The sequence below is a fragment of the Camelus dromedarius genome, chromosome 13 (assembly GCF_036321535.1).
Source record: "Camelus dromedarius isolate mCamDro1 chromosome 13, mCamDro1.pat, whole genome shotgun sequence".
Taxonomy (NCBI): Eukaryota; Metazoa; Chordata; class Mammalia; order Artiodactyla; family Camelidae; genus Camelus; species Camelus dromedarius.
In genome coordinates this window covers 50,146,571-50,562,528 of record NC_087448.1, presented here as the reverse complement: position 1 = coordinate 50,562,528, position 415,958 = coordinate 50,146,571, and the positions used below count along the sequence as shown (strand labels likewise).

The window sequence follows — 415,958 nt, the reverse complement described above, 5'->3', positions numbered from 1 at the left end:
TTACCTTGCATGTCTTAATTTTTCTTTAATAATTTCCAGCTTTTTACTTCTCTATGCTAATCTTAAATAATTTTCTCAGATCTATCATCCAATTCTCTAATTCTCTTTGCAATTGTATTGACTACTCTTTAATTTATCTGCTGAATTTTTATATATTTAAATTTTTAAATTTTCATTTTACTCTTTTTCAAATCTAGCTGTTCTTTTCCATATCTTACTTTTATCTTGCAGCATATTTTCCTTTATCTCTTTGAACATTTTAAACACAGTTCTTTATAAGTCTCTTTCAAATTACTTTACTATATATAGTTAATAGAGTATAAATTCTCCCATTTGTTGTACTTGCTAAGTCACGTTTGTGGTGGCTTAATTCCTTGCATGCTTTATAATGTTTCAATGTGAGCTGATCTTCAGTAGAACTTGTTTTCTATGAGAGTAATCCATGCCCTATGGGGTATGACTTCTGACTCAGCTAAGGACCTATGGGTTTTCCCAGCTCATTCACATGTCTGTCCATTGATGCTGGAAAACTCAAAGAGATGACGCTGGCACAGCTAGGGGTCTTTATGTATCTCTGTCTCCAAGAGTATTCTCTCCACTACTGTCCCCAACATGGTGGCTTCATGGTAGCCGGACTGACTTCTTATATTTAGGAACAGGCTCCCAAGGTGTATGTCAAGATAGAACAAGTCAAGGGGATGCAACATCCTATTATGAACTCGCCTCAGAAGTCATATAGCATCCCTTCCACTAAGTGAATTGATTAGGATTATCACAAAATCCTGCCCAGTTTCAAGGGTATGGGACACAGACCCCACCTGTCAGTGGAAGGAGTATCAGAAACATTGTAAGAGGAACATGTGGGATGAAATATATCTACTTGTGCAGCCATCTTTGGAACATACAATCTACTGCAATGGAATATCTAAGTAAATTTCAGTGTTCATGTTTCTGGGCAACCAGAGGTTCATTCTCTGCTTTGATTATGGACATAAAGGGATATCCCTTCCCTCTGACATAGCCCCTGGAGAACACGGATTATCATCCATGGGGAATTCAACCAGCTAAAATACAAGCATACAGTCTTCACACTGGCGAAGCAAAGAGCTGCAGGATTCCACTGCCCCAGCTATATGTTCTGTGGAGCACACTGGAGTCTAACAAACCTTCCCATTGAAATAATCTTACAAGACTTTCTACTTAAGGACTGTACTTGAAACAAATTTATAAACAGATTATATCTTAGTCATAATGCACCTGAAGCAAGAAATAGAAATTCTAGCCCTTGTTCCACTTTATAAAAATAATGTGGAGCATCCAAAGAGAAGATTCATAGCAAACCCGACTCTCCTTGAGTCACACTGGCTGTTAGCCCTGCTGTCTTAATAAAAAGCTCCTCCATGCTTCTCCACGTATCAGGGTGCTGGTGATGTTCTCTGTTTATTTCAGGCCACGACTCACATGTGCAAATTCTACAAATGGGCTTCTCTTGCTCCCTTGCCCTCATGCCACACAATAACAAGAGAAAAAAATTTTAATTATTAAAAATTTGTTGACTCTGAATATTTACCTGCAAGAATGCTACAAATACAATAAGTAGAAAGGTAGGTTTTAAAACACAGTGTGTAAAAACATGTAAATATGATATAAATATGCATTAAGAAGTTGGCAGGATATACTCTAAAGGGGTTAGTGATTATTGGTGGGAGGTTGAGTTTTGCAAGCCCAGAAATTTGTTCTTTTCTGCTTTGTTTGATGTGTGGTAGGACTGAGGTTGTGGCTGCTCTTTGATTTTCTTATTTTCCCACAGTAAGCACTTGTTGCTTTCAGGAGATGAAAATTATTGACAATCGATCATAATTAAGTTAGAAAAAATCAATGTATTTAGGGAAATATAAACCCCTAAATGAGTAAAACGAGACATATTGAAATGAGGCAGAGGAAAGGGGAAAATAACAGAGATGTAGGAGTTCTGCCCCAGGCCAGGGCGGGGTGAAGAACTAGGTCTAGGGATAAATAAAATGTGACAAGTTTAGTTGTGATTCAAACAATGGCAAATTATGGAGTTCCCACGGGAGTCAGCAGCAGAGCCAAGTATGGAGAATCCAGCTTTAATGATCCCTGACAGTACATTCGGTGGATTTTATCTGGACAGTGACAGGGGCCCAGCCAACTTGAATGCAAAGTCAAAATTCCAGGTTGTTAAGGACTGGGCTGTCAAGAAGTAGCAGGAATCAAGCCAAAGTGCTGGGAACTGGGGCAACAGACATGGCCCGGAGGTGGGGAGGGCTCCAACCAGATGGCTCAGCACCCCGCTCAGGGCCCCTCATGGAGCTAGGAATCAGGGGACAATGAGGCTGAAGGGTGAAGTGGGAGCCAGTGGTCAATGTGGCATTAAGATCAGGGGACGGGGACAGCCAACTTCAACAAAACCCTCCCAGATTAAGGGACTGATGTTTGTACAGTGGTTTTCTTAGAGCAGGTTACAAGTATATTCTTTTGGAAGACTACATAAGGAAGAAATAAAGGCAAGAAGAGTGAGATTTGGCTCTTTGTTGTCTGAGGTATACTAACATTGAGTGGCAAGTGCATGGGGTTTGCTATTTAAGAGAAATGTGCTCAAATCCCTGTTATTCTACTTACTACTAACCTTGAGACTTTGGGCAAGTTGTTTCCTCTGTTGTGAAATGAGCATAGTAGAACCAATTTCTCAGTACTGTTTGAGGGCTAACTACTAAAAATGTCTGGCGTAATATAGGCGCTTCTTACAAACATAAAAGCTCCAGCTGAAAAGGAAGAGAAGCAGGCGGAATATGACCTTTATGTCACTTAAATCAGATGGGAAACATTGCCCCTCATTCCCTCATGAGGGAAGTCATATACTCCTTGAAATTAGCAGCTACTGGAATTTGAAAACCATAAATTTTACCAAAGTTTATATATACATAACAGATTTTTTTTAAGCTCCCTTTTAAATAAGGGACATTTTGGTGTTAATCATCAAAACAACCCTATGGGGTAATTCTTGTTACCCTCATTTTACAGATGAGAAGACTAAATTTCAGGGATTAAGCAACTTGCCCTGGGGTCACGGAACTTGTAAGAAATAGAACCAGCATGTGGAGTTCTTAGCATGTAGGAGTCCCATCAAAGAGGTAGAAGAAGAATTGGGAACAGAGCTACAAAGGAAGGAGCAGTCAGGAGAGGGACTACATACTCTTCCAGAACTCTGTTGGGGGGTGAGATTAGTGTTGCTTTGTAGCCTAGGGAAGCAAACTTGTTTTTAGGCAAGTGGGAAGGAGCTAGAGGAGAAAAAAATGACCAGATGCCAAAGAGAGAGGGACTGATTACCGGGAAAAGATCTGATGTCCAGGTTGAGGAACAAGGCTTATTGTAGAACTCCATTTCTTTAGAGCTGAGAATAGAGGAAGGAGTCAAGGAAGACAAACGCACCATAAATGTTAACTGTTGTTATGACCTAAACTGGAATCTAGGCTTCAAGTGTGTGTTATTTCCCGTTGCCCCAGGATACAGCAGTTGCCCTCAGTACAAAGGTCTGAGACAGGCCGGGTCCAGTCTGTTCCTCCGTGTTCCCAGCCTCCAGCACAAGACGCCCCTTTCCTAAACATTTGCCTTTGCTTTCCTTCAACGCTGCCTCCTGCACCACCGTCTTCCCACCCACCCAGGGGCCTGGCCAGTCTTCTTTGGGTGCCCCTTCCTCTCGTCCATCCTCCCTACTCTGGACTTTTTAGCCCGAGTAAGGACCTGGGGGCCACAAGCAGATGATGGGACGTGACCTCAGGAGCTCTGCCTGGTCCATCTGGTGTTGCCTCACGCCTGTGCCACAAGAGGGTTCCAGCTGTCCCCGAGCCCCGGAACAAAGCGTGTGCCAAACTGCCAAGCCCTGCCTCTCCCTCTTCGGCAGCCCCGCCCCTGTGGACGCTGGTGGAAGTGCGCGCAGTGAGGCTGCGCATCACAAGGGTGGAGGCTGAAGAGGTAGAGGACGGCTGGAAGCTGGCGGGGCTGGAGGACTGGGACTATTTGCATTTCACCCTCACGTGGGGGGGGGGGGAGGCGGGGCCGAGGAGGAGGGGGGCGGGGCCGGTGTGCGCGCTGCAGCAGGTCAGAGAGGATGTCCTGGGGCTGCTAACTTGGACGTGAAAATCGTTTAATGGCACCTCCGCTTTGTGTGTCACCAAGAAAATGTCTCAAAACCTTACATGTCAATTTCTTTACCGGTAATAATCCATTGAACTCCGACTTCGTGCAAATCATGAACGTTGTCTTGTCCAGAATCATGTTAAACAGTTCTCATTAACTGTCTCTGGTCACAAGGTGTGGAACTTTTAGAACTCTGGAACTTTTCGAACTTTAGAACTTTTCGAACTTTTTGCAGAATGGCTACACTGAAGTCAAAACAGTCATTTATTGAATGTATTATTTATTATTGTAATATTTTGGAATGTGTTAAAGGAAAATATTTTTACATTTATTACTTACCAAATCATAGTCATTCAATTTATTCATTCAGTAAGTACATACTGAGCATAACTCTCCCTGAGGCTTGGTACCAGGGAGATGTCTGTCCCTTTACCATGGAGGGTGATAAGTGCTGTGATGCACGTAGGGAGTCACCAGAGCCCTAAACCAATCTTGGAAAATGGAGGAAGGCTTCCTGGAGGAAGTGACATCTAAAGTAAGACCTAACTCTCATTCATTAGCTAGTCCAAGTTGGGTATGGACGGATGGAGTGGGAGGAAAGCAGAAAGAGGGGGAAAAAAACTGATGCTTGATAAAAGCTAAGAGGCAAAGGAGACCTCTGCTAGTTCTTTCAAGTTCTGAAAAGAATTGTTATATGATTATTAACTGCAGTATAAGGTGGTGAATTAAAGCTGGGGCTGAAGAAATGAACAGATTAGGTTATAACAGATCATGAAGGGCTTAAGACAGCAGCAGAGAATTTCTGTGTTCACATCTTTAGGTACACACTCACAGCCAGCAGTGAGCATATCATTTGATTGATTAATTAATCCTTATACCTCCTAGAAGGCAAGTTAGGTTTGATTATAATAAGTTATTGTCTTCCATCTTTAATACCCTGATATTATGTCTTCAAAACCAGAGAGCACAGCTACCATTTTTAAAGATCTACTTCTCTTTTCTAATAGTTTTTTTTTTTTTTTTTTTTTTTTTAAGGAGGCTGCAGAAGTATCAGAATCATAGGAGTGATAATTGAAGTTGGGAAGAAGGTATTTTGAACAAGCTTAGAAATCCTCTGACTAACCAGTCTGGAGTCTTGAAAGATCTAGAAATTAACAGTTTCCTCCAGGGTGGAGTAAGAACACAAGCTGGAGCAGGTGGGGGACAAGGTTGGAAACGTATTTCGAACACGAGTTCTTATAACTTAGTTTTTTAAAGCTGCTTTGAATACAGAAACCAAGGTGAATAAGCAATTGGAGGTTCAAGTGGCCTATTATTAGGATACGATATTCTTGCCTCACGGTTCTAAAAAACACCCTGTCTGTCACTAGACCTCAGATGAATGTACCTACGGAGTGAACTTTTCCTAAAGAGACATTTCCTGTCGGAATCAGTGAGCGACTAGGCCACAGAATTAGTCATGTTGTTTAATTTGCTTAAACATATCATTAACAAGATTAAAAGCTTTCCAAAAGCTGGGATTGAAGGTAAAGGGGTCGTTAGCAGGGAACACCTCTATGCCCCCAAATGAAGTGGTGATTTATGAAATGACTGCTCTGATCACTTCTCAGTATTAAAGATAACTGTAGGTTAGCTTTCTCCGTGAATGGAGACAGAAACAGATTGTGACAGAACCTAAGATCCTGCCTCACCGTGGCCAGCCCTCCCCAAGGGTTCTTCAGAGAGAAAATGTAGGAAAGGACCTCTTGCCCCTGAATTACTGTGAGGCTTTGCCCCAAACCAGGATGCAGCCTCTCGCTGAGTGGAGGTAGCCTGAGGCAGGCCTAGAGTCAGGGACCAAAGGAGGCCTCTCTTGCTCTGTCTTCCTCAGAAAACAAATTGGCTTTTCCTTGCCTTCTTTTCTTACCACTCTAATGATAAGGTACGAGCAGTCCAAGAAAATAGTCCCCAACTCCCCTTTCTTCCTCCCCAACCTCCCCTTCACTCACTTCTAATCCAGCTTTGTCCCTCCCCCACCACAGTCAAGCTCACCAGTGTCCTCCACGGGGCCAAATCCAATGGACCCTTTCAGTCCTCGCCTAACTCAGCCTTTCAACAACACTTGACTTTTCACACAGTTGGACCCTCCCTACTTTTTAAAAATGCTTCCTTCTCTTGACTTCCATGTTTAAGAAGAACCATAATATGACACTCGTTACGCTTTCTTCCCTCCTCACTGGCCACTCCTGGGTCTCCGTGGCTGGCTCCTCCTCCTCTCCTTTCTCTTCTCTTTCTTTGCCATCTTCCCAGGGACTCACATCCAGCTCCAAAGTCTATGCTCTTCGATACTGAATTACACTGCTCAGCTTAGGTGGTCCACCTAAGGTCAGGGAAGGATCCCCTGGCCTGTCAACTCAAACATCTCTGAGAAAGAGAGAGTCCTAAGGGAAAGCAGGAAGAGCTGAACACTGGGTTAAGAAAGAATGTCACCCTAGGCTTGGATCTTTGTGGCTTTTGTTGTCACAGTGGAAAGTTCCAACCAGTCAACCAGTCCGTGCACTCATGCAATGTCCTGACTGTATGTGAGGGTGTATGTCCACCCCACCCCACCACCCCCACTGAGGACAGGGGAAGGAGAACCAGGGCCAACACCCCCCTGATTTTGTTCCATCGGAGGGAAGGAGATCAGGACACACTGAAGAGCCCTGCCTAGTCCTCCAAGAGGCTGCTGCCCACCTGTGACTCTGCTTGTGAGTTTCCCCCCCAGGACCTGGGACCCATGAGCGTGGAAACTCAGCCGCTCGAAGTCCCCGCATGATTTTACCATGTCTCTCTAGCCACAGCGCTCGGAGGGCACCTTCTCCCCTTCCCAGGACCGGAGACCACTCTTCAGCAGGGATTCCATTTTCCTCTCTGAGATCTTCTCTCTGCCTGTAAAAATCACACAGAGTCCAGCCACCAGTCCAAGGCACAGCACAATTACATCTTGAAAAGCAGTCAGACCCAGATCCGCGTTCTGTCCCCCTTTCAAAGGGCCAGCCTGACCCTTAAGATCTCAAGCCCCCACCTCTCTGAGTCTTTTTCTCCTTCAGTGCCGCTGGTCACATCAAAAGTGAAGACTGTTTCCTGGGCAACAGCTCTCTGTGCGTTTGTAACACCCTGTGCTGCCCTGCCAGCCAACCAGAGATACCCCAGTGCTTCTGTACCAACTGGATTTCCTGTATCCTGATCTATCAAACACTGTTTTTCTCAGTAAAGTCAACGTTTAGATTTTTGATAGTCTAACTTAGTCTTGCCTCTGTCCGAAAAGAAATGACTTTTCTACATAACAAGTCCATCCATTCCTTTGTGTCAGATGGACCTTGGCACTCTGGGATGCTGAAATCCTTCACCACAATCTAGGCTTATTGAAGACCCATGGGGACCGCCATGAGTCCTGCTGTAAAACCATAAAGATGACCGAGACTGATTTTGTTGCTTACTTCTCTGACTACCTCCCCACATAATTACAGAGAACAGAGATCTGTAACTAGAACCAACCTGTGAGCCTGCAGTAGCGACTTCAGAGAGACTGCTGATAAGCCACAGGCATTCCTGGGGTTGAGTACTACCCTGGCTTCTCCCTCAATCCTGGATTGACTCAAAGATGCTGGCAAAGATAGGAAAACGGTAAGAAGTATTCATTAAAAAGGAGCATGACCTAAGGCAACCAACCTGGAAGCACATGCAATTAACAATTAAAAAGCCCAAATTCTCTCACATCAAGACGTTGTTTATCTGAGAGGGTGGCCCACAGTGACCATGTGGAATTTCACCACTATTGCAGATGACCAGCGGTAGGTCACGTGCAAGTAAGATGGGTAAAACTAGACAGAGAAAGGAAAACACTGACTAGAGGAGAGAATTTTAATTCTGTCTATGGAAATACATAACATCATTTCCCATCCATCCTCAAAGAGGGAGGGTTCTAAGCATACATCGTTATTCCAGTGACATTCCTCTGCTCCTTTAATGACACACTGTCGCCTTCCGAATCAAGTTTATTTTGTATCCAAGACCTTCAAAAATTTAGCTTCACCCACTCTCCCTTTTTTAGATTATTATTATTCACTGTATTTCCAGACTCTGAAATTTCATAAACCAGAGAAATCTTTAACTGAAAGATCAAAATGGGGATGTCATAATGAAGAGCTGTCATTCCATTGCTGCTCAAAGTCTTTTGAATACCCTCACCACACTGTGATAATCCCCCAGATTGTAAATGCTTCTTCCCAATGTCAAATCCACAAAGCTCCACTTCTCAGCCTATTTTGTCTCTAGGCTTCAGGCCTGTGACTGAGGTTCTGCCAATAAGACACGCCCTCCAGGAGACTTTGATCAGGCTTGTTCCGGGGAAGATGGTCCAAGCATAGGCAGGGTGGTGTGTGTCAGGCAGCGTGGTCTATGGTGGTGGCTTCTGACTGGCAAGTTCCTGACCCAGAGAGAAGCAGCTATCTACTTGGGAGGTCAGTTCCGCAGTGTGGTTCTGGGACTCCTACGTAGAGTTAAATTCTTTTTTTTTTTTTTAATTTTTGTTTGTTTGTTTCGGGAAGTAGGTAATTTGGTTTATTTATTTTTATTTACTTGCTTATTTTTTAATGGAGGTACTGGGGATTGAACCCAGGACCTCATGCATACTAAGAATGCACTGTACCACTGAGCTATATCTTCTCACTTAGAGTTCAATTCTTTAGCAGTCAGGACAAGCTACCTTTATAATTTGGTAAATCCTCTTGTATGTAAATTAGCTAGAGTGGATTTTTTTGTTTGTTTGCAACCAAGCACCCTATCCAAGAGAGTTACCTATTATTTTAGTTTGCCAAATGAAATTATGTTAAAGACAAAAAGACATTCTTTTTAGTTAGCCAGAGATTCATGTCTGCTTAATTAAGACTTCTGTCCTCTGTGCGTGTGTGTGTGTGTGCGCGTGTGTAGGGCGGGGCAAGGAATGGCAATTTTCATTCAGAAAAACACCTAAGTTAGAGGATGCAATGAAATAAGATGCGATCCCACATCAGCCCATGGAGAGCAAATAACATGGCACCAGAGAACATCTCAGGCTGTCTAGACAGATTCAATAAAGGCAAACAACAAAGGCATCTCGCTTCGTCTATCTTTCGCTGGCTTCTGTCCTCTGAATAATCTCCAGCCTGACTTTTGTGGCTGAGCTTCCGTAAAAAGATCTCCATCGTGAAGACAATTTGCATTACCAAGTAGCCACATAATTTGCTCAATTGCTACAGTAGTTTATCGTTACAATATTCTGAATTCATTACCCTTGTATGGGAATTTATTTTCCATTAATGTCTTTCTCTCGAAGATTGTTGTCTTATATAGAACAAGAGGAAAAGAAGAAAGAGGCAGAGAGATCGTAAGGAGAAGTCAGAACTATGGAGTTAAGGAGAGAAACAGACCGAGAAAGAGAAGGAAAGAGTATTATTTCAAGGCTAGGGAACATCGTAGACTGAAGTTCCTTTCTCTTTGCAGAGCTACCTTGTATTTTCATGTTTGCCCCCAGCTTCCAGGTGATCGGACCCACTGTTCAGCACCCGGGAAGGGAAACTAGGAGCAAGAAATACTGCAAGCAGGACTGTGTTGAGAGGGTTTCCCTGATGCCCTCCCAAGTAACTTGATAACCATCATTTAAGTTGGTAAACAGACTTTGATTTCACAGATTCTGCCTGAATGAAGTCAGTGGCTATACCATTTCCTTGAGATCACCTTCTCCCATCCCTGGACTCAGGTTGACACCTCTTTATAATCTCACATGGCATCTTACATGTCTTCATTTTAGTACTGATGATTACTGTATATAAATAACTAATTGTGCAGGAAAAAACTATTATCGCCATCATTTCATAATAGAAAAGTCTCTTTAATATAAAAATATTTCTGAAGAGACAACTTTATTTTGAGAAGGTACAAAATGTTCTCAAATGTAGAAGCACACTCTAATTCCAAATTTACATTTTATGTAATTGTTTTTTGATACAAGTTTGTTGATTCTGGCATCTTTACTGGACACTGCAGTAAGGAGGGAAAGCTCAAATGTCCAGCTTGTTCTAGTAGTGTGGTTTTAACAGTTCACCAAGGATGTCAAGCAACGGATGTCATAATCTCGCACAATCCAGAAATATTCTGGGTGAACTAAGAAAGGCTAAGGAACAGTCGTGCCCACAAGTCCCATCTTGTCCTCAGAGCATCAGGCCAGGTGTCTGACTGGCCAGTCTGGAAGAACTTTCCACCTAGGGCTGCCTGGCTCAGGCCCCTAATGGCCCTGAGCAGCCATCTCAGAGGGATGCTGTGGTCCAGAGGACCCTGGGGATGAACTGGCTTGGCTTATGGACAAGTATTTGGAGACTACCTTCCTTAGTCCTCACCGTTCTCCACATATTCTCTGTTTGCTCCCTTCTCCCTAGGTGTTAGAGCCAGGAGTTTATGCTTGATTCTTGTCTAGTTAAGAAGTATTTAAACATGTTTAATGATTTCTCCTCTCTTTGTCAGCCCTAGTACATAACTATGATATTTTCCAATATAATTTCAAAGTTTAACTGAGGTATTTATAATTTACTTTGGCAGATGCTCTGTAAATATCATAAAGCTGTTCTTAGTTTGTGCATGAATATATGTGGCTTTACCATTTGTTGGAAGAAACATAAAAATGTTATGTCTTAATTCCATATTACTGTGTTTTATAATTTTGTTTCACTTCTGTAAGAATCAATTGACTTCTTTCCATCAATTCAAGGCAATGAATTCAAATAATACAGACAGCTTATAATTAAAATGTAACCAAATCTCTAATCTTAAAACTTATCAAGGTGATTTTAAAGGTCTTATTCTACAAATATGACATTTTTTTCTTAACAAGAGGCAATTGTGTACCACTAATAAGAAGATCCAAAGATGATGACTGAATCTGGTATTGGATGTTTTATAATCAAATTTCTTGAGAGGAATACTTGAAAACTCATCTCAAAATAAATGCGTTCAAAAATATTTTGATAAAATTCAACACCCATTCTCAGTTAACACTCAGACTACACTAGGAAAAGAGGGGAACTTCCCCAATTTGTAAGAGTATCAGTCAGAAACAATTACAAACATCAAACTTAATACTTATCCAGTAAAGCCAAGAGAGAGTGCAAGACAAAAATGCCCATGGTTACTAGTACAGATTTTGTTTACAAAAATCAATAGAAATAATCAATTGTACTTTAAAAAATCTTATTCCTAATAGTAACCAAAGAGGCAGCATACCAAGGGTAAATAGAAATGTATTAGAAAGAAAACTATGAAGAAAACTATAAATCTTAGCTAAAGGGCATTCAAGAAGATATGAATATATCTTATTCCTATATGGAAAGATATAAATATTACACTAATATAATTTTTATATATGCACATATTTAATACATATAATAGTATATATATAATCTTAATTTCCCCAAATTGATCTATAAAATCAGTGCAGTTCCTAAAACACCAATGCTTATATCCATCCATAGACATTAACATGCAAAGTTGTCCCTAATATAAATAAAAGCAACTTCTGGAACAATATATACAGTATGATGCCATATTTGAAACAAACAGCAAAAACTGTGTGTGTCCATATATATCTGCATTAAAAAAGGTTTGGAAGTAAACTATTTAGGAATGTTTTATTAAATGAAAAAAATTACAAATATCTACATCAATATAATCAATGACCATAACCAAATCTATATATCTATATATAATCTATAAAAGTTATAGATCACATATAATTATCAATATAACCAAATATCAATTTATGCAATAAATCATGTTCTAAAGAGTTATGTTTGGCAAATATCCATTTCATAATATATAGAAAAGTTGAAGCTCTTTTGAAGAATTTTTTGCCTTCATATTTCTGCTTTTGAATCTCTTGAGGATTATTTAACTAATTTATTTAATATATCTTAGGTAACCAAGTAGATCTTAAGCTTCTAATAGGAAAAAGGACCAATACTCTCATAATGATGAAAATGATCAGAGCATTTCACATTTCTTTGTCATGTCCTTTACCTTTTTTTGTGTGTTGTTTTATTTTGGCATGATGATGACAAGGAAGAAATAGAGACTGAGTATAAATGAGGTCATTTTTTTCTGGTAAACTATAAATGAGCACTTAGAATCATAGTTCATACTATGTTCCAAAATGAATCCTGATGGACTAGGGAGTTAAATGAAAATAATCAATTCTGGAATTGCTTCTGATGAAGGAACTAATTTTACAGCAAAACAGTAGTGCAATGGACTCATGCCCATGGAATTCACTGATCTTACCATGTTCCCATCATCTAAAGGCCTCCTAGAGAATGCTGAATTGGAGTGCTGTCCTCTAGGATGGAGTACATGTTTTGAGCCAGTCAACAACATATTGTGGTGTTTCTCCCACAGCCAGTATATCAGGTCCAGGATCAAGGTTTGGGAGTGGGAGTCACTCCACTCACTTGCACATGGAAGAAACCACTCACGAATATTTGCTTCTTATGCCTGCAACTTTAGGCTCTGCTGGATTAAGGTCATAGTTCTCAAGAAAATAATGTTGTTTTTCAATACCTACAATAGTGTTCCTTCTATTGAACTGGTGGTTGAAACTATCACCTGGCCATTTGGAACTCCACTGAATTAACAGTTAAATGGGAGTGAACTCAAGGTGGCCCCTCCATCCTAAGCCCACTAAAAGAACAGTATGCATCTTTAAAAGTTCAACAGTTATAGAAAATCAAATCCTAAGAGAGACGGTTTAAAATTTAAAGAAATTCAAGAGAGACCTGTGGACCCAAAGAAATGGATCTCTCCTATTCAATCTGTGAATAGTGTTGCCAGAGAAAAAGAAAAGAAAATTAGAAAGCATACTGAAAGAGATTGTTGAAAATAACTTGTCCTTGGTTAAGAAAGAACAAAAAGTCTCTCGAGTATATGAAAAACTGTTCCTGGATGTGTACGTGTCAAGTTCTTGAACTACAGGGGCATATGATATTTTATGGAAACAGGTAAAGAGGAGAGAGAACTACCTCTTAAAAATTCAAATTGTAGAAGATTTTTAAACTTATACAATAGAGAGAACATAAGCAAGCTCTAAGGGGAAAAAAAATCATAGATTGCCTCAAAATGTTTGATCTTCACTGTAAATTCATCATAATGCCCAAATGGCACTGTTTTTGGGGGGTATTGGTTATTTTGTTTTGGTTTTTTTGTTGTTGTTGTTTGCATTTAAGGCAGAAGAAAGAATCTGTATAAACACAAAACCTGAAGGAATATTTTAACAGAATCGGCATCTACAAAATAAACTACAAAAGATTGGGGCTATAGAGAGGGATGATAAATTTAAGTGATTTAGGTGATTATCACAGCAAAGGTAGTTATATATTTTAAGCATTATTGTCATGAAATCTAAAATACAAAAAGAGACCACAAAAAGTGAGAAAACTGTTTCTGAAATAAATTTAAAGTTTGAAAATAACACTAATGGATAATCTTGACAGGGAAGGGCATATCTCAGTGGTAGAGCACATGCTTAGTATGCACGAGGTCCTGGGTTCAATCCCCAATATCTTTATTAAATAAATAAATAAATAAAAACTTAAAAAATAAAGGATAATCTATATTTATTAATCTATAATAAAACTCAGCACACAGTAGAGAACTCAATAAATGTTGATTTTCTTCCCCTCCTATATTGAAAGAACCTGTAGAAACAGAAAGAAAGAAAGGAGAGGTGAGAAAGAACTAGATTTTATTAAAAACTAAGGACATAAACATACTGGAAAATTAAAAGCAATTTTATTGATGAACTGAAGCAAGAGTTATTTTTTTGTGTTATCAGAATTGTTCAACGACCAGTATAACTGGCCAAAAGGGAGAGAAAACAAATTTAAAACTCTAAAATAAGGAAAGATCCACAATAAATAACTCAAAAAAGTGATTAGGCACTGTCATATACAATTTGTACATTAATTTTTAAGCCTAAGTGAAAATTTCAAAGATGATATGAAACAGACATGATGTGACACGACATGATATGAAATAGAAAACAAAATTTGAGAATTCTTCTATTCTATCAAATCTCAAGAAGTTGTTCCCTCCCTAAAAGTTTGAGATATAGTCAATCCTATTGTCTTGTCTTTGTAAGCTGAATTACACTGATTCTGTCCTCCATCCAACTAGGTAGAAACTTAAGCCTTTTGCAAAGTACTACTTGGTTCTTCCAAAGTTTTTAGTGGGGGGCGGTCCCTAGAAGGTCCTTCGAGGAAGTTGTGGTCAGTCCTAGTTGTTGCCTGCTCTGCTGATGACATTGTCCTCACCCTTCCCAGGTGCACATCGTCTCAAACCCCATGGTGTTAAGACAAAATAGCATAGTCAAGTGAATGGCGGCTCTCTTCCACCTGAACGATGGTCTGTTAAAGGGCTCCCACAGGTAGATTAATGAGGTGCAGAGGTGTTCCAGAGTTTATTAAGGTCTCTCTTTTGAGTTCCACACAGCTTCATCCCCTCAGAGCACAAACTATCTGTCTTGGTTGAGACTTGTTCATATTGTGGCCACCACTGTCTTTTGACTCTCACACTCTCTTCCCCATTATGTCTACTCCTTCTCTGATGGTGGGCTCGGCCACAGGGTCCATAATCTTCCAGTAATTTATCACCTTTCCTCACAACCGCCATCCTTGTAACTCAATCACACATCAGTTCTCCTTATGTCTACATCTATGTGACAACTCAGGTAGAAGCAAGATTTTGTTTCTCCTCCAGGAGTCTCCTGGCTTCCATATAAATCAGTGATGCCAGCAGAGGTGGGCAGGAATAGCAAGTACCACCTAACTCCATGTACCACCTAACTCCACCTACCTGGGGAATTCAAACTTCAGCTGTGAACTAGCTGATATGCCCTGTGTATTAATGAGGACCCAATCAGGAACACAAAAACCACTCTAGGTATTTCAACAGACAGAACTTAATGCAATGATGAAATGTATGTGTGTGCTTTGTAAACATCACACATAATGGAAACCATTTTTTAATAAAGTCACCAATGAACACCTAAATGCCAAATCTGTCAGACAGTTCATAGCATGAACATACTTGATTTCTTTGCAATATTTAAAGTTGTTGGACACTTGCCTCCTCCTGAAACTTTCTCTTGCTTAGCTTCTCTGATACGTTTCTGTTCCCCTACCTCCTACCTGTCTAACCATACTCCCTCAGGCTCTTCAAAGTTCTTCTACCTACACCTACCTTATTGCTTGATAAATAGTTGCTGGATATTTTAGTGCTGATAATCAGAAAGATTTATAATATGACATAAGCAACCTTTTCTAAAATAAAAAAAAAGTATTTCACCGAAAAAACTTTTAGATTATTGACACTTAAGCACTTTGTCAGAGAGTTAATTCAATAATTTTTTTTTTTCTGAAGAAGAAACTCAAGTCCAGAAGTGAAGTCATGCACTTATAGCTACCAAATGAGTTAAAATCAAAGATCCAGTATCATTTATACATGCCTGACTTTTGGTTTTGAGCTCTGGTCCCAGACAATAATGCCTCTTCAAATAATAAGCAAATAAAAATTCCCAGGGACAAGACAAAATGCCAGCAGCATTGTTTCCTGTCATTTCCTTGTTTCAGTTTTAATTTACTTATTTGTTTGCTTGATCTGTGATAAAAAAAATTAAGAAAAAGATATATACAACTTGCACATTTCTATCTTGTCCATTTCCTTCTCTCCTCCACCCCTAATATTTTTAGAGTTTTGAAAGACAGCTTTCATTTAAATAGGTTTAACTTAGTGAGTTTATATTATAACAAAATTATTCATTTGAATTATTTTTATTGTATCATATTCTCATAAATTCATTTGTAATGTAACAAACTTACTCATCTGAATATGTTTAGCTTACTTAACTTACAGCATTGGATTTCTTTTTCTGTAAATATCCAGCCTACTCTGTATTGGAAAATATTAATTGCCAATTTGATTGCCTCTCCATAATTTTATTAAGTGAATTACTTTAGGGCTCTATGAATTGGCTTTTAAGATTTAGTCTTTTGGACTATGGGGAAAAAATAAAAATAAGGTGCGATGGCTGTGTAATTTGAATGTAAGCCTTCAAGACCCTGCATGATGTGTTCACAGCCCCACGCCTTAACTTTCAGGCCTTTTCTCCTTCTGTTTCCCCCTCACTCACACTGCTCTTCCTTGCAGGACTGTCAGTGTCCAGACATGCCGTACCTGAGGACCTTCTACCTGTAATGTTTTTAACTCAAAACCTCTCATGACTCACAACCTCGCCTCTTACAAATTTTGCTCAGATGTCACCCTATCCACAGGCCTATTCTGACCACCCTATTTAGAACTGCAATCCGCCCCTCCCTCCCTGGATACTCTGGGTCTCCTACGTAACCTTACTCTGCTCTGCTTCTTTCCGTGGGGCTTCCCATGTTCAAACCTTCCATTTAACATTTATGTTCATGTTAAGTTTGTGGGTACAGTGTTCACTGCGACGGGATTTAAGCTGAGTTAAAGGCTCACTCCCACTCTTGAGAAAGAGGTGATAAGGTGTTACCACCTGCTTACTCTGCTCACAGAGTATCAGCCAAGAAGGAGGAAAATGCATTCGGTTCAGGACTCTAGTCTTTCAAAGGGACGGGTTTTCTGCATTTTCAGCGTAGGCACTTTGGCTCTGACTTGCTCAGGGCTGTGACACCGTGGAAGTCACACACCTTCCAATAGAACGGTCTGCTGAGTCACTGGTGACACCTAGACCTTAACGAGAAGCCTGACACTGCTAACAGAAACTGTGAGCCTTTACCAAACATGGCATCTCTGGGGAGCAACCATTTGTATCCATTCGTGGGAGTGTCTGTCCTTTGGGAGGAAGGAGAGACAAGTCGGCTCATTTGCCTTGGTCTCCTTCCTCACCAGACCCACATAAAGGCAAATCTATACCTCTGCCTACTTTCTGGAAGAAGTGATCATCAAAGACATTGGGAAAAGAGGAGGAAGAGAACACCCTGACCTGGATAATCTGAAAGTTATCAGGACTGATTGTACAACTAATTTTAGTACTTCTGCCTGAAAAGTACATAATAGGGAGATGTAGGATATTCAATCAGTGGTATTGAAACATTTGGAAAAAGGTTTCGTTATATCCCCGTCTTATACTTTGTATCTTACCCTGAATTAATTACACTAGATTAAAGTGTGAAGTAGAAAAATCAAAAGTAACATAATAAAATATAAATTAATATTCATTTATTATTAAAGTGGAATTCTTGGTTTTCACCAAAGGTAGAAAACAACAAATTTGAGAGATTTCATAGATTTTACTCCATACAAAATTTAAACTTTTGTACAGAAAGACATAAACAGAGTAAAAAACAAAGCAAATCAAGGAAAATATTGAAAAGCTTAATTTCCTTCATATATAAAGATCTTATACAAATCAATAAGAAAACATAATGTTTAAGAGAAAGAAAATAGTCTGAGGAAACGAGCAAGCAATTCATGCAAAAAAGAAGCCAAAGAGAAACCAAGAACAGTATGTACCTTGACAAATGGCCAAAACTGGAGAATACTGTAGGAAATTGATATTCTTAAATACTTTTTGTGGGAGTGTAAATTGGTACACATTTTTAGACAGAGTGTGGCAGTAAGAACCAAGATGTAAAATAGGTACACTCTGTGAGCAATTTTATTTCTTTTTTTTTTTTTTTTTGGTGGGGGGAGGTAATTAGGTTCATCTTATTACTTATTTTTTAGAGGAGGCACTGGGGATTAAACGCAGGACCACGTGCATCCTAAGCATGCGCTTTACCACTTGAGCTATACCCAACCCCCAGCAACTTCATTTCTAGCGAAGTACACTATCGATATCTCACCTAAAAAATCAAATATTTGTTTAGAGGGATGCTCGTTGTTGCTTTGTTTGAAAAGCCAAAACCTGGAACTAGCTGAATGTCCATCAACAGTGGACTGATTAGATAAAGAAAAGTACACACCCGGACAATGACACACTGTGTGGCTGTGAGGCAGTATGAGGTACACGCACATGTGCTGAGTTGGAAACACACCCATGGTGCTTCACAGAAGGAAATAGTCAGCTATAGAACAGTGGGACGAGGGGAATTATACTCGTAGGCAAAAAAAAAAAAAAAAAAAAAAAGGATATTTATAAATGCAGTGGAATAATCCTTTGAAGTGTTTACTGTGTCCCCCACCTCTGCCACCACCTTCCGCCACAGCAACCCAGGCCCTGGGGGAGCTGGGCCACCATGGAACCGACAACAAAAGCATCAATTCTCAGCTTGTCAGTTTCAAAACCTCCTGGCAGAGACACTAGGTAAAACAACATTGAACAGAATGAATGTTGATGTAACAGCCAGTCTTCCTGTCTTAAAATAGGTAAAAAATATTCCAGGAGAGATAGGAGAAGGGGAGAGGAGAGCTGGTGGGAACAATTCAGTGATGAGGGTCAGCGCGCCGCCTACCTTGGGCTGGGCCGCAGGGTGTGGGAGTCCAAGAGGAGGAGGGCCTGTGCCCAGTTTCCTGACTAGGGCCCCCATGGAGTTCCTTTTGCTGTTCTTGGCACAGAAGGGAGGCCAGCCACCTCTAAGGTGGGCCAGGCAGATGGGCCTGGGACAGTTCCGTTGGCTGGGTGCGGCCTCAGGAGTCCTGTAAAGAATCATCAGCTGGTTGAGATCCCTGGACTGGCATGAGGCAAGGCCATCAGCAGATGCAGGTTTAGCCACCCAGCCTGGGCCAGATGCCAACATGGAGGGGCTGACGGGGCGGCAGCCCAGAGCCAGGTGCGGTGATGGGCATGGCGAAGGATGCCTGTGTGCGCAGGTCTGAGCCCTGGCTGGCCACTTCCTCTGCAAGGCCTGTGAGCCACCCCCTGGAATGTAGAACGACAACAATCCAGGGCAGAGGAGCACAGAGGAAGCTCCTCAAGCTTTTGACTGAGAAAAGCCTGAAAAGCCTGCGTTTCCTCTGAATTGACAAACCTTTTCTGCCGCCTGACGGAACTGGCACTCAAAATAAAGCTTAAGATGTTATTTTTAAAAAGTTACATTTTTGCACTTCTGAATGAAGTGTCCTGAAAAGAATCATGCCTGCTATGTATAGATATATGCTTGTTTATAAATAGAGAAATTCAGGAAGGTAGTTCAGACATTTAACGAGGGACACCTCTGGGGAGTTAAAGTGAAGGGATGGGGGTAGTAGGGACTTTTCACTTCCACACCATTTGAATTTTTGAGCATGTATTAATTTTATAATCATGCTTAAAGGCCTTATTCTTAAAGGATCAGAGTATATGAAGTCAAGTAAACAGATAAAGAAATACTTGCAGTGGAGTGTGATACATACTCCATCCATTTCAATGTCCAAAGAAACGCAAATGAGACAGGACAAATGTTCCTTCCAGGTGACTGTGCAAGGGTTTAGGTGAGTCCTTGACGACCTCAAGACATGTGGTGGGTGCAGCGTCCGCCGAGGGCCCTCCATCCATCAGGTTTATTTCACATGTCCCCTGAGGACTGGTCTGTGAGGAGAGGGTGAGTTAAATTTTTGACCTAGATCCAGAAAGAACAGAAATGAAAAACTGAGCAATCCAATTATATTAATTCATTCACTTCCTTATATACACTTCCATGCAAAAGCCTGCAAATGAAACTCTTTTAAAAGACAATGTTTTTAGAGCAGTTTTAGGTTTGTAGCAAGCTTGGGGGGACGGTAAGAGATTTTCCATGTGTCTTCTGCCCCCAACACATGCATGGCTGCCTCCACTGACAACATCCCCCGGGACAGTGGTACCTTTGTTACAATTGATGAACCTATATTGATGCATCATTATTACCCAACGTCCAAAGATTACCTAGAATTTACTCTTGCTGTTGTGCATTCTATGGGTTTGGACAAATGTATAATAAGATGCATTTATGCTTAGAGTATCATACAGAGTATTTTCACCAAATGTAACTTTAAAAAGTCTGACTGGAACCAGATTTGCAAGTAAGTGACAAAAAATGTTGATCAGTATCCTTGAAATATTTTTCACTGTGTAAGTTTCCAAGGGTGGTACATGTGAGAAAGTAAAGAACATCTCTGTCCTTAACTACTGCATTTACACGGTTTAAATCATAGAAGGACCACTTATAAAACTTGAAACAGGGCAGGAAGGACGATGTTTTTATTACTACTACTATTACTATTATTATCGTTATTACCATTATTAGACTTCTTGTCATTGGCGGGGCCAGGGGAGGGTGAAAAAATGGAAAGTGTCAGCTGAGCAAAGTGCAGACAGATATCTGGGGGAAATTAACTCCAAGCTGGGGTTATAACGAGAGCAAAAGCCACAGCGTGGAAGCCTGAGGCATTTGAGGACAGCAAGAGACTACACAGGTCAGAAAGCCCACAGGGCACCACGATGAAGAGTCAGCTTTCGCCCTGAGTGAGATGGGAAGCCCAGGGGAGGGGAGGTTGTGCAAGTGCGATTTTGAAGTTGATGGCATCCTTGGGTTGCCATGACTGTCAGGGGCGGGGCAGAAACAGAGCCTTTCTGTAAGAGGTTGGTGCAACACACACCTTCTGTGCAAGACGAGGGGTTTGTCTTTCCCATCTGGTGCTCCTGAACTGCCCCCAGGTGCCTGATTTCTCTCTTTAAGGCAGGCCTCCTCATTCACTATGATTTAATCTCACCAGGTGATAGCAGTCAAGGTGGTGGGTGATTGGTCCTCAACCATTTTACCCCTCCTGTGTTCATAAAATTATCTCTTTGCGATAGTAATTACTGAAAGCTGTTGGTGGTGATGGAAAGACAAGCAAGATGGCAGTTAAGGCAGCTCAGAACGAGAGACTCAGGAGGAAACCAGACAGCCAGGGATGATACAGCAGAGACAGAGGAGCTCAAAGATGGAGGTGTTCCAGGAGGTCAGAGGAACTGCCTGAAAATTTCAAAACTTAAGGCCATTTTGAAACTACTTACTGTCGTTTTATTTTGAAAGCACCAGGCTTCTGTGGAGATCAGGGGATGGCCCTTTTGTACATTGTGATGTCGTTTCAGGCAGTGGAACCAAAGCAGGAAGTCACAGTTACTCAGAGCAGAAGGAAGAACTTTCCCGAAGGGCTGCCCTGAATAGCACAGGTAGGGAGGGGCAGCTCCCTCCCCGACACCCAGCGGCCTCCAGCAAAGCTGGCTGCCCCCTCAGAGTCTACGTGTGCTAGTGTGCCAGGGCTGCCATCACAGAGTACCGCACACTGGGTGGCTTACGCTGCAGAAGGGTGTCTTCCCACCGTTCTGGGGTCCAGAGGCCCGTGATCAAGGTGCTGGCAGGTTTGGGGCCCCCAAGGCCTCTCCACTTGGCTTGCAGGACGGCTGTCTTCCTGCTGTGTCCTCACATGGCCTTTCCTCTCTGTGTACATTCCTCATGTCTCTTCGTGTGTCCAAATTTCTCTTCTTATAAGGACACCAGTCAGATTGGATTAGACACATTCTAACAGACTCATTTTAACTTAATCACCTCTTTAAGGCTCTATCTCCAAATACAGTCACATTTTGAAGTGCTGGGAGCTAGGGCTTCGACATACGAATTTGGGAGAGACAAATTCAGCTTATAAAGCAATAATGGTGTATGTTTTTAAGAACCACAAACACACATAACCCAAAATGGATTCCTACCCCAGAGGATAAGTGTAGAGGAAGAATAGAGTTGAAATTTAAATGCACTAAAATATGTTTAAAAGAAAAAAAAATTTTCCTTCGTACAAGTGAAAGAAAAACATTTCCCCAAAGATTTAAATCACTGTCAAATCACTTCAAGCCAGTGGTAAGCAGGGTTAATTGTCAAATACTTCAGCAAGATCTAGTGGGGGAGTTAACAGCAGCTATTATCTTAAAAAGAACACATTTCTTTGAAATGCTATTATGTTTTAGAGGCACATGAAAGGTTTCCAAGGAGAGTCCCTTTTGTGTAATAACGCAGGTTGAACTGAGCGGTACGCACCATTTCTGGGGTGATATCTGTGGGTAAAGTCAGAAAAATCCAAAGGCTGCACGCTATGGAAAGGTAAATTTGCTTGAACTGGAAGCATCTCAGTTAGCTTCTGAAGATGAAACGCACAAAGCTTTGTAAAATAAAGATAATAAGAGGGGAAATAGCGAGTCTTAGAACCTTGTAGGTTTCCTGCTGTTTCTAGTTCACAGATCCAAATAGCGCTGTATCTTAAGTTTTTAAAACATTCATTTTGTGTGAAAATCCTTCTCTGTAGATAGTCTTTGCCTTAGTGGAATAGGCTAGGAACAGAATATCCCTCATAGGTCTCTTCAAAACGAAATGATTTGTGCCAAGGATTCCTGGCTATCTAGATTTTCTGAACATAAACAAAAGAACTTCTGGGCAACGAATAGCAGAATAAATAATACTGAAATGGAAGAAAGGAAAATTAAAATTATTAAACATTAAAATTAATTTAATTTTAATTTTAAAGTTATTAAAATAAAAATTAATTTAAAATTTAAAGTTATTAAAAATCAAATGAAAAGGAAAAAATAAATCCAAAGAGAGCTATCGATGTGTGTCATGGCTAATTCCTGCTTCTCCTAAATTACTGTTTTATTTCCCGGCACCAATCCCCTTCAGAGACCAAGAACTTCTAGCCCACTTATTTATGTTCCATTACAATTGTTCCTCCTGAGATTGGTGTTCGGGTGGTATGAAACAACTGAATGTTTACAAGTGCCTTGGCAGGAAGTTTTGTTTTGTTTTGTTCTTCAAATGTGAATCCATTAGGCATCTGCCTTTATTACATTTGTAAATGCACCCTTAGTCTAATACAGCTCGGGGCACATCAAGGCCATGCATCAAATGTCTCTGAAGTATTTAGGTGCCACTGTGATGACAGCTTCATAAATAATTATAAGATAGGGCATCACATAATTCACTAGAAACCATCTATGAAATTCCGGTAACGGATGCATCAGTTTTTTTTAAATCCCCCCACTTGGCTGCCATCTCTGTAGCCCATCTTGCTAACAAACGTCCTGAGGAAGTTAAAAACAGTTCGATGGCAGTGCCTTTGCTGATTCCATCTTTATCACTGTCCCACAGGTACTTTGCTCCACACCCCTCAAAGAACTATTGCTCTGGTTTTGTTCACTGCTAGTCTGAGAGAGCGTGTTGCAGTTCCAATGAGGGGCTGAGTCTCCTAGTTGCCTTATCGTGAACATAAAAATAAATGAAAAGCCTATTCTGTGTCTGCGTCCTACTTTTCAGATGACTTAACAATAAGATCGTACATTTGCAACGTGTTATTCAAATTTTGTACCTTCATAAAGTGGAAGGTATAACAGTAGGTGTGGTCAACACTAAGCAAAAATGTTACTGGCCGAAGATTTGTCTTCCCTTCCATATTTCTCTATTCTCTCTCTAAATCAATCTATCTTTCTCTCTCTCCTACTCTCTCTCCCTCGCTCTCCTTCGCTCTCTCCTACCTGTTTTTACATGTTACATAATGTCTATTTTAATCCATAAAGTCAGGACACTGACATTTTAAAGAGGCAAAGCTGAAAAAGGTAAAGCTTCAGTGATAATTAGATATAATAAATGCTGTAACAGCAGTGTCAGCTGGGTACCATTAGAACCTGTCTTTGTTTGGGTAACCCCATCCACCTAAATCAGAGCCTAAGAAAAATATTTGGCTACAGGTAGTGTATTTGGGTGGTCATGTCAGGAAGCAAGTGAGTAAGTGGGAGAATGAGAGAAAGAAGGAGCAAAGCTGAAAAAAGGGCTTCAGTGAGCAATGGTGTCCTCAGGGGGCACAAGCCCACTGGAGACCCTCTGAGGAACTATATAGAGAAGGCGCCAGATCACTGCACTGGAGCACCCATTGACTCTTGTCCCTTACTAATTGTGGGGTATTAGCTTCCACCACATTTCCAGATTGCTTCTGCAACCAGGCTGAGCAGTTTCTCATTGATTCAGAGAAAGTTCCAAGGCAGCAAAGTGCAGAACCATTTCAGAGAGGACTCGCCATGAGGAGCGGGCAAAGCAGGTAAAGCTGTCCCCAGGTGGGCCGAGAGGATGTGGCACCGGGCACCACAAGCATTTGCTACAGAGGGCATCAGGGGGGTCTTGTTTGATCTCGAAAGACGAAGAGGAGGTCTCCTAGAGGAAACTGGGTCTAAGCTAAATCTCAAAGAAAGAGCAGGAGAAAAGAAACGAAAAGGGGCATTCTAATGTACAGAGGAGCTTGGAGAAGGTCAAGTGTTTCAGTTGGCTGGGATAATGTGAAAGAATAGAGGAAGAGGGAAATCCAAGAGGGATTTAGCAGGTAGACTGATTAGACTTGTTAAGGACAATCAGCATTTTATTAGGAATAAAGGGGATGAAAAACCTCCCTACAAATAAAAGTCCAGGACCGGACAGCTTCACCGGGGAATTCTACCAAACATACAAAGAAGAACTCATACCAGTCCTTCTCAAACTCTTCCAGAAGATTGAAAAGGAGGGAATGCTCCCAAACTCATTCTATGAAGCCACCATCACCCTGATACCAAAACCAGGCAAAGACACTACCAAAAAAGAGAATTATAGGCCAATATCACTGATGAATATAGATGCCAAAATCCTCACCAAAATATTAGCAAATAGAATCCAACAACACATAAAAAAGATTATACATCATGACCAAGTGGGGTTCATCCCAGGGACTCAAGGGTGGTTCAACATACGCAAATCAATCAATGTAATACATCACATCAACAGGAGAAAGGACAAAAACCACATGATCATCTCAATAGATGCAGGAATAAAGGGGAGAAAAAAGTTTCTGGTTAGGGTGACAGAGTAGTGGATACAGAGGGAGGGAAAGAGAACCCATCCATGGGGTGAGGAACATGATGAGGTGCTTTGCACATGGAATGTCTAAGATGCTTGTACAACATATAAGTGGACACATCCCATAGATAGTTGGATGCTTAAAAATATGAATCCATTAGAAGATAGCTCCCTTTGTTGCCTTTATAAAAGCACTCTTGAGTCTGTTTAAGCTCTGGATGCATCTGGCTGTACATTAAATATCTCTGAGCTCATGGGGGAGGTGAGGGCTAAAAATATAGATTTATGTAAACCCACCTGAGGAGTTCCCCAAGGATGTAGGCAAAGGTGAGATCATGATGGGACAGTATGTAGAATAAGCAGGAAAGGGAGTTGAGGGCAGCCTTGATGTTTAAATGGCAGGCAGGGAAGGGGAACTCCATAATGGATAACCTATGGCTAGACGTATAGAATGGTAACTATAAGAAAGTAGTAGAATGGAAATCAAAGGAAGAGAGAAGGTCAAAGAAAGAGGTCAACAATTCAGACACTGCAGAAAGGTCAAGGAGGACAAAGATGAAGAGCAGCCTTTGGACTTAGTGACAGGGAAGTTGTTGGTGATCATTGCCTGGTGAGAAGTTGCTATTCCCATTCTGCACCAGGCCCTGGGATCAGTGCCCTGTGTCTACTCTTTCATTTAACCCCCAATCTTCCCTCTGGATTGTTGCCACCATTTTTGGCTCAGTTTTACATATGAGGTATTGGAGGCACAAAAAGATTATGTCATAAGACGAGGAAATGGTAGAGCCAAGACTGACATCTAGGCCATCTGATTCCTGAGGCCAACATTACACTCTACAGTCTCTATGACCTGTCTTTCCATGGAGACAGGAGGGGAGAGGGTAAGGGATAGGTGGATGCAGATGTTCATCGTGTGGGAGTGGAGAAATCTTTTATAACTCATGTCAGCATCTATTTTCTCTATTAAATGTCCAGTTCCTCTTCTGAGGCAAAGAAGGGCCACAGGAATATATGGTGGAGAGAGAGGACAGAGACAAAACTCTAGAATAACGGCGAAGTGAAGAAGTGGACATCTCTAATTCTAGGACCCCAAAGCCCTTTTGCTTTCAACAATTGTCTCTCTTCCCAGGCCATCTACCCAGCTGCAACTGGTTCAGCCATGGTACCATTTTCCCCATAAAACATAAACAGTGACAGATCATCACTGTAGGTGAAAAGTTTGACTTATCCAGGACCCAGCAGCAGGGTCAATGCAGTCCTCAAACCTTTTGCTCTGTCTTTAACAGAGTGAGGATGTCAACCTCACACGTTGGGCCTTGCACGTTTCAGATGATGGAGTGGCTTGTGTAGCTCATAAATTCCATGCTTCCCTGCGTACACTGTCCCTGTTAGCTGGTCCTGCCCAGAACTTTGGTCCACTTGCCGGGCTGCACGTGGCTCGTGTCCATGGTGGCAGCATGGCTGCAGTGGCGCAGGGATGCTTCCTTACAATTTGACTTTACTTTCTGAAAACCATCTCTCTTTGAGAATAAAGGGCTGTAAAATATAAAAGCCTGGGGGATATGGGTGGCTGAGGGATGTCAAGATTTCAAGAGGATCAATATGTAAAATCTTTGCTGTGTGCATATATATAATTTCTACCCAAGCGCATAACCAATTGGGAAACAGATGTAGGACAACTGGAGATGAAGCTGTCACATTTATTACTGATCAAAGCCAGCCTGGTAGTCATAGCAGAGTATATAATATATGGGCCTGCTTATGTTCCACCCTGAATCAAACAGAATTATCCACCCAGAATTTCCCTGGTGCAGCAGCAGGAGAGCTGGCTCATCCCATGGGGGCCTGACCTTTTACAACTTACTGCTTAGAAGGGTGGAAAATACGTGCTCCTTGCAGGCTGATTGATCTCAAAAAGGAAGGAGGAAAGACAAAGCTGAGCCACACAGATTCAATTCCTTTCCCCAAACTGAAAATCAGATAAATTGCTCCTTACCTGGGGGAGAAGTCAAGCAGTCAGGCTATAGAGAAAAGCAGGGAGTGTTACTTATAGCAGTTCCTCCACGTGGAAACAAGAGGAAAGAGATAAGAGTCCCTTCCCCTAAATGTCCACTGACAGATGACTGGATAAAGAATGTGTGATACACACACACACAGACACAAAATATGGAATACTATTCAGCCATAAAAAAGAATGAGATAATGCCATTTGCAGTAACATGGATGGACCTAAAGATTATCATACTAAGTGCAGTAAGTCAGACAGAGAAAAACAAATACTATATGATATCTCTTATACGTGGAATCTAAGAAAAATGACACAAATGAACTTATTTACAAAACAGAAACAGACTCACAGACTTTGAAAACAAATTTATGGTTGGGAGGGAAAGGAAAGGAGGAGGGATAAATTGGGAGTTTGGGATTTGCAGATACTAACTTACTATATATAAAATAGGTAAACAACAAGGTCTTACTATATAGCACAGGGAACCATATTCAATATATTGTAGTAACCTATAATGAAAAAGAATATGTGTGTGTATAACTGAATCACTATGCTGTACAACAGAGACTAACACAACATTGTAAATTGACTGTATTTCAATTAAATAAAAAAAGAGTTCGCTCCCCCACCACCTTGGCACTTTCTTTAGAAGTGAACCAGAGGAGAAGATGAAACTGTCTTCAGAAAGAGAAACAGAAAAACAGGGAGAGACTGAGGCAGAAACAAAGCAGATGAGAGATGCAGAGAAAGTCCTGATAGCATTTGAGTTTCTGGTTCCAGCCGTTCCTCCTGAGTTTTTCCATTTTGCTATATTCAGTGAAAATCGTAAAATCAGCAAGGTCACGTCTTAGCCTTGTTCATTTGATGATAATATTTTCAATGTGTTTTTCTCCCAGCAGTTACTGAACTGGACTGTCATCAGAACCACAGTACAGTCGTCCCTCTGTATCCACTGGGGATTGGTTCCAGGACCCTCGGATACTGTATTCTGTGGATGCCAAAGTCCATAGCCGACCCTTAGTATGGGCAGTCCAGTATGCTCGGATTCAACCAACCACAGACCATGGAGTATGTATCTACTGAAAAAAGTCGATGGGTACACGGACCAAAGCAGCTCAACCAGAGTTGTTCAAGGGTCAACTGTATTGTATATTGGAAACTGTCTTAGCCTGGGTTCCCCATAAAGCAGAACCTAAAGCAGACACTTAAATTCAAGCACTTTACTGAGGAGTGTGAATCAGGGAGCAGGAGTGCTGGACAGGAGAGTGAAGTAGGGAAGTCCGGAAAACCGATACAAAGACGCATTCCTGGCTGCTCAGTCCCTTACTAACGAACTGCCTTGTGAAACTCAGTGCTGCCCAGCCAGGGGAAAATGCAGGGAAGGTATTTATCCATAGTCTCCAATCCATCCAAAGCTTGCTCCTGCCTTTGCAAATTTTTGCATGCTGTGGGTTCCTGTGATTTCCCTGCCTCCGAGTCAACAGGGACGCCTGAGAGAGGAAGCAAGAAACTGAAGCCTGCTCAGAACGAGTGGGCACATTAGGAACTGGGGTAAGAGATGGGTGAAACCGAGAGAATCTGAAGTAGGTCCAAGAAGCATCTGATACGAAGACCTCCTATCTTCATGAGGAGGTGGACTGAACTGACCATTAGGAAGAAGTAACATACTCGTCTCTTTTAAAAATATACTACACATCTCTATGTTTTTGGAAAGTTAATCTAAAAAAACCAACATATTCCTTGTGCAATTTTAAATAGTCTTCTTTACAGATAGGTTAAAATAAAACCATTTGTAGATTATTATTGTAAACTATCTCATCTTTAATAATGGGTCAGGCTCTCTCCCCATTTTCCACACACCCACTGCCCTAGCTAGCTAAGTAAACTAGGTCTTTCTTGTTGCCTGTCAACAATTACAACCAAGAAGAGCGAATCTAAAAACAAAGAAACCAAAGAATTGGATATACTAAGTCCATAAAATGTATAATAATAAGAGACTATCATCTCTCAGCCTAATGGGAGCCCAAAAGAAAAAAAGCATTTGAAGGGGACGCCATGATTGAAAGCTACAGTATTAAGGATTTATCTTAGACAGATCTTCCAACAGCCTCAGTACCACAGCAACTGTGATCTCAGTTAATAACTTCTCCTTTTCCTCCATCACTGTTAGTGATTTTTTTAAAGTTGTTCACCTTTGGGTAAATTTATCTTTCCCTTTTGACTCTGCAGCAGTTTTTAACCAATCACTGTATTAAATCTCTGAAATACCTCAAGTGTTTTTACCCCTGAATAGACACTCACTAATATACAGACACATGTGTATGTCTGTGTGTGTGTGTGTGTGTGTGTATGTGTGTAAGAGAGAGAGAAATATCCTTTTATTTGCACTGATAATATCAAATTGTTCATATTGTCCTGTATTTCAGTTTTTTTCAGTTAATAATACATTTGACTAATCTTTCCACATCAGCTCATTGAATTTAATACCTGCAGAATATTCCCTTGGTTGGACATACAACCATTTATATAACCTAGTCCCCACTGATGAGCATTTGTTTCTAAGGTTTTCATAATCACCAACAACGCTGCAGTTAACAAACTTTCATGTACATATTTGCATACTTGCACAAGTAGATGGGTAGAATGACATGGAATTTCTGGGTTACTCCAGTTTCAAAAACCATATTCAAGACCTAACCTCTGCTTATGGCCTACTTCTAGTAATTGGGTCACAGATTTGATTTTCCGCGTGGGTGTTTAATTTTACCAATACCCCAATCCCCAAAGAACCAAGACTCTGCTTTGCTCTTGCCTAGACTAAAATTGTCTGCGGACTCTAGGAGGCAAGAAGAGAAAAAACCTTAAACTTAAAAGTTATAAAAATCATGGACTATTCAGATGAGAAAACAGACACACACTCACAGCTGGAACAAAAACAGGAGGAATTACAAACATCCCACTCAGACTGCAGAGGAAGGAAATTCTTAAAAGTTTCTACTTAGCAAAGGGTGATAAATACAAAAAGCAGGCTGCCAATTATTGCTAATAAGATGTGCAGAGTGTCATTGCTATTATACGTGGTAAACGGCTGGCCTTATTTTAGGGAATATAAAAAATATCTATGAGGTTTTATATATTTTTTCTCAAATTGAGTCCTCATAATCTTTTTTTTCCCCATAAAATCTTGATGTTGTTGACTGGAGTTAGTGGAGTTTTTCAGGACTCTCTAATTCCGATGGTCAGAAGGGCCTAATACACAGTAAGTCTTCCTGGGGAAGGCAGCGGCATTTTCTGATGGCACTTGTGCCTGAGATGTGTCTTGAGCATGAAGAGCGGAGGTTGTCCATCTGACCAGATAAGAGGGAATACCCCAGGCAAGAAAACGTCCTGAACAAAAGTGTATAAGCCTAATACAGCAAGCTGTGTCCGGGGACTGCAAGTAGACAAGTATTATTGGAACATAAAATGGAAGGTGAAGTGTATTATCTATTTTTGGGTAACAAACTACCCCAAATTTAGTGGCTTCAAAGAACCCCCATTTATCAGTTCACAGTTTCGGTTATTTAGGAGTTTCCACTGGGACCTCCCGAGGCTGAAATCAAGGTGGTTGCCTACAACCTCACCTGGAGGTGTGGCTAGGGAAAGGTCTGTTTCCAAGTCCCCTCAGGTCATTGGCAGCTGTGGGACTTGAGGTTATAGGATGAGGTCCTTGTTTTCTTGCTGGCTGTTGGTCGGGGACAGCTCTTGGCCCCTGGAGGCCACTCCCAGGTCCTTGCCATGTGGTCCCCTCCATTTCAGCATTTAGCAACCTCCCTCACAGTGTATCTCTATCTTGCTTTGAATCTTTCTGACTCCTACTTCTGCAGCTAGGAGGAGAAAACGCATTGCTTTGAAAGGGCTAGTGTGATTAGGATGGGCTAACCTGGATAATCTTCCTATCACACTTTCAACTGATTAGTAACCTTAATTCCGTCTGCCCTCTTAGAGTTCTGCCTACCACAGGCAGAATCTTGGGAAATGATGTTACAAGCCCCAGCTCTGGACACCTCATTTCGAATGGATATCGACCACCTAATGGACATCTAAAGGAAAGCAAATTGGATGTTAAAGGACTAAAGAACCATATGAAGACTCTTACTTTAGCAAACTTGAGGTGTTTTCCCTCAAGAGGCAGAGATAAAGTCAAATTCTGAAAGGTTGTCAAGAAGGATGTTCTGGCTTTATCTATGTAGCATCTGACGGCGGGTGAAGTCGCAGGTAGAACTAGCACAATGGAATACAAAGAAGAATTTGTATTTTCTGCATTCTTGTATTTTTTAAAAAGGTTCTTAAAATATTGATTCTGGGGCTTCATCCAAGCCTCTGGATCCAGAAAATCTTAGAGTAGAGCAGGTGATCTTTTACCCAGAGTCAAAATTGTCTCTTTTTTTCATGCCTTTTCCTGTTTATCACATGCTCATCACACGGCTACCACTACCACTGCTTTGTTCCTTGGGGTTTCTCTTAAAAGGGACTCAAATCATACACCAGGCAAACTTTCTGAAGTCCCTTTGAAGTAAATTGATATGAAATATTATATTGCTATAAGAAAATTAAGTGACTATGGCTGCCCTTTTTTCAGCTACCAAAACGGGAGATTGTAAGTACTTGCTACAACATGAATAAGCCTTGATGAAATTATGTTAAATGAAATAAGCTAGACACAAACGAACAAATACTACATGACTCAACTTATAGGAGATACCTAGAGGAGTTCATAGAGACAGAAAGCAGAAGGGCGATTGACAGGGGCTGGGAGGAGGGGGAACAGGAAGTCAATGACTACAGAGTTTCAGTTTTGCAAGATGAAAAGGGCTCTGTGGATGAATGGTGGTTATGGTTGAATAACAATGTGAATACACTTAAAGACCCTAAATCATACACTTATACATGGTTAAGATGGAAAATTGTACTTTATATATATTTTTACCACAATATTGAAAAAAAAAAAAAAACCTGTTTAAGGGAGATTGTAGCAATGAAAAGGTATGAAAGTTCCTTAGCAAGTATCTTTCCCTGGAGAGTCCTACTGTATCTTCATAGAACTAAAGCATTTTCATAGAAAAAATTTTCCCGACTCAATTTAATGATTTTTAAGAACGTTGACCTTTAGTCACAGGCTGGCCACATGTTAGGGAGGAGCATAGTTCTGTGAGTATAGACTATTTTTAATGAATTTGATTTATTTCATTTGTCTGGTACATATTGTTAAACAACCACTTGGCTAGACTGTGATGTAGAAAGAAAACACAAACATCAGGACTTGTTTTCAACAGACAAGTCTTCACAGAGTGGTAATAGGTTATCTATAATAGGACCACTTCTTCCTCTAAAATAAATGTGCAAATAAGTAAACGTCAGAGTCCCAGGTTCCACCCACGTCCACATTCGTGTCTAGGTACTGAATATGCCTTGTTCTAAATATAGGCCAGGCAAGAGCTGGATGTCAAACACAATCAAGACCTGTCTGGAGGCAAATGCTGTTGCACCTACAATGCTAACCACTATTTTTCCACTTCTAGGAGAGCTCCTACTTTATAGTCTATTTCTAAACTATAGAGTAATCCCTTTTTTTTTCAAATTCTTTTTTCCTTAAATATTCATATATGATATTAGATTTAAATTTTCTACCCCTGAAGCAATTTAAAAATGTGACATTAGCGTAGTATTTGAGGTTTCATTCTTCCAGAAGCCATCACGTGTGTAATTACACAGAGTGAAATTCCCCTTACCCTGCTTCACATGCTCATCTTTACAACACTTGGAAAAGTTTTTTAGTAAAGAATCTCATCTCACTGGATTGCATATTTTCTATAATAGCCTCTGTCTTTTGCAATAGTAACAAAATGGCACCAGCATTTTGTTGCAACTAATGAACCGATCTGATTATGAGAATAAGTAAAATCTTGTACTTTTCCCTGAGGAATTAGATGTCAACTCCCCACTAAAAGCCAATAAAAAGTTTACACAAAATTATGTATATGTATATAATTACATAAAATTACTATATATATATATATATATATATATAAAAGTAACATTTGACACTCATTTTTTTATTTCTGAAGCAGTGATCTAGAGTCATATATTTTATAATTGATCACTTAAGCTAATGCCTAACTATTGTAGAGGCCACTGATTCTCTACCCGTAAGTCAGAGAGGCTGGCTTCTCGGAGTTAAATATGATGTGTGGTTAACTGCAGAATGCTAACAGCACTACAGAAGGCACCCCCTTTGTGCCCAACACCCACGCGTCCACATTGTGGGTTTTGAGGTCACAGCCTGCACAGCTTCTCCACTGTCATCGTGAGGCCAGCCGTATTTGGCTGTTATCTCTATTGAGTGTTTCATCGCCATGACTCTGCGTGTGGATGTGTGTACATGATACAAAATTAGTCCAGGCTTGAGGCACTTGAGAATGTTCTGTTCACTGACCACAAATTTTAATGAAGCATATAATCTGAACTTGAGTTCAGTTCAATTATTTGACTCCTTAAAATTGTTTACCTTTGCAGAAAACTGTCAGCAGCTACAACCCAATAGTTTTTTTTTCTTATTTTTTTTCCCTTGACTATAGGCCTAAGCTACTGATTTCTTTTCAGGTCACATTGGAGGCCATCATATCATAGTCTAGTTTTTCTTTGCCTGGTTATGGCACGCTTTAAAGAAAAATTCTTCTCTTTAACATATTCTATATGCCATTGAATTTAACTTTTTTTCATTATATTTTTTCCTTTCCTTAAATATGTTCAAACCTATCTTCCTCTTTTTAAAGGAACCAAACTGTTCCTTATCTCCAAAGCTTTGCCCTCTATTAAAACTAAAGCACTATTTTTCTTAATTAATCAAGATGAATAAGAAATTACATTATGGTTTTCTTGTTAAATAGAAAGGGTTTGTATTAATAAATTTCAAAGGGAAACGGTGAAAGGAATCACTTAGAAGCCCATCAAACTGCTAACACAGCATTATACTGTTTACATTTCACATTTGACAACTCAACCTGATAAGCTTGGTTAGATAACATAGCTAGAGTTTAATCCAAGGAATAAAGTAGGTTAGCATTTCTCAAAGAGTGTTCCACAGAACCCTGGTTTCACAACCTGTCCATAGCCATTATGCCTCAAAGCATTCCTTTATCCAAAAAAATTGGGAAGCAGTGGTTTAAATGAAGTTAAACAAACTTATTTACTATATAATTTATAAATTTAGAGTATAACCTTTAAGATGCCAATATGCGGTATAACAAGTAGCATTTCTGGGATGTGTGTGCGTGTTTCAGAACATCGATTGAATATCTTTTGACTAATACTGAGATACTGACGAATCTTGGTCTAGAGAATAGTCTGGCGTGATATACAGTTAGCTCAAGTAATGCCCTAAAATATTTTAGTGGTTTTCAGAGGCCACATTGACAACCGGCATAAAAAGGTCTTGAGGTCCTAAGATGCCCCTTTAATTGTTAGCTTCACGTTATTATGTCCACAAAGACGGGAGGCATGAAGGTGTGTGGCCCATCTGGGGGCTGGGACACAAAGTGGGTAGACAGCAGCCCACGGGAGCAGCTGCTGCCGGGAGAATGTCTGACAATCCCATACCGCGGGTGTCATCGTCATGGCTGACGGAGAATCTGTTTTCAGCTTGAACCAACCAGAAAGTTTAAAAATTACTTCTCCTCCCCACCAACACACACACCAGTGAATGCAAGTGGATGGGATCTCAGTGCAAGTCTGCAAGGATGCCTTCGTTCCTTCTTCCCCTGCACGCAATGCTGACCCGTGGCTGAGAAATGCAGCAGCCAGGAGGTGGTCATGGGATATCTGAGAACAAAAGTTGATGGGTCAAGGATGGTGGGGCAAGAAGACAGAGAGCCTGGCTCCCTGAGAGCCTCCTAGAGCCAGGGCACTGGCCCCAGACCGCTGTGTCTGGATGCTTTGTTATGAGACACAAATGAAATCCTATTTGTTTAAGCTTCTGTTGGTTGGAATTCATGTTATCTACAGCTGGGACACCTCCCGAAGCAAACCAGTCCTCTGCCTTGGCTGCAAAAGGACCACTGTGAAAATAATACGTCTGCAGAGTTGGATGGGTCTGAGCATATTTGACAAGACAAGAGGATGGACCTCCCAGAAGCACAGTTTCCTGAGCTCTGAAAGGCCTTGTGGGAGAAACTTATCCTGTAGAAAGCACAGCTAGACACTGTAAGAGACTGACTCAGTGAGAGAGCTTTGGTTGTTGGAGGAGGAGCGAGTATTATGAAAAAAGCAGTGATATTCTGATATCAATCTCAAATATCAAATACTGAGGTTTAAATTTGTTTCCTGACCCAGAACTCATTGGACTTATATTGGGTTATTGGAAGGAGGGTATATATAAAAGAAAACATAAGGGAGATACTTACCTCTGTGTAACCTCACAGCACAAGTGTGGCTCCCCCCACACCCCCTTTACGAATAAGAGACACTCTCCTCTGCTCTAGGATACAACCCTGAGCTGCATTGATGCTTCAAAAGCTCTGATGTGTCATCCACTGCTTTGGGAGGTGCTGATGGTCCAGTAAGCTTTTGGATGTCAGATGTGAGACGGTGGTACCCAGCGGAGAGAGGAAATTTGTTTTCAGGGAAATATAAGATATTGTCTGGGGACCCCCAGAAGTATTTGGAGAAATCTTGGCAGGAGGATTCTTCTTCCAGATAAGCTGGTTGGGGCAAAAGTCCATTTACCCAAAGGTAAGTGCTATTAACGTAACCCCATCTATAACTAGAGGCTGGTGAATCCTCAGGTGATTTATGTTCCAGCATGTGCAGAAGTGTTAAGGCACATATTCGACTTCACACCATCATTTCAGCTCCTCGGGGAGGGCCTCTGCAGGGCGGCGGGCCACAACACTAGCTGGAGGAGTGGCGGGATTCTAAATCCATCTTCCCCTCTCCTTTCTCTGTGTTTTTTCTCTTGCAGAATGAGGCATGGGCTGTATGTGTCACCTTGGACAACATCTTTGATTCTGGAATTTTATGAGAAAACAGGATGAGGCCAAAGAGGAGAATGTTGAAGTTGGCTGCCTAAAGCTGACCACAGGCCAGGCAAGAGGACACGCCAAATGTTACGGTGTCTGTGCTCTCCAGCTAGTTCAACAGGACAGGAAAGCAGACAAAGAAGCAGGGAAGAAACTCTAGGAGAGTGTGCATGTGGCTGGAATAACTCCCTGTATTTTATTTCTTATAAATCATACCACAGCGATAGGCAACAGTCAGGTTTCAGGTTCACCTAAGGTGGGGAAACTCAATACTACATACTCAGAGACTAAAGGGGGCAATGCTGAAACTGTTTAATTTCTCCCTCCTTCACGGTGTGCGTGTATAAACACACACATGCATGCACGTGCACACACACACACACACGGGGCTGTCCCTGAGCATTCCTCTGTCCTACCCAATAGTTGAGCTTCTTTAAAAAGAGGGAGAGGACAGAACTTGGGAGGAAGGCAAAGAGCTATAGAGAAGCCCACAGGCTAGATTCGTGGTCCTGCATTTGCTGTATCTAATTGTGGCTAAGTTATATCCTGTCTTTAATTCTTAGTTTCATCATTTGTAAAATACTGCACTATCTACCTCATAAGGATATTGTGAGGAAGAGAAAAGATACGTGTCATAGAGCACTTTGTAAACCATGAAGTGCTATGTGGATGTTCCTTCTTTGTGTCGTGTGTGCAGAATATGGTGCATCTGAACAGGGTGTGCAGAAGAGGCCAGAACTTGGGAGTACTGCAGGGTGGTTCTAGCAGGTATCCTGATCAAAGAGGCCAAGGTTGAGGCCAGAGAAAATGCAAGATTGGAAGGATTATCTGGATAGTGAGCATCAGGAATGCTAAGCAGTGAGTACAGGGCAGGAGTGTCCAGATGTATTTCAAAGGTCTTTGATTGCCTGGAATCATTCATTCTTTTATTCCCCCAAATTGTATGGGTCCAACAAAAGGAGAAGTATTGCATGATTCCACTTATACGAGCTACCTAGAATACGCAAATCCATGGACACAGAAAGTAGAATAGAGGTTACCAGGGGCTGGGGAAACGGGGGAATGGAAAGTTATTGTTTAATGGGTACAGATTTCCTGTTTGGGATGATGTTCTGGAAATGGAGAGTAATGCTGGTTACACAACACTGTGAATATAATTAATGACACTGAATTGTACTCTTAACAGTGGTTAAAATGGTCAATTTTAGATTAGGCATATTTTAACCACAAAAAAGATATTGGCTCAGTATCCAAGATTTCAAAGTGTTCTAACACAGAAGAGCAGAAAAGCGTGGTAGTTTCAAGCCAAAGGTGTGGAAATATACACACTTGGGTTGAAAACCAGGCTTTTTCATCTAATGGCTATGGGAGGGGCCTTATCTGTAAAATGGGGATCCTGACAAACTTCTAGCTATGAACTAAGTCACAGGGATGTAATATACACCAGAGTGACTATAGTTAATGATACTATATTGCTAAGAGAGTAAGTAGATCGTAAAGGTTTTCATTAAAAAAAAAAAACTGAGAGAAAGCTGATTATCAAAGAAAGTAGCACAGGATGGTTTAAAGACCATTGCAATGGAACCCGTAAGACCAGAATTTAGATTTAGGCTCATCCACCTAACAGCTAGGTACATATTGATAAGCCATTACTTTTTTGAAGTCTCACTTTCTTCCTAAAACAGAGATGATGATATGCCTACCATAACTCATCCTACAAATGTATTGTGAAGCTCAAATACAATATAATCAGTTCTTCATAATTCATGATGATGAGAACGCAAAAGAGCACCAAAACTCAAACCTAGTAGATACATTTTAAAATTTAACAAATTGATTCCAGAATACATTATTTTTTGTATGCTGATTTAGCCTTCTAATTGTATTTTGCTTAGGGTAAAATTAATTCCATTTATATTTCTTTTACCTACACCAGCAGATGGCAGGAAGCAGTAGCCGAGAGATAATTACAATGTGATGACAGAAGTCATTTCGAAATTTAAAATTTACTGTAATTAATTGGCAAACTAGAAAATAAAATATTGTTTTTATAGTTATTTGTCACTATTCGTACTTTGCTTGTTTTCTTCAATGAATTAAAATGTTTTTCACCAGGAACTTTGAAAAAAATAATGTGGATCCTCCTCCTCACAGCATCATTTGAGAGTTAACTGAGATAATGCAGAAACGTACTTAGCAGAGTGCCCAGAGCACACCAGGTGCTCAATAAAGGTTCACTCGTGGCAGCAGTGGTAGTGAACAGGAGGCCCTGCTCACACCTGTGTGCTGTGTGTGAGCAGGAAAGTCTCACATGTGTGGACTTGCCCCAGATGAACAGGAAGATTTTAAAACATGCATATAAATCCTCACAACTGAGGGAGCAGTGGGGATAGGCTTCTTAAGATGCTCTTGGAGGAGGAAACTGAAAGAGAAAATGGTTGAGGATAGGCACTGGGATTCAGGAGAATAGTGGTTTGTTCCTAAGTAAGGGGATTTAAATTGCTAAAAGACAAGGAGAGCCTTCTTGTCCCATTTCTTCTGGTCTTGTAAGTGGGCACTGTTGAATATCTTAGGAAGGAAGGAAGGAAGGAAGGAAGGAAGGAAGGAAGGAAGGAAGGAAGGAAGGAAGGAAGGAAGGGAGGAAGGGAGGAAGGAAGGAATTCAGTCATCACGAGGCTTCTTGCCTTGGTCTCTATTTGTTGACACATTTGTTGACCCACATGCTAACACATTTGAAACATTTCCCAACTCTGCTAAGACAGCAGCCCTGCCAGGAGTGTGGGCTCTAGTCTACTTGATTTTAGTCTTTCTGAATACATCTGTAGGATATGAAAACCTTTTTTGTGGCAGAAGGGCAATTGAAGTTAATGTGAAGCACTTAGGCTGGGAAATGGAAATGAATTTAGTATTTTTTTTTATCACCCACCCCCATCACTAGAAATAAAATGAAATCAGGCTTTTGATTTCCCTCTGGTCCACTAAGTAATAGCTTTCCTTTTTCCTTTAGCTGATTTCTATCTCTAGAACTCACATATGATTCTGGGTTTTGGAGGATGCCCTTGACTTGCTAAATAAAAACAATGAGCAGAACCACCCTTCTCCTTACACTCTCCTGGGAGCTGTGGCCACCATGTCTTGCTCAGTCCATGGCGGTGGCCTGTTTAACTTTTGAGGAATAGCCAAACTCTTTTCCAAAGTGGCTGTATCATTTTACATTCCTTTCAGCAATGTAAGAGAGTTCTAATTTCATCATAGCCTTGCTCAGACTTGTTACTGTTGCCTTTTTTATCATAGGCATCCTAGTAGCGTGAAGTGGTGTCTCATTGTGGTTTTGATTTACATTTCCCTAAGGAATGATTATGTTGAGTATTTTTTCATGTGTTCATTTACGTTAACATATCTTCTTTGGAGATATGTCTATTCAAATTATTTGCCTATTTCAAAATTATATTATTTGTTTGTTTTTTATCATTAAGTTGTAAGAGTTTTTTATATGTTCTGGATACAAGTCTCATATTGGATATATGATTTGCTAGTATATTCTCCCTTTCTGTGGGTTGTCTTTTCACTTTTTGGAAAGTGTCTTTTGAAACAAGATTTGAATATAAAAGCAAAGGAAGCCATCAACAAAATGAGAAGGCAACTTATGGAATGGGAGAAAATATTTGCAAATCATATATCTGATAAGGGGTCAATATCCAAAATACATAAAGAATTCACACAACTCATGAGCAAAAACAAAAATCTGGTTTAAAAAATGAGCAGAGGGTTTGAATAAACATTTTTCCAAAGAAGGCCTACAGATGGCCAACAGGTACATGAAAAGGTTCTCAACATCACCAATCATTAGGGAAATGCAAATCAAAACAATGAGATATCACTTCATACCTGTTAGAATGGCTATTATCAAAAAGACAAGAAATAACCAGTGCTGGTGAGGATGTGGAGAAAGAGAGCCCTGTGCACTGTTGGTGGGAATGTAAATTGGAAAAGACCATGGAGGCTCCTCAAAATATTAAAAAATGGAACTACCATCTGATCCAGAAATTCTACTTCTGGGTATTTATCTGAAGGAAACAAAAACACTGACTCAAAAAGATATATACACCACCATGTTCATTGCAGCATTATTTACAATAGCCAAGACATCAAAACAACCTAAGTGTCCACTGAGATGAATAAAGAAAAAAAATGTATATGTATATATTTGTATATTTTTATTCTGCCATAAAATAGAAGGAAATCTTGCCATTTGTACAGACAACATGGATGGACCTTGAGGGCACTATGCTAAATGAGATAAGCCAGACAGAGAAAGACAAATATCATATGATCTCAATTATATGTGGAATCTAAAAACAAAACAAAACAAAATTCCTAGATAGAGAGAATAGACTGCTGGTTGCCAGAAGGGCTGGAGGAGGGGGTGGGCAAAATGTGTGAAGGTAGTCAAAAGCTACAAACTTCCAGTCATAAATAGACAAGTCCTGGGGATATAATGCATAGCATGGGGACTACTGCATATTTGAAAGTTGCTAAGAAAGTAAATCTTAAAAGTTCTGGACATAAGAAAAGAACAGTTTGCAGGTACGTGTGGTAACGGATGTAAACTAAACAGACTGCAGTGATCATTTCACAATATATACATATATTGAATCATAATGTTATACACCTGAAACGAACACAATGTTATATGTCAATTATATTTCAATAAAAAAAATTAAAATAGGGGGAGGGTATAGCTCAGTGGTAGAGCATGTGCCTAGCATGTACAAGGTCCTGAGCTCAATCCCCAATACTGCTATTTAAAAAAAAAAACCCAAAACAAAACAAAACAAAACAAAAAAACTGATTACCTCCCCTACCAGTTTGAAAAAAAAGTTTTTTAACAGAAAAAGAATTGAGTATAACTTTGCATGTCACATATAAGAGTATCATTCATGAATTAGGCGACATGGAGAAAGAATTGAAAACCAAGAATGGCCGAAGGAGGCGTCAGTGTTTAATACGGAAAGAAGAAAGGTTAAGGGGATATGTGCCTCAATCTTTAAATCTATAAAGAGCTGCCATGTAGAAATGAAGAGCAGACCTGGTATGAGTTGCTCCAAAAGGGAAAACTGGTACCAAAGATGGAAGTACTAGAGCAGATTCAGACTCAAATTAAATGACTTCTTTAAATGTAGAGTTGTTTAACTAAAATGAGCTTTCATGGGAGCTCTCTACAATGGCATTCATGCCAAAACTAAGTGGTCACATCTCCACAACGTGGTTGGAGAGAACTTAGCCTTCTATGAGAAGTTAAACTACACACTCTCCTGGTTTTCCTCCTGTGTGAATCCTTTGATTCTACTAATGTACCCAATTTCAAATTATAAGAGATATTACTAGTCAACATAAAAGGTTTATTTTCACTTTATCAAGATATATGAGAATTTTGGATAATCACGTTAAAATTTATATTAAAAAAGTAGTTTTTCCAAAAAAAAAAAAAAGTTCATTTGGTAGAAATCATTCTAAGAAATACTGCTCAAAACTTTAAAAGTTTGAAGGTTATAGCATCCTGGTAAAAACAATGCTTTCTAATTAACAGAGAATTATTTCATAGTATGACAGTTCTTGTCATGTGTTAATAAATAACTGAGACAAAAATAAACATGATTCTTACCCATATAAGTTCATTTTTTTCCTCTCAGTGGTAGAGGTCAGATCCAAATATTTTCGTAGAGCAGTATTACCCTACTCTCCTTCTGTGGTCATGACAGGTAGAAGAAAATCACTAAATTGTTCACAGAGCATAACAGCCAGAAAATAAAAATTCTAGAAAACACTGGTTAAAATGTTTCCTGGCCCATGGTACAGAGAATAAAAGAAAAAATTCCTTTAGACACAGAGCTTAGTATAAAGAAATTGAAGCACAAAAAAAGGTCAGTAAAATCATTGTTCATTTTCCTTGGAAAAGTTACAAAGCCCAGAAATAAAGTCCAGGAGAAAATTGAGCATGAAAAAGAAATCCAAGGATAATTATTTTTACTGCTGAAAAGCAGGTTTAGCAATAACCTCTCAGTGACTTGCCCAGGGCAGCTGAGAATTTGTACCAGATGAATGAATAAAACAGAATTTTGACTGTATTACTCTTATGGGAAGGGTTGACTGGTTGAAACAGAATCAGAACATTGGTAAATGTTATAAATTTATTTTCATTTTTATATAAGAAAGATGCGGGGACAGGAAAATAAAAATCCCTGAGGGGCTTAGGAAAGCAAAGAAGATACAACTTTTAAAAAACAAAAAGCAGAGCATGCGTTTCTAGAGTACAGACCATATCCAGGGCTTAAACAAAGGAGATTCACCATAAATGTTAACGTGCAAAAACAATGACAAAAATAGGGAGGTGAAATAAACAAGTTACCCAGAAAAGTTAGCATCGTGATGCAAAAGCAATTAAAAATACAAGACAAATGCAGCATTACTCAGAACATATTTACCCGGAGGGAAAAGGGTAAAGATTACTTACATGTAAGAAAATATTTGTTGAAGGAAATACGGATTCCGAGGGGGGCTACACGCATCAAAGAGGATCACAAACAGCTGTGTTCAAAAAGTTCAGAATTAGTAGGAAAAATGATTTTAACTTCACATGTCATTTAAATAATGAAGATATTATTTTAAATGAGTGTAATTTGACATTTCTTCTAAAAATGAAGGAAGGTATTAGAAAATACCTGCTAGTGTAAGTTTTTCAACAAAAAGTCCTTTCATAAAACGAGTGAGAGGAATAAAAAGTAAAGGAAGATGTGTACTTTTTTTTTTTTCTTACTAACACAGACTCTCATATCCCTTATAAAACTTGCTGTTGTGTCGTTTAAACAAACAAATGTGCTTCCTGGTAGCACTAAAGCATCTAAAGGTAAAAGAGCACCATGGTACTGCTCTTTGGAGGACTGACTCCCACACCTAAAGCATTAAGTCCTTTCAGGCCCATAAGATCCCCTTCTACATGAGACTCGGTCATTTAACAGGAAACAGTGACCCAATAGCTATCTTGTGTTGAAAAGGCAGAGAGCAGGGGTGGTGGTGGAATAGTAAAAAGAAAATCTGATTCACTTCGAGAATGGTGACTCATTTTTTTTTTCATCTGTAAAATGGGGATAACAAAACTTATCTATCTCTTGGGCTCTCATGGTGCAAATTCAGTAGACTGCAACCCAGCACTGATGGCATTAAGTTGCCTCTGGTCTTATTGCCAGGAACCAGGCCCCTCAGAACGATCCTAGCTGTTTCTGAGGGGCTCCCAGGGGCTCCGAAGTGAGCTTGGGAATAGCCTTCCTGGTCCTCATCCTCATCTCTTTGTCCAGCTGTCACGCTGCTGCTCCAGGGATCAAGGCTGCTGAGATGTCCTCTTTCTGCTCTCCCAAATGGTGGACAGCTTCCCCCCTTTCCCCCCACAATGTGATGAGCACCATCATGTGACTTTTAAAGGAGATTTTTCTAACATTCAAGGGATATTAGAAAAAGAAGCAGGGCTGTAAGACTAGCATGTACCTTCTGTGCAGAGCCAGCCCCATTCTAGGGCCTTTCAGCGTGACCACTGCTCAGCTCTCCTCTGCCTCCCTCCTGTGTCAGGGCGTGTCAGTTAGGCCCTTTGGGAAGCCGATGAGCGCAAGGGGTTGAGAGTGCAAAAGGTTTATGGGGAGTAAGACCTGTGGGAAAAAAGGGGAGATCTCGGACTGGGTACGTGAGCCACCAGCCCCAGGTGTGCGGATCTGGCCAAGTCCGTCCTATCCAGTGGGAGCCCCGGGGCAGAGACTGTCTTTGCAGAGCTGCACCGAAGGAGGTGACAGCTGGAGGCTGTCACTGACCATACTCCTCCCAGCTTAGCAATGAGTCACTCCTGAAGGGTCCTCTGAGCAGCACGTATTCCCGTGTCTGCCACAAAGCCCAGCACCTCTAGGTCCCCACTCCAAATCATCCAAATTGCCTCTGCATCACTTTGCTTCCCATTTGAGCCCAACTGAGCCCTGACCCCAAGAGGAGAGAAAGTCTGGGGTCTGATTTCCATATCCTCACATCCTACCCCAAGACAGACTCCCCCCTATACAGAGGACTGGTCATGGGGTTGTCCATTCCGCTCATAGGAAACCCTACTGCCACCCACAAGGGCGTGGCCTGGCCTATGGCCCTAATAAGAGAAACACACCAACATCTAATATTAACGCATTCCCCAAGTGTGGGTTATTCTATTTTGAAAAGTACCACATGGAGTATATCAAGAGCTAATCCAAATGGCACTGGACCAATCTCAGTACAGATCCTTATTCATCTCTTCTCTTCAAAGTGCCATAACCTTGGAATCCAGTTGCATGCACGACCCCTTATTAAAAGAACAATATATGTTAAAGTGCTTAGAGACTTGTTTTATAGGGAAATACAAGAAATTATCTATATAGTGCCAAATATTTATGGATGTATGAAAACATTCTTGACTGAATTTCTCACTTTCCTTCTAAATATAACTGTCATGGCCTTTCACATAGTGAGTAATCAGCAAGAATGAGCCAAAGTTTAAGAGAGCATTTAAAGCATCTGCTGATTTTCTTCTTCATAATATATACTTAATATGGTTAGTTTTGAGCTCTAATACAGATTTTTTTTTTCCAAAAGTTAATTGTAAGACATCTGTTTGGAACTTGAATCTTCCTGCCCATTGAAATAATGGCATTTCCTTTCCTGGGTGAACCCACAAAAGGCAAAGTATCTGGAACTGTAAGGACTTAACTTTTTTCTACTATAAAATATACTGAGAGATTTTTTTTTTAACAGATAGATTGTTCACACTCTTTATGATACAATTCAACATGGTTATGCACAGGGTAAAGAAAACTCAAAAAAAAAAAAATGGGAACAGAAACTTAAAACAGAGGAGGGGACAAGGGGCTTGCATGGTGGATGTGAGGAGAAAGGCTGGCCAAATTCTCCTCCTCCTGTTTTCCAGTTTTGACTTGTATTGGCCATTTCTTAATTTCTCTAGTCCCTCTCATTTACTTTGAAAACACAAGCCCATGCTGCTGGGAGTGATGGGAAGGGCAGGAGTGGAAATTGCCTGTTCTTTCTCTCTCCCCCTTTCTCCTCTTCCTCCAGTTCCATCTCCCATCTCCATTTCTCTTTCCTCATTCTTCTCCATCTCTTCCTCCCCTTCTCTCAAAAGCCTTCTCTAATCTCCTTCCTCCCTGAGCCACATGCCCCATCATTCCTTATATTGTAGTCCTTCCACCTTCAAATTCCTCTCTGGTTTATCTGCTTTTGGATCCTTGGCCATTGCCCTACATCAGGCTCTCATCCTCCCTCCTCAGCAACCCATGTGATTCTCCCTGTCTCTACTCTTCTGCTTCCCAACCACACATTCCATCACCTTGCTCCTCTGCTTAAGGACCCTGATCTTACTCTTGGGATCAAATCTAAACTCCTTATATCTGTCTTCTGCCTACCTTCCGTCATCTCTTTATCACTCTTCCATCCATGTCATCTGACTGATTCCTTCCCAAACCTTCAGGCTGGGTTGGGCATGGCTCCTTCAAGGCCCTCTCAGTGTACTCTTCTCAGTTAGCATTTTCAGTTGCATCCTTCTGTTTCTCCTGTGAAACTGTGAGTACCTTGAGGGTAGACATTAAATCTTTTATCTGTAGGACAGTGTTGCAGAATTAAATCTGCTCCACTCCCAGTTCTGGGCACAGTGACAAGTAAAATGAGGTCCTGGAACACGGTGCAAAGTGATGAGGAGTGTCAAGGTCTAAGGAACAGCAGCACACGTGAGAGGGATGTGTCATTCTGGGTGGCAGAAGGTCTGCGTTAGCGTAAGGGAAAGGGCTCGCCAGTGAAGGAGGGAGGTTCTCAACAGCTGATGCAAGAGAGGACCACTTTCCCTGCAGCCTGCTAGAGCACAGGCCGAGAAGCTGGGCTCAATGAGCACAAGCAAGCCAGGAACCTCCTTACTCTTGTTGTAATACATCACAACATAAACAAAAGCAAATACTGAAAATCAGTTTCACAGCTCTAATGCTTTAGTTTCACATGCTCCATGGAAAATAAAAATTCTTTGAAAGGCAGTAATACTTGTGAAAAAACTTCCTGGGATACTTTTCTAAAACAAAAAGAAATAGATAGATAGATAGATAGATAGATAGATAGATAGATAGATAGATAGATAGATAGAGCTATATATGTATCCATGTATTATATATATGTAAATACATATAGTACATTCTGAAACAAACCCCGCTGAACAGTGCATTATAAGCGAGTATCAGCTAAGACCCCTTTTGCACTGTGAGGTCCTCCTTCATTTTGCAAAGCCTTTTCCTTCCAGGCAGATCTTGTCCTAAAAAATAACACTTTTGACAAGAGCAACAAAACTAGCCCCAGATGCCTGGTAACATGAACAGTTGTCTTAGAATTTTAATTTCTTAGGAGTTGGGGGTGGCCATGTATTAACTATATCAGGCCAGAAGGGAAACACTGCTTTATGAATTCTGCAGTGGAAATTCTTTTTCTTTTTTCTATCCAAATCTGCTGACCTACTGAAACAACAACAACAACAACAACAAAAATCAATCAAGGTCTACATAAGTATGTAATTTAATACAGGTTTTAAAAAGAGAAATAGAAAGTGTTCCATTTCATACTTTAGTATGATGAATATTTAATAAATACAGCAAATGAAAAAATACTTCTGCTCTTTCTTTGGGTGATGGGGAAGGCAGAGAAGAAGGGAAAATGAGGACAGAAATAGAATAGAATTGGAAATAAAATGAGAGGGAAAGATACAGAGACAGATAGCCACAGAGAACTCAATATACAAATGGAAAGAGAGAGAAGGACAAAAAGCAGAAAGGTAGAAAGATTAAGCTTTGGTGGTTGATTGAATGTGAAGCAGGAAAAGAGAAAGATGTTGCAAAGGACAGAGAGGTTTCAAATCCCAGTAGAAGGTGGTACCACTAAACCAGATGAGGACCATCAAAGGAGGAATGGGGTCGGGGAAAGGAGGAAACCTGAGCTCTGTCATGAACATATTGTGTTTGAAGGACCTGCAGATGAGCCAGGTGGAGATTCTAATTAAAGAGTTGAAAATACATGACTCAGAGCTAGGGACTTAAATTTTGAATTCATTAGAGATGACAACTAAAACTGTGAGAGTGAAAGGAAGTGCTAGGTAGAGAGTGAGGAAACAAAAGTGCAAAAGCAAATGTTAAAGAATGACTTCAGAGAAAGCATGCAAATGGCCAACAGGTGTGTGGAAAAGTGCTCAACATCACTAATCTTCAGGGAAATGTAAATCAAAACCACAATGAGGTATCACCTCATGCATGTTGGGACAGCTATTATGAAAAAGACAAGAAATAACAAGAGTTGGCCAGGATATAGAGAAAAGGGAAGCCTTGTGCACTGCTGGTGGGAATATTAAGTTGGGGCAGCCGCTATGGAAAACAGTATGGAAGTTCCTCAAAAAATTAAAAATAGAACTACTATATGATCCAGCAATTCCACTTCCGGGTATTTATCTGAAGTAAATGAAAACACTAACTTGAAAAGATATATGCAGCCCTTTGTTCATTGCTGCATACTTCACAATAGCCAAGACAACCTAAGTATCCATTAATGGATAGAGAAAATGTTATTATAATATATATGTATTATTCAATCATAAAAAAGAAGGAAATTTTGCCATTTTTGATGATATGGAGGGACCTTGAAGGTGTCATGCTAAGTGAAATAAGTCAGAGAAAGACGAATACCATATGATCTCACTTACATGTGAAATTTTTTTTAAAAGGGGGGCTCGTGGACACAGAGAGCCTCTGGTGTTTGCCAGAGGCAAGGATTGGGGATGGGCAAAATGGGTGAAGGTGGTCAAAAGATACAAACTTCTTGTTATAAAATAAATCCTAGGATTTAATGTACAGTTTGGTGACTACAGCTAATACTGTATTGTATATTTGAAAGTTGCTAGGAGAGTTGATCTTAAAAGTTCTCTCACAAGAAAAAGAAATTTGTGGTGATGGTTGTTAACTAGACTTAACTGTGGTGATCACTTTGCAATATCTACAAGTATCAAATCGTTTTGCTGTACACTTGTTGTTATATGTCAACTGTATCTCCAAAAAAAGTGAAAAAAAGGAATGACTTCATTAGAATATTGTGATAACTTTTGAGGACAAAAACAATGCAATTTAATGTACAGCATTATCTTGCAATTTTTTGGTTTGACATTTTGTGATATATTGATCTAAATGCCTATTTCTAATTTGATTTATGGTTATACTTTGTTTGAATGGTAAAGTATCTCACAAAGATACACAGAATCAGAAGGAAGAAGTGCATCATCGGTCGCACTTACCAAAAAAAATGATATTCATTCTTCTCTCCTTTACATTAATTATGCAAAAGTTTTTGTTTAAATCCACATGGTCAATTTCTGTCTTCCCTGGTATCAGTTGGTTGTTCTTCCGCATTAATTGGAAAGTCTTGTATTTTTAAATTTTTAACAAATAGGTTGAAAGCTCACTGAAACTCTTCATTTGATAGATTTTTAAACTGGTTAGAAAATCATATTTCTGAGTTTTCCCCCAAGGTTTTTAGGTATGTAGATTTGAGTGTTTTAGGAGAGGTCATTATCACTTCATGATGAAAACATTGCCAAACTTCTGTTTTCAAAATGCCCCTCTCCGTAACGCGTTTGCTTTGAAAAGTTATTAATTTCTCACTCTTGAGCTGACTTTATTTCAGATCTGAATAGACCATTACTGTCTCCCTTCCTAATGTGGCTGATGGAAGAGCACTTACTGAAAGGTCAGTTCTGCCATTTCATGTTCCCTTGGCTCACATTATCATCTTCAATCAGTAGCTTCTTTGCAGTGATTATTAAAACCATTTGTCCATTTTTTGAGGGTTAGTTTGTTTAAAACTTGCAATTATAATCCATAAACCCATGTAAACTGCAGCTTCTGCAGTATGCTGAGATCACAGAGGTCAACCTCATTTTTGCCACGTTCATTCTTCCCCGGGACATCTTGTACACTTGACATGATGCAGATGGAGTGGGGGCAACAATGTCATTCTGTATATAGACATTAGTAAAGCCTTGAAAGTGGGTTTCAAAATGTTAGGAGAGCATAATTTCCTACTCATCTCTAGATTAAATATACATATATATATATTTAATATGATTTAATAACATATATATATATGATTCTATTATTTTCTTCCTATACCCCAGTGGCTGGTCTTCCAAAACCCGAAGGATACATGTCGCCACTTTGGAGACCACTGCTTCAGAATAGGAGTTCTCAAACTTTAGAGTGTCTTAGAATTTCTTGGAGGTTATTTATTTACTTAAATCAACTTTATTGAGGAATAATTTACATATAGTAAAATAAACCTATTTAGGTATATTATTCTACAACTTTGGGCCACTTTGTGTGTAACCACCACCACAATTAAGATATAGAACATTTCTATCATCTCCCCAACATCTATGTCTTATATTTTTCAGAGTATAGGTCTTTCACTTCTCTGGTTAAGTTTATTCCTAGGTATTTTATTCTTTTTGATGTGATTTTAAACAGGGCTGTTTTTTTGCTTTCTTTCCTGATAGTTCATTAGTATATTAAAAAGTAACAGATGTCTGTATATTAATCTTGTATCCTTCAACTTTACTGAACTGATTTATTAATTTTAATCATTTTTTTTTGGTGGAGACTTTAGGGTTTTCTACATATAGTATCATGTCATCTGCAAAGAGTGACAGTTTTACTTCTTCCCTTACAGTGTGGATACCTTTTATTTCTTGTCTTTTCCTTTTTAAAAAAGTTTTAAAATTTTTTTTCAGTCTGATTGCTGTGGCTAGCACTTACAATACTATGTTAAACAGAAGTGGCAAGAGTGGGCATCCTTGTCTTCTTCCTAATTTTAGAGGAAAAGTGTTCAGCTTTTCACCATTGAGTATGATGTTAGCTGTGGGTTTGTCATATATGGTCTTTATTATGTTGAGATATGTTCTCTATATACCAACTTTGATGAGAGTTTTTATCATGAATGGATGTTGAATTTTATCAAATGCTTTTTCTGCATGTATTGAGATGATTATGTGACTTTTATCTTTCGTTAATGTAATGTACCACATTGATTGATTTGTGGATATTGAACCAGCCTTGCATCCCTAGAATAAATTCCAGTTGATCATGGTGTATGATCCTTTTTTATATACTGTTGAATTAAACTTGATAATAGAATATTGTAAATCAACTTTACTTCAATTAAAAAATTATTGACCCAAATTCTTCCATATTTGATTTTTTAAAAGTCAACCCGTAGATCCAGGGAACTCAGTAAACTCCAAGCAGGATAAATGTAATGAAAACCATACTTAGTCATATCATAGTCAAATTGCTAAAAACCAAAAATAAATTTTAAAAAATCTTAAAAGCAACCAAAAGAAAAAGATCCCCCCCCCCACACACACACGGGAAGAATCAAACTGACATTCTGGTCAGAAACAATGGATTCCAGAAGACAGCAGGCTGAAATCTTTAAAGGACTGAAAGAAAACCAAAATTTCTACCAGAATTCTATATCCACTGAAAATATCTTTCAGAATTGGAGAGATTACAACATTTTCAGATAAAAATTGAGAGATTCATTGCCAGCAGACTTGTACTTTGAGAAATGCCAGATGAAAATTCTTCACACTAAAGGGAAGCATTACTGGGTGGAAGTTCAGATCTACAAGATGAAATGGAAAACACTGAAAGTGGTAAACATGTGAGTAAATATAAATGATCATTTAAATTTTTTTCTCAGATTTTAAAAATCAAGGGTGTATGTGCTGAATTGTGACTGCTCAGGTTGGTACCGCCACTCCCAATGGGGCTGCATTTCCTGGAATCTCACTCCCTATGTGATTCTAGATGAGAGCTGACCAAAAGAAAAACGTATCTGAAATCTGGAAAGGAGAAATAAAGGAGGAGCCATTAGTCTGGAAATGTTGCGGTGGTCAGATAGGCTGATGGACATGTGCAGAGATAACTAGCTGATTTCATTTTGTCCTCATACTCCTTCTGTTCTGTGTCCAGCTAATCTTGCCAACTGCTAGACCTGTTCACCAAGAGTGACCCCAAACTCAGCACCAAGTACTTGGCTGCAGAGCATTAAAATTACTTTTGTAATGGTTCCCAACAACTACCGTATTTTCTGATACGTAGTGCTATTTTTAGTTTTCATCTTAACTCAGTTTCCTTTGTGGCATTTGATGATCCCACTTTCCTTAAAGCTATCTGCTCTACTCCTGGCTTTGCTGGCAGAATAATCTTCTGGTTCTACATCTCTGGCTGCTTTCCAGTCTCCTTATTTCATCTGCCCATCCTAAAAGTGTGTGCCCTCCAGGACTGTCCTCGGTTCTCTGTTCTTATTTAGCACACTCTCTGAGAGTGGTAACTTTCATTAATCCAACAAACAGAAGCTGAAACTGTGCTAGATACTGGAGGAACAGAGATAAAAGATACTAATCTTGCCCTCATGGTGCCCATTGTCTACTGAGGGAAACAGAACAATCATAGAAACTTGTTTATAATATAGCAGAGTGAGTAGTGGGAGAAGTTTGGATCATGAAGGGGCTTATGTAATTGATAAGGAAGGAGTTTTGAATTATTCTTTGAGGGTAAAGGGAAATCCTTCAAAGATATCATGTAATGAAGTGACATGATTAGATTTTCATTTCAGAAAGATCATCCTGGAAATGATGTGGAGAAGAGATGAGAGGGTAACAGGATGGGAGAGAGAAAAACATGAGGTTTCTGCAACAAACCAAGAAGTTATTATTAAGGTCTGAACCAGGACCATGGCAGGTAGATTGGGAAGAAGGGGAAGAATAGATGGCTATGGAAGAGACGAATTTGACTGGATTTGGTTATCCATAAAAGGTTTAAGGAGGACCTAAAGTTTCCAATTTGGTTAACAGATTAAAGTGGTTACTATTGACTTTCATAGGGACCTAGGAGGAGAAGAAAGTTTTGAGGGAGAAAGGATGGATTCAGTTGTGAGTCTAGGGCACCTGTGAGTCCTTCAATTAGGATCATTCAATTTTGGCACTACTGACATTTTAGGCGAGATCGTTCTTTGTTGTAAGTGGTTGTTCTATTCATTGTAGGATGTCTAGCAGCATTGCTGGCCCGATCCACTAGTTGCCAGTACCATCCTAGCCCCAGTTTGGAAGATCAAATATGTCTCTAGACATTGCCAAATGTTTCCTAGGGGACAAAATCGCCCCCTGTTGAGAATCACAGATTTAGATGGAAGTAGCTCCCGGGTTTTCAACTGCCACGCGTATGCCAACACACTCATATTTGCATTTCAGCCCACACCTTCTCCCGAACTCTAGACTCGTATAATGAACAGCGTACCAGTCGTTTCCAGATTGGCTGGACAGGATGAGGGCCCAGTGCGGTTCAGGATGATATTTATGTTCCATCTGCATGAATTCTATTCAAAATCCCATTCAAGGTGCCAGTTCTTTAAAATGCATAAGGGACACAAACTGTTGTCAAATTCTTATCTGTAGAGAGAGGTTTCTCTCAAAGGGAAAAATGAGAAAGAAAAAATTATTTTTATTTTGGAGCTCTCTTTATTCCTGGGAGTAATAGCTCCTTAGTACCTAAATAGGTAGGTCTTTTAGAACCTTAGGGAAATCTATGAATTCAGAAACAGACTGTTCAATTACCTGACATTGGTCAGATAATAGGGTTGTCCTAAATTCATGGACTTAAATGTGCCAAGGAGAATTCATTTTCTCACTGTGGGAACAGAGCTGATGTTTTGGCCCCTTTATTTATTTATCTTCTCCAATAATACAATGAATATATGTTTATGGTAGGAATATTTTAAAACATAAAAGAATAAACAAAAATGTGTAACTATTCAGGAACTGACTGCTCAAAGATACCCTAGATTTTATACCTCACTATACATTTTTTTAAAGTTGGAATCATGTTGAATATACAGTTTTCTTTTCTAGCCTTCTCAACATTACATGGTGAAGATTGTGACTGTACTATTAATCAGCCATTCCCATCAAACAATTAGTGTTCGGTGTTTAAGTATTGTAAGTAATGTGGCACGAAACAGCCTTGGACCAAACCTCTGCCACCCTCTCTCTGTGTATTTCCCCAAGCTAGAGTCCTAGAGGGGGGTAAAGTGCTTCCAGTCCCTGACGCATGTTGTGTTGCATCCCAGAATAACTGTACCACTTTACATACCCACAAGTAACGTGTAAGGTGAGCCTTTGCCTGTCTGATGTGCACGGGCATTTTTTTTTCGCCTTAAGTTGGGCAATAAGATTTGTGTTATTAGTTGTTTTCTAAGGGGTCCAGTGCCCATTGTTACAGTGGGAAGGGGAGAGCATTCAGGCTCATCTGCCGCTTGGGTCACCATAGGGAGGGCTGTGAAGTGGGTTTGTACCCCTACATCACTCTGTGGTCAGTTGCCTCCTAAAACGTCCCTGGCTTTAGGGGCATTCAGCATCTTTATGCTTTTTTCTCCTATCAAATTTTACTCTTGAAAGGATTTAATAGACGTTGATAAGGCTAAATTTATTTACCATTGATAGGTATCTAATTTTGGTTTTATTTACAAACACAATGATAAGTTTCTTAGAGCCTTCAGGGTCTCACAAGTCTTAGCAGGTAAAGAGAAGACTCCTGTCCTGAAATACTGAACTGGTCCTGAGAGAGAGGGATCCATGCCTGTATGAAACCTCATGAACCAAGTGTCAGAACAAAGGGAGGGAGTAAATAAGGCTGCATCTGGGAGGGAGGTGGGGAGAAGAGGGGAGGGGAGAGGTGGAGAGGGGATGGGAAGGAGAGGGAAGGAGGAGGGGAGGGGCAGGCAAACCTGTGGAGGAGAGCTCCAGTGTGTTTTGCTGGTTGGTGCGCTGGGTCTGTGATGTGGGTGTGGTGCTGTAAGATATTCTTTCCTCCCTTCCACCTTCTCTCCCTTCCCTTCCTTCCTTCCTTTATTGAATTACGAAAACAACACATGCTTGTTTGAACCTGCATTTGTTACAACAAGCGTGTGTTGTTTTTGTAATTTAAAATAATACCAAAGGAAATAAAAGGTTTTCTCTCACCCCATCAGCAGCCCCTCTGAGGTAATCGTGTTAACAGACTGGTATGTGACCCTCCACACCTCTCCCTGCACTCACACAATGCGTGCCAGTGTGAGCATGTGAGGAATTGTTCCCTTATTATTTTGTGTTATTATTATTATGCCCATGACTCTGCAGCTTGCTTTGTTAACTTAATAATACATCATGCATATCATTTCAGGTCAATGTACGTAGATTAACTTATTCCTCTTCCCTTTAAAAATACAATTTTTAAAGAAAGTAACAGGTCCACATGGTACAAAGCTCAAGCAGTACAAATGCATACAGTGAAACGTTTGTCTGCCTCCCACCCTAGACCCTCAGTCCTCTTCCCCAAAGGCACCAACTATTAATAACAGGACATTAAGAAGGATTTTTCCTTTCTCCCTGGGATTGGTAAGTAGGGCCCAGAGCTAAGGACAAAGAGGTAAAATGACTCTACATTCGGGAGGCCTGCCAACATGTGGGGCTGAACATCTTACCCTGAGTTGAGTGGGCAAGAGCTGACTGACTGCCACTAGCAGGCACCCTGCCTAACTCCCTAGGATAAAAGAGGAGGGCTGGGGAAGGGAGAGAGGAAACCACTATCACGGGCCTTAAGCAGACAGGAAAGGCAGTTTTCTCTTGCACACCACGCCTCAGATCCCCCAGAGCCAAGTGAGCAGGAAGGTGAGAGAGGAAGAAAGGGGGCAGGGCACAACCATTAAAGGAATGACACAGCAATTAAAGATAGGACAAAAGCTGGTTAAAACCCAACTAGGTCCAAGATGGTGGAAGATTCAACTCCCGGTAGACCTTGAGCCTCCTTCTGTGCTCATTATAATATATTAGCATACTAAATGGCACGCCCACAGGCACCTTGACAGTTCTGACTGGCCTTAAGAGGCCAAAAGGTGGGTGGTGGCCCAATTCCTGGGAATCCCCACCCCTTCTCCAAAGCAGTTGGATAATCCTCCCACTTGTTAGCATGTGAAGTCACTGAGCGCATAAAGACTAACAACCCCACACCCCGCGGCCTCTTGCCTCTCTCTCTGGCCTTTTGAGGTGGCCCATACTCCTATGGAGTGTGTATCTTCCAGAGTAAATCTGCTTTCACTCTGCTTCGGCTCACTCTTGAATTCTTTCCTGCGCAAAGCCAAGGACCCTCACTTGATGGGACTCGCCTGAGACCTGGGACATATTGTCCTCTCACACCTCAGTTTCCTGCAACAAAGGGTCCGAGGGAAAGACGGTGATTGGGGTTGGCAGTGGCACAGCCAGGACCCTAGTTTCCTGTGAGTCAGGAACACTGTTTTGAGACAGAAAGGAAGGGGCCAGGGCACAGCCATTCAAGGAGTGATGCAGGAATTAACATCAAAATGGCGGAGGATTCAACCCCCACTAGGCCTTGAGGCTCAAGACAGCTGGAGATTTGACTTCTAGTAGACCCTTGAGCTTCATTATATGCTAATTGTAACATATTAGCATGGTGAATACATGCCCACAGGCACCATGACAGTTCCAAGGCTAATCATAAAAGGTCAAAGAGTGGGCAATGGCCAACTTCCTGGGAATCCTAGCCCCTTCCACTGGCAGCACGGCATCTCATGGCCATCCTTTTTCTCCCTCATCTTCAGAGACGGCCAGCACTCTGTCTTTGGAGTGTGTACCTATTTCTACTTTAACCTGAGCACCCAAACCCCACACCTTGTGGCCTTTCTCTTGCCTTCTGAAACAGCCTACACACTATGGAGTATATCTCTCTCTAAATAAACCTACCTTTACTCAACTGTGGCTCCCTCTTGAATTCTTTCCTGCATGAAGCCAAGGACCCACACTCGGCAAGGCATGTCTCAGGGACTCAAACTAGGCCTGGGACACAGAACCTCCTCATGGCCCACATCCATTTTTCCTGCATCAGTTTCATGCAAGCAAAAGAGCCATGTGGCTGCCTCACCCCAGAGGGCAACCCCAACAGCAAAGGCTGTGGGATGTGCCACCGGGTGGGAGCTGAGCAGGGGGAGGAAGGCTGGTGAGAGCCGGATGGTCTCCCCAGGACATAGTGGAAGAGAAGGGCCTCGGAAGAAGCTGGGCCTACAGCCCTTGAAGCAGCCCCATTTGGACAATGGCCATACACAGGGCAGTGATGACCACAGTTTAGCCAGAAACTGTCCAGGAGAGGATTATCACTGTACTTGTGTGAATGAAGAGACCTCCATTTTTCACCCCAGATGTCTTCTCTGTCTGGGAAGCTCTGGACCATAGCTCTCAACTGGAATAGCGTCCCCTTAGAGGGTGTGGTTTGGAAATTTGTGGAGGTGGTTTTTGGAATTGTCACAATGACAGGGAATCATTCTTGGCATCCATGTCAGGGACTAGGGATGGGAGATGACCTGTATGCAGTGCACAAATGCTACCTTACTATAAAACTTGTCCCACACAACCATTCAGGGTTCTGTGCACTCATGAAAGTAAGAAACTTATACATGATTATCTGAGCCCAAACCAAACTATGTTTTAAATGTAAATATTTTTATAATTTCATTTTAATATTTAAGTGTATAAATATTAAATATAAATACAAAAACTATTTGCAATGTTTTAATATATACTGAATTTTATTTTGCAGTGATTACGGGTTGTGATTTAGCATGACCCTTCTCCAATAATCTTACACTCTTAGCAAGGGGAGACATAACACAGTGTGGCATTTCTGCTATAATCTCAGGATTTCAGTGAGTCTGTTAAAAGGTCTTAATAAACAGTGTAGATTTTAAATGGGCTGAGATGGCTGCATTTTTATTTTGGGTCCCTGATCATATTTTCCTCCTGCTCTGACTACATGTGCTAAGAAGGAAAGAGAATTCTAGTCTGTTGAGAACCTGAAATATGCCAAGATTGGCTAACTTGGAACCTTCAGGATCACTGGTTCTCCGTTTTATTCATGAGGAAAATAAGGCTTTAGTTCAGAATAAAGTAACCTGCTTGAGTCATCCTTTTCTCTCTACCTCCTCCCCAACCCCCTTTACCCTCACATTTTGAACTTCAAATGTTCTTGTTTCTCTTTACTGCAAGGTATTCACCTTTTCTTAAAGTGACATCCTTCTTCTTTGGTGGTCCCTAAACTCTGGCTTCCTTTCAGTTACAAGCTGAATTGGCTCTGGCTTCTTTCTCTTTTGATTTTCATGTATAATTCTTCTACCATGGCTCTTGAATTTAACCTTCTCTTCATAAAAGTCAAGTCCCTTGACATTTCACATTTATATATAGGTAAGTTACTTATCTCCTCTAAGCCTAGGTTTTTCCATTTGTAAAACAGAAATAACAGTGACTTCATAAGCACTCAATAAAGGTTACCCGGGATGCCAATAAGGAAAACAGAATTTACAACCAGTGTAGACGCTGGAGCGGCTCTATTCGGACCAAATGGTGTACTGCAATCCAGTGCTGACACTTACCACCTGGAGTTGGCACAGGCCCCACAAGTTAGAGGGCAAAGTCAACAGCATGACTCTCCTCAATTCAGACCAACTGCCCACAAATCTGGGGTTTTCTGTAACCCCTGCAGGTGCAATAATTCCTTATAATGACTTACAGAAATTAGGAAAATGCTAATATTATGATTACAACTTTATTATAATGGATACAAATCAGGAACAGCCAAATGAAAAGATACACCGGGCGAGATCTGGGAGAGATTTCATGCCCTCTCCCTGTGGAACCAGGACACATCACCCTCCCAGAAGATCAATCTGTTCAACAACCAGGAAGCTCCCCTGGGCTTTGGGGTCTAGAATTTTTAAAGGAGGTCTGATCATGTGATTAAGCCCAGTCTCTAGCATCCCTCCCCTCCCCAGAGGTCAGGAGGTTGGGCTGATCTCACAAGATTCAAAGCCCCAACCTTCTAACCACATGGTGGGTCTTTCCAGTGTGACCAGCTCCTACAAAGCTATCTCATCATGAGTCACCTCATCAGCATAAACTTATGTGTGGTTCTAGGGGCTCAGGAATAATAAAGACACTCCCCTCTGTGCCAGAAACCTGAGACAAAGACCAGATTCTTTATAGGACAGTCTCCAAAGCACAGTGTGAAAACCACTGACCGACAGAACAAACGCTACGCTGTTAAATCTATTAAAGCCTAAACAAATGATCAGTTCCAGGAGGGATCTGGCTTATTCACTATATTCCCCCAGTGAACCGCACAGTGCCTGGCATACAGTGGGGGGCCCCAACAGTGCTGTATGGAAGTGTCTCCTTAAACTCAATCATATGTTGTCCAGGACTTCTTTTTTCCTAGTTACTTTGAGCACCAACAGCACTTTCCCTCCCCCACATCTAGCCTGTAAGCTCCTGAGGCTGGAGGCCTTTGTATCCTCTAACTGAGGGTGTGATAAATGTGGTAATTCTCCTTTATGAACAATCACAATGCTGGATGCTCAAAGAATGATTCACTTCAAATGGCACTGTAGCTTAACAAAAAACAGATATCACACATGATCTGGCCACAACACAAATAATGCCCAATGGCACTTACAGAAAATTATTTACAGTTAAATTTTTAATGTCTCTTGTTTAATTGAGAAAAGGCTATAAAAGGTTAGGGTGTATGGAGATCAATGCTTTAGAAAAAGGGTAAAGTGTCATCTGTGTTCCAAGAGATTTTTTTTTCCTTTTTCTTTATCAGCTCTGTTGAGGTATGATGGACAAAACTGTGAGATATTTAAAACGTGCATCACGATGATTTAATATACATACACATTGTGAAAGGATTCCTCCCATCCAGGTAATTAATGCATTCATCACCTCATCTTTTTTTTTCTCCCCTTCTGATGAGAACATTTTAAGTTCTACTCTCTCAGCAAATTTCAACTATATAATACAGTGTTAGCCACTACAGTCACCATATTATACATTAGATCCTCAGACCTTATGCATCTTACAATTAAAATTGTAACCTTTTGCCAATTTCTTCCGATTCCCCCAGGCTCCAGCCTCCGGCAACCACTTTTCTACTCCAAAGGGATAGTTTTTGAAGCTGCCAGTAAATTTACATTTTATTACTAGATAAACTTGCTAACATTTCTCTCACTCCAGTGATGATCAGTGTGCTTGGTATGAAGACATCTTAGATGATGAGGAACTACGCTCTCTTTTCCTCTCTCTTGCCTCCCACTCCAACTATAAATATAAATGACTGTTATAACCATTTGGTTCTGAGAAAAAGATTTTTCCATAACATACTGCCCACATCCATGCCTATTTCCTCTTTGCTACCTATTTTGATTGTTTTGCCCAAACCTCCCACTTCCTATTTCTTCTCTAGCCTCTACTTACCATATCGTCTTTTGAAAATTACTACTAAATAGTCCAGTTTGCCGTCTTCATCATCTTTGACACATAGGCCTGCGGTCTTAAAGGGGTATTGTCAAAGAATTTAGTGAAAGTGATAAAAAGAGACAGAAAGTGACTAAAATTTAAGTATAAAAGAAACTAGTGTCCACCTCATACCCATTAGGAAGGCTGCTATTGAGAAAACCAGAAAATAACAAATGTTGGTGAGGACGTGGAGAAACTGGAACTTTTTGTACATTATTGGTAGGAATGTAAAATGGTGGAGCTGCTGTGGAGAACATTATGCTGGTTCCTCAAAAAATTAAAAATAGAATTATGATGCAATTCAGAAATTCCACTTCTGGGTATATACTCAAAAAAAAAAAAATGGAAAAGGGGGACTAGAAAAGATACTTGTACACCGATGTTCATAGTAGCATTATTCACAATACCCAAAAGGTGAAAGCAATCCAAGTGTCCATCAGTGGAAGAATGGATGAACAAAATGCGATGTATACATATAAAGGGGTATTGTTCAGCTTTAGAGAGGAAGGAAAGTCTGACATAAGCTACGGCATGGGCAAACCTTGAGGACATTATGCTAAGTGAATTAAGACAGCACCAAAGGACAAATACTGTTTGAGTCTACTTATACGATTGTGTAAAGAAAGAAAGAAAGAAAACATTCCCTGCCATTCCAGTTCTACAAGGATCCAGCCATTAGCCATTGCAGTCTCCCACTGACAGTGCGCCTGAGGGGAATTCAGGATGGAGAAAAACAGGAAGCATTCCAGATTCTAGATATGGGCCTCTAGATAGTTAAGATAGTTATCTAAGGAAAAATTTCAGTGACCTCAGATTCTTGTGCCTTCTAAATACATAGAAAAGCACAAAAATCATCAACTTGAGATGTCTGTTCTTTGTGATGAACAATAATCTTTTGATGTTGACTACATGTTTTTTCCCAACCAAAAAATTCATATATATCCTGGCTCCCCCCTCTGCTTCTTTGGAACAGTTTCTCAGAGCTATCTGAGAGATGGCCTCCCAGGCTATAGTCCTCAGTAAGACACTGAGGAAACTCAACTCACAGTTCTTATGTTGTACTTTTGTTTTTTGAGGCAACAGATGTGATTTTATATGTCAACTTGACTGTGCCATGGGAGGTCCTGTTATTTGTTCAAACATTCTGGGTGTGTCTGTGAACGTGTTTTTGGATGAGATTAATATTTGGATCAGCAGATTGAATAAAGCAGATTGCCCTTCCTAATGTGGGTGGCTTGCATCCAATCAGTTGAAGATTTGAGTAGAATAAAAAGACTGACCCTCCTGTGATCAAGAGAGAATTCCTCCTGCTTGACTCTTTGAGTTGAGACATCAGTCTTTTCCTGCCTTTAGGCTCCTACTGAAACATCAGCTTTTCTTGGGTTGCAAGCTTGCCAGCTTTCACACTGGCTCTATACCATCAGCTCTCCTAAGTCTCCAGTTTGTTAGCTGAAGATCTTCAGACTTCTCAGCCTCCATAACTGCATCAGCCAATTCCTTGTAATAAATCTCTTTGTATCTCTCTCTCTGTATTTGTATCTGTGCATCTTGTTAGTTCTGTTCCTCTGGAGAACCCTGACTATTACATATGAGGTACCACCAGTAGTCAAATTCCTAGAGACAGAAAGTAGAATGGTGGTTGGTTACTGCTTAATGGGTAAAGTTTCAGTTTTGCAAGATGAAAAGAGTTCTGTGGATGGATGGTGGCTACGGTAGCACAACAATGCTAATGTTGCCGCTGAACTGTACACTTAAAAATGGTCAAGGCAGTAAATTTTATGTTATATGCATTTTGCCACAATCAAAAATTTTTTAAGTTTAAAAAAACAACTAACAGTCTTACTTATCAAACATACCAAAGTTAGCTGTGATGACAGTAACCAAATGAGACAATGTAATTGCCTTTGTGTTATTTTCCAAGCTCATCATCCATGGTTTGTGTTAGGAAATCTGGTATTGGTGGGAAGAATGGCAGACATCACCAGCCTTTGCTAATTTCTTGAGACTTGTTAAGTATGTATAAAAAAGAACAGTATCATTTATTCAAGAAATACTTCATGAGAAAATGCTCAACCAGACAGACCTTCTGGAGCTTAGGGTCCAGTGAAGGAGAGAGATGGTAAAAGGCAGATAGTACTTACAGACTGTGATAAGGGTAATGAGATAGAAAATAGGGAAGGAGGCCTACTTTGATAGGGTGAATAGGGAAGCTTCTCTGAGAAGTAGAGTTTTAAGCTGAGAACCGAAACTGAGAAAGAACCAGTTATGGAAACATTGGGGGAAGAGCATTATAGGAAGAGGGAACAGCAAGAGCAAGAACACAATAATTCCTGAACTACTTAAGAATGTGGTACTTACGTGCAGTTGCTTACCTTAAATGGTACTGAATGAAGCTTTCAGAATAATGAAATAGAAGATGTGATGTTTTTGGCTATAAATTAAGAGGCTAATGTTCTGACATAACTAGATTTTTTTAAAGAAATATTTTGAGGATAAATGCTTTTACAAAGGAAAAAAATCCCTAAAATAAATAGTTCTTAACAATGTGAGCATGTGTTGATTTTTTATCAATTAATTATATACATTATGGGTTGACCATTTTAAAGAAGCCTTATAGATAATCCTTTTAAACTGAGAAAATTGGTCTCTAATTTAGCTTCTTGATAAACTCATATATGGTGAATGGATTTGCAGTTGTGGTCCTTAGACCAAATTTGGTATTAGAACAACTGATGTAACATGTTTTAAATCAGAGTCAAAGAGTGGCTTTGGGAGAACAGATTTCTAGAATGCTGGAAAGTGTGGGAGAAGGGACCCCTGAGCTCACTCTGCTCTCCTTTGCTGGCCTTTGATGATGCAGGAGTGAAGTCAAAAACTGAAAGAGACTGACATCTGTAGTTCTTTAGTTATAAGTGCACAGGGTGATTAAGTTCTTCCCGAATAGGCCTTGAGTGTGACGGAAATTATGGTGTTACAAGGACTGAGCTTTCCACTCTCGGCAAGACCCTACACTGAGAGGACAGTTGTGCTAAAGGATGTTCCCCCACTTAGAAACTTTGGGGGCCAAGGGAAATACCATGTGTGGCCATCTTGCTTCCACCAAGATTTTTTTCTCGTTTGTTTATCAATTAGGACCTTAATGTAATTTATAGTTATAATCTACAGCCACCATATTTCCACATATATAGAGAGGCACCATGAAGTGATGAGTAGCAAGGACAGCCAAATCTCTCAGTCAAGTATCTCTGGCAAGACTTTGGGCATAAGAGCTGGCATCAGTCAGAACTCTTGAAATTATGAGTGACAGAAAACTAAGTCAAACTGACATTAAATAAATATTTATTTACGCATAGACATACAAAGAGATGGTTCAAACGTGGCTCATTCAGGGTTCAAAGAATACTGCCAGGTCACTTTGTTTCTTTTGTCTTAATCATTTGCTCTGCGTTTCTCCGGTTCAGGCCCCCTCTCCCTGAATCACAGCAAAGATGGCCCTGAGAGTTCTCGACTTACGTGAGGACTGTGAGCATTGTAATTTTATTAAGTCCCTGCACCCATCGCCAACTCTGATAAAGCTGTCTGGTGCTGAATTAAGCTCTGTGAGTCTGAGCCATATTGAAGTGGGATTAGGTGATTGACAGCTTCACCCGGTCTGGGAGATGCAGGCACTGAATGGAAAAGGGGTTACCCCCATTAGAAGAATTGGAAGGGGTGCTCTGAACAGGCAAATGGTTGTCTGGTAGACAGAGAAACCTAGATATTGCTTCTTTGAAGGAAAAAGGTTAAAGAATGTTGTGCCTTTTTATAAATTTATAGATATAACTGAAGCTACTTACCATAGTGATCAAGACTTTGAGACTCTCCTCCAAACACTGAATTTATATTTTAATAGCCACTTAAAACCCTTTAAAGTATCAAGTTGCCTAACTTCTGAAGATCAGTTATTCAAATAGTTAACCTTTCCTGAATACCTACAGTATGATCTGTTAAATACTTTACATATATTATTATAACACCCTATTAAGAATCATTATTTCTATTTCACAGATGAGGATACTGAGGGCCAGAAAGGCTAGGTAATTTGCCCAATGATGCACAACTAGAAGTGATGAAGTGTGACTGGGGCCCAGATTCGCCTACTTTGAAAGCCCATAGTCTTCCAATTTCATATTACTTCTTTGGTTCAACTTGTTTGCTCACAAGTATTTGAGGATTTGAGCTGCAGAGGTACAGAGGATGTAGAGGAAGGAAAAAGCAATGGAAGTGTGTTGGCAACCTATTGAAAGAGTGTTAATATTCTTAATATGGAGAAAGTCATTAAAATCAAAACGATGTTTCAAAAAAATACAAGAAGGAGAATTAGACAGTTCAGAAATACAAATGACTTTTAAATTTATGAATAAATGTTCATCGTCACTGGTAGTCAAAGTCATACAAATTACAATAGCAATGAGATGTTAGTTTTGCAGGACTAAATATACTATGATTTTCTTTCATCTCCCTTCCTTCCTTCCTTTTTTCTTTCTTTTCTTTCTGATCCTCTAACTTTGAAATCTTTTATTAGTCCTTTTGTTCCCCTTTCTGGGGGATTTATCCAACTTTATCGTTTAACCTTTCTATTGAGTTTCTTGGATTTCTGCTGTAAAAATTAGTCTTTACACACAACTAACTTTTTGTCTTTGTTGATTCTTTCTCTTATCTTTGTTTTTCATTTCATTAATTTTTGTTTATGTCTTTCTTATTCCTTCTTGCAACTTTCTTTGGATTTAATCTATTATTCTTTTTTAAATTTCTTAAGTTGAAAACTAGTCTATTGATTTTATGGCTCTAGGCACAGTATGGCTTTCACTCCACATCACAGGATTTAATAGGAGATATTTTCATTGTTGTGCATTTCTAAATGATTTCTAATTTTTCTTCTTTGACCCATAAATATATAGAAGTATATCTATTTTTTTACTTGTCATAAAATTGATTTATCATTTAATTGCATTAAACTGAGAAACAGTGTTCTCTATTCTTTGATTTGTGTTGAAACTTGTTTCATGGCTTTTCATAGAACCCATTTCTAATGCTGGACTTGTTCTTGCAAATAGTGAACACTCTTCAACTGCTGCTTTTTTTTTTTTTTTTTTTTACTTTTTTGTATATTCATCAAATAAAACTTGTTAATTTCACTGTTCAAATATCCTGTACATTTACTGAATCCATTTTAGATTAAAATTATTGGCTTATATTTTTCTTCCTAACAAGCAAATACTGTATCATGCCTTAAACTCATCTGAGTTCCAAGTAGAAAGCCACAATTTTTAGAGGGGAAAAAAGAAACAGTTCTACCTAGAATCAAGCAGACAGATGTGACTTTATGCTGTCTCCGTTTGCAATTTTTTTCCATAGTTTACCATTTAGCTAACTGTGTAGTCCTTTGTCAGTTCTGGTTTTACGCTGGGGTCCTCAGTCTACTCCCTGCACTGTTGGTGCCCCGACAGCCATGGACACCAAGGAAGGTAGATATCCCTAGGGCAGCCAGCACCTTCAGTGTGTCCTTACCTTCCCAGACTCTTCCTCCAGCTTCATTCCTGGTTTTAGAGAATTTTTCCTATTTTCATATAAGTTTAAAAATTCATTTTAAATGGAATTTCAAAATATTTCGTCCAGCATTATTAGGTGTTTTGCAGTGGGAGAGTTTCCACTAGTTCACACATCTCTCCTCCCTCTCTCTTTTCCTGCCAGTGTCCTGGTCTAAAAACATTTTATGACGTAAAAGGGCTATCATCTGTTCTTCTCTTTCCTCTTTTCTCCAATTCCCTGCTTAGTTTATTATATCTTTCTTTTTTTCTGGTTGCTTGTGGATAAGGAAGAGTACTTATGTATTTTTTTTACAAAGTGTTGAAGAGGATAAAGAGGTGGGGCAAACTTAGTAGCCAAACAGCAACAGAAGGAACTGTTGTCCAGCTTTGTAACCAAAATATGTGGTAAGTATATATCTCCTATAGCTGTGGCTGAAAATGCATCTTCTTGGGCCCTTTCAGACCTACTGAGTCAGAATCTCAGGACAGGGGTGGGGAATGAAGCCTGAGAGTTGATATTTTAACAAGTTGTCCAGGGGGCCAGGATGAACGCTGAGGTCTGGGAACCATGGCACGGACCTTTGATTACTCAGTAGGGTGAGCAGTAAGGAGGGATGGAGCAACTACCTTCTTCTAATTGGATGTAGCATGGATAGATTATTAATTGCACTTTCCATCCAGTTACATTAATGTGGCAGGTAAGAAACATTCCTCCCAGACTCTGGGGAAAGCTTAACAGTAAATACCAGATTTTGGCAGTGTGGTTTATCCCAAGTAATTTTTAGTGAGAATTTGAGTGAAGGTACCTAGAGGTTACGATGGTTATCTCTTCAAACCAAACACCTCTGGTTCATCAAATAAACATTGCTAAGCTCTATTCTTTCCCATTCAGCCTCACTGCCACCGCTGGGGTCCATTTGTTTCAAGCAGAGAATTTTTTAACTTCCACATAGTTAGAACTAGATGCTTCCTGCCTTACTCAATTCATAGTTCATGTCACTGCTTAAACTATGATCAAATTGATCACATATGATCCATTGGGTTGTCTAGTGGTGACCCAATTTGCTTATAAGATGAAGTCCAACTTCTTCATTTGAGATTCTCCAGCCATTCAAGATTCTTTATAATCTTTTCCTCTTTCTCTGACAATACCTTCTCCCACTCTCCAAAGATAGCCCTCTCACCTGGCTGGTCTCACTGTCTCTACGTGCTTTTCAGGACTCTATGCTTTCTATCAGTCTTCTTTGTGTATCCAAATCTAAACTAGCATTCAAAGGGAAGCTTATGTGCTACCTTTTTCTCTGGCTCAATTTTCTCCTTCACATTGCAGATCTGTCACTCTAAAAAATGCTCACTGTTTTCCCATTTCCTGAAGGTTAATGTGCAAGCTCTTTCCCCTCCAATACCACATAGCCTCACTTTCTCTTTCTGGTCTTATCTCTACAAACTACTTTAAGTACTTGACCTTAGACACAGTGAACCACTTTCTGAGTCAGTCTTGCCACGCACTTCAGCTTTCTGTACCTTTGTACTTGCTCTTCCCTCTGCCAGATACCACGTGCCCTTTTCTCAGCCTGAAAAATTCTTGCATATCCTTCAAGAAGCACTTCAAGCATTATCTTCCCTGTGAAACCTCCCTGATCTCTCCCAGCCAAAGCACTCTGCCCCAGAGTACTCTGAGTCTAAATATCCTAAACATATGCCTGATTGTGTTGTAATTCTTTATGCATATGTTTGTCTTCTATACTTGATGTGAGTCCATTGCTACCCAGGACCTAGCAGGGTACTGTTTATCCCATAGTTGTTCAGTAAATGTTGTTGAATGACCGAATGCTGTAAACTGTATTGCCAGTATCTCAACTCCAAGAGCTCTTAGTGCTTTCACCAATCATTCTGCTCAATTACCTTCCATTGTTTTTCCACTGTTGGAAGACTGTTCTGCATTCCAGTAAGATTAATTGGAGATGCCCTGACCAAGGTATTTAACTCTTCCAGCCTCAGTTTCCTCATCTGTAAAATGGGGAATAATAATAATACCTCAATCAAAGTGCTGCTGTGTGCAATGAGATAATGCATTAAAATACTTAGCCCAATGCCTGCCACATAGCATATACTCAAAGTGGGAGAACAGTCTGTAAACTGTTATATTCTACATTTATTACATTTTTGCCTAGCTGTCTCAGGGCTGTTATGAAGATTATATGAGAACATACATGTGAAACCATGTTGTAATACAGCATGCAGTTACCTTTATTTTCACCTTCTCCCCAACTAGGTTAGAAGCCTGTTTCAGCCTTAACATGTTAAGCCCAATCCTCAGCAAGATGCACCAGCCTTCCTCAGTTCAGATTCTTTTACTGTCTCCTCCACTTTCTTCTCAGCACCAGTCACAGGGTTATGCCCATGGTAGGTGCTTGGTATATATTTAAAGATACTAACTGCTGTAGAATTAACAAGGCCTTTAGCTGAAAGCGAAGCCTTCTGCATTCTGTTTGATGTTTGTGTAATTTGATTTAAGCATTTTGCCTTGGTCAATTCACTCCTGGTATTTTGAAGATACCATATAATTATATTAGGCTTAGTTTGCTTTGTGGTAGGACCATTTCTGCTTTTGGTATGGATACAGGGAGACAGCCTTAGCTAATAACCTAGTTTGCTTTTTTTTAATCTTACTAAAGATATAAAGTATGTTTATATAACTCTTCAACTGCAGAATGACCGAAAAAGTGCTTGATTTAGGTCCTTTCTGACATTAAGGTAATTTCTATATATCACCAAGATGTGTTTTCCAATTAGAATTTAAGGTATGGTTATAAAACACGTTTTAAAAATAAACAAAGGGTAAGGCTCTCAGGTACTAATTGGAAACACAGGTACGGTTACAATGAATCCAGACAGGTGTCAGTTCCCACAATCTCCAGAATACGTACTCAATTTCTGAAAAGGGTTTGAAGCCGCGTTCTGGGAAAGCGAAATACAAGATTAGGCCATCAACCAAGAAACGAAGACTTAGAATAAGTATTTGAAGAGTCACACCATCAAATGCTCCTGGAACCCTCAAGCATTTCCTGGACTCCCCAGCGTTCACAGGACTACGGGGAACGACTAGAGGCCGGCCTGGGGAACCCAGGTGAACAGTCGCAGGTGAGGGCGAAGAGGGCGAGCGCGCGGTCCCGGAGCCAAGGGTCCGCAGGAGAAGCGGAGCGGCCGGCCAGGCCCAGTGCTCGGCCCGGTGCTCCTCCTGGCCGGCTCCGGCCGGGCCTCCGAGGGCGAATGCCGGTTCCCCTCGCCCCCGTGGGCCGGGCCGGGCCGGCCCGACACCGCAGAGGCGGCCGCGCCGGGGGAAGGAGTTTCCGGCGGACCCGGCGCGGACCTGCTTCCTGTCCCCGACGCCGCGCAGCCTCACGCAGCCCGCCGGGAGCGCGGTTCGCCCCGACCCCTTCGCCGAGCCCGACAACGCCCCCGGCCCCATGCAGTCCCGGTTCCTGCTCCTCGGGGCGCCCGGCGGCCCCGGCGGCCCGGCTGCGCGGCGCGTGCGGCTGCTCCTGCGGCAGGTGATGCGGGGTCGACCGGGCGGCGACGCGCGGCGGTCGGAGGTCAGGCTGGTGCACGCCGGGGCGGGGGCCGACACAGGTAACCTCGGGCGCCCCCTCCGCCCTGCGGTCCGCGCGGGGCCCCTGCGCTCCGCCGCTCCCCCCCCCCCCGCCCCCCGCAGTCTCTGCTGCTTCGCTTGTGAAGGAGCGCTGTGCGGGGAGCCGGGGGATAGAGGCTCTGGTCTCCACCTCGTCGCTAACTGCTGTGTAACGCGGGGCTGCGCGCTTGCCCTCTCTGAGCCTCATTGTGTACCCCGAGGATACTGAATTTAGATTTCTGATGACCTGGAATAGTGCGTCCTTCTTCCCCCACTGTTGCTTTCACCCTCGGAATTCTGACTTGGATTATAGTCCACGCAGAGATTAATGCAGCAGCCCTCAGAGGGCTTTGAAAGCTAGACTTGACCTTGCTCGCTGAGTCCCAAGGGCCTGGAAGTCAGTCTGTGCCTTGTTCCAGCCAGGGCTAGTGGCAGCATAGAAGTGTACATTCTCGGCAAAGAACCCATCATTAGGGTTTAAATGTATCCACTAGCCTTTCCAAGTTTTACAGGAGTTTTCATCTCTCGCAGGTTCACATCTTAGAGCTGAGAAACCCCCACAACTTGATTTAATTAAAACCCCTGTCTCTACAATTGAGGTAACGTAGACCCAAAAAGGGAAAAGTGACTTGCTGAAGAGCACACAGCTAAGTAGTGACTATAGTCAAATCACATGCTCTGATTTCTAAGCGCAGTATTTCTTGGCTCTACCTGAACTGGTTTTAGGAGTCTGTGTGCGTGCTGGAGTTAGAGCATTTGTGCTGGTTAAGGTCAGGGATGTATGTTGTTGCTTCTCTTGAATGGCAAAGTGATGCTAGGCAAGATTTTGTCACTGTCTTTATTGCTTAGAAAAGAGATTTCCTCCATGAAGTTGCTAGTTTCCTTGTTCCTGTTACCACCAATAATTTTCCTCTACAGAAAATGAGAGAGTTTAAGTCTTTTATGTTTCATTCATTCATTCATTCATTCACGCTTTCTTCCATCCGTTGAACAAACTTTTTTTTCTTTTCCCTGTATAGAGTTGTGGTGATTTCAGCATCTGCCCCTTTATCAGTGATTATGCTTCTAGGTTGACTGTTCATTCGTTTGTTTTTTTATTCTTTGAGTTTTCTGTTTGGTTGTTGCTCCTTTGTCCTAGAAGGCAGAGAGTTCAAGAGAAGTGTAGCATAATCTATAACTTGGGCTTTGGAGTTAAACAGTCTGGGTTGGAGCCCGTTTCTGTACTGTCTAGATAGGGGTATTTGAGGGTAGGTTACTTAATTTTGTGTTCCAGTTTTCTTAACTGTAAAATGAGAATAAGGATAGTATATTTGATAGGGTTGTTGTGATGATTTAATTAGTTCATATAATTCCTGGCACATATTAATGTTCAATAAAAGTTGGCATCTTTATTGTTCTTAGTACATATATTTTCAGCTATGTGAGATTTATTTTGTTTCCTTGGCTTTAGAAGAAGTGAAGCCAGTTCCTTTTAGGTTTAGAACTGTCAAAACTATGTAGGTAGGCTGATGGAGCAGGGTTAATTCATGTGAACATTAAAAAAATAATAAAAATTGTTCTTTGTACATGAGTGGTACATGTTGATTATAAAAACATTAGAAATGTCCTAAAAATTTGTGTTATGTCCAGCAAATCAAACTATAGGCCTTGCTTCAAATGTGAGATTCATGAATATATTACAGACAACATATCAACTTCTTAGACTCAGTCATTGACTCTGGTAGGATCATAGCACGAGAAGTAAATGATGTTAACCCCACTGGCCTTGCTGCCACAAAGATCACAAGGTTGAAGGTATGGGGACTGTGGATAAATGCAGGTGGAAACTCACCAGAGATCTGGACTCAAGTGAGAACAGCTTTGAGCCAGGTAAGCTGAAGGCAAGCCCTGGGCTTCCCTGGGACATAGTATAGGCCATCAAGGTTGGAGCGTCCCATTTTGAACCAGAGGTCATACACAGACAAATGTAAACCATAAATAGCAGCATGCCGTAATTAATTACAGTTTAGGCTGGAAAGATGCTCTCAGCTGCACTCACACATGTGACCAGTAACTCATCTCCTCTGTGCTTGTAGTTGACCTTGCTTCCTAGTAGTTTGGAAAAAGAGCATCAAGGTACATAAACAATAGATACAAATTATCTACTATTCTTATCTCTCCTGGACTGTATTACGTCTTATTGATCTTTATATTCCTTTTTGTGCCTGTCAACTCCGTGCACCTAATAAGCATTTGGTGACGTATGTTCCAGTTCATACAGAGAAGGAGTGGGAGAGGCTGGAATTGCCTTGTTGGCTTTCAAGGTAGGAGCTTTATAAAGCCTGAGAAGCAGAGGGAAGACAGGGTCATTTTGTTAAAAAAAAAAAAAAAATCCCCAAACCCACTGCTTTTTATCCTTTGCTATTAGGTAGTCTAAGCACCCATAATCTGTAAATTCTTTACGTCTCTTTGCACTTCAGTTAGTTGTATTGTCCCTTGGTTTGAGGAATAAAGAGTGACAAGGTTAGCTACTGCAAAGAGTTTTCAATAAAGATTTCTGTAGTGTTTTCACAGATGAAGGCAAATGAGTTCAGTAGGGCTCCGATGTTTAACAGACTCAGTTATACAAGAGATCAAGATCAAATGAAAAATCTGGAAACAACTCTGCATAAACCCACTGTGACATGTTTCATGCTGTCCTCTTATACCATTATTAAAGCGATTCACAGTTTTATCTGTATGAGATAAGTTTATTTACAGAAATATTTAAAAATACTTTTTATACAAGAAATGAATGTTCATTGTAGAACAATGAAAAGTACAAATTCCCTAAAACATAAGCCTTCCGTGCAAATTCATAATTGTCACCTTTTTTGTGTTAATACTATCAGATTTTGTAAACTGTATGTTTACATAAATACATATTTCATTTTAAAAATAGGGTCATGTATGTTTTATAATTTATTCTTAGCCATGGTTGTTAATGTGTTAACATAGTGATAAATATTGCTGTACATGATCATTTTAAATAGACATTAAGTTCATATATTTACCCATATAATTTCTTTTGCCAGTTTCCTATTCTTAGATATTCAGGTTGTCTATTTTTAAATATATAATAACAGTGCAATAAACATCTATCCATATGTGTTTTTGTGATTTTAAAATTATATCCTTGGGCTATAGCAGAATTAATGACTTTGGGGAAGGGAAATACAGAACTCCTGCTTCAGTTGAGAAATATGATATAAAGGGAAAACCTATTGTGTGTGCAAGTCTTAGCTCTGTATTTACTAGGTATTAAACTGTGGGGAAATTATTAACTACTCTGAACCTGCAGCAGGCTATTTTGACCCTGAGGACATTGTGACTCTTAGATACCAAAGAATTTAGCAGTAAAATCCTGGAACAGTTGTATCCTAATAAATTGTTAGTAAGACCCATATTAGGAGCGTGCAGACCAACCTGGAAAGTGCTGATATATTTGGTTTTCTCTTGAGTCTAACTTTTATATATAAAAAAATGGTGACACTAAAGTAATTCTTAACCAGAGGTGATTCCCCTCCTGCAGGGGACATTTGGGAGTGTCTGAAGGCATTCTTGATTGTCATGACCAAGAGGAAGGGTACACTACTGGTATCTAGTGGGTAGGGGCCAGTGATGCTGCTAAACACTCTACAATGCACAGGACAGCCCCGCACAAAGAAGAACCACCTGGCCCGAAATGTCAGTAGTGCTGGCTGTTGAGAAACCCTGCACTAAACCAACTTCTTCGTCAGAGCGACAAGTCCTTGAATTGTGAGTCCATTTCAGAGTTAATTGTCCTAAAGTGTGTATATTCATTAACATAAGCACATTTTAGAAGGGCTACCACAGATGTGCCTGAAATATGTAACTGAGAAAAGCATTTTTGAGACTGGTAAAGATCTTGACAATAGAACAGCCTTGAGATATTTGAGGAAAATGCCCATCTTTCTCATGGGTTAGCCAAGAATTAGATAAAAACTATCAGTCATATAAAAATTCAAAGACTAACTAGAAATTATCAATATAAAATAAAACTCTACAATACTGCAAAATTTGTTACTGGTTAATACTGAAGAAAGAGCACAATCTTTCTGATAACCAATCCATGCTGATGGCCACAAAGGAAAACAGAGTGGTGAAATTCTACATGGACCAAAAATGTGATTGATAAATCAAATCACTATAAAATAATACTGTAAATAAAATAAAAATAAAAATGTGCTCTATAAAAATTGATCAAGACGTTCTTTTGGCTTAATTTTGCTCTAAATGCTAGTTACTTAATGCAAACTTATGAATGCTAGTATTATTCTGATGAAAATGCTTTTCAGAATATCCTCAGGGTCAAAATGTTCTGTATTCCTCTCTGAGCATGTATCTTCATTGTTAAATAAGGATAGTTAACACTTGCTCTGCCTACCTTTACCTTACAAAGATTGTCATATTTGTTAGGAGTCATTAGATTTTAAGTGACAGAAATGTGCACAGAAAAACTATTGATTCGTTCACATAGGTGGGAGTTCCAGTGGGTTCAGGCCTGACTAGATGCAGGATGTTCAAATATCTTTAGGGCTTGGGCTCTCTCTGCCTTTCCCCAGGATGCCCCCGACTCTCCACTCTCCCTTTATTGGATTTACTCTTTGCTGTATTGGTTTCACTGTCTGGCAGGCTTTCTTCAGGTGGTAGCAGTGATGGCCTCACTGTCAGCCCCAGACTTTGATTGTCCTTACAATTCACAATGCCATAAGACAGAACATGTTTTCCTATGAGCTCTAACAAAAATTTTGGCAAGAACTCATTGGCCAAGCTTGAATCATGTGCCCATCTCTAAAACAATCACTGTGGCCAGCGAGTGGAATGTTCTGGCAAGGCTTGTGAAAGGACTCATTTCTGGGAGTTTGAGTGCAAGGGTAAATGTTGGGATGAGTGGTTTAAACTCTACTCCAACCAAATGAGGTGGGTTCTCCACTGGAGAGAGCGGTTCAGTTGTCAAAGGGGAAAGAATATTGGGCATGTAAAACAAAACAGCTGTCCACTAAGAATCGAGTGACCAATGTCCAGACAGGTTTACACAATTAAGTGTTGTATAAAAGATACTATTAATTATTATCTTAAATATAGAAATTATTTTCCTGTGAACCTTTGGCAAATCCCTTTAGGTTAGGATCATTGCAAGTGATAAAGTCAAGCCTTGTTACTTTAAATGTGGCCTTAAATTTGATTTCATTGATAAGGTTTTAACTTTTACATTCTTTTCAGGGTTTTTAATTTTCAATTCCATATTTTCCATGCTTGACTAAAATATATAACTTAATTTATTAGTAGTAGTTGTGTGACAGTTTGTGTACCGTACAGGGGTTTAGGCTAATCTGAGTTATGTGTGGGCGCTTTGCGTTATTTGTGATAATAAATGTAATTGAATGTTAAGCAGCATATTCTATAACAACTTGTATTTGCTTGTTGACTCATTCTTAGTTATTGTAAAAATTTCCATTATGAGTAGCTTATATTATTAACTAAAATATTTTTTAAAAAGTGATTGTACTTATTTAAAATATTTATTTGGTTTATTTGAAGAAAGGCATATATTAATTTCTTCTGCCTAAATTGTGTTACCTGGTGCACTATGATAAGTATTTTTATTCTTCTTTAGCTTAATATTTATACTACTTCACTTAAATGAATCCTTTACAAATAAATGACTTGATTTCTGAGTATTTTGGAAGATGGGCTATTCTCAAAGTATGCAGAAAATCAGTGAGTGAGGGCTTAAAACAATACTTAGTTAAGAAAACAATATCCAATTAGAAACCATAATCATTCATATATTCATTTATCAAATGTTTGGTTTGAGGTATTCTTTTTGGCACTAGGGGATACAAAGAGGATTAAAACATAGGCTTTGCCAACAAAATGCTATACTCTTAGAGACTCAACTGTGGTCTTCAAACATTTTTCTCACTTATCTCCTAAAAGGATTTTGCAAATTTGTACCCCTTTATACATTTTTAGTTTCATATCTCGAAATTTTCCTGATAAGGATAAGTAGTTGCAGAGCGTGGTGTTTCCACTGTGTTGTACATATTGACATTTAAAACAAAAAATTGTTACAGTTCTTTTTGAAGTGTATCTTTTAAATGGAATCAGAATATCCTAGTAATTTGTTAGATACTATCTCTATCAGAAAGTATCAGAAAATTTACATTATTTTGGGGGAAGGTATAGCTCAGTGGTAGAGTGCATGCCTAGCATGCACAAGGTCCTAGGTTCAATCCCCAGTCCCTCCATTAAAGAAATAAACAAATAAAGCTAATTACCTGCCCCCACAAAAAGAAAATTTACATTATTTCTTTATTGAATTTGTATTTCAATTATACTTATTCCTCATAATTTTATCTTAATTTTTTTATTCTGAAAGTTTTATCTTTATCATATTTTCTGCAACAAAAAGTGTCCAAATGTTAAAATGTTTCTATCATTACAATTATTAGAATACAGTTGTTCAAAAGAACATCAATATAGTCCAGATTTTCTTAAAAACTAAAATTTTGTGGAAACACACCTGTTAATATCTCTTTTCCCCAGTTGAATATAAATTGCTGTAATTAATATTCCTAATTATATTTTATTGCTAGAATATAAAGACTTTTTATATAGCAATATCACTTAATTCTTTGCAAGCTTTCTAAGTTATAAGCCACAAATAATATGTTGATTTGTTATCAAAATGACATATATTAGGAGCTGTGTTGGCTTTTTTTTTTTTAAGGCAATGTAGAGCTTTATTTATTTATTTATTTATTTGGTTGGGGGAGGTAATTAGGTTTTTTTTTTATTCTTGGAGGAAGTACTGGAAATTGAACCCAGGACCTCATGCATGCTAAGCATGTGCTCTACCGCTTGAGCTATAACCTCCCCCCTCAAAATGATATTTTTAATGGCATTAAATCAACTGGCAACTTGATTATAGCCTTTTTTCAAGTTGTTTGGAGCAAAGAACTGGAAACCATGTGACTTGCAAGTGAAGTCAGTGACCCAGCCAGGAGAATGATTCTGCCTCACTTTCTGGAAGTTCACTGAAAAGGCTTCACCAAAATTTATCAAATGACTGTGGTGGTTTTCTCATTAGAGGCTGCTTTCTGCTTATTTATTCTAATATGCTCAGAAAGAGTTGTTAAAATAAAACTTCCATTCAGCATACCTTTGCCAATACAATATTCGTTGAGAAAATTCTTTTACCTTACCCCATATTTAAATACTTTTTAAATCAAATTCTTAGTTTTCATAATTAACAAAGGGAGGTTGTACTGTCAATTGAATCAGCCAAATTAGACTTTCTGACAGAAAAGGTATTTTTCAATTCAATTCAAATGAATGTGTTAATATATTTTAAAGAATGTTATGAAAACCACTGAAAAATAAATTATGGGACGTATTTTGAAGGCTAGTTTACTAAATTCAGTAAAGGAATGCAAGGATAAAGGACTCTAGTGGTTACATATTTAAAGGATTTCATAATATATGATAATGCAGGTTAGTGTTAGGGGAGGGCACATGGAAGTGAGGATCTGAAAACTGGTCCCCTTCAGACTGTCATGCTCTGTCCCCTTGGAAAGTGTTTATGTACCCTGATTTGAAGACTCATTCTAGAGGAGCCATAATGAAAACAGTGAAGTGTGAGAATTACCATTATAGAAGAGTGGGCCAGATACTATGCTAGCAGAAAGATGGAAATGGAGTGACCGATTCTTGATGGAGGTGGAGATCATGCAAAAGGAAAAGTTAGGGTAGGTTCAGCGGGGAGATGAAGATATCTGAGGAGTAGTCCTGTGAAGAAAAAGCAGTGTTCCTTCAGGGCCAGGGGAATAAAGCATCAGTTGCTGAGATAGGAATACGAGAGGTAGAGCTGGTTGGAGATGGCTGGATGACACACACAGAATATAGAGTTCTGTTTTTCTCATGTTAAAGTTGGGGTGTCTCAGGAATATGTACATAAAGTGTCCAGTAGGCTACTCACAGATATGAACTCAGGAGAGCCATCTGAGCCAAAGTAGATATTTAAGAGATTAATTATATGCAGGTCAAAGGTAGGCAATTGATATGGATTAGATGACTCAGTAAAGTGTACTATGGTAACCACCAAGAATGTCCACCGTTAAAGCATGGAGGGCCAGTGCCTCACCCACATGAATGTCATTTTGCTCTTTGCCTGCAGCAGGCATGGCTAATTGATCACTGCCCTATCTTAATGAGTTCAATTTCCACTGTGATTTCTTCTTTAGGTTTCTTTTTAGAAGCCTGTTGCTTGATTTTCAAATGTTTAGAGATTTTCCAGTTATCTTTTTGTTATTGAGCTCTAGTTTAATTCCATTTTGATCAGAAGGTATACTTTGTATGATTTCAATCCTTTGAAATTTATTAAAACTTACATTATGGTCCACCCTGAGATCTACTTTGGTGGATGCTTCATGAGCATTTAAAAAGAATATGCATTCTGCCATTGTTGGATGTAGTGTTCTGTAAAGTTTAGGTTGAGTGGCTAATAATGTCTTCAGGTCTTTCATCTTTACTTCTACACTTGGTCTTAGTCAAAAGGTCAAGAAGCCATTGTCCTTACTTCTATATCCTTCTGTTTTTTTCTCCTGCTTTCCATCACTTACCGAGAGAGATTAAAATATCCAGATATGACTTTGAATTTGTCTCTTCCTACTTTTAGTTCTGTCAGCCTTTGTTTTGTGTTTATTCCCCAGCCCCCTCTTTGCCAGGTCACCACCATAGGCTTGCTGTGTCCCTCCACAAAGTGTCACAGCTCCTTTAGGAGTCTTTCTAAACACAGTCACTCTCTGTGCATGCTCTCTCCTTGCTCCCTCAGGCCTGGTAGTGGTAATGGCTTTCTAGTCCCAGGGTACTGCACCATCCTTGCTGGTTTTCCCAAACTCTGCACACACCTTCATAAATGGTTCCTTTATTCTCTCCTCGATTACTTGATTTGAACATACGATCAGTTTCTTGCTGGGGCCCTGACCAATAAGGGATATATTTATGAAAAGTATTTCAGTCAGTAGGAAAATCCAGTGCAAAAGCCTGAAATGAATGTATGTCTGACATGTTCAAGGAATAGTGAGGAGACCAGTGTGACTGGAGTTGAGTAAGTGAGGAGGTCACTAGTAGGAGATGAGCTCCTAGAGGATATGGGGGAGCCAGGTCAGAAATAGCCTTTTAGGCCATTGCAGAGATGAGGGTTGAGCAGAAGACTGGTGTTACTTGATTTCTGTTTTCTTATATCACTGTGGCTGCTCTTTTGAGAATAAACCATACTGTGTAAGAGCTGCGACAGGAGATCTGTTAGGAGGTAAGAGATAATGCTGTTTAAATGAGAGAACGAATTTAAATAGTAATTCCCTAACTGTCTTGGGTCAGCATTGGGGTAGTAGAGGATACAGTGAGAAGTGGGCAAACTAAATATATTTTAATGATAGAGTCAGTAGGATTTTCTGTTGGGACGTGAAGGGGAAAAGTTAAGAATGACTGATACCATATATAGAAAACCCTGAAGACTCCACACAAAAACTACTAGAGCCAATAAACGAATTCAGCAAGGTAGCAGGATACAAGATTAACATACAGAAATCTGTTGCATTTCTTTACACTAACAATGAAATATCAGAAAAAGAAATTTTATAAAATCCCTTTTAAAATTGCATCAAAAAATAAAATATTTAGGAATAAACCTGACCACAGAGGTGAAAGACTTGTATGCTGAGAACTATAAAACATTGATAAAGGAAATTAAAGATGATTCAAAGAAATGAAAAGATATCCCATGCTTTTGATTGGGAGAATTAATATTGTTAAAATGACCATACTACCCAAAGCAATCTACAGATTTAATGCAATCCCTATCGAATTACCAAAGAAATTTTTCACAAAACTAGAACAAATAATCCTAAAATTTATATGGAATCACAAAAGGCAATACTGAAAAAAAAAAAAAAAAAGAACAAAGCTGGAGGCATAACTTCCTAGACTTAAGGCAATACAAAAAGCTACAGTAATCAGAACAGTTTGGTATTGGCACAAAAATGAACATATGGATCAATGAAACAGAATAGAGAGCCCAGAAATAAACCCACACACCTACAATCGATTAATCTTCAACAAAGGGGGCAAGAATATACAATGGAGAGAAGACAGCCTCTTCAGCAAGTAGTGTTGAGAAAGCTGGACAACTGCATGTATATCACTGAAGTTAGAACACTCCCTCACACCACACACAAAAATAAACTCAAAATGGCTTAAAGACTTAAACATAAGACAGGACACTATAAATCTCCTAGAAGAGAACATAGGCGAAATATTCTCTGACATGCATCATAGTAATGTTCTCCTAAGGCAGTCTATCCAGGCAATAGAAATAAAAGCAAAAATAAATGAATGGAATCTAGCTAAACTAATAAGCTTTTGCACAGCAAAGGAAATCATAAACAAGACAAAAAGACAACCTACAGAATGGGAGAAAATATTTGCAAATAATGCAACTGACAAAGACTTAATTTCCAGAATATATAAGCAACTCACAACTCAATAACAAAAAAGCAAACAACCCAATCAAAAAATAGGCAGAAGACCTAAACAGACATTTCTCCAATGAAGACATACACATGGACAATGGACACATGAAAAATGCTCAACATTGCTAATTATCAGAGAAATGCAAATAAAAACTACAATGAAGTATCACCTCACACCAGTGAGAATGGCCATCTTTAAAAAGTCCACAAACGATAAATGCTGGAGAGGGTGTGGAGAAAAGGGAACCCTCCTACACCACTGGTGGGAATGTAACCTGGTGCAGCCACTATGGAGAACAGTATGGAGATTCCTTAAAAAACTAAAAATAGACTTACCATATGACCCAGCAATACCACTCCTGGGCATATATCTGGAGGAAACTCTAATTAAACAAGGTGCATGGACCCCAATATTCATAGCAGCAGCATTTACAATAGCCAGGACTTGGGAAGCAACCTAAATGTCCATTGACAGATGATTGGATAAAGAAGATGTGATAAATATATACATGGAATACTACTCATAAAAATGAAATAATGCCATTGGCAGTAACGTAGGCCTAGAGATTATCATACTAAGTGAAGTAAGCCAGAAAGAGAAAGACGAATATATGATATCACTTAATATGTGGAATCTAAAAAGAATGATACAGATGAACTTATTTACAAAACAGAAAGAGACTCATAGACATAGAAAACAAACTTATGGTTACAGGGGTGGGGCAGGGAAGGGAGGGAGGGATAAATTAGGAGTTTGGGATTTGCAGATACTAACTAGTACATATAAAATAAAAAACTGTTACCTACTGTATAACACAAGGAACTATAATCAATATCTTATAATAACCTGAGAGTATGAAAAGGAATATATGTATAACTGAATCAATATGCAGAAATGAACACAACATTGTAAATCAACTATAAAAAAAAAAGATGCAAGCCATTAATACAATATGTGAGATTAGTATTGGAACCCAAGGGACTCTTGCTGCTCCTGTCCCTGGGTAATGCTCACATATAGCATAGTGAGAAACAAACGGTATTTGCTTGACTTCTTAATAAAAGCTAAAACTTAAAAAAAAAAAAAAGAATGATTGCAAAATTTCTGGTCTGAGGAGTGGGAGGATTAGCAGAATTGGGGAATACTGTGGGTGGAGCACATTTTGGTGGAAAGATCAGAAGTTCAGTTTTGAGTATGTTAACTTAAAGCCGGCTGTTAGGCATCTCAGAGTCTGCTGGTATCTAGGTTTGGAGTTCTGTGGTCTGCATTAGAGGTATAAACTTGGGAGAAAGCAGTATATTAACTGCAGTTAAAGGCATGAGACTGGATGAGCTCATCAAGGAGAGGTTATAGATAGAAAGAAAAGAGGCTACAGCTGGGCCTCCGCACCCCTTGTTAAGAAGTTGAGGAGAAGAGGAAGAAAAGGCAAAGAAGACGTGAGGGGTCATCATGAAGTAGGAGAATGGGAAAGGAGGTGAGGGGGCAAGGAGGAGAAGGCGAGAGAGGGACAGTGTGGTGGAATCCACTCTGGAAATCACAGTGGTTAGCTCTTCCTGCTACCTGTATACTGTGGCAGCCAGTCTGTGGTTAATAACATGGGCTTGGCCAGTGAGATGTCACTGCCCACAACTTTGAATCATGAGGGAGTTATGCAAAGGCTGCAGGAACAGTTCATTTATGGCAACGTCTTATCAGAAGATGTATCTGAAGACTTCAGCTTTGAGTCATGACTTCTGCAGCTTAAGATAGTGTTTTTCTAACTTTCCTACGGGTTTGAAAAGTATCAAAATCAAACAGGGGAAAACGCTGTCCTCTGATCACGGTGTCCCATGGTGTGGATCTAGTGGTGGCAGGGGTGGTATCTCAGGGAGTTTACCCTGGGGCGTGACTTTGTGTTTCCTGTTGCCTTCCCTAACATACCGTGGACTAGTTTCTGAGCCTAGGTCTCTTCATGATGGGTTCATGGTTCCTGTGAGCTATTTCGACAGAAACCCCAATGGCCTTTGACTCAGCTGGTTTGAGTTGGACTTTCTGTTCCAGCAGTTATGAAACAGCTCACAGGAACCATGGGTTACTTAGAGTCAAGATTAAATGAAATAACAGAAATAAATGTGTCTATAACAATATTTACCAAATAGCCAGTAGTTATAAGTATTAGCTGATGTCTAGATTAATTCAGAGGGAAATTCCATTGATTTGCACTCTAAATATACATGTCTTCTCTATTAAAAAGTCTACCGGTGTTTTATACAATGTTTCTACTTATCTCTCAATTCACCACGTACCTCTAATATATTCCTTCCTCTGTAAAATTTTTTTTTTTGTAGATATACACATTTCCTTGTTTGTAAAGTGTCTGTTTCACATATTTGTGAAATGTGTAAAGTTAGAAGATAGTAATCATTCAACAAATGTTGGTCGTTGTTACGATCATGATTTAAGGGTTTCGTCTCCAGGACACCTCCTTAGCTCAAAACTGACAGTGCTGAAAGATGTGTTTTGCACAGCTACTTTTTCTAAGTGATTTTGAGCCCTTTCCAAGTGAGGTTCCAGGGGCAGATGAGATCAATATGCCTATTTTGCTGTTGGAGAGAACAAGGCAGAGATTGTTTGGTTTAGTCCAGCACTTTAGAAGATCAACCAGAAATTGGTGTTACTCTAAAAAATTAGAACCGTGTAGAAGTGACTAAGAGCTTTTGCTTTGTTTTGTTTGTTTCATGTAGGAATTCTTGAACAAGCCCCACTGGGGCTTTGTTCTTTTATGTACCTAGAAATGTTGAATTGTAGGGTTATGTTGCAAAAGAACTTGAAGTTGTATGTAGTAAAAATAAGAACCTATAATAAAGATGTAAAAAGGTTGCAGATACATGTTAACAACACCACTTTATGGATGCTTTGGATGACCTTAATCACAATGCATCCTTCTGTATTGTTGTTGACTTTTTTAGTATTGCTATTAATGAGAAAATCAAGCTGGTTAATATATTTGATTGTGTTTCACATTTTTTTTTTGCTAAAATAGCATTTAAAATGTGAATTTCACCAATTCTTCATGTCTTCTTTGTGTATATAACATATACTATGGATGCCAGCTTTAGCGCATAGTGATGACTTAGGTGTGTCTATGGTACCCGACACATCCTCCTCTGTAGGTCAGGAGAACCACTGTTGCCAAAGGCCTAGTGTGTTGTTTTCTTCCTTGTCTCTTGTAATGGCTCTGTTTCTTTATTCTCTTTTTAGGTGATACAGTTAATATTGGAGATGTATCCTACAAATTGAAAACTCCTAAGAGCCCGGAACTTGTGCCACAGAACTACAGTAAGAAATAGTCATTTATTTATGAATTTATCATTTTGTATCACTTCACCCATGAATAGTTCAGTGAAATACTTACTTTACCACATACTATTGTTCTGTTTTATAATTGGAATCAAATTTACATTTAGGAAAATGAACTGATCTTAAGTATTCATTTTGGTTGGTTTTAATTCTATAAATCTGTATAACCGCCAGGATTGCTCTCATCACCTCCAGATGTTCTCTGTGCCCCTTCCCCTCTGCCCTGCCCCGGAGGCCGCTATTCACTTCTCCACCTTGGTAGATTAGTTTTTCCTGTTCTTCAGCTCTGTATAAATAGAATCATGTAGTATAGTTTTGTGTGTACGTATCTGCTTTCTTTCCATCAAGATAATAATTTTGAGGTTCATCCATATTCCTGTACCTATCAGATTGTTTTTAATTGCTGAATAATATTCCATTGGATAAATATACCATAATTTGTTTATTTGTTGTCATGTTCATGGACCTTTGGATGGTTTCCATTTTTGGACTGTTGTGAATAAGGTGCTGTGAACTTTCCTGTACACGTCTTGTGATCATATGTTTTCACTTATCTTGAATAAATAACTAGGAGTTGATGTGTCATAGGGTGGATTCCTGTTTAACTTTATTAAGCTCTGCCAAACAGTTCTCCACAGTAGTTGTACTGTTTCACCCTTTGACCATCAGTGATGTTCCACATCCTTGCCATCACTGGTATTTCTAGTCTTTTTTATTTTACTCATTCTGTTAGGTATGGTCATGGTTTTTGTTTTATAACAGCTTTGTTGAAATATAATTCATATACCATAAAACACCTTTTTAAAGTGTACAACTCGGTGGTTTTTAGTATATTCATACAGTTGTGCAACCATGCCACTGTCTAACTTTAGAACATTTTCATCAAGCCAAAAAGAAACCTCATAACCCATTGACAGTAATTCCGTTTCCTCCTCTTTTTCCTCCCCCCTCACCCTCCCGCCAGCCCTTGTAAATCATTAATATACTTTCTGTTTCTATGAATTTGCCTATTCTGAACATTTTCATATAAATGGGATCATATAATATGTAGCCTTTGTGTTTGGCTTATTTCACTTCCCATGTTTTCAAGGTTCATCCATGGTGTAGCATGTATCAGTAATTCATTCCTTTTTGTGGCTAAATAATGTTCCATTATATGGATATATCACTTTTTGTTTATTTATTCATCAGTTGATGCACATCCTGGGTCATTTCTACTTTTGGGCTGTTACAAATAATACTGCTATGAACATTCATATACAAGTTTCTGTATGAACATATGTTTTCGATTTTTGAGGGGTATGTACCTAGGAGTAGAATTGATAGGTCATAATGGTAACTCTTTGTTTAACATTTTCAGGAATTATCAAACTATTCTCCAAAGAGGCTGTACCATTTTACATTCCCACCAGCAATGTATAAGAGTTCCAGTTTCTCCATATCTTCACCAATACTTACTATTGTCTGTCTTTTTTATTGTTGCCGTCTTCATGGGTATGAAGTGGTATCTCATTATTGTTTTGATTTGCATTTCCCTAATGACTCACAGTCATTTCTTTGCTCAAAATCATGTCAATTCTTTTCTCAAAATTCTTTAAAGGATTCTCTAATACTTTAGGAACAAAGATCAGTCCTTATCTTTAATGATCTAGTCTCAGCCTCATCTGTCAATGTCCTTCTTCTATTATGTGTTCCAGTCATTGGGCACAATATTAAATATTTTTTTGTTCACTCTTTAGATTTTTCCAGGAGACTGGTGCTCCTTGAGGGAGAATATCTCACTTTTATCCAATATAAATTTCCATTGGCTTTACCTCCTAAATGGCTCTGTGATCTATTCTCTACACTTTGTCCCATTTTTCCTTTACTATATTTTTTTTGAGTTTTTTTTTTTAGTCATAACTCTAGGGATCACAATTAACACTTTAACTTAAAACAAACTTGTTCAGATTAATACTAATTTCATTTCAGTAGTCCACAAAAACTTTGCTCCAATATAGCTCTGTTCCCTTTGACTTCTTCTGTACTATTATTGTCATGTAAATTATATCTTGATATATTAAAAGTCTAATGACACAATTTTTTAATTATCATTTTATGAGGTTGTTTTTTAAATCAGATAAGAGAAGAAAATATTTACAAACAAAAATATGTTTATATTATTTTTATATTTACATATGTAGTTTCCTTTACTGGTATGCTATTTCTTTGTGGGGATCTGAGTTACTGTCTAGTGTGCTTTCATTTTAGCCCAAAGGAAGGACTCCCATTGGTATTTCTTTAAGGCACATTAGTTAGTGATGAATTCTCAGTTTTTGTTTGTATAGAAGTTTCTTAATTTCACCTTTATTGTTTGAAGAATTCTTGCTTGGCATTTTTTCCTTTTAGCACTTTGAGTATGTCATCTTACAGCCTCTGGCCTCCATAGTTTCTGGTGAGAAGTCAGTTATTAATTTTATCAAGGATCCCTTGTATATGATGATTCATTTTTCTCTCTGCTATTAAAATATTCTATTTGTCTTTTGATACTTTGACTATGATGTGTCTAAATCTAGTGTATCTCTTTGAGTTTGACTGACTTGATGTTTGTTGAGCTTCTTGGATGTGCAGATTTATGTTTTTCCATCATTTTGGGGGAGTTTTTGGCAGTTATTCATCATTATTATTTCTTTCTTTGCTCATCTCTTTCTGTTTCTGGGACTCCCATTATGCACATGTTAATACGCTAGATGGTATCCCACAGGTTTCTGAGGCTCTGTTAATTTTTTTTCATTCTGCTTTCTGTTTCTTAGATTGGATAATCTCAATTGATTTATCTTCAAGTTTGCTGGTAATTATGCCTGCTCACTTCTGTTGTTGAGCACCTTTAGTGAATTTTTTCATTTCACATATTGTAATTCACAACTTCAGAATTTCAGAATTTCTATTTGGATTTTTAAAATAATTTCGATTTCTTTACTGATATTTTCTGGTGAGAGATTGTTGTCATACTTTCGTTTAATTCTTTAGACATGATTTCTTTAGTTCTTTGAAACTATTATGTTTATAATATTATAAAATTTCTAAAATTATAATATTTATAATAGCTAACTTAAAGTGCTTGTCTATTAAGTCCAATATCTGGCTTCCTCAGAGATAGTTTTTACTGACTGATTTTTTCCTCTGTGTATGAGTCATGCTTTCCCATTTCTTTGTGTTTGTTATACTCTTTTTTGAAAAGTATACATATTAATTAGTATAATGTAGCAATTCTGGAAATTGGATTTTCCCCTTCCTCAGGGTTTGTTTTTACTCCTTGTTATTTGTTTAGTGACTTTCGTACACGATTTTTTTTTAAGTCTGTATTCTTTGTCATGTGCAGCTACTGAAGTTTGTGCTCAGTTAGCTTAGTGGTCATTCAATGATTGGACAGACATTTCTTAAACGCCTTGAGCAAATAAATTCTCTCAGCCTTCACCCAGCAATAATATCTATTTTAAAACATATAAGCATATGCTTTGAATGAACATATTCTTGTATTTTGTAAATGACTTAGGGGCAAGTCCCGAAGTGTCTGTTTCTAAATATAGGAAAACTCCCATAAATTATACAAAAACCCCCCAGAAAAACAAGAAAAACCCTCAACATTTTCTGGTTTACATACTTTCAATTTTTATTATTGTTTGCATGCATCTCTCACATAATAATTTTTTTTTTAAATTTCTTTTGCTTAGTTATTAGTAGCTTACCCTTTGAAATTTATCAGGAGAGAATTTATACTGAAGGCAGTTGGATGGTCCATATACTGATTTGCATTTTCTATGCTTGCTATCCATTCATCCTTGTTCCTACCATATTTACAATGTAAGCATCCTTATCTGTTATTGTTTGTATATCAAGATGATGACAGCATATGTTTTACCCAGTAGTAAATTGTTACATTGTCTCTACTAGTCTTTCTTATGAACAAGTGTGCCATTTGTAAGAAAAGGACTCTTTGGAGTTTCGTTAACTTGAAATAAGAGTGGCTCAGTTAATTAAGTTAACCAAAATCTCACATGGCCACATTAGCATTATGTGGTTGCTACAGACTGATTGGACACATAGGTTATATTGCATAATATAACATGTTTTTATGCATCTATTTACTGTATTATGTTCAAATATTATATTCTTTGAACTTTTTCTCCCTCTCTCAGGGACTGTTTCCAAAATGGGAAAATTACAGTTCATTCTTGTTACTACATGATTGATCAGAGATTATGGGTTTTGATTATGAGAGAACTTTGATGTGTTTTTTTCTCCTTCGGAGTTATTTCTTTTAAATGTGTTAAAATATTTTGGAAATGGTGTTTTGTTGAAGTTTGATATCCTATTACTTTCCTTCCCATATTTATGCTTCATTTGAGCTTTTTGCCTTTTGAATATTTAATATTTTCACATGAAACATAAAATGATAGACTTTTATTAAGGAAAGGAACTTTAGCAATTATTATCCTCTCTGAAACTCATTTCATAGCCGTGAAAGTAGGACCGCAAGAAAGAGGTCAGAAGACTAATTAATTAGTAGCAAAGCCCAGATTTCCTGACTTCCTTTTGGTTTTCTTTTTATCATCTGCTGCAGTGTCTCTGGCTACTTGCTTTAGAATAAGTCCTAAGATGTTAGAATTTAAAAGTATAAAGGATTATTGAAAAATATTAAAATAGCTGAAGCATGGCAGTGCTATTTTATTTCTATCTTTATTAAAATTATTATTCAGCACACTGAAAATCACTGTTATCTTTTAGTAATGAGATAAGTCACAATGTTGAACTGTGAACCCTGATATCCATATTTAACATCTATTTAATGGAATGGTAGAAATCCTGCTAACTGGAATAAGCTATAGACTAGAAATTTCTTAAGTGGAAGTCTAAAATTCAATTAAAAACCACAAAAAAGCAGTATCATCTCATCAAAGTAAAATTTCTTAATTTGTTAACCATTTGATTGAGATAATGAATACTTATATTTTATAGTTAGTTGTCAGCTTCTCATTTGAACTGTTTCTGTCTTCACAGCATTGGGGGCAGCAGGACATCTTTTTAGCTCCAGTGTCTAGCACAGTGCCTGGCACATAATAGACCCAGGAGTTGGACTGTTCTTTAGTTTTTTTATTATCTAGGTCTTGTCACCTCCTGCCTTGACCATTATAACTTCCGCTTATCATCTTAGTCCCTAGTCTCTTACCTGCAAGTGTTGAAGTGGGTAATTGAAGCTTTTTTGCCTTTTTGTATGAAAACCAAATCTCAAGGCTTAGATGAAATTGGCAACTGTTGAAAAGGGGTTCCTTCATGTTTTTGTGCTTGAAGTTAAACTATATTGTATCAAAGCTGATATTTCTTCCAGGGTTTAACTTATGAAGTGGTGCTCCAGGGTAGCAGGTTTTCAGTAGATGACTTTAAACCTGACCACAGAGTTTTATTTCTGCTTCCTTACATAATCTCCTTGTTACAGTCAGTGAACCAATTATATGTGAGGTCATTTAAGGTTTACTGGACGCACTGAACTCTTAGCCAAGCAATTAGGGCCCGTAAAGATTTACAGCAAGAATTACAACATTGTGCTCTTAAAATGGTGAGATTTGGCATAATTAACAGGATGAGAGATTTCTTTCTGGTGATGGGAGTGGAAACTTTGTCTTTAGTTTGTAAATAATTTTAAGAGGTTTGAGAAATTCATCAATGTTATAAATGACAGAATAGCATGGGAAAACTATGTCATTTTTGTGTCAGGGTAGGAAATGTGGAACAGTCGTTGCAGCTACTTGTCAGTTTTAATGAATTAGTGACAAAGGTTACACAAAAGGCCTCCAGGGAGGGGTTACCTAAGCTTCCCTGACTTAGTAGTGCTTGAAAAACAATCTGAGAAGCAAGGCCTCCAATCCTTAAGATTTGCCTTATTTTTACTAGTGCCTTAATTGCCTCTCATTAGCCGGGAATTTACTTTGAAAAAAGGATTTCATTTGAGATTCCTTTAGATATATTTTAAAGAATAGAGCCCTCAACAGAAAGAGTCCTGTCAACTTTTAATGCTCTTTAACGTGCCCTGAAGTCTCTACAACAATCTGTATTCAGTGCCTCCTTCTTCTTTAGTCTTCTTTCTCCCAACGACCATATTGAAGATGATTTAAATTTTTTGGATTATTTTATTGCTTTTTATTTTCTATTTAATGACTGTTGCTGCTTTCTGCAACTTTCATTGCAGATGTGCAATTTTTGAGCTATGTAATATGTTAAATAGGCTTCCTTGGATCCACTTGGCAATTTAACCACCACTGATGACATTGTTAAATGAATTTAAGTAGTAAATCCCTAACTTAAGAATCATATTTTAATGCATATATAACATATGTCATAAAGAGGTTTAATATCCCTACTATACCAATATATCTTATAAATTGGTGAGATGCATCATATGATCGGTAGAAAATAGACAAAGGATTTAAATAAGCATGCCACAGGACAGGAAATTCAAATGGTTAATACGTATATGTACATATGTTATAAGTCTGCTTAATAGTTAAATGCAAATTATACAATAAGATACCAATATTTATACTTTTTTTATGCCAAAATTAAACAGTATTATAAGAGGGAGTATTATAATGTCCAGTACTTACAAGATTGTAGGGAGATGACATTGTCATACATTGCTATAGGAGTGTGAGTTCATATGACTTGTTTGGAAAGTAATATGGTAGTAGCTTTTAAAATAAAAAATATATCTTTTTGATGTAGCAGTTTCTCTTTTAAGTTCTATCCATTAAGGGAAAAATCAGTACATAAAAAAGAATATTTGTACGCAATATATATTGCAGCATTTTGTAAAGAACTTTTTTGGGGGTTAGGGGGAGGTAATTAGATTTATTTATTTATTTGTCTTTAATGGAGGTGCTGGGGATTGAACCCAGGACTTCCTGCATGCTAACAGACACTCTACCACTGAGCTATAACCTCCCCTTATTGCAACATTTTGTTTTTGAGAGTGACGAAAATTAGAAGCAATCTGAGTGCATCAATAGAGGAATGATTGAATAAATTATTGTATACCCCTATTATGGAAACTTCTGCAGCTGTTAAAAAAGAATAAATTAGATTTACATCTGTGGATCTAGAGGGTGTCCATGTGACATTGTTAAGCAAAAATTGAAGACCGCAGAGTAGTATATAAATATGATACATTTAAAAAAAAAAACTTGAAACACCCTTTGCAGGCTGTATTATGTCTCCCTGTATTATGTACAGAGAAAAGTGCGGAAGGCCAGTCAAAGAGCCTGGTAAAGAGCATGTGGTAAATAATGAGGACTTTGGTTCTGAACATACTGTGTTATGTCCCCTGCTCCCGGCTTTTTCCCCTTGGTGTCTGTTATATCCTAGAACAGAATGATCCACGATCGATAGGTCAGAGTTTAGTAAATGAGCACGTACTTGCAGTGACATTGTCTGTGAGTCTTTTGAAATCTCTTACTGCAATGTGGTAACAAATGCACGGGAGTGTGGCAGGCCTGGGTTCAGATTCTTCCTGAGCGATTTTGTAGGATGACTGTGGTGAAGAAAATGAAATGCCTTGGGAAAGGGCCTACTACAAGCTGTACCAGTTAGGCAGGTTCCTTTCTCCTTTGTTTTTTCAGGATGGGATCTAGGTCCAGACGGTGATTTGAGTGTAAGCCCAGGAGCTCATTCACAACCGTATTGTGCAGCCTGCTGTCCTGGGTGCGCACCAGGGAGAGGACTGTGCAGGTGAGGAAGGACCTGTAATGTCCTTCCATACCTAGTTCCCACTGGCTGAGGGGCTGGACCAGGTGCTCCACCTACAGTCTCCACGGTAACTGTACTCAGTAAGCAGTACTATCCCTCTTTTGAAAAAAAGGAAACTTAGGCCCAGAAGATTCAGAACACTTATCCAAGGACACTGATAAAGGACAGGATGAGAAATCACAACTAGGTCTGTTTAGCCTCAAAGGTTTTTTTCTTTCCATTATATCATGTTGCCTCTTGGGCTAATAAGAAAATGTCACTAGTTTAGAAGGATTTTTTTTTAACTTTCTTTCTTTTTCTTTTCTTTTTTTTTTGGTTAATGGAGGTGCTGGGAATTGAACCCAGGACCTTGTGCCTACTAAGGACACTCTCTACCACTGAAAGATTTATTATAACTGAATTTGAACTTTGTATTATTTCCTGAAATTTTCACTTTAATCTTTATGTATATGACATATTTGAGTCTGTGGAGGGAGAAAATTATAATTTATTTTCCTTTAACAGAATTATTTTAAAGCCCTTGAATATGCCTGAAACAAGCATTGGCTAGGAATTGAATAAGGAATTTAGCCCAACAAGAACCAGATGCTTTACTTTTCTATAGAGAAGGAAATCACAGACTATAGACCCAAGCTTTCTGGTGTAACTCTGACATCAGCTTGTCATTATGTGGACTCCTGGAAGACAGCATCTTGTGCCTGCAAATGCTGAGGTCGGGGACTTCTGTCGTGCGCTGGGCTGTGTTTATAGGTTACACACAGCAGTTTGGCAGGTTGTTTTGCAGATGTTCATAATGTACAGTCTTACGTCTTGTTTCTATTTCTGGAACACTTTTAAGTATGACTCATGTCTTTTTGAGGCCATCCTAAAAATACAGCTAGTTTCAAGCATTAATGTAAAATACACCACAGACACCACACAGCAGTACATAATGCTTCCTCTCAGTAGTTCAGTGCAACTTCCTAACAAATTAAATATTTTCTTTGACAAAATACCCTATACTAAAAAAATGAATAAATAAAAATGGGAATTTTTTTTAAGATGTGGGTTCTCTGATAACATAAACAACAAAATGAATTTGAAATTTTAATAAAAGGAGTAAAACATGGTATTGTTGGGATCACCAAAACCCAAGAAATAGAATTAATATCCATAAAGGCAAATCCACTAAATTTGATGGAGTCCTGTGAGGTTCAGACTTGGAGGGGAAGTCTTGGACCTGAAGATAGAGCCTGTTAAAAAGGTTTTGGAGGGGCAGTAGGGCATAATGGCTGGAGTACAAGCTTTGGACTCAAACAGCTTAAGTCTAAATCTTGGTTTATGTGCTTATTAACTGTGGACAAATGATACTACCATAAGAACTTTTATTTTCTTATTCATAAAATAGGAATAATGATTATTTAACAAATGCTTATGCTACTACTGGACATTGTTCTAAGTGCCTAATTTAATCCTCATAACAGCCTTATAAATAAGCACATTTATCATATCCATTATGTGGATGGAGAATTTAAATAACTGGTTAAGCTTACACAGTAAACAGGAGAGTTGGGGTTTAAAGAGTTTGACTCGAGTCTGTATCACCTACAGACTACATGCTGTAGTCTGCTGCCTTCTAGGATGGTTGTGGGATCTAAATGAGATATTGCGTGAAAAATCGTTCGTATTACCTGACATATGACAGGAATGCAAAAAACTATGGCTATGATTATTACTGTTATTAAGGGAAGACAAGAGAAGGGAAAAGAAAAGGGCTTTCTGAAGGTATAACATGGACCACAAGGCCAGCCACAGGAATCGGAAGCTGCTTCTGTGTCGTAAGAAACTTACGCAGAATTGAAATACAGTGGCAGATGTTCCCAAGTGCCTCCGGCAGTCATGGGGTAATGGCAGCACTGCCATTGGTTGAGAACCACAGCTGAGGGGTAGGAGTGGAAGAAGGGATTGCTGAGAATTGTTCAGAATGCCTGAGGCCGGTAGTTCTCAACACTCGCGGATCATGCCGAGTGGAAGACACTCCCACGAGCATACTCAAAGTTCTACACAATTTCCAGGGTTCCAGCTTTCCAAACTCCATCTCCACGCCTTTCTCTCCCACCCAGGAAAGTACACTGGTGTACAGACTGCTCTGTTGTTGTAACTTTGATTCTCCTTCAGTTTGCTAAGAAAAAGATAAGTTATTCCTAAACTTTAGCACTTCGTTAACACCGACAGCTTGTGAAGGGAAGGCCTCACATTTGATTCGAAAATGCTGCCTTCAATTTTAAAAAATCTTGAAAATAAATATGAGTAAGTCCCAAGGTCAAGGCATTCAAAATGGAATGGAACTGTATTGGGACTCTGTCATTATGGATAGTTACAAATAGTTATGAATAATAAAAGGTGGGAGGAAACCGAAGAGACCAACTTGGCTTTGCCTTGTAGAACTTTGGAAACTTCATCTTTTAAATAGTCAAATCCAGGTAATGGAAGGTCAGGCAAATTGCCAAAGGTGAATACAAAGAAGCAACACAAAACCCTAAGAGGAATGTAGAGAAGGCCTGTGGCCAAAGTAAACTGAGATTTGTGAAAATATGAAGAAAAAGCCTGAAATGTGTAAGTTTTAAATTATATATTTGATCTCACAGTAAGAAGAGGTAGCAGATCTGCAGCATAGGGAACACTGTAATTTTACTGGTAGAGAAATTAGAGCTTCTTAACATTTGTTTTGTTTCAAACTTAAACAGCAAGCAGATGGACTCATGTAGAAATAAGAGTAGACCATATAGTTCAAAGATTTAAGCCTGGAGTGGGAAAGAAAATGGTTAAGTCGACATCTGATAGTTAGGGATGAGGTTGACTTTCCAAGCACAGATGAATTGCTTCCCAGCATTGTGGAACTCCTTGAGAGACTCTCAGAGGTGAAGGTCTTGGGGCAGTGTTTATCATTGTTGCTCTCCCAAGGACATTTCCCCCCAATTGTCTCTCCCCAATCCCATGAAATTCCAATACCATAGATACATTCTATATCTGTTTATGCATAGTGCCCCTTTAGGGGGCAATGGACCATTTGTAATATCTAGGAATCTTCCTTCAGTTTTTGCTCCCTTGGAGGTGATATGCCCCCATGCATGTTGTAGAAGCTTCATAGAACAGGAGAGAAGCCACGCACCACTTGGGTGATGAGTCTCCTCATTTTCAGATGTGGAAGGACTTGCCTGGGAGAAGTTATAAAATGCTTTAGTGTGACCCCAGTCTGCCCAAACCTTGTCCTTCATCTTCCCACCATGATAATGAAAACCAGAAATTAATTTTTTCCCAATGATTAGATGTTAACTTCTGGGAGGGAAGATGGGGAGCCACCCTAGCAATATTACGCTGTTGGTAAGGGACAGGGGAAGCACAGCTTTACTCCTAGGCAAGTATTCTTAGTGTGAACTTTTAATGCTTTCATGACCTTACTGGGTGATTAAACAAAGTTTAAATATAGAACATTCAATAACTACAAAAGACTTTTTATATTATATATATATATATGTATGCATATATACATACACATATATACATACATATACATATATATCTATATTGTGTGTGTGTTTATGTATCAAATGCAACTAATAATAAAACCAGCTCTGTGCCCACGCCCAGTTTAAGAACTAGACTATTATGAATGCCATTAAGTTATCCATGAGAATCTCTCTGATTTCACGTCTAGGTGTCCTGAATTTATCATCCAATTGCTTTTTCAAGCACTGTTTCATCACTTCTGTATGTATTTGTAATGAATTCAATTTGCTAGTTTTTTGAACTTTATCAAAACAGTGACATTAATATGCGATTTATTTTGTGACCATTTTTTTGCCCTCTTCAGAGTTAAACATATTGTTGGAAGAAGTGGTACTTTATTCTTGGGGTTTTTTTTTTTTGGTTATATAATATCCCACTATGTACATTTTATCCACCTCCTGTCTCCAGTTTTATTTTTATTTTGAATGACACTGCTCTGAGTATTCTGTATGTCTCTGCGTATAAGGCTGAGTTTTTCTTGCATACCTGGGAAAGCACTTGCTGAGTCACTAGGTGACTTCAAGTGAGCAAACATAGATGCATTGTATTAATATAAACATTCAAAAAATATTTAGGCAAAAGATGAGTGGATTGATGGGTGATTTAATGGTAGACTTAGAAGGGTATTACATGGAGTAGTCTTCTGTTCCCAAGAGAGCTGGTGGAGAAGAGCAGACCTCGATTCTAAAGAAATCATTTAAGTCCCTTAAACCTGCGTCAAACTTTCACAAACTGAAATTTGAGAGCTCTCACAACCCATTGCCTACATAAGTTATAATTTAAAAAATTTTTTTCAAGACTCTGATAATCATTAATTGCTTGAGATGATTCAGTCACATTCCCTTTTTAGAACAAAAGAGTTGGGCTATAAAATTGTGGCAAAGAAATGGTACTAGTTGCTCATATACCCTTGAAAATCACTTTCACTCCTTTAGTGACACTAATAGGTGGTGGTTTAAGCATTCTCACAAGTTTTTAAATGTGAGATTATGAGACTGTGATGTATGAAAGTTTGTCCTGTTCTAACATTAGGTAATAATGATTTTATTGTAAACAGCGTGAAGATTCACCAGACGTATGTATGAGTGTATATGTGTCTATGTGTGCATGTGTATATATGCATAGGTATATATATACATACACATTCATATATACGTATATAAAGTTAATATACTATCTGCATTGCTTGCTTGGAGATTTATATTATGTGTAGAAGCCTAATTTGCATTTCATTTTATGTTTTTTCCACCTTAAAGTTTCAGACTCTCTGGCTCAATCTGTAATTCAACATCTAAGATGGATAATGCAGAAGGATCTTTTGGGACAAGATGTTTTTCTAATAGGACCTCCTGGGCCTCTTCGACGCTCTATTGCTATGCAGTACCTGGTGAGCAGTCAGTTCTTGTGGATTCCTAAGGATCTTAACTTTGATAAGCTATTTTGAAAAATCAATTAAGAATTTACCAAAATATCAAGATGAGTCATTACTTAAAAAATGTTGACATTGAAGGGTGATTTATTTATAAAACGTCTGGAATATGTTATTTGGGAAATAAATGTACATTTGCCTTTCATATCTTAAGCAAATTTTTGCTGTGAGTAGAAAATCCTCCACTTCCAGTAGGAAAGAAATCCACTTAAATCCAGGCCATGAGTAGCAGATGGAATCAGCAACTCTGAGATTACAAAACAAAACATAATTTTATACTACTCAGGAAACATTATTTTATCTTTGGTCCACATTTTGAAAAGCCAAATAATTCTCCTGACTTTTTGATGTTATATAATCTTTAAAGAGAACCCAGGGTTTCTAGAATCTCTCTTATGTGTTACGTGCACTCTTTTATTTTTCTTTAAATAGATGAGAAAATGAGTTCACAGAGATTAAATAGCTCACTCAAGCTTTATCCAGCGAGTAAATGATGGAGCTAGACCTCAAATCTCATATTGCTCCCCCTTTCTGACATGCTATCTTCTTAAATGTTTGATGTTCTCTGAGTATGGTTGTGAAGTGAGTTGAAATATTCAAATCTCAACCCAAATAAAAAAAATTTCCGGACTTTTTTCTTCCTACTTTGTCAGCATTAATAGGCATTGCTCTAAGGATTCAAGGAAGAACACTATCAGATGAAGGTGTTCTGTTCCAAAGACACTTTTTAGGATGAAGAGAGAAACCTTACTTAAAGTTTCCTTTTGTTACTTGATATTAAAAATTGATTTCTATGCTATTGAAATATACTTCATGTACTCTTTTATCTCAGTGGTGAATTTATTTTGGTGTTTCCAAAATCACAGAGGGCAGGAATGGTAAAAATACAATGGGCAGATAAGAACCTAACTCCCCCTGGCTCATAAATTTCATAACATTTTTTGTTCCTAGAACCAGTTTGTGAGGTACAATGTGCCACTGTAGTGTTATCCTCACTTTATTAGTACACAAGGCAAGTGTCTTGCCTAAGAATGCAGAGTCAGCTACCGAAAATCCCAGGTCTAGGACCTCTTTAATTTTAAGATGTGCATTCTACCTGGCTCATCTCAGAGGCCACAGCATCTGACTTTGAGTTTGTTTCTGGCAGGATTTGGAAGCTTGTTAGGAATGTGGAAAGAGCCGGGTGAGGAGATTGTAAGAGTTTTGCTGGCTCAAAAATGCAACACAAGTTTATAAGTGTAAAGCGTGTATCTTAAAAAGACAATGACAACCAGACTTTAAATTGTGAACTAGAGCTGAGGCAGCTCTAGCAGGTGGAAGTCCACATATGAGAACTAACCTAAGCTGCTTTCCAAACTCTGCAGTGGGTACTACTGCCATGAGATATAAGATCTTATGCTTAGTAATAGCCAGAGTAGATGATGTCTTTAAAGGCAGAAATTTGGGGGCAAGCCTGTTGAACCAATGAGAAATTAAGTAGAAGTAATTTGATAGATATGTTTGTTTCATATTCAGTCATTTAAAAGGAGTTTTGGAGATAGTTCAAAAAGATGTGAGCAGACCTTTGCTACTGCCTCCATCTGCCATTCCTGGTGCTGTTTGTGAGCTTCAAACCACTTCTGTGAGGCAGCAGCTGAGGAGACTGGGCTTGTCTTGGCTGGTGAAGAGTCCTAGGAAGCTGTCAGGACTGAGGATAACATCCTTGGTGTGGCAGTTCAGGGCATTACTGCAGTACAATTTAATAGTAAGAGGCATACATCACCTTGTCAATCAATATAAATGACAGGGTTTTTCAGTGAGGGAGATTATATTCAGCCAGTCAATGAAACAAGACAGAAAGGCATTAGTGATGTGTTCCAGAAGCCAGAAGGAGGTATCTGTTAAAAGAGAACCTGCAACTGGACTCCAAAATTGTGCTCTCACAGACAATTCATTCTTATGTAGAGAAACACCATTTGCTATCATCACATCTTCACCACTATGGTGTATTGTTTTCTCTGTTTAAAAATTTTGCCTTCTTTCCACATAGACTGAAATTTATGGGTGCATGGGAACAGGCACATTAAAAAAATGAAATGACACCAATAATATATTTTTATCAACATCACATATAGATAAGATGGAGGAAAAAAAAAATCCCATTGTGTGGAAACGTCCCCTTTCACCGTTATTGGCACATTCATTCAACTTTTTTCTTTATACACCTCCACTAAATTAATTTGTTCTCCTTTTTTAGTAAAAACATATTGTATGCCTTATTTGATTAGAGAATGTCATTGTTTTTAATTCAACATTGTAAAACCAAGACTTTTTGTACATAGTTGTTACATATAGGGCAAAATGAATTTAGAAATAGATAAATTATTCTAAAAGAAATAGATTCTTGATGGTTTCTCCTTCCAATCAAATGTTTTTTTGTGTCTGGAATAATTTCCTCCTCACCCCCCTCCTCTTTTTCATCTCTCTTCTTTTCTTTCTGGAATAGCTACGTCTGTCTTTCTCTCTCTCTCTTCTGTTGACCCGACTATTGATATTTACCTCATTTTCACACTTGTTAAAGTACCTAACATATTGTATACAGTTGGTAAACATTAGTGCATGGAGTAAATTAATTTAAATCACCCTTTTAAGGGGGGGAGGGTATAGCCCAGTGGCAGAGTGAGTGCTTAGCATGCACGAGTTTGTGGGTTCAATCCCCAGTATCTCCATTAAAAAAAAAAAACTACCACCCCCAAATAAATAAAAAATAAAACGTCTCAAAAAAGAATACTCAAGGAAAAAATTTTTTTAAATAAAATAAATTACCATTTTTAAAAAAAATGAACGTTGCTTACAGAAATGACTCTCATTTGTGTGAAAACCAAGTAATAGCCAAATGATTACTCCTGATATTTGAAAAGAATTCTACCGGAGACTTTAAGATTTATAAGATCCAATTTTAATTATTATTGCTTAAGTAGTAACTAATTAAGTTGTAAATTATTGGGTCCAGTCAAAGTAGAGCTCTGAGGAGAGATACATACACATTTTGATTAATGCCCAATTTATTTCATTTTTCTCAAAGCTGAGCCTCAAAAGGCTATAATCCAGAATTACATTCAAACTGCTCTTCTGTAGGGTGACATTGTCAAATAATTGTCTCCAAAGCATATGCTGGGGAGTTGATTTTCTATTGAAACAGTTTCACTCTCTGCTCTCCAGGAGTTGACCAAGCGGGAGGTTGAATACATTGCCTTGACCAGAGACACCACCGAAACAGACCTCAAACAGCGTCGAGAGATCTGCGCAGGCACGGCTTTTTACATCGACCAGGCACGTTCTTACCACCCTCGAACACGTGATTGTTTACTCCCTGACTATAAGAAATTGTTTTTTACAGTAGAAAAAGAGTAGCTCATGTGGGAGTGAAAGATAGATGTCCTGTGTTCTCTCTAGGCATATTTAATTTAGGTTTGTGGTTTCCCTATTCTCAGAAATGCCTTTTTAGTTTAGTTCTAAATAAGAAACCGGAGTTGAAATTGGTGGTTCTAAAATGTTAGCTGAAGATCAATATGCTGATTTCTTAGTTTTCAATTGCTTCCTATGACTTGCCTATAGAAATTTGATTTTTTTAAAAAAGAATTAAGGAGATTTTAATATAAGCAATTCTATAGCATATTTATTAAAGTATTCTCAGTCCACAGGTCAAGTACATAAAGGTATATAAAACATAGTGAAATTAAATATATACTTCCAGGATCTACAGCTTTTTGAGAGGGGGTTTTTAGGTGCAGATTACCAACAAAAGTAATATTTTGTGAATATTATAATGAAACCTGTTACACATTTCCTCGAATATGTTGCTTTTTTTTAACCTGATATTTTATCAGGAGCTTTTCCCCTGTGACATTAGATATGCCTCAAAAATATGACTTTTAGTGTCTAAATGATATTCCATCAGATAGATGTGACTTATTTATTTGACATTCCCATTTTTCTACTTTTCCATGTTGTTGGTCATTCAGGCTCTTTCTAAGTTTTCACTTCAGCTTATAAATAACTCTGGTGAATATCTCTGTACTTACATCTTATTATTTCTGATGATTTTTTTTAGACTTGAATGCTGGAAATATAATTACTAAGCAAAGGGTCTAGACATTTTCAAGAGTTTTGATATACACATATTGCCAATTACTTTCCAAAAAGGGCATTCAGCTCACACCCTCTTCAGTGTGCACTGAGTGATTGCCTCATGGATTCTTGTCAGCATTGAGTATTTCCATGTATGTACTTTGCCAAATTGATAGACTTTAATTTGCTTTAAAAAATACTAACCAGTTTGAATTGTCTTTATGTTTACTGGCTATTATTTTCAGTAAGATGTCAGTGAATTGAGTGGCTATGGAAAAGGAGAGAGGTACTGATGAAATAAATAAGGTACAGCTTGTCAAGAAAATGTTGATGTTTGTACTATGTTTGTCTATGTAAATATTTATTATAACTTATCCACTTGTTGATGTGAAGGTCACTTAAGGTTTTTTTTTTAATGCATTTGCTTTGCTAAGCAGACTATAAGAACTGTTTGAAAAGAATTACTTAAAGAACAGAAATATGAACATATATATGACTGATATTGTGATGCTTATGAAGAAATAAGATTTTTTTTTCTACCATGTTAACTTTATTTGTCTTAAAAAAGCATAAAGTTTTGCTATTATACCTCTTTAAGAATTTGTTACTCTCATTTTTTTCCTTACCTTGCTTGTTGACATTCTCATCATTAATTCTGCTTATTGTCATATGACTCCAAAAAGCTGGAGAGGAAGCCTATAAGGCATTATACGTTGCTTGCATTTCTCAAATATAAGCTGATACAAGTTAGGTAAGCTACAAAAATTTATGATTAGGTTTTTATGTCTGGCTGAGAGGAAATTCTCTATCCTCATGATAATTTGGGGAGTAGAAAGCCAGGATGGGGAACTTCAAATGATTTTTTTCAACTTTTCTAAGCCAGGAGCTCTTTCCATATTAGAATCTTGTTGATTTGTTTGACAATACTGTGAAGTTCCATAATGTACCATACACATATTTAATATTATATATAAAATGCACTTTAAACAATTATATAATATTTTAATGTATTCTCTTCTGTTTTGGGTTATTCTTGATTCTCTTTTATTAGTAGAAAAAAAATAAAGATTAACTTTTTTTTAATACACTGCTTTAATGTTACAGGTTACCGAAAGCAACTCTTAATATATTGAATAACAGTGGTATTGATCAGAGGATGAGATTTTTATCTTGTATAAGTACCTTTTACTTCTTTAGCAAATAGGGGTAAAAGCATTTACTTGTTTGTTGAGAGTGACTGAATTCTGTTACCTGCACCAAACCCTTTGCAACTATATTGTTATAATATGTCCTGATTGTCACTTGGACAGTGGGAGAAGGTCTCTGTATTTCCTCTGGCCTCTGTTAGTCAGAACTCAGGCCTTGGCTTCTTAGCCTGTTGCCATCTTGCTCAGGCCAACTTTTCTCTACTCATGTGTTAACTGTTTGAAAGATTTACATAATTCATTTTAAAAAATCAAGGGAGATAAAAATAGCTTTCATTTGAGGAGACCTCTGTTGCACCTGCTGCTTTATGTGACTACATTTAATCCTTAGGGTGGAGGTGGCTTCCCTATCTTAGAGGTGAAGTAAGTAGGAGTCTTAGAGGACTATGACCATACAACTGATAAGTAGCAGAGGCAGAATTTGAACTAGGATATGTCCAATTCCAAAGTTTAGGTTCTTTCCATCATATTATGCTACTTCTCTGAATGAGCAGTGATGATGATGGTGATGATGAGGATAACTTTGATAATGACGATGGGGACAATGACTACAAGGATGATAGTATTCATAATACTAAGAGCTTATTGGTTTTTTAAGGATTATTGTGTGCCAGAGGTTGTCTTATTTAATTTCAGCATAATCTATGAGACAAGCACCATTATTAGTGTAGCTTTAGAAAGAAATGGAGGCTCCAAGAGGCAAAGTGACTAACCTAAGTCACCCATAGCAGGTCGGTGGTGGAGCAACCAAAAGTCAGTCTGATCCTATTCTTGTATTTTAAATAAAGAACTTGAAATATATATGTAATTTTTTTTGGCTTCCTCAGTGCTTTACATTGTAGCCTTTTTGAGTAATTTGAAGCTCTTTGGCATCGATTTTCATTAAATCATGGCTATATTAATAGCAATTTATATTTTAATAGGTGTGGTAGCTTTAAATTTTTTTTCCAGTGCTGTTTTGATTCATAAATAGTGACATTGTACAATACCCCTTGAGGATATTCTCATTTAGTAAATGAGGACACAGACATCCAGATTAATTGTTTGCCTAAGGTCTTTTATCAGATCAGAAGCAAATCTAGCACAGGGCTTAGACAGTTTTTGATTTTAGGTCGTGCAGCTGCTTCTATCTTGAAATCCTTTGTGTCCGTGTGTTGGGTTGGTAAAGCCGTGATATGAGATGGTTTGTCCAGAAGGATCTTTCTACATTTTTTTCTGATTTCTATTTGAGAAAATTAGGTCTCTGGAAGTTCTATAGCTTGAGGGGCAGGAAAAGATCCTTACGGTTGGTATAATTTCCACACTGAGGAAGGATCACAAGTATTCACTGCGTGTAAAATATGTGTGCATGACTTCCTTTTTTTTTAAGATTTCACAAGAAAAATTATACCATAATTATTTTATTTAAAAATCTATATAGAAAATTTTTGAAATATGTAGCCTAAATTTCTCATGCTGACAGTTAAACATGTTCAATTCTGTTTTCATAACAAGTGTGGGCAGAGATAACTATTATTCTTTATATAAAAATTCTTCCAAAACTTATATAATGGCATCTTTTAACTGAGCGGTTACATTTTTATCCCATAAACACTAGAAGCCTGCCATGAGCCAGTTTTATATCAATGTAAGATAAATAAAACAGGGTTCTCACCCCTTCAAGACCTAAGAATCCTGCTGCGAAGATGAAACAGGTGTATTAGAGCTCGGAAAACTTCAGTGTTGTGGTTCCACACTGACAAGGGCTCAGTATAAACAGACAAGATTTTCTTAGTAAAGCAGTATGGTACACACGCGCGTAGGGGGACATCACAACCAGTTCATTGTTGCAAAAATACCACATGCGAGGCAACTAATATCAGGAAAATATCGGCTAGGTAAATGCCAGGTTGTGCTAGACATATATGCTAAATTAAGGAGCCTAGAGTTAGTAGGGAGGAGATCTGAGAGGTTAAGGAGGGCCTGAACTAGAGGAGTGGTAGAAGGGTTGAGAAGAAATATTTAAGAAGTTAAATCATCAGGACATGGTGATAAATTGAACGTAGGAGAAGAGACAGACATCTGGGACCTGGCATGGGTGAATGGTGCTCTCACCTTAAGTAGAAAATATAAGAGGAAGAGCAGGTCTGGGGGGAAATACGATGTGTTCAATGTTGTCCAGGAGAGCCTTACAGAGTCTGGTTGGAGACACGCAGTGGGACTATATGGTAGACCTCGGGAGAGCGTGAGGTTGGGAGTCACTAGCGTGGCAGTGGTGGTTGGAACTACGTGATTAAGTATGATTACTCAGGCCAGACCTTGTGTAGTAGGAATAGCTTGGGTTAAAGATGTAATTCTGGCATCACCTACATGGAATGGGCAGGCAGAAAAGGAGAGAGTTTTTCTAAGAGAATACAGTGCCATGAAGACCAAAAAAGGAGACTTTTAAAGAGAGAGGGATAAAATAAATTTAGCAGCATTAATCCTAATCGTATTGTTAAGTGTACAAGAAAAACTGTTATTGAGGTTTTCTTTTTTTCTTTTTTTAAACCAGACTTTAAAGGATTTTGACCAAAAAGTAGATTTTTCTGTTTTGTTGAGCATCTATCAGTTAAAGAAAAACAAATTTCACATCTTTAGCACTTTTTTGATATTATATTTTTTTCCCATTTGGGGCCTACTTTAGTTCCTATTTTTCTCTATTTCTAATTTTCTTAAACTTTACTTTGAAGACTTATATAGGGCTATGGTTATGATCATAAGAGGTTAAGACCTTATTGGCAGATAAAGCAAATCCAAGATCTGGAACCCAGCTTTCCTAATCCCTGGTCCTTATGAGAAGAACCCAGTTTAATTTGCATTAAAAGTAAACTCAGGCCATGTTCTGCTATGTTCAATATTATCATATTGCTTTTTCTTTAACATTTAATATTGCTTTTGTTTCTTGGAAATAGTGTGCAGTCCGTGCAGCCACGGAAGGTAGAATCCTCGTTTTGGAAGGCTTGGAAAAGGCGGAGAGGAATGTTCTTCCTGTTTTGAACAATTTACTGGAAAACAGGGAGATGCAGCTTGAAGATGGACGCTTCCTGATGTCTGCCGAGCGTTACGACAAACTTCTCCAGGTAAGAAAAGGACAGTTTGGCTGCTCTGTCTTAGCTGTTGAGCTGTGGGTAGTGCCTTTGTCGTATAAGACATTGTTATATCAGAATGAGGACAAATGTTCAGGTGGCGCATATTCTGGGCAATTTGCCGAAGTCAAGTCATAAGTTTATAGTTTTGTATGGTTTTTCCATTTACAGAACATGTTAGAAGACCTCCCAGATTTGGACTTTTTTTTTTCCTGCCTCTCTAATAACTATTCGTTCTTTCCCCCTTTTCTCTTCTTAATTTTTCCTTTTCTATCTCCCTTTTTCTTTCTCTTCCTTTTCTCAACAACTGTTTACTAAAAGCTTAACAGCTTCTAGACTGTGCTGGGCATCAGAAAGACAAAGTCCAGTTATTGGGTTCAAAGAGTTCAAAGGCCAGTAGATATTGACAGAAATGAGTAAAATGCTTCAAGATTCCCTGAAGGCCCCAGCTACCAGCGTCTCACATCCAAGTTGTTGTAAGAGCCTCATAACTGAACCCCCTGCTTCCATCCTGGCTCCCCCAGGGCAGTCAGTGACGGCTTTCAGACACCAAGCAGAGCAGGTCATTCCTCGTCCTAACCCTCTAGCGCCTTCCTGTTCTGCTCAGGGTAAAATCCAAAGTCCTCACAATGGATGCAGGGCCTTGGATGATCTGGGCTACTGCCGCCTCTTTGGCCTTATCTCCTGTCCTTCTCCCTTTTCTCTCCACTCCAGCTGCCAGAATTCTCTCTACTGTACCATAAACACGCATTCTCGTATCTTATCAGTGCTTTGCACAGGCACTTTGCTCTTCTGGAGTGGCTTCCTCCCAGATGTCTGCCTGGCTCGTTCCTTTATCTCCTTCAGGTCTTTGCTGACATGTGATACAGACTACATTGTACTTCGCTTCATTGTGCTTCAGAGATACTGCTTTTTTTTTTTTTTTTTTTTTTAACAGATTGAAGTTTTGTGGCAACCTTGCATCAAACAAGTCTACCGGCACCATTTTTCAGCATTTCTCGCTTCATGTCTCTGTGTCACATTTTGGTTATTCTAACAATATTTCAGACTTTTTCATCATTGTTCTGTTTGTTAGGGTGGGCTGTGATTGGAGATCTTTGATGTTACTGTTGCAGTTGTTTCGGGGCTCTCATATAAGAAGGTGAACTTCATCAATAAATGTGTGTGTTCTGACTGCTCCCTCCACCGACCGGCCGTTTCCCTGTCTCTCTCCCTCTCCTTGGGCCTCCTGATTCCCCGAGATACAACAATTTTGAAATTAGGCCAGTTAATAATCCTACCATGACCTCTAAGTGTTCAAGTGAAGGGAAGAGTTGCACGTCTCTCACTTTAAATCAAGAGCTACAAATGATTAAACTTATTGAGGAAGGCCGAGATGGGCCAGAAACTAGGCCTCTTACGCCAAACAGTTAGCCACGTTGTGATTTCAAAGGAAAAGTCCTTGCAGGAAATTAAAAGCGCTACTCCAGTGAACATGCAAATGATAAGAAAGCGAAACAGGCTTATTGCTGATACAGAGAAGGTTTGTGTGGTCTGGAGAGAAGATCAAACCAGCCACAACATTCCCTTAAGCCAAAGCCTAACCCAGAGCAAGGCCCTAACTCTCTTCAGTTCTGTGAAGGCTGAGAGAGGTGAGGAAGCCGCAGAAGAAAAATTTGAAGCTAGCAGAGGTTGGGTCATGAGATTGAAGGAAAGAAGCCGTCTCCTTGACATAAAAGTTGGCAGGTGAAGTGGCAAGTGCTGATGTAGAAGCTGCAGCATGTTATCCGGAAGATCCAGCTCAGATCATTAATGAAGGAGGCTACACTAAACAGCAGGTTCTATGTAAGCAGAACGGCCTTCTTTTGGAAGAAGAGGCCACCTAGGACTTTCATAGCTAGAGAGCAGAAGCTGATGTCTGGCTTCAAAGCGTCGAAGGACCAGGCTGACTCTCTTGTTACGGGCTGATGCAGCTGGTGACTTGAAGCCAGCGTTTGTTTACTGTTCTAAAAATCCTGAGATTTTAGAGCCCTTAAGAATTACGCTAAAGCTACTCTTCCTGTGCTCTAGAAATGGAATAAGGCCTGGATGGCAGCGCATGTGTTTGTAGCATGGTTTACTGTTATAAGCCCACTGTTGAGACCTACTGCTGAGACAAAAAGTTTCCTTTCAAAATATTGCTATTCACTGACAAAACGCCTGGCCAACCAAGAGCTCTAATAAAGGTGTAAAATGAAATTCATGTTGTTTTCATGCCTGCTCACACAGTGTTTGTTCTGCAGACCAAGGACCGAGGAGTAATTTCGACTTTCAGGTCTTATTATTAAGTACAGTAATAAAATGTTTGACATATTCTTTATTGTGTAGTAGAATTCTGTGCAGATTTATTGAGCACATTGGATAGAAATGTGGGCTATGGGGCTAAAAGAGCTTTAGTATACAAGCAGTGCTCATTATTATCGAGTGAGAAGGAGGTACTACATTGTTTTTTTCTTGAGGTAAATGTCAGTAGAAATACGTAATTTTTATCAGTAAATGTGATTTTTGTGTTTATAGAATCTGTCTTGTGAGACCCTCACAGAATATAGGCACGTTCCCTTCACAAAGCGTCACCACTTAAGACAGTTTCTGGGATAACAGGATTTCAGCATCGTAATTTGAGTCCTCTTTATTTCTGTCTAGATTCAATATGCTAAATTTGAATATCTCAAATTTTAATGCTTTCATAGAGGTGATTGTAGTAGGACTTTGTTATGGAAACAGATTTCCATACAATCTGTTTGTATAAAGCTTATTTATATTCTGATTATCATTTTCAGGTAAGTAGAAAATAGAAATATTCAGCTCTCTGAAGATTGTACTCTTGGTTTCTCAGACAGGGCTAGATCCAGATTTTTGTTTTCTAGTGCACGTGACATAGTGTTACGATATCAGTGTTATTAATTAAATGTAGGATTTGTGATTTGGGTTATGCTTCAAATAATTGTTGATTATGTTTTTTAAAACTATTTCATGCAGTCGTTCAGCAGACATTTGACCTGTTATGTGTTAGAGGTAATAAGTCCTCTTAAGAGCTTGACTCCAGCATGAGACAGTCATGTACAGAAGTCAGTGCACAAACGTGTAATGATAGAAGCTTGTGTAGGACATAGTAGAGGGGCACAGTAGTGGTTCTGATGGGGGGAGGACATTAGAGAGGGGTCCTCCGTTTTGTTGGAGATGTTGTTTGTACTGAGCTTTGATGATACTTGTGTTTCTACTGTACACAGTGAAAAAGGTATTCAAAGCAAGTTGAACAGGGTTGGTGAAGCTGCATGATGTGTCTGGAGAGCCATGGTTGTAAGATGGAACTGAAGCACAGGGTCATGGAAAGTGGGTGAGGAGATGGGTGTGCAGTGGGTGCTGAGACTTGGAGAACCAGACGTGAATCTGCCAGGAAAGGCCTTCAGTGTCAAGTTAAACGTTTCTGTTCTGCACATGAGCCACACCCTTTGAAGATCTGCTGAAAGCTCAGGCCCTGTCTCTCAGAATGTGCACATTCATGTAAACTTTGTAAGCACCTTGGATCCTACAGCTGAGGATGGTGAAGAACCATTGAAAGGGTCAGGCAGAGAAGGAAAGTGTGACATTTAACAGGTGACTGCCATGGAGTAGTTACTTCCACATGCATTATTCCATTTCATTTTCATAACAGCTATAATCATGTCGTTGATATTATTCCCATTTTATAGGTGAGAAAGTTGAGGCTCAGAAGGGATAATAACATGCTTTTGGTCACTTAGCTAGAGTGTGCGCCAAGCACTAGAGCCAGGATTCGTGACTCCACAATCTGTGCTGTTTCCAGTCTCAGCTCCACCATATACTAGTTGAAGAAATGTGGGCAAGTTATATAATTCCCTTGAACGTCAGTTTGTCTACCCATAAAAAGGAATTAAATTTATATTTGGATTCTGGTGAAAAATTAAATGAGAAAAATTCATGGAAACTGTTTACCATGTGTTAAAATTTCAAGGAATGTTATTTATCACTATGGGTGTGCCTCGGTAGAAATACATCCATAAACATAGCTATGTATTGAAGGTCCCTGGGCAGTCTCTGCTCTGTGGGTGGTCTGCCCCTCTAGAACTACCGCTTTACAACTTCTCTCTCCTCTCTGAGCCGGTGTATTTTCCTTACCCTCCTGACTGTTCCTTTGTGTTACTGACTAGAGCTTAGAGCTCTGACCCACATTACCTTTGTTTCTCGGTGCATTCATTAGCTTCTTCTCCTTTCAAACACCAGTCTTCATTTTGTGAGCCTTCCCTGGTATCTGTTCCTAATTTCACGTTGCTCCTTTCCTTGACAGTTTGGCTTCCAGAGGGTTCTCAAATACAGTTTTCTCAGCAGTTAGGGCCTAAATTCCTTAGCCTGGCTCTTTCAGTTGTGATCTGTATCATTATGCTGTAATTTTTGATCTCTTACTCTTTTAGGATCATTCCAAAACAGAATTGGATGCTTGGAAAATTGTCCGAGTTAGTGAAAATTTCCGAGTGATTGCTTTGGGCTTGCCAGTGCCTCGATACTCAGGGAATCCATTAGACCCCCCTCTCCGTTCTCGATTTCAAGCCAGAGATATTTATTATCTACCCTTCAAGGTAAGTACGTACAAGGATAATTTATTTTATTTTTAAGTTTTAATTTTTTTAATTGAAGTATAGTTGATTTATAGTACTCATTTCAGGTGTATAACATAGCAATTCAATATTTCTATAGATTATACTCTATTTAAAGTTATCTTAAAATATTGCCTATATTCCCTGTGCTTGTATCTTACTTATTTTATACATAAGAGTTCGTACCTCTTAGCCCTCTCCCCCAGCTTCTTTCTCCAACTTAAGTATGATTTATCTTTTAAAAGTTTTCCTATTTATAATTAATTCAATTACTATAAAAATGTTACTATGTTAATAGATGTCCTGGACCTTCAGTAGTTAATGGAAAGAAAAAAGGGTATAAAAGTAAAGAGAATCTCTGGAAACTAGGGAGAAAAGTTATTGTGGTATTATTGGTCTGAAAGATTTTTAAAAAGGGTAACTTTTCCTTTAGAATACATGCATCATGAAAAGATTTTTTTGCTATTAATTACTTAATGTCTGCTTAATTAAAAGGTTGAATTGTGTCTGTATAACATTTGCATTTAATCTGTTATATTTCTTATTAATCAATTTGATATGTTCCTATGTTATTTTAGGACCAACTTAAACTGTTGTATTCAGTTGGCACCCATGTTTCTGCCGAGAAGTAAGTATTTCACATATATATATACACCCACATACACACACACACATATATTTGTGGATATATATATATACTTGTGTAAATATAGATATGTAAATATAAATATCTGTAATTATGGTGAAAAGGAATATGAAAATGAATATATATATGTTCATGTATGACTGAAGTATTATGCTGTACACCAGAAATAGATACAACATTGTAAACTGACTAGACTTCAATTAAAAATATTTATGTAACTATATATATATAAATATCTGGACACAATACTGAATTTTGTTGCCCATTCATTGATTGTCATTAATTCATTCACTGAACAACCATTTGAAGAATATTTTAGAAGCTGTGGTACATGCTTCTGATAAAGTTAATAAGACATGATCTCTGATGGCAAGAAACTCAAGATCTAATAGAGTTTAAAGATAGATGTATAAATACCTCAGTTTAACACAGTATAGCAAGGGCCAGAATTTCAAAGTACTGGGGGATGTTGTGGTTGCGATTTTACGAGGGTTTCACAAAAGCTTTGGCATTTGAAGTGGGTCCTAAAAAAAATGAGTAGGATTTTGACAGATACGGAATGGAATTAAGGAATTCTAAGACTTTTTTGTTTTAAAGCTTTAGAAATGAGAGCCTTATTTGAAAAGCTATTGATGGCTAGAGTTTGGGTTCAGATTAAGAAAGGAGGTAAAGCTGGCAGGGTAGTTTGGGGCCAGATTGTGAAAAACCTCACATATTATGACAGATTTAAGAAATATATCTGTGTACCTAATCAGCTTCTGAGTTTTAAATGGAATATTATAATATGGAACTGTTATTCCTTAAAAATTTAATAGTGAATGTCAACTTTTTGGATTAATTAAATTGGCCGTGCTGTTTTCTATTGAACAGATTTTGCCTATTAAAGCTATTAGAATAAAATGTAACATCCCTTCTTTTTACCCCTAGAGTTTCTCAGCTCTTGTCCTTTGCCACCACTCTCTGTTCCCAAGAATCTTCTACTCTTGGACTTCCAGATTTTCCTTTAGATAGTCTACCAGCTGCAGTTCAAGTCCTGGTATGTATAAAATAATGACTGGTGTACCCCAGTGTGGCAAAGAAAATTCAGAAGTCAGTCGTTGGAGATTAATCACTTCAGTCTGCGTTGTCATATGCTCCTATAAATATTGCAAGGCCTGAGATGAATTTGCTGTGCAGCCCAGTAAACTCTGCACAAACCGGCAACGTGCCAGAGGCCAGCCTTTCAAGAGCTGACAGCCTTGGGAGGGGGAAAGGGAGACATGCAGCTCAGGTCAAAATTCCACCGAGGGAAGGAGGACTTCCACCTGGTCACACAGAGGTCTGCTGCAGTGTGAGTTCTGCCTCAAACTTGCCCCAACCTGAGGAAGGGGAGCTGGGGCTTTCACTCACCAGTAACGTCAGTCACTGGTTAGCGGTCGTCCCAGGGGGCACACATTCCCAGGCACTAGCTGCTCTCTCATCCTGTGAGCAAAGCTCCCTGCAGGAGTTCAAGGGCAGTTTTCTTTAAAAGACCTGCAGCAGCTCGCTGTTACGAGGGAAAGCAGGGAGGCTCAGGAAGGAGAAAAAATGATGAAGGGATTCAGTGGAGCATAGACATTGCCCACTACTTTCACCAAGGTTGTGCACTGGTGTCCAGAGTGATGGGAAGGCCCTCCAAGCCAACAGCACGGGCAAAGGTGTTAAATCACCAAAGGGCCTGGTATGTTTAGAGAATGAGAACAGATTAATATCACCAGAGCAAGCATGTATGGTGAAGAGAAAGGTTAGGACCTTACTGTGAAATGTTTACACGGTGAATGAAGTTGTCTGGATTTTACAGTGTGGAAGAAGTGGCCCATCAGACATTTTTAAGTAGGTGGGCTTGGTGGCAGTCAGATAGATGTTGGAGGAAGACACCTCTGTTGGCAGCGAGATGGAATGGGGAGTGCGTGGATCGCAGGGAGCAGATAGGAGACTCTGCTGAAGAGAGCATAATCCAAGGTAGTAGCCATACCACCGATACAGGAGACTTATTTTTAATCTTTTGTTGCTTTTTATCTTATGTTTCCTGAGAGTCAGTGGGTTAGGTTTCCCTAGGTACTGTTCACACTGTTCTAGGCATCTGGAACAGCGATTTTCCTCCCTGTTCATCATGTCTTCTACTTTTCATTCTTTTTGGCTTTGCTCAGAACTTTTTACTTTGATACTTCTCAAATCTAAAAAAAAAAATTCAAAAATAGTAAATCATAAATCCATAATCCTTTTAACTAGAATCACCAATTTTAAACTTAATGCCACATTTGCTTGCAGTTTCTCCTTTTTGTTTTTGAACAATTTTAAAAGTAAATTGTAGTCAATTTTCTTAAGTACTTCAGTATGCAACTTCTAAGAATTAGAACATTCTTCTACATAGCCAGAACACCCATTATCTCACTCTTCAGCATGTTAAGAATAATTCTATAATGTCATCTAATAGTCCATATTGAAATTTCCCTAATTGTCCTTGTTAATAGACTTTTTAAAGTAGGGTGAACAGAATCGGGAAAGCAATTTGGGGAAAGGATTTGAGGATAGTGAACACTTTCTAACTTCGTAGTTATAACTGTGAAGCTAGGTGTATGTGGATGAGATTAACTCAGATTTGGAATAAAAGGAAAAAAAGAAGGTACTTTGGGATGAGTAGGGTAGGGATATGTGTTCAAACATATAGTTTCAGACGTGCTAAATGGGAGTCTATGGGACATGCACAGAGTCACATCTATTGGGCAATTGAGAGTTTAAGCCTGGAGCTCAAGAAAGAAGTCAGGACTAGAGACAGAGACGAGGGAGCCATCAACACATATATGGCAGCCGAAGGATGGGAGTGGGTGAGTTTACAAGGGAAAGGGTGTGGATCAGGAAGAGAAGAGGAAATAATGAATATTTGCTTTTATAGACTTCTGGAAAATACGAGAAACCTATTTGTTATTGTTTATAAGGCAATTTCAATGTCATATGGGCATGTCAGCTAAATTTTCTGTGAGTATTTTAGATGTTCCTCATTCCTATAAATTTTTGCTCCTAAATAGGACTCCTTTCCTATGATGTCAATGAAACATGCCATCCAGTGGCTTTACCCATACACTATTTTACTAGGACATGAAGGGAAGATGGCTGTGGAAGGTGTTTTAAAAGTGAGTATCTGCTTCACTTTCTTTCTGTAGCTTTCCCATTTTCTCTTCTTGTCTCTTTTCCCTTCTTCTCTTCTCTCCCTTAGTCTTCTTTCCTACTTTTCTCTCTTCATCTTTCTTCCTTTCTCTTGTCTTTTCTTCTCTTCTTTTCCAGGCGTGGCAGCACTGGCATGCTAGAGACGGGGAGTAAACATGGAGGTGGTTGGTGTGGCTGGGAGACTGATTACATTGAGCAAATGAGTAAACCAATTGAGCAGATGAGTGAATATTTGGAGAAGGAATTCATAAACAAAGAAAGAAGGAAGGAAAGGAAGAACCCTGAGGTGTTAGATTGGAATTAGAGAAATTGATATGAATTCGTTTTTTTCAATATATATAAAAACATATGGTAATAGATATAGAGTGTGTATGTATGTCTGTGTGTGTGGGTGTGTGTGTGTACATGCACATATTTTCTAGCTCTGTCACCTGGGAGGACCTAAAAACTATGACACTCCCATGGCAGTGATCGTACCAAGTGCTGAGACATTGGTTTCTAAATACCACACTTCCCTAAGAGGAATCAATGCTCCTTGAAAGCTGGGCTGATTCAGGCTCGGAGCAGGGAAAGTACAGGATGAGCCTGGGCCATCTTACTGTGCCAAAAAGTAAGGAAGTGTTCAACAAGTGATGTTAGCACGTCAAAGGGACAGAGAAGCCAGCTTGAAGTGGCTCCCGCTGGCCAAAATCTGGGACAATTTTAGCATCAGAATGAATAATGATCATAATCAGTTGTAACCCATTGAACAAAATAGGGACCCATAAGTCCATGTTGATATAAATGAATAAATAAATACACGAGGGAGAAGAAAAATCTCTTCCTTAGCGTAGAATGCCTACTGATAAATGCAGAAGTAGTTATATAAATAGAAAAATCACTATTTGTCAACCAGCACAGTGGTGGTTGATTTACACAGAAGTCATCAAAGGATATTAAAGCTGGTAAGTGGAACCTCCTTCCTTGGATTGGAAAAACCTACACTATGTACAATGGTTAACAAGTCTGCAGAGTCAACTTCTGGCTGGTAGGACCAACTTATTTAAAAATAAGCTCTGACAGTGTACAGAATTGAAAGTGCAATTTGAAATATCTAAGCTATACTAAGAGAAAAGTGTAAATGCAAAACAATGAGTAAATAATTATGCTATCTTTTGTGTGAAAAATAAGAAAAAATAACAATATACATAGTTACATGTATATGTGTAAAGAATACCAGTAAGGAAAATGAAAAATTAAGGACAGACTCTACCTATGAGAGGTGATGGTGGAATGTGGGATTTGGGCTGATGCAGTATAAAAATGCAAAGGAAGCTTTTCAATGCACCTGTTTTTAGTTTCTGCTGTTTGAAACATGTGAATGTAGTATTTATGCAAGAAAAACTTTTAAAAAATGTTTAAAATTATATATCCCTTTCACGTTGGAATAAATGTGCAGAATGTATAAAACAAAACAAAACAAAACAAAACAAAACGAAAGTTGATGGGTGGAGTTTCTACAAGGAACAAGATATTGTCGTAATGTAAGAATATCCCTCCCCTCCCCACTCAATTGTCTACAAAACTGGAAAATGTTATTTTCACAGTAAACATCAACTTGACCAGGTGGGACAAGTTGACATTGTGTGCCTCCTGAGTGTTGTGCTGGAAGAGCTCAGCATCACTTCTGGGGGATTCTGGCTAAGAGTTCATGGTGTGAGTTTGGCCATAAGGAAACACTGTATAGATCAAGACTCAGGGCCATCTTACAGAATGAAAAACCTGTATTCTTTAGAAGTGCCCAGGCCATGAATGACAAAAAAAAAAACAAAAACGGAGGAACTATTTCAGATTGAAAGAGATGGGAGAGATATGACAGCTAATGCAGTACATGTTCCTGCACTGGACCTGATAGGAAAGAGTTACATTGTTGGCACAATTGGTTACACTTGAATAGGGTCTGTGGATTGGATAGTACTGTTCCATTAAATTGATTTTCTGATTTTGAAGCTTATGTGGTGATTATGTTGGCCAGAGTTCTTGTTTTCAGGAAACATGAGCTGGAATGTTTAGGAGTGACAGGGCCTCATACCTGCGGCTTGCTCTCAAATGGTTCAGAAAACAACCTATGATAATGGGTGCACGCACGTGCGTGTTGACGGCGGGGTTCCCAGGACAGAGGGAACAAATGTGCTACAATGTTAACCACTGAGAAATCTGGGTGAAGGTGAAATAGAAGCCCTTTGTACAACTGTGTCCTGCAACTTTCCTATATGTTTGAAATTATTTCAGGATAATTTTTAAAAGTGAATTTCCACTGTAACTCATTTCAAAATAAAAAAAGAAAAGTTTTAAGGCAAATATCTAATATAACACCAAGTTAAAATTTATCTTCCTATAACTTAAATTATTAACTGGAAAAGCAAGCATTTTATATGAAACTATGGAAATTGCTATAGAGCTAGCATTTAAACTAATGAAGTTCTCATTTTTGTATATATAATTTATAACACATGGAGCACGTTTTTCTTTTAAAATGCAAATGACATAATTTCCTCACTTGCAAAGTTAATGATAGTGTTTTTATAAAGGGCTGGTCACACTATACGGTATCTTATAACTATATATGTAAAAGTGTTGATCCTTGGCAGAGATTCATCGAGTCACCTCAAATAATTCCTTTTTATGAAAGACAGTTTTTGTTTTTCCTGTACAGTTTGGCTCAAGTTGCAGGTTTCTAAGGAGTAGGTAGAATGTGAACACTAAGCTGTTATGACTATGTGTGTAGACCCTTCATTTTCTGAAGGACAGAATTTGACAACCTTAGACATGGGGAAGGGTATTTGTTTCTCCCTAATCCCAAAATCTACACACAGTCTTCGAGAGTACAGAAATACTCTCTAAGCAGCTAGTAAGAGTGAGAAAGAAGGGCTCAGAAAAGTGGGACAGTGGATTCTAGTTACTTCACTGGGATTTTATTTCATGGATTAGCTAGCCAAAGAAACAACATTCTCATTGATTGGTGATGTTAATAATAATAATGACAGAATAAAACCAACAAAAAGCTGTTCCTCATAGACACTGCAAAGTATAGTTAGCGACAGAATCTAAAAGAAAATCATAAAGAAGCAAGGGGATTGCTTGTCATTAAAAAGTCCACAAACGATAAATGCTGGAGAGGGTGTGGAGAAAAGGGAACCTTCCTGCATTGTTTTGGGGAATGTAGTTTGGTACAGTTGTTATGGAAAACAGTATGGAGACTCCACAAAAGACTAAAAATAGACTTAATGTGTGATCCAGCAATCCTACTCCTAGCCGTATATCCAGAGGGAACTTTAATTCAGAAAGATACATGCACTCTGATGTTCGTAGCAGCACTATTTACAATGGTCAAGACATGGAAACAACCTAAATGTCCATCAACAGATGACTGGATAAAGAAGTTGTGGTATATTTATACAATAGAATACTACTCAGCCATAAAAAGAATAAATAAATAAATAATGTAATTTGCAGCAACATAGATGGACCTGAAGATTGTCATTCTAAGTGAAATAAGCCAGAAAGAGAAAGAAAAATACCATATGATATCACTTATATGTGGAATCTAATAAAAGACAAATGAACTTATTTATAAAACAGAAACAGACTCACAGACATAGAAAACAAACTTATGGTTACCAGTGGGAGAAAGGGGAAGGAAGGGATAAATTGGGAGTTTGAGTTTTGCAGTTACTAACTATTGTATATAAAATAGATAAATGACAAGTTCATACTGTATAGCACAGAGAACTATATTCAATATCCTGTGATAACCTAAAATGAAAACATATGAAAAAGAAAAAAAAGCAAGAGGAAAATAATAGTAAAGAGGCAAAGGAAAGTGGAAGAGACAGCAGAGAATAGAAGCAGGACTGGGGTCAGTGAAATAGCACCACTGATGGAAAGGAAGAAAGGTTTGCTGGGTGTGTGAGAGGGGGTGAGGAAGGTGCTGCAGGGAGAGGAGGAGGTGGAAGGTTGTTAAGGAGGCATTGAACCATTTGGAAATGGGGAAATTAATTTATAGGCTCAAGGAGTCAGGAAACTTCCATTCTGACTGTGTAGCTCACTTGAAGGTTTATTAGAGGCTCTGAAAAAAAAAAAAATAAAGAACTGGAGCCCTTTGATTGAATTAACATCTGAGCTAAATTGGCCTGGGTCATTGAAATAGAGCACCTAGTGTTTCAGAAAAAAAGGCTGTGATTCCAGATGAGCTCCCTAGATGCCTGTCAGCACAAACTCAATGCCTTGGGAAAAGGGCACATAGGGCAGAAGAAAATGTCACAGTTCTGATAAAAATGAAGCAAAATAAATTTTTTTTGTGACAAAAGAGAAGGTATTCAGTGTCTAGATAAGTCTGTTATGAACAAAGGTCTTTATTTTTACAAAGAAACCACTTTGATGTGTTTCTGGTCTCTAATTTCAAAATTAGTCATACGAATTCTGTGAAGTTACAGAATACCTTTAAAGAGTTGAGTTTCCTAAAGAAAGTAATCAGTGCTGCTTCATTTTGTTTGGCCTTTATTTTGACCTTTATAATGAGGGGGAACATAGAAAAATGATTGAGGGTTCATATTACAAACAAAAATTATTTCAAATCTAATAGTAGAGTTTTAAAAAAAGGAAACGGGAATTTTTTTACTTATGTAAGAGAAGAAAAAGTGATCGTCTTTTCTTGCCTTATTGTGTGAAGAGCTAGTTAATGAACAGTACTCTTTTTTCTAACACCTTAGTAGATATTTGGGGTGGGGGTGGTTTTAATTCATTTGTCTGAACCTAATGAGGAACTTCCTTTTTGTAAGACCATCACGCACTGATGCATACAACCGGATCAGAGTATTAAATCTCTGTCCTTAAAAATGGAACAGTTTATCGACAGTTCTAATTTTTTGTGATCTGCTCTGGGGCAGTCTGTGTGGTCTGTTCTTATTCTCAGTTTGTCTGTTTTCTCTGTTCATGGATGAACAAAATTTTATATATCCTCAAATAATTTTGAATTACAGGAGGTGAAAATTAAGGAAATATTGTTGAGTTTGGAAAAACATCATAATAGCCAACCAAGAAGGTAACTTTTTTCTTGATAAAGGATGATTATTTTCTGATGTTGATTGTCATAGGAATTAATGGATAGTTGTATTTGAATTAGATATCCATTTGGATTTTAGTCTAATCACTTAGACTATTTTTAAGGAAAAATTATTACTCACTCAAAATATATTCAGCTAAAATTCGAAACACCTTTCTTTTTTCTAAAAAAGCTATAAAAATGACTGGAATATCTTTCATTCCCTTGATGGTGCTGTCATATGATGTTCCTGCTCTGAAGACATGTTTCTGTAGTCATAAAAATCACTTCTAGCTTTTAGTTAAGGCTGTCTTAAAGGAATTACTCTCATTTTGAATCTGCTATACTTTGAGAATGATGTGATTTGTTACAAAATAGTGGTAGGTACATCCAGCCTTGTCTCTTTGTCCTTAGGTAGGACTGCATCATAACAAAGGTTAAATTAGTGATTTCTGTCAGTAATTTAGGAAGGATGTGCTGCCACTTACCCACTGACAACATAATGTGAACTATAGTCTTTGCTGAAAAACATGGAAGAATCTTTCTTTTAGTGTTTTCGTTTTGGTTCAACAAACATTAATTGAACACTCATTATTTGGCCAATGGTGATGAGCATCCAGAAATCTGGGGATACAGAAACAGATATGATCGGATTTCTGCTCTTGAACTTATGGTCTGGCTGGAGCATCAGACATGCAAATAAATAACTTTTAATATAATGATAGTAGGATAGCATAATGATGAGTAACTCTGGTCAAGGTAATAAACACCTGAATTAGGACAGTGAAGTGGATATTTAATGAATACAAGAAATGTTTCAGAGGTAGGATGACAGACCTTACTAATTGATAATATAGGGTGGGTTGAGGGGCTGTGAGAGAAAGTGGGAAATCCAAAATGTCCATGAAGCCTCGCTTGGAGAACTGAATGGATAGAGATGCAGTAAATTAACATGAGAAAGTGGAACAAAGGAGCACAACCGGGGTGGGGCTAAATAATTCCATACAGTGGGGTCTTTTTGAATTTGAGGTTCCCAAGTGGGTTTGTCTAGCAGACTTGAAAATATGGATCTGGAGCAATTTTGATGTTAAAGATAAATACTTGGGAGTCACTGATGTATGGGTATTTTTTTTAACTTTTTTTTATTGATTTATAATCATTTTACAATGTGTCAAATTCCAGTGTAGAGCATAGAGCACAGTTTTTCAGTTATGCATGAACATGTATATATTCATTGTCACATTTTTTTCTCTGTGAGCTACTTAAGATCTTGTGTATATTTCCCTGTGCTATACAGTGTAATCTTGTTTATCTATTCTACAATTTTGAAATCCCAGTCTATCTCTTCCCACCCCTTGCCCCCTTGGCAACCACAAGTCTATATTCTATGTCTGTGAGTCTATTTCTGTTTTGTATTTATGCTTCGCTTGTGTTTGTTTGTTTGTTTGTTTAGATTCCACATATGAGCAATCTTATATGGTATTTTTCTTTCTCTTTCTGGCTTTCTTCACTTAGAATGACATTCTCCAGGAGCATCCATGTTGCTGCAAATGGTGTTATGTTGTCAGTTTTTATGGCTGAGTAGTATTCCATTGTATAAATATACCACATCTTCTTTATCCAGTCATCTGTTGATGGACATTTAGGCTGTCTCCATGTCTTGGCTATTGTAAATAGTGCTGCTATGAACATTGGGGTGCAGCTGTCATCCTGAAGTAGGGTCCCTTTTGGATAAATGCCCAGGAGCGGGATTCCTGGGTCATACAGAAAGTCTGTTCCTAGTCTTTGGAGGAATCTCCATACTGTTTTCCACAGTGGCTGCACCAAACTGCATTCCCACCAGCAGTGTGGGAGGGTTCCCTTTTCTCCACAGCCTCTCCAGCATTTGTCATTTGTGGACTTTTGAATGATGGTCATTCTGACTGGTATGAGGTGATACCTCATTGTAGATAAATACTTGGGAGTCACTGATGTATGGGTATTAGTTGAATTCATGGTGATAGGTGAAAGAACTCAAGAGGAACATATGTATGACAAGAAATACTGGCAGAAGATTGAACTTTGGAAGCAGCAACATTTAAGGATTGGGAAGTGGGCAAAGAACCTCCAAATTAGGCAGAGGAAGAACAGTCAGAGATAGAAATAGAACAGCAGAGTATTCTCACGGAACATTGAGAAGAGACTGGTTTAAAAGGAAAGTAATGGCAAATTTCAGATGCTGCAGAGTTGTATTATGGAGTGAAGACTTAGATTATTAACTCAAAATTGGAAGTGATGAACATGTGGATGGTTTGTAGTCATGACACTGGATGAGATTATTTGAAAATGAATATATATATAAAAATATAAAAGATTTACTCCTGAAATACCCTAATGTGTACTGGTCAAGAAAATGAAAAAGAACCTGCAGAAGAGACTGAGAAGGAGCAAACCAGTGAAATAGAAGGAAAACTAGTTAATTTGGCGAATAGGATATCATTGGTTGTGTCTTACCAGGAGCAGTGCTGGTAGAGTCGTGGGGATGTAAGTCAGAAATCAGTGGGCCAAATAGTAAATCAGTGATGAGGAAGCTGAAACAGTATTATATACTACATGTAAAATAAATTTGATGGTAAGTAGAAACAAAAAGATGGTAGGTCACTCAAGATTGTGTAGAATCAAGAAATGACTTTTTGTCTGATTCCTAGAATGGGGGAGACAAACATCTTTATAGGAAGAAGGGACAAAATCTGCGGATTCCATGAAAACTGTTTGTGAAAACATGGCCCAGGGAAGGCAGGAAAGGACATTTCCAGAGCACCCATTGTGCCTTGATTTGGAATGCTGAGAGAACATAAGTTCTACCCAGCAATGGATGGATTGCCATAGCTGAGATGGGGAAAGCAGACTTCTAGCTACTTTCCTTTCACTCATAATTAGAGCGGAAGTCCTTTCTATTGAGACAGTGGGAAAAGAAGTAAGGATTGATGAAAATAGAGGTGATTTTGAGACTTAAAAAAAGAATTTTATTTATTCATTTAACAAAACTATTGACTGTTGACTGTGTCCCATGCATGATTGTAGGTTCTGGAAGTTTGGAGTGAACCATTTTGCTATTGCCCTAATGGGACTTACATTCTAGTGAGGAGTGAAGGAGTAAATACCCAAAGGTTCTGCTGTGGCTGAAGGAGGCACCTGGGTAGCCTGATGAGATGGGCTTGGGTTGACTCCCAAGGAGAGTAGTCATGGTTTGTGTTAGTTGCTGAAGGGCTTTGGGAAAAGAGCCCAGCGGAGACTGGGGGCCACATGTTTGTTCAGTGGCAGATAACATGGTATGGAGAATTTCTCTTTTTTGTGCTCAACAGCCTAGAAAAAGATATGAAGAAAATGAATAACTTGGTGGCACAGGATTGAGAGTTGTGAGTGTGAATATGGAAGCCTTGCAGACCAATACCCATGTGACTGACATATTCTTTTATTTAATTATACTTCACAGTTCAAATAATGTAATCTCCCAAAAAGTGTATCCAAAAATATGTTTGTGCTGTTTATTTAACTGAAATCCAAGAATTCATAGGAAATGCTCATTAATATAAAATGGTAAGGTGAATAAACTTTAATTTTTCACTTTTGCTATCATGTGGCCTCTAAGAATTATATATCTACTTTACTCCTCAATTTCCTTTTTGTAACAGTCCTTAAATTTCCTGTGTCAGCAAATGGTAACTCACCTTGCTACTTGAGCTCTTTTACTGTTTTAGTGTATTCTAGTCTACTATTTTTATTCTACTGAAATAGTTTAGTTTGAATTATTAATAAGGACATAACCAATATATCAAGTGGTTCGAGGCATTAGTGTTCATTTCTGGAATATAAGTGCTTTAACATCAACCCTATATCAAGTTAAACTGACATTACTATAGCTGGGGTAAAATATATATAAAAATAGATTTTTAAAAAGTTTCTTTTGTATAGCACAGGGAACTATGTTCACTATCTTGTAATAACCTTTAATCAAAAAAATATGAAAACAAATATATGTATATGCATGACTGGGGTATTGTGCTGCACACCAGAGATAGGCACATTGTACTTAACTGTACTTTTTATATATATACACACACACATATATATATACACACACACACATCTTTAAGCTCATGTGTATGTTTTCTTAGAATTTAATGGGTTTAGGTTCTAAATTCTAATGAATTTATTTACTTGGCTAAGACTTTACTCCTTTCTTATTGAACCTCCCTTAAAATACAGTGTAGCATTATTTTTTTTTTGCATGAAATTAAGGTATCAGTACTTGTTATTTGTCTACAACATGGAAGCAGCTCCTTCCAAATTATGTGACACTATGGGAGTTAGTGTATATAACTTATGTAAAGTATAAAACTTATGTTTTTTATGAGAGTACAAATGAACAATTTTTCTTAGGCTTGGGGAAAGTAATGATTGTCTTAAGTACCTATGACACCAAAACAAAGACTTTAACTGGGCTGTGATGCTTAGAATGTTGAAGTTGAAGATAATTTTCTTCTCTCAAATCTGTTTTCTGGAGTTGAGTTATTCTGTTTATTAAGTGGTGATCTGTTCTTTCATTGAGTTTCAACTCTTTCACTATAGTGATAATGTCCTAAAAGTATTGTAGGATTTGGGGGGACTGATTTCTGCCAGTTTAATGCTAAGAATGAATTAAGCTTTTCATATGGAACATGCGGTTAGTCGGGCTTAGGATTTAATTAATTCTCAATTAGTATTCTTATTTTTCAGGTACTTGTGTTCTCTGTGTGCATATTTTATATAACTAGCTAGTATGAAGGGGTCTAACCTAGTGTTAGAACATTGACCATTGGCCTACCTGGAGAAAAAATCAGTGTTCTTGGCCTTTTAAATCCAGTTATCAAATATTGAGAAGCTCCAATGTAGAAGGCACTGTGCCAGGCAGTTACTGTGGAAGATTGATTGTTACACTTTATCGTTGTCAGTTAAACTAACCACAAGCAATCTGCAGAATGGTGTCCAGGAAGTTCTATTTTTATGAATTACAGGCAGCAGAGTAACTTCGGTTGATTTAAGAAATACCCAGGTCTGATATATCGACATAGGCCTTGTTTTACTTTGGCATTTTTCAAGTCTCATCATCCTTTTCTAGGAAACTAGAATCTTTTGATTATCAAGACTGTAGGCTAAAAACTTCTCATGAATTCAGCCCTTCCAATTCTTGTCACTTAGGACATTTTAAGGGACTATTTTCATATTATCTTTAATAACTAAGTAGAATGGCATCTGTAAAAATAGGGAAAAAATTCTCATTGTTTTGACCTTTATTTTTATAACATATAGTGAGTTTCCGTTCTAATTAAGATGGAATCTCCCCCATCTCCAACATTAATACTAAAATAAAAAGTGAATTACATGTTTTTCTTATAATTTTATAGCGCTTTGAACTCCAAGATTCAAGAAGCTCTGTGCTCCCTGAGGAGGTGGTGAGAGTGGAGAGGGTGACTGAAAATCATGTCTTCCAAGCTTCTGTCACTATCCGGATTGCAGGAAAAGAGGTGACCATTAAGGTAATGAATCAAGGTTTGTACTTTACAACATGTGTCTTGTACTACCCATTTTTATGACCTAAATGGGGCTTATGGTCCCCTTATAAGTCTTCTATGGTTCCTTAGTGTCACGTCTGTGTACGTGTATCTATGTATTCAGAATCATGTATGTTTGTAAACTGGAAAAATTCAGGAGAAACAGGGATAGTTTTTCATCAAAAACCAAAGTCAGCCTCAGGGAAATCAAATAAAGTGTTAATTAATGAAAGCATTTTCTGTTCTGAGTCCTTGGAAAGAAGTAGTCAGTGTTTTCAAACATATTTTAGCAGCGAGGGAACACTTTTCAAATAAGATCTTTGTCAGCCACGTGAAACAGTTAAAAGAGAAGCTGTTGTAGTTGAGCAGTTTTTAGAGGAGGGGAAGGATATTTGGTCTGAATGCTCCATCTGCTTGCTCTGCCTCTTCTTACCCTTTCTTTGAGGGGCCTAAGAACCCCAACAGGTGATAAGAAACAAAGCTTGATGAATGCTGAGTTAATTAAATTGTTAGTGACTGTAGGAAAGAATAAATGCTTGCCTTCTTACATTATAACAGAGCCAACTTTTATGATAGGCTTTTAAATTTTTTAAGATTATATTAGTAATATTTATCCATGTAGCTGTATTTACTCATTCATCAAACAAAACATTGACGATGTCCACCATGAGCCAGGCTCCATATTAAAATCTTCTGAGTGCCGACAGTGTACTTGTATTTTTCTCTTCGCGTGTGTTACGCCATTTAAATCCCCCAGTAACCCTGGAGATTACTTTTATTGTCTCCATTTTATAGATTAGAAAACAAATATGAAGAGGGTAATCAATTCACCCATAGTCACCAGCTAACAAATGGCACAGCTGAGACGTCTAGACAGCACACTTCCCACTACGCTCTTCTGTCTTCTTCAGATGAATGACCTCACAGAGCTGATGGTCTAGGATAGAGGCAGATGAGTAAGGACTGCCTTGGAATGGCTGTGGGGATAAAGAGAAGGAAGTAATACCAGGAGTCCGGAGAAAGAGTTGAGAAGGTTTCAGAGAGGAGGCGGGGCTTGAACTAAGTCTTATGACACAGGAGTTTCCCAGTGGCCCAGGAGTGAAAAGCTGGTAGGACACTTCAGGCAGTTTGAACAGAATGTCCAGAGGCATGAGGTGTGAGCGAGTTCATTATGTGCTCCCCTTTGGTGATGGCTTTCTATTGTCACTGCCTCTCGTCCCTTCAAGTTAGCCTTCTGTGTTACCACCAGGATGATCTTTCCTAAAAACAAATCTAATCTTGTCACTTCCAAACTTACATTTCCTTAGGGTTCATGTTGTGTGCAGTCTGATCAAGTCCAGACTTCTCAGCAAGGCATGGAAATCCTCTTCTGATAGGTTCCCCAGGAGACGTTAATAAGGAGGAGATAGATAGAAAATAAAAGGAAGTAGATTTGAAGGATAGAAGTAGAGTTTTTAAGAACAAGTGCTTCTGAGTGGTAAACTAAAATAAGAGTGGAAAAGGATTTGTGGACAGTGAGTTTAGAAATCAGGAGGTCTTTGGTGATTTTGGAGAAACTCAATAGACTGATTTTAAATTCTGTACTCATAACTGAAATTTGGACAAAAGCCTTCATTCTCAAGTAGTGACATTGTTATTATAAGTTATAAATACTGTGAAAATTACTTGATTCTTAAGAAAATGTCCGACAGCATGGGGCTTTAAGTTTAGAGGGATGATTGACTTGGAAGTTTGATGCTAATGGTCATCAGATCTGTGAATGAGAAAATATGTGCTGCTCTATGGAAATATCAAAACCAGTATAGAACTGAATTAAGCAGAAAATTAGTAGGGACTTTTAAATGGAGTCATATGCTTTCATTTACTAATATTTTGAGAAAACATGTGCATGTTATATTTACTTCTCTTTAATTATAGGTGCCAGCTGGGACCAGGCCATTAAGTCAACCTTGTGCATCAGACCATTTTATACAAACTTTAAGCCATAAACAACTCCTGGCTGAAATGATGCAGTCTCACATGGTTAAGGACATATGTTTAATTGGAGGAAAAGTAAGAATGGAGGCCTTACTACAAACTTCTGTTTCCTGACTTCTGGTTGTTTTGACTTATCCCTTGAATGATTGTGTTTCCATTTGCAGGGCTGTGGAAAAACAGTCATCGCTAAGAACTTTGCAGATACCTTAGGATACAATATAGAACCTGTCATGCTGTATCAGGTAAGATGTTCATTTTTAGCACTTGACTATAAATATACATTTTGGGTCATCAGTTGAATTTATGGATATTCTTCCTTAAGTTACACCTGTTCATCTTGATGTAGATAAATAACTGAAACAGCTATCAAACTGGAGTGCAATTATTATTTGGAAGTTTTGAAAGTGTTCTCTAGGCTGATGCACACAACATCCCAGCATCTGTTTTTCAAGAGAGATTCATTTTACAGGCATGTGTACACACACACAGTACATTTAATAGTAATCTGAAAATCTAAACAAAATGGGTTTCATCAGCAGTGGGAGATAATTAGGTATTCACTAAATAGATTATTGTTTTTTTTTTATTGTGGTAAAATATACATATGTTGTTTAGGTGTTGTTTTTTTTTAGTTTTTATTTATTTATTTTATTCTTTTTTGGGGGGGAGGTAATTAGGTTTGTTTGTTTGTTTGTTTATTTAGTGGGGGGTACTGGGGATTGAACCGAGGACCTTGTGCATGCTAAGCTCTGAGCTATTCCCTTCCCCTCATAACATGAAATTTACTGTTTTAACCACTTTTTAACTGTACAATTCACTGGCACAATTCACAGTATTGTGTAACCATCACTATTGTCTATTCCTAGAACTCTCTTTATCATCCCATATAGAAACTCTATACCCATTAAATAACTTCCCATCTTTTGCTCCCTGCAGACCCTGGTAACCTCTGTATTACTTTCTGTCCCTAAGAATTTGTCTGTTCTAGGTACTTCACATAAGTAAAATCATACACCTTTTGTCTCTTGCTTATTTTACTTAGAATGATGTTTTCAAGTTTCATCCATCTTATAGCATATACTGAATTTCATTCCTTTTTATAACTGAATAATATTTTTGTTTGTCCATTCATATGTCAATGAACGTTTGACTTTTTTCCACCTTTTGGCTTGTGAAAAGTGCTATTTGAACATTGGTATACAAATATCTGTTTGAGTCCCTACTTTCAGTTCTTTTGTAGGAGTGGTGTTACTGAATCATATTGCAATTCTATGTTTAACTTTTTGGGGAGCTGCTAAACTATTTTCCACATCAGCAGCACCATTTCACATTCCCACCAGCAGTGCATGAGTTCCTCCACATCCTTGTCAACACTTGTCAACAAACCTTGTCTGGGTTTGGTTTTGTTTTGTTTTGTTTTGTTTAATAATAGCCATCCTAATGGGTATGAAATAGCAACTTATTGTGGTTTTGATTTGTAATTCCCTAATGACCAATGATATTGAGCATCTTTTCTTGTGCTTATCGGCCATTTATATATCTTATTTGGAGAACTGTCTTTTCAAATTCCTTGCCTATGTTTTAATTGCATTGTCTTTTTGTTGTTGAGTTGTAGGATTTCTTTATATATTCTGGATATTAACCCATTCTCAGATATATGATTTGCGAATATTTTCTCCCATTCTGTGGGTTGTCTTCTTACTACCTTTGATAGTATCCTTTGATGCTCAAAAGGTTTTAATTTTGATGAAGTCTAATTTATCTTTTTGTTGTTGTTGACTGTGTTTTGGTGTTGTAGTCAGTAAATCATTGCCAAGTCCAATGTCATGAATTTTCCCCTATGTTTTGTTCCAAGAATTTTACAATTTTAGGTCCTACATTTAGGCTTCTGATCCATTTTGAGTTAATTTTTGTATATGGTGTAAAGTAAGGATCCAACTTCATTCTTTTGCACGTGAATATCCAGTTTTCTCAGCACCATTTGTTCAAGAGAGAGTCTTTTCCCCGTGAGATGGTCTTGGCATTCTGGTGAGAAATCAGTTGACCATATATGTGAGGGTGCGTTTCTGGGCTCTCTGTTTTACACCATTGGTTTATATGTCTATTCTTGTGTCAGTTTTGTACCATTTAAATTATAGTTTTAAAATCAGGAAGTGTGAGACCTCCAACTTCATTTTCTGTTCCCGGATTGTTTTGGCTATTCAGGGTCCCTTGAGATTCCAAATAAATCTAAGGACAGATTTTTCTATTTATGGGGGAAAATGCTGTTGTGACTTTAATAGAAATTGTGCTGAATCCGTAGATCATTTTGGGTCGTATTGTCATCTTAGTATTAAGTCTTCCATTCTGTAAACATGGATGTCTTTTCATTTATTTATGTCTTCTTTAATTCTTTTTTCCATAATGTTTTATAGTTTTCAGTGTCCAAGTCTTTCATCTCTTTGGTTCAGTGTATTCTTAAGCATTTTTGAGTAGATTATTTTGGTGGCTGTACATGCTGAATATAGTGTGATAAAAAAGCAAACTTACAGCTGGTGTTTTTACGGAGTGAAATTCTCTGTCATATTTTTTTTGTAATGATATCTCCTAAGACATTTTTATCCTGCTTTGGATTTCTATATATTAGTGTTTGGCTGGTTATGGTATCTTTTTATTCATAGTAAAGTCTCTGTTTTTTATTCTTTGAACAATTTTGGAAGGGGACATGATATTATTTACTAACATTTTTAGGAAGCATTTTGTGTTTTTAGTTTATTCTTTTGTTGAACTTTTTTAGTATTACTGACACAATATATTTATATTAAAAATGTTCCTATTTTTGAAAAATGACATTTAAATCAATTTCTTATTGTGACCTTATCACAGAAAATTTTGTTAACAGCTCATATTTCAGATGATTCTGTTGAGAAGATTTCTTTCATGCTGCTTTAAGGTACTTTGTACCTATTGTTTGAATTGGCCAGAGTTAGAAGAAATTGCAATCGCATGGTACTGATAACTTTTGGACTATAAGCAGAAAATCTATTGTAAAAGATATGTTAGAATTCTCCCTGAAGTTAATTTTTTTTCCTTATTCTGGGTAGCTTAACTCATTCAGAACACCATGGTACCATTCTGGATTTTGAGTTATATTGTAAAGAATTTTGAAAACAAAAGAGAAAGCATGCTGCCTTGATACAAAACTATAGTGGATTTATACCTCCTATTTTGTACAGTTTTCATTATCATGTTTCTAGAGATACAGGTAAAGATAGGTATGTAAAGAAGGAGGTAAATGTAGTTAAGATAATTAACTGATTAAAGACTTAAAAGATTCAAATATTTACTAGGAAATACCCCATGATTTTAAAAGATGAAGTTTATGAAGAAGCACATGATCCAAGTTTATGCAATCATGAAGAATATAAATTAAAGTGAAGAGACAAGCCAGTAATAATACCCTGAATCTTGAGCAAGAAACAGGCAGGGGAAAGAAAATAAATTTCTATATTATATAGCAGGTGCTAAGTCTCGGAACCCACTGAAAATGTATTTTGAAGTGAGTTTGATGAACTGATTCTAAGTCTACTGGATTTTTTAAGGAAAACAAGAAAATTGGCAGGGGAGGGGAGTATATATTTAACTTAATTCATGGAAGATGCAATGAAGGATACACTTCCCTATTACAAAATCACCCTCTTGGTGATGGTTCGCTCAACATGCTCGTTCTTTTCCATAGCTCATGTTAGAAGTGACCGATCTATCATCTCACCAACCCGTTAACCATCGACTTTCTAGTTTCCCTTGAAAATACTTTTCTACCAAATAATGGGGAGAAAAAAACCCAAAATCATCAATATAATTGTAAAAACAAGTTAAATTTTATTATACATATCTTATATACCACTTAACAAATCAAAGATAAATACAAGCATAATTTACCTTCCCAGGTGCCATTGCTTTGAAATCATATGGAGAAGATCTTTTGAGGACAATATTTCTTCTCTCTTTGACTCTATCCCAATTTATTAATAGTATCATTTCTTAAATTATACACATTATTATTTTTTACATTAAAATAAAAACTCTCATTCTGATGGAAACTGGCAATAATTTGTGCTTCATCAGTTTCTCCAGAGAGTACCATTTCTGTGTCAGATTTTTGTAGTCAGTTTATGGTGATTTTTACACTGTAGTGGTAAATTTTCCTACAAATATATGCTTGAGCTGTGAAAATTTTGTCTACCTCATCCTGCTATCCATTAAAAGAAGAATCAAACAAGGGGAATATGTATGTAACTATCAATTCAGCTCCACTGGAAAACTACCCAAAGTATCCTGCCATTGAGAATATTATCTTTATGTGTGAAAGAATTAGCCTAAGAGGCTGAGAACAGATTTTCTTATGTATTTTCAGAGAGTGACAGTAAGCTCACAAAAATATTATTTTATTTATTTATTTATTTATTTTTACTTTTACTGGAAATCATTCTCTTCTAGTTTCTGCCACAGGATAAGGTCACTTAGTCATATCTTACTAATCTTCTCTTTGCAAAACAGAAGTGATGATAATTGAAAGGCACATAAGTTTCCCATGAAAATATTTTGCCCAACCTCTCCTCAGCATACACACTCTCCACTTGTAGATGTGCTGCAAGGGTTGGGAACACTGGTACAGAGATAAACAAACTAATTGCATATTCTGAAAGCACCTTCTCCAATTTTGCTTTTCTGCTCATTAATCTTTAGAGAAATGTCTGGGGGGAAACTGGTTTCTGAAGTATAGATTTCAGAAAGGAAAAGAGAGAAATATAATAATGGTAACGTGTTTTGTAGGTGAGTTTGTTTCTTTCTCTCTCCATGTGGCTTCTTTCCATGAACTGGATCAAAGCATATATTAGGCACTGTACTGACATTTGCAGATTTTGTGTTCATCAGTTGGTTTTGGTAGGAACCAAGCTCCTGGGATTAGATATAAGACTTTTTTTTGCTTACAGTTTCATATTTATTAATAGTGCTTATTGATTTCTTTGGAACAGAGGAACTAATTTAATAGACTTTAAAAATGGATTTGGGTTTTATAACAATATAGTCCATATTAAGGAAAAACTTCCAGAAGTTTGACATGACATAGAGAATTTAGTGGGAATGAGTAACCCAACATCTGTTTTGCTGAAAGACGTAGAGATTTCCCTGTTACTTGCACATGTATAAAGCTACACTTAATCTGTGGGTTTTGCCTTATTTTTAGAGTTGGCTATTTTTAGAACTGGATTTCATATGAAGAGAAAGAAAAACAGAGCCTTAACACAGATTTGTGGCAGTACATAAAGCAAGTTTTATAATAGGTTATAAAAATCTTAAATCACTTGGCTCAAATGTTAGGTCAGATTCTTTTAACTGGTTATTCTTTTTTTTTTTTAGTGTTGAAGCCAGTGATTTCATAGTATTGAAGAAATACAAGTTATTATTCTTTTCCTTCACAACCAGATAAGGGCATATTTCCAGATTTCTTTCCACACCATCACAACAGCACCAGATCTGAGTTCTTTTTTTTTTTCTGTTTAAGTACTGCTTGGATGAAAAGCTAAGTCAGCTCCAATCAAAATGAAGGGTCAAATAAGTTTAAAGGACTTATAATGAACATAATCACTATAACATGTTGAAGTCTTAGAATCATTTTTGGCCCTGTAAGTTTTTCTACCTACAGCTTAACTCAAACCAAATCCTTTTCCATTTCTATCTAATCTACAATTCCTACTTCTTCCTGTGTATCCAGATACACTGGAAAAGATCTTTACTTCTTTAATTCTCTCTCATTTTTCACTCTTCTGTGTCTTGGATTTATTTACTTGCTTCTTGTCTTTGCCTTGAATTTACACTTTTTAGATAAGGATTGCAAGAATCTGTATTCATTTAAGTAGTTTATATTCAACCTTGGAGGCTGGTTTTCTACATGATTCTGTAGATCATTTTGTTTTCTTCATTCATTTTGCTACAATCTGTCATCCTTTCTGTCTTCTTAGTATTTTTTTTCTTCTTCCACCAAGAATAACCTTTGTAAGACTATCTAACAATTTACTTAACTCAATTTCTTCAAATTTCTTTTATTATTAAATTTATTTTCAAAAAGCAAGGTATATCATCATGCAAATTCTACATCTTCTATGAATTTTGATATAGAAATGATAAACTAAGGGTAGTTGTCTTTTCCTTTTCATAGCTCTTCCTCATTCTCTTTTTTTATAGTTGCATATTATTCCACCAGATGGATAAACCAGAGTTTATTCAGTCAGTTTCCTATATATGAACAATTGGGTTTACAATGTTTCATAATTATAAACAAAGTTTCAACAAATAACCTTGTGCATCTGTATTTTTTTAACATTTTTTATTGATTTATAATTATTTTACAATGTTGTGTCAAATTCCAGTGTAGAGCACAATTTTTCAGTTATACATGAACATGTGTATATTCATTGTCACATTTTTTTCTCTGTGAGCTACCATAAGGTCTTGTGTATATTTCCCTGTGCTATACAGTATAATCTTATTTATCTGTTCTACAATTTTGAAATCCCATCTATCCCTTCCCACCCTCCGCCCCCTTGGCAACCATAAGTTTGTATTCTATGTCTGAGTCTGTTTCTGTTTTGTATTTATGCTTTGTTTTTTTTTTTTTGTTTTTGTTTTTTGTTTTTTGTTTTTTTTTCAGATTCCACATATGAGCGATCTCATATGGTATTTTTCTTTCTCTTTCTGGCTTACTTTATTTAGAATGACATTCTCCAGGAGCATCCATGTTGCTGCAAAGGGCGTTATGTTGTCGGTTTTTATGGCTGAGTAGTATTCCATTGTATAAATATACCACTTCTTCTTTATCCAGTCATCCGTTGATGGACATTTAGGCTGTCTCCATGTCTTGGCTATTGTAAATAGTGCTGCTATGAACATTGGGGTGCAGGTGTCATCCTGACGTAAGGTTCCTTCTGGATATATGCCCAGGAGTGGGATTCCTGGGTCATACGGTAAGTCTATTCCTAGTCTTTTGAGGAATCTCCATACTGTTTCCCACAGTGGCTGCACCAAACTGCATTCCCACCAGCAGTGTAGGAGGGTTCCCCTTTCTCCACAGCCTCTCCAGCATTTGTCATTTGTGGATTTTTGAATGATGGCCATTCTGACTGGTGTGAGGTAATACCTCATTGTAGTTTTGATTTGCATTTCTCTGATAATTAGTGATATTGAGCATTTTTTCATGTGTCTATTGATCATTTGTATTTCTTCCTTGGAGAATTGCTTGTTTAAGTCTTTTGCCCATTTTTGGATTGGGTTCTTTGGTTGTTTCTTATTAAGTCGTATGAGCTGCTTATATATTCTGGAGATCAAGCCTTTGTCGGTTTCATTTGCAAAAATTTTCTCCCATTCTGTAGGTTGTCTTTTTGTTTTACTTATGGTTTCCTTTGCTTTTCAGAAGCTTGTAAGTTTCATTAGGTCCCATTTGTTTATTCTTGCTTTTATTTCTATTGCTTGAGTAGACTCTTCTAGGAGAACATTTTTGAGATGTATGTCAGATAATGTTTTGCCTATATTTTCTTCTAGGAGGTTTATTGTATCTTGTCTTATGTTTAAGTCTTTGATCTGTTTTGAGTTGATTTTTGTGTATGGTGTAAGGGAGTGTTCTAGATTCATTGCTTTACATGCTGCTGTCCAGTTTTCCCAACACCATTTGCTGAAGAGACCGTCTTTATTCCATTGTATATTCTTGCCTTCTTTGTCAAAGATTAGTTGACCAAAAGTTTGTGGGTTCTTTTCTGGGCTCTCTGTTCTGTTCCATTGGTCTATATGTCTGTTTTTGTACCAATACCATGCTGTCATGATGACTGTAGCTCTATAGTATTGTCTGAAGTCTGGGAGAGTTATTCCTCCATGCATCTGTATTTTTATATTGTCAGGATTAATTCCTAGAAGTGGCATTGTTAGGTCAATAGGTAAATGTATGTGTCATTTTGTTAGATACTGCCAAATTTTCCTCTATGAGGATTATACCATTTTGCTTTCCCATCAACAATGCCAACAGAGAGGGCTGCCAACCTCTTTAATGTTTGCCTATTTTGTAGTTAGAAATGGTATCTAGGGAGTAGTTTTACTTTACATTTCTTATATTAAGAGAGAAATTAAAAATTTATTTTCTGTTTTTAAGGGCCATTGTTATGTCTTTTCTTAGTAAATTATCTGTTCATTTTTTTACTCATTTTTCTATTAAGCTTTTTGTCTTTTTTTCTCTCAATTTTTAAGTTTCTTATATTAGGCATATTTATTTGTGAGATGTGCTGCATGTATTTTTCTCTCAGTTTGTCAGTTGTGCTTTGACTGTATGAATAAGCTTTTGCCTTATACATTTAAGAAGTTTGTAGTTAAATTTATTAATATTTTGTTTTGTTGCATCTAGATTTTGAGTCATGGTTAGAAAGTTTTTTCCTCATACCCAGGTTAAGGAAGAATTCACCCATGCCTTTTTTCAGCTGCTAGATTGACTTCTGTCCAGTCCATGCATATAACCCCTTACATTTTAGAACCAGCGGTGGAGCACTGACTCTTTCTCATGCTGCCATCTCTCTCTCTCTGACCACAACTGGGAAACATCCTCCAACTTTAAGGAATTAAATGATAAGACTGGGCCCACATGGGTAATCTGGGATAAGCTCCCCATCTCAAGGTCCTTCACTTAATCATGTCTGTAAAGTTCCTTTTGCCGTGTAATGTAACATATTCACAGGTTCTGGGGATTAGGATGTGGACATCTTTGTGGGGGCCATTATTCTGCCGACTACACTGACTCTTCTGGAAGACTGCAACACTGAGAACATTGCCATTGATGGTACTGAGTTATGAATATAGCACACCTATTCCAGTTTATACAGTTTTCATATTCATAGTGATTCTACATGTAGCTGCCAGTCTCTGACTTCATTATATGATGTGAGTAGTTGTGCCCATATATTTGTTGAAGTGGATATTATTTTTTAATAAGTTATTTTCCTGTCCTAAAATGTAGGCTGAATTTTTATTTGAAATTATGTGTATAAGTATGTTATATTTCCTATGGACTTTTTCAAGGTTATAAAACAAAAATTACAAAATATTGTTTATAAAAATGGAATGTTTATAAATTAAGGTGAGTCTAACAGGATTGAGAACTAGACCACAGGATAGTGCTTGGGATGAAGAAGGTACACAGTTGAATATGCACCATCCTAGAGGCTTCGGAAATCTTAAAATATTTTAAATAGAATGACTTTGTCTTTAAGGATGTAAGGGATAGGTGTGATTATTCAAACACTGTTGTTATCCTCTCCATCAAAAACGTTTAAGAACTTCTCCATTTATAGCATTCTCTAATGTAGAAAAGCAATAGAATTATTTAGATCAATTTCTGATTTTTGAGAACTAATTAGTTCTCATAGGATAAAGCAGAGACTGTTTTGAGACGTATTCATTTCAGTTCTAGAATTACAATATTCTATGTATTTCCTATGTTTTTCAAAATAAAGTTTTGTGATAACTTTAAAAAACTCTTTTTGCAATCTTTTTGAAGTGATTCAAGTTATTTACTGAAATTGACAATTATTCTAAAATTGGCCAATAAAGTGGAATTTCCTGACTTTGAAAATTAAGGATGAGAAAGGTTAAGTGCCAGAGTTTATACCTCAGACAAAGCTTATACCACAGGTCCTAGCTTATTAATTTTCAAGTCATTTTCTTCCCTGTTAGGTTGTATATCTTTAAAAACAGTAAGTAGCAGATAGCGAGGCTCACTCTGAGCTAAGAGGAAGCTGGATTGAGGCCCTAAAAGTACCATCTGTTTTTACTTGGAATGCTTTCCTTCACATTAGTTTGATTTGCTTTAGAATGCTAATGTTCTTGTCACATCACAGTTTGTTTTCCAGTATTGGTCTGTTTTTCTGTTTGCTAGCTTTTTGAAAACAACATAATAGAATGGAGGAATGGAGGAGTTTCCAAAAATTAATGGTTGTTTTCAACTGATAGAAGTCCATCTCAACAGTGTGTTATTTTTATAATTGAAACTTTGTAAAACATATCTTAGGCTTTCATTTTGATAGAGAAATCATCTCAAAAGCTGAGTGTAATGACACTTGCAGTATTTTATGCTAGCTTGCAACTGGAACTGCTTGGAGTATTTTATGATGGGACATGCATAATACAAAGTTGTATGTTGGAAAGGCAGGCTAGTTGCTGATTTAACTCAATAACCTTTTAAACATGTATTCTAAATAAGCAAAGTATATCTTAAAGTTTAATTGTGCAGTATATGTTATAAAAGTTCATCTTGTTGTATTTGCATAAATTTGCCATTGAAATGTCGTAAGTTTTACATTTTTTTTTAAAAAGCATCCGAATGTGATATTCAGATCTTTTATAACTTGGAAAGTATGCACTGGCCTCATTTAATTGAAACCATGCACAATTTAAGTAATGGACAACATCTTTTATGTTATCTTAACAAATTTAGTTAACATGAGGTATTTATTAGATTTATAAAAACACATTAGGAGGCCTTCGGGCATTTGTATAAAAGTAAACATTACAGTAAAACCAAATCCATTAGCCCAAGGAAGAAAACAAATGTAACTGAGGAATCCTACCAAATAAGGAATTCCAGCCTGAGAGGTATTTCATTGACCATCCTTGATGATCCAAAAACATAGAATCCATAAGCTTGAAGAGGGAAGGAATTTTAAATTTGAGGATTCTCTGTGGACTATCTCCAAACTAAGGACACTGTGTGATTAGGTCCCAGTACCATTGGTAAGAACACACTGGTATGCTTGACCATCTCTATTAGTTAGTATTTTGTTTTAAATGTACTTTATATTAATTTTGATTAGGGGTCTTAGGGCAATTTTTTAAGGGTCCTCAGGATTTATTTTATTTTATAATCACCAAAGATCACCGTCAGAGTAAGTATTTGTTAAAGGTTACCAAGATTAGTGATGAAGTTACATATTTATATTCTTGTGGGGAATATGTCGAAAAAGAAAAGAAAAAAGGCTATAACTTTACAAATTTCTGTAAACCATTTTATTCTTGGAATGTTTTGCAAATAATTTTATTCTTGGAAATAAAAAGCAAATACGTACTTCTCAGCTTTATCATCTATTTGCCTTTTATGATTCCTAAATGGCTTTGTTTTTCTATTCTTCACCTATTTTTAAAAAAACTCCGATTGCTCAGGATCAAAACCACCTTCTGAATACACTGAGCTTTATTGCTGATTTACAAACCAGTCTCATAGTAGAAACAAGGCTTTCTGAGGCGTTTAAACCAAAAACCATTTGGCAGGACCATAGAGATAGTCAAAAAAACAGCAGAGGGAAAGACATTCTTTAACAGCTGAGCTAGTGCCTCTGGGAACTGAGTTGAAGGAGCTTGGGATTTAAGCTGGTAAAAGCTGCGAAAATTCTGATTTTACACTCTATTGACTACTGTTAAGAGATTAACGACTTGGCCAGCCCAGCTCCTGGGACGCCTCCTGCTCATTTTCTGTGGTTCCCTTAAGCTCTCCCAGATGTGGGTACCTGCTGGCTGGCAGCCTCTGTGCAGGTGAGGAGTGATGCCCATTATACCCTCACGTGGGTGGAAAGGTGGGCAGGGTGGGAAGGTTGCCCTGTTACCTCCAGCAGCCTCTTTCTTTAATCTTAGCAGACCTCTTTCTGTGCTGCTAAAGCAGGAGACTCCATATTTATCCTTAATGATGCTCCCTGAATGCACAAACTCTTCCCTGTCTCCCACTTAGTGAACACATGTTTGCTGCATAATCTCCTGTGGGGGATCAATGCAGAGATGGCAGCTTTAGTTTTGTGAGGAAGGTTCCAGAAGGGACACATTAAGCCAATCAAGAGAGCTGTCAAGTATTATAGCTGTGGCACACTTCTGAGCTATCTCCTCATCCACCCTGCCCCGCATGGCCAGTTATCAGTCTGACATCATCTGCTTTGTGCAGGACCCACTATAGCTATGGACATCTCCAGTAGCTCTAACCCACCACCCCTGAACCCGTTTATTGAGAATTTGGTGGAAAATGCATTTGGCATCTGAAATTTTACTTCATAGAGTTTTTACAATGCATCAGTTGTATCAGTTATGTCAGTTGTGCATTAATAGACACTTGTTTCTCTCACACACACAAGCTCACTTTCTCTGGGGATAACATTGATGTTCTTCTCTCTTAGCACATTTCAGTTATAAAATACAGTTGTTCTCTATAATCACAATGTTTTATATTATATCCTCAGATCTTCATTCATCTGATACCTGAAAATTTGGACCCTTTTACCATCCTCTTCCTATTTCTCCACACCACCCCCCAATCTCTGACAACCATTTTCTGCTCTCTGTTTCCAAGAGTTTGATTTTTTTTTTTTTTTAGATTCCAATTATAAGTGATACCATGCAGATATTTGGCTTTGTCTGGCTTATTTCTCTTAGCATAATGCCCTCAGTATCCATCCACGTTGTCACAAATGGCAGGACTTCCTTCTTTTTCATGGCTGAATAATAATTGCTCTGTGGGGTTGTGTGTGTTTATTTACCACAGTTGCTTTATCCATTTATTCATCGATGGGCCTTAGGTTGTTTCCATATCTTGGCTATTGTGAATAATGCTGCAATGAACATGAGAGTGCAGATATCTCTTCAATATTCTGTTTTTATTTACTTTGGATATATATCCAGAAGTGGGATTGCTGGATCACATGGTAATTCTATTTTTAATTTTTTGAGGTACTTCCATACTGTTTTTATAGAGCCTGCACCAATTTGCATTCCTACCAACAGTGCACAATGGTTCCATTTTCTCCACATCCTCACCAACATTTGTTGTCTCTTGTCTTTTTGATAACAGCCATTTTAGCAGGTGTGAGGTGATACTTCGTTGTAGTTTTGAATTGTATTTCCATGATAATGAGTGATGTTGAGCACCTTTTCATGTACCTGGGCCATTTCTGTGTCTCTGGAAAAATGTCTGTTCAGTTCCTCTGCCCATTTTTCAATCAGATTGGTTTTTTGCTATTGAGTGTATGAGTTCTTATACTTTAGGTATTAACCTTTATCAGATATATGACTTGCAGATATCTTTTCTTCATTCAGTAGGTTGCCTTTTCATTCTGTTGGTGGTTTCTTTGCTGTGCAGGAACTTTTTCTTTTTAGTTTGATGTTGTCCCACTTGTTTATTTTGGCTTTTGTTGCTTTTGCTTTTTGTGTCAAATCCAAAAAATCATCACCAAGACCAATGTCAGGGAGCTTACCACTGATATTTTCTTCTAGGAGTTTCATAGTTTCAGGCCCTAACGTTCAAATCTTTAATCCACTTTGAGGTGATTTTTGTGTATGATGTAACTTAGGGTCCAGTTTCATTCCTTTGCATGTGGCTATACAGTTTTCCTGATACCATTTATGGACACCATTATTGAATGTATATTCTTGGCTCCTTTGTCATAAATTTATCCACCATATATGTGTGAGTTTATTTCTGGACTCTCTGTTCTGTTCCAGTGATCCATGTGTCTGTTTTTATGCCAGTACCATACAGTTTTGGTTAGTATAGCTTTTAATGTAGTTTGAAATCAGGAAATGTGATGTTTCCAACTTTGTTCTTCTTTCTCAAGATTACTTTAGCTATTCAGGGTCTTTTATGGTTCCACACAAATTTTAGAATTATTCTATTTCTGTGAAAATGTCATTAGAATTTTGATAGCAATTGCATTGAATCTGTGGGTTTCTTTGGGTACTATGGACATTTAACTATATTAATTCTTCCAGTCCTTGAGCACAGAAGTATTTATTTGTGTCTTCTTCAATTTCTTTCATCAGTGTCTTATAGTTTTCAGTTATGTTGGTTGAACATATATAGATATTTATTTTTAAATTTGCCTCTTTTTGGTGAGAATATTTAAGTTGTATTCCCTTTTGTAGATGTTAAACATTTATAAATTTTTAACTAGAATGTTACATTCCATAGTCCACTCTCTGAAGAATAGTGGGAGTGAACTTTTAAGAATATAAATCAGATCATGTCATTTCCTTGCTTAAAATCTGTCAGTGGCTTTCCATTATACTTAGAATAAAATAAGAAGCCTTAATCTTGCCTTATGAGCCCTCCATCAGTGCTTTTCAACCTTGACTGCCTGTTAGAATCGCCTGAAGAACTTTGAAAAATTTCCAGTGTCCAGGCCCCACTGTTACAGAATTTAAAGTAATTGGTCTGAGGTGGAACCCAGACTTTAGGAATTTTACAAAAGCTACTCAGTGATTCTAACAGGCAGCCAGGGCTGAGAGCCACTGCCCTACGTGATCTAACCCATGCCTGCATCTTCAGCCATCTCTCCCTGCTGGACCCTCTGCTGATTCTGTTTCAGCCTCACTGACTACTTTCAGTCCCTTAAACCTGTCTAATTCCTTTCTGCTTCAGGGCTTTTGCATCAGGCTTTTGTTACCTCAGCCTGGAATACTCTTCCCCTGATCTTCACGTGGCCTTTTACCATTCAAATCGCAACTCGAATATACTTAAAGCATCCTCGACTGAGCCTTTTGCTATCACATTACCCAGTATTTTCTGTGTAGCACTGACTACTATATATTTTTTCTTATTTGTATTTCCTCCTTCTTGTTCTTCCTTCTCATCCTCTGTTTCCTTTTCTTTGTCTATTTTTCTTCTCTTCCCCCTGGAATATGTTTATCTTTTTTGTTGCCGTAGCCTCAGCACGTGGAATAGTGACTTGCATGTAGTAGGCAGTCAATATATGAAGGAATGGATAAATAAATTTTGAAAAACTTATACTATTTTTAAAGGACCAGCTCAAATCCTGACCTTTGTCAACCTATCTTTACTAGTTTTTATTTGTTTCAATACTACCTTTTCTTTCAATTCTAAGATAAGAATTTTTGTCATACAGCATTGTTATGTCACTTTTGCTAACGTTCTGAAATGTTAACTTAGACTTGTTGTTAGATTGAAATTTTAATGTCTTCTGCTTCCCCACCTGTTCTCCTACCAGGGTCAAACATTTGTGATAAAGTGCAGCAGAGTTTGCAGTAGTACCTTTTGAATAAAATGGTTATTTTGTTTGTGTGTCCTGGGACTTGACTTTACAACATCTCTGCTTTTTTGCCTTCCTTTTAAATTTTTAAAACATTTTTTGCCTTCCTTTTTGAATCTGTTCTTACCCTCTTTTACATACTTCATTGTGCATGAACATTTCTAAACAAGCTTTCATAAAGTTGGTTTACATTTAAAATATTATTATCCTTATTTAAATGGTTTACATTTAAAATATTAGGTTGTGAGTTTTGTTGTGGATAATAGAATCCATTGTGGCTGTCTAAAACTGAGGGATTTTTTTTTTTTTTAAACAGGGTATGAGGTAGCTTGCAGAATTTCTGGCAGAGACGGGGAACAGTGTTGAGATTTTACCCAGTTAGGAATGACAGAGCCAGGAGAACTTCAGCCATAGCTCTTCTGGAAGAGCAGGTTTCCCTGTGCTGGCTGCCACTCACTCTCACTGCTCACTGCCAGTTTTTTCAGTCCCCAGTTTTGTGTATGTGAGGATGCTCAGTAGAACCTGGGCAGACACAGTATTCAAGCTGCAAAGACATCTAAGAAATGATGTTCTTAGTTGTCTAACCTCTGTACTACAGCAAAGATAGTAGAAGGGGCTTGATTAGGTATCTTCCCTAAGTAACCTATTGCACTATTTATACCTACCCTGACCTTGACTTAATATTTTATTGCGTGACTTTATTAAGGTGTCTCTTCATTGGGTCAGTTGTGAGATGGTGTGTTTGACTTCTAGTTAGCTTTGATCAGAATAATTTTGTTCTATGTTCACAGAATAAATCTTTAACTAGAGTAGATCATTTTGAAATAGATCCCACCGGTCACAGTGAAGAGAGCTATAAATGATTCAAAATCATCTTCTTCCCATCAATAGCAGAGCAACTGAAAACAATCTTGGTAGGCTTGTAACACCATCATTGTATACAGAAAGGAAGAATTTATTGTATGTGTGACAGGTTAAAAATAGTTCCTTAAAAGAACTTGAGGGAGAAGCACGGACGAGTTTACAAATAATTTTACAATATATGTAAAATGAGATGCCTTTTTGTTTGAGATCAAGCGTAAATGACACAGGAATGTTGGCAGCATGCCTTGCATTCTGTTCACTAAGCATGCTTAGACTGTAAATAATGGTTTAATTTCTATTCTAGGACCTAAAATTATTAACATTCTGTGTTTATGCAATATTTATGCAGTATTCTGCCACTAATCGTTCTGGACATAATTAATCCCTTATTGCAAAGTTGATGGCTTACATTAACAAGTCTTCGTGCATTCTTTTATTTCCTTCAATCCCAGATTTTCTCAGTGTTTATACAATCCTGGCAGGATATTTTCTGGTAGGGTAAGTTTTGCTCAAATAAGCAAAACTTATTTGACGTAGACCTGAAAAGCTTACAAAATTCCAGCTAGCTTCTTTTGGAGAAGAAAAAATCATTAATAATCCTTACTTACACCAATCAAACAGAAAATTAAATGCCCACTGTGTATATTTTTCATTCAGAAACAAGAAAATGAAGAGTAATATCCACCTAGAGATATAATTACTATTAACTATAACTGAAGCATTTTTATTTCAATCATTTAGGTATGTGTTTAAAGATGTTTTTAAACAACAGTAGAGACTAGCTGCTTTAGAAGGCGTTTCTGGGAGTAGTAACCTGGTCGGCATTTCCGACTCTTGTCAAAGAAGTTGATTGAGAAAACATTTGTGGTGGGTAGCCTGAAAGGAGTGCAATTGGTACATTACCGTATTAACTCTATATTACATACATGGATTGGTTGATCTAGACCAGCTCTTTCTCTGCAGAATTTCTTTGACTGAAATTTGTTGCTGTATTTGTTGTAATAATACTTTTGAGGATAACCTGGCTCCTTTACTTATTAGCTGTGTGTCCTTGATTGGGTAAGCTGTTTAACCTCTTTGTGCCTCAGTTATCTCATCTGTCAAATGAAGACAGTAATTTTACCTGTCTTTTAAGATTATAAGGATTACATTAGTTAATTTATGTGACGTGCTTGGCACCTAGTAACCCTTCTATAAGTATTAGCTGTGATGGTTATTGTTACTTCTATTTTTAACTCCTTAACACACTGTCCTTTATATGATGACCTGACCCATGGAACAAATTTTTCTCAATCTCATTGTTAAGAATTGTAGTCCTGTTTCTTTTTTGGTGTCAGTGCTGTGGTGTTATGACTTATGTAACATTTTAAAAAAATGATGCTCTTTTTGTATGTTAGAAATTAGAAAAATTAGATTTATGTTTTAGAAATTAGAAAAATTAGATTTATGTTTTAGATTCTTTAGATTATGTTTTAATATACATTGTGTGTATCATCTTTACCTTTCTTAGTTTCATCTTCCCTTGTTTAGTTTTCTTTATCCACTTATTTTAAAATTTATAATATATTATACCTATTTTTGTAAGCCAACTTACTTCAAGGTTCATGAATGTGGTAGAAATGTATTTTTTATTCTGGTTGAGGTCATAATCTGTATACACTTTGGTATCCTACTTTTCCTATAATCATTTAAATTTTCTGCCAGAAGAATTATATATGCTTTATAATATAAAATTTGACTTTCTTGTCACTATTTATATTTAAAGAGATAGTTCAAATTTCCTTATTTGCTAAAAATTTACTGTAATACTTTTGTTTGTCTTTCTGAATGAGATTATGCCTTGGAAAACTAATTCTAATCTTATTCTAGACACTCGATGCACAACTACTTTTTGTCATTTGTCAAACTAATTACTTATTTCCAGGTTTCTCAAGGAAATCTCAGAATAATTAGTCTATACCATTCAAAGGTCCTGAAAGCATTTAAGGTATATAATTACCTTAGGGTTCAAATATGTATTCTCTGAAAAAGTTTGTGCAGAATTATGCTTCTCATTTTAATAGGACATTTTTGTTTTTAGTAGCATTTCTTCACTGCAAATCAAAAATGCAAAATGACACAGAATCTTAAGACATGTGGATGTTTTCCAGGGATCTGAATGAGGAGGTGAGGTGTTGAAGGGAAGACAATGGTGGCTCTAAAGGAACTAGTCTTCATGTCCTGTTATTTTTAAATTTTTGAGGAAACACAGAAAGCGGAAATGGTTCGGCTTCTATGATATCATTAGTGCTATTTTTATTCTCTTAAGTTCAAAGGTTTCAAGGATAAGAAAATATATGCAAAAATGAGGACATTCATCTTTCTTGATTTTTATTAGTGTGCTTTCAAAATGCTCATATGGAATAAGCACGTTTCTTTTCTAAATTTTGCTTTTCCACTTGCTTTAGGGATGTGTGTGTAGGTAGTAAGAATAAGGAAATGAGATATATATATATTTTAACAATTCTGTGATACAGTATATGTTAAAATAAGTAAAGATATTAAAACAACTTCATGGTACTAAAACCCAAATAGAGTGAAACACTTGAAAATGCTGTTACTCCATTAAAGATTAGCTTAATATTGTTTGTTTTTGATGAGGGAAGGTAATTAGGTTACTTATTTATTCATTCTTAAAGGAGGTACTGGGGATTGAACCCCGGACCTCATGCATACTGAGCATATGCTCTACCCCTTGAGGTGTACCCTCCCCCCAAGGTTAGCTTAATACTGAAATCGTGTTACTGACTCATTTCAGACTGTGCTGAAAAACTTCTGTTAATTAGATCTGATTAGGTTCAGTTGTTCTGTGGAAATTCAGTTTTACTTTGGTGTCCCTTGCTCTTGCACACAATGAAAAATAACTTTCACACAATTGAAAATAATTTCTGATGATAGCTAATATTATGGAAAGTGGGGGCAATTATCTTTTTAAGGAAAAGCTAGGATTTTCATCTTTTCTCCTAGTACAGGGTCTTAATTATGAAAACTAAGAGCTTTTATTAAAAAGAATGGCATTTTTCCTCCCCTCTCTGGAGGCTTTTGTTTTAATGCACAGGTACATTACAAATGAAGAATGGCTCTTTTTAACATGAGAATATGTAGAGACTTGAGGTGATAATAGTGAACTGAGGTAGTCTTCTAAGAAAGGCCAAGTGTTTTCCGTTTTCTACCCCTCTGAAGACTGAAGAAGGGGAGACTATTTCTGGTCCATACTTGTGGTTGGCATTAACACCACTGAACTCTGTTGATCTGTTACTGCTTGTTGTGTGGCAGCAAATAATCATTTCCGTTTACTTCAGTCAGTAAAAAGGAGTCTCCAACTGCTAGGCTGGAAAAGAGGAGCTGTACACACTGTTGTCTTTCTCATCATCTTTGTTAATAAGTATTTACTTATCTGAATGAGGCAAGTATTGTAGACATTGTATGAATTAACAGGCTGTGAATGTACTTGGGAATCACCCATCACTACAGAATGAAGTCGTGCTTTTTTATCTCTTAGACAGAATGGTGATTCAGGATGTATCGGTATGAGAGGGAGGAATTTTCTCTGTTGAAATTAAAAAAAAAGTTACCAATTACTAGCATCAGCTCTAGGTGTCTGAACCTCTTATGCCAAAGTCACATTCATCATCTCCACTTCCTGGGCCCACACGAAACACTCAAGAGCTGAGTTGGGTTGGGGTGTGATCCATTTTCAGTCTGAAGTTGGGATTTGCAAAATTAACACCCATCCATTTCTTTAAAAATATGGTACCAGTGGTTTATCTTCTTTATGTTGCATACCGCCTCTTGGAGTACCAAGATAGGTGCTTAGAGGAAACAAAGCCTACTGTTTCCTTTTTTTCCTTCATTTCTGTTCACCTTTTAATTTATACTACATTGTTACGCATTTTGTATATCCTCGTGCAATCTCATAATTTCCATTAGAATAGGAAGGAGTATAAATAAATAAGATGAACAAAGTTTCACATTAAGTTAATGTCTTTTTTAAAGCAGTACTTACCACCTGGGAGGCATTTGTGCTGTTACCTGTGTAATGTTTAATAAAAAATAGGTGGTCAGCCTCACCTGGGATCTACTGCATCCAAATCTAAGCTTATGTATTTTCCAGAAGTTCCCCCCCAGGTGTTTCTGCTATGTCCCTTTGACTTAGAACCACTGTGCTAAAGCGTGTTTTCTGTTTGTTTTATTCTCTAAGACAATGTGTAATGCACCTATAGTGGCTGCTTTTCTGGAATAATGAGTACCAAGACTTTTCTTTAAATTTACCTGTTTTTATATTAACTTGTAAAAGATTTATGTATGTGTGTATATTTGATTTTTTTCATAATTCAGTTATGAAAAGGAACCGACATTTATTTGATTTGTCTGATTTTTCTTGCAAGGGAGATCTATTTCTTGTCTATAGTACAGCCATGGGAATAAGCTCATTCTCACCAGGAACCATCTCGGTCAACACTGATGATGGTGATAGATTTGGTCTTCACTGTTGCAGCTGCCCTTGGCAGCTTAGAATGACATGCTCGTGTAAATTGCATAGAATTTAAAATTAATTGAAAAATTAGATGCAATTAATGAGTTGAGCCAAGTTTTGATAATGTGTCAAAGTCAGGCCTTTAGGGCTATGGGGATTTACTGAGTTTTGTCAATGAAAACAATGAATTAACAGTCAATCTAAGAAAGAAATGGGAATTTTTATTCAAGCCAACCTGAGGATTGTAACCCAGGAGACGGTCTTTCAGAGAGCTCTGAGAATTGTTCCAAAGAGGTAAGGGGAGAGGTCAGTATATTTGTGATTTTTGCTAAAGGAGGTACATGCAATCAAGCACGCATCTCAGTAGAAGATTGCTGCTGGTCACGAGGAACAGACATCCTAGTTAGTGGTCTTAATGCTTTTCTAAGTATGGGAAGATGCAAGAATCCAGGTTCCTAAAAAAGTTCTCTTGAAAATATCTAACCATCTGAGTGCCAGTTCTGTCAGTTTTCCCAGAGCACAAAGTGCCTCATCCTGATCTTCCCCCTTGAATCCCTTTCAGGGTGTATTGTAGGTAACCACCTGCAGTGGCCAAGAACTTGATTCTTGCAGAGCTGGATGGTGGGTTACATTCTTTATTTTACAGTCCCCGCCTTTTGGTCTTGATTTCGTCCAAGGTTTAGGAGGCATTTCATGACCAGTTTGTCCCATGGCTCATTCTCAGATCAGGTGAGGATTTCGTTGATAGGCCACTCAATGTGCTCTTACTGGATTAGGCCTTGTTAACAGTAGCCAAAAGCCTCTGGACCTCGTATCTTACTGGTCAGTTATCTAGGAAATGGTTACTTCTTGCTTCTTCTCGTTATCTTAAGTTACACTATTACAGTCATTGATCTTACAGAACTATATATTTGATCAGTCCTTTTAAGTCACCTAATCATCATTAATTTTTTTATTTTGGTGGGGGAGGTAATTAGGTTTATTTACTTATTTGCAGAAGAAGTACTGGGGATTGAACCCAGGACCTTGTGCATGCTAGGCACACACTCTACTACTTGAGCTATACCCTCCTCCCCAAATCATCATTAATTTCATCTGAAGCTCAGTCACACATTTGGTAATGCAAGAAACAGTTATCTTATAAAGTAGGCAGGATACAAGTATTATGGTTAGTAAATAAAATAAGGTAACAAGTAAGTATTTAAGTTAAAAAACACCCATTAGGTGTGGCCCTGTATCTCCCCAGTCATCAGCCCAGTCTGTTCTGCACCAATCGCCACCTTTAAAGGAAATGACATATTGACATTATTGGCATTGTACATAAAGTTCACTAGAGATGTCTGTACACACAAGGTGAGTGGTGGGTCATCGTGACCCCTTATAGGACTGAGAAAGGAATGCTGTCTTCTAGGGACTTGCATAGCTGGCATCAGAAGAAGAAAAATTGATCTTTATGGTGGAGCAGGCATTTCTGCTATTGGGGAGGTCTGGTCAATGCATAAAGCAGATACACAATGCACACTAGAGGAGAAAGAATTATGTTTAAATTTTTCTTGTCTTGCTTTAAAATTTAAAATTTTTATTTCATCAGTTTGAATATTATTTCTCCAGTGCCATTATGATTCAATATAAGCCTGTTTATACTTCCTAAGTCAGTACTTTTTTGATAGTGAGAAAATTAGAATGATCAAGACTTACCTTTTCGTCTTGATTTCAGTACAGATTTGTTGCCATTGTAGATATAAGCACATTCATTCATTTTCTGTCTTAAAACTGGACTGGGATATCAAAGAATTTACAAAAGACTTTAAATTTTTGGATACAATTGACTGTACATGTTTAAGTTTTGTTTGATATAAATGGCACAGAATTTATCTGAAGCTGATAACAGAAAAGAAACTATTAATTCAACATTAACACATGTAAGAAAAATTGTTCATATTATATGGCACCAAAAATTTTTTTACAGTAGGTAGATGTTTATGTACCACTAATATTAATAGTTTGCTTAAACCTGTTACACTGCTTTAGCACTAGCACGTTGTGTATGTGCTTTAAAAAACTGCTTGCAAGTGCTGCATTATTGTTTGTCAGTTCCTGTGTATGCCTCATCTGATGACTATCCTCCTCAGTTTCCTCCATTTTCAAGCCTCTTTAAATATGAGTCACTGTGATGGTTCATAGTGTGGCTTTTCAGAAGAACACAACTGCAAGAAAATGCACATTATTGATAAGCATCTCCTCCCATTGAGTTTGTATGGCCTCTGATTCTTAAAAAGGAAGCCACAATTTTGGCCCAGTCAGGAGTAAAGCTGATTGAGTTAAATTCTGTTAAAGTTGAGTGGAAATTACTGCCACCATCTGTGTAGGTACCAAGTGAACATTTTAAAAGAGGGAGAAAATGCTAAATGAAAAGGAAAAAAGAAAAAAACAACAATGAACCCTCACTGTAGTATGTTGATGAGTAGTAGGAAAAAAATTCAAATGACCAAGAAAAGCTTCTGAATATCTCTCTTTCTGGTGGTTTGGAGAAAGTGACTTGCCAGTTGTTGTGTGGAGTGTTATGTTCAGGGAGAAGTAACTCTAAAGCTAAATAAGCTGTCATCCGTGCCTTAAAAACTGAGTCTGCATTTTCTTCGGTGGGTGTTGGGGATTGGTTTCAGGATATGACAGCACGTGATCTGCTACAGCAGAGATACACGCTTCCAAATGGAGACACTGCCTGGCGGTCCTCGCCCCTCGTAAATGCTGCTCTGGAAGGGAAGCTGGTTCTCTTGGATGGCATTCACAGAGTCAATGCGGGTACACTCGCTGTATTACAAAGGTTGGTATGAGTCACACACACAAAAACACACCATGTAAACAGTAGACATGGAATTTTTTCAATCTTCTCATTTAAACTCAGTTACGTAGTTCCTGAGGAACTTAAAATTCTACATCCAAGTAAAACAGCAGATGTTTTTATTGTTGTAAATATAGTATAATAAAACTTCAAATAATGAACATTATGGGAAAAGCCATAGCAAAATTATGTGTGTAAGAGCTTAAAAGAGAAAACTTTTAAGTAATAATTTTGAAAGACATATATTTATATCTATGCTGATTGATATATGCGATAAGTCACACAGCCAAAGTTTTATAGTTTGTCAGAGTCACTGCTTCACTGTTTACCAACTCCTTTTCAGTCTAGGTCTAAATTGTTGGTTGGTGTTGCTGGAATTTTTTTTGAGAGTGAGAGGAAATATAGGTCCTTATATAAAACGTGTAATAGCTGTTTAATTATATTTTCCATTGGCCAAAGGGCACTTTGTGTTTACAGACTTAAACATTTGCGTCACTTGTTTTCTTATTTCAGTTTATGTGAGGGAAATATCCACACATTCCTAATTAACTTCTCTTTAATGTTAAGAGAAGACTTTATGTGTAACTTTCATGGAAAATATTCCCATCTTGTGTCACTTTGGGAGATTAATGATACCATTTGGGGGGGACGGGGTTACATCTTGATCCTATCACTTGGAAACATTTGATTTTTAACTTTAAATTTTAGCTTATTGGGGAAGTTCAAATAAGTGGAATAGTCTATTTCTCCCAGATAACTATTCAAAAATTTTTGTCCTTGACAGGATGCAGATAATGAGTATAATGAAAGATTCTGAAAACATTGTTACTCCTGATTAGATTTGAGAGCATTTAATCACCACAGACTTTCAGTGATTTACTATAAACATTCCATAGATTTACAGTATTTTTCTCTTCTAAACAGACAAATGCAAACACAAACAAAATAATTCTGCCCCCTTTTATTGGCCGCCTCTTGCCTTAGGCCCAGTAGTAACTGCAGCAGCTGTTAACTGAGAGCTTGCTCTGCAGGCGTTGTGCTAAGCCAGCCTTTCTCAGACTCTCAACTTGGAATCTCCTTGTGGGAGTGAGGCTTAAAAATTACTGATATCTGAGCTCCATCCTCCTCCTCAAATTCTGATGTAACTGACCCAAGGGGAGGCCTCAACACTGGCATTTTTAAATGCTTCCCAGTGGATTCTAATGCACAGCTGAGATTGAGAGCAACTATATCAAGCATCTGCCTTACATTAGCTGTTTAATTTTCACAGCAATGCTGTGAGGTTGGTATGATTGCCTCAATTTTAGAAAAGATAAAATTTTAGACAAACAGATTATTCCCTCCCTCCACCCCCACCAGGTCATTCAGCTAATAAGGTGCAGAGCTGGGCTTTGAACCCCGGTCTGAGGGACTCTGCTGCCCATGCTCCCAGCCTCTGCCTTAGGCAGCCTCCCCTCCCCTCGGTGCTTACTGAGTGGGTCTGTGGGGCAACTGTGCTGTGGGCATCCGGAAACCCTAGTGGTTGGTGTAAGGGCTACAATAGCACGTTCGACCTCTGCAACAGCTGGAGGACGATGTTATTTGTGCGGTGGGCCGTCAGGTCCCATCAGAGTTGCATATGAAACAGCATTAGTTATTTCATTATAAAGATTTTTGATATTTTATATTACATAATTGCAAAGATAGAAAAATTTTGGTAATACCATGACTTAAAGAGTTACATTAGATTCAAGGGAGTACGTGCCAACTGCTTTGTTCATTAATATTTACCTCATGGTTATCCTGAGTCACCCATTCAGCTGTTTCTTTTCATCTCCCTCCTCCTCCCCCTCCTCTTCCTCCCTCTTCACATCTAGTAACCATGACTACTGCCCTCAAGTACAGAAACCAACAGTTTTGCCAAGTATAACATATAGCGCTAGCCAACTTGAAATTTCAAAAGGTGCATTTAAACAAAATTGTTACTCAATTGTCAGTAATCATAGACATGATTAAAATATTAACTGACTGATTCTATCTCTAATAACTCCAACGTTCAAAACTGATTAATGTGTTTGCTGACCTTCCGCCATCCCATTAGGCTGATCCACGACCGAGAGCTCAGCCTGTACGACGGCTCTAGGCTGCTGAGAGAAGACAGGTACATGCGTTTAAAGGAGGCACTGCAGATGTCTGATGAGCAGCTACGGAAGAGGTGATTTGGGGTTCACTGCTCTTATTGTCAGGGTTACCTTCTTTTTATCATTCTTCTAAACCTAGGGTCAAGCCAAGATGACTTTGAACAGCTTAATAATTTGGGGTCCTAGGCATGATCATGTTTTGGGACTTCTTAAGACTCAAGGTTGCTATCCAAGATAGACTCTCAGCCTTACTTTTCCATGAGTGTTTAAACATTTTATAAGAGCGTTAGTTTTAAGAAGTGAATCCCTCTTCTGTTGTCCTAACGATTCAATTTTGGCCCCAAACTTTATATCACTTCAGGAAAAAAAAAAAAAAAAGAGAGAGAGAGAAAGAGAGAGAGAGCCTCAAAGTTAATGGGGCCTACCCTGGTAGGAAGTGAGCCATTGTTTCTGGGGTATGCTACCTGATGCAGGATTACCTTTTATGGCTTATTTAAACCTTCCTTCCAGAGCCATAACAACCAAATATTATGTATGAGACCGGATTGGATCCTGGATCAGGAAATGAAATGAAAACAGCTATATAGGACTCTTAGGGACAATTAGGAAAGTTTGAATGTGGGTTGTATATATTACATGATATTGAATTAATAATAATTTTCTTAGGTATCATAATGGTATTGTGTTTATGAAGGTGTTGACCTAAAACAAATAGACTTCCAGTTTCTCCAGCAAGAATAGTTTATTTGAGATCAACGAAGAACTGCAGTTTGGGGTCCATAACCATGGTGAGCCTTGGGCAAGTCCCCATACAAGGAGAGGAGGAAGGATTCTTTTCAAAGAGGGGAAAGAAAGTCAGGAGGGCCGTAGTGAACAAAGAGGTCATTGGAGGAATCGAGAGTTCGAAGTATAGTGGCTTTTCATTGGCTGAGCCCTTGCCAGGCAAGAAGAGGAAGCCTTTCTTCTTTTGGCTCCACTATTGTCATAGGGTGCGAGAGCTCCCCCTTCTGGCCTCCCGACCCTACTTAACTGAGGGTTCTGTTTGATAATTTTTTGCAACAGAGAATATTCCTATTCTGAGGAAATGTATGCTGAAATATTTATGACATAAAAAGATGTCTGCAGCTTACTTCCAAATGTTTCAAGGGGAAAAAAGATATGGTGAATGGGTACAAACACCCCCCCCCCCCATAAAGACAAAGAGCAATTGAGAATGAGAACACAAAGTGGTGAAATCTTAATAGTTGGTGAAACCTAGGTGAAGAATATATGGGTGTTCATATTCTATTCTTTCAAATTTTCTACGGATTTGAAAAATTTCAAAATAAAAAGTTTGAAAGAAAATATTTCTTTCAGCTGTGCACTATACTTTCCCTTAGAGGAGGTTTGGCAATTATAAGTCATTTTCTATCTCATTACATTTCCATGGATGTTTTTACATAATTAGAGATTGTTACTTTGGGGAATGCCTTGTCACTTCATTGAATCTTCTTTAATTGAAGCCACCCCTTCCCCCTAAGGGCTTGCTGCCATATTTAAAACAGTAAAATCCTACAAATCATAATTGTGTTTCTTATGTGTTTGTGTTTTAAGGAGAATTTTTTTTTATTTCCTTGGAATTTTTTTTTATGGTGAGAAAATGTTCAATTCCTTACTATCTCTGTATAAGCTATTTAAAAATTCACTTGATTACACAGTTATTTATGCTTCTGAGGTGTGTATCATCAAATTCCTGTAGCCCAGTAAATGGTTTGGTTGAAAGTTTAGGAAGGCAAATTATAAAGATTCCTATCATAACACACCTTGGGCTTAAAACATTCAACTATTGTACGTTATTTGCATGTGAATCACCTATCGGGGAACAGTTGTAATTTTCAGGGAGATGAATCAAAGCAGTTGGTCTGGAGCTGTCAGCAAGACTGCCCAGCAGGTTCCCCTCGAACTTGAGGAGTGTTGTCTTCTGGCCAAATGTCCAGGAAATGACAACTCTTTCCTATGAAGAGAACTCAAGTTCTCTCTAATGGTCGCAAGCAGTTTTGCAAAAAAACACTTCCAGGAGCAAAGAGGCTCTGAGCATTGTGTTCAGGATTTGGCTGAGACTGGTCAGTCGTGCTTCCTTCTCAAAGTGTCTCAGAACTATTGATTTTCATCACTTCTGTGAATAGAAGCCAGGCTCAGTTCTGTCTCCAGAAGTAACACTGAGTAGGTGGAGACAGATCAGAGCATTGCTTGGTTTCCTTCACTTATTTTTTTTTATTTTTGTTTGAGTTTTTTGTCATTGTTAAATATGCATGAAACTTGAGCCAGATAGTTTTTCAAGATTTTTAATGAAAAATATCAGCCATCTGTTATCTGTCCTGGGACGCTTTCCCATTTCCCACTCCTCGGAGGCTACCACTTTCAACCTGAGCTGTTTCTTTTGATATTTACCTCTGTATCACTAAACAATATACTTTCATTGATATTTCTTGATTTATTTTTCAGTGTTAGGCACTATCTATTGATTTCCTATTCTGGAAAATTACAGTTTAACTCCCTTTCACCATCCCTCTTCCCACTACACATATGTGCTTCCTGTCTCCCATTCTTCCTAAATATTATGTAATAATTTTGTTTAGAACTTCTTTCAATATTTACATTATTATTATAGCACAAGGACTATATACAGCTGAACTATTCAGTAAGCTACAGTTATTTGTCTTTCCTGAAATATGTTTTATTTTTCCTAAAGTTAATTATTATGAAGAGAGGCAGATATGTAAATAAATAATTACAATGCAATTTTTAAACGTTTTAAACGTTGTAGAGATTTCTACAATGATGTCGTGGAAACACAGAGGAGGAAGTGACCTTCTTTTCTTTTCTTCTCCTATTACTACCTCACAGAGGTTTATTAGTGAAGGCAAGATGCTTAAAAAAGTTGTCAAATATAAAGAGGTTAGTTTACACTTTACCTGCACCAAAAAAAAACGTTTTCCAAATTGGCTTGACTTTTTTAAGACAACTAAAAAGTATTCAGCTACCATACAAATACTTATGTGTATTTAGTTTTTTTTTTTTAACTGAGGTATAGTTGATTTAAAATATTAGTTCCAAGGGTATAAAAATGATTCAATATTTTTATAGATTATACCCCATTTGAAGTTATTATAAAATGTTGGCTGTATTCCCTGTGCTGTACAATATATCCTTGTACCTTATTTATTTTATACATAGTAGTTTGTATATCTTAATCCCCTACCCCTGTCTTGCCCCTTCCCCGCACCCCTCCCCACTGGTAACCACTAGTTTGTTCTCCTTATCTGTGAGTCTGTTTCTGTATATTATATTTATTCATGTGTTTATTTTTTAGATTCCACATACAAGTGATAACATACACTATTTGTCTTTCTCTGTCTAATTTCACTTAGCATAATATTCTCTAGTTCCATCCATATTACTGCAAATGGAAGTATTTCATTCTTTTTTATGGCTGAGTAATATTCCCGTGTGTGTGTGTGTGTGTGTGTGTGTGTGTCTGTGTGTGTGTATGTGTATGTGTATGTGTGTATCACATCTTTATCCATTTATTCGTTGATGGGCACTTACACTGTCTCCATATCATGGCTATTGTAAATAATGCTGCTATGAACATTGAGGTACATATATCTTTTCAAATTAGTATTATTATTTTCTTTGGATATATACCCAGGAGTGGAATTGCTGGATCATATGGTAGTTCTATTTTTAGTTTTTTTGAGGAAACTGCATAGCTTTTCCATGGTGGCTGTATCAATTTACATTCACCAGTAGTGTACTAGGGTTCCCTTTCTTCCACATCCTCACCAACATTTGCTATTTGTGGTCTTTTTGATGATAGCCATTCGGACATGTGCGAGGTGATATCTCATTGTGGTTTTGATTTGCATTTCTCTAATGATTAGCTATGTTAAGCATCCTTTCATGTGCCTGTTGGCCATTTGTATGCCTTCTTTGGAAAAATGTTTATTCAAGTCTTCTCCTATTTTTTAATTGGATTGTTTGTACTTTTGGTGTTCAGTTGTTTGAACTGTTTATGTATTATGGATATAATGCCTTATTATACATATTTGCAAATATATTTTCCTATTCTGTAGGTTGCCTTATTGTTTTGCTAATGTTTGCTGTGGGTTTGTCATAAATGGCCTTTATTAACAATGTTGAGATACATTTCCTCTATACCAACTTTGATGAAAGTTTTTATCATGAATAGATGTTGAATTTTGTCAAATGCTTTTTCTGTGTCGATTAAGATGATCATGTGATTTCTAACCTGACTTTTCTTGATGTGATAGATCAAATTGATTGATTTGTGGATATTGAACCATCTTTGCATCCCTGGAATAAATACCACTTAATCATGGTGTATGATCCTTTTCATATATTATTGAATTTGTTTTGCTAGTATTTTGTCAAGAATTTTGACATCTATATTCATCAGAGATAATAGCCTGTAATTTTCTTTTTTTGTTCTATCTTTGTCTGGTTTTATTATAAGGGTAATGGTGGCCTCATAGAACAAATTTTGGATGTTCCTTTCTCTTTAATTTTTTGGAAGGATTTGAGGAGGATAAGTATTAGCTCTTCTTTGTATGTTTGGTAGAATTCCCCTGTGAAGCCGTCTGATCCTGGACTTTTGTTTGCTGGGAGGTTTTTTTTACTACTAATTCAATTTCACTCTTAGTGATTGGTCTGTTCAGATTGTCTATTTCTTCCTGATTCAGTCTGAAGATTGTATATATCTAGAAATTTATCCATTTCTTCTAGGTTATCCAATTTGTTGGCATATAACCGTTCATAGAATTCTCTTATGTTTTTTTAATCTCTGAGATATTGGTTTTAATTTCTCCTCTTTTGTTATTTATTTTGTTTATTTTTCTCTATTTTTTTCTGGATAAGCCTAGCTAAAGGTTTATCAATTTTGTTTACATTTTCAAAAGAAAAACAACAGCTCTTGGTTTCATTGTCTTTTTATTTATTTTTGTCTTGATTTTACTTATTTTCTCTCTGATCTTTATTATTTCCTTTCTTCTGCTGAGCTTGGACTTTGTTCTTATTTTTCTAATTCCTTTAGATGGTAGGTTAGGTTGTTCATTTGAGAATTTTTCTTGTTACTTGAGGTAGATCTGTATTGCTATAGACTTCCCTCTTAGAACTGCTTTTGCTACATCACATAGATTTTGGAATGTTGTGTTTTTATTATCAGTTTGTCCCAAAGTATTTTCTGGTTTCCTCTTTAATTTCTTCATTGACCCATCGGCTTTTTTAGTAGCATGTTATTTAGTCTCCACATATTTGTATTTTCCCCATTTTTTTCATGTAATTGATTTCTAGTTTCATATCATTGTGATCAGAAAAAATGCTTGATGTAATTTCTGTCCTCTTAAATTTGTAGAGACTTGTTTGTGGACTAGCATGTGCTGTATCCTGGAGAACATTCTCTGTGCACTTGAAAAGAAAGTGTATTCTGCTGTTTTTGTGTGGAGTGTTCTGCTTATATCTATTAAATGGCATCTAGTCTAATGTGTTTAAGACCACTGTTTCCTTATTGATTTTCTGTCTGGATGATCTGTCTATTGATGTAAGCAGGGTGTTAAAAGTCCCTTACTATTATTGTATTATTGTTAGTTTCTCTCTTTATGTCTATTAATATTTGTCTTATATATTTGTGTGCTCCCATATTAAGTGCATATATGTTAATGAGTGTTATTGTATTGCTCCCTTTATCATTATATAATGCCTTTCTTTGTCTTTTGTAATAGATTTTCATCTAAAATCTACTTTGTCTGATATGAATATTGCTACCCCAGCTTTCTTGTCATTTCCATTTGCACAAAATATGACAGTCATATTACAGAATCTGCCTCATTCTGATGATATGGATTGTTGGTAAATTTTTACCTTTTCCTGGTTAACTTTGCCTTAGTTTTGTGGCCCATTTTTGTTCTTCTGAGAATAAATATGTTCTCTTTTAGGGTTGTAATAGGTTAGAATCTTCCTTTAAGCCACATGACTACTTCTTTCAAGGCAGTTTAGCTGAAAGAACATAGCATGAAAAGTGGGAATCTGTACTCTGTGAGAAAATTAATTTGTTTCGTGAGTTGTTCTTTATAAATAATACAGCCCATTATCTAGCATGGGTTGATACTGTATGCTGTCCATATCTAATATGTCACTCTTGGCATTAGCATTTGGACTATAAATTAGGAACTCATAACCCAAGTCATCTGTTCTTTCATTCTGTACCTGAGCACAGAACTGAAGTTTAGCAAAGTGACTATTATTTCTCTTTGTCTTTAAATAAACACAAGTATTAATGCTTTGTTTCCTTCTGAGCGATTTTGAGATAGACAAAAAGATCAAATGTAGAATGAAGGGAAGTTAAACTTAAGCTTCTCTGCCTCTAGACTAAGTTTGGTAAATTTAGATACATTTTGGCTTTCAGGTAGGAACAATTTTCATATCTGTGTTTGGCATGTCTCATTTAATTACAAATTTAAAAAATACCTTGAATTGTTGCAAAAAGGAATTTTGGGGTACCTCACATGTTCAAAGGAAGGGAGACAGTGCAATTGGGCCTCTGGAAATAATAGAACCTTGGACTTTAATGTCATCTGGGCTCTCTGTTTTGCTCTATACTTCATCTCTTTGTTTCAAATGTCACAATACCTGGCACATAGTAGATCACTTAGCAAATGTTTTTTAATAATGAATAAATATTAACCAAAAAAGTTCTAAAAAACTCAAAGTAAAGTAATTCTATTAATCTTTTTTAGGTAACTTTCTGAGCTAGCAATGTTTTTTTTTATGAACCTACTAATTAGGAATACTTTGCCTTTTAATGACAAGTCTAATACCATAGGGTCTCATAATTAACAGCTACTAGCTGTGAGCTACCAAGGCTTTCAACTTCATAGTGTGAAACCCAGTTTCTATACAATTATATTTGACTCCATTACCGACCTTCAGTCTATTCTAATTCTTCACCAAAATCATATACCTTGTGGTTTCCATAGTGTTCTGCAGGCATTCTTTGCAGGTCATGACATAGCTGGTGTAGCCTTTGAAATAGCTTAAGAAATGTTAGAGACCTTCCTTCTTGTATTGCAAGACACCAGGAATACTGTGTACATGGTAGTTAGAAATAGCATGATGGCCATGCACACCAGACACCATGCCTGCATTTCTCACAGGAAATAACGACCAAAATAGAACTGCTTCCTTTGATGAGAAAAACTTCTTTGGGGAAAGGGGGAGTGCAAATACAATTGGCTGCTAAATGTGTCCCTTCCTGCTGTTGGTCAGAGCCTAAATGAGAGGGGGTGAGAGTTTCTGTGAATTACTAATAGTTTATTTTACTGAGAAAATGTTTCTGGTTATCTCAGGGAAGCAATAAAGATTTGGGGCCTAGTCTCAGTTGTAATTATATATACTCCAATGTTTTTGCATATTTATTGGATTTTTTTTTATTGTAATTGAATATTGAAAACAGTTTATAATCTCCCAGTTTTTATTAATCAGTTGTGAACCATAACTGGACGCTGGGTTCAATCCTCAATCTGTGAGATTCCCTGGACCTTTTTACTCTTACTCATGTTTGAAGATAGCTAGGCCTGGAGCATTCTCTCCTGCCTCCCCATAAACCTCTGGATCTCTTTGCTAGGAAATTAGGCTTTAACAAAATTCAAGGTAGATCCAGGATTTTATGCCCAAGTCTTTGTGTTTGATTCTCAAAACAGAGCCTTAAGCAAATTCTGAGTCTGAAAAATAATTTTAAACATTTTTTATGCTCAAGATAAAGTTCTAAACTCTGTGCCTATGAAGGGTCTACTTGTAATTGTGTGTATTGATTTTGTCTTTTGGATGCACAAATGTATCAGATATTTGATACAAGACTGCACCTTCTCTGAAAAATTCATTCAACACTAGATTTAGACTAGCTGCTCTGCTTTTGGATGGGAAACCATTATTCTCGGTTCTGATCACTTACCTTTGTTTTGTCATTACCACCAAAATTCTTCAAAAAATTTCTTGCAGTGATGGTTATTAACAGCAATATATTAATTAATTAACTAATTAATCTATCGTATGTTGTCACTCATGTACCACACTAGACATTGTTTGGTAGAAGTTTATGTTAGGAATGTGTCCGTGCAGTTTGCCACCTTGCGAAAAAAGGAAAAATATTGACTGTGTACAGAATTTCATAACCTCTAGGTTCTGAGCTGGAACATTAATTAGTATTACAGTGTGGAAGGCCAGTTACAAAATCCTCTTCCAATTCATGATTAATGTCTTCATAAAAACCTTCTATATCATTGTTTCAAGTTCCTTAATATACACATTTGACAAAAATGTAGCATATAGTTTGCTTCAAAAGATTGAAGTTTATCGAAGTCTTTCTTTTTTTTAATTAATAACTTTGTTGAGGTATAATTGACATATAAAAAACTGCATATTTAAAGTTTACAGTTTGATAGTTTTTGATATTTTTATACACCTACAAAACCATCACCACAATCAAGATAATACATCTATGATCCTCAAAGTGTCCTCAGACCCCTTGGTAATCCCTCTCTCTGGCCTCTTCTCACCCTCCTCTCCCACCCCTAGGAATCTGCTTCCTGTTATGCTGTATAGCTTGCATTTTATACAGCTTTTTATAAATGGAACCACACAGTATATATTCTTTGGAGTCTGGCTTCTTTCATGCAACATCATTATTTTGAGATCTTCCGTGTTGTTATGTATATCCGTAATCCACTCCTTTTATTGCTAAGAAGCATTGGAAAGTACTTTACTCTCTGAAAACGTATACTTATGCCCCCAAACAAACAAACTGACCTCAGTATTTTTATTTTTTAAGTCTTTTTAGAAGATCTTTTTGCTTTTTAAATTTTTAATCTTTATGAAATAATGTCTATTATCTGAAATTAATCCATGTCTTTAGTTTCATTTGTTATTTGTTGTTAAATTCTAGTAAAATTGAAGTTAACTTTGTTTTAAAATTTTAATAGTTCATGTTTCCTAATTCTCAGTTATTTACCACTTCTTCAGCCTTTATGTTACCCATCAGTATGTCAGGTCGCCTGAAGGTACATGGCAGATCCTCAGGAGTACTCTGCTATCTAACTTTCAGACTTGGAGAACCCAACATCATAAGGAAATGACTTTCCATATGACCTATTTATATATAAAGGAGCCTTTGCAGAGAACCAAGCAAACAGAAAGGTCCTTCTCATCCCATTTTTCAGTAGTTTGATGGCTGTTTGTATAGTCAGTATAGGCTTCTCTGCCTGACACATTAGTTGTCTCAGAAATTCCCCCTTTAAACTGGGCCAGCTCACTTGGGTATCTGGCTTGAGTTAGTACTAAAAAAGCAAGCCACAGACAATGTGTGTCCTAAGCAATGACCATCCCCTTTTATAAGTTAAAACCACTTAGTTTGTCTCATGTTAGTTGTTCTTTTAGTCCTAAATTTTCAGCTCAGCTGTGGTACCTGCTTCCCAGCCTGCTGGTTTAAGAATGTAAATTGGACTTCCCTTTTTGGCTTTCTTGTTTAATTTTGGCTCTGTTTATTCCCTGATTTAGTGTCTCTCACTGTCTTGAGTAAAAAACTACATCTGCAGCTTTAATATTGAGCAAAGCACAAATAAGCAGACTCTGTCTCTCCCATCTTCTTTTATCTCAGCTTGGAGACAGGTGGATCAAGGATGAATCCAAGAAGCAGAGTTTTCTGGATTATAGCAAACCACTTAGCAGAAGTAGAAAGTAGAATAACCCTCCCTTTTAGCTTTCAGATGATAGAATTTTCTGGGTCCAGGTTATGTCGTGACTAATTCTAGCAATCCTGAGTGTTCATGCTACCCTGAAGTACTATCCATGTTGTTATCCCTTCCTCTTTTCTTAGAACAACTCCTTTGGACAGATCATCCCCATGCCATGCTTGAATATCTGTAAATACGTCTTTTTCCCCTACCTAGAGAAATGAAATGATACTTGGTAGCTTGTATGAATTCATGCAGACTTTTCATATGACCATTTCTAAAAATCCTTTTCCCCTAGCTTACAAATTATGCTGTGGTCCCTAAAATTGCAGGCCTTGTAGTCAAGGTCTTAGTGGGTCTACCTCTTGTATTAGGAGGATGTTCTCTTATCTGAAATCTTCCGAGTATTTATCCAGTTCTATCCACATAGGTCCTATCTCCTGATATTCTCACTGCACAGTCACTTAACTGTTGAGTTCTATCATAATAGTTAATGGCAATGAAGAAATGGCATTTATGTCCCTTTATTTTTGTTTTTCTGAAGATCTTGACAAGTGGTTGGGTTTCATCTTTCCTTTCCCAGCTAATATAACACTCAAAAGGTATGTTCACACTGTGATTTTGAGAATTGGTAAGAACTGACAATATTTGACAAAATCTAATCATGATTAGATCATGATAAGGGGTTTCTAGTTCCTTCTTCAAAGGTACTCAAGTCATTTCACAAACTATGGGAAATCTCATCTTATTCCTCTGTGTGTCCTAGAATATTTACATCCTCAGATTCCGTAGCAGAGATTTATCAGAGAGATCACTTTAAAAATAATATTGTTCCCTATAAAATGACAAAAGAGTTGAATTATACAAAAGTTCACTTTTCTCTACCTTTTTAAGACCTAAGTGTTCTTATTGCCAATCCAAATTTTAATTTTACTCCAATCTCTTATGCTTAAATTTTCTGTATGGCAGAAGGTCTCCTCATCCTGAATCAGACTTCCTGGCCTTTCTGTGATTGACCTAGAGCATGTTCTTTGCAAGACAGGAGATTTTGAATGAAGACAGGACTGATGAATATGAACTGTGTAGGATTTTTTTCCCAAGGGGCTATGGAGAAAACTTACTGTAGGCATAACAACAGATCTAAAACAGTGGTTTGTGCCAGGGATGGAGTTTCATCAATGGATAAGGTACATCATATATGAACAGTTGGTGAGTCTACTTTTGTTTTAATCTTAGGTTTTTAGAATGTCCTAACTTTTTTTTCTTTAAAGCTGGTTCTTTGGATAATAGCTTTGACTTCAGTTTAGCCTTGTGATTGCCTAGGCTTTAGCTACCATGACCTAATTTCTAACATTGAAAGGTTATGTTTAAAAAAATTTTTTTTTTCCTTTTAGATCAATTTTTCCTGTCCACCCCTCCTTCAGAATCATCGCTTTGGCAGAACCCCCTGTTGTTGGAAGCACAACACAGCAGTGGCTGGGACCAGAATTCTTAACCATGTTCTTTTTCCATTACATGAAACCACTTGTCAAAAGCGAAGAAATGCAAGTGATTAAGGAAATGGTAAGAGCGAGGCCAGCTCTAGCCTGCTGCCTTCAGCTGTTCTCTTTTTGAGGCATTCTTGACACTTGCTGGAGCACAGTTCGATACTTTTGGGTTTTTCTCTCCATTCCTACGTTTCCTCATCAAATGGCTTTAAGACATCAGTATTTTTTTCAGAATCATTGGGAGGGCTTGGTAAAATACAGATTGCTGAGTCGGAGGTTCTGGGATGGTACGTGAGAATTTGCTCAGGTGATACTGGTGCTGCTGGTCTGGGGACCACACTTTGAGAACCATGAATGCAGGCTGTCTGTCCTTTTTCCTCATGTGGAGGCGGTTTTGGGATTCCCTTTCCTTTCATATTCAGCCAAAGGTGATTTTTTTTTTTTTTTAAAGTTCCCACTGTAAGGGGAGGCCAAATATATTTTCATTACTTAGATTTTGTAGAAAATACTAAGTAACCCTGGTTCCCTCCGGAGTGCAGTGTGTCCTGCACTTAACTGATTAGTGTTCTGGCGGCTTGTCGTGTATGTAATCTGTTATTTCAGGGTCCACCTTAGCCAAGCATTGTGTTCAGCACTTTGGCGTTCTAGAGCTGCACTGTGCATATAGCAGCACTAGCCACACTAAATACAATTTTAAAATTCAGGTTTATTGTCACATTTCCCATGGTCAACAGCATAGATGGACAGTTGCATCATCATAGAAAGTTCTATTGGAAGATACTACCCTAGATCACCAATAATGAGCTTTGTACATAAATGCACTCTTCCCCTTTGAAATATCAGAATGAACTGATTAATTTTAGGTCTTGTGAGTATGGTTGTGGGTAAAGGCGTAGACTTTACAGTCAAACAACTTACCTTTAAATGTCAGATCCACTACTTATACGCTTCTAGATCTTAGGAAAATTACTCAACTGTAGTTTATCCATCTGAAGATGGGATAGTACTACCCCTTATATCACAGAATTGATTTAAGGAACAAATGAGATAAAGTAGGTACTGAACAGAGCTTCGAATTTTAAGTTCCAGTTGCTTAAATGACCAAAAAAACCCTGAGCAGTTTATTTCTGAAATAGTCACGATATACCAGTCATTGTTCTAACCTCTCCTTCTACTCTTTTTAAATTAAAAATTTTAGTTTGTTATTGTTTAGATAAAAATTTCTTATAATCCAATTTAAATACATATTTAATTATATTAAAATCGGTATAGTTAAAAGCAATCATATGTGTCTTGGGGCAACTGTTCTTCAGAGTTCATTGATAAATAGACCATGCCCCTCAGGTATGTGGTTTTAAAGTCCTTGAAAAAAATGGGCCGCTTGAGCATCCATCCTTCACACAAGGACACCTTATGTCACTTAGTAGATACAGATAGAAGATTACTACCCGATGAAGGGGTTTGGTTTCAGTAAGAAAAATGCCTAGATTAGAGTTGAAGCTAACAAAAAAGGATAGAATATATGAAAAGTTACTTATGGGTACACTCTATGCCCATTTTTAATTGAGTTGGAGGCTCCTTTCAATTTTATCCCGGTGACGGAATTGTAAATGAAGAGTGTCCTGGCTTTAATTACCAGATTCTCAAAGAGAAAACAGAAGCAGAAGTGTTTCCCGAGAAGATGAATGAGCAAATTTATCTGCATGTTAAACATAATACCTATAATCAGAGACTTTCTAAAAATATCATTCTAATATTGTTTGATAAATAGCTGTAATTTCTGGCTGATTGATCAGATATCCCAATTTATTCTTTCTCTCCTTAATTTTCTCATAAACTAGGTCCCAAATATACCTCAGGAAGCTTTGGACAAATTGTTATCATTTACACACAAACTCAGAGAGACACAGGATCCAACAGTAAGTCTGGGCTTTTTCCTACAGGATTTTCTGTCATTGACGTTCTGCGGCTTTATGATCTTAGAGTTCAGTGCTTTAACATTTATTTTTTAAACAGGTGTTCTTATCCCTTATGCTTTGCTTTATCTTATGTATATATTTTACTCCTTCAGTGATTTTTTAAAGTTTCTTCTAGCTCCTCGTGGTTTCTGTCACAGAAAACAACTTTCAGCTTTAGAGGGGTGCCTGGCTATTCTTGGGGATGTGGCTCTATTCTCTGTCCTTTGCTGAACAATCTCATCTGTTCTTACGGCTTCAAGCATCACCTCTATGTTAATGCCTACAGCTTTATTTCAGCTTCTAACTTCTCTTTCCTCGTTGATTCTCTAATTGTATTTACCTTCTGGAATGGTATCGGGGCAGAAAGCCTTTCCCTTCTTCCCTTCTAGGTCTTTTGACTGGCCTAATAATTAAACTTACATGAGACAGAGTAAGAGGAGAAAAACAAATAAACAAATTTAATTAAGTACTTACAGAAGCCCCATAAAAATATGAAACTCCAAACAGTAACCAAAGCAGGCAGCTTTTGTACCTTTTAGTCAGAGAAATGATAAAAATATAAGGAATTGACAAGACAAAGAAGTTTGAACTTAGGGTAGTAATTAAGTGTAGAAGTAACCAGGTTTGTTTCTATAGCCTTCTTAGCCCTAAATTTCCTATTTCTGGTGATAAGGATGCCTTCTGCCCTCCTGGTACAGTGAGGGTACCTTCTTCATGGGAGATTTAGTTCCTCCTTTCAGGGGACAAGGGAAGGTCAGGGTGTCCTTGTGCCAGCTATTTAAGTCACTTTAATTCAAAATAATCAACATGCCCAAATGGCATATTTTGGGGTGGCATATTTCTGCCCACCTCACCTTTTAAAAATTTTCTTGCTTAACTTTTACTTCAACATTCAATTAAAACATTTACAAATTGTAACAAAAATTTCCCCGTTTTCAAAAGTCAATTATGCTCAATATAATTGAAACTCTATCAGGGATGAGATGAAAAGTTACTTTTCAATCTGAGGCCTTTAAGAAATAGTTAATACTTTAAAGAGCCCAAGGCAAATTACATATTTGCCCACAAAAGGGATAAAAAGACCAATGAAAATGTTAAGTTATTTTCATTGGGCTGGAATTTTAATATCTAAGATGAGTTATTCTATGCCAATCAGAAGCATGATTGTAATACATGCATGGTTATACCTGCCTTTGAATAGTAAAAAATAAAGAGCTAGTTATGCTTTAATAAATACAATTTTGTAAACAAAATGTTAAAAATACAAGGCAAAACAAACAAACAAAAAAAACCCCAGAAGAAAGAAAGAAACAAATAAAAACACTGGGCACCAGGGAATTAAAAAGGAGGGCCATTATGTTTAAGAAATTGGAAACCCCTGCATATGTTGGAAAGATCAAAGGCTGTCACTAACTCTGAGTCTCAATGTTCTCATCTGTAAAGTGAGAAGGGTTATCTACCTCTTAAGGAGGTTGCAGTGATTAAACATGAAAATATATGTGAAGAATCTCCTCCTTAGTAGTTGCTTAAATTTTTTCCACTTCTTGACTCTGGAATCCCTGTAACTGTACTCCTATCCTTACTTAGTTTCCCGACTTTGTTAATTATCTGTCTACCAAATTACCTAAAGTAGAAACCTTGACGTCATCATGGAGTCTTTGCTTTCCCACTGTCTCCACTTAACCTGAAAGCAAATCTCATCAATTTAACATTTGATGTCTCATCTATTCTCTTAACTATTGTCAATCATTGCCCTAGTATTGGATTTCATAATCTTTCTCCTGGAATATTGTTTCCTTTTGACTGCCCTCTTCAACAAGAGTTCATTCCTCAAACAGCCCTGTACATATGGCTGTTGTAACAAAATTACCATAAACCGGTGGGTTATGACAACAGAAATTTCTTTTCTCACGGTTCTGGAAGCCAGAAGTTTGCGATGGGTATCACTGAGCTGAAATCAAGGTGTCAGCAGGGTCACACTCCTAGGGGCTCAATGGGAGAATCCATTCCTTGCCACTTCTGGTTTCTGGTGGCTGCCAGCATTCCTTGACTTTTGACTTCATTGCTTCAGTCTCTGCCTTCATCTTTATATCACCTTCTCTTCTGTGTTTCTGTGTTAAATCTCTCTCTGACTCCCTTTTACAAGGATACATATGACTTCGTTTAGGGACCGGGCCACCTAAATAACCCAGGATGATCTCCACATCTCAGACTCTTTACTCTGATGTTATATGCAAAGTCCCTTCACCATAGGAGGCAAAATTTGCAGGTTGTAGGGATTAGGATGTGGATATCCTTAGGAGGGACCATTTTCCAGCTGTCACAGCCCTCCTCTGCGACCAGTTACCTCTGGGACCTCATCTCCAGTTACTTTCCCCTTACTCATTTTTTTCAGCTACACCGTTCTCTTTGTTGATCCTTGAACACACAAGTGTCTGCCTCAGAGCCCTTGCCACTTGGTGTTTCCTCGGCCCAGGAAGCTGCACATTTGCTCCCTCGCATGATTTGCTCAGATGTCACCTTTTCAGTGAGGTCTTCCTGAAGCACTCTAGCATCACATTTCCTCCCTGTTTCATTCTCTCTTTGTGCTTTAAAGAGCTTCATGATGCTTATCACCCTTTGACATAATGTATGTTTTACTCACTTATTTTTTTATTGTCTGTTTTCCCTCACTCAGACTTTAGTTCCAGGATGACAGGGTTTTTTTTGTTTTTTTTTAACATTTTTTATTGATTTATAATCATTTTACAATGTTGTGTCAAATTCCAGTGTAGAGCACAATTTTTCAGTTACACATGAACATGTATATATATTCATTGTCACATTCCTTTCTCTGTGAGCTACCATAAGACCTTGTATATATTTCCCTGTGCTATACAGTATAATCTTGTTTATCTATTCTACAATTTTGAAATCCCAGTCTCTCTCCCCACCCCCGACGCCTTGGCAACCACAGGTCTGTATTCTATGTCTATGAGTCTATTTCTGTTCTATATTTATGCTTTTTTTTTTTTTAGATTCCACATATGAGTGATCTCATATGGTATTTTTCTTTCTCTTTCTGGCTTACTTCATTTAGAATGACATTCTCCAGGAGCATCCATGTTGTTGCAAATGGTGTTATGTTGTCAGTTTTTATGGCTGAGTAGTATTCCATTGTATAAATATACCACTCTTCTTTATCCAGTCACCTGTCGATGGACATTTAGGCTGTTTCCATGTCTTGGCTATTGTCAATAGTGCTGCTATGAGCATTGGGGTGCAGGTGTCATCCTGAAGTAGGGTTCCTTCTGGATATAAGCCCAGGAGTGGGATTCCTGGGTCATATGGTAAGTCTGTTTCTAGTCTTTTGAGGAATCTCCATACTGTTTTCCACAGTGGCTGTACCAAACTGCATTCCCACCAGCAGTGTAGGAGGGTTCCCTTTTCTCCACAGCCTCTCCAGCATTTGTCATTTGTGGACTTTTGAATGATGTTTAGTTCCAGGATGGCAGGGGTTTTTGTTTTAGTCCCTGCTTTATCCCCAGCATCTGAAACTTTACCTCCTATGTAATGGAATATTCAATAAATATCTGTTAAAGAAATAAATGAATGACCCTTGTATGCTGTCCCTGGAGTGATCATTTCCAGATCCACTTCCTGAGTTCTTCCCCTTCTTTACAACTGTCCAGGGATGGGTCCTCTTGGCCTATTGACTGAAAGACGACCTACCCAGTGTGCCCACGGAGTTCCATCTGACCTTAAGCTGCTCTTCCAGCTTCATTTCCTACAGTCTCTCTTGAAGCACCCTCAGTTCTCCCACACTTCCCTTCCTGCTATTTCCAAATGCCTCTGCTCTGGAAAGATGATGCCCGGAACGTGCTTTCTCCCTGTCCACTGTCCCTCAGGTCCCTGTTCTGGCTGGTCTCCCTCACGCCCCAAAGCAGGAGTAAACTTTATTGCCAGTCTGCTCTCTTGACACTTGGCATATGCTTCTGACATTGACGTATTGCAGCTCTGTCACAGTTTATTTGTCTCACCAATGAGTATTTGAACTCCCTGAAGCTGATGTTGTTCATTCTTTTATTCCCATTTCCCATCCTGGTGCCTGCCCGGCATATAGTAGAAACTTAATAAACGTTTGATGAAATTGATTAATTAATTAATTAATAACTTATTAACAGATCATCCCTAGGGTCTTCTCTCCCTGGGAACTTACATTTTCATAAAAGAAATGATTCTTTAAGAGGAAAAAAAGAAAATTTATTTTTAATAATTTTTATCAGACCCTTCAAATTTTAAGCTGAGTTGCTATTATTAATTATGTTAATCCAAAAAAAATCCCTTGAGGTGTGCTCTTTAAACTGAATAACCATGGCAACTAAGAGAATGTGCTCACATCCTCACCCTTTGTTTTTGCTAGATAAAACTGAAGTTAGAAATTTGATATTTTAAATGTTCAGTACATTAGGATTTTTAAATTAAATTACATTCTCAGTTTTTAATTGATGTTAACATGAGAGCAGAAATAGCCAAACCCTTGTTTCAGCACTTAAATGCTCAGCCTATAATGTCTTTATGATTTAACACTGGATATTACTACAAAGCATTGTGATATTATCAGCTGATTTGATATTTTTCAAATTCATGAGAAGTCCTTACTGATCATTGGAGTGAAATGGGAAGGCTGAATTCAGAGTCATGCTTAGAATGAGATTAGAATATTGTAACCTAGAAAGTTACCATACAGTTTAATAGGACTCTTGTCGTAAGAATCCTTTGGTTGGAGTCATTTGTCAAACATTTTCCGTGATTAAAATAGGAATGTTTCTTGGTCTCAAGCATTAAGGATGGGAATTGCTGAATCATATTTAATTTCTGATACTTTCAGTCATACTGGCTGAAACAATCTTATCTTCAACCCTTCCTGCTTTCTCATATCCGTCCTTCTTTCTCATATCCATCAGCTACCAAGCCTTTTGAAACATTTATTTGATCCATTCTTATTGGCAATAACCTTACTGTAGGACTTTATCTTTGTATAGACAGGTAATTGAAGTAGCTCTCTGTTTCCTGTCTCAGTTCTCTCTGACCTTCAACTACGTTACATACTACCGCCAAGTTAGTCTTTCTGAAATCATGTCACTACTTTGCACATAACAAAATCCTATTGCCATTAGAAGAAAGGCCAAGCGCCTCACAGGGTGACTCACAGGTCTTTGTTATTTGGGAGCAAGCTTTCCAGCAGGACCCTCTAATAAAGCTGGGCTGGTTTCCTCACATTCTGCATGTATTTCTGTTCCTGTTGCTTTCATGCCTTTGTTCATAGCATTCCTCCTGCCCACTTGAACATTTTAAGCCCCTCTAGCAGTTGTCAAGTGCTCCACTTATTTTGGCATTAAATTATATGCTATTTTGAATTGCATTTTGCGCTTTCTTATATTTAAATATTGTCTCCATGTCTAGAATGCAAATTTGTTGAAAAAGTATGAACCAAATGTTTGCTTATGAGTTCTTTGAAACTTAGAGTGTGTTTTTCAGTAGAAAAAAGGGTATGTCATAAATGGTGTTCCTGCTCCTAACCTAGTCCCCAAAGGACTCTTTAGCCCGTGTTTTGGCTGAAATATAACACTAATGACAGCAGACCAGCATCTCTTGGAGCTGTGAAATACATGAGGAAGGAGAAATCAATTCATGTTTTTCTTCCTTGGGACATGCAGAGATGACCTTAAGTGAAGTGTTAAGAGGAGCAAGTATGCAGTGTAGCTTTGACATCCTCCCACCATCCGTTCCCAACCCTTTGTTAATTTCATAATGTCCCCGTCTCCATTTCCTCCGGTGCTCGGGCCACTTTACTGCCCTTTCACACTCTGTGACATTTCACCCTGGCCTCTTCTGCCCTCCCAATGGGCTGGTTATTTCAAAAGTTCTTCTCTCGTTTTTCAGTGAAAGTCACTATCTTCTAATGTTGCCAAGTTAGGAATTAGGTGAGTGAAGGCATTATTATTGCCATTTTAAAGATGAGGAAGCCAGGGCTTGAAGAGATTAAATAATTTGCCAAGGACACACAGCTAATCAATGGAAGGCTGGTTTGTCTGACTCGGGAGCTTATAAACTTTACAATTGCATTATGCTGCCTACTAAGATAATTTCATACTCAAGTCAACAAATATTTATTGGTACTTACCATGTCCTGAGTTCTATTAATGGGATTTGGGGAAGATTAAGAACACAAAGTGAAATTATTCTTATAGTGTAGGGGAAGGATTCCATACTGTAAACTGCCACCCAAGTGACAACTGGTGGACATCTCTGTGGTCAGCAGCTTAAATTGTCCACAACTTCTTTTTTCTGTTTCAGAAGACATAAATTTACTTAAAGCCCTAAGCATTTTCTCGCTATCTGAACAATTTGGCTTTGTGTAAACAGGAAAAAGAATGAACAAATAGTTAATTATACACAAGGACTCATGCAATATCTTTCCTCCATCCACCTCCACGACCCTCCCCCCCCCCAAAAAAAAATGTATACACAGAACTTTAATTGAATTTAATTAATAGACATGTTTCTATGATTTTTTTTAAAACTGTCTTTAAGGATGTTTTAAGTGTAAATCGGTTTCTGTTTGTTTTATTTGTAATTCATTAACAGTACTTATTTGTTTTAAGTTTGGCCTTGTCCTTCTGGAATAAAGAATTCTATTCTGATACACATCCAAAGGGACTTTCAACAAGTTGAAACAGGACTTGTAACAGCCTGTTTTTGCTGTTTGACAGGCACAGTCGTTGGCAGCATCACTTTCTACCAGACAGCTGTTGAGGATTTCTCGTCGGCTGTCACAGCACCCTAATGAAAACCTTCACAGTGCTGTCACCAAAGCCTGCCTTTCCAGGTACCGTATTCTGTTCTGGCGCTGAATTCAAGTTTCTGGGTCTTTGCTAAAACAGTAATGTAAGTTTGATAGTCTGTACTCAGAGGTCTGGAAAAAATATCGGTCTGAATATGTAGCTGTTTTAACCTTGTGTTCAGTCTTTAGAATATATGTAATCTTCCTTAGGCATAACAAGAAATTAAAGAGGTTTTTATAGATGAGAAAACTCTGAAGTCACTCAAGTCAGACAGTAGTAAACAAGTGAAAGTAGTAAACAAGTGATATTTGAATGCTGGTTCATGTGTCTTCTGAACAAGTCTCTCAAGCATTATACTTAGCACCTTCCAAATTTGCGTTGGGATTTTCCATGCTTGGTACTACTGTCTTATTGCCTAAATTTAACAAAGCTAATATGTTTTTCAGTCTACACTAATATTTTTCATACTTGTTTGGAAATTATTATAAGACAATGGCTTAATGGAATTTCCTTACAAATTCATACTTGCATGAAACTGTACTAAAAGAATAATAAGAAAAGAATAATAACAGTATCCATTTCTCAGAGGTTTTTTTTAGACTCTTTTCTTATGGTCTGATAATTATTTTTATGGTGCTTATGACTTTCGTCCATTCATTCCTTGATATATTAAAGAGATTAAAAGTCTATTTTCAGCTTTGGAGAATCTCTAACTGCCCTCTATAAATTTTCAGTTTAGTGAACAATTTTTCTTGTAGTTAAAGCTAGCTCCTTGTGTTGCAACTTGAATTTTTCTGTCTTGTGAAATGAGGCTAAAATGATGCTCATTTTCATTGTCTTTAGTGTAAATCTTTGAGTAACTGATAATTATGAGAAATAATCAAATTGATTCTCCTTTTTTAAGTAGATTAATATTAGACTTCCAAATGAAAATTTGAAAAAAGTGCTTCAGTTCCCTATTTTTAAGGATCAAATACTGAAGAAAATATGTGCAGAGTGATAGATTCATTATGTACCCAGTGTTTTCTTAGTCAGAGCTTGGTTATAGGTATGTGTTAACAGAAGTAAGTAGTCAACGCTAAACAATATACACCAGTTCAGATCCTAAGGGAAAATAATACTTTGGAATGAAGGAAATAATCATACCCAAAGCATTCTAGAGAAGAGACAAACAATGAAAACACAGCAAATCTTGATAACTAAGCCAGACAAAAATAATGTATGAAAGGAAAATTATAAATCAAATTCTTGGAATAGATATGAAAATCATAAAAGAAATACTAACAAACCAAATGTAACTATACATATATATATATTTAAATCATATGCAATTTGGAATTATCTCAAGAGTGTGAACAAAGTTCAATATTCTTTTTTAAAATTTACCATATTAACATATTAGTGTGAAAAAAAATCATTTCAATAAATTACTAAAAAAGATTTGATAAAACCCAACAGCCAAACTTAAAAACAAATCAAAGCAAAAATAAGCAAACAGTATTCTTAGTAAACCATTAATAGAAGGGAAATTCTTTAATCTGATAAAGGATATCTACTAAAAATTTATAGCAAACATTCTTATGGTAAAATACTTGACACATTTAGGGTTAGGAACAAAACAAGAATGTCAGCTTTCTGTACTTTAATCCCAAGGTTATGTGATTGGCTACATAAAAAATTCAAGAGACACTGCATGTGAACTACATATACAAGTAGGGTACAGTGAGACTACTTATGCATCCAAATCAGTGATATTTCTATATTCCAGTAACAGTCAATGGGGAAATCTAATTTTAAAAAATAATACCATTCAAATTAATAGTAGAAAGCTTTGAGCACTTAAGAATAAATCTAATGAGTGACATGAGTGACATAAAAGGCTTTTATGGAGAAAAGCATAAATCTTTATTGAAAGCTGTAAAAGGCTTATTAAATAAATGAGAAACTATACAATGTTCATGGAAGGGAAGATTAAGTACTATCAAGCTGCTTGTTTTCCCCAAATTAATAGTAAATATAATATATAATTGATAAGTATATATATATTTATATATGTGTATGTATATATATATATATTTATCAGTTATCCAGCTTGTTCTGCTCTGTGGAACAAACACTCTGCAAAAACAAAGTTAAGTAACTAGGGACCCTCAAACACTGTAGTCAGGCTAAAATAATGTAGTCAAGCTAGATCAAGCAAGTGGGACCCTTACACAATGTGGTCATACAGATTATAACTAATCAGATCTTTCTGTTCCTTCAAGGTGGCTTTTTGATTTTAAAAAAGTCTCTAGTTAATGAGTCTGAGTTTCGGGTCCTTAGTTCCCTGCCTCCCTCAGTTATAGTGAATTTGACAAGCTGATCTTAAAACTGGCATGGAAATATAACAGGCCAATCATATCTAAAGAAATTTTGAGGAAGATTTAGGAGCTGTACTTTCTCTATCAGATATCATGATTCATTATAAAGTTAGATTTATTTTAAGTGTGATATTGGTGCAAGAAAAGATAAATAGGCTATTAGAAGAGACTACAGAGCCCTGAAACAGACCCACATATTTCTGAGAACTTAGTAGATGTTAGAGGTAGCATTATAAATCAGTATGGGAATGGTTTGACTTGTCAATATATGGTTAAAAATAAAAAAATATCTACTTTGTCCCATACAAAAGTATAAAATCAAGATACACAATAAAAACACTATAAACCACTCTACAAGTTATAAGTCACAAACTAAGATATGTTTACAAGATTTATAATCACAAAAGCATTGATATTCATGAATGATAAAGTATCCAAATTAATGAGCTAAAAGCATCACCCCTAAATGGGAAAAGGATTAAGAGATATTCACAGAAAAGTTAATTCAGATGACCATCAAACATTTGAAAAGATGCTCAACTTTATTATTGATCAGGGAAATGAAATTTCAAACAATAATCAGCTATCATTTTATACTTTTACAATTTTTACCTATAAAAATTAACATTTTTCATGAGCAGAAGGAAATGGAATTTCATTAATGCTGTTGGGATGGCCATCAGGTTGGAGTTGATCTCGCAGTATCTTTGTCCCTTAATATATTAATACTCTATGAATTAACAGTTCTACTTCTTGGTATCACCTTAAAGGTAGACTTAATATGTATGCAATAAGGAGGCCTGTAGAAAGACTGTTTATTACATCATTGTTTGTAAGAATGAAAATTGAAAATAGCCTGTCAGTCCATCATTAGGGAATGAATATATACATTGACATATTCATATAATGAAGTGCTATACATCAGTTAAAATGAAGTAGATCTACATGTGTCAACAGGTATGGATCATGACAAATTAATATCAAGTGAAAAAAACAGTTTGCAAGGGGAGATTTGGTTTAGGATGCCATTTATAGAAGATGTTAAATACAACAGAAGTGCAGTATATTTTTTACTCACATATACAGCAAAATAAAAATACGGAAAAGAAAGATATATACCAATTTCAGGGTAAGAGTTACCTCCAGGAATGGAGAGAGATGAATAAAATGCCTAATAGTCTCTGTAATTTTCTGTATGCTTGAAATAGTTCATGGTTAAAAATATTTAAAAACTAAAAATCTTTTCATGCTCATACACGTATTTCACTGAATCAAATAGCTGTGTTCTCCAGTGTTGTCAACTGACCACAGTAAAATTCTGTTTTGTTACCACCCCATAGCCCTTTCCAAATAGTAAAATAGCTATCTTGTTTATGCATCATATGTTGACTTTAGCAAGGCTACAGAGTAGAAAGCCTTTTTACTAACCTTCTCTTCAGGGTAGCACAATGACAAGAAGGAACAAAAAAAATAATCAGTGCATAAAGTTTTTTTTTTAAGTGACCTCATTCCATATTGAAGTAGTGAAAAAGAAACTGAATTTCATAGAAAATTTTAAAACAAAAATTAATATGATTTATATTTATAAAGTCTATTAAGCAGACAAAATCAAAAGAAGTTCTCTAGCCTAAACTTGTTAAACATTAAATTTATTCAATGTTAGCTTGGCTTTTTAAAATCTTGTTAATTTAACTTTTAAAATATTTTTCGTTTATTTGTTTATACCAGTTGAATTCAGACTGGAACATTTCTTCATCCGAGGGAATGGCTCTGTAAACCCCTCTCATAGCCGGTAATATGTACGTCAAGACTTGGGACTAGATGCATAATTAATTTCTAGGTAGTTGGAAACCTAAGAGGCCAAAAGGACGAAAATTTAGAAGGTGAGGAGGATACCGGGTGTTCTGCATTCCAAAAATTGCTTTATCGTAGAAGAGTTAATTAGAAATCACTATAATAAGAGTTTTACTCCATTCAAGTATTTTGCACTCCATTAAATTATTTAGTTTTGGAAAATCTTGGAATGATGATCCTTTGGCACAGAAATTTTAAGCAGAGTTGTAAGAATTTAATCAGAAATGAAGATTAACTGCCTTTGACATTGAGGTAATTGAGCAGATTTTCCATTCTCCAAAAACTTAGTTTATCCATAATATTTTTCAAAATTCCCTTGTCACATAAAATGAGTAATATTTATATAAAATTTCCACTGTTTAAACTACTAGCTAGTTAATTTTTTAAAATTACAAGCCTGGTAGAATTAACGCACAATGTTAAATTATTATAATGATTCTTGTGGATGTGAATTTTTCATTTTTCTGAAGAATGATTTTGTTTGCAGGAAAGTCTGTTCAGCAATTTATCTTTGGTTTAAAAACTGCTGTTCAGTTTTTTAAAGCTATAATTTCAAAAATCTAGATTTAGATTTTTCTGCTACTCAGCTTACTCTGTAAAGTCTAGCAGACCTTAAATACTTTTATGGGCCTCCAAAAAAAGTTTGGTCCCACTTATAAAGCTTAGCTAAATTAAATATCTTTAAACATTTGAAATTTATTGATAAATTTTATATATATGTTTCCTTTTAAATATTTCAGAAGTCTCAATTAGCAAACAAAACCTTGCTGAGAAATTTAATAACTCACAAATATTAACAAATTAAATTTATAAATAGGGTGGACCATGTTAACATAAATATTCCAATACTATTTATAAATATAAAATTTAAAATCAGGTGTAAATTAATTATATATTCAATAGAAATCAGCAGCTGCCTGATATCCACTGAGCCCCTCAGTCTTTTTCTCACACTCTTACTGCTATTACCAGCCTCCCAAGTGGTGATCTGAGGGCATCCCCTTTCCTTTTTCTAGCTTATGCTACCATTCTAAAAAATCTTATTTTATTCCTTAATCTCTAGATCCTATCCCATTTCTGTGAAAAAGACAATTATTTGAGTTTGCCTACAGTAACTACTTCTGTTTCTGTTTCCCAGAATGTGATTGAATCTTTCTTCAGTTTTCTATAACCAAGAGTAGAGACTTTCTTATAACAAGACTAGACTTTCTAATTGCTTTATGCTGGTAGTCAATGAAGATAATAATAATGATTTTTAAGAGATGACAACACTCATAATAGTGATAAATATACTTGAAAACTTTGTAACAGGATATGTGATTGCTTTGGTTATAGGAAGGTGGTATAGAATGATATTTTTTCACTTATCCATTTCTTTTTACCAAAGGCCACAGAAGAAGAGAAAAAAACAATTAGAAAATATCACTGAACAATGAGAAAGGAAGCAATTAAATCATCCCTTAAAATGTGGGAAAAAAGTAAGGTCTGGCCTCATATCACCTGATATGCTGCATTCTCCTCATCTGTTAGGTGGGCTAATATCTTTTAGAATGTAGGTTCTAGAGGTAAATATATTTCAAATTCCATGTTACCTCTGATTATTTAGTAGTGCTGTCTGAGTGTAAGGCTGAAAGTAATTCTGAAGCACGTTCCAGCTCAGCATGGAAGGGTACCATATTGCAAACAATGCCTGTCACTGCCATTGAATGGGAGGCACACATGCCTTATTTGCTGTCCTCTACAGGCTTTGGAGGGCAATCTAGAAGTGTTCCAATACAGGAGCAATGTGAGGATGTGTTGACAGACAACCTATATAGATGTCATGGTGTTCTGGGAATAGCACACGATGTCTAAGATTGAAAGTGGTCATTGTCAATCAAGGTGGTTTGACAGGAAGTAATGGAGATGCAGCTGCAGGGCCTAATGTAACCAGGCCAGACTCTAGTTCGTGAGATAGTGGTGAGATGCGGGTGGGGCAAGGTGCCAAGACAAGGGCTCAGGAAACAAGATAAAAGCCCAGTTATTGGGTCTGAGAGATAAGGCTTGGTTTTGAAAAGGCAACAATCTTAGAACTATGATGAAAGGTCGGAGATGAACAGCAGTAAATGACTTGATGCTGAACTGATGAGCTACTGGCCTAGAATTATATAAAACCAAAATGAGGCAGGAGGTGAGAGAGAGTTGGCTTCAGATGTGCGGTTTGGATTGTTACAATAACTGGAAACCCAGCAGTTGTTTACCCACTCATCCTTTTGCCTTCTTGCTCACACCAACTCTCATTTATTAGAGCTTCTGCTCAAGCTGTGGGAACCACCACCAAAGATTTAGAGCTCTGGAAAACCTAAATTAGAAGTCTGGGTTCTTAGTATGTTTATTTGGGACATCATGGCACATAGAAGTAGTTTATAGTGATGTAGCACAGGTAGCTGTGGATTAAAAAGCATGTCTACAGACTCACTTGTGATCATAAATTCCAGATAGAACTTTGTGTGGGTGGGAAACTGCTTTCACATTCTAAGCCCGTGATGTTCACACCATCTATCTGTAAATGAAGAATACCTCTGTCCCTCACCAGATTGCTGTTTGGACAACATACATACAGAATAGAGAAGCAGGTATATTTTTTAAATAGAAGGGGAAAACCTAGCTGCATAATCTTAAAGTCATCTAATAATTCGTGTTAGAAAACAAAGAAAACCTCATTAGTCCACCTCCACTACTTTGATTTTGTGATTGCCAATTTGGAGCAGGTTAAAGTGTGGTGGTTTTATCTATTTAAGAAAATTTGAAAAGTCAGTTAAATGATAAACAAGATTTATGAGGTATACTGAATCCATTTTAAAAAGCAAGTTTTTTTAACTCTCGTCCTGCAAAATGTTGTATATAAAAGAATACTGCTAATTACATACGAGTTTTCCTTATTAAAAGAGATTCAGCAAACATCTACTTCATCTTCACACATACTAAAGTTTATATTTATTCTAAAATATTTTATTATTTAGATTTCACAGATCAAGACTGATCATCCTTATTTGGTTGTAATTAGTAAGAGTGAGAATATCTATGTGTCTGTCTGTCTAAGTGTCAAAAGGTGTTTACGAATCACAGAGAGCTGTGACTTGATCAGTGCATCCTTCCCACCCCACCAGGTTTTTACCAAGTCTTGCAAGGTCAGCGTTAGAAAAAAATCTGGCAGATTCTGCAATAGAAAGAAGTACCGATAATAACCTGGAACGAGAATTAGAGGATTACAAATGTAAGTGTTTGATTTGTTTCTTTCTTAAGTGAAATAATAATGATGAAACATTTGTATTATTTATTATTTTAATTTCAATTAAAATGTTTTTGGTTTCTCCTCACTTTGTTATATGTATTGGGTTGAAGAAATAAATCTTTTATTTAAATAAAGAAGTTTGAAACCCACTTACAAGTTAAATCTTAGAATATTTCCTTTATTTCAGTCCATACCAGATACAGGTCCTCTAATTGACATGAATATATTAAAGGCTCGAAGAATTCCTACTGCAGATAAATGTGTAATTTTGTTTTACCTTTTATTCCAAATGTATTTCATCATAGGATCTAGAGTTCTGTTTTCTTTGCACAACATTTACATTTTGAGGACCATCAGTGTCCTACAGGACATGTTTGGGAAACTGTTCTAGGTTGATGTGGACTAAAATAATATTCACAGTACCATTTCATGGCTTCTTACTCCTTCCATTTCTACCTGTGCTGTCTCTTGTGATATTTTTCTTCTGGATAACCATAAGTATAGTTTGAGTTTGGGGGAGGTTTAGATCTTCCTATTAAAACACCCTATTCTTCATTTAGAGCACAATGAAAGGGTCTCTATTTTTTGAGGTTAATCACCTAACTTATCAAAATATCCCATTTGTGATCACTCTCTAAACGGAACTTATTGTGGCTCTCTTTGCACTAGATGTTTTTAACAGTTAGGGCTCCCCTGAGACAAGAATTTGATATTAAGGGAATAAGATGACATTTTTAGAGTAAAATTATAAATTTAACATTGTGATGGATCTGGGTACAGATAATGCAGAGCCAACACAAAGAGACAGAATAACTCTGGGACTTGGGGAGATTCATAATGTTACTTGATTGAATCCTTCAACATATCTGAAGAAAGACTGCATCATTCAAATTATAGATTGTTTAGTCTTGGTAACAGGCCAGTGTTAGCCATTTCCATCTGAGCCTTGTGTAGGAGCTAAGGAACCTAGGTTAAGGAAGAGACTTTTGACTCATCTGGTCCCATTCACCTTTAAAATCATCTCTCTTGTAAGGAAAATTCATGTAATTCATTTCTCTTTGTTCTGAGGCCAAGGTTCACCAAACAACCTTCTAATGAGGATTTGGCTTTTCATGCAAGTCTCCCTCCAAATAATATGCTGATATGGCAATCAATGTCTCATATAGTCTATAGGAAAGTCATAGTTTTCATTGCAATGTGATATATTGCAATTCTGGTTTTATATATCCGGATTTATGTATAGATCAAAATATATGTCTTTAATATTCTCCTGAGAGTTAGGTTTGCCCTCAGTTGTAATGATAAAATCAGGTTTTGAGTCTGCCATACTAAAGATGTTGACCAATTTCCCAAAATAATGCCATCCTATGAGATTTCTTAGAAGATAGCTAGCCAGCTTTTTCCCGGGGAACATCACTGTTCTCTGAGTGCATTTTTCTTTTCTAGCTTGAAATTTTAGCAATAGACATTAGCTGAGTGAATTAAATTAGCCTAAAGCCCTAAATCTCCTAAATAAGTATGTTCCATAAACTAAACTGTAGGTGGTATCAGATGCTGTTTGAACCTGAAATCATGTGTGTCATCTCAACATACGAGGCTGTAGTAAATTCACTGCCATAATCCTGGTCTTTCCCTTTACAGTTTTATATTGGGTCTGTTTCAGAGACCTGAAAGTAGTCAATAAATAGCAGATTCTCAGCCCAGCAGCTCATGGTTTTCCTTCCCTATAGAACTTGTGAATAGAAGGAAAATGGCAAAGATCTATTGGAAGGAGAGGTCCGCTCTGCTGTGCTTTAGCAAGTGTGTAGCACTCCACAGTGATTAAACAGTGTGACAGTTTAGTTATTTTTAGCTCAAAATTGTTTACAGTACTCCATAGACGTAAATGTTGCTTTCTCCCCTTGTCTTTCAAAGTGCTTTAGCACAAAAATAGCAATTTTCTTATTTGAAGTAGGATTAGAAAAAAAGATGGGCCAATTGTTTAAGGCAATGTAATTGTCTGTTTGCTTGCTCGGGTATTTCCACAGGATGGAATATAATTTGGAGTTCATGTGGCAGAAAGCACATCAGACTATATACTAAATTCTATTTTTAACTCTACCCATACTAGCTGGGTGATTTTAAGCAGATTACTATGTACGTTCTTCTTAGCTTCCTCGTAATTCTTGTCTCCTTGTTGAGAGATTTACATGAAATTAATGAGAAAACACTGAGCTGAAGCTGAGGTCTGGCACGTAGAAGGTCATCAGTAAATGATAGCTTCTGTTGTGACCACCATTACTACAACGACTACTACTATTATGTTATTATTATTGGCCTTGGAATGTGTCAGATAGTGAGCATGCGTATCTCCTTACTGTAGGGACTACATGTGAGATATATTCCCTGACTTCAAGAAATTTATTAGTTTCCTAATAAATTGGCTAATGGCTTCAGGGAGCTCATATTCTGTTCTAGACCAACTATTTAAAGCAAATAGGGGAGGAGGAGGATATAGCTTAAGTAGTAGAGCAATGCTTAGCATGCACGAGGTCCTGTGTTCAATCCCTAGTACCTCCTCTAAAAATAAATCGACATCTAATTATTTACCCCCTGCCAATAAATAAATAAATAAATAAATAAATAAATAAAGCAAATAGGGGACAAAGCCATTTTGTAGAGCTTGTTAGCTTTTTATGTAGAGCTGTGATGTTTTATTACCACCCTCAAGCTTATTTCTTTCGGATGTTAGATTAAAATTCCTTGATGAGTCCACAATATATTAATGATGCTGTATTATGTTCTGTTCGGACTGGACTTGGCTTCTCGGAGGACAGTGCTACAAGTAATCCTCTGTCCTGTGTGAAATGTTTAGGTGAAGTAACATCTGGGTCTCTGAGAATTGGAGCTGTTAGTGCACCGATCTATGATGCCCATGAGAAAATGAAAGTGCCTGATGTTCTGTTCTATGAAAACGTCCAGGTAAGATCAGCACTTTGCATTTGTAGTTAAATTACCTCTTACATTGTGGTAGTTGACTCCAGTTCAAGTGAAGCTGATATTTGTGTTCGTCATTTGCTAAGTTCAATTCAGATGATGCAGAATTAGTTGTTGAAGCATCTTTCATTAAGGCATTTTCTTCCCAAAGATACTTGAGGATTGGAAGAGTTGCTGCAATAATTAGAGTAATAAAATGTTTATGCACACATAACTATAAGTAAATGTATTTACTCTAAGTAAATAAAATGACTGTATTATCAAATTGAAAACAAAATAGTGGGGGAAGGGTATAGCTCAAAGTGGTAGAGCACATGCTTAGCGTGTACAAGGTCCTGGGTTCAATCCCCAGTACCTCCTTACTTCCTCTAAATATAAATAAACTTAACTACCTCCCCCCCAGCCAAAAAAATACAATAATAAATAAATAAAAATTTTTTTGAAAATAGCACTAATACTCATCCTCTCTTTTGCATTCCTGTTAGTTAAAAATCATTTAAGTAATTCAAAGAGGGATGTGTCCTGTGCATTCTTTTCCTCTCATCCTTTCCTCTTCCTGAAAATTCCTAATATTTTTCTATTATTTCCTTTATTTTTCTTTTAAGGAAGGAGGGTAGATAACTTCCCACTTGTAAACAAACCAATAATTATGGAACTTCCACTAAGACACAGAAATAAGTGTTACCAAGCCAAACTTGGATCCACTTGCCTGCGTGCAGTAAAGCCAATCTACTGACACCAGGTTGTGGTGAAGGAAAATACAGCGTTTATTGCAGGTCACCAAGCAAGGAGTTCAGGTAGCTGAACCCAAACTCCCCAGAGGTTTTCAGGGAAAGGTTTTTAGAAACAGGGTGAGGGAGAGGGGTTATAGTGTGTGTTCAGCTCATGGACATTCTTCTGATTGGTTGGTGGTGAGGTAATTGGAAGTCAGCATTATCAACCTCCTGGTTCCAGCCAGCCTGGGGTCTTTGTGCTTGTGGGCAACACACAGTTAACTTCTTCCAGCTGGTGGGGGTTTCAGTATCAGCAAAACAGCTCAAAGGACATAGCTCAGAATGTTATCTATAGCCCTTGAGGAGGAACTAAAAGTCCTTGACTATGTCTAATGGCTACACTATTATTATTTTGTCTTGCTTTGACTCGTTTCTTTCTGCATTTTCTCACTTCTCTGACTAAATGTACTCTTTGGAACTTGGGGCAGCCTAGGAGACTAAAGTTTTTCTACAGACAAGAGGCAGGCAGAGGACATGGTGTAGGGGGAGGGTCTGTTCCAGGAGTTCTCCAGAGAGTCCTGCTTGGTCACATAAGTGTGTACATAGAAGGCTTTATTATAGACGTTCACTTCATAAGAATTTTTAAAGAATTTTTCCCAGAGAAAATCACCCATAGTATAAGAGGACTTTTTCTTTTCCAGATTTTCTGTCAAGTGGTTATGTACTTATTTTATAATAAAAACCATACTTAAATTTTTCTCTAATACCAATCTGCATGTAAATAATCCTACATCTACAAATTGTGTTAGAAGAACTTACCATTTTCACTATATTAAGGAATTTGAGAATCAAAGTAAAATAAATTAAAGAATTTCTGTCTGCCATTTCCCAGTCCTATTTGTTGCTCAGTGATTTGAACTATAATTATGGTTTATACCATAATTTACATCCCTAATTATATTAATAATAAAAGATATATAGGCAAATTCTTCTTTCTCAGTAAAAATCTTGATTAAATGTTTTTGAAATCTCTTCCAACGTTAATTATTATCTATGACCTTGCAAAAGGCATAAACTAGATTTGCTTTTTATTCTTCATTCTGTGGGCCATTAACCAACGTCAGGATTATTTTTCTTCCAGAGCATTAATGCTCTTATACAAGCAGTGGACAAATGAACAGAAAATAAGATTACTTACAAGACACCAGGAGTAAAGCATCTTGCTTGCCAAAGACAAAAACATGATTGTAAGGAAAATATAATATTTCCAAGCATTTATGGCGTCACGTTCTGTTTATGTAGTGGAAAGGAACAGAGAAAAAAGAATCAGGAAACTGTCATAAGTGACAATTCAAAAAACTGCTAAAGTTGGACTTTCCAGCATATAAGAATGTAGGAAATTCAGTTAGCAGGGAGGGCCACTGTGCCCTTGAACACTGTGTCTGTTGCCATGGTGTTTGTGACATAGACATTGAGGACCGCAGGGCTGCTATGAACTTTACAGAGTGGCCCTGGGGGATTTTCTGTCACCTGTCTCCAAACATACCTTCTCTTCATAAAGCACTATGAATTAACCATTAATGAAAAATTTTAGCTGTTCCGATTCTAGGAACAGTGGCTTGATTAAATTTACCTTTGTTGCATATATTACTATTTCCTTTCATGTTGTACTTCACCTTTGAAACAACAGTCTTCAGTGCCACTTGAGTATTTATGTGCTTCTGTACCATCTTGTTCTATGCCCTGCGGTCCCCCTTGCCACACTGTGTTGTAATTGATTTTTAAAACATGTTTTCCACACCACTATGATAAAGACTTGGATTGTTTTTAAATTTTAATTTTGTATCTCTAGCAAGTAACACAGTGCCTGCCCCATACTAACTATTGAGTAAATATGTGTTGAGTGGATTAATGAAAGAAGGAAAAAGATTTTGAATGTTCATAATCAGGAAAATTATTTCATTACATCTGTCATTAAGGAATATTACACTTGCAGTAGTAAGGAGGAGAATTTTGAGGAAAAGAGAGATCAATAGCCTCTTAAGCCTAATGAGATAGATCTGAAAAAAATTTTTAAACATCTACCATGTGTCATGCCTTGTTGTAAGGTATTAGGATACACAGATTAAAATACACACACACGCACACAGTTCCAGGACCCAAGTTGCCTGGATCTGTCAAGGGGAAAAAGCAAGCAAGTACATGTGGTTATTACACAGGGTGATGGAAGTACGCACCGATTACTATGTAACATTGATGAGGTGATGGTCCAAGGTTGGAATGATCATGGAAATGAGTTTACTAGGCAAAGCTGAGGGAGAGTCTCGGGCAAAAACACTAGCATTTACAGAGACTTGGCTACATGAGTGTGTAGCCTCATTTAGGGAGCTCATTTAGGGAGCTATGTCTAATTAATTGTCACAGCCAGAGCTGAGGTTGCAAATATGGAAGAGTGACAAGAGATGCGACTGATAAGTTAAGAAAAGGTCAGATTATCTGGGCCTTGCTAATTAAGGAATTTGGAACCTATTCAGAAGAAGTGAAGAAGCCATTGAAAGATTTTAAGCACGTTTCCACTTTTGCTAACTTTGCATTCGTTCTTTAATGTTGCCTTTCAGTTGGAACCAAGGCAGAGAGACAATAGTTAGGAGGCTCTTGCAATATAAGCGTTATGAAGGATCTGAACAAAGGCAGTGATAGTGGGGACAGAGTGGAGAGGACATACTGCAGGGTTATTTAGAGTCAATGAAACTTTGTGTTAGATGAAAGTCAGAGATTTTTCCTCACTCCGTGTCTGCTGGAAAAGTAAACAGAAGAGTAAAGAGAAAATTCTTCTACATCGTGCCTGTGACTGGAACACATGGTAGCAGAGTGATGGAGAGTAAGGCTAAGACTAAATCAAAAAGGTGAGGAGTGACCATTGTTCCAAAGGTACTGGGAGTCATTTAAAGAATTTGGAAGAGAAAAACAAAAGTGACATGATTGTGGACAGAGAAGTAAGTGACTGTCAGTAACATGGAGAACACATTGACTCAAGGAGAGACTGAAGATAGAGACACCTCATTGGCTGGTAAAAATCTAGGCCAGAGATGATGATAACCTAGATGAAAGCTGGGGCCATACCAAAGAAAGGATAGATACAGTTGACTTTTAGGTGGCTGAATAGCTTAAACTTGTTGTTACTGGCTTTTGATAAGGGCCAATTGAGATGGGCAGGAGATGATGATGATGGTAGGGTCAGGTGGTCAAGAGTGATGCTATTCATTGGAATAAGAAATACAGGATAAAGTTGAAGAGAAAGTAATGAGCCAGGTTTTGGATGTGCTGAGTTCAAGGAGACTGGGAAGTAGCCAAGGATAATTCAATAGTTGCTCAGAAATCTGGGACAAGAGGCAAGGAGAAAAGACTTGCTGTTGAGAATGAGTGTAAAGCTGGTGGTTGAAGCCATGGAATGGATGAGAGGATTTAGGCAGAGCAGGGTCAGAAGTAGCACATCAAGCACTGGTGTGTGGGTCCCCAACTCTGCACATAGCCCACCCTCGCCCGTCAGCTGGGTGCCCCAGTGTCAGTAGGCATAACCTGCTCTGCCCTATACTGTAACCCCTTTCCACCCTCAGGAAAGCAAGAAAGAAAGGTAGTGAGAGAAAACAGAAGAAGCTAGAAAATCAATATTTAAGGAATTGCTGCAAAAAGAAGATGGTACAACCCAAAAGACCACAGAGAGAAATTGTTGGAGAGGTGGGAGGGAATCAGGAGAGACAGACGACTGGAAGAGGAGACTTTTAAGAAATTGTCTATGGTACCCACTGGCCAAGAGGTTAAGGAAAGAGTTCTGTAGGCAGTGACCTTAGCATTAGCTAATGTTTGTTGATTTGAATAATCTAGTTAGTTGTACTGAGGGCATGAAGTAGGAGGACATGAGAAAAAGTAGAGAAGACTACAAGTATAGTTTGGTTATTCTTCAGCACTTACATTGCTTTTTAACCTTCTCTCTAGGTGCTCATTCGAACTTTCCTACCTATCTTTCACGCATATTAGTATTTCTGGAAGAACTTAATGTTGTCTGGAAGAACCTAATGTTGTCTGGACATTGGCACCAATTTTTCATCTTATTTAGATGGAAGAGGTCTGCAGACTACATTATCACTAGAACATAGATTAAAAGAATGTTCTATGGCTCCCTTTTAATTAGGGTAACCATGTACCTTGGTTTGCTTAAAATAGTCCCTGTTTGTCTTTGTTGTCCCAGCATAATTATTAATAATGTCTCTTTTTATTCTTCAGAGTAATCCAGAATGAACAAAATAGCTCAACCCTACTTCAAGCCTTGTTAAAACTCTAGTTCCATGGTTTATCTGAAAGCATTTTTAAAAAATAAAAACTACCAAGGCAAACATTAAGGAATAGTCATCTATTCTTGAAGGAAGGAAAAAACATACTCAGTTTTTCTAAGAAAGAAACTCTGAAAGAAAGTACTGCTTAACGTGACAAGTAAAAGGAAAATATTCTATGTGTCAAAAAAAAAATTACAAACCAAGTTAAAAAAAGAAAAAAGAGTGACAAACTAGAAAAGTACCTACAGCACATATAAGATGCAAAAGGTTAATTTGCCTTTTTTATAAATAGAGAACTTTAGTAACTTTAGTGCTTATGAGACCATTCTTGTTTTGATGCAGAAACCAAGAGAAAGTAATAGGGGTATTAATCGTTCTGCGATACAGTTCCCTCTCAACCCCCGGATGAGCCTTGGTGACCTACTTAAGATTGTCCTATTTTTCCAGGATGCAAAAGAGCAATGTAATTTCCTCTGTGGCTGTTGTGAACAATTTTAATCTTGTTCTTTTATTCTATTTTGTCATGATTTGAATTTTAAAATATAGAAAGTGAATAATGTATTTTTAATTCTAAAGATATATATATATATACTTTGAAGGTAATGTTAAGAAGTCAGTGTAAAATATTCCATAATATCTCTAGTTATTTTAGACAGCCTTTGTGTATTTACATTAGCAAGTGTAATTTAAATATTATATTAAATTATAAGCCATCTCTACATAGTGCAATAGCTGGAAAGCATTTGAATTCAATTATAAAAACTTTTTGAAATACATATTGATCAGTGGCTGAGTCTTGCTCAGATGGACTATTTCAGGTTTTCAACATTAGTGACCTAGTTTGTTATATAACTTATTTATAACCAAAGCATTGATTTTACTTTTTTTAAATAATGAAATTGAATATTGTCTATTATAATAGACATTTTACTTTCCATGCAGATATCTTTATAGTTAACTTTCTTGTTTTACCTTGATTATGCAAAAATAATTAACCTCTAGTCATTTTTCCTCCAGCACATGATAGTGATGGAAGATATGCTTAAAGACTTTCTTCTTGGAGAACACCTATTGTTGGTTGGTAACCAGGTGAGTTATGGCCAGAACTCAGGTACTAATGAAAAAATGATAGTAACAGTTTAAAAGCAGTGAGTTTCTTTTCCTTGTTGGAATAAGTTTTCAAAAATTACTCTTTTTTTTCCCCAACTAAATGACTGGTTGAATTAAACAATGAGAGTGGGTCTTCTACCTTCTAAACTTTAGAATTACCTCAGAGCTTAAATCACCCCACCCCCATTCAGTCCTCCATCAATTCCTGTCCATTTTACCTTGTAAGTATCTACTCTTCTTTCCCATGACTGTCACCCCAGCCTGGCTCATCATCCATCACCTGTCACTTGGATTACAGCCAGAGTTCCCTGATATAATTGCTCCCCAGCTTACTCCCACTGGGATCTACTCTACTCTGCAACCAGATTGATACTTGTGAAACTAGAATCTGACTGTCTCTTTTTCTGCTTAAATTGGCTCCCCATTGCCCTTAGGTATAGTCTTCAGGTTGACTTATGGTGTCCTGCAGCCTTTCCAGCCTTTCCAGTCCTAAGCCTTGGCTCCCTCCTTTCTTGCATTTGGTGTTAGTTCGAGCCATCCTGAACTTCCTTCAGTTTCTTATCTCCACTCTGGCCCTTGGCACGTGCTCTTCTCTCTACACTCCCAGTCCCCTTCCCACACCCTGAGGGAGGTCCTTCCTTGCCCCTAGTTGAGTTAGGTTTCCCCTGCTTCTGCGTGACTTCCTTCCACCTCCCATTCATCACACTCATCATATGTTACTGTGTTTACATGCAGAAAGACTCTTCCCAACTTGTTTGTATGCTCCTCAAGGGCAGGGGCCATGGTTCTCTTGCTCATCTCTCTATCCTCGGTTCCTGGCTCAGTGCCTACTACATGGTAGATATTTAATATGTGTTTATGGAGGGAATAGATGGACATTTTATGTCTAGAGGCTTCTGATAATTTTCCTTAATGGAATTATCAGACTCACAATGAACAGCACCTCTGGCTTTTTTAATTAGTCTTAAATTAAGGATAACAAGCTTTCAGAAGAAGTTTGTTCTTTTTCTTTTCTTTTCTTTAACTTATAGAAACAGTATATATTTTTTAAAACATATTTTATTTATTTATTATTATATTATTTAATTATTTTATTTTGTCAGGGGGGTAGGTAATCAAGTTTATTTACTTTTAGAGGAGTTACTGGGGATTGAACCCTGAACTTCTTACATGCTGAACATGTGCTCTACCACTTGAGCTACACCCTCCCCACTGAAACAGTACATATTCTGTATTTAGTCCTTCAAGCTTACAAAATTTTGATTTTTTGAAAAATAAAAATGGGCCAATTGAGTGGTTTACTGGTTGAGTACACAGGCTTGGAGGTTAGCTGGGTAGAGGTCCACTAGCAACTCTTCTACAGATGGCTATGACTTCGGGCAAATTGCTAATCTTACTAAGGCTCAGATTCCTGATACCTAATCCAGGAATAGAAACAGTATATACTCTCTTGGGCTGATGTAAGGATCACATGAGATAATGCACAGAAAGCACTTCACACAGTGCCTGGCTCATAGTAGGTGCTCTGTTAAAATTAAATCTGTGTGTCACTGTGTTGTTACAAAGGACTTTATCATTCTTTTGTTTCACTTTTTGCTAAACAAGAAGTAAAGGGAAAGCAATAACTTATTCATGTTTGTTTTTCCAGCTATTTGGAATGCCCTACCTACTTTTATTTCCTGAAAAATCATTTTTCCTGATGAGTCTGTGTACCAGAGTGGGAGGATGGAGATCAGTTAACAGTCCAACATTCAGTTCTTGATATAGAAGCCCAGGAGGTCAGGTTCTCATCTGCCTCTGAAAAATGATGATTCATCTCACTTTGAGAAACAGTAGCTCTATATCGAGAGCACTTCACAAACTCTTTATAAGTAGTTAAACCCTAGTGTAATCAGCGCGTCCTTTTCAGGTCTTCTGCTGTTGCCTGAATGGCCTTAGACACAGATTCTCTTGGCCTCTCAACAGCAGCAGATCAACATGGTGAAGAGAGTAGAACAAGAACCTACAGAGCTGGGGCTTGAGAAAGAATTTTGCTGAGGAGCAGGCTTTCAAAAAGAAGTTCCTAGAGGTCAAGCTATGATGTTCAAACAGCTTTGAAATACCCTGGATGATACTGAGAGACTGGTGCCCTTGGGGTTTCGTGGGTGGGATGCAGTAGGAGCTTCCTGGTAAAGGCAGGGTTTACAGCTCAGTTTGATAATAGAGTCAGGGACTCACTAGAGTTGTCTAGGTTGAAAGGTTGAAGTTAGAACCTAGCCAGTAATCAGAGAGAAGGGGAGAATATTCTAACCTCTGAGGGGTTGGAGAGAGCTATACAGGGTGAGGGCTGAGGTGGAACAGAGGCTTGCTTCTGCTTTACCATAAATTAAAAAGAGGCTATGAAATTGCTTTGTAATTACTCTAGAGTGCTGTACAAATGTGGGTGTGAAATCTAGTATGCTACCTCTAGCCTATTTCTAGTCCCAAAGAAGAGAAAAAGACACGAGGGCAAAGGGCTAGATATTGGGTGCAGTGAAGAACAGCTGCCTCTCTACAGGTGCATGGGAGGACACCAGCAGCTGGTGAGGCTGAGAGATCCCACTCATTTCCAGGCTGCCTAGAGTTGGCTAAGGAACCACTGAGTCGAGGGTGCAAAAGATGCTCAGAAGGAGCGAGGCAGGAGGCAGGGATATCACAGACGTCCATCAGTCCATGCTGTCACAAACCCCATCTGTCATCAGCAGATCACAGTGTCTTACCTTATTTTACCCCTAGTCGGTCACCCTCCACTTTGGAGAAAGAGAAAAATAGAAAAATGGAGATTGGAGAGGATAGGGTATAGCTCAGGGGTAGAGTGTGTGCCTAGCATGCACAAGGTCCTGGGTTCAATCCCCAGTACTTCCACTAAAAATAAATAAATAAAAACCTAATTACCTCCCTCCCCCCAAAAAACAAACGAACCAAAAAACTGGAGATTGTAGTCATTACAAATTTGCTACGTTTAGCTAGCCTTTTTCATGTCGGAAGGCTGTTCTGTTCTTTCATTGTAAACCTCTTAAGACCATCAGTGGCATATAATAATACCAATGTTGAAGGAACTTTGAGATTTTATAAGTTAATTCTGCTACAGGTATCCGTTCAATCATTTAGTGAAAACGTCCTCCGTTGTCTGACTGCACTCTGCTTGCAGCCTAATGTCTCCTTTCTCCCCTCAATTTTCTGTCCTGTTGTAGTTCAGCCTTCAGTCTCCACCAACATGCTCTCTTCTCTCTCTCCCTTGTCTTTGCCTGTTGAAATCCTTGCAATCTCAGAGTGGTGATGTGGGATTATGGAAAAGCAGAGGGCTGGGCATCCAGAGACATACCTTCTTTTTCTTTCTTTCTTTTTTTTTTTCTTGGTGGGGGACGGAGAATAATTAGGTTTGTTTATTTATTTATTTAGTTACTGACTGACTGACTTATTTAATGGAGGTACTGGGGATTGAACCCAGGACCTCGTGCTTGCTAAGCAGGCGCTCTGCCACTGAGCTATACCACACTCCCCCCCAACTCAGAGGTGTACTTTCTGAATGTCCAGATTTTTCTACTCTGTATGTGATATTGGGTAGATGCTCTTCCTCCTTAAAGGGCTTTATTTTTCTTTTCTTTCATTTTCTTGTCTGTAAAATGATAGGATTGGAATGGGTATTTTCTAAGGTCCCTCTGGCTGTAATATTCTATAATATGCTTCTTTAATAAAGCCTTCCCAAACACTTTAGCCTGAAGGTTTGGCCCCATTCTCTGAACTCTTACAGCAGGTCATTTAGAGATTTTTTTTGACTTCTATTAGGCTTATGCATCCACCTGACTTCTCTCTACTGAAAAGAAAGAGTCGCTTGACAACAGTCTTAGTTATTCTTGCCTCGTCCCTGATGCCTTGCATACGACAGACATTCAACAAATACTTGCTGAATGGATTACTGGATTTTAGAGGAGTACCTCGAATAAATTTCGAGTAGCCAAAATGATTTAGGAGTAGTATGAATTTAAAATTATGTTTTTTTTTGGATTATTTTCAGGACATTCTAAGACAGAATTTCTGACTGAATTTCTTATTCTGCAAATTTGCAACTGTTTGGTAAAGGAAACAAATGAATGAGATAGAATCTAGGGAGTGTCACGTAAGAGAGAAAATACTTGAGTGGTCCGTTCAACTAGATGTGATTATACACTGCTGGGATCAGAGACTGGCAGCATTATTGCTGGGACAGAACAGCGAAATACTAATTATTTAATTTTTTCTAATAATAATTAAGTGCTAATTAGTATTTAGCTAATTAAATGAGATACAACTTTTTACATGCTTCCATTTACCAGGTCAGTAAGTAAAAATTGGACTTAAGGTGGCTGGTTAAAATCGAAATAGAACTTTTGGAGTACTATAGCCAATTTCATTTCCTTTCCAACTTATTTTCAAAAGCTACCATCTATGTTAAAATATGAGCAAGATTCTATGGTTAGACTTTTATTTTTTCCCCAGCTTTATTGAGGCATAATTGACAAAAAAATTGTAACATATTTAAAGGGTATAACGTGATGATATTATATACATATACATTGTGAAATGATCCCCCCATCAAGTTAAATAATACATCCATCACCCCACATATTTACCTTTTCTTCTCTCTTTTTGGTGAGAACATTTCAGTTCTACGGTCTTAGCAAATTCCAGGTATACCATACAGTGTTGAAATCAACTATAGTCACCATGTTATCCATTAGATCCTCGGACCTTACTCATCTTGTAAGTGATACCAACCTTTCCCTTTTTCCCCCACCACCAAGACCCTCGCAATCCCTTTCTGTTCTGTCTTTATGAGTTTCACTTGTTTTTTTCTTTTTAAGTTCCACATTCAAGTGATATCATGCAATATTTGTCTTTGTCTGGCTTATTTCCCTTAGCATAATGTGTTCTAGGTCCCTGACAGTTACTCTTGACTGCTTCCATTTGGTGTGTGCAAGACAGAATAAAGCCCCGAGTCATATCTGTTGTCAAGTGCACAGCAAGTGCCCCACGGGGATGTGCTTTTCTAAGGACTGGATGGAGTTAGGTGTTCTCTTTCCTTGTGCTTCCCTCTGAGTCCTGGTCATCTAACATATTTCTTTTTTGGGAATGTGTACCTTTCCAGTCATAGTAACTCAGGTCCTTCATCAATACCTTTGAAAACTCCCTGCTTCATTTATCAGTGGTATTTCAGTACCTCTCTTTATATCTTATGCACCTTCTCACCTTCACCCTTATTTCCATCTTGTGAAACGGAACAATGGAAAAAGAAAAAGACAGGCAAGGGGAACTACAGCTGGTAGGTTAAGGACTACCAATGCTCAACTCTCACAGGTAGCGTCACCGGTGTTACCAGTGCTCAGCTCTCATGGGTAGTGTCACCAGTGTTTTCATTCAAATGCAGTGACAACCATCTGGGAAAATGCCCATTTTAATGACATGATTTAATTTGAAACTAAGTAAACCATTTGTGGCAGTTGATCAGGCTCCTGTTTTACTCTTTATCGTTCTAAAACATTACATGATGACTACTCAAAAAAAAACCCAAAAACAAGGTAATTAGAATTGAAGCTGTGGGGTTAAATATCGGCAAAAAAGCCAACAGTGGGTTGGTATAATTATACAATAAACTGTAATGAATGCTATTAATACACACCCTCTATGGATAGATACAGTCTACCCAGCCTTCTGTTTGCAAAACTAGAAACTGGCTGCTGAAGTCCATGAGAGAAACTTTACTATAGCTGAAGTTGTAAACATAGAGATGCTTTCAAAGATTACTCTGTGATGAGCAACTTTGACAATGAGGAAATTAAAGGGAATAAGTGTTGATTTTGAGGTATCTCAAGGTTTATCATCTTTATTAAGCCAGATCCCATCTTTTCTTTCCATATAGTACTATCTTTCCTAAGAATCTATGGTAATTAGACAAGAGTTCATAACTACTGAGAAGCTAAAAACAGGTCTACAAACATTGCTTATCGTAGCAAAATAAAGTCGGCCACATCTTTTTTTACTGAAATAAAAGGGATTTTTTTTTTATCTTTTTCATTTTCTATGTGGGATTTTATGGCATTACGCATCGACTTTCCAGTAATTGAAACAGAATTGCTGCCTGTCAGCCAAAAGGGACAGGGTGCCCTGAAATTATGCATGTCTGATGACCCCTTAGTATACAGTGCTGCACTCTGTAGAACCACTTTAGGATGCCGCTACATGTGTTATCTTCTGCTTACTGCGATTATAACATGGCATGTACCTTTCATGCCATTAGGCATTTTATGCTGGCTTTAAAAAAAAATCATATAGCATGACTTACTATTTACTTCATCTTTACTGACAGTGAGAAAAGAGAAATGGCTATTTTCAAGCTAGTGATGCTTTTTTCTGTCCCAGCTCTCCTCAAGAATAAGCTTCCTTTCTCCCTGTATCTTATTTTCTTTTGTGGAGCTATATTCTATTTGATATACAAAATATTTATTGTGAATATTTTGGCTTATAGATTCAGCCTTTAGGCACACAATTTTTTTGTTGTTTAAAAACTTCTTTTGAATAAACTTCTGTTTTTGAATAAGAATACTTAAGTTTTGAGAGGCAGCTACATTTTATCAGACACTTAAAGGAAAAAATATTTTAGTAATGTGGTGTTCTAAAATGCTCAGTTACCCCCTTATGTAAGAATTATTTTAAAAATACATAATATTTTGTTTTAAGAAATAAGAGTAACCATCTGTATATAGTGATGTCTCCTAGTTTCTGATGTTAGACAAATTGCAAAGCAAGTTACCAAAATTTAACTTATATTTAAGGAGGCACAATGAATAATTCATAATTACTGATACAGGAATATAGTCCAATAATTTGCTGGATTTGTCAAACTTGTTTTTTGTTTTTGTTTTTGTTTTCCATTTTTAAGCCAATCCTTTGTATCATTTTACCAAGTAATAGTACTTTGATGAATTTTTATTACTTAAGCTCTCCTTGTATTCCACGGTTCTTATTTTTTGCCTCTACTAAAATTCTAATATATTATGTCTTCCTTCTCAAATAAAAAGTAGCTCTGGCTGATTGTCATATAGGATGCCTTCTCTGTCCCTGACTCTCACGTGCTTCATGTTTCTACAGTCCTGATTCTTTAGATATTCTTTCCAATTCCACAGCACTTTCTGACCTATCAGCAGTGAAGTAAATCCTAGAAAGCATCTCTTTAATTTTATTTTCCTACTAAAAGTTCAACGTGATTCCCCCTTGCCTAGCAAATAAAATCTCTTTCATAGGGAAACACTCGAAACTGGCTGGCTCCAAACTCCCTTTATGGTTCTACTTCTTCCATATCAGAATTTCTCACCCTCCTTGAGTACACCAAGCCCCTGGGCTCCCCTAGCCACTCCTCATATTGTTTGCTTCATATGATGCTTCTTCCCCTCACCTTTGCCCCTGAAAATCCTGCCAGTTTTCAAAAGCTTAGATTTTTTTTCCCTCTATGAAGCCTGTCTTATAGTCTCCCCAAAATAGAAATAAATAATCTTGTTTTCCTCTGAACTTTTATCGTATTTTATCACTATTTAATTCATTTTTCTTTTAAAGTTGTTACGATTTTTTAAAAAAATTTCATCTATAATTGAATGACAAGTTTCTTATGAGCAAGGATTAAAAATGGTACTAATTGTATGTTTTATAATTTCCAATATACTTTTTAAAATTACTTCATTTAGTTCTATGGCAAGCCTTTGGGATAAATATTTTTGTTGGCCACATTTTACAAATAAGCAGACTAAAACTCAAAAGGTTAAAATATTTCCTCAAGATTATGTAGTTAGTTAATAGCAGAGTTAGGACTCATCTCTCTAAAGTTCAGGCTTTTTTCCACCATACTACACTAATTCTTAGACCAGTAATAATAATAACACAACAACAATGGTAATATATAATAGCTAATTTATGTTGAGTGCTTATAATAATCCAGGAACTATGTTTTACCTACAGAGTACATGACATTTAAAATTTTTCTATTATGAAAAAATTTTAAATATATCCTTCAAAAAGTAGAGTACATAATGAATTTCTTTGTACCCATAACTTAGCTTCGACAATTATCAGCATTTTGTTTGCCTTGTTTTATCTGTATTGGACATATTATCTATGTCATCCTTTAATATACCATTCTTTTACATAATGCACTTCTCATATAATATCTGGTTTTTATCTCTAATATAACCACAATTCCATTATTACACCTAACAAATTAATTATAACCTCTTAATAGGCTGTTACCTTCTTTTCTGTTTTCTTCAGTCATTTCCACAGTGTCATTTGACAATTGTTTTGTTTTAGTCAGCATCCAAGCAAAGCATGATTATTGCATTTAGTTGAAGTGCCTCCCGAGTCCCTTTGAAAGTGGGAAGATACATTCTTCTATTCTCTTTATCCTTAGCAATATTGACCCATTTCCATGAGTATAAGCATTTTATTCAGAATTACGCCAATACTGATGAACTTCCAATGAGGAAATCTTTTCTACAGTAAATTTCATCATGCCAATTTAACTTCTGGATTAACTTACACAATGAAATCAAAACGTATTTATTTCTTCCAGACTAGAAATTTCTTTCTGAGTTTCTTCCCAGGCTTCTTTTTCTGAATTTTCATTGCATTTAATTTTGAAATTTTTAATACACTATGAAAATCAGTAAACATACATTTAATACTAACTAAGGAGGACTCTGTACACATTGTTACTCCACAATTCTATATAATCCTTTGTATCTCATTCCATCTATTAATTATAGGCTTATTGTGATCATGGGCTTTGTTTTCTCCTGGTAGAGGCTTAGTAAATGTTTGCTGAATTATTTAATATTGAGATACTGTGAATATTTTATTGCCAAAATTAAAGACTGTGTGAATTTTGTTAATTAATGATTTGAACTGAGCCCTGGCAGATTACTACTCTGCAAGTTCAGAAATAACACCATGTTGCAGTGCCAGAATAATTATCTAATATTTGTAAAGGGACTGAACAGTTTGTCCAGAAATTTTCCTGCCTGTGTCCCCAGCTGGTGATGGCAGCAGGGAATTTGATAACTAAGTGTTCTGTGCTTCTGGTATCTCTAGCAGCCTGGGAGTCCCAAGGCTATGAAATACTTGGTTTCATCAAATATAATTACACTCATCTTTAATTTATATTATATTATTTTGTGTCCTTTCTCAAACCTCTTGCTATAAAGTTGCCTGAATTACGACATGGAAAGTCTTTGTCATGTTACACATTCTCTTTAACATTTAGTTTGTTCAACTACTATTTCTTAGTGAATATTTTTCTTGTCTTTGTTCTTAATCTGTATGTTGTTTTTGTAGACAACATTGGTTTTTTTTTTCCCCACAATATTTGTGACGGTTGCTTTGGTCATACCTAATGACCAAACTACCAAAGAGTGTATCTTTGCCATTTATAGCAACAGATTATTTCAAAGGGAAATTGCAAGGATGTGGATTTTATTATTCCTGTTTGCAAAGGAGGTTATGGCTTTGACAGGAAGCTTTATAAGTGTGTTTTAGAGTCCCACAAACTCGTAGTACAATTGAATGATAAGTTGTCTGACTTCTGGGTCCTGTTTGTTGGCTCTGTTACAGGAAACCCACTTACCGCAAATGTTTAACACTGTTTACTATTCATTTAAATTTTTTTCTGATTACATAAATAATGCATGTTCACTGAGAGAATTTGGAAAATAAGAAATTTCCAGTGATTCATATAGCAGTAATCTCTGATTTTGTTGTTGCTCTAAAGAATATTAGAATAAGGTAGAGATCAGCTTGTCTAGGCCCTCTTTATTCAAATAAATAAAGATGATGATAGAAACTTCCACCTGAGAGAGATTAAGGCGGGATTATTGTCCAGGTCTCCCAACTGCTAGTATAGTGAGTTTATTTTCAGGCATTTTAGACAAAGAATTAGAAAGTTCAACATTTGATGGAAATTTTAAGGTTAAAAAAAAGTGCAATTTATTTCTCCTGATTTTACTGTAATAATTAGGATTTTTTTAAATTTTGTTATTTTTGACTGCAGTTGGTATTTGTTAATGACATTTATATATACTAGCTTTTCTAGAAAAGGAAATTAGAACCCTATGGAAAAAATGTTTAAATATTATACAAACTGATCTAACTCTATGAAAGTTACTGAAGAATTAGGGAAAACTGGAAGGAAGACCCAAAGTTAAGACGGTTCAGAGAGCACGAGGGAAAGCTAAACACGGGCAGTGACAAACACTTCCTTGGAAGTCCATTCAAAAAATTATTGCAGAAGAAAAGATCCAGCTTGACTTCCTCTCTGTTCTATTCTCCCTCTGGAACCGTGGATGCCATGCAGGGAGTTCCTGGACCCGTGTGCTGGGCTATTTGATAGTCTTGGAGTGACTGATCTTTGACTCCATGACAGGATATAAACCCTCATGTAAACTCGTATAACTCATATAAACTCTCATTTCAGGGAGGCTCCCTCCTGACATTCTGTTTTGCAATATGGAGAAATAGAAAACAGCCCAATCTTTTAAGTCAGAATGGATTTGCTTTCAAATTCCCGCTATGTGCAGGGCTCTTAAGTGCTTAGAACTGAAGTTTGCTTCTCTCGATAACAGGAGTTACCTCCCATTGACAAGGCTGGCATGGGAACTGGAGTGATGAAGCCCTGAAAGGGCGTGGATGCAGACAGCGGAGGGCTCCAGAAACGTTAGTTTCCTTCTCTTTGTTGGCACAAAGGGAGCAGAAGGTTCCTGGAAGAGGTTTCTTCCTCCTTTAGCTAGAACGAATCATATGACTTCCCCTTCCTTTTCTTCCCTTCTTTCTTCAAATTTTAATAGTTATCACCTGCAGATGATATGAGAGCACAGGGGAGAGCCAATCCTGGCCTGGAGGAGTGCGACACCTGCCAGTTACTGCAGTCTGGAATGCTGAGGGCTGTAGAAGACAGTGGTTCAGGAGTGCAAAGGAGGGAGCCATTCTGGTGCTCAGAGTTGAAGGAGTGAATACAATGAGAGAGTCAGGCAAAGCTTCAGAGAAGCGGGGACATTTCATCAGAACACTAAGGGGTGAGTGGAGGAGAACAGAGAGCTGGAGGAGGGTGGGCTAAACCAGTCAGAAGAAGCAACCTGAGCAAAGATGCAGTGGCACAAAGGTCCTGGAGACAGCTGGCTACTTAGGAACGCGTTTGGGTGAGATTTACAGAGGGCATCCTTCCAAGTTGATCTGCTGTGGCGGGATCCTTCAGCATCTCCATACCAGGACAATTACTCTTCGCCCAAGTCCCACTCATAGACCCGTTCTCTCTTCCCTGCTCTCTCCGTCTCTCTGTAACCCTTTTCTCCAACTCTGTTCCTTGCTCCTTTTCCACCTTGACAAGAGATGGATAGAGTTTCCCAATCCTGTATCTTCTTCTGGTCCAGGAAGATAAGCCCAGAAGTCCTCTTTCTTCGAAGGATTTTACTGCTGATCTCTCTGAGGAAACAGGGGAACTGAAATAATGAGCCTGAGGAAGTCACAAGAGTCCTAGCATCCTTCCCAGTTCTCGAAGTTGTGTCTCATCCTTTCTCTCACAGAAACTGGGAGCGTGTTCACCTCCTGTCCTCCGTGTCTGTGGGGCTTAACATAGTCCCTCCTCCTCCTAACTGTACTTACAGGGACTCCTACCTCTGTGAAGGTCCTTCTTTCCAGGACCTTGTCACATAGAACACAATGGGATGGAAGAAGCACCATCCTCATGAGACAACCTCTCATCCCATAGGTTTCTTCTCCTCGCTATCACCTTCAGTGAGATTCAGTTATGATGTAAACCCTATTTCTTTTGTGCTCATTTTTATTAAAGGATACAAATGGTATATACAGAATACTGACTAATAAGTAAATATAAATACGTACAGGAACAAAATGAAAACAGAAGCAGATTTCTTTTGGCAGTTCTGCATTGGGTGGTGCTTTGTCTTCTAAATTTCTCATTGAGAAAAATGAGTATGTGTAGCTTTTCCAATGGAAAAATAAGATACTATTTATGTTTTTATTCTGTTCAAGTAATCCTGAGGGTTTTCTGTTCTAGGGGGGAATTCTGACTGGACGGAGCAGATCACTAAGTGTTTCATTTTGCTCAGGATATTTACAGAAATTCCTTCCTCGGTTATGCTTTTAGCATTTCCTCGAAGGAATCATCAGAGGTTTTAAAATGAAGCCGGAAATGACCTGATGAGTTCTCTGTTTTAGAAAAATAACTAAACAAATTGTGGCCTGGCCTGTCATAAGTCCGGAGGCGAGAGACCAAATAGGACCCTTTCTAGGAATCAGAGCACAATGAGGGGCTGCCCTTGAGCAGTGGCAGTGAAGGGGAGAGGAAGGAGCAGATACGGGAAGCAGGCACTTTGAAGTAAACATGTCCAAAATTAAACCACCTGTTTTGAAAAACTAGACTTCCCTCCCCAACCCAGCAAATATACTTCCCCTCCCCTTTTATACGTATTGTAAGTTCCACCCTGTTGCCCAAAACTGAAACTTTGATTTCTCTAGCTCCTCATCCCCACATCCAGTCCATCACCAGGTCCTGTTAGTTCTTTCCCCTACATCTCTCTGTCTCTTTTTTTAATGAGGTATATATAGTCAGTTTACAATGTTGTGTCAGTTTCTGGTATACAGCACAATACTTCAGTCATATATGGATATACATATATTCATTTCCATATTCTTTTTCACTGTAAGCTACTACAAGATATTGAATATATTTCCCTGTATTATACAGCATAAACTTGTTTTTCTATTTTATATATACCAATCAGTATCTGCAAATCTCAGACTCCCAGTTTATCCCTCCCCTAAATATCTTTTAAATCCATTCATTTCTCTCTGCTCCTTAGTTTAAACCACCATCATCTCCTGCCTCTTCTTTGAAGAGGACTTTCCAAATGGCTTTCCTTTGCTTTCATGCTTGCTCTCTGCCAGACCATTTCACCAGAATGATCTTCCAACATGAAAATCTGATCCTGTTACCCCTCTACTTCAGTGGCTTCTCGATGCTTTTAGGAAATGGTCCAAACTTTTTTTTCCTATTTTTTTTAATTGAAGTATAGTCAGTTTATAACATTGTGTCAGTTTCTGGTGCGCAACATAATGTTTCAGTCATACATGTACACAACATATGTTTGTTTTCATACTCTTTTTCATAATAGGTTACTACAAGATACTGAATTTGGTTCCCTGTGCTATACAGAAGAAACATGTATATCTATTTCGTATGCAGTAGTTAGTATCTGCAAAATTCATAAGTGGCTTCCAGGACTGCCAGAGCTCGACCCTGCCTCCTGCTCTAGCCTTGTTTCTTACCCTTCTTTTCCTCACTCCTGCTCCTTGACTCCTCTCCGACCTGTCCTGTTCTCCAGCTCACCGGTACCCACAAGTCTTTGCGCACACTGTTCTCTCTACCTGGAACACTCCCCTTTCTCCTCCTTCCTTTTACCTCTTTAATTCCTGGATATTTTAGCTGAAATATCACTGTGTGTGGTGGGACTTCCTGAGCCCTCAGTTAAATCTTCAAGCTTTTTGTATGTCCCATAGCATGACACTCATCACAGGCATATCTATTACGTTGCTTCATTGTCTGTGTTTCCTGCTAGATTATAAACTATGAGTGTGACCAGGGACTGTAGCTGTGTTAGTTACCATTGTAGCCTACTCAGTATAGTAACCATAGCATTAGGTACTAAAATCGTTGATAAATTACACAAAGGAGAGAAGGAAGGAAGGATGGAAGGAAGGAAGGGAGGAAGGAAGGAAGGAAGGAGGCAGGGGAGAGGGAGAAAGAGGGAGTGGAAAGAAAGAAAGAAAAAGTTTTGCAGATAGAGACTACAAAGATTCTGGGGACATGTTGAATGAGATTGGGGAAAAATAGAGTAGTCAGAAACATTCTGAGATTCATTCCTTGAGCAGCTGGATACATGGCAACACTATGACATTGAGGTTAAAAAGAAGTAATAGGCCTGGGTGAAATCATAATGAGTTTAGTCTGAATATCCAGTGCAGAAGTTCAACTGACAGTTAGGAAGATGGGGTCTCAGCTGGAGCCTGGGAAAGACATGTAAGAAAGAAGTTCTGATTGATTCATGTGACAAAGCTGTGCCCACTTTGTGCCAACGCTGTTCTAGGTCCTGGGGATACAAGAGTGAACAAAGAAACCTCTCAGTAAGCTTACATTTCTAGTGAGGGGAGAAGTTCAACACACAAATAGATAAACCGATAGAATGTGATATGGTAATAAGTGCTTTGGACAAAGATAAAGTTAGCTCTTGATTTTCCTCCTTAAAAAAAAATCTTCCCCTTAGTCTGGCCTATCTTTTTGCTCAAGGAATTGTCTAGAAGTAATCTTTGATCCTTCTTTTCCCTCATCCCATATTCAGTCCATCACAAGTTCTCTCAGCTTTATTTGGAAAACAGCTTGAATCCACCCTTCTCTATTCAAACCCCCTAATCCCATCCATCACCATTCTCTCACCTGGACTCTAGCAGTAGCATCCCAGCTGGCTTCCCAGTCTCCTTCTTGACCTCTTCCCTTATACTTCACTCTCCATACCTCCACCAAAGTGGTAGTTTTACCATCTTTATTAGTTCATGTCACTTCTCTGCTGAAAACCTTCCAAGGGCTCCCCATCACTCTTAGAGGAAAACCCCACATCTTCACCTTGGCTTGCAGAACTCTCACCCTGCTGGCTTACATGTCTTCATCTTGTATACTCTCTTTTCACCCACAGCACTTGAACACATTGGCTGTTCCTCAAATATCCTAAATGATTCCTATTTTAGGGCATCAGCTATAGCACCTCTTCTCCTGGAATGCCACCTTTTAGTAATCTTAATAGTACTGGCTCCTTGTTGTTTAGATCTTAGCTTAAAAGTTACCTAAGGAAAGGTGTTCATTTCCAAATCAACATTAAATCGCCACCCAGTCAAGTATCAATCCCCTCACCCTATCTTATATGTCAATAGAGAACTTATCACTGTTTGAGAAGTTTCTTATTTGTTCACTTGGTTGTCTAATTATATCTTGCTCCCTTTCTACCTACTTTTCTAATTGACCTTCCGATCTATTAGTCTTCACACTTCTGGCCCCATAAGACCAGAAACCGTATCTTTCTTATTTCTTCTTCTCTCTCTAACATGTGCCAGCCCTCAATAAATATGTGTTTATATGTTGAATGAATAAATAATCGACCTTCTGGATACCAGTCTCTTCTCTTGTCGGTATATTTTGCATATTATTGCCATATTATCTTTCTTTAAACATTCGTCTTATTGTGCTTCTTTCCGATTCAAGGATGTACAATGGATCGTAATTGCCTGCTACTGTCTGTGCGTGCTTCATACCTCTGTCTTATTTATTAAGTAGTTGAGAATCATTCCAGTCCCCTTCATCTCTCTTGCATATATTATCCTGGGGCTAATCTCTCTTGCCTCTATCATCCTGGGACATATTTAATGGACTAAAGAGAAGAAAGAGATTCTAAGACTATAAGAACCTACATCGTATCAGTTAACAGTTGTTTATCTACACTGGTGGCTTTTCTTCTGTGCTCCAAGTGTATATGTCTTCCTCCCTTTGAGAACTGTGACATTTATAGTCTCATATTTCCTTCGAGAATTTGTCTTAGAGGGACTGTCACAGTGCTAAGACAAAGATGATATTCAATAAATACCTATTTAGTTCATTTGAATTTCTGTCCTTGGTGCTTGTAGATGCCCCTGTTGACAAGAAATCTGGGTACGTAGTAGAAATAACAATAATAGTGGTTGCTTCCCTTGACTGAGCTTCTTCTGTTCTTGCTGCCAGGTACCATACATTTCCCTTACCTGCCTAATAATTTTTTTTTTTAGGATGGATTCTTAGCAGTGAGGAAGGAGGTAATTCAAGGCCCAGGTTACTAAAATCAATTTCCCACTGAAAGAAATGTAATCTATGATGTAGGGACTAAAAGCATAAGCATCAGAATCAGACAGACCTGGGTTTGAATCCTGGCTCCACTGTGATTAGCTGTGTAATGTGACCGCGTTGTCTAACTCAATTTATGAGGTTGGAATGATCATCATACCTACCTCATGAAACTGCTATGATGTAAAAGTACTTAGCATAGAGCCTGGCACAGTACGAGAAATCAGTAAGTGTTATTTATTGCTAGAACATATGTTAGAGAACTCAGCTTTTTTAACCACTTCAGCTCTTCCTACACAACCTACTTGTTAAAAGGTTTACAATCACATTAGCAGAGTATTCCACCTCTAAGTGAAAACTTTAAAATGGAGGAATAGCATGGGAGTGGATTCCATTTTTAGTAGTCTGTCGTCTGCAAAAGGACAGCAACTCTTGGCATCATTAAGTGGTAGGGAAATGAGGGCATTTCTAGGAAGAACAGAGATAACTGATACTTATTAGTAAACCCTGATTATAATTTTAGGTTTCTAAGGTTTTGAAGGACTGGAAAGTGGGGTAAAAGGAAAAGAAATGAGTGTTTGATTAAAACAGAAAAATAGAGTATTGTGTTGATGTAACTGAGAACCATACTTCTGAAGAGCTAATTAGAAAAACATTGTTTTCGCACTGACTTGCTCACCTTTGATGCCATTCTTCAAATCAGAAATAGATAATACTCTGCTCTAATGTGTACAGTTCAGTGTAAAATTTATAGAACAGAAAAAAAAGTTGAAGAAGGCTAAAATAATTATGAATTTCCTTTTAAATGAGTATAACTTAGAGCTAATGTATTTAGAAATAATTTTTTTAAAAAAACCTTTATGTCATAAAAGATGTGCTGTATACATTTACTAGTTTGGTTTTCATTAACAGTAAGCTAAAACAGTAAGTAGATTTTGATAAGAGATTCTTCTGGTTTGTTTTACCTCCAGATTAAAGTCTCTCTCTCGTTTAATGTTTTCTGTGTAATTACAGGGTGTAGGAAAAAACAAGATTGTTGATAGATTCCTTCACCTGCTCAATAGACCCCGAGAATATATCCAGCTGCACAGGTAAGAGGATAAAACCCACAACCTCTTACGATCTGGTTTAACCATTTATTTTGCTCCAATACAATTTAAAAATAATTTCTTAAAGGCCCATATATTAATGTACCAGTTTTATTTCTGTTCCTCCTGCTCTTTACGTGAGAGTCCCTTTGTATGGTGGAGCAGTTTTTACTTTTCTGTATATTGGACATCAAAATATTTTTAAAGAAAAATATATGAAGCTGAACTACCTCAATTAATTCTGATTGTAGATTATGAAGGTTACATAATACAATCAGCAAAAAAGGAAGAAAAGGAATATAACATGAACTTAGTCATTATTGCTGGGTCTATGTCACCATCACACTCATAGCAAACAGGCCTTTTTTTTTTTTTTTGTAATTCATTATCTTTACTAGTTATAAGAAGTTTTAATAAGTTATTTTTCTTGGAATTATTCCTTGTCTTCTAATTATTGGCATAAGGTGGTTTATAATATTTTATGATATTTTAATGTCCTTAGGCCCAGTAATGATATTGTCATTTTTATTTCTGGTATTGGTTATTTGTCTTCTTTTTTTTTTTTTTCACAATCAGTTTTGCCAGGAAATTAGCAACATAATTGGTCTGTTCAAGCAACCAGCTTTTGACAGTGTTGAACCTCTCTTTTGTATGTTTCTTTTAGATTTCAGTAATTTTTGATTTTAGCCTTATTATGCCCTTCCTTTTATTTTCTTTGGGTTTAATGTGCTGTTCATTTTTTAACTTTTTTATATGAATGATTAAGCGATTTTCAACCATTAGTTTATATATGTGCTTGAAGTTGTCTATATTTGAGTCAGTTTTTGAGTTTCGTCTTCTCATCTCTGAGTAATAGAAGTAGACAAGGTCATTTGCAATATCTCTTTTAGGTCTATATTTCATTATCTTTAAATAGACAAGAAAAAGACAGTATTCAAGGTGCTTGACAAAGTTTAGAAGCTTAGAGACACTGTCATCCCTCAGTATCTGTAGGGAATTTGTTCCAGGAGCTCCATGGATGCACATCCCCCCAGATACTTTTAATCATCTCTAGATTACTTATAATACCTAATACAATGTAAATACTACATAAAGAGTTGTAAATACAATGTAAATGCTGTGTAAATAGTTGCCACAGGGCAAATTCAAGTTTTGTTTTTTGAAACTTCTGGAATTTTTTGTTCTCCCAAGTATTTTCCATTTGAGGTTGGTTGAGTCCATGATACAGAAACTGTGAATACGGAGGGCTGACTGTACCATGCTTTACTTTCTGCCTGGAGTGTCTCTTATACCAATCTTTTTTTGAAAAGTAACAAATGATTCACAAACAGTAAAGAATTTCATGCTGATTATATCCCATAATAATTCTGATTGGCTACATAAATATATTGATACATTATCTGTGGAAAAACTTCCTAAATTCAAAGTGTAATAAAATTTTCAAAGTCATATATTTTTATTATTTTGTTGGTAGCACTCATTGCTATATCACTGATTGATGACAGTATTACAAATAAAATATCTGTTCATTTTCACTGGGACCCTGGGTACCTCTATTTGTCAGTATTTGATATTCAATTTATTATGTAAAGTTGGAAGTGAAAAGCTCCATTTCTGTTTATAATATATATTATTAAAGGGTTTCCAGTAAATGGACTGACATTCTTACTAATTTCAATGTGGACAATTTTTTTCCTTATTATGTACAGCTTTATGGCTATATTTGCCATAAAATTTAAGCTCATGAAATTGCTTTAAGAGAAACATATGTTTTAGAAGACCTAGAAATAGCAGTCCAAAAAAATGTTTGGAACTTCTCTGATCTCTGGGTGACCTACTTAAGGTCCTTAACTCTGTTTATTTGAGATCCCTTTTAATGGATTTGTGATGTTACCATCTAAATAATCAGTCACACTCAATTTAGTTTATGGATGTCATTCCAACAAAATTAGTTATGAGCCGTTCGAAACAATCTTGATAAGTAAAACCATCACCAAACATAAATAAAACGTACAACCAGTGTGCTTCTAAGTATGGCCATCTTACGTTTTAATGCTCAGAACTCATAAAATGAGCAAGCTGGGCAATTCATGTTTTTAGTTACAATCAGGGTGTTGTCCTTGGAGTACGATTTCAATAATTTAAAAGATTATTGGGTATGATGACTTTTATGGTATGTATTTTAAACAGAAGAGACTACATGGCTCACATTTGTGAAATACATTTATTTTCTTCTTTTTCCACAATGGTATGTTAATTTAACGTTAAAGAGGACACTTGATATGTCCAATTCTGTACTTATATTTACTCCTTGAATTTAAAAAAGTGCACTTCTGTATGAAAATCAGAGTTATCTTACGTTACCAGATTTGTTTTCTCTTGCTGCCCTTCATCAAGATGACAGTACAGGTCCAATAATCAGCACAACCTACATGCTCTGGGTTACTTTTCTAATATTGGCGCTCATTATAAATGTGGAGTTCCCAGGTCCCCCAGTAAAGTCCCAACTTTCTCTTCAGTGGGATTTCCTCTAGGTATGCTCAGCTTATTCCAGACTGGACCATTCTCTGTCCTCCTCACAAGTTTTGAATCTGTATCCATGCCCGTCTTTATTCCTCCCTCTAAAATGCACTCTATTTCTCCCCGAGTTCTTCAAGATTTGGTCCTTTATTACTTCTACATGGAATCTTTTCTAATTTGTCATTCTGGTGTAACTGTTCCCTCTTCTGAAACTCCATGGGACTGAATTTGTACCACTGAGATAGAAAGAGCATGGGTTTTAGAGATCAAATTGTATTAACTTTGTTAAGATCACATTAACTTTTATGTGGCCTTAAGTTCCTTCTGATTTCCTTACCTTATCAAACTGAAATAATAATACCCTTCAGGATGGTTGTGAAAATTAAAGGAGATTGTGCAAAGGACCAACCACAATGTCTGGCACATTTTAGGCACCTAAATATTAACTCATAAATACTAGTTCCTTGCCACATATCTCACTTTCTTACCTCACTCTGATATGCATTCTAGTTAATTTTTATATCTTATTTCTATCCCCTCCCCTTCCCATAGTCATGCCTCCCCAACTAAATAAGGAATTTTTTGAGTATAGGAGTCTGGTTTTCCACTATATATTAGTTATTCACATAATTAGTATTCGTTCGATTCCTGTTGTTTGCCCGTAGCCATTTAGGGCACTGATGATGTACCGACATTCCTACTGTCTGTAGGGGACTGGTTTCAGGACCCCCACGGTTACCCACATCCACAGATGCTCAGGTCCCATATATAAAATAGCATAGTATTTGCATATAACCTATGCATATCCTCCCATATGCTTTAAATCATCTCTAGAGTAACTTGTAATACCTAATACAATGTGTATGCTATCTAAATCATTATAAATACAATGTAAATGCTACATATATAGTTGCTGGCACACAGAAAATTCAAGTTTTGCTTTCTGGAACTTTGGACTTTTTTTTCCAAAGGTTTTCAATCCACAATTGGTAGAGTCCTCGGACGCAGAACCTGTGGCTGACTGTATAGATGACAATGTTGATCTTGACTAGATGTGCTCGCTTACTTGTCAGTGGGTGAGATCCATCAACATTATAATACACTGTAGTATATAAGCCAGGAAAGAGACGCATGCAGATTCCATGGGACCTTTGAAGAGAGGTGCCCGAACCTCTGAGTATATGCATGTGATATGGTGGAAGGTGTCTGGAGAAGGTGGCACTCAAACTGAGCCTTGAGAGATAAAGTAGGAGTTTTCTAAATGCAGAACACAAAACAGGGCATTACGGTTATTGAAAACAAGCTGTCTCAAACTAGGAAGTGAGAGGGAGTTTGGGTCCCATGGGATGTATGTGCTTAGATGCGAGAGTTGATGCCAAGAGGAAGATGTAGGCCTTATGGGGACCTCAGGGGTCCTGCTGAGGTTGGATTTTATCCTGAATGCAACGTGATCGAGTTAAGCAAGAAAGAGCATTAGGACCATAGTCTGTGGGTATATCGGAGTCATATCAGACTTGAATCACAGGGAACACCAGGAGGTGATTGCAGTAATCCAGATAAAATTGTTGGGGCCAAACAACCACACTGGCCATGAAAATGGAAAGAAAAGATGTATTGAAATAGGCTTAGCTGGCTATTTTAGATCGATAACTTTATGGAGGCTGAGAGGAAAAAGGAAGAGTGACTAAGGGGGGACCACTGCATTGCATTGTAGACAGTTATTGTTAAAACCCTAGTTCTTCCCCTTTCATATTTTTATATACTTTTTCTTTATGAAATCAAATGAGATAAGACGAAGTGTAAAACTGTAGTATTAACCTTCTCCATATCAAATATCCTGGAGTGGATGGCGATGACATGCTTTAAAAAGCACAGCATAATGCAGCATACAAAGCTTTCCTCAGTCTGAATTAACTGAATGTGACAAGATAAACTTTGAAATTCACAAAGTCTCAGAGGGTAAGTAGATGTATCAGTATAAAATAGAAAAACTTAAAGCTTTTCTGAAACCTGATGAAAAACTTATTATTGAGCTATCAAGACATTCTTAGCACTGATAAGAGCAATGGAGAACCGGAGACACGTTAGATGTCAACTGTGCATAAAACCTCTGGGATACTCCTTCTGTCTCGTCTTCCCCATTATGAATTTGAAAAGGGTGTTTTAGAAACATTTTTATCAGCAGTTGGACAGTATTTTCCCACTAAGAATGCCTTCTACTGCCTTATTAACAAAATGAATTATGCCAGTACCTCTAACTTTTCCAAATAGATCTTTAGGTTTGTAATGATTTTTGAATCTTATCTGGATGGTCTCCAAATCCACCCAGTACCACTACCCTCTCTGTTCTGCTGATGAGAACACTGAGGCCCAGAGAGGTTAAACAACTTGTCTGAGGTCACACAGCTGGCTTCATACAGTCTTGGCTTCAGCATTCAGCTCTAATCACTGTGCTGCTTCTTGACTTTCTTGTGCTGATTAAATAGTATTTTAGTGGTGATAGTGCTTTAGTAAGTACCTCACCAAAGTACTAGCCATATGGTAAGCCTGTTGGCCCACCAATTCTTACATTTTGTACTTCAATTTATATATAATAGCCTGATTTTTAAAATTCTAGCTTCATATTCTGAATCCTTGCCCAGCTTAATCCTAAGGTCTTTCCTTTGGCTGATTATTCCATATTTTCCCATTTTTTCCACAGTAGTATCTTCTTACATTTCATTTTCTGTTTCCTGACCACTCCAGATTATTTAACCAACTTCGTCTCTTAACACACCTCGCCTGAGGTGAATCATCAGTAACTTGAGCAGCTCTGTTTTCTGGTCTGTTACCCAGGTAATTTATAAAATTGTAAACCAGATCAATCCCTCTGATCTTTCACGTGATGTTCCTCCCAGGCTGACCCTGCTTCAGTTCTCAGTGCACCCCGAATAGTGGTTGTAGGTTGTACTCAGAGCTGCAGACAGACCCTGAAACTGTAGACACCAGCAAGCAGCATGCTCTAGGCTACCCTGGAAGAGAAGACTGGAAACAAGCAGGCTTCTACGGGATTCTTTTTCATTTTCATTTCCTAATTCACAAGCTAAATAAGCTTGAGAACCACTGGTGCAGTGTGTATTTTTTCTTAGTTTTGTTTTATCCCTGGCCACTGGAGAATAGATACATTCCTTTCAAGTGTTATGTACTTTTTTAGTTTGAGAAAAACTTCAAAAATCCAAAAAATGTAAATAAAAACATATAACATGTACCCAAATTTATCGCTCATATTTAACAACTATTAACATTTTTCTTGAGTTTGATTCTGCTCTTCCTTTTGCACAAAGAAAACACTATAGCTCCAATCCCCTTGAACCACCACTGCCAATCTCATCTCCCCCTGGTTCAAATCGATCACTGCTATCAATTTAGTTTAAACCTTTCAGTCCTTTATGTTTTTTTTTTCTTTTAATTTGTAAAGCAGATTTTTGTTAAGAAAATCATGATTTCACACTGACTTCAGTTATAAAATGAGTGGTACTCTGATGAGGGGAGGATTTTTTAGTTTTAGTCCTTAGTTGTAATAAAAGTAAACTCAAAATTGTTTCAATATCAGATTCTCTTTATATTCATAACATCACTTAACCACTTAAGCCTGCTCCCCTCTCGCTGGTCTTCTCCAGTCAGCATCATCTGCAGGTCTCTCCCAGCATCCTTAGGTGACCAGATGGAGTAAAGAGGTATCTTGGGCCCATGTCACATACGTATGTCCCAGCCATCTTTTTGTTCATTAAAATCCAAATTTTTTTTTTGTTGAGCTTTATGAAGTACTATTCCTTATCAGTGAGACATATTGCTATAGCCAGACTCTTCAGATGATGGCAACAGTGACAAACGTGAGCAGAAGGAGATGGGTGAGGTGCTTAAATTATGTGAGTAGATGTGTGTCCTAATGGGATTGCTCAGTTCACAGCTCCGTTAACTAATTTCTGTTAACTGAGATGAATCTGTAATGTTTGGCGCGAAAAGAATTAAGAGCATTGCTGGAAAAATCTAAGAATCATTTCTACGTTTAACTTCATTCATTCATTCACCCAGTCAGCAGGTATCTAGGCTGGGTGCTCTCGAAGCAGAGCCAGAGAGGGAAATGTTAGTGTTAAATGGTTTTAGAGGGAGAGCTTTTAGGGGAAACTTGTAGAGAAGTGAGGGAATCAGGATAAGGCTGTGGAAACGTGGTTTTAGATGAAGTCTGGCCTCAGCCTCTTCACAGGGATATCTGGAGCGTGCATGACACTGCTCAGTTATCCCACTGGGAGCAAGAGGGTCACCTTTTTTGCCCCCATATCAGTGAGTCCAAATGTGGCCTCTTTGAGCCCAAATTTCATCATAGGGTTGTTGTAAGGATTAAATGACATATGTCACATGCATCTAGGACAGTGAAAATGAAATCTCTTCCCTGTAAGTCTGTATTTTCTTCTGTCCATATGTAGGTGAGGATCACATCTTCTGCCCCTTCCTCACTTCTTAGCTGCTTTTAAAATATATATATAATGTATGTATCTCCACATTGGTATCTCTGGAGCATTTCAAATCCAAAATGTCCATCTCTTCATGCCAACTTTTCCTTTATAAATGTCCTCCAGCCCCTTTTCTGTACCTCATTCGTGGTGGGTATCAGTAGGTCAGTGTTGAGTGTATGATTGGTAAAGGAAAAAATAGATATTTCCTCTCTGAACATATGGGATCCTGTATCTGGTCACCTAATCTATAATCAGTGTGCATTTTACCTTTCCCTGTCCTTCATCTTGCCAGCCAATCATTACAAAATCATGTCTACATTTCTCAAGGTCTGCCAAATATTTGCCTTTCTTTTCCCACAGTCACTGGCCATACCTGGACTGTTACATTAGTTTCTTCTCCTTCACTCTAGAGTTGTGATCAAATCCTTTCATTTCCATCCTCTGGGCCATAAATTTTTTTCCTCATCTTCTCTTGCCTGGACTCTTGCAGTAGCCTCCTGGTTAAACACTCGGCCTCCAACCTACCCTTCCTGAGCTTCAGACTGTCCAACCAATGACATTGATCATACACTCTCCTGCTCAGAACCCTTCAGTGACTCACACTGCCAGCAACCTCAAGTCCATACTCCTTAGTTTGAGCCCCATCTGTTTCACTATTGTAATTTCCAACCTTTCCTTCTCACATGCTTATGCTTAAACCATATGAACAGCTTGTGGCTCCCAAGTGTCACATGCATATTCATGACTCCATAACTTGCCACTTGCGGCTCTTGTAGCCTGGAATGCCCTTCCCTGTCAGATCTATATGGGAGATTCTTACTTTTTCTTCAAAATGCAAATCAAAGTCTTTTCTCCTAAGAAAAATTTCTTAGACCCTTCCTTCTCCTTTTCCTTTACAAGCAGGTGTTGTTTCCTTTCTTTGTGACACCATTAGTACTAAGTGCTTTTCAAAATGAGGAGCACCTACCGAGGAGTTCAAGACCATCCACTGGAGCATGGGAAGATGTTAGAGTTTATATTTACTTTGCTCTTGAAAATATGAGCTAAGGATTACTAATATTTAGTCTACAGAGTGGCATTGGTACCCTCATTTGTTCAGTTTGTCACATATGAAAATGGGACATATCCAGAGAGAATTGTGGGAGTTCGTATTTTGAGATGACAGTGATGCTCTCAGGTATTCATTTGATTTGCATAATATGACAACACATGACAGTTTATTGTTCTCTGTTTAGCAGATTTATGACTTATGTTACCTACTTTTAACTAAGCTGGCCCTCACATAATGGGCAGTGGCTTAAAAGATTCTTGAAAAAAAGCCCTGTGTTGGAAATAGGATTAATAATGTAAATATAAACAAATAACATGAAATCAACAGAAAATTGTATAAATATAACCATTGATAGAGAATCTGATTTAATTGGAAGAAAGATTCTTGAATAAGGTTACAGAGAACATCACACATGAAATATATTTGCTCCGTAATGATTCAAAACACAGCGTTTGCCACAGAGATTGAAAGTAGACCTGCAGAAAGCACTACACGATGTCACCAGTTTGATACACCATATAAAAACAAGACCTTTAAAGTACAGCCAGAGCTATTACAGTGCTTTGTAGTGAGTCGGGGACTGACCATGAAAATCTTTTATGCTACACAGTCTCACATGTAATCTCATTGTAAAGTATTTAAAAGATCTGTTAAGCGATCTGTCATTTGTCTTTTACAAAGTCAGGAGTTCACAGTTTGTTGATTTATCTGCGTGTTAATGGCTGTCTGAGAGATGCTACATAACAGATATTTTAAAAATTAAAAAACATTTAATTTGACCCTTCGTGCTAAAGGCCATGCTTTAGCAGTAAAATAGAAAATAACTCCTTAAAATAAAAACTTCTCTGGAGAGAGCATTTTTAAATCAGATGTTTATCACTATTTCAATTGTTAGGTTTTTTTGTGGCTGAAAATAAATGTGTGTTACTCTGTGTGATATAATAATTATATGTTTGGTCTTCATTCCCTTTCCCTGCACAAGAGCTTCTAAAACCCTTGTATAGTTTCCTGTGCAATAAGGGTATCTTTTATTATAATATTTTGTCTTCATCCCTAGTTCTAAGACCCTTGGACTCTCCAGAGTGACGAGAGTCTTTTATATGCTAATAAGATGACTCTAGGACCCCTAGAGAATTTTTGGGTATGAAAAATCCACACATTTGGTGTCAGAAGTAGAAATAGATCGTATTACTCTGAAAATGTCTCATTTCTGCACACTAGCACAATTTAGAATACAATTTCCTATAAATGAAGAATTTGAGTGAGTTGTGAACCCATTTATTCAAAATATAAAATGTGACACTCTCTGATTAGTTTGCAAAACACTGACATCAGGAAAGATGGAAATTCGCAAGCATAACTGTAACAAAAACCTTTATATTTTTGATAAATGAGATTGAAAAATGCATGTTGAACTATCGGGAGTGCAGTCAGTGTTGCACTTCCGTTTGCATCTACAAATCCAAATTTGTGAGCTCTTTTTCAACTATAATAAGTATCAAAATAAACTAAGTTTAGAACTGGGCCTTTCAGTTACACAAATAATAAAGTGTATTAATTACACTGTTCTTTCCAAAATATCCTTCTTTAATTTTTAATGAGAACAAAAAGTCTTTTTGTATTATTAACAGAGAAAATTTAAAAGTGTCTCTAAGGTATTGTTTTTCATCTTTAGCTCAGTTGTTATTTCTATTTTTGTATATTTTAGAATGTAACTTCTCAAAAAAAAAACCCTTTTATTAACAGTACATTTAGAGCCACTCACCTTGAATCATACATGTAATTCTTTATCAATTACATGTTTCCAACTCTGTCTTCCCTGCTAGATGCTGTTCTTTCCCTAAGGACAGGGATATTTCTTTGAACTGCCTCCTCCAGCGTGATTTCTGGAATATGGTAGATGTTTGATAAACTTTTGTTAAGCAAATGAGTAAGTGCAATGCCTGTTCCTTCCCATCCATTGGTGAGACATCCACTTAGGGAGTCCTCTCTCTGATGGATAGATGATGGGTCCTCCATTTCCAATGAGATGAAAGTCAGACTCTTACACATGGTGTTTAGGAAAACTGTACACTCTGCCTCACCCTACCTATCCAGCTCTGCTCTCCTCCATGTAACTATATTTTAGACATACTCAGTGTTTTCCCCAAACTTCTCTTGTATCTTCAAACTTCTGCGTGTTTGTCTGTTCCTCTGCCTGGAAGCACTGTCCATTCATCCCTGTCAGTTAAAATCATATAAAATCATCAAGATCCAGTTGTCTTCAGTCAGAATTAATTTGCTTCTCTTTTGTGTCCCCATTGAACTTTGTTTTGATTTCTATTATATTAGATAACATTATTATATTATATTAACTTCTCTTATATCATTCTGACATGAATTGTATTTATCTTATGTCTCTCTTGTGATGTGGGCTTCTTGAAAGTGGGAGCTCTGGATTATTCATTTTATAACCCTTCACACCTAATAATCTGCTTTACTAACTGGTAATACATAATATATGTTTAATACACTTATGTGTTCTTTTATGCTTTATGCAAACTTTTTTTGCATGCTTAGAAGGTACAGGGCATGGTTATAGGTACTAGTTAAATATATATATATATTTTAAAAAGATGATGGTGGGGGTGAGGTCCCCAGCACCCATGATGAAAGGCTGGGCTGACCACCACCACTGCGGTGCCTAATTAGAGATCCTGGCAGGCACTAGAGTTCTGACTATGGGCCGGGGATGACCCCCTCCTAATCCCGAGGCACAGCAAACCCTGAGAGCGCAAAGGAGAGACTCCCACCTCTGGGAATGAGCTCAAGGAAAGGAATATCTAATTGAAGAGAGAGAAATGGGAACAGGGGAGAGAAGGCTTTAAAATCTATTTCTCAGGACTTAGAGAGCAAGCACAGCTGGGCCTGGAAGAATGAGGAGAGAGCGGGAAAGAGGGCCTCAGGACCTGGCCAGTTACTTTAACCCATCCCCATAAGTCTCTAATAATCCTGGCTGTGAAAGGGGATGGGAGCAGGGGTGTGGGGAGTGGGGTGTAAGATCTAGCTCTGATGGAGGCAAGGGAGCACCAGCTGTGGTTGCAGTGGAGTCGGGGACCATTCTTGCAGCATTCTTCTGGGAAAAGATACCTTTGTAACATCACCGGTGAGGAGGGGGCCAAATGAACATCCAAGATAAATCAACACGAAGCATCAATGCAAGTACCATAGCGCACACCCCTTGAAGTCAGGTGGCCACTTCCAAGTTCCCCCTCCCCCACTACAGAGCCTTCAAGCCCTAGAATGTCAAGGGAGACATTGACACCATGTCTGAGAGACACCATGTAGAACCTTGGGGTTCTGAGGGATATACCTTCTGAGGCCCAGCTCCCTCCCAGGCAGGAGGGTAGGGGAGCTTTAGAAAAAAGAAGAAGAAGAAGGGAAAAAAAGATGATATTCTTTTGTCAGTAATGGTATGCCTAGTGAGGGGACAGTCCTAAGAATGCTATCAAGCAAGGGCTCTCTGCTCAGAGCGCATAGAAGCCAATCCCATGGTGCTGGCTTTTTATAGAAGAAAAGAGCTTTATTTTGAGATCAACCAGAAAAGAGACAGAGGACAGGAATCAAATCTGTCTCCCCAATCTGGGGTTCATGAACTTTTGTGAGTTCGGGGAGGAGGGCTGGTATGCAGACGCCCTGGCAAGACGGGTTTCAATTGGAGGCCTTTGGAACAGGGCCATTTCTGGTCAGGTGTGGTCAAGGGAGCTTCAGCACCAGGTCTTCCTGGACAGCGGGCCCTTTGACTCTGACGGGGTCCGGTGTTAAGGTTCGGGTCATGTCCCAGTCCTTTGGTTCGCAGCTGAGGAGGAGGTAGAAGTTTTGGTTCCAGGTGTTATTTGAGGTCAAAATTTCTCCTCTGCACATGCTTCGGCTGCATGACTTGCAGTTTTGTTCTGCTGTCTCTGAAAAACAACTCAGTATCTTGTTAGAAACAGGATAGGGCCAGTCTGGGCTGGTTCTGCGGTTACACGAGCAATGAAAAAGTTTCTTAAGGTGAAGTGCTTTCTGTGGAGCAGTTAGTTCAGCGGCAAGTACAGAAGTGAGAAATACTGAATGCTTCAAAGAGGAGGTGATATTTGAGTTGAACCTGTAAAGAATGGGCCTTAACAGTTTGTCAAGCAAAGTAGGGGGAAGGGAAGAAAAAACTTCCCAGAAAAAGTACACAAAACTAGGCACAGTACTTAAGGCGCCACCAATAATTCAGGACAGCCTTAGAGCATGTGACTGGAGTAGCTTACTGGAATGCAACCATTCCAGCAAACACTTATCACGTAGTAGGGGCTGGTCACTTTCCCAGCATGGGTGATCACATCAGGAACAAAAGAGCTAACCACCCTCTCCCAGCCTTCATACTTACTTACTTTTTTATTTTTATTTTTTAATGGAGGTGCTGGGGATTGAACCCAGGACCTCATGCATGCTAAGCACGTGCTCCACCACTGAGCTACTATACCCACCTCCCTCCCCAGCCTTCCTATTTATATTCTAGTTGATAGTGAGAGAGAAGAAGATAATGAAAATATGTAGTCCGTGCGATAGTAAGTGTCATGGGGAAAATAAAGTGGAAAAGGGGGCCAGAGTGGGGTTTAAAATTTTTAACAGGTCAGCCACGGAGGGCCTCACTGAGAAGTTGACTTTTGAGTAGCACTGGAATAGGGATTCGTCACTGGGATAGTAACCTGTTTTCAGCCTTTTGCCTCTAACAACATTTCTGTTGTATTTTACGCTTTATCTGTGTATTGAGTACTTTTTTTTTCTTCCTGGTGTGGTTTTAGAGATCCTCAGACTAACCTTAGGTAAATGGCAAGGGAGAGAACAGGACAAATGGTCCACACTCACATTCCTCCTGAAAGAGTAGAAGAGATTGCCCAGGAGACAAGAGAACTTTTCAAGTCCCAAGATGACATAAGCAGCTTTATGTCTTTAAAAAGTGCAGTTGTTGAAATGCCCACAAGCCTAGTCAGAAAATGCTGCACATACTGACTTTTCAGGGTCATTCCAGAGGCACTCCACAGTCATTGTCCTCACACAGTTCATAAAACAGTGAAGAAGAAAAAAAACATTTTATACCCACTCATTTCTTTAATTTGGGGTTCAAGAAGTGGGTTAGATACCAGAAGAGAAAAGGTGGCCAGATGCTGAATTTGCTGGGCAGTGTGAGCTGCCTTCCGCTCATCCTGGTGTGCTGGAGGTGTTGGCTCTGGACAACAGGTCCTTGTGGCTGTTTTCCCAATGGTGTTGTAAACATTTCTGTATTGAAACACTTAGGTGTATTATGGAGTGGCGTTCAAAATCTCCATCAGATTTTAAGAAAGCTTAAGAAAAAGCATAAGATGACAAAGAAATGTATTTTGAGGAGTGCTCTGGTCCTCTGCCCTCTAATTCCTCAGAGGTATTTGTTCCTTCTCCCCTGCCATTAGAATGACACTGGAAAATAGGCTGGGGTTGAAATGAATTTTTTACCTTCTGCTGCTAAAAGCAATATATATTATTTTTCTGATGACGCAGTAGTGTCTCTTCCCTTACAAAAGTCTATCGTGAAAACTTAATACCATGGGTACATGTCAGAAAACTTCAACAGTTTTTCTTTAGGTTATAAGTTCTCCATCTCTAATGCCTGTTTACATCCTATTTTTTATCTGGCTCAAGTGGTTAAAGTGTGGTAAATAAACCAGAGAGCACTGGGAATTTTTTCAAGTTGATGACCAATCACAAATTAGTATAAAAAAAATTCACAGATTGTGGTATAGCAAATAATATTATGATATATACAAATACAACTTATATTGTAAGTTTTAGGCAATAAGTATTACACGAAAGATATATTTTGGGTTATTAACCAAAAGAGACATGCCTAACCAGGGTCATGGAGAGCTGGTGGACTTCTGACTTGAATAGCCACAGGCCTGTCCGTCATTTGTCTTAGTGATCCAAAATATTTATTTTAACTTTATTTTGAAATGTGGTAAAAAATCTTTTGCTATTTAATTTCATGCAAGATCTACTTTATACTATGCCAAAGGTGGTTGGTTATTAGTGTGGTAGGATAAATTCACTTAAATATATTATGAATTTAACTAAGCTCAGCAAGAGGAGGAATTTTTACCTTCCCAGATACTCATCCATCTTATCTAAAGCAGTGCCCATTTGTAGACGGTCAATAAATATTTATTGAATGAACAATTCTGGAATGTTCTGGTATAAAAAAAGTATTCACTTATTAATTTTTGACTCTATCAAACTTTTATGTTATTACCCAATTAATAAGGGTTTTAAAAAATATAAATTACTAGATACTACATTTTCTGATAAAGATTTATCCAGTGGATACAGCATTCACCTGCCCCACACTCTGGTTTCATCTGTGTGTGCATCTCTGCACACTCATTCAGTTTTGTATTTTAATCTTCATTTCATTCTTCTATTCCTTTAAAAAAAAACTGATTAGAAATGCATTGTTTAATGTTGGAGAAAAGAGAAATAAGAGGCCTACTTACTGTTTTTCTTTTTTTGTCTGGAAAAGGGGAAATGAAGCTCCTACAAAGAAATTAGGTCAAGTCCCTAGAATTTGCCAAGCCAAATAGCTAGTTTTCCGAGTAAAGATAAAAGGCCCCATTTTGAACATACCATCTTAGTAGATTTCTTTTTGAAGACTAGACAAGTTTCAAAACATTCAGATTTTGTTAAAAGATTTGATCGTCAGCATGGCTTTGAATATTAGAGGAATTTCTTTTTACAGAAGTGTTATGATAGTGTTAGGAGACAAGGCAAGGAGAGTAAGTCGACTTAGAAAACTGTTTTGAAATGTTTAGCTTCCATCCGATGACGACTTTGCCACGGCTGTTCTCTACCTGCTGCTCCCAGGAGGGCCAGCCTCTGAAGAGCAAAGCGATGCACCGCAGTAGACTTCCTCCCATAAACGTTATCCCCTAATGTCTTCCTTCCTTTTATGGTTTGTTAGGATTTTCTGCATCTGGACATATCTGGATATATTAGTGATGAGTGATTGACGACTAAATAAACTATTTGTCCTCCAAAACAACTATTTTTAGAGCTGGAGTCTTTTCAGTCCCTTTGGCAGAAATAATGTTTTGCTTATCTTTTACTAAAAGGACTTTTCCCTCACAGCATTCAAAGAACATGTAATAATAATATTTCTCTTTCCACTTTTATCTTTCTTACTTTTTACTCTACTATGTTCCCTCATGTATTTTAATTCCCTCTGTAGAGGTGAGTCATCTTGGGTTTCAAGAGTTTAAGCGACTGACCAAACTAGGAGGACTCAGATGTAGGCCAGTGCTGGTTTTTAACAAACACTGCAATAGTCATAGCAAATTTATGTCTTCCCCTTTTTTGTGTTCTGTGGCAACACTGCCTAAATCAACGACTGTTTCTGTTTGAGGGCTCAAGGAAGTTTATTTCCCAACGTGGCAATGTAAATTTGCCTTAGTAGGAAGGTAATACATTGCTGTTCAGCAGAGAGGCTGAAGTGTTTACAAACATCACTTAACTCTCACATCTGTTTGCATCTCCTGTGTCTAAGTACCACTCTCTCTTTTATTAGTGATAATTATTAGTAGTACTTCTTACCTTTATTTCATTCCTTGTTTTAAAATAAGCCTTGTGGAAATGACATTCTTGATAACACCATGACCTCTTCTTCACTTGAAAATATCTTTCAGCAGCTTTTGGTTCTCAGTCAGTAATGTTATGCTTATACGTTATTGGTGATCATTACCATTTAATTCTGTTTTCATAATCATCCCTCTTTTTAAATTATTGAGCAAATATTTGTTAAGTGCCTCCTGTGTACCATGGTTCATCCCCTATTCTCATAGCCTAGCTTTCCTTTCTCATATTTCCTTTCTCCTCTCTCAGTAATGAGTGGACCATTACTATAACCATCTCTGTTTTAATGAACTACAGAGTTCCAGAAGATTTCTATGAGCTATTTGAAGGTCTTGTGTGTCTTTTTTTCCTCCTTCATCCTTATGTTTAACTATTACTGTTTTTCTAAAAGATAGCTAACCTTAAACCAATTTAAATACCAACTTACTGAAATATCATCCTCAAAATAAGCATCACTATTTTGCATCTTTTGCGCCTCAATAAATGAAAAGATATTAGCTTAATGTACCTTCATGAGCAACATTGCAAGAACAGATTGTGCTTGTTCTCACGAGGCCAATTTTCTTTCCTTATTTTGATAAAAACCTGGTCTTTATTCAATCTAATTACTTTTATTGCATCTGGGATCATCTAAAATTACTGTTGAAACATTAATAAATCCAATTTAAAAACTTTTTTAAATCACAGGGTTAAAAGAAGACTAGAGTTTAGCACCATATTTCTTTGCGCAGCCCCTTTATCAACACAGGCTCTAATTAATGGACAGCTTTAGTTTGTAAGATAATAAGAAATGAGAACAACTGGTGCTAACATAAATGTCAGCAACTAGCTGAACATCCTAATTAATTCCTCAAGCATTGCTGGTAACTGTTATGTACTGGAAAAATATCTCTGTATTAAACCACAGGCCAAGGAAATGTTACTGCAATGTGTTTTTTTCTCCCCGGGATTGTTGAAATTGACTCTGTTTAACTTTTATCAGCTTATGCTTCAAAGCTATTCTTGAGAGGAACAAATCATAATAGAATTGAAATTGTAGCAAATAAAATATATCTTAAGATCATTGTTCATTTAGGTAGAGAATTAACATCTTTTGATCCAAGGTGCTCCTAAATGCAGAGCAATGATTTTTAATCAAGTATTTTCTGAAAAAGAATCATTATATTGGCTTTATCAATCCATATGCTACCTGTGACAATAGTCATCACTTACTCAGTTGAAGTTTGTAATATTATAAGATACCTTGAAAAATAAGCTTTTTCTTGTTGTATTAAGTACTATGCAGAAGATAGTGGGTTTTCTACTCTTATATAATAAGGGACTTACTGACATATAAGCCAACCCATTTTTTTGATTGAATATCATTTTACATATTTTACTAGCTTTTGCTTTTTCTTTGATGTATAAGATCAAGAACCAATAATAAGAACAGAATAAAACCACTTTTTTTTTTTAAAGCTCCTCTGTCTCTAAGCCTACGCCACTGAAAACCATGATTTCCATTTATATTTATCCTCATTTGTAGTCCCTTGTGGGAATCATCTGTTTTGCACTTGTTCCGTCAAACATATAGTTTTTATTTCTAGCACAAAAGTCTTTTGAGAAATCTAATTTGACAAACTGTATGCTATCAGGATTGAAGTGTTATAGAACAATTTCACTTGCCTTTTTAAAATTGGGATTGGATTTGAATTTCCTTTTCTTAATCTGCTATGAAGCACTATAATTTTTAAGGTAATGACTGAATTTCCTTTCTACTGACAATGATACAAGAGTTCCTTTTTCCATTTTGGGGCTGGAAGGTGTCATGTTGTTGCCCATTAAATATATGACAGCTGAGGTGAGAAATTCATTATATTGCTATAAAAATCTCTGTGAACACCTCTCTTCCTCACCCACTCCCTCTGTATTGCCAGAATATTAACAGTGAATTTAAGTGATATTAGTTAAACTCTGTTCTTATTTGTTTAAAACCTTAGAAATTGAATCTTAGCAGAAGATAGCACCAAATATGTCCAACAGTAAACTTACGAGAACCAGGAATACAAAAACTGGATATATGACTGTATATCTTTATGTTGCATAAGAAATATTTTATTCATACTAAAAGTTGACAAGCACCAATATATGTCACGATGTATTTTCACTTTCCTTAACACCTCGCAAGGCTTTATTTCAGACACTTTTCAATCTGAACGTTAATGAAGACAAAAGAATAATGTTGGATTCTTTGTAAATTGCAGTGCTAGGGCCATAGAAAGCAATGGACACCAGACCCACGAAAACCAGGATCATGGGGGTAGGAGCTTGGGATGGAAGTCAGGAATGGCAATGGGCCGAACCCCCAGGGAATTAACTAGTGAAACCAATCACTATTTAGTCAAGTTAGAGGGAGAAGCCTTTTAAGCTCATTGCAAAAAAAGTCAGGTACTCTAGAAATTGTAAACGTCAATATTTATAAGGCCAACAGACCTGCTCAAGTCCTAGTAAATGAGGACTCTGATGCAGAAGTTACTTGCTACAATAATAAGTCTGAATTCAACTCAATTGGAGTCCAAGATGGACATAAACCATCTCCCTCTCAGGTACACTCAACCCCAAGTGTACTTTTCAACATGACTGTACTTTCTAATACATAAGGAAGAGTCCTCACTTCTAAGAGAGTCAGTCTTAATCTAAGCCAACATTTGCCAAAGTGTGTTCTATAGTTCCAGATTCTCTGTTAAAAAAAAAGAGTTCCATGATCCAATATATTTGGAAGTCCATACACTGTATGTTACACTGTAAGCTACAGTGTTGATTTTTTAACTTTTAGTGTTTTTGTTCATTTTATTCACGAATTCATTTAGTAAGCAAATATTTATTAAACTCATCCTGTGACCCAGTCATTCAGTGCTGGGGACAGGATGAGCGATAAGGTAGATGTCTACAAGTCTACACTCTTAAATCTTAACAGTCTGTGTACAAAGGCAGATAGTAAAACAAGCAATTATGATACAGCGCGTTAAGGCCTGAAATAGGGAGATCCAGGACGCAAAGGGAACATACAGCAAGGCCACCTAACTGGTCTACAAAGGGTCCAGAGAGGTTTTCTAAGAACTACCGTCTGTGCTAAAAACCTGAAGGTCAAGTAGAAGTCACACGGGGAAGGGACTTTCAGTCACAGAAGCAGCAGTGATGATCCCAATAAACAGCTCGTTGTTTTCCTCTTTCTGCTTGCTCTGTATTGTGCTGGATACCATCCCAAGTGTCCTATCCGTCATCCACCTGAGCGGGTTTTATACTTACCCAAAACCATATGGCTAATAAGTGGCAATACCTAGAATTTGAGTCCTGAATGATCCTACTCCAAAGGTTTTTTTTCCCCCCACTACTCCACCAACTGCCTTTCAATGCAATTAACTGATTTTTATTAAAATGATTTGAATGGTACCTTAAGTTTGCTTTGTTAGTGATTGTCCTCTAATATTCATTAGGTTTCTTTAATAGAATCCCATTTTATATTTTAATAATTGTGATGAAATTTGGCATTTGGGTAGGAGTTTCAGAAGTATATTATAGCACGAAGGTCTGAAGTTCACATTCCAAACAGTATCTTACATGTAGAAGGTACTCAAAACAACACAACTGCAACTTCACATTTTACTTACTACTTTAGGGTGGTTTAAAAAGATAATTTGAAACTCTTGTAAAGAAATATGCTACTCACACTTTTGAAGTAGTTTAATTCTCCGTCTGACATGATCAGGATGGCCATAGGATTTTTTATTTTTAAGATCGAATGTAAGTAAAGGTGAAGATATAAAGTTGATCCCCTTTAAAATGTCTGGACCTACCTATAACCTGCAGCTATAAACACACATTTTGGCAAGAATATTCATAGGCGGTGTGAACTTCATGTCTCATTGTGTGAGGAGGTGCATAGCATCAAGATAGCGCACTGTTAATCCTTCTGAAGATCCTGATGTTAAGGAGAGTCGGGCAAACAGTAGAGGTAGATTTAAGAAAGTAATCCTAACAGAAATGGTCAAAATGCCATGGCTCCTGGAGTGAGTGAGACAGTCTGGCTTTTGCACCTAGTGATGGCAGATTGAGCCAGAAAGTGTAACTCATAGACTTGCTTTAATTGGTCATGTCAGCATGCCAGTCACCAAAGTTGCCATTAAAATTATTTTTAAATAGTGTAAATTATATATATATATACATAGACACACATATATACAAATATATATATATTTTTAAATACAAATGTATACATATTTTTAAAATTTCTCCTCTCCACTCTCAGGAGATAATTTTGAAGAGTGAAATGGTCCCAGGGGAAATTACTGAAAGAAAAAAAGAGAAGTAAAGAACCTGGCTAATCTGTAAACTTTGATTAATTCCCAAACCTTTGTAACTTATATTGGTGTCTACAAAATACTTTTGCTGAGTGGAATTTCATTTGTTATTTTTATTCATCTTGGGAAAAGGTGGAATGGTGAACTAAAAGAAAAAACAAGAAATGCTCCTGCGTTTTATTCACGAACAAATGTCAGTTTATTTCCTTACTAACTATAAAATGTGTTGGTTTAACTTTAGGGACACCACGGTACAAACCCTCACTCTTCAGCCTTCTGTTAGAGATGGACTTATTGTGTATGAAGACTCGCCTTTGGTTAGTAATACAATTGTATGAATATTCTCAACTGTAGTTTTTTGAATGATAATTATATTTCAGCCATGAGTGGGAGAAATCTCCCACAGATACCAATATGTTTCAGTCTTCACTGGAAATCACTCCTTCATATGTCATTTGGGGAGTGGGTATTTAAATGCAAATTGTTGGGAAAATAACATGTTTTCTTATTCTGTTCTCTCTCCAGAGTGAGAAATTTAGGGAATGATAGAAATCCTCTAATCATTTCTTTTTCATTCTAAAATTTAAAAAAAAAGAAAAGAAAAAAAGAAAGTTTGCTGTTGTTTTCAAATGTACAGGCTTTGAAATTAGATAATATTTCTACAATGTTTTTAAAAATGATGTTAATGAATAAAATATTAGGCCAATGTTTTGGGCTGCTGGGAAGAACATTCCTCAGCTTCTCTCATAAAACCCAAAGAAATTCTGGCCTGCCAGGCATGTCTCTCTGTGTAGATAACTCCCTCTGTGTAAATAGCTCCCCTTTGCAGCAGTGGCAACAAATAAGCCATCGTGAGAACCTCTGAGGTCCAGACTTGTGTGATAGGAATCTTTGGGATCTCCTGCCTGAATTCTCCCAGATTGGACCTGACTTTCTTTGAACAAAGATATGAAGGCTGGAGTTGAGGGTAGAAGCTACATGTTTTCCTTTTCAATTCTGTTTATTTTTACCCTAAAATTAAAAAGAAAATCCATATTCATTTTTTTAGAATATGGAATAAAATATTTGTGGTAGAAAAAAATCATCTATTTCTTAATCTGTATTTCATGAAAATTATTTCACAAAACTATGTAATAAAAATTTATGATCTGGTCCATTTTTATGTTATGAGCTATTTCTTACTATATAAGAAAATCTTTCGGTTTACATTTAAATTCAGTGAGTAGCTGCTCCTATCCACTCTTTAAAAATGTTTTCAAGAGGTTATCCTGGCTTCTACCTTTCTTTTCACAACGTCACCATTTACTCAGCCATCTAAGACCTAGGACTGTTTCTTATTTCTCCTTTCACCTCTTCCCATCTGATCAGCTGCACAGGCTGTGGATTATACCTCTGGAAAACTCTTCAGATCAGTGTAATGCTTTCTATTTCCATTTTCCCCATGCCTCCTTCCCTAAAATCAGGTCCTCACACTTTCTTACCAAATTGTTATGTATTCCCCTTTTAGCTATCTCTGCGTATCACGGCTGGATTAAATGTACTAAAGTGTAGCCCCAGGCTCCTTTGTTATGTGTGAACTCGCAAGTTTTTAACTACATTCTGTTACTTAATGAGATAAAGCACACATTTCTTGGTCTGGCCATCGAGGTTTTAGTAGTACAGACCTGACCTACCCCTCAGATCCCAGTCTCTCTCTTCTCACATTTAACCTCTGCTTCACAAGATAGACTATATTTGCTCTTCCCTCAACAGCCTGCAGAATTGCTTGAGTCTGACTATTGATTTTTTTTGTCTCAAATACCCATCTCTTCACCATACCTCGTTATCTCTTAAAATTGTACACTCTTAGAGCCGTCGCAAATGCAGTGTTCTAACGTCCACTGTCACTTGTGACATCTCACTCCTCTTAACCCCCATGGCACCTTAATTTCTCTTGTTTTCATTCTCCCTTACCCTAGGGTGTGAATTGTTGTGGACATCGCCAACATAGGAATAATTATGATGCTAAAGGAAAAAAAAGTGACTACTGCAGAGTTAGAACTTTAGTAACTGTGTGAAGCTTTTAGTGGAGACCCGTATTTCGTTTCTAGCTTTACTACAGACATTTTTGTGATAGTGTGTTTATAACTTACATAAAACCAGCTATTATAAATCCAAAGCAATGAGAGATGAAAACTTTTAAATGTTTGCTTTCATTCTTTTGTTTATGATAAATGTTCTGTATTCAAAGGTTAAAGCAGTAAAGTTGGGTCATGTTCTGGTAGTGGATGAGGCAGACAAAGCCCCAACAAATGTCACCTGTATTTTAAAAACTCTAGTAGAAAATGGAGAAATGATTCTAGCAGATGGAAGACGCATTGTTGCAAGTGAGTATGAAAAGGCAACTTTCATTTCAGTATATTCAGTATTTACATTTCTGGTATCAAATCATACCATTAGCTGGTTAACTTATCTGCCAACAACAAGCATAAGTTCAGTATAAGTCACGTTGTCTGTTGATAGTTATTTATAAAAATCAATACGTCTGAATCCAGCTTTGTCAGTTTCACTTTCTAATAGCCAGAGAGCATCTCTGAAAATTTCAATAGTAGTTTTAGGACAAATCAGCTTCATATATTTTCTACACTGAAAATACAAACATACAATCCTTATTATACTCATCTCTCAATTATTTGTGTGCAATTTATTTTCTTCCATTGTTATCTGAAATTTGTTATAGCCTTACTATATTTCTATTACTAATAATATTAAAAATTAATGTTATTATTAGCTCAATGTAATTAGGAAAAAATGCTGAACATTTTATTTTACACATGTATTTATCATATATATGTATGAATATATGTGTGTCTAAATACATATTATACACACACCCTGCTTCAGGAAGAAGTTATCCTGTTTGGGGTGCCTTCTTCCTTTTATTTTATTTTTATTGTTGTTGTTGTTCTCTGGGAAAATGTAAATGGATAAATCTCATAAATCTGTTTAACCTACAGAGAAAAATTGTCTAATGCAATATGAGAACATTTTCTAGTTTCTAAACTAAAATTTTTGTGTCATGAAAAGACTTGAAAATCTATAACTAGCCATTGAAAATATACAGTCAGTTGCAGGGTAATGAAACAAGTTGAGACTAATAACCAAAATCTTCAATATTCAAACAAAGCATATACAGAAGACCCCCATTAAAAATGTACACCTGCATCATCACAGAGATTTCTTCTTGGACGTTGTCATTGCAAAATTGCCATTTCTAAGCCTAGGAAACTCGGCACTAGAAAAAGTATTGTAACATTTCAGTTTCACAATGAATTTATGGGGAAAAAATGAGAATAATGTCCTTTAGAAAAATCGTTCAGACTCTCAGGATTAGAATTCTACCTGCCCTTTTTAGAGGCATTATGTGGACAGTAAATGGAAAGCAAGAAAGAATTCCTGAAACAAACTTGTAGTTAAACTGTGGCTATTTCCTGGTAACCCTCTACATGTGTTTATATATTTTTGAAGGATAGTCTAGAAGTAAAAGAGTCATCATAATTTTTAAATTCAAGTTTGATAATATTGTAGATAATACGTTAAACACAAGAACCCCTGAAGCTCTTTTGCATGTGGTTTCATAACATATCCGTTCTATGGCTATGATTTTCGTCTTCTTTGTTTTTTAAATTTACATTTTTATTGTCATTTTAATTTTCGTTAAGTAAGTAAGTAAATTTTGCATGTGACCACATACCCTTGTTACTTGCCACTACTAAAAGTAAAGGAGATCAAATGTTAAAATTAATGGTAGTATTAGTACATGAGTATATGGCACATTGAAAGGTTACTTTTCGATATCATAAGAAAAGTACAAGTGTAAGTTCTTACAGACTCATCTCAAACAAAACTGCAGGTGCTTCACAACTATCATTTGTTAAAGATGGACAGCCTAAGGCTACTTTTTAAATAAACCCAGATGACAAGTGTTTCTTCTTAAAATAACCGTAATAAAGTTTTTACTGTCTTAAATTGTTGTTTAGACAAACAGTTCTATCTGAAATGTACATCATCCAATAGTGTGTAACATTCACTTCCTTAAAACCTTAAACGTTTGCATGAGGAAAGCTCCAGTCAACTTGAAATTACTTATTTTAAGAACTATGGTAGAATCACTTAAATGGAAATAAATCAACTTTGCTCTAATGAGTTGAGTAGGTGTTCAAGACCTTTATTCTATGTGGTTAAGTTTCAAGGTGCATAATCTGAATGAAGGTTACTGCTTAGGTGCAGAATGGCAGGCTTTTATGCTGATTTGATAAAAAACGAAAAGATGTTTGGATTATTCTTTGAGTATCCTTTGGATTATCCCTTGTTATGGATTCTATTTTTTTTTAAGGGATAACAGCATCTCAAGCCAAGTTTAAGTACTGTAAAAGACACAGTTAGACAAGTTTGCTTTTTAGACGTGCATTTAATTTTAATAAAAATGCAGATTCCTGTATAATTTAGTATACACTTTATCAGTACTCTGTTCTTAAACAGACTTCCTCGAAAATGTTTTTGTTTTCTGCAATCAAATTGTTCAACCAGATTTCTTAAGAGTTTTTTTTACAATTAAACAGTATGACTACTTATGTGATTTTTTAAGGCTATAACTTTATATTCTTAAGAATTATTAAATATCAGTAAAGAATACATAGAAATTTTGTTTTTCAGATTCTGCTAATGTCAATGGAAGAGAAAATGTTGTTGTGATTCATCCTGATTTTAGGATGATCGTTCTGGCCAACAGACCTGGATTTCCTTTCCTAGGCAATGATTTCTTCGGTACCTTAGGTAAAAACATTAATGATCATCTTAGCAAAAACAATAGTAACAACAATAATAATATTATCTTAGAAACAATGCTGTCGTGGCTGTCACTAACGCCACCAGGTGCTGTCATCATCACAAACACCACCTTGTGAGAGGGTTTGTTGTCCCCGTTTCAGAGAAGGAGAATGTCTGGCATTCAGAGATACTGTTTTTCTAGGGTCACTCAGATAGTGATTGTTAGAGCTCGGCTTCTTCTCTAAGTCTGTCTAATTCCAGAGCCTGTTTTCTTAAACAATTAAACTGTATTTTGTTGTTTAGGGCCCCTTAGAATAAAACACAAAATAAGGAATGGTTTTTAGTGTTTTTGTCCCATCTCCCTCACTATGAAAAGGTTTGTGACCAGCTCTGAGGAGATTGGTTCATGTGGATTGGAGGAGCCCTGGGATAGACCGACTCATCAGGAGCCTTTAAGAAGAGCTTCTCTATGGTGAGGAGGTCATTTTGGATCCTGGTCATTCTCAGACTCAGTGTGAAACAGGCTCAGTCTCCTGGGAGGATTTTCCCAGGGAATTCCCCATGCAGTGATTTAAGTACAAGGCTAGGCAATAGAGCATTGTTTATAGAAGAAAAAAAAAATGGGTAACAACCCAAATGTCCATCCAAATGGGACTGAATAAGGAAATTCTATTATGTCCACACAGTAGATTACTATGCAGCTATTTAAAAAAAAAAGAATAAGTTTACCCATGCTGATACCAAAAGAAAAAAAAAAAAAACAACTAAGTGAAACAATAAGACAGAACAGTGTGTACCAGTGTGTCTACCAGTTGAAAAACAAAAGGCAGGAGGGATGTGTGTGCATGAATATTCTCAGACATGCACAGAATTTCTCCCGAGGCGCACACGTCTCTTACATCCTCTTACCTCTCTGCCCTTGCTTCCTGTTCTGCTCTGTGCTGCTCTCCCCATCACTCACTGTCCACTCGCCACTCTGCTCTCCCGCCTCTTCCTTGAACACGCCAGGTACGCTTGCCTTAGGGTCTTTGTATAGCTGTCCCTGGAATGCTCATCCTGCAGATACCTGCGCTGTCACCTTCTCAGTGAGGCCCATCTGGCTGACCTCCCCCATCATCACCATTTCTGATGTCCTATTCTGTGCTTTTCTTTCTCTTTTCTCCTTGAAATGTACAGTTTCTAACATTTATAATTATTGTTTATTATATCCCTATACCAGAATATAAACTCTCCGAGTGCGGAGATTTTTGTGTTTTTGATCACTGATAGATATAAAATCCCTAGAGTAATGCTTGGCACATGGAAGGCATTTAATAATTATTTGATGAATGAAATGAATATAGAGTCCATTATAGTTTTATATTAGTGTTACATTTGACTCTCAGCAAAAAAAGCAAAAGCTGTTTTTCACGTTCATATTTGGACAGGTTTAGCTGATGAGATACAAGCTCCAAGTTATCATGGTTGCATTTTATTCAGTTGCTTTCATAAATATTATAATAATGATAAAATAATTGTTTGAATGATTTTGAAGTCAAAGTAAGTCTGGATGTCCTTTCTTTCTAAAGTGAACATGTTCAATAATCCAAATCTGTTTACTTTTAACTTCCTTTGGTCCCTTGTCTTTTGGATTATGAATCAGAACTGTGTGAACTTTTTTTTTTTTACTTTTTTTTCCCATTATGTTAGTACAGAGCTTTATTTGGCAGTGTACTTTACATGTGTAACTTCAGTCAATGATAGCAAAAATAGTACAAGATAGAAATTTCATTGCATTCTGTTAATGCTTTGTCCAAAATTCTTCATCCAGGAAATAATTTTTTTTGTTTGATAGTGTAGTTTGTTTACAATGTTGTGTTAACTTCTGATGTACAACATAGTGTTTCAGTTTTATACATATATTTACATATATATTCCTTTTCATATTCTTTTTCATTATAGGTTATTACAAGACATTGAATATAATTCCCTATGCTATCCAGTAGAACCTTGTTGTTTATCCATTTTATATATAGTAGTTAGTAGCTGCAAATCCCAAACTCCCAGTTTATCCCTCCACCAGCCTCCCTCCCTCATACCATAACCATAAGTTTGTTTTCTATGTCTGTGAGTCTGTTTCTGTTTTGTAAATAAGTTCCTTTGTACCATTATTTTTAGACTCCACATATAAGTGTTATCATATGATATTTTTCTATGTGAACTTTTATATGAGAAATTTATCTCTCCTGAGTATAAATTATATTTTTCTAGTATATTCTCAGTTGTCTAAATTACAGATGAAATATTTTGTGTTTCTACATTCCTTTTTCTTGATTTTAATTTAGACATTGTCTCTGCAGGTTCACTTTTCCAAAACCAGCTCTAAAGTAGATTCTAGCATCTGTACAAAATATAAATTGTTTAGAGAGTGATGATACTGATTTTTCCTTTTTTAATATACATAAAGCGGCATGCATGTGAGATAGATGTATATAATTTCTGAAGATACTCAACATGTGTTAAAGTTAAAAATGCAGCCTCAGAACCATATGAAAAGTATTTTCCAATTAATGGGAAAGGAGTAAGTTATCAAAACTATATATGTTTATATATATGCATTAAAAATATTAATACAGGTCTGGAAAAATAAATGCATTGGACTGTTAACACTGGGTGCCTATGAGGGAGAGGGTAGGACTGGCAGAGACACCGAGGGGCTTCTCTTTTTTTCTTTTTCTATTTGGGTATCTCCCAGTGAAATTGTGTTCAAAAAATGTAATTTTTAACAGAAATAAGTCTGTGCAGAATGAACCACACATCACTCAGTTTCCTCTTCTTTTGCTTCAGTCGTTTGCTTTTTTTCTCTCTACCTATTGTTGGGCGGGTTTTCTGTGCAGTTTTACACATTTAAAAATAGGAGTGCTTTGGTGAACCACCCGTGGCTCCTGTAACAATCATTCTGTACTTCCTATGGCATCATAATGGATTCATTGCATGCTGAATGTGGATCTTTTTTCTCTTGTAGGTGATATTTTTAGCTGCCATGCAGTTGATAATCCCAAACCCCACTCGGAGCTCGAGATGCTCAGGCAGTATGGCCCGAATGTGCCCAAGCCCACCCTTCAAAAACTCGTGGCTGCCTTTGGAGAGCTGAGGAATTTAGCCGACCAGGGGATTATTAACTATCCTTATTCTACCAGAGAAGTCGTCAACATAGTCAAGCATTTACAGGTATGCCACACACCTGGGTGTAAAAGTTTAAAAGAAGCCGTCAGTCTGAGCCTTTTTTAGACTGCCTAATTTATCCAAGTCTTTCCATTTCCATAAATATAATACTGATTCAAATGATATTATATGAATTGTCTGTAATCTAAATGAACATTTTCCGTTTGGCCTTTGGATTGACTTTGGCAAGATTCTGTGCCATTATTACCAAGGAGCTAGGAAATTTGGTAGAGGCTTTTGTTTTTGTTTTTGTTTTGTTTTGTTTTGTTTTTTGTGGAGGAAGCAGGATGCAGAGGAAGACAGAAGAATCAGACAGCAGGGCAACTTGACTACTGTCTGACTTTATGCAACAGGCATGTGGTATCTGAGTGGAGAATATTTTCATTTTGAAAACAAAAGACTCAGTGATTAAAAAAAAAAAAAGACTAGGAACTAACAGTAATGACTGTATACCTGTAAATCATGTGAGAAAGGTTTATAAGACTTAGAGTAAGTGGGCAGGAGAATGAAATTCCTCATAGCCATGTACAACATAAAGCCCACCAAAGAAAACAAAAAACCCAAGTAGATTTTATTTTGATAACAAATAATGGTTTCCAAGCTAGCGGTCACAAGCTCATAACTCTTGACCTCTGTTCCATCCCCACTCTCCAACGAAGACCTAGAAAGGAAACTAGAAAGCTTTATTCTGCCTGTAAAACCATGAGTCCAGCTCAGCCCTCAGTGCCCAAAGAAAATCAAGACAGAGCCAGTAAAGGACCCAGTGGACACCACCAGTGTACAGTTAACTGTTAGTAATACTTGTTTTTTTTTTTTTTCTCTATTTCTCTCTTCTCTGTACTTTTTATATTCTTCTCCCCTTCTTTTATCATTCCTTTTTTTTTTGTTTATTCATAGACTTGCAACTTCTCTAAATACTTCTGTATAGATATTCAACAATCCCCTTTATTTAAGTATCATTTTTTAATTCGGTCAAGCTATACTCATTTTAAAGACAGGAGATTTCAGGCAGCAGTGGAAGTCACCAAACACCGGGATCTGAGCACTGATTCAACATTTGAGAGAAAGAACTATTCCCTCTCAAACTCTGATATTTATTTAAAAAGAAAAATATTAAGTCATCAGAGCAAACATTAAAAGAGAAAAATGTGTATTTTCCTCCTATGTGGTTATCTGCCAAGGCTAGTAAAGAAAGATCTGCTGAAGGTTTTTTGATCATTATTGTTCTATCAGTCTTGTAAATCTTTACGATATTGTGTATTTTATCACAGGGTAATACGGGATTTTTTTTTAACAGAAATTTCCCACCGAAGGTCTCTCCAGTGTGGTTAGAAATGTGTTTGACTTTGATTCCTACGACAACGACCTGAGGGAGACTTTGATTAACACTTTACACAAACACGGGATACCCATCGGAGCAAAGCCTACCAGTGTGCAGCTGGCAAAGGAGTAAGGCAACCTCACTGTTGATAAAAGTCTCTTGCGTGTTACTCTTCTGATTCTCAAATGCTGATCATTCTGAATCTAGTGTGATACTCTACTAAGCTGAGTTGATGTGGAAATTACTTTCCAAGAGTCAGCTCTTCAAATATATGTTGCTATTTGCTGGCTGGGTTTCAGTTAAATAGCATTATTTATAGGCCTGTAAATTGAGAACTTCAGTTATTTTGAATGTCCCATGAGTAGATGTAATATAATCAAATAAAGGGAAATATTTGTTTCTTTAACAGTCTCTGTCCTTTTGTTGAATTCCTATGACTGTCATTTTTCCCTAATCTAGTGCAAAATCACTGTACAAACATGAAAACTACATGAAGAGATAATATGTATTTAGTTAAGATGTTCTTATTTATGTCACCATGTATTTTCCTGTTACAGTAGTTTTCTAAATTTATAATCATATTAACTTGAGAGTTTGGGTGACTTATTTCAGCTTGACAGATGAGAGAGGCAGAGAGAACAAGTAGGTTTGTTTCATGTGGACTAGTTACATGCCTTTTATTTTGTAATTACAGGCTACATGCTTAACCTTAGTAAAGAATCATGCAAATGCTATTTTGTTGACCAGAAAGATAGTTGATAGTTTATTAGTAGGGTAATTAAGTCAGTACAAATTCACTGGAAAACAGTTTTAAATATGCATAACTTATTGATAATGCATCTAATGCACCAATGTCTATAAGTCAGTCAATTATCATAAATTCCCAAGGGACAAAAATTACTTTTAAATTGTTATTTAACTTTAGTTTCATATAGGAGGCCTTCTCTACCTTTCTTAGAAAAAAACTGTTAGATATGAATTAATGAGTAGTCCAGCTACAGATATATACATATATATTCTGTGTACACATCACCGTTATTCTTTGCAGTTATTATAAAATGTGTCAGAATATACGCCAATAAAAATAAATTATTAAAGCTTTAACAATTTCTTCAAGGATCTCTTAAAGAGAAACAAATATTTCCCTTTCACAGTAAAAGCACAAGATGGAGTTATGTTAGAAATGATCAGTGAATTGGTTTATATTATTAATGAGTCAGTAATTTGTTTTGAGAAGAGTGGCTTGGTGTCAGTTGCTACACTTCTCTGTAAAATACTATTTTGCTGGTTGATTCGCAGTGTTTATGGGCATTTTGAGACTAGTCTGGTAATTTAATGGGCACTTATCTTCTATATTAGAGAGTTCAAGAAGTGTCTTTAATATGCAAACTTCTGTTTGTACTCATGTTTTATTTCCTTTTTATAAATCATATCTTTATTTTCAATTAGAAATAAGATGAATTTTATTACTATTAACAGATTTACAGAGTTTTCTCGTTTCATAGAAACCAGGCTTGTAATTTTAAAACAGCTTTTTTTGTACTCTTGCACAACTTGAAATAAAAATTCAAATGCATATTAGTTGGTAAGATCAGTCAAAACAAGATTGTTGGCAAGTTTCTAAGGAAAATAAAATGATTTAACTTACTCATTTCTGTCCCCTATTCTAAACTGAACAATTCTTGCCATGACTTGTTAATTGTTGCCAAACCTTTTGCTTCACTAGACGTTTTGCTAAATCAGATTTTTGAGGTTGCTTCTGTGCAGTTCTACAGATACTATGTTAGTGAAGAAGATTCACATTGAACTTCTGTCACTAGGAAGGAAGAAGGACTAAATGTTTTCATTACTATTTAATTGCTATTAATAGCCTCTTGCCCTGAATGAAAATTTCTTGCTACTACAGTTCTTGCTTAATTTTCTTGTTCTCTAATCCAATCATAGTGCTTCCTCAGCAGGAGCAAAATTACATTGAATCCAGGTTAAGATGGTCACATTCACACTCAAGGATGGAAAAATAATTGGCCATCCACTGCATATAACTCAAAAGAGATGTGAGGCACCTGCTGTAGCAGAGGGACGTTTCCACACAGGGCAGATACTAGACTAGACGCACGGTCCGCTGCAGCTCCTTCCTCCTCAGCCGAGATCAGAATGTGCTTGGCTATTTGGTGATGACCCATCAGTGCGCTTTTAGTGACATTCCCGTGTGAGATGCTGTCACTTTCCCTTTTGTTCTCCTGAATAATGCAGTGCTGGTACCTATCTCATAAGATCTCCGAGCATCATGAAAGGCCCAGTGTGACCCTATGAGATGATGTGACTTATCTTCTCTACTAAACCTTTGCTAAACCTGGTACTTTTAGGCTGCGTTGTAGTGGATGGTTATTTTACCTGGCTTGACTGTTACCAGTGAGAGAGGTTCTGGAAAGGGGAAAGGAGGCCTAACTTTCTGTTCTAATATTCTAACGTGTATAATTTTCCATGTTTTATTTTTTAAATGTCCACAGACCATTTGGGCACTGGAATTCTTCATTTTGTTTTCTTACTTAAATAAAATAGAGATGTTAAAGTAAAGGTCTATTCTGAAATTGCTATTTCTTGGGACCTTTGCCTCCAATAAAGCAAAGCTTCACCACACTGCAGTGCCTACTCTAGGGGGATAACACTGGCACCCTTACCAAGGCAAACGAGAATCAAGTTAACCAGGCATTTCTGTCGCATTTCAACACAATATGAGTAAGTTTATGCATTGGTAGACATCACCATAAACATATCAAGTGAGGGAAGGCAATACATTTTTTTGTATATTTATATTTTTATTGAAGTATAGTCCAGTTTACAGTGTGTCAGTTTCTGGTGTACAGCACAATGCTTCAATACATTTTTAAAGCAGCAAAAATTAAAATGTTAATATTCATCAAGTGCTAACTAAGTGTTCTAAACACTTTGCGTGTATTAACTAAATCTATACAATAATATTTTTTCTATTAGGCAAGTAATTTTTCCTGTGATCTGTTAGGTGTAGGAGTGTGAGTATGTGTGTGTTACAGATGAAGAAACTGAGGCTCAAGAGACTGTAAAACTTAACACATTATACAACTAATAAATGGCAAAATGGGAGATTCAACCACAGATCTCTCTGTTCCAAAGCCTGTCTTTTAGCTAAATCCACCCAGCTGTCGCTACATGAAACATTATGTCTTTCATGACACACGCATGAGAAAAGCAATGTAATAATCATTGGGTTGCAAGATTTTAAAGATAATGGAAACTTCAGAGTTGTTTTTCAAATTTCATTTCCTACCATTTTGGAACATAGATCTTGCAAAATATACGTTGAATTTTTCCATTAGTGACTAGGCCCATTGTCCTAATCACACTTCCCTTCAAATTAATGCCATTTGTCATGGACTACAGAGGAAAATAAAAACATCTTTTTTTATAAGATGCAAGCAAATTTGCATAAATCTTTTCTCTTGCAGTAAGGATTTGGTTTTTGAAAAATCAAAATAGATGATATTTACAAATTCTTCAAAATAAATGGAACAATTCTTTTCTTTTTGAAGTTTATTCTGCATAGAATACTGAGCACTGCCATCCTCACAATCCCCCTCATTAATATACTTATTGTTAGCAGAATAATTATAAATCACTTTGCATTTGCTGTGCACCTGTGATTGCTTCTGAGTCATTACAAATTAAAGAGAATTGGCCTCCATCTCGGGGCTGATAGCTCCTGTGTTCAGAGATGGAATGGATTATCCAGGGGAAAGGTGGGATATACCTTTTGTAGACTTGGTTCAGACAGATTTGGACAAACCTTATTGGAGAGGTGCTCAAGGGATTCAAACTTGAGACATCGGAGTAAATAGTCTTTAATGTACTTCCAACGCATAGATTCTGTGATTCAGTGTCCCTACTTGAATTGGAAAGCTGAATAAGTGGTCACTCTTCTCCCTTATATCAGCAACCATTCATTACTTTATCAGCCAGTCCTACAGCGTATGTTACTCCCGATGAAGGTAGCCAAGGTCATGTTTTCCTGTTATAAGAGACATTAATATCTCATTGCAGTGTGTGTTACATGAGCATGTTGAGTACTGACCTGTCTCTTTAGAGGAATGCTAGGGATGTATGTTTGCAAACAGAACAGCTTCATCTATATTGAGTGTATCTTAAAGGAGTATCTGTCTAGGATCAGTTTTCCAAGTTAACTTACCTTGTGTAACTGGAACACCAGTAGCTGCTGCTTCTCTGACCACACCAACTACAGGGTCTTCCAAGTACCACAGGCATCAGAAAGAACATCCCCAACTAGTGCCTCTTTTTAGAGTAATTTCATTAGGTTTATCTTTGAATATAGGAATGATTATTAGTTTAGTATTTCTCCCATTAAATTAAAAGACTCCCTTCTTAAAGTTGTGGGCTTCTCCTTCCATTTTCCGGACTATTATATGCTATAGTTTTCTTTTTTGTTATCTTAGTTTTTACAAACAACTTAACAGTATTGATCACGGCATTCTAAAGAGTATGATTCCACTCTGTGTGATGATTTACTTTCACTTTGCAAAAGAGCTCTTAATTTTCAAAAACAATAATACTTACATAATGACATCTCAGAACTGTTATAAGCAGAAGGATGGCATTGGGCTTTATAGTTTCATAGTCTTGCCCTGTGTTCTCTTGGTATATTATGAAGTAGTTACACAGACATTTTCTTTGCTTTCAGCTCCTTTATAGGGGTACAGAAAACATTTAAAAAATATAGCTGATCTATACAGAAATTGTCAAGATCTATGAATTGTCCTCCATACTCATCTTCAGCAGCCTCACAGAATTATCCTTGACCCCTTAAACATTTGTAAGTGATATTTGTTACCTGGCTGGATAAAATTCCCCAATCCCCGCCAACACTACCAAATACAGCTGCAAAGTCGATTGCATCATTTGTTGAGAGTCATGTAGTCAGGATGCAACAGGGAAGATCTGTCAGGGTGTTTTGCAGCTTGCCATCAAGATAAGAAACAAGTAGGTGAAGATTTTGGCAGTTATAATGTAACCAAGCATTCATTCATTTAACAAACACTATTGAGCATGTATGTGGTAAACACTAGGTAAGGAATCAGAAATCTAATGGGGAGGAAGGCTCAATATCTGCCTTCAAAGAGGTCATGATCAGCTGGGGAAACGCTCAGGTAAAGAGTGGCTTGTGTTATATGAGAGCCACATGAGAGAGAGCAAAGAGGTAGAATTGCTGCCTTCTGCCATGAATCTTTAAAGGACTAGTAGGCAAATAGAGGCAAAGACAACGCTTCAAGCAGAGACCATTTTAAGAGGGTGTGGTGCCGTCTGGTGACTAAAACTAAGGGTTAAGTGAGGGCATGCCATGTGGTGAGACTAAAAGCGAGAGAAGAGTCAGGGGGAACCAGAGAAGAATTTTAACCAGAGAGTAACATGGTGTGATTCATGCTTTAGAAAGACCCCTTTAGGTTTTCTAATGATAAGAAACTGAAAGACAGTGAAACCGAAGGCAGGAAGACCTATCTATTGGGAGGCAGCTGCAGTAATCTCAGTGATGAACCTTGAGAGCCTACATTGTGGCAGTGGGAATGAAAAAGAGGGACAGGAGTGAGAGACATTTCCATGGCAGGATCGATGGATTCTGAGTGCCAGAGATTCAAGTGAGTAAGATGTAAGCCTTACCCTCAATGAATTAACAATCTTGGAAAAACATGTGAACTCTCAGCCTTATGATGCAAAGTTCTATTCAGAGTGCTACATTCGCAGTACGGCATCTCATCCTCTGAGTCCTTCTTGTGGGAAATAACAATGGTTTTCTGAGGTTTGCGGGTTTTTTTGGCTTTGTTTTAGTTTTCTGGGAAAATTTCCAACTGGAAGAGTTTCAGTCCCAGTCATTGTTGATGTGAATGATTAGAAAAAGAAAGAATTTTAAGATTTGAAAGTACTAAGATGTGGTTGGTAAAGCAGATGGCAGGAAAAGAGTTTTTGCAGTGAAATTTGAGGAAAGATGAGGGAAAGGAAACCCAGGCTCCAGAACTATAGTCTCGCAACTTCTGTGAGGAGGAAGAAAGCCAGAGAAAGGCGTGTGGAGCGAGCTGACAGCACCCACTCTGACAGAGTGACACTGGGCAGTGGCACTGAGGCTGCTCAGTGTCAGTCTGGGTACTGGGAAGCGTATTTGAGAAGTGTCAGCCATTAATAACAAGTTTCCCTAAATCTTTTTCCATCTCATGCATCCAAATTTCTGTGACCACAGCAGGCCCTTGGTGGCAGAGATGCACGAGTCTAAGTTATAAGCCATAATGTCTAAATGCAGAGCCAGGAAAAAACACATATACATACTTGTATGCGTATCATTTGCAGCAAAGCTAAATTAATATACCAGTGATATGTGAGACTATAAGGAAGGGAGATTCAGACGTTTCTAGAAAGCAAGGCAGAATAATTGGAAATAGTAGTACCATTATTACTAATTTAACATGTTTAAAGTGACATTTCTATTTTCTATATTTAGTGTGTTGACTTTTTACTTCAGTATGTGTAAATATTTGTAAGGGATGTCATAGATTCACTTCTGACTGTGCTCTCTAAAACTTTTATCCTCTATCAGGTCTTAAGTTTGAAAATGGCACATTCTACAGAACTCCATCCTAAGAGTTTCTAAGAGTTCTGCATGTGCAAATTTCCAGGGAAACCCTGAAGAGCGAGAGATTCATTCTACCCAGGTAGAAATATGAGAGAGGGAGGCAAGGGGAAGTGACGCTGGAATTGAGCCTTAAGAATGAGAAGGATTTCATCAAAAAGGCAATAGCAGAAAGGAATTCGGGGCTGAAGTAATAACCTCATGGAAGCATGAACACACATAGCATGTTCAGGAACAGCAGGTAGCATTTCGAGGTAACTAAGGCAGACGTTGGCTGGAGTGGAAGAGGAAGGGTAAGAACCAAAAGTGGAAATATTTGTCAGGGTTATTCTATTAAAGGTTCCAGTAAACTGAGTTGAATAGTCCAACTTAATTTCTACCAGAGGTTAGATTTAAAACATTAGGAATGAGTGAGGCCTGATAAAATTGGAGTTGTTCTCTTTCTTCTCAAAGATGGTAGTAATTGGTGAAGTTTTGTGAGTCGGTGGAACTTCCCTGAAGGGTTCCATTATTCCCGTGAAAATTAGTAGTTCTTGTGGTAAGGAAATGCTTTTGGAATTGCTGATAATAGGTATGTCAACAATTTCCAATTGCATAATGCCCCCAGAAAGATCCAAATCTTTTTCATGTGTTTCTTTCATACTCCAGAAATAGTATTGGCAACTGTTCAAAGAAGGCAGAAATTTGCCAGAACATACTCTTTAAAACCCCAGCTTACCTCTTTATGGAAACGATCTTAGACAGCTCTCTTGCATGTCAGTCAGGCTGTATTACTCGACTTCGGTGTCCATATGCATCATGTTATGAACTGTGTGCATGCTTAAAAGAGCTTTTTTCCCTTTCTGTAACTTGCCCAACTGCTATAATTTGACCTGAGTCATAATTTTGAAACTTACCTTGATTTTAGTGAAAACTTTTACTTCCAGATCTTTATTGTTAATACTTCCACCAGGGATTAAGAAACATCACAACACACGAATTTGAAATACTTCATTGTTTTAAAAAAAAAAAACATAAATTCATGAATGACACTGAAGATTAAAAGTAGTACTATTTATAGGCCTTAAGTTCCTCCTCTTCTCCCTTAAAATCAAATCCAGACATCATTCCAGATAGTACTTTAACAAAGTTAAACAATGCAAGTGACAGGACCTTAAAACCATGGAAAATACCGTTGTCATTTCAATCAAATCAGGTCTAACAACTTAAGTCTGGTTGGAGTTGGATGACAGATTCCAATAGTGGAATATAGGGCCTTTGGCTAACTGGCTATTAGTTGAGAATTACCCCGAAATTAATGTTGATTATGTTTTTGAATTCCAAAGCTTGTTCATGCACTCAATCAAGTATAATTCTCCTTTTCCCTGACGACTAACTTACTGAAGGGGAAAGAGTAACTGTCAAATTTTTCCACAATTTATTGGGAGGACTTAGTAGTGGAAAATAAATGAGAGGCTTTGGTTTACCTCAACTGGCCAGCCTGGAGCCCCCAGGAAGTCCAGAAACAACTCTTCGTGTTACCAAGGAGCTGATGGAGTCAGTTTGTGGAATCCCAGAACACCCTGTGTATGTGACTTTCCATTGCAGTTATTAACGCTACTAGCATCTTGTTATGTGGTTCCGGGATAGATTCTATATGGGGAAACTGAAGGGCCTTCGCATACTCTGCCAACCAAACAGCTAGAGCTATTTCAAAATGGAACCAGGCATGTTTCCATGACTGTTACCTGAAATTTCCATGACTGTTACCTGGAATGAGTTGGCAAGTTCAAAGTAGCTTTTATGAATATCCCTGGGGTTGTCAGTAGAAATTGGAGGTCGAGTAACATTACTTTTTCCCAAATGGATGAATGTTTTCGGTGTGGTTTTGTTTTTAGCATCTGTATGATATTTTTGTGGGATTATTAAAGAACATATTAGACCTTTTTTTTTTAGATTAGATCTCAGCCTATCAACCAAGAATCATTTTTATTCAGTCAGTCTCCACCTCTAATTAGATTTCAAGATGTTCCTGTTGTCTTCAAAGAGCCAATTTGGAATGTGTGTAGAGCTTCTTTTTATAAACTTTGAAAAGCAATTCTATCAGGCACCTATTCTATTGGTAGGTATAGCTCATTTAATTTTGTTCTGATTATTCATTTTCACCCGAGTACCAAGGTAATGCAAGACTATTGGATCTACCACTGACACTTCCCTCCACGCACTTCAGTGATCATCAGAGATGCCCCAAGCTGCAAAGAACTGGAACCTTACAGATTATCCCCTTCATTTCACAAAGGAAAAAATTAACACTCAGAGATATTGTCTGACAAGTTTGTATAGTTAGTTAATAAAAGAACAAGAACTAGAACCCACCAAATCGTCTACCCAAGAGGAAAGTTAGGTGTGTCTCCTTCCTTTGTTTTGTCCTCTGTGTTGGAGACCTGACTCCTTTGGTGAAAAGCTGAAAGCAATGAAATATACTGTTCATCCCCTAGACAAGGAGGAGATCTCAGTCTGCAAGATGTTTTCAAAATCTGCCCTTTGGACATGTAAATGTGTTTTTATTACATTTAAGAAAGAACACAATAATAGTAAATCCCCTGATTCAGTAGCCCTTCCACCTCATTACCACTAAAAACATGGAAGTAAGTGGATGACCACTGAGGATAATTGTCCACGTACTTAAAATGTATTTTTAGATGATAGTTACAAAAACACATACGTCCCTTTGAATGATGTATGTTATATGACTTAGAAGAATTTCAATGTAAATTTCTTTCCTTTTTTGTTAAGCATTAACATTTCAAAGGGACAAAAATCATATCCCGCCAGAATGCTTGGTTTCCTTATTTTATGCAAAAAATATCTAAGCCTTGCATGGTCTTATCAAGTGTATGGAAATGTTGTGTCAGGTTACTCTTTTACTGAAAATAAATGATTTTCTAAATATAAATATGTACTCTGTTCATCATCAAGCTCATTTCAAGCATGTATTTCAATTTGTAGCCACATATGAATTATGTTTAAAGAATTTTTAACTGAATCATTTTTTTTTTGCCTTTACTTACCATGGAATAAGAAATTTACAGTGAATTAAATGACACATTAATGGTTCTCTTTTTAAGGATTTAAAGAAAAGAGAGTCTGATTAAAAAGCAAAGGCTTTAGTCTCAAAAATTTGTCTGTGGTTTTGTACTTAAGCATCGCCATATTTTCACAAATCACTTTACATAAAAATAACTTTAAATGAAAAGGAATCTAAACACAAAATAATTCCATTAGGAGTCGGGATAGCAGCTCTCTTGGCGAGGGTAATGACTGAAGTGGTCCAGGGGAGTTTCCAGGTGTTGGTGACGCGTCCTGGACATACACGTGTGCTCAGGACTAAAGTGGCGTATTTATGTGAACATTTCTGAAGGTCTCTTATATTTCAATTCACAGTAAAAAACAATTAAAGAGCTAAAATAGAGTCTATGAAACTTACCCTGTACAACCGACAAACATGATTGGTAGTGTTGTGTACTACTTATTTGATTCTAAATTTAGAAGAGTAGACTGAAAAAAATGGATGGATTACTCCATTTTTTCGTCAATCCTCCTATGTTCTACTAGGAATTTAGATATTAAATTGCTAAGTAATTTACCAATTTGGGAGAAAAAAATGTAAACCTTGATTATGTTTATTCTTAAAGTAAATACAGTATTAATAGGACATTGCCTTTTGAGTTTCTGAAATGTGAAATCTTTTTCCTCTTAAAATATATTCTAAAGATCATATTAAAGACTATCTTTTAATAAAATGAAATATAACTGACTTCTAAATAAAGCCGTTTTCAAATTTACTTGCATGGCTCATCCTTTTTTCCTATGACTTGGAAATAATAAGAAATACTTACTTTGCAAATCATCCTTGACAGGTTACCTCTGCCAGAGCAGACATTCGTGGGCTACTGGACAATTGGTCAGTCAAGAAATGGAATGCAAAAACTGTTGTGTCCAGCAGAAACTCGTCACATAGACGTAAAGGTCAGTATCATTATTTCTTCATCACAATATTGAATGTTACTGTTTTTTCTGTACCTTCCCTGGAGAAGATTCATACAATCTCTGAAATGAGTTGTTCTGATGTCATTTTAGAATAGATTTAGCTTCTCCTCTAATTCTCTAGCTGACCTGGCCTCTGAGGGACTCGGTGTAGGTAATTGCTTGTGGCCAGTAGAATTCCTAAGAGCTAACCTCTATTTCAGGAGAGTCAGGTTGGATGGTTACTCCATTATATTTGTTTTTGTGTAAAAAACCAGAAGAAGGGAGTATCTGTCACTAGTTGCAAGAGAAACCCCTCTAGGTGTTTCAAGCAGATTGACTGGGGGATTAGATGCTTATAGAATTACTAGAAAGGACAGGAGGAAAAAGAAGTCAAGGGACCTCCAGTAGGCTTTTGGTTTCAAAACCAATGTTTTTACTTTTGCTACCACCTCTGTTGCTGGGAGCTGTACAGTAAAGCAGAGTCAGCAAACTTTGCCTGTTAAGGGCCAGATAGTAAATATTTTAGGCTTTGGGGCCATACGGAGCCTGCTGCAACTACTCAAGTTTGCCATGGTAGCAACAAAACAGCTCAGACATTATGTTACCAAATGTGTTTACGTGACTGTGTTCTAGTAAAATTTCACCAAAGCAGGTAGTGAATCAGACTTGACCCGTGGGTCATAGTTCACCAACCCTTGTAGCAGAGCATCGAATCTGACTGCCCATATCTGTCAGAGCCTTTTTGTCTACTCTCACTGCAGGAAGATGGCCACGACCTCTCATCTGCCTTCCGAATCTCATGCAAATGCACTTAGTTGGCAGAACCTAGATCACATCCAGAATCCTTGCTGCAAAGAAGTATGAGGAATGTAGTTTTTAGTCTTCTAGCTCCCAAAGTGCAAACGCCAGCTAGAAGGGGTGAGGGTACCCATGGACACCACAGTTGTCAAGATCTAACCCAAACATTTTTGATGAATTAAGGACAGTAAGACATGCAAATCAATGCTCAAGAGAAACTGTATTTGCAAAGTATTCTCCTGGTGCAGACAGCTGGGTCTCCATACTTGGAGTTCAAAACTTGCTCTTGGCCTAGGAAAGAATGAAGTAATGAGAACTCCCATGAGATTTTACATCTGGTCTATTTTGTGAGTAAAAAGAAAAGAAAATGAGAAATTAAATAAGGTAGCACGTGTGAAAGCACTTACAAGTGCAAGCTTATGGTTTTATTACTGTTAGAAGTATCATGCCAGTCAGTAAAATGAAAAGATGTATATCAAGATGATGAGTGTTTGAATTTAAAATATATATTTTAAAAGAACTTTAGCTTTTCTACTTTTTGCCAACTACCCAGACTTCTTAATTCAGAAAACTACTTTGTTATAGGGTCCAGCACTTATAAACATACAGGAGTATCCAATAGAAAGACACGAAGAAAGATCCCAAACCTTTACTGAAGAATGTGCCTCCTGGAAGTTACCATTGGATGATATTAACTTAATCTGTGACATTGCTACATCACATGGTATGTCAGTTTCTTCTTTTGATTTTTTTTTCCCTTCCCGCACTGATTTTTTAAAAAGCAGAATCAGAATAATCTCTAGACAGGAAGTCTGTGATAGACTCAGTAACTGTGTCATTCTTAGATTGAATAACAATTATATGTAATTTAGAACTAATTTCCTATAATAACCTAACAAAATACTATTGTGGAATCCACATAAGAACTGTTGAGTTTATATGCGTATGTCTGTTTCTCATTACAGTTGTAGCACAAAGGTAAACACACCCAGGCGTGTGCTAAAAATAAAAGGGGGAAAGAAAAAGGAAAAACACTGGATTTTTTGGCTAGGATTCCAGTTTGGTGACTGCATGAATCCTGAAAGCCGGGCTCGAGGATTTGCAGTCATTAAACCTCTCGTTGTAAAGAATGGCAAATAAAGGATGTGAATTTTTTGGCATCTACATCTCTGGACTGTTGCCATCACCTACTGATTCATGCAGTGTGCCCTGGGTACTTTTGGCAGAAGCTTTTAATTGGTGGCAGTTTCTAAGGTGATAGAAACAGAAGTGATGGCAGGGGAAATGGAGAGAGTCTCTAAGATGGGGATTATTCAGGCAAAATTTCAGAAGCGTTTTTGTTCATGTAAGTTCTGTGGATGTTTGTTTCTACAATCAGCTATGTTGAATTAAAATATGTGCTTTTAAAATGTATAGGTTTTTTAAATTTTTTTTTGGTAACGGATTGGTGCTCCTATTAAGATATTTTACATTCACTAGTAGGGAATAAGTATGGATTTTATGAACAAAGTTTGAACTTTGGCCCTTGCCTTATATTTAGGGATTATAAATAAGCATGCTGTGATTCTCCAACCTGTGCCATTGACAGGTGTCACTAATCACATCTCTCGTTAAACCTTGTCCCAGTCTCATGTTCCTCTTGACACAGCATTCTGGACAGCCACTGTCAGCCAGTCAGAATTGGTCCTTAAAAGAGAAACTCATTTGCTGTCCCTCATGTAATGTCACCCTCTGTTGTCCACATTTGCAAACTAGATTTTTTGATTGTCTTTGATTTCTTTGTTTTTTACCTATTCTGTATTTGTGAGAGAAAAGAATATTTACCTGGGTTAGAATCAGAGTTAATTTACATACATGTTTGAGTTAAAGACCAAACAGCATGATGCCCGCAGTAAGAGAGAGGAATTAATGCACTGAAGTACATTTCTGTTACTGCTTTCATTGTATTCCCTGGTGCCCTATACAGTGTACAAAGGTGCTCAGTAAATGTTGCACTGAGCTTATTTGTGCTGATAGTAGGAGCATTAAAAAGATCCTTGAATTGTAAATTGTGTGATTCTAACTGATACTTGGAACTGTAGCACACACAGTTCACACTATCTCCTAAATATGCCTTCTTCTGGCCTTCCATTGATTTGTGTTTCTTATCAGTGTTAGCTTATTTATTTAAATTTACTATGTCTTTATTTATAGTATTTGGTCTTTATTTGTAGACACCATACACACATACTCACACACACACACACTCTATCTTTTTTCCAATTTTTCCAGGGTTGTCCCAAATATAAATGTTATATCTCATCGTCATCTCTTGTGACTTAGTTGTGGGTTCAGAAAATATAACCACTGTAAAATCGTGGTCACCTGGATGATGAGTGATGTTAATAGCATTTATTATACAGAGGCAGCTTAATCTCTTGCTGCAAGGTGCCCATAGAGATTATGGGAAACATAGTCCAAAGCCTGATTACTCAAAGGGAGGCCCTCAAACTGTGACATCTCCCGGGAGCTTGTTAGAAAGGCAGAATCTGAAACCCCACCTCCGACCCACTGAATCGGAATCTGCATTTTCATTAGATTCCCCAAGTAATTCATATGCACTTGAAAGTTGAAGAAGCACTGAATACAATTCAGAAAATGGACCTAGTCAATTACGAGATGGAAAAGACAGAGATTTTGTACTAATACTCAAATACAAAAAAGAATTTGGAAAATACGATCCATAGAACTAAGAATAAAAATATGGAATGACTTATTTACAAGAAAAGCCTAAAGATCTAGTAAGCCACTGGGAAATGTAAGATTAGCAGATAGAAAATGTTGACCAGCTGTCATCCATCTAAGCCAATAATAAAATAAGAGGAAACAGACCTCTACTGAAGCACAAAATACTTTCATACAAGGAAGAATTTGCCGACATAAAGTGTTAAATATTTAATGGTGTTATCGTGAAATATTATGAAATTCTTTGAGGAACAAATAGATACTTACTTCCTGGAATTGATAAGTGTGGCCCCATCTATGCTTAGAGCAGGTACTAAACTGCATCTCACAGTCCTTTTCAGCCTTGATCAGTCCTTTTGCAAATCATCTGCTGAGTTCCAACTGTGTGCTCCGTCTCAGGACTTTTTGCACTAGAAATCTTGACCAGCTGGAAAATCTTTTGCGGGCCATGGGGTTAACACCTTCTTGTCATTTTAGAAAATGAGGAAGATACTCTCTACGTAGTTGCATGCAATCCCATTTCCTTATACTTCATGAATATGACTGGGAAACGTGGCTACTTTGTGGACTTTTTTGACATCTTCCCAAGAATGGCCCGTGGAGTTTGGCACCCGTTTGTGACAGTGGCACCGCTGGGAAATCCCCTCAACGGTCAAGTGATTCTCCATGAGCAGCAGGTAATGTGACACGCTATAAGTATGCCAACAGTAACCTATGTGGAAAAAAAAGAAACGGAAGAGCGATTTTCAACCTATGACTGAAAATAACGTGGTTTCATAAAGATCAAGGAGAGGAGCTGAAGGGAGGGGTCAGGGGTTGTGTTTTATCAGCACCACAAGGCAGGCTAGTATCCTCCTCTCCGCAGAGACTTCCACATGGGCTGTAATCCTTGAAACGTGTAAGTGATGGTTTCTCAACCTCAGCACTAATGACATCTGAGGCTGGATAATTCTTTGTTGTGACGCTTACATTCTCTTTGGGGAGACAGACAACCAACAACTAAGCCAGCAAATAAGTACAGCAATTTTAAGTAGCGACAAGTGCTATGTAGAAAGAAGGTAAGGTCCTAGGGACAGATAGGGGTGGGGTAGGAGAAGTTGGGAGGGTGAACAGTACTTGGAAGAGAGCTAAGATGTCTCCTTTTAGGAGATGATGTTTTATCTGAAACCTGAATGGCACTCTTTATGTGGAGACAGCCATGTGGATATACTGAATGGAATCATCTTCATCTATTTGGGTTACTGTAGCACAAATACCACAGACTAGGAGCTTACAAACAGCAGAAATGTATTTCTCAAGGTTCTGCAGCCTGGGAAGTCTGAGATCAAGGTGCTTGCATATGTAGCATCTGTGAGAATCCACTTCCTAGACAGCCATCTTATCACGATAACCCCACATGGCAGAAGGAGCTGGGGTCTCTTTTATAAGGCACTAATCTTGTTCACGATGACTCCACTCTCATGACCTAATCAACTCAATAGGCCCCAACTCCTAACACACTGGGGCTTGGGATTTCAACATACAAACTTGAAGACAACATCAATATTCCGTCCCGTTGCAGGAGTACGCAGAGATCCTTTGGTATCTACTGATGCTCAAGTTCCAACCATCACTGCTCTTGTAAGACAACACTAACGAAAAGTACGGATGCCCAGAGTCAGGCTAAAAATAATTCCAAACAGAAGATCTAGGTCAAAAGACAGTCTGTGTCTCAATTCATGAGAATTCTAAAGGTCCAAGTTAATCTGTGCAGCCCGACAGAAAGGAGCGCGATGTTTTTGCATACTTACTACCCACCAAGTAGCTACCAAATACTATACTAAGCATATTACTCATTCATTAAATATGTATTGTGTGCCTACTAGTACAGATATCGTGGTGAACAAAACGACAAAAATCCTTGTTCTCAAAGGCTTATATTCTGATGCAGGAAGATAGACCATAAGCAAAAAGTAATGAAATTGCATCATAAGTTAGAAGATGAGCAAGTATTTTATTTTCTCAAAAGAGCCAATTATTTGGCAACATTGCTGACCAATACCCCACTCACTTATAATGACCTTCACCAAACAAAATATGTTTTTCAGCGTAAAGATATACTTGACTTGCCCAGCCCGCACTTCCCCTCCTGGCATTCTTGCATGCTGCCTGGCTTATCCCTTTGACCAGTTTCAACAGTTTTCCATAAAGTTACCCCAGTGCCCTGGGAAGACATGAACAGCTTATTGGGATATTTCCTCTACCTGTCCTCTGAACTGCGTCTTCTTTTTCCAGAGAGGCTGTCTTAGCTGTCTGTTTTATATTGTGGCCCTGCGAGGGTATAAGACCTCTTTAATTCCAAATGAACAGCACAGGGGGAGGGTATAGCTCAGTGGTAGAGTGCCTGACAGCAGGCAGAAAGACCTGGGTTCAAACCCCAGCACCTCCATTAAAAAATAAACAAATAAACCTGATTATTCCCCCCAAAATTAAAATAATCACCAAATGAGCAGCATGTGGCTGTAAAACTTAACAAACGATAAATAACTCTCATCAAATGAAAAATGAATTCATGGCCATCAATTCCTTCTTCCCCGGTCTACCCTAACTGAAAATGGAGCTAATATACTGGAGAGACTCAAGTACTTCCATTAATTCATTTATCCCTTGTCTTTATAAAGCTGTGCTACAGATGCATTTCCCCAGTTAGTTTAAGAATTGTTCAGAAATTCCTTGCTAAAATAAACTCTTAAGTGAGGAAAGGGAAACTTTGCCATGCCTAAAAATAAAGGCTCCTCCCTCCTCCTTACCCCCCACCAGCCCCCTCATGAGATTACTTATTACATCTGTACAAAGTTTAGAATTTCAGACTTTAGGACACTGAAGTCATCCAGAGGTTACTTTTCTCCCAGTCAAATACAAACATAATAAACTTGCTCAGTTGCTTCTCCTCCCTGCCCCTCTGAAAGGAGTGCCAAAACCACAGTTACATGTACTCATGTGTGACGCAAAATTCTATTTTTAAACGCAGACGGAATATATCATTAGTCATTTACAGAAGGAAACCATTAACGTCTAAAAGGATGGAGCAGCAGAAATCCTTCGTGTTGCCAACGGCTTCTAGAACTCATTCTAAATACAACGATGGCTGGAAACGTATATATGTATGTTTTCTGTCGCTTAGAAAGAACAGTTTTTCAGTTCACTTACACCCAGTTACAAGCTATATACAGTATCAGCCCCTAAAAAGGAAGAAAAATGCAAAACTGCACTAACTTATTTTTCTGCTTAATCATATCTGTTTAATCATCTGCTTATTCTTCTACTTAATCATATTTTGGGATCAAACATTATTTTTAGGACTTTCTGTTAGTTAGAAAAGTTAATATTATCCCAGATTGCTTAAGTGCTAATCAGTAACAATTCATGTTAATGTTGTACATATTTGTCAAAGGAGAGTTTCTCCTTTAAAAAAATACTTACTCAAAAACGATTTAATCTAGAACAGAGTGTAAATTTTTAACTTATTAATACATTTTCTTAAGGAAAACTTTAAGCTCTCGCTTTCATTTTCAAACTTTCAAATGCCAGACAATGTTTCACTTAAATAAAACGTTGATTTTAAAAAGAAGATTCCTAACATACATTCTTAAGGGAGAATTGCCTATTATAAGAATGATGCATTCTAAGAGTGTGGAAACATTTAAGCTTTATCAATATGCTTAGTAGAAGTTTTTTAATGTAGCCAAGATTCAGGGTATATGGGGTGAAGGAAACTGGTACGAATACTACTTTAATTCTTGAGCACTTCAATGAAATTAGCTAGTAAAATAAAATTGAAACCACACTGTGAGGTCCCAGATTTGCAGATGAATTACTAATCCATTTACGTTTCTTTCTATTTCTCTCTAACTAGATTACATAAATAAAGGCCAAGAGTCGTGGTTAATTCATCATTGTGTTCTCCTTTGTGCTTTAAATAATATAAACTGTTCAATAAATGTTACAGAACAAATGAACAGACATTTCATATTTTGTATATATTTTGTAAAGTATATATTAATTCTTTGAGTGCCTTGTGATTTTTATTTTCCCCAAAGAAAGTTCTTGAAATGAAAAGCTTATAAGGGTTAGGGTAGGTGAAGGTGCCCCAAATTTAAAACAAAACAAAGTAAACAAAAATAAGAAAGAAAAAGACAATTGCCTAAAATTGAGGCCTGGCAAACAACTTCGCTGGTGCCTTTTTGTAAACCTGCTGGTCTAACCTTCAAGTGTCTTTAAATTTTAACTAAAAAAGCCAACTTCTTTGCATCTCTTAAAAATTTTTAATCTTTTCTGCCTTTCTCAATTTTAAGTTCTCATTTCACGTTTCTGTTCATTAATTTTAATGCCTAAGTTTTATTTAAAATTTTCTTTTCTTGAAAAAAAATGATCATAATTGCTGAGAGATTATTACTTCATTTGCATAACTGTGATTAATGCTGCTAGAGCAATCTCCTGTTTGTATGTTATTACAGCACCAGCTATGAAAGTTCTTCAAGCTTAGTGAATTTCAAGATGAAGAAATACTCATTACTAACTAGGATCTTGGGGTCTTGGATATTTTCTTGCTAACTCATCTTTATATCATGTACATATTTTCTGAATTGAACCTGGAATTTGTGAAAAGAATAAATAAGATTCCGTTATGCATAGCATAAGAGAGTTTTCAACAGAACATTCTTTAAGTGTAATTTTGATAAAAGTAGTTGGAATTTTTTAAATTTTCAATTCTCTAAATTTCCTCATTCATGTATAATAAAACAGAATCATGGTTAAGCTAGCCTATATTTAGAAGGAGATGGTTTTAAGGTGAAATCTTAAAAGAGAGTAACTTCTGCATTACATAATTAGAAATATCTTCATAAAACCACCTAATACTTTAAATTCTGTACTAAGGAAGATCATTTCGTGTCTTTGGAGTGTCTCTTAAATACTTCAGTAGTGTTGTCTTCCCTTTGTTTTCTTTATTCCCAGGTTGCCAAGAGGCAGCTGCTTTAAAAAATCAGTCAATCAATCAAACAATCAGTCTTGAGCTTTTCACTGTTCTCTTTATCTCCAGAGTAATGTCATCCTGTTGTTGGATACTACCAGCCAAGCCCTCCGCCGTCTCATCCTTCCTTCAGAGGGGCTTCCATCTAAGAAGACTTCCTGGTGGAACAAGGAGGAAACTGTAAGGAATACCCAACTTGTCCAGCAAATTGCCAAGGATCTTCTATAACTTTCTAGCCGTAATAATGCATGCCTGCCCATCCCTCTCAGTGCCTTTTGTTTGCTATAATGCACAAGAGAACTCTCTGATGACCCACTTGTAAATTGGAATATGATACAAATAGATAGACATAGATACACATATAATTATGTATCAGTAGCTTCTTTTTGTGTCCATCATACTCACATGAAGACTTGTCAGGACTGAACTAATAATAATAGGGCATCATGAGCTGTTTAAGGGTGACACTCATAACAAATCCTTAATCACACAGGCACTGTTTTCCGGTGATGTGTTTATGTTTGGGATTTATGTCATAAACCCATAAGTGTAACACCTGATTTCATTTACTAGATAAAGAAATGTTTTAGTTTATTAAGTAAATTAAACTAGTAAGGAAACATTTTAGGCCAACCCAAGAGAATTTATCCTGCCATTCAGAAAAAAGTAATAGATATAAAATAGGGCTTACCCTCTGCCCTGCAAGACAGCATACTTAGGTCTTAAAAGACCATGAAAAAAGAGATATTTTAAATGTCATAAATGTACCCAAATCTAAGAAACCAAGTATTTCCAACATATTTATGCTATGGAATAAATTCCACAGTTAATCACCAGATAGCATGTTTATTCCTAACCAGCATTTGGCATTATTTTTTAAAATATTCTGAAGATGTTTTAGTGCATAGTTCACAATGAATTTTGAAATATATTTTAATCCTTGTTACCATAAGAGTCTTGGAGTGTATATAGAGGTAGTGTCTCAGAAAATTACATGTTTTACACACTGAAGAACTTTATTTAAGGAAAAGCAGCTGAAGAGACAAGACTGCATCCAACACATTTAATGTGAATATTTCATTTTGTTTTGCCTTTAGGAAACTTACAAAATGTGTAGAGAATTTTCGCACAAAAACTGGCTGGTATTCTACAAGGAAAAAGGGTGAGCTCTTTGTTATAGAAGATTTAAAGTGGGATCCTTATTTTATCCCTTCTATTTCCTCCTTTAATTATACTTGTTTGTTATAAAACTAATGTTACCGATTATAAATATTGTATTCTAGACATACCTTACTGCACATTGTAGAACGTTGAAGAACACATAAGAAAACACGGCGCTCATAATCCTGTAATACAACCACTCCTAGCATAGAAGCTATCACTTCCATGTTTAATTCCTATGCATCCCCTTACATAGTTCAGAGTTTTATATATGTTTTATTTTTTTTTATTCTTTAAATTGAAGTACAGTCCATTTCAATGTGTCAATTTCTGGTGTGCAGCATAATAGATCAGTCATACACGTACATACATATATCCCTTTTCATATTCTTTTTCATGATAGGTTACTATATGATATATAATTCCCTGTGCTATATGGTGGATATATTTATATATTATAGTATAGATACTGTATATAGATATACAGTAGATGTTTTCTCAGTTAACATTTTTCTATGTCATTATTTAGTCTTAAAAACATTGTTTTTAGGGTTGCCTTATGTGTCATGAAATAATTGTGCCTTGATTACTCAGCCACGATCCTCCCTATCTCCTTTCAGAGAGCCTTCTCTGTTTTTCAGGAACAGCCTGGCTGTGCTGGATGTTCTAGAAGGACGCACTCACACCATCTCCCTTCCCATCAACCTCAAGACAGTCTTTCTCGTGGCAGAGGACAAGTGGCTTCTGGTGGAAAGTGAGACAAATCGGTGGGTGGATCTCCAGAGAACTGCATGGAGTGTGCCGTCGCTCAGCCTTACTGCTCAGATCTCTGACATCTTGCAGCCCTGACTGCCTGTGTCTGTCTTTGAACGATTCCTGGATTTGGCAGTATTGCTATAGGCAAAACTTCGAAGAGGGGAGGGGAAAATTTAAATACATTAAAAGTCTCTTCACAGAGTAGTAATCAAGGTGTTTCAGGGAATGACCTTCCAATTAAATTATGTAAAAACATAATGACTTTCACGGTTGATCCATATTTCTTTGGGTCTTTTCCTGTTACCACACTGAGAATTCACCATATTCTTGCCAACTAGAGATGCTTTAAAGGAGATGCTCAGTTCACCCTCCTTTCAAAGGGCCCCATTCTCCAAACCAGTGCTGCGGCTTTGTTGCAACTTCACAGAACGTGCCCCTTAGACGTCTAGTCCTGCTTTTGTCTTGTGTGCTCTTGTTTGGTTATGTTTATGTTTGTGTTGCCTCCTCCTCGGGCTGTGCGCATCTTGATGAAAAGGGCTTGTGTACACTTGGCTTAAATAGCGTACACAATGCATTTTGAGTCCCCCTCCCTCATGCATTACATCTGCCTGCTAAATGCGGGTTCTCTGCCCCTCTGCTGACAAGCAGAAGTGGCCTGCAGCAAAAGATTCCTGGCTATTTATGCATCCCTAACTTAGAAGTCTTACAAATAGGTAGATCAAGAGGATTTCAGCCATGAGGGCTTCTGTCCCTTGGCTGGGCGCGAATCAGAGGCTGGGCTCTCTCTTACTAGCCGGCCAGTCACATCACGCGCAGGCTCCATGATAATACGGGTGTGTCTCTTTAGAGTTTCTTTCTTTTTTTAATAGCCCTTCCTCTTATAAGAAGTGTTGGATTTTCAGTTAACACTTACTACTGCATTGTGTTATGCACTGCTCTTTATACAGTGCTCAGAAGTTATGTTTTAATTCATGATAAAACTCTGAAACTGCAAAGAATATTAAAAAAAAAAGGCTTTGGGGAAATCTCTGAATTTTCCTAGTCTGGCCTCACGGTTATTAGAAAAGGACTTTTCACTCAGATAATTTGTTTGTTCACAGGAAATATCTTTTAACTAAGCCTGCACACATCGAATCTGAGGACAGTGGGGTTTGCCAGTTGTATGTGTTGAAAGAGGAGCCACCTAGCTCAGGCTTTGGAGTCACACAAGGTAAACACTGTGTTCTGTGTGTGCAGGGCTATCCAGGTGCACGCCGGAGTTACATCAACGTATGTTAACTTTATACTAAAACTGAAAACTTAGGCACTGCACTGGAAATAGTAAGTAAGAATCTTCCATCTTTCAAGTTCTGTCTTTGAATGTTTTTAACTGACAGGACAGAGTTTTTGTATGTACATGGGTTCCAAGTCTATTTTTGGATTTAATCATTTCTTTTTTTACACAGACCATCAGGATTTCTACTTTATTCATCACAGTTTTGGGGCATGAAAAGTACTTATGAGAAAAAAAATCTAAAATATACCATCGCTAACACTGAGTTGGGTCCATTTCACATCTTTCTGCAGAGTGCTGTTAATATTAATCCTGATTGCTAATAGAAATTTGAATTCCATAAATCCTTGAAATCACTCCGAGAAGATGCCATGATGGTGAAAACTGAGTTTTCTCACACGAAAGGCCATGAATGCCATGGAAAACGTTTTCTCTTTTTTCACTTGTGCTTTTCTGTTTGAGTTGGTGAGAGTGAAATCTTGCAAAAATTAATTCCTGAAGCATTTTAGGGCCATATGGTGTTTAATGTTTCCCTGACACTTTTCAGAAACAGACTCCAGCATACCTCATAAAATTTCAAGTGATCAGCTATCATCTGAAAAGCTAAGTTCAGCTGTGGGACAAAAGATTGCCTCTCCTAACCGAGTCCTCTCAGATGAGAATAGTTACGCTACAATCGTTGTTGGGTTCCCAGATCTCCTGGTAAGCATACATTTTTTAAATTATTAAATAATTATTTTCCTCCTCAATTTGGCATATAACCCATAAGCGTATTTGATGGGTAATTAAAAATGTAATATTTTCTGGTAAACATTTCAGACCAACATTCTGTTCTCCAGATCAGTCATTAAAAAATGCAATCTATATGATTTCATTGCTTTTTAAAAATTGACATTAAAAGTGCAGTGCAATTATATAGTTTTGTAAAGTAAACCAGGATTCTCCATTCATGAGTGTTCATGTGACAGTCAAATACTTAACCTGCTGACAGTGATTTCGTATCATGTTGTCTTCATGTGTGCTCATGTAATCTGTCAAGAGGAACAATTTGAGACTAAAAAAATAACATGTCTTCTAGAATTTTTTAAAGTGAAATATGTTGGAGTCTCATTACTGTGGATTAAATTTTTCAATGCCTATGAACATCAATTCACTTTCTGTTGGGTTTTTTGTTGTTGTTGTTGTTGTTGGGGAAAGGGAAGTAATTAGGTGTATTTATTTATTTTTAGTGGAGGTCCTGGGGATTGAACCCAAGCCCTCGTGCATGCTGAGTATGCACTCTACCACTTGAGCTATGCCCTGCCTCTCTTTTATTGGGTTTTGCTCTGCTTTGCAGCATCCAGATTATACTATAAATGCTGATGGTCTCAATCTAATTTGCTTTTAAATGGATTCTTCTGCTGTAATTTACTGTTGTTTATAAAGAAGAGGCTATTTGCAATTGAAGTGAATTTGGGTGAAAACACGCATGGCTTTCCCCTGATGGAAATGTGAGAAAATGAAATACAAAGGTTATTTCAGTCCAAGTTGCCATCTAATAACCTCAGATATAGCTCCGTGTGTTCTGATTAAACATTTAATTTTCATAATTTCCTTTGTAGCTTTTAGCTGGGATGATAGAATCATTTAAAGATAAAAATATTGGCTCTGCTTAGTAGTACACTAATCTCACATACTTCAAAATTTTAATGTAGTTAATGAATGATGAGTACTTCAGGGTATAAGACTTTCGAAATGCAAAACCCAGAGGATAATATGTGGCTTAGGACTTTGCCATGTGTCTTCCTAATTATCAAGTAAAAAGCATTTGCTACAGTATTATATAACTGAAAATGAAACATGTTATTGGAATACAGCTTCTGCCATAGCCTTGATGAAAGAGTTGTGTTTAATATGCTTTCTACAATGCTTGCTGCTAACAGTAGAAAAAATACTTCAGCTACTTTTCTGGAGGGAGAACTATTCTCAAAATTCATGTTTTGATTGAAGAAATTAGTATAGAAATATAATGTTACCATAAAAAGGTAAGAAACTATACAAACTACTATATACAGATTAGATAAACAACAAGATCCTGCTATATAGCACAGGGAACTATGCTCAACCACTTGTCATAACCTATAATGAAAAAGAATATGAAAAAGAATATATATATATAACTGAGTCACTATGCTGTACACCAGAAACTAACCCAACATTTTAAATCAAATGTGCTTCAATTTAAAAAGAAAAAGGGTGAGAAAGCTAAGTATAAGATTCTGTTTGTACTGACCCTATAGAAACCCTTTATAGACGGTAGGATTAGGGACCTTGTTAAATTAAAAGCTCTGTCCCCTGTATTTAGTACCCACCATATAGAAGATGTTCAGTGAATTTTTGTTCAATGAAGGATTAGACTCAGACAGCCTTTCAGCATTTTATGATAGTAGTCATATTTTTTTAGACCCTAACACAGAAGTCAGGCACGGCACTATTCTAAACTCTTTCATACATGATAATTAATTTTTACAACAATTTCACAGGGTTTTATAGATGCAGAGAGAGTATATTGCCTAGGCCACAAAGATAATGAGTAAGGGAGCTGGGGTCTGAGCTCAAGGGTGATTGACCCTCAAACCCTTATCCCTTCTACTGTACCACAGTGCCTTTCTGCCTTTCTGTGAATTTCTTTTGATTCTTCCTAAAACCATCAACAAATGGATAAGTCGCCTCTTATTAACTTTTTATAGCATTATCAGAGACACCTAAACTATTATAAACATATTATAACTTTCTTAACCTACTACTAAATGGCTACGAAAACCTACAGCAAGTAACATCCTCAGCAGTGAAACGTTAAAAGCATTCCTTTTCATATCAGGAGTAAGACAAGGATAGCCACAATCACCACTTCTATTAAACATTGTACTGAGCATCTTAGACATTATTCATTAAAAATTTTTTGATAAATTGAATTTCATCAAAATTTAAAACTTCCTCTCTGTAAAAGGACACTGTTAAGAGCATGAAAAGACAGTCTGTAGGCTGGGAGAAAACATTGGCAAATCACATTTCCAACAAAGGACTTGTATCCAGAATATATAAAGATTTCTTAAAACTCAAGAGTAAGAAGATAAATAATCCAGTATAAAATATGGGCCAACAGTGGCCCAGTGTGAGATGTCAAAGGTCAGAGCCTGAGCAAATGAGAAAGGTATCTGTGATTGGGGAGAGGGTAACCACCGGTGACAGGACTCAAGTCCAGCCGGGATGAAGATGGCATCTCCATGACGGGGCAGCCTGATGTGGGATGTGGAAACCCAAGTAATGTGAAGAGTTCGTCAGTGCATGAACGTAGCTCAGTGTGGGCTATCAGGACCAAGCAGAGCGAGGAGGGCATTTGGCTGGAAGGGAGAGTTAGTGGTGGAGATGGGAGATGAGTCACCTACAGTGGAACCGAGCGAAAAAGTAAATATGTTAAGGATAATGAAGTCTAGGTTTCTCACTGTTAAAGAAGGGAGTTACAGATACAGAAGGAAAGGAAACTAGAATGAGCCCTGTAGTTGTTGGATCAGAATTGGATGTATTTGGGTGAACTCACAGCTTTCAATATATTTGAGTAGACATAGAAATCAAATGGGAGGTAAATGTGAAAAAAATGAGCAAAAGCCTTGAATGGACACTTTACCAAAGAGGATATATAGATGGTAATGAAAAGATGTTCAACATCATTAGTCATTAGGGAAGTGCAGATTAAAGCCTTGATGAGATGCTACTAATACTTATTAGAATGGCTGAAATTAAAAAAAATTAAATACCGACAATACCAAGTGCTGACAAGGATGCAGTGCAAATGCAACTGTCATACACGTTTATGGAAGAGCAAGGGCAGACAGTAACCAAGACATTCCTGAAGAAGAACCAAGAATAAAAAGCAGTACGTGCCCTACTAAATTTCAAGGCTTTTATGAAACTTTATTAACTAAGACCATGTGGTGTTGGCCTGTAGGTAGAAAAATATACAGTAGAACAGAACAAAATGCCCAGAAACAGATGCATGCACACATGGAACTGATTTATGATAGCAGTGCTGATCGGTGGGCAGAGGTTAATGGTATTTGGACAATTAACTATCCACGTGCAAAAAGGATCCCTGCCTCCCTACCACTCACGAACATAAATTCCTGATGGGTTAAGGCATTAAATGTGAAACATGAAACTTCGAAATGTTTAGCGAATGCATGGGAGAATATGATCTTGGAGTAGAGAAGGGTAAATACATATATGGTAAAAATTTAAAGTAAAGCAAGAGAAAAAAATAACACAAAATTCCAAAAGAGGTAACGTTTAGGGAGGATGAAAGAGAGGTGATTGGGAAGGGGCCCTCCAGAGGCTTCAGAAATAACTGGTCATGTACTATTCCTTATGCCAGACAGCGGGTGTACTAGGTGTTTGTTTTATTTTTAAATTAACTATATTGTTATATTCCCTCTGTTTAGATATAATTCATTTCAAGACAGAAAACATGTTTTGTATTTCACACTTGTCTGAAAATTGTGATTATCGATGAAGCAGCTATCTTCTGTGCCAAATTCAAAAAGTTAGGAATAATTTGACTTTCTTATGTTGCTGAAGTCTAAGTTTATCACTAGCATCTGCTTAAAGGGCTGCATTTTAAAAGTTGCGAATGTAGTTTACTTTAATCTCTCCCTCTCTCTTTTTATTTTAGTCACCTAGTGAAGTTTATTCTTGGCAAAGGCCATCATCTTTGCATAAATCAAGGGTCACTGATACAACATTCTATGGAGGAAGGAAGAAAAGTGGAACTCCAAAACAGAGCAATTGTGTGACTCTTTTGGATACTAATCAGATAGTCAGAATTTTGCCCCCAGGAGAAGTCCCTCTAAAAGATATCTACCCAAAAGGTAAGAAACTTACCAATTCCTAGTTTATCAAGGTAGTCAGAGATAGTTTGCCTATGGTAGGGATATTTAACTTATCGTTATTACACTGTATTTATAAGTATGAATAATTCTAACAGACTATAGTAGCTAAAAGACCTATGTGTGCTCAGAAAGTTTTCACTAAACTTCTCACAGTATGTGATTGTAGCAGTTGCTGTTAGAAGTCATCTTTGGTTGCATTGCAGTCTCTAATTTATATGAAGGGAAACTGTCACAGAGAGGTAAAATAACTTGCTGGGGAGAGGGTCACCCCACCGGTGGCCAGCAGATCCCAGATTTGCACCAAAGTCTTTCAGTCCAAGGCTACAGCTCTTCTTACTGAACCACACTGGCTTTCACTATAAAGGATAATTATGAAAATTTTGCATCATTAAGCCACTGCCTCATAGTGGTAGTAATATATTGTCCTGTGTTTACATTCATTATATTAGTATAGACTTCATAAATATAATACTAAATGTATTATAATGATCAATTACTGGGTTTTAAAAGTCCTGGTTATATGATAATGTTAGAGTTAGTTCCTTTCAAATAAATCACCATTTCCTTAAAATATGTTCTATGGTGGAAGAATCGGGTGCATGCACTGACAGTTACAGTACAGAGCTGTGATAGGGGTGTTCACAAGGTGATATGTTAACACAAAGAAGCTTACAACCCAGACTGGTGATTATGAGCTGACTCTTGAAGGGTGAGTGGGAGTGAATCAAATGAAGGAATTGTTCCAGGAAGAGAGGACCCCGGGTGAAAGGTACAGAGACCTGACAGAGCACTCCAGGAATTATAAGAAATTCTATACCAGAATTCAGTGTGCTGTCATCCACCCAGAATGACCTGGGGGTCATTCCCCATATTTCTTCTCCCTCCTCCTCCACATCTAAGCCATCATGAATCACCAAGTCCTTTTGATGCGTCCTTACTATGGTACCCTGTATCCACCCACTTGTCTACAGTTCTGTTGCCAGCATCCAAATCACCACCATCTTGAACTAGAATATTGCAGTAGCCTCCTGACAGAGTTCCACCTTCCAGTCTTTCCCCACACATCAGACAGAGTGATGTTTTTCAAGTATTTTATTGTTCTCATTTGTTCTTATTAAGGTCCAGTTTACATCCAGTAAAATTCACCTTGTTTGTATAGTGGTGTGAGTTTGACAAATAAATGTAACCATCACTGTAACTGATAGAGAACAGGTCCATCTCCCCACAAAAACCTCCCCCATGTCACTCTGCCATCAAGCCCCCTGCCTACTTCCAAACCCCACTGATCTGGTTTCTGTCCTTATGGATTTACCTTTTCCAGAACTTCACATGAATAGAATCAAACAGTATGTGGTCTTTTGAGTCTGGCTTCTTTCACTTAATATAATATATCTGAGAATCATTTATGTTGTGTGTACCAGTTGTTTGTTCCTTTTTTATTGCTATGTAGTAGTTTATTGTGTGGATATACCACAGTTTGTTTATCCATTCGCAAGGTGATAGATATTTGGGTAGTTTCCAGTTTGAGGCAATAATTATTAAGACTTCTATGAACATTTGTGCACAGATTTTTAAGCAAACTTAAGTTTTTGCTTCACTTGGGTAAATTCCTTGAAATGACATTTTTACATCATGTGATAAGACAGCCCAGCTGTTTTCCAAAGCGGCAACCCCATTTTGCATTCCTGTCAGCAGTGGGTGAAAGTTCCAGTTGCTCTGCCATCTTTCCAGTACTTGGTATTATCAGTTTTTCACCATTCTAATAGGTTGGTAGTGATATCTCGTTATTATTTTAACTTGCATTTCCCTAGTGCTAATGCTGGGAACATCTTTTCGTGTATGTCTTCATTAGTGATATATGTCCTCAGATCTTCTGCCCACTTTTTGAATTGGGTTATTTGCTTTCCTTTTAATGACTTTTGAGTGTTCTTTATATGTTCTATATACAAGTCCAGTATCAGATACATGCTTTCCAAACATTTCTCCCATTTTGGTGAAGGCCAAATGTCCTATGTTTTCTTCTAGAAATGTCATGTTTCTAGATTTTACATTTAGATTTATAATCCACTTTGAGTTAATTTTTTTTATATGATTCAGGGTGTGTTTTGAGACTCACTGTTTTGCATGGGGATCGTCCATTGTTCCAGCGCCATTTGCTGAAAAGACTGTCCTTTTTCCATTAAATTGCCTTTGGACCTCTGTGGAAAATCAACTGACCATATGTGGGCCTGTTTCTGGATTTTCTGTTGTGTCCCATTGATCTATGTGTCTATCCCTTCACTAATATGACACTCTCTTGATTGCTACTTCAGAGTTTGTCTTTAAGTCAGGTGGTATAGATCCTCCAGTTTTTTTGGTGAGGAACAGTGGATGGAAAATTACTAAGAGGAAATCAGGGGTCAGGGAGGATTCTGACTAACAGGATTCTTGCTGAAGGCAGGCCAGGGTGATCAGATATTACCTGGGAGATGGTAGAGGATCAGGAACCCCATCAGGTATTGAGGCCGAAGGATTCTGGTTAAGCTAACTGAGCATTATTCTTGCTAAAACTGGACAATGCAGAGAACATGGAAGCCCCAAGTCAGGGCCTCATTGGAAGGAGGGTTCAGAAGAACCTGACTAGAGTTAGGGGTAGGGGTAGAAAATTGTTCCCTTCTTCCCTTCTAGGTTTTTTGGTTGATCTAATAATTAAATTGATATAAGACAGATTAACAGGGGAAGAAATTACATGTGAATGGAAATTCCCTAAAGATAGGAAGACTCAAAAGGCAGCCTGGTAATTGGAGCTTATGTAACCTCCTGAGCTATGGAAAGGCATGGGGTATGGGGGTACAAAGGGGAGGAATGCCATTCACAGGAAGGCAGAGGAGATGCTTAGAAAATGAAAGTGCCCTTTTATGTGAGTAAGTTTCTTAGTTAAAAAGGTGTCTCTGGAAACAGCTCTCTCCCTGGTACAGTTCTTCTTTCCAGTGTACCTTTAGGCCATTGAGGGGGAGGTAAAGAGCTTTTCCTGAATCTGCTGGACTTTTTTTATTGCCCCCAAAAGTAGCTCAAAATAATCCTCATTTGGGAGAGTGGCCCATTTGTGGTGACAAAACCTGCTCCCCTTCATTGGTCAGGGAGAGAATCTCCAGCACTATGCACACTGACAGCTCTACCTCATTTATTTTCTCTGCTGTACACAAGACAGTTTATTCATCTGTTCTTTGTTGATACACCTTTAGGTTCTTCCCAGGTTTTTTTCTTTTTTTTTTTTTTTTGCTGTTACAAGTATTCTTGTACCTGTCTCCTTGCACATATGTGAAGAGTCTGTAGGGTATGTATCTGAGAGTGAAATTACCAAGTTGTTACCCAAAGTTGTTCCAGCAACAGAAAAGCTAAGGATGCTCTCCATCCTCATCTTCTCTTGTAGGGGTCAGACCTTTCATTGAGCATTTTCCTGATTTCTAGTAAGTTTGAGCATCTTTTTATGTGCTGTGATTGATTCTTCTGAAAATTGCCTGTTTATACCTTTTGCCATTTTTCTCTTGGTTGCTGGGAGTTTTATGTCCCTGCATTTGTTTAAGTAGTGTTCCTTAAAGATTCCAAATGTATATAAAGTGCCTGATAGTGTCTGACACATAGGAAGATTTTTTTTAAGTGGGCTGTATTAAAAAAAAAAAAAATACCTAAGAGAATGGTGAAGGGAGATCTCAGGATGCTAGCTGTGCACAGACCTAGGGGTCTACCAGTTTCTGCTAGAAAAGGTGAGAAAGTTCCAGGAGAGATTCCTCGAAGAAAGTCAAATGGATAAAAACAATATATTTGAACATATTTAGAAATGTCGACAATAGGAAATACCTGGAGGCTGAATTTGTGCTCAGTACATGAAAAACGAAACCAACAACAAAACGTGATTATTCACTCCATGAAAAGAAAAAGCAATAATATTATTATAAGACATAGCTTAGCTGTAAGTAGCTTTTGTATAATCATACTAATATAAGTACCGGATGTTAATCTAACCAAAAATTATCATATAAGTATATTAGGGGATGGGAAAATGAGGTGTTGAGCAGGAGGAAGGGTATATGAAAAAGAGTTAAACTCTCATCTGCATGGTGGGAAGTCAATAAATAATGCCAAAAACGAAAACATCAAGACAGCACCTTAAAGATGAAGGTGAATAACAAAGAAACAGCTTTGAAAAGTTGAAAGTGTCTCTGGGAGCAGGAAATGAGGGCTGAGAGGAGTGAAGTCAGCACAGTTTTTTCTTTCTGCCTGTTTGACTCTTGAATCTGTGTGCATGTAGATCTTTGATGAAAATTCAAACTAAGTTAATTTTTTGCAGTAAATAGAATCCAACCATCTGATTGGTCGGGAACCAATGCATATCAGCCTTTTATTAAAGAAATCTATAGCGGCCGTAAAGGCTGCCCTCCTGGTGGCTTTTACCAAGATGGTATAACTTGTGGTTAATGCAGGTGGGGAGAGATTTGCACTTTTCCTCCAATCATTTTTCTTCTAGTTAAATGTTAGCTTTTTTTTTTTTTTTAATCACAGGCCTCAGCTCTTTAATCACAAAATAATGACTCTTGCTTGAAAGCTGTACACTGTTTTTTGAACTGTGAGTAAATTCAAAGATTTAGTATCAGCATGATTGCAGGGCACACATCGCTCTTTTAATCTGTGAATGCAGGAGTGCATGAAGCCTTAGTAGTTAGCAGATGTACATCAAATTACATTGCTTGAAGGAGTGAATTTTTTATGTATAACTTCCCCTTCCCTCTGAAATTGCTCGTAGTTATTTTGACTGACAGTTTTTATACCTCCTCCTAACTTTGGCACCGTGCATCCAAGCTGTCCCCACTCTTCACGGGAACTGTGTGCTAAACACTGAGGCAATGACTTCTCTTTAATCGTTAGTGAACTAATCCCTAAATATAATTTATACTTATCTTCAAAATCCACCTGGATTATAAATGTAATGGAAATTTCCTGAGCCTCCATCCTCTCTACAGCGTCGAAACATTTAAAATGAATAGACAAGGATTTGGCTAAGTTTGAAGGGAAATCTGGCCACGTTTTCATTTCCTTAATTCAATCATGTATTCTGAGCTGACTTCATCTTCAAATCAGTAAACATCAATTCTGATTATTTTTCAAGCCCTTACCATTACCACCACTCTTATAAAGTGTTTTATAGCCACAAATTGCCTTTTCTGATACGTGAAAACATTTTTTAACATGAGGAGTAAAATTCTTGCTTTCTTCTGAAATAGACACAGCCATTATTGCATGTTCTCATCCTCTTTATTGCCGTGGAATTAATTTGCACAGTGAAAGAAAAGAGAGCTGTCGAAAAAAGCTACTTCAAAATAAGTTGGCTTACTTGGCTCTCCCAGGCAGTCTGAAAGCACTGATGGCAGTAGCTCAGCTTAATACTACGACTTGCGAAAAAGAGAGTGCGTGTAAACGGCAAGCCACATGAAACTTGGTTAGCTAGGCAGTTCAAGTCACCCCAACCGCTTCAGTAACTGGTCATTTTTGGCAAAGAACCTGGGGTCTATAAATGATTCAGCCCACTGCTTAGTTAAGTCCTAGCAGCAGGAACTGTCAAAATGATACATGGTACAAAACGTTGTCCAAGACCGACCGTCCATCCCAGGCAGCACTTCCAGTGCAGGAGGTGCGTGACTTATGATAGGCATGTTGGCTTTATACAGTTGGCCATCTGGGGGCAGCTGATTCGGCTGGGTGGTCAGATGACCACAGTGACTCTCTTTCCTTACCCTCTGCTGGCCCTGGTGTTACCTTCCCTTCCTCCTGATCACTTTGCCTCTGAGACTACGCCTTGCCTAGCTCTGCAGCTCATATCTGGCCCCAGGGCTCTGATTCCCACCCTGGAATCCTTTCCAAGACCCTAACGGCTCACAACGATTAAAAAAAGAGTTGAGGGGAACCTTCCTCTGTACACTGTGGGCAGGAACCACACACGTCTCTTTCGTCTCAGTCCCCAGTGCTTCGTATTGTGTCTGGTGCAGAGTAAGCTCAACCACATTTGTCGAATAAATAAGAGTTAGAGTGAGGTTGTCAGACGGCCTACTCAGAAGCCTTCGGCTGCAAATACAAAATGAAATGCTGATTTTCTTATTTTTTGTAAACTACATTGGGTAAATTCAGTGTGAGCATTCTGGACATCTCATCCTAATCAGAGTGGGACATTGTGCTGTACACCAGAAACTGACACATTGTAACTGCCTGTACTTCAATAAAGAAGTTTTTTAATTAAAAAAAAGAAATGATAACAAGAGACAACAGACAAAAATCTTTAAGCGTATGAGTTCTTTGTAGGGGTGATTTTTTTTTAAAGAGACAGTAGTGACCAAGATTTTGTAAAAATAAAGCTGTTTTTAAAATTGTTGCCCTATGGTCAGCTCAGGTAGGGGCCACGTAGATTTGTGGACAGAGCAGAGATTTCAAAGTCAGAAGAGAGAAAGGCCTGGTGTTGAAAGCCATCTCTATGACTCTCTCAGTAAGTCCCATCATTCTCTGACTTCTGTGAGTCTCAGCGTCCTCATCTCTCAAATAGGAATCCTAGGTCCTTGTTGCTGTTAGTGTTACAGACACTATATATAGACTAAAGCAGAGGTCTTGATGCAGTGGTGGCAGCTGGTGAGGATAAGGGGGATGGTGGCACTCAGGGCTTTGGGAAAAAAGTTAGTAGACCCCTGGTATTTGCTGGGAAACGACTCTAGAATTGGGGTTGGGGACTCTGGCCCACATACGTCATCACCCTCCCCTTCCCCACCTTTTCATATTCTCCAAGACCCACAGTCCTCACCCCACTGCCTGATCCTCACCTCACCTTCTCCTGTCTGCAGGGCTGATAGTCACAGCCACTGTGGATTGAGCAACTGCTGATTGGGGGTGAATAATGTTGATGATACTCAGATGCTGAGTGTCTGAGTTATCCCCATTTCAGAAATGATGAAGGCAGGTCTCAAGAGATAACTAACCTGACCAGCATAAAACTCAATTAGGGAATGTCAGAGCCAGGATTTTCTACCAGGCCAGTCTGATTTCAAAGTGGGTGCTGATTCCATGATGTTATACCATCATCATTGTGACTTCCTCGGATGGAAAAACAGAATTCAAATGATGAACTGTCTTCAGATAAACGATAAGTGCTAAACCGTTGACCCATCCTGGGACTCCATCAAAGAAAGTGAAAAGAACTGGGGTAATTTTCGGACAGCGAAGAATCACAGACAAGCAGGCATCCATTTGACAGTCTCTGTATTTCCCCTAACAAAAACATAACTCTGAGAGTCTAGCCTTGAAGCTGGACTTGGCCGGCCCAGGACCTTGTCACGTGGGTCTCAGGGTTCTGCTCTAGGCTACTGATAATTTCATTCCACTTTTAGCAGCATTCATGCTTTCTTTGTGTCCTGTTTTTGTATCATGCAGTAATTTAACACTCAGCTCATGTCTTGACTTGTTTGCAGATGTTACCCCTCCACAAACAGCTGGCTATATAGAAGTCACTGATCTCCAATCAAAGAAACTCCGATATGTCCCTATTCCTGGGTAATCCATTTTCACCTTTGTTCTTAGCTTGTATGTCAGATAAAAAATGAGTGAATTCTTACCAAGTACCTTGAATAAATGTGTGCTTTTTTTGCTTCCTTAAATAGCAAGCTCTTTTTTTTTTTTTAAGTTACAGTTGGTTTATATCTTGCTGTTCTGCATTTTTTACTGCCATTTTTATTTTCATTTTGGAAAAATGTTCAAATGTTACATGGGTATAAGTCTAACAGCCTTCAAGCCTTCATTTCTCTTTTTGGATCTGTCCTAATGATAAATTTTTTGGAAACAGCATTTTTAGTACTGCGAAAAAATTTTTCTATTTATGAACTTCAGATATTAGTTTTCCGAGGTAAATGTATTCCAACTGTCAAAGAAATTTAAATAGCATTTGTTTAATAGTGTTTTTAAAGATGTCACTGTGCATCTGCAGTTGTGAAGACCATACACTAGCCAAAGGATTCCAGAGATTTGGAATGAAACTCATTGTCATTGGCTGCTTTTATTATTGTCCAGTGGTGGAAGCAAAGAATTCAAACCAGCTGGACTAAGGATATGAAAGGAGAAACAGTGATGCTCCATCTCTTCCTTGAGAAACACAGGAGTCCTCACCTGTAGTGCATCCCTTTCTGGATGCATCCATGCCTGATTTCCCTCTCTCAACCTAAGTGCACACCTGCTTTTGTCTATATTGATGTCACATCCCCTCCTCATGTAAACTTCCTCCCAGGCGACTGAGCCATCATGACACAGTGGTGAAAGCCTCACCTGAAATCAAGGGCAGGAAGCCTGGAGAACCTTCCAGTGTCAGAGGAAAGCCAGGGACCCTGGAACTTGTCAGTCACCCAGACATCACCAGACCTCCTGTTGACCCACTCCAACCCCAGAAGAAAATCACTCAGCATGAACAGTACAAAATTACCCAGAAACCCAGTTTCATTTCTTAGGACCCTTTCGTCAGGTTAAGAAACATGAATAACAAAAGCATTATTCAAAGAAATAGATGTACTTGTTCCAACATATACAAGTGTGCCTTCTGGGAACATCTTTAATATGTCAGTTTAATGAAAAATGGATTTTCGTCATTTGTGGAAATTTTTTATTCTACGTTAATTGTATGCTCATTAAAATATACTATTGGTTCACGTAACAAAAGCAAAGAACAACTTTTTTTTTTAATTTCTAGAGCATGATGATTTTTTTCAATATTTCTCTTAATTTCTCCCCATTGGCCCTAGCTTTTGATTTCAGTGTTTTTCCCTTTTAACTTCCTGTGTGAACCATGTTATACCTGCCCTGGAAATAAGTCTGGAAGAGCAGCTGTATATCGTCAGAGCCAGCTGGTCAGCGCACTTCCTTCACTTGGTGCTGTGCTGTCCAATAGGAATAGAACGTGACCTGTACACGTGACTTTGTTTTCTTAGTAGCCACGTTTAAAAAGTAAAAAAATATAAGAAAAGAAAATACTTTTAATAATACTTTTTTAACCCATTATATTTAAAGTATTACTATTTTGACATGTATTCGATATAAAAAATTAATGGTATTTTGCATTTCTTTATTCCTCTGAATCTTTGAATCCCAGTATGCATTTTGCATTTACGGAACATCTCAATTTGGACTTGTCAGATTTCCAGTGCCACGTGTTTAGAGCCTGTTCTTTGTCAGTATATCCTGAGTTTCTCTTGAGATTAACTATCGCCATTTTTGGCATCTGTGTAATCCAAGGGAACAACCCATCTGGATTTCAGTTTTGTTGCTCGTTGCTTAAATTTAGCAATCTGCTAGATAGCAGGAATTTTCCATTTGATGGCTAACCTCAAATAACAGAAAATACAGGAAAACTATATGTAACCACAGGGCCAAAATGAATACGTCTCTGTCGCCCTCAGTAAAATTTGAGCATTATTCCTCAAATGTTTGTATTATTTCCGTTTGTAAAATGACACTACTTAGCTCTGATGTGTGGCTGTATATAAATCTGGGCTTCACTCTGCTATAATTCTTTGTGTTCCTTAAAGACTTTGTTATTTTGTGTAGGGGGATGTGCTTTTTTATTAAAAAAAAAAAAAGGGTGAAGAAGAGATTCTAGACCTGGTGTGCAAATTTGTAGTAAATATGTGATTGTTCAGCATTTTGTTAATATATTAAAGAAATTGTCCTTATAAATTTAAAGTTTCTTGGTGGAAAATTAAATATGCAACCAGTAGGTACTGTGCTCAATAGAATCAGACACCCTGAGTGCTTGTGGCAGAATTTCAAGCATCAGAGTTTTAGGTGGATAAATTTCATTATTCTTGAATAGCCTTTTACGTCATCATCTGTGCCCACTAATTCTTTTCCTAAGGCAAACATTTTTTGAGAGAACGCCAAGAAATGAATCCTGTATTATGCCCAGTGTTATATCCTTTGAGTCCTTCTAGTACTGCAAAGCAGTTCTGGAACACTTGGTCCCATCCTGCTGTTATTGTCCTCTTTATATAAACATTTTCTAAGACCACTGTGTCCCAGAGTAGCTGACTTTGTCACTCTGTTTCGTATCTACTAAGGGAGACTGCAAAAAATGTTAAAGTAGTCTTGATTTATTCTTTAGTATATTATAAGAATTTGCCTAATATGTGTAGTAGTTTTGTGGTTTTCATAAATCTACAGACAGTTTATTATGTTTTTATTATCCAATGAAACCATCCCTTTAGACCATGTATTTCATACGAAAAATATCAGCTGTATTTATAGAGAGCCAATGCTGGTAATTAAAATTTATAATTCTAACTCTGTTTCTTTTGTATAGTGAGAGCTATACTCAGATAGAGGAAGAATGCAGGTCTCTCTTATAGGTAAAAATTGCATTCCTAGAAGTGACTGTCTATATCAGAAATATGAATATGTATGAAATATATAAATAAGAAATATATAAATTCCTTCTTATAAATCCATGTAACTTTCCAAGTTAAAAAAGGCAAAATATCAAATGTAAATGTGGCTAAAACACATAAACAAGACACCACTTTCAGCACTGACCCCTAAGGAGTGAGTCCTGCAGGTGTGCAGGTTGTGGGTTGGTTTAGAGTTCCTTTCTTCCTGACCATGAATGCTAATGTCATCTGGGGGGTCCACAAATACAGGAATATATAAATAACCAGTAAATAATTGTATATTTTTTCCTTACAGATAAATCTGTTGGTATCGTATCCTTTAATGTGCTTACTATGAGAATTCTTTATAGCAAGTGTAATGAACATATCATGTTCAGCAAGCTCCATTACCTGGACTTCCAGGTGGTTGAACACTGTGGTTTCCTTTACAGATCAGAATCTCTCTCACCATATACCACGTGGCTGTCTACTATTTCGGACACAGATGCACTGCTGGCTGAGTGGGGCAAAGGTGGCGTTGTTACTGTTGATATGGGAGGTCGCGTCAGGCTTTGGGAGACTGGACTTGAACATCTGCAGCGGTCACTCATGGAATGGAGGAACATGATTGGACAAGAAGGTGACAGACATATACAGGTAACACTTGACTCGACCTTACCTCTTAAAGGTACACATTCAGTTACAAATTTAGTTCCAAATGCCGCAGTCGTGAAAAGTTCTGGCCCCACCCAGTGTCTCAAATGTCATTGCTTAAAAAGCTAAAATAATTTTTGGACTCAGAAAAAGACAAATGTTTCCTTCTGGATAGTAAAAATGTGCTTTTGTGCCTGTCAGTGCTTAAATATATAGGTTCCTCACCTCACAACATGCAGATACAAGCATCAACTTTGATTTTTTTAGCCTTAAGCTTTAATCAGTTTGCAGTACCACCTTTGCATCTGTTCTCACTTGTATCACTGTCGTCAGCATCGCCACGTGCTACCAAGGAAACAGAAATACTGAGCATCTAAAATTCAGCATATTATTATAAGGCCAAAACTTTTAGACTAGAGAAGATAAGCAGAATTATGCATCCAACAGAGATGTGTGTGTGTGGTTTTTATCTTTTACCAACTCCCTTATTGCCAGATAAGGGGAGTTTAGCAGTCCTAATAAGCAGACCCAACCCTGCACTAGAAAGAAAGATGGGAACAGGTCACCAAAATGGAAATAAACTCCACAACTTCAGAAATGACTCAGTCACCACCTTATCTAGTTACTGTCTGGAACTAATGTGAGCAGTAAGGAAGGCTGTGTACACATAAATACTAAACCGTGGAGGGGAGGGTACAGCTCAGTGGTAGAGCATGTGTTCAGCATGCACGAGGTCCTGGGTTCAATCCCCAGTACCTCTATTAAAAAAAATTTTTAAATAAATGAATAAATCTAATTACCCCCCCCAGAAAAAACAAAACAAACAAACAAAAAATACTAAACTGTATTATAAAAGGATTTATTTTATTTGTAATTTATTTTATTCTTCAGAAGAAAAAGTTTTTATTCATTTTAACCTTCAGGAGAAAACTTCTCTGTTTACATTTCATTTTTATCCAGCAGAGAGAAAGGTAGGTTCCTGCCAACTGTGTTGCTGTGCAAAGAACCAGTTAACAAGATAAGAAATTTCCACAAACTAATCTATTGATTTCTGATTAGTAATTACTATTTTATTCAGCTATTTTTGTGATTTTCCTTAAAGAAGTGAGAAATATATGTATGTATTTGTGAATGAATAATACATATTTCTAGCTTATCAGAACTTTTTGAAAATTATGAACCAGTATAGGGCAGCAACCTCAAATCCTTTTGAAAGGGTATGAATATATTAATTTAATTAAGCTAAAATGAACGCATTACTCTAAAATAACCATGTCATTAAGTGCAGTGGCTCTGTCACAGCAGCAGACTGAACGTTGGTCGTTATCCGTAACATTAATTAGAAAATTAAGTAACTATGGTTCTGCTTCTTTTATTATTCTAAAGATTACCTTCATCTCCCTTTGAATTAAGCTCCTTTTTCATTACAGTAATTGATGCCTAATAGTAAATACTGTTGTATTTGGATTTCTTATATGTTATTTCAGTGTCTCCTGTGTTCTAGAGATCAAAGGTCATGTTTTCCCTACGGGCAAGATTCGCGACCTAAATTATCTTTCACAATAGAACTTTTAAAAAGAATGCTACTCATGATTTTGATAACTGGTCTTTGCTGCTACAAAAATTAACCTTTCTGTGTGTTTTAACCATGTAGCTCTTCTCTGTCCAGTGACATCTCTGAATCTGTTGTGCATCTTTGTAGTCCCAGCTCTTTAGCGTGGTGATTGGCACACAGTAGGCAATTAATATGCTTTTTTAATGCTCATACTCATGTATATGAAATTGAAGCTTTTTGGTAACAAATGGAGTTCTTCTTTTAACTGTCTCAATTTTTCATTTGTTTTTATGTAACTGAGTAAGTATTGTTGAGTGAACATATATAGTTCTTAAGTTAGAAATGAGCAGGTATATAGTATCTTACATCTCAAAAATAATCAGAATGTTTAGCTATAGTATGTAGGGCGATATCTGATCCTTCTCAAACCAAACACCTCCTGGGAAGTGTATAATTTTATGTCTCCAGTTCAGAGTTCAGCAATAATAGAAATAAGACTTATTCAGTAATAAAGTCACATAATTCAGATTTGAGTGATAGTTCCATTCGGAAAATTAGAATAGATGTTATCTAACATTCTCTTTCCACCTCTGATGTTCCTTGATCCACTTTGTTGATATTGAAAATATATACTTATATAAACATACTCAAACCGAGTTATGAACATACATCTTTATGTCTAAACAGACAGAATTCATTGTCCAAATAATCTGCCATTGTGTTCATTTTTGGTCACATCTCTCCTCTTCCTTCTCACTGCTTGGCAGATAATGAGACAGCATATTTAATTGCTTTTATTTAGGCCAGCTCATGTTGTTATTTACAAGTAGTTTGCACAACCAAATCTAAATATGAATCATTCCAGGGACAATGGTAATAACAAGTAAAAGTGTGTCTTTTGCAGCCACACAGCTAGTCGATCCTTTAACCTGTTCCTTGTTTGTGGACCCTTTATTCAACATAGGTCTGCTCCTGATTTGGGAGAAAATACTTTCCATAGAAGTATGGAGAAAAGAGAATAGGTTCTTAGCACCACATTTATCGCTTGCTGACGGCTAGCAGCTTCCCTGTCACTGGCAGAGTAACCTGATCTCCATCTAGTGGCCAAATGGACTTACTTGACATTTTGGAAATTAAAAGGCCTGGTTTACACCCAGTAGTTTGAGGCAGCCTCAGACCTGCTGATATGGGAGGTTTACCCATGCCCATTTGGGGTGATTCCTGTTGGTCGTGAGATGCTCCCTTAGGTCAGCAGTGAACCTGCCACGCCAGTCACCACTCATGGGCTCCCATCGTTCCCTGCTTCCTGTGCATGGTATCAGGAGAAGAAGAATTAGATAAACGACATCAGTTATGTGCTCTGTCACCTTCCTGTGTGATTTTGCTGCATCTCTGCCTTCGAGAGGTATTAGCTTTGGCGCTGTTGTTGCTTTGAATTTTTGTTTTCGTTTAATGCATTCATTGACAGTTTTCCTTCATGAGTCCAGCTTGCAGGAAGGTTTTTATTGAGCTGCATATAAAACGCATTCATTAATTTTACATACTTTGATAGGAACATGTGTTTTTCTGATAGTAAACAGCTATAGCCCATTATTACACATTCATATTTACTACTTTTCAACTCCATATTTTCAGAAGCACAGGTTAATTATAAGCAAAATTTTTCTGACTCAATTTTATAGTATTCTCTATAAACACAGTTTTCATATTTTTAATTAGTTACCTTTGGATTCCTCCCAAGAGGCTGTTAAAGCTACACCACAGTTTACCTCAATCAAATCATCTTCTCTAAAAATCCTCTGGTGTCTATTCTTTTTTTTTTTTTTTTCATTTTTCAGTTTTATTAGGTAGAACTGTTACAATTTAACTACACATATACAATATATTGCATGGAAATACATATACACAATATACTGCAAGTATTTTTTAATTTATATATATGTACTGTTCATTGTTTCTAAGAACATTTAGAGCTTTAGCTTTTTTTTTTTGAGCTTTAGCTTTTTAAACGTACATAGTTATCAAAGGAATAAAGCCAACCACAAAATAAAAATTAATTAAAAAAGATACATACACCCCTCTATTAATGGAAGCATTATTTATAACTGCCAAGATATGGAAGCATCCTAAGTGCACATTAATAGATGAATGGATAAAGAAGATGCAGCATATGTATGTAATGGAATACAACTCCTGGTGACTATTTTTTTTATCTTTTTCATATTCTTTTTTTTAACATTTTTTTATTGAGTAATAGTCATTTTACAATGTGTCAATTTCCAGTGTAGAGCACAATTTTTCAGTTATACATGAACATACATATATTCATTGTCACATTTTTTTTTCGCTGTGAGCTACCACAAGATCTTGTATATATTTCCCTGTGCTATACAGTATAATCTTGTTTATCTATTCTACATTTTGAAATCCCAGTCTGTCCCTTCCCACCCCCTGCCCCCTTGGCAACCACAAGTTTGTATTCTATGTCTATGAGTCTGTTTCTGTTTTGTATTTTTTGTTGTTGTTTTTGGTTTTTTTAGATTCCACATGTGAGTGATCTCATATGGTATTTTTCTTTCTCTTTCTGGCTTACTTCACTTAGAATGACATTCTCCAGGAACATCCATGTTGCTGCAAATGGCATTATGTTGTCGGTTTTTATGGCTGAATAATATTCCATTGTATAAATATACCACATCTTCTTTATCCAGTCATCTGCTGATGGACATTTAGGCTGTCTCCATGTCTTGGCTATTGTAAATAGTGCTTCTATGAACACTGGGGTGCAGGTGTCATTTTGAAGTAGGGTTTCTTCTGGATATAGGCCCAGGAGCAGGATTCCTGAATCATACGGTAAGTCTATTCCTAGTCTTTTGCGGAATCTCCATACTGTTTTCCACAGTGGCTGCACCAAACTGCATTCCTACCAGCAGTGTAGGAGGGTTCCCTTTTCTCCACAGCCTCTCCAGTATTTGTCATTTGTGGAATTTTGAATGATGGCCATTCTGACTGGTGTGAGGTGATACCTCATTGTAGTTTTGATTTGCATTTCTCTGATAATTAGTGATATTGAGCATTTTTTCATGTGTCTATTGATCATTTGTATGTCTTCCTTGGAGAATTGCTTGTTTAGGTCTTTTGCTCATTTTTGGATTGGGTTGTTTGTTTTTTTCTTATTAAGTTGTATGAGCTGCTTATATATTCTGGAGATCAAGCCTTTGTCGGTTTCATTTGCAAAAATTTTCTCCCATTCCGTAGGTTGTCGTTTTGTTTAATTTATGGTTTCCTTTGCTATGCAGAAGCTTGTAAGTTTCATTAGGTCCTATTTGTTTATTCTTGCTTTTATTTCTATTGCTTGGGTAGACTGTTCTAGGAGAACATTTTTGAGTATGTCAGATAATGTGTGCCTGTATTTTCTTCTAGGATGTTTATTGTATCTTGTCTTATGTTTAAGTCTTTGATCCATTTTTGAGTTTATTTTTGTGTACGGTGTAAGAGAGTGTTCTAGCTTTATTGCTTTACATGCTGCTGTCCAGTTTTCCCAACACCATTTGCTGAAGAGACCATCTTTATTCCATTGTATGTTCTTGCCTCCTTTGTCAAAGATTAGTTGACCAAAAGTTGGTGGGTTCATTTCTGGGCTCTCTATTCTGTTCCATTGGTACATATGTCTGTTTTTGTACTAATACCATGCTGTCTTGATAACTGTAGCTCTGTAGTGTTGTCTGAAGTCTGGGAGAGTTATTCCTCCAGCCTCTTTCTTTTTCTTCAGTAATGCTTTGGCAATTCTAGGTCTTTTGTGGTTCCATATAAATTTGATTATGATTTGTTCTAGTTCTGTGAAATATGTCCTGGGTAATTTGATAGGGATTGCATTAAATCTGTAGATTGCCTTGGGCAGTGTGACCATTTTAACTATATTGATTCTTCCCATCCAGGAGCATGGGGTATCTTTCCTGGTGACTATTCTTATGGTAGCAAAAAGCTTTCAAATGTTATTGTCTAATTACAATAAACTAATCAGAAATTAAATCCTTCATGTATTACTAGTAGAATGTCTTTGAGGCCTTTGAATAGTACTTTCTTAACTATACACTTTAAAAATTTATAAAATCTTTGAAACAGTGTGGGACTGGAACTTACTCATTCTTAGTTAAGATAGTGCTTGATAAACAGTAGATACAGTAAATATTTGAAAGTAAAGAGAAGCATAGACAAAAATACATAGAAAAGATAACTAGTTTATATTAAGCACCACTAATGTTTTAAAGACACTATTTTAGGAATATGAGTAAATATAGTTTGCTGTACTTTGGTAACTAGGCCTGGCCTTTTCTTTAGCCACAAGTTCAACAGATAATAATTTTTTATTATCTTGGTAAGAGGTTAAGGCCAACTTTCAGTTTTGGAAACCACTAGATTATCAAATCAATACTCTGTTAGTAAGTTTAGTTTTTCACTCTACAGTCTACATTATCTCCAGATCCTCTGTGGAGGTTTACAACTCTTTGTTCTTTTTAAGAAGCACAGTCCACTCTTATACCTCACTCTTTGCTTTGGTCAGTAACTCTTAAAATACTTAACAGTCTGATTTAATGGCTCATTGTTGTAGAATGATACACATTTTATAGGACTGTTATTCATATTTATATCTTTGGGAATCTTTGGACCAGAAAGGCAATGCTTTTTTTTTTTTTTCAATTTTATAATTTTCCACCATATCTCCTAGTGATGTGTCAGTAGAACAGGTTTTCATTCAGATGGTCTGGCTGTTTGCCTCGGTGGTAACACTTGGACAATGACTCTAACAAGTTTTCCTTTGCTTGTTCCTGTTGGAGAAATGGCAGCTACAGACATTCATTTGGAACCTAGATTTTGAATAGGGTTTTCAGGTGTACCTGATGAAAATGCAAGATCTCCCCAAGAGTGTAATACCCAGTTGTGTGCTGATAAACCAGCTCTCTGGGTGGGGAGCAGGTTATAATGTTTGCCAATTTTCAAAATGTAACTTCTCCCTCCATGGCTGATTTAAAGCTACCAAATATTAACAGTCTGCTTACAGGATTTCTGAATATTTAACAAGCATCTCCCGCAAACTAGTATAATCTGGCTCCAGCATGCCACTGGCTTGATTAAGCCTTTAACTAACTCCCCAAGAAGAATTATGACAGTTAGCCTAACCGCGAGGTCCTTCAGAAATAAGACAAAGGAAATGTGGGTAAGAAGAGAGAAAGGCAAAAGAAAAGAGAAAGAGATACCGAGAACACGGATAAGATGGGGTCATGTTATCTCTGGGAGATGTTGAAGCCTGCAGTTGTCCCAGTTAGACTGGCAATGCTCTTCTTGAACCAAGAATTTGGTTGGAGCAAAGAATTGGAGCAAAGTCTGTCCTCAAGTAGGAATGCGCTTGTGAGTTTGTGCATAAGGGCCTCCTTCCTTATAAGCTATTTCAGAAGGAAATTGCCAGTTGATTTTTACATTCCTCCAGAAGGAATGCTTCTCCTGGATCACAAATTTGTCAGTAATTGCTGAATATAACTAAAATTAAGTCAGCCACCACCTCACCAAGACAAGCAAGTTAACAAGCTTACAAGTTTAGAGAGGCTGTGAATTTTCATTAAACTTTTGTGCATATCCAACAAAAAAAAAGATAACCCTATAAATTATGAAAACTGTGGGTATTAGAGCTTTGGAGTAATATTAAAAATAGAAATATCATTTAGCTTTTACATTTTAGAAAAGGTCTACCTTAGGAAGTTGCTTTTCAAATCCTCAGCAGCAGAAATATTTCAACTCCTTTCTCTCATGACAAACCTTATCATTATTTTATCTGGTACTATATCCTCATTGCATATTGTTTAACAATATAATCAGCAAGTAAAGAAACAATTTTAGTAATGTTTATTTAAAGTATAAGAAAACAAATTCTGTAATGTATCAGTTATAAACTGAGATGGCAAATGCAATGCATACGTTGACAATCAATGGCGCTAGATTTTTATGGTTCTAAGCTCATTATATATAGTTACATATAATCAACACATCACAATCGTTATAGAAATAAAACCTTGCTCTTACATTTATAGATAAAATTATAATTTTGTTCATAAGCAGTATAGCCTATTGTTTAAAAGTATAAAATTTGCAGTGGTCAAACCCAGGTTCAAACCCACGTATCACTTTTTTATATGATCTTCGGCAAATTACTTACTCTTTCTAATCCTCATTTTCCAATCATGATATAAAGAGAATACCATCATACCTTGCAAAGTTGATGTACAGATGAAATGCATTCATATTTGGCACAAAGTATTCAGTAAACCAATAAAAATTAGAAATGTAGAATTTAGCTCATATTAGGCTATAAAATTCTTTAACGCTTGTATGGAAACAAAGCCAAATTAAAAGGAAGCGGTGTTACCCAAACACCTCATATTAAGTCATGACCCAATGAGTTACATAATTTGTCATCTATCTTAGTGTTCGGAGTGAGGTTTGTTTATAATCCTGTTTAGAAAAGGTTTGGTCAGGCCCAAAAAAGGAATTCAAAAAAAGATGTGTGCCTGAACCTGTCTGCATGAGGAAAAGCAGGAAGTCAGTGATAGGTCAGCAGAGGGTTAGAGTGCCTAGTCTCATGCAAAAGACAAATTAGAACGGGACCGAAAAACACACAGCAAAATATACATCATCCTCAGCCTGAGTCGTGAGAACAGTAAAGAGCAAGCCAAATTTGGAGCTGCCTTTCCTGGTTTTTCTTTATGCAGTGTTCATTTGTCTCTCCTTCTAACATTCTAAAAATGGCTCTCTCTCTATTTTCTCTTGCCTTACAAGGTCAGGCCACAAGTGCCATCTCTAACCTCTCTCTTTGAATAGCTCCACTCATTCTTTCATTTATGTATTTAATTAACATCTGTTGATCACCTAGACTTGCTAGGATAAAGAAAGAAATTAGAGACAAATACAGAGTCAGGGAACTTACAGTCAAGTAGAGCTATAACCAAATAAAGTATGGTGCAGCGTGGTGAAGAAAGTGATGGAAAGGTGGTTAAAGGATCGGAGGACAGCAAAGAATTACAACTCTTTCTTTGGAAGGAGTTCCAAGATAAAATAATACCTTAATCTGCTTTTTAAGGAAGGGGAAAGGATTCCTGGCAAATCAAATACACATGGTTAGTTTTACCTCTTGCCAGAATCCCAGTAAGAGAACAATAGAGGGTCAAAAAAAGGTATAAAATCACAAGGACAAAGAGAACAAGAGATGTAACAACACTTTGGAGGACTGGAAAATACATGGGTGGCTGACTGAGTTAGCAACTGGAGAGAACTAAAAACTGTTCCTCAGACGGGGAGCCAGCAAGACGCAAGCTTTACTCTGTGGAAGCCCATAAAGTATCGGGGCGGGAAGGCACCGTGTTCCAAAGGTTAGAATTCAGGGCGGCACTGCAAATTAGAAGATTAATTTGGCCCGTATTGAGGCCATTTAGAAATACAGATTTTCTCCTCTGTCTTATGCACCTGGGCAGCCGGCTCGCCTCCATCCTTGCGAGAGACAGAAGTTGCAGTGGAGATTTGCACAGTTAAGCACCAGAGTGAGACCATGTAGCCAATAAGAAGATAAAGTGAAACTCTGCTTTCCTTATTTAGAGCTCATGAAGCTGGCATCCATATTTATACCCCTTAAACAAGAGACTGGAAAAATCCTTTCTAGACACTGACATGCCCAAGAGAAAAGCCTTTCTGATGCTGACATTTGGAAGTTTCTCCCTAGTAACCTTACACAAAGACCCACTTGTTGGCAAGCCCTGCTCTTATACAAAAAAATATATATATATTTTTTTTTTTAACTAATGAGGAAAAAAAATTTTTTCAGTCTACTTTTTAATGTCTTATTCTTAAATATTAATGTATAGCCTCATATGAAAGATGGAAATGAAAACAAATGAACAGAAATAGAAATAATCCAGAAACATTTCACAAGGTGACAATTGATATTCTAAGAGAGGTAAGAGAAAATATTATAAAATGAAACATGAGACTGTTTTAACATAGCAGGCATCAAAGAATAAGAAAGATCACTTGGAGATTAAAAAGTGGTAGCAGAAATAAATTCAACAGAAAAGACTGGACATCAGAGAACTCTCCCAAAAGGCAAAGAAATTGAAAGTAAAAGAAAGAAGATAAGTCTTACCTGATCAATAATTCCAGAAAGAGAATATGAAAGGACAGGAAATGACCCCAAGAAGTAATTTAAGAAAATTGCATTAAACTAAAAACCAGATGCTCAATATAACAAGTGGAAAGCACACATACTCATACTTACACCCCAGAGCATAACCACTTGAAATTTTAGAACCCTGCAGGTCAGAAGAAAATGCTGAAAGCTTCTAAGTTGGGGGAAGTAGGAAACAGGTTATATAAAATGTGTTATAAATCCTAATGGCATTAGGCTTTTCCACAGCAGCATTGGAAGCTAAAAGAAAAAGGAAAGAAGGAAAATTATTTCCAGCCTAGAATTTTATGCCCAGCCAAGCTATTAATCAAATGTGAGGGTAGGCTAAAAATATTATTAAATATGCAAATCTCAAAAAAAAACTTTCATTTTTTTTTTCTCGGAAAGCTACTGCATGATGTATTCTCAACAAAAGGAGGGAATAAATCAAGAAAGAGGGAGGAAGAGTGGAAAGAATCATTTTAGCCAGGGAAGAGACAAAGGTAGTTCCTGGTATGATCGTAAAAGGATGTTGTTCTAGGATGACAGCTGTGCCTGAAAACAACCACTCCAAAGCAAAGAGGGAAAGCAGGGTCCCAGAAAGAACAGATATCTTGAAGGGGAATAAAAGGAATGGGTAATGTAATAGGATAACAATGTTGAGGGAAGTTTACAGCTCTGCTGGGGAATTTGGGGAACAATTAGCAATAGGTAAATAAAGTAGAGCTAAGAATTAGTAAAGAGTACATATAAGTGAGGAAAATGAAAAATTATATATAGTAAGAGTGTAATAAATATATAATAATATGTATTATTATAATTAGAAATATAGTGACATCTATTACTACATATAGTAATATATTACCATATATATATAGCAATAATAAACAATTAATATTGACTTAACCAAAGTTTATGTTAGCACTTTATTAGGAGGATAAGGGAAGGGAAATAGTAATGGGTGTTCAAGGTGAGAGAGGTGAGATAATCCTCAGCTTTTATAGTAGGAAGTCAGTAGACAATGTCTGAAATAAAAAAATAAAGAGAATATAAGAATACTACCTAGAAATAGGATGGTAAATAGCAGAGACATAGTAAACAGAGTTGAAGTAGCTGGCTACCTTTGGGGAGTGAGAATTGGGGGTGAAGATGGTGGAGCTCAAGGTTGCTTTTTCTGTTATACATCTTGTAGAACTATTTGACTTATTAAACTATTTACATTTATTACTTTGATAAAAATTAAAAATTGATTTAGAATAATAACAAGTAGGAGTTCACCAGGTAAATAAGAATAAGAGTAGCCATCAAACAAAGGTCTAATTTAACTCATCTTCGGATCCTAGACACTTTTAAAAAAAACGTATTTTTAATAGAACTGAATAAACAGATTAATTTTCCATATTTCACTTTGAAATGACTCAAGAGTACCAGTTCTGAATAAGATGGAGCGAGCACATGCTTACACTGTCTCTCCCACTGAATTCCGCAACAGTCTGGACAGGATGCATTAAGCAGCTGTTTGAGGTCTCTGGAAAAGAAGTGGTAGCAGATTGACTGAGGAATCCCAGAATCTGAACCACCATTGAACTGGCTGTGTTTCCCTTTTCCTTCCAGAATCTCTTGGCCTTGACTCAGGGCCAACTGAGAATTAAAGTGGGCACCCTCAGCAATCTAGAAGTAAAAGGGGATCTCCTCAGCCTGATAAAGGGCACCTGGGAAAACCCTACACCTGGCACCACACTTAATGGTGAAAGACGGAGTGCCTTCCCCCTAGGACTGCGAATAAGGCAGAGACGACCACGCCCCGTACACCCGTCACTCCTAGTCAACATCAAGCTGGAATTCCTAGCCAGTGCAGCAGCAAGAAACATAAATGCAAGCATACAGACTGGAAAGGAAGAAATAAAACTGTCACTATTTGTAGACAACACAATTGCCTACCTCAAAAATCCCACAGAATCTACCCTAAAAAATAAACAAACAAACAAACAGCAAAAAAAAAACCCGCCAGCTCTTTCAACTAACAAGTAAGTTTAACGTGGTCAAAATTCAGTCATATTTCTGTATCCTAGCAACTAATAATTAAAAGCCAAGTTTAATTAAATCCCCCTAAAAATGAAATACTGGGGTATAAATCTGACAAGGTATGTGTAGGATGTGTATGCGGAATATGACAAAACGCTAGTGAAAGAAATTAAAGAGTTAAATAAAAAGAGATATTCCAAGTTCATAGATTAGAAGATTCAACATAATAAAGATGTCAATTCTCTCTAGATTGATTTAACACGATTCCAGCCAGGACCCACACATAAATATAGCTTCTGCTCAAGCATGTAGTTGAATCATTGTGGCGTGTTTAGAAGAAAACTGATACTTCTCAAATTTAAGAAGGGTGATCATCAGTTCCAGTCACCAACGAAAACATTATGCACTGTGATTGCAGGAAGGCAAGATTCCCAAGCGTTTACCTATCTCCATATCATTTTTTAAAAATGTTTTGTGGTTAAGCAAAAGAACATCCAAAAGGCAGAGGTCAGGTGACACAGAGAGAAGTAGAGAAATGCCACCATTCCTTGTTGACAGACAGGTTATGTTAAATCTGTGGTCGTTTCATTTTGCTGGTACTTTGCTTAACCGAGTCAGCTTTTAGAACTGCGCTGGTTTAGTGAGTTGTCTCACTGGAAAGTTTAAACACATGAAAAAGCGCAAGGCCTGATGAAGTTAAAATGATTTTCTAGAATTGTTTCATTTGACCTCTATAGGATATGCCGGTAGGAAGACAGAGGCATGAGAATGGGTTTCCTCCTGTGTAATTCCTGCTCACTTTCCAGGCAGAGCACAGCCCTTATATTTCCTCTAGGGTTGCCTAGTAACTGAACCAGCAATGTTCTCTGCTTCCATCAAAAAAACTGCTCAAAGCATTGGATCCTAGAGAGAAGAGGGTGGGAGTATGAAGCCCACAGCCTGCAGCGCAGAGCAGACGCCTGGCTGGGACACAAAAGCGAGAGGAACTGGACTAGCTGATCTGTCCCAGAAGAAGCTGGCAGTTCATTCACTTAGAAGTTGCTTTTTTTCCCCAAACTGCTGTGTTCCCATGATTTTATTTAACCAACTATCAGCCTTATTTCAGCCATGTTTATATGCCCACAAAATAACTGTCACTGCATTTTTTAAATGCACTGATTGACCAATATTTGTCTACATATGAATACAGTAAAAACTTTTAAGTATAATCTCAGTCTGGACTAGTGAATAGCCTTCCAGCATCCCCAAGTTTCAAACAACCATCGATACCTGTAGACCCAAATATAATTACGTATTTGTTATCATTAATGCTTTTGTCATTGGGGAAATTTTCCGGTCCTGTCAACAGGTCTACAATCTAATGGCTGTATTAGTTGAATCTCTGTTCCTTAAAAACTCTGCCCCCCACCGCCCCCATAGTTCTAGTTGATTTTCACATAACATCAACAGTGTTATAGTGTTTATGCTCTAGACTTGGCTTTAGGAAAGTCAACAAAACCCTAATTTCCTAGAGAGATGATGGTGATCCAAGCTGTAGAATTTCTTTGTGGCATTGGCAGGCTGTCATGTATTGAATGAAGGAAGTTACAGACAAACAATAGATATTTGCTGGAGAAACAGCCAGAATGTTCTTGTGGAACACTGCTTTGTAGCCTCCAGTGTAGGCCCTGCGGAGGGTGGAAGGGATACTGAAATATGAAACATGGTTTTTACACTCAGGAAGTTTATGCTAGATGATTGGGGAAGTGAGACAGATATTTGTAAAGTAGCAAGTGGTACAAAAGAACATGTAGTTCAGTGGTAAATTGGGTTGTAATAGCCTATAATGAGAAAGAATATGAAAAGGAATATATATGTATATAACTGAATCACTATGCTGTACACCAGAAATTAACACAGCATGGTAAAGAGACTATACTTCCATTAAAAAAAAGTTAAACTGGGGAGTTGGGGTCCCGGGCTGCAGTAGTTCAGAGGAGAGGCACCTATGCAGATGAAATTCATAAGCAAAGGAGATGGGGCTTGGGATGAACTTTTATTTTATTTGTGTACTTGGATAGTTCCAAAGGAGAGGGAAGGGCATTCCAGGCACTCCCCAAAAAATAACCACAGGCATGGATACAAGCGAGCACTGTGTATTTCCTTAATAAGAGAAAGAATTGTGCTCGGATCACCACAAATCCAGGAGTGACGTAAGTGCGGACACCAGAGGAGCAGTGAACAAACATCACAGCCAGTGTGATGCAAGCACAAAGCCCGGAGGGCAAATCCAGTTTCAACACCAGCTCTCCCAAGGAGACCGGGGAGTGGACACCAGAGCAGAGGCGGGAGTAAGAGCTGGGTCTGGGACTGCCAGAAACACGCAGGCTGGGGGATTTCAGAAGACAGGGTGTGGTTTAGGATTCAGCACGGTCTTGCTGGCACAGAACATTTTTAAAAGCAGTTGAAGAGGGAGTGTATAGCTCAGTGGTAGAACACATGCCTAGCATGCACGAGGTCCTGGGTTCAATCCCCAGTACCTCCATTTAAAAAAAATTAAAAATTTTTAAAAATGATAAAAAGCAGTTGAAAGGAAGCTCACCGCAGAGACCCTTGGTCTGCCTTAAGCGTATCTGTAGAATATTGTAAGACAAACTTAACTGCAACAAATGGTGTCTTTGGGAGAATGGTGCAATAAGGAGTCACCTGAACAAGAGAAACCAGGCTGCATGAAGGCCCAGTGAGATTTTTAGGTTCCCTTTGCCTGGGAGCTACAGAAGATCATAGAACAGGGGAAGTATATGAAGTAAAGGCTGTTTTAGGAAGATGGACTTGGTGGTGGTGTGCATTCTGGAAAAGAACCCTGAGTGAAGCAGGGCAACCATGAGGCCAAGGTCATGACCAGGAGTGAGTCCATGGAGAAAGGCTGAATATGGGACATAGAAGCAGACATTTTGCACGTTTCTAGCTTGGATGTCTGGCAACATGGCAGATCATTGAAGGAATCAAGAAAGTTGGAAAGGAGATAGGGTTAAGGTATTTTAAATATGCTGAGATTGAGGTAGTGGTGAGAGATTCCATTGACAGTGTGCAGTCAGTACTTGGAAATTAACAATTGGACTAGAACTTTAAGCTAGTGAGAGTTCCAGTGACCTTTAGCATGGAGGTTTTCACTGAAACCATGAAAATGGTTCGATGCTAAGGAGAATAGAGAGATGAAGCAAAATGATCAGGACAGATAAGCTATGTTTTTAGAAATACATATAGTCAGATGTTTCCAAAAGCATACTCTCAGAGTGCTTTTTAATAAAGAATCCGTGTTCAAGCCGTTGGAAAACACTGTATAACCCAGAAGACTTTTAGAGAGGAAATTACAGTTAGTAAATATCTGGCTTTGAGCAGTCCCAATAAAGAAACTTCTTTAATTTGCTTAACCTAATAGTCCCTAAATGTATTCAAAATCTTTTAATACTTGAGTAAGTTGCCAGTCTCTGTGTCCCTGGTTTTCTTTGCTCTAATTCACCACTCTGTGTAGTAGATCTTTTAGGACAAGAACCTTATGTAATTCTAATCTGACTCATGGTACAGCCTTGTTGCATGGCCTTTATGACTTTAGGGAATATATTTGGAATGCTAGGGTTAAGCTGGCAGTTAAGAGAATAGTTTCCCTCCATACCTTTGAAGAATAATTTCCCTCCATATTATTCCGTGTGATTCCAGATTATGCAAAAATAAAAGGTATTAAAAGTAACAAAAATTTAGCTCACACTCACTTAAACTACAGAAGGAATTTATTGGCAGATGTATAAGCAAGAAGTCCCCAGACCTTAGGTACACCTCAAACCAAGGGCTCAACATGTGTCACAGGACCCAGACTCTCTCCTCTTGGCTGAGCTTTTTCTGAGGTGGCTTTTCTCTTGCAAATCCGTCTCCCTCTGGTGGCAAGATGGCCCTGGTAGCACCACGCACGACATGGTTTTCATAGCTGGGACTCCCAGCCAAAGGGGCAGATCTTCGCCAGTCATTTCAGCAGAAGTCCCTCAGAAGTGTTCCATAGGCCTGTGACATCACATGCCCACCTCTGAACCGATCACTGTGACCGAAGTGGTGGCATCCTCTTCATTGGTCAGACCTAGGTCATGTCTCCACGTCTAGGGTTTGAGATGAGCGAGGACCGTATCAGTCCCATCTGAGCCACATGTCAGGAATAAGGGAAATACCCTGAAAGAAATACTGAAAAAGCAAAAAACGACCACGTGACTTTTTTCCCCCCATAATTTTGACAACGACGTTCCAGGTGACAGCTGATGACTTAGTTCTAGGTTAGGGCTTCCTGGAGGCCAAGACTCCTTAGGTTTATCTTGTTTTGCACTCAGCACAACATTCATAAAACATGACTCTTACCGAATGCAAAATGAGGATAATCAGGCCAATGATGATATATAGCATCTGCTAATTTTATCTTCTGTTTAATTCCTAGAGTGAATACCTCGTTAAATGTATGCTTGGTTTTCTAAGTGCATGTAGGGCAGAAATAAATATTCTAATCACACTTTCCTTCTGAGACCTCCCAGTCGCCAGGGTTCTGAGTGAAACTGGCAAGCCTTTTCTTGACAATGCACTAATGACAGTACAGTGGGTTTTCCCCCAAGTGGAAAAAAAAACTTACTATTACGGGGTAATTTTCATTATTTTTTCCTTTTAGATGTGTCTGTTGTAAGGGCTGTTAAAGGCCCCATATTTCACATTGCTGGTGTGGGTTGAGTAACCCTCCCCACAAAGAACAATGGCATCTATAGAGCCCTGGTAGGAAAATCTGAAGCTTAGATGGGTTTTGTGCTAGCCAAAGGGGAAATGGGCTGCATTTGCCTGTGAGTCATCGTTACATCAACCACTCTGCCTTCGCGTTTACGTAAGAGCCAGTTGCCCAGAAAGAGAAAGCCCTGACATGATATCAGAAGCAAATGCGTGTGTTCTGAGTCTGGTTTGAGTTAACCCATGGAACCCTGAACAAAATTTATAAGGGCGATTTCGCAGTAATAAATCACAGCCTTTATTGTTACTCCAGCTTGCTTAACACTAAAAATACAATTTTTTTCCTGTCCTATAGCCCGTAATTACTTAAAAGTATAAAAATCAACTGCACATCTCTGGTAAGAATAAGCTTCTGACTGCTCTCAAGATTAAACAGCAACAGACCTCAAGACTCCAAATATAACTCTCCTCACCCAAGCCCAGCTTGAGAAATATTTAGGTAGATAAAATATTTATATTTACTTATTTCTATTTTATATTTGTAGTTACTATTCATGTATTATATGAATATATTATAATTATAAATTATGTATATAAATAAAACCACTTCTGAGTTTTTCACTACATCGTATAATCTTTGGTGAGTTTGACAAGAGCGTATGTTCACCAACGGCAGCTGATGATAAAAACAACAGAAAGAAAAAACATTCCCCTCAGAACCTCAAATCCAAGCTCTATTTATAATTTCTGTTCTCAGGTAGAGGCAAATAATTTACCCTTTCGTCTTTCTTCAACAAATCTAATCACATCTTTTAAAACTGTTGGCTTATTTTATCTTTCTCTCCATATATATATTTTTCATGAACCACTTCCAAGTAGTAGGTTGTAGACATGATTCGCTATTACCTCTAAACACTTCAGTGAGTATTTCCTCAAAACAAAAGCATTCTCCTACGTAACCACAATACAGACCTCAAAATCAGGAAGTTAACCTTGATATCGCATTAATGTCTGAATCACAGACCGTATTCAAATTTCAGATGTCCCAATAACATCCTTTTTTAGCAAAAGGAAACAATCCAGATCATGGGTTACAATTTAGTTAACATGTCTCTTTGTTGTCTTTCAGTGCAAAACGGGTCCTCATCTTTCTTTGACTTTTATGACCTTAGCTTTTTTGAAGAGTATAGGCTAGTTATTTTGTCGAACATCCCTGGATTTGGGCTTATCTGATGTTTTCTCATTTTAGACTCAGTTTATGCATCGTTGGCTGGAATATCACAGAGATGATGCTGTGTTTTTCAGAATGTGTCCCATTAGGTGACACACAGGATGTCGATTTGTCCCATTACTGGTGATGTTAACTTTGAACATTTGGTTAAGGTATTGTCTCTGCTGTATTTCTCCACCGTGGAGTTACTATTTTCCCCCTTTATAATTAATGCATGTGTTTTGTGAGCTCACATTTTGAGACTATGCAAATATTTTGTTTCTCATCAGACTTTCACCCATTAATTTTATTATCCATTAATGATTCTTGCTTTACTCAGTTATTACTACTATGGTTGCCAAAATGGTGATTTTTGTCCAATCCTGTCACTTTTACATTTACTGCTGGCATTCTAAGCTAAGGAAGTGCTCTCCCTTTGTTTTTTGTTAGTATAGCCTCATGAATTTCTATTTTATTTAATAGCTTATAGTCTGTTGGCATTCTTATTTATTTTAATCCTTGAATTGTTCTAGATTTAGCCAGTGGGAGCCCCTTCAAGCCAGTTCCCTTGTCATTTTGACATGCCTCAGTTATTTTCTGAGTATGTCCATATTTTGTGACACAAAAAGTAAATCCAATTGCTTTTGACACTGATTTTTTCTGTACTGGGGACAAATACTGTTTCCTTGAACAGTTTTTTGGGGAACTGCTTGTTGACAGATCAACCTGTTAACACAGAAGAAGCATTCTAACCTACTTCTGTTTAACCAACTCACCATCAAGCTACCCTCTCGAATGGGTGTCCAGAACACCCTGAACATTTGCAGCTCATCAGCTTCTCCCTGATACAGCCTCACCCTTCTGCTCCCACTCGGTGACTTGTGCTTACGTTTGATAGGAGATATTTCAACAGAGCCTCAGGTTTAACTACCTTGGCTCCAATCCCCAACACGTACCAGTTGCACTCAGAGAATCCCAGAGTGCTCCGTCATTCGTCATCACTGAGAGTGGAGGAAAATCTGCAAAGATCTGAGATAATACAGCTACCACATGTGTTGAATATTTTTCTTCATGGTAACAGAGTTGTATTGTGAACAAGGCCTAAGTAATCATCCATTATAATCTTTAAGTCTCTTTAAAGATTTGGTCTGAGATAAATAAATCATTTTTCCCCTGGCCATTGGCCAGGGCCGAAAAGAATATAATCTGGGTGACATTTTATTATTAGGTTATTTGATACTTATCTACTCATTTTACTCTCCTTTATCGTTGACTCTAAATAGCTCCAGATTTTCTTGTTCCTTTGGCTGGAATCATTATTTCTCATGACCACACGAGGGTGTCTGTGAGCTTGGAACAGGAGTATTTCAGCTAACATCAACAGCTAATAGAACTTCAAAATCTAATAACTGTTGTCATTTCGCTGTATTTGGAAGTTATAATTTAAAAGCGTAGTCAGGTTAGCCAGAAGATTTGAATCACTGGTCTTTCCATTAGAGGAGCTTTAGACTATCAAATGAAAGGCTTTTATGAACAGAATTCAGAACTGTGAGTGAAGTCATGGGCTACAGAGAAATTTCCTCAGGTCAAGAATTAAGAGAGCCATATCCTCTTCCTGGTTTCACCACCAATGAGTGGCTTTGGGCAGTCATATCATCTCTCTGGGCCTTAATTTTTTTTTAACCTCTAAAATGAGATAGATTGTAACCTGGTCCTTTAAGCCCTTCCACAAAAGGCAGCAATGAAGACAGCATCTGAAATTAAGATATACGTCACAGAACTTCTCCATCCTAGTGATTTTTTTTTTATTGACTGTTCAGAATGTGTTCGCTACTTTCAATACATTGTCTCATATAATCATTACAACCACCATTTCAGGTTATGCATGATTGTTCTCATTTTGAGGGTTAAGTAATTTGCTCGAGGTCACTCTTACATCAGTGAACAAAGCTGGGATTTCAGCCTAGGTCTTGGTAACTCAGAAGCACATGATTTTATTCCTCTTCACCCACATAACTTCCCTAGGGCCAAAAGACTAGTTTCAGTGCAGATCTTTCTCTGCACAGTAGAGTTTAGACCAGGAGGGTTTAAGATGAACAGGAAGTAATGCCCCAGCTAGGAAGGCAGTCTCTCCTTAGCTGTTGCCATGTGAAAATGCAGGCTCATTTTCTAGAGATGACCAAAAATCCAGATTTTCAAATGAAATCTCATGAATTTAGAATTTTGGCCACAAAACCAGCCTGGGGTTGGGGAGATGGCAGAACACTCTGATATCCACAGATCTCTCTCTCTTCTCACCAGGGTGGGCGCGGCATCCAGAAATGAAGCCCCATTCCCTTCCAAGCTTTTCCAAGTAACTTGCTTATGTTGGTGATTTTGCTTTACTCGCTCCACAACACTCTTAAGTTCTCCTAATGGCATTAGGCATTAAAAACAGGGATTGGCCAATTACACCACCTGTTTTTGTTTGACCCACAAGCTAAGAATGGTTTTTTACATTTTTAATGATTGGGAAAAAAATCAAACAAAGAACAATATCTTGTGCCACGTGAAAATTACATGAAATTCAAATTTCAGGGTCCATAAATAAAGTTTTATTGAAACACAGCCCCATTCATTTATCTGTGTATTGTCTGCAGGTGCTTTTGCACGACAAGGGTAGAATTGGGTAGTTGCGACATAGATCATGTAGCCCACAAAGCCTGAAATAGTTACTCTCTGGCTCTTTACAGAAAATATTTGCCAATCCCTGGTTTAGAACATAAGAACCAAAAAGATACAGTCTACCTCTGATTTCTGCCCAGTTACATACCTACCCTGAGATAATTTTTTAAGTGGAATCTGCTTAAATCAGAGGGAAGGAAAATAACATCTCCAAATATTATTTAGGTACAAAAAGATAAAAAATTATATTTCTTCTCCCAAAGTTATATGCATGTCCTCTAACAAAAGTTAAAGTATATCAGATATGTATTTTTAGTTTTGTATAAGGTTTAAGTCACCATCATAAACAACTATACTAATTGTTGGGGGAAAAAAATCTAATCTGACCCAGAGTGTTTTTATTGGTTATACATTTTATGAGTGACAAAGCAAAATTCTCCAGTCATAAGAAGAATGAGAAGAATGAAGCTAGAATACTCTCCACACATGTATCTCCATGCCCCATGCCTTCCCTCACGTTGTCCTCTCTGTCTGGAATGCCCACCAGCCACTTCTGTGCGTCATCCTGCAAGGCTGAGCACATGGCTCCAGCGTGTCTGCCCTCAGCAGAATTCATCCCTCCCTCTGCAGCGTCCCTGTGCCCTGGTCACACTGTGACCTCTTACTTCATTGTGGGTCAAAAGGACAAGCTCCCCAAGAGCAGAATTCATATTGAGGCATCTGCTTGGGAGCCCTGACACCTGGTCAGACAGAGCTCAATAAATTCTTGATGAATCAGTGAATCCATACATGAATCTGTAATTAATTTGGTCATTTAAAGCTTTTATGAGGTCCCTCAGAGGGATGATAAAAGCTGCAAACTCCTTCAGTGTTTTCTAGAAGGCTGAGTCTTTTGTTTCTGTGAGTTCACTGCTCACTAGCTGACTGTTGCCCAGGTTGGCAGAGGACCAGATGATGATAAATCTCCCAGCCCCGTGTTTTCCCCACACTTGTTAGTTTGTGGCTGCCAAATGAACGCCTGTGAACCAGAAGGCTGGAACAGAGTTTGATTTCCAGTTGTGTCCAGTGATCTTAGGTGTCATTTAATCCCTCTGATGCTGCACTTCCCCATGTGTAAAATGGAGCTAATCATGGCAGCTACCTCACAGAATTGAAAAAATCAAATGAGATAACTTATACAAGTTCAAGTGTTCTACAAACTGTAAAGTAGTCCATGAATGTGAGATGTTGTTACTTTACTATCATAAATCTGTATAATAAGTAGGGGAATGACTATAGAGCATGGGGACCTAATTTTAAAAGTCATAAAGAGCTGCTGAATTAAATTTAAAAATTTTAGGAATTGCGTTGTGTGTGTGCAGTAACATTTTATTGGAGGAGAGGTTAATACTTTGATCATAACTTACATAGATTAGGATGAACTGTCCAAGGAATTAGATTCTTTCCTGTCCCAGCCAGTTTTGTGGAGATGTGACGTTTGTTGCAGAATAATTTTAATTTTATTTCTAACTTGTGTGAGCAACCACTGGTGGTAGAATGTCTTCCTTCTTAGATATAAGGCTGAGTGCTTGCATAAGGCATTCTGGGGTACTGTATTCCTTCATCTCTAAAATTCTGTGGTTTGATATAAACTTTGCTACTGGAAGTGAGTTCTCTTTTGCCCCAAATAGACATTATACAGTTGGAAGTGCATTTCAATAGAAGCAAAAATAGCCTCCCATCTTGGGGAACAGCAAACTCTTGGAAATTGGAGGATGAAAGAAAAAACAATACCCTTATCATTAAATACTAACAATATTGTAAAAAATTAACAATACTCAAAATAGCAACCAACCAAAAAAAAAAATCTGCTCTACTCAAAATTACTCACAAAGAAACACCTATGAAGTAAAAATATCCCATCAGAAACACAGACAATATGATTATCTGCCTGAGTGTTATAACTCATAGATTGTTCATCTAATACAACAAGTATGTCTACTGATTCCCTAACTTTCATTATAGTGTTCTTGAGTAACTGAAGATAAAAGTAGGTTATCCTAAACGTTGCAATCTCTAATCTAAAAAGTGGAAGTTTGCTTGAGGTCCATAGTCTTCCTTCTCTAATCCATCCTACATAGACTGCTGAATTAAATTGTTGTAAATAGCAGCTCTGAACAGGTCACTCTAGATCAGAAATCTTCAGAAATTGTGCCATTCTCAGTCTGAAATGCAACCCACTCTTCCTGGCGCTCAGAACCTCCAGAGCATGCCTGCCCCAGCCTGAAGCACCCAGTTCACACTCTTACATCCTGCCACCTTGCTAAACTTGTTCATTAGTTCTAGTAGTTTTTAGTAGAGTCCCTAGGGTTTTATATATATACAAGATTAGATTATCTGCAAATTACTTCTTTCTTTCCAATTTGAATGCCTTTTATTTTTAGTTTCTTGTCTAATTGGCTAGACCCTCCAGTACAGCGTTTAAGGTGTGGCATGGACGTCTTTGTCTTGTTACTCATCAAGGAGGAAAGCACTCATTCTTTCACCATCAAGTATGAAGTTCGCTATGGGTTTTTTTGTAGATATCCTTTATTAATTTGAGCCAGTTCCTTTCATTCCTAGTTTGTTGAGTGTTCTTACCATGAAGGAGTGTTACATTTTGTCAAATGCTTTTTATGCATGATTAAGATGATCATGTGGATTTTTCCCTTTATTCTATTCAAGTAGTATATTATATTAATTTCTTGTGAAACCAACCTTGCATTCCTGGGATAAAGCCCACTTGGTCATAGTGTATAATCCTTTTTTAAAATATCGCTGGATAAATTTTGCTATTATTTTGTTGAGGATTTTTGCATCTATATTCATAAAAGATATTGATCCTTAGTATTCTTTCTTGTGATTTCTTTTCCTGGTTTTGGTATCAGGATAATGCTGGCCTCATAGAATCAGTTGAAAAGTGTTCCTTGTGAATAATTCTAACAATTCTTGAAGAATTGTTGCTAATTCTTCTGTAAATGTTTGGCAGGATTCAATGGTGAAGCCATCTGGGCCTACACTTCCCTTTGTGGGTGGTTTTTTAAGTTACTAACTCAATCTCTATACTTGTTATGGGCAACCTGACATCTTAAGGGTATTAGATTCTATTAGGCTAGGACTTAGGGATGTCTTACCTATTGTTTATGCCTTCCCTTCTCAGATTCCAAACCAAGGCAGCTGTAAACCCAAGAAAAGCCAAAAGGGACACAAAATACCAATGTACATGTACTAATTTATTAGTAAATGGACCAGTACCCAGCTACCCTCGATGCAGGACTAGTAAAGACAAAGAAAGCAAAACTTGGGCCTTGTGGCTGAAGCAGGTCTCCCTGCTTCTTTCCCTTAGACTCTAAGCTCTACCTGCAGAAGCCCCAGCCTGACCTCCTCTCTCGGGTGCAAGCACAGAAGCAGTAGAGCTGAAAGAAAAAGGCCGACTGGATTTCCCTAAAGGAGATAAATCATAAATCTTCACCAAAGTAGTCCCTACCAGGTAGCCTAGTACACATTTAATGCACAGTGACTGCACACTTGGGAAATGTAGCCCAGTGGATGTCCTGATCTTTGCCAAGTCAGATTGGCGGTTCCTCCTTGCCAGATGCTAGGAAGAGGGACACGACAGACAAAAGCTGAAGGAAGGAGCCAAACTTCCTCTCCTGTAAGGAGCAAAGCGTGGGTAATATCCAGTTCATTCTTCTGGTCCCAAACTAATGGTTCCTCTTTTTTAACAAATGACTCACACTTGTTTATAATGGTGAAAATCATGGAATGGGAACAATCTGACACAACCTGTAAAATGACCAACTCTGAAACTGGAAAGACCAGCTTTTGTATCCTGGCTCCACTCCGTACTGGGTCTGTGACTATGAACAACTGACTGCTTCTCCAGGCCTCAGTCTCTTCACATTAAAGGGAATGATAATACTTGAAAGGGGAGCTGGAAAGATAAATGAGATAGTCATGCATAGAGTGGATGCCAAGTGTTATATATAATCCTTGCCTATTTCGGCATATGGCGAATATTAGCACTCAGTAAATGTTTGGTATTGTTCATAACTTTCAGTACCTCAGAGATCACAAGGCAATCCTGATGAATAAGCTAAGCCCCAGAAAGATTAAGCCATTGATCTGAGATTATATGTTTATTTCATGGCAGAAGTTGAAAGGGCAGTTCTATATTTTAGAGACTCTTCCTTACCTTAGGAAAGGGGAACTGAGGAAGAAGAAATTGGGAGGAACCATTCTTTCTCACTGTTTTCGCAGCATGAACCTTATGATTCCTCTGCCCAATTAACCCCTTCCAGGAACATGAAATCTCACACTCCTCCCCCAGGAGAAGCGCTGGACCCATTCTGGCGGGGGCTGGTCTCCAGGAGATGCCATTACCCTCTCTCAACATTATACCCTCGTTCCTCCCCATGGAATAAATCATTCAGGAGTCCTCAATGCCCTCCACTCTCCCAGGAACTCAGGAAGCAACAAGCCCCTTTTTCAAGGATTTGACTAGCTGACACATTCCTTCCACGATACTGGAAAGAGCCAACGCTGCCCAAATCCACGGAAGCAGGGGTACAGAGGGAGTGTCACTCAGATACTGATCTCAGAGACACACTAACCCTGCCACCGCCCCAACTCTCACCCCACCCCACAGGGTCCTGGAGAACATCTCATTCCCATTTTATACTCATTACTTGAAATCGAAAACCCAAAATAAAATCTCAACATCCTCTGACCCTAAGTTTTACTCCTTTTAGATCATATCCTAGAAATTGTGCAATCTTTCCGTAATGATGAGAGAAAGAACCCTAGCAGCTGGCTGCAGTGGGATTTGGGCTGATAATGGTGATCATAAGGTGTCTGAAAAATCTGCAGCTGGATAAGGAAAGATCTCTGGCATTTCCATAAGAATTATACAGTTTGGTTATAGCAACTAGCTCTATTAAATACTACGAACATAATTACTGCCATCAATTTTAAACTTATTAGAACTAGGTTTGTGAAGAATTAAAACTTTAAAGCAGGAAACATTAAATGTTTTAGCTAACTGACATCTCATAATTCCTATCAATTTAAAATATCGGTAGTCCTCTGCTGTGATCATAATAAAATCTGTTTTTAAAATCTAGTACTCTGTAAGTCTTAAACTCATGCTAAATGGAAAGCCACAGCCCAATATTTTAAACTGTCTCCTAAAGTATTTCTTTATTCCTGGATACTCTAGGCATAAATGATGTTACTTGTAATTTATGACATAACTTGCCTTTAGCACTACTCTGATCTATGTGTTATTATTGCTATTATGAAGGTAATTATAATCGTATTGCTCCTGAACGATAAAAAGAAATGTTTTTGTAGGTCTATATGCTAAGTATTTGAAGAAAAGATTATTTTACTGCCTGCCAAATGTAGCTTCCAGCAAGAACTATTGTGCAGGACCTTTTACAGACATAGATGAAATTCCTTTTGCCATTTGAACAGTGTTTACATTCAGGAAAGTTCACAGTTAAGTCTTTGACATACTGTGAAAGGATCTTTTGTTCTCTAGAAAAACACACTTCCTCATCCTTTGAGTCACCTTGTTTTTATTCCCTTGTTTACTTTTCAGGGGAAATAATGTCCATCCCTCCCCCCACCGCACCTCCCAAGTGATGTCAAGGGAAGAAGAACTGTTTCAGAAATCAAGACTGTTCTCCATGAGGGAAAAGGGCTTGGTTATTGGCAGAAAAAAAAATCAGAAATATTTTTTAAAACCTGAACAGAATAAATAATGTAATCTCAAGCTTCAAAAAAAAAAAATTATTTGGATGGGATTTTTTCCAAGGCTGAAAAAAGGGAATCTTTTTTTATCACCATAATGAACAATGATCAGGCTCAGGAAATATGAGACACTTAACTTGGGGCTACAGACATAGTCCAGAGGCACTTTTCTATTGTGTTAGTAAAGAGCTCCTCTGCTAACCACGTAGATTCTCTGAGACATCCGCCACTTAATGCTTTCTCCTGGCTGGTGGGATCCAGAATGAGTTTTATGAAGAACTCAGGCAAGGGTCATTTCTGTCTGAATTTTCTTAGTGATATTTATTTATCAACAAATTATGTGACTGATTCCACATGTGATTTCAAAACTGATTTTGAAAGGAGGAGACATTACTATTTTGTTCATCATCAAATGCCTAGTACCAGCACAATGCTGAACATACTGGACACCCAGTAAATATCTGTTCATCGAATGAATGAAATAAATACACACCCTTTCAGGAGGACAATATTTAATTTCTTCTTAAATTGAGGTATAGCTGATATACAATGTTGTGTTAGTTTCTGGTGCACAGCATAGTCATTCGGTTATATATATATATATATACACACACACATATGTATATATATTCTTCAATCAAATAACAGTCTTTTAAATGAGCACACGTGTTTGCTTTTTTTAAAGTTGTATTATTCTGTAGATATACTCTGTGTGTTAGCATGTTTATATATATATTTGCATAAGTGGACGATTACTTGAGGTTTAGCAATTATCCATTCAAACCCTTCTTGGGTCACCCTAAACCTGAGTCATCCAGAAAAACGTATCCTGAAAGCTTCTCTTCCTTGTTTACATCCTAGGCTTTTAAGCAGGATGTCAGAGTCAGTGATCTTCATTCTCTGGGATATTTCCACTGGAGATATGTTTTTGTCTGTAAACGCTAAAGAGAGGTATCTTTACTACCATTGTTGGAAAAGCTGGTGTGTTGTGTGTGGGGCAGAGGGAAGAGACTGAAGTGTGACCATGACTGTTGAGCATTCTGTATACTTTCCTCCGCTTACTCTTTATAGCTCTCCATGTGGCAGGAGATGATGTCCCCATTTTACTGATGAAGAAACAGAACCTCATTATGTAATATACCCAATGTCCTGTGGTCAAAAAGTGACACTGTCAGCTCTGTACCACCGTAGCAGGCTTTGAGTTTACAGGTCATGGTATAAAGCTTATTCAGAACATATATAAATACTGTATTTTACTAACCCTCCGAAAGATATGCTAGGGCTTTGAACCAGTATCCAAATAACTGATATGCCTTGCTTTCTATACATCTGACATATATTAAGAAGGAAAAAGTGATTGCTTTTTAAAAATATTTCTCACTTTCTTAAACCATGATACATTTAATACAACATTAAGTTCTGTAACTTTTAGGAACTACACTTATTATTTAAAGACAGTATGATAGAGTCAAAAGAATCTGATAAACCCAGCTTTTGAAATGAGATGGGCTGGGATTTGAATCCTGGCTCCAACAATTTACTAGCTGGGTAGCAATAAGTTGCTTAACTCCTTTCTAGACCTTAAATTCCTGGCCCACAAAGTAGAAATAACAATGCCTAGTTTGGAGAATTGTGAGTATTAGAAATAATACATGTGGAGTGCCTAGACTGTAAGCAACATGAGGGCAGGGATCAGGAGTGTATTGTGCACACTCTTCCTAGTGTGTGGCCCAGGCACACGGGAGACACTGAGAGCATCAGTGTTCACTGAGTGAGTGAGTGAGTGAGTGAATGAATTCTTCTCAGCAGCAAATTAGGTTCCACTGTTCAACTCTGCACATATCAGTCAGAAAAATTCCTTCAGAAGCTCTAACTAGAGGGAAAACAGGACACTTTCTCTTTACATTCTTGGAAATGTCTGTCTTCTTCCAGGGGCGCTCAGCAGAAGATAAAGTAAATGGGAAAAGCACATTTGATATTATCTAATTTTAAAGGAAAAACAATTTTTAACCTAACAAGTGAACAGTAAAACAGATTGAAGAGCAAATCCTAACTTGGACTTTGTAGGCAAAGAACTTGTCCTTGGCGCTACTTCATCTTTGAAGGTATGCATTTCTCTCAAGTCTTGCTCAGAGGCGCCATACGACTGGAAATGTTTTGAGTCCCCCTTCATGCCACATCATTTACAGCTCAACACAAACATGTTTTCAAGGGTTCAGAAGTCATCAAGTTCTCATTCCAGCTGCCAGAGCCAGAAAAAGGGGCTGCCGCGTCCTGGGCAGAGGGAGCACAGCCGTAGGAAACGTCCGTTTGGTGTTTGTCATACTTGCAGCAACACTGAACTTCCCGTGTGAGGTCACGAGTGAACAGCAGATCACGAGTGTTATTATAAGCATTGGACATGAGTGTTATATAAGAGTTATTCTCAGAAAAAAAAAAAGAGGAGTGTTATTATAAGAGCGTAGAATTCTCAGTCAGCCTCCATTTCAGAAAATATCCTTGATTAAATTCCTGAGTTACTTTTTCCCCAGTGCTGATGTTAATCTGATATATATCTGGTACAGCTCTACTGAAAAATGAATGTTTTTATACCAAATAATACCTTCCTCACTCTCAGAAAGTAAAGCAACAGTAATCATAGATAACACATAAAGCACTCGGTGCGGCCAGGCACTGTCCTAAGCCATTATGTGTATGAGCCCTTTTGAACCCCCACAGCGTCCCTGTGAGGTAGGTGCCATTATTATCGTTCTTTAACAGAGGAGGTAACTTACCCAGCTGAAAAGTGTCAGGAGGCAGGATTTGAATCCAAGCAAACTGGTTCCACTGTCTATGCTCTTAACCACTACATTTGAGGACATTTTTGAGTGGCAGGAATACATGTCTCTATTAAGACTGAAAGAAATATATATTCGATCATCAAGAGAAGTGCATATGGGCAAGGCAGAGCACCTCCCTGCACTCTGGTTTTTCTTCACGTGCATCATCCTGGGCTAACATGAGGCTGATATGAGGAAACCCTCTGAAAGAGCCTTCCAGGGGTTCACTCAAGGCTAAGAGCATCATCTACTTCCCTGGGAGTGGGGGGTAGGGGTTTGCTGTAATATTAAAGCACAATAAAAAAAATCCAAGTTAGTCAGCTCCCTTACTAAATTAAATTCTGATGAAGTCTGTCTTTATGAATGTCCAAGCAAAGTTGTCGGGTTTTACATATAAAAGGAAACAAGAAGCAAGAAAGGAGATAGCAGATTCAGTCCATCACAGGCACCTGTTCCTTAAAAAGCTACACTTGCAAAAACTCACTTAAAACATCTCCCTGTGGGAGTCATCTCCCACGAGGGCCTCTTCCAGCACACATGGGCCACTGTACAAAACTAGAGAAAGAGAGGCTCCCCCTGGGGTGGGGGGGATGGATTGCTGAAGGGCCCTCTCTGAACAAACCAGTTAGAAAAAAAAAAAAAAAAGCCAGTTCCTCTAGGCTGCCAACCCCAGAGCCCAGTGTTAGCGATGGGAGCACAGTGTGAATTTCAGCCCCAGTCACATGGCCTCAACTGAGACCCACCCTGTACGGTCCTAGGCAGCTGCCCCAGTAGGGACACACCAACCACCCAGGCCCCAGCATTCTTTAAACTCTATGCCTGTGTTAACTCATCCCAGGGTTACAGGTGCGAACATTAGCTCCCTGAATCCTGTCAGCAGTGGAAAGAGCTGGTGGAAGTAGCACTTGGGAGAAAACCCAGCTCCAGGCAATGAGAAGGAAGCTTCCACATTCATTCATCACTTAATGGCTTGTTGAGAATCTACACTGGGTGCCAGCTGTTCAAAGACGAGAAGTCCTGGATGTTTGTCCTTCTTGTCAGGAACACAAGCAAAATATAATCAGGAGCGTGATAACTGACAGCGGCTAGGCGTCCAGGTAGAAAAGGTGCCGATCAGGCAAAGTGATCCCTGAAACCCCAGAGAAAGGACAAGGTAGGGAAACAAAGCACAGATTCATGCAGCAGGGAACCAGATTGGGACCCGGTTGCTAAAAGAGGGATCCAAGGTAGGCGCTTGTTCCCAAGGGAAAAGACAAGAGGTCAGGTAGGACTTCAAGTGCAGAGAGAGAGTGGGACGAGCAGGAGGACTAACTTGAGGCTGAGCGGCATTTAGGGCTAAGGCCACAGCATTGGCAGGACAGCCTTAGCCTAGAGCCTGAAAAAGCTGAAATCTGTCTATGATGCTATAAGCGTTCATAAAGAGTCACTGTAAGAAACAGAAATTTACCTGTGAATTTCTACAGACAAAATTCAAAATTTCAATTTTTTAAATTTCAAAGTTCCAAAAAGTCTACATTCAAAAAATTATTGTTAATATAGGCTTGGAACAAACAGATCTTTATAGACAAATACAGACAAACATATATGTTTCCTTCTATCAAATGGTGAGACATGTAGAACTCAGTATTGTCCATGGCAGGTGCTGCCCAGAAACAGAGTTTAATTCAATACCCAAATGGAGTAATAAACTCCTCCAAAGGGCTGGGTTTGTTTTTTTTTTTTTAATGGAAATAATGGAGACTGAACTCAGGACCTCATGCATGCTAAGCATTCACTCTACCACTGAGCTATACCCTCCACCCTGCAAAGGGCTGGGTTCTATCAACATGCTTGGCTATTATAGGGTGATCATATGATTCCATGTATAAGACTTAAAGGGAGGCCATTAGTAATTACATTGGGACAACAGGCCTTAACTGGGACTGTCCCAGCACAGCAGGACATATGATAAATGGTTATTAGCCATTTTATTTGTTTGTTTTCTTTTGTAGTTTTGGAGGATCCCTCTGGTATTTTGGAAATACACATTCAGAATAGTTGATCATATAAAGCATTCGCATACCAGAAAGAAGTTTTCCCACTCGTTCCCACATACTGTTTTTTAATAAAAGTCTTCTTTGCTTCATTAGAAACCCATAATGCATTCTAGAACACCACACGGTATGAATACAAATTAGTATGGCTAGCTCACTACCTAAGGTCGTGGGGTTGCCATGGGAGACATTATTCCCAGGGTCAGAATCTCCCAAGATTGATAGAGATTGCTTTCTTTTAATAAATAAGAGGGTAGCAGCATCTTGCAACTAATCCTCAGCACCACGGCAGACCTGGCTCCTCACCAATAAATAGATGTTATAACTCTGCAAAAAAGCTGGGCCAGTATACATAAGAGGATTTAGAATTCCAAGGAATGTCACCTGCTATACATAACCCTAAGCAGTTCTCCCAAACATTAAAATTTCTAAAGAGATTGTGAAGTGAAATAATCTGACTAGCATTGTCATTTTTCTTAAAAGCAGTGATCTCTAAATACTTTGAAAACTAATTATTCTTCATAGAATTAAGATTTTATTTTTCATTTGTTTCATTAATATTTAAGATGACCTTTTTTCTAAAAGGAAACTGTTATTCTTGCTCAAGCTGTTCATTCTAGTACAATCCTTGCTCCGGAAGATGCCTCCAACCCTTTTATCCAGATCTTGCCCACGAACAACAAAATAACTCCCCCTGCTATTCTTCTCTGTCCTTTGTTTTCATTCAAGCAGGTGTTTGAAGTTTTTTTTTAATATGCATAGATATCTTGGAGGAAGAAAACAAGGAGTCTATAGAACAGAAAGTGTGCTGTTTTGTGTAAGCGTGTTGTTGATAAACCCAGTGGTTATCAGAGATCAGGACTGGACAAGAGAGCTTCTTCTACTGATTCCCTGCTTGCCTCCAAACTGTCTTTATCTTGTCCTCTTTATTTTCGTGAGCTTTAAAAAAACAAAAAAACAAAAAAAAACAAAACGGCATTAAGCAATTAACAGAGGAGGTACCTTACCCAGCTGAAAAGTGTCAACAGCCAGTGTTTGAATCCAAGCAAACCGGTTCCGGTGTTTGTCCTCTTAACCACTACATTTGAGGACATTTTTGAGTGGCAGGAATACATGTCTCTATTAAGACTGAAAAAAAGTATAGGAAGTCTCAGACTTTGCAATTTATTCTTTCTGTTTTAAGATAAACAAATCAGATCTTGAACAGAAGCTCCAGTTTTGGCATTCAGTAGCCAGATCACTAGATACAGTTCATCTTGCGTATTTAAAAATCAGCCAAAAAGCTAGAAATGGAGATTTCTAACTACCAAACATGTGATTTTTAAATCACTGAATTTGCTCTCCTATATTCCTATGTTTCAGTTAATCTACCAACACTTTAAATGATTACTTGTTTTTGCCAAATTGATTTATTTTCCCTCTTAGTCTAGCCATCTTTCAGGTTTAAAACTATCAGGTTTATTGACCAAAGGGAGTATCTTTAAAATATTCATTGCATCTTGGTTTATGTAAGTCTACCAACGGGAGAATTTTATCACTCCCTCGGGGTGGCTCTGAGCCATGCAGGCCTGGCTGCCTGTTAAACTATTTCCCTTTATTTATGGTCTGTATAACGTGAAGGAGAGAAAAGTTGGCCCCCATGAGCATTTGCTAAGCCTGGACATAGCTTTGCTTCTGGTCAAAACACTGACGTGAGTAGACTCTGTCACAGACTCAAAGGTCACTTTTCCAACTTGTTCATATTGAGAAATACTTTAGATAATTATCTGTCTTTTGTATCTAAGAAGAATAGGAGCAGGGAGAGTGGGTTGTTCCATTTCCTTGAATTTTCTTTGCTGGGCTGCATCGGGCTCCTTGAAATTGTAAAACAGAGGAGAGATGTGGTCCACGTAAAGAACACACTGCTTCCGAGTGCGACCCACCCATCTGCTGATACATTGCTGTTTATGGAAATCCTTTGTTCTTACCAAGATAGCTCGCTTGATGCCAGGAGAGTCTACCTCAGCGTGTATAAGGTCGGTCTGTGTAAATCAGATAACACTTCCTCTTTGAGTTAGACAACCAGCTCAGAGGAGGCAAGCATTGAATGAAAGGCACACCGCACGATTCAGCTGTGGGCTATGGGCTTGTGCCTTTAAGGTGCCCAGAGGATGGCGCGTGGAGAAGGCACACATGTAAAAAGGGTTAATAGGACTGTTGTGTCACAAAGGACAGTGTGAAGACAGAGTGCTGTGAGAGCCCAGGGGAATGAAAGCAGCTTTTGTTTGGAAAGTTCAGAAACAACTTCTAGAAGGTATCATTTGCAGGGCAGCCCTCCTCATGTCCAGATACCTGCCATTTGTCCAAATTATAGCTTTGGATCTCATTAATCTGGCCTCCTTATCTCTTTTTCACAACCAGCGTGTCTATTTAATACTTAATAATCACCAAGTAGGTGGTTATGTTCCACAAAGCTACCATTTAAAGGAATGTATTTGAAATTTTTAAAATTCTGTTGCAATTAAAAAAGTCTTTTTAGTCTTTTAAGCCTAATCTACATAATGACTCTCATATAGTCCCTTCTGTCTCCAAACTTCAGGCCACACTCCCCCAAATCTTCAGACAATATTTCAGTCTCATGCTTCCCAAAGAAAATAGAAGCTACCAGAATGCAGTTTCTTTAACTTCGTAAGCTCTGCTGTCTGCGCCTGCCCAGAGCTGTCCCAGCCTCCCCTCCTATCCATCAAAGGCCAGTCTCTCCTCCCCTCTTCGAAGGCATTGTGCTCCGTCCTTTGTCTCCTTTTTCTCAGGTACCTTCATTCCCTCTCTTTTCTGCATGCTTCCCATGAGTATTTAAACACACTCAAATATTTTTCTGGACCCCGCAGATCTCATTTGCTGTCACTATAACTCGTGTGACTCAAAGCTCTTTCACAGCAAAGCCTCTTAAAAGAACAACCTACACACTGACTCCCCTTCCAGACCTCCGGTCACTCACGTCTCGTTCTAATGACTTCTCTCCTCCCCCGCCCCCACCGTCTACAGAACTGCTTTTGCTGAAGCAGGAAGTAACCTCCATGTCGCTAAATCCCGTGGGTACCTTTCCAGTTGCCGTCTCATTTAGCTTTCCCGTGCACACTCTGCACACTCGCTCTCTGTCGAAGCCCAGTCTCCTCTTGGCTTCAACCACAGTCTCCTCATCTGATGCTTCTCAGTCTCCTTTGCTCCTTTCTCTCCTGGGCCACTGCCCTTCTCACTCTCAGTGCTCTTTTCAGGAAACATCTTTCACTTCCATGACTTCAGGTGCTTGGTGCTTATACAGCACACTAACAAATAAAACAGAGAAATGGTGGGGATTTATAAAACCATGTAGTCAAAAAATAGAACGAGTTCTCTCTTTTCTTCTGTTTAATAATTATAATGTCTCTACCACATCATATATTTTAACAGTACTTTACATTTTGAAAGCATTTTTCCAGAGACATAAACAGGTTTCAAACTGGAAATGACACTGAGTGCAGCCCCCTTTGTTCTGTGGATGCAGAAACTGAGATATAGAGAGATGAAGTACTTTTCCTAGAGTCAAGCAAATGCTTTGTGTCTTATTTGAACCTCACAATTCCGTGAGGGCATGTGCACCTGTTGACTGTGTAAGCAGCGAGAAAGCTGAGGTTCTGAGAGTTGGGATCTTGCCCATGTGCATAAATCAGAAGTAGCAGACCTAGAGCCAGAACTCAGGTAACCTGGTGTCTAGGCTGCTGGCGTGCCCCGTCCTGCTTCTCTGCGTTCCTAGGATTGCTACAGTTCAATTGTACTCAAAGTTAATTAAATTAGATTGTAAAACTGAGATTGTCTTTAGAAAGAGACAGCTGCAGCATGCGCTGTTACAGCGGGACCGGATTGTGGGGGGGATGTTTCATATGATAGACATTCTAAGTGGGCTATGGGCTTTATCTGTACTTACAGACAGAGGTTGGTTGGTTGGTGTTTTCAGTGTACATACTGGTTACTGGTGAACTGGTACCGCAGTGACAAGTGCATTTCTCCCTGCTCTTCTTCAATAAGGGAGAGTGTTTAGGAGTGATGAGCCCTAACTCTCTGGTTATTGGGGTTTTCACATAAACCTCAAGTGTGCTCTGGTGAGCGTATTCGACTTAGACTTGGCAAAACAGGTGGGTTTTAGAAGAAGGCACTTCATTGGAACCATTGTGTGTGTGTGTGTGTGTGTGTGTGTATGCTGACATGTTCTTTATCCAGTCATCTGTCGGTGGACATTTGGGTTATTTTCATGTCTTGGCTATTGTAAATAGTGCTGCTGTGAACATTGGGGTCCATGTGTCTTTTTGAATTATATTTCCTCCGGATATATGCCAAGGGGTGAGATTGCTGGATCATCTGGTAAGCCTATTTTTAGTTTTTGAGGGAACCTTGAAACCATTTTCCCTAGTGGCTGCTCCAATTTGCATTCCCACCAACAGTGTAGGAGGGTTCTCTTTTCTCCATGTACATAGCTTTAAAAATAAATGTAGAAGGCTTGCTATGAAAAATAGCTCAGAAGCAAACTCTTTCACTTTTTTTGCTGATTTATTTTTGCCCCCATATCTCTAAATAATGTACTTAAGCTTCTTCTTGATTTTTCCATTTGAAGCATTATCTTTTGACTTCAGCCATGAACATTCAAGATTTAGCTCTCTTTTACTTTTCCATCCCTACTATATGATACACAGTTAACATCCCCCGACCCCTGCTGTATGATACACACATCCCCTCAGTAAATTTGTACTAGAATTTCAGTTAAACCAATGTTCAGGTTTCATATTATAGTAAGTATGTAAAACATTATCAACCAAAAGAATCACATAGTGTACTTAAATTACATTTCTGCCAGTCACCCCCCTCGTTTTCTGGATGAAGAAGGCCAAGAGAAGAAAAGTAACTTCAGCCAAAGCCGCTTCACCAGTTAGTACGAGGACCAAGAGCAAAAAAAAGCCAGTCTTCTAATTTCCAGTAAAATACTTTTTTCTGTGATGTCAAGCTGCCCCTCAAAAAAATATTTTTTTTTTAATTTTAAAATCTTACTGAACCAACTTGAAGAAAAACCAGGCTTTTTACATGATTATATCAAAATATTCTTTACACTTAATTTTCATTTTGCTCAAATTGATTTCTGATGGCACCTCCTTTTTCTTATAAACGAGGATTGAAATAAAGGTAGTTAAGGACCCTAGTGTAAAGAACTTACAACTAGAAAGAAGTTAGTCTGGTTTTGGGTTTTAAACTAAGACCCAGAAAGGTTAAATGAAGTACTCAGTATCACACAGTGAGCTGGGAGCCACACTGGGCTGAAATTCAGGCTTCAGCTGTCAGCCCAGTACTCTCTCTGCTGAGTACCCCCCACTTCCTCTCAAACACGACTTAGTTCTTCTCAGGCATGTTCCTTCCCTTAAAATCTGTCTCTTACAGATGCCTGTCATTCTCTGTCGACATTAAACTTACTCATCCCAACAAATGACATTAAGACATGTCAAAGTAAGTTAAAAGTGGGGTATAAAGCATTTCTTAAAACCAGGGTTCTAGACTCACAGATATAGAAAACAAACGGTGGTTCCCAAAGGGAAAAGGGTGAGGAGGGATAAATTAGAGGTTGGAAATTAATCGACACTCTACTATATATAAAACAAATAAACAACAAGGACCTACTGTAGAGCACAGGGAACGATATTTAATTTCTTGTAATAACATAATGGAAAAGAAACTGAAAAGAAAATATATACGTATGTCTGTATAACTGAATCACTTTGCTGTACACCTGAAAGTAAAATTGTAAATCAACTACACTTCAATACAAAATTGAAAAAAAAAAAAAACAGGGTTCTGTTAAGCTACCTTGCATGACTGCACAACTTCGCTGTGTTAGGAACCGGGGGACAATGATGTCAGTGGAAGGAGACAGGCATGAAAACATTCCTAAGTGTCATAAAGAATTAGAGTCACACAACAGAAGACAGCCCAGGCACTGGGAGGACAGAGAGGAAGTCTGGCTGCCACCCCGCTCACCCCAGTTCAGCCCCAAGGCGCCGGGTTAATTTCGGGTCTCTTCACTTTGTCTTATGTTCTCTCCTCTGTCCTCCGGATGCCCCCCTGTCACTGCCAAGTGACCGTGTCACGGCATTCACAGCCACACATGCACAGTTCCATGTCCCAAAGTGTGTACTGCCTCCTGCCCTTGACCTCCCAGGCCACCCAGGACGGCACTGCTGAAGGAATCCTCAGAGGGGGACACAGAGCGAGAGGAGCGGCATGGGGGTGTAGAGAGGGGAGGAGAACCACCAGAGGCAACTGCAGAGGGAATGTGTTAGGACGGCACCCAGGGCTTCTGTCCCTTTGTAAGGACTATGTGTTCTGAGGTGTAAACAGGAAACTGGCAGGTTCACACCACTAAGGAAACCAGAGAACTAACATAAAAGAGAGCATGACAAACACGCTTGTATTTTATTATATAAACCCCTAATTAATTACCATCATTATAGGAATCGTTTGTATCTAATTGCCAGGTAGGTCAATATCAATGAACAGAACGTAATTTGCATCATGTAACTGTGCCCTAAATTTCATCCAAAAGCTTTACCCTTTGGTACTTAATGTTCTAAGTTTATTGCTCAGGAAGAGAGCCTTCACAACCTAAAATTAAAAGAATGTTTTCAAAGCAAGAATCCAGCGGTATTCTTTTCTCCTATCCCAAGTTTTCTGCTTTCCAGCTTGCCTCCTAAGTTCCAGGAGAGCTGTTACCAGGCTTCTAGATGTTCTTGGTGGCATGTACACCACTGGGGCCATTCTGCAGCTTCGAGATGGCCACAGCAGCCATGCTTGTTACACAGCAATTCACTTAGTCACCACACGTGTACTGAGCTCCTGTGATACGCAGAGACCAGGTGCTGAAGCTGAGATGGAGAATAAGACCCAGCCCTGCCCTCTGGACATTCAGTGTGGAGCTAGTGTCCATTTACCCACCTGGCCGGGTATTCCCTCACATCCCATAGCACTGATTCATAGCAATGCTATTTATCACTTAAAGAAATACTTTCTTTAAAAATGTATGTGTGTATATGCATACACTAGAAGTGTACATTCCAGCTATTTAATGTATATATTTTGCCTGTGTTCCAAGTGGTGTTTTACACTCTTCCCTTTTGAGCTAGTGCAGCAGCCTGGAAGTGTCCCTCACCCCTCAGCCTTAGAGCACAAAACCAGAAATGCTCTCATCTAGTGAGGGACATGGGCCATGCTCTACTGAGCTCTGTGTCTGTGTGCAGTGCACATAGCTTATTTCTCTATGGCCTCTCTTTCCACCATTATTTTGTATTCTGGTTCATAGCTTTGACTCACAGGGGTTGTCAAAAAGCGTAGGAGAATGTCAGGCCAGTTGGAAGCCAAGGAAGACTGTCTTGCTGGATGTGAAAACACAGGTTTTACAAGAACTCCGTGTGCCTTGAGGAAATGGTTGAGGAAACCCAGGGTAAACATCAAGAGGCAATGACTTCATAAACATGATTATAGTCTGAGATGATGAACCAACAATCAGATGAAAAATAGCTGGAAGAAGTGATGCGTACTGACGTAACCTGACTTTAGCATAAGCACAACGGAAAACCATTTGCCAGTGTTTGATGCTACAAATACCTTCTCCATGAGGAGTATGCTATAATAACTCGTCCAACATTGAGTCAGTTAGCATTCCTATTTTCAGAAAAGAATTCCCCCCACGCTAAATGTGTTTGCATGCAGTGATGGTCAGTGCTTCCAAGAATTTTTAGACCCTGGGTCTTATTAGAGCCCCCTTTTACTTCTACCCACGCTAGCAGTAGGATGGCTTTCCTACCCACCCTTCCCTTTCCTAGCTACACTTAACACCTCGGAGACTTCTCTCCACATGGAAGGCACAATAGCTTTAAAAATTGCCCAGCAGGTTTTGTATTCGGGAGAGAACTCAAGACTGGAGTGTAAGACTGAAATCACCTGGCCAGGACATGGCAGAAGAGATCTTAGCTTCAATAATAATAAAAGCACATGGCAATAGATGTCTCTTGCCAGGGCCACCTTGTACAGAACAAAAGCAAAACATTTTGCACACTCTTTGTCGTAGTTGAGGTGGCCTCGCATTGCTAACTTTTCCTTGGCTTTGGAAGTCAGATAGCCAGGCTTGAATTTACTCCAGGGTTGAATGTCAACCTTTTGAAGTCTCTTAAAAATCAAAGAGGCAAAAAGAGAAAGGGGAGAATAAAGACCTGACAGTGTGCTCTGCCTCCACCGCCTCTGAATTTAATTAGCAGTTGTTTTGTGAGAATGCTGAGGATACTCTGCCTGTCAAGTGACAGCCAAAGGGGGCGTTTCCGTTTCAGTACACTGTCGCCATGCCAGTCATTTGTGGGTTTTTACCAGTTGTTTTTGCCCCTCACCTACACACAATGAAAACAACGCTTGGTTTCCCTTGAAGATTTGTTTGTACTTACACAATCTTAACCCCAGAAATATCCCCTTGATTCCATTATCAGTGTTCTGTATTCTCAGGTTTTCCAAAAGTCTTCATCTTTTGTTCCTATTAGAATTTTTTTTTATTGAAGTATAGTCAGTTTACGATGTTGAGTCAATTTCTGGTGTACAGCATAATGTTTCAGTCATACAAATACATACATATATTCCTTTTCGTATTCTTTTTCATTATAGGTAGTATAGGTTACTGCAAGATACTGACTGTAGTTCCCTTGTTATATAGTAGGACTTAGTCATTTATCTATTTTATATATAGTTGTTAGTATCTGCAAATCTCTAACTCCCAGTTTATCCCTTCCCACCCCTTTATCCCCTGGTAATCATGTTTGTTTTCTATGTCTGTGAGTCTGTTTCTGTTTTGTCAATAAGTTCATTAGTGTCATTGTTGTAGAATTTAAATGGAAGAAAGAGATGAATAAGTGAAAGACTCTAAGTAAGGTGAGAGGTTGCGTGGGATGAATTCTGCAGCCGGATCGTTTGGTTTTGGGCGGTTCTGTCTGGGCCAGAGAGCGAGGAGAGAAGCTGCTACCCACAGACGCACCCCAGGCCCGGCAGGGGTCCCCAGAAACTGAGCTGAAGTGGTAGGGATTAGAGTCAAGCTGAGGGAGGGGCAGGGGCAGGATTTAAGAACAATCCAGAGCCAATAAGACCCTGTATTTCCTGCCTCTCGGGGTGGATGGCTCTGCTGCCCAGGGGCTCGGCCCCACTGTGCTGTTTGCCAATTACGAGCTGGCAGGAAAGAGCCAGGAAGAGTCCCAGCAGACACCCAGCTGACAGCTGATTGTGGAGAGGACTGTATGCAAGGAAGTTTACTCTTAATGTTCTGTGGCTGAACTGCCTCCCACACATGCATTAATCTTTATTACGCATCTATTATGTTCATGGATATATGTATAAGCCACTATGCCAATGGCTACCGTCAGATGATAAAAGATGGAGTAAGATAGTCATAAATCGGTATTTTGCCCTCCTGTTAGGCCAAGCCTGTGAAATCTATAAAGCGTTGTTTGTTTCCATCAGATCAGGTGTTTTTGTTGGTTAGTAACGGACTTAGCGAAAAGGGTCATTCCAGTGAGACATCTTTGTCAGAAACTATAAACACGGGTGGAGGAATAACACAGGGTGCATACAGGGATGTATTGCAGAACATCATATCAGATAGAGGAAGGAGGGTGTTTGGGGTGATGATTTCAAATGTTTTAACATATTTACCAAGCCCATCACTTGTGCCAGAAAACAGAGTATGCGTAGGTCTCTAGGAGTGTTCAAGAAGAAAGCAGGAGGGTAGACCGAGTTGGGTTGAGTTTGGGGAAGTGGGCAAAGGGTCCAGGACTTTATTTTTCAGCTAATGACAAGGACACTTACAGTGTGAATGCCCTGTGGGGCTGATTAGTACAAATGAGTATCAGCTACAGTATAATTTTTTAATATTAATGATCAAAAACCAGATCGTTCTCTGCTTCTTAAGAGTGAGGCGGGATTAAAGAAGGCAGGAGGTCATTGACTATTTGAAAGCACACGTTGCCGCCGGCCAAGGAAAAGCTGAAGATAAATTGCATACTCGATGGCTTTGCCAGAGGTTGACACTGGAACACACACAAGCTGCCTATGGACAGTATTTTTCTCATGTGTTATCATTGTGGAGGCCGCATGTTATTTATGAAAACTAGGTGAGGCCCAGCTTTTATTTTTAATGAGCTGTCTTCATACGAAAGACCATCATTCCTAGGGACATATAAGTGTGACTTTCATTGTATCTGTGAAAGAAACTTCTAACTTAAAAGAATTACCTCAGACAATCATGTTGCAGGCAGACAGATTTAATGCCTTATTATGGTCTGTGTCACCCTGTGCTGTGACTTCGTTCCCCTTTATAAAACACTCTCCTGTTCCGTGTTATCTCCATATCCCAGTGAGCACTAGATGTACCATAAATATACACAGACCTGTTTGAATAAGAAAATAAACGAGTGAATGCGATCAGTGGCCTACCAATCAATCGAGAAAATCATACACAACTGTAATAAGTAGAATTTCTGTGTTGATATTATTATGGCAATTTTTGATGTCAGAACATTTCAAGTGCATCTTCTGGGAGAAGACATCATCCGGAAGATCAAGAATGGCTTCTGCCCTGCTGCCTCTCCTTCATCCTTTAAGACGTGGATCAGTTTGCATGCAGTGGACTCTGAGTAGCAGAAAACCCAACTAACAGTAGCTTAAACTATAAGGACGTGCGTTATTCATTCACTTATGTAGAAGATCAGAAGTAAGTGACCCCCTGGTGGGTTCAGCAGCTCAACCGTAGCCTCCTCCATCCTTCCCTCTGCCCCCTTCTTCTTGTTGCCACATGGTCCCCAGACGGAGGCCACAGCTCCGTGCATCACATCCTCACTCTGCGTCCCAAGGCAGCAGCGCATCTGTGTTGGAGGGAAGGGGAGGGCGGTACATCCAGGGCAGTGAGAGAGGAAGATCTTTCCCAGAAACCACCTGACCGACTTTCTCTTCCATCTCGGGTCACATACCTTCCCCGAGACCTATCGCTGGCAGAGGGGAATGAGATGGCTGGGCGTAAGTCCAGCTCACCATGATTCATCTGACTTCTGTTTAAAAAGAAGAAAGAGGGAGTGAATGTTGGGTAGGCAACTAGAAATTCTGCCGCGCCACACCTAGTCTCCAGCTGGAGAATGCACATCAGCTGTGTCGTCCAGGCATCCCTCCAAGAACTAACTTTTCTTCCAAGATTATATCCTGGCTATTTACATCATTTTACTGATGGTTTTTAACAATCATGCATTTGAGGAGGAGCCTAAAATATACGGCCTTGCCTAGAATTACAGGCTTTCATGAGTCATGTCCCTTCCCTGCTCGGGTTTTGGGTTGCTGTACTCTGGAACGTTTTTATGCATTATAATTTACAAGATCCATGTTTTTTTCCATTTGAAGCCGTATGAAAGAGGATATGAAAGAGTTCTTAGGACTACAGCACACTTATCTAAGAGGAAGTAGGTTGTGTCAGCTGCGAGAAACACATCAAAGGCCTTCGCGTGTGCATCAATTTGCAACACCAGTTGTAAGAGTCCACGATATTTTGTGGTTTGGGGAAAACTTTGATCCATTTAAGTGAATACCGTAGCGTCTATTTCAGTAACTGGACTGATTTACTTGAGCTCTTTCTAGATGAAATCAACCCGTGAAGGAAATGCATTCCAAGCCCTTCTCAACACATACTTGAAAGAATTCAGCAGTTTATCAACTTGCCGAGTGAGCAATGGCTCTATCACATGCTTCTGTCCCCAGGAAGCAAGCTTCCTCAAATAATGGGCCTTCCCCAGTAGCTGTTCCAGTTTCTGTGCTGGGTTGGACTGTCCTAGACTTCCTGCCTTGTACCTTTCACAAATCATTGTCAACTCACGTAAGAGATGCCCTAAAATGGCTTTGAAAATCTCTTGTCAGATCAGCTCCTCCCACCCTCCTAGAGAAAGAGACTCCAGTGAGTTTAATGGCATTCATGAAATGACACAGGCTTAGATACACTCCCCAAATGCCGTGCTTTTAAGTAAACATCCTTGGAGTTTTATGATATGTGTTTCTCTAGAATGACTCAGATTTGAGCTGATGACTGGTTTTGTCAAGAATTTGTCAATTTTGAGACATCTCTAGACTCCCATCTGGGGTTGGTGTGGGGCTGCCTTGTTGTTGGCAGTGTGAGCAGTGCCATTTCCCAGAAGATGGTCTGGCAAGACACACAGGTGGCAAAGAACACACCGGTACTTTTCTGCCCAGAAGGTGAATCGCAAATTTTCTGCCTCCCTGATGGCCCATTATAGTTGTCTCTGCAACTTCAAGACTGTGATTTTGGACGTAACTAAATGGGGGCTGTTTGAAAGGCTTTTTCCTTTGCCCTGTGCCATCATTTTTAGTATTTGTTCTTAGAAGGCTGTTCTCTTATAGCAGAATAACTGGATTGTGTGACGTGCCTAAAGGAGGTTCATTTTTGATGGAAGTTATTAGTCATGTAGGAATTTGCTTTCTATTTGCTTCTTCTGAAGTTCTTTTATTTATTTTTAATAAATAATATACACACACACACCCTAAAGTGAGGAATGGTGTTTAGAACAACAATTCCAATAATACTGCCATTGCCCAGACCATTTCTGGAACTTCATCTTTTAGAATCGGTCTGTGGTGTCACAACTCTTATAAGCAAGTGAGTCCTCGTTGTTGTATAATTGCACCTGGTTTGGACTAAAACCCCTTATTTACCAGCTTTTGAATCATTGAAGCAGTTAGAGCATGGCAGTGTTAGTTTCTGATGAGAAGGTTGAGGCCCCGAGAAGTTAACTGACTTGCCGAAGGGAGCAAAGCAAATTAGCAGATAGTTCATACCCGATGTCAACTCCAAGTATCCTTTGGCAGTTTTTTAAAAATCAAATCTATTTTTAACATGTAGATAATTGTCACCATTAAAAATCTTAAAGTTGGCCATGGATTCTGCAGATCCAACCAGAAGCAGTCCAGAAGTGTTTTGAGCAGCCTTATGGTCATAAATGTATCTCTATGTATGAAAAATAAGTTTGTCATCTTATTATAATAGGTGTATTTCCATATGTAAGTTCTACTATGTTTGTTTTAAAACATCAGTGAGATGGTAGTCGTCGCTTTACTATAGATTTCTTAAATTGACAACAGAATAAAACTCTACAAAATTTTGAAATGTTTCTTGTTTTTCTCATTTCTCATGGCAAACATCTGCCGGACACTACAAAGATAAGCAAACAGTATCTCCTGGGCGGAAGCAAACTTATCCTTGTACTGTGCTGTCCAGTGAGATAGCCACCAGCTACATGTGGCAACTGAAACTTCAATTTTAATTAAAATTTAATATTTAAAAATCACATCCTCAAGTATTCAATAGCCACATTGGGCTGATGACTGCCATATTAGATACTTAAGATAAAAACGTTTGTATCAACACAGAAATTATATTGGTTAGTGCCAGCCTAGAATTCATTTTTTTTTTTTTAGGAATTCTTGTAGTCAATATACATGTTTCCATTCACTACCTGTCTCTTACACTACCTCTAGAAAAGTTGGACAGTGGTGGCAAGTTTGGGGGAAAGTATTTTAAATGTTCATTTATTCTCTAAATGTTGTTAGCTATTCTGCATAGTTTAATTTTTTTTAAAGGAGAAAAAATGTATTTTCCCCCATCTTTCGAGCATGATTACATGTGTGGAATTCATATCAATTGTCATGTCCTGGCTGCTAAATTTTCTTCAGGTATGCTGAACTTCTGGCAAATGCTCTGTTAATGCTGCCAAAGCTAATGGCAGAAAGGTCCAGTTAATTAAAATCTCTTTACAATGTCATAACATTTGAAATGAACTAGTCTAGACATAAGACAATAGAAGTTATGTTGAATGTATTCTTAATAGCCATTTTCTTTGCCAAGGCCTTCAATTACCTACCTACCTTCGTTCATCCTAACATCTAGGATGGAAAGCCAGATGGGTCAGCTCTAAAGATTGGCCTGGCCTCATGCTTCAGGGCCATTTGCAAGCTCCCCTGCTCCCTTGTAAGCAGTTCAAGGGCGGTGACCAATCCGTCATGGCTTTAGTAGGCCCCGTGGTCCTTCCAGTGATGTCCTGCCAGTACATTTTCTGTATGTCTTATTTGAACATATAAATACATATTTGAGCTGGTCTGCCCTGAAAACCATTCTATCTGAGAGCAGGCTCATAGGGTCCACGGATGTAACTGCTTCACGTTCTCTCTGTTGTGGAGTAATATCTACCGAGCTGACCGCTAGGATGGTGTTCCTCCTGCCTGGTTATCGGTCCTTTTGGTGAACCTGTGCTGAATTAAATTAGGGACCGATGAAGGAGCCACAAGCTCTCTCAGAGGAAGACTAAAGTGACACTTATTCTGTTTGATTCACAGGAGTAGTAAATCCAGTTTTAAAAGAGAGATGAACTAGGAAAGCTGTAACATACCATAATAAAATTAGAGTGGGTCCAGAAAAGAAATACATGGTTTTTAGTGTCCATGTGTATAACATCTATCACTGAGGCACACGGACATACATTTTCTGTTCTTCTTTTCTATATATTTTATATAAAATAATGTTTCTCTGAGGAATGGGGTATCTTTAAAAATTAAATAGGTCAGTGCATATCTGCTGTGACTTTGCTGGAACAGGTGGGCAGTGGTCCTTTTAAACTATCAAAAGAGTGCCAGTCCCCGGCGAGATCCATCTTCCCTGCCTGTGGTAGGTCTTATTCTTCACATAATGCTCAAGGCGTATTCTGCACAAGGACAATTCTGAAGCTGTCACTCAGTCCAGTTCTTTTCTTTTTTTTTTAATTTTTTTTAAATTAAATTTGTTTCTTTCCCAAGTAAATGGATGTTAAATCTGGTGACTTTTTTGCCAGAAACGAGCAGCATCTGTTGTGTCCTGTGGCCTGAGATTATGAGATACCTTAAGGACTGGGGAAAAAGAATTCTTCGTTGCGTCCTGCACTTCCTGTTGCTGGGCATGGAGAGTGTTAATGTCTTATTCCTTCATTTTCTAGATAACAATCAACAGAGAGAGTGGTGAAGACGTGAGTTCCCCCAAACACGGGAAGGAGGACCCAGACAACATGCCCCACGTGGGCGGCAACACTTGGGCTGGCGGAACAGGTTGGTAGCACTGTGTTCTCCTGGGTCGGGCTTCCAGAAACTTCACAAGCCCATGTGGACAAGCACACCCACCCGAGAAGTCTCAGGAACTGTCTTGCCTTCTCTGCCTCCCCCATCAGTCAGCTGGATTGTGCCTTTGCCCTCTGTCCCAGTCTATGTCAAGACACGGAAAAAACCCTGGCATGTGATGTCCTGAAGACTCCGCTACCCTTTGACCTAAGACCATTCCAGCCGTCCCGGGGTTACTTCATCCATCAAAGGGGGATAACAGTATTAACTGCCTCACAAGGTTGTGGTGAGAATTAAATGAGATTATGATTGTAAAGCACTGAGCTCAAGACCTGGCATGAAGAATGGATTCATTAAAAGTGTTAATTCCCGCTTTTAAATTCCATGCCCTTGGGATGGTGCCAGAAATCTACAGTAAATTCTCTCTTGGCCAGCTGACTTTGAAAAGAAATGGTCCTTGTCCTCCACGTCTCGGAAGTGAGTCTGTGGAGGATGCAGGATTTTGAGCTAAGGGAGGAGGTTGCGGGTTGAGCCGATGGCTGGGGTCCATCCCTTCCTCTTGGCTGTCCCACGACAGCATTGTTCCCAAGAACGCTGCCTTCCTCTTTCCTGCACGGCAGCTGGAGCAGACACATCTGCTGGGCTGCAGGAACAGGGCCAGACAGCGTGCGCACCATCTGATCTTATCTCGGCTGTGAGGAGCGCTGGCACCGGCCCCACTCTTCGCCTTCCCTTAAGATGGTCTGTGCCTCTCGGCCTTGACGGCCTCAGGAGGAAATGGGTTTCTGGGCTGGGACAATGTGCTATCAAATAGGCCTGGGGACTTCTTGCATGCCTGCTGTGTTTATTCATCAAGCATCAGCTTTAAAGAAAGGATATTGTTAGAAAATGTCCTTTGATCTGGAAGTTAGTGTCAAGCCAGCAAGATTTCATCCATGTGGAATGCATTGTGGACCGAGCTGGCCGGAGTGAGGTTCCCAGCAGTGGGCTACTCTGGAGCAGGGGTTCCTGCTTGTTATTCTGCTTGTGTCCCCCAACTCACATATCTGTCCTGGCTGAAGACCCAAATTTTGCTTCCCCGCCCCAGCCTTGATTTTTCAATTTATCAAGGCTCTGTTGCTTCACCTTCCTTTTCTTTTCCTTCAGAATCGTCTACATTGAACTTAGCTCTGACTCAACAAGTCACTTGATTCCTTTTCTTCTTTTTTTTTCATTTATTAATAGCTTTTTTTTTTATTGAAGTATAGTCAGTTTACAATGTTACATCAATTTCTGGTGTACAGCTCAATGTTTCAGTCATACGTATACAGACATATATTCCTTTTCATATTCCTTTTCATTCTAAGTGAACTAGGCCAGAAAGAGAACGAAACATACCATATGATGTCACTTATATGTGGAATCTTAAAAAAAAAAAGAAGACACAAATGATTCCTTTTTCATCATCAAAACCCCTCCGTTGCCTTTCTCCCCCTTGTCTTATGAACAGATTTAGGATGCCCAAGATTAGCTTCAAGATTATGCCTTGAAGTCTAGAATCTCTGGCAAACGTTTTCATGTAAGTAGTACAAATTAAAGGCTCTTGGAAGTGGAAGTCATGAAGAACTCTGTCCCCACGCCCTCTCCATCCCAGGATGACTTTCCCAAGGGACCTTCACTTTCCCATGCTGACTATCACTCACACCAGCCCCTAAACAGTTGTGGTCCTTTCCTTCTTCCATCGAAAATGATGTCATCCCAGCACCCGGGAAGTTTAGCTCTCATTCATGATCCACTCATACCTAAGGAGAGCCTCCAGTAGGAAGGGAGTCAGGTCCCAGAAGCGGCTTCTCCACCTCTGTAGCTCCTCGTCCTTGTCCAGGTACCGGTCCCCTCTGCCTGTAACTGTCCCTGGGTGAGAGCCAGGAATCACACATGTCTAAGACAGAATTTTCCATCAGCAATTTCCAAGTAAAAATGAAATAAGATGTGCTCAAATTAAAGGATAAAAAATACTATAATTAATAGGCTCTTCTCATGGTATTTCCCAAAAGGAAATGCCCTACCTGGACTTTGATAAGGGAAGCTATGCATGCTGAGTTCTTGCTTTTGACTTATTACACCAAGTAAGGCTTCAAGGGAGGAAAGAAAAATGTATCATAATTTAACCTGGAAATTAAGCCTGCAAATTTCCACTTTATAAAATATAGAAATGACTCATTGTATGTGCCTGGAAGTTGTCTAAATAATAATAATACGAGCAATCACTTACAGGGCTCTTCCTTTGTGCTAGATACTGTTGTAAGTGTTCCAGCCTTATGACAGTTAAGTGAAGTAAACAATATTAGTATCTCCATTTTACAGATCAAGAGACTGAGACACAGAGAAGTTAAGGAACTTCCCTCAAGGACAGGTGACTCACATTGGAGCCAGGATTCAAACTCAGGCAGTCTGATTTAACCATGCAAGACTGTACTGTACGATACTAGTATGTCATACAAATCCATAATGTAATTAATATACAATGTTACGCTGCCCCTCCAGTATTAGAGTCTCTTTTAAGTCCCCAAGTTATGTGTGAATGAACAAAAGAAACTGATTTCTAGTATTTTAATTATTATAAAGCAGGAGTAATACTGATAGCCCAGAGGCCAAATCTAGCCAATATACGTATTTTGGGGATCGACGTAGTGTTTAAAATAATTTGAATTTGAATGTATTTAGACAAGGCAAGTCCTATCTAGTTAGCCAAGTTCTCACTGCTTCTTATATTACCCACCTAGTCTTCTAGGAGTTTAATTTTTATTTACAACATAATGTTATACAGTATTACATAACACACATTTGGGTTTACATTGAAAAACTGTTCTGAGGCTGGCAGTGTTTATCTGTTATATATTATTCAAGCTAAAAGTCAAAGTTAGTATAATAATTGGCTTCTGATCTTGGCTAAGCCACTGATATGAAGTCATGAGTAGGTCGCTTAACCTCTTTGAGCATCATTTTTATCATTTGCCAAACAGAGGAAACACTATCTATAGTCTAGCCATCTTTCTCTTTTTTTAAAGGAAAAATGAGGTAACATGTGAGGGGAGAGGAGTGTTATTCATTTAATTAACAAATATATACTAAGTATGTATGATGCTCACGCCACTCCCTTAGGTACAAGGTACAAAGATATATAAAATATAATCCCACTCACTCTGGAGGTGGTGAGAAAAGAAAAATGAGTTTTAAAACATAACAAATAGTGCACAGGAGCGTTGACCCCTGTAAGGCGGAGTCCTCAGATGAGGTGTCGTGGAATTTGGACTGAGCCTTGAAATGGGGGTGGGATTTGGCTGGATGGAGACGAGGGGGACACCCTGTGTTTCCAGAAGAAGGTCTTTGGGATATTTAATGACTAGCTGAGTACAATGAATATGCTTCACAGGACTACCTCAGAGCCGTGATCTGACTTTCTGTTTTGTGGTTGGGATGAGACTTACAACCTGGGCTCTCACGGTTTCCTCCCAGGGGGAAGAGACACTGCCGGTCTGGGTGGCAAAGGTGGTCCTTACCGGCTGGATGCAGGCCACAAAGTGTACCAGGTCTCCGAGGCTGAGAAAGATGCAGTCCCCGAGGAGGTGAAGAGAGCTGCGAGAGAGATGGGCCAGAAAGCCTTTCAGCAGAGGTGAGTGGTCCCCGGTGCCTCTAGGGGCAGCGTCGGCCGCTGTGGTGAAATGTCACAGTGGACTCTGGGTAGACCCAGACCTGTGTGATTCTCCACCTCACACAGCAACTTAGACCACAAATCCAGGGCCACCTCCCTCTCCGATGGAGACAGTCAAGTGAACAGAATCTCCCACTCTTTCTACTCAGGCTCATTTAAACGTATTGATTACATGTGATCATATAGAGGAAGAAATTGAACACATGAGAAAGTAAAACGAAAAATATTTCTCTTAAGAGAAACTGAAACCCAAATCACCCCATCTACATCTGTTCCTCGGCCACATGCAGAATTCAGATAACTCTACGTGGTGGGCCCTTCCTGCTGTCAGAAGTCTTGTAGATACACATACACATATACGCACACACACACACACACACACACCCTGCTGAGTGCTGAAGTCACGTGGTCCGGAGGCTGTGCCCTCTGGCAGTGCAGAGAAGGGTAAGGTCAGTGGGCTGATGTGAGGTGAGGCCTGAGATCAGCCGGTATTTGGACATTCCAAGAAGGGAAAACCAAGTGAGCAGAGGCACCAGGGTAGGATAAGCAGAGTGTCTATAATGGAGGAGCCGCTGGAGGTGATGGGGAGTGAGGTTGCCAATCCAGGGGACAGGGTACCAGCTGGGGGTGGTGGGTAGTGAGGTTGACTGCAGAGGCCTTGTCAGTGGGGGGAGGCCTTGAAATCTGGGCCGACAAGCCTGTGGCTCTCAGAGATTCTGAACCACTTTGATCAGAACCACCTAAAATAATGAGAAGAAGCCACATGACGCTTTCACTAGACAATCCACGTGTGTTCCTTGGCTAAAAGTGAAAAATGCCAAAGGACCAGCAAGCTCTCTTTCGGGACTGAGGGCATTGGTAGCGGTTTGGGAGACAGATTTACATTGCCGTGCCCTGTGAAGGAGCTGGGTGCAATTCCAGAAAGCATGCTCCAGCGTATGTGAGTTCTGAAATTCCTCCCACAGAGAACATCTGGTGTTGCATTCTGTACTGTGCTTATACGTCCTGCAAGTAAACAGTTCAGAACAATGGGGACAAAAATGCAAGTCCCTCCCGCCACACCCTCAGGAAAGCCTGCGAGCCTTAGGACCCCCGTGCACTCAGCAGGTAGATAAGACAAAAGTGTTAACTCTCAGCCCTTCTGCTGGCTTCCCTGGAGACCTTGAACAATTGATTTATCCTCACTGGACGTCAGTTTGTTCTTCTGGTGATAGGTGACTTCCCTCCCCTTCCTCTCAGAGGGGTTATGTGGGCAAATAACTATGTTAGGCATGAAAGCAGTTTCAACTTCTCAAAAAAAGATGGGAGGAATTCTATAATGCAAGGTCTCGTTAGAATTAAAATACTGTTCTCCACAGAAAACTAGGCACAGCATTGTAAATCAACTCTACTTCAATAAAATGAAATAAAAATAAAAGATGGCTCTGCATTTCATATAAACAAGTAAGCATTTATTTAGGAAAAGAACTGAATAATTAGATACACATCATCCTCTCCTCCCCAATTAATGATTTCCTGTTGTTTCCACACTGCAAACCTCACAAGTCTAGTCTCAATTTTTGTGCAAGTGAACAAATGGCTAGAATACTCCGACACACACGTAGTTCTCAGGAAGGCAGAATGACCTTGAAGTAGTGCTTGGTACAAGTATATATACAACCCCTCCTCCAATTTCCATGGTAGCAGGAAGGAGCCTGGTTTCATTAAGGACCGTTGCCCCACAGGCGAAAGAAGTTTATCTGTGATAAGGCAGTTAAACTTAGTAAAGAGGAAAATTTAGTAGTAAATTTAGTAGGGAGGAAAGAGAAAAAGTGGGGAAGGGAGTAAGTGAGAAGACCATACACCTCTACTAAATGCTGCCGGGAAGAATCTAAATCCAAGTAAAAGAATACCAGAAGGTGATCGAAATACAGAGGAGGTGGGCGAGGGGATGGGAAAGGAGAAGGCAAAATAAAAACAGACGTGGAAACCCTGAGAAAGACAAGACATAGCCAAACAGACAGAAGAATGGGGCTTTCTACTTTCAGGTTGTAAATACTCCCATCTGATGACTATTCAACTTAGGATGGCTAAATATTTTTCTTAAACTTTTTATCATGAAACTTTTCAAACATAAACAGAAGTAGAGAAAACCATGTAGTGCACCCTGTGGACCTGTCCCTCCAACCTCAAGAAGAAAAATCTGAATCCACTCCCAGTCCCTACCGCTGGGGTATTTTTGAAGCAAATCCAAGGTTGTCTATCTGTTTCTATTCAGATTTCTATCTGAAATATTGAAATGAAATATTTCAGAGCATATCTCTGAAATATTTTATTTTAAAAAATTAAAACAATATTATTATCATGTCTTTAAAAAGTAGTAATTCCTCACTGTCATCTAATAATTAGCTTTAAAGCTATTTTGCAACTCTAGACACAGGCAGAATGAGGTCAAGTTCCCCCATGTATACTTTTATAGCACCCTGTGCCTTTTCTCCATTGTTCTTATCACTCTGTCCCGTTATGTAATTATTTGTGTGAATAGTTGATTCTTCTCCACTGCAAGTTCCTTGAGGGCAGGGTGTCTTGCCCTCTAGTATTTCCCCGGTATCTACACCCAGAACCTGGTACGTGGCAAGCACTTGGTACGTATTTGTGGAATGAATAATACACACATGAGCACAAGCAATGGTATCACCCTTTAATACTCAATTCTGAGACTGGCTAAAACCAGACTGACAGCCAGACCTCTCCATCACCCTAGAGATCCACCAAATTGCCTTGAAGATGGCTTCTTGACATTATCAACATAATAGCATTTAGTTAACATTCATTTGTATCTGGATTGCTGGTTCCTATATATCAAGAATCAATTAACTCAGGAAGAATAACAGAGGTAGACAAGTATAAGACATGCATAAAGCAGAACAGAAACATTAAGCCAATAAAACGTGAGTGAAACCGACGGCGAGGTACTTTTACACACTCAGGAAAGCGTTTGAGGTGGGCACCAGCTGTGGAAATTGTACCCACTACCATTTGCAAAACTAATCAGCCTCAAACAGTAGATCTCAGCCTATGTTTGTTTTCTTCATAACTGATCCAAAATTATAGTATTTAAGTCTGACCTATACGAAAAAGTAAAATGAGAACGAAAATTCTCAGACTCTTACGTAACAGTAAATACACCCTTTAAGGATACACTGTGCCAACAAAATGCAATTAGTCCACATAGATTACTAGGATGTGGAGCAGCTGTGCCCTGCAGTTGATCAGGGTTAAAGCAGCAGAAAGACATATTTTCAGCTAGTTTTGTGGGCTTGAGAGCATTAGCACTGGGAGGCTTGTCTGATCCAGAGGCTAAAATTTCCTATTTCCTTTCCCCACTCCCTGCCTCGGTCTTCATCTTTCAGAATGTTATCAGCTTTGAACACCTTGTAGGTGATCTTTCTGAAAGCTGACCCAACTTGGAATATGATTTCCAGATTTCTTCATAATTAGAACAGCATGTGGTATGTTTTGGATGCAATGTGATCGCACCAGAGGCAGCCCTGTAACTGGACCTAATTCTCATCTCTCTGCAAAGATGAGAGGTCTTACCAGCTGCCTGGCTCCTTGCTTGATATGTGTGTGGGTGTGGGTGTGGGTGTGGGTGTGAGTGCATTTTCCCACTGCTAAGGACTAGCTGTGTCTACACACTTTGTCTAATCTCCCTTCTTTGGAAAAGTACTCATCTCCCTTCTTCGGGAGAAAGCATACTGGCCCCCCAGGGATGAAGAGAGTGGAAGCATATTCTGTAGAATTCATTGTACCAGCTTCTGTACAATGATGCTTGAAGCTTGAGACATAACTTAATCTAATGAAACTTCATAGAGAGATTTAAGAGATTGCCCAAACTAAACATAAGCGGTATTGTTAGGAGGTCAAGTCCTGTACACATATTCCCTTTTGTCCTTCAGAGCAGAGAGTTAATTAGATGTAGAAGGACACCTTGGCATGTCACCTTGGGAAACGACCATTCACGTATCATTAACCTTTCAGGTCTTTATCTTTTGATAGCCAGCGTTATCAAAGTTCCATCCAACAGCGTTTATCGTGTGCCACTGCGTATCAGGCATTGTACTGGTTCTGGAGACTCTAAGAAAAAATGGGACATGTTCCTTCCCCAAGAGGATTAGAAGAGAGAGTATCAGAGAGCATCACATGTAGTAAAGGTATTTTTCATTAACTTTTTGGCTCAGGTGTCCACACACGTACACACACCTGTGTGTAAACATGCATTTTTGTCTGCTGGATCTCAATGTAAAGGATATTTCCTACTGTGGAAAGTAAAGTTTGAAAAACACTATGATAGCACAAAATAGATATATGTATTAAAAGCGATAAAGTGCATTGGTTCCATTGTAGGTATCTGTAGAAGATACGTGAAAGAGAATGATCATGGAGGGATCAAGCAAGACTTCCTAGGATGTGGCCTTGAGCTGGGTCTTGACCCTCGAGTTGGCGTTAGGCAACCCAGCCAGGTGGTAGGGCCAGAATTGCACGTCTGCTCCGTGGGAGTCAAAGCCTAACATGATTCCAATAAGCCTCTAGTGCTGTGCCCTGAGATGGATGGATTCTTCCCAGTGCCCGGCCCGACAGGGAAGAATAAAGGCCATTCATCCTCTCTGAGCATTTGTGGTTTCTGTTCCAGCCCAAGGCAGTAGAAATATACTCTCGGTAAGCGTTTCAGCTCTGCACCTGGGATCCCTCCCTCTGACATTGCATGCTTGCACGCGCGTGCGTGCACACACACACACACACACACACACACACACAGAGCAGTGTAGAAGACTGTGGTATGGTTAGGCTTTTGAGATATGCATTCACCATTCCCTGTCCTGGTATCAGCACCCTTTCCATTCATAGAAGTTTCTAGGAATGTGTGATTAAATTAGTGTATTATGGACACGATGCTACAAAACCATCTACTTATGATTAAAGATCCTGCGTTTTCAATAATTCTGAGTCTTATTTGTATTTCAGTCATTCATCTCAGTTTATTTGGAGCATCTGTTCTGCTCAGTATCATGCTAGGCACCGGGCAGATAAAGATGAGAAAGACCGAAGGAGCAAAGAGTCCAGCTGGGGAGACAGGAAGCAGACACAACTAGAGCACAGGTAGCAACCGCTCCAATAGACATAAGCATGAAATGATATGAGAGCACAGGAGACAGACCTGAAGATCAGAGCAGGCTTCCTGGAGGAGGTGATCATTGATTTGAGCTCTGAAGAGTTTGTGGGAGTTAGTAGGCAAAGAAGCAGGGAAAGGCACTCTGGATGGGAGAGAAGCCCAGGCAGGGCTCAAAGGCCCTGGGCGCATGGTATGTTCAGGAAACTGTGAGTGCACTGACGGGGCTGTAGCAGAAGGAAATAATGAAAAACGATAAAAGGAAACACTATACTGGCAGGATAGAATTTCAAAGCTACAATAATATTAAAACACAACTATCCTAACAAAAACACACAGTTGGCAATTTCAGAAAACTCTTGGATTTTTTACGTAGCAACACATTTATTTGCATTCTTTGGGTCTGAACTGTTACCCTGGTCGACCAAATTAGATGTCCTGGATCTTAAAAAGCAAGCCATGGGATCTCTCAAGGAATCTGCCACATGAACAGACCATGTGCCAGCATCACGGCACGCCTCTGGGATATAGCAACAGTGTGCTCCAGGGCTGACTCAGACAGGCTCATGTGAGCCAACCACGTACATTTCTTTCTAACTCAGGGCTCAGGGGCCTCACTATTGGTAGCTTAAAATCGATCACCAGGGAAATCAGCAAACACTACAAATCAGGGCTTCTTTACCCCTGCAGGGCGACTTGTTAACCATTTTGCAGCACATCACTGTACACACAATCCTCTCTTTTGAAACTTTCACCGGAGACATCACTTCTTGCTTTTTCTCCCCAAAAGCAAGAGTTACCAAGGAGTTTGCTACAGGGCTGGCAGTAGATGAACGGAAGTTAAAGACCCACATGGACGTGATTTCAGCTGCTGTCTTTTTCACCCTCTGATTTTAGGTTAAAAGAGATCCAGATGAGTGAATATGATGCTGCAACCTACGAAAGGTTTTCAGGTGCTGTTCGACGGCAGGTGCACTCCCTCCGAATTATCCTGGATAATTTACAGGTAATCAACATTTATGGACCAAGAAAATAATCTAGGCCACCTCACCTTTCCTTCTGTCCAGGAAGCAGTCATGTGACCAGCAGCCCTAAAAGGCATCAGACTCCCCGATTTCCCTCATATAGACCTATGAGCATCTCACCTCTACTAGAAGTCCACAAGTAGAATTCTCTTCCTACAAATCATTCTATTGTGAATGACTCTCCAGGTAACGAGGGGAGCATTTTGAATCATCCAGGCTGAGCATCCTCGATGCACCCTGGCCCCTCTTCCTCCGGCCCCCACATTGCCAGCCTCTTTGCAGTTTCACAGCCTGGTCCCCTCTGAACTAGTTAATGTTACTGTTGCCCATAAAAAAATACTAAGATGCTTTAATATTTCTTAAGCAAAGATTTGTTATGTGGAGATTTTACACTTGAGATCGTGTTCTGACCACTTTGCACAGGTAATTAAGGAAGGGCTAAGCATTCTCTAAAATCACAAATGACATAAGATCGCTTTGCCTGGAGAGAGAAGCCTCATTTCGGGGGAGAAGGGGCAGGGCTAGGAGCCCAGCTGTGACATGCTTCACTCTGCTCTGGAATCTTCGGTTCCTTTCCTTGAGTGTTTGAGGTCAATTGCTTTCAGTCATGCCCCTTCCCTCTTTGGTGCCTGATTTTGGTGGTTCTTTTGAGGGGATATTTTATTATTACTTGCTAGTTATTGGAGGTAGGTTTTCATGATGTACTTTTTAAAAACTTTGTATTTTTTTTTCTTGAAATATAGTCAGTTCACAATGTTGTTCAATATCTGGTGTACAGCACAATGCTTCAGTCATACATGAACATACATGTATTCATTTTCATTTTCATATTTCTTTCACCGTAAGTTACTTCATGATGCACATTTAATCCACCATCTTAACTTCAAACTGAGAAAGTCTCATTTTTAAAAAGCTCTAAACTGCATCAAGAGATTAGGAAAAGTTTCATCATTTCCAAAGGGAAAGGTCTTCGTAATGATTAACGAGATGCCTAATTTCAAAATCTATGAAATGTAAGACTTAAGCTGTTTGCTTTTTTTAAAAAAATTCATATGCAGTTATTTAAGATAAAACACCTCAAGACTTAATGCAAACTATGTAAACAACATAACGTTGAATGATTGACTTTTCTTCCATAGTCACTGGCTTGGCAAGTGCTTATTGCCCTAGGCATTGAAGGCAGCTTCTGGGTGGGCTCTGAGCTCCAGGGCAGGGCAGTAAGCGAATAAGAGCCAAAAGTGGGTGGTTCACGGGAAATGAGGGTCATGGGAGATGGTGCTTATATACGACTGAAGAATGAGTATGGTTCTGTCATTCATTCATTTCTTAAGTTCATGATGCACACCAGGCATTAGAAATAGAAAAATCAAATGCAGCCCCTGTCCTCAAAGAAGGAACTTAAAGAAGATAAATACTCAGTTTCCTAAGTTCTGCAGAGAAGTACGTGCATGAATGAGCTGATGAATGAGAAGAGGCTTCACAGAGGATGTAATGCTTGAGTTCACTCTTGAAAGATGCTGAGGAAGTTTCCAGGCAGTTGAGAAATCAAGGCATTCCAGACAGAGGACGCAGCACGTACAGGTGCATGGAGGCATGGGAGAGCACAGTGAGTTCTGAGAAGGGCGTTTTGTTCCATGTGACTAAGACCATGTACATGGTGGCAGACGGTGCAAGGGAGAAGGCTGTCCCAGTCGTGAGGACCAGCTCGTGACTGGCCCTGGATGCCATGAGAACATTGCACAAACAGGCCATTGGAGGATTCCCAGTAGTAGAAGGGATGCAAAAATGCACTTTTAATTGAAGGAATCAGAATCCTTATCTGCTATTAGTTAATGTCTTGATTGGTATTCACTGGGCACAAGGCTATAGTTACTTTTACAAACATCTTTGCATTAAATCCTCACATCAACCCTTTAAGATAAATGACATTATATTTATAAGATCAGCCAAAGGAAGAAAAATCAGACCCACTACTATGACTTCTTAAAGTAGGGACAAATTAAGCCTGGGTGAGAATTAGGGTTAACGTTAAGGAATGACTCTTCTGCTAAACACCTCAGCGATGAGACCAGTATCAGACAACCACTTCCAGTTTTGCTTCCAGCTTTCAAAGAGAGACATGAAAGGAAACTATGAAGGACTCAAGGAAAAGCAACAAATAAGATTAAATAGATGGAAAAGAAGAAATTGGCACCCCAAAAAACCATAAAGGGATTGGGATTAATAACTTTCTAAATATCCTCAAATAGTGTAAATAATTATCTCAGGGAAGTTACCATTCTTTCTTCCTCTGGAAATCTGAAAAAGAGAAAATAGGCTTAAATCATAGCAAGAAAGAGTTTTAAAATATAAGAAAGGAAATAAAAGTGATTTAATCCTTAAATGAGTACCTAAAAAGGATGTGGAACGTCCATCTCTAGAAATCTTTACAAATAACACCAGTGTTTTAATAATAGCAAGCATTTATTGAGCAATTACCATGCCTTACATTATTAGCATCATCATCAAGATCTCTTCCATCATCATCATCATTATCATCAAAATCATTATCACTTAGTGGCTAATAGTGCCAGCTGTGGAGCCAGACAGCCTGGGTTCTGTAAAATGGGAAAAACAGATAACTGGGCAGCTATTAAGATGAACGAAGATGATACATGTAAACCATTGAAAAGAATGCCTAGCATATAGCATTCTCTACAGAAGCACTGGCTGCACCATTCCCTTCATTGCACTTGCTAATATTCATCAGCTGGACTGCAGGCCAGGTACCCAGTCAGGTACTTTACATTCATTGTGCTCGTTAATCCTTACAACCACCAGTCAGTATTATTTTCTACATTTGATAGATGAAGAAACTGAGACACAGATGTCATCTCAACTTTTAGTGAGGGAACTAAGGATTAGAAAGATGACGTAGCTTGTCCTAGGTCCCTGTGGCTGGTAAACCAGATGTCTGAGCCCAAAGCTCAGGTCTCTATTACCTGTTAGGCCTGTTACCTTCTTCCAACTCAACAATTCTATGAAAAGCTTAATTCTCACATATACTCTTATGACATTTTGCACTATTATCCAAATGCAAACCCAGACTCCTCATCTGGTGTTAGTTAATGTCTTGATTGGTATTCACTGGGCACTAGGCTATAGTAACTTTTATAAACATCATTGCATTTAATCCTGACATCAACCCTTTAAAATAAATGACATTATATGTACAAGATCAGCCAAAGAAAGAAAAGGCAAACCCACTACTGTGACTTCTTAAAGTATTTTTAAGTGTTTCCCTAACTGAATCTTTGTTTTTAAGCCATAGAGGTGTTATGTTCAAGCGGCCCTTCTACTTCTCAATTTAGAAAGATAATGCCAGTTGAAAGCACAGCTACTGACCAAGGATAGGCAGGGCCTCGTGTGGAATATGTCTTCAGATTGCAGCCAGAACAAGACAGCCTTGATGTGGTCCCCTTTGGGCATCTCCTGCCAGTCCTGTGTGGCTCTGATTGACTAATAACGTCCAGCTATTTTGAGGTTGTTGAGTAATCCCAGTAACCATGGGTGTTTCCTTGGTGAACAAAGTCTGGCCAGGGCGTAGCAGATCATCACTTGAGGTGATTTCTCAAAGCCCAGCTGCAGGCCCACGCACTGGTTCCGGGCGGCTGGGCGGAGGTCTGAGGAAAGGGAATGTCATTGCCGTTTATGTTAACATGGCTTCAGCATATGCCTCTGATGCGTCACGTGTCACTCTTTTCAATTAAGACAGCTATTGGGGGTGGGGAGGGTATAGCTCAGTGGCAAAGTGCGTGCTTAGCATGCATGAGGTCCTGGGTTCAATCCCCAGTACCTCCATTAAAAATAAATAAATAAACTTAATTACCTCTCTCCACTGCCCCACCAAAGAGGCAGCTGTCACCAGTTACCTTCCTTTGTTTCTTGACCGGATTCTTCACACAATACCATAGAGTCTTGGCTATCAGAGCCTTTATGAAGCAATGGCAAGAATTTTCTTATTAGAATAGTAGATAACTTCAGTTAGACTTGGTTTAGAATCTGAATCTCTGATTCTAGCTTTCCCTAACAAAAGAAGCTGTCCATTCCTACAAAAAGCCACTGATTTTAATCATATCTTCTCTCCAGTGTTTTTTTCTAATCTACAATCAGTCATTTCATCCTCAGGCTAAACTTAATTAGCCTTTCTCTGATTGCTTTGCCTAGCATGGTGTCTCCATGAGCCAACAGTTATGTTCGTTTTTTTCCCCTTTAGTGGTTCAAAATGAGCTTGTGTTCAGATAAACGGTGTTTTTGAACACACTGACCTGTGACATGCACTGTGCTGGGCACTGAGGTCACAGAGGTTAATAAGATATTGTCCCCGCACTCAACAAAGGTTGAAGTCTCAGGGGCGGGAAGACAGGCACCGTCACAGATCATTTCAGTTTAATATGTAAGCGTCTTGGTGGAAGGATGAATTGAACACAGTGGATGCCCAGAGGAAAGGGCTTCTAGGATAGACTTTGAAGGAAAGGATCCATGACCTGGGTCTTGAAAGACTCATGGGTATTAACCAAAGGAGGGTGAAAATAGTGCCTGCCCAGCAGGGGGCGCAGCATAGACGAAAGCCTGACACCGCGGTCTCAGGTGTGAGCCGAGGGCCCACCAAAGGCAGGGGCACCACTCAGTGTGAAATGCAGAAGCATTTGAGGCTGGGAGGCAGGCAGGTGCCAGGTAAGGGACTTTATTGTAAGCCCCCATTTTGCTGTATGTAAAAATTGGAAAGCGTTTCCCTATTCCTTTTACTTAGTCTGTAATAACTGTATTTCACCCAGTGGACAGTAACTGAATATCTATTTTGCCTAAGGGTTCTTGACCTCAACGATTAACCTTCTAGTAAAGAAGACGTGTGTATAGTTGTAACAGAAGCCACAATACAGTAAATGCCACAGAAAGGTTTTTAACAAGGTGCTATGGTTATGTAGACAGATGTGTGAGCAGCTTCTAGGCTGGTCAGTTAGGGAAAGACTCACAAAGGGAAGGTCATTTGAGCTGGACCATGAAGGATGAGTATGGTTTTACTGGCAACTCTTCTAAGGATGCGGGTGGAAAGACAGTCTTGACCAGAGCTTTTCAAACCATCTGTGGAGAAGGACCATGTTTGTTTTTTCTTTCAATTAATCACAGACTAACACTTTTATAAAATAAACTGGAAATGAATTACTGGAAAGAAAAGATACAAAAATAATACACAAAATCCAAGCCTATATGATTTAATATTAGATTCAACAAACATAAAAGTACTTGATCAAATTGCCATAAAAGTTTCTAAATCCTGACTGTCAATTTCTGTTCCTTATTTCATCATGGACCACTAACAGGTATTTACACACCAAAGCCAGTCTGTGTACCTCTGGTCTAGACAGAAGAAACCACTGAGCAGAGGACAGTGACTTGAATACAAGGCTGTTTAGAGAATGGCAAATAGTCCCGGTGACTAGAGTTCAGAGCTTTGGGATAGGCTTGTGGGCAGGGAGGGTAGTAGGAGAGATAACTAGAGAGACGGTGAATCCATGCTGACTGTCCTTTATCATCAGTGAGGAACGTGGCCATGACTGAGAAAGGCAGTGTTGTGGTTTTATTTTCTCTAGAGAGTTTCACAGCCGTGGAGAGAGAAAGTATCAGGGAAGAGAGAGGTGGAAGCCAGGAAATCAAATCATAAAATTACTTCAGTTATTCAGGTCAAGTTATCCCAACCAGGATAACTGAAATGAAAATAGGAAAAATGGAACAGTATGGAGGTAGGACAAGAAGACAGTGACTGATGGAACATGGGGCAAGGGGGATGGTGAGGTTTTCAAGCCCTAGAGGCCAGAAACAAGGACCATAGGAAGAGGAGAGACTTGTGGAGAAAGCAAATGTTTGGTTTGGACACCTATGAAAAAATGTCAAGCATTGAAGATTCTAAGATGTGACTCTGGAGTACAGGATAGGTTTGCATATCTGTGTAGATATGTCTATTTTTATGGTCGTCTGTGTAGACAAACAGCCCAAGTCAAGAGGGGGAGATGTGTGGACAAAGATGAGAGTGCAGAGCAAAGAGAGGGAAAGGTGGAGACAGCCCTGTCAAGGAATGTCTGCATTTCCAGGGAGAACAATGAAATGCTAGTTACTCTTTCTTAGCACAGGAATGGCTCATCGCTCAGTGGAGGGCATCAGTGGCCATGAGAGGACAACTTCAACCGAGTACAGCCAAGAAATAAAGACCTGACTTCCAGGCTGCATGAGCAAAGGCTTTGCCAGATTACCATTAAAATGATTAAAATAGAGATAAACAAAAAAGACCTACCATATAGCACAGGGAACTATGTTCCATATCTTGTATTAACCTATAATGAAAAAAATATATATATATATGTATAACTGAATCACTATGCTGTACACCAGAAACTAACACAACATTGAAAAATCAACTATATTTCAATTTTTTAACTCAAAAAAATGATTAAAATAGTAAAGAGCTGTAAACAGTGAAAAACCCATGTGACAAGAAATTAGGGAAGAGTGCTAGGACATATAGGAAGCTTTGAAGAGTTTTTGCTAAATGTAGTGCAGTGTGACCCCTATGAGTAATAGTACCAAAGACAACTCAAACCTTCCTAAGAAAAAACATTACTAGCAGGTCAGTCCTTGAGACCCAACAGAAATCGTATCAACATCTCTTACTTGGAGAGGCAGGGGGTAAAAGAGGGAGCCCTAGACTGGGGAGGAGCAGACCACCTGACCTCCATTCTGTCACTGCCAACAGCAGCATCTGAAAGCATCCGCCCTGGGGAGGGGTGGGTGTGGGGAGGTCTAGGTTTCCTGCAGTGGCGTAAAATGACAAGCAGAAAGCTGGAAGAGGAATAACATGGGGAAAGGGATCAGACCAGCCTCAACATATACGTGGCTTGACAACTAGACCAAACAAATGCCAAATGGCCTCATTGCAGTGGCTTTTCCAAACAAAATAAGAAATGATGTGGAGATGACGTTCTCATGCTGTGACTGTCCACGGTCCCGGCGCCTTCCCTGCAGAGCTCTGAAGCTCATGGTATAGCTTTGCTTCAACTGCTAGCACCAGTCTAAAATCTTCCAGGAGAATTCTAATGGTAACAAGGCAGGGAATCCATCCAATCTGTTGCTGGACAGTTTTGAACAGTCATCATTCAATAGAAAGGAACCCCCCCCAAAATTAAATGAGATGTGATCTGTGAAATTATTCTACAGTGAGGCAGAAGATAAAGCATTCAAGATATCGAGGAAGAAAATGCTGGTTGACTAGAATATTTTCTTCAGAAAACACCAAATTTTTAGAAAACATCTGTTTTGAACATTCTCAGAGTTCAAAGAAACATTAAGTCTATAAAATAAGACATGAATTTAAAAGGATCTGGCTAAGAAGCAAGCAGAAATAATAAGGGAGTTGAATGCAATAAGGAAAGATTATAATTATTTTAGCAAACTAAAAATGCAATGCCAAAACTGAAATCTACATTAAAAGTAGAAAGAACAGACTCAATCCAGTCTCAAGTCTAAGTACTAATGTGAATGGAAAACTGGAAGTGTTGTCCCATACTGTAGATGTAAAAATCATAAGAAAGCCGGTCAATAAAAACAGAGCAGAGAGCTCACATACAGAGCCATGAGCCATCCCAACAAGCAGACCAGGACTTACTTAGTCACGGTGAGTGCTCAGTAAATACATGCTGAATGAACCAACGATGTTCCCGAAGAGGCCACCGAAATTTAGCACGTATGAGCAATAAGCCAAGTAATAGCAATGAGAAAACTGTACTCAGCTGAGGACAGCCCTGCGTCTATGGATCAAAAGCACTTTACTGCAGACTGAAAATTAAGGAGCTATAGGAGATGTTAGTTGGAGCTCAATAACATTTAATAACATACTACCCCAGAGTAACATTTTCTTCTCAAGTTGAAATGGAGCATTCAGCAAGACAGATCGTTTGTTGGACCAGGAAATGTGAAGTTACAGGACATCTAATTTTTAAAAAAGAACTTCACTGAGTACCAGGCAAAATTAAGGAAAAGAGATAAGCATCTCGCCACAGCTTCATGGAATTTAACATTTCAGAAACAAAGAAAATATCCTTAAAGCATGCAAGCAGACAAAAAATCAACTGTTGTCCGAGAAAGAAAAATTCATCCGATGTTAGTTGTCCCTGGAACACTGAATGCCAGAAGCCTGTGAAACTATCTGCAGGATTTGGGAGGGGGCAGGCACAGTTGTGACCCTAGTTGTGACTCGACTCAGCCAAAGTACCAAGGTGACAGAAAGACATTTTCAGATATTCAGAGACTTAAAATTCGTGTCACTTAAGTATTCTTTTTGAAAATAATTTTGAAGTAAATGTGTATACACACATGTGTCCACACAGACATCTATACATAAGTATGTATAAATATTCCAGCCAGTTAAGAGAGGAATCGGGGGTGGGGGTTTAGCTAAGCAGTAGAGCGCATGCTTACTCCATTAAAAAAAGATAATAATAATAAATAAATAAACCTAATTACCCCTTCAAAAAATTTTTTTAAAAAGAGAGGAATCAAATTCCTCAAGATTGGGAAACTCGTGGTATAAAAGGATCACTAATGAGCATTGGAAGCAGTTAAACACAGAATCAGGTCTCAATAATTGTGGTAAGTATATTTAAAAGAAAATTCAGATATCAAGAATAATGCTTTTTAAAGATATATGGTATAAAATATAGTAAATTTTAAAATAATAAACAGGGCTTCAATTCCCATATTATTTCAAAAATTAAACAAAATGCAAGAAATTGATATAGAGAAATAAAAGAAGCAAAAAGTGTGATAATACATATTATGTACAAGAGAGACAAATATGATTTCATTCCTGAAAATAGAGAAATTGAAGTTAAGCCAGATTTTTTAAAAACTTAATCATGCCGGTATTTTTTCATATATTTCTTGCAAATTACAACACGTTTTTATAAATATTCTTGATTACTGTGTGGAGAGGGGACTGTTGGGGGAATAAGAGTAAAAGTGGGGACGGGGGGGCAGGTGGGAGGCTATTGCAATGGTCCCAGCAGGAGGAAATGACGATTGAACCTGGGAAGATATGGACACAATAAGAGACGATCAGATACCCCTGGAAGTTGAGAGGCTTTGCCGGTGGACTAGGTGTGAGATGTGAGGGAAGGGGAAGTCAAGATGATGCCCAGCTACGTGGCCTAAACAGCTGAAAGAGTGGGGTTGCCCATTGCCTTTTGCTGAGAGGAGAACTTGGAGACAGGGGGAGCTGGGACCTAGGGCTCAGTTTTAAACTAAGTTTGCTACTTGTTAGAACTAAGATGCCTGTTATACGTGCACACTGATATGTGTGGTTCCCAGCTCCTTTGAAGTGCAAAATATCTAACTCCTGAAAGAAAGATGTGAAATTGTTCATAAAAAATAATTGTTGGTGGAGAGGGTCTAGCTAAGCGGTAGAGTGTGTGCTTAGCATGCACGAGGTCCTGGTTCAATCCTCAGCACCTCCATTAAAAAATAATAATAATAATAAAATAAAAAATAATAAATAAACATAAAAATTTTAAAACCTAGTTACCTCCCCCTAAAAAAACAAAAACTAATTGTAAAATGACATTAAGTTGTCATGCAAAGTAATAATTTAGTTCCATATCAGCATCCAGGAGTACAAATTCTTCTAAGGAGAACTGTGTTTTTATTGCAATGAGGTGTTACTTCAAGAAACAGGAAATTCCTTAACACAGGAAGAGTCTGTATCTGCCCCTTTTTTGGCAATACTGCTTTACCATTTAGAACAGCTAGCAACCCAACAGGTATTTACTAGAATATTTTTCACTATGTCAAAACATCAAGAACCACAAAGAAAAAGTTTTTGTTTCCACTGATTTATAATTTGTTATTCTATAAATACTATACAGAAGTTTACGTTAATCCAGCATATTTTTTTTGTTTGAATGGTACAAATTAATAGCAAAAAAAAAGCTTTACTCTGTGGAATGGATGTGCTTTCTATAGAAATGTCTATTTAAATCTTTCTAATCTTTTCATTAGATTCTGAAGGAATAATAGAAGATTGGCTTCCTTGTAGAGTTTATCGAAAAAGGAAGTCTTGATAAACCATAACCCAAATAAGTGAAAGTTTTTAAGTTAGTCAGAATACTTTCAGTGCTGAAATTACAAGACAGAGTATCTCAAACCACAAGGTAATTGGTTTTTGTCAGGTTTGTTCCTCCTAGTGTCCTCACTGCTATGGATGTGTGTTTGTGTGTTTGTGTGTGTTTGTGTGTTTGTGTGTGTGTGTGTGTGTGTGTGTGTGCGCGCGCGCGCGTGCTTTCTGGTTAACCAAATCATTTCCCAGAAAATGAATTAACCAGAATACATCATCCTCTGAGCATTTCAGTTAGTCTAAGTGTTCTTAACATAAAAGTAATAAAACTATGTTTCTTTTTTAGAAAATCTATAACTTTTTACTAGTGAAACCTACCTTCATATGTAATGAATTCTTATTAGTATGGACTTATTACATAATACAAAACGGGCATATTTACAAGAATACTTTTCTTCATGCAATAGGAATATATAATAAAGAACATGTTTGCCCTTTGTATTTAGATACAGTAGGAACTTACTATTTAAAGAAGTATTTCAGTGAGCCCCATAAAATACACAGTCCCAAATAATCAATATTTCTATTCCAGCCCTCAGGAAATTTTTAAAGAGCTCCCCCTCCAGCCCATTGCCTCCAAGAGCACCCACTTTGAAAGGCCTCTTCCTGTTCTGAGTTTCCAGGTATCAGTGGGCTAGCTCAGGACAGCTGATAAACTATCTGTTCATATTTATCTGCAAGTTATATACTGAATGAATAGTGCTACTATTATAAAAAATGTCTTTGTGCCCAATAGTTCTAGATCAGAAGGCTTGTAGATACTTTGACTTCTCAAAAACAGAAACTACTAATTCATGTTCCTAAAAATATCAGTGACACATAGAACCAAAAGTAATTCATTTATCCACAAATAAAAATTAAGAAGTGAATGTACGCCCACCAGAATGGCTAAAATTAGAAGAAAAAAAAGGAAGCAGCTGTCAATATCAAGTGTCTCTAAAGATGGGAGCAGAGGAAACCCTCATACACTGCTCGTGGGAATATAAATTGGGAAAAACACTTTGGAAACCTGTTTTGCAGTATCTCCTAAAGCCGAGAGTATCCAGGATTTCCACCCAACAGAAATACACGCATACCTGCTTCAGAAGACATGTGGCATTACTCACAATAGCCCCAAAGTGGAAACAATGCAGCAGTAGACTAGATAAATTGTGACATATGGTCAAAATGACACTACTGAACATTGTTACAGCAGAGACAGAAAATAAAGCCCTGCTGAACCCAACAGCATCAGTGCCACTCGTGGGAATGATGTTGCACCAAGGAAGCCAGATAGAAAAGACTACACACTGTGTGATTCCATTTTATGAAACTGGAAAACAGGCAAACCTAATCTGTGGTGATAGAAGTCAGGCGGCGGGGGTTTCCTTTGGCAGGGGCCGGGTCAAGTCCAGAAGAGGCCCCAGGAGGTTGGGGAGATGCAGGTGTTACAAGGGTGTGTTCACTTTTAAAGTTCACTGACTCGACACTTAAGATTTATGTACTTTATTACAAGTATGCTATATGTAAATTTTAACAGTTGGGAGGAGTGGGTATAGCTCAGTGGTAGAGTGCATGCTTAGCATGCACGAGGTCCTGGGTTCAATCCCCAGTACCTCCATAAAAAATAAATACATACGTAGGCACATGAAAAAATGCTCGATATCACTAATTATCAGAGAAATGCAAATCAAAACTACAATGAGGTATCACCTCACACCAGTCAGAATGGCCATTATTCAAAATTCCACAAATGACAAATGCTGGAGAGGCTGTGGAGAAAAGGGAGCCCGCCTACACTGCTGGTGGAAATGCAGGTTGGTGCAGCCACTGTGGAAAACAGTATGGAGATTTCTCAAAAGACTAAGAATAGACTTACCATATGACCCAGGAATCCCACTCCTGGGCATAAATCCAGAAGGAACCCTACTTCAAAATGACACCTGCACCCCAATGTTCATAGCAGCACTACAATAGCCAAGACATGGAAACAGCCTAACTGTCTATCAACAGATGACTGGATAAAGAAGGTGTGGTATATTTATACAATGGAATACTACTCAGCCATAAAAACTGACAACATAACGCCATTTGCAGCAACATGAATGTTCCTGGAGAATGTCATTCTAAGTGAAGTAAGCCAGAAAGAGAAAGAAAAATACCATACGAGATGGCTCATATGTGGAATCTAAAAAAAAAAACAAAAACAAAACAGAAATACAAAACAGAAACAGACTGATAGAATACAAATTTGTGGTTGCCATGGGGCAGAGGGTGGGAAGGGACAGACTGGGATTTCAAAATGTAGAATAGATAAACAAGATTATACTGTATAGCACAGGCAAATATATACAAGATCTTATGGTAGCTCACAGCAAAAAAAAATGTGACAATGAATTTATGTATGTTCATGTATAACTGAAAAATTGTGCTCTACACTGGAATTTGACACAACAATGTAAATTGACTGTAACTCAATTTTTAAAAAGTTTAAAAAATAAATAAATACATAAGTAAATAAACCTAATTATTTTTTTAAGTTGACCCACAAAAAGGGGAAACAGATTTATTAGAAAAAGCATATCCCTTCTCTCGCTCTGACCCCAGATTTTATTAAGTCTTTTCCTTTTGTTGGCATACAAAACAGAAACAGAGTCTTCAAGCTAGAGAGTTACCTTAAAAGATAATCAAACATAAGAAAAGAATCAAACTAGCATATGAAAATTAAGATCTAAGATCCCTAGGTTCTTACATGATGGTGAATCCAGAGAGAGCGGACAAACATAATATTCTAAGGGAAAAGTATTTTGTAACACTGTAACCCCCTTACCTAGGGCACTAACATGCCTGCTAAAAAGGACCCCCTTTTTTTAATCGTTTTTACTAATTATGAGCATGGACCCCACAGAAGTCCGCAGTGCTGCTAGGCTGGCTTTGACGGTCCTCACTGGGTCCTGGCTCCATTGTTCTTCACTCAGACCTTGTCTGCTCAACGTCCCCAAATTCACACCACATGGAATTCCCTCCTTGCGTCTTTAGTTTGTGACAGACTGATTGATATCTGCGCTCTGACGCTGATCTGAATAGATGTCAGTAACACAGGATTTTGCGAACCTCTCCTAAGGAGTTAACTTGTTCTCTTCATAGTCTTGAAGGGCTGCCTGTTAATAAATTAGCTCTGGCTGTTAGCTTAGCTGGCCAGCAGCATTTCTATCTCACAAGCCTCCTGAGGAATATTGAAGACAAAATTCTTCTGGTAAATGATAAATGTACTAGTATAGGAATATCTAAAATAGCAACATTACTCCAGATTGCTTTACTACAGTCAGATCTTTATAAATACAATTAGAGGGTAATCCACTAAATAATTACACTTGGGTAATAATACTCCTGTCTGATTGTCATAAAGCAGGCAGCTGTCTGTGGTATTCTGTGGCAATCTTAAATTTAAATCTTAGGAGGATAAAACAGCCTAATGGACTGCTTTCCAGGGTACGGCATTTAGTAAACTTTATCACTTTTGTTACAGTGATATGATCATTTGTTTGTTTCTGTGGTTTTACTTAATTATGTCTGTATGCTTATTAATGTAGTTTTTAGATAGCCTTCAAAAATATATATCCATACCATAAGCATTCATGTGTTGATATAAGTGGTGAATCCTATTAACAGTTCTAATGTCCTGAATGTTTCTTATATAATTGTTCTTAATATTTCTTAGATCTGGCTCTATGTCAATTTAGAGAACAATCTGAATTGCTAAGACTCTTGGACAGCTGTTTAGGAGATTTTTAGTATCCCCAAAACTCCTGATCGAAAAATGAAAGCTTTTCACCAAATTATAAATCTGCTAGGTTCTAGATGTTTGGCGCTTTCTTTTAAGTGTTGATGTTGTGGCAGAAAGATGGGGAAGTTTGGAAAGCAAAGCATGTTTCCTGTAACTAATTATCCACCCAAGTCTCTCAAAATGCTTACCATCAACAGCAAACTAGCTTAAAGCAAACTCCATTAAAAAATGTCAAAATAGACAAGGAATGAATTGGTTTCCTAAGCAGTTATGTTCCCCATAATTTGTTGCATTTAGCAGGCAATTCACCTATTTCTGTTATTGACGAATAGATTTACTAGTGAAAAAACACTTTTCTTCAAAGTCACTTTTTAGCATCCTTAATGAACATATTTTTGGAAGCTTTCAAATCGGAGACAATTCCCAGTTATTTAAGAAAATACTCCTGTCCTTAGTATTTTGATATAATTAAGAAGAGGTGAAGGGTGAAAAAAAAATAGTTGGGAAATCCCCTTAATACTAGTGATTTTATTATTAAGTATAGACTGTTACTCACTGACACAGCGCCCCCTCAGTTTGAAGATGAGACTGTAAAGACCCAGGCATCTCAATTACTTGCCCCAAGTGAGCCAAGACTAGAATCTTCATATGCTAGTCCTAGTCTGATGCTTTTTTTGCCATGATTCGAGGCATGGCCTGTGACCTGAGGTCCACTATGCACACGTTCTCCTAACAAACACAAACCCAGGTTCCACCTCGCAGATCGTCTTCCCTTTGTAGGTCTCATTGGAAGTGTGGTCACTTCTGCAGCAAAGAATCTTGCTTCACTTCTGGTATGTTTGCATCCTGCACTCCATTTCTTTACTCATTATTCTTATGCTTTATTGTACTGTAATGTCTTTGAATTCGTTTTAAATAATAATTAGAAATCGTAACTCAAATTAAAAGTCAATTGTCTGTGCTGCCAATGGAAGTAATTCAATGAGTGGTACCTGCTATGCTCAGCCAAGGTCATATGTGTGGCCTCTAGGAATGACAGCCAGGTCACAAGTAAACCCTCTGCCTGTTACCTTGGTTTCTTTTGCCATCAATTATAAGGTATATTCCATTTGCAGAAACACCAAAATATGAGGGAAGGGTGTAGAATTATTAGAATTTTAGCATTTTATATTTCCTCTATGGTGAGATGGTGGGGAGTTAAATTTATTTTTACTACAATGGTAATCTGCATTACAAACTATAATAAATTACTTAATCTGTGGCCATTGCAATGGTTCTTTACCGGGTGAAAGTTTCACTGGTTAATAAAACCATGTAGCAACTAGTGGACTTGAGTAAGAAGTCCTCAAGGTCATTGCCTTGTCAGTGTGTTGATGGAACCTTTGAAAATCAGTGCTTAATGATAACAGTGGCACCACTGTTACATAACATGTTATATAATCGAGTTCCAGTTGTAATCCTGTATTAGATTAGATACTGGATTAGAACTGGAGAAACCAACTTCCAAGCCACTGCTGCTGACTACTGCTACCACCTTCTCTTCAACTCTCTGCAGTGCTTATTTTCCCAGTCTAGACTAGTCTGTGAGAGTCTGTCCTCATCTACGAAAGGACTCAGGAGCAGTGCTCTGCGGTTTGGTACCTCCAAGAGTCATAGAATCTCAGAGTTAAAAGGTACCTAAATGATCATCCACAGTTGTGTTTCCCAGCACAGTGTATCCTGGAAGCCTGAGGAACTGTCCACTCCAGATGTCAGGAATGACAGGGAAGAAGAGATGAGAGCTAGGTCCCAATCATATCGCGGGGAGGGAGCCTGAGAAGGAAAGCACTGCATGATGGAGCTTGTCTGTCTGATCCACAGCTCAGTGGGAAAGGATTCTAGAAGATTCTGCCCACCCCTTCCTCCTGTCACCCTCAGCTGTATATCTTATAGAGTTATGTGAGTGCGTTGAGCTATGCTCCAGTGAGTTCCTTTGTCCTGTAAGATCATGGGGCTCTTACCAAGATTATACATCAGGAAAGCGCATACTTCCAAAGGGCACACACCTGGCAATTCCTGAAATTAACTGCCCACCAAATTTAAGATCTTTATGCTGGTAGCTTAGGAGTTTCTCTAATTCACGTTCATATTAATATATCTGTATTCAAATGTGGTATTTTTTGCACCTGTTTGCAGCAAGGCTAACAGGAACAGGAAAACAATACACATAGTACTACACAGAGTTGTGTTGTGTGGAGCGTCTTTGTATAGTGATTGTTCTGCCCTTAAAGTAGACACTGGCTGCCTGAAACTTGGCTTTGTATTTTCAGTGACAGTGCTGTCATACAACCACCAGCAATGAAACAGTGATGGAAATGTGCTTAAATTAATGTGAACTTAGCTGTCCATAATGTGTCTCGGCTGATAATAATGGTAATAATAATAATTCCAGCTAACATAGATTGTCAGGCTCTCTCAGCCAATTCCATGTAGTATCTCAATTAATTGTCACAGTAACTCATTGAAGTAGAAGCTATTGTTGTATTCATGTTAGAAATGAGGACAATGAAATGTGGATAGGTTAAATAACTTGCTTGAGGTCAGATATCTGATCTGATGGTGAAGGAAGGATTGGAGCCCGGCTGTCTGACGCCAGAGCACGTAATCTTAGCTACTACTGTAGTTTGAGTGCATAAAAGTATTTTAGCGTTTTTTCCCACTTCTTAATCCTCAGCTGTAGTAGGCCTATGCCTTGATTGGGATATTATAACTCTTTATCGTTTAACTATCATCTTAGTCCACCTGACATAGTTTTACATCATTGCAGGCAAGTACTATGTAAAAATATCTTTAGAAAAGTAATTCGGGGGGAAAGGTGTAGCTCAATGGTAGAGTGTGCTTAGCTTGCACGAGGTCCTGGGTTCAATCCCCAGTACCTCCATTAAAAATAAATAAATAAACCCAATTACCCTCCCCAATAAATAAATTAATTAATTAAATAGTGCAAAAAATGTTCCTTAAAAATTTAAAAAAGAAAAGTAATTGAGAAGATTTCTGAATACAGACGATCAGGGCAACAGTAGAGAACAAAATGTTCACCTACTGCTGTTCTCAGCTCTTTCCACTTGTGCTGTAAGTCACAGAGAACTTGAGTAACAGTTTCTCCAAAAGGAAGAGTTCTGAAGATCACGTTTTCCCTGTGCCTGCAGACGGTGTTAACAAGTTCAAGCTGATTATTTTGTTCCCTAATAAATTTTCTCTGAGAACCGTGACAGAAAAGCCACAAGAAATGCCACCACCGTTAATTTCCAGATTTTGCCTGTTTCTCCAGAGGTTCATTTGCATACCATTTCCCTACTCATGTGTGCTGTGCATTCATTTTATCATTCCATATGTTAAAACACTTATAATTGACAAAATCTCCACAAAGGGCCTTTATTTGTCAGCAGAGCAGAAACCAGTCCATTTATGAAAACTGTGTTCCTGCATAACCATCGCTTGTTGAAAAGATCCCTGGTGTGTTTCCTGTTATTCATGCATAAAATGTGTCAGGGATCCTGCAGAACTCATTACAAAAAGGCTTTGTGTTTGTGTCATTGTAGGCTAAAGGTAAAGAGAGACAGTGGCTAAGACACCAAGCTACTGGGGAACTAGACGATGCCAAGATCATTGATGGTCTGACTGGAGAAAAAGCCATCTACAAACGCCGGGGTGAGCTGGAGCCACAGGTGAGCCCTGGTGCACTAGGAGCCTGGGTCTGCAGTTGGGTCTTCTATACAGGCAGATGCTTTCTTGAGTTGTTGTCTTTGTCAGAACACCATCAACCCTAAATATGGCAACCAAGGAAAGCATTATGTTTTTTTAAACTAGGGAAAAAATAAACATAAATATTATACTGTTTATTGTATGAGTCAAGATCCCACTGTGAGTCAAGAAACACCAGGCACACTCAAAGTGAGCAATTTAGGGAACAGTTAATAAGAACAGTTAATAAGAAGACTATTTATAAAAGTAAGGGTGAGGTTTAGAAAATCAAAAAACAGACAGTGTGGTATCCCAGCAGCAAGGATCTGACCCAACTCTACGTCTAAAAGGGGAGAGGAGAGAGCACTTATTGGAACCCAGGGAAAACAGTTTTTGGAGAGGGCTGCCTGCCAGGAGCCATGCCCTTCAGTAGCCAGAGAGCCCACCCACGGGCCACAGCACAGAAGAGGCTGAAAGAACAAAGAACCCATCCTCACCCTTGGATCTCCTGCCAGGGCCGCCCATCAGCGGAGCCCACTGGAAGCCAGCAGCCGGGAGAGAAGCCAGTGCAGTGACACAGATCAGCTCCTAGGACATCGAGCAGGGTGCCCTGGAGGGAAAACCAAAGACATGTGGTGTCTGTGAATCCCAGAGGGTGTTGCGAGTGAAAACACTAGAGCAATCTTGGTGGGTTTCTATTGTTCGGTTAAAGATCTGTGTCCATCCTGTAACTGGAAAAATGCTTAGAAAACAAGGAATTTGCTCTGAAATAATTCTAATTATAGTGTGTAAAGTTTTAGACAGCCATAATATTAAAATATTTGCGATACCATGGCAATAAGGGGAAATACGGAACCTCTTTGAGGCTCTGTGACTTCTGTGTCCCTGAATAACCAGAATTGGTGAGTGGCCACTGTGAGCTGGGGGTGCAGCGACTGGTGGAGGGAAGAGAGCCGCGTACTCCGTCTAAATGTTGATTTGGAGAGGATCCTTTAGTAGTTGTGGGAGTTCTTCTTTCTGTGTCATTGGTATGAGTCATCAGCTGCTTCCTTTAGTGACTCATCGTGGTCCACAAATGTGTGTAGATACATTTGAAATTGTGAGTTGTCATAGAAGTGTATGCGGCACTGTTCTTCATTTAGGCAGCCTCAGCGAACTTTTAAGAAATATACTGAATTTGCCGCCAACAACCATTACACTCTAATGCCACCAGCAATTTTCTTGAAGCTCCTAACTCTGCTCATTAGTTTTCATACATGTCACCAAGTGTGTAGTAACAGACTAATCTGGAATTTTTCTTCTTTTTTTCTTTGTAAGTAAAACCGACAAGCATACTTTCATTTTTAATCCCGCAAATTGGCGGGCCTGAGTCCAACATCAGGCCACAACTCAGAAGAGTTTCCCGTTTTAATTGACTGTTACTGCTAGACGGCAGTTCGATGCCACTTGCATGGCTTTAACCGCCAGGAAAAGTGAAGAGAAGTAGCAATTCAGTAACAGGAAGGAGGAGGAAACTGAAAGCTTCTTAAAGACAAAGGACCCTGAAGAAAAATTTTCCTTCAGCTCTTTGCCAGACCACCCCTGGCTCCCCCTACCCCTCACATTACCTTGTTTTAGGAATCGGACCTCTCTTGCAGACTGTGTGGGAAATGATTTTCAGGTCACTGCAGAGCCAGTACAAGTCAGATTGCTGTGGGCTTCCAGAATAACTCCATCATGCTAGAGTAACTGACTCTAAGACGTGATGTGAAATTGACACGTGGGAGGTTATATCCTGCCAGATTATTATTTTTAAGACAACATCGGTGGGAGGGTATAGAGCTCAGTGGTAAAGCACGTGCTTAGCATGCACGAGGTCAAAATTTCCATCACTAGTACCTCCGTTAAAAAAATTAACATAAATAAATGAACATAATTACCTCCCCCTTCCAGGAAAAAAAAAACGAACATCAGCCTCAGGAAGGGAGTTTTACTAGACTAAGTTGGTGCTTAAAAGGACCATATTCCAAAAGGAAATCTTTCCCACATGGCCCCACTACCAGCACGAGTCTGAAATTCCATATACTGAAATGTAATCAGTAGACGCCTCCCTGCCTGCCAGGGCAGCCGGTGCAGGGCCGAGCCCACCGCTGATCCGCCAGCCTCATGGCCCGTACTCCAGAGCCCGTGCAAGCCCCCCCGAACAGTGGCCAGTGATGGTTTTCTGTTGTCCCTCCCTCAGCTGGGCAGCCCCCAACAGAAACCCAAGCGCCTGCGCCTGGTGGTGGATGTATCCGGCAGCATGTACCGCTTCAACGGCGTGGACGGCCGGCTGGAGCGCTCGATGGAAGCCGTGTGTATGGTCATGGAGGCCTTCGAGAACTATGAGGAGAAGTTCAAGGTAATGGCATGAGCTGAGGAGGATGGGAGCCATCCCAGCCCACACTTGCCCGGAGTCGGCCCGAGTTAGGGCATGAGGCCGAAACCTTCATCTTAACAGCTCATGTGTCAGCACCAAGAAAGTCAGCCTTTGGTCTTATCTGCTCTAATAATCAGAAAATGATAAGACCATCATTTAAAACCTATTTATAACAGAAGAAAGCACTGCACTTCCCAAGTTATATGATGTTAGCTATGATGGGAGGTGGGGAACAGTTACATAGAAGGACCAGAAGTCTCTCCCCAGATTTCTCAGAGCCACTGTCCTCATCCCAGTTCCTCCCCTCAACCCATTCTTGCCCCATCACCAGCCAGGCGGCTTCTCAAGGTTGGAGTATGCCCTCAAAGTGCGCTGTCCCCAGCATGGCTTTGCCTCTCCACAGGTCGAGGGTCACACTGTAACAGACGTCTGTCCAGCTGATGGGAAGGGCCTACCCTGGGAGGAATGCGGCTTCCCATTTAAACGACATCCATTTTGCTATTCCCAGTTTGCCCTTCCTCATCCTTCTGAGGTCTGAACTGAGAAGGGATGCCCCGCAGCATGTGTGACTGCCCAAGATGAGCCCATCAATCCGCCTTAATCAGCCACAGGGGCCCCGCACTCCTGGTCTTGACCAGAGCACATGACCTTGAACACAGTCACATGCCGTGTCATTATTATCAAAAGTTCAGTTGAGAGGAAGTGTGTACTCGCAGATGTGTGTCATGAGTACTCAGCCCACCCGTGCATATTCTAGACCACATTGGGCATCAAACACGTCCTGCAGAAATAGGCAGTCTCAGATCATCATCCAGTTTGACATCCCACCTGCACCTCAGGATTGCTGTCCTGAGTTGTGTCTATGCATCTTGATGGATACAGTGAGACAGAGATCGTGAAAGCCATCACTTCATTTACTCTGGGCCCACTTTTGAGGCTCCCAGAGTCCCTTGCATGAAGCTGGCCATGAGAGATTCCTTTTAGAATTAAGAGGTAGGAAAGAGGCCGCTCTAGTCAGTGCGTGCTGCTGAGGGGCGGGTTCCCCGGCTGTGCATGAGTACAGGATACAAATGCAAATAGGATATGAACTTGCACCCTGGGGAGTAGCGTTTCCCCTTGTGATTCATGAAGACCACGGATCTTCATGACTCCCTGTTGGATTTAGTTGCCAGGATGCTCAGAGCTAAAATCCAAGCCCTGCTGAGCCAACTCTGTCATGTCTTTCGGTTTACAGACTAGTGTTCAGTGTTTTCCTTCCCTTGACCCTCCCTCCCTTCAGATAAGTTTTTCTTGATTTTGGATTTTATTTTTTACTTTTTTGTTTTATGGGTTTCATATTTTTTAATGTTTTAGATCCTTCTAGTATGAGGTGAAGTATCATTTTCTTAAATCACTTCGACCACTGATCAGCAGTGGATGGCTAGACAGCCAGTGCCATCAGTGTAAATCCCATGTGACATTTTGAAACCTTTGGGTTCTGCTAATGTTTATATCAGCCCATTCACCTCTCTTGTGGATCTTGAAGGTCAAGGCATCTCAAATCCCTCAGCTTGAGTTACATGAAGATTTTAACCCATCAAAGACCACGGCAAACTTACCACTATTAAAATTAGCATAGTCGTAGGTACTCCTAGGATGAAATTTTCAGTTAGGAAGATCTCTGTATCTTTGAGAGCAGAGCTGCTGTTATGTGAAGCTATTTTGTCTAGGTCTTTAGAAAGATTTATTAGAAGTTCACTCAGAAATTGGTTGACAGAGCTCCCTGGGACTGGGTAAAGGATGAGACAGAGGGCAGGAGGTGGCGAAGCTGACAGGGAGTTGGGAGAGCTCCCCCACCAGAGCCTGCGGGAAGATGGTGTGGTTGTCACGGAGCGTGTTCAATGTTTCACTGCATATCACCCGCAGGGAGACATATAGAGAGATTCATATTTGTCCAGTTCTCATTGCTGAAAGTCTGTCATCTGGAAGAAGGATTAGTAATAACGGAAATGTTGCACAAAAAAAAATAATGTCAAGGCAATCAGCATTTCACAAGATGTCATTTTGTTTTGTTTCTAACTGATAGTTAGACACCAAATTATTGCCATCTGACCTGCTGCATTTCAACTGAATTCAACAAAATCACAAATACGGGTTGAACACTTGCTAAGAGCAGAGTGCTCCTCTAGGTACACGGTTCCCTGCCATCCTTGAGCTTGTAGCCTCGTGAGGGAGACAGAGAAACCAATTGTGATAGAAAACTCAGTGAGGAGGCTGCAGTCACAAAGGTTCAACAAAGCATGCCTCTCAGACGCCCCGTAGGGGCCCCTTCCCCCGAGCAGTATTTGGTTGATAGCCTCCCCGACTGCCCCAACTGCCCTCCAGCTTCATCTGCAAAACCACAGAAATACTGATAAGAGACTGTAGTAATATGTAAAACTGACAAATCCAGTGAAAGTACAGCAAAACACCAAGATAAAATAACTTTTTTCAAGGCTTGAAGTAGCCTCATTATTTTTTTTTTTAAATTTTGGGTTTTTTTCAGTGGGGTAATACTTCATTTTGTATGCTATTTGATTTTTCACAGGAAGTACTTGAAGGGTTTTGGTTTTTCTTGTGCTTACACTCACTGCATTCACTACATACAATTTGTTTAGAACTTTTTTGGAAGCATAGAAAGTCTTACAAAACTTGTGCATTTAAATCTTTCCAACAAAAGGAGAAAAGCCTTAAGACTTCACCAAACAAGCTCTTTGAGGAAAAGTGGTACTTAGATGAGTGTCTGGAGGGACAGGGAAGGAGAGACAGGACAGGGAAGGACGGTGAGTCTGGTTCCTGCAACATTCCCCATTATGGACGTAGCCGTCAGAGCTGGGGTCACCTCACAGTTCATTCCCTCCAGTTTCCTCACTCCTCAGACAGGAAACCGAGACCCAGAAACATTAAGCCCTTGGCCCAAAGTCGGAAGGCTGGTTGGAGACAGAGAAGAATGGAGCCCAGGACTCTTCTTCCTTCTGTTTTCCCTTTTATGTTTTGTTTTTCAACTTTCCCCTTTATTTCCCAGGTTTTTTTTTTTCTTTTGAAAATTTTTAAATCTACAAAAAAGTTGAAAGAACTGTAAAATGAACACCCACGGGCCTTCACTTAGATTCACCAAGTGATACTATTTTCCCCTTGTTTGTTTCGTGTTTCTCTCTAAATATTTACTCTTTCCTCCTCTCTGATCCATTGGAAAGTAGGTTACAACTATCATCATACTTTATGTCTAAAGACTTTATTATGCTTCTCCTAAGAGTAAGGATGTTCCCTAATTTGACCTCAATACCATTATCACGTCTAAGAAAATTATCAAAAATGTCATAATATCTTATAATATCCAATCCACATTCACTTTTCCCAGCGATCCCAAAGGCTTATAACCCTGGGCTATGCATAGAATATAAACTATCCTAACAGTTTCTACTTATTTTTCCCCATATACTCTGGGATCCGGTCAATGTCCTCACCTTGTTTTTGGTTGGAGTGCCTTGTTAGCCTCTTCTCACCTGTGACAGCCTTTCCCCCCACTACCATTGCACTTTCCATGACGGTCACTCTCCTGAGTCCAGATTGTTTGTCTGGTAGCCTCCCCCTCATCCTGGATCTGTCTGGCTGCTGTCTCATTGTGCCCTTGACCTTGTCCCAACATCCTCTCTATTTCCACAGCTCCTAACAGGCTTTCTCCCGACAGCAGATACACTGGAGACGTCGTGTAATCTTCCCACCACCCCTGCCGACATCACCACGATTCTGAGTGGCCGCAGGCTACCCAGTCCCTGCTGAGTGGGGCTGGCCAGGTCTCCCTCGTGGAGGGTGGGCAGGTGGTGGGAGGGAGCCTACTGACACTCTGAGAAGTGGCAGTGCACCATTCACTCTGTTCTGTATCTTTACACAGTATGATCGTACTCAACTCATTTAATCTCTCTGTACTTTCATTCTCTCATTTGTGAAGGAGGCACAAGGACTAGGGACACCTAACCGAAGTGTGTCACTTACTCCACCGGGATAAGATGATGCACGAACAAGTGACAGTTCTAGGAGCTCTTAGTGGAAAACTTACATTCCACAGCCCCCCGTGGCATCCCGTGTGTGACTTTAGGAATTCAGTCATGTGCCCTGAGACTTCTCACTTCCCCAGTTCCAGACAGTTCTTAATGTTATCTTCCTGCAATATTCCCTTCTTTGTAAAGGTATCTAGTCTGCATTTGCTTTGAAACCATCAGAAGCCACTGGCGTGGCCCAGAGAGCTGGACTCTTCCCTAAAATCTCTCTTGGCATCAGCTTTGTATTTTCTTTGGCTTGGGCTCAACCCCTAGGCTCTGGGTCATTGGAGTCCAAGTCCAGAAGGCTCATTTGGAGTCAGCCTCCACTTTTATTCCACCTTGGCGTGACTCATGCCAAACCACAGGGGCCCTTGAGCAAGAATTACTGAGAAGGGAAGGTAATTCAGTGGCAGAACACATTTCAAAGGCATCTGGAGTTTTTTAAGTTTCTCATAATTGTTCTACCAACTGAATTCCACTGTTCTCAGAAACAGCATTTACAGTAGGCTTGAGATAGAAGCAGCATTATTTGCCAATAATCAGCATAAAGTCCTCTAATCTTATAATCAGCAACATTTTTAATGGTCACGTAGCACGTACCCACTGGCGTGAAAAGTGGAATGGTAACGGTCCTGCGAACCAGTTCATTTAAGGCAGGAAGCTTTTTTTTCCTTTACCTTCATTCCAGTTTTTCCCTCTTGACTTCTTCAAACCCCTAGGAATGTTTTCACTGTAACCTTAAAATGGACCTCTTTTTCAAAAGCTCTTAATGGCTTATTTTTTTCTTCAAAGTATTCAATAACATCACAAGTTAGGTGACTGTTTCTCCACTGAGCACCCAAGTGGGTGACACCAGAAAACAGAGTTATTGAGTTACGGAGAAGTTGGACTTTGAAAAAATAAAGCCTCAAATTTATTGTTTCTATGGAGACATAGGAGCCATATTCTAAGCCATGGGTCCCTAACAGTGTAAAAGGAGCCCTTGAAGGACGTTGGAGGGCGAAGGTCAGCGGGCAGTGCTTTTTACCCCTTCCAGCCTCCATCGCCAGTTCAACCAAAATAATTCTTCGTATTTTGATATTGCATGATGTTTCACAATCCGGGATTTTGTGCAATATTTCGTTTGGAGAAAGAGTTCCACTACCTAAAATTAAAAAATTTAGAATTAGGAAGCCACTATTCTAGGGCCAATGCTGGATTGTTATTGCTCATAGACTCCGAGGGTTTTGTCTTTGGAAAAGGCTTCATCAGTCCTCAGTTAGATTTAGATGATTCACTCCCTTGACAAAAGGAAACAAGGCATAGGTGTTCCTACAACTAAGTAGAGTGGACTTTTTCTTTCCATTTCTTGGGTGTGCCATTGAATTTTCATAGCGCCTTGGGAGCAGAAATCATCTTAGAAGTTATTTTCACCAACCTCTTTGTTTTAAGATGAGAAAATCAAGATCCAGAGAGGGTAAGTACTTTGCCCAAAATCACACAGCTGGACTGTAAAAAGCCAGGATGTCTGACTCTCTCTTCAGGGCCTTTCCTTAGTTCATGTTTTATCCCTTTTTCTTGCAGCCATCTTATTTCTGCCCAATCAGTGTATTTACAAAACTATAATTTAGGAGCAAATGTACTATTTGCGCAAAGTACTCTATCTTCTCTTACCCTTAGCATGTCATCATCCAAAGGAGGTATAACAGACAATACTTTTCTCAAAGATATCTCGGTCAGAATGGCTGGGTAAACTCCCAGAAGGATGTGGGAAGATAGAATTCACAAACCAGCATGTGCTGGGAAAATTCCTTCAATCAAAAACTTAGTTCAGTATCTGTAATTCACCTTTTCCTGATGCCTTGGGAATGTTTCACACATTTAGAAGTGGAAAACCATCATCCTGTCAGGCTCAGGCTTGGAATAAATTCTTATTGCTACTTGGAGGTAGGACCAAAGAAGGGTGTGCAGACTTCTCTGAATCCATTCAAAGTTAAACAAGAATTCAGAATTGACCCAATTGTTGATGTGGAAGTATCGGCTAAACCAACCATTCAAAAATCTTACGTAGAAATTAGGAAGTAGCGGAGGGGAGAGGGACTAGTTAGGGAGTGGTTATCTCTGTGCAGTAAAAACATTGGATTTAGAGCCAGAGCACCTTGGTTTGGATTCCACCTCTGCCAACACTAGATCTCTGACCTTAAGAAAGTCTGTTCATCTCTCCAACCATCAGTTTCTTAATTTGGGAAATGATGTTAATAATTCCCACCCCGAAGGTGTGAAGAGAATCAAAATGAAATGAAATACAGAGAAGCACTTTGTAAACCATAAAGAACAGTACAAATGTTGACATTATGCTCATTACATGGATTGTCCTATCCTTTCAGTGACCCTCTGAGGGTTGGTGAAACAGAGATTACCCCTACTTGTCAGAAAGGTTAAGTGATTTACAAGCATACAGTGTTAAAGGTCATCTAAACCAGCATTATTTACAGGGTAGAAACAAGATTTGAAGGGGTTAGGTGACTTGCCTTAGGTCAAAAAGCTTGTTAATGTCAGAGCTAAGCCTAGAATCCTTGACCTTCAGGACGTTGTTCTCTTCAGTTGACTTCTGTATGAAGAGAGGTTAACTAACTAATACTACAGACTGTTGACTAACAACCTAGAGTTCTGTGGCCACGCCTCTTGACCTTTTAAATCATACATTTATCTTCTAACCCTTTGCCGCCTGCTGTCAGCAATGCCACCTGAGAATGGTGTATTTGTATGTCTGGAAGGAGATTAGAATTTCACACATCATCAGCATTCCAAAAAAATGATTATCCTTCCCAACAGAAATTTAAACAGAAATATTTTCATGAAAATGCTAATAGCTCTTTGTTCTAAGCAAAGCTGTCTTTGCCGTCGAAGTATTTTAAATCATCCTTCTAATTGGATGAAAAATCTTTGTGTCTTGGACCAAAACTCAGCACTTGTTTTCATTTGTCATACCTTTTTCTAAATGAATGAGGTTTTCAAAAGAAAATTTAGCAAAAGGGCATTTAAACAAGTTTCTAAAGCAGGAAAGTATTAGAATTGGTCTTCGCTGGTTGCGGTTTTTCTTTACTGCTGTGGTGTAATATTTATGTTGGATGTTAAATATGAAACTCCACAGAGATTCAGGGATGCTCTGAAAAGTGGAAAAATCATGATCAGAAAAATGCTGAGCTACTCAGAAAAAGTTATGCTCTAGATGTTAGGTGGTTGATAAGGACAGCGCGGTTCTTGTTTAGTGACTCCTGTGACCCGTCCCTAGAAGCTTGCTTGGACCCTGTCGGGTCTGATGGGACAGTGGTCACAGCAGGACCTAGGCTGGGTGAATGGCAGAATCCGGAGTTAGAAACAGAAATGGAGACGTTGATATACTTTTTCCTTTAACCCAGACAGTTTTGAGGACTAGCAAATTACTCTCTGTAAAATGTGTTGGGATCCTTGGGGAGCAGATACTAGATAATTATAATCCAGAAGGATTGTTTTTAATGGAAGCTTCAAATGATCTACAGTAACACTGGGGAATGCTCCCATTTGGATGGATTTTGAATTCCTCTCTTGCATTTTATTTACTTTGGGCACAGCAGACTCCCCAAGCCCATCTGGAAGATGAGAGCCAGAGCCTGCAAACCATTTTATAAGCCTGATCCTGTCCTTTAGATGTGTCTTCTCAGCCTTTGCTGTACTAATGAGGCACAGATAAAGGGAGATCCTTCTGCAGATTGCACTTTCCTTACCACATATTGGGGGGGGGGGGGAGAAGAGGGAAAAAAGGAGGGAAGAAGATAGGGAGGTCTGCAACCTACCTCACTTTAACTCCTTTGCCTGAAATAAGTGTAGGATGCTTTTTTCTCTTGGGCAGAAAATTAAATATAGACGATAGGTACATAGACTCACGGAATGATAGATGGGTTTGGGACTGAAATGTTTCTGGAGTGTTGAATCTATCAGTATCTCTTTTTGATAAAGAGCATCCAACAACTCATTTGACTGCTGTTTAATAATCAACTAACAACTTTTTTCCCCTTGTGGTAACCGGTTAGGTCGACCCTGTAAGCAGACCACATGGTCAAATATTTATTTATACAGTGTCATCTGTTGTCATCTGATTAGTAAGAACTTTAACCATCAGTCAAAAAGGAAAAGTTTAATACATTCATAGCCCTCTCACCTCAGGCAAGTAAGAGAAACCCACTTCCGTTTCAAGGAGCTGATCTTATCCCCTCATGTGCAAGATGGCCATTCTGTAGGATGGCCCTGGTCAGCTCGTAGGGTTCCAGAAGCAGTTGTGCAGTTGTGCAGCTGTGCTGAGTTACACTCACCATGAGCATCAAGGAGAATGGTGACTGATGACCTTGGGGCATCCGAATCACTGGTGACCTTTAGGGGGACAATTGCAGTGAAATGTTTGTGGTATAAGAAAGAGAAAGAGAAAGAGATTCTGATGCCCAGGGCCATCTCGGTTAGGATGCTTCTGCCATCACTCTCTCCCAGGCTTCTTCACTCCTCCCTGTGTCTTTCTCCCATCCCCTCCCCAGGGAGGATGCTCCCCAGGGCTCTGTTGAAGGGGTCCACTTCTCCTTTCTCTCTACGCATTTGCCCTTCACAGTTGCACTTTCCCCTCCTGGGGATGACAGCCACGTCTCTGATGACATGAAATAGATTTCTTCTCTGATGCCCCCCGGCCAAACGCACAATTCCAGCATGTCTGAAATGGAACACATCTTCCACAAATTACCCAACTGCCTTCTGACTTTTTATTTTTGCCTAAAAATCATCTTAACAGGAATTTTTCTATTTTTCATTTTAAATATAATGGTTTCAGTTGTGTGATGGGTTGGGTTTTTTTGTCAGCTAGCTCAGGCTAGCCACCAATTCTCACATGAGTGCCCAGAGGAAAAAAAAAAAGCCTTCCAGCTTCCAAACAGCTTATTTGTAAAAGAATGTAGCCCACATGGGAAAGGAAAGCTTCTTAACGCTTCCACTTGCCTGCCAACTCTCTTAAAGCATTTCGGCAATAAACACACCAGGCACACTCATAGATACTAAAATGCATTAAGATGAATAAGATACAGCCCTGCCTTCAAAGGACTCACCAGTTAAAAAGGAATAGACATGAAAAGAAATCATTGCATTCCTCCTCAACACCTAAAGTACTGTTCTGCACATGGTAGATGTTCAAAAGACAGTTACTGATTGATGGTCCATTGGTGATTCTTAAGCCTTTTGACCCATGACACTCCAAGTAATCCCTAAAATTTTGCCCTAGACCTAAAACAGAGAATTTTCTTTGCAGACTCCGCAGTTGCCCAGACACCATGAGGTCTATTCTAATCTTTATATCAGCATCACAAAAATTCTTAGAGGGAGGTGGGAGGGGAGAAGGAAATTTGGGGGGCAAACCCCACGATTGCAGAGAACCATTTTGGCCCAGTTATAGTTGCCTCAGTTCCCAAGCTTCTTTCCAGATCCTGTAAAAATGCTGCACCCTACTCTCAGCTCCAGCCTTTCCTCATCAGGCAGGACTGCATTGTATGCATCGTGTGCATTATAAGACAGAGAATTTAAAAGGTGTTTCTTAAACTGAAAGATTTATCTCATGCATTTTTAAATAGAAAAGCAGATTATAAAATCACATGGTCGACGTTAATCCATTTTAGTTAAAATTGACGTTGATGCAGATGTGCATGTGTATGAACGTGCAACCTCTTACACATAATTGAAAAGAAATTAAAACATAGGAACTTATACAAGAAAAAACATTAATGGGGTGGATATAGCTCAGTAGTAGAGTGTGTGCTTAGCATGCACGAGACCCTGCCCTGGTTCAATCCCCAGTACCTCCATTAAAAAAAATACATACATATATATAATTACCCCCCCAATAAATAAATAAATAAACAAACAAACAAACAAACAAACAAACAAACAAATTAAACATTAACAGACATTATCTTTGAGTAATGGTATCATGGATAATTTTACTTTTTTTGTGCTTTTCTGGAATTTCTACAGAGCGTATGTTTCAGTTTTGTGTTCAGAAAAAATAGATATGTATTAGTTTTCTATTGCTATGTAACAAATTACCATAAACATAGCTTCTTCAAGTAATCCCTGTTTATTAAGTCATAATTCTATAGTTCAGAAGTCCAGGCAGGCTCAGCTGGGTTCTCTGCTTAGGGTCTCATGAGGCTGAAATCAGGATGTCAGCGAGGCTGGGCTCTTACCTGAAGGCTCTGGGCAGGGATCTGCTTCCAAGCCGACTCAGATTGTTGGCAGAATTTGGTTCCTTGCAGTTGAGGAACTGAGGTCCCTGTTTCAGTCCATGCTGGCTCTCTGGCAAGGTCACTGCTACACGTGACTCTTGGGGCCTTGCCCTGTGGTCCCGGCCATCTTAGCCACATGTCAAATCACCCCACACTTCAGATCTCACTGTCTTTCCCTTCTACTAGCAGCCAGAAAAAAACTCTACTGTTTAAAGGTGTGGGTGATTAAATCAGGTCCACCCAGATAGTCTCTGTTTTGATCAACTCAAAGCCAACTGATTAGTAACCTTAATTTCATCTGCAAATCCACTTTTGCCTCATAATATAACATAATCATGTATGATAGTTCATCATATTCACAGGTCCTGACCACACATAAGAGGGGAGGATTATTTAGGCTGTGTATATAGCAAGGGACAGGAATCTTGAGGACCACCTTAGAATTCTGCCTACCACAGTGTGTGTGTGTGTGTGTGTAAGTGTGTGTGTAAGTGTGTAATTCTTTTAAACTTTCCCCTGAAATTTTAGAATGGAATTCTTGGTAGCCCCTAAAGCCCTCACCAGAGTTTCTGCCTCCTTCTAGAAAGCAGAGATCACACAAGGATGGACAAGAAGTGAAGGAGCCTGGCATTTTTCTTGTCTTTATTGATAAACACAGATACATCTCTCTGCACTGCAACATGGCCATATGTTGAGCAATTCTGAGCAGTAACAGACCAAAGACTTAAAGACTTGTGGATCCAATGACAGTTCTTTAGTGGACAGAGGCTTCTAACTCTCTGATTCTCTTGCCTGTAGTATGACATCGCTGGACACTCTGGAGATGGCTACAACATTGGTCTAGTCCCCATTAACAAAATCCCCAAGGACAATAAGCAGAGACTAGAAATTCTGAAGGTAAATACATTCAGTTACCTCTTTACTGTGAAAACTTCCACCAGATTAGGTAAAGTACCTTCTAGTCACCGAGCAGATTCACTGAGGAAGCAGCAGATATGGGGCGGGGGTAGGGGGGAGTCTTTCTGTTTCACAAACATTTAAGCATTAAAGTAGAAAAACACTTACGATTCCTACATTCCTTTTCTACACCATATAAAATTTAAACTTTGTTCCCTACATATTTGCAAGGTACTCAGGATTATATCTGGATTCTACGATGTGGGTCCCCATCTATATCCTGTATATTTCTTCTCAGCCCCTGGATATTTCAGAAGGAAAAGAATGACTGACCCCTTTAGGAGTACTCTGAAACCCTAGTTTTATGTATTAGTTTTTTTCTAATGCTGATACAGTTTCACATACTTAGATCTACTTACTGTAGAAACATACCATGATTTTAAAGTAAATTTCTTCCATTGCTGTTGATGTAAGTACAGTGTTTAGGATTATAGCTTTGTTTATTGGAAACTCAACCCATTCCTTATTTTTTCCCTATGTCGTCTCCATGCTCTAGGATGATACCAAGTTTCATATTTTCTTCCATCTTCTCACTTTAAATGACAGCTTGGGCTTTAAAAAGCAGTGCCAACTTGGATAGTTTTGTAACATTTCCTGTTTTTAATGCAAAGTCTTAACCACTTACAAATATCACTGTGGACTGTTGTCACTCTAAGGTGCAAATTAATAGAACTCACTCAGAGACTTCTTGTTCCTGTGTAATCATTGGTATTTGTGCTTTCTCATTGTCAATAGAAAGAATTACCATGTTTGTGAAAAAAGGAGTTTCTCATTCATGACTTTTGTGCAACGTCTAATTCCCCTAGACGATGCACGCCCATGCTCAGTTCTGCATGAGTGGGGACCACACATTAGAGGGGACAGAACACGCCATCAGGGAAATCGCCAAAGAGGAAGCTGACGAGTATTTCGTCATCGTCTTAAGTGACGCGAACCTGTCACGATACGGGATACATCCTGCCAGGTTTGCCCAGATCCTGACAAGCAACCCTCAAGTAAATGCTTTTGCCATTTTTATTGGATCTTTAGGTGATCAAGCAACCAGGTGAGTGTCATCTCAGGATACAGCAAAGGGCAGATACGGGGATGCTTGAGTACCTGACACCTGTCATTTCATGGGCTTCCTGTGGTGAGGGGCACTGGGGGAGGTGGAGGGAAGACAGAAACTAGGGTTGCTGCCCTCAGGCAGCTGACAGTCTAGGTGAGGGATGTCATGGTCTAGCTAATGCTTGGATGAGCAATAACACTTTTAAGTTTTTAGTCTTCGGTTTACCTTGAAACTAACCAACAATAAAGCATATAGCAAACTGATTTGTCCACCAATAAATGAAACAGTATTTTATACATTTCGCCCTTTCACATCAAGGCGTCAGGCTCAGTTCTATTCAGTTCACGTTCAAATCATATTCAAAGCAGCGCACATTTTACTATTTTCCCCACGTCAGAGATTGGGGGTGTGTGTCTATGTATTGTATGTAGGCAAATACACACATATATGTAAATGATATGTAATCTGTGTGTCTACATATACACAGACACATACATGTAGACACAGACAGATGATCTTCCTTCTTGTATTTCTCCCTCCATGTATATATAGTTAAGATGCTACACTAAATACACTGAATATTCAGTAGAGAAATTTATGATCAGATAAAAAATACCATTGTGGCTCATCTGAAAGGAGAGCCTTGGAAACACTTTCTTTTCTGAAACACCCTGACACTGATCTTTCTGAATTACAAACAGAAAGAGCTCATGTTTTTTCTCTGCTTAAAGTACTTGTAAGAAGCAGAAAACACAAGTGAAAGTGTGTCTGTCAAAGGAAAGAAGAAATCCTGCCCAAAACACTAAAGGCCACGTCCCTCTTGTCACTCCACCTCTTTTCCCTGTCACGCCCTGGGGGAGAGAGTCCTGTACAGACCAGGAAGTGGCTTAATGTCCAAAGTGCTGGCACCTTTTTCTCTTTCTGCCCCCTTCGCCTTGCTGCAGGACTGCAGAGTGCGGTTAAGAAGAGACCTACTATCATGTAATTACAGTCACTTTATTACAGCTGACTTTGCATTTTTCTCAGTTCCGTGCATTAGCCTCTTTGAGAACTTCCATGTCCTCGAACACAAACCATGCCTTTTCCCCTCAGATTTTCTTCAGGTCCAGCCCAGTATTCATCGGGGGGAGCAACTCAACAAATCCCAGTTGAGCTGAAATAGCTATTTTGTCTTTCTAGTGAACAGATCCTGTTTGAATACTTAAGAAAGCACAATAATACCCTTGTGGTTTCCTAGGGAAATGATCCAACATCCACTGGCAAAAGATATGTTGCGGAATTAGCTGGTCTACCGGGCATGCCAAGTGTATGATACTACACAGGATGGTTGACTTTTATTAAATGTCATTCCAAAACCAAACTTTGCTGGCACAGTGAAAGGAGGCGTTCTTTTGGATAGCACTGTGTCTTGTACTTTTCTTGTCTCCAAAAATGGCCCTTTGTTCCAAGTGAGAAATTGGCCTTTAAAAAAAGTTGTCATAAGCCTGGACAACCTCAGTGTCATCGAAGCAGCAGTTGCATAAGTCAGATTACATTTCACATTGTATTATGTGGGAGGGAAAAGAGAGAGAGAGAGAAAGAACCACTTGGGGTTTGGCTGGGCGACATTTTTCGAGGCCTGTTATATCTAAGGCAGGAAAAGCAGTTCGAGGGACAGTGTGAGGCAGACACTTCCCCTGGATGCAGGTGAGCTGACCCAGCTTGGTCCCTAGGGCTCTGTGCTGTCACGGGAATATAAAATACCAGGAAATGACAGGAGTAACGGGGAAATTTTTTTCTTTGCAAATTTGCTGATTTTCCCACTGAAAAGACCTTTATTTCGGCTCGCCGCTTTCAGCATGGCTCTCCCTGTTCCTTTTCTGAGCCTCCCGTTGCCTGGTGACCGCCGATTCAGCTGCAGGCAAGGTATTAAAAAGTAAAAACTTCCTTTCTGAAGGAACCGTTAGGATGCTGTGGTTTGCAGAGGCAGGAGGTGGAAGGGGAGCCCAGATTTGCAATGGTAATTTTCTTCCCCTGTCCATCCTCACAGGCTTCAGAGAACTTTACCAGCTGGCCGGTCTTTCGTTGCCATGGATACCAAGGACATCCCTCAGATCTTACAGCAGATTTTCACCTCCACCATGTTGTCCAGTGTTTAAGAAGTGCCCTCGACCACCCTGATGACCCTGGGATTTGAAATCAGATCCAAAGAAAGAGTATTCTGAAGAAAACGTCTCTAAAGTGCACCCATGCGATGGCGGGGCTGATGCTGGCATTCTCGGGCCTCCTGTACTTGCTCAGTAATCGGCTTTCAGAGAAGCGGCCAGAGGGAGGCCTGTGCACAGAAATCTACAACCACTGACGGGTTTACCAGTCGTTAGAGAAAGCGAGTTGCCCTGCGTTTTACGAAAGTTCAGGGTTAAACGAAGATGGTTTGAGAACTATGGGGCGTGGTCTGTTTCCAAAAATCTGAGGGAAAGAGAGTACCTTGCTTTTACCTTAACACATCACCTGGTCACCTACGATAATTAAAGTGACACCATCAAAATGAGCCTTCGATGCCACATTCTGACCCTGAAATCCAGATCTGGGCAGACCCACCCAACCAGCTTCTGTTCAGTAATTATTTTTATTTTCTCCCTGACTCTGTATTGCCCAACAAACAATGATTCTATAGTATTTAACCCACTGAGAAGTCCTGTCAACAGCAATATTTTATAAAAGACTAGGTTTTCTCAGTGATGTCATTCTCTTAGCCAAAACCAAAAGGAATCAGAAGATCCTTGGAGCGCATCCTTTCCTACGTGACTTTTAAAAGGCTTTTCAAATAATAAAGAGCAAATGTCTTATTCTCCATGCTGCTAGGAGTGGAAAGGGTAAAGGATGTCTTGCCTCGAATTTCCTGTTTCTTCTCATTCTTCAGTGCTTCTCAAAGTTTTCACACTACTCCATTTTGGTGTCCAAAACGTCATGCTCAAAATAACAAATGTTTATGTTTTTACTTAAAGCAAAGTGAAAACAAGGCAGTATGTTTGAACTAAATGATAACTGGAGATTTCTTTAGCTGTAAATATATGTATACACACACACACACACCATATATGTGTATACACACCATATATGTGTGTATATATGTATGTATATATGGTGTGTGTGTATATATATATATTTAAGACTCGTTTTTTTTTTTTCAAAGTGTACCTTATCTCCCTCCACCTCTCTTGGGCTGACCTTTACTTATCAATAGGCTCAAGTCATTTTTTTTCAAATGCTTCAGCGGAAGTCAGTCTCTCTCCAACCATATAATAAGTTTCTCTTCATCATTCATGTCCAAGTCCGAAATGCCGGGGGCACCAGTGTGTGTGTGCTTTCTAGTGACGACTTGGAAAAACTAGTCTTGTTAATAACATTACCTGAGTCACCCATCCATAGTGGAACTGTACGGATTCATTTCATTTTCATGAATTATATCAAAGAAGAAAAGATGACACTCATTTGTCTCACCGCCCCATCTCCCTGCCAACTGTCAAAAAAATAACAGCAATCAGATTTCCAGTGCAGGATTACCCAGTGAATTTGCGTGGCTTGTCTCGTTTCTCTAGACAGACACTTGCTCTGTGTACTGAATCGTCTAATGATGCAAACAACTTCAATCCAACCAGAACCTTCAGAAATGTAATTGCATGAATAACAAAAAGTACTACTAATAGTAACAATGAGACAGTGACTGACTAGCATTTACTGATGACTGTGTACAGGTGTGCTCAGTGATTTCATACATCATTCCAGTCCTAAAACAATGCATGTAAATGTTTTTAATCTCATTTTACAGATAAGGAAAGTGAGACTCAGAGAACTTAAGTCACTTTCTCAAGATCCCCAATATGAGACTATTGACTAACTACCCACTGTACTGGTAACATTCTCATTTTACCAGTGAGGAAGCTGAGGCTCACAGAAGTGTGAGGGAATCAGCTGCACTCACAGCCAGGCAGGGGCAGAGCTGGCCTGGGCTGTCCCTTCTCTTGCTTCTTTATTCTTGCAAACCTAGACATCGAGCTGTTGGTGCTTTTTTTTTTCCTTCCTCCTTCTGCAAACTGACCACAGTTCTTAGAGCTCTCGTCTCTTCCTGGTCCCCCAACACCCTCTGCACGACGTGAGCGCTCACAGGAGGGTGTGGGAACCAAGGACACAGGACACTGCCGGAGGGACCCGTCTATCCACTCCCTCCAGGGCACAGCAGCGAATTAAGGAAGTGCCCGTCCAAGTGGCAGCTTAACCCCTAGGGACCCCCCTTTGCTGGAAGGTCACAGCCCCTGAAAAGCCTTTGGAAGCTGAATCCAAGAGTGATTGACGGAACAGCCTTTTCACAAATCCTCCCCACGGGTAGCTGCCTGAGTAAGCAGAAGACTTTTTTTTTTTAACATGGAAAGAATGTTCTCAAGTAATTTAATTTCCCTTTCCCCACTGGCCAGACATCCTTTGCAAAAGTTATTTTTAAAAGACATATAGCTCCTGGCTTTTCTGATTTGTAAAAGAGAAGGGTAGTGGGGGAGGGGCATAGAGAGCGAGAAGATGCAGGGTTATTTTCACTTCTTGCAATACCTAAGGAGCTGTGCTTTTATTATTCAAGGTACTTAATTATAGGCCACTCCAAGCTGTTCCCAGGCCCTTCTCAGGGCCAGGACATTATAATAAACGCATTGTGTGCCTCGGGGGATTCCACTGAAGGCGTCTAAACCCATCCTGGTCTCTGCAGTGAGCCCGCGTAATGCTGAGAAGGTTCATTGTTATCCTGAGCAGCCAGGAGGAATGAATGCCCCAAATCGTCACTGTAGATGATGTGTTTTCTCCCTGGAATCCTTTGTGTGCTCCAGCAAAATGACCTCATCCTACACGGGGGCAGCCCGAACGCAACCACAAGAAGTGGTTCGGAGCAGGAGCACTCGAGCCCAGTACCCATTTGGAATGAATCCTGTAATTCTGTCCATTACACCCTTCCCTGTGAGCTGTCAGGCGGAGACATCCATCAATGCCAGCGAGGTTCTCTCCAAACAAACTCTAGGGCTTTGAAAGGCGTTTAGAAGTATTGTTTTCCATGAACAGCATTGTCAGTGTTCCTGAAAGGCAGCTCCAGACGCTCCAAACGCTCCGTCCACCTGGCTCCTTCCTGTGCCTGTCAGATCAGCCCAAATGAAATTCCTCAGGGAACAGAGCAGGGACCAGGGGAGCAGGAGGAATAGCTGCTTATTCATTGCATTTCTCTGTCTTTGTTTCCAACAATCACAATTATAAGAGATATTTCACAAGTCTAAGCTGGTATCTCATGTGCCTACAAAGTTTTTCTGGAATTGCATCTCAGGAATAGTCAAATGTCCACTTGTACTTAGTAAATTGTACATAGTTTCTTCATCTTATTAAGAAATAAAATGTCCACTTTAAAAAAATTATTCCATGAGGAGTTCAAGATTTGCAGATACAAACTACTATATATAAAACAGATATTCAAGTTTCTACTGTACAGCACAGGGAACTGCTTTCAGTATCTCATAGTAACCTGAAAAAGAATGTGAAAAGGAATATATGTATGTATATGTACGACTGAAACATTATACTGTACACCAGAAATTGATGCAACATTGGAAACTGACTATACTTGAATAAAAAAAAAATTATTCCAACCAATTAACCTATATGGCTTTTCAAAATACTTATATGAAGAATCTAATTGGCTACCCATTTCTGGCCAGAATTATATCATAATGTTCTCAGTTGCCTTTCCTTTACCTTTTTTCTAAGGCTTGCTGTGGCAAAAGTGCTCCAGGTAATGGGAAGTAATTCCAGTGTTCCATCTTGTTACAGTGGGAGGAACTCCAGACTCTAGGTAGAAATTAGTCAGTAGGAGGGACGTTCTAGACACTGTTCAGCCATTAACTCCCTGGGTAAACTTGGGCTTGTCACTTGTGGGTCTCGATGGCTTCATCTGTGAATTAAAAGGGTTGGACAGAATGATCTTTAGGGCTGAAGTCCCACGTGCCTTCATCTCATCCAGTGAACTGACTTTGTCCCTCGTATGTCTTACAAAGGACACATCAATCCAGTGTATTTTTATCTCAGCCCCACACACATTTTTGCCCTGATGGTACAGAGGATTTTGGCCCCTGTGTCAGCTGCCCTAGCTAAAAAATGTTACTGAATAAGCATTCTTAAAAGTTACTTAAGTGTCATTAGAATTGGACAAGAAGGGCTTTAGCTGGACAGATATGTCTGTTGGATCTAGATTCACAAGATTTCTGCCCACTTCTGTCTCTTGCTTTGCATTTTGCTGCCATGAAATCAAATTTCATATCTGCTAATCTGCACGGTGGGATCAAAAAGGATCAGGAATTGGAAAACTACTGCTTGCCAGGAGCTGACCTTTGGGTCGCGGCTGAACAATGCACAATTGTGTACGTGTTTTTTTTTTTTTTCTTAATTGTTAAATCCTGTAAACAAAAATCTCCTCCAGAGGAGAAAAAAAGTGCTTGCCAAGCAAACTCTCAAGATGAGAGTGATTTGACACTCCTTATTTGAGACTAAGCACTGTCTGGGGCTTTCCCCTTCAAACAGAGACCGCATCTGTTCCAGCACAGCCGTGCATTTGGAACGCCAGGGTTACATAATTTTAAAACTGAGTGGCACTTGTGGAATTTGGCCACTCAGAGCAAAGTATAACACTCTTTTAAGGTGGTTTGGGTCCAGAAGGTGGCAAGAACGTCATGTTCTGCTCTCAGAAATTTCATCAAGGGACCTGTCAGCACTAAAGAGCATCAGCTACCATGTGTGGTCCTCACCCTTCCCCACCCCCACCGCCTGCGTCCCCAGCAGGTGCCAAAGGCACCTTGACTCTCCCCTCTTCTCACAGGCTTCAGTGAAAGGGCTTTGGAGCTGCCAGCTCTTCCCCCGTAGGAACAACCAGAGTATTTGTCAATAAACTCTCACTCCAAAGATGGTAGGAATGATCCTAGAGGAGTCTCAGAATATTCGGATTTATTGAATTGCATGCAGCTCTGAAGCATTAGTAAAGGTAACTGGAGCTTGACCTGGAGACGGAAAGACACGGTGCTTGAACATCCCAAAGCAAGTTTGTTCTGTGGCGAGAAAGTAATGAGCCTGTCAAGAGTCCTTTGTTTAATTGGGTCTCATGATGTCATGCTTGAAGCCTTCCTCATTGAAACTTGAAGAAAAGTAAGTGTATATACTCAGGACATTAAGCTGGATTTTCAAATGCAATATATTTATATTAAATACTGATGCCGATTTAATGAGACTGACCATTTCTTCATTCCGGAACTAATCATTAAGAGGTCCTCCGTCGTCTGGCTCCAGGAATAGAGTGAGTCTCCACAAAGCTAGGTGGTCCATCTCCTTTCACAGAAGATTTTCTGCGGGATGGGGGATGGGGAATAGCTCAGTTGCAGAGCGCATGCTTAGCAGGCACGAGGTCCTGAGTTCAATCCCCAGTACCTCCATTAAAAAAAAAATTTTTTTTTCTGGAAATTTAGCCCTGAAAACACTGGCCCAGAAAGGAGCCCTGGGCCCAGTGGAAATAAATGGCAACTTGGGGGAAGCAGCCTGTGGTCCAGTGGTGGCCTTGCCTCCTGGGGACAGTTCCCATCCATCCCAGGGCTGGTGAGGAATCTGAGGGTCCCTGCAGCGAGCCAGAATGCCCAGATTCCAGGGTGTATGCACACAAGATAAAAAGGGCAGATGACACTGGGTACCTGAGAAGGCCTAAGGCTTCTTTAATGGACACTTGGGTTGGGAAATATAGCTGTTTGGTTTGCAGTTAACAAAGAAATGGTCTTTATCCGAGAAGTGTCCTTTAGAGCTTTCGAACAGCTCTTTTCCCAGCAGATAGAATACGCATGTCTGTCCATGGCAGGCTCATAGAGTTGATATTCAGTATGTGGTGCCTGAACTAAAGAGTCCCTTTTTCTCTCTCTCTGACCTTTGATGGAGACTGGGAGAAACGGGAGCGCTCCCCACAGAGGTGGAAGGTTGCCGCCGCTCCACAAAAGCTCCTGAAAGCAGACATTCAGTCATTTGGCTGGACTACAGCTCCGCACAGCTGGCCTGGCTTCTTGCCTCCTTACATCTGAAGCCTGTCTTTAGAGAGGGGTTTCTCCGAGAGAGGGGCTCCTCTTTTAAAATACGAATAGCCCTGGGAGGCCATCCATCATGCACATCTTGGTTTGAATCCCTGCATTCACAGGCTTTCTTCGCAGCCCAGCTGAGATGCAGGTCCTCAGACAGGATTGTGATGGGGGAGGCAGTGAAGGGGGTGGGGGGACATCTGCTACTTGGAGCATCATCCAAGCAGAGGACTGAGCCTGGAACACAGCACAAGAGCACGAAACATGGGTATATGGACTTGGGGGCTGGGCATAATCGCCTTGGGCTGTATATTTGGCCTCTCTGGCCTCCTGAGAGCTCACTGAAGGCCCCAAGGTGTGCCTGGGTGGTGGCTTGGTTTGCTTCTGGGTTTTTCAGAGGCCTCAGACTTCCACCTGTGTTTTGCCCTCCGTCTTACAGAGCTCTACCATTCTGCCTCCCAGGTTACAGAATCAGGCAGAGCAGACACATCCGGGAGGTGATTCCCTAGGCTTTCTGCCTGAGGGCAACGCCTTTCAACTTTGGAAATCCACGCCTCCACGGTCCCTGAGCCATGTCTCTGGTGAAGTGAGCAAATCAGATTATTTTTCACACCCTTTTCAGTTTGCAAAGAGAGCTCTTGCCCTGTGCTGTGGGCCTTGTCAAAAGAGAACTCACAACACTGAGAGGCCGCAACACTTACTGGAGAGACAGCGCTGGTCTGGGCGCCCTGGACAGCCCAGCAAGCCAAGATGTGAGTTCTAGTACAAGAGCTTTGGAATTCCCGAGCCCCTTCCTGGTGACGACTGAAACGAGACCAGAGCTAGCCTCTTAAACCCAGAACATTCCTCTCGTGGAATAAGAGTGCTGGGCACACTTCTACAGGGAAGTTTCCTGAAGTGTCTGTAATTCAGCCTTTAGGAAGAAGGTGTTATGTAACAGTTTCTAAAAGCCCTTAAGTATTACTGCCTTAGCACTAAAATAATCAAGGGCCTCTGCGAAATGAGTGTGGCCTCTATGTGGAATCCAAAAAAAAGACACAGATGAACTTATCTACAAAGCAGAAACAGACTCACAGACATAGAGAACAAATTTATGGTTACCAGAGATTAAAGCGGGTGGGAAGGGATAAATTGGGAATTCGAAAATCGCACCTCTTGGGAAGTGATGGAAATGTTAGCTATCTTGATTGTGGTGGTTTAATAGGTGTCTATATCTATCAAAATTCATTGAAGTCTACATCTGAAATATGTGTAGCTTAGTGTACACGAGCCTCACCACAATAAAGGTGTTAAAAAAATTCTTTTTCCTCTTCTAAGGAAAACCAGGGCTGGGTTGTTTTGTTTTTTTGTTTGAGATGTAATTGACATATATCATTATTTTAGTTTCATGTGTAACAGCATAATGATTCAAGATACATATATATTGTGAAGTGATCACCATATGTCTAGTTAACATCTGCCACCACCCGTATAAGGAGAACCAGTCTTGCATTTCCTGAGCCTTGCTCTGCCAACGACCTCCTTCCCCGCCATCACTGCCATCCCCAAAGTGCTTATAAATAAAGACCATGACATCGGTTTCCTCTTAAAACCACTTCAGCTCCTCCCTATGATGATCTAACTTGTCCTGTCATTTGGACATCACTAAATCAGACGGTCCCACCCAGGGCTCCAGGAAAGAGGTCATGTGGCTGTCACCCTGGAAATATCACACAAGTCAGATGTGCCAAGGGATGAGCAGAAGGCAGGGAGAAACTGATCTCACGATGGGAACATTCACCCTGCCTTCTGTGGTCAGACCCACCCCTGCCTCGCCGGAGCTCCCAAGGAACCCACACTCAGCTCTGTGTGGTGCGGGCTCAGAGTCGAGGGGGTGGCATGGATTCCTGGATCTGCCCCTGCAGGCCCTGTGACTTTGGGCAAGTTTCCTGTTCTCTCTGAGCATTGCTTTTCCCACCTCTGAGATAAGGATAATAATCCCATATCTCAGGGCTCCTGTGAGGATCGGAATAAGGTCAGGAAAGCACCTTATAAACAGAATGATGCCCAGTTCAACAGGCATTCATTTGGTGTTAGGCTCACAGAGGGACGTGGCCCCTTGGAAATGGAGGGTCTCTTTGACCAGTCTTGTCTGGGGACCAGGACATCCTTAGGCAGCAGAAAGGACACAGAGCCCAGAGCAGCCTCCCCCTCAGGATGAATGAAGTGGGGACCAAATAAAGGTAAATGAGAGGCAGGGCGGCAGGGGGTGCAGAGCAGACCATGGGAGGCCACTCAGCTGCAGGACTTCGTGTCCCTCCAGGACAGCACAGAGCCTGGGCTCCCTGTCTGGCTGCAGACGTGGTTGTGATCATGAAAGTGTTTCCTGGTCAGAGCTTTGTTTCTGTCTCTGGGTGCGGGAAGGTAAAATGACTTTTCTCAGGCATGCCTCCCAGTCGTTCCCATGGCAACCACAGGCTCCCTGTTGCGAGCAGTTAGCATAGGAGCTGTTTTAAAAATAAAGACTATAATAGAGTCCATCTGGGATGTCCTTGAGCCCAGGGGAGAAGCCCTGACCCAGAGGCACTCAGATATCCCTCGAAAGATTTGGTTTCTTTAGTCGGTCCCTTTTGGGGGTGACTGAGGAGTGTTAAGAAGCTAATTCTGGAGTCCCATGTTCTGGCATCTACTGGGAGAGTAATAAAAATTGTTGTTATTATTATTATTACTATTACACAAGATAATAATAAGTGGCTCTTATCTAGTACTTCCCATATGCCAGGCACTTCCTAAGCACTGTACGTAGATAAACTCATTAAATCCTCAACTTCATGAGACAGCTACTCTTATTTCTATTTTATTTAAAAAGCAAAGACAAGCAGTCTACCCTAAACAAAAGAAAAGAGAAAGCCAACGTGCCCCACTGAGGGGAAGAGAGGGCACACGGCACCCTGATGTCAGTGAGGATAGACCTGGGACCCGAGCACACCGGGGCATCACTGTGCCCACATCTACCTTCCCTGTTGTGGGGAAGAGCAGGGGTCCAGTCTCATTTGCCCTCAGCCTGGCCCTGAAATAGTGGTCAGTAAACTTGAATGCAGAGCTGTGGGCTGTGGGGGTGCCTGGTGGTCCCAGGAGGCGGGTCGTGGGCTGTCTCTCAAGGGTGGGCAGTCAAGGAGGCCCCAGGGGGAGACAAGGGTAAGAGGGGTCCTCACCAAAGCCTGAAGCTGGAACTTCCGAGGGGCAGTGGAGGTGGCAGGCCTGGCAGGACTGCTCCCCGTGCTTGGCTGCCACTGTCCAGCCAAGAATTTCTAAGCGAGGCCCAGCCCCAAGAAGCAGCCTTCTCCTCAGAGCCTCCAGGGCGGCCTTTTGGGCTGCTGAGGGGCTAACTCCGGCCCCGACTGGCCAGGGAGGCCAGTGGGCAGCCCCAGCCATCCTGGAGCCCAGAGTAATGACAGCTCCACAGAACAAGCCTCCTTATGTGAAGGGACTTCATGATGTGGCTGTTTTGTTTTGCTCTACATTTTTTTTTTCCTCCATGAAAATCAGCCGAGAACCTTCTTTTACCCAAGATTACAAGTTGGGTTGGTGATGAAAGGTCTGTGCCATGCAGAAGGAACCCTCAGGGAGAGCGTTCACATCTGCAAGCCCTTTTGTTGAAAATGGCTTGCTCTGTGGCTTAAAAAAAAAAAAGGAAATTAGCAAGAAAAATAGGGAAATTAGCAAAAGTACTGAATCATCTCAGCCTTTGTGCGGCTGCCTGGGATCTCCCGCTGATCGTTATGGCTGCCACACATTTCAACCCTACACACAAGCCAGTAAGACCCCCAGACTCAGAAGTCTCTAGAAGGCTTAGAAAAGATCAGCTGGCCCATGTTCCCAAACCCCGGCAAAACCATGCATCAGTAGGTCATTTTGCAAAGAACCGGGCACAGCATGGACTAGTTAATAGGATGGATGAATGGTTGAGTTAATAGGTGGATGGCTCAGTGGGTTGATAGGTGGGTGGATGGGTTGAACTGGAGAAAGTCTACCTTATTTAAAGGACCTCAGGGAAAGGAGAGTCTCAGGGCTCTCATTAATACCCACAGCAATAACAACGTAGCAGAGGTAGAGCCTCCCCTTTAGTCTGAGCAGGAATTTTGCCACACCCGCTAGCGCGGCAGCCTAGGACCACTCCTAATCCACTTACATGAAAGATGAGGGACCTCGTGGAAAGGATTTCATCCCAGCAGAAGAGCAAATCAGACACACAAGCTTGATCCTATAACAAAATCTTAGTAGTGGCAGGGGCAGGGATGCAGTGTGCTGGTGAACATGAATTTGTGTCCAGATCAGCCCCTGGTGCCAAGGAGATATCCAGGCAGCTGGGCCCAGAAGACACAGTGATGCCCAGCAGAAACCATTCTTCATAGGTACATGAGACAGCTCCACATGCCACTTAGCAAGGCACAGAAGTCTTGGCAAAAAAGTGCTTAAGCTCGTGGGCATTAGATTCAAATCATGACTCCTGTACTAACTAGTTTTCTGTCCTAGGGCAGGTTTTTTTTTAAAAAAATGTATTTCTATTGAAATAGAATTCAAATACCATAAAATTCACCATTTTAAAGCATGCGATTCTGTGCTTTGGCATACATGCAGACAGTTGTGCAAACATCATCGCTACCTAATTCCAGAATATTCTCATCACCCCAAAAGGAAATCCCACACTCATTAGCTGTCATTCCCCATCGTTCCTCCCCTGGTCCCTGTCACCACTAATCTATGCTTTCTGTCTCAGTGGATTCTCTATTCTGGACATTTCATGTAAGTGGATTCATACAATATAGGACCTTTTTTGTTTCTTTCTTTCTGTCATTTACCATAATGTTTTTAAGATTCATTCATGTCATATCATAGATCACTACTTCATTCTTTTTATGGCCAGATAATATTCAGTTGTACAAATATACCACATTTTGTCTGTCCATTCACCAGTTGATGGGCATGTTGGCTGGTTCCACTTTTCAGCCAATGTGAATGATATTGCTATGAGCACCCCTGTACAAGCTTTTGTGTGGACATATGTTTTCAGTTCTCTTGGAGTGGACTTGCCAGGTCATATAATAACTCTGTGTTTAACTTTTGAGAAATTGTCCAAATTTTTTCCAAGGCAGCTGGACCGTTTTATACTCTTACCAGCAAGATGAGGGCTCCAATTTCTCTGCAGTCTTTCCAACACTTGTTATTTTCTGTCTCTTTGCCTATAGCCACCCTACTGGATGTGAAGTGGTATCTCATTGTGGTTTTGATTTGTGTTTTCCTAGTGACTAATGATATTGACAATCTTCTCATGTGCTTATTGACCATTTGTATATCTTCTTTGGAGAAATGTCTACTCAAGTCCTTTGCTCCCCTCCTTTTTTAAGCTGCCTATTTGCCTATTGCTGAGTGATAAGAGTTCTTTAAATTTTCTGGGTACTGGACCATTATCAAATATATGATTTGCAGTGATTTCCCTCATACTGTGGGTTGTCTGCACTTTATTGATTGTGTTCTTTAAATCAAAAAAGGTTTTAAATTTTTTCTTCTTTTTTTTTAAATTTCGGGGGTGAGGGAGTAATTGGCTTATTTATTTAAGTATTTTTTAAATGGAGGTACTGGGGCTTGATCCCAGGACCTCATGCACGCCAAGCACGCACTGTACCACTTGAGCTATATAACCCCTTCTGAAGTTTTTTAATCTTGAGGAAGTCCAATTTATCTGTTTTTGCTTTGGTTGTGTATCTAAGAAACCATTGCCTTATCTAATGTTATGGAGACCGACGCTTATGTTGCCTTCTAAGAGTTAGTTTTAGCTCTTACATTTAGACCTTTGATCCATCTTGAGTTAATTTTTGTGTATGGTGTGAAGTGAGGGCACAACTTCACTCTTTTACAGGTGGATATTCAGTGTTCTTAGCACTACTCGTTGAAAAGACGATTCTTTCCCAATTGAATTGTCTTGGCATCCGTGTCAAAAATTAAATGACCATAAATATACGGGTTTATTTCTGGACTCTCAATTCTATTCTAATGATCTAGATGACTATTCTCATGCACATAGTTTTGAATATGAGTCCTCTAACTTTGTTCTTCTTTTTATGTTATTTTTGCTATTTCCAGATCCCTTATATTTCCATATGAATTTTCAGATCCACTTGTTGTCATTGCTAGAAGAAAAAAAAAGAAAAAGCCACCTGGGAGGATTGCATTAAATCTGTAGGTCACTCTGGGGAGTGTTGCCATCCAACAATCTTAGGGCTTCTTGAACACAAGATGTGTTTCTACTTTTTGAGGACTTCCATGTCTTTCAGCAGTGCTTTGTAGTTTTCAATGTAAATGTGTATAAGACTTGCATTTCATTTTTATTCCTAAAGGATCTTATTCTTTTTGACGCTATTGTATGTGAAATTATTTTTTCTTATTTTTAGATTATTCATCACTCATGTACAGAAATACAGTTGAGTTTTGTACAATGATCTTGTATTTAGTAACCTTGCTGAACCTGTTTACTAGTCCTGATATAAGTTAAAACGCCACAAAGCTCATTGTTCTTATTAAGATTCAGCCATTTTTCCTAAGTAAATACTTCCAATTCTTGCAAGTGTTTGGTTAATTTCCATTGTTTTGAAAAGGTTGATTCTGACCATTTTTGCCAGTGTTCTCAGTGCTTTTATGGAGGAGAGAATTTTCAGAGGTCCTTACTCCACCAATTTACTGACATCACCCTTCTTACGGAAGTTTTTTATACCTCCATTGCCTCAGCTGTAAAATGTTTTGTTATCATCCCACAGTTTTTGGAGATGATGAGTAAGATAATGTGGTGAAGCACATGACACCACCTGGCACGAGTGCATACGCAGGAAGGCTCCTATCGCTAGAAAAAGAGGAAGGAAGTGTCCGTGAAGATGTAGTGGCCGTCTCACCCTGTTCCTCATCTCACAGCGGTGCAATCCTCAGACAACCACACTGATGCCCAGCAGCCCCCCTGCTAGACCCAGCCTGGGCTTACTCTCAACTCCCCACACACCAAAACTTCCCTTTCTTTCCTGTCTCCCTGCCTTCCCCAAGCTCTGCCCACCTGGGTGTCTGATCTCTGCTGGGGGGCAATGTGCTCACGTCTAATAAGCCGCCTTTCCAGGTACCCGAGGCGAACTCAGACGAATCCAGCTCTGCTCACAGGTCTGAGTGAGGTTCACAGCCACAGCCATCTCCGGCCGTGGCCGGCCTGGGAGGGGCAGAAAAAGGCAAAAAACCTGTTCCTCTCAAACCACACCAGCTCCATCCACTTTTACCTCAGGCCTGGCATGGCCAGGGGGACTTCCTAACCAGGTTTATGAGTGATGCTAAAAAGCCTATACCCGAAGGTTGTATGTTCTGTGGTATCAACCAGAGAGAGCAACTGAGTGATCGCGAGAAACCTCAATGCCCCCTGCCAGCCCTCCAGGCAGGTCAGCCACCTCAGCCTCACAGCCGCCCTGGGGGTCAGTCAGTTAGCAGGGTGTCAGGCCCCCAGAGGACGGGGTGTTCCTGCAGCCCCGTCTCCCGATGTTCCACCCACACCACAAACTCTAGGCCACCAGAGTTCCTGACTGACCTCACGTCTGCTGCCCCATTTGCTGGACACGCCACCCCCCCGTCTACTTGCCCCCTATTCCTTCAAAGCTTCACTCCTTTGACTTGAGAGACTTTCCAGAGAGCCTTCTTGCTAGTTCTCTGCTTCATAGGTTTATTCGCCCATTCCACCTATATTTCCTGAGCATCTGCTATGTTTCCAGCACTGACCAGGGTGAGGGATCCAGCAGTGAACTTGCTCTCACGGAACATACATTCAAGTGGCAAGAGCCAAAAAATAAACAGAAAATATGTAGGTAGTGATAAGCTCTAGGAATAAAAATAAAAGAAGGTGAGGGTTGGGTTGGAGGGTACTATTTTTAATTAAGTGCCCAGGGAAGCCTCTCTGATAAGAAAACAATTGAGCAGAAATCTGAAGGAAGTAAGGTCCCGGGCAGAGCAAATATCCAAGAGAAGAGCGTTCTAGCCAGAGGGAACAGCAAATGCAAAGGCCCTGGGGTGGAAGTGCGTTTCACAAGCTTAAAGAACAGCAAAGTAGGCCAGTGTGGCTAGACTGGAGTTAGCAAGGGGGAGCATGTCAGATGACGAAACCAGAGAGAGACGTAGATCCCAGACTATGTGGGGCCTTATACAGCACGGTAAGATCTTTGGATTTTGCATAAGTCTGGAAGCCAGTGGAGGGTTCTGAACAAAAGAATGACATACTCTGAATTACATTTTGGATTTTTTTTTTAATTTTTATTATCATCATCTATTATTATTTGCCAGTGGGGGAGATAATTAGGTTTATTCTTATTTATTTATTTATCTTAATGGAGGTACTGGGGATTGAACCTAGGACCTTATGTATGCTAAGCACACACTCCACCACTCAACTAGACCCTCCCCACCTTTGAATTACATTGTGAAAGGATCACTCAGACTGCCATATTGAGAAGAGACAGTAGAGGACCAAGGGTGGAATCAGAGAGACCAGTTAGGAGGTGGTGGCAATAATTTACACATGGCAAGATAGTAGCAGGGCCCTGGGTAAACAGCAGAGGTGGAGAGAAGTGGTCAGAATCTGGACGTCTTCTGAAGCTGGAGCCAATAGGATCTGCTGGTAGATTAGACTTGGAATGTGAGAGGGGGCTGGGAGTCTAAGATGATGCCAAGGCTTTGGGCCTGCAAACCTGAAAGCAGCAAGTTGCCACTTAGCAAGATGAGGAAGCCAAGCAGATGAAGTAGAATGGATGAGGCTGGTGCCCACACTTCCTGTCTCCAAGGCCGTGCTCCTCCCTCATGGCACAAGGCCTCAGCTGTGGCCTGACATCCTTTCTGCAGAGTTTTCCTGAGCTGTCTACAGACACCTGCAGGTTTTAGCCTTTGACTCTCCATGGCTGTGGACCGGAGGCACTTTGGGCATCTCCAACCAAGATCCTCTTTCCTCAGGTCACATTGTCTGAATACTCTGGGAACCAGCAGAGTTTGTCCAGGTCCCAGTGGCTGAAAAATGCAACGCCCTGGACACCCACATGTGCAGACCCAGAGCTGAGGCTTCGACAGCTCACGCAGGGCCAGCAGAGGACGAGGACAGGGCGTCAGAGCGGCAGTTCTCTGTCTTGACGGCTATGGGCATCCCCTAGGGGCACCCTGGCCAATTCATCAGACTGTCTGCAGGGGCCGGGGAGGAGCCCAGCATCTACGATTCTCAGTTTCCCCGACAAGGTTGAGAACCACCACGTGGGGTCAACAAGTGCTTCCCCTCCAGGGCCTCCTGGTATTTGCAGATCCAGTTGTGCTTAGCAAGAGGGGTGGCTCTCTGGGGGGACAAAAATGCCCTGTCCTTACAAAATCAGGGGAACCAGGCAGAGGCTGCAGAGCACCCTTCTGCTCAGGACTGAAACCGACTCTGTCTCCCCAGGAAAGCACTGAGGGTCACATAGCCTCACTCACGTTGCCACCTCCAGACCTGCTTTGAAGGTGAGCCTCATTCAGAAGTTTTCTTTAATGCCACCCAGCCGAGCCCTCCTCTGTGTTGAACGTGGCCAAGAAGGAAGCAAGCTCAGGGCTGAGCCGGGTGTTGGGGTGTCTCCCCTCTGGACACTGGGACAGAAGTGGGTGGTGGCCGGGAACCTGAGGAGGGTGAGAGCATGAGGATCCCCGAGGCACAGTGACTTGGAAACAGGCCAGGTTTCAACTGCAGACCCGGGAGCCAGAGGACCCGCTCGCCTGTGATGCCCCGGTCAGCCGTTCCACAGGCGACAGACAGAGGAGCCATTCATCCCTGCGCGCAGCTGGGACCCCTCCCTGGGCATCCAGCTCCCAGACATTTTTGTGGACGGAATGCAAAGAACTTGATGAAGGTGAGATGAAATGAGAAACGTTTGTGACTTGGAAATTGCGAACATCTGGCCTGGCCAGCTCACCAGAGCGAAGGCCCTTTGTCACTAAGGAAAGGGATCCCCAAGGAACCGGGGGGTCGGGACACAGCTGCTCCCTCCACACCCACCTCCCCGCCAGCCCGCAGGAGCCAGAGACTGGGATGCAGGGATGGCAGGGAGAGGGTGTCGTTACCAGCCCACCTGGACACAAACCCCGAACCTGCCCTGACAGCCTGTGTGCCCCTGAAGTGCCTGCTGAATGTGTCCTCAGGCTCGTCCAAGAGGATCAAGTGGATGATGTGAGCGGAGGCTGACACAGGAAGGTGTCACGTTGTCTCCTCCGGTGCCCCTCGCTTGCCCGGGGACCCAGTATTTGACAGACTCACTCACAGCTGAATCAGGTTGTCCTCCCCACACCTGGAAGACTTCCTTTCTGTGGATTCAGGAGGAGGAGAGTGAAAGGACCACATGAGAGTCTGAATGTTTGTGTTTCCCCAAAATTCACATGTTGAAATCTTACCCCCAGTGTGATGGTATTCAGAGGTGGGGCCTTTGGGCAGTGATGAGGTGATTAATGCCTTTATAAAAGAGACCCCAGAGGGCTCTCTCACCCCCTTTGTCAGATAAAGACACCACAAGAGGACGGCCATCAATGAACCAGGAAGAGGGCTCTTACTAGACATTGAATCTCCGGGCACCTTGACCTTGGACTCCCCAGGCTCTAGAACTGGGGGAAATAGACAGGTTTTGTCTAAGCCACTTCCATGGTATCTTCGTTATAGGAGCCCAAGCAGACTAATATAGGCCAGGATGGAGCCAAAGCCTGACTTTGCAGAGGACACATGGGGACAGGTGTGGCTTCAGAGTCAGGTCCAATGAATGCACAGCAAGTTGGTTGACTGGTTGACCAGCACTGGTCCCAGAAAGATCACTGTGTCGCCATTCCATGGATGATGATGTGAGGTCTGGAGAAGCATTTAAAGCTGTTGCAGTCACCCCCTTGCCTGTCCAAGTCAGTGACAAGAGGGGGAAGGAGCAAGGGACAGCAGTTCTGGGATCTCGCACATCTACAAGGCAGCATCACTTGATATGACTGCAGCTCCCGCCTCCTTCCAAGCAGACTTCAGATTGGGTCCCTTTAGTGAATTAAAAATGCCCACAATTCAGAAAAGGGAATCCTCCTACACTGTTGGTGGGAATGTAATTTGGGGCAGCCACTATGGAAAACATTATGGAGATTCCTCAAAAAACTAAAAATAGACTTATTAGATGATCCAGCAATCCCACTCTTGGGCATATATCCAGAGGAAGCTCTAATTTAAAAAGATACATGCACCTCAGTGTTCATAGCAGCCCTATTTATAATATCGAAGACATGGAAGCAAACTAAATGTTCACCGACAGATAACTAGATAAAGAAGACATGGTGTGTATATGCATACAATGGAATACTACTCAGCCATAAAAAGAATGAAATAATGCCATTTGCAGCAACATGGATGGACATGGAGATTATCATACTAAGTGAAGGAAGTCAGCCAGAGAAAGAAAGACAAACACCATATGATATCACGTATATATGGAATCTAAAAAAAATGACACAAATGAACTTATTTACAAAACAGAAAGACTCACAGACACAGAAAACAAACTTACGGTTACCAAAGGAGAAACAAAAGGGGAGGATAAATTAGGAGTCTGGGATTAGCAGATACAAACTACTATACATAAAATAGATAAACAACAAGGTCCTACTGTGGAGCACAGGGAACTACATTCAACATTTTGTAATAGCCTGTAATGAAAAAGAATATATATGTGTATAACTGAATCACTATGCTGTACACCAGAAACTAACACAACATTGTGAATCAATTATATTCGATTTTTTTTAAATGGGCACAGTTCTTTGCTGTTCTGTCATCAGGATGCGGAGTTGGTTTCCCTCCTGTGAACCTGAGCTGCTCCATGACCGCTTAGCCGTCAGAATGTGGTAGAAGTGATGCTGGGCTGGTCCCTGGCTAAGCCCTGGGAAGGCTTCTGCTGTGGCACTTTGGGGAGCCTTGAGCCTTCAGGTAGAAAAGCCTGGCTCCTCTGCCAGGAAGCCCACATGGAGACCTTGTGGGGGTGGCCATATGGGAAGTCCCACGGAGAGGCCACTGGTCCTCAGGCCCCGGGAGACTCCGACCTAACATCATCTGACTGCAACCACACGAGAGACCCCAGGTGAGACCAGCACAAGAGCTACCTGACTGAGCCCGGGCAACCCACAGACCCACGGGCAGCAATGAAGTGCTCTCTGTTTTAAGCCATCACGTCCCGGGGGGAAGGAGGGGGTTGGTTACACGTCAGTAGATGACTGCAGAAGTCCCCCTCCTGTTCTCAGGTTACCTTCTGCTGCCCCAACTAAGAGATAGGCCCTACAGTCAAAGATCCCCCACACCCTCGCTTCCCCCATCGGGGTCCCCTGAAGGGCCTCACCACAGAGCCCCTTGGGTATACACACGCTTCTTCAGCTCACCTCAGACATGCTCCATGCCACGCAGTGTGTAGGTGCAGAGGCCACCGGGATCCGACGCACCTGTTGTGAGATCGCAGGTGCCCGATCCTGGTCCTGGTCTTTGCAGAGAGGCTGAGACCACTAGCGAAGCTCGTCCCTCCCTCGTGCCCTCCCCGACTCACCTGGGTCCTCCTCCAGCTCAAATCCTCAGAATCACTGTCTGTCCTCCTGCTAACGCTCCTTCACCGTGGACAGTGTTCCCTCCCTCCCGGGAGCCCCTCCAGGTCAGGGCAGGCTCCCCGCAGCCCTGATCACGCACTCGGCCTGCTGGGCTTCCTCCAGAGCCTCCTGCTTCAGGGCAGCTGTAAGGGGCGGACTCAGCCTCCCCCTCCCCAGAGCAGCCTGACAGCCGTCCTCCATCCTCTCCTGCCCGCCATCCCCAGCCACCCACCCACCTCACAGAGGCCCCCGTCTTTGAGATAAACAGGAGGATGTTAAGAAGTGTCATTCTGCACCTGGGCCTGCACTCAGAAAATCAAAGCTCGCTCTCCAAAAGGGAACTTGGCGCCCCCTTCACTCAACTTAGTACCTGCCACGTGCCCCGCTCCGCTGTGAGGGCCGAGTGTGGCTGATAGATATTTTATGAAAAATTCCAAACATAAACAAAAGCAGAGAGACACATACAATAAACCCCCAAGGACCATCACCAGGGCTCACAGCCAATCTTGTTTCCTATCACCCAACGTCCATCTTCCAGATTCCTCTGAAGCAAATCCCAGAGATCATTTCATCTTGAACTATGTCAGCACCTAACTCTAGAAGCAAGGACTGTCCTTTCCAAACACAATAGTTCAGAGGTTTTGAGAAATCTCATCTGGGCCAGGCCGGGTCCAGGACTGCCAGGTAAGGCCCATCTGTGGAACGAGGCGGAGAGAAGAAGGGCTGGGCAGGCCCCATGTGTTAGTTCCTCTCACTTCTGGGCGCTGGATGGGACCTGACCGGGAGCCAGAGGATGGAGAGAACCACAGACAGACAGGAAGGAGCTCCCAGGGCTGACTGGGCTTGGAAACAGCGACTCCTCCCTTAACACCTTCCTCCGGCAGAGCTGCCCGTGAGGCCCTGGCATCCTTGAATGGCCTCAGAGCTGTGGACACCCTGGAGGCAAAAACAGGTCTAGTCGTCCACTGTCACCCCGAGAGTAATGCAGTGAATAGCCACCCATAGTGAGGGTCACACCCCAGTGGCCTCAGCCTTACCCCCCGCCCAGCACCACTACCTACCCAGAATGCCTAGCTCAGGAGTACTCAGTTTGATTATTTGTATCTTTCTTTATTTATTCCTCGAATTTGTCTTAAATCCCTTCCAACAGAGATGTTGACTTACCGTGTTAGAGAAATCAGAAAGTAGTGCACGGTGGGGGAAATTCTCTTTATGAGCCTCCAGTTTGTCTGCTGTAAGGGTTTTTGATCAAGCTTACCAGCAGTTTTGCAATCATAATTGTTGTTAAGGCTTCAAATATGTGAATTATTTAAACCAGAAGCCACTCAAGTAAATAAAGACTTAGCCACCAAAGCAAATAATTGTGGTATGTTGAGTGACTGGCTTCTGTGTAAATTCTTTTTTCTGTTTTTCAAATTTTTGTATTTATAGTTAAAAAAAAAAAAAAACCAAGAGACTGTCTCTGGGCTGAGGACAGGAATGAATCTACACATCGGGACGTTTTTCCCGTGGACTCTTTGAGAACAGAGGTCTGTTTTACAGGCCTTGACTGGAGATTCCAGTCACCTCCTTATTCCATTTTTTTTTCTTTTTTTTTTTTTTTTGCATTCCTAAATGAGGCAAAACACCCTTCAGGATGTCCACAGTGTAGCAAAAATTATAATAGCTATGGCATGATTTACATCAGACTGGAAATTCAGCATTTCCTGGAGCTCACAGGCTTGCCTGGGTCTCTCTTGCACTGATGATTTCAGCTGATTACGATTTCACTCCACTGTACCATCAGAAAACTGAAATGTTTTATTAGAGCCCACAGCCACAGGTGCCCAGAGGAGGCCCCTGGTTAATAACGTCAGGCCACAGGCAGGCTGGCCTGAGTCGCTATGGAAACGCTTACCCTGTGGCCAGGGCGCCCTGCCATTGGGTCCCAGCCTCGAGGGCCTCGTGCCTGTGAGGAACTGCTCTGCCATTCTGGGGTCTGCACCCACTTGCAAACTGCTATTCCAGAACCCTGGGACCCTGTCCAGACAAAGCCCTGGGTGCCACAGAGGCCCTGTGAGAAGCCTCTTAATTTGAAAAATTAAAGGAAGGAAAATCTGACCTGAGGGCCCTGCGGCGGGGAAAGTCTTTGTTTCCCAAGGAAGCCAGAGTGAGTGGGAAGCCCGGGGCCTCCTCAATGCCGCGGAGGCCACAGAGCTTTCTAGGGTCGGGGCATTGCATCCCCACATGTGCCCAGCTCCAGTGCAAGGGTTTCTTCATAAAATGAGCCATGACTTTCGAAAGCAGAGAGCAGGACCATGAGATAATTGACTGAGAACAGGCCAGGCTGATGGAGAAATAGAATGAGGGACGGTGAGTGTCTTCGGCCCCTGCCAGGAGGCAGGGAAGAGCCCCACGTGAGGTGGAGGCAGGGAGGCCGGGACAGGGTTACCGGTTGGCCTCGAGGTTAACCTGCCTCTCACATCTGTGCCTGGAATCAAGCCTCTCTCAATCCCCAGGCCCAGGGCTGCCTGTCCCCATGGCCACATTGGGTGAAGGTGGCAGAACGGCCTCCTCCAGCAGCAGCACCTCCCAACTGTCCAACTGTCCCCAGTCTGTCAGCCTCTCTGCTCCGAGTCTCCAGCTCTAACCCCGCCCAGGACGGGGGAGAAAAGACTCATGGCAGAGACTGAGTCACAGCAGGAATCTCCTTCAGACAGAAGATGGGAAGTTTAACCTTTCTGCTTCCCGAGCAGGGCTGTGAAAAGGAAGACTGTTTGAGGGATGGAAACTCCGGGCGCACACTGGGCTTCGGGACGTGATGGGCTCACAGGGTGGGGCGGTGGGGGGGATCCCCAGAACCTCTGGCACAGGGGAGGTGTGCAGGACTCTGGGATCCCACAGCACCTGGATGGGGGCCCCAGCCGGGCCACTAGCTGCCCCCTCCCACAGTGGGAAACAAGGCCAGCCTCAGGGGTGCTGCCCTGGACTGTCCAGTAAGCCCGCTTGCTGGGCCCAGCCCATTCCATTGCCACCGCGGGGGCCTGGGGACTTGAACAGAAGCCCATGTCTGCCAACAGAGGGGACTTTGTCCCTGGGCTGGGTTGGGCTTTCTGCCCCTCTCCCTTCCTGAGGGGACATGGCTATTGAGGGGACTTCACATCATTGTGATGTTCCCCTTGGCAAAACTGTAAATGTGAGAGTTCACGCTGACAGAAAATAGATGGCATTTTCTCTGCAGACCATCGGGCGCTGCTCAGAGCAGGCGGGCAGCTCCCCTCAGAGGGTCCGAGGTGCCAGTCCACCACCAGACGGTGTGGTGGACCCTGTCCTCCCCGGAGGAGGAGGAGACCTGGGAGGCCAAGGCAAAGCGGTGGCAGAAACTGCACCCAGAGGTCAGGAGTGAGCTGCCCGCCGAGGCGGTCCCGCTTGGTTCTGGAGGCAACAGGTGATCTTTGCCACAGCAGCTCCTGGGCTCTCCCGCTGGCCCCTATGTTCAAATTGGGGCCTCCATCTACCCTGGGACCTGCCCAGCCTGAGCTGGTGACAACTGTCACTTCCCCTCCCAAATGAAGCATCTCTCTGCATGGCATTGCGTTTCATCTTCGTGACATTCATTCAATCCTGCATTCATTCATTCATCCATCCAACAGATCATATGGATGGTCAGGCTCTGGGGTCAGAGAGGAGGATGGGACACATGGGGGCTGAGGATCTCCTGGAGAAGATAGGAAGTAAACAAATAATTTCCAAAGGGATGGGTAAGTGCTAGCAACAATCATAACCATTAATTATGAAGGACGCATGATGTGCTGGGCTTATATAAACTCGCTTAATCCTCCCGAATCTTAATTTTACAGAGAGGACTAAGTAACTTGGCCAAGGCCACACCACGGGAGGTGGTCGAGCTGAGGTAACAGCATCAGAAATGCCCAAAGCCTGCTCCCCTGGAGGCAGCCTTCAGCTTTCAGAGGCCCAGGGAGCCACTCAGCTGGGGCTGGCAGTCAGGAGCTGTGGGGCAGAAGCCCATGGGGGAGACCTAGGAGCCCCCCTCTGGGGGTCTGGCTGTTTGCAGAGCCGTGGCCTGTTCTGCAGGATCAAAGGCTGGTCCTTTCAGGATTTTAAGCCAGGCTGTAGGGAGAGGCAAACACCACTGACTTGGTTTCCACCCTCCCTCTGCCCTAGACACACAGGGGTCCTCTAAGCCCATCCCACTGGGCAGGGTCCCAAGGATCTAGAAAGTCAGGGTCCAGTTGCCAGGAAAGACCAGTCCCAGTCTGGCGCTTCCAAAAGCAACTTAGACAGCACTGTGCCTAAGTTCCTGGTTTTAGAGGAAAGGGGAAAAGAGCTTGGATGGGGGGTCAAACAGCCTGACCCTGGATCCCTCTTGCCAGCTGCAAAAGTTGATTAAGACACTTACTGTCACTGATCAAATGTTGGAGGTTGGGGGGAACCAAAGTCAGCTTCAGGGAGTTCCAGCTCCATCTTCCAGCCAGGAGCGTGTATGCTGTGAGCAGGACCAGGGACCAGGGGCGGGGAGCCTGAGTCGGGGAAAGTGCAGGTCAGATGGAGGTGAGGCTCTCCCGGTGGGAACATCTCCCCCGCCTATGAGATGAGCATGACTCAGGGGTACAAAGATGGAGTGAGTGTTGAACAGAAGCCCCATTTGAAGCCAAAAGGAGAAGGGCATCGTTTGGTTTTCTTGTCGGACAAGTAAGATCAGAAGACAGCCACCCAATGGAGCAGAAGTCCAACAATCTGGGGCAGAACCAAAAATCAAAGGGCAACATATTCACCAAGGTAACAGCTGTCAGAAACAATGGAGGCATCGGGAAAGGGATGGGAGCGCTGCCAGTGTCACCAGTCCCCAGACCCTGCGCCTGTCCCTGCAGAGAAGCCAGGAGGAGCCCCGTGAACCTCTAGCGTGTGGCCCCGCCCCTCCTCCACTTCGAGATGAGGCTCAGCGAGGTGGGCCTTGGTGCTTTGGAGACATTGGTGAGAACTTTTTTCTGTTTCTCATCATCTCTCGCTTTGCTTGACAGACAAAACCAAACCATAAACCATGGCCTTCTGGATCGTGAAGCCCCATGTGAGTCATCCCCACAAAGCGCCTTAGCATCCAAGTGCTGGAAGGATGGCCCCGTGGGCAGGAGGAATTGCTCAATAATGAGAAAATCCAGTGGAAAATATCCCCAGCATCCAGGCTCCAGTTAAGCCGCCAGCTACTCTGGAGAGGCAGGCAGGGGCGCGTTGCTCCTGGTCCTGGGCTGGACGCAAGCATGCAGGTCCCCCTCCTCCAGCCTCAGAGCCCGGGGAGGCTGCACCTGGGGGAGCTCCCAGCCATCAGCCCTCTCCATCCCGCACCTGGGTTCTGTCCTCGCACCCCCTCCTTGTTCCCCAGAGCATCTGCTCTCCGTCACCCCTTGGCTGCAAAGCGGGCACATAAGGAGGAGGCCTCCCGGGAGACTGACCCAGGAAGATTGGAGCCCCGGAAGGAGGCCAAGACAAGCTGCAGGAGCAGGCTCAGGCCCACTGGGCAAGGAAGCTCAGGGCCCCAATACCTGGAGGCCTAGAAAGGCAGGCGTGATTTCCAACGAGCCAGGCTCCTTGGCCTCCAATTTCTCCTCCCATGGGTCAGGGTGCAGTTGGAGGAAAACCAGAGCAGCTTTCTCTAGAACAGAAGCCCAAGCCCGGTCCTGGTTGCCCGACTCTAATGGCAATTCCATATGTGTGGGGAGAGTCATGTGTGTCCACTTCTTTTGCTCCCTCACTCACACAAACACACACACACACACACACACACACACACACACACACACACACACACACACAGAAACTCAGCTAAGAGCCAAGAGATAAACAAGTCTTCACGCAACAGGCAAAAACTACACCGTAGCGGGACAGATTTTCTGTCCTTACTCAAGTTTTTCTTCTACGGTCTCACCTTTGGTGAGGAAAGGGGAGTCTTAAAATGATATTACATCAAAGTTGTGCCAAGAAACCTATAACAAAAAAGAATAAGTAAAGGAATATATATATGTATGTATGTATCAATGAATTACCAGAAATTAACACATTATAAATTGATTATACTTCAATTTAAAAAAAAGTTGTGCCAAGAAAGAGTCACATCTGGGAGAGAGAATGTGTTGGCCTCCCCGATATGGTCTCCATGTTGACAACATGACCACTGTCCCCCTCCCAGGATGGGGGGGACAGGTAGCCCAGGGGAGGCCACTAGGCAGGAGTGGGTCACCCAGCCCCTTGGGGTTGGAGAGGGAGAGGAAGGGACACCCCAGGAGAACAGGTATGGACCTCAGCCTCTTTGTTCCTTGTTCTTTTAGGTGATACTCAGTCCAGTGCAGTCACAAAAGGTCACAAAAGAGGCTCAGGAAAACGAAGTTTACTATATCCACAGCCCCGGAGAGAGGGTCACTGCGCACCATGTGGGGCCACAGTGAGTGGCAGTGCCAGTCAGGAGGCAGGAAACAGGAGGGAAGGGAGAGCATAGGTTATGGCCTTTATGGGAGTTTCCACGGGGAGGGCCAGGCAGGCAGAAGGAACAGCTGAGGACCGGTCACTCTGAATCGTGTCAGCAGGTTCTCACACACACAACATAATCCCCGTGACTCTGGGCGTCTTTGAGATTAGCTCCAAAAAAGAATGCGCTCTTTCTGGAAGTGGGTGACCCCTGAGGCTCCTCCAGGGATCATGAAGCTTTGGCAGGGGTGATGACCTTGGGCTGACCCATCAGAAATCACTGGTGGAACCCAAAACTGAACCCACACTGAACTAAGGCACCCGAGCCAACGCCTTCCCTCCACCCGAGCCTCGTGTCCTGGTGTTGGGGCTGTTATGGGAATGGTTCAGTTACTCCAGAAATATTATTTTAGACACAAGTGAACATATTTACAAAACAGAAATAGACTCACAGACATAGAAAGCAAACTTATGGTTACCAGAGCGGGGAGGGAGGTGGGAAGGGAAGGAATGAATCGGGAGTTCGAGATTTGTAGATACTAAGACTATATAAAAAATAAACAAGTTCATACTGTACAGCACAGGGAACTGTATTCAATATCTTGCAGTAACCTGTCTTGAAACAGAATATGAAAATGAATACATGTACGCATATGCATATGTATGACTGCAACATTATGCTGTACACAGAAATTGACACAACACTGTAAACTGACTATGCTTCAATAAAAAAACATATATATATCATTTCAGGATTGTTGTTCTTCTCAAAGAGCGTGGCCAAGACATCAGTACCACATGGCCCAAGGGTTGCTGCATCTCAGGCTTCTGAGAGGTTGAAAGAAGTTTGGAAGAAGCCCTGTCCCAGCCCATCAGTGTGGAGAGGTCACACCAATGCATCTGGCCTCAGGACCGTGGGAGGGGAGCCAGCCCCACCCAGCCCAACAGCCACAATCCGACGACGACTCTGGAGCTAAATGCAAACAGCAGGCACGGCCATATCCAGAGGGCTCTCACTGCTTCACTGAGTTCTCCCCATGACCAGGTAGACAAATCAAGACGATTCTGAGCCATCGCCCGGGATGACCGCGGGAGAACCGAGCTGTGTTGGATGGAAGGCTGCATGATGAGAAACCAGCTGGTCTTACTGGTCATCTCTGGGCCATGTTCACAGCCACACCTGCCACCTGCCCTTTTACCATGAGAGTGACGGCGCCCCATGGGGAAAGCTGAGAAGCGTGTCTGCAGGTGCAAACCTGTCCTTCTGGACTTCGGAGCAGAGATCCCCCTATATGATGAAATGACTTTCATTATGGTAACGAACTGAATAACAATGGCCAGAAAAAAACAGCAGATGGCATTGAACTTTGTCTTCGGAACTTTGCCAATAAGAATTCTTCATCAATAAAATGAAAAGCAACTCACTGAATGGGAGAAAAGATTTGCGAATCATATATCTCATAAGGGGATAAAATCCGAACATATAAAGAACTCGTACAACTCAATAGCAAAAGAACAAACAATCCAATTTAGAGCAGAGAATCTGAACAGACATTTTCCCAAAGACATACAGATGGCCAACAGGTAATGGAAAAATGGCGAACATCACCTTTCATCAGGGAAATGCAAATCAAAGGCACAAGGAGAAACCTATTCTCCTTGGCTGTCATCGAAAAGACAAGAGCTGTGTTGGTGAGGGTGTGGAGAAAAGAGACGCCTTGTACAGGGTCTGGTGACAGCACTTGCCTCTTAAAATTGTGCAGCTGGGGGTGAGATGTGAGTGAGACAGGAGAGCAGGCAGCCTGGCCTCTGGGTCTGGAAGATCTCCCTCCTCCAGCTGCTGAGAGCCAGGGCAGTGCTGTGCTTCTGCAGCCCCAGGGCCCAGAGTGGGAGGCTCGTCTGTCAGAACTTCTACTGGGGGGAGGGAGGGCATAGCTCAAGTGGCAGAGTGTGTGCTTAGCAATTGCAAGGTCCTGAGCTCAATCCCCAGTCCTTCCATTAAATAAATAAATACACCGAATTATCTCCCTCACCAAAGAAAACTTCTACTCGGCCTCCCATGGAACAGTTACTCTCTTTTTTCCCCTTGTGGAAATAAATCTAAAATCATCCCATTCTCTGCTGCCCTTTAGAGTCCCAACACTGGAGCCCCTCCCAAGAAGGTAATGACCATCTCTGGAACTCGGTGGGGAGTGACCAGAGAAGGCGCCTTGACGAGGGAACATGAGAACTTCTACCTAGAGACCAGGAAGGCACCAGCACATGAAGGCAGGGAGGGCGGGGAGAGGGTGGAGAGGAGAGAGAAGGGTGAGAACATTTCAGGAAGCAGGAGGAGGCAGAACAAGTGTTGTGAGGCTGGTGAGGGCTTGGCATTTAAGGGAATTAAGTTCTGTAGCCTCAGGAGATGTGACTGGAGCAAAACAGCCTGGGAGAGCAGTGGAGGTGCAGTTAGAGAGGCAGGTGGGGCCAGGTCTTACGGAGTCCTGGAGGCTATGCCAAGGAGTTTGTTTAATTTATTTCAAGTGTAATGGGAAGTCATTGAGGGTTTTAAGTAGGGAAGATGTATAATCCAATGCTATATATTTTTAAAATCATACTAGCTGCTGTGTATAAAGGAATTGGAGGGAGGGCACCAGAGGGAGCAGGTGGAACAAGGAGGAAGATACAGCCATGATCCAGCTGAGAGATGAGGGCGGCTGGGATGCAGGCCATCATGGTAGAAATGGAGAAAGGAGGGAAGACTCACGATGCGTTTCAGGGGTAGACCTAACAGAACCCTCTGATGAATTAGGTGTAGAGGCTGAGGGACAGGGAGGAATCAAGGTTGACACCTAGGCTTCTGGCTTGAGAAACTGGATGGATGATGGTGTCATTTCCCAGGATGGGAAAGACTTAGATGAGGTGGGGGATGGGTTTGTGGTAGGATAGTAACAGTTCCACGTTGAACCTGGTAATTTTGAATTGTCTGTGAGACAGTCAAGGGAAGTTGTCAAAAATGCAATCTGAGCGCCTAAAGAATTAAGTACAGTAATGAATTGCAAACCATTGAAAAATCCATGCGTTGGTACTGATAATAAATTGGAAAGGGAGGGAAGGAAGGAAGACAGGAAAGGATGGATAGGGAAGGAGGCTCTCACTTCCAGCCAAGCGTCAAGGGTCAGCAGGTCAACGTGTCAGGGTGCTGGAGTTGGAAAAACATTGCTTTCCAACCATCCTAGTTAAAGGCTGGATCAGGAGAGAATCACTAATGGGTGCTGAACTAAATTTTGATAAGGAACAGGATATGTGCATGATCTTAATGTGTCTCCCCACAGACCATGTGCTAGTTACAAGGCAAAAAAAAAAAAAAAAAAGGAAAGGAAAAGAAAACAGTAATTCTACAGCAGAGAAATCAGACAGCAACCTTGACAAAGTATCAAAACTAGCACCATCAGAGAGGGACATTGTGTGTTTCCAGATGTGGTCCTCTAAGAAGGACACAGCCTAACTGAGGCTGTATTCCAGCAGAGGCTAAATAGCCCATGCGTGCATCTAATCATGAGAAAACATCACACAAACCCCAAATGAGAAGTGTTCTATTTTTTTTTTTAAAGAAGGGGGAGGGACTGTATTTTTCAAAAATGTCCATGTCATAAAACACAAAGAAAAGCCACAGAAATGTTGTCAGATTAAAGGAGGACAAAGAGACATAACAATCACAAGCAATATCTGACCCTAGACTAGATCCTGTACTGAAGGTGAAAAAAAGCCATAAAGGACATTTTTTAATGAACTGACAAAGTTGAAATGTGAATGGTAGTGTTGTTAACTACGTTAAATTTACTGAGACTGATAACTGTGCTATGGTTTTGTGTAAGAATCCACTTCACCCCAAAAATCATTGAAAGAGCCACAGATGTATGCAGCTTTCCATCAGATGATTCAGAAAAAAATGCGTGTGTATGTTTCTGCGTCACACCCACACACAGATACATATGTACAAATGATGTAAACGGTTCACATTAGTGACTCTGGGTAAAGGGAATACAGGTGTTTTTATGTTGTTTTCATTTTTGCAATATTTCTATAAATTTGAAACTATCTGAAAATAGGAAGTGTTTTTAATCGCAATTGATTATACAAGTCTGGAGTTCCAAGGCGAGAGCAGGACTAGAGACAGATACAGAAGCCATCAGGACATAGGTGGTGTCTAAAGCCATGAGAACAGAGGAGAGCTACTGGAGGAGAACGTCAAAGATGAAGAGAAGGGCCAGGACCACATGCAGGGAACGTTGATATTCAGGGATCAGACAGACAAAGAAGAGCCAGCCAAGAAGTAGAGGAGGAAGTGGGTGGAAGGTAACCAGAGGGGTGGGGTGTCACGGAAACCAAGAAAAGGCATTATTTCAAGAAGGAGTGGCTAACTGTGACAATTGTTGCTAAGAGATTGCCTAAAAGTAAACAGAGACAGGACCACTGGATTTAGCAAGATGGAGATCATGGGAGACGTTCACAAGAACAGTTTGAATGAAATCCTGGTGAATGAAGCCAGATTATAGTGATTTCCAGAGTCAATACAAGGCAAAGAAGCAGAACAGCGTCAGAAGCCTTTGAGGTCAGTTCCTATTGTCACTTCCCGCCTTATCAGGCACCATTGTCCTCAGTTTGGTCACGAAGGATCTGTATCTTCTATACTTGTGCCCCTGACCCACCTTGTGGGGCAGAGCCCATCTCTCACGATAGAAACCAAAAGTGCCAGCCACTGGCTACTCCAGCTCCCTGGCAGGTGGGCCAGGTAAGTGACCTGGGCTCCATCACTTACAAGAAGCAGCTGGGAGAGCTCAGAATGTATCCTGGCAATAGGCAGTGGTAGGATCTCCCGGTTCCTACGGGCAACAGGGGCCCTGTTTCCAGCCCACACCCAGAGCCCAGTGTTGGGGTGCTGGCAGTGGGCCCTCCAGCAGAGCAGAGGTCCTATGGCAGGAGTGGCGGTGCTCTTCCCGGCTGTGCAGCTTCCAAACTGGGTGCCCCAGTGTTCTTGGAGATGCTGTGAGCTGCCCGATGTCTCGTTAATAAATTCTCTCTCTGTGTAATCATTCGGGGTCAGTTGCTTCAGCTTGCAACTGTGAACCCTAACTGAAATAGGATCTTGCATTTTCTTGGCCAAAGAGGAGATTCCTTTATGCCGTCTTGCCCAAATTCTGCCTCTTGAGGGTGTATCAAGTATCCAGTGTCCTTGGCCAACAGCCACTGTGGACAGTACGTCCTCTGAGTGGTCCCAATCCAAGGATATCCCTAAAACCTCCAATACCAAATAACTGATACCTAAGACCTCCAATGTCTCATGACAGTGGCCACCTCACTACCCCTGGAGCCAAATGCCCCGTGTGGATGTGTGTCCCTGCCTCCGACTTTATCTTGGCTTTCTAAAATACCAGCTCACCACCACCACCCCTTCTCTAGGGACAACTTGGAGCCTGTGGCTTTCTTGCTACTTTGCTGTTGAGTGTGGGAAAGCAGATAAGGGAAGAGCACATAGTTGAAATGCTTCTGGAAGCATCCAGTAGGTTTGTCTCTTACTAACACAGTTTTGCCATTGTCTGCCTGAAATCAGATCATGTCTGTCATCACCCCAGGCTGAAGCAGGATGAATGAGACCCTGTGGATGTGGGGAATCCTCAGTGGTCTCCCCAGCCACACTTGGCACAGAACCCAACGCAACCGAACAGACCAGCCAGGATGAATTTCTAACCATGACACTGACAAATGCCAAACCCATGAATGAGCGCCACCTCCTCAGTCCACTGAGTCTCCAGATTGTGGGTCTTTTCCTTCTTATATGACTGTGTCTGAGCAGCCTGATCCCTTCCCAGAAGCCTCCCCACACTAATTACATGTGTGGTCTCTGAGGGAGACTCTCGCTGACTGGGGAGCTTGGAGGCAGGCAGCACAAGACGGCAGGGGACTCTGTGCTGGCCTTGCTCCCGTGGGCATAAGATTCCCAGGTCAACATTCTCATCTTTCCCAAAGAACTCTTGTCATGTGCCTCATCCCACTGATGTACCACAGCTCCCCTCGAGGTAGGGAAGGGCATCGATTTCATAATCCAGTTTGAAAAAGTGAGGCATAGAGAGAGCAGAGGGGACTTTCAATGTGGCAGAGCCAGGCCATCTCGGGGCTCCTGGTGCCCGTTCTGGTGGTCTGTCCGCGTTTGCAGTTAACAGCCTCGTCCACTGTGCCCGCCCTTTGGCTGACTAAAGCCTCCCGTTTCCTCCCTTTCTTCTTCTTTAAGCCATTAAATGAAGCATTCTTTGGAAGCAGCTCATTGTTCTGATTAGCAAAATCTAGACCAACAAAAGGATGCTGTAGCTTTGTCCCCTAAGACAGAGGCTTATTCTTCAAACAAGATTTGTGTCGCTCTGTTCAATCATCTCCTGGGCCACTGATCTGCTTCCCTCGGTGAAACTGATCTACTCCAAAGCTGGGACATCTCCCCACCCAGGGGGCTGCCTTCAGGGAGGCTAGACAGAGGGAGTGGGAGTCAGGTGGAGTCACCCTTGAGGCCAGAAAAGCACAACCCAGGACAAGTTGTGGGAAACGGGCACCCCATCCTCCATGTGCGCCATTCCCGGGACTTGGGGGAAGGGTGAGAGGACCTGGAATGCTCTGGCTTCACTGTGTCTGACTCCAAAAGTCTCTCTTCCGTATCTCTTTCCCAACCACAAGCCGTGGCATTTCAAAGCTGTAGGGCTCTGAGACTGTTCTCAACACCTCGTTGTACGGTCGGGGTGACCTTGCTTCAGACCTGTTGCAAAGATAGGCAGAAAGAAGGTCACGCAGATGCATGTTCTGGGGAGCAACGTGGAGAGCATGCTTGGGATTCATATGGAGGCTCTTTGGCTCAGCCAGAAGCCCAGCATGTGGCTTATAGGAGAAAAATAGCTGGAAAGCTCCCAAAAGCTGGCCCGGCAATTCTTCTGAAGTCTCCCCACCACAAACGTAGCCAAGTGCCCAGAACGGACGAGAAACAGAGCCGTGGCCTCTCAGTTTTGGGGTCCAACTCTGATGTTCACACTCTCTAAGAGACACCCCAGCACCTCAGCTCCTCAGTTTCTGGGGCTCTGATGTTGACGAGAGTCCTCAGAAGTAGTGATTCACAGACATGGAAAACAAACTGATGGTTACCAGGCGGGAAGGGGGTGGGAAGGGATAAATTGGGAGTTCGAGATTAGCAGATACTAACTACTATATATAAAGTAAATAAAAAAACTAATTTCTTCTGTATAGCACAGAGAACTATGTTCAATATTTTGTAGTAACCTATAGCGAAAAAGAATATGAAAATGAATATAAGTATATATATGTGTGACTGGGACGTTATGCTGTACATCAGAAATTGACACATTGTAACTGACTAGACTTTAATAAAAAATAATAATAATGAAATTAAATTAAATTAAAATGTTTTTAAGTAGTGAGTTTCTAAGGAGAGGCTGAGCCTCAGTTCAGCCATCTGGTGGGCCTCAGACAACAACATCTTGTTCAGCTTCCCAGCTACTGAGGGAACACAAGGTCCCTCTTTGTCTCCACTTTGAAGTGGCTGAAGTTCATTCTGCATCCCCATCCCTGTCTCTCTCTGACCCCCAGGCGCTCCTCTCCCACAAGGATCACACAATAGGCCTGGTAGAACCTCCACAGTCGGGTGGTGGGAAAGGCCAGGTGAGCCGTGTCATCTGGGGTCCATGCAAGACATGCCCTGGAAGGGCCACCACAGGTAGCGCCAGCCTCCGTGGAGCCAGGAGGGGGACATAAGGATCACTTTGAGGGAGGGAAGATGTCAGACTGAATAATCCCTAGCACCTGTGAACATGTGATCTTACGTGGCAAAAGGGACATTGCAGACATGATGCAGTTAGGGATCTGGAGATGGAGAAATGATCCTGGATTATCTGGGCGAGTCCAGTGCAGTCACAAGGGTCCTTCTGGGAGGGAAGCGGGAGGGCCAGAGTGCACACAGCAGGAGACGTGACAAGGGCAGCAGAGGTTGGAGTGATGGGAGGAAGGGAGGCAGGGAATCTGTTACCCATCTCCACACCCCGTGAGCGCTCATTCATCCGTCATCCACTCAGGGAGTGTTTCCTGAACTCCACTCTGTCTCATTCCCCTGTTTTAATTTTTTTCAGAGCACGTGTCTGTCTTTGAAATCAATTTTTATCCATTTGTTCATGTGGGGGTCTGTGTCCCCACTGGAATGTGAGCCCCATGAGAGCAGGAACTTTGTGGCTCTTTGCTCACTGCCGACTCTCCAGAATCTAGCACATCTCCTGGCGTGAGTAGGAACCAATACACACAGTGCGGGTCAGTGCCATTGTCATCAGCTTCTGTCCTCCTTGAGAGGCCGGTAGTGCTAGAGGGCTTGGGTTCAAACTCCAGCTGTGCTGCCAACTAGCTGCGTGGTAGGCAAGTTATTGAACCTATCTGTGCCTGGGAGTGTAATAATGGACTCTCTCTCTTCCCATCTATTGAGTTAAATAGGTGAAGCACTTAGGATGGATTACAGCATATGAATACAGAATAAGCACTCGTAATAATCATTGAGTCAGGGCCAGGCCCAGGAAAAATTGTCTCCAAACTCCATCCTCACTCCCCACCATCGCTGGCCCGGTCTCTTCTCATTTTCAGCCCCGTTTGATGGAGTTGCCTGGTGTCCTTGAGCTCCCCCCCAGCTTCTGAGAGCCTCGCACCGCCCCCTCAGTGGACGCCACTGCCAGGGCCGTGCACCACGCTCCAGAATGAGCCCCCAGCTCCAGGGCTCCATTTCTCCACGCGGTCTCCATCCTATTGCCAGGGAGTCTTCAAGAGGCAAGTAAAGACCCAAAGAAGCCGTTAGGCCCCAAAGCTTGTATACTTTTTGACACAAAGAATGATGAATTGTGGGGTTGCAAGGAGACAAAAGAGCCTGGGTTAGGGGCGGGAAACTGGGGCAATGACTAGGAAATAGAAGGGGAAAAACTAATGGATGAGTTGTTTCAGTGGGTTGGTTTGCACAGATCCCTTCTGGCCTCAGCTCTCAGACTCCTGTGCTGAGGATGTTCTCTTCCTGGTACGGGGAGGGCACCTTTCTCCAGGGAAATTTTATGGCCTGCTTTTAGGCAGACAGGAAGAGGTTGCGGAGCCCTCCCCAACATCTGCCACTTCTCAAGTGTCTTCAGCACAACGTCATCGATATGCCAGAACGGCAGATTTAGGGTGGCATGATCTGATCCCCTTCGGGGGGAACACTCTCCCTCCTGTCTTTCTCCTGCCTGCGACCACTCAGTCTGTCTTCACATCTCTGTGCAGGTCTGCTTCTTCCAGGAAGCCTTCCCTGACTGAACAAGCTGCAGCCTGGAAACTCTTAAGACAATAAACAGGAGCAATCGGAGGGCTCACCTTGTCTATTTGCCACATATCAGGGATCATCGTCCTTCCTTGCCTGATCTGATTGCCAACGTCTTAAGAACCATTATTTCATGTATTTCATCCGTTTTCTGTTACTTCAGGCCCACAAGAGAGTATTCCTCTCCCTGTTACTCCATCTTGATTAGAAGTTCAAGTGAGTTTTTTTAATTGACTACTACATTTTGAGAGTCAATATAAGGAGGCCAATCTCCTCTGGAAGCTCGATTTTCTAATTCAGTTCCAAGTCGAGAAAGTTGGGGGGAAACAGATATTGCAGACATTGAAAGTCACGTCCCCCCTACTTTCCAAGAACAAGATGTCATCTTGTGTTCACATGGGCACATCTGAAGACTGTTGTGAAATTGCCTTCTCTGAAGGTTCTAAAACCTCCTGATGGTTCCTTTTCCTTCCCTTTGCAAAATCCCACTCAAATTCCAAGCAAAAGGACCTTTCCCTGAGTCATAGTTGTTAAGAGGACTAATCACTCTACCCAAACCTTAGCCTAACGCCCTCTGTATTTTTCCACAGGAATATAAATCTCAAGTAAATAAATAAATAACCAGATGATGCACACACAGAATAAATCTAGGTAAAGTATACACTTTAATTGGCGCCTTCTGAGGCAATACTAGCGCATGTTACAATTCCACCTTCTGCGTTTGGTTTTTCAGCTTTTATTCCCCGTGCTCCCATCTGCTCCTTGTTGGTCTCTCCTCTGCTTTTTTTCCTGGTTCTTCCTTCTCTCCTGCCTAGTCCTCAGAGAGGTCCCTGGGTGCACTCAACCCCAGCTCAGAGTTACTAGACAGCTTCGGACTCCACCTTACAAGCCAAAACAAAAGGCAAAGAAAATTAAAACTCACCTCGAACTGGATGGCTGACGTTTTTATTTTTAATATGCTAGCACTTTAGCTGCTTATTTTGGCTCAGGTTGAAAAATCAGCCTCTCGCAGAGACAAGAAAGATAAATAACGTTTGTGGCTGGAATACCATTTGCCCAATGTTTTACATCTGTACATGGAGTGAGCAATCCTCATGGAATGAAATCATACACCAACTTCCCTTTATCACCATCCTGTCAAGCTAGCTTTTCTGCTACCCTGGATGAAAACTCAGGCAGGTCTCAGGATTTTTCTGGCCCTCCAATGGGAAATCAGAATGCCCAGTATCTTATAGTAGTCAAAAGGCCAACTTCACCTAAAGGCCCAGTGACTACATTTCCCCACCAGCTCAGACTTGTTGTAGGCAGAAAGCCTAGAGCATAGAAGGAAGATATGATTACTTTATCTTTTTTCCTCATCTTTTTTCCAATTTTGCCCCTCCTACTCATCCTTCACCATCTTTCTAGCCATTGTTTCTGACCACTCCTGGGTCAATGGGTGGGGAGACGGGAGGAGGGAAGAGAAGTGGACATTAGAAGTTCCTCCTTGTCAGGTCCTGTCATAAACTCACTTTGCTCCCTCTGGAATGAGAAGGTGTTGAACGCTGTCTTTGTCTCACGGGGCAGCCCTGGGTTCTTACTAAATATCCCCAATCAGCAGGACTCTCCTGCAGTCCCCTTGATAAGAACATGTGCACCCAGTTGGTCTAGATGTGGAAGAACACTAGAGACCAAGGAACGAAGTGGGAGCATGCTGTGCACATCTGAGGAACAGAAGGAAGCCCATTGGCTGGAGCACGGGGCGCAGGGGGAGGAGATGAGGGCGGGGAACAACAGGGCCTGGAGCATGTGGGTCTCACAAGCCAAGACCTGGACTTTATGTGGAGAGGATGCGAAGCCATGGGTGTTGACAAGAGGAGCGACATGATCTGACTTTGGCTTTAAAAGCATCACTCGGACTCTGGGTGGAGAATAGATTTGGGAGACAGGGAAAGTGGGAAAGGCTGAAAGTTTGGAGATGAACTAGGAGGCTTTGCAATAATCCAGGTGAGAAAAGATGTTGGCTTGGACCAGAGCGGAAGTGATGGAGGTAGTGAGAGGTGAATGCGGTATATTTTGAAGATAGAATCAACATAACCCATGAAAGGTTGGATCAGGAATGTAAAAGAGAGCATAGAATCAAAGCTGACTCCATAGTTCTTGGCCTTAACAAGGAGGAGGGAGTTTGCCTTAGGAAGAATGCATATTTGAGATAAAGATGGAATCAGGAGTTTGTTTGGACAGATTAATGTTAAGATAACATTAGATGGCCACTTGGCGAAGTCCAGCAGGCAGTTAAGGGTATGAGCCTGGAGTTCAGGGAGAGGGTCAGGCTAGAGATAGAAATCTTAGAGTCATCTGCATATTAATGCCATTTAAAGTCATGCGACTGAGTTGATCAAATGGAAATTAAAGTGGATAAAGAGAAGTCCAAGGGCTAAGCCATGGGGCCTCCAACCTTCAGATAAGGAGATACAGAGAACAGCAGAGATGCTGGAAGAGCAACCCTCAGGGGGAGAACCGGCAGCATTCCAGAAGCCAGGATGAGGTAAGCCTTCAGGAATGACCAGCTGTGTCAAATGTCGCTGAGGTCAAGAAGATGCATTGACCATTGCAATAGGGGGGTCGTTGGTGACCTTGACAATGGCTATTTTGGCAGAGGAGTGAAGACTGATTTAATTGTGGCCAAAAGAGAATGGGAGGAGGAGAAGTGGAGACAGTGAGTGGGACAAATCTTTTGAGGACTTTTGTTCTAAATCAGAGAAAAGAGGCAGTGGCTGGAGGGAGATGTAGAGTCAATGAAGGTTTGGGGTTTGGTTGTGTTTGTGTTTTAACTATTTTATTTATTTATTTATTGTTTTGGGGTTTTTTGCTTGTTTTTGGTTTGGAGGGGAGGTAATTAGGTTTGTTTAGTTACTTATTTATCTTAACAGAGGTACTAGGGATTGAACCCAGGACCTTGTGCATGCTAAGCACACACTCTACCACTGAGCTAAACCCTCTCCTGGCAGTTGTGTTTGCTTTTAAGGTAGGAGACCTTAGAGCATGTTTGTGTATGTTAATCGGAACAATGCCAGAGAGAGGGGAGAGAACGCCCCTAGTGAAGTGCTTTAGGTGGACAAGAAAGGATTAGATCTACTGAACATCAGAGGGGCTGGTGCCAGATAATGGTCTAATTACAGGAAGGAGGGCAGAGTAAATGGACACCCATACGAGCAGGATGGTGGAGGAAGCATGTGGGCATGTTATTCATTTTCTCAGTGGAGTACAGAGCAAAGTCATCAGCAGAGAGGGAGGAAAGGGAAAGTGATTGGAGGAAAGAGGAGAAGGTGTGAAATAGCAGTTTAGGCGAGAGGAATATGGAGTCAGATTACCAGGCAAACCAAGGGCCAGCTTGAGTTATGGAGGTAACTGAAACCAGCCAGCCAGGGGGTATGTGTTTCTCCAGCCACTTCAGCAACCCCAGAGCAGGCATGGAGTAGGGACACCAACTTCAAAGAAACACAAATTAAGATAAAATACCATTTTTTAAAAAATTCTCTTCAACCACAAAGGTGTTTAAAATTATCCTCAAAGTGTTTCAGGGAAAAGTGAAGTAGAGACTCGCACACACATCTGGTAAGAGTGTAAACTGGTACAATTCACCTCAGAAATTATTCCCTGAGTCTTAAAAACATGCATTTTGCACTTCTCGGAGTCTATTGTAAGAAGACAATAAAAAGCTAAGGAAAATGTGCACAAAAATGTTTTGTATTGTTTACACTTGTGAAAAATTAGAAATAGTTAAATTACTAACATCAGGGGATGGGTAACAAAAATAACAGGATAACCATCTATGAGGCAGTAGCCTTCACTGAAACGGATGCTTACCAAGAGTCTTTAACAACATGAGAAAATCTTTAAGATATAAAGTTACGGCACTAAAATGGTCAAGGTAAAATGCATTTTTAAAAGTCACAGGGAATATGAAATGAATATCTGTACGTGTATGTATGACTGAAACATTGTGCTGTACACCAGAAATTGACACATTGTAACTGACTATACTTCAATTAAAAAAAAAAAAAAAGAATATGCTTAATGCAGCCTGAAATTTTCTCCTCCTTTTTTCCCACCTCCCCTCCCCGTCCTTCCCCCTTCCCTCTCCCTCTCTTTCTCCCCCTTTTTCTCCTTCCTCTTTCCAAGCCCACTTCCAAAGCTGACCTGAACCTTCAGTAAAAGCCCTGAAACTGTCCAGCCACACAGCTTGGGGCTCAGAGATGCACCACAGTAGTAATTTGCATTCCAGTATCATACTTGCGTTGCTCACAAAAGTCAGCAGTTCTAGCCTCTGCTCTGAAACGTGGCTGTTAAGAGCACTTGACTTTAGGGTCACATAGCCCTGAGCGGACAGCTGTCTTCTCCTCTTACCTACCATGTGACCTTAGGCACAGTACTTAACCCCTCACTTTCCTCATGAGTAAAATGCGGACAATGACAGTAACTGCTTCCTAGGACTACTGTGGGTACGGCAAGATAAAATATGAGCACGCTTAGTCCAGTACCCGCCATACAGTCCATGCTCAATAAAGTGCACTATAATAACTTAATGTGGAAGATGTAAACCTTCAGTGGGAAGATACCCGATCCTGCTGAACTCAGAGGAGCAGGAATCCTGCATCGTAGAATCTCAGGTCTACAGTATTTGAAACGCTTAAAAGGCTGGTTCCCACCTCAGAGGTAAAAGGAAAGCATTTGGGCCAATTCGGAGTTAACCATTCCTGGGTACAAACATTATAACGGGGATTTCTGTGGTCTGAGCAGCACATGCAAAAACGCAGGTGTCTGTGGCCAGCGATCTTAAACATGAAACAATGATCACCCAGCAAGCAGCCAGAAACACCTGTTGGTGTCTCTTAGCCGTCACCACGTGGCACAAACCAGCTCTTTCCTTCTGCATCGTTGGGTGGATCGACCAACTTTCTCATGCGACAGGTTAAGATACTACTTGTCATCACAGCTCCACTTTCAAAATAAATTGTACCTTCTTTTGGTAAATTCAGTATATTTCTTAGTGCCCTTGATCCAGCTCAATAAAGAAGTGTGGCATGTTTACCCTGTGGCAGAGATCATGGGTATTTAAAAGGCAGAAAGAAAAAAAGAAAGAAGAAAGGGAGGGAGGGACGGAGGGAGAGGAGCAGAGAGAGAGAGAGAGAAAGAAGGAAGGAAAGGAAGGAAGGAAGGAGGCATTTTTTGAGTTCTTGCTATGATCAAACTATCTTATGGTTATTTATAAACCTCACTCTCTACTCTACTTTGTTTAAGGGTGGATTCAGAGAAAGACCATTTGTGGGACTAGGAGTAAGAGGGTAAAATGGGAACTACTAATGCTTCATGTAAGAAAAATGAGACCATTTCAGTAGCTCCTTCCTTCTTACAGACCTGTCATCCCTTATGGCCCCAAAGTCCCCTGCACCCTGACTGCAGAGGGAAGAGACGATGGAGAAAACCCACCCACTTCTTCAAAGCTCCCTCTCAGAAGCAACCCACCTCATCCTATTCCCATTCCACTGCAAGAGTTAACCACATGGCTACTCCTGGGTACCAGGGAAGCAGGCAAATGTAATCCTCGTTCCTATTGGGACAGCAGCATTTCCTAAAAGCATAAATTTTTGGTAAATAGCTAGCTACATACATGTATGCATGTTCATACATTGTTATCTTTCTTTTTGCCGGTTTCCCTCATTCTGACCTGAGCTCTGTAAGAGCAGGAATTTGCTGAGTTCATTGTAGAATCCCCAGTGGTAGTGATGCTGGCACTGAACCTCAGAAGAGTTATCCAGGTGCAGAGGTCAGAGAAAGGCCATGCTGAGGCAGGGATGGGGCGTGAAAAGGCAGGACGTGTCAGGGCGTGGTGTGTTCGGAGAGCTGCATTTGCCTACTCTGGCAAGACAGACGAGTGGGGTCTGGGCCAGGGCACGGCATGAGCCTGGGGACAGGGTCCAGAATGGGCAGGGCACTGGCCTCAGGCTAAGGAGTAGAAATACATCCTTAAATACCACACAACTCAGAAATTACACTCCTAGGTATACCACACACACCAAAACAATTATGTCCACATAAAATATTCGTAATAGCTAGTGAGTAGAGAAAACCAAAATGTCCATCAATAAATGAATGGGCAAACAAAATGTGGTAAATCGATACAATGAAAGAGTATTCAGCCATAGAAAGAATGAGGTACTGATTCAGCCTACAATTTGGATGAATCTTGAAAACACGCTAAATGGAAGAAGCCAGACGCAAAAGATGATGCACTGTATGATTCCATTTATATGAAATGTGCAGAAGAGACAAATCCAAGGAGATAGAAGTACACTAGTGGTTTCCAGGGATTGGAAAGAACGGGCAACGGGGAGAGAGTACTAATGGGTACAGGATTTTTTGGGGGGAGATGGCAATTGTCTGGCAACCAGTGGTGCTGGTTGCATAATCTGTGACTACACTAAAGATGACAGAATTGCGTGCTTTAAAATGGTGACCTCTGTAGTATGTGAATTATATCTCAATAAAGCTATTATTTTAAAAATTTATCCTTAAGAAAGCACGGAAGGGTTTTAAGCAGGTGGTGGTGATGTGGTCAGATGGGACGCTGATGGTTATGTTGACCATGGATTGAAGAGGATGGAGAACAGAGCATGGAGACTGGCAATCCCAGGGAATCCTAACAAGGAGCTGAACTAAGGCTCTGGAGTTAACACCCGCCAGGTGCGTTAACACTGAGTCAAAGGACAGGAAAAAATGGAGAAAGTGCAGAAACTACAGCTCTCCCGGTAAAACCTTGTCTCCTAAGCTGCGCCAGCAAAACATGCACAGAGCCAGGAAGTACCGGGCCTGCTTCATCCCACTCCATACACGAGGGTAGCTCGTGCCGCTCATGCTGCTGGCACCGAAATTCACCTCCAGGGAGTTGGTCTTTTCAGTACCAAACCATGCAGCAAGTTCCTGAGGTTCTCACCTCTGCCAACCTGGTATGGGCAACGCTGGCTGCTGGCTTTCTGGTTGACAATCTGGTCATTTTTCTTTTAAAGTCTTAATAAATAAATGCCCATATTGGAGATATGCATAGGATATTTGCATATCCTTGGAATGTCTCCCATTGAAGTGATGTTTGGAGAATTAGTTAAGTGATGCAGGCAACAAATTCAACACCAGCCAAATTTGTGGCCCTGCCCTACACCAAACTCTATGACTCAGATGGGTTTCACAAATACCTACAGTGTGCCAGGGACCAAGGGATACAGAATGGATAGGAAAGTAGTCTATGTTCATAGGCTGGCAAGAGAATGACTGAGGCAGATGGGTGTGAGTTCATGGACCTGCGCTGATGGAGGGATGTGTGTGCACCAGCCTGGAGGGTGGGGAGACGTCACAGGAAGCTTCCAAGAGGGACAGCTTCTGGTCTGGGTGGACTCCACCGTCTGTGGGCCCCCAGGCTGGCCTTGCATCCACCAGGTCATGGGGTAACTTTCCCTGGGTGGGAAAACTCAGTGCGCAAGCAGAATGAAGAAGGCAAGGGAAAAGGAACGGGGATTACAGAGATGGACCAAACAAGAAGACTTTTCAGAGAAAAAAATCCCTAGACTAGAGAACGGGAAAGTTCAATCAAAACCTTTGGATCGGGGGGTGGGTATAGCTCAGTGGTAGAGAGCAAGCTTGGCATGCACAAGGGCCTGGGTTCAATCCCCAGTACCTCTGTCAATGGGAAAAAAAAAAAAAAAAAAGGAGAGAGACAGAGAATGAAAGAAAAAATAAAAATAAAAAGGACCCCTAACAGCTTTAAAAAAAAAAAAACTTTGGAAATTTGTTGGTATGAAGGGCCCCAAGAGAGACTCCTGGGCTGCTAAAAATGTTCCATACTTTGATTTGAATGCTGATTGCAGAATAGTGTGTGTATGTGCGTGTGTGTTTAAGATTACACCAACCTATAATGGAAAAGAATCTGAAAAAAAATACATATATATATATATGTATATGTATAACTGAATTGCTTTGCTGTATACCTGAAACTAACATTGTAAACTGACTACACATCAATTAAAAATAAGAATAAAAAAAAATTGAAAAATAAAGTTAGAAGGAAAAAAAAGATCACACCAACCAAAAAACAAAACAAAACAAAAAAACAAACCCTAGGCCTGCTACAATAACTGGACTTATTCATTATATTTTTTCAATAGCACAAAAAATGATTTGCCTTGTAGTTTCCATTTACAAATGTTTTCACCTGTGTGACCTCACTTCTTTCTCTTCACAAGCCTCCGCTTATTTAGGACACACGTTTTATGCCAGAAACCCAAATGGATTAAATAACTTGCCCAAAGTTCATCCACGTGGCAGCAAAGGCAGGCTTTGAATCAGTTCTCCCAGCTTGCATAATTCAGCTGTATTCCTGCTATCCTAAACTAGTTTAAAAATTGGGAGCTATTAATGCCATGTTCTAACTGCAGGTCACACCAAGAAGGACCAAGAAGTATCTCTTAGCTGCTTCTGCCATGAGCTCCTTCCAACTCAGTTCATCCAAGCCTTGGTCAACCACATACCAGGCACAGATCAGCACCTGGGGACCTGGCTGGGGGACACCACTCACACCTTCACACAGCTCGTGGGCTAGTGGAGGAGACGGGTTGTGCACACCTGGTGATGGCCGAAGCCGAGTGTGAAACAGGTGCTGTGCTAGAGATACAAAAGGCCATGGGAAGGCAAGTGAGGCTGCCATGGTTTTCAGTTGGCATTAATTTCATCCCCAGTAAAACTGGCTGTCCCGGGGACTAAGATGGGTGGCTGCCAGACTGGCTGTCTGCATTGCTGGCTCCTGAAAAAGCTGGTTCTACATACTTCTCCGGGTAATTCCTGTGTCTTCTCTTTCCCACATATTCCCTGGGCCTGGCCTGGGAAGCAAGGGGAGCCCTGGAGCTTTGCTCGTCCGCCCCTTCTCTGGAAGTCACATGGTAACCATGGCAACACTGACACTGGTTCTGAGATTGTCAGGCATCAGCTGGAAGGTCAGTGCGCACACTGGGTCTGAAATCTCTGCCTGAGCAAAGTCCCAAGGAGCCCAACCTCTGAGCTTTGAGGGGCAGGAGGCCAACTCACCCAGATCTTTCCTGGGGGGACAGCTGGTGTGACAGGAAGAGCATGAGCTCAACCAAGGTGAGCCTAGATGAGGTCCAGCTCCACTGCTCAATGCTGCCAGGACCGAAGCCTCAGTCCCTCGTCCGCAGACCAGGGATGATGATGCCTGTCTTGTGGGGCTGCCCTGAAAATGTGATGAGAGTACCTGCATCAAATGCCTTGCACACGGTGCTGTAACAACTGGCATTGAATTCCTGCCACGAGGACACCTTTCAGAGCATGTCCTTAAGCTCTGGCCAGGATTCAAGAAATATTTCATTCACATAAACATCCTACTTTATGAAGCCCTCTTTGAAGATTACTTCACACCCCTTAAATGCTAGACTTGTCTATTTAAATCTCAGGACAGGATGTCTTTGCCTTTGGAAACCCCAGAGTGACCTCGGAGGCCACTGTGCACTGGAAAGTGTGCAGTTCCTGTGACAGTCCCCTCATTCCACAGCACAGATGAGATGCAGCTGAAATGGTGACATCAGGCGATGCCTGGACCTGGTCCTCACTTTCTTCCTGCCCTCCAAACTCTGTGTACAGCCCAGCCGGGCAAGTGGAATTCAGTTCCCTAAAGTAGAACTGCTCTGGAGGCCTGCAGGGAGGACTGGAGAACTGGGAGGACCAGCCACAGTCGGGAAAAGCCTTACAAGGTCAAGGACCCACCTTCCTCCTTCACAAGGGGTCCTCCCTACACCCTTTCTGATGAATGACAATCTATCCTTTAAAAATGGAAGAGCCTCAGGTGACCCCCAACCCCAGCCATCCTGCACACTCACTACCAGTTTGGTGTGTCTAACTTAGCCCAGCATCCCCTGTCCATCCCTGGTGATATGGAAAGAGGTGACAGCATCCAGTTGCCTTTCAGTCTTTAAGGGAAGCAGGATCATGGGACCCCAGCCCTTGTATTTTCCAACCCCTCTATCTCCCCTCAGACCGTTTCCATGTTCCCTACATCTCTCTTAGATCATGCAGCCTCAGAAAACAAACATCTCAGCTCCAAGCAAAGGAACACGGGCCGGATGCCCATCATCTTAAGAGACAAAGCAGTGGTTGTCTAGCGCAGAGCCTTCATGATCAGGGGAAAATGCTAATCTGACCTTTCAGATAATGTTAGTGCAGCTGTCTCTTTTTCTTCCTGGGTGTGGCAAGGGGAACAGTTTTGCCTTTAAAAAACAGGATTTAATACGACGTGAAAAGAATTCTGGACCTCAGGATGTGGCTGGATTGAAAAGGCAGAATTCGCACAACGGAAAACATGTTACTTTGCTATCTCAGATCACGGATTACAAACAGGTGTGTGCAGTCTGAAACACTGCATTCAGCAGCCTGCCAAGGAGAAGCAATCTCTTCACTTTCTCAAATGAGATTAAGAAATTAGAAAAGGATCCAGATTTTGTTTTGTCCTGTGTCCTGGGACCCACGGGGTCAGGGCCCTAGCCGGTTCCATGACCTCTCTGGGGACCAGCTCCAAGTGCAGCGGGCTGCCTCAGATCACAGTGACCTCTCTCCCAAGTGTTTTCCTCGGTCTGTGTTCTCCGCGGCTCCCTTGCCTGCCGGCTTTATGCTACTTCTCGTATCTGCACACGAGCAGTTGATAAGTGAATGTCCTTTTGGATGCAGCTAATCTCTCCATCAGTCCTCTATCACTTGAGATTATATTAGTTAATTATACTTTGGCTTTGGGGAGCTCATTTTCCCCCTGGTTACATTCAAGTCTCTGATTTCACCTTCCTGAAACTTCTTTGTCAAGGACAAAATGTTTGGTCACTTAACTCCAGCATCAGCTTTCTTGTGTCTAAAATGAGGCAATTTGACTAGATGAGCTTTTTGTGTATCAGCCCAAAGGAAACACAGCCCGTCCCGGGCAGGGATGGGACAGGGCATCTGACACCAGCCCGCCTTCTGTTTGGAAGACATACTGCCAACCCTCCTTCCGGAATGACCCTGAACTTACTTGTAAGTTTCCTCTCCTTTGAGTCTGCTCACCCACCAAAAACTTCACTGCAGGATTCGTCCCGGTTCCCCAGTTCCTCTGTGGCTACCCCAGTTATCTCAGGAACAGACGCCACACTCCCATTTCCCTAAGCAGCCAGGCCCCTCACTCAGAATTCCTTCCAGAAGGCAGGGTGACTTTGCTGCTCCCCACCCCCCTCTCAGGGCTCCTTCCTGCAGCTCCAGGCTTACCCTCTAGTCCCCTTGACAAGGGAGAGGTCACGACGTGGTCCTGCCCCTCCCAGACCTGTTCTTGGCTGGGCGAGGGCTTCCTTTGGCTTAAGATCCACATCCAAACCCTGACTCTTCTGGTTCAGGACAGGCTTTGTCCCTGAGCCTAGGATGGGTCACACGCCTCCTGGGAGCACATGGGGTTGGGCCCTTCCGTTGTGATGCATGAAAATTCAATTACAAAGGTAATCTTGTTTTGAAATGTTGACAAGCAAGGACAAGTCCAGTGGAGGAAGGGCCAGTCCAGCCCGGGGAGTCAGACCAAGCTCTTACCAGCAGGCTAAGCTGGTGGGCCGCTCAACCCCAGACCCTCTGAGGGCCCTGCCATCTCCTACGGGTCTTCTAAGCCAGGGCCATGTCTTTGTCTCCCTCCTTCTGACTGATTCATGACACACATATACGCACACACAGGCACGCATACACACACTCAAACACACGGTGCGCTGACGCCATGCTCTATGCACAGTCGGTCTCGGAAAATGTCACTGACTTTAGAACCCTTGAGTTCTCAGAAAAGGTAAATATCGTGTCAGGATCAGGGTCAGCCTCGCATCAGCTGTCTCCCTGGAGGGACTGGGAAGTCTTCCTCTTTCCCCTACTGCCAGTCATGGTGACTGAAGTTCCATCATTCGAGATTCATTCCTTTTGTCTTCAAAGGTCTCTCAGTCTTCAGAGACCCTATCTCTCCCAATGAACTACAAGCAGCTGGGGAAAGCACTGTTATGAGCCCCCAGCACCAATCGTGGCCCTTGATCAATTTTTCAGTTGTTTGATGCTAAGGAAGCCGAATTACCTAGAAAAATAGAGAAGACTGGGCTTTCCAGGCCGAGGGAACTGTGTGTGCAAAGGCCCTGTGGTGGCAAGGGGCCACCTAATCCTGCCATTGTGCATAATCCTTGCCCTTCAGTGAACTTTGAACTTGAAAGAAAATGTTCCCTTCTAAAAATATATTTCCCTTTCCCTTTCCCCTTCCACTTACCCTGGCCCTTAAGTCAATACCGAGCGACTCAGGGAAGGTGAACTGGGCAGGAGAAAGCCTTAAAAAAAAACAAGTTGCAGACAGCAGCTCTGACAGCCATTTCCTGTTTGGTGTCTCTCACCACAGACCTTCTTAGCCAAATAAATTAGCACAGGAAAACATTTGGGATTAGGGTGTGGAAGAAATGCATACTGAAAAAGCCAAAAATATCCCATCTGCTTCAGAGAAGAGCTGTAAGTCTGAGGGAGGGACCCAAGCCCACTCAGCTGTAGGAGCCAGAGACTTGCAGACGTTTCATCCCGCCTGTGTTTAACCTGGAGGAAGCTGAGCCCCAGGGAGGGGCCAGGATCCGTCACTGGCGGGGCTGAGGCTTGAAGCCCATCCCCTGACCCTTTGTCCTGGGTTCTGTCCCTGCCTCGCTCCCCCTGGGCCCTTCAGACCAGATTTGCTGGCTTTCTTCTATCAGACGAGGAACAATGGGGTTGGAGCTGCCTCTGTGACCACTGTAGGTGATCTTTTAATTTTTATATATACATTTTGGGGTTTTTTTGTTTTTGTTTTTTTGGGGGGAGTAATTAGGTTTATTGACTTATTTTTTATTTTTGCAGGAGGTACTGGGGATTGAACCCAGGACCTTATGCATGCTAAGCATGCACTCTACCACTGAGCTATCCCCTCCCCCCATGCTTAAGTTTGACTTGGGTACAGGAGCCCCACGTCCTTGTCTTGTGAGGAAGAGGAGGGGGAGGAAGAGTGCTCAAGGCTTTACAACTTTTACATCTGGTCCTCACAACGACCCCAGGAGATAAGGACTCATGTATCCGTTTTTTTAAATGAGGAAACAGAACATCTGTGCCTGAAATCATCCAGATACAGAGTGAAGGTGGAATTTTAACCTGGTCGAGTTTGAAAGCCCCTTTCCCCACCCCTCCCACCCCAGGGGGATAATTCTGTGGAGGAACCTCCTGGGGGGCCCCAACATCAACTGGTTCTGGAGGCTGTCAGTAGACCACCCATCACCACCTGCTGCCTCTCAGCTCAGATGTGCCTTCTCACACGTGGGGCAGAAGTGCTATACAGCTGGCCTCAGCTCTAATTCCCCAAGAAGACGTGCCATCGGTGTCTCTGTCCCATCCCAGAGGCTGGCTGGTGTGTGAATATTTGAGCAGACACTTAGTCCTCTCCCTTTGGGTGTGTGTCATATTTTTTTGTTTTGTTTTATTTTAGCTATCCCTCCCCGAAGTTAGAACAGAAAATTCCCAGACTCAACAACATGCTAGTCACATCTGACCAGCTCCACATGCTCAGAAATCTGGTCTTGTTCTGTCCCAGAAAAGCCCACTGTCTGACATGCTACACGGGACAATCAAGCAGTTTGCAAAGCTGTGCTGTGGGCAGTCAGGTCTTGCAGGAGGTGGAAATCAATGGACCTCGCTGGAGCGAGATTACCTACAATGGCATTTGTTAAGGTGCATTCCAAGGAACACTAATATGTTGTGGATTATTGATAGCTTTTCAAGAAAAAGACAAGACAGATTTTTTGGCTGCAGGATTTCTCAAAGCCTTCAACATTCTGTGGCAGAGATGACTAGCTGTCCTCCAATTCTAATTTTCTTTGTCTTTCATTAGTAATAGAACTCTCAATTTTTAGCTGAGCACTTATCTGCCCAGCAAGAGGCTTTTTTCCCCAGCCTCCCTTGCAGCTGAGAATGGCCAACAGACTAAGATCTGGACAAGAGAACATGAGCAGAAGTGATTTGTGGCCCCTCTTCTCCTATCATTGAGAGAAAGAAGCCTGTGCTTAACTTGCCTTTTCTCCTTTGTGCTGGCTGGAATGTAAATGTGATGACAAGAGCAGGAGCAGCCACTTTGGACCAGAGAGCCATTCACTCAGCCCTGTACTGTTCACCTCTGGGCTGTTAGCAAGAAAGAAATTTCCATCTTGTTTAAACCACTATATTTGGGGTTCTCTGATCCATCAACTTAGACTGAACCCTAAGTAATTTATGTACTAAGGTGTGTAATAAATCTCTGAGGTACATGCATCACTTTTAAAGTACATACAACCTTAATTCCTTTTCCTCAAAACATCTCAGGAATGTGGTCCTTGAAATGCATCTTGGGAAACGCCGAAAACACTGTTTTCAAAGTTCCCTGAACCCCAAGCTGTGACTCAGCCCACAGCCTGCTGGTCCCTGGTTACTCATCCAACAGAGGTTAGAGCACAAACTACCCTCCCCTCAATATTTTTCTCAAAGAATCTACTTCTTGTCCCCAAACCACTGACCTTATCCTCACATCAGGCCACAAAGCTACATACCCTGCACATCTGACTTTGGGAGTCCAGGTTCCAGGAGACCATAAAGAAAGAGCTGCCAGATGCAGGCAGAACCCCAATTCCTGAAGAGACTAGTAATAAAAATTATAGTGACAATGAACAGCCACCAGTGTCCCAATGAAAAAAAAAAAAAAACCCTACATGGATGAACCTTGAAAAAAAGAAGCCAGACATAAAAGACCACACATGGTATGATTCCATTTACATGAAATATCCAAAATAGACAAATCCATTGTCGGAGAATTAGTGATGGTCATACAACTCTTTGAAATATACATACTACAGACCCCACTGAATTGTACACTTTAGAAGGATGAATGTTTGGGTATGTGAGTTACATCTCAATAAAGAAATAAGGAAAATATTTGGGTTCAACCCAAAAGCTTTCCCAGAAACTTGGGGAAAAGAAAAACACTTTTTTTTTTAAAAAAGCCAGTTTAGTTTCCCAACACCCTAAAAAACAGATCAAATTAGTTGGTAGCTTTTCAAGATATACTTAAAATCCTGAGTAGATATGTTTTAACTTTGTGTTCTACAGAAACACAAGGATTAGAGTTTTTGTATGACTTGATTCTGACTATCAAAGTAGTGCCTGGCTATTTCAGAGGTTTCAAGGATAGAAAAGTATAGATAAGAAAATTACAAAGAAGAGGAGAGGGGACAGTTCAGTGGTAGGGCTCAGTGCTTAGCATGCATGAGGTCATGGGTTCAGTCCCCAGTACCTCCATTAAAAAATAATAAACTAACAAACAAACCTAATTACCCCCACCTCCAAAAAACCACAAACAACACCAACAAAGTAATAAAATTTTTTAAATGAAAGTTAAAAAAAAAAAGAATAGAAAGAAATTTTAAAAAAGAAAAGAAAATTATGGACTTTCCTGTTTCTATGCCTCTCCACATCCTCCACAAAAGGTAGATGGTGGAGGTAGGGGGTGGGGTCATTGGCTTCTACAAGTGAAGCCCACCTATGGGAGACCTTGCCTCTGGACCTTCTGGCTCCACTGAAGCCACCAGAACACTAGCATCCCGGCCAGTGCCATCAAACCTTCCTCAGCACACAGATCTTAGCACCATCATGTTTAAGTCCTCCAGCTGCCCCAACTTTCCCTGGATTCTGAGTCACCTAAGTATTTCCCTTAATTGAAGCAAAGAGCCCATGATACCTAAAAAAGATGCTAAGAGAACAGAGATAGAAGAGGAACTCAACTTCCATCAAAACCACAATCCTCAAACCAGAATTTCCCATCAGTCATACGCCAGCATTTCCCTTTAAGGCCCTAAATGAGCTTCAAAGTAACACTTAACATTTACCATCCTTTTGCCTGGTGCGATGCAGCAGCACTCAAGGTCCTTATAAGAGGTCAAGAAGCATGTTATTTCCACTTGAATACTATTTGAATGGAAAATATATTGAAAGAAACAAAGAGGAAAAAGGAAAACTCACAAAAGACAGACTCCAGTTCAAACTTTATTTGCATACAAAAATATATTAAAATGGGAAAAGCATATTACTGTTTCCAACTATATATAATTAATTACAAATATTTTCATAAAAGCATTTTAAATTACAGAAAAGCTGTTTTAAGAGAAAATACAATATTAGCAGGAATCGTCTGTTCTAATACGCTGCAAGCAGGTAAACAAAGGCAGTTTCTAACTTGCCCAGAGATGAGCCCAAAGGTGTTTAAGCCTGAGAATGGCCTGGGGGTAGGTGAGCCGCATCTCTGTCCCCTCCAGCAGCAAATTCTGTAGCTGATTGTATCAGGTCCTCAGAGATCTCTGAAGCTTCTCCCTTATGATGAAAGGACCCAGAACATCTTATTTCACATACCTGTAATGAGAGACAGAAAAGGTGATCTACTCACAAAAGTTTACAATTCCTGTGCTTACCCAGATCACACCTCTCAGACAGGCATCAAAGCACCAAACTTAATGGCAGGCTTCCCACGTAATACACGTCTGATTAACTGGTATGACTGGGCAGCCAGCTGCAATTTCCATGAAGTAGACGGGCACGTCACATGGGTCTGACACAAGTTGTGTTGCAATTACAACCATCTCTGTCAAAACAGGCCTTGGTCTTCTGATGTAGGACCGTACAGCACATAAGAAAATGGGTAATAAAATCTTCAAGTAAACAGAGAATATGCAAGAACTTTCCACTTAATAGTTAGGTCTGCCTGAAACAGTGTTTAAGAACAGAGTTCTTTCTAAATAACCAGTTTTGGATCTTTTTTTTTTCTTTTTTTTTTCAGATTCTACCCAGCTGTTTAACAGAGTATAGCATAAAATACTTCTTACAGAAAACCAACGCTTTCATTGAAAAATTACGGGGCTGGAATGAAATTCTCCAAGGCTGCTCTGTAACTAAACAAGGCTCCCCCAAGGGTAGAGTTGCTGAAACTTTTATCCTGGAAGCTCTACCGGGTCCTTGTGGCTTTCGCAATCCCGTCCTTCAGAAACAGAGTGTGTGGATTGATTCTCAGGGTCCCTTCTTTTAGGCACCGCCATGGCAGTTATGATCTAATCACTTCAGTTCCCCAATTTTTGGGTCACAGAACATGGCGGGGGGCGTTAGTGTAATTGCCAAACAAGAAACAAGGCACTGTGAACTTAATCCAAGTCTTTCAGTAACTGGTGTGGGTCTTTAGTTACAGCATCTCCCCAAGCCAATTCTCTCCTTGGGGACCCAACCCTCTACAAGTCAGACCTCACCAAACCACCGGATCTAACCTGTGAAATTTTCCCTGGCCCCTGGGATGGAACCTCTGACTTGTCAGCATAATGCTTGGTGGTCAAGAAGCTGATGAGTTCTTCTCTAAAAAAGCCTGGCAGGCCACCAGGCTGGTAAGGCTCCAGTCTTGCTCTAACTACTACTTTTCTCTCCATTTCTCAAACAACATGCCATTGTTTGCTGGTGGCCAGTTCTCATGATTGGCAAGGCACGCAGTCTCCTTCAACGCAAGCCGATCCCCAGAATTTCTTTCTGAGCCACTAGGGCCCTGTTTCTGACCCTAAAGAAGCCTCATGATGTAAGTTCCTGCCCCAGGCAAGCTGGTAAACATTACAGGACTTTATCAGAGCGGCCAGTTGTTTTTCTGTTTAATTTTTTTTTTTTTTTAAATCCCAGGCATGTACTCACTTGCTAATGTTCTGTCAAGATCAGCAATAAAGTCTTCGAGCTCCTTCGTGTCTCCCAGTTTGGCTGAAAAAAACAAGGGTTGGGGTTCAGTTTCCATATCAGAGACAGCTGAAGATTCTGACTTTTCCAGGATTATGTGGCCCCAGTTTGCATCTCTCTGTCTTCAGAGACTTTAAGAAAGAGTGCCCTGTACCAACCCTAAGTGGCCACTCCAAGGTCTACTTATAGTCAACTCAGAAACTTACACTGAAGCTTAGCATAAATGTTTCTTTCTGGTGTTTGCAGCTCATCACGCCCCACACCCCACGGCTACCCCAGCAACCTGGAAGAAGTCTCTCCCTTCATGGAAGGAAGATTAAAAGTTTTAATTTTTTGGTCATGTTGGATCAGAGTTATCAGTCAAATGTCTTCAGCAAGCACCGCACCGTATGGACACCCAGATTCTGTAAATCCCGCGAAACTTCCCCTCTGATACAATCTTGTTTCAGCTGTCACTCTAGGGCAATAAATACTCCACCTTCGTGATCCCTCCAGTATGGAATGAACTAAGCATCACTGTTCCTCATCAAGATGGCACGCGGAAGACGACAGGAGGTTTCTGGGTCAGGACGGCCTCATCCCACCCAGATGCCAGCACAGGGTAGTAAATCATCGTGATTTTGTTCGCTCTGTATCTTGAGATGTGTACTTCTTTCTGTATATCTTCACTTTTTTTCTCTAGAGTTTGTCACACATGCCCTCTCAGAATGCATTACTGCATATTTTTGTTAATTAACCTTGGCTGGCTACAAATAGCTCACTGTTCTTAGATTTTAAAGTCAGTTTGCCACTAAAGCTTTTTTTCCCTTCTCTTTAATTCCTACCTCTTGAGGATCAGGTAGCAAATCTGGGCACATTTTAAGCCACTTTCTAGACTGTTTTGTCTCTCTCAATTCAATAGCCCCATTACAGATGGAGGGCT

At 39.4% G+C, this 415,958-nt stretch overlaps 2 protein-coding genes across 5 annotated transcripts in view; one reads left to right on the top strand and one right to left on the bottom strand.

Annotated features, from left to right (window-relative positions):
- Window positions 1-68,629: 68,629 nt before the first annotated feature.
- On the top strand, window positions 68,630-366,244 carry VWA8 (von Willebrand factor A domain containing 8). Of its 4 annotated transcripts, none has more exons than XM_064493121.1 (45): window positions 68,631-68,861; window positions 82,678-82,755; window positions 95,361-95,491; window positions 98,735-98,845; window positions 103,782-103,949; window positions 108,404-108,568; window positions 109,165-109,214; window positions 110,160-110,268; window positions 112,280-112,384; window positions 122,928-123,059; window positions 124,992-125,126; window positions 125,216-125,293; window positions 148,193-148,353; window positions 150,452-150,565; window positions 161,671-161,824; window positions 163,605-163,682; window positions 170,477-170,592; window positions 177,912-178,018; window positions 180,891-180,997; window positions 187,077-187,148; window positions 204,163-204,239; window positions 224,553-224,628; window positions 226,542-226,677; window positions 229,007-229,126; window positions 232,125-232,330; window positions 233,622-233,773; window positions 244,212-244,320; window positions 245,704-245,842; window positions 248,320-248,519; window positions 252,923-253,033; window positions 253,951-254,015; window positions 254,656-254,781; window positions 255,871-255,980; window positions 256,591-256,745; window positions 260,752-260,947; window positions 268,456-268,537; window positions 271,842-272,046; window positions 318,169-318,277; window positions 321,782-321,938; window positions 328,024-328,132; window positions 345,700-345,825; window positions 348,063-348,221; window positions 359,374-359,472; window positions 360,339-360,577; window positions 362,610-366,244. In XM_064493121.1, the coding sequence occupies exons 1-45, from the start codon at window positions 68,699-68,701 to the stop codon at window positions 362,716-362,718; spliced, it is 5,706 nt and encodes a 1,901-aa protein (XP_064349191.1). In that variant the 5' UTR covers window positions 68,631-68,698; the 3' UTR covers window positions 362,719-366,244. The 4 variants fall into 4 exon arrangements, with proteins under 4 accessions (XP_064349193.1, XP_064349191.1, XP_064349192.1 ...); XM_031466068.2 differs by having other exon boundaries at window positions 68,632-68,861; window positions 161,671-161,839; XM_064493122.1 differs by lacking the exon at window positions 348,063-348,221 and having other exon boundaries at window positions 161,671-161,839.
- Window positions 366,245-413,310: 47,066 nt separating this feature from the next.
- Window positions 413,311-415,958, bottom strand: part of RGCC (regulator of cell cycle) — an 11,818-nt gene continuing 9,170 nt past the window's right edge. The window contains exons 4-5 of the mRNA XM_031466069.2: window positions 414,998-415,060; window positions 413,311-413,686 (exon numbers count right to left, since the gene is read on the bottom strand). Coding sequence (XP_031321929.1) covers window positions 413,679-413,686; window positions 414,998-415,060 — 71 coding nt within the window. The 3' untranslated portion in view covers window positions 413,311-413,678. The remainder of the gene's footprint in view (window positions 413,687-414,997; window positions 415,061-415,958) is intronic.

What these genes read in the sequence shown, in the direction of transcription:
- VWA8 (XM_031466068.2), top strand. Translation starts at nt 68,699, where the DNA reads ATGCAGTCCCGGTTCCTGCTCCTCGGGGCGCCCGGCGGCCCCGGCGGC. An exon ending in TGACATTGCTACATCACATG is followed by an intron (nt 245,843 to 248,319) that starts GTATGTCAGTTT and finishes TTGTCATTTTAG; the next exon opens with AAAATGAGGAAGATACTCTC. An exon ending in AGGCTTTGGAGTCACACAAG is followed by an intron (nt 255,981 to 256,590) that starts GTAAACACTGTG and finishes GACACTTTTCAG; the next exon opens with AAACAGACTCCAGCATACCT.